Source organism: Phyllostomus discolor, chromosome 6 (genome assembly GCF_004126475.2).
Source record: "Phyllostomus discolor isolate MPI-MPIP mPhyDis1 chromosome 6, mPhyDis1.pri.v3, whole genome shotgun sequence".
In the NCBI taxonomy this organism is placed as follows: Eukaryota; Metazoa; Chordata; class Mammalia; order Chiroptera; family Phyllostomidae; genus Phyllostomus; species Phyllostomus discolor.
Window position 1 is genome coordinate 166,360,317 of NC_040908.2, and position 541,185 is coordinate 166,901,501.

General features: G+C 55.5%; 27 protein-coding genes, 2 long non-coding RNA genes, 2 other non-coding genes and 1 pseudogene across 60 annotated transcripts; 19 read left to right on the forward strand and 13 right to left on the reverse strand.

Moving 5' to 3' along the window:
• Positions 1 to 658: 658 nt before the first annotated feature.
• Positions 659 to 3,290, reverse strand: CD248 (CD248 molecule). Its single transcript, XM_028516221.2, has one exon. The coding sequence runs from the start codon at positions 3,273 to 3,275 to the stop codon at positions 936 to 938; it is 2,340 nt and encodes a 779-aa protein (XP_028372022.1). The 5' UTR covers positions 3,276 to 3,290; the 3' UTR covers positions 659 to 935.
• Positions 3,291 to 13,286: 9,996 nt separating this feature from the next.
• On the reverse strand, positions 13,287 to 19,545 carry RIN1 (Ras and Rab interactor 1). 2 transcript variants are annotated; one of them, XM_028516467.2, is made up of 10 exons: positions 19,267 to 19,545; positions 18,947 to 19,127; positions 18,750 to 18,864; positions 18,585 to 18,657; positions 18,385 to 18,476; positions 17,489 to 18,229; positions 16,926 to 17,231; positions 16,502 to 16,633; positions 16,205 to 16,356; positions 13,287 to 15,423 (listed from the first exon to the last, which is right to left on the reverse strand). In XM_028516467.2, the coding sequence occupies exons 1-10, from the start codon at positions 19,353 to 19,355 to the stop codon at positions 14,932 to 14,934; spliced, it is 2,373 nt and encodes a 790-aa protein (XP_028372268.1). In that variant the 5' UTR covers positions 19,356 to 19,545; the 3' UTR covers positions 13,287 to 14,931. The 2 variants fall into 2 exon arrangements, with proteins under 2 accessions (XP_028372268.1, XP_035885623.1); XM_036029730.1 differs by having other exon boundaries at positions 16,205 to 16,353; positions 16,499 to 16,633.
• Positions 19,546 to 20,360: 815 nt separating this feature from the next.
• Positions 20,361 to 27,511, reverse strand: BRMS1 (BRMS1 transcriptional repressor and anoikis regulator). 4 transcript variants are annotated; one of them, XM_028516400.2, is made up of 10 exons: positions 27,354 to 27,511; positions 24,576 to 24,721; positions 24,397 to 24,487; positions 24,091 to 24,218; positions 23,791 to 23,870; positions 23,609 to 23,705; positions 22,975 to 23,067; positions 21,746 to 21,810; positions 21,234 to 21,273; positions 20,361 to 20,855 (listed from the first exon to the last, which is right to left on the reverse strand). In XM_028516400.2, the coding sequence occupies exons 2-10, from the start codon at positions 24,712 to 24,714 to the stop codon at positions 20,848 to 20,850; spliced, it is 741 nt and encodes a 246-aa protein (XP_028372201.1). In that variant the 5' UTR covers positions 24,715 to 24,721; positions 27,354 to 27,511; the 3' UTR covers positions 20,361 to 20,847. The 4 variants fall into 4 exon arrangements, with proteins under 4 accessions (XP_028372201.1, XP_035885626.1, XP_035885624.1 ...); XM_036029733.1 differs by lacking the exon at positions 21,234 to 21,273 and adding an exon at positions 26,158 to 26,242 and having other exon boundaries at positions 27,354 to 27,510; XM_036029731.1 differs by lacking the exon at positions 21,234 to 21,273.
• A 267-nt stretch (positions 27,512 to 27,778) lies between these two features.
• Positions 27,779 to 30,064, reverse strand: B4GAT1 (beta-1,4-glucuronyltransferase 1). Its single transcript, XM_028516269.2, has 2 exons — positions 28,874 to 30,064; positions 27,779 to 28,626 (listed from the first exon to the last, which is right to left on the reverse strand). Exons 1-2 carry the CDS (start codon positions 29,927 to 29,929, stop codon positions 28,435 to 28,437), a joined length of 1,248 nt encoding a protein of 415 aa, XP_028372070.1. The 5' UTR covers positions 29,930 to 30,064; the 3' UTR covers positions 27,779 to 28,434.
• A 441-nt stretch (positions 30,065 to 30,505) lies between these two features.
• TRNAS-GCU lies at positions 30,506 to 30,587 on the forward strand. Its single transcript has one exon. It is a non-coding gene; the product is annotated as a tRNA-Ser (tRNA).
• A 2,805-nt stretch (positions 30,588 to 33,392) lies between these two features.
• Positions 33,393 to 41,709, reverse strand: SLC29A2 (solute carrier family 29 member 2). Its single transcript, XM_028516279.2, has 12 exons — positions 41,487 to 41,709; positions 41,155 to 41,236; positions 39,594 to 39,754; positions 39,230 to 39,369; positions 38,721 to 38,855; positions 38,025 to 38,122; positions 37,713 to 37,797; positions 37,022 to 37,182; positions 36,418 to 36,523; positions 36,239 to 36,324; positions 35,330 to 35,529; positions 33,393 to 34,722 (listed from the first exon to the last, which is right to left on the reverse strand). The coding sequence occupies exons 1-12, from the start codon at positions 41,513 to 41,515 to the stop codon at positions 34,611 to 34,613; spliced, it is 1,395 nt and encodes a 464-aa protein (XP_028372080.1). The 5' UTR covers positions 41,516 to 41,709; the 3' UTR covers positions 33,393 to 34,610.
• Positions 41,710 to 55,018: 13,309 nt separating this feature from the next.
• Positions 55,019 to 61,761, forward strand: LOC118501393. Its single transcript, XR_004904041.1, has 2 exons — positions 55,019 to 55,367; positions 55,768 to 61,761. It is a non-coding gene; the product is annotated as an uncharacterized LOC118501393 (long non-coding RNA).
• Positions 61,762 to 65,667: 3,906 nt separating this feature from the next.
• On the forward strand, positions 65,668 to 71,508 carry NPAS4 (neuronal PAS domain protein 4). The gene is made up of 8 exons (XM_028517295.2): positions 65,668 to 66,226; positions 66,911 to 67,062; positions 67,260 to 67,362; positions 67,481 to 67,742; positions 67,924 to 68,033; positions 68,379 to 68,514; positions 68,642 to 70,077; positions 70,756 to 71,508. Exons 1-8 carry the CDS (start codon positions 65,707 to 65,709, stop codon positions 70,782 to 70,784), a joined length of 2,748 nt encoding a protein of 915 aa, XP_028373096.2. The 5' UTR covers positions 65,668 to 65,706; the 3' UTR covers positions 70,785 to 71,508.
• A 4,817-nt stretch (positions 71,509 to 76,325) lies between these two features.
• On the reverse strand, positions 76,326 to 79,564 carry MRPL11 (mitochondrial ribosomal protein L11). Its single transcript, XM_028516137.2, has 5 exons — positions 79,203 to 79,564; positions 78,779 to 78,874; positions 78,249 to 78,342; positions 77,584 to 77,743; positions 76,326 to 76,586 (listed from the first exon to the last, which is right to left on the reverse strand). The coding sequence occupies exons 1-5, from the start codon at positions 79,323 to 79,325 to the stop codon at positions 76,481 to 76,483; spliced, it is 579 nt and encodes a 192-aa protein (XP_028371938.1). The 5' UTR covers positions 79,326 to 79,564; the 3' UTR covers positions 76,326 to 76,480.
• A 9,686-nt stretch (positions 79,565 to 89,250) lies between these two features.
• PELI3 (pellino E3 ubiquitin protein ligase family member 3) lies at positions 89,251 to 98,962 on the forward strand. Of its 4 annotated transcripts, none has more exons than XM_028516156.2 (8): positions 89,251 to 89,402; positions 90,563 to 90,715; positions 91,248 to 91,319; positions 93,599 to 93,728; positions 94,327 to 94,428; positions 95,231 to 95,425; positions 95,742 to 95,930; positions 97,282 to 98,962. In XM_028516156.2, the coding sequence occupies exons 2-8, from the start codon at positions 90,564 to 90,566 to the stop codon at positions 97,849 to 97,851; spliced, it is 1,410 nt and encodes a 469-aa protein (XP_028371957.1). In that variant the 5' UTR covers positions 89,251 to 89,402; position 90,563; the 3' UTR covers positions 97,852 to 98,962. The 4 variants fall into 4 exon arrangements, with proteins under 4 accessions (XP_028371957.1, XP_028371958.1, XP_035885629.1 ...); XM_036029735.1 differs by lacking the exon at positions 89,251 to 89,402 and adding an exon at positions 89,505 to 89,651; XM_028516157.2 differs by lacking the exon at positions 91,248 to 91,319.
• A 2,736-nt stretch (positions 98,963 to 101,698) lies between these two features.
• Positions 101,699 to 126,341, forward strand: DPP3 (dipeptidyl peptidase 3). Of its 4 annotated transcripts, none has more exons than XM_028516136.2 (18): positions 101,699 to 101,788; positions 102,972 to 103,249; positions 110,533 to 110,622; positions 111,192 to 111,329; positions 111,714 to 111,788; positions 112,351 to 112,444; positions 114,818 to 114,948; positions 115,068 to 115,198; positions 115,289 to 115,347; positions 117,208 to 117,402; positions 117,602 to 117,714; positions 118,074 to 118,166; positions 119,610 to 119,672; positions 119,777 to 119,901; positions 120,037 to 120,157; positions 121,246 to 121,425; positions 122,912 to 123,074; positions 125,793 to 126,341. In XM_028516136.2, the coding sequence occupies exons 2-18, from the start codon at positions 102,980 to 102,982 to the stop codon at positions 125,963 to 125,965; spliced, it is 2,214 nt and encodes a 737-aa protein (XP_028371937.1). In that variant the 5' UTR covers positions 101,699 to 101,788; positions 102,972 to 102,979; the 3' UTR covers positions 125,966 to 126,341. The 4 variants fall into 4 exon arrangements, with proteins under 4 accessions (XP_028371937.1, XP_028371936.1, XP_035885631.1 ...); XM_028516135.2 differs by having other exon boundaries at positions 101,714 to 101,788; positions 102,975 to 103,249; XM_036029738.1 differs by lacking the exon at positions 101,699 to 101,788 and adding an exon at positions 102,447 to 102,603.
• LOC114501182 lies at positions 108,686 to 108,801 on the forward strand. The gene has a single exon (XR_003684941.1). It is a non-coding gene; the product is annotated as a small nucleolar RNA SNORA61 (small nucleolar RNA).
• A 529-nt stretch (positions 126,342 to 126,870) lies between the features above and the next one.
• BBS1 (Bardet-Biedl syndrome 1) lies at positions 126,871 to 145,239 on the forward strand. Its single transcript, XM_028515580.2, has 17 exons — positions 126,871 to 127,079; positions 127,387 to 127,463; positions 127,606 to 127,640; positions 130,709 to 130,981; positions 131,091 to 131,137; positions 131,280 to 131,318; positions 131,426 to 131,498; positions 133,422 to 133,553; positions 134,510 to 134,616; positions 135,878 to 135,998; positions 136,170 to 136,328; positions 137,398 to 137,467; positions 137,924 to 138,082; positions 140,451 to 140,584; positions 141,478 to 141,612; positions 142,019 to 142,105; positions 142,343 to 145,239. Exons 1-17 carry the CDS (start codon positions 127,033 to 127,035, stop codon positions 142,427 to 142,429), a joined length of 1,782 nt encoding a protein of 593 aa, XP_028371381.1. The 5' UTR covers positions 126,871 to 127,032; the 3' UTR covers positions 142,430 to 145,239.
• Positions 145,240 to 147,124: 1,885 nt separating this feature from the next.
• ZDHHC24 (zinc finger DHHC-type containing 24) lies at positions 147,125 to 153,316 on the reverse strand. The gene is made up of 3 exons (XM_028515582.2): positions 152,963 to 153,316; positions 151,690 to 151,967; positions 147,125 to 148,327 (listed from the first exon to the last, which is right to left on the reverse strand). Exons 1-3 carry the CDS (start codon positions 153,241 to 153,243, stop codon positions 148,032 to 148,034), a joined length of 855 nt encoding a protein of 284 aa, XP_028371383.1. The 5' UTR covers positions 153,244 to 153,316; the 3' UTR covers positions 147,125 to 148,031.
• An 842-nt stretch (positions 153,317 to 154,158) lies between these two features.
• On the forward strand, positions 154,159 to 167,771 carry ACTN3 (actinin alpha 3). The gene is made up of 21 exons (XM_028516020.2): positions 154,159 to 154,299; positions 158,374 to 158,488; positions 158,664 to 158,783; positions 159,580 to 159,666; positions 159,752 to 159,839; positions 160,350 to 160,428; positions 160,513 to 160,594; positions 161,365 to 161,450; positions 161,747 to 161,839; positions 162,292 to 162,522; positions 162,651 to 162,798; positions 163,808 to 163,958; positions 164,514 to 164,622; positions 164,723 to 164,863; positions 165,130 to 165,312; positions 165,686 to 165,820; positions 165,905 to 166,084; positions 166,483 to 166,629; positions 166,718 to 166,783; positions 167,236 to 167,394; positions 167,475 to 167,771. Exons 1-21 carry the CDS (start codon positions 154,159 to 154,161, stop codon positions 167,631 to 167,633), a joined length of 2,700 nt encoding a protein of 899 aa, XP_028371821.1. The 3' UTR covers positions 167,634 to 167,771.
• A 126-nt stretch (positions 167,772 to 167,897) lies between these two features.
• Positions 167,898 to 172,901, reverse strand: CTSF (cathepsin F). Its single transcript, XM_028516252.2, has 14 exons — positions 172,615 to 172,901; positions 172,300 to 172,401; positions 171,938 to 172,022; positions 171,787 to 171,848; positions 171,585 to 171,660; positions 170,916 to 171,029; positions 170,650 to 170,795; positions 170,464 to 170,560; positions 170,294 to 170,374; positions 169,357 to 169,476; positions 169,211 to 169,275; positions 169,015 to 169,105; positions 168,540 to 168,598; positions 167,898 to 168,458 (listed from the first exon to the last, which is right to left on the reverse strand). The coding sequence occupies exons 1-14, from the start codon at positions 172,822 to 172,824 to the stop codon at positions 168,384 to 168,386; spliced, it is 1,383 nt and encodes a 460-aa protein (XP_028372053.1). The 5' UTR covers positions 172,825 to 172,901; the 3' UTR covers positions 167,898 to 168,383.
• Positions 172,902 to 181,579: 8,678 nt separating this feature from the next.
• On the reverse strand, positions 181,580 to 184,960 carry CCDC87 (coiled-coil domain containing 87). Its single transcript, XM_028514267.2, has one exon. It carries the CDS (start codon positions 184,763 to 184,765, stop codon positions 182,147 to 182,149), a length of 2,619 nt encoding a protein of 872 aa, XP_028370068.1. The 5' UTR covers positions 184,766 to 184,960; the 3' UTR covers positions 181,580 to 182,146.
• Positions 184,942 to 204,226, forward strand: CCS (copper chaperone for superoxide dismutase). 3 transcript variants are annotated; one of them, XR_004904042.1, is made up of 10 exons: positions 184,942 to 185,085; positions 185,414 to 185,486; positions 190,931 to 191,068; positions 191,285 to 191,462; positions 192,279 to 192,339; positions 195,861 to 195,938; positions 196,016 to 196,119; positions 196,222 to 196,450; positions 203,863 to 203,865; positions 204,214 to 204,226. XR_004904042.1 is itself a non-coding variant. In XM_028515871.2 (8 exons), the coding sequence occupies exons 1-8, from the start codon at positions 185,047 to 185,049 to the stop codon at positions 196,373 to 196,375; spliced, it is 825 nt and encodes a 274-aa protein (XP_028371672.1). In that variant the 5' UTR covers positions 184,942 to 185,046; the 3' UTR covers positions 196,376 to 196,866. The 3 variants fall into 3 exon arrangements, 2 of the variants coding, with proteins under 2 accessions (XP_028371672.1, XP_035885633.1); XM_028515871.2 differs by lacking the exons at positions 203,863 to 203,865; positions 204,214 to 204,226 and having other exon boundaries at positions 196,222 to 196,866; XM_036029740.1 differs by lacking the exons at positions 203,863 to 203,865; positions 204,214 to 204,226 and having other exon boundaries at positions 184,966 to 185,090; positions 196,222 to 196,866.
• LOC114501205 lies at positions 202,303 to 202,445 on the reverse strand (annotated as a pseudogene).
• Positions 204,227 to 205,948: 1,722 nt separating the features above from the next.
• On the forward strand, positions 205,949 to 221,931 carry LOC114498602 (RNA-binding protein 14). Of its 3 annotated transcripts, none has more exons than XM_028514607.2 (3): positions 205,956 to 206,410; positions 211,977 to 212,087; positions 214,205 to 214,372. In XM_028514607.2, the coding sequence occupies exons 1-3, from the start codon at positions 206,074 to 206,076 to the stop codon at positions 214,225 to 214,227; spliced, it is 471 nt and encodes a 156-aa protein (XP_028370408.1). In that variant the 5' UTR covers positions 205,956 to 206,073; the 3' UTR covers positions 214,228 to 214,372. The 3 variants fall into 3 exon arrangements, with proteins under 3 accessions (XP_035885636.1, XP_028370408.1, XP_028370406.1); XM_028514605.2 differs by having other exon boundaries at positions 205,957 to 206,410; positions 211,977 to 213,435; positions 214,205 to 215,937; XM_036029743.1 differs by lacking the exons at positions 211,977 to 212,087; positions 214,205 to 214,372 and adding an exon at positions 221,783 to 221,931 and having other exon boundaries at positions 205,949 to 206,410.
• LOC114498603 (RNA-binding protein 4) lies at positions 221,853 to 229,889 on the forward strand. 4 transcript variants are annotated; one of them, XM_036029744.1, is made up of 4 exons: positions 221,853 to 221,978; positions 222,898 to 223,315; positions 226,706 to 226,784; positions 229,453 to 229,889. In XM_036029744.1, the coding sequence occupies exons 2-4, from the start codon at positions 222,904 to 222,906 to the stop codon at positions 229,865 to 229,867; spliced, it is 906 nt and encodes a 301-aa protein (XP_035885637.1). In that variant the 5' UTR covers positions 221,853 to 221,978; positions 222,898 to 222,903; the 3' UTR covers positions 229,868 to 229,889. The 4 variants fall into 4 exon arrangements, with proteins under 4 accessions (XP_035885637.1, XP_028370410.1, XP_028370413.1 ...); XM_028514609.2 differs by having other exon boundaries at positions 226,706 to 227,396; positions 229,453 to 229,879; XM_028514612.2 differs by lacking the exon at positions 226,706 to 226,784 and having other exon boundaries at positions 229,453 to 229,879.
• A 755-nt stretch (positions 229,890 to 230,644) lies between these two features.
• Positions 230,645 to 233,372, forward strand: LOC118501394. Its single transcript, XR_004904043.1, has 2 exons — positions 230,645 to 232,776; positions 232,836 to 233,372. It is a non-coding gene; the product is annotated as an uncharacterized LOC118501394 (long non-coding RNA).
• Positions 233,373 to 244,473: 11,101 nt separating this feature from the next.
• Positions 244,474 to 254,526, reverse strand: LOC114498661 (RNA-binding protein 4B-like). Its single transcript, XM_028514746.2, is given in 5 exon segments — positions 244,474 to 245,064; positions 247,459 to 247,823; positions 247,825 to 248,111; positions 253,333 to 253,756; positions 254,419 to 254,526. Coding segments are annotated over 4 exon segments (1,068 nt in total). The 5' UTR covers positions 253,745 to 253,756; positions 254,419 to 254,526; the 3' UTR covers positions 244,474 to 245,060.
• Positions 254,527 to 259,972: 5,446 nt separating this feature from the next.
• Positions 259,973 to 296,136, reverse strand: SPTBN2 (spectrin beta, non-erythrocytic 2). Of its 6 annotated transcripts, none has more exons than XM_036029748.1 (36): positions 295,723 to 296,136; positions 289,148 to 289,326; positions 284,217 to 284,368; positions 283,602 to 283,775; positions 282,751 to 282,842; positions 282,514 to 282,594; positions 282,056 to 282,171; positions 280,237 to 280,349; positions 279,922 to 280,109; positions 278,623 to 278,740; positions 277,914 to 278,072; positions 277,311 to 277,613; positions 276,063 to 276,216; positions 274,955 to 275,825; positions 273,081 to 273,218; positions 272,095 to 272,851; positions 271,477 to 271,679; positions 270,748 to 270,838; positions 270,360 to 270,506; positions 268,856 to 269,119; positions 268,054 to 268,278; positions 267,667 to 267,756; positions 267,057 to 267,317; positions 266,848 to 266,978; positions 266,431 to 266,635; positions 265,542 to 265,916; positions 264,687 to 264,931; positions 264,435 to 264,573; positions 264,080 to 264,164; positions 263,441 to 263,637; positions 262,973 to 263,115; positions 262,806 to 262,881; positions 262,254 to 262,474; positions 261,764 to 261,937; positions 261,137 to 261,179; positions 259,973 to 260,849 (listed from the first exon to the last, which is right to left on the reverse strand). In XM_036029748.1, exons 2-36 carry the CDS (start codon positions 289,302 to 289,304, stop codon positions 260,616 to 260,618), a joined length of 7,122 nt encoding a protein of 2,373 aa, XP_035885641.1. In that variant the 5' UTR covers positions 289,305 to 289,326; positions 295,723 to 296,136; the 3' UTR covers positions 259,973 to 260,615. The 6 variants fall into 6 exon arrangements, with proteins under 6 accessions (XP_035885641.1, XP_035885645.1, XP_035885642.1 ...); XM_036029752.1 differs by lacking the exon at positions 295,723 to 296,136 and adding an exon at positions 295,617 to 295,678; XM_036029749.1 differs by lacking the exon at positions 295,723 to 296,136 and adding an exon at positions 295,023 to 295,155.
• Positions 296,137 to 307,774: 11,638 nt separating this feature from the next.
• On the forward strand, positions 307,775 to 357,278 carry C6H11orf80 (chromosome 6 C11orf80 homolog). Its single transcript, XM_028515094.2, has 15 exons — positions 307,775 to 307,877; positions 310,006 to 310,138; positions 315,202 to 315,255; positions 321,838 to 321,947; positions 328,191 to 328,274; positions 329,449 to 329,504; positions 331,448 to 331,640; positions 335,997 to 336,159; positions 337,961 to 338,107; positions 342,427 to 342,548; positions 343,575 to 343,685; positions 345,238 to 345,336; positions 355,570 to 355,648; positions 356,858 to 357,045; positions 357,132 to 357,278. Exons 1-15 carry the CDS (start codon positions 307,848 to 307,850, stop codon positions 357,189 to 357,191), a joined length of 1,629 nt encoding a protein of 542 aa, XP_028370895.1. The 5' UTR covers positions 307,775 to 307,847; the 3' UTR covers positions 357,192 to 357,278.
• An 81-nt stretch (positions 357,279 to 357,359) lies between these two features.
• RCE1 (Ras converting CAAX endopeptidase 1) lies at positions 357,360 to 360,405 on the forward strand. Of its 3 annotated transcripts, none has more exons than XM_028515773.2 (8): positions 357,369 to 357,605; positions 357,732 to 357,834; positions 357,928 to 358,011; positions 358,270 to 358,348; positions 358,813 to 358,980; positions 359,095 to 359,166; positions 359,432 to 359,494; positions 359,788 to 360,358. In XM_028515773.2, exons 1-8 carry the CDS (start codon positions 357,421 to 357,423, stop codon positions 360,021 to 360,023), a joined length of 990 nt encoding a protein of 329 aa, XP_028371574.1. In that variant the 5' UTR covers positions 357,369 to 357,420; the 3' UTR covers positions 360,024 to 360,358. The 3 variants fall into 3 exon arrangements, with proteins under 3 accessions (XP_035885646.1, XP_028371574.1, XP_028371575.1); XM_028515774.2 differs by having other exon boundaries at positions 357,386 to 357,605; positions 357,932 to 358,011; positions 359,788 to 360,405; XM_036029753.1 differs by lacking the exon at positions 359,432 to 359,494 and having other exon boundaries at positions 357,360 to 357,605.
• A 1,999-nt stretch (positions 360,406 to 362,404) lies between these two features.
• Positions 362,405 to 458,839, reverse strand: PC (pyruvate carboxylase). 3 transcript variants are annotated; one of them, XM_028515145.2, is made up of 21 exons: positions 458,710 to 458,839; positions 385,217 to 385,352; positions 384,887 to 385,071; positions 384,464 to 384,629; positions 384,191 to 384,336; positions 383,965 to 384,082; positions 383,617 to 383,768; positions 382,056 to 382,174; positions 377,691 to 377,853; positions 376,050 to 376,232; positions 367,027 to 367,171; positions 366,594 to 366,683; positions 366,287 to 366,508; positions 365,513 to 365,669; positions 364,700 to 364,940; positions 364,211 to 364,460; positions 363,766 to 364,010; positions 363,504 to 363,683; positions 363,175 to 363,423; positions 362,771 to 362,911; positions 362,405 to 362,692 (listed from the first exon to the last, which is right to left on the reverse strand). In XM_028515145.2, the coding sequence occupies exons 2-21, from the start codon at positions 385,350 to 385,352 to the stop codon at positions 362,444 to 362,446; spliced, it is 3,537 nt and encodes a 1,178-aa protein (XP_028370946.1). In that variant the 5' UTR covers positions 458,710 to 458,839; the 3' UTR covers positions 362,405 to 362,443. The 3 variants fall into 3 exon arrangements, with proteins under 3 accessions (XP_028370946.1, XP_035885649.1, XP_035885648.1); XM_036029756.1 differs by lacking the exon at positions 458,710 to 458,839 and adding an exon at positions 390,367 to 390,486; XM_036029755.1 differs by lacking the exon at positions 458,710 to 458,839 and adding an exon at positions 389,328 to 389,350.
• Positions 369,443 to 373,487, forward strand: LRFN4 (leucine rich repeat and fibronectin type III domain containing 4). Of its 2 annotated transcripts, XM_036029757.1 has the most exons (3): positions 369,443 to 370,305; positions 370,746 to 372,104; positions 372,653 to 373,487. In XM_036029757.1, exons 2-3 carry the CDS (start codon positions 370,756 to 370,758, stop codon positions 373,212 to 373,214), a joined length of 1,911 nt encoding a protein of 636 aa, XP_035885650.1. In that variant the 5' UTR covers positions 369,443 to 370,305; positions 370,746 to 370,755; the 3' UTR covers positions 373,215 to 373,487. The 2 variants fall into 2 exon arrangements, with proteins under 2 accessions (XP_035885650.1, XP_028370947.2); XM_028515146.2 differs by lacking the exon at positions 369,443 to 370,305 and having other exon boundaries at positions 370,418 to 372,104.
• LOC114499157 (peptidyl-prolyl cis-trans isomerase A-like) lies at positions 422,576 to 435,383 on the forward strand. Its single transcript, XM_036030025.1, has 2 exons — positions 422,576 to 422,615; positions 434,804 to 435,383. The coding sequence occupies exons 1-2, from the start codon at positions 422,576 to 422,578 to the stop codon at positions 435,310 to 435,312; spliced, it is 549 nt and encodes a 182-aa protein (XP_035885918.1). The 3' UTR covers positions 435,313 to 435,383.
• Positions 458,840 to 459,160: 321 nt separating the features above from the next.
• C6H11orf86 (chromosome 6 C11orf86 homolog) lies at positions 459,161 to 468,146 on the forward strand. Of its 3 annotated transcripts, none has more exons than XR_004904044.1 (2): positions 459,161 to 459,267; positions 467,572 to 467,681. XR_004904044.1 is itself a non-coding variant. In XM_028515095.2 (2 exons), exons 1-2 carry the CDS (start codon positions 466,688 to 466,690, stop codon positions 467,668 to 467,670), a joined length of 393 nt encoding a protein of 130 aa, XP_028370896.2. In that variant the 5' UTR covers positions 466,452 to 466,687; the 3' UTR covers positions 467,671 to 468,146. The 3 variants fall into 3 exon arrangements, 1 of the variants encoding a protein (XP_028370896.2); XR_004904045.1 differs by having other exon boundaries at positions 467,569 to 467,637; XM_028515095.2 differs by lacking the exon at positions 459,161 to 459,267 and adding an exon at positions 466,452 to 466,981 and having other exon boundaries at positions 467,572 to 468,146.
• Positions 468,147 to 486,006: 17,860 nt separating this feature from the next.
• Positions 486,007 to 506,975, forward strand: SYT12 (synaptotagmin 12). The gene is made up of 8 exons (XM_028516848.2): positions 486,007 to 486,588; positions 492,207 to 492,263; positions 496,457 to 496,650; positions 497,912 to 498,304; positions 501,239 to 501,454; positions 502,145 to 502,265; positions 503,216 to 503,349; positions 504,764 to 506,975. The coding sequence occupies exons 2-8, from the start codon at positions 492,230 to 492,232 to the stop codon at positions 504,935 to 504,937; spliced, it is 1,266 nt and encodes a 421-aa protein (XP_028372649.1). The 5' UTR covers positions 486,007 to 486,588; positions 492,207 to 492,229; the 3' UTR covers positions 504,938 to 506,975.
• A 5,196-nt stretch (positions 506,976 to 512,171) lies between these two features.
• RHOD (ras homolog family member D) lies at positions 512,172 to 520,853 on the forward strand. Its single transcript, XM_028516449.2, has 5 exons — positions 512,172 to 512,383; positions 516,604 to 516,691; positions 517,479 to 517,588; positions 519,548 to 519,682; positions 520,240 to 520,853. Exons 1-5 carry the CDS (start codon positions 512,252 to 512,254, stop codon positions 520,405 to 520,407), a joined length of 633 nt encoding a protein of 210 aa, XP_028372250.1. The 5' UTR covers positions 512,172 to 512,251; the 3' UTR covers positions 520,408 to 520,853.
• The last annotated feature ends 20,332 nt before the right edge of the window (positions 520,854 to 541,185 follow it).

The window sequence follows — 541,185 nt, forward strand, 5'->3', positions numbered from 1 at the left end:
AGTGTGGCCCCGTATGGGAAGGTGTTGCCTAGGGAGCTGGGTGTGGGTTCTCTTGGGTTGATTAGCGCTCTCCGCAGCCTAGCCCGCTGGGCTCTACCCGCCACCTCCTCCCTAGAACAGGGAGGGGACTGCCCCCAGAGTACTTCCAGAGGGGCGGCAGCACTCCTGAGTGACCGTGAGCCCCAGCCTGCAACTCTGGGCACCCTGAGGGGACCAGAAGGGGAAGTACCAGAAGAAGTTGGGAGAAGCTCACCCAAAAGACCCTCTTCACTCCCAGGATCATCAGGCCCAGGGCTTACCTTTGACCCCTAAACCCCAGTTTGGCTCAAGTTTAGCAGAAGCCCTCATTCTAGAGCCCTCCCCCAGATTCAGCACTACCTTCTTGGAGTTTTCATTTAAAGAAGAACAAATGTCAAATTCTCTCCATCCAAAACCTCCCACTCCTGGGCTTTCTGTGTAACCTCCGGCCAAGCCCTGCCCTCTCTGGGCCCCCGTTTCCCTGAGGGGAATAGGTGTGGTGAGGGGAAGCATACCTTCCTTTAAGGGGTCTTACCTTATTTCCTTGGGGGCTCAGACAAGCTGAAGAAAGTTCCCCTCCTTTTCTCGGAATCCTCCCAGACCCTCCCCTCAGGCCCCAATGGGGGTCAGAAGCCTTGGATGAAGTTGGTACTCCATTTATTGGAGGAGAGCCCAGCACCCACCCCCTCCGGTCCTGGGGGCCTCAGCATCCCCTCTGTCATAAGTGCCAGGCCCGGGAGCAGAGTCTCCGTGCGTCCCATCTGGTGGTTGACTGAGAGAGGAGCCCGGCTGGGCCTGAGGGGGCAGGAAGCCCTCTGTCCATCTGGGCAGGCTGCATGGGTCACTGGTGCAGCCCGGGCCGTGTGTCCAATGCCTGCCCCCTTCCCCTCGCGCATGGAGTGGCGTGCCGTGCCCCGTCACACGCTGGTTCTGCAGGTCTGCACCCCAGTGAGGCTGCCCCGGTGGGGCGTGGGTTCTGTCGGGCCCTTGTTCCCAGCATGGGTGACCCAGCGATAACAGTCTGTAATGCGCTTGTTGGGTGCGTGGGGGCCACAGCGGGTGCAGTACACAATTCCCAGCGCCAGCAGGACCACCAGGAAGACACATGTAGGCACTAGAAGTGCCACCAGCAGCCACCGGTCATCCCTCCGGCTTCGGCCCGCAGCACTGGCCTCCCCCAGGGCTGTGGGGGCTGCTGTGGGGGCTGCTGAGGGCAGCCACGGGGTCAGCTCGGAATCAGAGGCATCTTCTCTCGGGACCTCTGGGGCTTTAGAATGGGTGCGTGTAGGGCTGGTGGGAGTGGTCTGGTTAGTGGGGCTCTGAGGGGGCAGGGAAGTGTGGAGGACTGGGGGCTGGGTGGCAGCAGGCACAGGGACCCGATGGGCGATAGGCAGAGGGGCCCTGGATGCAGTTGTCAGAGACAGCGGGGCAGGTGAGCTTATGGGAAGGCGAGTGGCCTGGGGTTTGAGGACTGGGACACCTGGGGTCCCCGGGGGATGATGAGTCCTGGAGGTGGTGACCAGGAGGCCGTGGTTAGCTGGGATTTGGGGCACATGAGCAGTGTTCTGAGTATCAGCCACTTGGGTGTCTGGAAACAGGGGGGGCTGGTGGGCGGTGGACTGTTCAGGGTGCTTGGCTGAGATAACCGGGGGCGGGTGGCCAGGCGGCCGCGCTGGGTGCGTGGCAGAGATCACGGGAGGCTGGTGGGCAGAAGGCAGGTCTGGATAGCCGGCTGAGATCATGGGGAACTGGTGGACAGGGGGCAAAGGTGGGTACATGGCAGGGGTCCTGGTGGGCTGCGGGGCAGGGGCCAAGGGTGGGTGTACGGCAGAAATGATGGGGGGCTGGTGGGCAGAAGGCAGTGTGGGGCGTGTGGCGGAGACCACCACGGGCCGGGTGACAGAGAGTACTGAGGAGTGATAGGGGGCCCTGGGGGCACTGAGCGGGGGCGGCCAGGTAGGGTCCAGGTAGGGCATCTGTGGCTCTCCGTCTTCTGGGAAGCTAGGTCTATAAGCCAGGCCAAAGTCAGGTGGATACGTGGGCTCCATCCACGGGATCCCAGGTGGCTCCGTCCAGCCACCACCGAAGCGCTCCCAGGGCTCACCTTGGTCCGTCTCGTCCTGGCTGTCATCCAGCAGCTCGTCATCCAGCAGCTCGTCCTCCAGGCCGTGGGCAGCCCGAGCCCCGACGTCCCCCACGGGGCTGCAGCTGATGCCGTCGGCCTGCAGCTCGTGGCCCTCGCTGCAGTAGCACTCAAAACCGCCGACGTAGTTGACGCACATCTGCTGGCACACGGGGATGTCCTGGCACTCGTCCGTGTCCACGCAGCGGTGGGGCTCATCGTCGGCCGGCTGGAACCCCAGGTGACAGTGGCAGATATAGCCCTGTGGCCCGCCCGGCTCGCAGTGCTGCTCACACAGGGCGTGCGCACAGGGGTCTTCACAGCTGTGCCCGTCCGCTGCCAGCTGGAAGCCTTCAGTGCAACGGCAGGACACACGACCATCCACCTCCTGCACACACTCGTGTTCGCAGCCCCCGTTATCTGGGTCACAGCCGGTCCCGGCGGGGCACAAAGGCCCAGCCCTGGACCAGCGCACACCGCCCTGGGGCTGCTTCACACACAGCAGAGAGGCTTCTCCGCCGGCCCGGCACGGCACGGTGGCCATGGAGCCGAAGGGCAGCCACTCGAACTCCGTGGAGACCAGGTGGAAGGGCGTGGTGTAGACGGCGGGGCCCTCCTGGCCCGCCTCTTCTGGCAACGCTGGGCAAGAGCCCTCGAAGCCAAACTGACACAGGTAGCCATCGACAGCCAGCGTGCACGAACCCTCCAGCCAGCGATGCTCGCCGTTTGCCTTGAGGGCTGCACAGCGCTGGGCAGGGCAGGACCCGTTCGTGGGCGGGTTGGCCCAGTTGGTGAAGTCCGTGTCCTGGTCCCCGGTGATCCACGTGAAGCCGCGCAGCGGGCGCTGTGGCTGGCACTGCCGGGCCTGCCGCTGCAGCCCGATCCACAGCAGCTGGCCGGCCGGGCCGGCACCCACCAGGCTGTCCACGCGCTGGGCTTCCTCAGGGGTTCGAGGCGTGGCCAGGTCGCCCCCCAACTCTCGGCAGGCCCGCCAGGCCTCCAGGAAGGTGCAGCGCCGTGGGAAGAGCGCGTAGCAGCTGTCCTGGCCGCAGGCAGCGCGAGGCTCGGGGGCCCAGGGGGCCTGGCCCAGCGTGGGCACCGTGGCCGCCCAGGCCAGCAGCAGGCGCAGCAGCATTGTGACGCCCCCCGACTGGCCCGGGCTGGGTCTGCAGCCGCTCTTGACAGGGGGAGGGACTGCGGCCTCCGGTGGGCGGGCCGGGGGGCGGGCCCCGCCGGACTCGGGCCTTGTAAGGAGTGGGCTGGGGCTGCTGCCAGCTCCCGCTGCCGCTCCCCCGGGGCTGCCAGAGCAGGAAGCAGTTGGGCGGGCGGCAGGGGTAGGGGGTGGTGGGGGTGCGGCTAGAGGAGGGAGGAGGCGCACCAAGGGGCTGGGAGTCACTGGCAGGGGGACCTGCCTCCCAGAAGAGGCTGGATGACCCTCAGAGCACTCCAGTGCAGTCTCGGGCTCTTAGCAATGGGGTGAGGTCACCTCGCAGAGACTGACAGTGACCCTAATCTGGACACACCGATCTCATCACACCCGGGAACAGTCTCCCTGCCCAACAGCTTTCCATACATGTGGGAGCGTGCTCTGACTCATGCCCTTCATATCACACACGTGTGTACGGTCCTCTCCCCACACGAGAGCTCTCTCCGCCATCCTCTGGCCCGGATCTGCAGCGTTCTGGCGCGCTGCCCCCTAGGTGCGCAAGCCGAGTGGTGCGGTGCTCCACAGGCCCCGCCCAGGAGGCCCCGACACCCGTGTGCGGCCCGGAACGGAGCCACCAGGACCAAAGCAGGCGTGGGCGGCCTCACTTACACACTGCGCTCCCGCCTCAGCCTCCCCCGACTCCAAGCCTCCTGGCTCCAGCCCGGCTGGGGGTATGGGGAAGGAGGAGGGGCAGGGGGCTGCTCTCTCCTCACCTCTGCTCAGCCTGGGGCCCTGGGAACCGGGGCTTAGAGGGGGAGGAGGCGCCCCCAAACAGGAAATGCTTCCCGGGCTCCTGCGACAGGAGGGCAGAGTGCAGCGAGGCGGGGGCCGGGCAGGGGGTGGGCTGCGCTCAGGGTGTGCAGGGAGCTGGTGAGAGGCCATGTATGGGCATGGAGCACACAATGACACACGTGTGTGAGACACAGGCATCACGTGTGTGGAGCCCTCCCTGCCCTCAGGGCCTGCTGTGGCGGCCTGGCAGGGTCCTCTTCTTGTCCCGCTTGCAGGCCTCTGGGGGCGTGTGCACTGAGCCCACGGGCCAGTGCGGTCCCCCAGGGAGCTGGTTGCCAGATTAACCCGTGCCCACCCCCCACCGCACTCTTGGCAGAAGCCTGAGCTGGGAGTGGGGACGTGAAGGAGAGGTTCTGCCGTGGTCCAGCGTTCCGCTCTGCCACTGCTCTGGCCGTAGGGAAGTTGCTGGCCCGCTTCGGGTCTCCGTTTTTATCTACAAAATGGGGATAATGTGTCAGCGCCTTCCTGCTCAGCAGGGCCAGTGCATCACAGCCCTGGGTGTTTGCTAATGTGCTTTGTCAGCTGCAAAGCATGAGGCGAGTGCTCCTCAGCGTTCTGAGCAAATCTGGGTGGGGGCCGAGTCCAGGACCGCGGTGCGAACCACCTCACCGCGCCAGGGCTGGCCCCGCAGACCCAGCCAGGCCCCTGGACAACCAGCGCTTTCGCAGTGTTTGCGCCATGCCCGGAAGGTGGTCCTGTCAAGGTCTACAACCTCGAAGCACATAGAACATCTATCCCCCTTCCCGAGAGAAGAAAGCCAGGACGGGCAGGCCAGCCTCCCGCTGGCGCCGGCCCAGCGCCTTGAGATCATCCTTGACTCCTGTTTCTCTCACGCCCTTGTCCCATCTCAGCGGATCCTGTCTCTGCTTCACCTTCAAAACAAACCCAGGGTTGGACGGGTCTTCGCCGCCTGCTTTGCCACCCCCCCTCCGCCGGCCCCACCTCTGCCTTCTTTCTCATCCAGACTGTTGCAGCCACCTCTCCTCTGGTCTCTCTCTCGCCCCCTCCATCCCGTCGGAGGGGTCCTTGCGGAACCCGCGTGGGGCCCAGTCAGATCCAGCAACTCCTTCTCAGGGCCCTCGGGGTCCCCACCTCACCCGGAGGAAAGGCCAAAGTCCCCATCACATCCTCTGGGCCTAGGCGATCGGCCCCCCAATTTTTCCTCCCGATCCCCAACCCCCTCGGCGCCTCTCCTCCAGCTGCTCTGGCCTCCTTCCTGGCCGTCGCCGAAACTTGAAACTCGCCAGGTTCATTTCTACCTGAGCGCCTCTGCCTGGGTTGTTCCCGGCCTGGAACGCTACCCCTGCGGGATCTGGACGCTCTGCCCCTTCACTCCCTCGGGGCTCAGCTCCAGCAGCGAGCGGCGGAGTCCCTGACCACCCCGCCTCCCCTCCCCCAACGCTGGGGCCGGCCTGGTCTTTTTCCGTTCTTCTCCTCTGCATTTGCCACTATGTAAAGTGGTAAATATTTGTGTTGGCCTGTATCCCTCAGTAGCCAGGGCTTCTCGGCCTCGGCACCCTTGCTATGCAGGGCTGAGTAATTATTTCGTCCGTGTGCTTTCTAGGGTGTTCGCATCACCCCTGTCTTCTGCCTGGGTGCCGTGGCATCCCTCCAGGGGGACAACCAGAGATGTCTCCAGACATTGTCGACTGTCGTGTCTCCTGGGGGTGACGCTGCCCCCACAGAGAACTCCAGCTCTAGGCGCCTGAGCTCCCTGAGGGCAGGGTCGCTGTCTCGTCCCCTGCCACATCCTGGGAGCCTGCAAAACTCTTGGTGTGTAGATGCTGCTAAAAGGGGTTCCTCGAATGAATGAATGAGTGAATGAATGGAATTCAGCTAAGTGAGGAACCTGGCTCCGGGCCACACATGGGCAGAGCCGGGATTCTGCCTGGAGCCGAAGCCACTTGCTCCCCACCCTCGCCCAGCCTTCCCCAGAAGCCAGACCACCCTAGAACCGGAAGTCAGCAAGCCTTCTGCAGACGGGGAAACTGAGGCCCAGGGAATCTCAGAGTGAGTCGATGGTGGGGCTGGGGCGCAGGCCTCCTGACTCTTACTCTAGTTCTCTCGTTGCCGCAGGGCCCCCGAGGGGCCCTTTGAGCACGGTCCGCAGGTTGGGAGTGACGCCAGGGAATGGGGATGGGAGGAAGGTGTGACAGGAAGGAGGCGCAGGCTACACAAAGGGACTGGGGTGGAAGGGCTCAAGGTGTGTTTGGAGCACACTAGGTCTCCACGGGGCTGGAGTGAGGGACACCTAGAGGGCCAGCGAGGAGGGGTGAGAGGCGGCTAAAAGGCTGGCCTCTGCTGTGGGGGACAAGGGCAAGGGGAAGGGGGATCCCTGTGGCGGGTGCGGTGAGCGGAGAGGGGACCGGAGGCCAAGGACCAGCTAGAAGGTTGTTGCAATTGTCTGGGAGAAGGGAGGGAGCTGGCCGGAGAGCTGGGCAGCAGGGCGGGCCAGGCCGGGGGAGGCAGCCTCTGGAGGCTCCTTAGGGGCTGGCCAGGGCCCGGTCCAAGGGTGTGGCGGGCCCAGTCATGGTTCGGGCAGTGGCCAGAGCTGGGGCGTCTGAGGGGAGGCTGCACGCCGTCTGGCTAGTGGGTGGGTCAGCCCAGAGGTCAGGATTCCAGCCTCTGTTGGTCGGGTGAGGGGTTGGGGGGCAGGCAAGGGACGCAGGAGTAGGAGGGTCAAAGGCCAAACTCCAGATGGTCTGGCTGGGCCTGCTTGCCAGTGGAGGGAAGCGTGAGCCAAGAGGTGGGAGCAGGGGTGAGGAGGAGTGGGGTGCACCTAACTCCAACAGGACTAAGGGTTTGGGAGATGGAGAATGAGACTCGGACACCTGTCTGGGGGCCCAGTGTGGGCCGGCGCCTGGCACTCACCTGCCCCACCCAGGTGGGGGAGATGAGGCTGAGGCGGCCCAGGAACTTTTTGCCCTGGTCCGGATGGAGGGCGGGGTGCAGCGTCGGGGATCCGATGGGGATGGGGTAGACAGGGGCTGGCCGAGGTCTTGCTTGTCCTGTTGGCCCCGTTTAGCCTGGCTCATTTCAGTCCCCGCATTGCACAGGGAAGATGCCAATGGGTGCAATGAACGCTCAGAGGATGGGTCGGTGGACATATGGATGGATGGATGGATGCAAGGAGGTGTGGATGGATGGAAGGGGGGTTAAGTAAGTGAGCAATGGATGGATGGGTGGACGGATGGGTGGATGGATGGGTGCACAGATGGATGGACAGAAAGGCAGGTAGGCAAGAGTAGGGATGGGCAATGGATGAATGGGTGGTAGAGAGATGGACTGATGGATGGACGTAGGGATGAGTAGGTGGCCGGCGGACAGATGCAAGTGGACGGGTGAGTGGATGGAAGACGTTCAGACGCAGGGTTGGATGCAGGGGTTCGGGCAGAAGCGCTAATTTGTAACTGGCCACCCCTCTGTGGACCGCAGTCTCGGGAGGTAACTCCATGGACCTGGAGGTGTGAAGCCCAGGTGGGCGGGACAGCTCGGCCACCAGGGCAGGGGCCCTGTGTGATGCTTACCACACAGTCTGATTTCTCTGTTGGGTCCTGTGGTCAGTATGTCTCCCTGGCCAGGGTGGGGACAGCTCAGGGTTTAAGGCTTAGCTTTCACAGGGGTCCACAGGCTGGGGTTCCCCGCTCCGGTCTCAGCCCTTACAGGGGGAGCTCACCACAGGGGGGCGTGAACACGGAAGCCCCCTTCCCCAGAAGGAGCCTTGCCTTCCAGCCACTGGGACAAGCCAGACGATGGTTTCGGATGCAGTGGGTGGGCCCGTGGGGGCGGCGGTGCAGGCAGCCTGCAGAGGGGCCAGCCCGACGAGGGCCCAGTGGAACAACCAGGACGGGGGTGCCGAGTGTGATCAGGGGGCACCCCCCCCCCGGGCAGGCACCCTAGGGAGCTTTGGCACGCCCCACTGCTGAGCCAGCACATTGCTTTGTGCACAAGTCACCTCCTCTCCTCCTTTTTCTTGTATCCCCACCACCCCCCACCTCCGTCCATTTCTAAATTCTTCCCAAACCACCCCAGCCTGGGGCTGTCAGGAGGAAAGGCCTACCAGTTGGGGCGGGGGGTGGGGTGAGGCCCCCCTTGGATGGGAACAGCAGGAGAGGAGGTGGGTGCGGTCCCAGGGCAGGAGTGGGGAGGGATGGGAGTCTGGGAGGGGAGAAATTCTGGCCTCCTCCCCGTTCCCGCACGCTGGGGCCACACCCTGTGTGCTTCTGGAGGGGAGAGCCCCGTGGGAAGGTGGGGGTTCGAGGACTTGACAGGGTGGGAGAGACAGGCCCCGGGAGGGAGCCGCGTCCAGGCTTGGACACCCGGAGATAAGGGGTTCTGACAGCGGAGGGGGCTGGGGGTGTCTTTGCCACGGGCAGAGGCTGCGTGCGTGTGTTTGTGGGTGCACCCGGTGTTCACGCATGACCTTGTGCGTGCGTGTGTGCTCGCACAGGCCCAGCACGGCTGGGGTGTGCACAGCTGGGTGATGCGTGCGTGTCCCCACGGGCCCGCACCTGTGCCCGCAGCTGTGCGGGGAGACGCTCACGGCTGCTCCCAGAGAGCCCGGCCTGGGCCCAGCTGGGGCCCCGTCCCTCTGCTGGCAGACGCCTAGCTTGAACATCTGGCCACATCTGCCCACAAGGAAGGGAGTCCTGAAGTCCCCGGCAGAGCTAGAAGGGCCAGGCACCCCCACCCCCTTCGGCCCAGAGAGGGACTAGGCTTGCACCAGGTCACATGGCAGATGGGGGCAGAGCAGGGACCGTCCCTGAATCTGGGGACCCTAGGCCAGGACAGATGCTCTCCTGGTCCTCACCGCTGCTGTCCTCCCTCCGGTCCTTCGGCCATGAGGCTGGCCCTGACCTGGCCTTGCTGTGCGCTCCAGGGAAGACCCCGCTGGCCTCTCTCCGGCCACAGCATCCCCATCTGTGCGCGGGGTACCTGCGGGAGAGGACTCGGGCCCCTGCGGTGTCTGGCCGGGGCCTGTGACTTAGGGTGACCGACTCGTCCCAGTTTGCTGCGGACTCTCCTGCTCTCAGCCCTGAGGTCCCCTGCCCTGGGAAGCCTTCCGCCAAGGATGTTTCTCTTTCTTCCCCGTCCTTCCCACTGCTACCCGGGTCTCAGCCCGCACCTCTGCAACTTTCCCCTTCTCTTCCCAGCCAGCGCCCTCTTCTCCCTGCCCCCTCACTGTCCCCAGGGACTCCGGACGCAGAGCCTCTTCCTGTCCCCCTCCCTTCCCTTTCTGCTCGGGCGCCTCCGTCTCCCGGCTGTCTCCGGGTCTCTGTCCACTCCTCGCCCCAGAATTGCCACCTTGTGGGTCTCTGAAGTCCGTCTCTCCACTCCCTTCCCACTTCCGCGTCTCCCCCCTCCGTCTCTGGTGTCTTGCCCACTCTGTCTCCCCGGTCCCGGTCCCGGTCCCGTCCCAGGGTCTCTGCCTCACCACCTCCCCTGGGTGGTCCGGGCCCCCCTCCCCTCCCCCTGCATGCACCCCCGGGGCTGGCTGGGGTGGGAGCCAGGTCTGGGGGCTGTGACCGGCAGGGGAGAGAACCCAAGCAGACATGATATTTATGTTAGGACTTCAAAGTGGAGCAGCGCCTGAGGCAGGGCTGGTGGGGGCCGGCGGGGGTGGGAGGCCGTGGGAGGGTGGCGGGCAAAAGCCAGACTGAGGTCAGCTGTGGCCCCTCCCTGGGGAAGGTCTCCTTGGTGATACGTACCTCCCACGTGGGACACTGAAATTCAGAGTAGGGGCAGAACAGGCTATTTTGGTGCCGAGTTCCAAGAAAGGGACTTCCTGTGCTCTGGCTCGGCCCCCCTCCCCATCCTTTCTTCCTGTCCCCCTGGAGGAGCAGCTGGGTCCTCTGAGCCTCAGCTCGGCCTGGGAGGCAGGGGGCTCGGGGGCGGGGGTGCAGGATCAGAGGGCCCCGCCTCTACAGGGGAGCCCCCATGGTGTCCACGGCCTCGCCTGCTCAGCTCTCTGGCAGAAGCCTGTCCTGGCAGGGCAGCGAGGGGCTGTAACCCCGGCGGCTGACTGGGCCGGGCGGGTCCAGCCCCTCAGGGCCTCTGGGGTCCACTCAGACTGGGAGCCCGAGGGGCCGAGATGGCCGTGAAGGTCACCCCACCCTTGGCCTAACCCCTGCTAAAGACACCCAGCTGCTGGGGCTGGGGTCAGGGGCCTGCGCCTGGGCGGGAGGGGCCCATTGTCTCATCCCGGGCCTCCGCTGCTCGTGTGTCCCAGCCTCTCCCAGGAGTGAGGTCCAACAGACACCCCTTCGGGCTGGCCGTCCCCTCGGGAAGCCCCTCTCCTGAACTAGAGGCTCGCTCTGGACCCAGCCCTCTGGGTCTGAAGGCCACCTAGGCCCCCAAAGCCCCGGCCCCTGAGCCCGCCCCCCCGCCCCCCACTCCAGATCCTCCCAGGCACTTCCGCTGAACCGGTGAATCACCAGGGCTGGAATCCGATGAGCTCAGGCCTCCCCACCCAGTGCCGCGGGCTTCTGCCTGCAGCCTGGCCCGTGAGGTCGCCGCCCCCCACAGGGGTCTTTCCAGCAGCTCAGGGCCCTCACCAGTGCTCGCCATGGGGCAGGGTGCTGAGCGGGGCCAGGGACAGGCCGGGGCTGGGGGTGGGAAGGGCTTGGGTGTGTTCCGCATGATCAGAAGTATAAGGGGCACGTGTGCATGTCTGTGTGTGTGTGTCTCTGGGTCCGTGTCTGCGTGTGTCTCAGTGCCTGTGTGTGTCTGCACGTGCCTCAGAGTCTGAGTGTGTCTCAGAGTCTGTGTGTGTCTCTGGGTCTGTGTGTCTCTGGGTCCGTGTCTCTGAACGTGCCCTTGTGTCTGCCTTTCCGGTGCCTGCGTGCCGTGCCTGAGCCTCGGACTGGGCCGTGGCGGCAGCAGTCCTGTGTGGGCAGGAGGGTGCATGTCACGAGGCTCCTTTGCATCAGGTCACCGCATATCTCCGTGTCAGCCCGTCCCTGTGTGTGTCAGGGACTCACATTCTGAATGGCAGAGGGAGTGTCTGGGGGAGTGTCTCTGAGTTTGCCCGTCTAGAGATGTTTACGGATCAGGGGAGGCCGATGTGTGTCCCTGTGTCCCACCCCGCAGGGCACGAACGGTAGCAGTGCCAGGGTGTTCCTGTCCAGGTCGAGGGTGCCCAGGTGCCACCTACATGATTGTGGCAGGTGGGGTGTCACAGGCCCTGCAAAGGCGAGTCAAGGCGCTTGTGTGTGTTCGGTTGTGGGTGTGAACAGGGAGCACAGAGCCGCGGCCGGGTGTTCAGCGCTCTGCCGTGAAGGTGGGGGTCAGGGTGTGGCGTGGGTCTCGCGGCCTTCCTGCCCACCCCTCCCCAGTCCGCTGTCAGGCCCGCCCACTCGCCCGACTCCTGGGCCTGCCTGGCCGGGAAAGCCTGGGTGGGAGGTGGCCCTTTCCTCAGCCCTTTCCCGACCCCTGATCTCAGGGTCCTCGACTGCAGGGACGGTGCCCGGGCCCCCCTGCAGCAGGGCTGCTTCCTTCCTGGCGCGGGCTGGGTGTGCGTCCTCGGACTGCCCGGGTCACTGGCGGCCGCAGGTGAGAAGGGGGCCTGGTCTCCGACTGGGAACAGGGCGCGCTCGCGCCCCCTGGCGGTAGCTATGGAGAAGGCACAGCCCGGGCCCCGGGAACTGAGGACCCGTTTAGGCTGTCTTCCCGCATCAGCCACTGGGCATGTCCTTACGAAGTGCCAGGCATTGTTCTAGGCCGCCGACAGTCCGCGGGAACAGGGCCAGCCCGGCTCTGGCCTTCCCGTGGGGAAGACAGACAATAAACAGACTCACACGCGGAACTACGGTGACTCCAGAGGTGACAAGGGCAGCACCGCCAAGCGAGGAAATGACTCGGGCTCCTGGAGAGATCCCGAGGTCAAGGTCCCAGCGCGGTGCTGCGGCGGCGGGTGGTAGGCTTGGGGCGGGATGGGGGCGGGGGGCGGCGCACAGCACAAAGTCCGAGCGCAGTGGCCTCTCAGTTCCGGCCCCGACCACATCGGTGTCCCTCCGGCTGGGGCTGGGGGGCTCGGTGCTGGCCCCACACGGACGCGCCGCAGATTGCTCAGTGGATGAGTAAATAGCCCTTCTGTGTTGGAGGACTGCAGAGCCGGAGGCTCCACAGACCCTGGCGTCCGAACCGTGCAATAAGCCGCTTCCGCCCGGCAAGCTTTAGTTTCCTCCCCGGGAAAGTGGGGACAAGGAGACCAGTCTCAGACCAGTCTTTCACCGCCTCCCCTGCCCCTGCATCACGCAGGGCCCTTGGTCATGCTGGTTTGCCTGGCCTGGACCCCTGACCCATCAGAACCTCTTGAGAAGACTCAGGCAGGGCCTGAGCCAGTGCCGGATTCCCAGAGCCTGGAAACAGGGCTCAGCAGGGGGAGGCTTGCAAAGACCCCCGCAGCAGGGGCCCAGAAGCCTCGGCCATCCCTGGGCTTTGCCGAGCACCCCCTGCGACCATTCCAGGTCCTGCTTCTGGGATAGGATTTGACACTTGCTGTTTGGCTCCCAGACCCCAGCCCTCCCTTAATCTCCTAGCTTCCCACCGTGTTGTCCTTCACTCGTTTATTCTTTTAAATTTTGTTTATTTGTTTTTTAGAGAGAGGGGAAGGGAAGAAGAAAGAGGGACAGAAACATGAATGTGCGGTTGCCTCTCACGCGCCCCCTACTGGGGACCTGGCCTGCAACCCAGGCATGTGGCCTGACTGGGAATCGAACTGGCGACCCCTTGGTTCACAGGCCGGCACTCAATCCACTGAGCCACACCAGCTGGGACCCCTTCACTCTTTTTTTTTCCTGAACAGGTTTTATTACACAAGGAGATGGAGCTCCGTCCTGCTCGGCTGCTGCCTTTCTCACGGCTGCAAGGACACTGCTCAGCTCCTCCCTCCTCCCCTTGGCCCGGACGTGTGTCCCCACCCTTTTCTTGATCCACTCGAGGGCCCTCCTGTCCGTAGAGACCTTGAGCAGCTCCATGGCGTGACAGGGAAGAAAGCCACACCTCTCGGAGGACTGTGTCCCGCACAAACCCCGTGCGCTGGGTGAGGTGCTGTGCTGGTGGCTCACATGCTCAGTCACCTGGTGACCCTGGGCCATGGCTGCTGCCCTTCACTCTTTTTTTTTCTTTTTAAAGACTTTATTTTGAGAGAAATATCCATTGGTTTCCTCTCACATGCCCCTGACAGGGGATCCAGCCCGCAACACAGGCATGTGCCCTGACCAGGAATTGAACCCGTGACCTGTCACACCACTCAGGGCTGCCTCTCACTCCTTATCGAACTCCAATCAGCAGACAGCGTTTCCTGAGTGCCTGTGGAGTGCCCAGCGCTGGGCAAGGCACTAGGGGTGGGGGTGGGGGTGGGCGTGGGCCAGGGAGGAAGGGCACACAAACGCCCAACGGGGAAGCAGGGTTGTGTGAGCGCACAGGTAAGGGGGGAGGGGAGCGCTGCTGGTGGCCTGGTGAGATGTGGGAGCCCCGCACCCAGGCTGCCTCCGGTTGGTCTGAAATCCCAGCGCCCAGGATTTCCACTTTTCAGTAGAGCCGGACGCGGGGGCGGGCGTCCTCTGGCGCACAGCATCGGCAGGAACGCCTCGGCGACTCGCAGGGCACGGTTCCTTTCCCAGAGTGGCCCCGTGAGGCTGGCTTTGTGCCCCGCTGCCTGGTCGCTGGCTGCAAGAGTGCAGCCTGCGACCACCTTATGCTGCCGAGGTCCCGGAGCCACCGTTGCCCCTGGGTGTCACCCACTCCGCAGCTTCCCGGGCCACATACGCCCCCTGGTGGTCGCTGGCGGCATTTTGTCTGCTCACAGCTGCTGCTTGCTCTGCGGCGCTTTGAGGGCTCCCTTATTGGTGGCTTGGAACAGAGGGCGAGAGGGTGCAGTTGGAACCGGATGTCCTGGTTTGGGTAGGGAAACCCCTAATAGCCTACCATGTGACATCTTAGGAGTCGCTCTCCCGCGTGACCCCCTGTAAAGCCCTGGTGAGGTCCAAGCTCCCCCACCCCCTCCATTTGGGAAGCCTGCCTCCCCGTCCCATCCCCCTGGGATGCTGGAGGGCCTAGGAGGCCTTCCCGTCTTGGGGAAAGCCTGGAGCTTGGGTGCTCCTCCAGCTCCAGGGCGACTGGAGGACGCGCCCCCTTGGCAAGTGCAGACAGCAACCCTGGAGGGGCGGGGCAGGCGATGCCGGCATCTCAGGTCCTTCCTGCCCCTTTCCTGTAGGCTGAGGCCTGCTTTGCGGCAGAACCATCCATTTGGGCCCCTGGAAGTTTTCCGGGAGAAAACAGGATGGCAGTGCACGCCCACTTGACAGGTGAGCACACTGCGGCTGGAGGTGCTAGTTCTCGGGGGGGTCTGGAGCGGGGCTGGGGCCCCGAGCCCTCGCCGCCTCCTTGAGTCCTCCTGACGCCCTGGCACCCAGAAGTAGGTGCAGCCCCCCGCCCGGAGGAGCTGCCTGGGCAGCGGCCCCTCCCCAGCTGCTGGAGGTTGGGCACACTCACCACTGAGGGTTGGCCGGCCGGCTGGCCTCCAGCCGGGGTAGGAGGATAAGAGGCGAAGGACCTTGGCCCTTGGTCCAGGGTCCTCCACACCCTCCCAGCTTTACTCCAGTGCCCAGATGTGGCCAGTTCAGGCACTCCACCAGCACGTGGGGCCACAGAGATAAATAGCAGACAGAGCCGGTGGCAGACCCAAGAGCCACCCAGGGGAGAAGGCAAAGGGGGCTGACGGCTCAGGAAGGCCTTCCCAGTGGGCTCAGTGTTTTCTGCCCCAAATGACCATTCTGGCCACTCCCAGCTACTCCTCGGCTGCCCGGCCTCCTGCAGCCTCTGGCCCACCCGGCTGCGCAGGGCCCCCTCCCCCGGCCCGGCTCTCCTCCTGCTCGACGGCCGGCTCAGGCTCTCCCCTGCTGTCCCTGGTGCCGGCTTTGGCCTCGACCTCCCCACTTCCTCGGCCCCCTTGCTCCTCCTCCCTGCCCCCTGACTCTGGCTCCCCGCCACCCTCCTCGGTCGTCCCCTCCAGCGAGGCCCCCCGTGTCTCAGGCTGCTCTGCCCGGCGGCGGTAGACGAGATAGCCGGTGGCGGGAAGCCGGTGGGCCAGGGCTCCGGGGGACAGGCGGTGGTAGCCCTGCTCCTTGTACAGGAAGAGGCCGAAAGTGTCCGGCTGGGCCACTCGGAACTTGGTGGCACAGAGCTGGCTCAGGGCGGCTATGGAGGCCCCTGGGGGCACGGCCATGGTCTTGGAGGTGCAGCCGCTGCCGGGGTCCTGATAGGCTACTCGGAGGAGGTGCTGTGCAGGAGGAGAAGCGACAGTGAGAACTCAGCCCCGCCTGGTACGTATCTGGCTGCAAAGCCTGAGATCCCAGCGGAAGCTCCGCAGAGGCAGGCTGGGCGGCACAAATCCAGCGGTGGGACCAACTGGAAAAAGCTTTCTGGGCACGGTGAACCCCCAGGGGGCCCTGGGGAGGGGGGAGACGTGGTTGGTCAGTGGGCCACGCTGCAGGCTGAAAGGGCAGCCCCGGCAGGCCCCCCCAACCCAGCGTCCACGCTTAGACGGGACTAACTTGTGCCCAAGTGCTTGTGCGGCAGGGACTCATTTAATCTCCACACCAGTCCCAGGAGGCAGGTGCTGCTGTCCCATTTTATAGATGAGAACACTGAGGCACAAGTTAGGGACCTAACTAGCCCAAGCTCCCCAAACCAGAAAGTAGGAGAGCCAGGATGTGAGCCCAGGCCAGGAAGGGTGGGGAGGAGGGCGGAGGGGGTAGGGAGCCTGGGCTGAAGGCCTGAGTCCAGGGCAGGGCAGGGCAGGGCCCCAGGTCGGGGCTGGAAGCCAGGATTTGGGGCTTGAGCCTGCCACCTGTGTCCCTTTCCCTCCCCACGCCACGCCTCAGTCTCCTCATCTGTGAAACGGGGACAGGATGGCCCTGTTGCTGTGCTCCCTCCCTCTGGAGAGGCTGGCTTTGACGCCCGCTCTGCACGGCGCTGTTTCTGTGGCAGGGTGGCGGGTGACTTGGGGCCAGCCTGCGTGGGTCCCACAGTGCGGGGCGGATGGCGTGGAGCCCCATTACCTGGAAGCTGTGGGTGGCGGGCAGGCGGCGCTGCTCCCAGAGGCTGAGGGAGCGCTGCAGCTCCTGCGAGGGGCTCAGCGGGAGGGGGCGGGCCTGGCCCAGGCCGCTGAGCAGGGCCAGGCTGGCAGAGAGGCTGGTCAGGTAGTAGCTGCCTGGGACACGGGGGAACAAGACCCAGCTCAGCGCGGGACTGGGTGACGTGTTCCCCCTGCCCCTCCCTGCTCACGCGGGCCGCGCGGGTGTCAAGACGCTCCGACCCCACCCGGACGGGGGTGGTGAGGGTGAGGGGTCCCTCACCCTCTCCGGTGAGCAGGGTGGGCTCCAGCAGCTCCGACATGTACTCGGCCTCCAGCAGCAGCTCGGGAAGGTCGCAGTGGGCCAGGACCAGGCTCAGCAGTGGGAGGAATTCGTCGGCCCCCGCGCCCTCTCCTGTGGGTGGTGGAGAAGGAAGCTTCAGGCTCCTCTGGGGCCCCAGGGTCAGAGTTCACTCCTCGTCTTAGCCGGGGACTCTCCCCTCCACTTGCCGGGCCTTGGGCAATGTGGTCTCTATGGCAACCCCAAGCAGAGGCTGGGGAGAGGACCCATGGCAGTCTGGGCCTCAGTTAGACCATCTGTGAGATGGGAGGGTTGTGCCCATCTTTTCCGCTGTTGGGCCTGTCCTGGAGTCTGCCCGGGAGGCGCTCCCGAGGGAGCCAGGGGGCGGCGGCGGGAGGGGACGCACCCCAGTGGGTCCTCAGGGCTGTGTAGAGCAGCTTGCAGGCCTGCAGGAGCCTCTTGACCTGGGCGCTGGGTGAGTAGGCGCGAAGCAGCTGCAGCAGCTTCTGGCGCACCTGCTCCATCTCCACGGGGGAGGGCAGGCTCAGCTGGGACCCGAAGGCTCCGGGGCCCTGGGCCCGGGCTAGGCGGAGGCCTTCGGCCAGGCGGCCCAGGGAGCCGTCAGCAGACAGTCGGCGCTGCAGCCGGGCCACCAGGGTGGGCCGGAGAGGCTTGAGCACCGAGCGATGCAGTGACTTCTCCAGGACACGCTCTGCAGAGCAGAGGCGGACAGGGGTCAGGGGAACCAGGGTGGGATGGGGGCCGGGGTCCCAAGGGGAAGGGGCCTAGTCCAGGAGGGACGGGATGAGGAGGAGGAGGAATCTCGTGAGACGGGAGAGTCGGGGGAGAGAGGTGGGGAAGGGTGAGATTCCCTTGAAGGGCGGTGAGGGGAGCGGCAGGCAGGTCTGCGGAGAAGGCCAGGGTATGGGCAAGCATTGAGATGATGGAGAGCCGGGGCCGGAGTCTCACCCAGTCTGTTGGGCGGCAGCAGCTTCTCCGGGCCCAGCTCCGCACTCAGCATGGCCCGAGCCCTGCTCAGTGCCTCTCGGATGCCCTGCAGCTCCTGGGGCTCGGGGCCGGCCCGCACCTGGGTCAGCAGGTCCTGTACCAGCTGGCCCACAGCTGTGTGGCGGTCCTGCACCAACGCCGAGGCTGCCCGGCCCACCTGCCGCTCGGGCGCCAGCAGGGAGCAGAAGGCGGCGCTCATGGACCGGAGCAAAGGCCGCCTGCGGCTCAGGCGGGGCGAGGTTGCGGGGCTCCCTCGGGGTCCCTGCGTCCCCTCCTCCTCCTCGGAGCTGCTGGGGGAGCCACAGTCCACCTCCTGGAGGGAGGGCAGGGGAGGGAGGCTCGGGCCGGCGCCCCCCGGCACACGGTACCCCACTGAGCTCTCCCTCCGCAGCAGCTGGCGAGGGGGCAACCTTTCCGCCTGGTTGGGGGCCGGCCCCGGCGGCACCGGGACAGGGGGAGGCGGCACCGCGGGCGGAGACAGGGGGCTGGAGGCCTCTGTGGATACGCGTACTTTGAAACTCCTCTTGAATTTCTCCCGCTTGGTGGGCCCCAGGTCTCCTGGGAACAGGGGGTTGAAGAAGCACAGGGCGGCTCCGGTGCCCTGGTCCAGCTCTTGTGGGGACCGCGGCTTCAGCCGGGGCGGCAGCGGGCCTGCGGGCGGGCCTGGCCGTGCCCTGGCGTTGAGGGAGGAGCTCCAGAACTCTGGAGAAGAGAAAGCCGCTGGGGCCTCGGGAGGGCCGGGGAGTGTGCCCGCCGGAGGGCCGGGTGCAGACTCGGGTCCTGTGCCCGAGTGCCTTCCCTCTCCTCCCTGGCCTCGGTCTGCCCGTCCATGCAGCGGGCAGCAGGGGAGCCCCTACCGATGCCCAGATGGGAGATGGCTTCCAGCTCCTTGTGGGTGGCTGCCTGGCGGATGGCTCTGGGGAGCTGGAGCTGAAGGAGAAGGACGTCCCTGAGGCCAGAGGGGGGGGGGGCAGAAGGTCAGGGGCGCGGGAGGCTTGAGGCTGTGGGGGCGGGAGGGCAGGGTGGCCCGCGCACACTGGTCTCACACCGGGCTCACCGGGAGTGGCAGTAGGCACAGATGAGCTGGACCAGGTCCGGGAAGACGAGCTCGGATCCCTCCAGGGAGACGCCTGAGAGACGGGAAGTGAGGCTGTTCCCTTCGGGACGCCCCTGCGCCCAGCTCCTGCTTCCAGCCCCTGCCCTCCGGGCCAGCCCCTCTCACCCCCAGGGCCCTCCTGGATGTAGTGGCTGGACACGAAGGAAGGGCCGCTGGCCTCTGGCAGCCGCACGCACAGGGCTTGGCACTGGCGAGTGTTCGATTTCCGCACCAGGAACGTCTGGGAAGGGATGAGGCGGCTCCGGACCTCCGCGTCCGGCCCTCCTCCCTCCCACCCCCTGGAAGCAGGGGACGAGACTCACCCCCGGGGGCTCGGTCCTCAGCACGTGCAGCGCGGCCGCCGCGTTGGCCCGCAGCTGCAGCCACACCGGCCGCGTGAGCAGCAGGCGCTCCCGTAGGCTCACGGCGCGCCCGGGCCGCTGGGGCCCACCTGCCCGCCCTCCGCCGGCGTCGGGAACGTCGTACAGCGGGTCCTGGGCTGGCCTGGGGGCGGGCGCCAGACCTGAGCGGGGGGCCGCGGGCCGGCACCCGGCCCGACCCTTTCCCCTCGTCTGCCCCCTGGATAGACCCTGCCGCGCGGTCCCTCCCGGCCCCGCCGGGCTGCCCTTCCAACTTCACTAACTTTTCTCCCTCCGCGCACCCGGGCACGGAGGAGTCCGCGGGGCTGGGGGCTCCGGGAAGGCCTGCTCCGGGATCCCCGGTGCCGTCCATGGCGGGGCGCTCCTCCGGCTGGTTACTCCGGGGACTCGGAAGACGAGCCAGCCCCCAAGGCGAGCACACTCCCGGCGGTGAGTAACACTTCCTGAGGGCGGTGCGCCCTGTCACACCCCGCCAGTTAACTCCCGAGTGTCCACTCGGCCCGGGCAGTGCCCACCTCCTCTCTGGGCTGGGCCCGGCCTCGGGGGGCAGGACCCTCTCCCCGCAAGGGCCACTGTGAGACCTCAGCTGCGAGACCACCGGTGGCCTCCAGGGAGGGCTTCCCGCGGCAGCCGCCCCGAACCCCAGGAGGGAGGGAAGGGGTTAAGTCGCGCCCCTGTCTCCTCCCCAAAGGCCCAGGCCTTGCTTCTGGGGCACCTTTAAGTCTGCGGTGGGCTGCTGGTCTGTCCCGGCCTCGGGGTCAGCCTTGTGCCACAGTGCCCCCTACTGGCCACAGATGACTCATTCTTGAGCCTGATGGGTTTTGGGATTTCAGGTTGCCATGGAGAAAGGATGCCCTGTCTCCATGGAAACTAACCCCTTTGCTTAACTGAGGTTCTGGGGGTGGTTCTAACGCTCGGCACTAAACAGGGGGGAGTCTGGCTGTGGGGTGTCAGCACGTGGCACTGCCGCTGGCTGCCTCCCACGCACACGGGCCCTGCCAGCCGCCTCGCCACTCTGCCAGCAACAGGGCAGGTGCAGACGTGACCCAGTCTCCAGGCATGGGACACCCTGCCCCCCCGCCCAGTTGGAGTCCACGTGCTCTGCCGGTGCCACATGTTGCTTCAGGCTTGTCCCCAGCACCAGGCAGCCCAGGGCCCAGCCCCGCCTCTGGGTGGGCAGTGGGGGAGGGGCCACAGAGAGCCCCCTTCTCCCCAGTCTGTGCCTCCAGTCAGAATGGGTAGGCTCCTGCTGGCGAGAGACGCAGGGACCCAGCAGTGTCTGCCTGTCTTGGGCACTTGCCACGGGAGCCCTGCCTGCTTTGCAAGGTAAATCAGACACACAGGGGTCACGCCCGAGTCCCAGGAAATGTTTTAATTCCAGCCCCCGTGACCTGGGAGGCAGGCCCCAAGGACGGCAGGACCTTGGCAGGACCTGGGGAGCCTGCCCTCTGACCACGGCGAGAGCCAGGGCAGCCCCACACGTGCTCTCCGGCCCAGAGTGCCCGTGACCTGGGCCCAGCTCGCTGGCCCGGCACCTGGGAGCCAGGTCCACGGGCAGCAGAAGATGTGATCCGGCTGAAGATGAAACACGTCTTCTTTGTCAGGGAGGTGACCGACGGGGCTGACCGCCGGTGGGGGACGGCAGGGGCTGGCTGGGAACACAGGAGACAGTCCTGTCCTGGCTGGCAGGGCTCCGGGCCCGGCCGCACAAGCCCCGAGCAGGGCAGAGGAGGAGTCCAGACGGGAGGTGGCCGGAGGGGAGGCCCCGCAGCAGTGCAGGAGGGCCTTCCGCCACAGCAGCGCTACGCCAATCCTGGGTTTGGTGCCGGGGGTGCACGGCGGGGTCACGGTCCTGGGGGCGTGGGGGAAGGGGAAGTCACTGTGGTGAGAGGCAGCCCAAGCGAGGGGGTGGTCCCTTCACCTGGGAAATCCAGAGGCATGGCCTCAGCCTGGCCGGTCGGTGCCAGGCCCCTCCCCCTCATGGCGCCACAGGTGCCGGGGCTGGGTGTTCCAGCCCCTCCCGCCCCTGACCCATCCTGGAGGGGAACCCCGTCCCCGTCCCCTCACCCCTTCAGCTTGGAGCCTCCCCACCCCCACCCTGGCTCCTGCCCCCAGACTGCCCCAGGGCCCTCACACCCAGACTGTCTGAGGGCCTCAGGCCCCTCATCTGACAGGGCCGCTGCGACTCTCTGGGTTTCCTTTGGTGGGGGGGGGGCCCTGTGGTTCTTACCGTCTGATTTCCTCTTCTGGGGGGATACAGCTGCCCTAGCCTGGGTGGGAAAGAAGAAAAGACCCCCCATCAGGGAGGCCTTCCTCCTGCTTCCGGCCTGGCAAGCCCCCTCCACATCCGCCTCTACGGGGTGGGGGCTGCCGGGCCTGCGCGGCCCTGGGGTGAGGTGGGGTGGGGGAGAGCACAGGACCCTTTCTAGAGAAGGCTCTCCCGGGACCCCCTGCCAGAGGCCTGGCCAGCCCAGCGGCTTTCCCGCCTTCCCTCTCTGCTACCCCATCCGAACCTGCCCAGGAACAGGACAGGCCAGCACGGACTAGAAGCTCCCTGCTGTGGGGCGGCCTTGGACAGGAGGCGTGTGAGCGGGCGGCAGTGCCAGGGAACTCGTGGGCGGGGGGGGGGGCAGGCCCCCAGGAAGCCCTGGGGCAGAGACCAGAGCGGTGTCCAGGGCGGGGACCCGCACGCCAGTCGCTCTCCAGAGGCCCAGAGACAGGGTGCGAGCGGCACGGACCCACCTTTTTGATGGCCGTCCAGTCCTCCAGGATGTCGATCTCCTGCAGCATGTACACGATGTAAGGGCCTGCAGCGCGGGTCAAGGAAGCAGGAAGCCCAGGGGAGGGGAGCAGCAGGTGACCGCCCAGGCCGGGGGGGGAACGCTGACCCCCGGGAGAGGCAGTGCTGAGGGCAGGGGTTCGAGTCCGAGCCCCGCCTCCTGCCCCCAGGATCTCTTGTGGGGGGCGGTGTGGGCTGCAGACTCCCCAGACGGTGCGGTGGGCATCCAGCCTCACCCCAACCTTCCCCACCTTGGCTCCCGCTCACCCCCTCTCCAGCCTCAGGGTCAGAAGACCAAGGCGCATCCAACCCACTAGGGGGCGCTGCTTCTTCTATTCCTTGTCCCCCTAACTGTCCCCTCCTCCAGCCCCTTTCCCCACGGGCACACAGACCCCAGTGTCTTCCACTCCGAAAACCCTCCTTGGGTCCCACACGCCCCAGTGGGGACCACCCACTCTGCCCTCCTGTGCCCTGCACCTGAGGTCCCCACGCCCTCGCCTCCCATTCACTTCTCCCTCCCGGCACCTGAGTCCTGTCAGCAGGCGGCCAGTGCCCAGAGCCTGGCTACTGCGGACTAGTGCGGGGGAGGGGAGCGGGAGCGGGGATTCAGTGCTGCTCTGTGCGGGGCTGTGCCGGAGGGAAAAGGCACGGCAGGCCCCCGGACGGAAGGGCTCACGCCCACGTGGGGCAGAGGCAGCTGCTCCCCATATGGGATGCGGGCATCCACGTTTAGGCCCCAGGGGTGCAGGGGAGAGAGAAGCCGCAGCCGCGGAGGGGAGACCAGGAGAGTCTTCGCAGGGGGGAGGGCGTCTGGCTGAGCCCCGCGCAGACGCGGACAGAGGGCGGGCGGCACTCCTCGCAGACGGCGGAAGCGAGCAATGGGGGCAGGAAGGCCCGGCACGCGCCCCAGGCCCCAGTCGTTGGGGGGGAGCCAGGGGGCCTCGGAGGGGACCTCAGGAAATCACGGGGGTCACTGGGCAGACGCTTCCATCCTCCACAGTCCCGAGAGCCCAGGGGAGACGCACGACCCCGCACACAACTCCTGACCGCTGGGCTCGCCTGGACGCGGCCACACGAGGCCAGCCGACCACGAATGTGTCTCGTCTGACTCTCACTTCCTCGTCCCTCCCCCCTGCCCCCGAGTCCGGGGCCGCCACCCGGCCCGGCTCAGGCCCCGTCGGTGGAAGGATACCGGAAACGAGGGGTGCCTTCTTCCTCTTGCTGGGTGGCAGGGAGTCCCAGGTCTTCGAGCTGCCTCTGGCGTGCAGTTTGTCGTCCCACCACTCTGCGTCCCCAGACCCAGAGTCAGGATGGAGGCGCTAGCCCTCCCGGGACACCCCCACCCTTGTTGCCGGCCCTTCCCCATCAACCACCTCCCGGGACAGCAGCGGAGAGAACCCTGGGCTTGGGGGACAGCGGCTGAGTTCAGGTCCCAAGGGCTCAGATGGGCGACCTGGGAGAGAGGTCCCTGCACTGTGTGGGCCTCGGTTTCCTCATCTGCTTAGTGGACCGAGGGATGATGACAATTCCTGCCTCCCCAGAGCCCCACGTGGTTGGCAGGCACTAAGGACACAGAACAGACTGGGGCTACAGGATGTGTGGGAGTGGGAGGATGTCACCCTGCACCCTGGAAAGACAGCAGGGAGACCCACTCTTCTGGAACCGAACCCCTGCAGTGTGCCAGGCCCTTCCCCTGCCTGGCTTCATTCAGCTCCCACGGCCACGGTCCCACTACCCCGGGGGCAGGAGGGGACGCTAAGGTCCGGGCAGGGGTGGGCACCGGCCGTCAGGCCTGGGGAGGGTGCCCGGGGCCGCCGGAGCCTCACCTGAGCTGATGTCCAGGCTCTGGCGGTCCTCCTCCAGCCTCTGGATGCGTTCCTGCAGCTCGCCCTGCAGGGTGTCGTACAGCAGCAGCTTCTCGCTCTGCAAGAGGCAGGGGTCGCTCAGCCAGGAGGCACAGGTGGGCCACTCCGCTCCTCCCACCCCCACGCCGGCGTCCACCAGTCACCTCTAGGTGCTGCTTGGCTCCCTGCAGCTCACACTCGTACTTGTTCCTGATCACGTCCAGGCAGAAGCCCTTGTAGATGCCTGCGGGGGGGAGGGGGCGGGAGGGCAATGGGAGGGCCAGCTGGGCCAGGGACGCCAGTGCCGCCGCCCCCACCCCCCCCAGCAGGGCCAGGTGCATGGGCGGGGCAGGGCGGGGATGAGAGTGGAGGGGACCCTGGGTTGGTGGGGAGCAGGGAGAGGGACTGGCAGGCTCCTCCCCCCCCCCCCCCCCCCCGCCCAGTGCACGGAACAGCCCACAGACCTGCCACCTGAATGCGAATCTTGAGGCTCCGCTGCAGCCCCCCCAGGGGCTCTGTGTACTCTGGCGCTCTCTCGGCCCCCACTTCCTCCAGCCGCACCCGCAGCTGACTCAGCCGCTCCCTGAACAACCTGGGAAGTAAAACGTGCTCCTCCCTCAAACACACGTGGAGCGCCCGGTCCATGGCAGGCCCTGCGTTCCGCGCTCGCTCACTCCCTCGGCCTCAGCCACCTCTGCCCGGCCCCAGCCTCCTCCCCTGACCCCCCACCCCGGTGCCTGAAGCCCCAGCCCCAGGCACCCCAGGCTCACTTCTCCTTTAGCTCCGAGAACTGCTTCTCCAGGTCCAGCATCTCACTGACGCACTCGCTGCGGCGCCGCTCGTAGTCTTCGTCATCCATCTCTGGGGCGAGAGGCCGGTCAGGGCGGGCGAGGAGGGAGTGGGCACTCTCGTGTGTGTGTGTGTGTGTGTGTGTGTGTGTGTGTCTCACCTGAGCTCTCCTCTTCCGACTCGGTCTGGCTGCCGCTTCGCTCCTCCTCACTCTCTTCCTCCTCCCCGTTCATCTCGGTGGCCGAGTCGCCCTCTGCTTCCATCTCCTCCGGGTCTTTGCTTGGAGGCTGGACGGGCATCTGGGCTCTGGAAGAAGGCATGGAGCCATCGCTCGCCCCTGCCCACCGCTGCCAGTGGGCAAGTGGCCACGTGGGGCGTCCAGGGGAGCCTGACCGCAGCGGGGGCAGCGGGGGAGGTGACGGACTCGCCACACCCTGAGCACACGCTGGCCGGGGACCACTCACCCTGGCTGCACGTGGTCCTGTCTGCACAACTCCCAGAAGCCATGCCAGTGCCCACACCCTGGGATGTGGCTGGTGACCCCGAGCCGGGAATCCTGGCCAAGGTGATCACCCATAAAATGGGGAAGGCCCAGGGTGGGCTCCTCACTGCCTGTGGGACTGGGCCCAGCTCCTGACGGGGGCTTTCGAGGCCCTGCCCCGACTAGGCTGCCCGTGCAGCTCCTCTGCCCCACCATCTCATGGCCAATCAGCACCAGGCTCTTCCTTCCCCGCCCCCATTTTCCTTCTGCCTGTAACGCCCCCCCCCCCCCCCCCCCCCCCGCCGCCCTTGCTGAAAACAGTCTACAGCCTCCTGTCGTCTCACTGTGCTCCGGGTCCAGTCCCATCTCCTTCTGCTTCCTCTGGGACTCCACGTCAGCAGGGCCCCGCCCTCTTATGCATTTTCAATGCTCCCTCCTGACGGTTCCCCTCCACGGCGCTCCAGACACACTCAGGCCAGGTATTCCCCACCATTTAGGAAAAGCAGAAACACAAAACCTCGCCCCAGGCACTCAGCTGGTTCCTGTCCCCACCTCACGGCGGTGCTTTCAAGGCCCATGCACACCGGCCCCTCCTACTGCTTCGCCTCCCGGTCCTATGGCCGCTCTCAGCTGAACCCGATCCGGCAGCATTAGCTGACGGCCGCCTTGTGCCTGATGCCAGCATCCTTCTGTGCTTATCATGGTCGCCTTCTAGCAACACCGAACACTGCTAAGCATTCCTTCTTTCATTCACTCAGTATTTGTGGGAACTCTCATATAGGCTAGGTGCCATCAGACACCTCGGTAGGTGCTGGGCACAGCTGTGACGGGTAGACACAGGCTCTGACCTCAAGTTATTTACAAGTTCCTGGGAGCAATAGGCAAAGGGGCAGCCCGTCGGTGTGGTGGGAGAAGCGCTGAGAGTGGAGGCCTGAGGTGTCTGTCTAACTGGGTCCCTGCAGCACGAGGGCCAGACAGACGGGCAGAGCCAGTCCAGGAAGGGGGCATTCCAGGTAGAGTGGCGTGTGCAAAGACCCCGAAATGAGAGGAGGGCGGGGTTGGGGACACACAGGTCTAAGCCTCGGACGGAAATCCGGGCTGCAGAGATCTGGTCAATGGCAGACAGTGAGACTGATCAGGCAGCAGGAGAGGGTGCAACCAGCAAGGCCGAGGGTGCGGAGTGAGAAGCCGCCCGCAATGGAAATGTCAAGGTCATCAAAGGGCCAGAGGGTGAGGCCCCTGCAATGGAGAAGGAAATTACCAAGAGGCGGAGGAGGAAAACCTCAGTCATGGAGAGAACTGCAGAAGGAAGGAGCGGTGACAGGTCAAATGCTCCAAGAAGTCACCTAAGAGGAAGACGAAATAGTCCTCTCAACAGATAATCTCTCTGCCTGCTGAGGGTTCTATCTAGCTCACGGTGATGCCCCGCCAGCTTCTCTGGGCACTGTTCCGTAGTCCTTTAGATGGGAACAGACCCCACACCCCCTGCAGGAAGCTTTTAGATGGGAACAGACCCCGCCCCCTCCTGGAAGCCTTATTTGCCGACATTTCCTCTCTTCTTGCCCATCTCCTGTCTATCTCCCCAACCAGACACCGAGCTTCCCCAGGGCAGGGCTGCACATGCGCCTTATTCACCTAGCACGGCACCAACTCGATGACCGGAGGGTTCGCAAATACAAATTAAACAAAACGAACGTTTGCGAGACGGGGGTTGGCTTTTACTTCTTGGTGGCCCCAAGCCCCTGCAGTGGTAGCAAACCCGAAGTGTTCTGTTAACCTTCCTTGACAGCAATTCGAAGTGTTCGAAAATAACGGGTCTTGAGGAGAGTTTAGTCACGTTCCTCGACGATTTCACAAACAATCTGAACCTGACCCGAAACCTTCGGTTCTCCAAACCAGTCTCATCGTTCCCATTCTCAAGTCTCGGTTCCAACAGTTCCCAAGTTTTGCAATTCCTTTGCACTATTAGATATATTTACTTGGTAAGATGCAATGTAACCGGGACCAGAAAGGGCGAGGCCTCCTGTTCTACTGAATGAGCTCATTAAATGCCAACCTCCCCTCCTTACCCCGGGTGCAAAGAGAGAATAACCATTGCTCCCCTGAGGGTTGTAAGATTGCTGGAGCGAGGGAGGGAAAAGCGAATCGTAAGGCGCTGTGCAAAGGCAAGTTATCTTTTCAGAAAGTGAGCATCTCGAAGGCAGAACGCCATGGTCCCCACCCTCAGAGAGGACAACTCAGCCCTTCCGCGGCGCGCCCAGAGCCTCCCCGCCCCGCTCCATCCCCGTGGGCGCCGGCACGGGCAGGACAATCACTGGCTCTTCTGCGGCCAGCTTGGGGCCCGCGGCCACGCACGCGTCCGGCCGGTTAAGTCTCCGCTTTGCCCCTGGAGAGTGGGCGGGCTCCGACAGACTCGCTGGAGAGACCGAGCCGGGCCCCATGGGTGGAGTTACGCACCGCAGGGAGAGGAGCTTCTGGCCTCACGTCCGAGACTCCCTGACAGGTGGCTGCAGATGCGGGTGCTGGCCGCCGGCGCCCGGCTCCGGGAAGCGCAGGGTCCGTCCCTCTTTACCCTGAGGCTGGTGGGGGCGGGGGGGGGGGGTGCCGCCCGCGCTTCCGTATTCGTCATCAGAAGGCGCCCGGTGGGAAGCTCACAATTGGACAGCTGGGGCGAGGCATGCTGGGATACCGAGCGCTGGTTTCCATAGCAACCGACCGACATTCGCACTGGCCATCAGCCCGCGGAAAAACCTTTGTGGTTTCCTTTACAGTCGGCGCCCCTCCGTCCACAGCCACCTCCCCCCGACGCCCCAAGGCGTGAAATTGGGGAGAACCCGCGACCCCTCCGCCTGCCCGGTTCAGGAGAGTCACGGAGCCAGCTGTAGGTGTGAACACTCATTTATTTACACATTGCCGTCCGGAGACAGATTACCAGCCTAGCGTCTTCGAGGGTGCAGACCCTGCAGACCCTTCCCTTCTTCAGAGCTCGCGAGGCCTGGGAGAACCAGGGAGTTTAGGCTTTAGTCCGAAAGCTCAGCACTAAATTCAAAGCCTGTACCGGATTCCCTTCCCAAAGCCCGTTTTGTTAGGTACTCAGACTTCTCAGCTCTGCCCCATTCATACTCTTTGTTCTCCTACGGCTCACCCACCCAGGATTGTTAATAATAATAACAATAATAACAGCAGTAATACTGTAATAATATTAATAACACTTCACATTTGTACGAAGCTTACAGACTGTTTTCACACGTAGCATCTCATCTGAGCCTCCCAGCAGTTTTGTGAGGTAGGTAGTCTCACCTCCCTTTTTGCAGACAGGGTAACTGAGGCTCAGAGAGGGAACAGGATTTGCTCAAGGCCACACAGCTAGTTAGTGGTAAAGCTAGGACTTGATCCCAGCACCCCATATTCAAGTCCAGTGTTCCAACGCCGCAGCGACCACTGTAGAGTGGAGTGTCCTTTCTTACCCCTGTCGGGCCTGAGGGGCGGCCTAAGGAGAGAGGAGGCTGAGACTTCTCAGACTAGGGCAGGGAAGAACTCAGCAATGACGGGGGGAGTCGGGGTACTTGCTCTTCAACTCCTGTTTGAACTGGCGGTAAAGAATCTTATTGTGCTGATTTTCGGCCTCTTTTTGGGGATGAAACTTCAAGGCTTCTTTGAAGCCCTTATGAACCAGGAAACCTTCGTTCAGCACCTCGAAATCAAATCCTGCCACGTGCAGCTCACAGGCCTGCAGGGGGAGAGATAGGTCAGCAAAATTGGATGACAGCCCCAGGGCCAAGAGTGACATCCCTAGAGCCAATTCCAGCACCTCCACGCCTCTGGAGGCATCCTGGACCTTCCACGACACCCAGCCACTGCTGAGCGATGATCCCTCCTCCTGCCTCAGTGCCCCCCTTCCATCCAGGGCCCCTCATAGCTCCCTGACTCCGCCACCCTTCCGGCCCCATTTCCCCTGCCCTCTCCCTTATGGGCACCTGGCTGATGCGATTGAAGCCATACTGCCGAAAGCGTTCGTCGAAGGTGGGAACCTTGCCGCCAGCCACGTAGAACGGCTCCCAGGGGTCCTGCCACGGCACCACGTAGGCAGGCCTCAGCAAGGTCTCTTCAGGCAGATTGACCCAGCGGGAGTAGTTGGTGGGCGCCTGGCAGGGCGTGCACAGCCCGTAATAGAACGGCCGCACCTCGCCCACCTGGTAGAGCTGCAGCAGCTCATTCTTGTTTGTGGGCATGCGGCGGGCCCGGCGGATCTCAAAGGCGGGCACCACCAGCGCTGTCCCTGCCCACTGCTTGCTCTGATCCAGCATTTCCCGCAGGCCTCTCCACAGTCCCTCGCTGGGCACCATGTCCACATCGATCACCAGGGCATAGTTGGCCCCCTCACGAGCCAGATTCCTCAGCAGGTTATTGGGGTAGGAGACATTGGTGCCCAGAGCGTAATTGATCCCGGGCTGGGCCACCCTGGCTAACTTGTCAAAGACCTCCTGGCAGGACCGCAGCAGGGCGAACTCCCCGGGCTCCCGGGGGTCGGGCACAGCGGCCTCATAGCGCGAAGGGCACACGAGGTGCATGGCGACTCTGGCGCGCATATCGGGGCAGTGGCTGCTCAGCGCATAGGTCAGCACCGTGGCCAGCTGCGCCTCCTCCTTGGTGGCCGCGAACACCGACACAGATAGCGGGCCCTCCCAGCGCTCCAACAGGCCCGACAAATGCAGCAGGTTGTCCACGCTGGCGTGCGTGGCCAGGATCACATCATTAGGGTCCATGGTGGTCTTCAGTAGGCCCCTATAGACGCGATAGTCGCCGCTGGAGTCCAGGACGCCTCCGGAGGCCAGAGCGGCGCGGAGCTGCGCCTTGACCTGGTCCACGGACCGCGGGGACGGGGGAAAGAACTCAAAATACTGTTCTTGCTCCTCCTGTCCGTGCAGCCCGGACAGCAGCGACAAGTAGAGTAGCTGCAGCATCGCCACCAGCATTAGCGCGGCCAGCAGCAGCTGGTAGAAGGCGCACCGGATGGCGTAGGACATCTGCATGGCTCTCGGGTCTCGGGGCGCGCAGCAGGGACCACCAGACCACAGGCTCTGCCAGCCGCCGCAAGCCCGGATTTACCGCAGCCCGCCGAGAGCAGCCGAAGCGAGCCGAGGCGAGCCGAGCAGGGTGCACAGCCCCTCCCGCCCGCACTGGCCTCCGGGCGCGCCAGCTCGCCCTCTGCAGGAGTGGAGGAGCTACTGCACTCGCTGCCCGCGCGGCGCGCTTTGCAAACGCTGGATCTGCCTTGCGGCTGCACCGCCGGGTTCCCAGCGACATGGACCCCCTTCCCTCCCGGTCAGTGCGCGACTGCCCTGGACCAAGCGCGTCCTGAAATGTCGGCGCGCTCGCTCCCGACTCAGGGAGGGGAAACCGTAGCAGAGCTCTGCTGCAGCTTGGTGAAGGGTGGTGTGGATTCGGCGGTGGCGGGAGGAAAGGAACGCACACACACACCTTTCTTCCCATCGTCTCTCCTTCCTGTAGATCCTACAAGGGATGCGCTGAAAACTGGGTAGAAGGAACTCAAATGGTGTGGAGGAAATAAAAGATAAGGGAATTTGGAAATGGGGATTTCCACGTGGGACGAGGTGGCCGAGTGGTTAAGGCGATGGACTGCTAATCCATTGTGCTTTGCACGCGTGGGTTCGAATCCCATCCTCGTCGTTCGCGTTTTACACAGGAGGTGATTCTTCATTTTCTGCATCCCTGCATCCCGCCGGTCCGGAGCACCAGGCTGAGGACGATTTGGCTCAACCCAGGCTAGGCTCTCCCTGTTCACCACGCACCTCCTCTCTCTGCACGCTCTTCCCACTCCGTGGACGGGAACCTTCTGAGCGGCGGTTACAGATGTCCTTTTCTTTCTCCCCAGAGGGCCCCCAGGTCCGGTGGCACCTGGAAGACCAGAACTGGAATTCTGCCCAATGCCAGATTAGGGGCCAATGTATTAATTTGAGAAGCACTCCCCTCCCTGTCTAAAGGAGTGGAACTTGAGGGTGGTGGTGTTGGATCATTTAAATTCTTATTCTCTTCTGCCCCACGATTCTCCTCTCTCAGCGGGTCTCCCAGAGGGGGGAGACCTTGTATCCACACACCTCTCTCCCCAAGACACTCGCCACCCCCCCCCCCTTACATGAGCAGGTCTCGAATATTTTCACACCAGCCTTCTACACAAGGCGCTTAAAAGTGTTTGTGGAATAATTGATCCATGGATTGATTGATTATTTTTGTTTGTTTGTTTGTTTGTTTGCTTATTTATTTATTTATTATTTTTAGGAAACCATGGGTTCTTTAGAAGAGGAGATGCTTGGGGGACAGACGGGTACCTTGACTGCTAAATCAATGTGTAGTAACTTCTAGAGCGCTGTGAATCCTGGGAAGGGGAGGTGCTCCGGGACAGACGGGGTGGGCCTGGCGAGCCAGCGTGAGGCTGCTTCCCACACACCTTGCCCTTCCATCTGGCTGGTCCTGACTTTGAGCCTTTTGTGATAAAACTGTAATTCAGCAAGAGAACGTTTCTCTGAGTGCTGTGAGCTGCGTTAGTAAATTAAGTGAGCCCCGGGGCAGGGGAGGGGTGCTGGAATCTGACTTGTAGCCCTTGGTCGGTGGTTCAGGGTACCACCTGGGCTTGCCATTGGCAGGAAGAGGGGGGGCCGTCTCGTGGGGCTGCGTCCTTGTGGAATCAGGTGAGCTCTCTAGGGAGACAGAGTCGGGGTTGCGTTGAGTTGTGGGACACTCAGCTGGCGTCAGGGTACGGCCTGGTGTGGGGACTCATCGGAACCGGTGACGGCACCGCACCTGCGGAAACACGGCTGTACTCGGTGCGGATCTTGAATCCTGCGGCTTTGCCGCGTTCCTTTCTTAGTTCTGATAGTCGTGTGTGCGCGCGCATTCTTTAGGGTTTTCTGCGTACATTTACATTGTATCACCAGTGCATCTGGGCAGTTTTACTCCTTCCTTTCCAATCTGGATGCCACACATTTCTCCTTGCCACACTGCTCTGGCTGCAACTCCCAGCGCAAAGGTGAGTGGACGGCGTGGGGGGAGGGGCATCCTCTTTTGTTCCTGGTCTTGGGGCGGGGAGACTTTTAGCCTTTCGCCATTGAGACGACATTAGTTATAGGGTTTTCATAAATGCCCTCTGTCAGATTGAGGGAGTTCCCATCTATTCCTTGTCTGTTGGGTGTTTTTATCCAGAAAAAGAGTTGGGTTTTAGTTAGATGCTTTTTCTGCATCTACTGAGATCCCGTGGTTTCCCCCTAACGCGCGGCGTGGTGTATTACACGGGTGAATTTCTGTGCCCTGAAAGGGCCTGGCTCTGAATCCAGGACTCCGGGTCAGTGCGCATGCCCTTAACCGCTGAGGTCAATAAATGGCCACTGTAGAGACAGGCGGCCTCTCCCTCCTGTATCCCTCCACCTCTCTCCCATCCCATTTAGTGTTCGTCACGCAGGTTCTTTGTCTTCTGTCCAGAACCCACTGCTCCAGCCTCATCCTCTCCTTTCTCTCTCCCCTCACACTCTGAGGGCTTCCGTACCATACCCCCTGCCAGAAGGCCCCATGGCTCCCTGAACACGCCACATCCGTGCCTTCCACACTCTCTGGCACCTCTGCCTGGGACGCCCTCCCCCTAGTCCAGCCCGGAAAACTCCTATTCATCCCTCAAAGCCCAGCTGGGGGAACGCCTCCTCTGCGATGCCAGCCGTGAGCTCACAGGGGCATCCATGGCCCTCTTTGGGAACCTCGCATCCCCCGCCTGCTGCAGGGCCCTCACTGGTTCCATGCCACTTCCCGTTGCCTTGGGAGCAGGGACCACATCTCCTTTGCTCCAGGGTCATAAGGCCAGCCTGGGTCCAGCACAGTGAGTCGTGGTTGGAGGAATGAATCCTTGCCTGGGATCTTCCGTGTGGCCGCTTCATTTCAGCGACCAAAGTCATGCATTGCTTCCCTTTCCTCTGACAGCAAAACAGCCCCTGGCTTCTGGGCAGGGGGCCCTACCGGCTCAGCTCCTGGTGCATAACAGCTGCCAGGGACCGTTCACGGAGGCAGGACAGCAAGGAGGCAGCAAGGCCAGTGCCTGTCATGGCAAACAAACAGAAACCTTGCTTTTCCCTGGGCTGGGCTGGGCAGGGTGGTACAGGCGTGCGGTGAAGCAGGCCCCTCCTCCGTCCCTCCAGAGAACCGGCTGGCCGCCTCTGGAAAGCTCCGTTTCTGACAAGGGGGCGCCTGTGGAGGAGACCGGTGGAGGGGAAGGGCGATCATCGTCCACGCAGCCCGGTGCTCTGCCCAGGAGTACGGGGCTCCTTGAAGGTCAGTCAATACCCCTTGGCCATCGCAGGGATGCCTACACACCTCTGCCCTTCTTGGGGTCTCAGCCATCCCATCTGCCAAATGGGTCCAATCATCCCTACCCCACCCCACTCACCAAGGCCAAAAGAGCTGAAGGCACTTCGGAAAGAAAGACTCGGCGAATTCATTATACAAACGAAGAGGATTGTTATTAGACCCAGGGGAAGGGTCAGAGAGAAAAAACGGCAAAAAGGTGGAGTGAGCCCTTCACTGGGCATTGCCCCACAAAATGAAAAGTCGCCGGTTCAATTTCCGGTCAGTGTACATGCCTGCGACGGGGGGTTCAGTCCCCGAACATTGATCAGTTGCCTCTCGCACGCCCCTAACCAGGGACCTGGCCTGCAACCCAAGCATGTGCCCCGACGCAACCAAACTGGTGACCTTTCGCTCTGCGGACCATGCCCAACCCACTGAGCCACACCGATCAGGGCTCACCGTGCTGTTCTGATCCCTCCTTCTCCCTCCTGCCCCACTCTCTCAAAAAAAAAAAAAAAGGTGGAGTAAGTGCCTGGAGCTCTGCCTTGAGCCCCCTGAGGAAGAGAAGCAGGAAGGGGCGGGAAGAACAGCACCTTCGAGGAGGGAGGCGGGGGCTGGGGGCTGGGTCCCGGCTCTGCCACAGACCGGTCACTTTCCTCCGGGACTCAGTTTCCTCACCTGTACGAAGGCGGGGGGCGGGGTACAGTCCCTGCCTGGCTCCTTCTGAGGGCCTCAGCTCCACTTTGAGAGAAAGCGGGCGTGGGAGGGCTTTGCCAGCTGCGTGGCACAGCGCACGCAGGCAGGCAAAAATACTGTTTGAGGCCCAGAGGGTCCTTGGAGTGCCCTCAGCCCCCTGACGCCTTTTCCTTCTCCCTGCTCCCCTCAGCCTCCCTGGCATATCCTGTCCTGGGGTCCGAGGCTTGACCGCAAGGTTGCCGAGCTCCTGCCCTGGGCTGGCCCAGCAGCCACTCCCTCAGCCAGTGGCTGCCTGTGGCCTCTGGTGCCCCTCAATGAGCGGGTTTGTTTCTTGTGATGAACATGTACATGTGCTCCTGACGGCGAGCAAGGGCCACAGCCCCTGGCCCTCTTTTCCCCGACTGCCCTCCTTTCAAGGCGCTCTCGTGTGCGCCCAGGTAGTCTGTCTCTGGGTGTCGCCTCCGTCCTGGGCGAGGGCTGGAATGACCGGCGGTGAATTCTCCCTTGCAGTACCCCCGGGGGGCCGCCAGCAGCCTGGGGAGGAGACAGCACCCGCCTCGTCCCAGCACCCGCAGACCTGGAGCTCGGCTCGCCATCCCTCCGGGCTGGGGTCTCCGCGCCGGCCGGGCGGAGAGGAGAGAGCTGTTGGCGGAGCCCCGGCCGGGACCTTCAGAGCAGCGCCTTGAAGAGGAAGGAGAGGGAGGCTCCGCAGGACAGCCCCAGGGACAGGAAGAACGTCATGAGGGCACCGGCCACCTCCCTCTCGTGGGGCAGCACCTGCCTAGAATGCACAGGGGTAGCGGCTCTTAGAAACGCTGAGGCGGACCCAGACCCGGCCCCGGCCCCGGCCCCGGCGCCCCCGGCCCTCCTCACAAGACACACGAGTTCTCGTCTGGAGGGACCCGGTCTCCGGCTCCTGGTCACTGGGCCCTTCGCTCTGGACCTCGGCTTCCTGACCGGTGGTGACATGAGGCCTCTGGACAAGGACATCTCTGGGGCTGCCTTCCCTCTGGACACAATGTCCCCAAACTGCCCCCCCCCCCGTCACCTCTCTGGATTCTCAACTCCAGTGCCCCTTGAGAGCCCACGAACCCTGCTTTTGAGCAAAACTTCAGCTCCCCTTCGGCTGATGGTTTTGGTAGCAGCCGGGCCCTAGCAAACGACAGGCCGACCCACTTATTTCCCAGACCGGGGAGCTGAGGCCCAGAGAGGCGGCCCCCGAACCAAGTGCCTGGGTGGTTTCAGCAGACGGGCACCTCCCCAGCTCCTGGCCTGACCCCCAGGGTGGCCGGGAGACAGCTGGGGCCGGGCGGGCGGAGCAGCAAGAGCCCTGCCCTGCAGGCTGGGCCCCCCTCCCCACTCCCAGGCCCTCCCAGCCGGCCGCAGACCTGGGCGCCAGGCACATGGTGAGGGACACCAGGTAACCGTTGGAAACGGCGAAGAGCAGCATGAAGGTGATGAAGTAGGCGTCCTGCCAGAAGAGGACGGGCAGCCGGGACTTCTCGGGCACGTGGCACAGCATGAAGAGCGGGATGAACAGGACGCGCAGGCACACCAGCAGGGGCAGCAGCCTGCTGTCCTGGTCGGGCTGCGGCGGAAGCGGGGCTCAGGGTGGGCCCCGGGAGCAGGTCTCTGCCCCAGCGGTACCCAGGACAGACTCTCTCGTCCCTCACTTCCCCTGAGCTACCCTACGTGAGCCAGCGAGGACCCCCCTCCAGGGCGTCTGGGGAGCAAGGGACTGGGCCAGGGCCCCCCAGCCATCAAGAACTAGCTAGCCTGGGGCTAGCTTCCACGCTCCCGATCTCTGGCCGTGGTGTCTCCCAGGCAGAACTGGAAGAAGAGGCCCTAGACAGCGGCTTCGGTTTTCAAACGCAGTTCCTCCGACCACCCCCAGGGGTTCCGCAGACCTCTTTGGGGAGGCTGCGGCTGCTGACCAGGGTTGGCAGCTGGGGATCCGGGCCCCGTGCTGCTGGGATCAGAGCACCTCTGCTTCGATCTACTTTCTGGAGCCTTCTCGAAATATTTCATTTAGTGAAGGGGCATCTTGGCTCGAAGCAACCCGGACACTCGGGAGCCTGTCCCCCCTCTCACATGGTGCAGCCTCCATGTGACAGTCTCTGAACACCGAGGGCTGGGCCCCGGGCTGGACGCTGGGGACACAGGTCAACTGGACACCGCTTCTGGGGCCGGGGGCTCACTGCCACCCGCTGGGAAGTCACCTTTCTGTGCCCTTTCACACCCTCTGACCACCACCCGCTTCCCAAAGCTGCCAGATCACCTGGCCCAGGCGTGCTCACCCACAGGAAGTAGGAAGTCAGGCTCCGCCCCAGCCAGTCCATGATGTTGAAGAGAAGGAAGCAGCAGATGGGGTTGAAGAACTGACCTGGGAGAGAGACAGGGGGCTCCTTCTGGTCCTGCCTCCCCTCCACCCCCTCTCCCCTCACGCCCCTGCGCCTGGCCCCTTCCCGACACTCACTCCACTTCCCGGGACCGGCGGAGCTGGTCACCATGGCTGTGATGGCGGGGAAGACGGACAGGGTGACTGTGAAGACCAACACAAGGCACAGCGCCGTCAGCCAGACCTGGAGCCAGAGGCAGGGGTGTGAGCGGGCGGGGCGGACCTGGGGCCCCGCAATCAGCCCAGACCCTCCTGTGACAGCCCTGGCCTGGCCTGGCCGGTGTGGCTCAGCGGACTGAGCGCCGGCCTGCAAGCCAAAAGGACACCAGTTTGATTCCCAGTCAGGGCACGTGCCTGGGTTGCAGGCCAGGGCCCCATTTGGGGGCATGCGAGAGGCAACCGATCTATGTTTCTCTCCCTCTCTTTCTCCCTTCTTTCTCCTCGCTCTAAAAGTAAATAAATACAATTTTTGAAAAAAGAAAGAAAGTCCTGGCCCAGGAGCAGGACACCCGGGCCCTGGCTCAGCTGTGTCCCTGACCTACTGTGAATGACCCTGCCACCTCGGGGTGGACACGGTGACTCCTAAGGCCCCATTCCATTCCGAGTCTTTGGAGAGGGCTGGAGACAGCGGCCCTCTCTTCCCCGTGGGTTATGGCGGCCGTGGGTTCTGTTCAAGCCAAACCTTTCGGAGGACGATGAAAACCAAAGGTTTTCCTGGCTTCTGGGGCTCCTCCGGCTCCGGCTCCGGCTCCGGCTCCGGCTCCAGCTCCGGCTCCTTCTCGGGGTCCGGATCCAGAATCAGGGCTGCCTTCTGAGGGCTGTTGGGGATCCCGTTCTTCTCGTCTGGGGCAAGAGGGGAGGGCAGGGTCATGCCGGTGACCCTTGCCCGTTGCAGGGAGATTCCCAGCAATTAAAACAAGTGACTGTCCTTCAGCCCCGGAAGTATGCTCAGCTGCTGCTCATTAAGCACGTGCGCGTGTCAGGCAGATTAGGCACCTGAAGTGGATTATGTCACTGCCTGTTGCTCTACAAGAAAGAGACGGAGGCTCATGGGGGTTGAGTGACTTGCCTCAGGTCACACAGCTTGGGTGTCGTGAAGCCAGGGTTCAAACTCGGGTGCATGTGGATGCAAACCTTGCATACCTGAGGTTCTACCACCGCCCCGTTTTACGGCGGAGGGAGCTGAGGCCCAAAGAGCAATGGGGACGGTTTAATCCCCCTGCCTTCTGCTCGTGCTCTTCTTCCTGCCTCTGCTCACATGAGGCTGCTAGGGGGGAGGGCTCCAGTTGGGAGCAGAGAGGAAACGCTTCCCTATGGCAGTGGCTTGAGGCTCCGCTGGGTCTCCAGCTCCCCCAGCAGGGCCCGGGGCTCACCAGACGGGAGGAGCTCCGCTTTGGTCTCCAGCTCCCGACCTTGAGCCAGCGATGATTTCTTGGCCAGGTGGTAGCGGGCGAACTCCTGCAGGAGGAAAGCGTTGGCCCCGCCTGGCTTGGTGCGGGCGTCTGCATCCCTCCACGCCCTGTTGGCTGAGAGGCTGGGGTGCCCCCGTGGCTGACTCCTGTGGGGATCAGGACTGGGCCCAGGTCCCCTCCACCTCCCCTGGCCTCTCCTGGGGCCTCAGGCTCAGGTCTGGGCTGTGTCTGAGATGCTCTGAAGCGCAGCCCCGAGCCCAGGGCCAGGCTCACCAGGTGGGGCAGGCTCAGGTAACACGCGATGGATACGAGGACGCCCACACAGGGCGTGATGAAGTACCCCAGGGCGGAGGTCTGGGCATCCACACCACCTGTGCAGAAGCTGCAGCTGCAGGGGCGCGGCGGCTGGCCCCGCCGGCTCCCACAGGGCTGACGACCCTGGTCCCACTTCCCGTTATGACCTCCTCGGGCTCACCTCCGGCCCCTTCCACTCCCCTCGCTGACAAACCCGGGACTCTCTCACCCCCTCCCTCTGGGCCATTTTCTTGCGCACCCACTATGTGCTCGTTGTTATCGCTTGCTCCCTACACTCTGAGGATGGAGCTATAATAACCATCTCGGCGAGGAGGCGGGGAAACTGACACAGGTTAGGAGCCTCGCCCAGCGCCCCCCACTAGGGAGCCGAGGAAGTGGGGTTTGAACACAAGTCTATCTGGACCCCAAACCTGTCCCTCCTTCCCTCAGCCTCAACCTGCTGCTACTGCACACCAGTTGGCCTCAGCAACCCGCATCTGGACCCCCGTTCCCCCAATCGTCACCCGGTCGCTGTCTCACTGCAGAACCCGAGAGCCCTGCTCCCGACCCCAAACCCAGTCCCCAGCGCCCCGTCACCTCAGGCTCCACCCATAACTCCAGGCACCTCGCTCCTGGAGCTCTCCTGAGCCCCAGGGGCCACCCAAGTGTACTCACTGGCCATGGACATGACCATGGCAAGAGCAGCGAAGATCCCAGCCAGGCCCTGGCCGCTGAGGAAGACGGTGCTGTAGGTGGAAGGCATGGTGCCCAGCTGCCCGAAGAGGCTGCCTTGCAGGACGGCACAGAAAGCTATGGAGGGACAGGCTGCCACTCAACGAGGCAAGCCTGGGGCTCCCTGGAGGAGGTGTCAGCAGGAGGCACAGGGACTCTGGATGAGGCCAGCAGGCATAAGACTCCTGGCATTCTAGGGTAACAACCTGCCCTCCCAGGGCGCTCCTCTTCCGAGGTCTCAGGGCCAGGAGGCCAGCTCTCAGGCAGCTGTGGGCCTGGCACAAGGGACCTCGCCTTTCCCTCGGGGCCACAGTTTCTCATCAGGGACGTGGATGCCGCTGCTGCTGTTTTCCCCTTTCTAGATACATCGGTCCTTTTCAGTTACACAAGAGAGGCCGGGCCGAAGCCCTGGGTAGGCCGGGCGGGAGGTGGGCGGGAGCAGTGGCACTCACAGTTGATGAACCAGACGGAGGCCATGGTGATGGAGAAGAAGGGTCGGGGGCTCATGTCCACCTTGACCAACACCGCCGTCAGGGCAAAGAGCAGCAGGATGACCAGCAGGCTGCCCAGAATCCGCACCGACTCAGGGATGCTGCACACGGCGGGGGGGGGGGGGGGGGGGGCACGGTGAGCGTGGGCGGGGCCCAGCTGGGCAGAGGGAAGTGGGCAAGAGACTCAGCCAGGGCTGGACAGTGAGAGCGGGGAGATGCAGGGGGCGTGGAGGAAGGACGGGGGATCTTCCCTGGACCCAGATGGAGCTGTCTCCGCAGGGGTGGGGGTGGCCTGGGAGGGGGCCCGGGCGGGCGGGCCTCTCACCACTGGTACAGGAAGGAGTTGAGAAGCGTGAAGAGCAGCAGGGGCAGCTGGGACAGCAGCGTCACCCAGTTGTTGAAGTTGAAGGCGTCTGCAGGGCCGCTGTGGTTGGTCCCCAAGGTCCCGTTGGTGCTATTGGCCACCGCCAACCGCCCCTGGAAGTACTGCCAGGGTGCCAGGAGAGCGGGGACAGAGTCACCACACAACATGCCCTCAGGAACACCCCCAGCCTCCTCCTTGTGCAACCCCCCCACCCTGGGATGGCTCGGTTAATGTCTGCAGGGACTGTCTCTGTCCTTGCACTGTCCCCAGCACCTGGCACACAGTCGGAGCTCGGTGAACGTGCACTGAATTGAATGGCTGACGTCTGGGACACAGCCCAAGCCCTAAGGACCTGCAGCCTGGGCCTTGCTCCACCCCCCAGACCACCCTCCTCTTCTGTGTCCGGGCGCCAGCCCCCACCCCCACTCCGCAGCCGCTTCCGGATTCCTGAGTATTCACCCAGCGCCACAGCGAGCCAGGCTCCGGCTTAGTGCTGACCAACTGCATCCTCTCTGGAGCCCAGGCCGGCTCAGCCTCCCCGCACCCTGGCTCCCTATGGCCTGCAGGACAAAGCCTCTGAGTTTTGGAACAGCCTTGGGGGCCCTTTGGAACCAGACCTCCCTTTTGTGCCCCATCTCTAGCTTTGTCCCACTGAGCTCCAGGCACCCCTTTCTCCAAACAGGCTGGCACCCCCCCCCCCCAGTTCTGTGCCTTTGCCAGGCTGCCATCTCCGTCTGGCATGCTCTCCCCTCTTCTTGCCTCCCTCAACATGCTTTACTCCCCTTTCCCCACGTTACAAACCACCTCCTCTCCAGAGCAGAAGGGGTGTTCCCTCTCCCGGGGACGCACAGGACCCTGCTGCAAGCCTGGGATGCCCCAGGTCGGGGGACCTTATTCATTACTCTTTGGTACCTGCCTATCTTGCTGTCAAGACCAAGGGCAGATTCAGGTTTGCATCCTCCAGGGCCCGGCAGAGAGCCAGGCTCGGAAGAGCATCTGGTAAGCTGGAAAGCAGAATAACCCAGCTGCATAGGGAAGCACAGCCTCCGTTTCTGCCTTCTCCAGAGAGGACACGAGCTCGTGAGGACAGGGCCTTCCTGGTCTGTTTCCTCCCGCACTCCCGCGCAGCCCAGTGGGCGGGGCCTGGCCCACACACACAGTAGGTGCACATCAACGGTCTGTTGGATGGATGGGGGGTAATTTATACTATTTCAAAGAAAACCAAAGGCTCGGGTAGGCCAGTTTTGGAGTGACGAGCCCAAGAATAATGAATGATACACAGCTTCCTGAGCTGGTGGTCTTGCCCCTGTAGGACCCCCGCGTCCCTGAAAGCTCGCTTTTCCTAGACTCGAAAGGGGCACCTTCCCTCTCAGAGGTTTCATGCTTCGGCAGACGCCCGGGCACAGTGTGAAGGCAAAGGCCGCACGGTAGGGAAAGGCCTGGCGCGCCTAGGGTCCGAGGCGGCCGGAGGGACAGTCGGTGGTTGTGGCCGTGGGGCTGTCACTCCAGCCGCCAGTCTCACCGGGATGGCCGTGATGAAGAAGTTCCAGGGAAGGAGAGTGCCCAGCCCAAGGATAAAGAAGCTGATCCCAACCAGGTGGTACCTGTGGGGATCAGGCAGAAGGTCACCCCGAGGGCGCACGCAGCTCCTCGGCCGCCCCTCCCGTCCCCGTCCCCGCTGGGGAGCGGACTACAGCCCCCATCTCCCCGGCGAGGACAGCGCAGGCAGGCGGCTGATGGGAACTGTAGTTCCATCCGCTCTGCTTTGTGCCTCGGAACGCCTCGAGGAACCTGGTCTGCGCCGCCTACCGCCATCAGTATTTCCGCACTCAACCCTCTCGGCCCCCAACTCGCCTGTCCTGCGGAGTGTCTCCTCGCTCCATGGCATTCCAGCGGGATGAGCCTGGTGGGAGAGCGGGGCGGGGCACAGGGGGGCGGGCCGAGGGTGGGGGATCGGTCTCTCGGAAAGGGGAGGGAACAGGCGTGAGTGGAGGAGGGAGTCGCAGACCAATTTCCTGGGGTCTGGGTCTCGGTCTGCGCGGACCTCGGCTCCGCCCCCGAGGCGGGACCGAGAGAGACAGACGCACCGCCCCTCCCAGACTAGAGAGTCAGGGATTCCAGAAGCGGGCGCAGGACCGGGCTGCCGTGGCTTCACACATCGACCAGGGCCGGTGGGCTCGGCCCTGTGCGGGCGGGGTGAGGCAGCTAGCGCCCCCCAACGTGAGAGAACCACGGGCGATAGTGTCAGCCGAGCAGGGCACCGGAGAGATGGTCTGTCGCCAGCGGTCCTGCGCCAAGTTGGCTGCTTCGGGAGATGGAGGAGAGGGCCAGGTGCCTGGGCTGACGGTCTGGAAGATGGACAAACAGACGGACCCTGCTACGCTTCTCAATGCTACGCACAGCGCGCAGGCATGGGTCCCGGGGAGTCGTCTGAGCGGGCTTCTCGTGGGCGGCGAGGCTGAACTGTGTCCCTTGTCCTGTGCACAGAGAAGCCCCCTGACAAAGAAGTATGTCAGTAGCATCAAGGTTGAGAAAGCCTGGTAGAGGGTGTGCTGGTGGTGGCTCATATTTTAGTCTGTAAATTACAGATGTCAAGATGGAATTGGGACCGAACCAAAGGACGACGAACAACAGCCGGAAATGGGTGTGACGGCAAATGGAACAGAGTCATAATTCCCGTTGCAGCTGGGGGCGTGTGCTTTCAGGTTGGCACGTGGTAGAGCCACGCTCCGTTGCTGGGTGTGGTTGTTGATGTGTTGCTGGGGCGTCTGGGGACGAGAAGCGGACGCGTAAATGTGGGGTGACTGAGTGGGGGTGGCAGCCGTGGTGCGCTGGCTCTCCCCACACCTCACCCCACCCCTGGCTTTCATGCACTTCAGGGGCTGGAAAGAGAACTGCTCAGTTCTCTGGGCTCCTTTGTAGCTCGGCTTCTGAGTGACTTCGGTCCCACTGGCCACATGCGCCGTGTGAGGCCTGACCTCGGAGCTGGGTCATGGTCACGCGTGTGGGCAGCAGTCAAGAGGCTGCGTGCCAGGCACGGTGGTCTTTATGGCCAGCAGTTCTGGTGCCGACTTCCCGTCTGCAGTTGCCAGACAACGGTTCCCAGGACCCGCACGCCAACGGCAGCTTCCCAAGGCTCAGCCAAAGCGGTGTAACGCCAGAGAGCCAGCAGTTGGGATGGAGGGTCCTCCAACACGGGGGTGTTTCAAAGGTCGTTTCTGAAAGCCCAACTGAGAGCCCAAGTCTCCAGTCCTTCCAATTATTCTATACACAGAAAATCCCTACACGGAATCCCTCAAAGTTCGACGTGGCGAGAGTAGCTTCGCATTGGAACGCTGACTGATGAAACATAAATCGTATTTGCAATGTAGAAAGGGGATCTTTCCTACTTATCAATGAGGAAAATCAGAAACTGAGCCAAAGACACGAACAAGCAGTCTGGAAGGAAAAACACGAGTGGTCTGTATACATGGCAGGATGTTCGCCCTCGTGGGTATTCAGGGAGGCGGGCAGGGGGCCCCTAGGGCAGCTTGCATGCCCACCAGACTGACAGTCTGCAGGACACCAAGAACTGGTGGGGGTACAGGCCGCTGCCACACAGCCCTGGCAGTGACAGAGGGGCCACTGGGAGTTATCAATGAAGTAGGACTTTGACGCCCTGCCGTCCAAAGCCTCCCTCCTACGTAGCCCTGAAGCAGCATCTCCCAACTCTCCTTACACAATGGCAGACAGAAAAACCGCAAACGGTTAGCACACTGGGTAAAAAGGGGAAGTGGGGCCCTGGACACAGTGGGCCCCGCCCAGCCACCCCCAGGGCTGAAAAGAACCGTGCCCTTGTGCACCCGTGTGTACACCTGTCTGCACGCCCGTCGGTAACACTGTCTCGGAAACCTTTGCGCATGCGCGTTAGAAGACACAGACATGCATGTCCAGAGCGGCCAGGTTCACCACCGCAGAAAACGGGACACTGTCCAGGAGTCTAGCAACAGCAGGACAGATCAACAAAGTGTGGCGCATTCCTGTAATAAGAGGCCACATGGCAGACAGGAAGGAAGTGCCGTGGCGGGCAGCGTGCCAGCCAGCCCCGGGCCAGTCACTGGCAGGCTGCCTCTCAGCTCCCGTCTCTCCTGCGTCTGCCCTGCGTCGGGGTGAGGGGGCAGGACGCTGGGCACGTCTCCTTTTTGCCAGCAGGTACACAGGGCCTTATTGGCAGAGACCCTGGTTGGACCCTGCAGGGAGAAAAGGCTCGTGTTCCTGGTTCTGGTGCTTTTGTTCTTCCTTCTGCCACAATGCAACCAGCAGATATCCTCCCGGGGGTAGTGCCGGCACCCAGCAGCTGGTGCTCCGCTTCCTGGCCCGGCTGGTGGCACCTCCGTGAACTTCCCTGCCACTCAGCCGACCACACTGCCCCCCAGCCCCTGCCCCAGTGAGGTCAGGATGTCAGCCTTGGTTGCGGGGAGGGCTCCTCCCAGGTACTCCCTCCTTGTAGACTCTTCTCAGGCCCAGAGGTAGTAGTAGCTGCTGCATCCATCCATCCATCGGTCTCGCCTCTTTAAGTTCCCCACTAACCTCTTGGTAGTTAAGCCCTGTTCACTTGTGAGTAATGCTCTATATTCATTTTTTTAAGATTTTATTTATTTATTTATTTTTAGAGAGGGAAGGGGGGGAGAGAGAGAGAAACATCAATGTGCGGTTGCTGGGGGTCATGGCCTGCAACCCAGGCATGTACCCTGACTGGGAATTGAACCTGCGACACTTTGGTTCCCAACCCGTGCTCAATCCACTGAGCTACGCCAGCCAGGGCTATATTCTTCTTTTTTTTTTCTGTATAAATTACTGGTATGGCTTCTGTCTCCTGAATGATAAACCCCCTCAAATGTATTGAATAAAAAAGCAAGTTGTAGAAAAATACATACAGTATATTTGTAGTTATATAAAATTCAAAAGCAGGCAAAATTAAGAAATATATTGCTTAAGGGTCCACACACATATGATAAAGTTATAAAGAAAAGCAGGAGGGTGAATTAGAAAAACACAGCGCATTGGCTGTGAGTGGATTGGGAGGTGACGTGATCACGGAATTGTGGTATTTAACTTCTCAGATTGGGCTGTGAGTACAGGGATAAACAGGAATAAATGGGAATCCAGTTTATCACGATTCTTTAAATTGCTTGCATTGTTATACTTTTGTAACAAAAACTCTAAGGAGTAATAGAATTTCCAAGAGCGAGTTTATGCTGATAAATCAGAAAATTTACATTAAATGGACAAATTTATAAAACATATAATTTAGGAAACTGATTTCAAGAAGAAATAGAAAGTGTAGTCTTATAACCATTAAATTAATTGAATCAGTGAGTTGAAATATTTCCACAAAGAGCAGATTTAACCCAAATAAAACTGCAGAAGCAGATTATTCCAATCTTAAGCTCCTCTAAAGCACACAACATTAGAGATTGTTCTCCCACTCACTTCATAATTCTGGTATAACCTCAATACCAACGCACACCAAGAACAGCACAAGAAAGAAAGAAAAATTAGATGCCAACCTCACTTGTGAACACAAATGCACAATTTTAAAGCAAAATATTAATAAACTGGGATAGAGGCGTAGGTAAAAATATAAATGTGGATCAAGTTGAGCTCGTCCCCAGCATGCAAGGACGGTGTGAGGGGCTCCTCGACACTCCTGCCGTCCAGCAGTGAGGACGTGTGCGCCTTCTCTCTGAATCCGCGTGGGCTCTACCTGTTGGGAGCACCACGTAGATCATAAATGGCAGTGTGTCCGCTTCCTTTCCTTAAGCGGCTGTCCGCTTCCACGGCTTGTCTCTGGAGATGCCTGCTCTGAACATGGCCTGAGCTGCCGTGGTGAGAGGTCCAGCTCTCCCAGTGGAGAGTGCGCCCAGTGATTTCAGTCTCCCAACCGTGCCCGCTCATGGGCCAGGCCTGTGGGTGGAGCCATCGTGGACTCTCCAGGCCAGACCGCTCATTGGATGAGCGCCATCGCGTGACTGCCAAGTGACTGACACACGGAACAGAAGAAGCAGTCTCCTGAGTGGCCCCAAATTCCCAACCCACAAAATCAGGAGGTGTAAGTGTCACAGGTGTGCACAGGTAACCAGGTTCTTAGTGATCGAGGACAAAGAATTGAACTGAACACCCAGAGTTCATAGAAGAGAACATGGGAGCAGGCCAGCTCCAAGCAAAGATTGGCCTCAAGGGCTGGAGGGACTCTATTCTTATAGGGCGGACCCTTCCTGGCTAGTTGTGGTGGGCTTTTACTGCGCATGTACAAGTAGTTGCATTACTTTAAAGCTACTGCGCATGTGGTTTCCCATGATCCTCCCCGATTGGCCACCAGGGAAGAGAGTCCCAAAATGCTAGGGAATTAATCCCCGTTTCTCCTGGGGTCCCCCTGTACTGGGTTCACCTTTCCCTAAGCCAGAGATTTATAGCTCTCCATGCTAGAGATTGGTGAAAAAGAAAAGAGTTATTTATTCAAGTTATACAGACTAAAAGTAATGACTTAATGTCTTTGTCAAAATCCCAAAGTCCCTTGAAACACCCACAAACACACACAGTCCTTCCTCCCCCCCTTTGCCCAGTCTGGGGTACCGTATCTCAGGAATAGAAATAGAAGTCCGTGGCTTAGGCAGCTCTCAGTTTCTCCTAGTAATTTGTGCTCAGCTGGCAGGCCTTCCTTAGTTCCCAGGACCATTGGTTGTGTTGCCAGGATCTCCAACTAAAGCCTCGTGGTGATTCTTCTCATGGCTGCGGGCGGGGGGTGGGGGTGGGGGGGGAATCCCCCTTTCTGGGAGAGCGATGGCAGCAGCAGCAGCACCGAGAGGGCTAGCGCGGAGCTTATCGTGTCCTGGCCAGAGCAGGTGGCTGCAAGGTTGGCTGAGCCTGAGCGGTGAGAGCGTGGGCGCAGCGTGCGGAGGCCTGGTGGCCTGGTGCTCCCGAGTCACTTACTGGTGGCCCCTTCTCGCGGCCACGGCTGCAGAGCCGGCTGGGGCTTGGAGCCGGGTGGTAGAGGAGCCGCAGGTGGCTGCATCGCTGACGGCGTCTATGCGGCTGCGGGAGTCCCCACTCTGCTAAAGCTGCATGTTCTCTCCAATGGCTACCGCGCCTGAGTTTAAATCCCCGCGCCAATCTTCCTCTGCAGCCCCATTTCCGACTCCTCCCACACTCGGCCTCACAGGCCAGAACTCTCAAAGCCTTCCAGCTTTAGTGGACTGCCATTGAGGCTCTGGGCAGGTGCGGCCCCATGTCACGGAAGCAATCATCTCCAAGTTCTCACGCAGGTACAGGCATTGTAACCAGGGGAGTTGCCTCCCAGGCTCTGTAACTAGGGAAAGTTACTTCCACATCCCTGGCTCAGAGCATGGCCACAGCTATTTAACATATCTATGTAACCAGCCAAAGGCCATAGATATGTTAAAAGACCGCACCAGAGGTTAACTGCAAGGCTGTTGCTATGGGAAACAGCTCTCAATGGCCCTGCTCCATGTGTCCCTTCCCCTGGGGTGAGGACATTCTATATATTTTTCTAATATTTCCTGGACACCTTGAGTTCTGAACTTCACCACAAATCCCTCTTTTGGGGACCCCGTGGCTGCACCCTCCTACATAAGGAAATCATAATGGTTTTATGTTACGAGTTGTGGAGTCGCTTGTGGTGCTGCGGTAGACGACCAGGACAGGAGGTTTAAGAATAGACAGTTTCTAAAGGCGATTCACCGTATTCATGAATCGAAGGAGAAAATTCTCAAGATCATGTCAACAAATACAGAAAACGCACTTGATAAAATTCAACATCCACTTGTGATTTTCTTTAAAAGACTCTTAGCCAACTAGTGTTGAAGGCAAGCTTTCTTAATTTGGTTATCTACCGAAACTACAGCAAACTCAATTAATGGCAAAATGTTGCAAGTTCTCACCTTAAGTCAAGAACAAGAGCACGACTATCATTACTTCAGTTCAACACTACCCTGGGCGAGTGACGCCAGACAGGGAAAAGAGATAAAAGAGCCTGCAGCTGATAAGGGAAAAACAAAACCAAGGTTTATAGGTGCCGGAACTGCCCTACGTGGTTTCAGAAGCTGTAACGCCCCCATGGCTAAGGCTGAGTAAAAGGACCTTGGGACCATAAACCACTAAGGACACAAAGCTTATCTTCCCCCGCCTGGGGCGCCACCTCTGCCCCCTTTACTTCACCCTGCCTGGCCCCGGGCAGATGACTGGCTAGCCAATGACGGGTTAAGATTCCTCAAGGGAAAAAAAAAAAGATTCCTCAAGGGAGGGATGACCTAAGACAAGCCAGGCACAGTCACACGATGGGGCCATCAGGGAAGGACTTGGGGGGCTACAGAAAAAGGGGGTGATGGACCCTTGCCCCTTGGCTTTGCCATAGCCTGAGTCCTCATTCTGTCTGTGAGAAGTCTCCTCATCTCTTGGCTGCCTTCCTCCCCCCACCTGACTTAAGCCTGAAACAATGACAGGGGGCGGCACAGCCCTGGGCAGGAAAGGGCGGTTCCCCAGGGAGATCAGGCCTAGGAAAGAACGCATGAAATCCTGTAAAACCTGCTTTGCTAAGAATGCCCTCAATTGTCTGATAAGTGTCCGAGCATAAAATGAGCTTGTTTCCCAAGGTTTTATAGCCCTTTGGCTATCTGACCCTTATGAGAATAAGCCCTCATAGTCCTTTGAATGTAATTGTTTGATCCTTACCGCCTGACAATGACTGATGAGCTTTACCTGCATTCCTGTGCAAATTGAACCCAGTAAAAGCCCACTGAGGAACAGGCGCAAGGCCCTTCTCCTTTGAGAGATCAGCCACCTTTCCTCCCCAAGCAGATCCTGTCTTGGTAGACAGATTCTCATCCGTGACAGCCGGGGGCTCTGCGGGACAAAGCTCCCCCACATGCTTGTCTGCGTGGAAAATACGAGGTCTGTCCAGAAAAAGTCCAGCCAGTGTTAATATAATGAGAACTGTTTGCGTGACTTCGATGTAACCTGGCAGGCAAGGAGAGTGGCTGGGATGCACAGGCGTGAACAATGACGACTTCACTGTACTGGTCAGTGGGGGCGGGAGGCACCATTGAGTGAGCCCATGTACTGTGTGGCCATTGCATTCAAAATGACTGAGCGAGCAGAGCAACGAACCTGCACCAAATTTTGCATTAAGCTTGAACATTCCCCCACGGAAACTATTTGGGTGGTTCAGAAGGCCGCGGCTGTGGGCAGCTGGTGATTGGAAGCTTCACCCCACAACACGCCCACTCACACATCACGTCTGGTGCAGTTTTTTCGGCAAAACATCAAATCACCGGGTGGTGACTCAGCCCCCCTGCAGCCCAGATTTGGCGCCCTGTGACTTCTGACTCTTCCCAAAACTAAATTCACCTTTGAAAGGGAAAAGATTTCGGATCATTGATGAGACTCAGGGAAATACAACGGGGCAGCCGATGGCGACGGGGAGAACTGTGCGAGGTCCCAAGGTGTCTACTTTGAAGGGGACTGAGGTGTCATTGTCCTTTGTATAATGTTTCTTTTATCTTCTTCAATAAATGTCTCTATTTTATCATACTGTGGCTGGATACTTTCTGGACGGGCCTCGTACCCTTGCACATGCAGACAAATTATTACATTTGATGAGGCAGCTGCTCAAGGAGAGTGGCTACGGATCAATATATGATATCAACTGTATGTCCCTGCACTAGCTTTTAAAAAGTCAGAAAATGCAACTTTGAGAAGCTACTGTGTTAACAACAGGAGAGCCTCCCGCACCAGCAGTTTCATCCAGATGTGAAGGCGCTGACCTGTGAGGACACATTTTCGCCATCGGCATTAGGCACAGTCTAACAGCGCCATTTCATAAATGAATTGCACTTTTTTTTTTTAAATCATAGGGGTTTTTTTCAAGATTTTATTTATTTATTTATTTTTTTAGAGAGGGAAGGGAGGGAGAAAGAGAGAGAGAAACATCAATATGTGGTTGCTGGGGGTCATGGCCTGCAACCCAGGCATGTGCCCTGACTGGGAATCGAACCTGTGACACTTTGGTTCACAGCCCATGCTCAATCCACTGAGCTACGGCAGCCAGGGCCAAATTGCACTTTTTTTGCTTTCTTGCCAGACCCCTTTCTCCTGGCTTCTGAGCAGTGACCCCTCGACGCCTGGACTTGCCCAGCGCCCCTCACACCCCGCACCCACATCCCACTGAAGTCGGACCCGGCCCCTCTCCTGGCCCTATGGCCCTGCCCACCCACTCTGTCCTGCCGGGCCTCTGGGCTTCGTAGTTCAGCACCAGCACAACCTCCCAGACCCTCAGCCTCTTCTCTCAGGCTTCCCTTTCCTGCTCTCTTCAGCCCAAAATGGGACCTCTCTTGAGGTCACTGCCTTTCTGAAGCCTCAAAAGCTCTGGCTACTTTTTTCTCCCACTGCTCGTATACCAGGAAGGGGACTTGATGTTCTTCTCCACCCACAGCTTCCCTCCTCTTCCCTCGTGCCTCCCAGCTTTGAACTTCACGCCGTTGGGTTATATCCCCTAGGGTTCATCATTGCTGTTGACTCCCTCGACGCACTCGCCCCTCTCCCACTCCATCATGTACGGCCTTTGAGAACAGACAAATGAACAGCCCTGGCTGGTGTGACTCAATGGATTGAGCGCTGGCCTGTGAACCAAAGGGTCTCCAGTTCGATTCCCAGTCAGGGCACGTGCCTGGGTTGCGGGCCAGGTCCCTGGTGGGGGGCATGTGAGAGGCAACCACACACTGATGTTTCTCTCCCTCTCTTTCTCTGTCCTTTCCCCATCTCTAAAAATAAATAAAGAAAATCTTTTAGAAAAAGGAACAGCCCTGGCTGGCGTAGCTCAGTGGATTGAGCACGGGCTGCGAACCAAAGTGTCACAGGTTCGATTCCCAGTCAGGGTACATGCCTGGGTTGCAGTCCAGGTCCCCCAGCAACCGCACATTGATGTTTCTCTCTCTCTCTCTTTCTCCCTCCCTTCCCTCTCTAAAAATAAGGAAATAAAATAAGTATTAAAAAAAAGGAACAGAAGAAATCCTTTAAACAAATACACAAACAAACACTGCCCACCCACGGTGACCCCATAGAAATGGAGCTGGGAGGCTTAACTGCCTTGACTTCCTTCTCCTGCCTCCTGTTCTCTGAGGCCTGTTGGCCACGTCGCCTGGCAACAAAGAGGCTAAGCGGCCGGTTGACACCATTGCAGGGCTCACCTGCCTGGGCACGGGACAGAGCGAGTGGAGAAGGTGGAGAGTGGGCCGGGGGGTGCCAAGGAGAAATGCTCAGCACCGCAGATTAGTGGGGGAAGGCCCCTCTGTCTAAGAAAGAGATCCCCGGATGGGGAGACCTGCTGCCTCTTTCTCCCCTGGACACGTTGCTCCGTCTGGACACGGCGCTCGGGACCATTGAAGTCACCCCGGACCCCCTCAGAGGAGACTCTCACAGTGAGCCCCTGGGAACGGAGAGAGGGCATGACCCCACCTCCTTGGAGGTGTCCTCCAAACTCTGAGTCCACTGCCCTTCCTCTGGGTCTCCCTGTTTGTGAGATGTCGCGTGTAATTGTTTTTAAGCCACCCTGAGTTTGAGTTGGTTTTCTGTCACTTGCAGCTGAATGCACGATTCACGGATGAGGGTTAGCCGCCTGGAGAGACACTCTACCCACTAATCGATGAATTTCTAAGGATTCAAATTTATCTATTTACATGTGGTACCTGTGAAACTATATAATAACAAAAGGTTCCCTGTTAGAAATATACTGTTAAACATTCATGCTAAGAATGTGACGGGGAATGCTGATCCCGGTAGAGAGAGTGTTGGCGCACGCGCAGTTCGCCGCCACCATGATCGGCCGTCACAGGGCAGCTCCTGGGGCCTGTGGTGTGTTAACTGCTGCATTCAGGCCCAGTCGGGGCCCCTTGCACCCACTCCGTTTGCCCGTAGCTCCGCAGCCTCCTCCCGCTCCGGCTGTGAGCTGCACGCATAACTCGCTCGGCCAGACGGAAAGTGAAGAGAGTGATACAGTGTCCTCTTCCACGGTTTGGCCTCAGAAGGCTCTGCATGCTGCCTCTCCCCAGAGATCCTGCCACCTGTGTGCGCACGAGCCCAGGCCCGGCGGCTGGAGGGGGAGAGACCACGCAGAGGAGGGCTCAACGGCCCACCTGACACTGGGCTGGACCGGCCTGCAGCTGACCCCCAAACACAGGAGACCCCAGCCCAGACGAGCGGAGTCGCTGCCCAGCCCGCAGCTGACCACACAGCGTCGGCCGAACACTTCCCAAACCAGCTCTGCCCGGCTGCCCCACAGACTCTGCACAATAGAGGTGCACTTCCTTTTTCCTTTTTTAACTGTAGTTTTTCCATTACCCTGCAGTTCCCCCACACGCCCCACCCCCGCCCGCAAGGTCTCCAGCCGCCATGTTTGGGAGCTGTGCGTTGCAAAGCGATGGCTCGCCGACAGAACACCTGGAGCTCCGGCAAGTTGGAACCGGTACCGTGCGGCCAAGACTGGCCCCACCCACTCCGGGGACAACGTGGAAACGTCCGTCCTCGGTCAGCAGCCTGTGCACGCCACGTGGCGTGCGGTCGGCTTGTGGGAATTCACTAGACAGGGCTCCACCCAAAAATGCGCACGAGACGGCCCTTCGCCCCGCCCGGCTGGAACCTGAACCGAACGCCCCGGAAAACCGCAGCTCCGAGGCCGCGGCTCTGTGCCCATCCCGACCGCCACGCTGCTAAAACCTTGGGTGTGGAGCAGGGCCCTGGGAGCCGCTCCATCGGGGACAGATGTGGGAGGAGTGGGAGAGGACACACGGACCGTCGTAACCTAACGGGGGCACGGTGTGCAGACAGCAACCTGGGATCCCCGACTGCGGCACCGGGAGGGGGGGGGGGGGGGCTGGACCCCAGGACCCTCGTGTCAGGAGTCGGAGAGCGTCTACGCGGACGGCTGCAATCGCAACCCTTGTAAGAGAAGGGGGGCCACAGCTACAGGCGGCGGTGGGAAAGCGTTTAGGAGGAGCTGCCTGGGACACGTCTGGGGAAGTCTGGACACAGGTGGCTCTCGGCGGCTTCGTGCAGCCCTGTCCGGACAGCCACGGCGGCGGCAGACCCACTAATGGGCTCGTGGGGACACAGCAGAGCCGCCAGGGTGACGGAAACCTGTTAACCAGCTGGTGCCCCTCGAGTGGGACGAGATGGCCACTGACAGGCCTCGGAAGCCCAGGGTCCAGGAAGTGGAGCTACTGTCACCCGCCTGGGGATGACACGCCTCACCGCTGCTGGGTCACTGCAAAGTCCTGAAAAACCTAAATCACGCTGGCTGCAGCGCCCTCAACTGGGGCCTTGGAAAGCCTGGCCGCCAGCCCCTTGGGTTTCCTGCAATGGTTTGCATGCAAGTCCTTGGCATCCCCCGGCGAGGGGGCGAGGGGGGGGCGGTCAGCGGAGAGTAAGTAGGGGGGGGTGGCAGCGGAGACAGGGGTGGCAGCAGGGGGCACAGAGGTTTTAAATCTCCATAAATCTCCACTTGAAATCAGAGCAACTGGCTAGTAAAACTTATTACATGGTCAAAGTTTATAACATAACTAGATGACAAGGTTCACCCATTCACCCCGAAATACAAGCCAGTAAACACCAACCGCCAGCCGCTCCTGGACACCGGCCCGGAGTCTGCGTCTCTGCAAGGAAACGTGGCAGCGAGGGGCCTGGAGACGGTTATTCGCCCAAAACAGGGCGGCCCAGCCCGGGAACAGCGAGCTGCGCCCGGAAGGCGTTCTTCTCACCCCAGCGGCAGACGTGAGCAAGGGGCCGCACAAGCGGGCAGACAGTGTCAGAAAACACCGCCACCGCGTGGGGTGCACAGCGTGTATTTATGCCCACGTGTCCACGGAGAGGAATTGGTGCACGCGGCTGCTAGGGGCTCTGCAAGTCCGGGGAGCTGGGAGAGAGCCCCTGCCCTCCCCTGACCCTGGGCGGCTGCATTGACTCATGGGGGAGGGGCGAGCTCCTCAGCCCCTGTTACTAAGGAGCAAGGTCGCACAGGGGTGCGCTGGACTCCCCTTTACCCTGCCACCTCATCCTGACACATCCCTAGATCAGGAGCCCAGAGAACTGCACTCTGTCCATGGCTGCCGAAACTTCGGGCGAAACATTTAACATCTCTGAGTCTTCAAATGGGAATAGTTTTTGTAAAATGGGAATAGTTTGTTTAATCCTCACCCGAGGACGTTTTTTCTCTCGCTTTTAGAGGAAGGGAGAGAGGGAGAGCGAGAGAGAGAGAGACAGACAGACAGACAGACATCAGTTTGGCTGCGTCCTTGTATGCGCCCTGACCTGGGATCGAACCTGTAGCCTAGGTCTGTGCCCTGACTGAAACCAGCTGAGCCGCAGTGGCCGGGGTTGAGGACAGTTTTAATGAGCGCTGTCCTGCTGGTGTCAGGAGACTCTGAAGTGGGTCCAAGGAGACCAGGATTCGGAAGGGAGGGGCCAAGCGCTGTCCACGCGATCAGGAGTTCAGGTGGCGTTTCTGCCCCGTACAGCTGCGGGATCTTCGGCAAGCTGCGATTCTCTCAGCTTGTTTTTCTCGCCTGTAAAATGGCAGCAAAGTAGTCATCCTCAACATCATCCTCATCCTCATCCTCATCCTCATCCTCATCCTCATCCTCATCATCTCACCTGCACTGCAGGGTTGCTGTGAGAGTGAACTAAAGTGACACGAGAAAGCGCTTAGCGGTGTCCGACAGCTCGGGAGCGCTCACTGCACGGTAACTGCCGCTGTTACAATGATGCCTCTGTCAATTCGAGTCCTGAGGTCAAGCCTGCTGAGCTATGTTATGCTCTTCCCGCTCTCAAACACCAGAGGGCGACATAGACGGTGGAACCGCAGCCACCAGCACGCTTGACGCAGCGCCGTCACCGGCCACGCGGTGGCGCCTTAAGCATTGATGTCTGTTTTTCCGCAGAGTTTGGGGAGCAGAGAGAGGTAATGAAGTGAGAAGGGAGATGGGAACAAAGGGGGACCCTGGGGACTGAGGGGCCCTGAACCGACTAGCTCTTGGGTTCCCGGGACATAAAATGGTCTTGGAGTCTTTTTGAATATAAGGGCGCCCCCTTCCTCCTGGCGCTGGGTCTGCATCCCCTTCCCCAGGACAGCCTAGGTGCTGGGACGCCTGAGAGAGGGAGCGCGCATCTATGCGCGCTCCCTCGCTCCCTCGCTCTGGCTCATTCATCTGCGGCTGTGGTACGCCGTTGCCATGGAGACCTGATGCAGGCGGTGGGGAGGGAGGCCCCGGGTGACGTCTGCGATGCTCGCAGTTGGTCTCCCGTGGCCTCCCAGTTCTTGCCTATTTTGGAAGAGAGCCGCAGCCCTTCTGCTGATGCGCGCGCGCTGGCGCCTTTTAAAGGCAACTGGCGGAGTGGCGACTCCGCCAGAGCCCGGGAGCTGCCCCCGCCCCCAAGCCTCGACTCCGCCGCACGGCCTGGGCCCGGGAAGCCCCCTGTACCATAACCCCCACCCCAACCTTAGCACCCTCCACTCACTTTGGGGAAATTCAACCATGGAGACAGGAGGTCCTGCCCTTGCCCCTCACCCCACCCCACTCCCCAGCAGGGGAGACTCTGCTTCCATAGGAACCTTGGAAGAAAACAAGATGCCAGGCCTAGAGCACTGGGGGATCCTCTCTGGACAAGGCCGCAGGGCGAAAACACCAGGTGAGGACTCCATGGCTCGGGAGGCCACCCTGGGTCTCTGGAGACCCGCGTCCCCTCCAGCCTCCTGCTTCCGCCTTTTCTCCTTGGGCTCAGCCTGCGGTCACGTTAGGATCTCAGCTAGCAGGCCGCTTGGTAGTTTCCCCGACCCCTTCATTAACTTGAAAGGGAAACCGAGGCCTAGAGAAAAGTGGTGACTTGACCGGGGTCACAGGGCATGTTCCGGGAGAGCATGGGCCAGAGCCGGGGGTGCTGACTTCCCAGACAGAGGTGAGTCCCCCGTTCCTTGACGTCGGGAATAACTGGCACAGAACGTCCTCTCTGGCCCCTGCCCTGCGCCCAGTGGAGAGGCCGGAGGGCTCCCCTGCCGCTGTGGCACCAGCTGCTGTTGCTTCCCCAGCAGAGCCCAGACCTGGTGGGTTTTCCGGATCCTCCTCATTCTGGACCTGCTCCTGGATCGCCCTGGACTCTGTGACCAACCAGCCAGGTTGCTGCTTGTCAATGTCTGCTTCCATCGAAGGTGTCCTGCAGCCCAGCCACCGGCTCTCTGGAACCTTCCTGAGCCAAGCCTTCCCCAGACTGCTTACAAGGGCCTGCTGGCCTCTGGATGGAAGTGTGGCCTGCAGGCTCTGGCAGGACCCCCAGGGCCAGGTGGACCCAGCCCTCTGCACTTTCCTGCCCGACCCTAATAAGGCTGCACCCTTCCCGCCGCGCCCACGGGGGCATTGGACCCGGGCTGGCGGAAGACGGCTGTGAGGTGCTGGACCGTGTGCCCAAGGAGCTGTGTAGGTTCCCGACATCTCTGGGCCGCTCCTCTGGGCCAGGGCTGGGGACCCAGAGGTGGATCCGATCCAGCCCAGCTGCGGGGACCAAGTCTGGCAGAGGAGAGAGATTCACGCTCTGGAAGAGTTAGCCTTGAGCCTTGAGCGGCTTCTCCAAGGGACACCCACTGCCAGGCCCGAGCCTTCAGTGCACAGAAGGGAACCACGTGGATGTCTCTGAGGAGGGCTTGTTCTACACCCCGAGAAGACCCTCGGACCTCTCCAGTGGTGAGTCCCTGACGCGCTCGGCGTGGATGTGAGAGCAGCCCCTGATAGGCTGGCTTTGAAAAAGGAAAACCCAGGGTCAGCTCTAGTTCCTGTTGCCCCTCCCTCCTCGGTCCACACGGGCCAGGTCCCCAGGGCCCAGAGTGGCCCTGCTCATCCAGTGCGTGGTGCCCTGGGGCCCTCAGGCCCACTCGGCCCTAGCACTGAGCACACGGGCTCGTCCCCACATGAAACTTGGTCTCAGGGCAGCAGCATCCGGCTTCCGAAGCCTGGGAGGTGCCCACCAGGTGGGACCATGGCTCAGAGACGCTCGGAGTGCCAGGGACGAGAGGACCCTCCCAGGCCAAGTGGTCCAGCCCACTGCCCTTTTGCAAGTAGGGAAACTGAGGCTTAGAGAGGGGAAGGGACTTGCATAACACCCCAGGAGGCTGGTGGCAGAGCGAGGACCAGAACACGTGTCCCCTGACCCTCCTGCCCTATCTGGTTGCCCCCGCATCACACACAGTCTGGGGGCGCCTAGACCAAGGCTCCCTCCAGTCCTTCCCGGATCTGTAGGCCCCTGCAGGCCACGCCCTCTTTGTGCCCGGCCAATCGGGAGCCTTCCCTTCACCTGGATGGTCTTTTCTCCTCAAGCTTCCTGGTATCCCCTCCCCATCTGCACAGGGCTCCTCTTTTTCTGCTTCCAGAAGCCGCTCCATCAATGGCCATAGTTGCTGCTGCCCTCTTCTTGCCATGGTTCCACCCTCTCCCTGAGTTCTGGCAGTGCCATTGGTGGGGAGCCTCGTCCCCCTGCTCTTGGGGGGGGGGGGACGGTCTCTGGGTTGCTTCTAGGGCTTCCCTTCTGTCTCTGGCCCAGTCCCAGGCCAACTGCTTTCTCTTGATCACCTCAGCCTTTAATCCGTGCCGTTTCTCCTGGGAGCGGGTGGGCCACACTCCCTGTAGACCCCTCTCTGCTGGGCCCGGAGCCAGCAGGGATCACAATGGCCCATCAGCTGCCACAGGGCTGCCGTGAGGTGTGGATGAGTTAGTGCGCGAAGGGGGTGTGTGTGAGGTGCAGGTGAGTGCTGCACCTGTCAACTCTCCTGTTGCGAGGTGGATTCAGGTGGTCACAAGGAGACCCTTGACCCTGGAGCCTTTGGTGGCCTAGGCACCTGTGAGCGGAAGGGGACAAAAGGGCCGAGGGGACTGTTGGTTACAGGGAGCGCTGGAAGCTGGGACGATTTTAAGCTGGGGATGGATGTGACCAGGCTGGTTCCAGGGAAACGGCCAGGGGAGCTTGGCGGCTGCGCATGGGTGGGGTGTGGGGGCCCCCCATCCCTGGACTTGCTGAGCAGCACTCGGGCCAGGGATGCCCGAGGAGGGAGCCACCAGGGCGGCCTGGGCCGGAGCCCTCAGGGTGCCGTTGTGTGACTCCCCCGACCTCCCCGGGCCCCGGCTGTCACCTTTGTCCTTCTCTTGGGGACTGCCGTGGCCCCAGCCGGGCCCAGCCCATCTGGCGGTCTCAGACGAAGCCGGGTCAAGGCCTTGAAGAGCCGGTGGGTGTCCAGGCCCCCCGTTTCCACACGACAGTGGCAGGGCACGGGCTGCCTCTGAACCAGCCTCTGCCGTCTCGTCAGAACCTTGTTCGAAGTGATGTTTTTCATGAAGTTAAAGTCATGACTAACACTCAACATTTATTGTGCTGCTTTGCGAACCAGGCATTGTTCCAAGAGCTTTCATTTAATTTCTCATTAACCCTATGATACAGCCACTATTTTCTTCTCCCATCCCTTTTTTTAAAGTTGTTTTTTAAAGATTTATTTATTTGTTTTTAGAGAGGGAAGGGAGGGAGAAAGAGAGAGAGAGAGAAACATCAATGTGCGGTTGCTGGGGGCCATGGCCTGCAACCCAGGCATGTGTCCTGGCTGGGAATCGAACCTGCGATGCTTTGGTTCACAGCCCGCGCTCAATCCACCGAGCTATGCCAGCCAGGGCTTTCCCATCCCCCTTTAACAGATAAGTAAACTGAGGCACAAGAGATTAAGTGGCTTGCCCGGTGTGAAGGAGCCAGGACTCCGCGTGGGCCTCTCACCCTAGAGCCTCCCCGGACCACCCCACGCCCCGTCTCCCCAGCCTCAGACTCCCTCCCACCCTCCTGCCCGTCCACAGAGAACGCAGTCCTGTCCCCACAGGCCCTCTGCTCCAGACCGGGCCACTTGTCTCCGTCCTGCCGGTAGCACGGGCGCGAGCCTCCTGGTGGAGGTGGGGCTCAGCTGCCTTCAGCTGCACTGCCCGCCTCGGCCTTCGCTCCACACGTTGTTAGCAGCCTCGGGCTGCTGTGGCTCTGCGGTGGCTGCCCGTGCCTGTGTGGTCTCGTGCACAAGGCTGAGCCCCTCTGTCCGCCCCATCCACCCCGGTCAGCCAGCACAGCCTCCCGGCCTGCCGACCCCCGGACCCGCGGCTTCCCCGCCTCTCCGCCCCTCCTGGTTGTGCTGTCCCCAGACACCACGGCACCTCCCTCACAGCGGTTGTCCCGCTTACATGGCTCCACCCAGGTGCCACGTTCTCACCAGCCCGGATGCCCCCTGAGGTCCAGACAAGGCGTGTGTTTCAAACTATTGCGTTGCCAGGGCCTGGCACGGGGCCCGGCCCAGACTCCGCCCTCTCACGCGTGTGCGTGAGCAAGTGACGTGCTGACCCCTGCTCCGCGCTGAGCCCCGGCTGGACCCCGAGACTCGGGAGAGCAGCGTAGATGCCGGTGGGGGAGACGGACAGGCCAACAGCAGCGACGGTGCAGGCCCAGGAAGCACAGGGGTCTGTGAGAGGGACTGAAAAGGAATCCCGGACCCCGCCGGGGGGCCAGCAGGGCAAGGGGGGATTTGCCAGCCAGAGAGCAGCGGTGGGCAGGACTCTGGAACGGGGCCGAGGGCCGAACTGACGGTGAATGGTGGAGGGCCGGTCTCCTCCGCCCCCGGACGTCCAGCTCCCTGAGCGCAGGGCCCGTGTCCTGCACGCCTGTCCCCCGCTCGGGGCCTCGGAGGGTTGGGCCTCCGCTCTGCATTTGAGGAGTGTTTTCAGCTGATTGACTGCCCTTCCCCCCGGGGAACACCGGCCGGTTTGACTCACTCCTGTGCCCTCTTCCCTCGGCCCTGCCTTCAGGCCGGTGCCCAGAAAAGCTCCTTCTTTTCCCACCTGAGCTCCTCCCTCCCTCTCTTGCCCCCCCCTCGGCTCCACGTCCCCCACCTTCTCCGCTCGGCCCACTCATGCAGCTCTGACCGTCTCAACGCGTGGGCGCCCGCGTGTACCCTCTTCACATGAGATTTGTTGATTTCATAACCATAAATAGAAAAAACGCTCTGAATACTTCTCCGTGCAAGTGGCATTGGGGGAGCGGTAGGATAATGAAAGGGCCTTGGGAGAGAAAGCACCGCCTGCTGGGATGCAGATGAAGACAGGAGAGCACACACCAGCCTCCCACGCCACGCGGCTGCCGCGGCGGACGGCTGGGCCCTAGACCCCGGACGGGGACGGACTCGGGAACCCGTTAGGAAACCTTTGCATGGCTTCAAACCCATGAATTCAGAGGAACCGTCTTTCAAAACCAGAAAGAAGCAGACAGCAGAAAGCCTGGATTCTGATTCTGCATTCGTCTCACTCTAGCTGGGGGACCCTGAGCGAGCGACTACACCTCTCCGAGAAGGGGTGTGGGGCTCCTTCCCCCAGGTCGGACTGGAGGCTCCAGAGGCCTGGGACCCCACAGTGCTGTCATTTCCTCCCTCTAAGACATGGTCCCCTAATAATATCTTTACCTCTAACAATAGGACACCCCCCCCCTTCCCAAAAGGCAGCCCCGAGCCCGGGGTTGGGATGGCGGTGGAACGGAGCACCTGACTCTTCACTGCCAACTGCAACTCATGCCGCCACGGGAGCAGACGTGGAGCGTCGCTTGTGCGTGGGGCGGGGGGGCTGCAGCGGCACAGTTGCAAAGGGCTGGGGGCTAGTACGAGGCTGTCCCTCTCTCAACCCTCAGGGAGAGCAGGACGCCATGGCTCCGCGGCATTTGGGACAGGAAAGGGAGACGAAATGGCAGCCCCGTGTGCCCGGGGCCCAGAGAGCTCCTGGATGAGGAAAGTAGAGATGTGCAGAAATATTCCTAGTTTGAGCTCATCCTCGACTCTAAAAAAAAAAAACAATGGAATGGAAAACTCTTCCTGTAGAAAGTCTGTGAGTAAATAATTCAGGCTCTCTAGGCCATAGGGCGTCACCTGCTCGGCTCTGCCACTGGAGGTGAAAGCAGCCCTGGACAGTATGTACACAGTGGGATGTGTGCCAATAAAACTTTATTTACAAAAACACTCAGTGGCATGCAGGCCAGTGTTTGTTGACCGCTGCGGTACCCCGTAATGTCTGGGCTGGTGCGGCAGGCTGGGGGGCTGGCATAAGGCCCAGCATTGCCAGTGGCTTGCTGTGGTACGTTGAGTAAGGCATTACCTGTGTCTGAGCCACAGTGTCGTCATCTATCAAATGGGCATCAACTGTCAGTCGGATTTGTCACGAGACTAAGGTAACAGGTCAGAGCAGGGTCTTTTCACCCCTCTGTCCCATCGCTTCACGTTGAGCTAACCCCCCTCCCCAGGCCGTACCCTTGACTGCTGGTGGCGGCGGCAGCCCGCTAGCGGGTGGACGCGTTTCTCTCCAGAGTCAGACTCTTGGCCCGGCTTTCCAACCTGCAGCCCCGAGTGACCCCATTTCCGTAGCAAGCCAAGCGTAGGAGGAAACATGGGGTCTCTTCTTCCCCACCACCCCGTCATTTGGCGGAAGGCTACGGTTCACCTGAGAGAGTGATGTGGCTGCAGTGGTTGGGGGCCAGGCTTTATAAGAGGTCTCTGAGACTCAGGCAGGGACTAGAGTAAGGGAAGGTAAGCTTTGGTGCCCCCCCAGATTGGCCGCCTATGGCCCCAGCTCCCTGGGGTGCAAGTCCAGTGGCCACACCTGTGGCCTGGCAGTGACTGTAGCTCCACCACCTGCACTGAGGGGTCTTTTCGGAGCCATCTTGTCCACCTGCCTTGTCTGACCACCACGGACAGCGTGCATTCTTTGGTGTCTTGTCATGTGCTCTGCAGGTCCCATAAGTGACATCCGTGGGATATTCATTCTTTCTCTCTCTTTCATCCCCTTCCTCCCTCCTTCTCCTCCACATGGATACATTTGTCCAGGCCGAGATGGGATACACTGGACAGTGCTAGGTCCAGGCCTTTGCCTCAAGTCTCCAGAAAAGCAGCCCTAACCAGGAGTCTCCGTGTTGTTCTGAAGAAGCAGACTCCCTGCTCCCCCTCCAGCTCCCTCCCAGGGGGTCATCCTCCTCAAAACCTGTGGAGAAGGCACATCTCCTCTCCCCTGATAGATGCGAAAGGGTGATGCCCCTCCACATCCCCGAGAAACTATGGCAAGATAGGGGCAAGGGGGGGTCTCACGGCCTGTCCTTGCTAGAAAAGGCCCTTTTTCGGAAAAAAAATAATAAAGAAAGAAATCAGCCAATCTCTCCTCGATGCCATCACCTCTTCTTGGTGATTTTTCAGGGAAGGAGTGGGCGGGTTGCTATGGCAACAGATGCGAGCTCCTCTCGGTAAAGAAGGGACCTTGATATTTTTCTCTCATTCTCTCTCTCAGCTGTGTGTGTGTGTGTGTGTGTGTGTGTGTCGCGCATGCCTGTGCCCACACCAGGAATTTTTTTTAGAACTAAAGAAAGTCCTTCTCTCGGCTCCCCAAATATGGAGCGATGGAAAACCACTTACTCTTGCAGGCCAGGGAAGATTCAGGATGATTCAAGGGAAAAGGGAGAGGTCATGTGGGGTTCCTTCCCCCCATCCTTTTACTAGAGATGGGATGCAACAGAGGGAATTTCACGAACGGTTGGGGGCCAAGGGCTGGGAAGAGGGGAAGGTGCCTGGGTGGAGAGAGGTTAGTCAGGGAGAGACGACGCAAAAGCCCGAGAAGTGACATCCAGGGAGAGGGCAACCGCAGGTGCGTTGAGGCTGGGGGCGCACGCCAATCCGTGCACAGCATGGGACGCCCAGAGAGAAAGGCCCAGGGCGCACCCGGATGTGGACGCAAACACTCGCATGGGCGGGCAGGCATGCAGAAAACTCTAAACATATAAAAACATATGGGCACAAGCATAGAACCGCATATAACACAAGGAGCCACAGACACTTTTAAAAACACAGACCGGCATAGACATACCGGGACACGGACACGGGGGCTGCAGAGACACGTGTGCACAGATGCACAAAGACGTACAGACATGGGCATGGCCGAACGGACACAGGCCCAGGCCCGCCCTCGCAGCCTGGCTGCCCCCCTCCCAGGGCCCGAGCACCCCGAGCAACAGCGCAGAGCTGAGAATGCTGCAGGCTCCCTCGGTGGACCTGGCTGGGTGGCTCCTGCCCACCCCCTTTCTTCTGCACACTCGCCCCAAAGCCCCTCTCTCAATGCATCCCCTTGCCCACTTTCCTATAGTTTGTGGGCTCTGATACCTCCCCCCAGTCTCGGGCTCCAACTCTTAGCCCATTCTGCTGCTGCTGCCTCTGCTGCCTGCCGCTTGTGGGGGGCGGGGGAAGAGTGGGGTGACTCAGCCAGGCCAGGATGACTCACACTGCCAGTATTTTTAGCAGCGGCCAGGAGCTCTCTAGTGTGCCAGCCGCCCCCCTCCTCCTGCTTGCTATTTTGGAACCATCACTGGCGATATAAATAGCTCCTCTCCCACGGCCTGAAGCTGCTGCCAGGCTATTTTGGGTTCCGCACTGTTAAAAATAGCTCCGCGGAGGTGGGAGGCGAGGGGAGTGGGAGCCGGCCTAGGGAGAGGAGGCATGGGGGCACACGGAGCTCGTCGGCTTGAGTCGGAGTGGGCGAGCAAGGACGGGCTTTTTTCTACCTGCTCTTTGGTCCCTTTCTAGACCCTTCTCTCTTTCCAGAGTGCCTCCCTACCCCCTCACCCCCCCACAGCCTGTGCTCCTGGAAAAATCCGAGGGTTCCCCCCTCAAATCCAGCTCTCCCCCCATGCTGGCTTGGTACCTAGAGCTCAGAACTCTCGGCCCCAGAAGTCCCCTCCCCCATATTCGCCCTCAGAGGAGACACCCAGCCGGGGCCTGGCTCCGAGGCCTGGGTGGCTCTGCTTTGACGTCCCAGGCAGACCATGGCCCAGGCAGACTTCCCTGGTGATTTTTTTCAGGACCACGGACAGCGCCCAGCGCCTCGGTCTTCCCCTGTGGATGCGATCTGCTTGCTCCAGATCAGCTGGACCAGGGCAACAAACCATTGACCATGGACAGGGACGCCAAGCGTGTCTCCCAGACAGGACTAAAGCTTCGTCCGTGGGGGAGAGGAACAGGAACACTACCCAGGATTTTCCTACAAGAAGGGCGTCCAAAAATCAAGGGCTTGTCCCCATGGAAGCCCGAGGGAGGGGTGGGTGGGCACACGAGGGGTCGGATAGAGATGGAGCTGGAACTATCTCTCTGTCACCCAGACAAACAGGGCTGCAGACTGTGGCAGACACGCACGCCCCCTCCCTCCATCTCAGCGGTGACCCTGAACCCGAGATGGTTGGTGGGGGTGGCCCCACCATCTGTCAAAATGGCACAGGAGGTCAGGGTTAGCGCCCCCCTCCACACACACCCCCTTCTGGGCCGTCTCCCCCTCCCAGTCTGCCTTCCTGGCCTCCACCGTTTCCCACGAGGAGGGAGGATTTCCTTGACCCCAAATTTCATTTTTGGTGTCAAAGTTCATCTTCACGCTTCCCATGTGGCTTTCTACGACCAGGCCCAACCCCTCTCCCCCTTTTTCTAAGTGACCTCATTTCCAGCCCCTCGAGTGGCTTCACGCAGCCCCCCACCCCCAAATGAGATGTCGCATCTTAGATGCCCTAGCATCTAGCCCACTTCCTTGTCCTTTTACGGAGTCCTTGGGGGACAGAAAGGAGTCCCTGAGCCCCCGGAGAGAGACATCGTCTGTGCTGGAAGGAGAGAGGGGAGGGAGGCCGGGCAAAGGCGACAGAACTGGAAGGAGAGTCGAGCGCGCGGAGGGCCGTTTGGGGAGGGGGCGCAGAGGGCGCGCGAGGCTGGGACAGGCCGCCCAGCAGGCGGTGCAATGAACTAGTTTGGTCCAGGGGAGGGGAGGGGGAGGGGGGAGGCAGAGGGACTGAGAGACGAGCCCCGGCAGCGACCATGAGGAGGGTCCGGGTGGGGGTTGCAGACAGCCTGACGGGGGGGGGGGGGGGTCCTGGTAGGTGCGAGGACCTCGGACTGTCCGGCACGGCCCCCTCGCTTCTGCGCCGCTTCCCCATCCTCCCCGCCGCCGCCGCCCGAGGCGGGGGAGCCCTGCGGAGCGGTGCGGAGGCAGCCAGGCTCCGCCCGCCGCCGCGTCGCGGCAGGCGCCGGAGGATTCCTCTCCAAATAAGGAGCTGGGATTCCCCGGGCCCGCCCCCGCCCCCGCCCCCGGCCCGGGCGCCGGGAGACACCAGCTGGCACCCCGGCGGGGTGGGGGGGCGGGGGGAGCCGCTCTCTTTGGGGGCGGGGGCGGGGCAGGGACACCCTGGATGCAGACTCAGATCCTTGTCACGTCCCCACACCCTGCCTCAGTTTCCCCGGCCGGTGGATGGGGTTAATCAGTGGACAGGAAAAGCCAGAAATCGCCGCAGACTCCCGCGCTGGCATCGGTGGTGCTATTTGGGGCGGGGGGAACCGGGAACCACGGCCAGACCCGGCTGGTCCCTCTCCCTCAGCACCCCCTTTTCACCCCGGCCTCGGGCCTTGGACCCCCACCCCCTGCGACTCCCCTGCTGACCCGCCCGGGCCTGGGACAGGGGTGGGAGGAGGAGGCTCTTGCTGGAACGTGGCTAAGGGAGCCCCAGACTGGGGGATCCCCGGAGAGACGCCCGGGCCGTGACCTTTCCCACAGAGGCCGCACGAGGCCGAGCAAGGCCCTTCCCCCCCCCCCCCGCGAACGTGACCTTTGTCTGGCAAATAGGGAGGGGGGTTGTGGCCAGCGCTGCCCTTCCATGTCCTCCCTCCTTAGGAAAGTCTCGGTCGGAACCAGCCTCTCCCCGCCCTCTGCAGCCGGGAGAGGCCCCATCGCCCTGCCCCTTTGCTCCGCTGAGCGCCCGCGGACCATGCCTGGGCCCCTGCGCCCCCTTTCCAGGCCTCCCCGCCGCAGTGCCTGCCTCTCGGCTCGGCGGCCGCCAGCGCGCCCGGGCCCCCTCCGCAGCCTCCGTCTCCCCCTCCCTCTGGCCCCCTCCCGCTCCCCTTCTACGTCACGCGATGACGTCGGAGGCCGGGGAGGGAGGAGGGGTGCCCCCCCCCGCCAGCGGCTCCCGCTGCAGCTTGCTTAGCCCAGCCTCCCGCTTTCCCGCCCCCCCTTTCCCTGAAGCGAGCCCCCCCACGCGTGGCAGGAGCTATATAAGGCGGGAGGAGGCAGGCGAAGGGGGCAGCGCAGCCAAGCGGAGCCCGGGAGAGGAGAGCGGAGCAGAGAGAGAGCGCCCGAGCGAGCGAGAGAGAGCCTGGGAAGCGAGCGGGAGGAAGCCGCCGGCCGTCGGGACGGGACCGCAGGTGTTCGGAGCCGGAGCCGGAGCCGGAGCCGGAGCCCGAGCGCCTCAGCCGCCAGCCATGTACCGCTCCACCAAGGGCGCCTCCAAGGCGCGCCGCGACCAGATCAACGCCGAGATCCGGAACCTCAAGGAGCTGCTGCCGCTGGCCGAGGCGGACAAGGTCCGGCTGTCCTACCTGCACATTATGAGCCTTGCCTGCATCTACACCCGCAAGGGCGTCTTCTTCGCTGGAGGTGAGCGGACCGGGGCTGCCCGGGACCGGAGCTGCAGGACGCGGGGCCAGCGGGGGCGAGGGAGCCCGCGGGGATTGCCGCGCTCCGGGGAGAGAAGGGACTTGGGGGGACTGAGGACCTCCGACTCTTCCTCCTGAGCTCTGCCCAGACTCCACCGTGGTCTGGGGGGAGGAGAGAGAGCCCGGGCAGTGTCCCTAGAGCCAGACTTAGGAGAGGGTAGCCAGGGCAGGACGGCCCCGGCTCCCGCCAGCGCAGAGGCGCCCCGGGAGCCCGCGGAGGGAAGCCCGGGAAGTTGCAGAGACGGAGCCGCCAAAGCCTGGCGGGCAGCTCAGCCTCCGTTCGCGGAGCTGAAAGGAAGGGCTTCTGCCGCCTTCGAAGCGCTCTCCGCGGCGCGGACAGCACCGCCGCGTCCGCGAGGCGCTGCCCGCGGTGCTGAACGCCAGGGCGGCTTCGGAGCGCTGTCCGCGGTGCTGAAAGCCGGGGACGCGGAAGCCCCAGCCCCGACCTAGAGGTCCAGCAACAGGTTCCCCGGGCAAGAGACGCAGGCGGTGGGTCAACAGGTGTGTGCAGAGGCAGGTCCGTGAGGAATTCCTCTGGGTTTTCCGAGATTCACTCCACGCCTGCCTCACTTCCTCTTTGCATCCTGGCCGTACCCCTAACCTGCCATGCCCTCTCGCCCAGCAGGCACTCCCCTGACAGGCCCCACCGGGCTCCTCTCAGCCCAAGAGCTTGAAGACATCGTGGCGGCGCTCCCTGGGTTTCTGCTCGTGTTCACGGCCGAAGGGAAGCTGCTCTACCTGTCCGAGAGTGTGAGCGAACACCTGGGCCACAGCATGGTGAGTGCCCAGTGCCTGGGCTCTCTCAGCTTGGGCAGGGGCACAGAGGGGGTGCAGAGGGGGCACAATGAGCTTTCCATTTCTGAGAACCTGAGGATTGCTCAGGAGTGAGGGTGTACACCCTGCAAGATGCTAGGTGTCAAGGATCGGATCTCGATGCTTCCACTAATGGTCACCTCTTCCTCACCTGTCTCCAGGTGGACCTGGTTGCGCAGGGTGACAGCATCTACGACATCATCGACCCAGCTGACCACCTAACCGTGCGCCAGCAGCTGACCCTGCCCTCTGCCCTGGATGCCGGTGAGAACTCCTTCCTCCCTTCCTCAACCCAGTCTCCCTTCTGCTGCCCTGCTCCTCCCCGCCTCCCGTCTCTCTCAGCCACTCACCCTCTAATCAGTGTTCTTCTTCGCTCACCCAGATCGCCTCTTCCGCTGCCGCTTCAACACCTCCAAGTCTCTCAGGCGCCAGAGCGCAGGCAACAAACTGGTGCTTATCCGAGGCCGATTCCACGCTCACCCGCCTGGAGCCTACTGGGCAGGAAACCCAGTGTTCACAGCCTTCTGTGCCCCACTGGAGCCCAGACCCCGTCTCGGCCCTGGCCCTGGCCCTGCCGCACTCTTCTTGGCCATGTTCCAGAGCCGTCACGCTAAGGACCTGGCCTTGCTGGACATCTCCGAGAGGTGAGCCCAGAGTGTTGGGACCCCAAGAGGAAGGCAGACCGGAGATGAGGGGACCCTAGATTCTGGAGTCAGGGGCAAGAAGGACGGGACCTAAGGGGGCGTAGGACCTGGGAGGGGATGAGATGCCCGGGTCAAGCAGGGCAAACAGAAAGCTGACCTCCCCCCCTTTCCACTTTCCCAGTGTCCAAATCTACCTGGGCTTTGAGCGCAGCGAGCTGCTCTGTAAGTCATGGTACGGACTGCTGCACCCGGAGGACCTGGGCCACGCCTCCTCTCAACACTACCACCTGTGTGAGTGTCCAGAGAAGCCGGGGGCGAGGCAGGGAGCTGGGAAAGGACGTGCGAGGCCCAACAGAGAAGGGCTCCGGTCAAGACCGATGCCGGGGAGCTACGAGAGGCCAAGAGTTTTGGGTGCTATAGGGTGAACACTAGGGTGAGGAGTCGAGGCGAGAACAGCATCAGAACTGGGGGGACTCCAAGTGGTGAGGTCAAGGTGGGGAGCTGAGTGGTTCAGGTTAAGGCTGTCAGAAGAGGATGCCATGGATACCCCAGCCCAGTGGAGAGGTCAGTGGGGTGATAGTTTAGGTGGTGTTGCCTGGTGTGTGCCCTAACTCTCCATGCTTTCTTTCCCCTCAGTGGCTGAGAGTGGAGACACTCAGGCAGAGATGGTCGTGAGGCTGCAGGCCAAGCCTGGAGGCTGGGCATGGATTTATTGCCTGTTATACTCAGAAGGTCCCGAAGGCCCCATCACGGCCAACAACTACCCAATCAGGTGAGCCGCGTGGCAGGAGCAGCCTGGGGGTGCACGGGGGAGGTGGTCACGGAGGAGACACAAATTGGGGAACTGCCCCGGGAAGAGGCGACAAATCCTTACCGGCTGTGTCTTCTCTCCCTTCCAGTAACACGGAGGCCTGGAGTCTCCGCCAGCAGCTGAACTCGGAAGACACTCGGGCAGCCTACATGCTGGGTACCCCAGCCGTGCTGCCCTCATTCCCCGAGAACATCCTCTCCCGGGAGCCGTGCTCCAGCCCTAACCCCCTCTTCACCCCAGCCTTGGGGGCTCCCAGAAGCACCCATTTCCCCAGTGCCCCCGAGATGGGTGCTGTCTCGACATCGGAAGAGCTTCCCCGGCCTTCCAAAGAGCTGGGCTTCAGCTACCTGACATTCCCGCCCGGCCGGGAGCCTTCTCTCCAAGCCGGTCTGAGCAAGGATCTCGTGTGCACCCCGCCCTACACACCCCGCCAACCCGGAGGCTGCGCCTTCCTCTTCAGCCTCCACGAGCCCTTCCAGACCCACCTGCCCACTCCATCCAGCTCTCTCCAAGAACAGCTGACTCCGAGCACCGTGACCTTCTCTGACCAACTAACACCCAGCAGCGCGACCTTCCCAGATCCACTGACTAGTCCACTGCAAGGCCCGCTGACCGAAATCTCGGCCAGAAGCTACGAAGAGCAGTTGGCGCCCTGCACCTCCGGCTTCCCAGATCAGCTGCTCCCCAGCACCGCCACCTTCCCGGAGCCCCTGGGCAGCACTGCCCGTGAGCAGCTGACTCCTCCCAGCACCGCCTTCCAGGCACACCTGAGCAGCCCCAGCCAAACCTTCCCAGAGCAACCGAGCCCCAGTCCCACCAAGACTTACTTCGCCCAGGAGGGATGCAGTTTTCTCTATGAGAAGTTGCCTCCGAGTCCTAGCAGCCCTGGTAATGGGGACTGCACGCTCCTGGCCTTAGCCCAGCTCCGGGGCCCCCTGTCTGTGGACGTCCCCCTGGTGCCCGAAGGCCTGCTTACGCCCGAGGCTTCCCCAGTCAAGCAGAGCTTCTTCCACTACTCCGAGAAGGAGCAGCACGAGATTGACCGTCTCATCCAGCAGATCAGCCAGTTGGCTCAGGGCATGGACAGGCCCTTCTCGGCCGAGGCTTGCACGGGTGGGCTAGAGCCACTCGGGGGGCTGGAGCCCCTGGACTCCAACCTGTCCCTGTCGGGGGCTGGCCCTCCCGTGCTCAGTCTGGACCTGAAACCCTGGAAATGCCAGGAGCTGGACTTCCTGGTCGGCCCGGATGACATATTCCTGGAAGAGACGCCCGTGGAGGACATCTTCGTGGATCTCTCCACCCCAGACCCCAATGGGGAATGGAATTCAGAGGATCCCGAGACAGCGGCCCCCGGAGGGGCCTTGTCACCTTGCAACAACCTGTCCCCAGAAGACCACAGCTTCCTGGAGGACCTGGCCACATATGAAACCGCCTTTGAGACAGGTGTCTCAGCATTCCCCTACGATGGGTTTACCGATGAGTTGCATCAACTCCAGAGCCGAGTTCAAGACAGCTTCCATAAAGGTGAGTCCAGCCCCAGGCCCTGTCCTGCCAGGGACACGCTGGGTGGAGTTAGATGAGTAAATGCCCCGCTCCGTACCCCAACTTTATTCATGGAAAACATCACCCGCTGCCCAGGGTAGCAGCGAGGATAAGAGCTAGTGAAAAAATACACAAGTTCAGAAGAAGTAGCCCTGGGGGCCGGGGGTTAGGGGTGCGGGGTAAAACGCAAGGGAATCCTTGACCAGCGGTTTGTACTTCTTAACTCTGGGAAGAACCTAGAGACGCCATCGTCAGCCCATTTTACAGATGACAACAATCAGGTTCCCAGGGTTAGAGACACTTGCCCAGTCCCACACACAGATGGGTGGACGGGGCATTAGATTCCTGCCTCTCAGGAGTCTTACCTTCTAAAGGGGATACAGAGGAAGAGTTTGTGGGTGTTTGGAAAAGTCGAGAGAGTGAGACTCGTCCCCCGGCCCCACCAGAGGCTCGCTGCCATGGCGCCGTCCGTCCCAGAACTACAGCCACAGTGTCTGTCCATCCGCCCAAACTGCCCCCGTTCCTGACGAACCTCTGGTGGGCGCTCAGTCTTGGGGCCAACAAGTTTGAAGCCGGGACTATGTGCCACACCCTCAGCCTGTCTCTCCGAATAGGCCCACTGACTGTCCTCTCTCTCTCTCCCCCTCTCTCTCTCTGCAGATGGAAGTGGAGGGGAACCAACGTTTTGAATAAGTCTGTGACTTAACGTCGTCGAGTATGGCATATTGTCATCAAGACGTGGAGCTGCTCTCCACCCCCCCGGGACTGTTGGGGGGACCCTAGGGGCCAGAGGGGGATGTATCTGATTCCCTAGGCCCTGTGCAGGATTGGGTGAGGGGAGGAGGGAGGGCGAGGGAGGGGAGCTTCTTTTTAAAACTTAGAGACTTCCAGCGATCCCAGTTTCCATTTCAATCTGTATTCACTCGTAGTGAGTTTCCTTGAATGGGATTTCAAGCGGAGAACGGGGGAGTCTCACTTCCCCCCGCGCTGCCCCATGGGCCTGGGCCAGTTCTCCACTCCTGGGGGCCAAGCCGCCACACCCCCCGGGCCTTGGTGGGGGAAAGGCAGCGCCCATCGGGGCCGGCCTGTGCCCTGCGGGGCTCTCGACACCCACGTAGAATTCTCTACACACCAGTAACGGGATTTCAATTCCGATGGACTCTGCCGCCCTGGCGGCCCTTCTTGTGACTTTTGCGCCCCACGCCTGGGGTGGGGGGCGTGAAGAGACGCTACGTTCCTTTCCGGTGGAGGAAGGCAGACCTGCCGCTGTCACACATGTGCTTGCACGAGTGCGTGTACCTGGTGCGGGACTCACCCGGCTGCCAGACCACCTGGGCCTGCCCAGGAGGCCACCTCATGGTGCTGTGGTGACTTTGTAGCCAACTTTATAATAAAGTCCAGTTTGCCTTTTTGGTAGCCCTGGTGTCGTGCTGTGAGAAGGGAAGGGTGGGGACTGGAGAAGGCGGGGGAGGCCCAGATGGGAGTCTGGGGTCGGGAGGTGAAGCCTGGACCTGCCCACAGCCTGGCATTCCTTCGTTCTTGCGTCCCTTAGTCCGCACGGCGTCTGCGCACACAGTGTCTGCGCACATGGCGTCTGCGCACACAGCGCGCCGTCCGCCCTGTGCTGGCAGCTGGAGAGCTCGGAGCTGAGACAGACGCACGGCTCACTTTCAAGGTGCTTGGGCATGTCATTCCGGAGGGTGCTGGGGTCCCCTCCGTGTTCAGGTCTGAGGTGCAGACAGGGCAGGGAGGGGCAGAAGGACCCAGGGGTGGGGAGCGGATTCAGCGTGGCACTGTCCTGCTCGCAGGTCTGATATCTCAGGACACAAGTTTCTCTCTCCAGCCTGGTCCTGCAGGGGGGCCACTTCCCTCTGTGGCCAGCGCTTTGGAAACAGTGCCCACCTCACACGGGCCCTTCCGCTGACAAACACCTTTCCATCCTGAATTCATTGCAGTGAAGCCTCGGAACAGGTGTGTTAGCACCGTCTCACTAATGAGGACACTGAGGACCATGGGCGACAAGTGATCTCCCCCACGGCAGGCGAGAGGCATAAGTGGGCTCCAGACCCACGGCACCTGCGTCCGAGCCCTGCGCTGGCTCCTCTGCCCCCAAAGCCCGTGAACCACCGTCTCAAACCATCCCGCCCCCGGTACCCAAGAAGAGCAGGCTTGGGCTGGAGGAAAGGGGGGCCCTCTTCCCCTCCAGGCCTGCATGCTCCCGCAGACCCCAAACTTCTGAGCAGAAAATAACTTAGTGAAGTCAAGAGAAAACATTTCCAAAAATACTGTTTTCCTCCAGGCTTGAGGGCTCAGCAGCCACAGGGCATGGTGGGGGAGAAAAAAAATGAAAATTAGGAGACAAAAAGACCTGGATTCAAACCCACCAACTATTTGCAGAGTGGGACCTACCTGAGCCTCAGTTTCTTCTCAGGGAAATTGGGGCTGGAAAAAAAGTAGCACTTACCCCCCCACAGATGCTGCTCAACTGACGAGGCCTCTTTCTAAGATGAGGAGCACAAGACAGGCTTGAGTCATTACAGTGAATGAGAAGGCACCCTGGATGGTATGGCGCAGTTGGTTGGAGCGTCGTCTCATAAACCACTGAAGGGTGAGTGGTTCGATTCCCGGTCAGGGCACATGGTTGGGTTGTGGGTTCATTCGATGTCAATTGGGACGTGTGCAGTTGGGGCAGCCAACTGGTATTTCTCTCCCTCCCTGTCTCTCTTCCTTCCCTTCTCTCTAAAATCAGTAAGCGTGTCCTCAAGTGAGGGTAAGAAAATGAACTAGAAGGCAATGGTGACCACAAAGCTTTAGAGGAAGTTTCTTTCTCTTTTTTTTAAAAGATTTTATTTACTTATTTTTAGAGAAGGAAGGGAGGGAGAAAGAGAGAGAGAGAGAGAGAGAGACATCAATGTGCGGTTGCTGGGGGCCGTGGCCTGCAACCCAGGCATGTACCCTGACTGGGAATCAAACCTGCGATGCTTCGGTTCACAGCCCGAGCTCAATCCACTGAGCTACTCCAGCCAGGGCAGAAGTTTCTTTCTCAAGGAGAGGAAGGAAACTCCAGGCCCCAATCTTCCCAACCCCCCTCCCCCCTACCGCCTCCAGTGAAATACAGGTGCTGGAGTCCAAGGGCTGCAAGCACAACACGGAGAACTCCCCTGAGGTTTAAACCTCTCACTCCAAAGCCTCTGACTCTGGGGCTGTGCCCTTCGGAAGGTCCCATGGGGAGGTGGCATTCCAGGGACCCCTGAGCCCTTTTCCACCTGGAATGGGTCCTTGGGCGAGGTCGGAAGGTAAGGCTTGCCCCCTGCCTTCCTGTGCATCTGTCCTCCAACCTGGACGACAGAACCGGACTGTGAGGATGCTGCCTCGGTCCCCTGGCTGGCAGCCCGCGCACGGCTGGGCGCACAGCGGGCACATGAGAAATATCCCATCGAGAGGACCATTTCCGAAGGTCAGCCCAAGGATTTGAGTAGAAAGCCACCAAGTTCTACCACAACAATTGTTTTTAAATTTCCCAGAGGGCAATGGGCTGTAACTCTCAGCTTTGAACCTTAAATGACTATAAGCTCAGGACACGCACGGGAGCCCCATCTGAACCCTCCCTGACGGTGGTCACAGACAAGGGAGGTCTGAGAAGCTGTGACAGCCGAGAGGGACCCAAGGAAATAGAACAATGAAATAGGGTGTGCTCTTCTTGGGGGTGGGGACAGGACCGGAAAAATGCTATCAGGTAAAACTAAAGACATCTGAGTAAAGTATGGACTTCATGCAACAGTAATGTACCAGTATCAGCTCATTAATTGTGACAAATGTACTGTGTAAGAGTGAGATGTTACCAGGAGTAATAATAGGTATGGAGTACATGGGAACTCTGTACTATTATTTCTACAAATCTAAATCTACTCTGAAACTAAAAGTTTCTTTAAAGGGTAAAGCTAAATAAATGAAAGCAATAATAAATGGGAGAGAGAAGTACTTCACTGGTCATTGGTGGCGGCGGTGGGTGACGGGAGAGAGAATGCATCTTGTTTGGAAAACACCGTGGCCTCGGAAACAGATCCGAGTAGCCAAGCTCGTGGGAGAGAAAAATTAGAAGAGCCAATGGCTCCACCTGCTGGACAGAGAAGTATCTGCCTCCGTTCCCTCACCGGCCGGGTCCCGCGGCTCTGCACTTGACAGCTCCGACCAGATGGATGGATGGACTGAGGCAGCGGCGAAAGGACTTGCCCAGCGCACTTCTCAGAGTCGCTGCACAAGCCAGATGCGCCTCTCAGCTGGTTCTCTTCCTACGGATACCAGACTCTGCCCTGGGGGCAGGATGCAGGAAAAAGAGCTCAAGTTTTGGGGCCATAAAGATTGAGCTCAAATGCCACCTCTGCAGCCTTTTTTTTTTTTTTTTTTTTTTTTTTTTTACCAGAGAAATATTTACAATGGCTACATGCCCCCAGAACTGTTCTGGGTGCTGGGGACAGAGCAGCGAACAGGACAGAGGAGGTCCCCGGGCTCGCAGCACCTGCGTTCCAGCTGTGGGAGACAGAAAGAAGCGAATGGTCTGCTGAGGAGGGCGCGGTGTGCTGGTAGGAGGAAGAGCCGGCTCTCGGAAGGCGGAGCTGTGTCTGCCAGTTACCCGGTGTCCTCAGGAGTAGGATCCCTGAGTCCAGGGTCTGACACGTGAGCCGCTCAAAAACTGTTTTGCAAATCATGTTCGTCACAAGTGGTGTGTGTGAATATATATGTATATACACACGCACATATGTATTCATACATATATGTGTATATATTCATCTTATTTTTCCCCTCACATGAGGATATGGTCATTGATTTGAGAGAGAGGAAGGGAGAGACACCCACCAGTTGCCTCCTGTACGCACCGCAGCTGGGGACTGAACCCACAACCTTGGCATGTGCCCTGACCGGGAATTGAACCCACCACCCTTTGGTAAGGGTGTACAGGATGACGTTCCAATCACTGAGCCACACTGGCCAGGCCTGTGTGTGTGTGTGTGTGTATATAAAGACTTTATTTATTTATTTTAGAAAGGGGGGAAGAGAGGAAGAAAGAGAGGGAGAGAAAAACATTGATATGTGGTTGCCTCTTGTAGGCCCCCAAATGGGGACCAGGCCTGGAACCCAGGCATGTGCCCTGACTGGGAACTGAACCAGAGACCCTTTGGTCCACAGGCCGGCACTCAGTCCACTGAGCCACAGCAGCCAGGGCTGTGTATATATATTTTAATGCAAATAAAATACCTAACAGTTGAGGACTTGGTTGAACAAATTAAATCCCCATAAAACGGATTACTAAACAGTCACCAAAAATTGCTTAAGTAATTAATAATGAAAGATATTCTAAATAATTGTCAAGTTAAAGTAAAATACAATTATCTCGAGTGTAACACCAGTTTTTGTTTTTTTTAAATTGTATATAAATATACATACAAAGAAACGAACAGAAAAAATATACACCAAAACGTTGGCAGGAGTCTCATCTGGTGGTGGGATTCCCCAGACTTGAGTTATTTTTCCTGTTTTCCAAATTTCAGTGCAAAACTGAGTGCCGGCAGGAAACAGATGCCCTGTAAATGGGAACCCACTCCGCCCCGACCCCTGCTGTCTTCTGTGCAAGGACAAGAGTGCCCGACGTCCTGGACAACAGGAAGGGCAACGGCCGGGGGCTTCCTGAGGCCGCTCCCGCTGTGGGCAGGTCCCACCGAAGCGCTGCTCCTTCCCACAGGTCGGTAGCCACGAGCCCGACAGTGCACACCAGCGAACACCGACCCGGAGCCCGGGACAGCTTCGTCGAGGGGCCTGAAGTAGCCCTGGGACTGCGGCACCCCGTGCAGCACCACTGACGGGGCTGTGACCTCAAGTCCCCACGGGGGGTCTGTTTCCGTCGAACTGTCAGGTCCCCGGGAGAGGGGTGTTCCTGATGGAGGCCGAGCAGCATCTGCTGCCCTGTACACACTCACCCCACCCCCACCGGCCTGTGTGCTCCTCCCTGGGGAGGGGGCTCACCCGGGATTTTGAATCAGAAGGCCGGGCTTCTACTCCGACCTCTGCCACCGATTCACCCGGGACAAGGTGCTCTGCTTGGCTGAGCCTCGGGCCCCACCTCTGACGGGCAGCGCGAAGAGCCCCACTCCCCAGGGCAGCAAATGTCTGCCCGTGGTGGCTGCCGTCGGTACCGGCCCTTCCCCCTTGGGGTCCCAAGACAGAATCAAGAGTGGGTGACAAAAGATGTTTATTTAGGTTTGATCCTTCGATAACACCCATACATATAAAAATACATAATCTAAATCCATGGCAATAATAACCAGCCTTCCCAGTGGCCCGCTTCCCCGCTGCTCCCTTCAAAACCCCGGAGTGCGCGGGGCAGGGGTCACTTCTTGGCAGCTTCTGCCTGAGCCGCCAAATCTGCCTCTTTCTGAGCAGCCAAGAACGACGCCCGCTCCTTCTGGAAAGCTGCCAGCTCTTCTGAGCTGAGGCTGCAGGCACAGAAACACAGGTGATAAGTGAGCGGCCCACACTGCCGCCGCCGTCTCAGAACCCCTCTCCCTCCTGGACTCCCCACACCCTCGATCGTCTCTTTCCTCTGCTCTTCATTCCCTTCCTAAAACCCTCCTGGCCCTCTGAGGCCCCGGCTATGCCCCTGCCCAGACTAGCTGGCCCTCGCCTCTGAGCCCCACAACTATTTGTACAGTAAAGTCTCCGGGCATGTGGGTCTCCCCCAAACTCCCAGTATGGGTACAGACTGGCGAAGAGTGAAGCCCCTCCCCGTTCCAGGCGTAACCCCACTTCCCTGGGAAACCACCAGCGGCCTTGACATCAGCAGCGAGAGGCCAGCGACGGGCTGAGTGCCGCCCCTGCTGTTGCTGGGGCTAGACACCCTCGCCCCCAACATCTCACTTCGGAGAAACCACCCCTGACGTCACCCGAAGCCCCGGGTGGGCCTCCCCTCTCTCACACCACTTCCTGCTCCGCCTCTAGCCACGTTGTGTACCAGACTGCACTGAACTTCTTTGCTCCCGTCTTTGCACTTATCAGAACGCTTGCGCCCAGTCCTTGACTCCCTCTTCCAGGTCTCTGTCACCTCTCATACAAAGTCCTCGTGGACATACTAGGCAAAATCAGGGTTCTCCGCCTTGTTCTCAAGACACCTGTAGTTCCTGTTACCAACACTGGCCGTCTGGCAGTGTAACGCTCCATTTACAGATCCGCCTCCGTCTCTGGACTGTGAGCTCCTTGGGAACGGGGCCAAGCATGGTTAGCCAGTTCCTAGTTTCAGCCAGTGCCCAGCACAACAACTAACGCAGAGCGGATACCTAATATTCCAAGGGAATGAATGGGGCTCCCCACTCCCAAGAATCTAAGGTCCTTTGATGCAGAAACTGGCTCTCTCACTACTTGGCCCTTTGAGCTTTGCCTCAAAGTCAAGAACTGTCCAGGCCCTCCTGTCACATTGTGCCTCCCCAGGACACTCACTCCTTCACCACACGAATGCCCAGCGAACGGGCGGAGCCGATGATGGAGCGGACGACAGAGGACAGGGGCACGTCCTGCAGGGCAAAGGCTTCGTCCTGAGCTTTAACACGAGCAATCTCATACACATGCTTCAAGGTCACCAGGCCCGCCACCTCCTTTCCTGGAGGGAAGGAAGGAACGAGCAACCCTACGTCAAAACTATGAACAGGAAAATGTCAACAAACTCACAACTATCAGCAACTGCACCTAAAAAACAAAAACAAAGCAAACAACCAGAACAGGAACAGAATCACAGAAATGGAGATCACATGGAGGGTTATCAGTAGGGGCGGGGGGGGGGGAATGGGGGAAAAAGTACAGGGAATAAGAAGCATAATTGGCAGGTTCAAAATAGACAGGGGGAGGTCAAGAATAGTAGAAGAAATGGAGAAGCCAAAGAACTTATATGTACAATCCATGGACGTGAACTAAGGCGGGGGGAATGCTGGAGGGAGGGGAGGTACAGGGCAGAGGGAGTTAAAGGGAAGAAAAAAATGGGACAACTGTAACAGCATAATCGATAAAATAAGAAGAAGAAACAAGCAGCCCTTCTGGAAGGTGGCGCTGCTTCCTTCCAGAGCACCCCCCCCCCCCCCCAGATCCCAGGTGCCTACCCTGACCCTTACCTGTCTCCCGGGCCCCTTTCTCAATCCCAGCCGCTGCCTTCAGGAAGTAGGAAACAGTGGGTTGTCCGATCTTGATGTCAAATGTCCTGTCGGGCTTAATGGGAAAAAAGAAGTCATGAGAATATCTCTTTCTGCTTCTCCCAACCCGATGGCCCAACTTAGGGAACTGCGAACGTCCTGTCTCTCCTTCCCTTCAGTCACCTTCTGACGGTGTCCCTCCAAAAAACCACAAAACCACAGGAAAAGTAAATCTGCAGCCAACAGCCCTATCACCTCGATTCCAGGCCCAGCTCTACTCAGGAAGTCCCAGTGAGATGAAGGAGCAAAGGGAAGACCCGCACTACGGCGGCGGGGCGGGCTCAGAAAAGACCGTGCGGCCTCCACCGTGTGAAGGAGGAAAGTAGGGCCCGGCAACAGGAAGAGACTTGCCCCAAGTTAGGAACTGGGTAGAGACCCCAGGCAACCAGCTCCAGGACTGAGGGAGGACCGGAGGATGAAAAGCAACTGGGATCAGAGTCCCGACTCTGCACCTTCACAAAGATCTTGGTAGGCAAAGGGATGCCCTCTTTGATGTCCTTTGTCTTCTCGTTGAACTCCTTGCAGAACTGGTTGATGGAAACGCCTCGCTGTGACAGAGGCACAGGGGTTAGTTAGTATGGGGAGGAAGCAACAGCTTCCTACCACCCAGGAGGCTCCGTCCGTGCCCTTCTCTACGATCCCAATTTCTTTCCTCACCTAGATTCAACTACCACTTTCCGTGCCGTGTGATTTGTATTCGTCCTCCCTCTCTGTTCTCACACAGCCCCCTGGGCCTCCGAGAGGCTGTGTAACTAACAGAAAGACATTAGGCGCGTGGGGAGCTCCCCGGCTCCGGAGCCCGCACCCTCTATCCGAATACTAGCTTCCCACTCCCCGCACGACTCCTCCCACGCCGGGTTCCAGCGGCGGCTGCACCTGACCCAGGATGGGGCCTAGTGGGGGCCCGGGCATGGCCTGGCCCGCCCGCACGATGGCTCGGATCACGCCGCCGGGCTCGATCTTCTTGACTGCCCGAGTGGTCCGGCTTATCTTCGACATGATGCGTAGTTCACTGTCTTAGCTCACTTCAGGTCAACAGCAAGAGAGACGGCTCTAGGGGCTGCCATTTTGGGTTAGAGGTCAAGGGTCCTCTTCTTAGGTTAGTTTAGGTGAAACCAACGAAGATTTGTTTCGGTCCTTGCTCTCTCCAACTGGTAAGACAAGGAGGAGGGTGATATAAATAAAAAAAAAAAACAACTTTCACCTTGCCATCTGAAGACAGGGGGAGGGCCTGAATGGCTCGGATACACACATTCCTCCCGGGGCGTACACAGGCATTACTTCAGACAACTAAACTGGAGAAGGACCCTTGTGTCCGCATGGCATTGTGGGCATGGTAGTTTTGACCGCTCCTGAAAATCCCGCAGATGGCGATGCGCTGGGACGCTACCTGTTGGACGCGGCGATTATCCTTGGGTTTGAAATGAACCTAGAGTTCGTTTTTAGGTGTAGAAACAATCTCTTCACTCGCTGAGTCTGTTCTCTCGCCAGTTGTTGAAAGGCGGTATGGTTAAGAGTATGGACTCTGGAAGCAAACTGCCTGGTTGCTCCTCTTGCTGCCCGTGAAGTTGATCAAATTAATTTATCCTTAATTTCCTCCCCTGTACGATGGGGATTAAAATGTATAGCACCGGCCCCTAGGGATTGTTGTGTGGGGGTGAGTTAGCAAAGTGCTTCAGAACAATGCCTGGCATCTAGTCTGCTGTTCACTGTGGAACGAGGACAAACCCTCACAGAGCTGCTGTGAGGCTTAACAGGCTCAGAATGTGTTTGATACAGCATTTGTGGATTCACTATACTACCGCGTATCATTGAACTTTTTTTGAGTACTTGCTACAAGCCAGGCACTCTGCTGAGGGCATTATCTCATTTAATCCTCACAATGGCATGTTTTATTATACCCCTTTCACAAATAAGAGCGTTGAGGCACCAAAAAGGGGACCCAAACCACCTATCCTGTATGTGACAGGGCTGGGAAACAAATATTGGGATTACCTGAGTCTAGATCTTGTGACATGCCCGTGGCTGGTGTGGCTCAGTGGATTGAGAGCCGTGCTGGGAACCAAAGGGTCAGGGGTTTGAGTCCCAGTCAGGGCACATGCCTGGGTTGCAGGCCAGACCCCTCCCCCCAGTAGGGGGCGCAGGAGAGGCAACCACACATTGATGTTTCTCTTTATCCCTTCCTCTCTAAAGATAAATAAAATCTTTAAAAATAGAATTAGACCTTTGACATTTATGAGTCTATACTGCCTCATCTATTAAAAGGAGATAATCCACGTAAGACCACACTGTGAACTGTAAGAGTTTTAAAATTGTGAATTCTCATTAAACTCCCACTAATTAAATGTGATTGCTCCTGCCTCTGACAGCTAAGTTCTTTAGAACACTCAACCTATTAGCCTTGATCAAGACTGTGGAACCAAGCTGGCCCTTTGATTTACTAGCTGTAAAATGCTGGATAGATAATGAACTCTCCTGTGCTTTGCTTCCTCACTAGTAGCACTCGGCTAATAATCGTATCTGCCTCACAAGAAATTAGTTAATTTAGGTAAAGCGCTTAGAAGAGGGTCTGGCCCAGAACAAGCCAGGCTGGGTATGGTTTATCTCTGGGTCCTCCACACTGCCCACCCTTTATTCACAAATGAAGATAGAAATCCTTTGTGATCAAAGCCCTGGCTGGCGTAGCTCAGTGGACTGGGCGCGGGCTGCAAACCAAAGCATCGCAGGTTTGATTCCCAGTCAGGGTACATTCCTGGGTTGCAGGCCACGGCCCCCAGCAACCACACATTGATGTTTCTCTCTATCTCCCTCCCTTCTCTCTCTAAAAATAAATAAATAAAATCTTTTTTTTTTTTTAAAGAAAGAAATCCTTTGTGATCAAGGAAGTTGAAGGCATCAGGAAGTAGATGGGCATAGCAGGCGCTCAGGGAGCGGAGAACACAGCCTGGGACACACTGGGCTTGGTGAGTGCAGTTTCCTCCACTTCCTGTCAACGAAGGGACAGTTTTAATTATTCTGGCTCCGGTGATGAGGAAGCAGCTCCCTAGCCTATCTTTGGAAATGTGTGAGTTCAGAGTCTTTGGTGGTGACAAGGAGGCCAGACAGGTGAGCAGGCCCAGATCACCCAGGCCCTGTCAGCCCGGCTAAGGACTGTGTGCCCCTCTGTACCTGCTTCCACCGGCCCCGGGGGGAAGGCGGCCAGGCAGAGGCCTTCTCAGGGTGAAGGTGTAGTGAGGCCATCTCGACGGGACCCGCGTGAACAGACAGCCAGATACAGTCCGCTGGGGTAAGAGCCAGGGATTCCGAATTTCCACCAGTGAAAACTGAGAGGACGCTGAGGAGGAAGTTAGGCTGAGATGTGTACCTGTCACTGCTCAGCCTGGTGCCCCGACACCCCCAAGCAGCCGAGAAGCAGACAGAGAAGGAGGGAGGCAGAGAGGAGAAAGGGCTGGGCTCCCTTCAACCCCTGATTGAAGGCGTGGGGAGTCAGGGCCCTAGAACCGCCCACACTCAATTCACCCCTCTCCCTCAGCACCCCCATTCAGCCCACCCCCAAGTCCTGCCAACTTCTATCCCCACGGTTCCCTCCTGTCCTGCCATCCGCTCTGTGACTGCCCACAGGGGAGGGCTGACGGCCATTTTCTGCCTCTCCCAACACACTTCTCGCTCGCTGTGTGACTTGGGGCAAGTCCCTTCACCTCTCTGGGCCTCCATTTTCTCAACTGTGAAAAAAGAATAATAAACAAACCTACCACACAGAACTGTTGAGAGAATGTAATGAGAGCACCCAGGCAGGGTGCTTAGCTCAGGCCTGGCATGTGGCATATGGTTAAGTATTCTCTAAGGGTTAACTATTATCCTGGCTGATGTGGCTCAGTGGATTGAGCGCCAGCCTGTGAACCAAAAGGTCGCTGGTTCAAATCCCAGTTGTGGCACATGCCTGGGTTGTGGGTTAGGTCCCCAGTTGGGGACATGTGAGAGGCAACCAATCAATGTTTCTCTCACATATCAATGGTTCTCTCCCACTCTTTCTCCCTCCCTTCCCTTTTCTCTAAAAAATAAATAAAGTATTTTTTAAAGATTTTATTTACTTATTTTTAGAGAGGGAAGGGAGGGAGATAGAGAGAGAGAGAGAGAAACATCAATGTGTGGTTGCTGGGGGTCATGGCCTGCAACCCAGGCATGTACCCTGGCTGGGAATCGAACCTGGGACACTTTGGTTCCCAGCCCGTGCTCAATCCACTGAGCTACGCCAGCCAGGGTTAAATAAAGTATTTTTAAAAATAAGTGTTCACTATTATTATTGTCAGTTCAGACTTCATCTTTCCTTGGCTGGACACTCAGGCCAGCCCCTTTGTGGCCCCTCTGCCTCCATTCTTGTCCCACCAACCCAGCCTCTCCCACTCAGCCCACATCAGGCCCCTGCCCAAAACTTGTTAATGTCACCCACAGCTCCTTTTCCCAGAGCATGGGTCTCGGTTCATCTGAGACACTTGTTAAAATTTGGCTCTCCAGCCCTGGCTGGCGTAGCTCAGTGGATTGAGCACGGGCTGCAAACCAAAGTGTCGTAGGTTCGATTCCCAGTCAGGGCACATCCCTGGGTTGCAGGCCATGACCCCCCGCAACCACAGACTGATGTTTCTCTCTCTCTCTCTCTATCTCCCTCCCTTTCCTCTATAAAAATAAATAAATAAAATCTTTAAAAAAATTCGGCTCTCCAGCATCTTCTTCCAGTGCCCCAGGGGGTGCTGCCGAGACCCACTGCTCTACGAAATACAGTCTACATGTGTGGGCATGGGGTTCAAGGCCCTGGAGCCAGCCCCTGCCAGCTTCACCAGCCTGCTACCCCACACCCCACACCATACCCTCCAGCCACACCCGAGAGCACACAGTCCCCCGTGGCCCTGCGCTCTCCTGGGCCCCCGTGTCCGTGCACATGCAGACCTGCATGCGCGCTCTCACCTTTCCTTCCCAGCTCCCTCTGCCTCCGTGCTCCTCAGGAAGGTGCCTCTTCTGGGCTCGTTATCTTCCCCCAGAAGTAATACATTGAAGCCCTAACTTCAAGGACCTCCAAATATGACTGCATTTGGAGAGAAGGTCTTAAAAGAGGACAGATGATTAGTTAAAATGAGGTCATTAGGTTGGGCCCTCACCCAATCAGGCAGGTGTCCTCCTATGAGGAGATCAGGACACAGACACGCACTGAAGAAAGACCAGCAAGAAGATGGCCATCTGCAAGCCAAGGAGCGAGGCCTCGGGAGAAAACAGACCTGCCCACACCTTGAGCTTAGGGCTTTTCGCAAATTAGAATTGTGACCTATCCGTGGGTTATAATACTGATTTCATGAGTTCAAACAGCGTTTTCAATGAAATAGAATAGAAAATAGAGTGCATCACAAGGAGTAAAAAGAAGTGTGCTCACGAAACTTGTGTTTCCCTTGTGTGTCTGTGTGTGTGCATTGGACCACAAGAGAAATGTTTTTCTAACTAATGCTCATGGCCCAGCCTCCCCCCAGACAGGAAGCCACTGCAGTGTCCTGTGTGACCCTCAGACGTGATGTCACATCTTGCTCAGTCCTATCGATGAGGCAAGGCCTGACCTCGGACCCGGCATGCGGTAGGTCTTCGGGGAATATTTGTGGGACCAATGCCATGTATTGCAAGGCATTATTTCCTCTGCTTCTGCCATGGTAACCCTAGTCTCAGCACAAACACCTTTCACCTGAGTGACAACAGCATCCTAACAACATCCCACTCTGGCTCCTCTGCAGACCTCCCTCCAGCAGCCAAGAGGGATCTTTCTAAAGAAAGCGTAAGTCGTATTTTGTCACTTGCTAAGTGAGTGACCCCAATGTCTTCACGTCACTCACCTACTCTGAAGATGTTCCCCTGGAGCCCAAGTAAAGTCCGAATTCTTTACCCTGCACTATGAGGCCTGATGTGTTCTGGGCCCTCTGTACTCCTCTCTGACCACCTCTCCTTCTCTTCCCTCCCTCATCCCACACCAGCCACGCTGACATCCTTGGGCACTGTGGTACTGTGATTTGTAAAAAGAAATATATGTTTGGTCTTTGTCTCAGTTCCTAGCACAGAGCTCCTAAAAACTCTGGAATTCCCTAACTGATAAGATTCATAAAGGCGAAAGGAGAGTTTATTGTTATTCATAATAACCCATTTCTACCACTTTCTTGATTCTGCAACCCTGGGCAGGAAATGGCTGTCTCTGAATTTTCATTCCAAATTCCCAACAGATGCAGTGGGATGGGCCCAGCCTGGGCCAGGTTGTCACTCCCCTTCTTTCTGCTGTGATCAGGGGATGACATCACAGAGATAAACGTGATGGCTGGGGACACATCTCTGGGGCTAAGGACAAGCAGGCTCACCGGGATGTCCCTCAGTAGGTATTTATTTAGTAGCATCGTTGATGACTGCGTAGGTGAATAAACCCAAAGTCTATCCAGATTTGAAGCTCTAGGGACCCTTTCTAGCCCCTCCCGTGGTTTTTGCTTCTCTCTGCACACCTGCACTGCCACCCTATTTGTCCTCCCTGGCTTCCTCAGCTCCCTTTGGTTCTGACCCGCGTCACTTACTCAGGCTATGGCCGTCACAGCTTCACCAGCCCCCTCCACCGCCTGTCCTTTTCGCTGGAGCCAACCCCTGCTCATTCAAACTGCAGAGCATGAGAGCCTGATTGAACCAGCTCACTGTATGTTTAACACTCTTTTTATTATAAAATATTATAAACAAGCGGAAAGCTCATAAAACGTGAACGCACAGGGTAACACACTAGAACAAAACGGGCACCCAGGAGAGTTCCGCTTAGCCCTGAGGCTGGGCAGCACCCTGGACAGCGCCCGCCCGTCCTGCGTGCACTCCTTCCCAGCGATAACCACTGTCCGGATTTGTATGCTATTGACTTCTTTGCCTTTTTTATTTTCACCACCTAACTGTGCATCATGACCCAATATAGCTTAGTTTGGGCTATTTCTGAGCTTTCTATCGATGGACTCATACCGCACAATTCCACCATGTTTGGCTTTTGTTTTCTTTGCTCTTTGTTATGTTTATTTTAAAAGAGCTATATTGAAACATAATTCACATATCATGCACTTCACTCATTTAAAGTGCACAGCTTAGTGTTTTTAGTATATTCGCAGATATATATATCTATAGATATATATAGATATCCATAACCACAGTGAGTTTTGGGACGTTTTCATCACCTGAAAAAGGAACTTGTATCTTTTAGCGTTCACCCTCCGTTCTGCCACTCATCCCAGCCCTACTCTGTTTCCGCCTGTCTAGATTCTCCTGTTCTGACATCTCCTGTAAAGTGAATCACAGAATATGTGGTCTCTGTGGCTGACTTCTTCCACTGAGCTTAATGTTTTCAAGATTCATCCATAATGTGTTCGAGGTTGTGGCACGTATAGTAGTTTGTTTTTATGGCTAAATAATATTCCATCGTATAGACTGCATTTCGTTTACCCCTTCAACAATTAATGAACGTTTGGGCTGTTTCCACCTTTCAACTACTATGGGGAGTGCAGTCATAAATACTGTGGACAGGTGTTCGTGTGGCCATATGCTTTCGTTTCTCTGGGGATGCACCCAGGAGTGAAATTTCAGCGTCATGTAGTAACTTCACGTGTAACTGTCCGAGGCACCGCCGGACCGCTCCCCTAGGGGCCGCACGGTCTCACAATCCCACCAACAGTGCCTGTGGGTGGGTGCCGCTTTCCTCACCTTCTGACAACAGCTGCCTTCCTTTTCCCTGGTGTACAAGTCATCCTTCCCCAATTCCTTGCATGCCATAATTTTTTGTGGAAAACTGAAGATTTTAGATATTATACCATAGCAACTCAATACTGGTCTTCCCCCTCCAGGGTCTGTTATTGTTATTTGCTTGTTTAGGGGCTGGCTGAATTATTTTTTTCCTTTTTTAAAGATTGTATTTATTTACTTTTTGGAGAGAGAAGAAAGGAGAGAGAGAGGACAGAAACATCAATGTACGAGAGATACATTGGTTGCCTCTCGCATGCCCCTAACCACATGCCTCCAACAGGAGGCCAGGCCGAAACCCAGGTACGTGCCCTGACTGGGAATCAAACAGGTGGCCTTTTGGTTCGCAGGTCTGTGCTTGGCCCACTGAGCCACACCAGCCAGGGTGGCTGGATCCTTTCAGTGAAGTCCATCCCCCATTCTCTGTCCTTGGTCCTCAGGGAATGTCGCCTGGGGCACGCCCGCCGTCACCCTGGGATGACAGTGGTTAGGGCAAGGCTGTCCTCCACTGACCCTTTCCCTGACCACACCCACTGTTGAGGTCCACTCGTTGCCAGCTGAGTTCCTCACTGTTTTCAACAATGTCCCAGGACACGAATTGCTCCACAATGGACCCAATCAAATTCAGACTCTGGGGGAATGGGGTCTGGATGCCCAGATCTATCAGAGGGGTCTACCTTTCCCCAGCCCCACCCTCCCTCCTACAACAAGGCAGAGCCCAGTATCGTAACCCTTCCTTCTCTCCTCTCCGAATCTCCTAGCGCAAAAGAGTTTGCTGTTGTTGCTTTTTATTTGTTTTGTTTTTAAACATCCTTTCTCAAACAGATACTCAAATATTCTTCCAAACTTTATGCCAGCCCCTCATCTTTGGGCGCTTGAACCCAAGAATGAGAGAAATAAAGGTTGTATCTTGTTCATTTTTTGTCCCCTACTTGTTTTTTTTTTTTTGAAGCGACAGGGTCAAGACCTAGATTGGAGAGAAGGGAAGGGCCGAACAAAGGGATTTCAGAACCATACTACAACCCTTTAACCCACTACAGATAGATATTATTATTATTCCCATTTTATAAATAAGGAAACTGAGGCGAGAGAGATTTAGAAGCTCAAGTTCTTGGCAGAAAACATGGGACTTACAGCCAGAAACCAAGGCTGAAACTTGGGCATTTGGGGGTGTCCCCACTCTCCCTTCTTCTCCCCCGTCTGGACTGCTGGGATCAGGCCCGCCCCAGGCTCCCAGAGGCCCCGAAGGTCTGGCTGTGCTCCCTGTGCGGCTCTGGTCCCAGCCAATCCCAGCGCTCCCCCACGGGAGGAACCACTCTCAGCCTTTCCTTTCTGCAGTCCGGTGCCAGGTGGTGGCACCGGGGCTCTGGCCAAGCCTCCCATACATGCCTGACTGTGTGATCCAGGACAAGTGTCTCCTCACTGCCAAAAAAAAAGCCTCATTTTTCTCATCTGTAAACCGAGGTACCTAATACTAACTCAGCACACGCTCCCCGAGGGCCTGCTCTGGCAGGCAAAGTGCCAGAAGCTGGGGGTGCAGAGGGGAGTGACACTGTGCTCCTGCTGTGTCCTCACGTGGCCGGGTGTCCCTGGCGTGGAGAAGGCATACTGTCGGCGTTCGGGGCTGGAGCCTGTCTCGTGGTGCCGGCTGTGTATGACCTGCTGCTGGCAGCCCCGCAGTCCGGCCTGCTCAGCCGTGGCCTCTTAGGGAGTTTCTCTTTGATTAATGAGTGTCTTTGTCCCTAAAGGACTCACTGTCGGCAGCTTCTTTGTTTCATCTGACTGCTGGGGCCCCAGAACAGTGAGCAAAGCAGTTGGTATCCTAGACTATTTTTAGGTGGGGGAGTTAGTGGGGTGTGTGGATGTGGCGGGGCCCAGGGGGTCTCAGAGATTGCAAGCAACAAGTTGGGGGTGGAGGGAAGGATTCTCCTTCTCAGGGAGGGGTGGGCAAACTCACTTATCCTCCGTGATGGGGGCGCCAAAGGCCATTTCCTTTGTGCAACCTTCCTCGATTTCCTCAGTAGAATGTACACTCCCCCCAAAGATGCAGGTTAAGAGTCCATCCTCTGAGCTTCCCCCAGCTCTTGATTATGGCTCCAAACAGCCCACGAGATAATGACCTACAGGGACCACATCGGATGCATCTCCGGGTCCCTCCTGCTCTGCGCTTCTGAGCCCCATCCTGCCATTCCTAGTCACTACAAGGTACGGAAGTTAGGAGTCCAGACTTGGGAGGCACATAGCTGAGAGCCACTCTTGGCTCCTTTCTAGCAAAATAACCATGACCAAGTCAGGTTGTAAATCGGTTTTCTCATCTGTAAAATGGGCGATTATCGGGCCTGCCTCCCGGTGATTAGAAGGCTTATCTTCCTGAAAGCACAGTGGGTAGCACCTGGCACAGACTGATACATGAGCTATTTTGCAAGCCCAGGCCCAGAAGGGGTTGCGCGCCCTCAGAGGTTTCCATCCCCTTTGTGGCATCTCGTGTACTGTGTCCGTGCTGGCGGGCTGGAAGGAGGTGTTCCTGGGCCCCAGAGTCTCCAGAACTGGCCAGAGGTCACCCAGCGAGAAAGTGGTCCCGCTGCGCTGGAAGGTTGCGACTCCAGTCAAATGCAGCCGCTTTCCGCGGCTTCCCTGCTGACGCACACCCCCTCCTCCGCCTCCTCTAGTGTTTTCCTTCTCGCTCTCCTTCCCGCCCCCGCTTTCTCTTCTAATCCTGCGGGTTCCCCACGTGGAAGGCGGGGTCTCGGGAGGGAGGTGGAGAGTCCCTGGCCTAAGGTGGGGGAAAGGGGCCTCCTGCCCAGCATGAAGGCCCTAGACTGCGATGGAGGAGGGTGGGCCCCTGGGAGAACCCGGGATCCCCAGAAATGATAGCGGGATCTGTGGAGCCCGAACTGGGGTATCCAGGAGTCCCCGAATCCGCAACAGTAGTCGGCCGACTCCTGGAGACAGCGGTGGGTGGGGCTTCCAGTGCTGGGGGCGGGGTCGGCACAGGGGCGTGGTGTTACCAGAGGGGCGGGGCTCAGACAGTTAGGGTTAAGCCTCGCCGCAAGGGGGAGGAGTCTAAAGTGGGGCGGGGCTCTTCTGGAGGCGGGGCCATCGGGGCGGGGCAGCGGTACAGAGGGTGGAGCGTGGAGGTTAGCGCTTGTCCCCCTCCCTCAGCCCGGGGTGTCCCTGTGACGAGGCAGCGCGGAGCCGCCGCGGGCCGGGCCCATCCCGCCGCAGCGGCTCCGGGGCCGAGCAGGGGCGAGGCGCGGGGAGAGCGGCGCCGAACGGACCCAGGAGCGCGGCCAGGTGAGGCCGCCGGGGCGGAAGGGGCGGGGGCTGCGCCGGGCGGGCCCTGGCGGGCGCGGGGGGCGTGTTTGCGCGTCTGGGGGTGGCTGAGCGAGTGGGTTCGAGGGCGCGCGCCCGAAGCTGTTTGGGCGCTAACGGCTGCTATTGCGGGGCCAGGGTGGGCTTTCCACACGTCCTGGCACCGCTCGCGGGGCTGGGGCTGTGCGGGACTGTGCGTGCACGCGCGTGTTTGTGTCGAGGGGCCGCCGGGTGTGTATCTGCGTATGCGCTGGGCCGTCATTGTGCCTGCCCCGGGCCCGGGGCGCTGGCCTGCCCCGGCGCAGTCCCTCCTGCGCGGGGATGTTTTCCAAACAGGCTTCCTGCGGAGACGGGTTCTGCTGCAGCCGGAGCTGGAGGGGGGAGCGCCGCCCCCACAGGCCTCCGGAGACCCGGGCAGCCCGGGGACTGCAGACAGACACCTGAGGGAGAAAAGGGGCGCGCACCCGGGAGGGGCCCAGAGGCCTGCCCGCAGGGCGAGGCCAAGATGGGGAGACTGAGGCAGATGGATAGGAAGGTGGAGCTGGCCAGACAAGCGAAGATGGGGAAGAAGGTGGGAAGAGAGATGGGGAAGAGGACAGAGGTGGGAAGGGCGGAGAGTCATTGAGGAAAGAGACAGACAGACAGACAGACAGAGGCCAGACCTGCAAAGAGGCAGGAAGATTAAGAAGGGCAGACAGGTTCCAAGAACCTGACAGAAGGGTTACTTAGAGGTGCTGTGGCTGAGAGCGAAACCCAGGCACTGAGTCTGAGATAAGGAGCAAGGGCCCCCAACTCCTAGGGTGCCCCTCTTCCAAGAACATCCCAGACTGGGGTCATGGTCAAAAGGGAAGCCTCTGGCCACCCCAAGTTGTTTCGTTCCTCTGGCCCCACTACATTTTCTGACTCTTGTGTGGCTTTTCCCTCTTGGTTCCATCCCACCTATCAACTTCCTTCCCTGGTATCCCAGCAACCCAGGGCAGTTTAGGAGAGGCAGAGGTGAAGTGTTGCCATAGCAACAGAGGCGGTGAAAGGTCATCCTGGCTTTAGCCTAGGTGGCCCTGCAGAGCAGGCCAGATCTGGCCCTGAGGAGGGTTGGGGTGAGAGGCTGCAAAATTATTTTTCTCCTCTCCCATTTTGCCCAGGATGGTGCTGGAAGGAAATCCTGAAGTGGGGTCCCCCCGAACCTCAGACCTCCAGCGCCCTGGGAATCAGGGCTCTTGCGTCCTCTCTTCTCCTGGTGAAGACGCGCAGCCAGGCGAGGAACCCATCAAGTATGGTGAACTCATCGTCCTGGGGTGAGCGTCCCTGGTCCAGGTGGGGCGGGGCACCAGGCACCCCCCCGGGGCGATCAGACCGAGGGCCCCGGTTCTCTCCACCTTCTTCTGCTCTTTGTCCCTCCTTACCTTCCCAGCTGAGAGACAGGGTTGACCAAGCCCTCCTTAATTCATAGTCGTTATTGCATCTTCCCATTTTTCATAATTGACTGCGAGAGCTCTGAATCGCCCACCTCAGTTTCTAACCAGAAAGCACTAACACCGCTGCCTTTCGTAAAGTGTGTGTGTGTGTGTGTGTGTGTGGACTGACGTTAAGGATTCTGGTGCCTCGTCAAAACCGCGAGGTTCACATCCTGCCTTTGCCAGTTGTTTGGCTTCCCCGTGCCTTCGTCTCCCCCTTTTACAAACAGGGATGAGGACACCTCAGAGGGTTCATTAATGAGGTGATCTCTGTAAACACGTAGAACGGCGCCTGGCACGTACCGAGTGTCCTGGGAGGCAGGCCTGTGCCAAGCCCTGTCATGGACATTGTTTCATTTCAATCTTCACAAAGATGCTGTGAGGAAGGAGGTGAGGAAACCGAGGCTCAGAGAGGGGAAGTGGCTGGTCCAAGGGCACACAGCTGGTAAGTGGCAGGGCTGGGATTTGGACCCAGGCCTTTCTCACTCTCGGTCTAGTGGTCTCAGTGCGCTTGCACTGAGCCACCGCTGGTGCTCAGGCTACAGATGAGCAAACTGAGACCAGGGGAAAGGAGGCAATGTGAGTCCGAGGCTGGGTAGACCTCACTTCCTCCTGGTTTCTGCCTGACCAGGAACCCTGCAGCTCCCTCTTCACACTTCCCCCACACACAGGTCCCTCTCCCTCTCCCGTTCATCCTTCCTCTTGGCCTTCGTCTCTGCCATCTGCCCTGGAGCAAACACCTGATAGGCTGTGTTACCATTATGGTGATTTTGTAAAAATAATAGTGGCTACTTGCTTGTTGACATGTACACGCTGTGTACTTTCTTAAAAAAAAAAATAATAGCCCTGGCCAGCGTGGCACAGTGGGTTGGAGCTTCATCCTGTGGATAGGAAGGTCACGGGTTCCATTCCCAGTCAGGGCACATACCCAGGCTTCGGGTTCAATCCCTGGTCGAGGCGTGCACAAGAAGGCAACCAACGCCTCTCTCTCTGTTCCTCTCTCTCTTCCTTCCTCTTTCTCTAAAAGCATGGAAAAAATATCCTCAGGTGAGGATAAAAAGGTAATAATAATAATAGCTAACATTTATCAAGGATTTTCTGTATATAAGCCAAACTCTATGCCAAGCAATTTTAAATGCTTTATGTCATTTAGTTCTCACAATGAACCCACGAGGCAGGCCCTGATAAATTAGCCCCATTGTATGGAGGTGGTGTGGCAAATAGACAAGCTGTGGTTTCAGCCAGGCCCCGTCCTGAACTGCCCCACCCCCACCTGTGGAAGGAGCTTCCTAGAGGGAGAGTGATGTCTCTCTGAGGGTACTTGCATGGGAATAGCAGCTGCTCGGTGTCCCGGAGGCAGGGCTGGCTTTGCAGCTGAGGGTGGAACCACGGATGGGGGAGAGCGAAGCCCCGAGGGCCAGGCCCTCCGGACAGCTGGTGGTCCTCTGCATAGCAGTGAAGCCCACGCTGGCTGTACCTCAGAGCCCCCTTGGGAGCTCACTTGAAGGCACCCAGTGGCAGGGCCATCCCAAACCTGCAGAATCAGAATCTCCATGAGTGGGGCCAGGGAGTCTGTATTGTAACCAGCTCACCAGAAGAGTCTGATCCAAGGGGTCCTCGGCTGTATTGGGCAGCTCTTAATTCTGTCAGACCTTCCGTTGCTCCCCACTGCTCACAGAAGAAGTCCAGACTCCTCAGCCTGGTTTCCGGGGGCGTTCTCACCCCCTCTTTGCCTACTATTGCACTTCACCACCCGAGTCAGCCCTCCCTGTTCTCACCAGACTCTGCCGGCCTCAGGGCCTTTGCTCGGAGTGAGCCTTCCCTCCACAAGGGTTTCTGCAAGACAGGCTGGAGTTGGACAGACCCGAGTTCAAATCTGGACTTTTCAACTTACTAGCCTGGGACCTCAGGCAAGTCATTTTACCTCCCTGAGCCTCAACTTTCCTCATCCGGAAAATGGGAAGAAAGATTCTTGCCTGGCAGGACATTGCACAGATCCCATTAGGTAATTAGGAGCGTGGAGCACCGGGAACCACGGGAGGCCCCAGTACACGGCTGTGGGCAGGCTGTGACTCACCCCGTCCTTGGCTTCCGCATCGTTCCCCCGGATGAGAGCCGGGAAGGAGGGTAGAATTTCAATGTGAATGGAGGTTGTGGCTGTGTGCGTTGGTTTTCCTCTCTGTGTCGCTCTGGTTCCCAGTAGTACTTGTGATGCCATAAATAACAGTCTGCTACAGGTGACTCCTTCCCAGTTCCTCGAGGCCCAGCATAGGTGTTCCCGCTCTAGACACCTGATGTGGGGCCAGAATTCTCTTCTCCTGCCCCTGGGCCTGTGGAGCACTTGACTTGTGTCTGAGTCCTGGCACGTGGCGGCCGGTTTCCTTGGAACGCTGAGGACCTCCTTCCGCTACCGCTAGGGCACAGAGCCGACCTGTGGCGCGTCCCCTCTGCCACCCCAGCGCCCAGCACGTGGCTGGGTGCAGCCCAGGGGTTCAGCATACACTGGTTAATTGAACGAAAGTTCTTCTGAAGGTGTTCGGACCCCAGCCCACCTCCCAGAGGCACCGATTGGATGTATACAAGGGTCTTCCGGTTTGGGTGGATCTAGGGCATGTGTATCAAGGTAGGGGATGCCCAGAAGTTGGCGGTTCCTCCTAGTCTTTCAAGGGCTCGCTTGTTCTCTCTCTCCTTCAACCTTTTCTTCTTAACTCCCCATATCCACAGCTACAACGGGTGTCTGTCCAGTGGGGACAAGGGCCGCCGGCGAAGCCGCCTGGCACTGAGCCGCCGGCCACATGCCAACGGAGTGAAGCCAGACGTCATGCACCACATCTCCACGCCCCTCGTCTCCAAGGCAAGTGGCGCGTCCCAGCACACCAGGGCGCCGGCCCCTCCCTCCCTGCCCAAGCCCCACCAGAGCCGGGGAGCCCCCTGTACCTTTTCACGCTGCCTCTTGGGCTGCCAGGGAAATGGTGCTGATGGGAGAGCCTTTGCAGCCTGCGCTGTCCTTTACAGTTTGCAGTGCATTTCCTTGACCCCCAGGCCCCATCCCTTTGGATGGGAACGATCAGCATCATTCTAGAGGCAGCCGGGGCTCAGAGAGGGGATGTGACGGTCACAGTAATGACAAAGGAAAAGCCTCTGGGTTAGAATCGGGGCTCTGCTGTTTCCGGGTCTGCGACTCTCGGCCAGTGTCTTCTCCCCGAGCTGCACGCAGTGCTCTCGGCTGTACAGTGGGAATGACAATCGTGCCTCCTTGCTGGGGTGGCCAGAGGGAACAAGTAAAGGGCACCCTGTATAAAGGGCCAGCTGCACACTACGCCCTCCCCAGAGTGGGGAGCCACCCTTCCCCCGGAGTGGCCGCCGGCCTCGGGCTCCAGCTTCCAGCTCAAAGGCTCACACATCTCTCAGCCGTGCGTCCTGGGAAGTAACTTCCCCTTTCTCCCCTCCAGGCTCTGAGTAACCGGGGCCAGCACAGCATCTCGTACACACTGTCCCGGAGCCACTCGGTCATAGTTGAGTACACACACGACAGTGACACAGACATGTTCCAGGTATGCTCGGGCCCTTCCACGGGCCTCCTGGCCACCAGCCTGAAGTGCTTGGCGCTTCAGGCCTCCCAGGGTGAGGTCGGAGGACCCAAGGCCACGGGGAAGGTGCTGCGGGGCCCTTCGTGCAGCCGACCACCCTTCGGATGGGGAAGCAGGACATCGCAGCGAGGGCTGTTGACTTCCCAGAGCCGTGCAGGAAGGAGTAGCCATATCGAGATTCAGACCCCAGACAGGACTCCCCAGCTGTGGAAGGGCACATAGTTCAGGGGTTCAGAGTGCGGTGTGTGAGTCACGCCCCCTGGATTCAGACGCTAGCTCCGTTACTGCCTTTGGGCGACTTTGGGCAAGAGCCGCCTCACCTCTCCTGGCCTCGGTCATCTCATGGCTCGGAGGCCGAGGGGCCGGGCAGAGGAGTACCCACGCACAGAATGGTAGGGGGGATTAACTGAGACACTGCACAGAAAGCGTGTAGCACGGTGCCTGGCTGACAGTAAACACTCAGTAAAAATGCACTCTGTGCTGCTGATACGTGACACTCCCGGACCCTGGGCGTCACCCTTTCTCTGTTGAATCAGCAAATCTGTTAGTTTTTATTGAGTGCGGTGTTCCCCAGGCCTCTGGGGGGAAAGAAGGAGGAGTCCCAGGCCTTGCAAACCGGACTTGGAAGCCCCTGGGTGCTCGGGATGGTGCTGCCCCTCCTTGTGGTGACTCTGTGTGCGGAGCAGCTGCCGGGAGCCCTGGGGCGCAGGAACCTCAGGGTTGACCCGCAACACAGCACCCGTGCCTGCCCTCCCCCTCCTCACAGATCGGCCGCTCCACGGAGAACATGATTGACTTTGTGGTGACAGACACGTCCCCTGGCGGAGGGGCGGCGGAGGGCCCGTCTGCCCAGAGCACCATCTCCCGCTATGCCTGCCGCATCCTGTGCGACCGCCGGCCGCCCTACACTGCCCGCATCTATGCCGCTGGCTTCGATGCCTCCAGCAACATCTTCCTTGGAGTGAGTGAGCCCCCGGGCGGGGATCAGCGCTTCCTCTGGGAGCGAGCTGAGGGGTAGGCTGGGGAGGAGCAGCCTTCTGAGGTCCACGGGCCAGCCCACAGTAATCATAACTGTGACCGATGCAGGGATCCGCACCCCACTTCACAAATGAGCCAGGTGAGGTTCAGAGAGGTCAGATGACGCCTAAGGTCAGGTAGCACCAGTCTGAGTCCTCTCTGGGCCACCTCTGACCTGGAGGGTAGAGGGGCGGCACCCCTGGCTCAGGACCTGCTGGGGGCCCCTTGGTAACATGGTCCGATCCCACATGTGGTCCCAGGAGCGGGCAGCCAAATGGCGGACCCCCGACGGCCTGATGGACGGCTTAACCACCAACGGGGTCCTGGTGATGCACCCCGCGGGCGGCTTCTCAGAGGACTCGGCCCCCGGCGTCTGGCGGGAGATCTCGGTCTGCGGGAATGTCTACACGCTGAGGGACAGCCGCTCGGCACAGCAGCGGGGGAAGCTGGTAGGTGGTGCCCTCCTATCCCTGCTTCCCCACCACGCCCTTCCCAGGCCCCCCACGTCTGCCCATCCCCCCGCAGGAGCCAGGAGACATCTCCAGTCCTCCTGCGGCAGGGTGCCCCAGCAGGCTCCACCCTGGGGTGTGTGTCACTTGCTGCATGGAGGGAGCCAGGCTAGTGTCCCCCAGCGTCGCCCCTGTGGACGGCCACGGGGTGGTAGGAAGTGGAGCACCCACAGACACCCCATGCGGTTCCAAACGGCTTGGGGGATGCCGGCAGCTTAAAAAAAAAATCACACCCTCTGCTGAGGGTGACACTTGGCCCCTGTGTGAACAGTTTGTAGCCTGAAGTGTCGGCAGTTTGTAACGCGTCTGTCGCGTTCAGCCGGGTTGAGCTTCATTATCCTCTCCCAGTGGGAGAGCGTCCGCGGAGCAGCTCCGACGCAGGTGACGACGGGGAATGCTGCACGCACGCGGCACCACCCGAGCAGGGAACTAACGTTAGGAGCCTTGAGAGGGTCCTGGACAGAGGTCGGAGCTCGCTGAGGTCACGTGGCCACACGTCCGGCAAATGGGTGCACTGAGAGCCCTTCCTGGGTGTGAGCGCGTCAGGCAGGCAGAGGCGGAGCCCCAGGGAGAGCGCGGCTTGTCTTTCCAGCTGGTCCGTCCTACTGGGAGGTCCCGGGGAAATACTGTTTGCAAAGGCTAGGCGGGTGAATGTTTCACTAGTACACACTGAGTTCCAGCATGTTCCAAGTTTACACCGGTTGATCCCGAGAAGCACTTGGCCTGCAGGAACGTGGGACCCGTCTGCAGAGTAAGGGAATGAAGACGCCGAGAGGTGGAGTTGTTGAGCCAGGGACACGGAGTTAGGAAGCCGTGAGGCCAGAATTCACCAACCCCCAGGATGTCTGCTTCTAGACTTGGTGCTTCAGCCTCACCCCTGGGGACAGCTGCCTTGGCCTGTCCCCAGTGTTTTCCGAGAGAAGAGTGTCCTGCCCCTGCCATTAAGGGAAGAGCCTGGGAAAACATTTTAGAAAGAATCCGTTTAAGTCCAGCCCTCCCGGGTTGACAGATGAGGTGACCAAGGCCCACGCTCTGCTGAGCGTGCGGGACACCGTGTGCCTGGGAGTAGCCGCCTGCCCTCCCACCGGGCGTCCTGGCCCGCCCCCGTCCTCGACCCCGATCCCTCCCTTCTTCGTCCCAGTCCCCAGCCTGCCCTGGTGGTCCGGAGCTTCCTCTCCAGGGAGGTGCGGTGGAGTGGGCGGGTGGCTAGGCTGGGGAGATAGCTGCCCTACGGTGATGGTAGGGGCTCGGGGGCCCCTTGGGCAGTGAGCCCCTTCTGCTCCCCTGGCAGGTGGAGAGCGAGTCCAACGTGCTGCAGGACGGCTCCCTCATCGACCTGTGCGGGGCCACGCTGCTGTGGCGCACGCCGGCGGGGCTGCTGCGGGCACCCACGCTGAAGCAGCTGGAGGCCCAGCGGCAGGAGGCGAACGCCGCGCGGCCCCAGTGCCCCGTGGGCCTCAGCACGCTGGCCTTCCCCAGCCCGGCCCGTGGCCGCACGGCCCCCGACAAGCAGCAGCCCTGGGTCTACGTTCGCTGCGGCCACGTCCACGGCTACCACGGCTGGGGCTGTCGGCGAGAGCGGGGCCCCCAGGAGCGCGAGTGTCCTCTCTGCCGTCTTGTGGGGCCCTACGTGCCCCTGTGGCTGGGCCAGGAGGCCGGCCTCTGCCTGGACCCTGGGCCTCCCAGCCACGCCTTTGCACCCTGCGGCCACGTCTGCTCTGAGAAGACTGCCCGCTACTGGGCCCAGACGCCGCTGCCCCATGGCACCCACGCTTTCCACGCCGCCTGCCCCTTTTGTGGGGCCTGGCTCACGGGCGAGCACGGCTGCGTCCGCCTCATTTTCCAGGGGCCACTGGACTAGGCTCCCCAGGGCCCCCTGCTGCCGCGCCCGCCCGCCCGCCCGGGGCCTCCACCTCCTGCAGCCTACAGGGAGCTCTGCATGTGGGACTCCGCCCGCTGGCACGTGGCCGCACCAGATGGACGCGCTGGATGGGCTGAGCCCCTCCCCTTGTGACTCTGGCCCCCAAAGGTGTCCCTGAGACCTCCACCCCAGTCAGAACGATGGGGTCCTCAGCACCAGCTCTGCCCTGGCCTGACGGAGGGGAGCCCGCCCCCATGCTCTGGCCTCTCCTGGGGTGTCGCATCACGCCGCTGACACTGTGCCCCTGGGGGAGTGACGGAGCCCTGGGCCCCTGACCCTCAGTTCAGGCTGGCTGCGCCCTGAGCCTGCCCACCCTGTTTCAGATACTCGCCCTGCTGCCATCCCCGGGGTCCGCGATAAACCTTGCTGCTCCGCTGCCCTCACCAACCCGCGTCCCGCATGTGTGCCATGCCCCCGGCCCCTGAGTCAGTCACGGGTGGGCGGCAGGCTGGGACCGGCATCTGCGGACACCCACTGTGCGCTGGACTCCGTGCCCAGTGGGTTCTGGGGACACGGAGACAAACTGCCTGGAAGAGTTTGCAGTCTAGCAGACGACAGATCGAATTCCCAAATGACAGCGTGGCTTCCTGTGTGCCGGGATCGGGGGAACGGCCAGGGGCTGTGGTGCAGGTCTCGCTGGCGGGCGGGACAGTGAGGAAGGGTTCACGGGGGAGGCTCAGAGGAGCTCAGCTTCGGTGAAATCCCCCACGGGAAGGGGAGGGTGCTGGAGGCAGAAGGGACAGGCAGGGCACAGACTCGTGGTCAGTAAGCAGGGAACCGAGTGGGGTTCCGAGTGGCTGGAGCAGGGACCGCAGGAGGGTGGGAAGGAGGCTAGAGCAAGAGGCTGGGGCTGTGCTGGCAGAGAAGGTGCTGGATGGAGGATTCGGAGCCTCATTTGTGGACAGTCAGGAGCCCAGGGAAGAGAGAGGACTCGTAGTTCCGGATTGTTGGCTGTGATACAAGGGCTACCATTCCTGAGTGCCCACGTTGTGCCCCACACTGTGCTAATGATAATAATAACAATGTTCATTGAGCACCCACTGGAGACTGGGCTGTGCTTCTCGGAGGCTTGGTCATCTAATCCTCGTAGCGACCCAGGGAGGGAGGCGTTACCATTTCCTCTTATGGGGAGATTCGGGCACATGCCCCAGGTCCCACTGCTAGAAATTGGCCAAGGCAGATCTGCATCCAGGGCTGCCCGCTGGCCCTCGGAACCTGCCCTCTTCTGCACTGCACTGTCCTGCTTTCCTTAGAGTTGGCCTGGTGGGCTGTGGTTGCCGTGGAGCCAAGGCTGACCTGGCTCCCTGTTCATCTTGGCAAAGTGTCACCAGGCCCTGAGAGCCAAGGCAAGCTCTGGGGGCTGCACAGTCTGCCCCCAGGCCATTCCTAGGGGGAGTGAACTTGGAAGACAAGTTTGGGGAATAGGAAAATCGGAAGAAGAGCCTCTGAATACAAGCCTGACCTGGGCATCGTCCCCAGCGGAAGACGGCTGCCTTAGGGAGCACAGGTTCCTAGGGGAGGGGCGGGCTCCAGGACACACAGACCAGGCCTGGGGCTGCTGAGAGGACAGAGGCACCCCTGCGTGGTGAGGGGGTGTGGTCAGCCTTGATTCCAGAGCATCGCTTGCGCTGCCACTATGGGGGAGCTCAGCTGGGGATTCAGGGGTAGGTATGGGGCGTAGCAACTCCTACATACACAGAACTAGGAATCCAACTCTTCCCAGTGTTTTTGGTTTTTTTTTCTTCTTCTGACCTGGTTGGGAACCAAATGGAAAGAGTCTGGTCCCGTTTCTACGAGGCAACCTCGGACTCTGGAGGAGAGGTGAGCAAAGGGCACAGGCGCAACCCCAGGGAGAACTCAGAAGAGGTAGTGGAGGGGGTCAGCCTTGATCCTGGCCCAGCTCGGCCCCTTCCCAGCTCTTGGAGTCTCCGCTTCCTCAGCTGTTAAGTGGACTGAAAGTCCCGTCACCAGGTGGTTATGAATTATGGAGGGCACCTGTAACACAGTAGGTACTTAATAGTGCTTCCTCACCTATCCCCTCTTCATTCCCACAGGAGGGGGCAAGGCTGGGACAGTCGTGACTCCAGTGAGCAGATGGCTCCCTGTGTGTGTGTGTGTGTGTGTGTGTGTGTGCTGGGGCAGATGGAGAGAACTGTGGTGGGACATCTGGGGAAGGCTAAACTCCAGTTCGGGGACAGCCGAGGACATGCTTAGGTGGCCTTAGGAAAGTCGATGGACAAATTAGCCTCAGTTTCTCCATCTGTACAATGGGCAAAATGCTATCTCACAGGGTTTTTGCAAAAGTGAAATGAGGTCCTCCATGTCCAGCTGCCAATATAGGGACTCAGTAAGGCTCAGACTAGTTGGGAATGTGAGAGCGCAGCCTGGCCGGGGCTCCCAGGAGCACTGGGTCTCTCGCAGGCCTGAGCTGCTCGCCGGTGGCAGCGCACAGCACCACCTCCTCTACCCGTGCGCATTTCAGTTTCACCCAGGTCAGGGAAGACTTTGTAGTCAAAGAGACCAAAAATTGAGGTGTAAGAAAGAAGAGGGGTGATGTTCCTAAAGACATAGACCAATTTATTGAGCTCCTCCTATAATGACAGTTGTCAGAGCCGCCAGTACCATTGTTGTGGCAAGCAGAGCTTGGGCACCTTTGTAAATGGGCAGCTGGCGCTCACCGTGGCAGCTGCTACTCCGGGGCTAGGTACAGGTGCGGCAAAGCCTGGCGAGGAGGGGCTGTGGATTTCAGGCACCCCTCTCTGAACATTAGGGGGCGCCACTGCCCAGTCAACACTTCACTCAAACCAACACTTCACTCAAACTAACAACATCCCTCAGAGAGGAACTGAGGGTTTGGATTTTTTTTTTTTCTGAGAAAGCTCGTTTTTTTTTTTTTTTTTTCTTTCTTTTTCTGAGAAACCCATGACTCAGAGAGGTACAGTGACCCACCCAAGGGCAGCCTGTAGGCCGTGGAGGCCGGGTTTGGCTCCCCCTCTGACCTGGGACCCTCACAATTCTCCCCACTAGGTGCCCGTGGCCCCATCCTCCAGTGAGACCACCCAGATACGCAAGGGTGGGTCTCAGGCCAGTTCTGCCCTGGGGGCAGCCTTTCTAGGTTGCAGGTGCCTTTCATCCATCGGGCGTCCCGCAAGCACCAAGAAATTGCCAGGTCCCGCGCCCTTAGTGCTGAAAATTGAGGCTCGGAGACGTTTGGCGGCTGCCGCCGTCCACCCTCCCTGCCCACGGTGGGTCGGTGGCGGTGCCGGCACCTGTGGGACCATCTTAGGCTTCGCAGCCACCTGTTCATCTGTATCCTGGATTCCCTGCACGGAGGCCACCCAAAACCCTTCACCCACCGGCCTCGAATCCGGTGAAGAAGGGGAAGCCACTTTACCTCCCACTGTGCAGATTCCCACCTGCAAAACTGAGATCTGGGACTGGGAAAAACCCCGAAGGAGAGCCGCGGTCGGGGCTGTGGGGAGGCGAAGGGGGAAGGGAAATCTCTGGTGCTCCGACTGTGACACTCGCCGCCCCGCCCGGGAGTGTCCAGATTCCTAGGAGGAATCTTGTCAGCCGGGTCTGCCAGCACTAGGCCGCGGCCAGGCCTTCCACGGAGGTTCCGGCTCCGGCGCGAGCACTGCCTGCGGACAAAAGGCCAAGGCCGCAGGGGCCAACCCCCGAGCGACCCCGTAGCGCCGGGAGGCGGGGAGTGGGCGGGCCGGCGGAGTCCGCCTTGGCGCTCCTATTGGATTAGGTCGACGCCCATCTGGGCGCCGAGGCCCAGCAATTGGCCTATGGGGGCGGAGTTAGTGGAGCCCCAATGAATGGGGGGAGCCGGAAGCAGGAAGTGAGTTTGCGATCGAAGCAGCTGCTGCAGGTGAGGCTCCGCGCCCGCGTTTCGGGTCACAAAGTGTCATCCTCGGGGGAGAGGGAGAATCTGGACCGAGTGCAAGATCATTTCCTTTCTTCTCCCCATCCAGTATCCCTTCTAAAGTCATTGTGGTCCCAAGGTTGAGGAACGCTCCAGGCAGCAAAGAGTTAACATCCCTTTCAGAACCCGGTGGTTGTGTTTTGGGGGCGGGGCATCGGGAGTGGTGGGGGTGTGCTGGAAACCTGTTACTAGTGTGGGAGGACGGGGTGGAGAATGCCCTGAATTGGGAGATCGCCCTGGGTCCCCACGGGCTGTGAGACATTCGTAAATTGCTTGGTCTCGCTAAACCTCAGCCTCCCTCTCTGTACAGTGAGTTTTCTTCCAGCCCTGAACTTCTGTGGCTCTGCAGCTCCCCAGGCCGAGCACAGGGAGAGGGCAGGAGATGCGGGGCCGCTTGAGAGTAGGACAAATCCGGGCAGCAGTGAGAGAAGGAAAAAGCACGAGGAAAATCGTTTTTACTGCTATGAGTACATTACATCCGGGGTGACCTTACCTAGTTTGCACACCCACGTGGTGAGGCTGGGGTTGTTACCACCTCCCTTTTGCAGAGGCGGAAACCGAGACTTAACCAAGGCGTGACTTAACCAAGGCGTGACTTAACCAAGGCGTAGCGTAGTGAAACAGTTGACTTGATTTGAGGAGCCTGGGGCTGAGCCAGGGTTGCAATCGGAGCCACCCAGCTGGTGGCTGGGACTCTGTGGGGACACGGTGGTGAGCGGAACTGAAGAACCTGCTGAGATTTCTGAAGAGGAGGACAGGAGGTCAGGAGGGAAGGACTGGAGAGGGACCTGGGCTGGGAGTCTAGAGACGCGGGTCTCTGCTTCTGACACTTCCCTTGTTATTAGGCAAATCTCCTAGCCTCTGTGGGCCTCAGTTTCCCCGTCTGTAAGACTAGGTAGTTGGATCCAATCTTTACAGTTGAGGGGCCACAGGCCAACTTATGGCCGCCAATGTATTTTGTAATCTGTGGTGAGTCACCTAACCTTCTTTGGGTCTCGGGCGTATTTGGCGAATGGATACAATGGCGTTTCCTTCCTTATGGATATTTGGTAGGATTAAGTGAGATCACGAGAGTGCGGAGCCAGGTATGGGGTAAATGCAGGGCTGTGATGATGCTGATGGTTCTCAGCAGGGCCCATGGCGGACACCCAGTACATCCTGCCCAATGACATCGGCGTGTCTAGCCTGGACTGCCGCGAAGCCTTCCGCCTGCTGTCGCCCACAGAGCGCCTCTATGCCCATCACCTGTCACGCGCCTCCTGGTACGGAGGCCTGGCTGTGCTGCTGCAGACCTCCCCGGAGGCGCCCTACATCTATGCCCTGCTCAGCCGCCTCTTCCGTGCCCAGGATCCCGACCAGCTCCGCCAGCACGCCCTGGCCGAGGGTCTCACGGAGGAGGAGTATCAGGTCAGTTCTTTCAGGCCAACCTGGATTCCCTAAATGGTCTGTGGATGTGAGGGGCCAGGAGGCAGGGGTACAAAGGTGTCTCCTCTTTGGATCAGACCCAGAATTGGGAGTATTGAAACCTCCATTTCTGGAGCTTCGTTCTCCTCCTCTGCAAAATATGCATGAGTTGTGGTGACCCGCCTCCAAGATCAAGGGCGGCTGCTGTGATTATAATGACGAGGGCTGTGAGTAAAGGAAGTAGCTGGAGATTCCGGGATGGTAGAGGGGTGAGTGCAGGGTAGGGATCCGGAGGTCTCTGTCTGGACCCGGTCTTCCTTTACCATATTTTGTGTTCCTGGGCAGAACACTCTTCCCGTCCCCTGGTTTTTATTTGTTTGTGGGTCCGTTGGCCTAGTAATACAGGAATGCATTCGTCATGTATTGCAACAATGCAGAAAGACGTCACACAAAATGCAGGGGTCACTCATTTTCAGTGGCGGGGCGGACAGCCTTTTCAACCCTCTGTCTGTGTTACATACTCCCGCACGTACGTGTGTACGTGTATCTGTTCCTTATTTTCTCTTTACATGAGTGAGGTTATTTTCCCCATGTTCTTCTGAGACCTGCTTTTTTCACTGAGACCACATGGGCGTCGACGTAACCCCATGTCTTGGAAAACTTCCACGGGGCACATATAACTCCACCTTATTCCTTTTTGGTTGGTGGTGAAGCATTCCACAGCAGTGTGCACTGTAATCACTATAATCTTTTCTTTATGCTGGACATTTCGTCGTTCCCGGTTCTTACGAACAATAGTACCACAAGGAGCATGCTTGTGCGCATGCGAGAGTAGGATCTGTTTCTGAAAGTGCGGTTGCTGGCGAAAGGCTCTCTGCATTTACCATCGAGTGGTGCTGTTAAATCATCTTCTAAACAACTCGACCAAGAATGTACGAGACCGTGCCTGTTTTTCTACACGTGAAATAAAGGAATTGGAATGCCTCTCTCTGAGCAGAGGCCCAGGCTGGTTCTTCTATCTTTTTTGAATTTTGCATAATCACATTCCATCCCTAGGCCTTGATTTACTCGTTAAAAGAGCTAAAAGCTGGGGGAGTGCTTATAAAAGGAAAGGCGCTACCCAAGTATTGCTATTTTTGGTGGGATTCCTTTGTTTGTAAGTTGCAGAAACCCACCGCGCAAGTTGGCTTAAATGGGGAAGAAAATCATGACTTCTAGTTTCCGGCCTGGCACGTGAGGAGCTTAGGAGTCGCCAGCCTGCCCGAACCGCAAATCAAAAGCTGAACAAACTGAAAACTAACCGTTCTCCCTAGATCATTCAGACAAGTGAGGTCACGGGGCCAACTGTTGTCTTCCAAATTGGAGAGAGACAGGCAGGGACAGAGAATGACCACTTTCCAGGGCGGAAATTCATGAGCAGAAACCTCCCTCGGAACCAGTGTTGGGGTGGACAGACCTGGGCTGTAATTAATGACTCAGCTGCAGGCTCAGTGTAGAGGGCCCCAGAAGGATGCCCTCATGGCGGGGGGTGGGGGTGGGGGGGGCACACTTCTGAGGATTTTCCCTCCAGGAGCTTGACTTGGTTCTCCCAATGAATTTCAGAGATAAAGCCCTTTGTACTTCTGGCAAGGAGGGAAGGAACCATTTTTGAAATATGCTAGAACATTCTATTTCTAACATGGTCTTCCCTCAGGAGAAACTATTTAACCAGAGCCTTATGCTAGGGCTTTAGCAGAACAACAGTGACCTGGGGGAAGGGCAATACCTAACTGCAGCCTACTCTAGCCATCCTGTCCCACCCAACGGCAGGCGGCAGGGGGGGCGGGGACATGGGCCCGAGAGACACATGCGAAGTGCTCCGTCCACAGGCAGAGACTCACTGAAAGAGCGAGACCCGACTGTGGGACTGTAGAACTCACCCCCCGCCCACACACCTTCCCTCCACACTACTAAAGGCCTGCTTACAGCAGTGCCTCTTGGCCTGTACTTCATGTCTGCTTCAAGAAAAAAAAAATGCAAACTATACTAATGGTAAAAAGCATGGTTTGAAAAGACCTGAGCAGACATTGTAACCAGACTCAGATACGGCAGGAATGTTGGACTTACCAGACCAGGAATTAAAACGACTGTGATCAGTAGGTTCAGAGCTCTACTGTAAAGCAGATGGCGTGAGAGGGTAGACGGGCAAGGTGAGCAGGGATAGAAATTCGAAGAAAGAACCCAAAATGCTAGAGGTCAAAAACACGGTAGCAGAGATGAAGAATGCCTTCGAGGGGCTCTGCAGGAGACGGAACTCAGCTGAGGAAGGAATCCCTTACGTTTGAGGATATTTCAATAGAAACCTCTAGAAGTGAAGAGGAAAGAGAAAAAAGATGGGAACAAACAGAGCAGAGGACCCGAGAACAGTGGGACAATTATAAGACGTGTAACGTGTATATATCATGGAGACACTGGACGGAGAAGGGAGGAAGGAACAGAAAAAAAAATCTGGAACAACAACGACTTAGAAATGTGTTTCCGGCAGACCCGTCTTGCAGGAAACGTTAGAAGTTCTTTAGGGAGAAGGAAGTGCTGTAGGTCAGAGATTCGTGTCTGGGCTGGAGAGGCAGGGACAGCAGTGGAGAAGGAGTAAGTGAAGGTTAAATAAAAGCTTAGTTTTCTGTGATTCTTAATTGATCTGAGAGATAAGTTTGCTCCAAACAAGTAGCAATAACGTGTTTGATTATATATGTAAATAAATAAAACTTAGGTATGCTATGTATAAGTGAGATAAATGACAGTAGTGACATGGGGTGGGGGAAGGCAGGATTTAGGGACTTTTTTAGTACAAGGTCCTTCCACTATCCATGAAATAGTTATTTGAAAGTGGACTTGGGTTTGTTGTAAACATGTATTTCAAACTCTAGAGCCACCATTACAAAAGTAAAAAAGGAGCTACAGCTGGTATGCTAAGAAAGGAGACAAAATGGACTATGAAAGGCTCAGTGGAAAGCCACAAAAGGCAGAAGCAGAATGGAAGACAAAAACAGGAACGAGGAACAAGGACAACATACAGAAAACAGTAACAGACGTGGTAGGTGTTAGTCCAGCGGTACTAGTGATCGCTCTGCGTGTCAGTGCTTAAATGTACCAGTTAAAGACATTGTCTGAGTGGATCAGAGAAACAAGACCCAACTAACGCTGTGTCATCTACAGGAGGCCCACTTTAAACATGAAGACACATACAGATGAAAAGGGATGGAGAAATGGATCCCATACTAACACTAAGCAAAAGAAAGTGGGCAGCTCTATTAATTTTGGAAAGAGCAAACTTAAGAGCCTGGAAAGTTGTCAGGGATAAGGAGTGGCATCACAAAATGATAAAAGGGTCAGTGTTCCGAGAAGACGTAATGGTCTTCTATGTGTTGTGTGTGTCTGACAAGAGAGCATCAGAATATGGGAGACAAAACTACAAGGAGAAATAGACGAATCCATTGTTGTGGTTAGGGATATTAACACCCCCCTGTCTGAAACAGACAGACGCCGCAGGCAGGAAGTCAGTAAGGACGGGACTGAGCCCAACCACTCCACCAAACAACTGAACGTGAGAGACGTCCAAAGGCCGCTTCGCCCCACGTCAGAGCACACGTTCCTCCCAGGCTCACACGGGACGCCCACCGGGACAGCCCGCATTCTGGGCCGTAGAGTGAATTTCTTCTCTTACACCAGCAACGAACAGGCAGAATTTCAAATTAGAAACAATACCATTTACGGTGCAAAAGAGAAGAATACTTACTTATAAATTCAACAAAACATGTACAAGACCAATATGAAGAAAACCATAAAACCGATGAAACATATCAAAGAAGTAAATAAATGGAGAGACATTCCGTGTTCACGGGTAGGAAGGCTCAATATCGTTCAAGATGTCATTTCTTTCTTACTTGATTTATAGCAAGTCCAGTCAAAATCCCAGCAGGTCATTTGGTAGTATCAACAAACGGAAACTAAAGTTTATACGGAGAGGCAGGAGACCCCGAAGAGCCAACACAGTAGTGAAGGAGAAGAACAAAGTTGGAGGATTGGTGTCATTCGACTTCAAGACTCACTTTCTGCCTGCTGCTTCTGTCTATTTATTTTTCTTTTGTTTTGAAAGATTTTATTTATTTTCTTTTAGAGAGAGGGGAAGGGTGGGAGAAAGAGAGAGAAATATCAATGTGTGAGAGATTCAGTTGCCTCTGGCTCGAAACCCAGGCACGTGCCCTGACTGGGAATTGAACCACAGTCCTCTCAGTTCCCAGGCTGGCACTCAGTCCACCGAGCCACACCAGCCAGGGTATTCTATTTCTGATAGAGGGGTATTAATATCTCTAACTATAATAGTGGATTCATCTATGTCTCCTTGACATTTTTTCAGTTTTGCTGCACATATTTTGATGCTCTCTTGTCAGGCAAAAGAACAGCTAAATAGCTCAGTGGAATAGGATACAGAGCCCAGAAATAGACCCGCATAAGTATAGTCCATTGATCTTTGACAAAGGAGCAGATGCAATACAATGGAGAGAAAAATAGTCTTTTAGCCAGATGATGCTGGAACAACTAACTGAACGTCCACATGCAAAAAAATGAATCTAGACACAGATATTACATTGTTCACAAAAATTAAATTAAAATGGATCATAGACTTAAGTGGGAAACTGTAAAACTAAAAGATAACAGGAGAGAATTCTAGATGAACTTGGGTGTGTAGATGACTTTTTAGATACACCACAAAGTATATATGATGCATGAAAGAAATAATTGATAAGCTGGGCTTCACTAGAATTAAACATTGCTGCTCTGTGGAAGACACTGTCAAGAGAATGAGAAGACAAGCCACACAGACCGGGGAATATCGGGGGAGATGCCCCATCCAGCACCGCTCTCCTGGCCGCCGCGGATGAGAATAAATCATCCCGGACACAATCTGTTGCTCCGGCAGGAAGCGGGGAGGTGATTCCCTTTAGTGGGGAACGCCCCAGCCCCTCTCCCAAATGGCTTTTATTGGGAACGGTATGTGTAGGTCTACACAGCATACACCAATAGCTCATTGATGAATGTCAAAAGACTGTAGTCATACAAACACAGGCACTATCTGTAGATAACAATGGAAGGAGCATAGAGATCTGCCTCAGGATCTGTGTCCACTAGTCATGCTGACGCCAGCCTGTCTTTAAGACGTGTTTCATGAGATAAGGCATTCATTCCTTTATGCCTTGAACTTAAACACCAAAGTGATGAGATGATTGGCAGCTTTGTCACAACAATGCACCTGCTCACGCATCACGTCTCTTGTAGAGTTTTTTGGCAAAACATCAGATCACCCAGGTGACTCAGCCCCTCTGCAGCTCGGATTTGGTGCCCTGTGACTTCTGGCTTTTCCCCAAACTGAAATCACCTTTGAAAAAGAAGAGACTTCAGACCCTCCGGTTCCCTTTCCCGTCGGATCTGATCCAGTCTTGGTGGTCGTAAAAGGAGGGACAGTAACACTGAAACTGGCCTCAGCTCTGTAGCTTGTGGGCTGGTTTCAAACCAGGTGAAAAAAAAGAAAAAGAAGAGATTTCAGACTATCAGTGAGATTCAGGAAAATACGACGGGGCAGCTGATGGCAACTGGGAGAATTGTGAGGTCCCAAGGTGCCCACTCTGAAGGGGACTGAGGCATCACTGTCCTATGTACAATGTTTCTTACATCTTGTATCTTCGGTGAGTGTCTCTGTTTTTCATATTCCCTGGCTAGATGCCTTCTGGGAAGACCTCACGTAATCCAACCATCGTGCTCCTTGATATTTACCAAGGGGAAAATTTGAAAGGAGGTGAAAACTTACATCCACACAAAAACCTGCACACGGGTGTCTTAGCAGCTGCATTCATAATTGCCAAAGCATGGAAGCAGCCGGCATGTCCTTCATTAGCGGAACCTCTCAGCCGTGGTGCATCCAGACGATGGAATGTTACTCGGTGCTGCAAGGATACGGGCTATCAAGCCATGGAAAAACATGGGGCAAGCTAAATCCGTGTTACTAAGAGAAAGGAGCCAGTCTGAAAAGGCTGCGTACTGTCTGATTCCATGCATATGCTGTTCTGGAAAAGGCAACGCCACAGGGACAGTAAGACCAGTGGTTGCCAGGCACTGGGGGGCGGGAGGCTGGGGCACAGAGGAGTTTTAGGGCAGTGAGACACTGTGTATGATACAGAGTGATGTATCTGTCGTAGACAATGGCTATTTGCCATACATCTGCCCAAACCCACGGAAGGCACAGCATGGAGGGCGAACCCTGATGCAAATTGGGGCCTCTGGGTGAGAGTGATGTGCAGTGTGCACTCCTCATTGCAACGAATGTCCCGCTCTGGAGGGGACGTTGGTGATGGGGAAGACTGCGTGTTTTGGGGGGAAGGGGATACGAGGCCAGTCTCTGTGCTTGCTGTTTAATTTTTCTGTGGAACTAAAACTGCTCTTAAAAAATAAAGTTTATTTTAAAAAAGAGTTATTGGCTCGCATGATTGAAACGTGCAGAGCCAGGGGGGCTTCAGGCATGGCTGGATTCAGGGGCTCAGCCATAGCACTGCGATGCAGACTTCATCTCAGCGTTGCTTTCTCTCCTCACTCCAGCAGGGGGGCTCCAGGGACCCCACCGCACTTTATGCTCCCTGGTGTGAAACAGGGTCTTTGCACCTGGGAAACTCTCTTGCTTGGGGATGGGGGGGGGGGGCTCTTACTGGCCAGCTAGAGTGTATGCCCACCTCTGCAGTGGGGGAAGGGAGATCCTCCTCCTCCCCCCACCCCCACTGCCCAAAGGAAGACATGAGGCTTTGCTGTCAGAGGGAGAGAGACTAGATTCAGGGCCAGCAAAAGCCATAGAGTAGGTGACCGGTACCCCTGCAGCCCTAACATTTGATGCTTCCGGTGCCAGCTGCCAGCCAGGTTGGGGGCAGAAGGAATCGGGCCTCTGCACAAGGAGGCAGCGTTTGACTGGGCTGTGAAGGTCGGATCGGTGGCCACAGGTGGCCGAGAGGGTGGTGGGTGTAGTGGGCACAGAAGCAGGTGAGTGCCTGGAGGTGTTGGGATGCCGCTGAGACCAGTCTGGTGGGAGGGCGGGCGTGTGAAGGTATGTCGGGGCCAGGCTGGGGCCTCCCAGGAGCTGGGTCCTGCCCCCAGGTTTCCCAGCCTCACCCACGCCTGTTCCTCTGGGCGTAAACATCTCGGGAGGGCGCCTCCCTGGGGCGCGGAGGCTGTGCCTGCAGCTGTCTGATGCTCACCTCCCGCAGGCATTCCTGGTCTATGCCGCGGGGGTCTACTCCAACATGGGCAACTACAAGTCCTTCGGCGACACCAAGTTTGTGCCCAACCTGCCCAAGGTGAGCTGAGGGAGGGACAGGGAAGGTGCGGGTTTCAGGGCCGGTGGCGGGGGAGTAGGGCCCCGAGTGGAGCCTTGACCCTGTCCCTGCCACACTGTGACCTGGGTCAGCCAAACCAGCCTCGCTGGGTGCTGTGGCCCCCGGGTGACTGTGCTGACCCCAGGGGCGGGCGAGGGGAGGATGTGCGAGTGCTCGGGAGACGGCCAGGTGCCCACAGAAATGGAGCCTGTTGGGCATCAGTGGGGACAGTAGAGAAGTCCGGGCACGGGGAGCCCCTCCCTGGGGCTGGGGTCCTCGAGCCCACTGGGGGCCGAGGCAGCTGTTACCCCAGGGCTCCCAGCCCTCACCGTGCACACCGAGTGCCTGGCCATCTTGCGGGAATGCAGCTTCTGATCGAAAGGTCTGTGCTAGGGCCCGAAGTGCGACATATTTGAGGCAGTGCCAATGCTACTGGTCCATTGATTGCCGGGAAGTCTTAGATTGTGGGGTAAGAGTTTGGGGGGCAATGTGGGGGCTCCCAAGGCAGGTGTGGGCCATGTGGTCAGGCCAGTGGACCCCTTCCCCTGCAGGAGAAGCTGGAACGAGTGATCCTGGGGAGTAAGGCCGCCCAGCAGCACCCGGAGGAAGTCAGGGGCCTCTGGCAGACCTGCGGGGAGCTCATGTTCTCTCTGGAGCCCAGGCTGCGCCACCTGGGGCTGGGGAAGGAGGTAAGGCTCCCGGCCCCACGGGAGCAGGGGGGCTTCCTTCGAGGCCACCACCGGGTGTGGTGTGGAGAGAAGGGGCCCGATGGGGAGGCGGTGGGCTCTGCCTTACGCTCTGGAGGCAGAGTGTGGGGAGAGCGACGGGGCAAGCCTTTGGGTTGGGTCGGCCTGTGAGGCTGGAGTGGAGCTGCAGGAGGCTGCAGGTGGGCCCCTGTGTCCTGCTTGTTGTTTGCGTCACAACTCTGCCCCCTGGAAAGAGATGGGGGGGGGGCCTGAGGCAGGCTGCTGAGAGGAGGCGCAGGAGGCCTGGCACTGGAGGGGGAGTCGCCAGCTGCCCGGCAGCCCCACCCAGCCTCAGCGACTTCTTTCCACCTGCCCCCTTCCCCGCAGGGCATCACTACCTACTTTTCCGGGGACTGTACCATGGAAGACGCCAAAGTGGCCCAAGACTTTCTGGACTCACAGGTTCGGGCGACTTGGGGCAGTGTTTTGCTGGGGGCTCCCTCACCACTAGCACCTACGCGTGGGTTGCGGCTTGGGTCCTTGAGATGGAGACTTGGGGACCATTGTCTGAGAGTCAGCCTGTCCCCATGGAAGACGCCCCCACCCCACCCTGGGCCAAAGGGCCTCATGACAGCCTGGGGACAGGTCGCAGCAGGATGTCAGAGCCGCTGGGGGGTCATGTGTGGGGTTCACCCCCAGCTCAGCCGCTCAGTCACTCAGCTGCTGCATGCCCAGCTTCTTGTCTGTGAAGCACGCCTGCCTCGTGGAACCCGGGGTTTGCTGAGGTCGTGCGGCGCCGGCACAGTCGGGCCGGCAGCTAGTAAAAGGCGGTGCTCCACAGACTGAACAGAGCAGGGAGTCTGCCCTGGTGCAGACAGACCCTCACAGCCGTCTCGGGTGGGACCCCGTTGTGGCCCAGCTCTGGCTCTATCCTCTCTCCTTGGTGCAACCTGCTTTCCCTCCCCCTCCCCCACAGCCCTCTCTGGACTTACTGTCTCCCAAACCCCTGCCCTGTCTTTTCCAGAACCTCAGTGCCTATAACACACGGTTCTTCAAGGAGGTCGACCAGGACGGGAAGCCGCGCTATGAGGTGCGGCTGGCTTCCGTGCTTGGCACAGGTGAGTCCCTTTCTCTAGTCTCTGTGTGGGGATGATGAACATACTGACCTCTACTTCCTAAATAGTTCTCAAGGATCCTCAGAATCCACCTCTTAGGGCTTTGTAGCTCAGAACTCTTTGGTTACAAGTGAAGAAATCTATTTCAAGTTCTCTTAAAGCCAAAATGGACTTTACAGAGTTGGGTAAGTAAGAAGTGCAGAGTAGGAAGGCTTCAGGAACAGCTGGATCCAGCTGCTCAGACAGTAGTTTCAGAAAATTTCTCTCTCTACTCTTGTCTGGGCTCTCTTCGAATTCATCCACAGCAGGCTGCTCTCACTCAGGGCCTGATAGTCGCCAGTCTGACCATTGTAGCAGAAGGAGGGTCCTTTTCTCTCAGACGTTTCTTAGTAAAACCTGGGAGTGGCTTTATTTCCTCCATTTTGGGCCCCATATTTATCTGTGAACCAGTCTTTGTGGACAAGGGCCGGGTCTCTGATTGGTTGGATCTGGTCCTGAGCCTGCGTTGGAGCCAGGCAGTGAGGTCAGCTCCTCCCACCACCTGAACTGGAGGTGGTAGTGGATTGGTGGGGCTTCTCAGAGGAAAATCGGGGGTCTGTTTCCAGGTGAGGGGGAATGGATGTGATATGGACGCAGATGCCCAGACCCCTATGAGGACCTTTGCCATCTGGCCCTCCTGTCCCTACCCACCTACAACTTCCCGGCTCCCAGCCGCCCACTTAGACTCCGTGCCGCCAGCCACACTCAGCGGCTTCCAAGTCCCCAGACACCCTGTATTCTCGCATCTCTCTCTAGGCCCCTGTGTGGTCTGTCCCCCGTTCCTGCCCGGAAGGCCCTCCCTCCCCTGCACATGTTCGCCTGGTGACGTCTGCTCATCCTTTAGGCCGTGCATGGGCGTCAGCTTCGCCCTGTCTTCCCACAGCGCAGGCCGGCCCTTCTCCTTCCCCATCAACGCTCCCCGCAACGTCCCAGCTGTTCTCCTGTCTCCTCTGCTTGACTGCGGGCCCCTCGAGAGGAGGGGCTGGCTGTGCCTCATTCACCACCGTCTCCCTGGTGGCTAGGCCTCGGCAGATACTCACATACTCAGACACTCGGTGCATGAATGGATGAAGATGGGAAGGGAACCGCACTCCTGGTGGAGGGAACAGCATGAGCCCACGCAGAGTGGCGGGAACGTTCAGGAGTTAGTGAGTAGCTCGATTTGACTAGAGAAAAGGATAGTGGAGTCAGGGGTAGGAGTAGGTCCTACCAGAATATCAGCCGGGCCTGCGTTTGTAAGATGCAGCATGTAGGATGGTGGTTAAGAGTGTGGCTTTGGAGTCAGGCTGCCTGAGTGTATCAGTTGTCTATCGCTGTGTAACAAACACACACCAAACGTAGGGGTATACGTGACCTCTCCGTGCTGACGGACTCCGTGAGTGAGGAACATGGAAGGGGCATCGTGGAGCAGCTCGCCTCTGGTCGACAACGGCGGAGACCTGGGAAGACTTGAGGGCTGGGGGTGACCCGACAGCGAGGGGCTGGAATCGTCTGTAGGTTCCTTACTCACGCGTCCAGTGGTGAAGACTGGCCATCCCTCGGCCAGGATCCCGGCTGTGGCCGTCCATGAAGATGCCCTGCGTGTGGCTCCTTTGTATCGCTCACAGTGACTGGGTAGCTGTCTCCTTTTGTAGCCTAGACTCAGCAGTCAGAGGCGTCCCCACTTCAGGAGGGGAGATGTGTGTTCTAGAAGCATATTTTATTGATCAGAGAGGCAACAAGCAAAATGCAACAGTGTATGAGTTTCCCATGGCTTCTGTAACCAATCACCAGGAATTTAGTGGCATAAAACAACGTGAATTTGTTCTGTTCCAGTTCTGGAGGTCTGGAGTTTCCTTGCCTCTTTCGGCTTCTTGAGGCTTCTTGGCTCATGACCCTTCCTCAGCCTCTCCTCTTTCTTCCTTAACGCATGCACTTCCCATTCACCCTCTTGTCTCCCGTAAGGACCACCGGCATGCATGTAGGGCATGGCTGTATCGTTAAAATACTATCTGCCGCACAGGGTTCGAATCCTGCTCTGCCACCTGCTGCCTGTGTGACCTTAGAAAACTTGATTAACTTCTTGGTGCCTCAGTTTCCCCAACTGTAAGATGGAGACAGCCATGCCCCTCTTCCCCCAGAACTGCTCTCAGGCTTAAATGAGTTGCCACTTGTAAAGGGCTTAGGACATTTCGTGTTGCATAATGTGTCTTATTTTTGAAGGTGAGAGCTAACACTAATTTCTGTAGGCAACGGGCAGCCGCAGAAGAGCTCAGAGTACGAGTGCCTCGGTGAGAAGCCTGCCAGGTGTCTTACACTCCCTCGCCTCTTCCCTGAGCCATCCCCCTTTCCCCTCAGAGTCTGCGCCAGACTCCGAAATGACCTCCAGGCTGAAGAGCTACGAATTCCAGGGGAGCCACTTCCAGGTGACTCGGGGGGACTATGCGCCCATCCTCCAGAAGGTGGTGGAGCACCTGGAGAAAGCCAAGGTAGGACTGGCTGGGGGTCGGGGGGTGTGCGGGCCGTAGAGGCCCCTGGGCAGCAGGGGGCGGGGCGGGGATGGGGGCGGGGCCCGAGGCTGACCGAAGCGATGCCTGCTCCCCCACAGACGTACGCAGCCAACAGCCACCAGGAGCAGATGCTGGCCCAGTACATAGAGAGCTTCACGCAGGGCTCCATTGAAGCCCACAAGAGGGGCTCCCGCTTCTGGATCCAGGACAAGGGCCCCATCGTGGAGAGGTGAGGGGCCCAGCCTTCACCCGCCCCGCCCCCCCCCCCCCCCCGCCCTCCCGCCCACCCCTCTTCCATCGCTGCCCTTCTCTCCCCCAGTTACATCGGGTTCATCGAGAGCTACCGAGACCCCTTCGGTTCACGTGGAGAGTTCGAAGGTAACTTCTGGGAGGCGGGAGCTCAGGCGGAAAACCCTGTCCCTGTGTCCCCCGAGGGGTCTCCCTTTCCCCTTGGCAGCAGTAGTAACAATGACAGCTGCCAGCGTGGGTGACGCACCCTGTAGTGGGCCCTCCCCTACATAAGCTCACTTAGACACCGTCATCCGTGAGGGTTTGCAGCCGCACTTCACAGATGTGGGAACCGCGACACGGCAGGTGGGCAGCTGAACCCAGGTGCCCCGGCTCTGCGCCACCTGGTGCTGTCTCTGGTGTCTGGTCCACACACGGGCTCTGTCTGTTCCCCGCCTGGCTTTGCTCCTCGCCAGCTGCGTGTGACCTTGGGCCAGGAACGCCACTTCTGAGCACTAGTCACTCCCTTCTGGGTGGAGGTGGGGGTGAGGCGTTCTATGCCTACTGCCCGGCACAATGCCGGCACGTAAAAGGGCTGCGTGATTGGGAGCTCGGCTGTGAACTTGACTCGGCTGCCATCATCCCAGGGCGGGCGGCAGGCTGCCGCGGCCCCCATGCCCACACCCGCCGCAGGGCCCACCTGTGCAAGGCAGGGCATCTGGCCTGAAGATTTAGGCTTGTCTTTTCCAAGCTCCTGGGTGTAGAGCCTGGAGTGTCCCACCGCCAGGTGCCGGCGAGATTAGCCTGGGAGGAGAGAAGAAAACCCCAGCAGCCACGGTGGGAGGGGGGCTTGGGTCTGAGCCCATAGGGAACAGGGGGGCCAGTGGCCTGGGGGGACAGCTTTCCTGGCAGGGTTCCGATTCACCAGGGCTGCTCTGAGGGCTGAGACCCCAGCACCTCCTCAGCAGCCTTGAGCTCGGAGGCCACCCCCATTTTTTTTTAATCAATCAATTAATTAATTAATTTTTAGAGAGGGAAAGGAGGGAGGGAGAGGGAGAGAGGGAGAGAGGGAGAGGGAGAGAAACATCAATGTGTGGTTGCTGGGGGTTCTGGCCTGCAACCCAGGGATGTACCCTGGCTGGGAATTGAACCTGGGACACTTTGGTTCCCAGCCCTCGCTCAATCCACTGAGCTACGCCAGCCAGGGCTTCCACCCCCATTTTTGATATAACGCATTGTGGTTCTTAGAAAGATAGTCCCATGTTCACGGTTACAATGTTTAGAACAAACAGAAGAAAATCATCTGTGATTGCACCTGCCCCAAGGTTAGAATTTGGAATATACTTTTTGTCTTTTGTTTTTATGTAGAGCTATGCATGTTTAAAAACATACGTGTGTGTGTGACTTAAAAATCCACGTGTGTTGCAAGTGAGGGCAGCGGCAGAGCGGTCTGGAGGATGAAGCATGAACCCCCCCCCCACCCCTTTACCGCCTCCTCCTGCGCCGCTGGGCTCACGGCGCCGAGCGGGAGGGCCGGGGCTGCGCCTGTTAGGTTCAATGCGGCTGGGGTTCCGGGCTCAGAGCGGTGTCGCCAGCATGGCGCTCCCCAGGACACGCTTTCCATGAGGGCCACACGAGCAGGACGCTCTCTCCTGGCAGGACCCTCTCTCCTGGCAGGACCGCACACAGTTGCCCCCAAGAGAAGAGCGTCCTTCTTTGCCCCTGCAGCCCTTCCACTGAGATCAGTCTCTCTCCACCGCCCTCCACGTACTCCCCGCAACACTCCCTCAGACCCATCTGAGGTGTTACCCCATGAGGCCCTTCTCCCCCATTCCAGCCACCTGACCCACTGTGACCTCCAGGGAGGCGGGGCCAGCCCTGGGTCACCGCTTTCCACAGTGGCCAGCACAGGGTCGTGGTACGAGGCGGGCACCGCACTGCGTGCGTGAAGAAGGGGCGGGGCGGGGGTCGAACCCGGCCCACCCACAGGCCCCTCCCTCTCCTCTGCAGGCTTCGTGGCCATGGTGAACAAGGCCATGAGCGCCAAGTTTGAGCGGCTGGTGGCCAGCGCAGAGCAGCTGCTGAAGGAGCTGCCCTGGCCCCCCGCCTTCGAGAAGGACAAGTTCCTCACCCCGGACTTCACCTCCCTGGATGTTCTCACCTTCGCTGGCTCCGGCATTCCTGCCGGCATCAACATCCCCAACTGTGAGCCTCCTGGGACCCGGCCGCCCAGCCGTGACCGTGCCCCCGCGCCCCCGGGAACCTCTTTGAGTGTCGCCCCTCCCCCTCCACACACTCGCCTGGCCCGAAGTGCCCCGTCCAGTTCACCACCCCAGCCTGTTGCCCTCGTCTGGACTCCTTGTCTGTGACCTTGTTGACCTTTGCCCCTCCCTGCCCTCTCCAGATGACGACCTGAGGCAGACAGAAGGCTTTAAGAATGTGTCGCTGGGGAATGTGCTGGCCGTGGCCTACGCCACACAGCGGGAGAAGCTCACCTTCTTGGAGGAGGACGACAAGGTGGGCGCCAGCAGCTGGAGGAGGGACAGGGCGGGGCCTGGCCTGGCCTCTGCCAACCCAGCACAGCAGATGACCCAGTGCAGGGTCCGGGGGAGAGCACGGCTCCCGTCCCCGCTCTGCCGCTTCTCCGCCACGTGACCTGTGACTTCGGAGCCTGTTTCGTCACCCGTCAGAAAGGGGAGGCGGTCGCTTCTCTCCGGGTTGTTGCCGGGATGAGCTGGGCCATGCGGTCTGTGACCAGTGTGGAGCCTGGGTGTCGTGGGCCTTTACCGAACCTGTTTCGTGATGGGCCCTCGGCGGGGCAGGCTGTGTGGCCGTGGGGGGACGGCGGACCTGTGAGTCTCTGACTGTCCTGGCAGGACCTGTACATCCGCTGGAAGGGACCCTCCTTTGACGTGCAGGTGGGTCTGCACGAGCTGCTGGGCCACGGCAGCGGCAAGCTCTTCGTGCAGGTAAGGACGCGGCCGGGGCCCAGGCCTGCAGCTCCCCTCCCCTGGATTCGGCCTTTCCTGGGGGGTGGGAGGCAGCTGCTCCAGTCCTCGCCTTCAGGGGTCAGGTGGCAAATACGGCCCCTTAAGCAGTGAAGTCCCCTCCCCCAAGATGTCCCAGAAGTTCCGGTGATTGAATGGGACCTGCAGGACAGTCCAGCTGCGGCCCCCCCCCCCCCCCCCCGCCCCACACACAGAATCTGCCACTCAGGAGCAATTGCTTCCTCATGCCAAGGAAGTGGGCCCTGAGCGTGTGACTCAGGCAGCCCTGGGGACAACGAGGCTGGCAGGGGACAGTCTCTGGTACTCCCAGTCCCGAGGCTGCAGCACTTCCTGTGTCTGTAACACAGTTCCCGGGGCTTGCACCTTTTTGGGTGTTATAGGGAGCCGCTTCTCCCCAGAGCAGCCCCTATACACCCACTCGGGGAGCATGAAAAGGACAGATAGGCGTTCCGCAAGCTGAGGAGAGCCCATCGGGACGGCCAGCACAGAGCTGCAGAAGGGAGCCAGCTGTGGGTGGGGCGGCCCCACTGAGTGCGGAAGGGAGGGCTGGGGCTGGGTCTCGGGATCCGGGCCGGGACGGCAGGAGGATGCAGAGAGCAGCCGGTGAGGGGAGCAGCCTGGTGCCGGGCCTTGTCCGGGCTTCAAAGTAACAGGGAAACTGGGACAAATGTGGCCCCTCTGTGGCCTTGGATAAGTCAGTTCCCCTCACTGAGCCTCAGTTGACTTGTCTGTAAAATGGGGTTCCTGACCCCTGCTGTGTAGGCTATTACGAGCAGTCACAGCAAAGCCCTGGGCAGAGGAGGCCCTTAGCGAATGTGTGTTCTTGTTAAGGGGCAGTGTGCACAGGGGTTGTGCGCTCTGAGTGTCTGGGCCTCGGTTTCCTCCTCTGTGAGGTGGGGTAATAGCACAGCCTTCCTCAGAGGGTGGTTGTGAGGACTACATGGATGATGCGTGAAACATGCTTAGCACATGGACAGTGCGGTGAGGGCGATGCGTGCTCGAGGTGGACACGCACGCGCTGGGGCCTCTGCCGGCACCAGGAGCCAGGCCGGGGAGCCGCAGGGAGGAGCAGCCAGGCTCCCCAGCCCTCCCGTGGGACTCCTCTGGCTGGCATCTGAGGATACTGGGTCCGGGTTTTCCTGTGGTTTGGGGCAAGTCCCTCCCCTCTCTGTGCCGGGGGCAGTGCAGTGGCCCTGGCTCTTCTGCCTCCTGGGGGCTCTGAGAGGGCGGCCGGTGCCGCAGGACTCGGGGTTGGAGGCAGCAGTATGTCCATGGATGGACCCACTGTTCCTGCTGTCCACTCTCGGCTCCCTGGCCGCCCTTCTGAGCCCCTCCTGAAGGCCCGGACCTGGGCGCGGGCACCTCTTCCTCCCCCACCCCACGGCAGTGACCCTTCTCCTGCAGGACGAGAAAGGGGCATTCAACTTTGACCAGAAGACAGTGGTCAACCCAGAGACGGGGGAACAGGTGAGGGTGGCCTCAGTGGAGCCCCAGGGTGCTGGGAGGGTAGGCCCGGGGGGTGGGGGGGAGGCAGCCGCCCTTCAACCTGCTTCCTGGGCCTCCCCTCCCAGATTCAGAGCTGGTACCGCAGCGGGGAGACCTGGGACAGCAAGTTCAGCACCATCGCCTCCAGCTACGAAGAGTGCCGGGCTGAGAGCGTGGGCCTGTACCTCTGCCTCCACCCCCAAGTGCTAGAGTACGGAGCGGAGCGGCAGCTGCAGCTGCAGCAGGCGTGGGGGCGGGGCCTCTTCGGCCGCAGGAGGTGCCAGCAGGGAGGGCAGGGCCCAGGCAGCCCCAGAGCCCCCCTGCCACCTCCCTCTCCTTCCCCCAGGATCTTTGGCTTTGAGGGGGCTGACGCGGAAGACGTGATCTACGTGAACTGGCTCAACATGGTGCGGGCCGGGCTGCTGGCCCTGGAGTTCTACACCCCTGAGGCCTCCAACTGGAGACAGGTGGGGCCCCAGGGGGTTCCCCAGGAGTGGGGAGCCTGAAGTGGTGGGGGCCAGGATCAGGATTCTAGGTAGAGGGACGGTAGAGGGAGGCAGAGGCACACCATCTGGATGTCGTCTCGGACTTCACCGGGCGTGGGGACAAATCACGTCACTATTGTGAGCCTCAGTGTTCCTCGCTGTGAAATGGGAGCGTACCCTCCCTGCCCACCTCTGTGGGCAAATAAGGTGACATGATCTGACTGCGAGTCCTGACAGATGACTGGCACGGGGCTCCCTCTGTGCCAGGCCCGGTTCTGAGCACTTTGCACGAACTGACTCCTCGGTCCCCAGAATCAGCCCCAGGAGGCAGGTGCTATTATCACCCTCGTTTTAGAGAGGAGGGAACTGAGGCACAACGAGATTAACTAACTTGCCGGTGAGCCGCACAGCTAGGATTCAGACCCAAGCGGTGTGCCTCCAGAGCCTCAGGCTACACTGCCGGCTTACAAGATGTACCTTGGAAACAGGGTCAGCAACAGAAATGCTTTAAACAGTCATTCGTATGCCTTAAGGAGGGACTATTACGCCATCAAAAGAACACACATTTTAGAGTTTAGGAAACTTGGGTCTGAGTCCTTGCTGTCCCTTCGCAGCTGTGTGACCCTCGGCAAGTCACTCTGCGTCTCTGGGCCTCTGTTTTGTCACCTGTAAACTGGGATCACGATGCCCTCTCCGTCCCTCTGTTGAATGCAAACAAGAATGTGGAGGAGGAAGTGCTCGGGGTCCTCGTGGCGAGGCCACTCGGGGATAATGGCTGTCGTGAGGGCGGGGTTTGGGGCAGCAGAGGGCGTGTGGGTGGCGAGGGCTCCTGCCTGGAAATGGCCTCCCTGTCTCCCCGGGCAGCCTGTCTTCCCTTGTGAGCAGAGGAAGGAGGGGGCATTTGAGGGAGGAGGAGTCGGCAGAGAAGGAGAGGATAGAACAGGAAGAGTAACTGACAGTGAATGAGCATGTCCCGTAGATCAGGGCTCCGGTGCCTGCCTCGGCCGCACGGATGCCATACATCGGGCCTCGGACTGAGCGTGTGCTCCCTTTCCCCCCGGCCCCTGTAGGCCCACATGCAGGCCCGGTTTGTGATCCTGAGGGTCTTGCTGGAGGCCGGCGAGGGGCTCGTTACCGTCACTCCCACCACGGGATCTGATGGACGCCCGGATGCCCGGGTCCGCCTCGACCGCAGCAAGATCCGGTCAGTGGGCAAGCCCGCCCTGGAGCGGTTCCTACGGAGACTCCAGGTGAGCAGAGGCCTGTTGCCTTAGGGCTCCCTCTGACCTTACCCTATCTCCCCACCTTCTACCGCTGCCTCGTAGTCCCTCATTCACTCATTCATCCTGTGAGTCTGCCTACTGAGTGTCATTGACCGTGTGCCAGGCACCAGAATGAGCTGTGAGCAGTTTCTTACACGGTGGAGAGGGCAGGCAGACAACAGATGTGTTAACAGAACATGAACCAGATCATTGCAGATCAGGACAAGGGCTGTGAGGCAACCAAGCTGGGTGATGGGAGACTGGAGAGCAAACTGAGGTGGCAGAGATGTAACAGCTGGCGAGATTGCCGAGCCTCCTTAGCCTCGGTGATCATGGAAGGCTTCTTGGAGGAGGCGGTACTCGAGTTGGCATTTGAGTGCCAAGGAGCTCGGAGAAGCACAAAGTCTTGGTCTGGGGACTAGAATGAGCTTGTTGGGTGGAGGGAAAGAGCGGGTCCTAGAGCCTGGTGAGTGCCGGAGGAAGGGACGGCCGTCAACACAGCCCTGCCTTCTGCTCAGGTAGGGGTGCTCGGGGTTGACATGCCTTTTGGGGTTCTGGTGCCAGTGCTCACCAGCCCTGTAACTGGGGCAACGTCCTTCTCCTCTGTGGCCCCGCTTGTCTCATCTGTCCAATGGGCTACACCCCCTGCCTCACTCGGCAGGAATCCAATGACACAACACGCCCACGGAACTGATGGGATAGAATGTCACGTGTTCCACGCCAGTGTGACATGAGGTGTGGCCCGTGGACCAGCAGCATCGGTGTCACCCAGGAGCTGGCTGGAAGTGCAGATCCTTGCAGATCCTGCAGATTCTTGGGTCCCACCCCAGACCCCCTGATTCTGAAGTTCTTAGAGCAGGGTCCGGGGCTCTGCGTGTTTACTAGTCTGCCAGGTGATTCTGACACTCAACAAAGTTTGAGAATCACTGATGAGCCATTCTTTTTCTTTTCTTTTTTTTTTTAAGATTTATTTATTTATTTTTAGAGAGGGAAGGGAGGGAGGGGGGGGGAGAGAGAGAGGGAAAGAGAGAAACATCAATGTGCAGTTGCTGGGGGCCGTGGCCTGCAACCCAGGCATGTGCCCTGGCTGGGAATTGAACCTGTGACACTTTGATTCCCAGCCCACGCTCAATCCACTGAGCTACACCAGTCAGGGCTTCTTTTTCTTTTTTTAAAAAAGATTTTAAAATTTATTTTATTTCTAGACAGTAGGGAAGAGAGGGAGGAAACGAGGGAGAGAAACATCAATGTGTGTGTGGCTGGGTATCTTATTCTTCATAACATATATACTCTATATTTTAATGGGCACCTACTATGTGCTAAGCACTTGATCTGCATTCCTGTCTTACTCAGCACAGCCACACTAAGGGCAGATGCGGTCCAGGGCTGGGCGCCCTCGGCCGGAGCCCCAGTAGAGCCCTGTGGGCGCAGGGTGGGCACCCATCTAGGCACTGATGCCTTCTGCTTCCCACAGGTGCTGAAGTCCACGGGCGACGTGGCCGGAGGCCGGGCCCTGTATGAGGGGTATGCGGCTGTCACTGACGCGCCCCCTGAGTGCTTCCTCACCCTCAGGGACACGGTGCTGCTCCGCAAGGAATCTCGGAAGCTCATCGTTCAGCCCAACACTCGCCTCGAAGGTAATGGACTTCCGAGTCCCCTTCAGTGCGGGCCGTGCAGCCGTAGGGGAGCACAGAGGTGGCCCCGGACAGCCCAGGGGCCCAGGGAAGGCTGCCCGTGGTGACTCCTGCCTCTCCTCCTGCTGCGGCCGTTCTCCTCACGCCAAACCTCGGGCGGAAACCTGGGCGTCTACCACCGCCGTACACACAGCCGAGCTGGCTGTAAGATGCTTAACGAGGTCTGAGAAAGGCCAGCAGAGCAGGGGCTCGTGGAACAGACGGGCCCCAGAGGGCCAGACCTGGTACCAGAGAGTCAGACCTTGCCCTGGAGTGTGGGGAAAGGTCAGGTCAGGTCAGGCAGTGAGTTGGGACCCAGCTGGCCACGTAGAAGCCTGGAGACAATGTGATTGGGCCGAGCCAGGACAGATATCAGTAGCCCCGTGGTCCCTCTCCCTTCTCAAGCGACGCTTCCATCCCCAGAAGCCCTGACCCTGGCTGCTTGCGCGGGGATCTTTCATATTAAAAGTCCTCGGGGTCCCAGCACCTTGCAGCAATCGCTTTCCCTCACCCCTTGACTCGGGTCTCCTGCATCTGGCCTGTGAGGCACCGGAGGAGAGGCGGGGCCAGTCGGTGGGTGGAGCCTGGGCTTCAGAACTGCTTGGAGACCGTGTCCTAGCAACCTGACTGCTCTGGACTTGGGTGTGTTCATTCATAAAGCCAGCATCGATGTGTGCCCACCCGGCAGGGAGCCTGAATTACTGTATTTTGCTGTGTATGATGCACGGCTATGTTTTTTGCATCGTACGCAGGATTAATTATTATACCTATTATTATACCCATGTATAATGTGCATCCTTTTTTTTCCCTCAAAAATTTGAGCAAAAAACTGTGCATTGCACCAGGCCAAATGTGGTAAGTACTTCCTTCAATTCTAAGTGCTTTCCATGGATTGATTAACCCTTTAAATCCTCACAATAATTCAGTGAGTTGGGTATATTTTTTTTGTCCCCATTTTACAGATAAGGCAGTTGAGGCACAGAAAGTAAATTGCCCAGGGCTTATAGCTTTATACTGGAGCCAGGGGTCAAATTTAAGGTGTTTCCTCCTCACTGCAATGGTCCTGGGCAGTGGTAAGGATTAAATTCAGTAATTACCTCCTCCTGGTGAGGAAAAAGCACTTAAGAGGCTTATCTGAAACTCCTTTCTCTGAGCTCCAAAGGCTCATTGGCCCCAGCCCCTCCCTGGCCTCCGCAACCCTCTTCCCTGGCTCACTGCCCCCCAGGCACTCGGGCCTTCCCATTTCCCTGACCCCATGCTTGCTCCACTCTTGTGGCCCATGTACTTGCCGTTCCCTCCGCTTGGAGTGGTCCTCCCCCAGATCTTTGTCTGGCTCGCTCTTCTGATCATTCAGGTCTCTGTTAAATGGCATCCCCTGGGAGAGGCTGTCCCTGACCCCTCAGTCTGTAGTAATCCCTTCGGTCCCTGTATGCTATCGCTCAGCCTCATTTTCTTCACGCACCCGTCACTCTGCCATTTTCCCGCCTGCCTCGTCTCCATGACAGCAGGAGCGGCACACGCCCTGCAGCTGGCGCCCAGGAGCCGCTCCGTGCCTGTCAAACGAGTGAATGAATGAATCACGCTGGGCACATAGTAAGTGCTCGTTACATGGACAATATTGTCAGCACATCGATTGTCCAGCCCTGTAGGGCCTTTGGGCATCAAGAGGGGAATTGGACCCAGACCCTCGCCTCAGGTACTTCACAGCCCATTAGGAAGGCCTTAACGAGCGCCCAGGAGACACAAACGGTGGTTTGAGCAGGTGGAGGAGAGGTCACACCCACCTTCAAGGGAGTCAGGGAAGGTTCTGGGGAGGAAGTGTGATTAAACAAGCCCCGAAGGACAGGTTGGATTTCCAAAGGTGATGTTGGTGGTGATGTTGGCTAACTTCTGAGGACTTTCACCTGCCAGGTGCTGGGTAAAAACTTTCCATGGGCTCACTCCCATCAACCCAATGAAGACATGATTATCCCCATTTTTTAGCTGGAAACTAAGACACGGGGACTCTGTATTTGCCCGAGGTCACATAACTAGTGGGTGGCAGAACTGGAATTTGAACTTGGGTCATCTGAACCCAAAGCTTGTGCTCTTAGCTCTGTACAGCCCACAAGGCCAGAGAGCGCAGCAGGTGCTTTGGGTGGGTAGAGCGGTGGAAGTGTGTCAGAGAAAAATGCTCCCCGGGAGTGTTCGCAGGACTCTCGGAACAGAGCACTTGCTCAGTGCATTATTGTATCAATCACTATAGCTTCCTGAGAGAAGAGGTACTGTGCTTGCCCCCACTTTACAGATGAGGAAACTGAGGCTTAGAGGTTGAGAACGTGCCCAAGTTCCCACAGTGGACAGAGATGAAGCAATTGCTGGACTGTAGGCTCCTGGAGGCCAAGGACTGTGTCTGTTTCACCTAACATGGCACCTGGTGTCAATCTGTTATTAAGTGAATGAATGAATGAATGAATGAAACCACTCATTAAATATTCCCCCTCTGATCTTTCCTTCTTCATAGGGTTATTGTAAGAATGAAATTAGATGATAAACATAAGACACTGGGCACAATTTTTGGCACATAGTAAGAGTTCAGGAAGAACAAGCTGCTCTAATGATGATGATGTTGATGATGGTGGTGATGATGCTTCTTTATTAAGACCTTTCCCTGCTGCTGTTTTCTCTCCATGTCTCCCCCAGGCTCAGAAGTGCAGCTTCTTGAGTACGAGGCCTCGGCTGCTGGCCTCATCCGATCCTTCTCCGAGCGCTTCGCAGAGGATGGGCCCGAGTTGGAGGAGATCCTCACCCAGCTGGCCACAGCCGATGCCCGGTTCTGGAGGGACACCAGGGAGGCCCCGTCTGGCCAGACTTGAAGCAGATTTGTACAGCCCCTCCCCCGACTCCATCCAACCAAGGCTGCAAATGGCCCCATTTCTGTGTGTGCATTAGGGGCTGGGCGAGGGGCAGGAGCTCGGGCCTTGGTGCTACCTCAGCTGCAGGTGGTGACACTAACCCCTTCCATTTGTTAGCACTTTCCACTTTTCCAAGTGCTTCTGCGTGTTATCTCATGTGATCTGTGCTGCGCTCTGTGGAGCGGGCAAGGCACAGTGCCTTACCCTGCGCCGCAGAAGAGCAAATGGAAGTTCTGAGAAGTGACCTGACAAGGGCCTGCAGGACTCAACATCTCTCCCTGTGCTCTTCATGTATTACTTTTATAGCCAGAAAAATAAATATTAGAAACCACCACCATCTTTGCCTTTTGATCAGTTTCTCCTTGTCTTTTGCTCCTGGCAGAGCAGTGGGATCAAGGCCTGGGGAGGGAGCAGGAGGGTCGCTTTCAGGCTTCCATTCACAACAGGATGTTGACGTCACCTCTAAGGATACACACACAGTTACAAACATTAACAAAACACAATTTTTTGGAGTCCTCTTTTCTGCCACTTCTTGTATTTTGAAAAATTCCAGGAGCCTAAAAACTGGAATCCCTCAACTTCAGTCAGAATACTAGGATTTAATCTCTAGCGCCTTGGGTTTTGTTTTTCTGAGCCTGGACCTTGGAGTCCGGGCAAGAAGAAAGGGCGTGGCCCCTTTTCAACCTGAAGAGGGGATGAGTTAGTTACTTTTGCTGCTCCTGAACACTGGAAGGGCCCCTCTCCAGACGTGAAGCCAAATGGCCCCGCCGCTGACCCAGAGATTACGGGGCCCAGATGCTGCGACAGGGTAGGAGTAAAGATAAATCATATAAACTGGGATAAGGGATGGCGCTTCCGCCGGCATAATCCCAGCAAAGAAGCCAGCACATCCTACAAGGAGGCTTCTCAGGCCCTGGCGGGAAAGCTGCGTGCCCGGAACCTTTGTACGCTGGCTTTCCCCAACCCGGAGCTCTTGGGTGTTGCACGGCGGCGGGCCGGAGCCGGTTGCCAAGGCGACGCCTGGGAAGATGGCTGCGGCGCCTTCGTCGGATACCGATAGCGGCCGAGCTGAAAGGTGAAGGCCAGGATCCTCGAGGTCCCCTTGCCTACAAATGTGAAGAAGGTGCCCTGGTCCCCGTGATCTGGGCTCCTGCGGTTCTTGAAAAGCGTTGGCTTTTTGTTAGAGATCAAATGGGGAAACTGAGGCCCGGGCATTGGGGGGGATGGGTGTCGAGGTCATTGCGCCAGTGGTGGAACCTGAACTTGTACCCAGACGTTCTATACAGAGCTCCACACACGCCTCGCGCTCAGAGACCAGCTTCCTGCAAGTGTTCTTCCCCTTCCTCGGTACTCACTCCTCCACTCTTTCCCTCCTCTCCCAGCAAGGAGGCCAGTTCGAAATGGCTGGATGCGCACTACGACCCCCTGGCCAACATCCACACCTTTTCCTCCTGCCTGGGTGAGTCCCTGAGACCTGGAATCTGGTGAGATGGGGGAGTCAGGACCGGGGTCCGGGGAGACGGGGGAGTCAGATACGGTTCTGTAGTGAAAAGCCTCTGGGATTCGGAGACCCTGGCTCACGGCCCTTTCGTGTTTTCCAGCGCTGGCGGACTTGCACGGGGACGGGGAGTACAAGGTAAGCGGCTCGCCCTGGCAGAAAGAGAAAGGGGGCAGAAATACCAGAATTGAGATGTCCCGATGGCTGCAGAGCAGCTCAGCATAAATCTGGAATTCACCTGTACTCTAAAAAAGCACAGCCAATGTTAAATTTATCTTTATGTGGAAGGTGAGGAGAAGCATAGATTTCATAATGCAGACTGCAGAAAGTAAAGCCGAACAATTAGTTGTTGCTGGGGATTTTGCTAAGACAAAACCTCTTAATTTTGTTAACTTGACGTCATTCTTTGCTGGCAGGGCAGGTGCACCTTTGGGTTGGGTGCCAGGTGTGAGAGTCTGTAGCGGAAGTAGTAGGAGAGACTTGAAGTGACTCTTGTGTTTATCAAGAGGGCACAGATTTTAAGATTAGCGCCCAGCAGATAATTGTTGATGCTGGATGATGGGTATTTGGGGGTTTATCATAGAAATCTCTCTGTGTTTGTATATGACTGAAAAATTTCCATAATAAAAATGATGAAATTTAAATACAAAGAGAAATAAAATGTAAATAAAGAAATAAAAGTTTTAAAGGCACAGTGTTTTTAAAAAGGTTGAGAAAATATATTGGGCTTAAGAAAGGAAGCTACCGTATATTGAGTGTCCGTTTCTGGACGACACCCTCTTTGAGGCCTTTTCACATCCACGGATACTGTTGATCCCCACTTTGTTCTTGGGAAAATGGAGTCAGGTAGGCTAAGTGTACGGAGTTTGTAAGAAGTGGCAGGCCTGGATCTGACGGCTTCCAAGTTACGTGTTTGTTCCGCTATAGCTCAACCTTCGCCACGGGCAGTAAACCCACTAGGGGCGTATTGGGTGGGCAGCTAAAAGATAACGCAGGGATCATACCCTACATGGAGATTACAGTAGGATCTGGTGCCTTTTGCCCCCAAATTCCTATCTGTGAAGCATTCAGTGGTTCAGCAAGCCTATAGTGAACCCCTACTGTGTGTCAGGCATCGTGCAGACACTAACTCAGAAATGAACCAGTGGGAAGGAGATACAGACACTCTCCTTAATTCATCCATGATAGCAACTGAACACCTAGTGTGTGCTTGGTGATGGGTTTACAGCAGTGAAGGGCAGAGAAATCAGACCTACTCATTAGTGTGAAATGTTAAACGCTTTGATGTGATAACTTTTTTAAGGGCTAGATTGTTTACTGTTGATTCCCAGCACATAGTCCAGTGCCTGGCACAGATTAGGTACTTGATAAAAATGTGTGGGGTAGCCCTGGCTTGCATAGCTCAGTGGATTGAGCGGGGGCTGTAAACCAAAGTGTCGCAGGTTCAATTCCCAGTCAGGGTACATGCCTGGGTTGCAGGCCATAACCCCCAGCAACTGCATATTGATGTTTCTCTCTCTCTCTCTCTTTCTCTCCCTTCCCTCTCTAAAAATAAATAAATAAAATCTTAAAAAAAAAAGAAATAATCTTACCTTAAAAAAAATGTGTGGGGTAAAGGAATGGGCGCTAACATAGAATATATGGAGAGCATCGTGGGAGCAGCGGTAGGAGAATCATGAGGTCTGTCTGGGGAGGCCGTAACACGTGAAGCGGGTGTTGAAGGGTGAATGAAGTTACCAAGAAAGCAACAAAGAAAAGTGGTGAAAGGCAGTGAAACATGACGAGCAGAGGCACAGAGGCTTGGAAGTTCATAGCACATTTGGAAAGAATAAAATCGGAATTAGAAAGTTGAGGCCAGTGTAAAATAATAGTTAATGCCCTGGCTGGGGCGGCTCGTGGGTTGAGCGCCAGTCTGGGAACCAGAGGTTCCCCGGTTTGATTCCTGATTAGGGCACATGCCTGAGTTGTGGGCCAGCTCCCCAGTAGGGGGCCTGGTGAGAAGCAACCACACGTTGATATTTCTCCTTTCTCTCTCCTTTCCCTCTTTCTAAAACTAAATACAATTTTTAAAAAGATTTTATTTATTTATTTATTTTTAGAGAGGGAAGGGAGGGAGAAAGAGAGAGAGAAACATCAATGTGCAGTTGCTGGGGGTCGTGGCCTGCAACCCAGGCATGTGCCCTGACTGGGAATCGAACCTGCGATGCTTTGGTTCGCAGCCCGCGCTCAATCCACTGAGCTACTCCAGCCAGGCTGTAAATAAATTTTTAAAAAATTAAAAAAAAATAGTTAAGACCACTGGCTTTGGAGTTAGACCTAAATTCCAGTCCCAGCTCTGCCACTTACTAGCTGTGTGACTTTTACTCACATCGCTAAGCCACAGCTTCCTTGTTTGTGAAATAGGGACTAATAATAGTACCTGCCTCAGAGGCCATTGAGGGGATTAAACGGAGTTCCTGGTGTGGCTCCCAGTACACTGTGCATGCTCAGAAGCCACACGTTCTGAGGCAGCCTCTGCTCTGCCTAGAGCACGGTGTGGGTGGGAAGGTGATGGAAAACAGGCTGGGAACCAGATTGGGGGCCTTGGAGGCCTCGGTCAGGAGAGTGGGCTTGCGCAGCAGCAGCAGCCGCCGTGGCCTGGAGGACGGCTTGGAGGCTGAAAGGTGGAGACTGTGGGGCTCGATTCTGGCCCCTGCGTCCCCAGAGCGCATTCTGCCCCGCGGGCTGGCCTCTGCTCCCTTAGCCCTGCTCCCATTTGGAAGCCAGGCCTCGGAAGCCCGGATGTGGATTTCAGTGCCCCACTGGCCTCGGCCACTGTTCCAGCATCTAGAATAGTGCCGGGCATGGGGCAAGCCCTGGAGAAGTGTTGACTGAACGAACGGTGACAACACCAGCTGCCACCTGCTCCGCACTAGCACTCACCAGCCTCTGTAATTCGCTAGTCATTTGATGTTCACTGTAAGTGTCAAGAAGTAGATGTTCCCATTCGTCTGGTGGGGAAAATGAGGCTCAGGAAGTTTGCTCGACTTTCCTGAGGTCACAGAGCTCGCAAGCCTCACTGCAGGGCGTTTGTGGTCACCCTCCTCTCCCCACGGACACTGGAGTGGGAGGAGGTGAACGTACGTCAGCAGAAAGACTTGGCCCAAGAAGGTCGGGGGCAAAGTCTTCAGACCCTGAACCTGGAGTAAGCCAGCCTCTCTCTGCAGCTGGTGGTGGGGGACCTTGGCCCCAGTGGGCAGCAGTCCCGCCTGAAGGTGCTCCAGGGACCCAAGGTGCTGACCGAAAGCCCCCTACCTGCACTGCCGGCCGCTGCTGCCACCTTCCTCATGGATCAGCACGAGCCCCGGACTCCAGCTCTGGCACTGGCCTCGGGCCCTTGTGTGTATGTGTATAAGAACCTCAGGCCCTACTTCAAGTTCAGCCTGCCCCACTTGCCTTTAAACCCCCTGGAGCAAGATCTTTGGAACCAGGCCAAGGAGGTAGGTGACATGGGGGACAAGAAGGCAAGGATGGCGGCCACTGGCTCATCCTCATTCTTTGCCTGGCTCTGGAGCTCACAGGTATTACCTTCTTCCCCTGCCTTCGCAGGACCGGATTGACCCCTTGACCCTGAAGGAGATGCTGGAGGGCATCCGGTGAGAGCCCACCTCCCCCTTCAGATGCCTCCACCCCTCCCTCCACCTGCCCACTCTTTCACCCCAGACCCCAGAGCTGCTGCTCTGACCCCGGGGCCCAGCTCCTCAGCTAAACCCGCCACGACCGCCCCTCTCCTTGCAGGGAGAAGGCAGAGGTGCCCTTGTCCGTGCAGTCGCTCAGGTAAGGGCCCCTGGAGAGCCGGGGCCCCGGAAGCTCCGGGGGGTGGGGAGTGGCCCGCAGAGGGCAGCCGGCCCGGGTGTGCAGATGCTGGCTCTCTCTCTGGCCAGGTTTCTGCAGCTGGAGCTGAGTGAGATGGAGGCGTTCGTGAACCAGCACAAGGCCAAGACCCTCAAACGTCAGGTAGTGCCCCGTCTCGTTTTACCTCCCTGTGAAAAAGATGGATAATTTTCTATAACCATGTAACATTGGTGGTAAATTCTACAACCAAACCCAACTAGTTTCACTTTGCAGCGTCCTTTCCAGCCCATGCCACGTGGGTGTGGTGGCAAAGCAGCACCAGGGCCCCCTGCACCTCGGTCAACAGTGACCGCTTTGAGCGGACCTGTAGTTGCAGGACTATAGAACTTCCACTGTCGGGGGCAAAGGTGATGTGTTCTCACTAGAGAAAATTCGGAAAATAAGAGAAGTATAAATGACTGCAGTCTCACTACCCACAGGTGCTCGATCTTACCGTTTTGACGTATTTCCTTCATAAATATGCTTTTATAATATATCCTGCTTCCCCTGAGTACATAACATTAAATAGTGAGCATTCAAGGGTCTTAAAGAACTCCACTTTTAGGGGTGGGTGGGGCCGGGGAAAGTCATGGGGGGAAAATGGAGACAACTGTACTTGAACAACAATTTTAAAAATCCACCAAAAAATGCAAAGAGCTCCACTTTTAGTGGCCTCTTGATTATTTCATTGATTATTCATTATTTCATTCAGGGTTTATGTAACTACTCACATGCAGTCGTTGGACCAGGAATGTGTCCATTTTATTCACCTCATATTTTTTCTTGTTACAATTTTAATGGCTTTATTGTGGAAGCTATTGACGGATGGACTCTAGCGGTCCCTGACCTAAGGGCTGACCCTTAGTCCAGGACCGACTCCCCGAGCGGTTCTCCGAGGATTAGAAAGCCTCACGGGAGCCGTCCGCGTCTGTGGAGGCCACATGAGCCACCACGTTGCCTAACGCCATCCTCAGCCTCTGGCTGGTCTCAGACCAGTTCTGTGAGAAACCCTGTTCTCTCCTGCTGACCGGCAGCCCGGGTCCACCGCTGTCGCTTCTGAAATCGGGAAGCGAGGTGACTGTGGCTCAGCAGGTGCGGTTGAGGGACGGGGGGCGGGGGAATCTTCCCACGGGCGTGTCGTGCCTACCAGATTGGGAATCACTAAGTCCCACATGTCTGCGGCCTTCCTCCTTACACTTGGCTTTGAGAATGATTCCCTCTTGTTCATCTCAAAGATGATCACTCAATGATCAGCTTTATCCAAAGAAGCATTTCAGTCCTGCTAAATTATTCCTTAGGAGAAATTCCTAAAAGGGGGATCCTCCCCTCCTCTTGTTTTCTCTCTGATCGCAATTACAAAGGGACAAGCACCTGCTGTGGAAACCGCAGGAGAGCACGACAAAGAAGTTACAAATCTCCTGTGATCTCACTGTCCAGAGAGAACCCAAGTTTGTATTTAAGGGTTTAGCCTTTCAGCATGGTTTTCTGTTTACATATTTTTAAAGCCTTTTTTTAAAGATTTTATTTATTTATTTTTAGAGAGGGAAGGGAGGGAGGGAGAGAGAGAGAGAGAAACATCAATGTGCGGTTGCTGGGGGTTATGACCTGCAACCCTGGAATGTACCCTGGCTGGGAATCGAACCTGGGATACTTTGGTTCCCAGCCCGCGTTCAATCTACTGAGCTACGCCAGCCAGGGTGTTTACGTATTTTTTAAACTGGGATCATACTGATGTAACTTTTTTTTTTCTCTTAAGGCATGAGAAGTATTCTCCCCATCATTGAATCTTCTTTTAAGATGTGATTTTTTTTTTAAATGACCGCATGGTTTAGGATCACGTGGGTAGTTCATAATTGACTTAGGTCATCCTATTTTTCTGGAAAGTTAGGTTTGTTGCAATAGGCACCTTTGCACATAAATATCCTTTTGCAGCTCTGATACTCTTCCTCTGGTTTTACCCTCTTCCTTCCCACGGTGTCCTGGGGCGTCTGGGGGGAGTGGAGTGCGGGCGGGGACCCGCAGGTGACGCCCAGAGTCCCTCTGCAGACAGTCATCACCACCATGACCACCTTGAAGAAGAACCTGGCCGACGAGGACGCTGTGTCCTGCCTGGTGCTGGGCACCGAGAATAAGGAGCTCCTAGTGCTGGACCCGGAGGCCTTCACCGTCTTGGCCAAGGTCAGTGTGGGGCCTGGCACTGGGCACCCCCGAGGCCCTGGCCGCACCCCGCCCTCTGTCCTCCCACATCTCCTGTGCCCAGTTCTTGGGACAGCATATTCACTGTAGAAGAATCATAAAACACAGATAAGCATAAAGAAAAAAAATACATCCAGCCCTGGTTGTGTGGCTCAGTGGATTGAGTGCCGGCCTGTGAACCAAAAGGTTGCCAGTTCGACTCCCGATCAGGGCATGTGCCTGGGTTGTGGGCCATGCCCCTGGTTGAGGGTTTGTGAGAGGCAACCAGTCATATTTCTTGCACATTGATGTTTCTCTCCCTCTCTTTCTCTCCCTTCTCCTCTCTCTAAAGATAAATAAAACCTTAAAAAGAAAAAAAATATATATCCAGAAATCCCACCACCCACAGATATCTTCTATTAAAGTGTCATCATGTGTCTTTTCTGACATTTTTCATGTTTAGACACACATAACTTTTTTTTTTTTTTTTTTAACAAAAACAGCCTTATGGCACAGGACCGTGTAACCTGCTCTGTTCACATAGCAGTAGCTCCTCTGTGTCTCCCATAGCCACCTTTCCAGCGGCCGCACAGTGTCTGTGGCACACGTGTGCCGTCATTCACTTACTCTGTCACCTCTGGTATCTTTACGTTGTTTTCAGTGTCCACTGTTACCAGCACCACCGCGATGGGCGTCCTTGCCCAAACATCTCTGCGTGCTTATCTGAGTGTTTCCGTAGGGTGCGTTCCTTGGAAGTGCCGTAGTCTAGTCGGAGGTGTTTGCCGCGTGTTGCCAAGCCTCCCTCTGGAAAACCTGTACTAGTTTAAACTGACCAGCGGGGTGTACGTGGGGAGGCTGGGACTTCAGACAAGGAACCAGCGTGAAGGAGTGGGTCCCTGCAAGGCGGGGAAGGAGTGGGGCTCCGGAGAAACCGGGGTGTTGGCGCCTCTTCCTTGCAGATGAGCCTGCCCAGCGTCCCCGTCTTCCTGGAGGTCTCCGGCCAGTTCGATGTCGAGTTCCGGCTTGCCGCTGCCTGCCGCAACGGGAACATCTGCATCCTGAGAAGGTAGCCACGCGTGGTCTCCGGGCCAGAAGGGGTACCTCAAGATGGGGAGGGGCTTGGGGGCTGGAATTTGGGAAAGGAAAGGGTGGAGAAGGTCACGCAGGCAGAACCAGGAGCACGGGAGGTATCTGGAGGCCTGCAGACGGGGCTGGCAGAGTGCGAGACTGGGCTGTGACATCTCTCGTACTCGTTACATTGCTTTATGGGTATGTGACACCTCCCAGCTCAGTAGTTTCACATTCCTTACAACATTCATTTTTAATTCAGGAATAATTTTGAGCACCTAGTTAAGCGTTGAATAAGGTACTGAGGAAGAAAATAAACATAGCTCCTGCCCTCATGGGAAGACAGATACTGAAGTCAGCAAACCCAGATAATACTGCACATTGGACGTGCACGGTGGAGGAAAAATACAGGCTCGGTGGGAAAAGTAATGGGGTCAGGGTGACCGTGCCGATGACTCGAAGGCGAAGAAGGAGCCAGTCGTTCAGAAAGTGCAGAAAGAGTGTTGTAGGCAGAGAGGCCTTCTGCAGAGTCAAGGCGGGAGGCGCTGGCATGTGCCCGGAGGAGGGTGGACAGAGGCGACGCAGAGACCGGCTTAAGCTCGTGCGGGACCGGTTAGGACGGGGTGGGTGTTTTGCGTTCTACCTGAAGTGCAGCAGAAACTGCTGTGGAATCTCAAGAGGAAGAGTGACATGATCCATTCACATCTGTAAGAGATGCTCTGCTGGGTGGAGTGTGGGTTGGACGGAGGCCCAGACACCAGTGGGAGACTCCCGGGTGACTCAGGAGCTGCGCTGTGACGTCAGCCTAGGCTCGGTGGGGAAGAACAGCGGGCCATAGCCTGTGATTGGCAGGCACGCGCTCCGCTCACTTTCCGGGTGAGGGAAACTAGGTGTCAGAGGCCAGGAAACGGAGACGGTGCATTTACACAGAGCAGTGTCTCGTGCTTTTCTGATAAATTGCTCAGCTGCCTGAGTCCACTAGCGCTTGTTCTGGCCGCACTCGCTGTAAACCGTTACCTGCCAGGTGACCATACAGACCACTGCACCGAAGGCGGGAGGGACACCGGGACGGAGAACGCACTTCATGTTACTCGAGGTCAGGGAGCAAGCAGGTGGTGCAGGTGGAAATAGTGCCGTGGTCATCTGCTTTGGGGCCAAGCCTCCTTCCAGGAGAGTCTGTGGGGCTCAGGAAGAGGAGGGTCAGCCAGGGGAGGAGAGAGGGTTGCCCCAGGCTGGGAGAGTCTGTCTTTACTCCACAGGGACTCCAAGGGCCCCAAGTACTGCATCGAGCTGAGCGCCCAGCCTGTGGGGCTCGTCCGGGTCCACAAGGTCCTGGTGGTGGGCAGCACCCAAGACAGCCTGCATGGCTTCACCCACAAGGTGTGGCCTTCGGACAAGATCCCCCCCTCCCGCCCCCACCTATGACTCCCAGGTCCCCCTAGCAGGCGAGACCTTCTGGTGTCCCCTCCCCAGCAGTTCCCGCCACCCCTCTTTCTATTCTGACCCCTGAGGCCCCTGCAGAAACTCAGCTGTCCCCTCCCCCCGCCCCAGGGTAAGAAGCTGTGGACAGTGCAGATGCCCGCGGCCATCCTGACCATGAACCTCATGGAGCAGCGCGCTCGGGGCCTGCAGGCCGTCATGGCTGGGCTGGCCAACGGAGAGGTCCGCATTTACCGCGACAAGACCCTGCTGGACGTCATCCGCACCCCGGTGAGCTGCTGGCCCGTGTCCCTCCCCCGCCTCTAGGGCCGCTTAGCTGCCTCCCGATTCCACTCCGTCTGCCGCCCTTGACTTCGTGTACTTCCAAACCAAATGCGTTGTTGCCATTTGTTCAGAAACATGTGTTGAGCACCTCCCGCGCACAGCTCACTGTGTTGGGCTGGGCTAGAATCCATGCCTGCCGGGAGCTCACTGCCCAAGGTGACAGCCCGCCAGAGACACAGCTGATTCAGATGCAAGGCAGCCAGAAGCAAAGTGCTGAGAGCGCACAGGGCAGGCTGAGTAACGGGAGGGTGGAGGGTGGAAGTGAATGGGGGTGGAACTCACAGGTCACTTCATAGGGCGAGAGGCAGTTCAGCTGGCTAGATGGAGGAGCGGCATTCCGGACAGGGAACAGCATGAAAGAAGGCTGAGAGGCGTGAGGGCTCTTGCCTAAGGAATCCGGATAGTTTGATGGGCTTGGGCCAGAGTTTTTCAAACACTGAGTTGTGAGGCATTAAATCAGTTTAACGGGTCACAACCAGCACGTGTGGAACTTTTACATGTATGTACGTACATACGTACAAAGGGTCCCACGGCATAATGGAAGGTTTGGAAGAGGCTGCTGAGAAGGCGGGTGTTGTGTGGGCTGGGAGGAGGTCAAGGGTGGAGAACTGACAGGAAAGGCAGGTTAGAGTCAGGTGTGGGAGGGGGCAGGCAGGACAGAAGCCACTCACTGGAGGTTTTCTAGAAGAGAACCGACCCTTGCACGTCCGTGCTTTGGAAAGGCGGCAAAGGCAGCCGTGTGAAGGACAGGCGGGGTGGGGAAGGGCTGGGCTGGGAAGCCTGTTAGGAAGCCGGGCCCAAACGCCCAATGATGTTTAGTCTGGAACTGGCCGTGGTGGTGACGCTGGAGGGAGGTTAGAGGTCGAGGGGGGTGTCGGAGGCAGCGTTGCCTGGTCCTCACCTCGCATCTCACCCATTATGTCATTTCTGGGGTCCCCAGGCTGTCCCTCCACCCCCAGTCTTGCGGTGTCTTCCAAAACATTTTCCCAAATAAACTCGAGCGTCTCCACCGTAGGATGCAGTGACCAGCCTTTGCTTTGGCCGCTACGGGCGGGAAGATAACACCCTCATCGCGACTACTCGAGGTGCGGGGGTCAGACTGGTGAGGGTTTTCCGGGGGGAGTGAAGGGGACAGGCCATATCCGGGGGCAGAGAGGAGGCGGGTGTGAGGCACAGGGGGCCCTGGGTGTGGAGAGCAGGGCTGGCAGACACCGGGGACAGCTCATCAGCAGTTGGACGTCGTGACCTGGGGGCCAGGCGCCTAGGGCACAGCCCAGTTGTGTCTCCAGTTCGCCCAGCAGCCGCAGTGCCTGCCACAGCGCCAGGAGCATCACAGTGCTCAGCAGGGAACTGTGAGCAGAATGAACCAATGGTAGGAGATGATTTAGACGAACTTAACTCCTGCCAGAATCTCAGAGTCTCGGCTGCAGGACAGACACGTACAGAAACGGGTCTGTGTGAGGCCGACTGGGGAAGAAGGATCAGAATGTGGGGGTGTCGCCGGGGGGGACCCATCTGTTCCTGTCTGTCCACTTCCCCAGGCGGTGGACTGATGATCAAGATCCTGAAGCGTACGGCCGTGTTTGCGGACGGGGGAGGGGAGGTGGGCCCCCCACCAGCCCAGGCCACGAAACTCAACGTGCCCCGGAAGACCCGGCTCTATGTGGATCAGACACTGCGAGAGCGCGAGGCCGGCATCGGTGAGGCTCAGGCCGGGTTCCCGCTTCTCCTCCCCGGCCCAGACGCAGCGAGGGCAGGGTGGATGCTGCTGGGGGCCCTGGGCAGTGGGACGAGGCCTGGGTAAACTGGGCGGGCTTGGTGCCTCTGGTTGTCCAGGGACAGCCCTGAAGGTGCACACTGCCGACAAACACCTGCACCTCAGGTGGGAGGCGCCATGCCTGTGGGCAGGAGCCCTTGGAATTCGGAGGAGAAGTGGCTAGATCAGGAATTCTTGTGAAAGAAGTCTAGTTAGACCAAGGTCCTTCCTTTTCCTATGCAGTTTTCAGCTCATTTATTCGTTCCATACCTGTGATTGTCAGGCCTGTGCCAGGTGCCTGCCTGAGGATCTCAGTCCACCATGGTAATTCCGGGTTGCCTGACGGCTGCAGAAAGGGTCTCTGCAAAGGGCCGCCGAGGCACAGAGGAGCAGCGTGCCTGGGAGACTGGGAGAAGCCTCAGAGAGGGTGACGTCGGACTTCACCCTGAAAGGCGATGACAAGTCCGAGAGCCAGAGGGATGGGGAAGGGCGATTTAGGCAGAGGCTGGGTCAGGGTGCAGGGCCCTGCCTGGGTGCGAGCAGCACTGGCCGTGCAGCTGTGGGTGCGGTGCAGCAAGGCCGAGGGGCCAGAGGGAGGCCGCAAGGGCAGGCCAGGGCCAGCTTCGAAAGGGCCTGGAATGCAAACCCAAGGTGTTTTCGTTTAATTTGGGTAGTGGGAGCTGGGAAAGACGTGAAGCGGAAAAATGCAGTAACTCAAGCTCTGCCTTAAAAAGGGGTCTTGCTTGCAGGGTAACGGTAAATGAGAGGATACAGAAAGTAACAGGCTGGTGCCGCCTAGACAGTCTGAGGAAAGCAGTTGATAGATTAGAGAAATAATTAGGTCATTCTCTAAGGTTTCCAAATGTAAAATATGCAAAAATCAATAGTTCTTGTGTATATGAATAGTTACCAGTTAAAAAATACAATGGAAAGTCTCTGCTCACAATACCAAGGAAATCTCTATAAATAAACTTAACAAGAAAGACACATAAAGTCTAATAAAGGAAATTATCAACTCCTCTGAAGAACATAAAAGGCCACCAGAGATGATGAGATTGTTCAGGTCTCGGGGCAGCAAGGCCCAGTGCAATGCTGTAGAGTAATTAACAGCCTCTAAAATCAATCCAGAAACAGAGCAAAGGGGACAGTTCAGTCCCGCTGGGATTTATTCTGAGGATTTGACCAATTGAGCCCAACGGTAAATCTCAGGAACCCGAGGGAGATCAGAGTGTGGGGGCTTAGCCGGCCGCTGGAATGGGCTGTGAAGTGTGGGAATTTGCGGCTGTGACGTCGATACGGGGATTGGTACAGGTCAGCGGCACATTTAGGAAGTCCAGAAACAGCCCCTTGTGTACCTGGAAACCAGGTGAGTTCAGGGTGTTTCAGATTAGCGGGGAAGAAGGGACTGTCCACAAAACGTCATTAGGATACCTTGCTTCCAGAAAAAAAAAAAATCCAGAACTCTACCTCACACCAAACACAAAAATTAATTCTGGATAAATTAAAAATAAACTGTGAAAGTACTAGAGTTAAAAGGGAAAGTTAACAGCTGGGATAACATAAAAATATAAAACTTTCGGATGGCAAAAAGCACCTTACACATAAAGGCAAGGACAGACCGGCAGGCCCAGGTGCTAAATCTGGAAAGGAGTGGCCACAGGGGCGGGGGGCTCTGCAGAGGGCTTTGAGGACGAGAATCCTCTGACCCTGACAAATCACTGGCTGGAAGGGGTGAAGCTGGGGACCAGAAAGGTGGGATGCCTGCCGGACGTAGGGCGGTGAGCTCGATCTCCGTGGTATGGAATCTGAGGTGGCGGGGCATCCAGGTGCAGGTGACCATGGGCGGTCCGAAGCAGGAGGCTATCCCAGGGGCTGAGCTGCTGGCCATGCCCGATCCAGGGTGGAGGCGGGCACTGAGGACCCAGCAGTCATGAGTCCCTGTGGTCAGAAGCTCACGTTGTTTCTCTTTGGGGTGGTCGTAGTGGGGGAGGAAGACAGAAGGGAGAAGAGGACCTAGGATAAAACTTAAGGGAACCCCAGTCCTCATGTTGGAGTGGCAGGAGCCAGCAAAGGACACCGAGGTGGTGCGGGCAGCAGGGTGGCAGGGGAACCAGGAGGAGGAAGCATGGGGTAAGCCAGCATCCGGGGGTCATCGGGACGCTGGGCTGTCGGACCTCTGCCCCCCTTTCCCCACACGCCCAGCCTCCACAGATCCTGCCCAGTGCACCCTCCTCTTGCACTCTCCCTGCCTCCTGCTCCCCACCCCCACCTTGCCTTCCCACCTCCAGCGTGAGCCCTTTGTGCCTCCTCAGCCATGCACCAGACCTTCCAAACTGACCTCTACCTGCTGCGCCTCCGGGCCGCCCGTGCCTACGTGCAGGCCCTCGAGTCCAGCCTGAGCCCCGTGTCTGCCACAGCCCGGGAGCCGCTCAAGCTGCACGCTGTGGTGAGCACCCAGGGGTGGGGCAGCGGGGGCAGCAGTCTCAGGGCTGGAGGGGCAGAGGTCAGGGGCCGGTGGGAACCCTTCAGCCCCAGGGTCAGTTCCAAGCCAGCTAGGTCCTGGGCCCCCTTCTCACCTTCCCACGGGCCCAGGCAGGAGTCTCACGTCCTCCTGACTGTGAGCGCGCCCACCTTCGCTCTCCTGTGCTGCCCCCCCCCCGCGGCTGGCCACAGAGGGGCCTGAGCTCAGCCCCTCGTTCCATCTGAGCCTCAGACCAGCCCCCGGCGTGGGGCAGGGCGCACAAGTAGTCTCCTTGGGGTGCTTCTTCCCAGGAGCCCAGAGGGACTCTCCCCCTGTGGCGCAGGGTAGAAAGCCGTCCATTTCAGTAACCATGGGCAGCCCAGGGTGTGAGGGCCACCGGGTACAGGAGGGGACATCCTGAGGCTCGCACAGGCACGTGGTGAGGGGGTCATCAGGGCTCCAAGCACTTCTGAAAGGGGTGCCATCTGCCCCAGCCGGGTTTCTGATTGCTCTTTCCCGAAAGAGAGTGGGCGGGCACAGAGAGGGAGAAGCTGCAGAGCAACTGAGGGTAGAGGGCGGCCCCTGCAGGAGGAGCGGGGAGGTGAGCCGGGCCCTGGGGAGTTGGGGCCTGTGTCCTGAGGCCAGTTCTGCCTCTGACCAGCTCACTGAGTGGCCTCTGACAAGCCCCTCCCCCTCCCTGGACCTTTGTGATCCCTGTACCCACTGGAGCCAACCTTCTGGGCGTCTCTGGCTTCTGGGGGGCAGAGGGACAGTGTGTTGGAGCAGCTGGAGGAGGGCAACTCGAGGAGGAAGCGGGTAGGCAGGGCCGGGGCACCGGGTCCCAAGGGCTTTCCCCACCCACTGCGCCCTGTCCACAGGTCCAGGGCCTGGGCCCCACCTTCAAGCTCACACTGCACCTGCAGAACACCTCGACAGCCCGCCCCATCCTGGGGCTGCTGGTCTGCTTCCTGTACGAGGAGGCACTCTACGCCCTGCCCCGGGCCTTCTTCAAGGTACTTGGCCCACCTCCCGGAGACACAAAGCAGGGTGGGGCCTGATTAAATGCTCACAAAGCCACCTCCAGGTCGGAGGTGAGGGCTGGCAGGTGGCTGCAGCCCCAGGTCAGGCTGGGACATGGCAGGGGCCTCTGGGAGAGCACCCAGCACCTGCCTCGGCTGCCCCCCTCCCAGCCACACAGCAAGTGCTGGGACAAGAGCCATGCCAGGGTCCCTTCCGTGCCTCTCCCGGAAGCCTGCTGGTGCTGGGGGTCCCAGAGCCACCCTGCTTCACAGCCACTCCTGCAGCATCTTGGGGGGAGGGGGCTGTCTCCACCTCAAGGAGAATCTCCTACAGCGTGAAGGGCCTGGTTTTCCCGTGGCATGAGGGCTGACTTCTGAACCTCTTTGTCCCTGAAATTAGGTCCCCTTGTTGGTGCCTGGGCTCAGCTACCCCCTGGAGACCTTTGTGGAGAGTCTCAGTGACAAGGGCATCTCGGACGTTATCAAGGTGGGCCACTGTGGGTGCTGCTTGGGGAGGACAGTGGGCGTGAGTGTGGACAAGGCACCAGGGGGCTCCTGGGTGGGTCAGGGTGGGTGTCTGCGTGGCAGAGGCCTCCCCGCCCCGTTTGACTGAGCCCAGGTGGCCTGTGCTTAGGGCCAGTGAAGACCGGGCCGGGCATGGCCTTTGCAGGGGGCAGGGGCTCCTGGGCGCATAGCCCTGCTGCCATGGGCACCTCCCCCACAGGTGCTGGTGCTCCGAGAAGGCCAGAGCGCACCCCTGCTGAGCGCGCACATCAACATGCCTGTGAGCGAGGGGCTGGCCGCTGCCTGACCCCGGACTGGCGTTAAAGCCCCTTGGGAACCAGGACCTGGAAGATGCAGCCCCGTCCACCGAGCTGGGCAGAATCAGCGGCCCGGGCCCACTCCCTGCACCGCAGGGTGCGGGGCAGCAGCTTCCCTCTGCTCCCCCAAGCTGCCCTCTCTCACCATCTCGACTGTGGGGCGACTCACAGCAGCAGGTCAGTGAGAACCCCCGAGGCTCAGCTCCTTTCCTCTCGGGAAGATGCAGGCGTCGGCTTGCTGGGTTGCTGCCGCTCCTCTGTGCTCCTCAGTTTCCTCCAGAAACCACACCCAGGCCCAGGGGAGGAGCCCCAAAACGGTCCAGGGGAGACGGGTAGAGGGGGCAGAGGCCCGGCTCTCCCACCGCTTGTTGCTGCTGCTGGCTTGGGCCAGAATTGGCCGGGGCCCGGCCTGGGGCAGTCAGAGGCTTTTCCTGGGTGAGACCGAGCCCCATGCAGCTCCTCAGGGTTCCGGAGGCTTGGCCGCTGCCCGTGCAGCTTGCAGGCAAAGCACATGCTCCGATCTCCCCTCATGAGCTGAGCACGGGGCTCTTTCTGTTCAGGGTGCCCAGGGTATGGCTGCCTCCTGCACAGGGCTTTTCTGAGATACTGGGCTCAAAGCCTCAGGCCTGCGATGCCCCACGCAGAGCCCACAGATTGTGTGTGCAGGGAGCTGGAGGCCCCGCCCCTGCCCGGCTCCTGAAGCCCACACAGCCGCTGATCCCGCGTGGGTCCAGAGTGGGCACCCGGGAGAGGCAGACTCCGCTGGACCGAGAGGGTGCTGTCGGGGCAGCGGGAGCGTTTCCGGAGCCCTGGGGAGCTGGCTGGGGGGGCGGGAGCCCAGAGCTGCCGATCGAGACGCGCTTGTACACCCTGGAGCCCAGAGCAGTCGTGTGGGTGAGAAGTCCTCCTGGCCGTGGCTCCAGTGTGAGGGAATTAGCTGGAGCAGTTTGGACCAGAGGCCTGAGTGAGGCAGGAGACCAAACAAAGGCCCGTGTTTAGACCACAAGGGCCAGAGACCCGCAGTCCCGGCCAGTTTGCCTGGCCCGCCTTGCAGCACCTGGTGGGCCACCCGTGAGCTGGCAGCCCTGCTCCCGGAGGACCTGTAGCTCCCCCGCTGACCAGGGGCAACCTAGCGTGTGGCCACAGCTCAGGCTTGTGGGCAGTAACCACGTCCCCGGGGGCTTCAGCCTGCCCCTGTGTAAAGTGAGGCAGTGAGACTGGGTTCAGCTCTGGCATCCTGTGGGCGTGGCGGCCCCTCTAGGGGGGTGAGGAGCTGTCTCCAGCAAGGGGGACGCAGGGGTAACCGCAGAGCTGTCGCCCAGGAGGCCGAGGGCCCAAGCTGGTTGCTGCCACCTGACGACAGCCTCCGTGCCCCAGACACAGTGAGGACCTAGTGCAACAGCCCACAGCCACCCCTGACCCCTGAGGGATGCATTCTGGGCCAGGTTAAGAAAAGCAAGGCGTCTAGACCAGAAAAGAGCCCACCCCCCTCCTCTGTACCGTCTGCTGCTGGCAGACACACACCCGTGCGGGGAGGCACGGCTGCAGCAAGCTGGAGGTTTGACCCGGAAATGGAAGGGCGGGTAGAGGGCGTGCCTGTCACAGAGGCTTGGATTAACCTGAAGAGCTTTCTGAGAGCTTCCCAGAGCCAGAAGGGCCTGCCCTGCACAGTGTGGCCTCCTGTCGCTGGAGTTGTGTCACCAGGGCTGGGCTCTCACTGCACAGAGTTCTTAAGTTGAGCCACTCGACCTCATGGTCCCTTTCACCCGTTACGTGATGGACGGTGCAAACTCGGAACCAGAAAGCTGCCTCTGGGTCCTCTGCACGGCTGTCCATGATGACAAGCATGGAGAAACCGCTCTTGTGCCTGGCACCTACCGTGAATTTGTACGATGGAACGATGGAACGCCACGTGCTGTTACCGACAATACAGAAACTGGTGTGGTGTACCATGTACAGAAAGCAAATAGGACGCCAGGAGCAGTGTACGAACCCAGAGGCCTCGCTAGGCAGGGCTCCAGGCAGCAGTGGGCATTAAGGACGAGGAGAGTTGGTGTCCTTTTAAAAAAGTATCTGAATCCATGCACCTACCTAGTACTGTGGAATGAGGCGGTTTAGAAGAAGGAAAGACCCCTCCCTGCCCCCCAGCACCGTGCCCTGCTCTCGGCTGTTACCTTGGCTGCCATGCACTTAGACCGGCCCTGCTTGCTTCCTCGGTCTCAGAGCTCCCTGTTGGCTCTTTAGCTCTCCTGTGACCGCACCCTGTCCCTCCCTCGTGTCGCCGGTGTTTAGGTGAATCAACATTCACTGTTTGCATTACAACTTATGTTACTGCGTGAAAGTTCATCACTGCACGCCAAGAATTGGGCTATAATTAGATTACTTCGAGGGTACTTTTTTATTTTTCTTGAAATTAATAATGACCCTGTTTTTTCTATTTGCTTAGTTTTCTGTGTACACCAGTTGCTATTCTTCCCCCACCCGGTCTGACAGTTCCTCTTTTTCTGGACACTTGCCCTCACCCCTGCTGCTGCAGGAAGATGGGCCCGGCACTGCGGCAGGGCCCTCTCCCGGGACTCCCTGCGCGTCCCTGTGTGGCTTGGGCTAGGTCCTGGTTCCTGGTGCCATGCCTTCCGCTCCGTGGTTCTGTCACCAGCGCACCTGGCCGGGCCTCTCCACGGGGACCTCCTTTAGAAAGCGCTCGAGCTGCCATTTAAGGCACTGTGTGTCTGACATTTTCTTTACCCAGTTCATACATGTTTATGATACTTTGGGTCATAAAGTTTGACATTGAAAGTCATTTTCGTGCAAGAAAATAATTTTTAAGCACTGCTCCTTCTGGCTTTATTTCTGGTAAATGCTGTTGAGAAGCTTTATGTGAGTTTTGTGCCTGATCTCCACTTTCTCTGAGGTTCCGAGATGTCAGGACGTGCCTTAACTGTGTGTCATTATGTCGTGCTGTGGCTGGAGGTGCCTGTCCTTCACTTCTGGATAGTTCCCTCCCATTCTGGCTGGAATTCTGATCAAGCCCAGCATCTGATAAATCCAGAGCGAACAGGACCCATCCTTTGAGTTTCTTCTCTCTTCCCTCAAATTTTTTGTTCTTTTTTTTTTTTTTAGATTTTTATCTTTCAGCTCTTCTCTGAAATTGTCTTTAATATGCTGGGGTTTTTTAAATTTTTTTTATAACTTTAAAGATTTTATTTATTTTTAGAGAGGGAAGGGAGGGAGAAAGAGAGAGAGAAACATGAATGTGCGGTTGCTGGGGGCTGTGGCCTGCAACCCAGGCATGTGCCCTGACTGGGAATCGAACCTGCGACACTGCTGTTTTAATTCTCAACTCTTTTTGCTCTCTGTTCAGTCTTTAATTATGGTGCCTTTTTAAGGACACAGTTGAGCCAGCACCGTTGGCCGACTGGGTATCTCGTCCGTAGTCGACTTCAGCAACAGCACAGTGCGCCCGACTCTGGCGCCCACATGGAACCTGTGCCAAGAGAGACCCCATTCTGAGCCATAGAATACCCCTTACCAAGTTTAATAGAATAGAAGCCACGTGATGTTTGCTGTCAGACCCAGATGGAATTAACTGGAAAATTCAATTTCATGTACAGGCCGCTTTCCCAGAATGACCTACAGGCCTGGTGGGCTCCAGTCACGGTCTCAAAGGGGCTCTTACCGGCGACACTTGACACGCTGATTCCAAAACATGTGCGGAAGTGCAAGGCCCAGGACTAGGTCTTAGGGGACTGCCCACAGGGGCAGATACAGTGACCGGTGGGACACAAGGGGAAACAGGTCGCGGCGCAGTCGGAGGGCACTCGCACACGGCGGCGAGGATGCTCTCCGGCTGCGCGCCTTCGTGTGGACAAACCTAAGAAACATGCTGTGGAGCGAAGAGGCAGGTCACAGGGTAAACACGCTGTGGTTCCATTTATATCAGGTGCAAAACCGTGCAAAACCATCACAAACAGAGTGAAATTACAAAGCAAAGCCAGGGAATGACGAAGACAGCAGCGTGTCCCCTGCCCGGGAGGGCACAGCAGGGACGTCCAGGAAATGGGGCCCGTTTCTTCGGTGGGGGTGGGAAGCTGTGTTTCTCTTTATTTTGTAAATACTGTCTTGCATGTCCAAGACATTGGGGGCGGGGGGCAGACTAGGTGAAGCAAAGGAGGGAAGAGTCGGTCTCCCAGTGCTTGCGCACAGCAGCTAAAACCTTGGTGGGCCTGGGCAGGGCCTGCCGGAAGGGTGGGCTTCCCTGAGCGTCCTTGGCCGGCAGGTCTGCCGTGTCACGGGGAAACCCCCACCCATGCAGCATCTGTAGCTGAACCCCACTTTTGGTCGAGCCTCTCATCCCTTCTCTCCCCAGCACCCCTGGGATAATAGCTTCTTCAGATAGAAGATAATTTTACCCCAGAGGGGTAGCTGCCTGGCTGTAAGGGGGGAGGTGGGTGCCGGGGGGAGGGCACCCTAGCTGCCTCCCACATAGACTTTGGGTCAGTCCCTATGGTGTCAGCCCCAACCCTTGCCCTCCATGGTGCTGGTGGGATTCCTGAGCCTCTCGGGGTTCCGGGGGCAATTTGGCTGCCTGTTGGCCCCTCCCTCTGAGAACGCAACTTCAACAACTCCTTCTCTGCTGAGACAGTACACGGGCCAGGCTGTTCGGTTTACCGCTGTCTCCTCTTTTCTTGTAAACTTGGATCTTTCTCATCTTTCCACTAGCATTTTAGATTTTAAGAGGAAACAGACAAACACATGTATTCAAATCTGCCACATTCAACTCGAGTTACTACATTTAAATAAAAATGTTTAACAAGTAGTTCCCAAGCAGCTGCTCAATACCCCAGCTAGTTTCTCTGCCTTAACTGTCCCAGTCTCCTCCCTCAGCTGTGCAGAGGTGAAGGAGAAAAAGCACAAAGACCTGGGTTCAAACCCTGACTCCTCCACTTACTACCCCGTGACCTTACCACAGCAACTCTCAGAGCTTTCAGGCTTTTTACCTGTGTCAGAGCTGCCCAGTGACCCGGGTGAGTCGGGTTCACTGAAACTCGGGTGGGGTGGGAATGCTTCTAACTGGAAAGCACTGAACCTGGGAAAGAATTTTACATTCTCATGCTCTGGAGCGCTACCTGCTGCCTTGGCCTGTGGGCACCGCCATGCCCACCCCACCAAGGCCACAGGAGGCAGAGCCCTGGCCCCTCACGGGCTCAGGCATTCTGTGGTTCCCGGGCATGATGGTCAGAGCAGCCAGGCAACAGTGAGGGACCAGAAACCCACAAAGATGGAGGGAGTCGAAGGACCAAGTGGGCGCTTTATTAACCTGGCAAAGGGGTAGCGGGCTGGCAAAGCCGCCCTTTGCCAGACCCTCCCCTGCATTCGGTGGCCACTGGTAGAGGCAGAATTGTAGGACCCAAGCCCTGGCTACTAGGAGCCCAAGCTGGGCAGGGGCAAGGCCAAGGATGGGGCTGCAGTGGCCAAAAGCCGGCGTCAAGTACCAACCCGCCTCTCCACCCGAGGCTGGGGCTGGGCCCGAAATGAATCATGAGCCCCGCTCTCACTGCTCCCCGCTCCGTTCAGCTTCGGCTCTTCCCGGAGTCAGGAAGCCACGGGTCCCGCGTCAGCTGTGGTCTGGAAGGTGATCCCGTCCCCAGGCAATGGGGAGGCCAAGAAGGGCCAAAGCCAGACCAGAATCCAGCGGGGCCCCAGGGCCGCCTGCAGGTTGCGGCAGGGCCCCAGGTCATAGGCGTGCTGGCCGCGAGCCCACTCCCAGGTGGTCTGGCCCCGGAGCAGCAGCATCCCGTGGAAGAGCAGCCCGGCCGCGCACAGCAGCGCACCTGCCACACACGTGTCCGTCACGAAGGCCAGGGCGAACTGCGCCAGGGACACGCGGCCTGCGAGGAGAGAGCGGAGAGCGTCGGGGCAGCAGTGGGCCCAGTCCCCCAAAGCCCAGCTCCTGCCCTCCTTCTACCCCAACCCCCTACCAGAAACAGGGCTCATGCCTCCCCTGCAAACACTGGATCCCTGCTCCCGGGCAGGCCCCTGCTGGGCAATGGGAACACCGGTGACTTGGGCGGACACAGCCCCCTGCCTTACGTACAACTGTCACTCACGCATCACAAACGTGCGAGTAGCGCCCGTGTGCTGGACACGGTGCCAGGCACTACGAATATCAGAACGCGCGGCGGACGGCCTCTCTGACCTCGGGGAGCTTGCAGACCTTCAGGAGACCCCTGCTCAGTTACCTACAGCTGTGCTGCGCGTTACCCTGGAAACGCAGGGGCTTACACCTTCCTGGCCCACAGAAGGCAACACGTTATCTGCTGAACTCAGAACTACAAGATGCCGGGAAACATCATGCTCAGTGGAAGAAGCCAGACACAAAAGGTCACACATCGTGTGATGCCGTTGATATGAAACAGCCCAAAGAGGCAAATCCACGGGGTGGCTCAGGGATGGCAGGGGCTGAGGGGATCTGGGAGGAACGGGGAACAGCTGCTTAATGGGCATCCATGGGCTGCTTCCCAGGGTGATGAAAATGCCCCGGAGCTGGCGGCGATGGCTGTGCAACACTGTAGATAGGAAATGCCCCTGACGTGTGTGTTTGACAACAGTTAAAAGGATGAATTTCATGTTACGTGGATTTTCAACAAACAGCCTGTGACGGGAAATGCCACGCAGACCCATGAAGAGGCTAATGGAAGTGGACTTCATCTGTTGTCATAAAGGAATCATTTGGGTGGTGCCTGGAGGTCAGGAGGTATGTGTTAAGTGAAAAAGGGAGAAAACATTGTCAGTCCCAAGGCAGAACAGAGAGGTGCCTGCAAGATAAGTGAGTGGATGGTTCTGGAAGCTCGGGAGAGAAGCCCAGGCTGCACGGTTCCGTGGGGAGTTGGTACACGGGCAGTTTGGAGACTGCCCCCGAAGAGCGTGGAGAGAGAGAGAGAAGAACAGTGCCTCGACCTCAGCCCCAGGAAAGCGGATCCTTAGGACCAGATAAAAAGAGAAAGGGAGCCCTGGCTGGCGTAGCTCAGTGGATTGAGCGCGGGCTGCGAACCAAAGTGTCCCAGGTTCGATTCCCAGCCAGGGCACATGCCTGGGTTGCAGGCCATGGCCCCCAGCAACCGCACATTGATGTTTCTCTCTCTTTCTCCCTCCCTTCCCTCTCTAAAAATAAATCTTTTAAAAAGAGAGAGAAAGGAAAACTGGGAAGGAAGGAGGAAACCCCAAGTACACGCTGTCTGTGACACCAAGGGTAGACAGCCCTTCGAGGAGGTCAGAGGTCAGCAGTTTTATGAGGCTGGAAGATCTCGTGAAGCAAGAAAACTCAAAGGGGCCTCTGGGTTTTGTGGAGACAGAGGCCTGGGACCGGGGCCGGCTCGGAGGAGCGGCGGGGGCAGAAGCCAGTTTGGAGCAGGGGGAGGAATGCGGGGGCGAGGGCAAGGAAAAGCAGCACGAGCCCAGGCAAGTCCTTGGAGAAGCTTGGCTACCGAGAGAACCAGAGGCGAGAGCAAGAGGAGGATGTGGGGGGAAGAAAGGGTTCATGGATGGGGAAGGGGTAGGGGGATGGGGCCTGCGGGGACAGGAGGAAAGGCCAGCCCACAGTGTGAGGCCTCCTCCGAGGAGAAGCTGGTGGCAGTGGGCCTGGCTTGGAGCTCTGTGGACGGAACGATGCCAGAGGTACCACCTGATGCCTCGCCTTCTCTGTGACAGATTCTCAGGAGGTGGGGTCTTACAGGACAGGGGATTCGGAAGGGTTGGGCTGTAGCCATCAAGGGGAGCAAGGCTTATGAGAGGCTAGGACAGCCAGGCACAGTGGACGGCTCGTTGGGGTCAGTGTCCTGTACCAACCTGCCACAAAACACCACGCATCTGTGGCAGCTCTCAGCGGCCAGCGGCTGACACAGAGAAGCCAGGAAGGCTCGGTGAGGGGAAGGCAGGGCAACTGGTTTGAGATGCTGGCAGGAGAATGGTGGGAACGAGGGCTCCAAACCGGACACGGGGCAGCGAAGGTGGGAAGGTACTAATGCGAGGAAAGGCGAGGGCCAGGGGCTAGCAGGGTGGGTGTGGTGGACTGAGAGAGTGAGAGACAGAGAAACAAAGAGGCGGAGGGAGCAGGGAGAGCTGATGGAGACTCGGGAGGTGACTCATTTTGAATCGTGACAAGCTCTGAGGTGCGGACATGGGAGCAGGGGAAGGAAGGGACCAGGGGGATGTGAAGAAGCTGAGTGAATGAGAAAGCACTGAATAGGTCGTTCACCCAGACCTTCAGGCACCCGTGATTTTGACAGGGCCCGGGGCTCAGAGGGAGACTGGGCGCTGGAGCCCGAGTCTTCAGTGGGCTGCAGGGAGGTGCGGCTGGGGGGCTTGAGGCTCCCTGGAAGCAGGGGATCATCAAGGGGGGCCGCTCAGGCAGCCAGTGTGGGCGAAGGAAGACACTGACCACCCCACCGGGCCTCCTGAGGCCTCCCCTGGGGCTGCAGGGAGGGGGCCCTTGGGACAGAGCAGGACTTGGGTATGATGAGGAGACACAGCAACTTCTCAGAATGCTCAGGGAGTTTAGTCAGTGCAGGACACGGTGACACAGGGGACTGTGGGTGGAGCCGCCAGGAGGAGGGAGTCAGGGAAAAGAAAGCCCCGAGCATTTTGAGGGGGACAAAGCAGAGGGTATAAAACACCAGTGGGGCTTTTCCTTTGGGTGGTGGCAGAGGAAACAGGAGTAAATGTGGCATCCAGAGCCTGGCCTCTCAATAAGCCTTCCGAGTCTTCCCCACCCGGCTTCCCAAGGCTGGCCCTTCCCCCTTCCCTTGCCTGCAACTTCCACCGGCTCCCCACTGTCCAGCTGGGTGACGGCCATCCCCTCACATCAGCACCCAGTCCTAAACCTGCGGTCCTAGCCTCAACTCTCACAATTCCCATCAAGTTACCTTTGCCGCTCCCTGCCCCACATCCAGCCCTCACGTAGAATGGCCCCTGGTAAAATACCCTGTCCCCCGGAACTCGCACTCGTCTTCCCTCCTCCACCAGCACCTCCTGAAGCGCTTCCCTAACTCTGCCAGGCAGGTCTCTGTACCTGCGTTCCGGCGCTGTATTTTACCACACAGCATACCCAACTGAATGCCTCACCCCCCATACATGACTCGGGGACTGGGTCCCCAGGGCATGGCCAGGAGAACCAGCCGGAAGTCCCATCTCCCACCAGAACGGCCCACTGTTAGGGCCCCTGCCTCTCTGCGGAGGCGTCCCAGGCTCCCACCTGTGAGCAGCATGAGCCAGGGCAGCAGGAGGAGGGCGGCGGTGTGGAGGGGTGCATGGGCTCGCAGCAGGGCCGCTAGGGCGGGGCCCAGCAGCACGGAGACGTGCAGCAGGACACCGGCGGCGTGAAGCAGCAGGCACAGGAAGGGCCGGTAGTTGCGAAAACCCACGCAGCGCCCCAGCAGGCGACAGTGGTGGTCCCGACGCAGGATGCAGATGCGGCAGGCGGAGCAATGCCCGCTGCGCGGCGGCACCTGGCTCTGGCACTGGTAGCAGTAACTGCGAGGAAGGAACCACAGGGTCAGTTCCCCCAGCAGCTCCGAGAGCCCCATCTGATGCCTGCGAGCCCATCCTGGGGAAGCAGAGGCTGGCCTCACGAAGCCTCAGGTTCTTCGTAAGTAAGTGCAGGCTGAACACCACTTCCCAGGCCCTTCCGGTTCTGGCACTGCAGGTCTGAGGTCACTTCCAGCTCTGACACCCCTAGTCCTAAGGCCTTTCTCTGGCCTCTAACATCCAGGAGCAAGCTTCTCACCCCAGCAACTGGACTGACCCTAAAAATCGAAGTCACATCTGTCTTCAGCTCAAACCCTCCAATGGCTCTCCATCTCACTTCTAGTAAAAAGCAAAGCCTTCAATGTCCCACTAGGTCTTTACATGTCTAACCTCCCTCCTCCCTGTCTCTCGCTCCACGCTAGCCACGCTGGCATTCCTGCTGCTCCCAGAACATGCTAAGCACACAACTGCCTCAGAGCTTTTATGTTGTCTGTTCCCTATGCCTGGAACACTCTCCCCCAGATTCCCACATGGCTAACTAACTTCCCACCTTCAAGTCTTTATTAAATGCTGCCTTCACCATGAAGCTTAGCTTGATCACACTCTTGAAAACTGCACCTTGCACCCTTTCTACCCTGTCCCAATTTTTGTTTCCATACCACCACCATCTTCTAATATACTATAAACTTGCTTATTTATTTTGCCTCTAGTTTATTATCTGCCCCCTTTCTCCACTGAAATAAGCTCCAGAAGGTCAGGAACCTGTTTTATTGTACCTATTGTGCCTGGAAGAGTACTTTGCACATAGTAGGTGCGCAGTAAACATGTGTTAGTGAATGAATGATACTCCTTCTGGCTCTCCCATCCCAGGATCTAAAGGAATTCTCTCTGGCTCTAACAAGCAGATCCTATAGGAAGCTGGTTCTAACATCTTCATGTCCTAGAGCCCCTCCCCCTGTCCAGGGTTCCCGCTTCCCCGCCGGATCCCGCGCCCCACTCACGCCCAGCCCTGGCCCAGACCGCGGCCGGCCAGCATCACGCCCCGTATGCTGGGATCTGAGCGCAGGAAGAGCCCCACGTTGCCCAGCAGATTAAGCAGCTGGAACGCGGCCAGCGCCAGCTGTAAGGCCCGGGCCAGGGGTCCCAGCGGGGGCGGCCCGGGACCCAGCACCAGCACATAGGCCAGCTCCAGACCCACCGCCGCGGCCCACAACGCGGTGAGCACGAGGGGCAGCCGCCCGGGCGCCCCCTCCGTGCGCCCCACCGCCCAGGGCTGCCCCATGGCCTGGACCCACCCGCTGTCGGATCCCGAGTACCCCGCCGCTTCCGTATTAGGGCGGGGATAGTGTCAGACGGATGTCTACCACGACCAATGGAAGCTCTGAGACGGGGTGCTGTGAGAGCTTAGAGTCACGTGGACCAGACTGCAGATGAGGGGCTGTGATTGGACGGCCGAAAGAACCTAGGAGATGCTAGGAATCCTGTTGGCTATGGAGGCAGTAGCAGCGCCGTTATAACCCCGCCCGCTCACGGAGGCCCCGCCCCTCCCGCAGCAGCCCAGCGGGCACGTCTGGCTCTCCTGTGTGCCCACAGGATTGAGTTGCACCCTCGGTGGCGTCGGGGTTTTCCGGCTCAGCACATTCTCTCTCGCCCCCAGCCGCCCCGATATTAATAGCCTTCCATCGGCCTATCCAGCTGGCCTGGAGTCCCTCCCCCTGCTCCAGTGTCTCCCTTTATCACCCCAGAAAACATTAAAAACATCTCTGCGCCTTGGTGTTCCTGACTGTGAAATGGGGATAGGGCTCCTTGTTTCCCACCAGAGCTGCGCAGGAAGAAGGTCAGAAGGGGGCCCAAAGGGCACCTCTTAGAGCAGTCTGCAGCCACTGTTGTCGTCTCCATTGTACACATGAGGAAACAGACTCAGAGAGGGCCTGTGGCTTCCCCAAGGTCACACAGCGCCCACGCCAACCCCGGATCTCCATCACGGGATCCACGCCAGCGCCCCCAGATCCTGCAGTCCCCTGGCCCCAGGACCACCTCTGCCGGGTCCCGACCCGAGCGCCCTGGCCCCCATCATGCCCCTCCCACCTCCCCCATATTTAGAGCGAATCCGATCCGGGGCCGGCCCGGCGCTACTTAATGCGGCCCCTGAGTCCCGGAGAGCGCCGAGCAGAGCGAAGCCAGGAACGCCAGCGAGATGATGATGGTTATGAAGCCCGAGGGCCTGGGGGCCGGGGTGGGGCCTTTCGCGGCCGGCAGCGGCGAGTACATGGAGCAGGAGGAGGACTGGGACCGCGACCTGCTGCTGGACCCGGCCTGGGAGAAGCAGCAGCGGAAAGTGAGTACTAGCCCATTTCTTGATGGCAAAACTGAGGCCCGAGAAGCCGATGGGTTCGTGGTTGTCATCCCAGCAAGACCGGGGCAGAGCCTGCAGAGTGCCACTCCTTAGCCCAGGCTCTGCCCATCAGTCCTCTGCGGCCCCCCAGGGCTGTAAGAGAGGACTGGGAGCCCTCATGAGGGCTTTAGGATGACAAGGAGAGTTTCTGGGTTGCCCCCCAGGACTCACTCCCTTGGGTCCACTTCCCCTGGTGAAAACAGGTTGAGCTTAGCCCAGGAATTCCCAGTTTGGGGCCTTCCGGAAGAATAATCTGTTTCTTGCCACACCCCACCTTCACCTCTCTGGTTAAGTATTCCCAGGCCCCACCCTGAGGACTTGCAGCCAGACAACTAGCAAAGAGACTTTGAAATGCCGGGGAGGGGACACCCATCCCAAACCCCTTCCACCCTCTCCTCTGTATTCTCCCCAGAATGGCATCCACAGTCGCTCTATCCCAATTGTCAAACGAGGAACTGAAGCTGAGGAAGGGCAGAAATAGTACCCAGATCATATACTGTCGGAAAACAGGATCCCCCCCAACCTGAGGGTCTTTGCCCCTTGCTTCCCCATCCCTACTCTTTCCCAAGATACCCCCTCCCTGGCCCAGCAACTCTAAGTCTGCTGAAAAGGCCACAGGGTTGGAGAGGAGGGAGCCCTGTGTCCCCTTACATAGTAACCTGACTCTCCGGCCAGATGGACACTTTTTGCTGAGGCAGCGGCTTGGGGGAGCTAGAGAGGGGCACATGGGCAGCTGCTGCCCGGGCCCAGCCTTGTAGGGTACGCAGGCCCCCTCTTGCTGAGCTATTTTCACTCCCAGACTTCCCCAAGTGGAGGGGGCAGGACACCTGGGTTCCCAGAAGAGAAGTGATCCTGGCTGGAGTGAGGAAACTCTGGGGAGCGGCAGGCCGGGAGTAGGGAGGACACCGTGAGGGCACCGGACCCTGCTCAGCGTTTGCCGACAGTGTATGACTCCAGGACTGGGCAGGGCATACGGGTGTCCAGTGGGATTTGCAGGGTCCGAGAATCCCAGGGTTTAGAATCAGAGCACTTCTGCTGGGTTAGGTGACAGGCGATGACCCCAGGGCCCAGGAGGCTCAGCTGACTCGGCTGGGGTACCCCAGGTGACAGGCCTCCCCTAGGCCCATCTTGCACCTGTCTCCAAGCAGGGCTGTGGTCCTCTGGTCTGGCAATCTCCCGGTGATGTCATCCCTTCCCCTGACTCCAGCTGCCATCTGCTTTGCAACTGTTGTCCTCACCCCCACCCGCCCAGGCCTCTCCGGGATCCAGGTTCACGTGCCCCTCTTACGACACGTGCCTGTCTGTGACTGCCTTGGTCACTTAACAGAATGTCAGAAATACCCTTTCAGCCCAACTTACAGCCACCCACCTCATCGATTCATTCAGTGGCTGAGGAGCATAGATGTTCTGTAAATTGATCAGCATCTCGGGGGCGCTGGACATTCTGGTCCGTCCTTTCTCATCCAACATTGTTTATTACAATGTAGTGAAGTCTCTGTGCTCAGCTTCAGTCCCGCCCCCTCCCTGCTACCCCTCTGCATCTTGGAACACCTCTTCCCACCTGATTCAACTGCGTTCAAAAATATCCATTCAGCATTTCTTAATGAGGTCCTACTATGTGCCAGGCTCTGTTTCAGGTGCCAGGAATTAACAGAGGACACGCTCAGGAAGCTAATATGCCAGCAAGAACAGATATTTCTATCACATTCACCTCATCCCAGCCCATTCCCCTCACTGAGTCTGTCTCACCCTGGTGCCAGCCGCCTCCTCCTCGCTTCTCCCTCCTGCTTTGCCAAGGCTTCTGTCTCTACTCTGCAACCAGAATGGGCTGTTTAAAACAGGTCTGCCCGCCTCCCTCCTCTGCCTGGAAGCTTCCCTGACTCCCTGTTGCTCTCAGGATCAAGTTCAAACTCCCTGGCTTAGCACCCAAGATCGTGCATGACCTGGCTCCCGCTGCCCCTCCGGCCTGCCTCTAACCACTTGTACCCCAGCACCCCCAGCTCCATTCCAGCAGTGCCGGAGAGCTGCAGCCCCGCACACTTAGTGGCTGTTTCTCACTGCCAAGCAATCGCCCGCGTGGCTGCCCCTGCCTGGAGTGCCCTTGACTGCCCTTCCCTGCCTGAAAAACTCAGGCTCTTCCCTCCCAGCTCTGAGCAAACATTAGCCTCTCTGCACCCCCCATTGGGAGAACCCCTCCCCCAGAATCCCTGACATCAGTCCCTCCCAGCTCTTCTCAGACCAACACGACTCTTTGATGGCCTGTCAGTCCCTTCAGTGCAGGGACCACATCTCATGAAGAACCGTGTTTGTCTCCCTGGCTGGCATAGCTCAGTGGATTGAGCTCAGGCTGTGAACCAAAGCATCGCAGGTTCAATTCCCATTCAGGGCACATGCCTGGGTTGTAGGCCATGGCCCCCAGCAACTGCACATTGATGTTTCTCTCTCTCTCTTTCTCCCTCCCTTCCCTCTCTAAAAATAAATAAATAAAATCTTTTAAAAAGTAAAAAAAAAAAAAAAGAACCGTATTTGTCAAATGAAAAACAAAATGCCCTTCAGCCCTGGCCCTGGCCAATGTGGCCCAGTTGGTTGGAGCATCGTCCCATGAACTGAAAGGTCCTGGGTCAGGGAACGTACCTAGGTTTCAGGTTTGATCCCTGCTTGGGGCGTGTATAGGAGGCAACCAGTCAATGTTATCTCTCCCACTTCTCTCTCCCTCTCTCTCCCTCCCCTCCTCCCCTATTTCTCTCTTTCTAAAAGCAATGAAAAAAAATGTCATTGGCTGAGGATTAAAAAAAAATCCCTTCCTTTGGCATGGAAGTGCCACCCAGCCCCGCCTTTCCCCCAGCCCCGACCGGGACCCCAGGGCATCCCCGACTCTGGGACTGGAAGGAACTACCGGGAATCAGTGCCCTCCCTGTGCTCGGGGCCCCATCGGGTAGTGCTGAGCACTCACTCACACAGGAAACCCACCCCTTTCCCTTAGCAGTGACAGCACCTCGAGAACTTAAAGCATCATCTTCCACGTCCAGCTTTCCAGCTCTGAAAAGCTGGTCTGGGAAGGGAAATTGGCTGGGGGAAAACATTTCAAGTGACTTCTAGGGCCACCTTTCAGGAGGATCTGCTTTGTGGGGGGGGGGGGGGGGATGCTCTGAATTCTAGAATCCTGCCAGGCTGGGGGAGAGGGACCTGCGACATTGTGGAGTTGGACCCCTTAGTTGGGCAAATGGGAAGACTGAGCCTAAGGGAAGGCAAAATGGATTTGACCCAGGACCCCATAGCTGATGGACCCAGGAGAATCCAGGGCCTGAAGGCTTGGTAGTTTGGTGGAAATTTGTGGGTGAAGCTCCAGGTCACCCCACCCCTGGTAGACAGACACACAGCCAGGCTCCGGCCTCGCGTCCCAGATGGAGACTGAGGCTGAGGCTAACTCTGGGGAGCAGGGGAGGGCAGTCACCTCCAGACACGAGGTGAGGCTGGGCGCGAGTGGCCTGCTGGTGGTCCATGGCCTGCAAAGCTCTTGCATGCTCATCGCCTACCTGGAGGCCAGCTCACGGCAGCCCTGAGAGGTCGGTGGGGCTGATGCGAAAGTACACAGGGGCACAGTCCCGCGGGCAAAACCCTCAGAGCCAGACATGCTTCGACCCAGAACTTTTCAGATTTCAGACAGGCAGTATCACCCTGCAGTGGCCCTTACACCTCAGAGGGCCCCACACTTTGGAGTGTCTGCTTTATGATTTTCTAAATCCCCCTCCAGTACTTGAGACTGGTCACAGCTGGAGAGCTGCTGGCGAGGTACCCCCAAGTCCAAACCGAGACCTGCATGAGACCTGGACCCCATTTTCTCCTCTCATCAGAGAACCGAAGCTCAGAGAGGGAAAGCGGCTGGCCCAGACACACAGCAAGTCAGTGGCTGAGCCTAGACTTGAATCCAGGGCCTGGGGCTCAGGGACCTACCCTGACTGAGGGCCTGAGCGCTGTCCTCAGCTGTAGGGTCTGAGCGCCGTTCTCTGCCCCCAGACCTTCACTGCCTGGTGCAACTCACACCTGCGCAAGGCCGGCACCCAGATCGAGAACATCGAGGAGGATTTCCGCAATGGCCTCAAGCTCATGTTGCTCCTGGAGGTCATCTCAGGTGAGGGGTGCAAATCTGTGTGCAGGGACCCCAGGACTTTGGGGAATCCAGAGAGTTGGGGGAATGCGGCAGCAGAGGCTGGGCGGGGACTTCGTGGTGGAGGGGGAAGTCTGAGGACAGTGTCTCCGTCTTCCTCTCGTGACTTTCAACCCTCAACCTCTCCTTTCATACCCAGGAGAGAGGCTGCCCAGGCCAGACAAAGGCAAGATGCGCTTCCACAAAATCGCCAATGTCAACAAGGCTCTGGACTTCATTGCCAGCAAGGGGGTTAAGCTGGTGTCCATCGGGGCTGAAGGTGAGGAGGTGGCAGCAGGGGGCCTAGGCTGGGGCTGGCCGGTGTTCCTGACAGCAAGCAGTACCTCCACGAGCTTCAGCTTCCTGTCTCAACAGTGGGGGTAACCATCCGTGCCTCACGAGAGGGCCTGTAAGGAACAAATGTAACCAAAATGCCCGCACAGGATCTGGCACCTAGTCAGTGTCAGAACCACTTGTAAGTAGCCCTGAGCGGTGTGGCTCAGTTAGCTGGGCATCATCCTGCAAAGTGAAAGGCTGCCAGTTCGATTCCCGGCCAGGACACATGCGGGCGTCGCAAGTTCCGTCCCTGGTCGGGGCATGTACAAGAGGCAACCGATCAATGTTTCTCTCTCTCATCGATGCTTCTCCCCCTCTGTTTCTCCGTCCCTTCCCCACTCTCTAAAAATAAATCAATAAAATATTTTAAAAATCACTTTTAAGCCCTGGCTGGCGTAGCTCAGTGGATTGAGCGCGGGCTGCGAACTGAAGTGTCGCAGGTTCGATTCCCAGCCAGGGTACATTCCTGGGTTGCAGGCCATAACCCCCAGCAACCAACCACACATTGATGTTTCTCTCTCTCTCTCTCTCTCTATCTATCTCCCTCCCTTCTCTCTCTAAAAATAAATAATAAATAAAATCTTTAAAAAATCCCTTTTAAATAAAACAGCTGAGTACCTATTATGTGCCAGCCCTGCGATGAGGCACCAGGGCCTGAGGGCAGAACAGGCAGAGGCAGCTGAGGCTGGTGGCTCAGGCCTTAAATGCCAGGTGGGGTCTTTCCCGCCCCCGCCCTGTAGAGATCGTGGATGGGAACCTGAAGATGACCCTGGGCATGATCTGGACCATCATCCTGCGCTTCGCCATTCAGGACATCTCTGTGGAGGGTGAGCAGGGGAAGGGGGGAAGCCAGGAAGGCGAGAGGACCGTCCCGGCCCCGGCCCCGGCCAACACGCCCCCGTCCTCACCCAGAAACCTCGGCCAAGGAAGGCCTGCTCCTGTGGTGCCAGCGGAAGACGGCACCGTACCGCAACGTCAACGTGCAAAACTTCCACACCAGGTGTGTCAGCCAGCCGGTCAGCACGAGCGCCTGGGCCTCTGCCAGGCCCTGGGGCACAGAGCTGGCCCCTGGCACAAGCCACAGGGGAGGAAAGGTCACAGCCAAGTTCCTGGAACAGTGTCTGAATATAGGAGGACTCGGTCAAGGCAGAATTGGCTCCAGGAGGGTGAGGGGGACTTCCTGGAGGAGTGGGCGTTGGCGACATCCCTGGGGCGGTGGGGGTGGGGGGGGCGGGGGGCATTCCAGCCAGAGGGAACGCAGGCGCAAAGACCTGGAGGCCAAAAACACCTAGAAATCGGTGGGGCCCAGGCCTGGCACATGCGAAGGAGTCCTGATGAACTTGGAGGAGATAGTGTGAGTCTGTAATAAAGGGCCTCCAGTACCAAGCTGAGGAATTTGGACTTGATTCCATTTTACAGATGAGGCCGCCCTGATGGGGTGTTCTGGGGCGAGCCTAGGGCAGGGCCTCCGCTTGAACCTGGGCCTGACCTGCCCCTTCTTTCTGTCCAGCTGGAAGGATGGCCTGGCCCTCTGTGCTCTCATCCACCGGCACCGCCCCGACCTCATCGACTACGCCAAGCTGCGCAAGGTGGGCCTCTGACACCCCAGCCCCACGCCCCCAAACCTCTGCCCTCAGCGGACCTTTCACCTCTGCCCGCTCGTGCCCACCTAGGACGACCCCATCGGCAACCTGAACACCGCCTTTGAGGTGGCGGAGAAGCACCTGGACATCCCTAAGATGTTGGATGCAGAAGGTGAGAGGAGGCCTAGCCCGGGGGAGGACTCGGCCGTCTCACGGTCTGACCGCCACACCTTTGCCTCTGCTGTTCTCTCCTCCAAGAGGGCCCTGCCCTTTCCCTGGCCCCTTGTCAGAGCCCTTTGGGCCACTGGCTGCCTGCTCCAGGAGCCCCCTAGCCCGTCTCTGTGCCGCTCTCCGTCTAGCGGGACCAGTCTCCCCTGCCACTCCCTCTAAGTACCGGCTCCACCCTCTGCCTCGTGTCCCAGTTACCTGGTCACTTGGGAGCGTGTCAGTCCGTCAGGACTGGGAGCTGCTCCGGGGAGGCCCTGCCGCTGGTCCCTGTGCCTGAGCCAGACTCTAGGCAACTGAAACAGCAAACACTTTCTGAGCACATGCATGCCTGCTACCCTGGACGTGTGGGCATTGATGGATGAGAATGTAGAGGAAAGACGGACAGACAGACAGATGGACAGACAGACAGAAGGGGCCGAGGGATGGTTAGAGATACCAGGCAGCGTGGACTGGTGCCTCGTGAGGGCCGCAGTGTCTGCACACCCACCCATTCCCTCACGGTTTCCTCACTCTGCAGAGGGGGAGGCTGCTGCTGGACCTGGGGTGATCAGAGAGGGCTTCAGGGAGGAGGAAGATGGTTGGGGTAGCTGGCAGTTGGCGGCCGTGACCAGATATTGTTGGCCCCTCCCATTCCAAGAGAGGTCTCTAGTGGGACTATGAGCCCATTTCCCGCCCCTGGCTTTGGCCAGTAAACACCTCCCGGCCCTCCCCCAGACATCGTGAACACCCCAAAGCCCGACGAGAAGGCCATCATGACCTACGTGTCCTGCTTCTACCATGCCTTCGCCGGCGCTGAGCAGGTGAGGGGTGTGGGCCCGGGGCCCAGCCTTGGAAGCATCCCGACCTGCAGAGGTGCCAGGCCCGTGGGTGGGCGCGCCACCATTCCAGTACACACGTGGGTCTTGGGGAGCTCAGGAGCAGAGGCCTCTGGCCTGTGAGCACCCTCCCCACCCTGAAAGATGTGCTCCCCTCATCCTTTTTCCGGTTCGCTGGGGTCTAGGGTGCAGGGTTCATCAGCTTTACAGAGGGAGGCTGGGTCGGCGGTGGCGTGTGGCAGCTTGTTCTACGGCAGCCACTCTGCCCCCACCCCCAACAGGCAGAAACCGCCGCCAACAGGATCTGCAAGGTGCTGGCCGTGAACCAGGAGAACGAGAAGCTGATGGAGGAGTATGAGAAGCTGGCCAGTGAGGTGAGCCCGAGAGGGCCTGCCCTCCCCCGCCTGCGCTCTCCCAGCCCAGCCAGCCCGGGTCTGTGCCTGCAGAGTCTCCCTTTCCCCAGAGCAGCCTTGGCCTCCCCCAGCCTCCTCACAGCATCTTCACCCGTCTTCTGCCCCTCTGTGCCTGTCCAAGCTCCTGGTCATTCACCCATCTTTCATTCATTTCCTCATTCATTCATCCGTTCACTCATATTTACTCAGTCTCATGGTCTTTGCTCTGTGCCAACCTGTACCGGTCCATGCACTCAGAAATGAACCGTCCTACTCCTTCCCTGACTAGTGGGGACTCCCCATTCTGCCCTTCAGATCCCCCCCCTCTGCTCGAGTCTGGGCCTTCTGGCCATAGCCTGGGGGTTGGGGTAGAGGAGCGGGTGAACTGAGCACGCTCAGCGCTCTCTGCTCTGCCCCGGCCTGGCACCCCGCAGCTGCTGGAATGGATCCGCCGCACTGTCCCGTGGCTGGAGAACCGTGCGAGCGAGCACAGCATGAGCGCCATGCAGCGCAAGCTGGAGGACTTTCGGGACTACCGGCGCCTGCACAAGCCGCCCCGCGTGCAGGAGAAATGCCAGCTGGAGATCAACTTCAACACGCTGCAGACCAAGCTGCGGCTGAGCCACCGTCCCGCCTTCATGCCCTCCGAGGGCAAGCTGGTCTCGGTGAGCCAGGCCAGGGGTGGGGTGACGACCCCAGCTCTGCCTGCATCCTCTGGGGGACTGTGGGCTCCGTGCCCCCTTCTGCACAACGGGTGAGCAGTGACGGCGGGCACCTCTGCCTGCCCCCACAGGACATCGCCAACGCGTGGCGGGGGCTGGAGCAAGCGGAGAAGGGCTATGAGGATTGGCTGCTCTCGGAGATCCGGCGCCTGCAGCGGCTCCAGCACCTGGCGGACAAGTTCCAGCAGAAGGCCTCCCTGCACGAAGCCTGGACCCGGGGTAGGCACACCTCACGGGGGGTGCACCTCCTGGGCTTGGTTCTGTTCTGGGGTGGAGACTGGTAGAGAACGGGACTCCTGGCAAAACGTGCAGGTCAGAGGTGGGTGTTCCGCCAGGAAGTTGGAGACCTGTTTCCTGTTGCCCACCCTAGCTTGGCTGTGCGACAAGTCACCCCCCCCCCCACTTTGGCTGCTCACCCCCTTCTGGCTCTGGCCTTCTGTGGGTCTGCTCTGATGTGTTTGTCATTTAGCATTTTATTGATGTATGTAACAGGTGTCCAAAGGAGCGTCCCCGACCCAAACCTCACTCACTTATTATACCCGAAGTATATCGATGCCTCAGTACTTCATGAGTCCAATGTATGACTCTGTGTGAACACACTCATTCTGTATTCCGTCAGGGATTTTAGTCCTACAAGGGAAGGACTCCTGCCTAAAACTGGTGAACAAACACTAACAATGGATTATGGCCGTCATAAATAATGATGATTTGCTATAATAAGACTTCCTTAAATATAAGTCCACTTAGGTGACCCAGAGATCTCCAAACCTCTAAGCCTCAGTTACCTTTCCTGCAAAATGCAGGGGCACTCGATAAATGGTTGCTACTGCAGTTACATGGGGTTTTATTTGCATAACTATGGTAATTGTCGTTCTCAAAGCACTTTTAGGTTCATTACTCATTCTACCAAGTGCCAGGCACCTTGCCAGGTGCTGGGGAACCTGGGGAGCAGAGGGAGCTGCGCGAGGGGCTCCTTGGGCTCAGAATCGTGGGGAGGTGGTTCTGGATCAAATAATACCAAGGGCCACTCTGCACGGAGCTGAGTAAGTGAACACAGACGACATTTATGGTCCATGTCCCGGAACAAGAGTTTCATTTAACTTTATTAGGCCAGCCCCTCAAAGCAAACCGCTAGCGTAGGTGGGCTAAGCAGGTGTGACCTGCATTTCACAGATGAAGGATCTCCAAGGTCACAAGCCCTACTCGAGTCCCCTCCTTCTCCGAGCAGGGAAGGAGGAGATGCTGAACCAGCGCGACTATGAGTCGGCGTCGCTGCAGGAGTTGCGGGCGTTATTGCGGCGCCACGAGGCCTTTGAGAGCGACTTGGCGGCACACCAGGACCGTGTGGAGCACATCGCCGCGCTGGCCCAGGAGCTCAAGTAGGTGTGGCCCGAGGCCAGGCCCGCCCCCTGGGACAACGCCCCCTGCCTGACCACACCCCTCGGCTCTGAGCCCCGCCCTCACCCTCATTGCTTTCAAGGCATTTGACAACCCAGTCTTGGTAACCTCTTGCTCCGCCTCTCCCCCCATTATCCCGGCCCCATCTCCGGACCCTGCTCAGCTGCCCACACTCCTGCCCACTGGGGCAGTTGCTGGTCCCACCCCCATGGCCTGCCCACTCCCTTCAGCTCCCGGGCCTGGTCTGCTACTGCCTCGCCCCCTCCTGCAGTAAACCCCTTCCCGTATAACCCTGCCCTGAAACTCCAGGCTACGCCCCTCCACGCAAGCTCCATCTTGAGTGATTTCATCTGAGACCAGTGGGCACCCTTATTCCCCCAGGACCATGCCGGGAACTCCCCCTTTAGGCAGGAAAGTCCGGCTCGACCCTCACCTGCCGTGGCTGCCTTACACCTTCACCACCTCTGGGGGTGTGGGTGCAGAGCGAATGTGGGCTGTGGCCTGGCCCCACCGTCACCCCCTCTTCTCACCCTCAGTGAGCTGGACTACCATGAGGCCTCCTCAGTGAACAGCCGCTGCCAGGCCATCTGTGACCAGTGGGACAACCTGGGCACCCTGACCCAGAAGAGGCGGGATGCCCTTGAGGTGAGGGCGGGGCCAGGGAGCAGGGCCCTGGCCACTGGAGACAGGCGAGGGGGCCTGTTGGGCAGACTGCTGACCCGCCTGCCATCCCCGCGGCCCTCAGAGGATGGAGAAGCTCCTGGAGACCATCGACCAGCTGCAGCTGGAGTTTGCTCGGCGGGCAGCACCCTTCAACAACTGGCTGGACGGTGCCGTGGAGGACCTGCAGGACGTGTGGCTGGTGCACTCGATGGAGGAGACCCAGGTGGGTGCGGGCGTTCTGGGGGTCTGCGGCTGCGTGAGATGACGGGAAATGGGCCTGAGATCCTGCTGGCCACTGCTTTAGGCCCTTGGGGAACGGGGACAGAAGGAAACCCCAGTTCCCTGGCGCTGGGCTGACAGACAGGAGGCCTGGACTCCTGAGCCAGCCCTGCCCTGGACCCGCTGGATGGCCTGGGGGGCACGTTGCTGCAGGAAGTGTGTGTGGGGGGGGTGGGGTGCTGGCTGATCCTTCCCGCCTGCCGCCCGCAGAGTCTGCTGACAGCACACGAGCAGTTCAAGGCAACGCTGCCGGAGGCTGACCGAGAGCGCGGCGCCATCCTGGGCATCCAGGGTGAGATCCAGAAGATCTGCCAAACGTATGGGCTGCGGCCCAGCTCCGCCAACCCCTACATCACCCTCAGCACGCAGGACATCAACGCCAAGTGGGACACGGTCAGTGCTGCCCGTGGCCACTCCCTGCCTCCCGTCCACTCCTGAGCACTCCAACCACCCTGAAACCTCAGGTGCCTCCAGATAAGCATCTGGGGGCTGTCACAGACTCCTTGTGGCGCTGGCCAAGTCACCTCGCCTGCCAGCCTCATCGGTGAAGGGGCCGCAACAGCAGCATCTTCCCGTCAGGCCTGCTGTGAAGCACAGTGGAACCTGGCGTGTGGGCAATCCTTCACAAAACCACCCGTTAGTTACGAATGAAGTTGTCGAGGGATTTGCCCAAGAACCCGCCCACAGGGCCCTGACACCTTAGCTCAGAGCAGCAGGGTCTGTTCCAGGGACTGGGTTCCCCTGCCGCAACCACCGCCCTTCCCAGGTCCGAAAGCTGGTGCCCAGCCGTGACCAGATGCTGCAGGAGGAGCTGGCACGGCAGCAGGTGAACGAGAGGCTCCGGCGACAGTTCGCAGCCCAGGCCAACGCCATCGGGCCCTGGATTCAGGGGAAGATGGAGGTGAGGCTTGGGTGGTGGGGCAGGGCGGGGCTGGGCCACCAGGAGCTGGGAGTCCTGGGTCATCCCACCCAGGTCTCCCTGTAGGAGGTGGGGCGCCTGGCAGCCGGGATGGCGGGCTCCCTGGAGGAGCAGATGGCTGGACTGCGGCAGCAGGAGCAGAACATCATCAACTACAAGAATAACGTCGACCGGCTGGAGGGGGACCACCAGCTGCTGCAGGAGAGCCTCGTGTTTGACAACAAGCACACCGTCTACAGCATGGAGGTGGGCCCAGACCCGCTGAGAAGGGGGCAGGCGGCTCGGGCTGGGGGGCCTGGGGCAGCCATAGCTGGACATACCACATCAGCTTGGCCACGCCCCTCCATACACCCCTGGGGGTACTGAAACCCGGTGAGTGAGAACTGACCTGTCTGGAGTTACACAGCAGTCTAAAGCCAGACCAGGTTGGCGTGGCTGGTTGATCGGTACTTGATACACAATAAATCATCCAACTTTAAAGCAGGAAGGGCCACTGGAGGTGACCCCGTGGAACCTCCACCTGGGTGCGGAGGCCCGGAGAGGAGAGGGCTTGCCCAGTGTCTCACAGCGGACTGGGGGCGGAGCTAGAGCTCACGCCAGGCACGGACCGCCCACTGACCTGGCCCGTCTCCCTGTTCTCCCAGCACATCCGTGTGGGCTGGGAGCAGCTGCTCACCTCCATTGCCCGCACCATCAATGAGGTGGAGAACCAGGTACTGACCCGAGATGCCAAGGGCCTGAGCCAGGAGCAGCTCAACGAGTTCCGGGCGTCCTTCAACCACTTTGACCGGGTCAGCAGCGGCCGGGCCTTGCGGGGTGGTACATTTGGGGGCCCGTGGGGTTGCAGGACCAAACCTGACCCCTGCTCCCCCACTGCAGAAGCGGAACGGGATGATGGAGCCCGATGACTTCCGGGCTTGCCTCATCTCCATGGGCTACGACCTGGTGAGTGCCCCCCACCTCTGTCCCAGAGGTCCCCTCAGCGCCCTGTCCTACATGTGGACACTCACATAGGTCCTCCTGTGTGTTCCCACCTTAACATTCCATGATCTCCTCACCACACCCCCTGGGGCTGGGCAGAATTATGCCATTTCAAACAGAGGCTCCTGAAGGCTCAGAGAGGGAGAGTAACTTAGTCAAAGACACACAGCTGGAAATTGGGACCTAGTTCTGCGTGACTCCGAAGCCCCGGCTTGTAACATTTTTACTCAGAGAAACGGCACTACAGAGAGCCCCGGAAGAAAGAGCAGGACCAGCGGCAACAAGGGGCATTGCCACAGGCTGCAGTCTGTGGAGAAACGGAGCATCCTGTCACTGGGGTGGTCAGGCCAGGGCTGGACAGTCCCCAGGAGGCTCCGGCACCCACGGGCGTGATGCCTGGCGTCTAACCCCTGCAGGGGGAAGTGGAGTTTGCTCGCATCATGACCATGGTGGACCCCAACGCAGCCGGGGTCGTGACCTTCCAGGCCTTCATTGACTTCATGACCCGGGAGACCGCTGAGACTGACACGGCTGAGCAAGTTGTGGCCTCCTTCAAAATCCTGGCGGGAGACAAGGTGAGTCCCTGGCATGGCGGGGGCCGGCGGGCGGGGCCGGGAGTGGGACCTGCGGGCCCTCAACACCTCCTCTCCCCCAGAAATACATCACCCCCGAGGAGCTGCGGCGCGAACTCCCGGCCGAGCAGGCTGAGTACTGCATCCGCCGAATGACGCCCTACAAGGGGTCTGGGGCTCCCGCTGGAGCCCTGGACTACGTGGCCTTCTCCAGTGCCCTCTATGGGGAGAGCGACCTCTGACCTCCAGCTGTGAGGTTCTCCATGCAAGTCAGACAGAGGGCGCCCCCTCTGATCCTGTCCATCCCTCAGAGCACAGACCCCCGATCACAACCAGCCAACTGTTTCTGAATAAAGATCCACTGTGGGTCTTCCTCCATCTCCTTTGGGTTGCTGAAACAGAGACTGGGCCCTCAGGTTCTTGGGCGGGACCAGCTTCCTGAACTTAACCTTCAGAAGTTCCCACCACCCCTACTCGCCCTCAGGGACTGGGCATGCACACCACACTGGAGCGAAAGACACCTCTTTATTGCTGTTAGAAGAGGGTGCTTACAACAGTTTGTCTAGACACGAAAGGGAGCACTGTCCCCAAGTCCAGGGGGTCCGGGATTTACAGCATCGCACAGGGGAAGCCCAGGCGGGGAGCCAGAGCCCGCTGAGGGCAAGCTGGATTTAGGACCAGAGTATCGGCTTCCCACCTGTTCCTTCCCCGATCCCAGGGTTCCGGCCTCGGCTTTAACCACCAAAACATCATCCTTCACCCCGACACTCTCCTAGCTACCACCACTCAACAAAGGTGCAGCTGGGGAACCCCAGAGTGGGAGTGGGGGGGTAGGGGCTGTACCCCTAGCCCAGTGCCCTTTGCCCACCCTGAGGTACCTGGCCCAGGCCCATCCCTCAGCCAGCTGTGTCTCCTAGACAGGGGCCTGGACATGCAGGCCAGGCTGGGGGAGGGGCTGCCCCGGTCAGCACCAGGTCCTGAGCTGGTGCTCCTTAGTCGACCACCGCCGAGCTGGCCATGACGTTCACACCACAGGCCCTGGACCCACGATGCAGGTAGTAGTAGCCCTGGGAGAGAGGGGCGGGGGTTGGGCGGGCACCGGTGCAGGGCAGGGGGTTGGAGGGCAGGGGCCGACCCGCAAGACTCACCTCCTCACCCCAGTCAGTGCCCCAGCTGTTCTTGATGGCCCAGAAGGGCACGTCGGAGCCTGGAAGGCAGAGGGGAGTGCAGGGAGTCAGGGCCGCGAGCACTCCGCACTCTTTCAAATATCTGCTGTGGGCCTACTGTGCGACAGGTACCAGGAAGAGCACAGAAGAAAGGACAGGCCCACCTACCACCCTTTTCACCTGGGGGGGGGCACGCTGGGGTTTGGGAAGGGCAGCTACCCACACCCCTCTAGTGGGTTAGCCATCCCTACGGCTCGGCCTCCCCCCGCGTCAGCTTTCCCATCCACTGAGAGGATGGGCGATCCCACCTGGCCCAGAACGGGCGCCGGGGTTGAGGACCGGGTTCCCGGGCTTTCCCCAGATCCCCGCCCCCCCCCCAGAGGTCCTGGGATGCCCTGGTTCGGCCTCTGCCTGTGACCTGGGGTGGACGGGCACAGAGGGGGTCAGCCAGACTCACGGTTGCCGTAGCCCACGAGCAGCACGGCATGGTCAATGAACCAGGGGCTGCAGAGGAGCCTGAGTGGGCGGGAGATGCCCCTGCGGTAGAACTGGGGAGGGAGAACAAGCAGTCAGGGGCCCACTCCGAGGAGTGAGGAGCGGTGGGGCTAGAGTCAGCAAGAAACGGAGCAGGGACAGCGGGGCGGGGGCCTTACCTGCATGCCGAAGGCGTTGATGGCGATGGAGATGGGGCCCTTCTTGGCCAGCCAGGCGGCCAGCTCTGAGACAGGGGAGGGGCGGCGTCAGGGGCGCCCAGGCCCCGGTCCCGCACGGCCTGTCCTCACCCCCAGCCCTCACTCACTTTGCTCATCCTTGCTTAGCTCCACTGAGTCGTTGATGTAGACCTTGACCTTGTCCGCAGTGAAGCTGCAGGTCTGCAAGTGGCCACGGTAGCTGTAATCATCCTCTGTCTCCAGCCCTCCTGGGGAACGGCGGGGGGCGGTTGGGGGAGCAGCGAAAAGGTGGGCCCTGTCTACCATGCACTCGGCCTCTCCCAGCCAGAGGCCGTGCTGAGCCCGTTATCCAGGAGGCTTCACGTTCCTCATCCGCCCCAGGCCACAGCCTTCCCCCGTGAGGAAGGGGCTCATCCTAGAGATGACACGAGGCTCGAGGGAGTCACCAGAGAGAAATGTGGCAGAGACGGAACTCAGCCCCTAACTTCTCACTCCTCACCTGCCGCTGCTGTCCTAGGACTCTTGACCTTGGCTTGCCTGTCCTGCTCTGACAGGACCCAGCCCCGACTCTGCCCAGGCGTGCGTGGCTCCCAGTCTGGCCCGACCCCGCCGAGCTCCCAGACCTGTCTCCATACAGCCACGTCTGTCCCGCACCCCTTCATCCTTCTACCACTGCAGCCCACTGCTCCACTGACCTGCCCATTTAAGTCCACACCTCCCCTCAAGGGTGGGGTGTGTTGCTCCCTGGTTTACAAAGCACCTAGAAATACAGAACTGCAAGGAGCAAGAATACCAAGACCCTGTCCTGTGCCAGGAAGTTGACCCATTTCCTGGCTTGATGCTCAAGGCAATCCTACCACGTGGGCGTGAGTCTCATGTCACAGATGTGGCAACGGGGCCTCTGAACGAGCCGACCTGCCCAAGGGCTTCCACCGGAAAGGCCAGTGCGAAGACCTAAGCCCAGTTCATGCAGCTCCTACGCTCGGGCCTCTCCGCCTCCCAAAGTGACTTCCTGTGGAGGAAGAAGTGGCTCCTACTGTCCCCACTGCCTCCTTGAATGCATACCCAGAGTCTTTATGGCTGAATAGGCGTTGGAGGGCAAGCCGCCCATGCAGGCTTTGTCCAGCGTGTCACAGTCCACGAGCTCTAGGAGACAGAAGGCCGGTTCTAAGGAGCCCACGGGGGGCAGGGGGAGGCACTGGGCTGGAGACAGGGGGATGGAGCGGGACGCTCACCCTGCTCAGAGAGGGACAGCAGGTCCCCCTGCCTCAGGAACCACTGGCCCTCCACATTGCCTGTGACTGAGAAGGCCCAGCAGGAGCCGCACATGCCCTGTAAGAGACAGGCAGAGTCAGGACCGGGCCGGTGCCCAACCCCGGGGCAATCCCCGCATCCCACCCTCCCTTTTGAGGGGGTCCAACCTGGTTCTTGACGTTGGTGACAGCCCCCTTCTTCCTCCAGTCCCACTCGGGCGGGGCTGGGTCATCCACAGGCTTGGCTGGGCGCATCGTCTGGCCAAGCCCCTCCTTCAAGAGGGGGTTCAGGTAGAGAGTGCGGAACTCCTCCTCTGTGGGCAGAGGATAAGTCGTTGGGGGGGGGGGGGCGTTCTAAGCCAGCCCTCATTAGGGCCTTGGGAGCAGGCCCCATCTCTCCCAGGCTCCATGAGAGCTCTGGCCACCACCCCTACCTGTGAGGTCACTGAACTTGGTGACTCCGTACTGAGCTGTGCCACGGTCCAGGGCCTGGATCTCCTGAGCTCGTACCATGTTATTCATAAAGATGGACATGCGCCGCTGGGCTTCTGCAGACCAAGGAGCAGTAGAGGACGGGCTGAGGCCCCAGGCAGATTGCAGAAGGAAGGGTGCTCGGGGCTAATGGGCAGAGGTTTCCCTGGAGGAGCAGGGTAAACTCAAGAAGGTGAGCGGGTAAGGATGGGGAGGCCAGACCAAGAAGAAGGTGTGATGAACTTTTGGGGTCAAACTGGGCTGACGATTTCCCAGGTGTGAAGGAAAAACCTGAATGAATGGACGCCAAAGAGCACCCCCAGCTGGGCAGTCATGGGAGGAGGCCACCGTGCCGGGGGGCCTCCGACAGACAAAACCTGGCCTTTGCCCCATGCCACTCTGCCCAGAATGACAGAGAGCCGTGGCTTCTGACCAGGAAAATCAGATGGGAGAAGGCGCCGGATCCTTACGGTGGCTGCCCGGTCCTGGGAGGCTGAGCAAGAGCTTGGGGACTGAGGGGTCCTTGAAAGGGTGCACTACCTCTTCTGTCCTTCCCCTCCCAACACCGAGGTGCCAAGCTGGGGGAAGGCCTGATCTGGTTGGGACAGCTACAGCCCAGGCTGGGCCCTCACCCTCCTCTGTCTCATACGTCCGGTTATAGGTGGCGATAAAGTGCTTGAAGAGCGAAACCATTTCCGTAGAAAAGTTCTGGAAAGACAAAGGGGTCTTTACAAGGAGTCCTTCTCGGACTGACCCGGGAGCCCCAGGCCAGGGTGAGGGGAAAAGAAGGGCAATAAGGCAGCAGCCAGCTCTCCAGAGTGAGGAGCACCTCACCTGGGGCAGGGGGTCCTTGTTCAGCAGTGGAAAGAATGAACTGAAAGTCTCGTTTCTGTCATCTGGATAGGGTTGGAACAAAGAAGTCAAGGCTGCACTCTAAATGAAATCTGAGCCGGGCTACCCCAGCATCCTTGGGCTACCCCAGCACCTGCAACCTTGGCATCCTCAGGGCCACAGTCCCCCCTCAGCAGCGTGTGCTCTCCCAGCTCATCCAGGACTTCAAAGGTGCAGAGCTGGAAGGACAGGAGCAAGCCAGTCTGGGGCCCTTGGCTACATAGCGCTGGAGGCTCCTCGGATGAGGATCACCCCCAAGGCAATCACCCCACCTTGGAGAGGCACCGCCAGCACCTGGATAACCTTTTTTAGAGCATGGTCTCTGGCCCTCACGGACAGGGAAGTGACCCGGGTAGCTGTTGCCTCTGACCCCTTCCCTTTAGCTCTACTCAACTTTCCCAGCTGCCACCAGACTCAGCCCGGGGGGTAGGGAATTGAGGAAGCCCCATCTCTCACCAGGGTTTTCTTAGACACAGGGAGCTGGCACGTCATGGGATCGCTGCAGGGCGGCTCCTCCTCCAGCGTCGCCTTCAGGGAGTACAGCGATCCCCGGCCCGCCTGGTTGGAGGGGCGGGTAGGGCCGTGAGGCAGGGCATAGCTACTCCCTCCTCAGCCCTTCTTCATTGGTCCCACAGCCCCACCGGCGCGCCCCGTCCCCCTTCCCAATCACCAGGGGTGTCCCAGCCATCCAGTGCCCCCACCCTAAGTCTAGGCCAAAGTTCCAATCCCTCGGATTAGGGCCCCGAGCCCACGCCCCCGCTGTGCCCTCACTCGACGGACACGACCGCTGACGGCCCCCAGCACTGCCCGCGCCCCGGCAGCCCGGCCGCGGTTGTATGTCTCCAGGGCGAAGCGAGCGGGCCGCAGCAGCTCGGGGGTTACGGGCTCCCAGGCCTGAGCGTCGGCAGCTCGGCGGGGCGGTGCGGAGACAGCGCCCCGGAGCAGTCCGAGCAAGGACAGCAGGGGCAGCCATGGAGCCATGGCGAGGGTGAAGCCGGCGGCGGCCTGAACGCACGGACAGCTCGGACAAGCCAATGGGGCGGAGTAACTCGTGGCGGGCGGGGGGGGGGGGGGGGGGGGCTGGGTCCCTCCCCGGCTGCTGCGGCGGCGCCCGCCAATGGGCTTCCGCCGGGGGCGCCTGCGCGCTCTCCTGTTTACGCGGGGCACGTGGGGTGCGCTCGCTGCGCGGGAGGGTGAGTGGGTTCCATCCTGGTTGCGATCAGCTTGTCTTGCCCAAACAGCGTCTGCGAGCATCCGACTCGAATCCCAGCTCGGGAATAATTCTGTTAGGTGTTTGGAGCTGGCCTGAGAATGAAAGTAATAACTAACATGTAATGCGTGCTCATTATATGTTAACATACAATCGTCGTAGCGGTCTTGTGAAGTCTCTGTGATCCCAATTTAATAATTAAGGAAATAGAGGCTTAGAGAGGTAAGTGGTTTGCTAAATATTGGATAAGTGATGGAGCTGGGCTTGAACCCTGGAAGTTGGCCTTAGAGCCTGGCTTCACAGCGTGATTCTTCCTTGAGGCCCCTCTTCTCATCAGCAAAATCGCAGGTAATATTCCTCAGACTGGCAGTTCCTCAGGCTGTTGTGAGGGTCAAACGCAACCACTCGGCTCTCAGGGCCTAGCGGGAGGAGGTGTTGGATAGGACAAGGGTCGTTCTTACTAAATGCCATTCTTGCTAAATATTGAAATGCAGCACAGTAATTTGCAGAGCAGCTATAAACAGGATGAGCTTGACAGGAACCTAGTCCGATAAGTGTAGCCAGCTGAAGTCAACCAGTCATTGACCAAATAGCTAAGCCCCTCTTCCTGGCAGACAGAGCTTTGGGTATGACTCCTGTGTTCTTTACTTGCCCCAAGTAGGTAAAACTGCGTGAGACAACCACAGCTCCTTGAATAGAGCATCCCAAGCACGAACCCTTTGAATTGGGTAACAGAGGCATAAAAAATTATATTAGGCTGCCTACTTGAGTTCACAGTCTAGGGGAGAAATATATGAAAACAAAGGATTTTTCTGCATGATGTTTCAAACTGAGGGAAAGGAAGCAGGGAAGAGAGACTTTTAGGGAGTTGGGGAAAGCGGAGAGGGCTAGCTTGAGCTTGGCGAGTGGGGGAAAACTGATATTAAAATCATCCAGTCCAAACCTGACTTTTCACAGCAGCAGGGATCTAGAGAGCCGGGCTGACTTTCCAGCTACTCGGAAAAGGGTGCTGGAGCCAGACCAGAGCCCGCTCTGAGCTCCCAGCTGAGGTCTGAGCGAAGAGGGCCAGAGGAGTCCCAGCAGATGCTGGTCTCTTCCTGCCAGCGCCCTCTGGGATTTAAGGTCTTTGAGGCCCCTCTTGTCTCTCTGACAGGACACGGCCAGATAGAGCCTCTGGATTGGTCGAAGGTGGGGATCCTCTAGATGACCAGTGGTTTGGATATTAGCTGCCAGGTGGTCTGGATACTGAATGTTCTTTCTTTAGTTCTTCAGGGAGTAATCAGAGGGTTATCCAGAGGTTTGATGTATGTACATCCAGGGATTGACGAGGACTGGAGCATGCTCAAGTTCAGGTTCTCGGCTTAGTTAAAGCAAGAACAGGATCGTTTCCTCTTACCTCAACCTACTTGATTTTAGTAAGTGAGCAATTTGATTATAGTAACTCCATTTTATTTCTTGAGTGCACTGTATTCCTCACCTCGTCATCTTTTTCTTTTTAAAAAAATATTTATTTATTTTTAGACAGCAGGGAAAGGAGGGAGAAAGAAAGGGAGAGAAATATCAATGTGTGGTTACTTTTCACATGCCCCCTACCAGGGACCTGGCCCACACAACCCAGGCCTGTGCCTTGACTGGGAATCGAACTGGTGACTCTTTGAATCATAGGCCAGTGTTCAGTCCACTGAGCCCCATGAACCAGGGCAGTTATCTTTTTCTTTTGAAGTTTCTCTTCTCCCTCCCACCTCTAAGTTGTCCACAATCCTCAGTAATTTATTTAGTTGGACAGAGCCAGTGGTGGGGCTGGATTCTGAGGGCAGGGTTTGTGATCTGACCCCTCTTCCCACCACCACGTGGCAAACTGGAGTCTGGCGTCCGCTGCCGTGTTGACTTCTTGCCGTCACTGGGTGGCGCTGTTGAAGTGTAGTCCTCCTGCACTTCCGAGTGTCTGAGCCCCCGAAAGAAGTTGGGGCCTCTCTCCGTGCTCTCTTATCCCGCAGGGAGCACAGCCACTGGGTCAGGAAGGTAGAGATGGAGAAGAGTACAGCAACACTGAACAAAACCCACCCCTAGCCTACATACGTGCCTTACATACAGCTAAAAATTAAAAAGAGGAGAGAGTCCTGGCCTCTGAGCTTCACACCACCTACCTGACATCAACTCTTCGGTCTCAAGCTTCAGCCCAACTGCATGTTTTTTCACCCCCAGCACCCCTCAGGACCCTCCCCCACCTCAGCATAGGGCATCACTGTTCCCCCGGACACCTGAAATGTCCTTGATGCTTCTCTTTCCTCCTATCCCGCATCGAATCCATCTCCGAGTGCTCTGGATTCTGCCTCCTGCTGTCTCCCAGATTCGTCCTTTCCTCTCCATTCCCACGGCCGCTGCTCAGGGCCAGCCCACCGCCCTGCTTGCCTGACTAGATCCACGCTCGCCTCCAACTATCTATTCTCCGTGCAGCAGCTACAGGGAACTCATTGAGTATGAGGGGGCACCCCCCAAAGTGGAATTTATTCATTAAAAATGGTGCATCTATTTTGACATGTTTAAACTTCAGTCACCTTCAAAGTACTCTCCATTTGATGCAATACTCTTTTTTTAAAAGATTTTATTTATTTATTTTTAGAGAGGGAGATAGAAACATCAATGTGCAGTTGCCGGGGGCCGTGGCCTGCAACCCAGGCATGTGCCCTGACTGGGAATCGAACATGTGACACTTTGGTTCGCAGCCCACGCTCAATCCACTGAGCTACGCCAGCCAGGGCTGCAATACCCTTATTGAGATGTTTTTTTCCTTGCTCAAAACAGTTTCTGAACTCATCAATTTTGACACCTTTTAGAGCTTCTGCCATTTTTGGGGTCACCTCTTTCACATCGGCAAAACATTTCCCTTTGAAGACATTTTTCATCCAGGGAAACAAAAAAAAGTCACTTGGGGAGAGATCAGGTAAATAGGGAGGGTGGGGCATGGAAGTCATGCCGTTTTGGGTCAGAAACTGCTCAACATTTAGCACAGTGTGGGCAGGTGTGCTCGTATATCACCCATCATGAAATGGACAAATGCTTTGAAAGAGTCCTCAAAAAATTCACTGAAGCTGAATGCAGCCTCTCACAACAGCGCCAGCTGACACACTGATCCAGATGGGCTCCTAGAACACTCAGCTAGTGGAGGAAGCCTGTCCTACAAGAGGCCCACCCTCCGGAAGATAATTCTAGGTTTTATGGGTCCCCCCTTGTATAAACTGAACCCAGGTGGGCTGTGATACACAGACTAGATCCCCCTTCGAGAATGGACTTGGTATCCAGCTACTGTGAGTGCTGCCCTTGGCTCTCAGCCCCTCAGGGGTTGACCCAGAGTCATGCTCTTTTTCCTAGATGCACGGAGTGACACATCTGAAGGGTCATCCCAGCTTCAGAATTTCCTGCTGGGTCAGGGGAGTCATCCACAGAGAGACTACGGGGCAGCTCAAGGCCTCCTCTGCCTAGTCTTGCTCCCCTCTTTGCCTCGAGGGCTGGCCCTGAGAGCCCTCCCACCTGGCTGCCTGGCTGCCAATCTTGATTTCAGTCCATAGCAATGCCTACCTCAGTGGCATTAGGCAAACTTTGCATTTATTGATTGATAGGTTTTTTAAAATACCAGTAAGTGTAGATTTGGTAAAATTTTAAACAAATCATCCCTATACACGTTTTAGGCCATGGACTGATATGTTCCAGCTAAAAATAGCCTAGAAAATTACAGGTTTGTGGCATCGGAGCAGCTACACAAGACATGTATGAATAGGTGTGCTGTTCAAAGAGAACTCCTATCTTTAGCAGAATTTCTTTGGAGTCTAACAAACAAAAACTTGCATCTGGGTGGATCCCCACTTGGATGCCCTGAGACACTTCAAACTTGACCTTTTCAGGGCTGAATTCACCATCTTTCCCACCCCCATCACCCCCATTCCCACCAGGCCCTCCACCCTTCCATTTTATGAGGAGTTCCCTCAGAGCCCAAGCCAGACACCCAGGAGGCATCCCCGACTCTCTGCCCTCGTTCCCCACATCCAGTCACCACCGAATGTTGCCAAATGTGCCGCCTAAGCACTCCACCCACGCTCGCACCCTGGCAGCCTCTGCCGGCTCCGCCTATCCCCAGCCTGGCAGCCTCCTGACGGTCACCCACGGTGCAGCCAAATGTCACCTCTCTGACTAAATACAGCCTGTTAAAACCCTATTCTTTCTCCGACCTCATTCCCAAGCAATCTCCGCGTGGTTTGCTCCTCTCCAGCCACACTGGTCTCCTGGGACCCCTCGGCCCTTTGTCCATAGCAGGGCTTTCGCACTTACGTGAACTCCAGCCGAAAGGGTTCTTGCCCCCCCCCCCCGCCCCCCGCCGTATCCCACAGCCCTTCCCACTCATTCTGGTGTTTTTTCAAATACTCCTGCCCCAATGTCCATTTGAAATGGCCACTCTCTGAACTGTCTCTTGCCCTTGGTGCTCCCCCGCCACCGCCCGGTACCGTGTATCACTCACATACCACTTGTTTTACCTGTAGGGCTGTTGGGTCTCCCCCACTGGAGCATCAGGGGTCTTTTAGGGGCTGGGGCTCTGCCCCCACCTGGGCAGCAGCAGGGCTGCAGCCAATCACCCCAGCGCAGATTTAAAATGTTGTCTGAGGCCTCTGGGTCTACGGCAGGCACAACACTAAAACTCAGCAACTCAGAATCAATTAATTTTTTAAGATTTTATTCATTCACTTTTATTCATTTACTTTTATTCTCTCACTCAGGGAGTGAGAGAGGAAGAACAACATCAATGTGCAAGAGATACATGGATTATTTGCCTCTCGCTTGCCTCCAACTGGGGACCTGGCCTGCAACCCAGGCATGTGCCCTGACTGGGAATCCAACCAGTGACCCTTCAGTTCGCAGGCCAGCACTCAGTCCACTGAGCCACACCGGCCAGGGCAAGAATAAATTTTCATTCAATTGTCCTAGGGTCCCATTTCTCCAATGGGAGGTAACAACGGCTTCACTTTCTTTTTTTTTTTAATTTTTTTTTAATTTCAATCATTGTTCAAGTACAGTTTTCTCCCCCCTACTCCCGTTCCAGCCCCTCCACCCAACCCTCCCCCCTTCCCCCCGTTACCCCCCACCCTTAGGCTTCACTTTCTTTGCAAGATTGTCGTGAGGAGTAAATGAAATGATATCCTTAGAGCACCTGAATGTGACACTTGGCAAACAGTGAGTTCTCAACACAACTGAGTTGGCCGGGCTGGGCCCGGGGCGTCTGGCTGCACGGGGACTTGGCACAGAGCAGGGCCCTCACCACGGTCAGCACCCGGGGCAAAGGAGTTGAAGTCCCCAGACCTGGGTTTGAGTCTTGACTCCACCACGTCAGAGGTCAGTTACGTTCCACTAATTCTTAGCTGAATGAACGCAAAAAGCACCTTGTAATCGGCAAAGCACAGATGAACGGTAGTTATCAGTGTTATTACATTCACCAGCCCCATAAGGAGGATCAGCAGGAGGGACTGCACAGCCATCCACGGGTTCAGGTGTGGGAGGCCCTGGAATTCGCTTACTACACAACACGCTGCACCCAACTTCCTGTCTTACTCCTCCTGAATGTTTGCCTTCTAAAGGGGCCCACGCTGTTGCACTTTGGTTAGCAACTACAACCCGAGGGCCAGATCTAGCCAGCTGCCTGTTGCGGAAATCAAGTTTTATTGGAACACAGCTCTGTCCATTTACTTAGGTATTATCTGCAATAGCTTTCACGCAACAAAAGCAAAGACGAGCCTTGTGACAGACACTGTGTTGCTCACAAAGCCCCCAATATTTTACTGTCTGATCCTCCTTCTCCACAGGAGAAGTATGCCAGCCTCCGCTGTAGCGCTCCTCACCCGGGTTATGTGTAATTCTGGAGAATGCAGCAGTATGCCAATATCAATGCTAAGTATAGTGTATCTGCCCAAGGGGCAGTTTAATTCAAAGTAATTTCAAGCATCACAAAACAAATATATTAAAACAAATGTGCACATAGTATGGTATCGAATGCAAGTTTTGCATACATTTCAAAACTAAAAGACTTTAGCCCTGGCTGGTGTGGCTCTGTGGACTGAGTGTCGGCCCGTGAACCAAAGGGTCGCTGGTTCAATTCCCAGTCTAGGGCACATGCCTGGGTTGTGGGCCAGGTCCCTGATAGGGGGAGCACAAGAGGCAACCACACACTGATGTTTCTCTCCCTCTCTTTATATCTCCCTTCCCCTCTCTCTAAAAATAAATAAATATATTTATATAATAAATATATATATTTAAACAAACAAATAAATATAAAATCTTAGAAATTTTTTAAGACTTTAAAGAGATTTTTATCATGCTTTCAGGCCAGCACTGCTCGCCCCCACTCCCTCTGCCCTCTGAGCCCTCACGCCTGAGCAAGATGCCTGTTTGTGTTCCTCCATTCAAAGGGGAACTTGGGTGGAAAAGTTTGAAAACTGCTCTTTAATTGAAAAAATAAAACAAAGTGGGAGTTTACGTGCGAAGCAAATGGTGAGTGGAGGAGAGCTGAGGGTTTCACACTCCCTGTGCCGGCAGGGAGGGCAGGCCATGCCTGAGAGCTCTCACCACCCTGGCTCTCAGATTCAGGGCATATGTAGGCTTCTGGGTCGGACAGACTGGGGCTCCGGTCCTGGTTCTCCAATTCACTACCTTTATGACCCCGGGTAAGTTACTTTGCCTACCTGAGCCTTCATTTCCCCAGGTGTAAAATGGTGATTAAAATATATACTACTTGAGCCCCGGCTGGTGTAGCTCAGTGGATTGAGTGCCAGCCTGCAAACCACAGGGTCACCAGTTCGATTCCCAGGCGGGGAACATGTCTGGGTTGTGGGCCAGGTCCCCAGTGGGGGGTGAACGAGAGGCAACCACACATTGATGTTTCTCTCCCTCTCTTTCTCTCTCCTCTACTCTCTGCCTAAAAATAAATAAATATTTTTTAAAAATTAAATATGTACTACTTTACAGGGGATTATGAGGAGTCTGAGAAATCATGCAAGGAAAGTGTTCTGCACAAGGTAACTGCTAACATGTTGGCTAAATTTCTTGCATATACAAAGAGTGTTGAAAAATCAATTGAAAAGTGGGCAGAAGCCATAGGCATTTTATAGACAAGGAAATAAAAATAGCTTGTAAATATATGAAAGATGCAACTCCGCTCATAAAAGAAACGAGAACACAACTCAAATAAAATACTATTTTTCACCTACTAGATGGTAAAGATGAAAAATTTTGATAACGCTGTATTGTGAGAGTGGGGAAAGAAGTATACTCATACGATGTTGATGATAATGCAAAGTGTGGGGAGTAGTCAGCAAGTTCTATCAAAATTACAAATGCTTATGCTTAAACATAATTCTACTTCCAGGAATTTAAATCATAGAAATGGTTACAATCCTAAAGAGAGGAACAAGGATGTTTGTAGGGCTTTGTTTTTTTTTTATTTTTAAAGGCCCCATAATAAAGGGCTAGTTTAATAAAATAAAAATACACTCAGTGGAATACTATATAGCTATCAAAAAGAATAAGGCAGCTCTATGCGTATTGATATGGAATGCACTCAAGGCACGTTACGTGAGAAAAGAAAGAAACAAAATGGGTACCGCATGCTACCGTTGCTGTGGTTATAAACATACGCCTAGGCAATACATACACACGTGCTTTATGTCTGTAGGCTATCTCTGAACTAGACCACGGGCTGACCTATGAGGCCTCACATAATTTAACTTGCCTTTTGGTACCTCTGACTCCTCTTTCCCCCAGCTCTGCTCCACTGGTGACACTGGCCACCTTGCTTCTCTGAGACACCCCAGGCGTCCACTTGCCTTAGGGTTTTGCAGTGGCTGTCAGTTACATTTTTGTCCCAGATGTCTGTGGGGTTCATTTCTTCCCTTCCTTCAACCCTTTGCTCACATCTTACCTTCTCACTGAGGCGTATACTGACTGCCCTCATTAAAGCCACACCCTCATCCTTTATTTCCTCGTACCCTACACTTTTTCTTTTTTCCACAGTACTCATCACCTGCTAATATTTTATCACTCAGTGCACTTAGGGGCTGTGTTTATGCTTTATTGTCTGTTTCCCTCTAGTAGAATGTAAACTCTACAAAGGGTAAGAATTTTTGTCTTGCCCTGGCTGGCGTAGCTCAGTGGATTGAGCGCAGGCTGTGAACCAAAGCATCGCAGGTTCGATTCCCAGCCAGGGCACATGCCTGGGTTGCAGGCCACAGCTGCCAGCAACCGCACATTAATGTTCTCTCTCTGTCTCCCTCTTTCCCTCCCTTCCCTCTCTAAAAATAAATAAATAAAATCTTTAAAAAAAGAATTTTTGTCTTGTTCAGTGATATAAACCAAGCATAAAATAACTAGCAGATACTCAACAATGATTCACTGACTAAGGGAATGGAGAGATACACAGGAACCTGGTAACAGCTGTTCCCCGCAGGCAGGGGAGCTGAGGTTCTAGAGCTAAGGACGGAAAGGAGACTGACTTTTCAGGACAAACCATTGTGTGCTTTGTACCATGTGCTTTGTATCATGTGCTTGCATTAACTGGTAAGAAAAAATCAATCACATTTTTATGCTAGAACTAGAAGAAGTGACAACCTAGACTCGACCCCTCACCTGACATATGATGGTCCAGGTGCAGAGAGGGTGAGTAATGTGGCCAAGGTTACACAGCCGGGGTTTGAACTCAGATTTACTCACTCCAGAGCCCCAGCCCCTAACCATCACGTCACAGAGCCGTTTGATTTGGATCTCCATCAGCCGGTTTAATGCAGTGTGAGAGACATGCCGAGGCTTTCCAAAGGTGGCAGTTTGGCTCTGTCTGATATTTCTCCTTACAATGAACTCCAAGCAATGGTCTCGGTTCTTTTGAAACATGCGATTTTGGGTGCATTGTGCTCAGTTTGACATAAATGGGCACACTGGTCTTGGGGACTCTGATGAGAACGGCACGGTCAAAATAAAGTGTTAGTCTCAGTCCCTCGGTAGCGGGAAGCGCAGTGTTCCTGAAGCCTGCGCTCCCAGATATTTCTTCTTGCAAAGCCGTCAAGAGGTCTGGGTGGAGCCTCGGGGTGTTGGGGGGCGAGGGAGGGATTTGAAGGCACTTGGCCTGGGACTATTCCCAGGGGCTATTAACGGTGGGCTGCCGCGCCTCCTCATCCTGGCTGACTGGTGGGAGGCCTTCCACGCCCGGACCAGGTGGTGCACCCGCCGCCGCTGCTGCAGCCAGTAGAGCATCTCCACTTTGTCACGCTTCATCTTGTCCAGGTAAGGCCTGCCCTTGAAGGTCACTGGCTCACCAAAGATTAATTCGACCTCCTTCAGGAGCGAAACCAAAGGGGCCTCCATTAGATTGAGCTTCCTGTGTAGATGGTCGCGGATGTGATTTTCCTCCAGGAAGCGACTCAGTTCCGAGTCAGTCTTTTGGAAGAAACGGTTGGGGTCGGAAGCCTGCCGCTCAAACCACTCCAGTTTCCCCAGCCACATCTCCCGCCGCTGAATGGGCTGCAGGGTCTGCTCCCAGGCGCTCACCAATGAAGGCAGCTGCCTCAGACGGGCATTGGAGCTGTACTTGATGGCCATGTCCAACCGGTCCTTGCTGGGAACCTCGAGCATGGACCACAACCGCTCCAGACGCTTCTGCAGGCTGAGGATTTTGACGGGTTCTCCCGGGAGGTTGGGCCTCTTAGTTTCTAGGCTGTGCCCCAGCACTGTGTTCCAATCCCACTCTCCTGGCATGAAGTCTGGCTCTTCATCTTTTTGCAGCGGAGGTGGGGGCTGAATCTTCAGGGACTCTCTGGCAGGGGCTACGATCTCCACGGGAGTCTCCTCTTCATACATCTGGAAGATGACATGGAGGAAGTCTGTCTCCTGGTTGGTGAGGTACTTGAAATAGTCATCCGCAGACAGGGTGGCCTTCCACCAGTTCACCGCTGTGGTCTTGTTTGATGGCACCTCCCAGCCTTTGCCTGCTTGGAGTGATGGCAGGGAGGACGTCCTCTCGGGGTTGGACTGTAAAGTGTTTGGTCTGTGGGAGAAAAGACCAGCCAGCTTGGGGTTGATGAGGTGATACTGCCGTTCTTGACGCAGAAAGGCTGAGACCAGGAACATGGACCAGTCTTTACTGGCTGCAGGCTCAATCAGGGGTCCCCGGTCAAAAGACAAGTGGTCAGTAGAGACACTGCTCATCAACTCCTTGTAGACCTCCTTAATGCTATTACCAAAAAAGCGATCGACATCCATTTTCTCGATCAGATGGGGGTCCAGTTCACCAGCCAGGTGGTTGTATAGGGCTCCGGCCTCCTCAACGTGGAAGGAATCCAAAAACTTTCTCTCCGAGACTTGTACACCAGCTGCCTGGACCACCACCTGATTTCTTAGCTTCAGAGTAACAGTCACTGGCTGTGGATGGAGTGGAGGGGATTTGGAGGACTGGGGACCCCACTGCCCAGAGGTTTCTCCTTCCTCATTCAACATTCTCTGGAGCTCTTCCATGGGATGTGTTGCAGCCGAGTGGTGGGTCTGGGCCCCCAGGAGTGGGGGCATGCCTGACTCTACTGGTGAGTAGGGAGTCCACTCCAATGTCATGTTCTTCATCATCTGCTTCAGGTCCTCGGCCACCATGTCCCCCACCAGCTCTGGTTTGCTCTCTGCAAACAGGACCAACGGGGTTACGGGACGAGGGGAGATGGAAGAAAGACCCAATTCATCTGCTAGCGTCCAGCCCTCACGCAGAGAGGGCGTGGACTGGCTCTTCTGGAGCTGGGAGTAGAGAAGCAAATGGGAGGTGAGGGGAGACCCACTGGTGAGAGCTACGGGGCCCCCAGGCTGCGACTCGGTCTGTGAGGAAGTGAAGCTGGCTTTCTTCTTTTGCATGGCGTACAGCCAGGGGAGAGCCTTTCTCCTCTTCAGCTGGGGGATGGACTTCAGTTCCTTCACTGGGTCGGGTTCAGGTTCTCCGAGAAACTCTTGCGAGCGACTGAGCTGGATGAGATAGTTCAGGTTGAGGTGGCAGCATGGCATTTGGGGCAAGCGGGCGCTGTGAGGAGGTGGTTTGACAGCCCCAGGGGAGCTGAAGGAGCGCAGTTTTAATATGCCGCCCTGGGCCTCCTCTACTTTCAGCAGGGCACGGAAATCAGCGAGCAGGCCACGGTAGACCTCGGGACTGGTGAGGAACACCGTGCAGTCCCTGGCGAGGCTGGCGGCCAGCCGGGTGAGCGTGGCTGATTCAGTGTAGACATAAGTGGAGGTCGACCTGGTCTTCAGCAGGTGCAGGTAACATAAGAAGAGCCGCTCGCAGCTGAGCAGCACGTAAACCAGGAGCCGCTTCCGCAGCCTCTGGTTGTTCAGGTGGCTCAGACTAGGCTCAGCGGGAGGCTCCCGCCAGCTGCACTTCAGCTCGTCCAAAATGACCTCTGTGAAACGCTGTCGGCCCTCAGGAGGCATCTGCTCCTCCAGCCCACAGCTGGCCAGCCGCTTGGCCACCTGGCGGCACAGCGACGCCACCGTCAGCCGCGAGACGGGCAGGGACGGTAGCATCGGGACCTCCTGCAGGAGGCGCTTCTGAGACTGTGAGCCTGTCGTTCTGCTGGGGAAGAGCGACAGCGGACGCAGCAACCGGTGGTAACACTGCTGGAGCTCGGGTTCTGGTTTAAAAGGCTCCATTTTAGCGCTGGCGGAGCCCGTTGTAAGACCCGAGGCGGCCGAGCGGTTACTAAGGGAACCAAGGACCAAATGGCCAGAGTGCGCCTGCGCTGCCAGGGCACGCCAAACGCAGACCTTTGTTGACGCGGGCGGGGCGAAGGAGGGCAAGGCCTTGCGTGCGCGCGCACCAGGGGGCGGGGCAAAGCCTGGCTAACGAGGCTCCGCCTCCTAGCGACTGTGCACTGGGTTTACGCTACAGGAATCCGTCTGTTCGCGTCCTCTGGCCAGTGACTGCATTCAAGATGGCATCGGACTCGGGGGACCGTGGAACCGCTTGCACGGTGAGGTTCGAAGCCTCTTGTGGGAGCCTAGCGGGGCAGTTCGCCTCGACCCCTAGGGGTGATCGTTAACACGAGAAGAGGGGAAGAAGCGGGCACCAGGGGCGGGGCCCGAGGCCCCAGCATGAAAAGAGTGCGAGAGTAGCAGGGTTTTTGGCGTTAATGTTGGAAAGTGTTGGTCCTGAAATGAGTGATAATGAAGAAGGCGCTTCAGGAGGAGTCACGTGGGACGTTCCCCAGGCCTTTGGGGTAGTCGTAGGGGAAGTAGTGAAACAGGGTCATGCGAGAGGGGTACCCATCTCTCATCGGTCGGTACCTGCCGCCCTTGCAGCTGGAGTTCGCGGTGCAGATGACCTGTCAGAGCTGTGTGGACGCGGTGCGCAAGTCCCTGCAAGGAGTGGCAGGTAGGAGCCAAATAGATTTTCTGTGGACCGTCCAGAGGCCTCTGGGATAGGTAGACAAATCTCTTAGGCCGACCATACTCCCATTTTACAGATGTAGAAATTGAGACCCAGAGAGAGGAGATTGTTCTCAGCGTCACACAAGAGCCCCAGAGGCAGAGCCTGGACTACAGGTCTCAAGCCTGCCCTGCCAGCAACCGCCTGTCCTTCTGGTGTCTTAAGCCTCACATGCCTGGAGAGTAAGGGCTGGACCGAATATAGCCTTGCCTACAGAAGGAGTTCCCTGAAAAACGAGCACTTTTTGCTTGTGAAACAGCATAATCTTGATAAAGCAAACAGCAGCCCTGGCCATGTCTCACCCTAGGCAGCTCCTGATTCTTAAAAGTCAGCTAGCTAGCTGGCCTGGAGGTGACCTGGCACATCCGGAAAGATCTGAGAAGGCAGAGCCACCAGCATGGCACCGGGAACCACCTTCCTTTGCTTCTGTTAAATGTTCGTCAAGTCATTCAGGAGCTATAGACCAGGCACTGGGGGCTTTTTAGGGGGAAGGGTTCACACGTGTTTCAGGCACATTCCTGCCTTAGGTAAAGATGAGCGCACAAGCATTACTCCTGGAAGGGCAGGTCTGGGGAGGCGTGAGGTTAGGTGGGTTCTAAAGCTGGGACAGTGGTGGCACTCAGCTCTGTGTAGGGCAGAGTGTGTCATAGCTGTTAGGGGTATGTGCTCTAGAGTTAGACTGTTTGGATTCAGATTCCCTTTTTGTGGCACTGGAACTTTAGGTATGCAAGTTTTTCTTCTTCCCTCCCTTCCTTACTTTTGATTTTATACCTAGAGGAAGGGAAGGAGAAAGAGAGGGAGAGAAACATCAGTTGTGTGGTTGCCTCTCGAGTGCCCCACACTGGGGACCTGGCCTGCAACCCAGGCATGTGCCCTGACTGGGAATCGAACTGGCGACCCTTTGGTTCACAGGCCTGCGCTCAGTCCACTGAGCCACACCAGCCAGGGCTGTGACTCTGTTTCTTTAGTGTTTCATTGGGCATGATAATGGAAGCTACTCTGGAGGATTGTCCTGAAGAGTAAATTAGTTACAATTAGCACTTTAGAAAAGTGTTTGGCATGGGGTGAGAACACAGTGAACCTTGGGAATTGTAAGAGGAAGGGCTTACAGGTGGTGATCCGATTAGGTGGAGGAAGGAAAGCACAGTCTTGAAGTTGGATTTGCTGTGTGTTTGGGGATGATGGGTGAGTGTCTCAGAAGACTGAGCCATCCCACCTCGGGTGCGGTGCTCTGATCAAAGGTTTCTGAGAATGTTGGGCTCCCCACTTCCTGTAAACCATTCTTGCTGGGAGAGCAAACAGCTCGACTTCTTGTTGGACACAGCAGTTTTTCGCCCTCAGCAGATTTCTTAGGCATAGCAAAACACTTCTGGTGGCTACATTTTCTGTTCTGGGTAACTGGAACCAGCCTGGCTTTTTCATGGGCTGAGAGGGGTGAGGAATTTGCCCTTTTCGGTGGCCTGGGGCTTTGGAGAATCGAGCTCTGTTCCCCTTCTGGGTGTAAGTGGGAGGAACTCCCAGCCCAAGGCCCACTTTTTTGAACCCTTATCACACACCCTGGAGTTCACTGTGGGCTTATCTTTTCTCTCTCACTGGGTTCTGAGCTGAACCAGGGCTGGCTCGGCCACACTCTGGGCTTCGCCAGCCAAGCCGAACTGCTGCATAGCTGGAGGGCCAGCTTCTTGGTTCCCACTCAGGTCGGAGGCTCAGGAGGTGCACAGTCACACAGAGCCTCCCACCTGGAGCCCTCCCACTACGGGAGCAGAGAGTCGGCTCTTCTTAAGAGACCCCAGATCAGGGACCCACCTGCCCCGAAGCTCATCTGTCGTCAAGTTTTGTCTGCTGTGTGTGTCTGACACATACTCAGAATCCAGCCTCTCTTTTTCCGTACTTTGGCCTTCACACCAGTCCAAGCCACCCCACCTCTCCCAGGCGAAGAGCTTCATCTTTGGGTGCCCTGTCACCTCTGTTGCCCACTCTGATCACTTTTGCATACAGAAGCCAGAAGGAGCCCCAGCCATATGGCTCAGTTGGTTGGAGCATCAAAGCCGAAAGGTTGCAGGTTCTATTCCCCGGTCCGGGCACATATGATCCCGGGTCTGGGCGTGTGCGGTCCCTGGTGGTGACATGTAGCCTGGGCACATGGGGCAGGCAGCTGATCGATGCTTCTCTCTCATTGACGCTTCTCTCTCTCCCTTTCTCTCTCTCTAAAAGCAATGAAAAAAAAATGTCCTCAAGTGAGAATACTTAAAAAAAAAGAAAAGCAAGAGTGATTTTGAAATCACACATTAGGTAACGTGGCTGCCCTGTGTAGAATCTTCTAGAAGTAATAATGTTTGAGAGCTTCCCATGGGCTGGGCACAGTGTTAAGTGCTATATATGAATAACTCATTTATGCCTTCAGTAACCCCCGGAAGTAGATAGTATTACTGTCTCCATTTGCGTGTGAAGAACCTGAATAGAAAGTTCAACAGAAATGTTGAGTAACTTGTCCAGGGCCACACAGCTAGTATGTAGCAAACTAAGGATTTCAACTCCAGAGCCCACACTCCCCACCACTGTCCACTATGGCCTCTCCCAGTGGCTTCCCATGGCATTAAAATTAAAGTCTAGGTTCAAGTCCGTCGATACTGTTGTGAAGGTAAAGTTTTCCTTTTTATGGCCGAGTAGAATTCCATTGTGTAAATGCCCGACGGTCGGTGTCTCCCCTCGTCTGCTGAGGGACAGCCGGGCTGCTCCCGTGTCTGGGCGATTGTAAATAACGCCACAACTGTAGTGAGCACAGGGTGCTTATGTTCTTCCGATTAGTGTTTGGGGTTCCTTCGGATATATTCCCAGAGGCCTTCCAAGCTTTGCGACCTCCAGCTAGTTGTGTGAGCTTCTAGCCTCGTTTGCTCACCTGCCACGTGAGGACGGTGTCACTGTCCTGATGGGTGTAAAGCAGAGCGCACAGCTCTCGCCACACGCTGCAGGCTCAGGCCACAAGAGTTCCCCGCCATCCGTCCTCCCGGCAGCCCCTTTGCATCAAGAGGCACCTCTCCGTGGACCCGGAGCTCCAAGGCCTCGCAGGCTGCTGGGTGGCCCAGGATGAGACGTTGTGTGAAGGGAGGCACAGTTTGGTTATTGGGAGGGTTTCCTTCTCACAGGGTTGCCTCGTTCCTTTTTTTTTTTTTTTTAGAGAATTTTAATGAGTTTGAGTCAAACCGATGACACCATGTGGCGGGAAGCAAGATCTCACATGCTCCCAGGGTTGCCTTGTTCCTGCAGGGGAGGCGACGGGCCTGCCCGCCTGATCTCGCACGCATTCTGCCCGCTCCCAGCAGGCTCAGGGGCGCTGCGGGGGGTCTGAAGGAGCAAGCCAATGAGACCTGTGTAGCCACAGCCAGAGGTTCCTGTCTCTCAGGCGCTGCCCCCTCCCAGGAGCACTTCCCAGTTTTGCCTCCTTTAAGCAGGGAGGAATCTGAACAGCCGAGGCACCTGGTCTGTACCTTGGGAATGGTTATTCTCTTCTCTGCCTGATGGTTCACCTAGGCGTAGTCTGAGTTCTCCCACAGCCTGTGAGCGCCCTGAGGACTAGGACCAGCGCTTTCCCCGACCCTGGCCTCCTCCGCGCCAAGTACACATTGGTTGAAAGAATACGGAGCCGGGAACCCAAGGTTGAAGGGAAGGCCAACAGTCAGTGTAGCGCCGAGTTCACAGAGCACTAGCTGAACACCACATTTAACCCTTGTCTCCTGGGCTGCCCACGGCTCCCCCGGGCTTTACTCCCCAGCGCAGCAAACACACTGAGATCAACCCAGAATGATTATTAGCCCTCCAGGTAAGAGCACCATCTAGAGTTTCTAGCCCATCCCCTCTGAACTGGCTGAGGATTCAAGAGTCCTCTTAAAAGGCTCGGGAGCCCCAAATACCCGAAGGAAAGAAGCCCCTCTCATCCTTCTTTGAGTTGGCTCGATGTTCGTCAAAGCTGAGCATGCGTCAGAATTGTCCCACTGGCTGTGCACACACAGGGGTGACTTCGGGATTTGGGGGCCAATTGAGACACGCTGACACTTGACCCTGACCCTTGTGGAACACACAGAGCTTGCGCCCGCACAGAGGGCGGGGATCAGTGCAGTGTGAATTACGCAGGCAAGTGGCAGCCCGAGGGCAGAGGAAGGGGTCCCAGCCTGCCCAGAGGCTGGGGGCTGCTTCCCAGGTGAGCAGCGTCCAGGGGAAGCACCTGGGCTCCGGAGCTGGGGTGCCTGGGAGGAACCCTAGCAGATCCCACAATTTACTATAGTGTGACTTTGAGCAAATTTCTTAGTTTCGCCCTGGCTGGTGTAGCTCAGTGGATTGAGCATGGGCTGAGAACCAAAGTGTCACAGGTTCGATTCCCAGCCAGGGCACATGCCTGGGTTGCAGGCCACAGCCCCCAGCAACCGCACATTGATGTTTCTCTCTCTCTCTGTCTTTCTCCCTCCCTTCCCTCTCTAAAATAAATTAATAAATAAATAAAATCTTTTAAAAAAATGTCTTAGTTTCTCTGTCCCCAACCCATGGGATTGCTTGGGCATGGAAGGAGTTACTTCAGATAAAGTATGAAAAAGCCCGCAGTACACACTCAGAAAATGTCATTTCTCAGGATGATGGTGATAGGAGCTTTATTGATGGATAACTCACATATCACAAAATTTACCCCTTTAAAACATACAGTTCAGTGGCTTTTAGTATATTCACAGAGTTGTACAATCGTCACCACTATCGATTTTATATTTCACCAGCTCATGAAGAAATTGAACGCTTTAGCTGCCTCCCTCCTATTCCCCTACCCCCAGCCTACTTTCCGTCTTTATAGATTTGCCTATTCTGGACATTTCTCCCCGAATGGCATCATCTCATATGTGGCCGTCTGTGACTGGCTCTCCCACAACAGTGTTTTCAAGGTTCGTCCGTGTCGTAGCACCCAGCAGTGCCTTGTCCCTTTTTCTGGCTGAACAGTGCTTCGTTGTACTGAAATAATGCGTGTCGTGTATCCATTCCTCAGTGGATGGGCATTTGGGTTGTTTTCACCTTTGGCTATTATGAACAATGTGGGTCTGATAGCCTGCTTTTCTAAAGACATTTTTTAAAAGAATTATCTATGTTTCCAAAGTTATAAACAATGCCTGGCATGCGCTAAGGACTCATAACAATCCTGGGAGTGAGGTGACACTATCCCCACTTTATTTGCAAAGAAGCAGCCTCAGAGAGATCAAGGGCCTTACGGAAGGCAGCTTCCGAGCCTGCCTCCAGCCATGGGAGGTTGGTGTAGATGGGGACAGGGGTCACCCACTCTGTCTCTCTCCTGCCTGTCCCCAGCGCAGGGTTGGCAGCCCCCCTTCTGCCCTCTGCCCTCTCTCTCCTCCCAGGTGTCCAGAGTGTAGAGGTGCAGTTGGAGAACCAGACGGTCCTGGTGCAGACCACCCTGCCCAGCCAGGAGGTGCAAGCCCTCTTAGAAGGGACAGGGCGGCAGGCGGTACTCAAGGGCATGGGCAGTGGCCTTTTGCGTGAGTAACCACTGTGGCCTTGGCTTTGCCTTTCTGGGAGGGAGGCGGCCAGGGGCTGGTTTAAACCTAACCATAGGATTTTGTGGCTTTGGGTTGGAGAGGCTTTGGAGAAGTTGTGAAAGTTACCGTGGGGCTCTCTCCTTGCCCTTCCCCAGCTGATGGAAGGGTGGGGCTGGGTGAGGTGGCACACCAGCCCAGGTGCCCCCTATCTTGCAGAGAATCTGGGGGCAGCAGTGGCCATTGTAGGAGGACCTGGCCCTGTGCAGGGCGTGGTGCGCTTCCTGCAGCTCAGCCCTGAGCAGTGCATCATCGAGGGAAGCATTGATGGCCTGGAGCCTGGGCCACACGGACTCCATGTCCATCAGTTCGGGGACCTCACAAGGGACTGCAACAGGTAAGCCATCCATAACCTCCCTTGCAGCATCCTCATCACCCCAGTTGTGTCCCCACTATGTGTAAGAGGCTGTATTCAGCCCTTGGGCACCCTTTCACGCTGTATAGTCCTCATAAGTACTCTGTGCGGCATGTACATACAGGCCCAGTCTACAGATGGGGGAACTGAGGGTCAAAGAGGTTAAATGACTTGTCAGAAGCCTCAGAGCACTTAAAAAGTAGATTTGACCCAAAATCTGACCTTGATGTTCCTGCTCATAGCCACCTTACTGCCTCCGAGATGGAGGGTGACTCTTGGATGTGGGGAAGGCAGGTCCCTGTGTCGTGGTGTTTGTCATGCTATAACACTGCTGGTTGATGACTCATTTCTGTCTCCCCTAGAAGCTGAGGGCAGGACCCATGTTTGATTCTTCTTAAAAAAAAAAGATTTTATTTCTTTATTTTTAGAGGGGAAGAGGGGCAAAAGGAGAGGGAGAGAAACATCTGTGTGCAAGAGATACATTGATTGGTTGCCTCTCGCGTGTCCCCAACCAGGGACCTGGCCCACAACCCAGGCTGCACCCTGGCTAGGAATCGAACCGGTGACATTTTGGTTTGTAGGACGGTGCTCAGTCCACTGAGCCACACCAGCCAGGGCTCGATTCTTCTTAGTGCCCTCAGCTCAAAGCCTGGCACAGAATGCTTGTTGAATGAATGAATGGATGGGTGGATGGGTGGACGGATGGATGGATGAAACAAATGTAATTAAAGTGAGAGGATGGATCACCTGCCCTGTGGGCTTCTGTTTCACTGCCTACCTGCTACTTTTTATTCTTAGCTGCGGGGACCACTTTAACCCTGATGGAATGTCTCATGGGGGCCCCCAGGACGCTGACCGGGTAAGTGTCCAACTGTGTGAGGCTTGGGCTGAGGCAGAGCCCCGAGGTCTCAGAGGCAGGGCAGGCATCTCTCGGAACCTTTGAGTGAGATTCCTTTTTGGTCCCCACTGTATTTTGTTCCAGTTACAAGCATTGACTGACACTCTCTACAGCCAGGGGCTGCCCCCAGGAGCTCACAGCTGGGCGGGGGAGACCACCCAGCACTCTGGCTGCAGCACAGCGAGAGGACCCTGGCTGGGGGCCCTGGGGGCCCAGAGCCCCAGCCCCTGACACAGCCTGAGGGGCACAGGCAGTGGGAAAGCTCCCTAGAGAAGTGACAGCGTAGAAATGGAAGGTTTTCCCTGCACTCCACAGGCCACTCTTCCGGTGCTCCGCCTCCTCCTGGTCCTGGAATTTCGTTTTCACTGGAGAAGTGTTTTCCCCATGGGCAGGTCACATGCTGCCCTAATGACTTTTGCCTTATCCGAGTACTGCTTGTTCTGTCAGTTACTCAATGCTTTGATTTAAATGGACTCACTTTTTTTCCTTAGGTGAATTACAGTTATTTTTAGTGCCTCCATCTATGACAGAAAGTTTCAGACATTCCAGAGGAGAGAAACTACCATCCCGAACCCCCAGGTCCCTGTTACCCAGCTTCAGGGGCCACCGCCCGTGGCCAGTCCCGTTGCACCGACACCACGGGGCCTCCTTTCATTATTATTTTGGAGCAAAACAAGACAACATTTTATGTAATGGAGGTAGATTGGGTTTTTTTAACGAGAAACTTGATATTCACAGAGAATGGAAAACCAGTACTTCTAGCTTTAATCGGAGGATCATTGTAGAAATAAATCAGTGAGGGCTTAAAACGTGTTCTGAGCCCTGCTAGGGACGGAGCAGGTCCCCTTGATCTTTGTTAAAGTGATAGCGAGAGGTGTCGGAGACCTGTTAACACCAAATTGTCACTTTGTCAGACCGGAGGGTGGCATCTGCTCCCTGTGATTCGATGTGTCCTCACACACCTAACACCTCCACTTCTCCCGTGGCGTGTTTTTCCCCTTTGCCGGATTCAGTGCCAGGCCGGCCCTGGGTCCTGGTCCCGAGAGCAGGTGGCTCCACTCCACACCCTCCAGGACTCACTGGCTTCCTTGGTTTCTATTTTCTATCTGGATGAACGCTTGCGTTCTTCCACCACAAGACAAATGAAAACATGGCATGTGTTTGTTCTAACTCGTTGTAACAGGTTGTTTGGACTTTTGACCGTTCCGTCACATTTCTCATGGTCAGAAGCTGTTACTCCTCCTCCCCCAAGCCCAAAGTGGGAGGAAAGCCGTGCTTGTGTTCAAGTGTGTCTGTTGCCATGAAGCAAATGACTCCAAACCGAGGGGTTTAAAACAACAAGCATTTAGCATCGCACCGTGTTGCTGCCCCCCCCCCCCCCGCCCCCGGGCTGCAGCCACGTCCAGGCCCGAGGTGGGGAGGATCTGCTCCCACCCTCCCTCGTGTTGCTGTTGGCAGGCTCGGGGCCTCCCCGGCTGTTGGCCAGACCTCCGTCCTTTGCCACCTGGGCCTCTCCCTGGGGCAGCTCACAACACAGCAGCCGGCTTCCCCCGGAGCTAGGAAGTGAGAGACGGCATGCAAGATGAAAGCCACACTTTTCCTGTAACCTAATCTTGGAAACGACACCGGGTTCAGCCCACACTCGGAGCAGGGAGCAGACGAGGCTGTGAACATGGGGGAGGTGCACCTTGGAGGCTGTCTGCCTCACTGATGCTTGAAAGGGGCAGAGCAAGAATTAGGCAGGTGAGGTACACCGCAGGCAGAGCCCTGGAGGCACGAGCCAGCGAGGAGCACCTGGGAGCTGGCAGCCCGTGTCTCTTGTGGAGGCTTTTGAAGGGCAAGAGACCACCTTACAACCCATGCCCTGCCCCAGGCCCCTCTCAGGGCCGGGAAGCAGAAGGAGGTGGAGCCAGCTGCCCCATTGTGCCCAAGCCCTGGATATAGACAGAGGAGGACCTGAGCAGGAGCTGCGTGGCCAAGGCCGCCGTGACGACCGACAGGTTCCTTGTGGATTTCAGCATCTGGTTTGGGCCCCATGGGAATGTGCTCAGTGTGGGAATTTACGTCCAAGCCTGGTTGTCCTGTTGCATGCCCCCTACATGCTCTCAGCTTCCTTCCCTTCTCTCCTTGTCCTCCTCCGGTCCTTTCTTTTCATACACCATACTGAAGGGATTGCTCCAAAGCATGGGGTCACCATGTCGTGCCTGTGCCTGAACCCCTTCTTGGCTCTCCAGTGCCTGGTGGTATGGGCCCCGCCAGGCTGCTTGGTGCGGCACTCAAGGCCACTGGCCCGGCTCCGCCCACCCTCATGTACGGGAGGGACTGGAAAGGCTGCCTCTCCTGACCCTCTGCTGCTGAGTCATGCACGTCTCTGAGCCGCTCTGCCCGCTGCCGCTCCCTCAGCCAAGCCCTGAGAACTCTCAAGGCTCTGTGTCATTGCCTCCCCTTCCTTGTCTTTCTACGGTGAAAGCCCCAACACAGGGCCTAGCAGAAGCACCAGGTGTAGGCAGCAGGCATCTCTCCGGGAAGCAGGATAACGCAGAAGTGGCTCTTCTGGCTGCTCGTCCAGGCCATCGTGCGCACAGTGACGTGCTTTGTGACCATGCTGTGCAGCGAGGTCTTGTGTGCCAGCCCACACAGGCACAGGACAGGCACTTGCTGCTGCCCGAAGTGGCAGGTTGGGGACGATTTATTTGCACAGATGTGAGCCTGTGACCCACCAGCAAGGTCTTGTCACCAGAATACACACTCACTGTTGTCCCAACCCCATGTGTCGTCATCACTCATCTGTTCTGCATCTGTCTCCCTCCGAGCTGCGAACCCCTGGAGGGTGGTGACTGCGTGTGCACCCCCATGCCCGGCAGAGGGGGTCTGATTTAGGGGGTGCTCAGTAGATGTGTTGCAGCATTTTTATTGCCTTCCAGGGAGAAGGCGTACAGAGCCAGCTTCTGGGGGGGCAGGGGGCAGGGGAGGACAGGCAGGACTGGCCCCTTGTCCCTTGTTTCTTCTCTGTTCCTGGAAGCAGGACGTCAGAGAAGGGATGCTGGCTGCCTCTGGTGGCAAGCAGCCAGGCACGGCCAGCCGAAGCCCAGGGGAACTGCGGACTGCCAAGGGCTCACAGAGTCATCAGGGGGCTGGTGAACCCGGCTTGGAAAGAAGCAGGGACGGGGCTAGCTTCCGAGGCCAGGGTGCCAGGCCGGGCAGTGACCTCTCGGGAGAAACAGCCTGGTCCAGGGGGCATGGCTTCCTAGATGCGGGTCAGGGCTCTTTCCAGGGTGCTGTCATTCCACCCGGGATTTCAGCTCCAGGGAGGGAGCTTCCAGTTGGCATCTTTGTGTCCTGGGCGTCCCTTCCTTTTACCTGACTGCACCCACAGGAGGACGCTGGTACTTTTGGGGAGTGGAATCAGATACTGGGGAGCCATCACCTAGCAGCTGTGCCCCATGTGCTTTCCCCTCCCCCCGCCCCGGGTCTTATTGCAGCACCGGGGAGACCTAGGAAATGTCCACGCGGATGCCGACGGCCGAGCCACCTTCAGGATAGAGGACGAGCAGCTGAAGGTAAGGGGGGAAAGGAAATGAGGGTCTTTCCTCCCAGATGGGTCTGCTGTCTGAGGCCGCTCCGTCTCCCCTCAAAGGTGTGGGATGTGATCGGACGAAGCCTGGTCATCGATGAGGGAGAAGACGACCTGGGCCGAGGAGGCCATCCCTTATCCAAGATCACGGGGAACTCAGGGAAGAGGTGGGTGACGCCGCCCCCTGCAGGAAGCCGTGCTTTGCCAGCCAGACCCGCGAGGGGCCCGGACAAGTGCCTGCCTGCTCTTGACCACGTGTTCGTCTGCAGGTTGGCCTGTGGCATCATCGCACGCTCCGCTGGCCTTTTCCAGAACCCCAAGCAGATCTGCTCCTGCGACGGCCTCACCATCTGGGAAGAGCGAGGCCGGCCCATCGCTGGCGAGGGGCGCAAGGGGCCGGCCCAGCCTCCTGCACACCTCTGAGCAGGGCCTCAGCCTCAGGCCCCGGTACTCTCCTCCTGGCTGGATGCCATCCTCTTCCAGGCGGAGGAGGGCAGGGATACGGGTGTGCGGGGGAATGCTGTGAGGCTCCCTTGGGCAAATGAAAGCTTTATTTTCATATCGAACTGTTTTTCCACGGGCTTGGTGAACACAGTCCCTGCTGCCTGGGACTTCAAAGGCCAGCTCTTGGCTTTTGGAGCCAAAACAAACAAACAAAAAACAAATAAACTGGATTTAAACCTACACACCTCCTGCCCTGACTGGTGTAGCTCAGCGGGTTGGGCGTGGTCCGATGAACTGAAAGGTCGCCGGTGCCATTCCCAGTCAAGGCACATGCCTGGGTTGTGGCTAGGACCCCGGTGGGGGGCGTGCGAGAGTCAACTGATTGCTGCTTCTCTCCCACATCGATGTTTCACTCCCTCTCTTTCTCCTTCCCTTCCTCTCTCTCTAAAAACATAAATAAAATCTTTAAACACACACATACCCCCCCTAAGGGCAAATGCAAGGGGAGAACCCAGGGATTGCCAGACAATGGCAGATGCTTCCGAGTCCCCACTGGGCCTTGCCTGAGGCCAGCTAACTCCTGACCTGCGGGTCAGGAGCTACTCCTGTCTCTTCCCAATGCACCCTTTAAAAATTAAGCTTCCTTGAGTTGATTTCTTCACTCACAAGTGAAAGACTCTTAATTAATCTAACAAGTGGAGTGCTTGGCACACGGTAAGTTCAAGGAGCAGTGGCTGTGACTCTGAGGCCCAACGGGGCCCTGGAGGCAGCCCCAGCCAAGCTGCCCACTCACGGAGCAGGCCAGTGACCAGGGGTTCTGGCCTCCCCACTCGTCCGTTTGCCCCCACCCCCGCCCCCACTGGGCTGCGTCGGGCTGCTCGCCGGGGACATGGTGGTGGGCTGTCAGGGTACAGACCGTGCCCTTTGCGCTGGCTGCACGGAGCGGGTGGGTGGGTAGCTCTACAGCGCGCTGGCCTTGGCTGAGGTGCTCCTGGCGCTGCTCCCACTCCCCGGGCGGGCCCTGCCTGGCTCTCCTGAGGGCTGCAGCCGCCTGTGCCTCTGGCCCCAGCCCTCCGGCCCTGCTCTTTCTGCCCAGCCTGTGCTGGGTGCTTTCCAGCTTCTCTTGTTTCCTGGGGAACCAAATCCTTTTCAATGCTGGGGCCCAGGTTTTCTACCCCCCTCGGCCTCACTGCCGGAACTGCTCTCGGACTCTGCCCGCAGCCAACCCCTGACCTCCTCTGGCCTTCCTGCTGGAGGCCTAGCTGGGTTTAACCCTTTCGTGGCTCGACTGCTCCCCGCCCTCTGCCGCTCTGCTTTGATCTCTAAGGAATCAACGTCCTACTAGCTTTTCTTTCTTCTGAACTCTTAGCTGTGTGCTTTTTTGCAAACTTTGTTTTTCATCAAGAAATACTGTCCAAACATCTCGAAGCCCCATCCGTAAAGCAGAAGTGGACGGGTCCTGGGCTGCAGGGGGCACGGCTTGGAAATCTTTGCCAAATTCAGACATTTTTGTGTTGCCTCTCGACTTGTGCCCTGTCGGCGAACCATCTGTACCTATCACTCACCCGTTACTTGTCTTTAGATTGATTATCTTTTAAACTTACTTAAAAAGGAAATTGTAAGCACATTAGCTAATACTGTACCTAGATAGTGATTGTTAAGTGCCAGGCTCTGTTCTAAGCGCTTTACATGCAGTAATCCATTTAATCCTCTGGACAATCTTGCACGGAAGGTAGGGTCTATTATTATCCCATGTTACAGATAAGGAAACGGAAGCCCAGAGTGGTTATGTAACTTGCCCTAGGTCACGCAGTAACATGGCCCAGGTGGTCTGGCTCCAACTCTGCTTTTTTTTTTTAAAAAAGATTTTATTCATCTATTTTTAGGGAAGGAAGGGAAGGAGAAAGAGAGAGAAACATCAATGTGCAGTTGCTGGGGGGTCACGGCCTGCAACCCAGGCATGTGCCCGACTGGGAATCGAACCTGCAACACTTTGGTTTTCAGCCTGCGCTCAACCCACTGAGCTATGCCAGCCAGGGCTCCAAGTCTGCTCTAAACCACTCTATTGGTTCTCACTGTAAAGTATGGAAAGCATCTGACAAATGACAGATTCATTTGTCAGAAACAGAAGTTTGCTAGGAAAAGAATATACATAGCTATTACAATAAAAATGGTTCAGCCTGGCTGGTGTGGCTCAGTGGATTGAATGCCATCCTGTGAACCAAAGGGTCACGAGTTCAATCCCCAATCAGGGCACAGGCCTGGGTTGCAGGGCAGGTCCCCAGTAGGGGGTGAGACAACAACACACTGATGTTTCCCTCCCTCCCTTCCCTTCTCTAAAAATAAATAAATAAAATCTTAAAAAATAAATACATGTATGTCATCTACTTAAGGTCTCTTAGCCAGAGAGACAGAGATTATACCTCAAACCCTAGAGGAGGGAAGCACCGTAACAGGGCCCATAGCAGGGAGCTCAGCTTTCAGGCAAGGAGGAGAATGCTTTGGGTTCCCAGGGTCTTACTGTCTGTTAATACTGCCATCAACGTCAGCAGGAAAGAATCCTGCCCCTGTGTTTATGATGTACGTCAGTGGTATCCGTCCACTGAAAAGACTTCCTGATTGCTTTTTAATTTTTATTTTGATGACTATGATAGGTTGATCCCCAAAGTTATCAGGTCCTAATCCCTGGAAGCTGTCAGTGTTACCTTATTTGGAAAAAGTAGCTGCATAGGATGGTCTGAAATGAAAACTAAGGGCAAGTCATGGCTTGCAGACACAGTCATGCCCTGGGCCTGCATCTCCTTGACAAAGGTCAGCCTTTGCCCTAACGGAGCCTGCCTTACTGTCTTTTTGCATCTATGATAACACACCTTTGGGAAGTCAGAGTCATTTCCTTTTTCCAGACCCCCAGGGCACAACCTCCCACCCCAGCAGGAGAACCCAGAGCCCCTCATTGTTATGGTTATTATGGTAACTAACTGTTAATGATCCTACTCCACCTCTGTAGAAGTATGTGTCTGTTCCTTCCTCTTACTTTTTATCCCATTTCGGAGGGGCTTTTTTGCTGCCCCCCCCCCCCCCCCCCGCCCCCAGTCTATCACCAGTGAATTTCACGTAGCCCTTTAGGCCTCCTCCTCCGATTGTAATGTAGAAAATACGGTGTTAAACTGCCCTTCTCCAGAACATTTCTCGATCCATTGAGATTTTGCTTCCCTGTAATTGTCGTCAGTTTGGCCCAATCAAACTCACAAAAACTCTCATGGGTTTGGACATTTCTCATGTTGACACCAAAGTTAAGTTTACTAAGTTTACAAAATTTGGTTTAGGTCATTGGTTCTCCGTGGGGGTGCTACTACCTCTCAGGGGACTTATGGGGGTTTGTGAGGGAGTTTTTTTGGTTGTGACAGTGCTGAGTGGGGGTGGGGGGTGCTCCTGGCGTGCGTGGGGGAAAGGCTGGGGGGCCTTGCCGACCTGCCAGGTGCAAGATAGTCTGTCATAATGAAGAACTGTCCCATTTTCTGCACAACTTTCCAATGTTGCACTAGATATACTTGAATGTGAAAAACACTTACAATTGGAACTTAGTTTATTTATTACTTATTTTATTTGTAAGTAACAAAGCATTTCTGGTACCGTTTTAATGGACCATGAATTTTTCTGTTCTTGGTTGGGTTTGGACCGTTACTGAGAGTTGCTCACCATTTTGGAGAATGATGTTGCCCGTGGCAATAGCAGGAGTCCTATTTGAGCTGCCAGTGCGAGATCTCTGTATCAGTCTGCATTCGTAGCTGACCGGAAGACACAGTTCATTATAGATATTTCATGTGATAGATATTATTTTATTAGAAATGTCTTTCCATTTGGCACCGCCACGATAGGCTAAGTTATGTCTCTGGGCTACCATATGAGGGAAGATAAAGCCTCCTGAAGCCCTCCCTGGCTGGCGTAGCTCAGTGGATTGAGCATGGGCTGCGAACCAAAGGGTTGCCAAATTCCCAGTCAGGGCACGTGCCTGGGTTGCAGGCCAGGTTCTCAGTGGGGGCCATGTGAGAGGCAACCACACACTGATATTTCTCTCCCTCTCTTTCTTCCTCCCTTCTCCTCTCTAAAAATAAAAACAAATAAAATCTTTTTTTTAAAAAAGGCAAAGCCTCCTGGAAAGTATCATTACCAGAGAAATAGATCCACTGTGGGTATGAGGTATGGTAAAAATCAAGAGAGGCGATTGTTATTTTTTCTTTAAACACATACACAACGTTATGGTTCTAACTGAATGTTGTTTCAGAAACTAGAAGGCCTAGCAGATAGTAGGTGGTTAATAAAATTCTGGTTGGGATACTATGGGTTCTTTGACTGGGAATCAAACTGGCCACCCTTTGGTTTGCAGGCCTGCGCTCAATCCACTGAGCTACACCAGTCAGGGCTGTGTGTATATATATATTTATCCCAATAAAGAAATCTTCTAAGAAGGTCAGTAATTTTTATAGGTGAAGGAGGTGATATCCACAGCTGTGAAGACTTGAGCTCACATTCACACAGCTGGCAAATCACGCTGTAGCCCCTTCCCCGGGGGTAATGGTCAGAGCACCGACGTAGCCCCCTTTCTACGGCCGGCTCGGTGACCGGCAACTCCTTCCCCTTCTCCACTTCCGAATGCATCTCATCTGTATAGCCACTGGGCTAGCCTGGCCTGGCCCGGCTCAACTTATCTTTTTTTTCTTTAAATTAACTTACTTATTTTTATCCTCACCTGAAGACGTGCTTGTTGATTGTAGAGAGATGGGGAGGGAGATGTGAGAGAGAAACATTGATTGGTTGCCTCTTGGATATGCCCTGAATGGCACTGAACCTGCAGCCTAGGTAGGCATATACCCTGACTGGAAATGGAGCCCTTGGTCTTGGGGTTGACGGGATGACCTCCAGCCAGCTGAGCTACACTGGCCAGGTTGGCTTATCTTGAAGAATCCTTTGCAGCTTGGACACTATTTGCTGGTGAATATTCCTGAATGTGATCTTGCCTACCCTCATTCCCCACACTTGGTTCTAAATGACATGGCGTTCTTTTAAGAAATCAGACGTATCACCAACATTGAAGTTCTGTTTTCCCAAAGGATGTCTCTTCAAGACCTGAAGGCCATTTCAAGAGGAAGGTTAAACCTACACTAGCCAGCATGGCAGCTATTGGTCACGTGTGGCTACGGAACAGCTGAAATGTGGCTCGACCAAACTGAGATGTGCTGTAACACATACACAAAGAATTTCAAGGACTTACAACAAGAATATAATATATTAATAATTTTTATATTGATTACATGATGAACTGATAGTTCTTAAACATACATTAGGTTAAATAAAATATATCACTATAATTACATTTTTTAATTATTAATTATTTTTTAAAGTGCACACAGGGGTTCACAGCATATTTCTGTTGCGCACTGTTCTGACCCCGACCCTGACCCCTACCAGCACGCTGGAACCCACATGGAACTGCCCCCATGACACCTTTCAAATGGTTTTGCTTATGGAGTGGTTAAGGGCCCACTGATGCTCAGTCTGGGAACGCTGTCAGCAGTTCGGACTTGCGAAGATATCAAAGTGGTATCGGAGCAACGCCCCTCTTTTCTTCCTTAAAATATACTTTATTTTTTCATTATAAAAGAATTAGATGCTCATTGTTGAAAGTCTAATGACATGGAAATGAGTAAGAAAATGAACTCCCCACCTCATCACCTTGAGTAGTTAGTGCTTTTCTCTATGCCGAAAAAACAGGCACATCTCTGAGGGGCTTTTCCCCTTTGACATAGAAGGACATAACATTATACAATTACATTGTGTGTGTCTTTTTCCCTCTCACGTTACAGTTATCATTCCATATCAATAAACATTGAACTGGGTTTTTTTTTCAGTGTGCCCCAGGCATGAGACAGCTCTGGCCACCAACGCAAGCATCAAGCTGGGATGAAGGAAGGACTGTGGGTCTCCTTTGCCCCTGGCTATTATAGGGCAACACCCCCAATCAGTGTCTCCTTGCCCATTGTCAGGGGTTTTGAACTACTGTTAATAGCAATAAAATGTTCTCTCATAAGGTGATACCTAATTCCCTTAATGGACATTCAGATTGCTTTTACTACTTGCTACTACAAACAGTGCTAGAATCAGTTAATTTATACCAGTATCTTTATTGATGAGTTCTCTGTAGGCTACATTTCCAGTAGGATTACTATGTTAAAGACTCACCACATTTAAAGGTTCAATATTGCCAGAATACTTCCCAAGAAGGATGCAGAATTCACACTATCATCAGCAATGTGTGAATCTATTTTCTCACACCCTTACCAGCAATAGATATAAATCTTCTAATATTTTTGCAAATCTGAGGGGTGAAAAATGTTCTCATTTTCTCAGGAAATTGCATTCCCCTGACTACCAATGGAGTTTCTTGTTTATCGGGCATTTGTGCTCCCTTTTTAAAAATTAAATTAAATTTGCCCTGCCTGGTTTGGCTCAGTGGATCGGGTGCCAGCCTGTGAACTGAAGCGTTGCTGGTTCAATTCCAAGTCCGGGCACATGCCTGGGTTGTGGGCTGGGTCCCCAGTCGGGGCCGTGTGAAAGGCAACCGACTGATGTCTCTCTCCCTTTCCCTCTGTCTAAAAGTAAATCAATAAAGTCTTTGAAAAAAATGTAAATGTATTGGGGTGACACTGGTTAATGAAATTATATAGGTCTGAAATGTACAATTCTACGCTATGTCATCGGTACATTGCATTATGGGCCTCGTTTGTACTTCTTTTCCTGTAGAATTGCCAGTTCATAACCTTGGCTCCTTTATCTCATCTTTCTTCCCCATATCGACTTGTAAGAGTTCTTTGTACAATATAGATATTAGCTCTTTATACTCACAACTTTAGATCCGCAGCTCAGAGTTTGCCCTGAACTGCAGATACACATCTAATTGTCATTGGTATCTGCGCTTGGATGGCTTAGACGCATTATCAAACCCATCAGGCCCCAAACCGAATTTCTAGTCTTCTGCAGAAAATCTCTCCTGCAATAGTCCGAATCTCAATGAATGCTTCCAGCTGCTCTGCGTCATCTTGGATCCCTCTTTCACGACTGACAGCCAATCGCAACTCTACTGTCACATCTGACCACTTCCCCTGGATTCTATTGGCATGCCCCATTCGTGTCACCGTCATCTCTCTCCTGTATGTTTTCAGTAATGGTAATTTTTCAGAGCAAACAACTGTTTTCGCTCTTTTTTTTCCTCATTTCTTTTCTTGGGGGGGGTTAGGGAGTAATTTTTAATTTTTTAAAAGATTTTATTTATTTATTTTTAGAGTGGGAAGGGAGGGAGATAGAGAGAGAGAGAGAGAAACATCAATATGCGGTTGCTGGGGGTCATGGCCTGCAACCCAGGCATGTGCCCCGACTGGGAATCGAACCTGCGACACTTTGGTTCACAGCCCGTGCTCAATCCACTGAGCTACGCCAGCCAGGGCTAATTTTTAATTTTTTTGTTGTTGTTGTCTTACAAATACACCAGACAACCATGCAGTGCTGCCAGCACTGGATGCCGTCCTGGGCCACAAACCTACACACTCCTTTGCAACTGCTCCTGGGATGGCGGAGCTTTCGTTTCGCTTTACCGTTCGCTAGGACCCCCACATTACCTTCAAAGTTAAGAAACATACCATCTTTCCTCCGGCATGACTTTCGTTGTTGAATTACTACAGCTGGGCGAACCTTCTTTCCGAGCTCTGGTTTGCCTTTTTCGACTGTGCCCATCACCACGTCACCCGCACCCGCGGCGGGAGGCCTGTTCAGTCGTCCCTTGATCCCCTTCACAGGGATGATACACAGATTTCTGGCTCCTGTGTTGTGGTCAGCACAGTTGATGAGGGCTTCTAATGGGAGGCTGGAAGACCAAGGGCAATCCGGGATTTCACACTGGAAGACACAGCACATCCTCTTCAACATCTTGAAGGCAGAAAGGCATAGACAACATTGTTTTTCCCATTTCAATAGCAGCCATAAGGATACTTAAGGAAACAATGAAGGAAAAGTCCTATCAGACCTCCAGCCTCACCAAGAGTGAAGGCCAAAGTCATTCTACAAGGTCTCACCCCCCCAATCCCCACCCCCATCCTGATGCTCTATGATTCACTTGGTTTCCCACCTCCAGCCTCACTGCTCCGTGCAGTTCCTCGAGCAAGCGTTTCCCCAAAACTTTTTGACTTGTGTTGTACTTTCTGACTGAATAATTCTTCCGGAGGATAACTTGCTTGCTCCTTTGGTTACTTTGAGTCTTTAGCACTAACCAACAGGCTATATGTTTTACTTGTTCATCTGTCTCCTCACCATAATATAAACTCCACGAAGGGGGGGAATTTTGTCACTTTTTGTTCACTGCTGTATTCTTGGTGCTGCCCACATGGTAGGTCCTCAATAAAATTTGTAGAGTAAGCTTGTAGGCAAATATTTTCCTAAGTTTGTCTCATGTATTTGTTTTTGACGTCTTCCCTCAGCAAGATCTTTATTTGCATACATCTGTCGGTTTTGAAATTTTTCCTCTCATTTTTTTTTAAAGACTAAACTTTCACCCTGGCCTAGCTCAGTGGGTTGACTGCGAGTCTGTGAATCAGAGGGTCGCTGGTTCGACTTCCAGTCTAGGGCACATACCTAGGTTGCAGGCCAGGTTCCCCAATTGGGGGGGGGGGCACGTGAGAAGCAACCACACATTGATGTTTCTATTCCTCTCTTCCTCCTTTGCTTCTCCTCTCTCTAAACATAAATAAAATCTTAAAAAGAAGAAACCCTCAACTTTTGCCCCCTGAAGGACCGTTCTCTCGACCTTATCTTTTATTTTATTAAACTTCTTAATGTGCAATATTTCAAGAGCCACATCTTACTAATCCTCGTTTGTAAATTCCATAAAGGCAGAGGCGTGCTCGTATTTTTCATGTCTCCAGCGTCTGCCAGGACCTCAGCAACCTCAGAGAACGTGTTCCCAGAGAAGAAACTAATGGCACGAGGCTTTCTCCCTAGGCAGACGCCTCTCAGATCCCCTCAGACAGCTCTGCACAGTCCCGGAGGCGGGAGTCCCAGGAGCCTTTTGCTGAGTGAAGGCGTTTTTTCTGTTTTTTTTTTTCCTGCCAGGCCCGGCCTTCCCTTGGACATTATTGCTGCCACCTGAAGACTCATGTTTGGCCTAAGCTGCCAGAATGGGAGAAGCCCTGCCTTCCAAGTGAACCAAGTTTTTCCTTGGGGCCCACCGATTACCGCCTCACTCGAGCCAGAGGCTGCCTCTCGGACTAGGCCGCTAACTACAGACGTTCCCAAAGCACCTCCCCACCTCCCCACCCCTCCTTCTGCCTCCCCACCCCGCTCCGGCAGTGGCGGTTGGTGGCGCGCCGTCTTCTCTCTCCCACCCCACTGCTAACGAGCGGGCGCAAGGCCTTCTGGGATTGGCTGCGACAGCATGCATCTTCTCTCAGGCTCTCTGATTGGCTGCAGGGCGCGCGGGATGTGAGCCCTGATTGGCTAGGTTAGAGCGCCTGCGCGGCGGGGTTCTCCGTCGCCAGCCATTCCTGGGGAGGACTGCCGGCTGGCCGGACGTCTCGCCTGCTTCTTCAGGAGAGGTCCCGGCCCTCCGGGAAGGCGGTTGCGGCGGTAAAATGAAGATATTCGTGGGAAACGTCGATGGAGCGGATACAACGCCGGAGGAGCTGGCAGCCCTCTTCGCGCCCTACGGCACAGTCATGAGCTGCGCCGTCATGAAACAGTTCGCCTTCGTGCACATGCGCGAGAACGCGGGCGCGGTGCGCGCCATCGAGGCCCTGCACGGCCACGAGCTGCGGCCTGGGCGCGCGCTCGTGGTGGAGATGTCGCGCCCACGGCCTCTTAACACTTGGAAGATTTTCGTGGGCAATGTGTCGGCTGCTTGCACGAGCCAGGAGTTGCGCAGCCTCTTCGAGCGCCGCGGACGCGTCATCGAGTGTGACGTGGTGAAAGGTAACGCGAAGGCGCGCGCACGGGGGCACTCTGCTTGTTAGCCACTCCCCTTTCCCGGGGGTCGGTGAATGCGCGGTTGGGGGCGGGGGTGGCGAGAAGTCCGCGGGAGCGTGGTCCGAGTTGTTGGGGGCGCGATGGATAGAGCCACCCTCCTCCCCTGCGGTCCAGGCACCATTCACAAGTGGGAGGAAGCGGCTCTGGGTGGGTGCGGCGGCCACTGCTGGCCGAACTACGGGGCCGGGGACGCGCCTGAGAGACTCGCGAGTGTACCGGGGGCGCGCCTTCCACTGTTCTCCTGGGCCTGGCACCGAGCGGAAATTGGGAAGTGACGGGCACGAGCCGGATCATGGAGCGGGGAAGATCTCTACACTTCCCCAGACGTCGGTCAGAGCGAGGGACGAGGGAAAAGGTGGGGGCTGACGCCCCAAGACCACCCTCGTGTTCCCTCCCGGTGAATGCTCCCGAGCGGAAGGTAACGGGGCCCTTGGACGTTTCTTGGGCTGGGGTTTTTTTTACTATTCCGTGGCGTGGGTGTAGTCATGGGTATAGTTACTCGTGGGTACAGGAGGGGGCCCTTCTGAACCACTATGGCCTTTTAATATTGTTAGGTGGTTTAGGCGTGGCAAATCTGCGCTTTCCAGATCCTTCAAATTTGGGTTTATTTTCTTTGGGCTCTATTTTGCATCTGTGAACTTGGAAATCCCGACCTCTCGAGCGTGGAAGGAGGCTTACTTTATGAAGGCTCCTTCTCCGTAGACTTTACTTACCAAACCTGTGCCCCAGGGCATTGCCATTCTTTTGAAGCTTGGTGATTTTGCAAGGGGGCATACTGTGTGGCTGAGGGGGAATATGGGAAGGGGTCTGTGAGGGGTTTTCTTTAATTCCTTAGACGTTCATTAAACACTTATTAGTTGTTTTTGCTTGATGAGCCTGATCTTCAGGGCAGATCCCTAGTTTGCCTTTTAAATGTATCACCATAATTTAGGCCTGACCTCTTTTTTGGAACCTAGTTGATTTTTTTCATAGTATGGGTTCCTATTCCCTAAGCTGTTATTTTATATCGCCAGGGTTTGGTGGGACAGCCTTTGTGTATGTGGCTAGTCTCTGTATCTCTTGGGATCAGAATTAACTTTGCCCTGACATCTTGGAGGATGCAGCCTGGGAGTGTCTGATGCCCGACTCCTGGTACTACTGGATACATACATGGTCACTATCCTGTGTGAGGTTTTGAGGCCAGGAAATAAATGGGAGCGCAGGTGCTTATTTATTTCCACCAAGATAACTTCATTTGCTGTCCCGGAGGGGCACATCTTTTGGGCCACCTTGTCCTTTCCATAACTGGGAGAAGTGTAAAGGGGTGTGCAGTGTCCACTCCTGGATGAATTCCTTGTTGTGCATTAACACTGCATTCTGTTTTCCTCAGCTCAGGTTGTGCAAGCCCACGACTGTCCGGAATCGGGTCCCTGCTGGGTGCTCTGAGGCAGGCTGTATGGTGCATGGATTTTTGCTTTTGTTCAGAGTTAAGGAATGAGAAAGGCCTCAGATTGGGCACCTGGCCAGGAAATGGATGGGGGTGTAATGGCTCATTATGAGAGTTCTGTGTTTAATTGAGCTATGTATCTTTCGTGGTTCTTAGGCAGGGTGGCTACTAGATTGGAGTCTAGAAACTAGCATCTTCAGAGGCAGTCTCTATGGAACTTCCTAGTCAGGTAGCTTGCTTTTAGGTGGTAGGAAAAGCAGAAAATGCCTGAATTTGCTTGGGACAGACACTAAGTGGTAGTGGGAGGCAGGGTGAAATGTACAACTGTATGGGGTTTTTAGAACTGTTGGCTGACTCCTTGTGATAGAGCAAAAGTTTTGTGCCTCCGTAAATGTTTGATGAGTAGAAATGCCTTGACTTCTCAGGAAGTGGTGGTCAGCCGTTTGTAGCTTGCTGATTTGTAATTTCTGATATACTTTGATGTAAGGAATTGGGAAAGATCTCAGCATCATATCCTTCACTGGTACCTTTCTGTGTCTTTGGGGTGAAGGAAAGTGAGGCTTTTAAGTTGGAAATATAGTAGAAGAAACTAGCTCTGGCTCTGTAAGTAGCTTATTTCTTGGGATGGGAATGGGCATTTTACTGAGTCTTATGTTGGCTGTCAGGCCTTGGAAAAGAACAGAAACTTGGCATGGCACAGGACAACTGGTTCTGTTTTATTTCACGGGAGAAAAACATAGTTGCTTGGTTACCCCAGGACCTTAGATACGATTTGATTTGTAGAGTAAAAATCTCCATAGCAACAGCACATTATAACCACTTTCCACAGCTACATTCTATTGGGTGTTCAGAGATGAAGTAGGAGAGTCCCTTACAGCTAGGAACCGTTTGGACTTCAGGGAAGGTCTGAAAGTCAGAAGAGGAAACCTTTTCCTCCCCTTTTTGGGGGCGGCCATTCTTTTCTCCTGTATACAACGCAACTCTAGTTTCGAGTTAGTTTTTTACTCTTTTCAGGATAGGAAAACTCATTATTCTGGATTCTCTTAGCTTGGTGCTGGAGGAATTACAATGCCACCAGATCATTAGGTGATCTCTGTAAAACATTGCTTGCTAGTCCCATTAAATGCAGTGGATTTTTTTTTTTTTTAGAGGTCACACTGCTCCTTATACTACCTCTCCAGATTAGAGGGGTCCCTGGAGTTCTCTAGGTTTCTGTTTATTGTCTTCACTGCCCTAGGAGTAGTTGGTTTCTGGGAATCTTTGATAGGGTTAGGTCTGTGTTTGGCTGTTCACTGATAGGATTGGTTAGCCTGTTTGGATTGAGTCTGAATAGCCTATTCCCTCCAATATTAGGCTTAGGAAATTTCTTATTTTAAACTGGTTAAAATTGTAGCTGGTGGCTTAAAAAAATCAGGCATATAGTTCAGGTGGGCGGTCAACTGCGTTGTACACTCGAAATCTCAATTCTCAAACTTCTTTCTCAACTTGGTCTCTTAATAAAACTCAACTGAGTAGGGAGTAGACAGTGGGATGTCCTGTTGCTTTTGTAAACCCGTTAAAATATTTTTTGTTGGGCTTTTTTTTCTCTCTAGGTCATTCTAGTTTCAGGTGTGCTGGGAATATAGAATACTTTTCTATTCTCTCAATTGCCTGGAGGTTTTTTCCATTCCCCTTAATCTGCCTACAAGCTCCTGCTTTCTGATTGCCATTGCATTCTGGTGGCTTTGCCATTTTTCTGAGGGTCAGCTCAGCCTCTTCTTTTAAAGAGATCTCCCACCACCAGCATCTATTTTTAGCTCACTCTATCAAAAGTGGAGGTGAGAGATGAGAGGACAGCTCTAGTGCTCTGTATCCAGGCCAAAAGGAATCCTTTTTCGTTTCACACTTGGTAGATAAGGAATCAGGTTCTGGCCGTGAGGATGTGAGGACTGAGAGTTCTGGTAGTTCATTTTGTCCTTTTATTGTCTCTGGCTGGTTCCAGGTTTGCACATACAGATGGCATTGTGTATCTTTAAAAAAAATTTTTTTTATTCGTTGATTTTAGAGATAGAGAAGGAAGGAGGGAGGGGGAGAGAAAGAGAAAAACATTGGTTTGTTGTTCACCTATTTGTTGATCTTTGTATGTTTCCTGACCAGGGATCTAACTTAAACGGATTGGGGATAATGCTCTAACCAACTGAGCTACCTGGCTAGGGCTGTGGCATTGTATCTGTGGTGTTTGATTAGAGATGACAGATAATATTCTGTAGGGTAATAAGCCTATAGTTATTCCTAGGCTTGAATAATAATAATTCTTTATCATTATATAATTACTTTTACTTTGCCAGGCACTTTTATCTTCTTATTTGAATCTCCTAACTCTGAGGTGGGTAGGACAAATTTGTCAGAGGGAGAAATAAATTTTAAGTTCCTCCAGAGCTTACAGCAAGTCAGTGATAATCTGGATCTGTAACTGAAGTCTTTTAAGCTTTAGCCAAAGATTCCTTGTTCGGTACCATACTTCTGACTTAAACCTGTTGGTTAAATTTTTATTTTCTCATGGGAGTTGGTTGGTGGCATTGCCTTAGATCCAGGAGAATGACTTGCTCTATAGGACCAGCAAGAGAGGGCATCCCAGTATGAAAGTTTCTAGAAATTAGGATACTTATTAGAGCCCATTTAAAAGGAATTGTTATCTTTGGGAATGGACCTTAGTAAGTTCATCCAGTTCGTTCATTTCCTGAACTGATGTGAGAGAGATGGGGTCCTGGTCCTTTGGACTGTATCTTAAGGTGGCCACAGGTCTAGATGAGGTGAAGTGCATGGCCTTGTTTCCCATGAGGATGATCTTATTATCACTTGTCTTCATATCCTCCTTGTACCATTGTGGTTTGTAAGTTTGTATGAGAACAAGAATTTCTTCCCATTCCTCCCCGTCCTAAAGTTTTCTTTCTATGTGGTAGATGCATAGGTCTTTGAGATCCACATCCTGTCTTAGAGCCTGTCCTCCCACTATAGCTCGTTCAGATCCTGAATGAGGACCTCAGGGGTAACCTGTTTAGCAGAGCCTGCTTGCTGCAGTAATTGCAGCTTCTCACCTTGAAGCTGAGAAAACAATCTTTCCTATAAATAGTTTGCTCTGTGAACAGGAGCCCAAGGGGTAAGGTATATCTTTGCCCCTTAAAGAGGAACTGGTAGAGGATGTAATGTAGCCTGTGGGAGGAGACTTGGGCTTGAACTCAGCCAGGAGGCTTAGTTCGCATTCCAACACCCGGTTGGTTTACATGGGGTCCACCTTCTCCCTTTTCTAGTCATATTACATAGTCCTGCTTTACACATTGACTTCTTGGGGGTAGACTTGGTATAGTGAAGGGCATGGAGAGCTGGGATTTCTGTTAATGGCTCTAGCACCTTTTGATTTGGGGCAAGCCGTATAAATTCTGAGCATGTTTGCCCACCTTTAAAATGAGAGAAGGATCCTTTGCTCTGCCTCCTTCACAGGGTTGTTGTGGAGTCCAGTGAGGTCCTGTGCATGAAAGTGCTTTGGACACTGGGAAGTACTGTGGGAAAAGGGGAGGAATTTCATGCACTGCACATGCAGTCTAGCGCTCTTGCCTTAATTGGACCCTTGGCTGAGACATGGGTTATGCCAAGATGTAAGTGGTCGTTTCCAGGGTTTGAGAATTAAGCCTCAAAGGTGAGCAGTAGTCTTTGGTGACGTTAGATTAGAGAATACTGAATAATTAAGTGATCCAGGCACTCTTTCTGCGTTTTTTTCTGCTGGTTTATACTTACAGGAGCTGTGAAGATTTTTATCCTGTGTTGCAGTTCATCTTTGCTCTTTCTTCTCTCACCAGGAAGTTGGGTGAGGTGGCAGGGGGAAAGGGGAGAATGGGGAGAAGGCCACAGGCAAAGGTGGCTTCTTGGGACAGCCAGAAACTTTGTTATATGGAAGCCACATTTTATGACATACTCCTGAAGAGAAGGGTTTGGAGGCCTGGAGGTAGTTGGCAACAGCTGGGTGCTGTTGGTGTATCCAATTTGGGACCCGTTGGGTAGCATGCCCTGCCCCCCTAATTGCTAACCCTCTGTCTGCTGCTTTATCAGACTACGCGTTTGTTCACATGGAGAAGGAAGCAGATGCCAAAGCCGCCATCGCGCAGCTCAACGGCAAAGAAGTGAAGGGCAAGCGCATCAACGTGGAACTCTCAACCAAGGGTCAGAAGAAGGGGCCTGGCCTGGCTATCCAGTCTGGGGACAAGACCAAGAAACCAGGGGCTGGGGATACAGCATTCCCTGGAGCTGGTGGCTTCTCTGCCACTTTCGACTACCAGCAGGCTTTTGGCAACAGCACTGGTGGCTTTGATGGGCAAGCCCGTCAGCCCACACCACCTTTCTTTGGTCGCGACCGCAGCCCCCTGCGCCGTTCCCCTCCTAGAGCCTCTTATGTGGCTCCTCTGACGGCCCAGCCAGCCACCTACAGGGCCCAGCCCTCAGTGTCGCTGGGAGCTGCCTATAGGGCCCAGCCTTCTGCCTCTTTGGGTGTTGGCTATCGGACTCAGCCCATGGCAGCCCAGGCAGCCTCTTATCGCGCTCAGCCCTCTGTCTCCCTCGGGGCTCCGTACAGGGGCCAGTTGGCCAGCCCTAGCTCCCAGTCTGCCGCAGCTTCCTCGCTTGGGCCATATGGTGGAGCCCAGCCCTCAGCCTCGGCCCTTTCCTCCTATGGGGGTCAGCCAGGTGCGGCTTCCTCGCTCAACTCCTATGGGGCTCAGGGCTCCTCCCTGGCCTCCTATGGTAACCAACCATCCTCTTACGGTGCGCAGGCTGCTTCGTCCTATGGGGTTCGTGCAGCTGCTTCCTACAACGCCCAGGGAGCAGCTTCCTCCTTAGGTTCCTATGGGGCCCAGGCAGCCTCCTATGGGGCCCAAGGAGCAGCCTCCTCACTGGCTTATGGGGCCCAGGCAGCTTCTTACAATGCCCAGCCCTCAGCCTCTTATAATGCCCAGTCTGCCCCATATGCTGCACAACAGGCTGCTTCCTACTCTTCCCAGCCTGCTGCCTATGTGGCACAGCCGGCTGCAGCTGCTGCCTATGCCGGCCAGCCAGCTGCCTACGCTGCACAAGCCACTACTCCAATGGCTGGGTCCTATGGCGCCCAGCCGGTTGTTCAGACCCAGCTGAATAATTATGGGGCTCAAGCATCGATGGGCCTGTCAGGCTCCTATGGGGCTCAGTCAGCCGCTGCGGCCACTGGCTCTTATGGCGCTGCAGCTGCCTACGGCGCCCAGCCTTCTGCCACCCTGGCAGCTCCTTACCGCACTCAGTCAGCTTCATTGGCTGCTTCTTATGCTGCGCAGCAGCATCCCCAGGCTGCTGCCTCCTACCGTGGCCAGCCGGGCAATGCCTACGATGGGGCAGGTCAGCCGTCTGCAGCCTACCTGTCCATGTCCCAGGGGGCCGTTGCCAACGCCAACAGCACCCCGCCGCCCTATGAGCGTACCCGCCTCTCCCCACCCCGGGCCAGCTACGACGATCCCTACAAAAAGGCTGTCGCCATGTCAAAAAGGTACTGTATGCCCCCCCGCCTCTGCCCCAAGCTGGGGCTTAGGGCAAGGGGCTGAGGTTGGCATGGGAGGGAAACTGGAGCCATTGGCCCCTCCCTTGGTCTTCTCTACTCCCGTGGGATGTCCAAAGGCTGAGGGGGATGATGTGTGTGAACTTCCCTGGTCACCAGGGTTCAGGTGGAGCATAGTGCTCAGACTGGGATGGTACCAGCTAGTCAGGCTGGGAAAAGCGTGACCCGTTTGGGCGAGCCCAACTGCTATTGGAGCTACCGCCTGCAAGATCGTGGCCCATAGCTTTTCCCACCGTCTGTAGGAATCTTAAGCCTGTTATGTGGTTGTCCTGGCTTTGGTGGGGGTAGGTGTGAGAGAGCAGTCCCTTTGGCACTCATTGGCTGAAGGCAACGTACGCGAGGTGCGTCCACTTTGGGAAGTTGGGGACCTTGCTTTTGTCCGCCGTTCTGTTGATAAACAACCACGGTCTTTCTGTGCAGGGCCCAGGGGAGGGAATAGTTTGTGGTTTGGGAATGCAGACTAAAATCCACTTTGACCAGTTCAGAAAGGAGGGCTTCAGTAACGGGCTTGGTTTCCCACTGAGATGAACCAGGCCTGATTTCTTGCCCTGGATAGGGTGATGAGCCTTCTGACAAAATCTCGTGTGTTGGAGACCAGTCTGATCACACCCTCCCTATCCCCATTGGCATCTCCCCCATGCCCACCTGGAGCCCTCTCCTCAATTGTCTCATTCACCAACTGTCTTCTTCTCTCGACTAGGTATGGTTCCGACCGGCGTTTAGCCGAGCTCTCTGATTACCGCCGTTTATCAGAGTCGCAGCTTTCGTTCCGCCGCTCGCCGACAAAGTCCTCGCTGGATTACCGTCGCCTGCCCGATGCCCATTCCGATTACGCACGCTATTCGGGCTCCTATAATGATTACCTGCGGGCAGCTCAGATGCACTCTGGCTACCAGCGTCGCATGTAGGGGCAACCTGGGATTGGGCACCACAGGGAGGGGAGGAGACAAGTGGGTTGGGTGCAGACCCGGGTTATAACCACTGGCCCATACCTCTCCTGTGTGTGGTTTTTTCATCCCTTCTACCATGTGGGCCTTCCCCGGGAGACGATCCATTTGAGTGTTCGGCAGTAACCTACTTTGTTCCTTCGCCTCAGCAGCAAATCTTGCTACTGGCTCTAGATCTGCGGTTTCCCCTCTCCCCTGCCTCCCGTCTCCCCAGGATGGGAATTTCTTTTACGTTTTTATTTTTCCCTGGCTCCCTTTTATTTTTGTGCGCGATATTTAAGGTCGTCTGGATGGGGAAGCAACCTGCAGCTGAGGTCGCCGGCGCCTTTTTCTTTTTAGATGTGAGGGAGGCCAGGAAAGGGTTAGCTTAACCATTTCCTATGCGCCAAGCTGTGCCAGCAGTCCAGGGCTCTGACTGCCCCTCTAGACTGTGTTGAGACTGAATTCCTGTTGGGACAGTCAGTTGGTATGTGTTCAAATTCCTACCGACTCCTGATGTTCTAGCTGATGCTGAGTGGCACAGTCCCACTTCCCTATCTCCCCAAGTAGGTGGTGTTAGAAAACCTTAATTTTTTTCCCTTTTGTATGGACTACAAATAAAACTTGGGGCAATTTGCAGTTTGGAAACCTGGTTGTCATTGTCTTGATTGCACTCAGTTTCAGAGGAGCCAGTTTGACATCCAGGAAGACGTGACAGCCCAATGGAAGGCAACCAGAGAACCCATGGCAGATGAGGAAAGGGGATTGAACGTGGAAATTAGAATGCTTGCCGTGCTGCCCAGGAGGATGTAGCTCATCATCGGCCTGCTAGTCTGCCATCTTGAGGAATGGAGAGTCCAGATCAAGTTGCTTGGGCTTCTTCAGCCCTCGACTTGAGTTAATCACACCCCAATACAGTAAATTTGTTGCCCATTATCCTGTGCCTGTGCTTGACTGGTTTTCTTGACTTGTTTCCAGTTGAGAAACAACCTGTGCTCCAGCAGCTTGGTTCTGGGGTTTGGCTTCTCAAGTGAGAAGTGGGGAATGGGCTTGCTTTGGTGCTTACGAGGCTAGTGGATCCTTCAGGCCATGGGCTCGAGTGAGTGCTGGGGCTGGGACCTGGAGAGGAACCAGTGGTGGGATGGGGGGCGATGTTGGTGTCTGATTCCGCCCTGTGGTTGGAGCAAGGAGGGGCGGGGACGGTTGGAAGACGGTATGGGAGAGCCTGGTCACAGAACCGATATTTCGCCTGTTGAACATCGCCATGGAGCGTCCTTCCTGCGTCCTGCCCATCTGCTACCATCATGGCCACCTGAGACTCACTTTCCCTATTCCATTTGTTAGAGTTCCCAGATATTTTCTTGCTGGGTTAATATTTGAAGCTGTTACGATCGACTGGGAATGGGCTGAGGTGCAAGTATAACCAAGGAGGGGTGCTGGGATAGGGTGAGGAATTGAAGACCCTGTCTACTTTTATTCAGGGGCTGGAGGTTGAGAGGACCTGGGTGAACAAGAGTTCCAGCTGGGGACAACATGGGAGGCTTGGGTGTAATGCTGGGTGGATGGAAGAAGACTGGTTGGGTAGGGTGATAACAGAACGACCACCTACTGATGTTCCTTTGGGTAAGGCGATTTTCGGGACGCGCGTGTGTCAAATGGAATTCAGGTGGGTTGTCTTCTGCCTCCTTTACTGGCTTGTGAATCTGCCTGTGACAGAGTAGTTTGTCCCAGGTGTTCCCTCTGCGCAGTGGGGAAAAGCATATGGATGGTCTTATAACCATACACTCTCATGGATGCTTATTGGGGTGGTCTCCGGGCACTGGGACCATAGCTTTTTTTCTTTCTGCTCACTGCTTTGCCTTCAGGTGCTTCGCTGCTCCTTTTCATTTCTTCGCAGGACTGGGAGGGGAAGTTCGAAAGGTTTCTTGGCCCTTTTCAGGAGTGAGGGCGGGTGATCTGAGGGCCAACCTGACAGGTTAGCTCTCTTTACTACCTGGGAGAATGCAGTGTTGGTTGATTGCAGGCCTGTGTATTTGTAGTGTTTGTCAGTGTGGCTTTCTGTCTTCTTCCTTTCTCTCCAGCGAGGGTTCCTGTGAAAAACAGCCTAATGTGCTCTTGGGGTCAGTGCTGATGTTCCGCATTGTAACCCGAGTTCTTCAGTGTGACCTGGCCTAGATGATCACTCTGCATGTCGCCTTTAGGTGCTGATGCCCTTGCTGCCTCAGCCCCCGGCTTCTCATCGTTCAAGCCAGAAGGAGCTACAAAGCTAAATCATTGGTCACTTTCTTCTTTCTTGCAGATTGTTTTACAATTCCCTCTACTCTTAAATTATGCCACCTGTGTTAATCCTGTATCCCACTCATGCTTCGCTTTTTGTGGATTTCTGATTTTCAGGGTCCTATAACTTGGAGGTGGTTGGGTTGAGTGAATGGGAGAACATACATTGGTTTTGGGAAAGCGCGCGGGAAACGTGGGCTCCCAGTATCCTTTAGATTCTTGCACTTTTGCATATATTACCTCTACAACTTGGGCTTCATTCCTTGCAGAAGTTGTGGATGATTTATTCCTGGAACAAGACCACGTAGAGGCTTCCAGCCTCTGCCTGCTTGAGGTTTGGACCTTACTTCAAATTTTGCCTGGGGTAGGCCTGGGTCCCCATTCCTTCCTTTTACTGGAGGTAATGGGACTGTGACTGGTCAACCTGTAGGGCAGGTGACCTTTGTACTTCTGACTGTCAGTTAAACTATGCGGAAGTCCATGCACATGACACTTCGTTCTTCCGTCATTTGTTCTGTCAAGCCAAGTTAGCTGACTACAACGTGGGTTGGCTGAGGTTATATTGAAAATTTACTAGATTTATGGACTAATGTGCTATGTAGCATGTGTAATAAAGAAGATGGATGGCAGGCGGAAAGGTTATATTCATCTAAATTCTATAGGTACCTTTAAAAAGGTTGTAAAGGGGGGAACCCGGAGTTTTCCGGAAAAGTTCTTCAATGAGTTCTTCACTTCTAGCTCTAAATCATTTGAAGCACTGTGTCCATAGTGCTGGAAATAACAGTGTTTAGGTAACTGAACCCCTGGGCTGATCTCAAGGAATTGATAGCCTGGGGAGGAAGGACCTACATTAATGAACTAGTTACAGTAACGAGCAATGTTAGGGAAGTGATAGGTAGGAAAGGAGAAGACACCATAGTCCAGGTAATTAGAGAAAACTTTCTGGAGTTAGGATTAGATTTGAAAACTAGGTACAGAGAGACTGACTGAGGGGTGCTGGCTCTAAAATGAGGTTTCCTGAGTTTGAATCCTGGTTCTACTTCAGTTTTCCATCTATTAAATAGGGATAATGGCTAACATTTATTGAACGTGTTAAGCATTGTTAAAAGTGCTTTTCATATATTAATCTTCATTGTAACCCAAATGTTTTAGGTATTCCTAAACTTTTTTTATAAATGGGTAGCCTGTAGGCTAGTAGCTTTTCTTGAGGTTGCATGGCTAGAAAGGAGTGAATCAAGGAATTGAACCAGCCATTTTGAACCATCAGGACTTGTAATCATTATGATAATACTACTGTTGGAAGGATCAAGCGAGAACATGAACATGTGACAAGCATAGGGACACACACACACACACACACACACACACACACACAATGTGTATACACAGTCACTGATCATTACATGCTAGCCATCTCGTAGAAATGAGAACACTCCAGGGAGATTGGGGTGGCCTGCTAGAGCACACAGCTGGGCATAGGACTTTGGTATATAGGAGTAACTGAAGGCAGGGGATTTTGTAATGCATGGTACCAGTTTCAGCCACCTCCAGTCTCAGACAACACTCACTGTTCAGTGTCTTGGGATCATACTCTCCTGGATATGGGAAAGAAAGATATTGAGTCTGCAAAGACAGTAAGGGGAAGTTAAGAGCATGTAGCTGGGAATGGGATTGGAGGCACAAGAAGCTTGCTTAACTGACCTAGTGGCTCCTTCTGAACCTCCTTAGAGAATACTGGTTTTTAATTTAAGGCTTTATAAGACTAGTAATTCATTTCTGGGCCAGGAACCAGAGTTAGTTATTAGGTGTATAAACTATTCACCCTGAAGGGTATGAAATTTACACAGATTGCTTATTCATATTTGAGTGTCTTTCACTGACACCAGTGTTTTCCTTCCTAAATTTAGATTTGTCCCTCATTCTCCTAAGTCCGGGGTCCAGGCTCTTTCATCTCTGAAAGAGCTGCAGCCAGAATATATATATTTATGCTTGACTCTTGACAGAAATCAGCTTTCTAGATGACTTTGGACAAATAACTACCTTTTAGGACTTGGTAACTTGGTAATCAAATTAAGAATCAGCAAAAAGGCATCTACAAGTGTTCCAGACAAGGTGCTTTGAAATCATCCCATTCAATCCTATTTTCTATAGTTGGCATTGTAAGGTAGCAGATCTGGAGTAGGTGTCTTTAAATAAAGGAAAAACCTTTCATGGAAAATAAACTTTTTGTTAAAAAATTCTTAAAGAGATTTTATTTATTTTTAGAGGGGAAGTGAGGGAGGAAGAGAGGGAGAGAAACATCAACATGTGGTTGCCTCTTATGTGTCCCCAAGTGGGGACCTGGCCTGCAACCCAGGCATGTGCCCTGACTGGGAGTCAACCAGCGACCCTTTGGTTTGCAGGCCAGCACTCAGTTCAGAGCCACACCAGCCAGGGTGAAGTATTGGTTTTTAAGGGACAAACATTAAGCTCCTTTAATATGGTATTTTTAATCAGTAAAATATGTTAGATGAACATTGGTATGGAGACACTCAAGCTATAAATCTTCATACTTAAAGGTTGATTTTACAGCATTTGTCAAGCTGGTAATCCTGGTGGTGAAAAGCTGTAGCACAGGTTACCTCCTGGCTTTTGGGTACCTACTTTTTTTTCTAGTGAGGGAGTTTGGAAAGTGTACTTAGCTGATAAGAGTAAAGGTGCTTGTTTTTAGTAGTAGGTATCAAGAGGTTAACAAATGCATTCATTTATCCATTTGTTCACTTAGTCAACAGATAAATTTAAGTGCCTACCATGTGCCAGGTGCAGTTCTAACACTGAGGACAAAGGGAATAAGAAAAGGTCCTTGTCTTTGTAGAACAAGTATTTGTGTGGTACAGTGGGTGGGAGGAAGGCAGAATATGAACAAGTTGGACTTCAAGTTGTAAATATTTTGAAAAACAACATGGAGTCATGAGATAGAGTTCGAAGGTAGGGTTGGAGTAGGGGGGTGTTTTTAGATGGGCGGACTTCAAGGGCACTGGAGAAAGAACAGTCTAATCTGAGCTGGGGACAAAAAGGCCAGTGTGCTGGAGCACAGTTAAGGGTGGGAATCAAGAGCTGGGGAGGGGGGTAAAGGAGGTTGGGAGGCTCTGGCAAGAACCAGATTGGTAGGGTGGGTTTGAAAGTTTAACAATTGTAATGGGTTGTAAAAAAGCATGGGGATGACTTAATGTGGTTTATGCACTCAGTTGGATGAACTTGTAAAATGAAACAAATATGACGATCTAGAGGACTTCCAGGAGGTAAATCGAGTAATTAGGTTGGGAGATGGGAGTGGGCAGTGGTCTGCAAACTGGTTTCAATTGTGACCCTGAGAAGACTGGTAATCCCAGGCTCCTGTAGACTTGGAGAGATTCCTATTTTCATGGAGGGAGTTGATCTCTTATGTTTTGGTATTTTGGAAGTTTATCTCCAGGGCTGTTGGGACACAGAATATTTTGGAAGATCAAACTCAAAAGGTGCTGAAAGGATTTTTTCTTTTTTTAAACCAGACGTATTTCCTTGTGTAGATAAGTTGTGATCGCCTCCTGATGCCGGTCCCCTCCGAAGCCGTGGGTACATGGAGTTGTTTTTCTTCATCACTGATCATATGGCCTTCACTCAGTCGCAGTATCAGCATCAGAATCCAGTGGTCCAGTGAAAATGGACCAAGATTAGTGACCACTATGTGTTGATGTTACAATTTGGGGTTTGGTTTTTAGGCCCTTAACCTTTTCCCACTGTAGAGTAAGTTCTTGACTTCTTTTCCAACATTTGATTTTAGTTATGTCAGGTTTTTTTTTTCTTCATTTTATTTTTAGAGAGAAGGGAGGTAGAAAGAGGGGGAGAAACATTAATGTAAGAAACATTTATCGGGGTTGTCTCTCCCCCCCCAACTGGGGACCTGACTCAGGCGTATTTCTTGACTGGGAACCAGCGACCTTTCCCTCCGCGGGTCAACGCCCAGCTCACTGAGCCACACTGGTCAGGGCACGTGTCAAGTTTTTAAACCAACTTCCATAACCTTGCTTCACCTCTCTCTGACCCCACCCCTTTTTGCGGGGGTGGGTAGTACGTACTACTTAACGTCATTTCCACTCCCTTTCTTCAAAAACAATTTACTGATTTACCATGTTTTTAAGTTAGTGTTTTAAGCTTTTCAACCCAGTATTTGTCCGTCCCCTGTTTAACTCCTTTAAAAGCTTCCTTGTAAAGGGGTCCACTCCTTGCTCAGTGAATACGGGGTTGTGTAGGGAACGGGACCCTCTGGAGAATGGTGCTTCGGTTGTGTTTTGTATACAGCTGGTTGTGATTAGGCTTTTCCCTCTGAAGTCCGTTCTAGGAGTTTAAACCTACAGCTCTGGCAGATGGCGCCCAATAAAATAAAATAAAAAACTTATGTGCTCCAGTTTTTTCTCAGGGCAGGGTGGGGGTGTTTTCTCTATTTCCATGGCCACCGACACAGAAGCCGCTTCAGCTTGGACTCCAGGAAGCTGGTTGGGGGGCGGAGGGTGCAGGGCGCTTACCTTCTCGGGACCTCCTAAATGACTTCAGGGCTGTTACTCCCCCCATCTGAAGCTACGTTCATTAACTTTTTAGAGAGTCCCTTTAATCACCGCCTATGAAAATATTTGGGGGAGCTCCTGGGACTCTCAGGGTGACAGTATGGATTCTTATAGTTGACTTCTTAAGGCGAGACGCTCCCCTATTTTTCTTACTGGATTTTGGGTCTGCCTAAAGCTATCGTCTGCAGCCTCAGAGGGTGTGTTCGGGGGGATTAGGAGAAATTTGGGGTAGAAGGCGAAATAGCGCAGAATACAGCGGTGAGGGGAAGCTTAACAAAGTTGGCGCCTTGAAGCTAAAGACGGCCACACCTGGCTCTAACTTGCTCCGCCTAATGGCGGGTAGAACACTGCCGGCGGAGCCCACGTTTGTAGTTCCTCCCACACGCAACCTCTTACCCAATCAGTGACTTCGGCTTTGCGAAATTGGTGCTCATTGGCTTTCGCGTAAAAGCTCGGCGTTACTGACGTTCCCACCTCTTCCCGGCCTCTCAGGTAATTGGCGTTCCTGGCAGCCAATCAGGAAGAGGGTCTGGGCGAACGCCGGCCTTTTATTTTACTGAGGGACCAATCCAGTGGTAGGCTCTCCTCCCCCTCTCTACCCAGAGTTACTGCTGCGGCCGCCGCCATTTTAGCGTTTTGTCAGAAGCATCCGCGCCGCGAGGAAGCGTTCTTGCTGATTTCCGTGCGGGTGAGAGACTTTGACCCTCTCCACAGTCTTTTTTTTCACTCTGCTAAATATTATTTCACTCCTTTGGGCCTCAGGGGTATCTTAGCGGGGTCGCGGCCTCCGCACCGGTAGTACTTTATTTCGGTGTTCGGCATTTCGCGGTTAGCCTGAAGCGTCCCTTCCCCCACGACCTCCTCTGGGAATATCTTGCTTTCTGCCACCCTAGTGTCTCACCCGACTCGTCTCGGCTTCTTACCTCGAGGGTCCCACCGAGATTACTGCTCTTTCCTTAGACTTAGAAATTACAACCCCGTTTCGAGAATTTCTCAGGCCTTTAGTTCCTGGTGTCTTGGCTCGTGAGTCTGAAACCCCCGTCTCTGGCCACGCATTTCTCCATTATGCAGGAGCTCCGAGGGAGGCGTTCCCCGTTCCGGCGCTTCCTGTAGTCTCACCCCTCGCTATCCGGCCCTAGTCTCCGGTTTACTGCTTCCAAAGGAAATGCTAAATTTTAGAGTCTAAAACGTGGCTATTATAAGGCCCACTTTTCCGGAAATGGTAGATACTCGGTTATGAAAGGAAGAGCCGATCCGTAATTTAAGGCAGTCAGTCCAGCAAGCCAGTAGTTAGACCTTCGTTTTCTATCATAATGGATAGAAAAGCCCAGTTCCCTCAGCGCTGCGTTTATGCCCGCCCTTTCATTTCAATTCCCGTTTGAATCTATTATCCGCTTCTTACCAGACCTTTTGTGTACTAAGCACTATCTCTGTTACACACCTCTCATTAATTGGTCTGTAGCCACTACTGTAGGGGGGCTCCTTATTCCCACTTCCTTTGTTACTGTTCAGGGGTGGGTAAGACGGAAAAGCTGTTTGGAAATATGTGTTGTTTTTTTTTTAATTGATGTGGGCCTAAGGTCTTGTTAAAATTGTTTGTCATCCAGGCAGAGATGGTGAAGCTGTTCATAGGAAACCTGCCGCGCGAGGCCACAGAGCAGGAGATCCGAACACTCTTCGAGCAGTATGGCAAGGTGCTGGAATGTGACATCATCAAGAACTACGGCTTTGTGCACATAGAGGACAAGACGGCGGCAGAGGATGCCATTCGTAACCTGCACCACTACAAGCTGCACGGGGTGAACATCAACGTGGAAGCCAGCAAGAATAAGAGCAAAACCTCCACAAAGTTGCATGTGGGCAATATCAGTCCCACCTGTACCAACAAAGAGCTTCGAGCCAAGTTTGAGGAGTATGGTCCGGTCATTGAATGCGACATCGTGAAAGATTACGCCTTCGTACACATGGAGCGGGCAGAGGATGCCGTGGAGGCCATCAGAGGCCTCGACAACACCGAGTTTCAAGGTGACCCACCACCCTCTTTGGGAAGAGGGCTGAATACAAGGCTATGTGCAGAAAATAGGTTGGATAAGATAAGTAAAAGGGAGGGGTTTGGGGTAGAGGTTCAGCTGGTGGCTGGCTGATGTTAAAGAATTAAGTGTGGGTAATGGACCTAAAATAGAGAATGTTCAGGATTTAGAGGCTTTGTCTTAGGTGAATCAAGACTCCGCTTTAGTTTGGAGCCCCTGAGGCTTTTATGCCTGTTAGTGCAGAAATTCTTTTCTCTGAAGATTTGCCCAGTTACATTGTCTTTGCAGGGGAGGGGGTAGTGGGTAGTGGAGCACATCGCAGTTTTTCATTCTGAATGTATTGCCTCAGCACAGGACAGGCATACCTCAGGTGCACTGTAGGTTCAGTCCCAGGCCGCTGCAGTTAAAGTGAGTATTGCCATAAAGGGAGTCGGAGTCAGAGCAGGTTTGGTGGTGGAGGGTCTTACCTAAAATTTGAGGGGGAAGAAAAGCAACATCTGGGAAGCATAATAAAGCAAGGTAGCCTGTATCAGCATTATTCTTTATTTTATATATAAAGAACCCGGAAAAGCTGTTTGACACATTTTGAGAGTAGAAACCCTGTTCAGCTCCTGCACCTGACCCCAACTCAGTTTCCCAGTAAAAATAACTAGTGATCAGATAAACAGGTGCCTTTAAAGGGCTACAGCTCTTGTTGCCTGTACCAAGAGGTTCTATTTTGAGGGTGAGGCTAATTTCAGGAGTTTCTGAGGAGGAGGTATTGAGATATTGTGGGGGAGGACAGTAATGGCAATGCCTTTACACTGGGTTGGGGTTGGGGTGTGGACTTGAACATCCTTTGTGAATAGAGCACTTAGATGGGTGTTAACCTTGCAGTCTTGACTAGGTGGATCACTTTAGTGTGCCTGGAGGGCAGCTGGAGTTAGACTTTGGGAGGTCTTTTCTTGGTTTAAGGTCTAAGCTTCTGTGGCAAGAGTGGCAATCATGAGGGGGCTGGTAACCATGGTGGTTAACTTCTTTCACACACACCCCCTTTGAGTCCCCAGTATCAATAAAAGAGCCATTTCCCTTTGATTGTCACTACTTCCAAGTTATTGGGTATTTCCACAACTCCTTGTTCTTTTTTTAATCTGTATTCCAACCTTTTTTAGCCCAAACCGAGGTAGTGGCTGCTGTTTTTGCTCAGCACTCCTGTTATGAGTAATTGCTGCTATGTTTGCTGTTTATTCCCTCAAATTGGACCTTTCTTAGAACTGGAAGTCTGATCATCATTCTCCCAAGTAACGGGTGCTCTGTGTCATGGGTATTGCTGTGCCTTATTATAAAGTGTCATAGGTCTCTTGGGTCTAGTTTGTTTTCCTTTTTTAATTGGTAAGTTGAGAATTATTTTGTGTCAACAACTTAATTGGGAGCAAAGGCTGCTCTTGTGGAGGGTTTGTGGTCTGATACCTAATTTTTGGACAAGGAGAGGAGGTGGTGTCTGCTTGTAGTTGCATGTGTAAGGGAGAAACTGTGTGGATTGATGCAGGACAAACCCTGTAGCATTTGAACTCCGGGCTCTCTCTTTGCCCTGTTTTTATTATTAGTCATTCTCCTTAATACTACTTAGTAGAGTTCTAAGTGTATGCCAGGTAGCAGTATTTATTAGTGGTCTTTTTCTTTTTCAGTTTCTCAGTATTAGGTATACAGCCTGGCCCTCTGCATAAGGGAACTTCCATCCTCAGACTGAAAAATACAGTTGACCCTTGGACAACACAGGTTTGAATTTCAAAGGCATGAAAGGGCCCGTGTAGTTCAAACCCATGTTTAAGGGTAAACTATTTTTATTGTTTGCCCACTAAAAAATTATATTTTGGATTTTTTAGAAACAATTTTTTTTCCTAGATTGTATTAGGGCATTTATTAAGGATTTTTTAATGTTTTGAATATGCTTGGTTGGTTCCTTGGTTACACTTATTTTCTCTGAATTTGTTAGGTGCCAAAGTGGCCCTTTGGGCAAATGCCTGAAGGACACAGGTTAGTACTTCAAAGCATTCAAACATTTAATTGCATATATTAACACTTAACCTGCAGCTTTCACTTACCAGGTGTAATGTTTAAAACAGGACTTTTTTTTTTTTTTTTTTTGGTGTTTTGGTCCTTCCACCGCTTTTCCCTTTTGTAGCTTCCCAGAACCTAACTTTAATTTTGTAGGTGAATTGTGTATTTACTATTTTCTGTAATGTTAGACGAATAGATGACCTGTTGACTCTCCCCTAGTTCTAATCATTCATTTCTGTGACATCTGCCATGTTTGGTTGCATCACAGCCAGTTGCATTCGGAAGTTTTTTTGAATTTTGCTCACCATGAAATTGGTAGATTATGTTAGGTAAAAACACTTATGTGAAAAGGTTTAAAACTTAAACTTTTCCAGAAAAATTTTTTTTGTTAGGTTTTCAAAAGTGATATTTTGTGTTTGCAGAGTACAAATTTGTAGTTCTCAGCAAAAATAGTAATAAGTGCATATTCTTAGAATCTCAGATCCCTAGTTTAAGGTTTTTGAAAAAGTACTTTATTCTTTCTAAAATGAACAGTTTGATCCACTGCCTGATATTACTGGTCATTCTCCACTTTTCTATTCCCCCCTTTTTCTTCCACCGTTTTCATAGTCTTAAAAAATTCAGGCGCCTTGTGAACTCCCTGTCCTGTTTCCTTTGATTCTACTACAGGTCATCACAGTTAGTTGTCAGGTTGTAAAGTGTCCTTGTTAGGATCAGTAACAGAACCAGCAATTTAAAGAACCCAGTTAAAGGGTGGGCAGTCCTTCAATGTGCAATTTATTCCTCCTCCCCTAGTACCTGAGTGTTTTTTCCAAGAGTCGAAAATTGCTTATCACACTAAGCCACGGATCAAGTCTGTATCACTCTCTGTCAGTGGTAACTTCTTGTTCTATTCTCTTTGATTTTGGAGTGGGTTGAGAGTCTGGGGGACTGCTCTTTGCATTCTCCTGCCTAATGAAATCAGAATCTTGATAGTGAGGATTGGAGGTTCCAGAATCTTGTCTGAGCACTCTTGTGGTTTCTTTTGACATTGGGCCACTGTTCAGAGTAGTTTTTGTCCACAGGTACTTGACAAAGATGTAGATGATTGTTTTTGAGTGAAAGTAGTTTCTTAAGAATTAAACTAGTGTTAGGTGTTAGAGCGAAAACATTTTTTCATCTAATCTTTGTCTGAAATCAGGTCATTATACTAAATTTATGTATTGGATTTAAAAAAAATCTTTGTGGCACTGAGTCCTACGTTAGTGTTGTCTGGGTAAAGCCATTGCTATGACCAGTATCTGGGGTAGGGGCTGGGGCTATGATTAAGAGTGATAGCAACCCTTCTTGCGTCTGTTTCTTCAAGGCAAACGAATGCACGTGCAGTTGTCCACCAGCCGGCTTAGGACTGCGCCCGGGATGGGAGACCAGAGCGGCTGCTATCGGTGCGGGAAAGAGGGGCACTGGTCCAAAGAGTGTCCGATAGATCGTTCGGGCCGAGTGGCAGACTTTACCGAGCAATATAATGAGCAATATGGAGCAGTGCGTACACCTTACACCATGAGCTATGGGGATTCGTTGTATTACAACAACGCGTACGGAGCGCTCGATGCCTACTACAAGCGCTGCCGTGCTGCCCGGTCCTATGAGGCAGTGGCGGCTGCAGCTGCTTCCGCGTATAATTACGCAGAGCAGACCCTGTCCCATCTGCCACAAGTCCAGAATACAGCCATGGCCAGTCACCTCACCTCCACCTCTCTCGATCCCTACGATAGACACCTGTTGCCGACCTCAGGAGCTGCTGCTACAGCTGCTGCTGCTGCAGCAGCCGCTGCTGCTGTTACTGCAGCTTCCTCTTCATATTACGGGCGGGATCGGAGCCCCCTGCGTCGCGCTACAGGCCCAGTCCCCACTGTTGGAGAGGGCTACGGTTACGGGCATGACAGTGAGTTGTCCCAAGCTTCGGCAGCCGCGCGGAATTCCCTGTACAACATGGCCCGGTATGAACGGGAGCAGTATGCGGATCGGGCGCGGTATTCAGCCTTTTAAAGCTTGAGGTGAGAGCGGTGGGGTGTCTCTGGTTTTGCCGTCCCTTCTGCAGCCTGAAGGCTCCAGTTAGGCTGCCCTGCTTGCTTGCTTTTGCAGGGTTATGGTAAGATTACTAGCATGGTTTAGAGGCTAGGAAAAAGTCCTAACTAGTTAACTTTTTGAAATACATAAATATACTTAGCCCTCATGGCTATATTTCCAGGGCTCCTGGTAGTGGGAATCAATCTGATTCTATTTATGCCTGGAAAACAAAGAATGGTGTGATGAATCTTAAGTCACACCTGTGCTCCATAATTGAACTCAACCTGAGACCCAGACATTCAGATTCAAGTGTGCGGTTTTTCAGAGCCTTTGTTGAAATTCCTAGGTATGTGACATTACTAAGGTCTACAAGTTTCCTGTCTGCTCTGTGCTGTGTGAAAGGTCTGATATGACCTGTAATGATAAAAATCAATAAGTGTATAGTCACCTGGTCATTACTGCTCAGGTCCCAGTTAGCATGAAGACTACCCAAATGGCGGCATCTTAATCTTGAAGCAGCGTATTTCTGGCATTCCTGAACAGTTCACCCACTAATGAGCTTTATAGGAAAAACTCACTTGATGTTGGGGCAGAGAAGAATAGAAAAATTACCTCCTTTTGATTTTATAAAATTGAGTCCAACAAAGAATCTGGGGCATAGACTCAAATCCAGCTTCTCCACGCAGCTCAAGATTCATTCCCTGAATAGAGTGCCCACTCCATTGCTTTATCTTTCAATCTGTCCTGTAATAGCCTGTTTACTTTGTTCTAAACTGTCCCCGCAGTGTTAGATGTGACATTCTCTCCACTTCTTCAAGATAGATGATAACAGAGTATGCATATGCACACTTGTTAATTTTACTCTTTTTGATAATGTTGAAGTGTTGAGAGCTCTGCCTTAAGCCAGTGATTTTCAAGCAGTTGTGCCACAAGAATTTAGGGGCTTTTTCCTGTCAAATAAAAAAATGACAACATCCAACACAACAGCTGTCTGGTGTGAATGAATCAAAATTACACCTTGTTTTTATCAGATCAGCAAAAAATAGTTTTTGGTGTGCCACACAATTTCATTAATTCATTTATGTGTACCACAAGATGAAAAAGGTTGAAAATCACTGTTTTAAACAGATCACTGCCTTCATCTTCCTGCTAGTTATGGGCATTTAATCCTCTTGAACAGCCACTCTGCCTTGAGTCCTCTGGCTTTTTCCTCTGCTGCGCACTTTGAATCTCATGATTCATTTGGCTCTACTTGAGTATATTGTCTTTTGATGCTTGCCAGCTTTGGACTCTAGGTGTTTGAGATTGCTGTTGTATTAAAGGGTGATTCTCAGTGCCCTTTGAGTATCCTGTAGTGTGTCCTAGGTATTGATCCAAAATTCTGCAGTAACAGGGTGGGTGACACTCTGTCATCTTTTCCATTAGGGCAGAAGGTATGTAACTTGCCCAGGGTTATTGAGTAGGAAATCACTCAGAGGGCTGGAAAAGAAATTTGGTGTTTAGCTTACACTTGCCCTCCAGTACTTCTTTTAGGTTCTTCCCTAGGGAGTATTAGATGCCCTCAGGTCTTTCAGCTTGTTCAGTTGATGCTACATTTGCCTAGACTTTAAATGATTTTTAACTTGGACCTTGGTAGTAACTCCCAGATTCAAACATACTTTTGACGTTTTACCCCAAAGAGCTAATTGGAACCTTGCTCTTTTTCCTGCCTTCCAATGACAGTTTGTGATGTGGAATTACCTTCTCTGAGGAATGCTAATGTTAACATCAAGGGAAATGCAATGTCTGCCTACGCTCAGAAAAAAATTTGCAATTTAATTTAAGGAAAGGCCCCAGTCTGGGATTGCCTGACCTTCCCAGTTACTCTCTGGCCTTCAGGCTCTTTTCACCTTTAGAGATTACTGTGATAATGTACATGGGTACAAGTAAGTAAACTTAACTGAAGTCAAGTTAGCAGACCTTGTAGAGATGTTCTTTGAAGTTTTACGTGGGAAAGCCCTTTTGAGCTTTGCTGTAAAGCCCCTGTATTGTGCTCTCTTTCAGGTGGGATGTGTGTGGGCTGAAATTCCAAGCTGCAGTTGTGCATGAGAATACACCCTTCATGGTACCCCGTCTCCGGGACGTTCTCGGCTCTGTGCGTTCAGTCCCTCAGGAACTGTGGACCTTAATTTACCTTGCTAAGTTCAGACCACCTCTTCCTTTCCTCTCTCCTGCCCATTCTCCTGTTCTTCCTGTCCTCCAGTATTTCTGTAGCTTCCCGTTCATGTTCTGTTCTCCTAGCAGGCCTCGTTGTGTGCAGAAACTCGGGTGGGGCCTGTGCCACCTCCCCACCTCCTGCCTCTGGTGGGTGTTGGATTTGGGAATGACCCTGGTGAGAGTGTCACTGCTTCTGAGTCTTTGGCCCAAAGGCTTGTGGCAGGTGGACACACAGTTGGATCACTTTTTTTCTTTCCAGTGAAATAAATGGTTTTTCAACTTAGGATATGTGTGCTTTGAGAGCGTTCTTGCTTGGGCTTGTGTCTGGATTATTTATTTGTCCCTGAAAGAGAGGGGGAGGATGTAAAGTTTGACATTCAGCTCTGAGTGGACATCACTGTTTCCTTCTTGTAGGTAGACTTAATGGATGCCCAAGGAAAAAGGGGGTTATACAGAAGAGCCCAGGCAGGCAGCCTTATTGCAGTGAAGAAAGAGGTCCTTCCTGCAGTGGACCTCCCACTGGTCCACCTTTCATTTAAAACCATTACTTACTGAGTTTGGAGGTACAGGTTTTTTCCTGCTTGAGAAGTAGTCGTCACCCATCCATTACTACTTCCATTCCAGCTTCATAATCAATACATCTAGCTGGGCTAACTTCTAAGGAAGAGGTCTAAGAAAAGAAAGGATTTGAGGGAACACTCACTTTTTATGTCATGTGGAAAAATAACAGTTTTTAATGCCTTTTGCCATCTATTTGTGTGGATCTGACAAAATCCAAAGAATCCCACTAGTACCTCATTACTTGCACTTAAAGCCATTAGAATATCCTAGCATTGAGTTTTACATTACTTAACAATGAGGATGGGTTGGTGAGTGCAGAGGAGCCACTACTTAGCTCTGTTTATGCAAACAGACTGCCTTCCAGATTTTTTGTTTATACTTTCTTGCTCCAGTTTTAACACATGTATAGTAGATATGAATATCTAATTAGGGTGTTTCCCAGAATCATTCAACAAATACTGAGTACCTACTGTATCTAATTAGATGTGAATATCTAATTAGGGTGTTTCCCAGAATCATTCAACAAATAGTACCTACTGTATACCAGGCATTGTCCTTTTAAGAACAGTGGATTGTGGTGATGGGAGGTAAGAAAAAGGAGCTGGTCTTCAGTTGGGTGGTTTCTCAGTTATTTTTTTAGTGCTTCTACCTGATTCATATATGGCCTGGATGGGTATAACTTTGCTACTGATACAACTTGTAATTTATTGAATGTTCTGTGTGAAACCCCTTTATAGGTGTTTCATTGTTCTTTAATGCAGTGATTGTTCTGTTAATTGCAATCTTATTCTACCATCAAGACAAATAATTGCTGAGCCATGGAAGCTGTTTTTGGTGACAGGTTAAATGATAAAGACAAGGGTTGGAAATAGTTTTTTCCTCCGGGTAAGAAGTGGTCAATAACAAAGATGATGACCAACATCTAGGCTACAGTTGGGTTGGTTTCCCACCACTTGGAGGTTGTGTCTATTTTGGTCCCTTTTTCTTACAAGAACCATCACAAATCTAATCTTGTATTGATATAGCCCTTTGGTCTGATGGGTGGGACGAGCAGGTTTTAAAAGATGGAGCCTATAATTTCATCGATTCAACAAGTATTTTGAGTGCTACTCTGCAAGCTGTTTTAGGTACTGGGGATATCTACAGTCTTGAAGCTTATATTCTAATGGGGGAGACAAAAGGTAAAAAGTAGAGAATATTTTTTAGGTGGGGAAGTCAGTGAAACCTTCGTGAGGTGGCGGTGGGGGACTAAATAAGGGAGTAATATATAATTGTGTTACGGAACATTCTGTCTGGTTGAAACTTCAAGGGAGTCATTCTTGCTTTCTGCTTTGAGAGCATGGTCTCACTGTAACAGACAGCGTAGGCAGTTTTTCATGACTGCCAGAATCTGGGCTGGTTTAATGCTATATTTCTACTATAGCTTAAAAAAACTTGTTAAGGGGAAAAACCCTATTAAGAACAGTGAGGAAATAATTCTAAAACTGGATTTGAAATGATTGAATTTAACTTGCTGATATTTCAACATTGTTTTTGAAATTATTTTTGTTTAAGCTTCCAATCAAATATATCTTGATGAGTTCAGGCCATGTGGTCTGCTCTTTGTAACTGACAAAGTGTTATTGTCTCCTGGCATCATTTAGCTCAGGAGCAACACAGTTTTTCAGAGCATTGCTTTGTTTTAATACACTGATTTTCCCATAGCCTTGCATCATTCATTTTCTTGAATTAAATGTGATTCACATTCACCTTAGAGCTAGCTTTGCACTTAACGAAGCACTCACTAAGCTGCCTACCATGTGGAGAGTGCAGAGATGAACACGGCGTGGTGCCTGTCCTTGCCTTGCCTCCACAGCAACTTCCTGTTTAGGCCTTGGGTAGTCAGATGGGTGTATCACCGGAATTCAGATGGGAGTGGGAATCATCACACTCCTGTAGTGATGGCCTCCAGCCCAGCCTGATTCTGGATGGGTAAAAGGTCTTAGGAGGGCAGTTTTCAGGATGATTTGGGGGTTTGGGCTTGCTGTTAGACCTCTTAATGTTGACTTAATCGTCTAGGCATCCTCAAAATTGAGTTGACTTGGGTGAAGGCTAAGTTAAACCAGGCTTCTTAACCTCTGGTTTAATGCATCAGAATTAAACTCGACTCTAGGGGGATAGAGTAGTGAGGTAGACTGCCTTCATTGTGGTATTAAGTGCTGTTGCAAACTCCTGGAGGAAAGTTTGCTAGGTACTAGAGTTCTCTGCGTGGTCTCATGCTGCAGAAAATGGAATTCCCAGAATGATGGCAATGGGAATTCCTTTGCCAGAACTCCTTTTCTGCTGAGGGCTTGGAGAACATTAGTGGAAGCAGGAGACAGTAGAGTTTCAAAAGGGGAAGTCTCCAAGACAGAATTAAGAAATCCCTGTATGTGAAGACTTTGAGGAAATTTTGGTTCATTAGAAATGATGTGTTATTTTCTATGATAAGTACATAGAAAATAAATGAAAATGGGTAAAAACTCAGGAGTAAACAAAAACAGTTGTGGGGTTCAATTTTGTCATAATCATGGCCACAGTGTAATATAATAGTCATTTAACTACATTTGGAGAGTGGGGAAGTGCAGATGGGTGAGTAATGAGGTGTGTTTAGGAATAAAACTCCATATAGAGGTCATTCCATAATAGAGGTCAGTAGAGAATTTTAAAAGGTGCTAAATGAGAATTATGAGCATCTTAGACACAGGTAAAGAACAGCTGAAACGCTAAAAACCATTGCTTCTGGGGAGGATGGGGCAAGAGATTTGAAAGCTTTGTATTGTTTGCATGAATTATTTTGATAAAAATAAAAAGTTGTCATGCTAACAGTTCTTTTTTCCTGTTTTAAGCCTTACCTGGTGGCTTAACACTTTCCAACATCTCACCAAAATGTGAATCTTCTACCAAGAGTAGGGACTTTTGTATTATTTTATTGGCAGGTAAATAGCACCCCTGAGATGACAAAAGGCAAAGAGATGATAAAACTAAAGGAGGAGGAAGTGCTTAGCTAATGATACCTAAACCTAAAATGCCGAATTTTTTTTATGACCGCTCTTGATTTGCCGCACTTGTCCAGGCCAACAGGGAAACTGCTCTTTGTCCCGTGGGACTAGCTCTTGAAGGGCTGGGTCTGGTGGTTACCTTAATATCTACATCAAACATGCTGTTTGCAACAAGATGCTACCTCTGTCAATTTCACTGTGTAAGGAGTATCAAAACCAGGTTTGAGAGTTCGGTGCTTGCTTAGTATAGAACCTCCAACCCTGGCTGGTGTGGCTCAATTGAGTGCCAGCCTGTGACCCAAAGAGTTGCTGGTTCAATTTTCAGGGCACGTGCCTGGGTTGCTGGCCAGGTTCCCAGTAGGGGGTGCACAAGAGACAACTACACACTGATATTTTTCTCTATTCCTCTCTCCCCCTCTCTGAAAACAAAATCTTAAAAAATAATAATAAAAACTTCCAGGCTATTGCAAGGGGAGCAAAGATACTTTTAACCTACTGGCTTGAGCTGGAGTAGGATACTGTGATTTATTTGTACACTCAAAATGGTTTGAAGAGCAGACTTTAGTATTGAACAATTAAAATTTTTCTTGGAAAGTCAGGGAAGCATCCTGGCAGCTAGGATGCCCCCCAAAAGTTTCTTGTAGAATTTTAGTATGGCACATCTATCAAACACAGAAGGTCCAGCAAGGTAAGGAATCAGATTTTGAATATTCGCCTCAAGAGAAGAATTATGGGATGAAATTGATTATGTAATCCTTATATTTTGCCCCCTTTTTTAATTTTGTCCTCACCCAAGAACATGTTTATTTTAGGGGGAGGGAGGGGGAATTATCAGCTGCCTTTTGCATGCACCCTGACCAGGGACCAATCCCGCAGCTTAGGCATGTGCCCTGACTAGGATTTGAACCCGTAACCTTGTGGTTTACGGGACAACACTTGAACCAACTGAGTCACACTGACCCAGGACTGCCCACGTTTTTTAATATCTCAGAAATTTAAGTGTATTGCTATCTATAGTTTAATCGGCAGTGTTTTGGTTTTAGTGGTACATGAATTAATGATGTATATTAAAATCAATGATATACCTTAAAGTTAACGGCCTTTTGGATTAGATGAAATATGGTTACTTTGCAGGAGTGTAAGTATACTGTGTAAATGGTAGTTGTAGAGACGGAATGGCATTTTACATTTTGCTACATGTCAAATTGTCCTCAAAAATCATTTGACTTTATTTTTCCACCAGCAAGGTATGAAAGTGTTTCCCTAACCCATCATCATCACATCTGTTGAGCTTTTCCAGCCTGATAGGTTAAAATGGTATCTTATAGTTAAGCTTATCATCTATTTTTGTGAGTGAGGTGGATCATTTTTTAAAAAAACTTAATGTTGGCACTATTACAGATATCCTTTTTTCCATTGGAGGTCATCTTTATATGGTAAAGAGCCATTTGTATTTTTCTGTCTTTTGATATCCTAGTCCTTAGCTTTTTTCTTAAAAAATTTTTTTTAAAGATTTTATTTTCAGAGAGAGGGGAAAGGAGGGAGAAAGAGAGGGAGAGAAACACCAGTCAGTTGCCGTTCCCATGCCCCCAGCCGAGCACCTGGCCCACAACCGTGCCTTGACAAGGCATCGAACGGGCAACCTTTTGGTTCACAGACCAGTGATCAATCCACTGAGCCACACCAGCCAGGGCAGTCGTTACCTTTTAAAAAAATTCAGTGTTTTATTAATTTGTGGAAGCAGTGTATAGATTTTAAAAACTAGCTCTTTGTGATATGTTGGTGGGTTTTTTTTTTCCCAGTTTGTCATTTTTATTTCTTGATGCTTTTGCTATGCAGGAAAATGAAATATGTGGTAATTGAATTTCTAGTCTTTTTAAGGACTTAAGGATTTTGCATTATACTTGAGATTTCTGCACTTAAAGAACATAAGGAAATTCTTTTTTTCTGGTACTTCTTTGGTTTTATTTTTAGAGAAGGGGGAAGGGAAGGAGAAAGAGAGGGAGAGAGGCATTAATATGTGGCTGCCTCTTGTGTGCCCCCACACAGGGGACCTGGCCTGCAACCCAGGCATGTGCCCTGGCTGGGAATTGAACTGGGGACTCTCTGCTTTGTAGGCCTGCGCTCAATCCACTGATGTACACCAGCCAGGGGTATGGTTTTATTTTTTAAGTTTAAAACTAATGTATTTGAAAATAAATATAAAGTGTGAGTGAGGTAGATACCTAGCTTTGTGTTTCAGATGGTCACTCAGTTGGGGATCAAAATCAAACAAATTGCTGTGAGTAAAGGGATGGAGATACTGTTAATAGAACATACCTCCTTTTCTGATGGTAAGAAATTTTAGTGTTCTCTTGATGAAAGACTGGAATCAGCAGGACATAGATAGCTTCTACCTACTCTAAGAAACTTTCCAGGTGGGACCACTGCCTTAGACCAATTAAATCAGTCTCTAGAGGGTTGGCCTGGGGGCATCAGAATCAACCCTGGTTGTGAATGTGTGCCTCCAGTGGTGTAAATAAGGCACTTAAGCTTTATGGAGTGGGTTAATCAGATTGTTGTGATTTGGCATGCCTGTCCTGCAGGGATTCAATCTGTAAGATTCAACATGCAGAATCTGCTGAAGAAACCCATCAATATAGTTGTGACAATGCCCAGGGCTACAGGGACCCCACCTCTGTCTCTGTTAGGATGGATGAGAATGATATTTCTCTCTTCACTTATTCCTTGTGTGTCTGGTAACACTATTTTCATCTCTGGTGGACAGCATACAGACCAATTTGGGGGTAGATAACAAGTTTTTTTTTTTTAAGATTTTATTTTTAGAGAGGGAAGGGAGGGAGGGGGGGAGAGAGAGAGAGAGGGAGAGAGAGAGAGAGGGTGGGGGGGACATCAATGTGTGGTTGCTGGGGGTTATGGCCTGCAACCCAGGAATGTACCCTGGCTGGGAATCGAACCTGGGACACTTTGGTTCCCAGCCCGCGTTCAATCCACTGAGCTACGCCAGCCAGGGCAGATAACATAAGTTTTAACTCCTAACTTTAAAAAAAAATTTTTTTTTGTTAAATTACCCTCATTGACCATCTTAAGACAAAGCTTATACACGATTTTGAGGGTCTTGTACTTGGTGGAAGAGCTCATACCTGATTGGCAGTAGTCCTGCTCCAGTTCCACCTGCGTGCGCTGCCATGTTGGCCCGTTCTTACGCTTGTTCTGTCAGGAGGCCCACGGCCTTCCCTCAGGTCCCATGGCCTTTTTCTTGAAATAAGCTTCAAGACCATTGGTAGCCTCTTATAAAATGTAAGTTGTCTTGTTGCAGGCTATTACTTTAGACTTAGACCAAGTTATGGGGCCATTATGTTGGCCTAAGTGGATATATTGTCCCCCAGGTTCCCTGGTGGGTGGAAGACTTGCTGAACCTTTCTCCAGCTGGCTTTCTGTAATGCTTGTAAGTCAAAGGACAGGCTATATATTAGCGGGTATCTTAATTTCTTGGTGTCCAAAGTCATGTTTTTTCTACCCCTTCTTGGCATCCAATCCTGGTACATTCTGCTGCTGCAAGCAAAAACAGCCCCTGCCCCCCACCGCCCCAATTTTTGGCTTGTATATAGACCAACATTCCCATTGGTCAGTCCAGTTGGTCATCAGAGACTAATTTCTTACATAGTTCATACAACTCTGGGTTTAAGAAAAGTCATTAGGAACTTGCTGATTTTGCTTTACCAAAATCAGTAATGAAATATAAACAGTACCTGAGAATCATCAAAAATCAAGTTGGTCATAAAATAATTTCTTCCAATAAACTTCCTTTAGGTTTTAGTGTTGGATCTCTGTTAAGATGGCAGAAGGGTAAGCAATCTGGCTGGTAGTAGTTCCCCCTTCACCGAGGGGGAATGGGTAAGTCACAGCAGTGGTGTGCCGTGCTTAAACACCAGTTGATATGGAAGGGTATTTTGTTTTGGGGACAGTACTTGCTCTTAATGTTTTTTTAAGGTTTTATTTATTTGTCTTTAGAGAGGGAAGGGAGGGAGAAAGAGAGAGAGAAACATCAATGTGCGGTCGCTGGGGGTCATGGCCCGCAACCCAGGTATGTACCTTGACTGGGAATCGAACCTGCGACACTTTGGTTCGCAGCCCGTGCTCAATCCACTGAGCTACACCAGCCAGGGCCTGCTCTTAATTTCTTGACATTTATTTCTGGTCCTTACCTCAGCCATTTCTGTCTTTCCAGATCCAGATTTCTTTCTTTACTATTCCAACCCTTTTGTTCTCACTGGAACATGCATTCCATTGATCCAAATTTTGGTTATTTACCTTCTTAATATTATCACTTCCTTACCCAATTTGAAATCCATAGCCAATAACTCTCATTCTTTTGCCTTGCAAACCCTGAGGCTGCCCAGTCCCCCAGCTTTAATCATGCTTGCATGGTGAAGCCACAACCCAGATTAAATCCAATTTTTCTGTTCATCCACCTGCAGGGTGAGGCTGAAGGTGACTGGAGAAAAGCAATCTCAGTGATTAGTCTTACTTTAAATAAATGATCACACACTGTGTAGACCCGTAATTCTGCCAAGCAGCCAGAACAGATCCCTGGTCCATTCCTCTTCCCTCGTGTTTACTCAGCTAATGACCTGCTTCATACTTCCCTGACAAAATTAGCAATCAGAAGAGAAATTAAGCATTCTCATCACTCACCTTTCAGCGTCTGCACCCAGATCACGTTCTGTCTCGGTAACTGTGTTTACGTGAGGCCATTTGCTCTACGTACACATTAGGGCCCGTCCTCGTCCCTGCAGTTCTTCCCCTCACGTCATCCATTTTTCCTCTCTACTGGATCGGTGTTAGCATTGCAAACATTCTGTTCTTTCCATTAAAAGTTCTTGGCTCTATTTCCCCTGCCAGTTACGACCACTTCTTTATTCCTTTTTGTAGCAAAACTCAAATTTATCTGTGGCTTGTGTCTCCAGTTACCACCTACCATTTTCTAGCCAACCCACCCTCTTTAGTCAGGCTTTCCCCACAGGAACGTTGCTGGTGATTTCATGTTGCGAAATAATACACCCTTTATATTGTGGTGGTTTCTCCTGTGTGTTATCCTTGTGATCCAAACTGATGGAAGTGCCACCATCTAGAATTCACATTCCAGCCCAAGACAGGCTAGGACATGGTAAATAAGTAAACTGTATGTTAGGAGATAAGAACTTTGTATTAAAGATACAGTTGAGTACGGATTGGGAGAGCTAGAACAATGTATATGTGTGCAGTTTACTGTAATAACTAGGGTGGCCGAGCCTCATTGCGAAATTGACGTTTGAGCAGACTTGAATGAGATGAAAGTTAGCCAAATAGACTATTTTTTCTTAATTTTATTTTTGATTTTAGAGAGAGGGGAAGGGAGGGAGAAGGGAGAGAAATGTTGATGTGTGTAAGAAACATTGATTGGCTTCCTTCTGTATGTGCCCTGACTGGGAATTGAACCAGTGACCTTTCAGTGTGTGGGACAACACCCAGCCAAATGAGCTGCTCCAGCAAGGGCCCTAAGGTTCCAGATTGTAGCTGACCTGTTCTAATATCAAGGAGGCCAAGGACAAGAGTGGAATGACAGGGAGAGGATAGTTCAGTGGTCATCAAGGGCCTGACTGAGTGAAATAGTCTTGCATCGTTTTTAATCAGATGAGTATTATGTGATGCACTGTTTCCAACAGTGTCTTGATTGGGGGATTTTTTTCATACAGTAAATCACACCATTTTTAAGAGTACAACCACAATCAAAATAGAGAACATTTTTGTCACCCCGATAAGCCTTTGTGCTGCTTTGCAGTTAATCCCCTCAGTCCCTGGTCAATTCTTAGTTTTCATCTACCTATTCATATCTTACTAGTATTTTGACATTGTTGATCACACTGTCCTTAACACTTAACTCATTTGACTTCTAGGACAGAACACTGTTGGTTTTCTTACTTTCTCAATTTCCTCTGCTGTTTCCTTTTTCTGACCTTTTGATTTTGGAGGCTCTGGGGTTCAGATCTTGGTCTTTAGTGATTCTGTGAATTCAAATGCCATTCTATATACAAAAATTCCCAATTTATGTCTCCAGGTCTTTCTCCCAAACTCCAGATTCATATCCTACTACCATTTGACATTTGACAGTATTGCCTGGGTGTCTGATATTTCAAACACAACTTGTACAAAACAACTTCTGGTGCCACCAGCCCCACCTTCAGTTACTCTGGCCAAAAACCTGAGGGGCGTACATACCCACATTCAGTCTGTTAGGAAGTCTTACAGTCTCCGTGACCGGCAGCACCCTAGTCAGCGCCACCATCATCTCTCACCTGGATTTCCTAAGTTCTTTCCTAACTGATCTCCCTGTTCCTACAGCCTCCCATTTATTCACAATATAGAAGCCAGAGTGATACTTGCTCATTTTTCTTTTCTAGTCCTCACGTGACAATTTTCAATACCTTTTTTTTTAGGAGTTTATTTACTTATTTTTAGAGGGGAAGGGAGGGAGAAAGAGAGGGAGGGAAACATCAATGTGTGGTTGCCTCTTGTGCGCCCCCAACTGGGGTCCTGGCCTGCAACCCAGGCATGTGCCCCGCTTGGGAATTGAACTGGTGACCCTTTGGTTCACAGTCCAGCACTCAATCCACTGAGCTACACCAGACAGGGCCTCGTTGCTTTTACTTAGTTTTTAAAAAGATTTTATTTTTCTAGAGGGGAAAGGAAGGAAGGAGGAGAGAAACAGATTGGTTGCCTCTTGCACACTCCCAGCTGGGGACCTGGCCCACAATCTGGGCACATGCCCTGACTGGGAATTGAACCAGTGAAATTTTCAGTCCTCAGGCTGGTGCTCAATCACTGAGCCACACTAGCCAGGGTTTTTCGTTGCTTTTAGAAAGAGAGGAAGAGGGAAGAAAAACATCCATGTGACAGAGAAACATTGCTTGGTTGCTTCTCATAAGCTCCCCTACTGGAGATTGAACCTGCAACCTAAGTGTGTGCTCTGATCAGGGATCAAACCTATATTTTTTGGTGTACAGGACAGTGCTCCAACCAACTGGGCCATGCTGGCAGATAGTGTCACAGCTACCCCTCACCCCCAGGCATTTCATTCAGAACTGGGCCACCCTTTGGTTTGCAGGCTGGCACTCAATCCACTGAGCCATACCAGCCAGACCATCATTCAGAATAAAATCATGGTCCCCAGACAAGCCTATAAAGCCCTTTGTTGTCTGCCCCCTCCTCCTCTTAGGTCACTGACTTTATCCTACATTCCTGTGCTCACCCAGCTTCAGCTACACTACACTGGATGGACTTTTTGTAGATCTATTGAATACACGTCAGGCCCTTTCTCCCTCAGCATTTGTACCAGCTATTCCTCTAGGTAGTTCAGCAGCAGATTTGGGGTTTCAAGGTAAAAAAGAAGTTGACAAGTTTTCAGAGCAATAAAAATGAGACTATGTCTCTCTCTTCTCCATGCTTCTCTGTTAGGTGGCATCACCAACTCCCCTGGCTTTACCTACTGTCTAGATTATGGAGATTTCCAACTGTGTGTCTCTAGCTCCAAGTTTTCTCCTCTATGCTTCAAGAAGCTGTGTCTGGCCAAGAGGCCATGAAAACCTGATACTTAAATCTGCAGCCGTGGTTCCTTCTAATTTGGAGAACACCCAATCTCTCCAAACAGATGTGTAGAATTTGTCTGCGGGCAGTGGTCATCAGTAAATGCTACTAGCTGTCAAGAGGAAGGGGTCAGAAGAGGAGAGAAAAACCCGACTACATAAGCAGTGACAATAGGGGAAGGCGTCTTGATGTTGCTGTTGCAGACACTGGTTGGGATTTTTCATGTGCTAGAAACTGGACCTCTGAAGTTTTCACATGAAATTACCCCACCCCTTCATTTCCCTAGGACCTATAATTCCTAGGTCAGTGGTGCTGCTGAACTTCCCACAGGATGAATGCTCCCTGCCCCCACAAAGAATTACCCATTCCCAAATATCAGTAGTGCCAAAGTTGGAACCCTATTTTAGGTGGTTTCATCGATGGCCATTGGCTGGCCATCATAGTGCCAACCAATATGATGGCCATAGCCACATACAGTGCTGTGAGTATAAAATATCCACTGGATTTCAAAAACGTATGAAAAAGAATGTTGACCACTCATTTTTAAATGATTGTTATATATTAAATGATGTTTTGGGTATAATGAATAAAATACACTATTAAAAATGATAGTTAATTTCATGTTTTTTACTTTGACATTAAACAAAGGTTTTTACAGCATTCTCTTCGATGTTACACAAAATGACGTTGATTGAGGACCTGCTGTACTTGTGAGCTTTCTTTGACTTAATACATCAAACCTGATAGGTCTGAGGTAGAAATCCCAAGTCTCCCTACTCCAAAATCATTTCTCCTCCAATTGTCTCCATTTGTTTAAATGCTATTACCATCTATGTAGCTGCTCCAGCAAGATTCCTGGTAATCATCCTTGATTCTTCTGTTTCTCATTCTCCCTCATCCTTAGCATGTATTATATCAAATGTGGCCACCCCTGTTCACGTCTTTGTCACATAGTCAAGACCATACAATCATTCCCCAGGACTACTATAGTAGCTGCCGCCTCCTGGCATCTTATTTACTTCCTTTTTCCCTTCTCTTCCTTCAGTTTACTCTCCAGTCAGTAGCTGGGATATTATTGATAACTATAAATCATATCACTTGTCAATTTAGCAACATCCTGTTGTAACGGGATTTTATTTAAAATAAAAAGCCACCCTGGCTAGTGTGGCTCAGTGGATTGAGCACTGGCTTGCAAACCAAAAGGTTACTGGTTGGATTCCTAGTTAAGACACATGCCTGGATTATGGGCCGGGTCTCCAGTTGGGGGCATGAGAGAGGCAACCAATCAATGTATCCCCATGCACATTGATATTTCTCCCCCCCCCCCCCCCCCCCCCCCCAAAAAAAAAAGTGAGTAAAGTCTTTAAAATGAAAAGCCGCCCTGGCAGGTGTGGCTTAGTGGATTGAGTACTGGACTGCTAATCAAGTTTGCTGGTTCAATTCCCAGTCAGGGCACATGCCTGGGTTGTGGGCCAGGGCTCCAGTAGGAGGTGCTTGAGAGGCAACCACATTGATGTTTCTCTCCCTCTCTCCCAAAAATAAAATCTTTAAAAAAAAAAAAAAAAAAAAGGGGCAGAGACGGTGGAACTGTTTGATAACCTAGGAGGATCCTTTTGAGACTTGGTGATCTTAAAATGCAGAGCCTGAGTGGGTTTGTCTCTGGGTCCCACAGTCAGGGAAGAAACGGGAGTGGGAGGCTGGGATCTTTGAAGGACTGAAGAGGGAATGACAACTCTCTTCCTTCTGCCTTTCTGCAGATGGTCACTATTTTCACAGTACCCTGTACGTGTTCCTCCACAGCAGTTTTCACAGATGTAATTAAGGTTTGCTTCTCTACTGGGAAACTCCTGTCTCAGTTCATCACCAAATCCTGGCTCACAGTAGAAATTCAGATGAACTCAGGAACTTTTAGTATGAGGCCTCAATGGACTGAAACGGTCTATAACGAGAAATTTGGCCTTTGCAAAATAGAGATTTTTATACCCACAACATGCAATTTTTCACGTAAGAACTGAGGTTTAGAAATACAACTTCTGTTCCTATTCAGCAGTCTTCTTACATTGGATGAAAACCACCTTTCCTAGTGTTATCTACTGGGGGGAATGAACAGATTAAAAAAAAGATTTTAGTTTTAGAGACAGGAAGGGGGGGACCGAGGGAGGGAAACATCAATGTGAGAAATACTGATCAGCTGCCTCCCACCTGCACCCTGATGGGGCACTGAACCTGCAACCTAGGCATGTGCCCCGCCTGGGAATTAAACCGGCAGCCTTTCACTTTGCAGGATGATGCCCAAATGAGCTGCACTGGTCAGGGCAGAAAAGATTTTCTAAGGGAAAAATATTTGATGATTCTGCAAGGCTTTTCCCCCTCATGAGAGAAACTTTACCACACAAACTGTGCTGTCCAATACAGTAGCCAGCAGCCAGTCACATGTGGCTAATTATAAGGTAAATTCAGTGTTTTAGCTTCACCAGCCACATTTTAAATACTTAGCAGCTACAAATGGGACAGCAGAGATACAGAACACTGCCAACATTACCCAGTTTTACTGGACTGCGCTGATGCAGAGCTGTTGTGCAGAATCCAACTTTTCCCCTTGCTTACCCTGACAGAAATCAAGATATGCTAGACTGTTGTGTTAGCACAGGGGACAACCGGAGATTTAGGTGAGGCCAAGGGAAACCTGTATATATTGATTTCCTTGCTCTACCTGATATTTTGTAGATCAGCCATGAGGAAATCCCAGTATCTTTTGTGTTACCCGCCCTTTTTGTAAAACAGGGACAGTCCTTTGCCTCCTTGGGGAATAGTGAACCTGAAAGGGCTCTGTACTTCACCACCAGTTGGGGTGTACGTACTGACAGGTTAACCTCTCTAGATTGTTATATCCTATCCCTCTGAAAAGCAGGGAAATATTTTGCTTCACCTGTCAGGATTATTTTAAGTATAAAATATGCGGGGAAAATGCTACATAATTATATTCATAGGTAGTCAGAATTTACATGCCAACGTTTTCATATAGGATACAATATAAGGCTTAAGTAGGGCTGAGTCCACCATTAAACTTGTTTATGGGGATATAAGTAATGGTAATAAAGTGATAATGGTAGAAATGGACATTTCTAGAAATCTAAGGAATTCTACAGGATACATTTCATTGCAGAATGTTGTCACTACCAGTCATTAATACCCTTCTTGCTTTTCTGCTCAAAATATTAATGTCGTAACTATCATAATGTCACTTGATTTGTCATAACTATCTTTTTATTTTAGCCAAAGTCTAATCCTAGCAGGATATTAACACCATAGGAAGAGAAGTCTTAAACGTACTATGAAGTTGAATGGAGTCAACCCGATACGTCGTCGGTGATGCTCTGCTCTGGCTCGTCCTTTTCCTAATGCAAGGTTCTCTGTGGGGCTTGCTTCCATCACTGGAAGGCGCAGCTCTGGTTACTTAGAAAGAAGGAGCACAGTTACCAGTCTGCCTCAAGATGCTAGCTAACGTCACGCAACTCTGCTGAGGCCATGTCACGTACCGCACTAAATCCTTCCTTCCACATCTAAATTTCAGACATCAATTAATTTGAATTTTGTAGTTTGAGCACAACTAAGAACCAGAAGATACTGGTTGTAAGTCAGTCACACAAACACAAAGACATACTTGTTAGAAACGTTTATTTGTCAAAATATTTTTTTAAAAAAAGTGGGAGCGGAGTAAAACAAGACTAAATTTCAGCTAACGCTGTACCACGATCACAGGTCAGATGAAAAAACAAAACAAATAAAACACCCTGCCCCCCACCCCAGTGGTCCTAGCAATTTCACAGGATTAGCTTCAGTGTTAGAGTCCAGAGCTAACAGAGAAGAGTAAAAGGTTGCTTGCCACTACATGGTCATTTTAAAGGGTAAGGAGATGTTGCAGGTAGGGAGAAGGGTTCAACTCCTAAGGAAAGCAAGATAAGAGGGGGGTTCCACTGTACAGGAAAAAGGGGATGCCAGCATAATCCTTACCTAGGGCTGCTCAGAGGCTGAGAATATAAGGAAGAGAGTGAAAGGCTACAGAGATTCGTATCAGGAGGAAAGAAAAGTCAACTTAGAGGCATTAAATTAAGAAAGAAAACATAGTTGGTCACAAACTCCTTTGTTTACTGAAACATGAAGCAATGGAAACATCCCGGCAAAGGGAACCGCGCGGAGTAAGTTCTCATATATGACCGCAGCCTGAGGGTTCAGTCCACAATTATCCTACCTGAAAGAGAGCACAACACAAGAGGCTTACACAGTGCCTGGAGAGCAGCTCGGCTCCGAGTGCAAGGGCCCTGGTCCTGTCCTGTATTCCAGAGGGAAAAGAAAGAACAAAACAAAGCCATGTCAGACTGGATGGAACATACCCCATGTAGCATTACCCAGGAGTCTATCGTGACTGTCCACTTGTAGGGCTCTAGCTAGTAGCTATAGTAGAACAAGAAGCAATCTATGTGGAAGACTGCTGTGTTGGTGATAATACACATTCCTTCCTTATTTCTTATCCATCTTTTAAGCAAGACAACCTCTGTGATACAAGGCTACTGTCACTATACCAAAGGGCATACAGATATTGTCAAGAACCATAATTTAACTTCTGGGGCCAGAAAGAGCAGAAGATTCCAAGATCTCAAATATGGCAACTACACTATGTATTCTAAATTTGTTTTATTTTAATCTTTCATAGTAAACAAGTTTTCAAAAATAATCATACGGGGTATCAAGGAATGTTCATTTACTCTCCAATATACCTACATGTTAGAGTCAGATTTGGAGCCATAATTCTAGTAGTCCCCTAGCTGACCACATCTCCCTTACCAAATCAAGAGGAGAAATCCTAAAATTCTCTAGTTCTTCCACTGATGATGCAAGCTCCAGACACCAATGGCTGGGGGGGGGAGTTAACTCACACCAAGCTCCTCTACTTATTACAGACAAAGGGCCAAATCTTGGTCTTGATCTGTGCCAATCGACTTCAAAAGCTGTGATGTTCTTGAATCAGTTCTGCTAGGGTGAGACCCGAATTTGGATTCCCCAACAGTTCTGGAGTATTTCATCCTGGCAGCCTCATTAACATCAGGCTCCTGGGACTGCAACCAACTCAGGGTTATTCAGTCCGTTTGAGGTTCACACCTGGAAGGTAAGTTTCTTTAAAAGTCATCACTAAAAAGAAGTTAGTTGAACAACCACTGCTTGCAGTAAAAAGTCACTTTAAAATACCTATGCAATACCCTTTAAAGATGACATATATTAATTTAATATTTAACTGTGAAACATACTTAAGAGAAACAAGTTATCTGATGGATGATCCCACCTTATTTTAGAGGTATATCCCACTTCACGGCAGATTCAGCTACTTTAAAAGTAAAAATCAGTGGCAATCTGCACAAGCAGTAAGGTTGTCCATTCATGCACATGGACACGTGCTGCTACACAACGGTCTCAGGAAACCCCTGTCTCCTGGCCATACAGGATATCGCCTGCTACAAGTCCATGCCATATTTGCTTCTATGAAATGGGCAAATTGCTATTGCTTTGTTTTCTTCTAAACATATACCAAAGGAACCCTGGAAACTCAGTGGTAACTTAACCTTGCTACCAGGCCTCCCATTAAAGTAATTCTCAATTTCAAGGTACAAGGAAAACCATGAGAATAGAAAGCTGTCATGATACCATGTCCAGTTGGATGAAGAAATTTGTCAATCTCTAGATATTCTGTTATTCTTGCCATTCTAACATCTTTGGTACACATTTTCTGATGTAGGAAAAATTAAATTTCCAGGGTCACCATTAGTGGGATTTTATACACATCAAAAAATTACCTGGTTTATCTAGTTCTTTTCAAACAAAACACAAAGACTGCTGGAAAAAATGGGAAGCATCAGGCTCTACACGACAGCGTCATTGGCTAGACATGGCTTAAGTGCCCATGTAGAACAGGATGCTCCGGATTACTGATTACGAAAGGACTTCACGGGGCAGTGGCAGCAAAACATTGTTTTCAAGCATCTTATAAAGTAGTTTTATTAGCCAATTAGAAGTCTGAAGTTATAGTTAAAATCTCACCCTGATGTTCATTAACTCCTGAACCTGTACTCTTCATCTTAAAGTTCCACAGTGACTTCAGTGGAAAGAGAATGGGTTTAGGAGTCAGCCAGACCTGACTTTGAATTCTGACTCGATTTCTCAATTACCAGATGACTTCAGGCAGAGCGCTTAACCTATGAGGTTTAGTTCCCTTCTCTGTAAAAAGAACGTATCTTAAAGGCTTATTGTGTAGATTAAATAATATGCACAGAGGGCACTCAACAAACGTTAGTTCTCTTCACTATGTTTCTATAACCCAGATCTGCTTACACTGGATTAAAGAACAGTAATCTCACTAACAAAAGGAGTTTGTTCTCTCAGAAGGAAAAGGATGGAGCCATACACTAAAACCTCAACAGGCCAAAAGAACCTGACTTAACGTAGAGAAATATTTAAGACTAACATGTAATTTTTATCTCTTGCCTACTACTGTCCTGACAGCAAACAGGTGGCCTTAGCTTCCCCTATGCAGCACGGGTCTCTCTTAAGAAAACTAAATGGAGTCTCTTAACTGCACCCACCCCACTCTCACCTCCAGTTTTTAAAAGGCTGAGTACCGCGCTCGGTCCACGTACTGCTCCCGCTCATACCGGGCCATGTCATACAGAGAATTTCGTGCAGCTGCTGAAGCCTGAGAGAGCTCACTCTCTGGCCCATAACCGTAGCCCTCTCCAACTGTGGGGAGCACAGGTGCACCACGTCGAAGGGGGCTCCTGTCCCTTCCATAATAGGAGGAAGTGGTGGCAGCAGCCATAGGACCTGAGTTCGGCAACAGGTGTCTGTCGTAGGGATCAACAGAGGTGGAGTTGAGGTGACTGTTAACAGCTGTATTCTGGACTTGAGGCAGATGGGACATGTTCTGCTCTGCGTAGTTGTATGCAGAAGCTGCTGCTGCTGCCGCCACTGCCTCATAGGAGCGAACCCGGTAACGCTTGTAGTAGTCCAGCGCTCCATATGCATCGTTGTAATACACGGATTCCCCGTAGCCCACGGTGTAAGGCGTGCGCACTGCTCCGTACTGTTCATTATACTGCTCGGTAAAGTCTGCCACGCGACCCGTACGATCTACTGGGCACTCTTTGGACCAGTGCCCCTCTTTCCCGCACCGATAGCAGCCGCTCTGGTCTCCCATCCCAGGGGCAGTCCGAAGGCGGCTGGTGGACAATTGCACGTGCATTCGTTTGCCTTGAGGAAATAGATACAAGATTTATTATAACTCACTGCCATTCTTTATCCTGCCCCAAATAAAAATAAACTAGTTGGCATAAGACACACACACATACACACACTCCTGGGACCCTAATTCAGCAATCCTCTCTAAAAGTTTTAATACAGATAAGAGCTAGGAAGTTTGACTCTTCATAGACCAGTAATACTTTCTCCTTACACCAGGTAGGATGGATTCCCTCCTACTTCTGTCTCCACAACTCCCCCATGTCAACACAGAAATTGAAAGTTTCCAAGTGTCACTGCTAAGACTGTGAGATTTTGGGGGGAGGGGGGTTGGTTTATGAGACTGTAAGATTTTAACAGTTCAAAACCTGCCAACTCTTCCAAATCAAATATCCAACAAAAAACTTCAGTTACATTACATTTGGAAAGTATCTTACCAACGTTTCCCTGATTTTCTCAGGGCCACATTAGGCCTGAGCATTTACCGCAGCTTAAAAACCACAGCAAACTTCTGTCCATCTTGTTCCCTCCAGCCGCTATTGCAGGTGTCACAGAAGGGTATGTTGGGTACACAAATCAAACCAGGCTCATCATATGCTTTATCTTCAGAAGTTATAAAGCCCTCCAGATTTCAACCTCATCCCCAATTTTCCAGCAAGGGTGACTCTGTGCCTACTATGGAAAAGAAAACTACCTGATCAAGGTCTCTCAAGCAAGCATTAGATCTTGAAATAATACTGGTTTCTTAGGGACAGTATTCCCATGTAATGGAATGATTAGCATTTCATCTTGCCATCTAGTTTACAATTCTTTATATGGGATTATCTACTTGTTAGAAAAATACAGCATTTGTCCGAAGCCCTCTGGGCACCCATACAAACAAGACACATCCAGGGAATGACCAGCACTGCGACACCTAAGAGAAGAAACGACGTCTGCCCTGGGTCTGTGTACCACCAAGCCCAGGGAACCCTTACTGATGCAAGCATCCAAGGTCTTCAAAAGCAGTTTGAGAAAAGGAGTATTTTTGGCAGTATTTAGTCCCAAACTGCGTAAGACCTTGGAGATCAAGTCAGTGCTTTTCAAATTGTAGCCAAAACACAGCCAGTACAGACAAGGGAACAGGGGTTTGCACCACTCTTAAGGGCTACTCAGAACAGATCCCCCCTCCGCAAGTTGCTCTCTGACAGACCTTGTTCTGGATGCAGTTATGCGATAGGAGGCCTCGTGCTCCATCCACCATCCTGTTGGAAACAGCCCGACTCAGGACGGCAGCCAGAACAGCGCCATGCACTGACCCTGAGAGGGGAGCGGGTTAGTGCAGTAATACCACTTCAGTCAAACTCATTTCTGCCCAATGTCTAAGATTCCTACCACCCCAGTTTCCGGTAGTTACTGCCTCTAACTTAAAGCCCTTTCTTTAGTCCTTGCTGGCATGTGGCTCAGGCGGTTGGAGTGTCAACCCATAAACCGAAAGGTCACAGGTTTGATTCTGGTCAGGGCACATGCCTGGGTTGTGGGTTCTGTCCCCTGCTGGGGCACATGCAAGAGGCGCCTGATCAATGTTTCTCTCCCCCTCTCCCTCCCTTCCCCTCTGTAAAATCAATAAGCATGTTTTCAATGAGGATTAAAAAAACCCCAAAACCTCTTCTTTAGCAGAAACAAAGGAGCTCAGGTTTTTACTTCCAGCTGCTAGCAAGGAGGCGGCACCCACCTCACCACTGACTGACACAGTCAATAGGTACCAAATGGCATTAATTCTCTGAAAGCAGCATTTAGCCATCCCACTGTTTGCAGAGATTTAAAAACTCTCATTCTAATTCTTAGAGTTAAGGGCCACATGCTACTATGCATAGAACAGAAACACAGATTTTTGCCCGAAGTTATCTCACAAATGTGGAGTTCACCATAATTTAGACTGTAGGGTTACAAATCACTTGTTTTTCAACCATGAATGTTGACATTAACCTGTGTGACAAACTGCTGCAACTCTGAAGTCAGAGTAACCATGCCAATCTAAAAAGCAGCCAATCCAGAGGCATCTTTAAGGAAAAAGCTTCGGTTTAACTTGCTCTTTAATTTTATGGATTCTGGGTGCATTTTTTAAAAAAGAAACAAAACCCAGTGATTTTTCCCCTTGATGTTTCTGTTACTACGTCCAATCTTTATCCCAGCTTTATTCAAAGAGTAGACCTTCTAGGTTTGTAAATATCTGTGGCAAAATCTACCTCTCATTAGTAACTATCAAAAACACTTATGTAAAATTCTTTTTACCTAGAACTAAAAGATCTGTAACACAAATGAGAAGTTTTTTTTCCCCCCCAGTCTTCCCAAAGATTGCAACTATGCTTTTCATTTAAATTCCCTGAAGTTCTTATAATTGAAACGTGCTTCTCTGTTAACTTAAGGAACCAGGGTAAAGAAAACAGAAAATTAAACTCTAAGACTCTCCTACACTTGGAGAGGACAAAACTTAAAAGATTTCCTGAGATCTTCAAAAGTTACTGAAATCCACTGCTGACATTTACAATAAGACTAGCCCAGTGCAAGTGTTTTCTTCTGAAATCTGGAACAGAAGAGAGTATTAAAATGTTGAGGTGGGCAACGTGAGGTCCTAATTGCTGAACTCCTATCACATGCCAGGATCCAGAGGGCTAGGGACGCAGCTGACACACAACAGTACTTGAATTTAATGCTTATTTACACACTGGGGGAGAAAACAGGAGACACCTGAACTCCTACAGAGCGTTCCCACTTCAGCTGCCTGAATTGTTACTTGGAAGGCTTAAGGATTTCCAAAGTAAACTGTCTGCTAACTCAATAAAGGTGCAGTTCCCTGCTGCTTGTGGAGAGAAAGCAGACCCTAAAAGACCGAGGTCCTTTCAGAAGTCATACAACGGCGGCAGAAGGCAGAGGCCTAAATGCCAGCCGTTAACATATAAAGGTTCGAGAGATGCCAAAGAGGCATTCTTAAGAGGCCACCTTCATTAGACAGCTGAAGAGGCCTTATTAAAAAATGAGATGAATTGGTATCTAGATTGTATTTTCTGTAAAACTCTGACTTACTATCTAATGTTAAACTTTCTCCTGTCCTCTGGAGAAAAAAGAGCTGGTTATAAAAATGGCCATGTGCACAACTCAGAGCGCAGTGCTTTCTCCAGAGGGGTCAGGCTAAGAACAGGAAAACCAAATAAAGGATTTTTCTTTTCCAATGATGACATTTTTAAAAATCTTATGGGTCATGTGTTACTCAGGCATCCACTTTCTCAAGTAATTAAACCTGCTTTATTAACACATACATTCCTCCAAAACCAACTTCCCCCAATTAACTGACTACCATATACTATTGGACCCTAAGCCTTCATTCAAGTGTGTATTAAAAAGGCTAAGGACACGCATAAGGACACTACTAGAGTAGCTCTGCGGTTTGTACCTGACTTCCACTGCATTCTTTTCACACTTTGCTTACTGCCTGTCAAGCAAGAATCACCATTTCTCTCTGCCACTGCCCATTCAGATTTCCTCCCCTATCAAATGAAAATGATTAAGAATATTTTTAAAGTTGTATGAAATGTAACAGGTTTACAAGTTAATAAAAATAAACATAAATAAGAATACCGCAGGGATCACCAACTCTATTTTATAAGTGGGAAAGATAAGCACAGAGAGATTAAAATACTTGTCCAAAGTTATATGACTAGTTAGCGGTAGCAAGTATCTACGACTTTTGCCCCAAAGATTACAAAGCAGCTAAAGGCCAGGGCCCCACTGGCTGTGAACACGGACATCTGGTGCACTCTCTGCAATCTCCACTATTTGCAAACTTTCTTACCCTTTTGTAATCAACTTTTCCTCCTCTTCCATTTCTTTCCTCCCTGGTTTTCCAGGCTTAGCAGAGGACCTTAAGTACTTCTTAACAACCCTTTTACTAGCACTCAGACAGAAGTGGTGTTGATTTATGACCCTGAGGAGTGGCTGTAAATGTGTGGTCCAAGATTATATTGTCAACAAAAGCCTTGTAGAACAGCGCTGTCCAAAGGAACTTTCTACAACATTGGAAATGCTCCGTATCTGCACTAATACAGTAGCCATTCACCTCACGCCTTCTGAGTGTTTGCAATGTGCGCAGCACAATTAAGATGAATTTTAACTCTTATTTAAAATTTCAATTAAACAGGTACATGTGGCTAGAGGCTATCATATTAGCACATTCCTAGAGTCACTGGACAACCTCCTGTGGTATTAATGACAACGTATGTACCTTTATTATTGGTATAAATAACACATTATTTGCTAAAATATCTTACTGGAGTCTCTTCAGGAGCAGGACCATCATTCCCACTCAACCTAATTATTTTAGGATTTCTTTTCCCCGTAGGGTTGAATAACAGGTGGAGCAGAATCCAACCAGGCAGTCCCTGACTGACGATAGTTTGATTTTATGATGATGTGAAAACAGTATGCATTCGGGAGAAACCATGCTTCGAATGTTGATCTTTTCCTAGGTCAGCAGTATGTGTACGATACTCTCACGATGCTGGGCAGTGGCACCTGGGCCACAGCTCCCAGTCAGCCACATGAGCACTAGGCAAACAAACGATACCCTACAGTGAGGCAGCGAATGCATTTTAGTATTGACTTACGATATTTTCAACTTCCAATGGACCTATCGTAAGTCGAGGAACACCTAGTCCACGGCATGGATTTTGGCTCTGCTTGAGCTGAACAAATTTGACCATTCAAAAGATACTCCCCCAAATCCAGATTCACCACCCAGATTTGTAACACAGCGATTCCTCCAGGTGTCTTGGTTCCTCTCTCCCACCACAACCCATGCTGGTCAAGAGTATAAATCCTACACACATTAACTCTCAAACATAAGGCTTCTTGGTCACAATCAGAGCATCAGGTAAGCCACCACCTCTGTCCTCCCTTCTCCCATGAGGTACTCATTTGCCCACCCACCTTACACTTCCAACAGCACTGAAATGAGTGAAGCCTGAAGGATAAACTCACAGTTTGTCATTCTGTGCAGCTGCTGACAACCTAAAAAGGACCTGGCAAAGCTGGAAAGGGAGTAATTGTGCTTATGAGTGGTAAACACACAATGTATTATTTCCAGCTAAAACAGACTGGAAGCTACGACCCAACCAGCCTCACGGTGCTGTGTGCTTGCCTATGTCTTGAGCTAGACCTCACTCGGTTCTGACACCCAGGCCCCAGAGCAGTTCACCTTGAAACTCGGTGTTGTCGAGGCCTCTGATGGCCTCCACGGCATCCTCTGCCCGCTCCATGTGTACGAAGGCGTAATCTTTCACGATGTCACATTCGATGACCGGACCGTACTCCTCAAACTTGGCTCGAAGCTCTTGGTTGGTACAGGTGGGACTGATGTTGCCCACGTGCAACTTGGTTGAAGCTTTGCTCTTGTTCTTGCTGGCTTCCACGTTGATGTTCACCCCGTGCAGCTTGTAGTGGTGCAGGTTGCGAATGGCATCCTCTGCCGCCGTCTTGTCCTCTATGTGCACAAAGCCGTAGTTCTTGATGATGTCACATTCCAGCACCTTGCCATACTGCTCGAAGAGTGAGCGTATCTCCTGCTCTGTGGCCTCGCGCGGCAGGTTTCCGATGAACAGCTTCACCATCCTGACAAGAGCCTGGGAGAGAAGGAAAAAAAAGGTTTCCAAAAGTTAGGGGTGGAGCAGGCAATCTCAGGACACTGCCTTTGGTTTACTCTTCCACAGGAGTGCCTGGCACCTTCGCGGCCGTCATGCAGGCGTCCATTATTTTTTCCTCAATAAGAGGGGGACAGGTTTGTTCTTAAAGACCAGTGTGACGTGAAAACGGGGTCGGGGGTCCGCACGTACTGCATTCTCTACCATCTCCATGAAATGAGGCGCCTTTAAGTAACACGCCGAGCTGTTTCACATCTTAAAACACTCGCTGTGGGGCAGGAAAGAAAAGAGCCCAAGCCAGGGCCCAGAGACGTCTACCTGAGGGTCCCCGGCCACAGGTTTTGGAGGGAAATCTGTGTACCTGTCCTACGTAAGGGTTCACCTTTCAAAATACTCTAAGAATAAAAAGGGTCCCTTGGCCCCAATCCCACGACCCCCCACACCCACCCCAGAAACACAACCCCCAGCTTCTCCGCCCCAACAAAGACTCGACCCGACCCAGCCCCGCCTCCTGCCGTTGTCTTCCCCGGACCTCCCCCAGAGAAGAAACCCAAACCCAGGGACACTTCCGTGCTCTGAGACTCGGCCTGGCCCACTTCATCTCGCCCTCGGGCTCCCCACACACCCACAAGACCCGCTCCTACCTCCGGGCGGCGGCGGCGGTGGCGGCGGCTCCCGCGTCAGAGAGAACGCTACAAAATGGCGAAGGCCGCTGGAGCCTCGGCGCGACCCGGCCCTTTCTCGCGCGCCAACTCACGCACGCGCGAGTGCGCGCTACCTCTCCCCTCCCCTTGCGGGCCGGACGACCAATCCCACGGCTGCATGTAAATGACTGCCCTAAGGTTTGGCTCCCAATCGTCCGGACTCGGGGGCGTGGCTAGCTGGTGACGCCACCGCTGAGCGGAGGTCAGCCCGCCCCCAGCCCTGAGTAGCCAATCAACACCCTGGAAGGGGGGGGCCGTCGTTTACACGTCACAACGGCTCCGGACGCAACCATTGCGTCCAGAAAAAATCAGAAGGCCAGGGTGTCACTAGCCATCACAATGGATGGTGCTATAAGGGCCTGCAGAAGCGGGGGTGGGGGCCTGCAGCTGATGACAAAGGGTTATCTCACTGGGTTCTCTAAAAAGGGGCTTTCTTAGCGTGCTGGCCAACCTCTAGCACAGCTTGAGACCTTTTAGAAATACAGACGCGCCACATTCTAAGCAAATTAGCCTTTTTTGGGGGGGGGGTGGTGGTAGAGTTTTAAACATAATTTAAGAATTACTTTTCATTACAAACGTGTTGTTCGTTAGTGATGAAACAGAACGAAAGACGGCAGAGCTGGGATGGCTCTAGGAAGCATTCTATGCAAGCTACCCTTAGTCATGTTCTGTTCGTTCATGTATGTACGTGGGCTGGTTTTCTCTCTGTAGCAACTGTGTGTCCTTCACAGTTCCTGGCCTGTGGTGAGCACACCAAGGAATACTTGGTGCAAAGGCCCAGAGAGTTTCCTTGATTTGGGTGTGGGACAAGATCTGCGCGTCCACACCAAGCTGCCGGACCAGGCATCAGTGAGTCCCGGGGCACTTTCTAGCGTTCAAAATTTAGCTGTGGTCCAAGGGCACCTCCTGGTGGCAAAAGGGAGATTATTTGGTGGTTTACTCACTGTCACCCGTGAACAAAGAATAGACATTTATGAAGACTGATGGACCGAGTTTATCTCGGAGTACAGCATGCCTCGGTGATTGTCAATCTCCATTTCTCTCGTGTGGTGGCTCCGTAGAATCTCTTCTGATACCATCAAGCACAAATTCCTGAGGCTGCCCTTTTCCTCCCCAGCTACTTGGATATGTTTCTTTCACCGAGTTCTTTCCGAAGAGGCACCATCCTTGCAATGTTAACATTCAGGCTTGTTTCCCACATGATTCTATCCACCTCTTTCCTTCCCTTCTCCTCTCGGTCATTTCCAGTTTCACTCTACAGTCAGACTTCTAAAACGTGTAGGGACCTCCTCACCCATTTCTGAAATAGCTTTCAATCATCTTCACCATTCTGACTTCTCAAACGGAGGGTCTGAACCTACCGTCATCCACCTTCATACACTGTTTTGGGTTCTGTTCTCCTTTCCAGTTCCCAGAATTTCCCGAGGTCACCAAAACTAATGTCCTTTGGACAGTTTTCACCATCTTAAAAGTTTCATCCCATTCACCAACCTTTAGCCTTCTGTCTTTATACTTTCTTCCCACAGCTCTGACTGCACCGTTCTATTTCCTCCCTGCATCTATTTCCCTACTCTTACTTATTCCCTTTTATCTCCTCCCACCTTCCCCCGCAGGCAACCATTCTAATGAGTTCGATGGGTATTATTTTGTTTGCATTCTTGCAAGGCATGTCTTTTTAGTACATTCACTTTTTCTTTTCTTTTTTTTTTAAAGATTTTATTTACTTTATTTTTAGAGTTGGAAGAGGGAGACAGAGAGAGACATCAATGCGTGGTTGCTGGGGGCCATGGCCTGCAACCCAGGCATGTGCCCTGACTGGGAATTGAACCCGCGATGACTGGTTCGCAGCCCGCGCTCAATCCACTGAGCTACGCCAGCCAGGGCTCTTTTCTTTTTTTTAAACACAGTTTATTTTTTTAAGATTTTATTTATTTATTTTCGGAGAGGGAAGGGAGAGAGAAAGAGAGAGAGAGAGAAACATCAATGTGCAGTTGCTGGGGGCCATGGCCTGCAACCCAGGCATGTGCCCTGACTGGGAATTGAACATTTGACACTTTGGTTCGTAGTCTGCGCTCAATCCACTGAGCTATGCCAGCCAGGATACATTCACTTTTTCCATTTAAAAACTGTTTTATGTGAAAATTTTCAAAAAGGCGCAGAGAATATTATGATGAACTCCTATGGACCTTTTACCCAAATTGACAATTATCAACATTTTGCCCATACTTGATCTATCCCCTCTACTTTTTTGGAGAGGACGGGCTGGAGTTTTTAAAAGCAAACCACAGACATAATGTCATTTCTCTTATTAGGACTTCAGGATCTGCCTCTAATGAGAACATCCAGTGTTATGTTTTTTTATTATAAAAATATTTTATTACTTCTACTATTAGTAGTATGTATGTACATGATGCTCAAACACCATTTCCATGATTGGTGTTTAATAATTTATTACTAATATGATGAATAATATTCTTTGTTAATATTAATATTTATTTCAAATTTCCCCCAGACTGTTGCACATGTCTTTATACAATTGGTTTCTTCTAATATAGATCTAAACAAGGCCCACTGATTGTGCATTTAGATAAATTATGGTAATGTATGTAAATATTTATGTAAATCGTGTTGTAGTACTCAACGCAATTTTTTTTCACTGTTTCCTTTTTCACTAAGTGCTCTGTCGCTGTGTCATATCTCACCACTGAGTAAATCATCTGCAGTGTGCCATCCCTGTATCTTACCTGTCCGTCTCTGGGTGCGGGATATCAGGTTGCCTCCAACCCCCTGCCATTCCCAACAAGGCTGGAGTTAACATCCTTATGTTAATTATGAATGCCTTCATGGACCCATGCCAGAATTTGGGGGACAGCGAACCCATGGTGAAACTGCTAGGTTTTTGTCCGAAGAAACTGTACAGTCTGCCCTCCCACCTATAGCGCACGAGGGGTCCTGTGTCACCACGTCTGCGCTGTTTGACATTGCCTGGTTTCCTAGTTTCTGCCTGTCTGATAATAAAGCCACACATACACGGTTGCTGTAATTAGCATTTCTGATTACTTGGTAAGCTTTTTTTTGCGTTTGCTTTTCTGTGAATTTCCTATTCATATCTTTTGCCCCTTTTCTTGTCAACTTGCAGGATTTTCTCACATATTCTACATATTAGTATCTTATAGGTTTTGAGTATATTCTTTCATTCCACCAAATTGTTACCTTGGTATCCTTCATTGACCAGAAGTCCTCAATTTTTTATGTAATCAAATTAACCAATTTTTAAAGTTTATGCTTCCGAAGTTTTGTGTAAGTTTTTCTTTCCTACCCCCTGAGTCACATATATATTCTCTTACATTTTCTTTTTTTGACATTAATGTTTTTACCTTTCACATTTAGGTCTGTAGTCCATTTTTACCAGAGCTGTTCCAAGTAGAAATATGTGAGCCACAGATGTAATTTAAAATTTCCTAGTAAACACGTTTAAATAGTATGAACTTTCATACTTTTGAAACCTAGTATAGCTAAAAGATCATTTCACCATATAATCAATATAAAAATTCTCAATGAAATATCTTAAATTCTGTTTTTCCTCTTTGGTCTTTGAAATCCCGGGAGCAATGCTGCACTCACGGCACGTCTCAGGCCAGACCCGCCGCATTTCTGGAGCTCAGCTGCCACACGTGGCCCGAGGCCACTGTATCGGACAGCGCAAACCCAGCCTTCACCCTTGGAGGTGGTGTTAAGAATGCAGACATATTTTTCTCTAAAGAATGGATACATCTGTCCACATGTCCCCATTGATATGTGGTGCCTGCATTATTGTGGCTCTAACCTGCCTCATGTCCCTCACTGCTCCCTACCATTCTGTCATCTTCCTTGGAACTTTTGTTCCACTTGTGTGTGAGGGCGTCTCCCCAGACGTTCTTCCTGACCTTGTGCTCATCATCCTCGGTGCCCTGTCCTTAAGGCGCATGCCCTGTGGGAGCTTCAGCCGCCATGTGTAAGCATGTGATGCTCAAACACCATTTCCATTCCTTCTCTCAGTGACTGGCTGCCTTCCGCAGGACCTTCACCTGGCTGTCCTAGTTTACACGTTAAAGTGATCATTTCTCCATTCATGTCTCGCCCCCGTGTACATTTCCGCCTAAAATTTCCAATTATTCTGTCCCCCGACCCCCGTGCCTGCCATCCTGGAGTGCAAATACCCCGATTCCCTGAACACTCTGCAGTGTATGACTTTTCCTTCAAATAGTGAACATTTTATATTTGTACCTGAAGAGAGGTTGTGGTGTCAATGGATTCTTCCATTCATTCCCATGACAGATCATTCTAGCTACATTTATCTACATGTTTCTTGTGGACATATCCCTGTTTTTCTTAAGAGAAAGGGATAATTGCTCTGTGGGCTATCTGGTCTACCAGATCTCGCGGTTGGAGACCATGCCAGGGATGTGTTGTGTGAGTCCTGGGCCTGCACACGCCTGACCCCGCCATCGTCATGGCTGATAATGGTCAGGCTCAGCCAAGGCCCTTCCTTGGCCAGTAACACTAAAGATGGGACTGCTTTCCTGGAAAGATCATCTCTGAGCCCCGAAAAGAAACAGTTGTTTGTGTGAGAATGGGAAACAATGAAAGAGCGAAGTTTTTCCTGTAGAAGACCACCAAGGCCACCATTGTCCTCAAACCTCTAATTGCCAAGCCAGGGACAAGGGAGATTCCTTTTTTATACTTCGTTAGATCTAGCACATTCTCCTGTGTGTATCTGTGTGTTTACACACTTGCGCTGTACCTCGTGGCTTCCCAGGGTCATCATTCTATTGGTCAGTGGACTTGGAACCTGCCGCCTATCTGGTCCCGGGGTGAACGCCCTTGACCCTCTCCACTGGGGAGCGCACCTCGTGCGTGCTCTGCTCTCCGCTGTCGGGCCGAGCAGTGGCCGAGCCTAGGTGGTGGCCATGCTCCTCAGTCTTTCCTTTTTTTCTTTGTCTTTAGTTTTTGAAAACAGTTGAGAGACTCGTGAGCAAAGAAAGTTGTGCACCAGGGAAGTAGCTGTTCACTGCTTTTTAACGTTAATCTGTTCGTTAACATCATCCTGACCCACAGTGAACTCTGGTCAAAAAAGGGGCTTGCTGGCTGGCATAGCTCAGCGGATTGAGCACGGGCTGTGAACCAAAGTGTCGCAGGTTCAATTCCCAGTCAGGGTACATGCCTGGGTTGCAGGCCATGACTACCAGCAACCGCACATTGATGTTTCTCTCTCTTTCTCCCTCCCTTCCATCTCTAAAAATAAATAAATAAAATCTTTAAAAAAAAAAAGGGGGGCTTGACATTGGTCAACCCAGCAAACCAGAGGCCATTATCAAAATAATGTGGTTCCCCAAGGGCTTGGAGACTGGGGACAGAGCGGAAACCTGACCCCACCGGAGACCAGAGCCAAAGGGGAGAACGTGGGCACAACAGAGAGGCCTGTGGTCAGGGAAGCAAAGACACCCAGAGGCGGTAAGAGAAGCCGAGCTGTTTAATCACCTCCTTGGCCAGACTCAATCAAGGCTGTGGTTGCCCCTGAACAACTCACACCTGGAAGCCATTGAGAGTCGCCGGAGATGGAGCGGCCGCTCGAGTCAGAGGCTGAGGAAGGAGGGGCGGGGGGGAGCTTCGGTGTCTCTGACTCCATCGTCCGGCCCTCTTGCCCCCGGGTCCTGCTTCAGCTCATAGAGGTTCCTGGCTGGTCCCCAGGGGCAAGGCACCAGACGGCGTGCCCTAGCTGTGGTGGGAGAACGACCCTGAGGTGGGGGGGGGGGGGGCGGCCATTCCCCGTGTGGCCTATACTGAGGATGCAGCGCCGTCCGCACTGTGGTGGGGAGAGAGGCAGGAGGCTGGGGAAGGAGGGCAACGGGGGACGAGGGGAGTTGGGGGTTGCCTGGGTCCCACCACCAGTCTGGAATTAAATAGCAGAAGAGAAGGGCTGCCCTCGGGAACACTGGCTTGTCCCCAGAGACAGACAGTCCCCGGTGGTGGGCTGACCTCAGCAACAGACCCTAGCAGCAGGCAGTTGTCCTGACAAGAGGGTGGTCCCTGTTGACAGTCCCTGGCAGTTTCCTGAACAGAGGGAGGGAGCTGGCCTAGGAGTCTTGCCCCCCCAGCTACTTATTCTTCTTGAAGAAGCTGAAGCGTTTTTCTCGCTCTCGTTCTCTGCCATCCTTGCCGCGAAGTACCACGGGCCCCTCGGCCCCGACTGGCGATACTGGGGGCATGGTCATGGCCCGCGTCATGCCCCGGGTGGCACTGGGCACTGCTGGCTCTTCGGGTTCTCCGGAGGCGGAGGACGCAGCGGCGATGGCTGCATTCACCACCCGCAGCCACGAGCTCATCTCTGCCTGCAGGGGGCGTGGGAAGACAAGCGGTCAGCAGCCGGCCTGGGGACTGTGGGGAGGCGTAAGAGTAGGAGGCAGAAAAATTATCGGACTATTTCATCTCATTGGAGAAAAAGACCCCATAAGATAGGAACGTGTTTCGGTGTGGCCTTCACAAACATCCGGTTGGCAGGGTGGGGGGCTGTCTGATTTTAAAGAATGGGACACTTAAGGAAAAAGAGGAACAAGAGGAGGGTACTAAGAATGGCAATGGAGCCAAAGGGGTGTGGGAGGAGAGAGGGACAGCTCACCTCATCCTTGGCTTGGAATAAATATTCTTTTCCATCCTGTAAGCTGTTGGGAGAGAGACAGAAACCTCAGGGCAGAGCTGAGAATTTGGACTGGCCGGGTCGGACAGAGCTGGGGAGGGCTCGGCTGCCACCCTGGGGCCAGGCTGGAGGCCACGCCGGCTGGGCCTTCAGAGCCAGATCAGAGACTTCCTCCTGCACATTCTTCAGGTTCCCCGAACGGCGAAGGCAGACCCTTCCTGATTGGCTACCAAGGACCAGGGCGGGCGCACTGCCATCCCAGGGTGCACTGCCATCCCAGGGCGTGCCTCCAGCTCTGGCTGCTTGCTGGCCGGCAGGGGCAGGCTCCTGGAGTCCCCAGAGGCAGGGAAAGTCAGCACCCTGCCCTCAGATACCCTATCCAGGATAATTTTCCAGCTTGACACCATCAGCCATCAGGCCTGAGTCTCCGGTACCCCTCAGTGTGGAATACAACTGGATCTGTGTCCCCCATATCTGTGTCCCCAGATGTCCCTGGCTCTGTAACTATTTCTTCTGGCCCCAGCCCATGGCAACCCTTCACCCTGTACTGCTCTGACACCCCCCGCCCCCTCACCCCCTGCATTCCTGAGGGCACAGCTCTGTCCCTACCCCAGCTTGAAGACGTGTTTGCGCTTCCGATAATCAAAGGCGACACTGCCCTGGGCCCTGGCCAGGCTGACAGGCACTTCCCCGTGGTACGGCACTCCCGCGCTGGCTGCCTTCGCATCCTTGTAAAAGCCAAGGCTCCCGCGCCGCAGGACACAGTACACGTTCTGCCAGGACCTGGGAGGGACGTGGCGCAGGTGAGGAGGGACCAGGCAGGCCAGCTGACCAGGTTTTGTGGGGCTGGCCACCCTGGGAAGAGCGTGCGTGTGCTAGGACTTCCAGTGCCTCTGCCGTCCTCGGGCCCGTCGTGTCTACACCCCCCTGGCCTTCCCCTGAGGCCCCGCTCTGCTCCTGGGCCCTACCCCGCTACCCCTTCCTAGAGGACACTCCTCCTGCGGTCCCCCTGCCCCTCCCCCTAAGAAGAGGCTCCAGGCCAGCTTTTTCAAAAGCCAGTGACTGGAGAGGGTGGGCGCTGAGTGGCCAGCCCCGGTACCTGTTGGCTGCCTTCTTGCCAACGGCCTCCATCTCCTGCTTCCGGCACAGCATCCCCTCCATCTGTTCCTGGGCGGAGAGCTCCGGGCCTCGAGGGGGCAGGGTGGCCACCCGGGCTGACTCGGACGACCTGCTCTGGGACATGACGGGAGGGGCGGAGCCCTGTGTCCGGGTCTGCCTGTCTTCCTGCGGCCCGTTGGCCTCGTCCCCTGTGCCGGACCCCTGTGGGGAAAATGGTGTGTGTCCGAGGGTGAGGGGGCGGACACCTAGCTCGGATGCCGTGCAGCCTGAGGTCCAGGAGCCGGGTCTCCCACCCCCAAGTTTCCTCTGGGCCTCTGCCCTCTCCTGTCCCCAGTGTCCCCATCACCCGGCTCACACCCCTCTCTGTCCTGCAGGTATCAACACCCACACCTCCGGGAGGAACCCACAGGCCCTTCTGGGAAGCTGTGGCCCCAAGTCTCGGCTGTTCCAATAGGGGCCACAAGAACAAGAGCTATAAGATGACGTGCGGGGGCTGCGATCCTGGCGGGGCACACGGGGCGGCGGGGCTCACCAGTGGGGACTCTCCGTCCGTGCAGACTCCGTTAATGCTGGCCGGCTGTGTGGATGCTGGTGGCTGGGGGTGGGTTCTGGGATGGCAGAAGGTGACGCAGAACGATGTAAGCCCTTGGGTTGCTGAGGTTCGGCCTCACCCACCTCCCCAAGCGTCCCAGCAGTCACCTGTCCCGAGAGGCGTCGGGGCCTGTCCGGCCGTCCAGCAGGGCCTCTTCGGGCAGCCTGGCTGCGGGCTCTGGAGCGGGGGGCTGTCTCCTCCGTTCCTCCTCCTCCCTCTTTCTTTTCCGCTCCTTCTCCTGCTCCTCCAGCTGCCAAAAAAGTCTGAGGTCAGGGCAGGGAAGGTCTCATTTAAGAGGACCTGGAGTCTCAGCTCTGGTTTGATGACACACTGGGAAATATTTCAAAAGAAGGCAGACATTAGAAGCAACTGGGGAGGTGGTCTCGCTTAGCGTCGCCCAGGGGGGGACTGACGACTCCCAGAGCCGAGGTGACCGCCTGGCACTCTCGGCTCACCTCTGGGAGAGGCTGGTGCAGCGGGGAGAGAGGACCTGTCGTCTGCCAGCGGGAGAGAGTACGGGCGGGCGTGGGGCAGCGGGACGGGGGCGGGGGCATGGGGGGGGGCGTGGCCCTCACCGCGGTGAGCTTCTCCAGCGCGCTGAAACGCTCCTCCCAGGCCACTGCTGACTTCTGGAAGGCCTCGTGCCGCTTGATGAGGCTCTCGACTTCGTCCACCGTGCAGCCCAGCTCGGCGCTTCGCACCAGCGGCTCCTGGCTGCACAGCCAGGCCTCGGCCATACCCGCGTCTCTCCCAAACACGAGCACCTCCAAGACTGCAGGGGCGGGGGGACCGGGGGAAGATGGCGGGTCAGAGCGGGCACAGGAGGAGCGCTGTAGCCACAGCACTTCAAGAACACGGACACAAGCCCTGGCTGGCGTAGCTCAGTGGACTGAGCGCAGGCTGCGAACCAAAGTGTCGTAGGTTCGATTCCCAGTCAGGGCACATGCCTGGGTTGCAGCCCATGGCCCCCAGCAGCTGCACATTGATGTTTCTCTCTCTCTCTTTCTCCCTCCCTCCCCTCTCTAAAAATAAATAAATAAAATCTTAAAAAAAAAACAACTCAAACACAGAGAAAGCTACCGCCCCGAGGCAGACGCGGAGGGCAGAGCCGGGCAGTGCCAAGGGTGGGCGCCCTGAATCCCATGCCTGGGTCTCACTCTAGAAACCACGGGGGACGAGACGCCCAGCCCCTCCTGGTCCCCAGAGTGGCTCACCGAGCTGGAGCCAGTCCATCTTCTCCTGCCACTTGTCCGCTGTCTCCTGGCGCCGTGCCTGCAGCTGAGACAGCTTCTCCGAGATCTGGGGGGCAGAGACGCGAGTTAGCACCCAGCGGGGCTCCTCCAGGTCCCGGGAGGACTCACACAGGGGAGCCAGTGGTTTCTGATCTCGAGAGGCAGACAGTCCTGGGGGGGAGACGGGGTGGGGAGTCCCTGAACAGCACTGGGGGGGGGGGGGGGAGAGCGGAAGGTTTCTATAAGGAAAGCACGAGAGGAACCAGGAAGCCTCGGGAGAAGACTCAGCAGCGCTCAGGCCGCCGGGACGGCCCAGCCGTGCGCAGGCCACGCCCACCTCCTCCGCTGCGTAGTGGTTCCGGGCGAGCAGCCCCTGCCCCATGTCGATGCAGGAGGAGAAGCGGTCAGCCCTGGCCTCTATCTCCGCTTTGATGCCCTGGTGGTTCTTGATGACCAGGTCCGCGGAGGACACGTCCCTGGGGACACAGAGGCCACATCACACGCTGCTGCCACAGCCCCGTCCCCGCTACCCGCTCACCCCCCCCCCGCCCCCCCCCCCCCCGGAGGCCGCGGGCGCTGCGGGCCTCACCGGGGCCGCTCCTGGGCGTCCATCTGCAGGTTCACCCCGTCCATCCACAGCATCAGCTCCCGGACGGCCACGAAGAAGCGGAACTTGTCCGTGGTGTCCAGCAGCAGCTGGCGGCGGGCGGCAGAGCTCCCCTGCAGCTGGGACCAGGCCTCAGCCACGGCCTGCATGTGGCGGCCGATCTCCTCGGCCTTGTCCCCAGCGTAGGCCTTCTGGAGCCGGAGGCCATCGTCCTGGACCTGCTGGACCTGCGGGGCCCCGGGTCAGAGTCAGGCGGAGCTGGAGACTCCGAGGACCCTCAGTCTCCCCCTCACCCCTGTCCCGGGCTCTGCCCTCCCGTTTCACCAGCCACACGAGCAGAGGAGGAGCAGAGGGCGAGGACTGGGAAAGGCGACAGGGTTAGCCTTGTCGCACTCTGCCCTGTTGGGTCCTATCTGGGGGCAGCCCTTTAAAAGGGCTGCCAGCCAGTTGGGCTTTTAGAAGCCTGTCTGGGATGTGAGGGACCTCGGATATCGCGAGAATGAGATTTGCAGCCTGAAAAAGGGGCTTGGGTGGGGTCTGCCGGAGTTTAAATGGTTGCTGGAAGGATCTAGGCTTGACCTGGGCGGGACTGCTTTTAGTAACGACATGAAAAATGCTCTTGCCCTTGCAAGGACCAGGTGACAATGCCACAGGCCCTCGAGGAGGCTGGTCACAAAGGTGTGGATACGGTGGCGAGAGGTCCCCGGCCAGAGATGTTTGTCTGGAGCAATCCTACCTCATGCCTAAGTGGCCTTCCAGAGGATGCCCACCCCCCCGCCCATGTCCCACGAAGCCCCTCCCAAGCCAGCCCCGGCCTCGCGTGCGCTCGAGTCAGACCTGGGTGTTCAGGGCCTGGATGTCGTGCTCGAAGGCGCAGTGCCGGCGCTGCAGGGCCTCGGCTGAGTTGAGGTCCCGGCCGGTCCCATCCGGGAGCTGCTGCTGCTTCTGCTGCACCCGCGCCAGCGCCTGGCGGGCCCCGTGCAGGAAGCGCTGCAGCTCGTGTGCAGCGGCCAGCACCTGGCCCCGGGTGTCCAGCAGCTCGAGCAGGTCAGCCCAGGCCTCGTTGAGGCTGTCCTTCCACTCAGCCACGGTGGCCCGGGCGGCATGGCCCCCAGCGATGAGCCCGTTGGCCAGCGCGTTGGCGCTGTCCACGCGCTCCTGGCCGATGGTGCTCGTGTCCCGGGAGAACTCTCGGAACTTGTCCCGGAGCATCTGGCGGAGGGGGAAACAGGCGCACAGACCACTCCGACAGGGTCCCTGCCGATCCATCGGGGTGGGGGGAGTCCTCTGGCCCCAAACTGAGAACCTACTTCTCTCCCTGGGCCACTGGGGCCAAAATAGGTTTCTCCAGCTGGGCTGAGGTCATGACCAGATGCAACCAGTTCCCCACGACCGTGGATTCGACAAACACCCCAGTCCCCAGCTGAGGAAGCAGGGGCACGTGGAACCCTTAGCCTACAAACTGGGGTACCCTGTGCTGCCCAGTTCTGTTGGAAAACTGTGACTGGTCATTTCCTTTTTGCCTGAGTCTACACACAGTGCCGTGTACAGTCCTCCTTTCTGCACAATTCTTCCACTTAAGTGGGAGAGCTGGGAGGACGGCGCCAACTCAGCCTGGTCTACACCCAGCCCCTGGGTGCTCTGTGCGGGACAAGGCCACAGTCTCCCAGCGGGTGCTCTCCTCTCCCAGGGGCTGACCTGCGGCCGGTGTCCTCCCCACACTCACCGTCACGTGCTCGTAGTCCTGGCCCAGCTCGTGGGAGGCCGCCACCACCTCGCGCTCCTGGATCCACTGCTCCAGGTCGTCCAGCTCCCGGCGCAGCTGGCACAGCCTCAGGTGCTCCTGCAGGCGCTCCCGCCGCTCCCCGGCCAGCTCCTTCAGGCTGGCGTACAGCTTGTCCACCTGGGCTTGGCGGATGGATATCCGCGTGCTGTGGGCGGAGGGCAGCAGCGCAGCGGGGGACTCAGGATACACAGCTCTGATGCCCGGCCTGTCCCCTAGAGTCCTGTCGCTCTGAGCCACCTAACTGCTTGCCGAGTCCCTGCTTTCCCACCTTGCTGGGTGGTTCTGTGCACGCGTCGTGCGAAGGCTCCACGAGCCCCTCCCCAAGGGGCAGGGCCCCCTCGCCGCCACTGTGCTCACCTCTCCGGGTGGTCGTGGTCAATCATGTCTTGGCTGCTGGCTGCCAGCTGGTGGATGGTCTGGGCGTAGTCGGCCAGGGCTTGCTCCAACACCTGATGCTTCTTCACCTCGGCCTGGGCGCTCAGCTCATCCTGGTGGATGGGACGGTGGGCATCAGGGGCTGGGGGTCACAGGGAGGAAAGAAGCAGGTACGCAGCCTGGGCTCTCACCTTGGCTTTCTCCTGGCCCATCATGTGCAACTCCTGCTCGCCCATCCAGGCCTCCGCCTCGGCGGCGTCGCGGTAGAACTGCTGGGCCCGCAGGGTCTCCTCCAGCCTCTGCCCTCGAAGCTCCAGCTCATGGCCCAGGCGTTTCCACATCTCCTGTAGCTCAGCCAGCTCGGGGCCTGCCGCGGCCGCACCCAGGGCACGCTGCCGCTCCTTCAGGTCCGCGATCCGTGGCTCGTGGCCCTGTATCTCCTTCTGTAGGGTCTGTCCCCAGCGGCAGAAGTGGAGACGCTGAGAGCCTTGCTCAGGGTCCCCCTTACACCTACTCAACATCAAGCCCCTTCCCGCCCTTGCTTCTCTTCCTTCCCGAATCCTCGCGCTTCCCCTCCCTTCCGGCCAAGGATGTGATGGTCAAGTTCCTTCAATCCCCATGATATTCTACCGGGGGGACCCGCCCTCCTGTGTGAGGAGAGGCCCCACTGAGGGCTGGGGTTGTACACGCAGCCCCGAGCGGGGCTGGGGGGGAAGGGGAAGAAACCCCAGGTCTTCAGGAAAAACGAACTTCCACGTCTGAGCAGGCCCTTGGGGCCTTTGCCTTTGGCCTCTGTCTCACCTGGTTTTTCTTCATGAGGAGCTGGACGCTGGGCAGGTCCTTGCCGTGTTCCCTGGAGCTTGCCATGGGCAGGCGCTCTGTCACCCACAACTGAACGAGAGGGGCGGAGGGTGAGGGGAGGTGCAGAGGACACAGTGACAGCTGGGGGCTGGAGAGTGGGCAGCGCTGCGGGGAGGGGTGCCAGGGCTCCCCGTGTGTGTGCGGGGCAGGGTCGCCTCTGCGTCCAGGGTAAAGGGACCTAGAGGGCATCTGCCCAGAGTGTCCCCGGAGGGTTGACTTTCAGTGTCAAGGGGAAGTGAGCACGCTGCTGGCATCTCCCCAGCACGAGGCAGGGAGCAGGTTGCCACGGGGATGGCCCTGCCACCCCACCCCGACCCCGTGGCTCACGATCTCGTCCTCCACGTCCCGGTGGAACTGGTGCTGCTCGCGGGAGGCCTGCAGGCGCCGGCAGCGCTCCCTCATGGGCTGGTACAGGGCCCTGAACTTCTCCTCCACGGCCCTGGAGGTCCGCTCCACCTCCCCCGCGCCCTGGTCCTCCTGGGCCAGGGCTTGCGCCTGGGCCTGGATCGCCTCCACCTCCTTCTCCCGCACGGCCATCTCCCGCTCCAGCATCTGCCAGCCGGGAGGAGGGGGGAGGTGTCAGTACCCACACAGGCTCGGAGGGGACCCTCGTCGACACGGAGCCAGTCTCGACTTCTCACTGGGGCTCACCCCGGGAGAGTGTCTCCTCATGGTCTGCTCAGTGGCTCTCAAACTTTAGTCTACATGCGAGTCCGGGGAAGGGGGCACGGGTAACTGTGCCAGTTAGCAGTTTACTGCCTCTCAGTCCCAAACCCACCTCAGTTGCAAACCCCTCTTTCCCTGTTCTGAGACGTCAGAACTGGCATCAGAGCCGGAGGCCCTCCACAATTCTGTTGTGCCAGGTGGTGCATGCTAGGCCTTGTCAGTAGAGGGCAATGGAGGGACAGCACAAGAGAGGAAAGGGCTTCTGCTAAAGGTTCCAGGGTGATTTTCCTCTTGCTCCTATAGCAAAACTGCCCATGACCGCCAGGAGACCCAGTGGCTCTCCAACCAGGCCTGAAATCCAGCTGTGGGGTGGTCTGAGAGTGACCTCCCCAACTCTCGAGACCTACAGGCTCCTTCCTCCTGTCTCCTGTTCCCCACTCGCCGCACCGGAGGCCCCGCGCACCTGCTGCTTCTTGAGCAGAATGTTGACGCTGGTGAGGTCCTTGCCGTAGTCGTCGGAGTGCAGCTGGGCCTGCAGGCTCACCAGCCAGCTCTCCAGGGCGGAGCAGCTCTGGGCAAACAGCTCGGCCCGGTTGGCATCGAAGAGGCTGCGGGCCTTGGCCTGGGTGGTGGTCTCCAGCTCGTCCCAGCGCCCGTGCAGGTCCCGTAGCTTCTCCGACACCAGGGCTTTCAGCTCCGGCTTCGCCAGGCTCAGCTCCCGCCCTTCCTGGGGGGTGGGACGAAGAGACATGTCAGGATTAGACGCCACTGACCTCTGCAGTTGGGGGGGCCTAGAGGGCGCGAGAGGCCCGAGTGTGGGCAGTCATTCCAAGGTCTGGTGTGTTGTTCTTCGCACGCTGTCCTCCGAGGTCTCAACCCCCTCGGCACTTCCCTGCCTTGGTGCTGCTCAAACCCCGATGATCCCCCTTCGAGGGGCAGCTCGGAATTCCCTTTACCCACGAAGCCCCTGCGACCTTCTCTATTTTGAGTTCCCTAGTGCTTGTGGTTTCTGGTGTGGTGTCGCACGTGGTCTAGTATTATTTGCCATCATTTCTTGTTTCTCGGCTCCTCCCCACAACCCCCATCTACGGCAAGTGAGTCTCTCCTGCCTCCTTGCTCCCAGCCTTTCCGCTGAAGAACTGTTGTTTCTGGGGCAGTGCGGGGAGCACAGTCCCTTGGCCTGCATGCAAGGCAGGCTGGGAGTGCCAGAATTACTGCCCCCAGAGCCGGTGACGGACCAGACGGGGAGCTGGTGGACGAACAGCATTTTTGTGCTTCGGTGTGATGGCTCGGGCGCACGCTTGTCTCCCAGGGTGCCCCACCGGGACGGAGCTCCAGTTGTCCACTGGGGCACCCGGGAGGGCCGTGGGCCCTCTACTGACTACCTTCCCTGCGCCGTCTCGGCTCCCCCCTGCCCTACCGCTGTTTCCCGGGGTCACCTCCCGTTGGAGTGGCCTGTTTCAGGGGCTGCTTCTAAGGACACACAAACCAAGACACACCGTGGAGGAGCCATGTCCCAGCTGAAGACGGTCCGTGGTCTGCATCTAGCACGGCTCGGGCAGCTTCACAAGCCTGCAGCATGACCCACGCATTTGAGCACAGCCGTCATGTGGTGACCAGGGCTTTCCGAGGCCCGGCCTGGCTTTCCCACCTTCGTGCAGCCCTGGGAGAGGGCCGTCCTGCTCTGGACCCAGGAACAGCTCTTGTGTCGACCCAAAGCCGTAGTCCGGCTCCTGACTAATTCCTATTTTCTTACACTTCTGCAGTCACTGTCCCGCAGACCTAGAACATTTGCTCCTCAGGCCACAATCCTCCACCTTGGAGGTTTGGCACGGGAGGTCCTATGACCTCCGACCCTGGAGGAGCCATGTCCCGGGGCTTGGGCCCTCCCCTGCACTGCAGCTGGGACCCGGCCCAGAGGGGGCCCCGCGGGTTCCCTCCTTGCGGCTCCTGTCACCTCCACGTACCTTGTCCACCTTGTCCAGCCAGTCCTTGTTGGCGGCCAGCTCGGCCATGAACGCCTGGTGCTTCTGCCACTTGGTGTGCAGGTTGCGAGCCTCGTCATAGGACACGTCCTGGGCCGTTAGCATCTTCTCATCGATCCAGAGTTTCAGCTGGACCGAGTGGAGAGCGGGGATGGGGAAAGGTCAAGTGCATTGCCGACGGAGGCAAGAGGGAGGCATCAAGGGGGGGCAGGTGGGCTGGGAGCAGTGGGGGGTGTGGGAAGAGGCCGTGAAGGGGTCGTGTGCGCGGGGGACACTGTGGCGGACTCATCCTAGGCTCCGAGGGCCAGGGCGCTGTGGGAAAGGGATGGCAAGGGGCTGTCGGAGGGCGAGAGGGGGGACCGCGCCTCACCTCATGACAATCCTGTAGGAAATGCTGCTGCTCCCGGTTCTCCCGGAGACGGCCCAGGAGCTGCTGCACTGCTTCCTGGTTCTTCCTGTGTCTGTAACAACAGCCCCGTGTGAAACCCTTGAACTTGCCGTAACAGGGCTGCGTCCCTCTAACTGACCTGGACGCCTCCAGTCCTCTGATGGGGACAGTGCCTTTTAGGTGCTCGACACAACCACCCAGGGATCCTAGGTTGAGCGTGGAGCCTCCCTGGTGGACCTCCCCTGGACCCCGTGTGAGGGAGCAGAACTCCCCCGCCCACGGCTGAGGCCCTCCCTGGTCCCTGGGCTCTTCCTCCTCTGCCTTTTTTTTAATGTCTTTTAGTTCCCTTTTACTGCTTTTTTTTCTGTTTTATACTTTTTTAAAAGATTTTATTTATTTATTTTTAGAGAGGGAAAGGAGAAAGAGCGAGAGCGAGAGAGAGAGAGAGAGACAGAGAGAAATATCAATGTGCGGTTGCTGGGGGCCGTGGCCTGCAACCCAGGCATGTGCCCTGACTGGGAATCGAACCTGCGATGCCTGGTTCGCAACCTGCACTCAATCCACTGAGCTATGCCAGCCAGGGCTCTTCCTCCTCTGCTTGGGCCAGCCCCCGGCCCACCGGCCAGCCTGACCGCCGAGTTCCCCCCCTTTGAGGCCACCCCACTGTCGCTTCCTCTCGGGCCCATCCCTGGCCCGCCGCCCTCATCGTACCTCCTTTCAATGGAGTCTGCCTTCTCACGGATCTTCTCGGCGTGGACATTGCCTTTGGACACCAGCTGGCGCCCGGCCTCCAGGAGCCCGCGGATCCGCTCCCCGTTGGCGTCCATGGTGCTCATGAAGTCCTCCAGTTTCTTGATGGTGGCATCGGCAGCCTGGAGCGTCCCCGGCATCTCCGTGTGAGACAAAACGTATTCCTGTGGGGGAGGGGAGGTAGCGAGCTCACTCTTCAAAACAGAACTCAGCTCCTGGACCGTGGAGGCCGACCAGGGAGGGGCGGGGTGGACCGTCCAGCCCTGGAGATGGTGGAGATAGCCCGAGTGTGCCGAGTCTCAGAAAGTTACCAAGGAGCCCGGCTGGAGACCCGTGGACAGTCCGAACCCCATTCTGTCGTATTCCTACCTATCGATTCAGTTTCTTTAGGAATTACGTGACAAGCCAGTTTATGTCGGTTTTAGTAAGTCACATTCACATCTTTTTCTTTCTCCCATTTTTTTTTCTCCCACAGATTCTTCTCGTTCATCCTGCTTACCCCACCCATGGCCATTTCCGTCCCACCCACCACTCTCCGGCACATCCCCCCTCTCCCCCACCCCCACCCCGTGCTCTCACCTGGCTGCTGAGCACGCCCTCAGCCTGGCGAGCGTCCCGCAGGAACCCCTGGAAGCCGTGGGCCTGGGCCAGGCGGCCCTGCCGGCTCTCCCACATGCGGCCCAGCTCCTCCCAGCCGGTTCCCAGGGCTTCGAGGCGCTGCCTGAGGAAGAGGCACTGGGGATCGGCCTGGTCCCGGGTCACCTCCTCACCCAGGGTCCGCAGCCGGCCGTACTCGCTCTGGGCCCGCTCCACCTCTCCCCGCAGGGCGGCGTGCTGGGCCAGGAGGGCCTCTGCCTCGGGCAGGGTGGCCGGCCCTTCTTCAGAGGCCACAGCGGTCTGCGTGCGACCCAGCCACGCCTGGAAGTCGTCCAAGCTGCGCAGGAAGTCCTGCAGCCGCCGCGCCTCACCCAGCGACTCCTCTCGGCGCCGCATGGTGGCCCTGAGGTCCTCCCAGCCAGCCTGCACCTCTCCAAGCCGGGCGTTGATGGCAGGGGCTTGGGCGGGGTGGCCAGCGGCCAGGGCATTGGCCTCTTGAGTCAGTTCACCCACCCGGGCGGCGATGGCCTCCAGGTCCCGCTCGGTGCCGGCCAGCTTGCGCTGCAGCGCCAGCACCCCAGCCAGGTCATTGCCCAGGCCCTGGGTGGACTCGATGACCTTGGTCTTCTCCCTCATCCAGGCCTGGGTCTCCGTGCACTCCAGGTGGTAGTTCTGGATGCTCAGGGCTGACGTCAGGGCTGCCTTCTTGCCGTCCGCCAGGGACCGGAACTGCTGCCACCTGGAGGCAGAGGGCGGGTCTGAGGTCTGCAGTGGCTCAGCAACCCCGCCCGGTCCAGTTACCTCTGGAAGCTCCTGCCCTGCCTCTCCCCCGCTTGGTGTACTCTGCCACCTGCTCCATCCTCTTGTCTCCCTGTCCAGGCCCCGGCCTCTTCACATGACCTTGACCCCCAGCATCTTCCAGACCACCTCCCCGCCTCATACTCCCACCTCCAGCCCTCCCCAGTCACCTGTGGTTGAGCTGCTTCTGGGTGCTGACGATGCTGTCCTTGCCCGGGGGGTTGGCCTTCAGCAGCTGCTCCGCAATGTCATTCACGGCAGTAATTCGTGCTGCGAGGGCATTCATTTCGGGCTCCAGGGTCTCGAACCTGAGGGGGCAGCAGAGCTGGGTGTGACCGGTGGGAGGTGGTGATGCACCGGCCGACCTTCCTGGGTGCTCCTGACACCTCCTCTCCATCAACGTGAAGCTGATCTATAGCAGCCTCTGCGCCTCTTACCGACAAGGCTCATAGTACCCGTGGGTCAAGGGGAAGCCCCTAACTCACTCCAAACAAGCAGAAATACTATCCTCTCTAGAGCTGCTCCAAAAGACGTGAAAGTTAAAGGTCAGCAACAGCTGCAAAGTGAACTAGTCCTGGCGCAGCACCCCACCCTTTATCAGAACCTCCCTTATTCCTCCGGGCCTCACCCCTTGGCTGCCTACCTACTAATACGTGTTAAAAGTGAACTGATAACCAAAAATATTTAAGTGATAAAGATGGGAAGCATGACTTCTCCCAGGGCTATTTTACATTCTCGCAGACCAGAGCCTGCAAACGTTTTCTGCAAAGGGCCGCATAGTGAGTATTTCGGGCTCCGTGGGCCACAGCGTCTTTGTCACAAGTGTTCGGCTCTGCTATCTCGGTGCACAAGCAGCCACGGGGCGATACTAGGTGAACGAGTGTGGCTCTGTTCCAATAAAGTTTTATTGACAAAAATCAGCCTGCAGGCTGGCTTGGCCAAGGGTTGGAGGTTGCCGACCCCTGTCATAGGATATATTGAAAACTAAAAAAAAAAAAAGTCTTTTTTGCTATTTTTAAAACTACCAGGAAATCTGACTACAGACTGTGCAGCAGGAGACAGACAGCAGTTGCTAATTTTGCTCGATGCAATAATGGGATTGTGGTTCTATAAGAAACATGTCCTTTCTGGGTGATGTTTAAGGTTATTCTGTAAATAAAGCTACTCTGTGAGGGGTCAATCGCTGTCTCTGTCTAAAGGTTTACAATGTGACAGCCTGAGCTATTTCAAGTCCACATGCACAATTAAAAAATAATTTACTATATTTAAGCCCTGGCTGGCGTAGCTCAGTGGATTGAGCGCGGGCTGGGAACCAAAGTGTCCCAGGTTCGATTCCCAGCCAGGGTACATTCCTGGGTTGCAGGCCATAACCTCCAGCAAGCGCACATTGATGTTTCTCTCCCCCCCCCCCCTCTCTCTCTCTCTCTCTCTCTCTCTCCCTCCCTTCCCTCTCTAAAAATAAATAAATAAAATCTTAAAAAAATAATTTACTATATTTAAGAATACGTCCTCATAGTTGTTAAAGGACAGCATCTGGAGAATATAGAGATGAAATGATAATATTGGAGATTTGCTTTAAAAAAAAAATCAATCACCTGGCTGGTGTAGCTCAGTGGATTGAGAGCGGGCTGCAAACCAAAGTGTCGCAGGTTCGATTCCCAGTCAGGGGACATGCCTGGGCTGCAGGCCATGACCCCCAGCAACCACACATTGAGAGAGAGTTTCTCTCTCTCTCTCTCTCTATCTCCCTCCCTTCCCTCTCTGAAAATAAATAAATAAAATCTTTAAAAAAATCAATCAAATAGGGCAAGAAGACACTGACAATTACTGAACCGAGATGGCCGGTATGTAGGAGCCTGCTGCATAACATTTTTTACTTTGGAGTATGTTTAGCATTTTTCATTAAAATAGAAAAAAAAAAGACTCAGGGATTTAGCAACAGCAGGCACTCACCTCAAGACCTGCCACCCCTCATCCCTCCCGCCAGCCGCCCCCAACTCCACGAGGCCATCCCAGAGGGCACTGCGGGGTGGGCGGGGCCTACCTCTGCTGCACCACCTCCAGGTCCTCCAGGCGCTCCGGCAGGGCGAGCCCGTTGAGCCACTGTTCCTTCTCCTCCACCCACAGCCCGCAGGCCCCGGCCTCGCTGAGCATGGTGTAGCGCGCCAGGGCGGCCTCCAGGGCCCGCGCACGCTCGCCCGCCCGGGCCCGCAGCTCCTCGTATTGCCGCTCCAGGGTGGGCACCCGGCCCTGCACCGCCGGCGTGCGGCTCAGCGCCATAGGCAGGGCTGCAGCCTGTTCCCGCAGGGCATCCAGGGTTGGCCGGTGGCCGCGGATCTCCTCCTCCAGGGCCCGGTGCTGTCGGGCCAGGGCCTGCGTGGAGAACTCATCGTGCCCCAGCTCGGGGCTGGACACCAGGCGCAGCGCGTCCACCAGCCAGGCCTCCATGTCGTTTGCGTCGGCCTGGAACTGGTAGAGGCTGGCGGCCTGGGCGAGCTTCTGGGCGCGCTCCTCCGCCAGAGCCTCCAGCCGCTCCCACTGCGCCTGGAGCTCGGCTGCCCGGGCGGTCGCCTGGCCTGCCCCAGGGTGGCCCTCGGCCACTAACTGCTGGCCTTGCTCCAGCGTGAGCTTCAGGGGCCCTAGCCGGCCGCTCATCTCGTCTCGCAGGGCCGTGTGCTTGTTGAGCAGGCGGAGGACGCCGGTCAGGTCCCGGCCCGTTTCTGCGGAGGCCAGCAAGTGCTGCTGCTCCCGCACCCAGGCCTCCAGCTCGCCCACTTCCCAGAGGAAACGCCAGAGGCGCCGGGACTCCTCCAACCGAGCGCGCCTGGCTGCTGCCAACTCGCACAGCGCCTCGTAGCTCTGCTCCAGGGTGGCCACCCGCTCGGATACCAGCTGTGGGTCGCATGGTTTGTATTCTGAAAAAGTCAGGGTGCAGGGTCCAGAGCTGTGCCTCAGCCCTCCTGCCGCTCCCACATTCCTCCCGGGCACCGATCCCGCCCCCTACACTCTTAGGGCTCCCTCCCTAGTCCTTCACCCACCACCCTCCCATCACCCTTCCCGTCCCTGGGCTTTCCCAGTCTTGCTCTTAACGTTCCAGCTCTTCACGTTCTCCTTCCCAGCCCCTCCCTTTTCCAGTTCCTTCCCGCTCTCACCTTTCCCTGGGTCACAGAAGCGCAGGGCAGAGGCACTGACGGCCCGCACCCTCTCAGCCTGCACGGCGATGTCGGCTTCCACCAGCTCGTGCAGCTGCAGCAGGTCCTCCACTCCAGCCAGGTGCTTGCCCAGGTCCTGGGACTGCAGCCGGCCCTGCCAGGCACATGCACACGCTGCTGCCGGTCCGAGGGCCTCCGGCTCCTCCTGCCCCTCCTGCCAGGCCTCTTTCAGCCCTGCCGCCCACCTGTGTGTGTCCTGTGCCCTCTCCTTCTCCTGGGCCAACCACACCTCCCGACCTCTCTGGGCAGCTCCAGGTGTCACACCCAGGTGAGCACACCTGCTCCTGCCTGTCCGTCCTCCCTCACACACACAGCGACACCCCAGTTCTGTCCGGCACCCTGGCTTCTTTGTACTCAACTCCCCTCCTGTGAAATGACCGTCTCGCTAAATCCTGCTCCCGGAATCTCCACTCTGACTTCTTGTCTCGGCCCCAGAATCATCGCCTCCTACTGTCACAGCTCAGCCCCGGCACCCCAGCGACCTTCGGTGCCTCTCTAGACCCATCTTTATCCCCGTCCGTCACCTCTGTCACCACAACGGCCTCTGCCCAGTCTCTGAGCTCCCGCTCTGGCTGCCCACAGCCCGTCTTCACATAGCAGTCAAAGCGCCTGTCCCCTTTTCAAAACTTCTGATCGTTTTTGAGACTCCGTGTTACTCTGAATAAAACCCACACTTTGACCAGGCCTGCAGGGCCCTAAATGAGCTGTCCGCTGCCTCCCTCGTCTCGCTGCCCTGCCCCCACCCTGTCCTTGTGGTCCCACTGGTCCTGCTCGTGCTGATATGCACGCTGCTCAGGCCTGAGGCCTTTGCACAGCGGTGCCTTCTGCCTGCAGTGCCCTCTCCCCGGCTCTCCCGGGGCCGGCTCTTCGAGTGACTCTGTGCTCAGCTTTAACAGCACTTCCTCAGCGAGGCCGTGCAGACCCCTCCAGGACACAGCCCCGCTCCGGTGCCCTCACAGGTTCACATCCACCTGCTGTTCTGTCTGTGGGAGTGTCCTCGTTTTTCTCGTCAGTCACCTCCCACGGGAGCGTGAACCCAGGAGGAGGACTGGGGCCGGTTCGCTTTGCTCATCTGAGCCAGAGACAGGGCCCTGCTCCAAAGACCCGCCGAGTGTGCAATGACTGCGCCCCAGTCGTGCCCCCACAGTCCCAGACCCCCAAACCCCACCACACGCCTCCCGCTGGTACCTTCATCTCCTCCATCCAGTCCATGAGGTAGAGCAGGTCCTGGAACACCTTCTGCAGCTCCAGGTTGACGAGCAGCCGCTCCCGCCGCGCAGCCACCATCTGCCGCAGGAAGTCCCAGAGCCGCGCCACGTTGTGCTGCCGTGCCGCGATGCGCTTGATGTCGTGGTAGCGCTCGGCGGCCAGCTCGGCGGCCACCGCGTCCACGGCCTGCACCCGGCCGCTGTAGGCCACGATGTCCGTCTCAATGGCTTCGTGCTTCCGCACCGCTGCCTCCACCGCCGCCAGCTCCAGCCCGAAGTTGTCCTGGGAAAAAGGGGGCGGGGCGGGGAGGGGAAGCTGGGAGCTCAGGAGCGCCCCCTAGGCTCGCCACGCTGCCCCCCCAGAGTACTTTTGCTGCAAGACGCCAACCCTGCGCTTTCCGTTTCCTCTCTAGCCTGTCCCGTCTCACCAACCCTTTCTGCTATTCAGGCCCCTGGTTCCTGGGGTTCGTGATCTTTTTAGCGGTGTGACGGATTTCTCATTTCATCAGCCCCCCACATCGCAGTGGGGTGGATTCGTACCCACCACTCTCCACCGGCCCGGACAGGCCGAGAGCCTACCTACCTGGGACACGAGGCGCTGGTTCTCGCTCAGCCAGGTCTCCCGCATGGCGGCCTTGCGGTCGAAGCGGGCGGCCAGCTGCTCCAGCTTCTCCTGGCGGATCAGCTCCGTGCGCAGGGCCAGCTCCCGTTCGTGCTCGGCTTTCTCCAGCCGCTCCCAGGCCTGTGGGGCGGGGGCGGGGACAGGATCGGGGCTAAAGGGCCAGGGCTCAGGAAGCACGGGTGGGGAGGGGTCACGGGGGCGGGAGCACATGGGGCGTCCCAGGGAAGCGTGGTCGGTCGAGTGGGTCTGTGGAATGCGCTCAGCTAGGCACGGCAGGATGAGTGAGGAACAGGGCGGGGGTGTGTGTGTGGGGGGGGCATGTGAGCCCTGTGGAGCCAGGGGAAAACCACACTTGCCCATGGACAAGCAGAACAGGAAACAGTGGAAACCACTGGATTTGGGTGTGGAGGGGGGACTGCGGGTGAACCCTATTCCTTTTATTAACCGTCAGGCTGAACGAGACAAGGGGTTGGGGTGTGATTTTAGTACGTGAATCCCCTGAAGAGACAGGGAGGAGGAGGGGGGGTGCAGGACGCAGGAGAAAAGCTGTGAGTCACGCCTGCACCGGGGAAGGGGGGGTGCGGACACCTGAGCACAGAGTTCACACTGGGGCAGTGGGGGCTGGGCCGAGGGTGGGACCCCCGAGAGACATGGAGGGGAGGCCACGGACCTTGTTGATGTCGGAGATGAGCCGGCCCTCGCGGGGCGTGTAGACCTTCTGGTTGTTGGCCCGCAGCTTGCTCTGGATGGTGAAGAGCAGCACCTCCAAGTTGCCTTTCTCCGTGAACCTGGGGCAGGAGGCCAGGTCAGGGTCAGAGTCAGAGGCCACCGGGGGCACAGGGACTCTGCGTTTCAACATGAACCGTCCTGTGTGGCTTCCTTCTCATAGAAGCAACACACGAACGCCGGAAAATACCAGCAAACGAAGAGAACACGGTTTAAAAACCAGTGAAAACCACACAGAAATGGCCCTTGTGACCCTCTGGTGTGCACGCGCTTCATTTTTGTTTGACACAGACGGGCTCAGGTCATGGCCATGGCTGACGCGGGTCCAGGACCCTCTCGCCGAGGGCCAGGCCGTGTTCTCAGGACTTTTTAACTTCCTCAGTTCTCACTGCTCGCTGCGTCCTCCTGTCATCCCCTTTTTCCAGATGAGAAAACTGAGGTGCAGAGAGGAAAACAACTCACAATGGCCGCGTGGAAGAGCCCGGACTTGAACTCAGGCACCGGGAGCCCCAACACTCAACCCTTTGCTCTCCGCGGTCCCTAAACAACCGCTTTACAGACGGCTCCCTCACTTATGTGCCACGAATGTCTTTTCGTGTCAGTAAACACACTTGTTCTACGTTACTGCCGACGGCTGGCCCGAGACTTGTGTCGTGTGCACGAACGCCACCCTGGTGAGCGTCCTTGCAGCAACCTCTCTGTTCAATGCCCAGGAGAGGACTTTCTGGGCCAAGTTACTCCCTGCAATGGGTAGAAATGGATGTTTTCTGGATTGATATTGGTTTTGGAGCGGAAACATACTAACTCCAAAAGAGCTCAATAACAGAAAAACAGACGTTGTAGCATATATTGCACAGAATTGCTGAACAGCGATTCTACACTTGAAAACAGCTAATCGCCAAAGCACGGGAACGGTGAGAACCTCTGCAACGTGTGGGTGACCAGCCACACCTCCTGCGCTGCCTGTCGGGCCTGGCCTCCCTGTATAGCCCGGAAGCCGGGACCCTGACCAGTGTCTGAGTGGGCTGCATGACTACACACCGTAGCAACCATTTCCATGGTGTGATTTTTTTTCTAAATGGATAGTCATTCTGAGAAGTTATTTGGGAACTGCTCCTGGTGCTCTGAGCCAGGGAAACGAGCCTCCGTCACATTGCACACTGCCAGCTCTCCCTCCTGAGAGGCCGCCCGGGTTTGGGCTTCCTCTCGGGGGAGCACAGCTCCAGAGGCCCGGGGCACCTACTTGGGCGGCTTCTCCACGGTGCGGTAGGAATTGAAGGACTGCAGCTGGTTCTGGACCCCACTCAGGGAGTTGGCCAGCTGCCGGTCATTCAGGGTCACGATCGTCTGCTCGATCCACTGCAGCAGCTCCGAGGCCAGGGACTCATACTTCTCCACCAGGCGCTCGGCCTCCATGGCGTGGTCCAGCACCTGCAGGACAGCGGCGTGGGGTGCTGCCCGTGGGCTCCCTGGCCCAGGCCGGCAGCTCCACCCTGCGCCCGCTTGAGGGAAGTCAGACCCTGAGGCCAGGCCTCCTCTGCCCAGGGGCGGACCATACCTTGCCAATCCTTTTGCCTTCCACGGCCAGGGCCTTCATCTTGGAGAAATAGTGATAGTACGTAGCCACATAGGTAATGATTGATTTCTCATCTGGTTGGTCCACATTCACATCTGAGAAGGAAGCGCACGGGGGTCAGGCAGGGGTTAGAAACCCGCCTCCCAGAAGCACAGCTGCGCCCTGAGTCTCTCACCCAACCCCGCACCCCTCCATCTTCCAGGTGGACGTCTTTCCAGCTCCCTTCAAAGCAAAATGACAGATAAACCAGATGGAGTAGAAGGGCATGAAAAGCTAACTCCGTCCCCCTCGCAGGAACAAACACAGCTCCCAATCCAGAAGCCCAGACAGGCTTGTATCCGTCTTCCCAAATCTAGCTGTTTGGAGCAAGCAGGACAGGGAGGGACGCGGCATCCATCTGCGGTGGGTCGTGCACTCAGGCCGGAAAGCTGCGTAAGAGGTCAGGAGGTTCAGGGGCGGGAAGACAGAAGGTGGGAACAAAGCCCCTTGGAGTGGAGTGCTCAGGGGAAAGGCCCACTGAGCCCGGCAGCAGGGTCAGAGGCCAGTTCTCATGGCCACCTTGCGGCACGGTCCAGGATATTTCTGACCTCGACCCCCAAGTTCAGCTGTGGGCCCCCGGAGGTGCATGTCCTTCTGGCTGAATCGGCTCCCTCCACAAGGACCGAGGCTGACTACGACTTGAAATCCCTGGGTTCTCTTAGTCAGGCCACGTCGTATCCTTCCAAAAGGGGGGACTACGGGGCTGGAAGCCCTTCTGAAGCCACCTGTGAAATCCACGGGCGGGCAGGGGCCACTGCGGCCAACTCAGGAAGCTGCAGGATGCTCAGCTTGACCTACCTGTGCTTTATGCCAGCTGCGCTTCTCAAATGCCCTAGGAGGAACCTTGTACCTGGCCCACTCCATCACTAGTTAGCTGACATTCGTCATTCTGGACTGAGAGGGCACAGGACACGGGGCTATGAGGCCAGGTGGAAAACAGGCAGAAAATCGCCAAGATCCAAATCAGCCCGGGGACCTTTAGCAGGAGTGACCGGCAGGGGCGCCACGGAGCCCGGCCCTCCTTCCCATCCCCAGCTGCACCCAGACTGCCCTCTCCCCTCCAGGCAGGTGGCTGAGCAGACAGGGTCTGGAGCCCCACGGCCTGAATTTGGGTCTTAGCTCCGCCAGCAAAGTCTGATCTTGGGGAAGTCATTTAACCTTCACAGGCCCCCAGCTTCTCCTCCATTACCTGAGGATAACAATGATTCTGACTTCAAAGGGCGTGTTGTGAGGATTAAATTAATTAAAGCATGCCAAGTGCAGGGCCAGGTACGGAGTAAGTTACCAGTTCATCAGCGTTAAGATCAGAACCACGGGGGCCCATAGGCAGGGTCGGCCGATCATAAGCCCAGTGCCTGGTGAGCCCTCCAGGCCAGGTAGCTTAACTCGGGAGTAGGAAGGAGACCAATGGAAACCATGGAGACCACTCTTCTCATTCTGAAGATGAGGAGCCTGAGCCACACAGAGGCCAGGGGGCCGGCTCTGAGTCACAGAACTGCCCCCAGCGGTGGGGCTGGGGCAGAACCTCCTCCCGGGGCTTTCTGCCACGGGGCTGCCCTTCTTCCTATAGCTTTTGATGTTTTAAAATCAAGATAAAATTTTTACACCCAAAAATCCATCCTTTTAGAGCATACTCTTCAGTGGTGGCCCTTACTCTACTCACTCGGAGCGCAGCCGTCACCGCTATCTAGTTCTAGAACATTTTTAGCGCTCCCCAAAGGACCCCCCTGGGTCTCCGCCCCCTGGCCTCGGCCCCGCCCACCTTCAGGATCCAGCAGCTTCGTCAGGCCCAGCTCCTTCTCGGCCAGATTGAAAGCGTTCTGTAGATTGTAGTGCGCGTTACACTTCCTCAGGGACTCGAAATCCAGCAGGTCTGGCCTGGGGCGGGGGAAGAGAGGGGTATCAAAACCACCTGAGACCCCAACGGGAAAAGCAAAGCCAGTCCTTTCTTTATCCTAGGTCACCAAGCCCAGTGGGCGCAGAACCACGCACCCCAGACCCACCCTCACTGCTCCCTCGCCTCTCACTGCTCCTCACAAGCCCTCGTTCCAACACCATGCCCGCAGCCTGGCTCTTCTCCCCGCGCCCACTGCTCAGACCCGCTGGGGGGCTTGTCTCCTGGCTCTGTCTACGTGCGCGCATGCGCGCCAGGGTCGTCACCAGCCCCCCCCCCCCCCCATCCCCTCTCCAGCAGCTCCGACGCCCGCTTCCGCTTCTCACCGGTGTTTGTGCACGATGGCGTTGAAGGCCAGCCCATCTCGCCAGCTGGTGGTGAAGTTGTGCACGTTGACGTTGGGATACCTACAAACAGCGACCGGGAGAAACTATGAGTCGGTCCAAGCCCCGGTCCGCGACTTGGGACGGACCCCCAGCTTGCTGTTTCTGGAGCCCGCCCTCCTTTACTGCCCCGCCTCGGGGCGTGCACCCCTCTGCGGCCCCCGGCCCCGGCAGCCTCACCCAGCGGTCTTCATCTGGCACCACAGCAGCAGCGCGTCCTTGGCTGACTTCTTCTCCTTGTTGTCTTCCGTTTCCACACTGATGTCCTGGATCTGAGGGGGAAGGAAGGGAGGGAGGCCTTGACTCTCCTGGCAGGGGCTGCTGGAGGCATCGGAGATGCCCGGAGACACTTGGCAGGAAGCTGCTCTTTAGACTCCCGTGAGAAGGGGGCAGGGGCAGAGCCTGGGGACCCTTCCTCCTGGGCTGGTGACCACAAAACATGAGGTCAAAGGCCGCTGAGGCAGGGGAGAGGGGGAGCAGTGAGGACAGTGGAAGTCCCACGAAGTGAAAGAGGCTGTCCCCCCAGGTGGGGAACTCCGGGAGGACGAGCTAACGGCTTCTGAGAGCTGGGCGTCAAAGGTGAAGTGGGCGGAGCTCCGCTTGGGGCTGGAAGGGGCAGAGGGGTGTGTGTCCGGGGAGATCGGGAGCCTTGTGGTGGCGTTAGGACACTGGACTGGCCGCACTCAGAGCAGGAGTGGGGTAACTGCTCTTTGGGGGGAGGCAAAGGGAGTGTGAAGCAGAAGAAGGAGCCAGTGACCAGACCCCAAATGTAGTTATAAAACCTTCAGCGGTGAAGAACCATTTTTCGAAACTTCCCGCCCCTTGTGGCCCAACACATGGCCCTACCGCACCTGACCAGGACATGGGCCAGGACACAGGGAACTTGTCACACTGGTCCTTCCCTGTTGAGTGGGGAGAGTCCCCCGACGGCCACACTAAGTTGTGCATGGCTCGCACCACGGACAGGCAGTGATGGCTCCCGGTGCAGCGCCGGGGAGCGGGGCACAGCCGGGGGACGCTGTGCGGGGTACCTGGAATCGAAGGATGATGGTCCAGACCAGCCCGAGGGTCAGACGGTGGTTTCCGTCCACAATGTCATGGGAGCCCATGTTCTCCAGGTGCACTTTCTGCTCCTTCAGGAACTGCAACGCCTTGTCCACATTCTCCAGGCAGTGGATCCGCATGCGGCCCTTGGTGGGCTTTGGCTGTGGAGGGTCAGGAGGCACAAAGGCAGGGGACCGTGGGCCTCCAGCTCCTCCCCGCCCACCTTCCCGGGGCCCTGCTTCACACCCCTTCCCCATAATCTCCCTCGGGAACACGGGGCCTGCCCCAGGGCTGGGCCCAAGCTCCTGGAGCCAAAGCCGAGGTCGCCAACGAGGCTTGGGCCAGATTAAGATTCCCCAGGGAATTAACTGCACCCCGAGTGGGTGGGAAAAGGAAGGTTTTCAATGGGGCCACTGTTCCTGTCTCCATGTAGCAATGCTTGTCTAATCCACGCAGTAAAGCCTCTCAGAGTGAGGCCATCCCCCGAGCGGGACGCGGCCACCGCCTTCGGCGCGAGGTGTCACTCTCTGGTGACGCTCCCGAGGCTTGTCCCCTCCACCACCGTTTCTCAGGCTCCCTCCCACCCGGTGCCCACGGCTCACCAGTGTCTCTCCCGAGAGCACCTCGAGGAGCCTCAGGAGGTTCCGTCCGTCCCGGAGGTCGCTGTACAGGTCTCCCACCCGGCACGTCACCCGGGCCAGGTGCGAGTTCACCCACTTGGTGAAGGTTTTCTTCTGCACGGCTTCCCGCTCATCTGTGGTGGCGACACGGGGTCATTTCTGTCCTTCAAGTGCAGCTGCCTCGAATCACCCATTGGTGGGGCTGTGGGGTGTGTGTGGGGGGTGGGGAGGGGTGCCTGAGAGTCCAGAAGTGAATTCTGACGACAGGGAGGGGGGAGAAAGATGGCTGGGAGGAAACAACTTGAAAAGCAGGGACATAACGAGACTGGAATGAGCTCACAAGTCGAGTGCAACAAGGAGAGTGAAAACTGGGCTGCGAGAGGGAGGGATGAGAGAAACTCGAAGCAGTGGGACCTGGGGGGAGGGGCTGGAACCTGGGATCGGGGCGCTGCTTCGAGACAGCAAGGAGACTGTTACTCCATCCCCCAGAGCCTCGCGGTCCTCATCTGTAAAACGGGCACAATACTTTCTGCCTCAACAGCCCGCTCTGCGGTGACTAAACGGCACAGGCGTGCGAGGCGCCTGGCATGCAGTGGCAACTGCGATGAGTTTCTGTCCTACAGGTGCGACCTGACCCCGGGAAAAGCTCCGGCTCAGCTGTCGGTGTGGCTGTGCTCTTTGGGCGGTGAACGAATGGGAGGAGGGTGTGGACTGAAATGACAGTAGCGGCTCTTGGAAGCGGCCATGGGAAGGATGTGACACTACAGAGTCTGCCAGGCTGCCCGAGCCAGCTTGCTCTCCTGGGATAGGTTAGAGGAGAGGCGGGCTTTTCCGGGGCTGGTTCATTCAGTGAATTGCTCGGGACGCGGTCCTAGGGCACCGACACCGGAAGCTGGTGAGAGCAAGAAGGTCTCGAAGTTGGGAGCGGGGAAGAGAGTGAGCCCCAGACATGGGAGGTGTCGGGAGAGGGCGGGGTGGGAAGCCAGGCACAGTCAGGTGCCAATCATCTCAAAAAACATGAGGAAATGCCCTGTTGCCTGGTTCCCAGGGCAGGCCACTGCTGCGGGGATGCTCTCAGGTGGCACAGAAAAAGAAAAATTAAAAATGTCCCCAATGACAAATTGGGGGAAGAGGCCCAGGCCCCTGGATGCTGCTTGGGCCACTAAGATTCCTGCCAGCTCTTCCCTGGCAGGGAGCCCAGTGCAAGGACCCAATTCAAGTGGCCAGGACCTGAAGAGTCACTTTGGTTTCCCTCTCAGCCCAGCATCTCAGAAACCAAAAGGACTCATCCCCTAATCTCACATTCCTACGCACCTCACCCATAAAGCACAGCGACACACCCATGTCTCGTCCTGCCTTCCTTACCTCCAACCCCCGTGCTCAGGCCAACCTCGGGGTCCTGACAGCTGCCTGGCGCAGCCCAGTGCGCTATGGCATCTGCGGAGCCGAGGGCGCCTTTGGGCCTCCTGTCAGGGACTGCAGACCGGGCCAGGGATTTCCTGGACCAGCCGCCATTTCTGGGTCCACGGGGACTGTCCCGGTGTCAGGCCCACCGGGGCGAGGCCGTGCAGGCAGACAGGTAGAATAAAAGGGGGAGACGTGGACACAGCGGCAGCTGGGAGGAAAGTGTGCAAAGCCAAGCACCAGAGATGAGGGGTGCCGTCCTAAGGGGCCCACGATGCCCACAGACAACCCCCACCACGCAACAGCGGCCTGCAGCAGCGCGCCCAAGTGTCGGCGCCAGATGAACACACGCCTGCTCAGGCTCATGCTGGGCCTGTCTGCGCGGAGCCCCTTTGACACACTCCGGGGTTCCCACGCGCGCTGCCTCCTTGCGCACAACGAGACACCCACTCAGAGGTCTTGGCCCCCGGGCTCACCCCCCTCGCTCCTTCCACAAGTAGCCAGCCCAGCAGGCCTTCCTCTTCGAGCCCGCTGAGAGTGGATGTTTGGGGGAGACGGGGCTGAGGGCCCCCCTGTTGGCCGGCACAGACACCGCCTTTCTCAGCCTTGCCTCGGCCTCCACTGCCCGTGGCATTCACACAGGCCGTGCCACACCCAGCGGGCCTGGCGGTCACACCCACTCGCGCTCTCGCAGTCCCTTCCAGTGCGTGGGTCCCAGCCTGCGCCCGTGCTGTCAGCATCCATGTATTTTCTGGCCACTTGTAATTATCCCCCTGGCACGGTGTCTCCCAACAACACACATGCCTGAGTCACAGCCAACGTTCCATCCCGAGCTCTTTGCTCCGGCTCCTCTCCCACGCCCGGGTCCCCTCTCTCCGCTCCCCTCCGTCCCAGCAGCTCACCTTGAAGCTGTTTGAAGCGTCCTTCCAGCACACTGGCGTACTGAGCGGGGTTGATGAAGGCAGCTGGTGAGAGCAGGAGCCCCCCAGGGTTCTGAGACCCTTCCACAGCCTCGTAGTAAAACTCATCAGCCCCGTTCAGGCCGGGCCCCTGCCCCCTGCCCACTCCGTTCCCATTCATGGTGCCTGCTGCCTCCTACGCGGCCTGGGGCCCAGAGTCCATGCCCTGTCTGCAAGGGGCACGGTCGCAGGTTCTGCCTCCCCTGGAGCCTGCGATCCCGAGAGGCTGGCGTCCTGGGTGGTGGCAGGTGGTGGTTCGAAGGTGGTGGAAGTTCAAGAAGTTGGAAAAAGAAGTTACAGGAGGTCTGAGCTGCTGAACTTCCAGACGAGTGGCAGGGCACACCTTGCTGCGGTGAGACGAGACAGGGGCAGCTCCAGACAAACAGGTTGGACAGTGCCGGGGGAGGGGTGGGGGCGGAGCTCGCCGGCGGGGGCGGGGCCAGGCCCAGCGCGGGCGGGGAAGGGAGGCGGGAGCCTCCTAGAGACCTGCCCGTCAGGCTCCGGGAGTTGCCTAAGCGTAGAGCAAAACCAGGAGAGGGTTCCCCCAGAGTCCTGCTTCTGGAAGGTTTTCAGGTGTGCCAAGGATGGCCCCTCTCTGCGTGACCCTGGGAGGTCCCCCGTCAGGACATGGGCTTTGATCCCCAGCTCAGAGAGCAGAGAAATTGCTTATGTCCCCTATCTGTGAAATCAGCGCTGGCATCCCTCCCACTGGTTTGTCAGCGTCACCTTCAGCTCCGCCCCTCCCCACGCACCGGGCCCACCAGGCCCCCGGTAAACCCACGGCTGGGCGACCTGCCAGGTTCCCTTCCTGCCCCTCCCTGGGCTTCCGCTCCGGTCCCTTACAGCCTACCCTTGCCTCTCTCCCACCTTCATTCATTTCATTCATTCAGCAGCCATCGGGCACCTGCTAGTGTGAGGTGCAGTGCGAGGCAAAGCCCACACGGGGGGGGGGGGGCCTCCTCAGAGAGCCCAGCTCAGCGGTGGGGACAAAACCCGCCGACAGCGGAGGGGAGGGGGGTGGCACACAGACGTCACAGCAGCCCTGCCTGGGGGTCACCTGTTGTGACAGTTCTGGAGGCTACATGCATCCAAAGTCAGGGCACCAGGGAAACTTCCCCCCAGAGAGGTGACATTCTCTGTAACCCATGTCTCTGTCTGCTCTCATCTGTAAAAATGCTGCCAGGATCATTGCACAAGCTAGCCTGGAGACCCAGCCAGAAGGACAGAGATGCCCAGGAGAAAGGGATAAGAGGGCCCTGGACACGGGGGGGGGGGGGGGGGGGGGGGACTGCTGCTGGACCAGCTGAAAAGGGTTCCCTGGAAAGCTTAAAAACCTTGATTTCGCCCTGGCTGGCATAGCTCAGTGGATTGAGCTCAGGCTGCGAACCAAAGCATCGCAGGTTCGATTCCCAGTCAGGGCACACGCTTGGGTTGCAGGCCATGACCCCCAGCAACCACACATTGATGTTTCTCTCTCTCTCTCTTTCTCCCTCCCTTCCCTCTCTAAAAATAAATAAATAAATCTTAAAAAAAAACCAACAACCCTGATTTCTGGACCACATGTCTGAAGATTCTAATCTGAGCGTCTGGGAAGGGGCTCGGGAGCCTGTCCTTACATAATGGGTCCTGCGTGATTCTGTGAAAAGTGTCGCCAGGTTTGGGAACCACCCCTGCAGTGTCTCCCTTCTGGCAGGAGGCCACCCCACCCCCGCAGGCAGCACAGCCTCTCAGGAGGGAGCAGACGGGACCCTTCCGCTGCACGGCGCTGGGAGGCTGGTGGGCCGGTGGGGAAGACAAGGGTGGGATGGGGTAGGGCAGTCCGATGGGGTGGGTGGCCTTGGGGTGTGTGGGTGACTCAGCCCCACGCGGGCCAGACCAGCCACTGGTGGTGTCAGGTGGCAGCTGCACTCTTGTTGCCATGACAACTCCACCCGGGAAACCGGGAACGCAGGGAGGCCCGTCCGACGGGTTTGTTTGTGCTTGGAGGAGCTGAAGGGGAGAGCCCAGGCCCAGGCCGCAGGGGAGGGCAGGGGCCGGGGCGGAAAGCAAACCCGGGAAGCCAGGGGAGGGCGGAAGGCACCTGCTTCAGGGAACAGGTAGGTAAAATAATGGGAGGAACAGGCGGCAGGTGGAAGGACAGGTGGGGCGGGAGAGGAGGGGAGAATGGACTGAGAGGCAGAACAGGTGTGAGAGATGACAGTGGACCTCAATGAGACACAAGGGGATGAAAGGTGGAGGAGAGGTGGGCGGAACTGAACAGCAAGACAAAGTACAAAAGAACTAAGGACACGCCTCGGGGTCAGAGGCCAGGAAGTCAGCTGAGTGCAGGGGGGAACGCAGTCGGAGCGACTTCCCTATGCCAGGGGGAAGGGAGCTGGGGGACACTGGGCTGCAGGGAGTTTGTTCCTGAGGCTGAAGCTGGGGACCAGGGGCTTGAGGGGGTGACCTGGTGCTTAGAAAGAAAGACGGTCTTCCCATTGACAAGCGTCTCATGACACGCTTCTGTCCCCAGCGTCCTCAGCATCTCGCGGGGCCCTCCCCCGATCTCACCTGCCAGGGCCTTAATGCGGGACCTCTCAAAGAGGCGGGCTGAGCTGCTGTCATTGTCCCAGTCCGAGTCAGGCAGATCCCAGCGGTTGTTGATGTCGCTGTACTGGCCCTGGATCTCCAAACTGTCGAAGTCTGTGGGCGACAGGGTGCTGCTCATGGTGGTGGGTGGCCTCCTGCTCCTGCAAGGGGGGAACGTGGCTGGTGAGGGGCATCTGGGCGCCACTGAGCCCACCACTCACCATGTCCTTCTCCCCTCCCGCCCTAGATCTGCTTGCTCTCCCGACGGCCACGTGCTTGGCTTTCTGTCCATGGAAATCGGCTCCCAGTAGGAGAGGGGGCTCCGTCATGGGGGAGCAGAGGGACAGGCTGCGCCCCGAGGGAGGCAGGAGGGCGGCAGTGTCTCAGAGCGAAGCAGCGGGAAGGACCCCAGAGCCACAGGCCAGAGAGGGACAGTGGGCGGAGCCGGGGCTGAAAGTGGCAATGGCTTTCAGTGAGGTTCCAGACGGCCGAACAGGGGTGACGGGAAGCAGGCGGCAGCAGGGCGCGGGGCGGGCCGGGGGTGGGGGGCCTTCAGCAGCGATGAGTATAAACCAGAGTTCCTTTAGTCCCAGGTCCCACAGACTCTTCCCAGCCCCTCCTCCGTACCCTGCAGGCAATCGGAAATGAAAGGGCGGAGGTCCTGCTCTCGATCGCGACGCACCTACGATACACCTGAAAGACAGAGGTGCTGCTAGGTTAGTGAGGACCTGGTCCCCAGGAGTCCAAAGGACACAGTGCGGTTCTCTCCTCTTTGCTTCCTTTCGTGTGTGTGTGTGTGTGTGTGTGTGTGTGTGTGAGACAGAGACATGGAATGCTGCACAGGTGCTTGATAAACGATACAAGCATCGCCGTATCACCCCGACTTCATAGGTGGGCGAGCTGCACGGTGAACGTTAAGTCATGGTTCAGGGTCACACAGCTGGGTTTTGCACTTCCTTCCTGACTTTGGGCGACAAGCTCTTAATCACAACATTTACATGTTCCTCCAACTTCCTGGAGCCCTTCCAAGCGCCCCCTGGGGAGAGAGAGCAGCCCCTAGTGCTCCCTCCTAGGGCTCGGGTTGGAGAAATGAGGACCACGCATGCTCGCCGCCGGCACTACTTATGACTGTTACACAAACACACTCTGTCCTTCTCACAACTAACACGTGAGCTTCTGATTAGCTGCTGGGGGTTTAAAAAACAAAACACAAAACAAACCTCTACTGTCCAAAGTTCCCGTGTAATTCAGCAGCCGTCCAAGGGAATGGAGGGGCTGGCTCTGTAACTTTATTCAAACCCCAAATTCCTGGAGCCCTCTGCATTTCTCATTTTCCTAGGACCTCCCAAATACAAAGATACATTTTAATCCTTAGGCCCCCTTCCTAGGGGCTATGATCTTAGCAGCTCCTGGTTCTGGAGCTCTGGAGAGGAGGTACAGAGGACCTCTGGTGCGGTTTCGGGAAGGGAGTAGGGGTGGGTGGTACGTTGGGTGCAGAGGGAGGTGTGCTCCCATGGGTGCCCGAGGGCAGAACTCGGCTTCCGTCATTCACTGTCATCCACGAAGCTGGGCCTGACCCACCCACGTGAAGGCCTGGACTGCCTGCCCCTCCTCCGCTTTCTCCCAAAGAGAAAGCTCGCACGGGGGTGTCCCTGGGAGGATGCACCGGTGAGGCGGGGAGGGGCGAGGGGCGAAGGATCCTGGATTTGGACTTTCAGCCCTGTAACAGGAAAGAGAGCTTCATCTCCGCCAGGCCTCCTTTCCCGTTTAAAATCCATCATTTCCCCCAACAGATTCGCTGGGTTTGCTCTGTAAATATTTATCTTACAGACATAAACTCTCGGTCAGAGTTGAGTCACCCCGAGCAAAGAGTGTTGTGGGCAAGGTGTGACCTGAGCTGGAGTCATCTACTCCTGTCGGCCGCGGACGGGGTGGCAGCCCCACCCCCAGGGCCACTGCAGGGCCCTTCTCCCTGCCCTTCCCCAGCAGCCGCGCTCAGGCTCACGCTCACGCTCAGCTCTGGGATGTACATTTCCAGTGCTCGCTCTGTCCCCACAGAAACTCCCACACAGGCGCCCTGACCTTCGGTCTCCATGACCCCTTTTCCTTTTTTTAAAAAATTATGTTATTGTTGTTCAATTACAGTTGTCTTCATCCCCCCCCCCACCACTCCCCTTCTCCTTTTTATTGGGAACACGACCTGTTAAAGCCAGCCCCCGAGAGAGTGGCCGATAAACTGTTTAAAAAGAACTGAGCTTGGATTCCTCAGGTGGGCCTGCCCCTTCCGTCTCTCTGTAGGTCCCGCCCACCATTCCCTTCTGTCCCCTTCCCAGCCACACCACATATTTTTATTACCTGCCCGGCCCCTGGAAGGCCCATGAGGTTTCCAAACGCCACTTTACATCTTTGTACTCACTCCACAAAGAGCAGAAACTTAAAGAAGTGGACGGTCCGACCCAGTCTCCAAACTCCTGTGCGTCCCTGGGTCCCTGGGTCCCTGGGCAGCTGACAAAACCTAGGCATGGACTGCTGTGGCTTCCCTCTGGAGATCCCACTGTGTCCTCCCTCGGGGTCCTGCCGGGGCCCGGCCCTCGCCCCGACCTCCCGGTGAGGTCCAGCTCTTGGAGCCTCTGTGTGGGAGCCGACCACGTGAGGGAGAAAGGTATGGAGTTGGAACCTGCCCTTTTCCCAAATGAAAATGCAGCCACTTAAATGCTCCTTTGGCCAGACTGAATCTTGACATGCGTGCTTTGTGTCCTGAGTTTCCGGAGATGCTGCTACCTAGAGAAGAGACCGAGACGCCACTGGTGTCCGGAGATCGCAGCTCCCCATCAGGTCACCACGCTGGGACTCCAGGGAGCCGAGTCCCACAGGCTTGCACGGAACGGCGCTCTCTGGCGGTCTGAGGCTCTCCCTCTCCGTTTCTGAGCTCTGGTTTGCAAGCATTTGGGCTCTGCAGCCCCCAGGCCTTCTGGAGAACGTGCTGTGTTCTCTGCGTTCCCTGCTGCCATCTCGGGATCCCTCCGGTATCCCACGGAGTGTCTCCTGCGTAGATCCTGCTCTGGTTTCTTTCCGCTGAGTGTATCGTGCCTCATCTATGACCCGGTCTCCGTGCTCACACGACCTTAGTCTGCCTTCCCCTCAGCCCACGACCCCCCATCTCTCTCTGCACTGGAGAATCGTCCGTGGATGCTTCTCCTCTGTGGATTCCTGAATTCTGGAGAGAGAGTGGTACGGCAGCTAATCCAGATTACAGTTCACCGGCACTTTATTCTTAGCTCCTGACCTGGAGGCCAGACCCAAGGAGCTTACATTGTTCATGTCAGAATAAAGTCAACTTCCACCAGCTGCAAGCCAGGGGTCCTGCTTGATCCCAAACACTTCCAGATGCAGACTGCTCAGCTGGTGCCGGTGCCGGTGCCCGTGTCCCTGGAACCTCAAAAGCAGCTGCCCTGCTTCCCTTTCCCCCAGTTTAGCTGGCATTCAGAGCTAGAAATCCTACCCAGGGGGCCAGAGCCTGTCTAGCTCCCTATTTCCTCCTCTCACCACATCCTCCTCCTGATTAATTCTTTACCTCCCTCGGAGAGCGCTGCGGATCACTCCCTGCTCTGTGTTCCCGCAGCCCTCCAGCAGGCTGCTATTATTGCACTTATCACATTGTATTACAGTTAGTTGTTTATGTGTCTTTCCGGCGCTCTGCTTTGAACGCATTGAGGACGAGGGCTGTGTTTTCCCCAGCCCAGTACAATAGGGAGTCAATAAAGAGATACTGAATGAATAGGCCATATTTCTTTCTTTCTTCTTTTTTTTTTTTTTGCCACTGAATTGTGTCTTTCTCAGAGCTAGAGAAAAGCTCAAGGAGCGGAAGCCTCTCTCTCCTCAGAGTGGGGTTATCGGGGGTGGAGCTCCACAGTTCAGGACCGGGGTGGGGGGTCGGGGAGGTCTCAGAGCTGCAGGAATCACAGCTACCTGGGAGGTGGGGTATGAAAACAGATCACTGGGCCTGCCCTCAGTTTCTGATTCCGTAGGGCCGGCGGGGGGGGCCTGGCAATCGGCATTTCTAACCTGTTCCCAGTTGTCACTAAAGCAACTGGCCTGGGGACCACACATTGAGGGTCTAGTTGTCCAAAGGTAAGGAGCATTTGGAACGGTTTAGAGGAGCCGGAAGGTCTGAGAAGACACAAAGTTTCAGGGATAAGTGGGACCTGAGGTTAGCTTCCCACGCTTCACCTAAATATAACTTCCCCTCAGAAACCCCCAAGCCCCACAAAGAGCCAGAAGCCTTGGGGGACGAGAGGAAAGGGAGGCGGGTTGGGCTCTGGCTCTGAGGAGACAGATCGAGCTGGCACACAGGCGAATCGCGAATGTGCAGGAGGAGAACGACGCACGGCTCCAGAGACGCCAGAGGGAGGCAGAGCTGAACACGTGACCGCGGGCTGAATAATAGACTAGAAGAAATGGGGACTTCGGGAAAGTAAAAATCTTATTCGACTCGAAGGTTAAGTTGGACCAGCACTGAGAGAAAAGGAAAACGACATCACGAATAAACAATCCCAACCACTTTCTGTCCAGGCTGTTGCACCCGAAGAGGTGAGCACAGGACGCGTCCCCAAGGAACCAAGGAACCGGGCGGAAGACAGGGCTGCATGGTGGTTTGCTCCCCTTCAGAATCCCCTACTCAGGGCGGAGTTATTCACTGCCTTGCTGCCCCCTTCCCCAGGCCTGTGACCCATGGGTTATACATCAGTTCCTCTAAGGGACAGACCTGAGGTCCACGTTAGCTTTTTCCTCCCCCATCCCTTGCCGTCCTGAATATGTCGAGAGGGTGCCCAGGACTTCAAGCTAAGACACATATTTGGAATTCAGCTCTGCCTGCTTCATCCTCAGGGAAAACTGGTTTGTGGGTACCCTGTCTGTGCCTGAACCAGCCGGGCTTCCCAGCGCTGGAATTGTGGCTGCTTGCAGGGGGGGGAGGGCAGCTGAAAAACAACTTACAGAGACAACATGCAGCAGGTTAGGACAGGGGCGAGCTTGCAGCTCAGACAGGCGTGCAGTGCCACGGGGTTAAGGGGGGAAAGGCGATCGCAGCCAGAGTGGGTGGTTAAGGCCGACTGTGGTGCTGGAGGCGGAACAACCTAGCCAGGAGGCCTTGCCCGGTAGTTCTGTGCGGGGCGGCGGACCCCAAGCCCTCCGGATGTCTCGCCCGCAAAGACATCCTCCCCCAGTCCTCCACCCAGCCTCCCCATCACCCAAAGGGGCTTCATTCTCTCTCCGCCAGTGTTCTAGTCACTACAGCCGACTGTGTCCCCCTTTCACACACACTGTGAGGGTGCATAAAGGAGAGCAAGGAGCAAGCTACCGAAGAGGTGAGAAGCTCACCGGATTCAGTGGGAGCCCCCAGCAAGCCCCGGAGAGAAGCCGGCGCTCGCAGACGGACGCCCGGCAGAGACGGCTCAACGTGTCCGCAGCACCTGGACCGAAGCCGGCCGGTCCGCCCGGGAGCCTCAGCAACGCGAACGGCCGGCGCTGTCAGACACGCTCCGAGCCCAGCCGACCCGGTCCCCCAACGCGTTTGTCAGGCTCCCACTCTTCCAGACTCTTCTCTCGGCTCCGGAAAGGCCAGCGTCCCCCAAGCCTTCACCCCCACCTCCCGCACACCGGTATCTGGGTAGCTGGCACATGACTCTCCATCCTGTCCCCGTGACCGGACGGGAGCGAGAGACAGGAGCCGCATCCTCTCTCCCCGGCTCTCCAGGTCCGCCCGGACCCCGACCCAGACCCCGCGGTCCGCACGCGGCTGCACAATGCGCGCCGCCCCGGCGGCCCGGACAAAGCGGGCCGGGGCGCCGGCACCTACCTCTGAGCGGAGCGCCGGCCCCGCAGGCGGAAGAAGGGCGGGCGGGGGCGCACCGGTAGTCGCCGCGCCCGCAGCCGGGCCACGAGGGGCGGTTGCGGGCGGCAGCGGGTGGCCGGTGGGCGGCGGGACGCACGGCGGGCGGTGGGCGGGCGCTGTCACGGGGTGCTGGGGGCGCGCGGGGCCGGTGGCGGCAGGGCGCGTGGCGGCGCGCGGGCGCGAGCGGGGGGGACTGCGGCGCCGCGGAAAGAGGACAATAGCCTCCCCCTGCCGCAGGCCGCCGGCTCCCGCGGGAGGCCCGGGACCATCTGGAGCGGGCAGCCCCGCGGGGCTCCGGGCGGGGGCCCGAATCACCCCCTCCCCGCCCGGCGCCATGGCAACCGCGGCCCCTCTCGGTTCTCCGCGAAGCTTCCTCGCCCGGGGTCGCTGACCTTCCCCGGGGCAAACGCGGCGGCGGCGGCTCGGAGACCACCTTCTAACCCCCTTCCCACCCTCCCTGTGTGTGGCCCCCATAACCCCGCCTTTCGGTTTTCGCCGGCCCTGGTCACCTCCAGGCGGGCTGCCACCCTCACCCCACCCCCCACCCCCGCCGCTTACCGGGCTGGGTCTCCGCAGTTTGCACACCCCACCTGGGTCCCTACTTGGATTTTCGTCCAAAATCTGTAGCCCCTGGACACGCAATCCTTCCTTTCACGGCACTCACCGCCCAGAAGGCTTCCCAATCTTCAGCCTGCTTCCCTTTTCAAATGTTCCTCTTCGGGCACCTCCGGTTCATCTCCCTTTCAACATTCCTTTCACCCATCCATCCCCTCTGTCTCCCGTCCTCCTTCGGGCAGGTAGGCCGGCTCTCTCCCCCAAAGCATCTCCATGGTACAAGTGGCGGAGACCCGCCTTCTCGCGATCAGATTCCCAGAACAGTCATCACTGCAGCTCCTCGCCGCTGCTTCTCAGCGCCCCTCATTTATCACCAGAATCCCGGCCTACTCACTGCCTTAAGAGGCAGTGGGGGGTGGGGGACGCACGTTGCTAGGCCTGGCACTGCCGGCTCCCCCGGTTCGCGGCGTCTGAGTGGTCTAAGGTCCAAGGTCATTAGCTAAGTCTGAGGTGAGCTGCTGTCTGCTTAGGAGAGAGAAGAGAATTGCGCCCAAGCAATAGCACAGTTAGCAAGTGCCCTGTTCGTGCTCAACGTACATCTGATCTCCCGTGACTCCCACCCCCACCTGCGCGCCAGCTCCCAGAAATAGGTTCTGTTCTTCCAGCCTGGGAAACTAAGCTCAGAGATGAACTAGGAATAATAATAGGCTGGGCTTGGTACAGGGGGGTCTGAACTTAACCGTTAGGTCATACTGCCCATGAAGATGTGGACCTGTTTCTACCAGGGAAATGCCTGAAATGGCCCAGGTAAGGTCAAGGTGAAGAATGGGCTTTGCCTGAATTATTGGGTTAAGGCTTTACTTATTTATGAGTAATGGAATTGTGGGATTTTGCATCTTTCTGAAAAGGTATGCATACTGAATCAAATGTATAAGTAATTATACAGTTTCCAGACATGATTTTGGCAAGCAGAAACCATTTGTGTTAAACCCACTGAAAAACATTTCCAAGGTTCCAAAAAGTCCTTTTACTAACTCTAGCTACTTGTGTTATCTCAACTACCCAGCCTTGGTGTTCCGAGTCTATAAAATGGGTCAGGGAGTTGCACTAAAAGATGTCCTTGAAGTTCTCTTCTAGCTTTAGCAGTCTGATTCTAAGCTGCAACAGTGATTCTACCACCAAATTGGAACTCGGTCCTTTGGGGTGCACCTATCAGCTGTAATCTGTCTATTTTTTACCTTTTTAAAAAAGATTTTTTTAATTTATTTTTAGAGAGAGGGGAAGGGAGGGAGAGAGAGGGAAAGAAACATCAATGTGTGGTTGCCTCTGGTGCACGCCCCACTGGGGACCTGGCCTGCAACCCAGACATGTGCCCTGACTGGGAATAGAACCAGTGACCCTTTGGCTCATAGGCCGGCGCTCAATCCATTGAGCCACACCGGCCAGGACTTTACCTAGTTTTTTAAACAGTCACTCCCTCAGGCAACAGAATCCAAGACGGGATAGCATAAGCTGTAACTGCTCTCAGAGGCAGGAGCGAGTGTGTTCTGGGGCGAGGCGGGGACTGAGGTGTGCTTTCAGTCATCGGAGATCCTCCATCAGGGATGGTAAAGCTGGCGCACTGGTTTGCGGGAGGAGCCAGAACCCCCAGCCTCTGCTGCAACGCTGGTTTTGGAAACCGAGGGTCTCAACGACAGCCTGTTAGCCTGCGACCCAATTAGAAGACGAGAATATTAGGCTTTCTCATTAGCATCATAATGTCTTCTGTAGAGTGAGCCCCCATTTTCAGCATTTCGTAATCCTTTAAAAAGCCTCCTAAGGTAACCATCATTGTCATTTTATTGACGAGCAAACTGGTGTCCAGACAGCTAAGCGGATGCCCAGGTTTACGGAGGCAGCCCATGGTAGAGACACCAAGTCTTCTGATTCCTCACATGCTCTTCCCCCCCTCTGCTGCAGAAGGGGTTTAGCAGTGTGGCGAAAAGCATCCATTTTGGAGTCAGACTGCCTGGGTGGGTGTAAAACCTAGTCTCACCACTAGCTGTGGACCTTGGGCAAGTTCCTGAGTCTTCCTGGAATTCTGTGTCCTCACCTGTACAATGGTATCATCACGTGGGGATGTAATGAGTTATGGCAGGCGAGGCACTGGGACAGGGCCCGGTGCACGGTGAGCACTCGACCATTGATCAGTATCAGGGATCATTGCTTTACCACGTGATCACTTTACCACACTCCCTCCCGATGTGGGGAGGAAGCGATCTCCATAAACAGAACACTGAGCTCACTTAGCTCCGTTCCCGAGTTGCTCTGGAAACTTGCTATTTTGCTCTGTAGTGCGTCAGTACAGGCAAGGATGAAGAAAACGCTTGCTTCCTTTTTACATAAGTTGCAGCCGTAAAAGAGATGATGGCCACTGGTTATGCTGAACTTAAGAGAATCCAGATTTTCTGCTTATGCTGCCAAGACGCGTGCAAAGGTCTTGGTAGGATTTCCTGCCACCGGACCTACGGACGGAACTACATTCTCAGCTCTTGCTCCTGTACCGTGAAGAAGAGTCCCTCCTTGTGTCTGAGGCCGATTCTTCTGGCTCCTTCCCTGTGTCTCACCCCCTCCCACAACCTCGCAGCTCATTCCTTCTGGTGAGCGCCCTCTTTTCTTGGCTTCTTCCCATCAGCATTTAAATATGCTCCAGTACCTGCCAGCTTAGAAAATAAGTGAGAAACCTGGATCCTCCTCCACATTGCCCTCGCTCTTTATGATCATAATCTTCGTGAGTCATTCAAACTCATTGGCTCCACTTCCTTGCCTCTCGTTTAATCAAATGTTTATTCAAAAACTATCTGGCTTATGTGTCAGGCACTGTGCTGGGATCTGGGGAACTCATGATGAGTAAAACGGACAGTGCCTTTGTCCTCTTGGAGTATACAGGCCGGTGGGGTTGACAGACATGAATAAAATATTAATCTCAAAGTATATACAACATCTGTCCAGAAGGTATCCTGCCTCGTAATATGGAAAACAGAGACATTTATTGAAGAAGATACAATAAACATGATACATAGGACAATGATGCCTCAGTCCCCTTCAGAGTAGGTACCTTGGGACCTCACACAGTTCTCCCAGTCACCATCAGCTGCCCTGTTATATTTCCCTGAATCTCATCGATGGTCTGAAATCTCTTCCCTTTCAAAGGTGATTTCAGTTTTGGGAAAAGCCAGAAGTCACAGGGCACCAAATCTGAGCTGTAGGTGGCTGAGTCACCTGGGTGATTTGATGTTTCACCAAAAAACTCTGCACGAGACATGATGCATGAGCAGGTGCCTTGTCGGGATGAAGCTGCCAATCACCAGTTGCCCATAGCTGCAGCCTTCTGAATCATCCAAATTGTTTCTGAGGAGGAATGCTCAAGCTTAATGCAAAATCTGATGCAGATTCATTGCTCTATTCACTCAGTCATTTTGAATGTGATGGCCACACAGTACACATGCTCACTCAATGGCGTCTACTGTCCCCCGCTGACCAGTACCGCGAAGTCGTCATTGTTCATGCTTGTGCATTCCAGTCCACTGTCCTTGGCAGCCAGGTTACACTGATGTCATGCAAACTATTCTTGTTATATCAGCAATGGTTGGACGTTTTCCGGACAGACCTCATATACTCAGACTTATTATAATCATAAAGTATAATGAGTGTTATGAGTGAAAAGTTCAGGATGCTATGTGAGAACGTAACAGTGACTCACAACCTGGTGTGAGAGAGGTCAGATCATCGGAGTTAGATCTGAAACAGGAGGGCATTACCCAGGCAAAGAACGAAGAATAATAATAGCCATTACATTGCCTTTCTAGCACTTTACGCGTACAGTTTCATCTCATTCTCGTCACCACTCTGAGAGGTGAGAACTGACCCCATTTCACAGAAGAGGAAATGGAGTCGTTGAGAGATGAAGTGCCCTGCCTGGCATCACTGGGCCAGGCGAGGGGAGAGCTGGGAACTTCATCAACTCAGACAGGCAGACAGACATTGTGCTCCCGTGCACAGGGACAGAGTGCGCGGACACCGGGCCTGACGCCGCAGGATGCCCGGGGCGTGCGAGAAACAGGAGGAAGGGCAGTGGGAAGGGAAAGCAGAGGGCAAGGGAGGACGCGCGGTGAATTCCAGCAGGGAAGAAAGGCATTTTTAAATTTTTCTGCAGATGCTTCCCTTTAAATATCAAAAGATAGAACCCGATACACTGAAGGCTCAGAATTTATGCCGCCAACTGTTGATTTGGAAGGAACATGTACCACGAGTTTCCCCTCCGCACAGAAAATAGAATCCTTCCTGAGCTCGCAGTAGAGCTGAAAGGGATTGAGAAAGGAGAGCGAGAGAGCACAGATGCAGCTGCGGGGCTTAGTTTGCTGTCTCCGCCGTCACACCACAGTGCGCGGGAGGGGCTTATGCCCTGTCATTCCTGGAGCTCCGAGGAGGCACGGCCTTTCCAAGTGCCCTGTGCCAGCAGAGGCAACCATCGCTGAGTGCACATGGCCTTGCCATGCGTGTGGGCACAGTGGACCTGAGGCGAATTCCTTCTCCTCACCACCTCTGGCCTTCTCACCCCCTAAGCCTGGTTCTCCTCGGCTCCTTGGCATTGGAGGAAATCTGAAAGTCCCTCAGTGCCCTGCCTGGGAGGAGTGTGAGGATGGCCGGGAATGGAAAGTCTGCAGTGGGGGTGGGGGGAGAGAGGGGTACCTGGCCGAGTGACCGGACAGACAGAGGTTCGGCAGTCCCGGGAACCGCTGAGGTGGGAGCCACCAAGCTCCCTATGAAGCAGTCACCATGCTTTGTCTACACCGAGACCCCAGGTTCCACCTGCCAGGGACCTTGGCCACAGATGCAGCGGCCATAGTGGCCAAGGCCAAGTGAAGGAAGCTGCTCTTCATCAGTTAGGTGTGAGAGACAGAAGATGGCACTTGACCTTGATGCCCACCCCTGATGGCAGAATGAAACACAAACCCCAAACTAGGGCACCACAAAGGGAGGGGGCAGGGAGGAGAACCCTAAGAGACTGCATGCACCACTTGAAATGATGGAGTTGTCTTGAGTTGGCACTTTTCAGGTTTACCACTTTTCTGCCATTAGTAGTAGAAATGGGGGCCGAAGGGCTAGGCTGAGAAATAAAGACCATGATGTATTTCCTTACCCGAGTCTATGGTTGAGGTGTAAATAAGCCCGTGGAACAAGCGAAGCTCAGAAAGGCCGGCCGACACGGGGAGCACCTGTCCCCGCAAGGACAGACCTGACGTCCTGCGGCCTTGGGGGACCAGCAGGCCAGTGTGACGCCAGCTCCGGACACGATTTGCAAAGAACCATCATGTGCCTGACAGTGAAAGTCTGAGATGAGCCGAGGTGGAGTCTTAAGCCAAATGCTGTGTTCTGATGGCAGGGCGCGGGGGGTGGGCCCCGCTGAGAGCCCCCTCACACGGTGTGGGCAGCCTGGGGTTCTGGAGCGCTGAGGCCAGGGTCCTGAGCTGAGCGGTGTCGTGGGCGAACCCTGCTGTTGGCTACACTGGAGGAAATGGGACTGCTTTGAGGACACCGAAGTATTACATCCATTTATCTTTGTCCAGCTCGGATTCAAAACGGCACTTATTTATGGACTGGCCCTCCAAAACTATTTTTAAGTTCCAACCTAAACGCCATTAAAATCGGGGCCTAAAAACCCATTTGAATGGTTCCAGCCCATCTGGGAGCAGGCTGGGATCAACCATGATTCTCAGTATGTTCAATTGTAACCTGTCCATAACGAACCACTCCTTTCTTCTAGGAAGCTTATGCCACAAACCCCTGGTAGTACACAGACCCCTTGAAAAAATGGCTGATCACAGTCATATACCCAAAATAAATTTGGGCATCGTCTGCTTAGTACTAATAGCCGAAGGGAAGTCTTTGGGCTTCCTCGATCAAACTGCACTGGAAAATGTGAATTGTCTGGAAACCCACAGGGCTAGAACCCAGTGTAGGTTCAGTGTATGTCTTTGAAGCTATAGAAATTTTAGGTCAGTTTTCTGTATTGTATTTACTTGCGCTGTGGTGCTGTTATTGTTCGACTGGCATTGGCATCCGAAACTTCCTGGTGGTCAGGAGCAAGCCTCTGGAGTCTTATGGCCTTGTTGACGTTCTGGACCATTACGTTCTAATCGTGTGACCTTGAACAAGTTACTTAATTTCTCTGAGCCTCAGTATTCTCATCTGTAAATACGGGATGATTTCATTAAAAAATTTTTTTAGATTTTATTTTATTTTTAGAGAGAGGGGAAGGGAGGGAGAAAGAGAAGGAGAGAAACATCAGTGTGTGGTTGCCTCTCACATGGCCCCCACTGGGGACCTGGCCCACAACCCATGCCTGTGCCCTGACTGGGAATCGAACCAGTGACCCTTTGGTTCGCAGGTCAGTGCTCCATCCACTGAGCCACACCAGCCAGGGCAATAGTGAATAATTTTAAATGAGTGAGTTGTGGTGAGAAATTGAGAAATTAAATAATGCACGTCAGGTGCATGACACCAGGTGCCAAACAAATGTTAGCTGTTGCTATTATCATTATTGTACTTGTTTTGTATGTAGGCAAATCTTGCCTTAAGTAAAACATGCAGGCACACCCTGGAGATACCGCAGGTTTGGTTCCAGTCCAATGCAACCAAGAAAATATCGCAATATAGTGAGTGAGTCATAATCTTTTTTGCTGGTGGAGGGTCTTGCCTTCAATTTGTAAAAAATCCAACATCCCTGAAGGGCTATAGAGGGAAGCACACCAAAGTGAGGTGTGCCTGTCATGATGTATGAAAATCTAGATTTGCATAAAAGGTTGCTGGGAGAGGTTATTCGTATTACAGGTTTCCTTTTAAACAGCCGTCTCCCCAGTGTGTCTAAAATGATTTGATTCACACAAAGCTGGGGTTATACAATGTTTTGAAAATGCAGCTATTGCATGAAATAGGGAGGTGAATTAGAACGGCGTTTCTCAACCTTAAATACACTGTGCAAACTAGAACATTCTGTGCAACTAGATCCCTTCTCTGCCTCGGATACCAGGAAGACACGAGGAAGGAGGTGGAGGGAGGCTATTCAGGGGTGGGGGGGGGGAAAGGAAATGAATTGGAAAAAAAAATATTGTTCCTCTGGCTGGGAAATACTAGATTAAAGGACTTCTAAGATTTCTTCTCATTTGAAGATTCTAACACTCCCCCATTGTTTCACAGATGTTATTTTAACCATATTCCTGGGGGAATTTTCCTATTTTAGTGGTGGAAAACTAGAACGTCGCACCTGCAGTGAGTGGTGCAACGGGGAAAGAATGCAGACGCCCTGACCCTTTTACACTTGAGATCCCACAGCCTGTTTTCACCGGGCGACAATGAAAGTTGGAGGGACACCCCTGGCCAGGTGGCTCTGTCGGTTGGAAAGCTGTCCCGTACATCAAAAGGCTGTGGGTTCGATCCCCAGTCAGGGCACATACCTAGGTTGCAGGTTTGATCCCCCTTCGGGGCTCGCGTGTTTCTCTCTCTCTCTTACTTCCTCTTTCTCTCTCTTAAAAAACCCCTCAAGTGAGAATTTTAAAAAAATTGGGGAAAACAGAAGATAAAAATGGTCCAAAAGCTAGGACAGATGAAAAGCAAGTCCACTTCAGAGATCAGTAAGGAATCAGCTCCCTTGAGGTTCCACATGGCCAGCTTTAAAGACTCAGTCCACCAGCGGCACCCCTGGGGAGGGACCTCAGAGCACTGTGAGCCTGCGGAGAGCGAACCAGGACGGGACGCGTGCAGCCAGCGTCTTCTCAGTGGGGCCCCGAGAAGACAGATCTTCACCCCCTCAGCCTATTTGTTTTTCAAAGAAGGCGATCATCTGGCCTTTGGATCAGTGGGTCTCCTTGGTCCCATGTGACCAGACTACACTGCTGTTTCCACTCCCAGCTCTTCTCTGCCACGAAGAGTACTCCCCTTCCCGTGGCCTTGAGCCGGCAGGGTAAGCGCACCTGTCTAGAAGGGAGGTGAAAAGCCAGTCACAGAAGGCAGAACCACCTTGTGATATGGATTTTGTTGGTTATCTGGGAAGAGGAGAAGTTGGACACTGACGGGAAAGGAGGGAAATCTCTCGGGCTGGCCCCAGAACCTGCCGCTGGCGCAGAAACCAGAGACCCTGTGCAGGGGGCGGCTGTCAGCCGGGGAAAGCAGGGAGCGGCCCAGAATCCCCCTCAGTCACCTTAAGAAGGAGGAAGGAAACAGGGAATGGGGCTGAAGAAGAAAGCACCCAAGTCATGCAGACATTGGAAGTGTCCAGAGGGGACCTTTATTTTGCCCACGAACCTGAGAATGAAGAAGAACGAGCGCCGTGGTTGAAGAAATGGCACAACAAAAGTCGGCACCGCCGTGGCCTCCAGGGCCCCTAACCTGACATTCCTCTGCCCTGAGCAGCCCGTTTGACCCCTGGCAGGAAAGTAGAGAGAGGTGAGTAGCGCAGCTGCCCCAGATTCTGTGCTCCGGGTGGAGAAGGCCTCGAGAAGGTGACGGGATGAGCTAATCTGAGCTTCGTGGCCCCATTTCCACGGCTGTGATTAGTGGAGAGGCACGCGGGACCTGCTCCATTTCAGGAAACCCGGTTATGGGAAGTGGTGGGGGGCAGGCTTTGCTGGGGACCTGAGAGAGGCGGTTAACCCTTTCCTACTGTCTGCGTGGGAAACAGCCTCTTTGAACCTAACGGTCTCCCGGGGGGGGGGGGGGAAGACACTCCTCAGATGGACTTCGTTTTGCTGCAACTTCATAAGGGGGGCCCCAGGGATATGTTTCTCCTGACTTCCTGGGGCCAGCGTCTTCAGGGCCTTTGAACGCTCCAGGGCAGCCTGAGATCAAGACAGGGCCAAAGAAGCGTCTAGGAACGGCGTGCAGGGAAGGGCGCATTCAGAAGGGAAAGTCAGCTCACCGGTTCCTAAAACGTCACTGTTGACCTGAGAGCACTCCCCAGGACGTTCCGGTTCCGCTCAAACCCTGGGGTTCGGGGCGGAGTCAGTCTGGGGCTCTACCGGGGAGGGGGGTGCGTCTCTGCTGGCCAGATGGGGGATTTCTTCTCAAAATGAACAGGTTGTCCAAAGTGGACATGAAACACTCATCCCAGTCCCAAGCTGGGTGAAGGAATGCAAGCAGAATCAGCACGCCGCTAAGTCAAAGGACTGGGGCGAGCTGGCCGCACGAAGGCACTGCCAAAACCCTGAGCGCCAGGGCTGGACATGTCCAGAGAAGCATCCCAAAGGCTCCTTGGTTGACCTGGTTGACTAAGGTGACCTTAACCTCGGGCAGATCATTCAACTTCTTTGGGCTTCTGACTTCTTCATCTATTGAAGACAACTGATAACCTCTACAGTTCCTTCCGGCTCTAACACCCCATTGCTCTGAAGATGAGGTCTGAGTAGTAAGAGTTTGAACAATGTGGAGTCCGTCCGATAGTGTGTCAGATGCTAGTCCTCAAATGGGCGGGGGGCAGACACTGCTGGGTGAGGGAAGGGCTCCTTCAAGTTTCAGTTGGTGGGAGAGGAGGGCATCTGAGTTCATTGGCTCCTTAACTTTTGCTCGGGGCTGGGGCTGCTTCTCCTAGTAGTATTCCTGTTCCCAGACTACAGCCGTTCAAGACAAGCCGTTAGGCAGCTCACATCCGGGTGGGAGCTGCCCTGGGTAGCTGTGGGGGAGCCCGGAGAGGGGTTAAGAGATTTCTGTTTCAGGTTTTGGCTTTGCCGTTTACAAACTCAGCGTGATACAACCTCTTCCTGGAACCTCATCTTCATCACGTATAAAATGGCAACAACACCTCCCGTACAAGGTTGGGAAGGTTACTTAAGATAAATAAGAAGAAGTGAAGGCCAGTTAGCACGGAGTAGATGCCTACGAAATGCCCAGCCTGCACCGAACCTTGCCTGACCACGGGGGGTTGTGCTGTGGACAGCCCCCTGATGGCAGGCCCTCGAATCAGAGGCTCCCTGCCTCCATTCTGGCTGCATCTGGGAGGGCGGGGTGGGGAGCTGCGTCCCTGGCTGCCTCTGTTAGCTTCCCTGCCTTTAGGGTGGTGTTGTGTGCTCCACTCACTGCACATTCACCGCCAGGCCCGCACTCCAAGGCTCGCTCCAAGGACAGGGGCTGGAAGCCAGGATGACCAAATTCCCTGAAGTACTCCTACGCTGGCAGCTGTTCTCCACCCTCTGTTCCCGGTGCCTTTCTCAAGGCGGGGCATTTTCTGCTGAGCCATGGGAACTATTTTAAAGAGTCATCCTCATCACCTTGGTTTCTCACCCATCCATCAGTGCTGATAAGTTATCTCTCATGAGATACTGTGAGAGTTAAAAAAATTTTTTAAACAGATTTATTTAGTTTTAGAGAGAGGGGAAGGGAGGGAGAAAGAGAGAGAGAGAAACATCAATGTGTGGTTGCCTCTCAGGCGTCCCCCACTGGGGACCCGGCCTGCAACCCAGGCATGTGCCCTGACTGGGAATCCAACCAGCGACCCTTTGGTTCTCAGGCCGGCGCTCAGTCCACTGAGCCACACCAGCCAGGGAGAGTTAAAAATTTATATAAAGAGCCAGTGCTGACAACAGGAAGTCTTTCTTTTTTTTTTTTTTTTTTTTTTTTTTATTTCAATCATTGTTCAAGTACAGTTTTCTGCCCCCTACTCCCGTTTCAGCCCCTCCACCCAACCCTCCTCCCTTCCCCCCATTACCCCCCACCCTTAGTTTTTGTCCATGTGTCCTCCAAATTTGTTCCTGTAATCCCTACCCATTCCCCCCTGAAAAGAAGTCTTTCAATAAATGTCAGCTCCCTTCCCTTTGGCAACTGCCCTTCCTAAAGGGGACACCTGAGAAAGAAGGGAGTGGAAGGGAGAGAAAGGCTCCAATGATTCCCCAAATGCCAGCTCATCAAAGCTGAGATGGTATTATGATGAATTTTCCAGAAATAAAAGCCACCTTTCTCCAACAGGTTTACCTGTGAGCAACTGAGCTGGGGGGCGTGGTCAACAGGGCTGAGCTCAGACTCCAACAAGCTATGATGCGGGTCTCAGCAGACTTGTTCTTTGGAGTAGCACCAAGGTTGTGCGCCGGACAGGCACTCTGCCAGCTCCCCTGCCTGTTCTGTCCAACCCTGGCTGCTTGGAGCTGCGGTGAAAGAATTCTCCCTGAAGGAAAGCAGCCAACACCCCGTCCCACCCTTCTCCTTGGGCAACTCTCTGCCAGGCAGGAATCTCTCGCCAGTTTTCTCCTGGCTACCTGATCATCCATTTAAACGGGCTCACCGATGTCCTCCCCGACCCGCCCCTGGCCACGCCCCTCCCTGAACTTGCAAGGAACCCTGCAGCTGGAGGAACCCTGTACCTTCCTTTCAGCTGGGAACACACTCTGGGCAAACCCCAGCGCTTCTGCCAGCGGAGCCCAGGAAAGCCAGTTCCTGCCCTTGGTGTATTTAGCGGAGTCGAACGTGGGGAGGGGCCTATTCCCTAGGGGGGAGGGTCCCCGTTCCAGGTCCTGCCTGGGCACCTTGGAATTAGGCATGGGGACATGCTTGGGATAGATTGTCAGTGAAAATACAGGACGTCCAGTTTTGAATGTCAAATGAACAAGTAACTTTTTAAATGTAAGTTTGTCCCAAATATTGCACGGGATATACATATGCTTAAGATTTTCTTTTTTGCTTTTAAAATTTTAATTCGAATTCATCGGTCTGTTCTGCGTTTTTATGTGCTAAATCTGGGACCCAGAGGTAGATCTGGGGCACTCGGAGCAGTCCCTGCAGGAACTGAGCCGCTTGGGGGGCCAAGAACCAGCTCCGGGTCCCGCACCAGCCGCTTCTCCGGGGCTGAGGGCTGCACCTCGGCGGGACCGTGGGAAAGTCTCTTTCGAGAGGAAGGAGGAGTCGTGGCCTGGCCTCATTCCTGCTCGCCTCCAGCCTCGCTCGCCGCCCGCGGGCTTTCCCTAGCCGGGCGGCTCGCCTACCGGCCCGCCCACCCGCCGCGGCTGCTCGGTGTGGTTGTCCCTGGCACTGGCAGGACGCGGCGGCTCGCGGCCTGGGCGGGGGCGGGGCGGGGCAGGGCGGCGCCGGTGCGCAGGCGCGGTGGGCCGGTGGGCGGGGCCGCACGTGGTGCAGCCTCGCGTGGTCGCGGCCGGAGTTCGAAGCCCGGGCTGGCACCCGGAGGCCGGGCGTCGGTGCTGCTCCTCGTGCAGGATGGAGGGGTCGGCCGCGGCCGTGTGTGAGGTGATGCCCGAAGGGAGAGAAAGAGGAGGACGGAGTCTGAGGAGACGGGCTCCGTGAGGAGACCACCGCGAAGTTCGGGCCGAGGGCGCAGGCGCTGCCTGAGGTGGCCCGGGGAGGTGCAGGGATGACCCGGTTCGGGGCCAGCGGGCCGGCCGCCCCCGGCGGTGTGAGGAGCGGGCGAGTCCCCGCGCGTGGGAGCGCTTGGGCCGCAAAGCTGGGCCACGTGGAGGGATGCCCACTCGGCCGAGGTCACGGGCAGAGGGCGCCGGCCGCGGGGGCGGGGGGGGGGGAGCTAGCGCCGCCCCCGCTGCTCTGCCGGGGACCCCCAGGGCCCGGAAGTGGCGCTGTCCGCGCGGCAGTAGCGCGCCCCCGGGTCGGAGCAGGAATGCCGGGCTCGGGACCCCCTCCCACGCCGGGAGGGCAGCGATCAAAAGGGATGGGTAGCCCCGGCGTGGGGGGCATCCGGACTGTTCCGTGCGCAACGTGAGGGCGGGAAAGTGGCCGTGGGCGCTCGCGCCCAGCAGGCGGTGGGGCTGCCCCCTGGGTCCCCGCCGGCCGCACCGCGGGCCGGGGATCCGTGCGTGCTCCGGGCGGCGAGACTGAGCACCGGCCACCACCAGGCCGCCACATCTGTTCCTGCCCTACAGCACGTTCACGGCCGGTGCCCGGTTGACTCAGCTCCCGGCAGGGGCTGCCGAGACAGATCCAACGGACCCGCGGGCCACGCGGGGTGGATCTGGACGCGCTGAGAGTTCTTCCACGCTTCCCGCTGCCGCAGTTCCTATCCTCCGAGAAAGTTGGAGGGTTGGAGTTCACAGAACCCAGGGCGGAGGGTTGGAGTTCACAGAACCCAGGGCGGAGCCCAGCGCTCCTGACTCGCAGGCCCGTGTTCCTGTCCCAGCTGCCCTCATCATGGACGGGGAGACTGCCCGGGAGTCTTAGCAGAGGGAGGTCAGAGGACGCGGGGAGGGAAGCGTTAGACGGCAGGCCTGCCTGGAAACGGTCTTTACCAACCCCGGTGCAAATTAGGGCCTGAGTTCTGAAGTTCTCTTACTGAGATCTTCCTGCCTTTAAAAAAAAGGGGGGTGGGGTGGGTGATCATTCTCTCCATTGTACCTTAGTGTCGATGTGAGAGTCTACTTTCATAAATAATCATGAAATTAAATACAATATATTTTATTTCTAATCTGTATCATCAAGATTGGATGTTTTAACCAGACATCTTGGAGGCCTGTTGGGCTTAAAATACTGTGTTCAATCTTGACTGCAGATGACCTTATTAGGAATACTAGGTAACATTTATTAAGCGTGTACTGTATGCCAGGCACTGGATTAAGCATTGTGCACGATCAGCAGCAGCCGTATATGGTAGATTTGTTCTCATTTTTTAAAGATTTTATTTATCTTTAGAGAGGGAAGGGAAGGAGAAAGAGAGATAGAGAGAGAGAGAGAAAGAAAGAGAGAGAAACATCAATCTGCGGTTGCTGGGGGCCATGGCCTACAACCCAGGAATGTACCCTGACTGGGAATCGATCCTGCGAAGCTTTGGTTCACAGCCCACGCTCAATCCACTGAGCTCCGCCAGCCAGGGTCTTGTTCTCATTTTTATGAATGAGGAAGCTGAGGTTCAGACAAGTAACTTGCCCAAGGTCACCTGCTAGAAGGAGGGGCATCAGGATTCAAAAACAGGCATCTGACTCCAGAGCCAGTGCTCTGAACTGGCATTCTGACGCCCAGAAATGTCGATTCGGTGAGAGTTAACGATGATTCATAACTCAGTGTTGGCTTTTATATGGGAAGAGAAAAGAAACAGGAAAAACAAACTCCCACTTAATTTTTTCAAAATTATTATTTCCAGATGAACTTATCCTTTCAATAAAGCAGTTCAGTGTCCCCATTTCCTGTCTTGTTGGGCATGGTGTTGAATTTCGCTGTCTCCTCTCTTATGTCGCCTCCTGAAACGATTTCTTCTATTTGGACACAGTGCTTTGTTTTGTACAAATGTACATCTGACATTTTGTAAGCAAGGATATTATTTTTTAAAATCAGAATTATTAACTATCATACACATTTACTACCAAGATTTCTAAAGATTCTCTCTTTTTTTTTTGAATTGTGCCCTTTTCAGATTTTGAAATACTTGATAATTCACTGGAAGTGTGAAACAGCCAAAGGAGCGTTGCTTGAAGGACAGCTAGTGATTACCATGGAAGCATTCAATTCTGAGCGCCAGGCAAACACTCTTCATTGTGTAATAACCAGTAAGTGGAGGAAGAAGAAGATGTTGGTTTTCTATCTTTGTCATCATTTATGTTACAGTTTATTTTAAAAAATCAATTAGTCATAATCTTTTGTCATGTTATCACTTCAGGGTTGTCCCATAGTTAAAAAACTTAAATGATTATGTAATAAGGATCTGATGATAGATTTACAAACGTGCCATTCAGGAAAGGCAAGTAGACTGACTCTTATCACATGATTATTTATTGTACTGACTCAAGGTAAAATTACTCAGAAACAATCTCACTCTTGCTTTTGCTTTTTTTAAATCTTTTTTAAAGATTTTATTTTATTTATTTTTTAGAGAGGGAGAAAGAGAGAGAAAGAGAGAGAGAGAGAAACATCAATGTGCAGTTGCTGGAGGCCGTGGCCTGCAACCCAGGCTTGTGCCCTGACTGGGAATCGAACCTGTGATGCTTTGGTTCGCAGCCTGAGCTCAATCCACTGAGCTATGCCAGCCAGGGGTTGCTTTTGGTTTTAACCTCTTCTTTTACAGCAAAATTACATGACATTGAATTTTATCTCCTTTTTCTTTCATGTCTACCCTTTGGTACTTGGAAAAGAGCCAAAAAATAAAGGAAAAAGAAAAGACAAAATGAGTAGTGCATACTTGAATAGTCACATCTTGCAGTTAGGTTGAGAATACACATCTCCTCCACTTGGCACTTATTCTTTTGTCATTTTTGCCTGAATGTTTGAGAGAAGCTGATGCATTGAGTGGCACTGACATGAATTGTCTTGGACTTATGAAGTGATAACTGTTTTATTTGTCTGGGTATGTGGGTGTGTGGATTTCTGGAAGGGTCCTCTGGAGTGAAATTGTCCCACCGGTCTTAGAGGAGTCACCCTGGGTCCCAGTCAAGACTGAGTGGTACTTTAGGCTCCACAAGACATTCTCTCACCTGAACTGCAGTGACCCGTCTTCTCTCTGTGTGCCTAGCAGTGAACACCCCCAAAAGAGGAACAAGCAGGTTGGTTTGCTTCTGTTCTACATGCACTCCACTCCAGCTGGACAGAGAGAGGTCTGACGGCTCATGAGAGAGCTGGCTAGCTGTGTGGCTAGGGCATGCTGGTCCGTAGACGGTTGTATTAGATCGTGTATCGATTCTAATCCATAAAATGTTGCCAAGGTAGCAAAGTTGATTTCATTCAAAGCAAAGGACTTGAGCCACAATAGCTTTCGGCAAGAAACCCAATTCCAAAGGTATGTTGGGCCTAATGGATTTCTTCAGCTCATCTAGTACAGGGCACATTTCTCCTCTCTTGACTGTCTCTGATATTTCTGTAATTACTTTCATATTTTTTTTGGTAGGAGGGAAGGTGATACATGCTTCTCAGAAAGCATTGCAACATTACAAAAATATGTATTATGGAAAGGGAGACTTTCCAGTAATCTCACCCCTTGTGATAATTATTAGATAACATTAAAAATATATATATTCTACATATATATATTCTCTCTCTCTCTATATATATATACTATAAATATATATATAGATTTTAAAAAATTCATAGAGTCATTGTCTCACCAGCTGGATAGAAAGCCGGATTGCCAGCATTCTGGGGTTCAGGGGTTCAGGGGTGTTGGGTATCCCAGCATTCCGTGTTTGCATTCTCTCAGCCCATTTGCCTTTAGTGCAGCTCTGGTTCTCATCTCGGTCCGGAGACCCACATTCTACCTGTTTAAGGAATGACCTCTCCCTCACCCCATGCCCGCCAAGGTTAGGGAGGGCCAGTCCCCGGAATCCTTAATGGGGGAGGGGGTCTACAGTAAAATGAATTTATTTCCTAAATTAATTTTTTTATTTGACTCTTCTTATTTTAGTTCCTACCCCACACCTACTTCCAGAAGTTCCTCGTACTGCCGTTCCTGAGTCTTTGGGGAGTTGCTGTATACTTGGAGTTGTTTTTTGGCCTTCTAACTTTCTGGCTTATAATCCAGCATGTCAGTTCTCCTCAATCCTTTCCCACTAGTTCTGCTTTTCAGTTTCTAGAACTTTATTATAATTGTCTTTGTGTCTTATTCTCTATCCTTGTAGTTTATTCCCTTAAAAAAATCCCATTTCTATTGTTTCATTCAGGTTTCAGGAGGGATTAAAAGAGACATGTATGTTCAATCTGCCATCTTTACTTGCAAGTGTGATATGGCGCCTGTGGTCTGTCACAAAGGACCACCAACTGAGTGTCTTGAAACAAAATAAACTTATTTTCTCACAGTTATGGAGGCTAGAAGTCCACAATTAAGGTATCAGTAGATTTGCTTCCTTCGGGGGCCCTGAGGGAGAAATCTATTTCATGACTCTCTCTTGACCTCTGGCAGGCCCTTGGTGTTTCTTGGCTTGTAGACGTAGCACTCTAGTCTCTGCCGCTGTCTTCGTGTGATCTTCTCCCTTGTCCTAATCTGTGTCTGTGTCTCCACGTGGCCTTCTTATAAAGGACACCACTGGGATTTCGGGTCACCCTAATCCGGTCCAACCTCCTCTTAACTTGATGGCATCATGAAGACCCTGTTTCCAAATAAGGTCACGTTTGTAAGTACTGGGGCTTAGCTCTTCAAAGTCTCTTTTGGAGGCACGACATTCAACTCCCGACAAACCAGCACATTTTATTACTGGAATGATTCATCCCGAGAAGCCGAGAGAAGACTATGTGGTTTCTTTCCGTCAATAATCGTTGACGGCTTTAACAAGTACTGCTCGTTGCGGTGTTTCTCACAACGTGCACTCTGGGATGTTTTTATGAGTTACGAGAAAGGAGTTATATAATCTACATTTGGAGAACGCTGGTTAAAATCAAAGAGTTTCCTATTTTATTATTTTTTCTATTACAGTTTACATTCAGCATTGTCTTGTGTTAGTTTCAGGTGTACAGCATAGGGGCTAAACAATCATGGACTTGACAAAGTGGAATCTAAAGTTTCATGGCTTCGGCTCTTCTCCCAACCTGTACTGTGCCAGCGTGGACTGTGCATCGTTCAAAATGGGCTACATGTAACATTTCCCGCACACATTTGACCACATAGCTCTTTAAAAAAAATGTTTTTTTAAAGATCATCTTCTGTTCCATAGCGGAAATTTTGGGGAATGCTTCTGCTTTAAGAACGTGTTCTACAAACTGGTCTCTGCTGCCATCTTTGCATTTGAAGGGCAGCTCTGCAGATCTGAACGCTGGGGTTCTGATGGGGTGTAGAATGATTGCTTTCTTTGAGCACGTGCACCGAAAGTGACTCGTTCCCAACAACTGTTGACATGACACTTGTTAAAACTAAGAAGAGGTGTTAGAAGGAACAGTGTGACATGCAACTGAGAAATATTACGGACCACTGCAAGACACAAGGGTTTTGTTCTTTTTCTTGTTCATGTTCTGGCTCCTGGCTGATCACTAGGATAGGCCTGCTGCTGCCTGCCATCCCTTTCCCAATGATCCACTCTCCTTTGAGTTCAGACCAGGGTGTCCCTGTGAGGAGCACTAAGAAGATGATTGTCTTGCCCTGGCTGGTGTGGCTCGGTGGACTGAGTGCTCGCCTGAAAACACAAGGGTGGCCGGTTCGATTCCCGGTCAGGACACGCGGGTTGTGGGCCAGGTCCCTAGCAGGGGGTGGGATGTATCTCTCACACAGTGTTTCTCTCTCTCTTTCTCCTTCTCCTTCTCTTCCCCTCTTTCTAAAAATAAATAAATAAAATGTTTTTCTAAAAAGATGATTGTCTTTTATTAAATGTTCTATGCTACTTGAATTCATGCCTTTTGAAGCATGTACCGTTTGTCTAGATCATTCAGAATCTAGAGATCCAAGGCATTGCTTATCCAATAGAACTTTCTGTGATGATGGAAATGTCTTACCTCTGTGCTATTCAGTGCAGAAGCCGTTAGCCTCACTCGGCTACCGGGCACTTGAAATGCGGCCAGCTAGTGTGACTGCGGTACTGACGTTTTCATTTAATTTAGCTAAATTCAAAGAGCCACACGTAGTAAGCGGCTACTTTATTGGGCAGCGCACCTTTACAGTATGCTGTTGCCTCTCACTCTAGTTCAGTGGTTCTCGACCTTTTCCCTGCTTGGAGAGCACACATAGCTTGAGGGATAGACATATTTTTATTGGTTCCCGTGTCAGGGATTCTTAGATTCTCAACCATCAAGTCACATTCCTCATCAGGAAGGATATTCAATTTGGAAAAAAGCCTCCATGTGGTTCTCATCGTTTTTCCTTCTTAGGTGCCTACTTCGTCCCTCACCCTATTTCTCTGAAGAATTACTGCTCCAATTGTTCACATTTAGAACTCTAGGTACAGAGAATTCTTAACTGATATTTTCTACTAAAGAGTAAATTGGTTAAAAGAGGGGCCAAAAATTTTAACTGGAATCTTATACTGGAATATGGGTTATTGGCATGATATTCTTTGGTTACTAGCTACAGTTTTCCTGTAGTTCTTCTGTACTAGGGATGGTAATATTCAAAGAGGCAGCCCTGATATTGAATATAGCTGAAAAGGCTTGCTGTTTAGTCCCATCCCCAAGAAGTTATTCTACCCCCAAACAGTTATGGTAGCTTCATAATTTTTCTTTGGTGCCTCCATTTTTTACTGAACTTCATTAGTAGTGGTCATCTTTTTTTTTAAAGATTTTATTTGGCCCTGACTGATGTGGCTCAGTGGATTGAGTGCCAGCCTGCAAACCAAAGGGTCTCCGGATCGATTCCCAGTCATGTCACATGCCTGGGTTGCAAGCCAGGTCCCCAGTAGGGGATGCAGAACAGGCAACCACCTGTCTGATAGAGAAACATTGATCAGTTGCCTCTCGTACAACTCCAGCCATGGACCTGGCCTGCAACCCAGGCCTGTGTCCTGACCGGAGTTGAACTGGTGACCTTCCAGTTTGGGGAACAACACCCAACCCACTGGACCACACCATTTAGGGCTGTCATGGTCACCTTTTTTGTGTCGTGTCTATAAGCAGGGTTTTCAGGCTCCCTTTTGATTCTTTAAATAAAATCAGTTTAATTGTTTTACTTGTGATATTTTATTTATTTACTTATTTATTTTTACAGTTACTTCTGCAGGAAGCATTTGTGGTGGTTTGGTCTGCAAGACATTTCTAAAAGGTAAAGAATTACCCAATTTCTATGAGACTAAATCTCTTCCTGGCAATGAACTTGGTATTTTCTGAAACAGATTTAATGCTGAAAGCTAGGGGTGCCAGATTTAACAAATAAAAATACAGAATGCTCACTTCAATTTGAACTTCAGATACATAATGAATAATTGTTTTAGTACGTTCCATTCAGTATTTGATCTGGTAATCCTACTGAAAGGTGATCTATAAAATGGTACAGATTCAGGCATGGAAAAGACCTAGGTCACTGTAACTTCTCTTACTACTCTTTATGCAACTTCAGGAAAAATTTACCCGGATGCCAAATAATTTTTTTAGTGAAGTATTTGTTCCCATGTACCTCAAAGAAATAATGCATGGAAAATGCTTCTACCACAAATGATTGGGCTACTATAAATACTGTTTTCACCATGCCAAAGTTGGTATGATTTAGGGGCTCTCGGTGAGCTTGGTTTTAGAAGTTCTTCCCTTTGACTTAGGAATGATCAAGCTAAAGGACGTACATTTATTTTAAGGAGACTGATATAATCTGAGAACTGTTGTGCTTTCATTTTTATCTTCTATGGTTGTATGGTTTATAAATATTACCCAACAAGCCTGGTGTTCCCTGATGAATGGTTTATTTACAGATTTTACAAAATTATTTTTAAAAGAAAATTTCCCCAACTAAATCTGGAACATAAGTAGATTGTGGTGGTTTCTTTTTAAATTTATGCTTTTCATTCCTTTTTTTTTTAATTACAGTTTCATATGGGCCATCTTTTTTTTTAAGATTTTATTTATTTTTAGAGAGGGAAGGGAGGGAGATAGAGAGAAACATCAATGTGTGGTTGCTGGGGGTTATGGCCTGCAACCCAGGCATGTACCCTGGCTGGGAATTGAACCTGCGACACTTTGGTTCGCAGCCCACACTCAATCCACTGAGCTACGCCAGCCAGGGCTACGTTTTTCATTGCTTTAAGAAAATATGCTATATATTGAATATGGAAACAACCAAAAAGCTACATTAAAAATGTACACTTTTTTTAAATTAAAAAAAATTTTTTTTTAGAAAGAGGGGAAGAGAAGGAGAAACAGAGGAAGAGAAACATCATGTGTGGCTGCCTCTCACATGGCCCCCACTAGGGACCTGGCCTGCAACCCAGGCATGTGCCCTGACTGGGAATTGAACCGGCGACCCTTTGGTTCCCAGCCTGCACTCAATCCACTGAGCCACACCAGCCAGGGCAGAAATGTATAATGTTATAAAATAGATGTTATAACATATACTACCATTGGATTGTTTCAAAACAGTAATTGTGGAGGAAAAGTAATAAAACAAAAAATACAGATTTTTGTTCTTAGCTGAAATCAGATATTCTGTGGGAGCTTGGGAAAAATGTTCCCCCCGTAAAAATTATCACAGTGATTTACTGAGCATTTACTATGCACTGAACCTTGCACTCGACATGGAGGGGTTACAGTGGTCAACGAGATCTGTTTGGTTTCTTCCCTTATGCCTATACGTAGAATATCTTAGTCACTTAATTCTATTGCCTCTCAAAGCTTATGCCTGGGAGAATGATTGTCCTGGAGAGTTTGCTCTGGTTGTAAGACTTCTGGGAAATCTAAATCCGACTTTAAGAATCATGAGTTGACTGCCTCAAAATCATTGAGTACGTGTACCAATACTTAGTTCTCTTCTTTTTTGGATTATGCCCTTCAGAGGATGCAAAGGATGGAAAGATCATTCCGAATGCCCCTGCTCCGATGAATATGTGTGAAGGGGCTTTGAAAGAAAGAGAGTATATTATTAGCTCTAGGGAGGGGGACAGGAGTAGCTTCTGCAGCGTAAACCTATACTTAACATGCCTGTACAGTCAGTGGTCCAACCATACATAAGGCTGCTTTGGTTAATGTTTGTGAAAGTGCTTTCAAAAAGTGAAAAGCCGTATCAGTACAAGGGAATGTTTTTTTTTTATCACTGTTAATACTAGAGAGAAGATAGTGAGTTGAGTATAGCTTATGGAATGACCACCTGTTTATTATGCTAATACAAACGTCAGACCGTTTCATGGTGACTTTAATTGTTATTTAAAAGCTCAAAGTAATTGTATGCATATTTATTTAATCTATCTTTATACTCTCGTAATAAAGTGGAGGTGGCTTTGTGCAAAGAGGAAGTACTGCACATCAAGTACACAATAAAAATCCGTTTAATCACATTTGGTAGCCGCCTTTACCCGGTCTTCTCTTTGGATGTTAGGCCTCTTAATACCACTAATCTGCACTCAGTAATGCTATTTATTTTTACTAATTAGCAGCAGAAATGACTCACTGAAACTCAAAGGAGATTGTCCAAAATCAAAATTTGAATCCTTTAGCTTTCTGGCGTATGCATCATTCATCATGCTTTTATTTCTGTTGTTGTTTATTTAGCATTCCTGTAACGTGATCAGCAGCTGCTGCAGATGGGCCCATTCACAAATCTTTGCATTCTTTAATTAGCTCTGGGGGCTGGTCCATTAACCGTCAGATTTCTAGATGTAAAGAATTACATACCGATACAGTCAGTAGTATGCCTCTGATTTCAGTTTGTTAACTACTACGTCGTTTGCTTCATTGTCCACTTGATCTCTCTCCACCTAAAGTAAGGTGCGATGTCTCTTCAGGGGAACCATGTGTTGTAGGGCCATCCGAGAGCAGTTTTCTTTCCTCTTCCATCTATTCTGTCAGGGTTGTATGCAGGTGATTTTTCTCCAGATCTGGAATACTTCAGATCAATTGCTATACAAACGGGCTCATATTTCTGGGTGTTTTATTTATGCTGGATTAATAAACAATAGCCAAAAAGCTCTTCTTATTTTCCTACCTCTCTAATGGTCTGTGTTCTTTTTTGTTTGTTTGTTTGTTTTCTTTCTGCTCTGGTCCTTAACTATTCATACTTTTATACAGTAAATCTTTATTGAACATCTACTTTGTCACAAGGAAGTCATAGGGAGAGGTAGCTCTGAAAATACAGTGCAATAGGAACTATAATGGAGGTGTGAATGTTCAAGGTGCTTATTCGGTAACTTAGAAGATACTTTCTGAAGTTCAGTCACCAATATGTCTGTCTTTCTTCCCTTCATTCTTCTGCGTTATTATGCTACATTTACTTCACATAGCTTTTCTGCTTTTGAAGCTTTAACTATCATTTCTATGCTGATGAAACTTATTTTTTTTTATATTATTGACATGTTTGGCTTTGGTTGCCAACTAGACTATTATTCCCTTTGAGGGCTCCTCTGAAAAATCATGTGCCACATGTCTAAACAGGGGTTTATTTTCTAGAAAACTAACTTGCTGTGTAATACCTCTGTTCTCATACTTTTCCAGGCTTAAAACTTTTGGCCTTTTTTGGGGCTTCTCCATTTTCATTTCTTCATTATCTAATGTAATTAAAATTTTTATTAATTCTGCTTTTTACACTATAGGATATTATATATTAAATTACATATTAATTTAAACATAGTTTTATGTTCATACTGATTGATTATTAGACTAAAATATCTCAGGCCAGATTTGAGGTCCTCTGTCAATTAGAATAATCTTCTATACTTTGAAAGATGATGCCCATCAAGATAGATACATTGTTGTGTTTAAAAGTTTTCATTACTTTTTATTAATATATGCTATTCTGCATCATATACTTGTATAGTTATGTAGAAATATATTTCTATATTAATGTATTTATCCATTTATGTAGAACCACTTCCATCATAAATATTTATTTGGTGAAACATGGTAGTCCTAGTCTGGCCTTCTTGCCCAGGTCTAGGGGCTAGAAGTGGAAGGGACGAGGAGACGGGGGAATGCACAAAGAGCCATGTTTGTAGGTCTCTGTTTACCTTGCTGTTTCTTTCTTGCCTCCTCTACTCATTTGATTTATTTTTTAATATTTTAAAATATCTTTTCATTCCCATGTTTGTTGATATCTTTTTTAAAAAATGCAAAACACTAGATAAGGATACCAGGCTGGTGTGGCTCAGCGGATTGAGTGCCAGCCTTCGAACCGAAGAGTCGCTGGTTCAGTGCACACACCTGGGTTGGGGGCCAGGTCCCCAGTTAGGGGTGTGCGAGAAGCAAACACACACTGATGTGTCTCTCCCTCTCTTTCTCCCTCCCTTCCCCTCTGTCTAAAAATAAATAAATAAAATCTTTTTTCTTTTTAATTTTTTTTCTTATTTATTTATTTTTAGAGAGGGAAAAGGAGGGAGAAAGAGAGAGAGAGAAACATCAATGTGTGGTTGCCTCTCACATGGCCCCCACTGGGGACCTAGCCTGCAACCCAGGCGTGTGTCCTGGCTGGGAATTGAACCAGCAACCCTTTGGCTTGAAGTCTGCACTCAATCCACTGAGTTATACCAGCCAGGCCTAAATAAATAAAATCTTTTTAAAAATTAAAGAATACCAGCCCTTGAAAGTAGGGGAGATAGCTTTACTGTTGATATGGTTATGACAGTTCAGTTTTTGCTTTTTTCCTGTACTTCACCCTTTTGGCATCACGGAGACTAGTTAGTTTTGTTTTGTCATCTTTGTTAATTTGTTGGGAAAGGAAATGAGGAGTTGTGCTTTTCATATGTTAGAGAGATTGACGGGTCCAGGCTTGCTCAGCATTGAGTGAGAAACTCACAATGGTAAGCTCCTGGATGTCTGACTTCTTTTTAAATTTTTGAATCTGAGGTTTTCGTATTCAAAGACTAAAGATCAACTATAACCTTATATCTCACAAGATCAACAGCTCTAAGGCTCTGTACGTGTCTGCATAACTTCTCTCAGGAGCTCCTTTTGCAGACACAATCCCGTTCATTCTTGAGAGGTAGGGCAGACTTCAGCGTCACCATCACTCCTGTTTCAGAGATGAGGAAACCGAGGGTTGCCTCAGCCTCGTACATTAGGTTTGGAAGTAAGGAAGAGTTTGTGGACTCTCCTAGGTCATGGGTTACCCTGTGAATCTACACTTACTCTATTTGCACAATACCTGTCAAGATTTTATAAAGAGAAGATTCACTGAAGATTCAAAAGAAGTTAAAATAAATGAATTTGTCTTCTTTTGCTTCCTCAATATTTCTTTATCCTTTTCCCTGTTAAGGTTATCTAATTGTACTTCACTATTGAAAATACATTCAAGGTTTGATGTTTGATACCTGGTCAGGACGCATATAGAAGGCTATTGATCAGTTTCTCCTTCCCTCTCTCTCTCCTCCTCCTTTCTCTCTTCCTTCCTCTCTCTCTAAAATCAATAAACATATCTGGGTGAGGACTAAAAAAATACAAACACACGCCCAAGCTAGTGGCTCAGTTGGTTGTAATGTTGTCCCCATATACCACAAAAGGTTGCAGGTTCGATCCCCAGTCAGGGCACATACCTAGGTTGTGGGTTTGATCCTGGGTTGAGGTGTGTATGGAAGGCAATCGATCAATGTTTCTTTCTCACATCAGTGTTTCTCTGTGGCTCTCTCTCCCCCTTGTCAGAAGACTGACGCAAGGCATTCTAGTTCAGTGCCAAGTTCATTAAACTTCAGTGTTGCATAACCTTGCTGCCGTGTTATCCTGGGCTTTACGACTGAATTATATTAAAAAACAAACTAATGGCAAGAAAAATATTCATTAAGATTGATAGTTAGAACTTGATCTTGGTAATGTCCATACTTTTCCAGATGGTTAAAGCTTTATTAAGTATGTAGTATGAATGCTTTAGGAGAAAGTTGTGCTATTATTTTGGGATATAGCTTGTTATTACATATTTAAAGTTGGGTCCTTGTATAATATTAATGTTGTCAGCCTCATTTACAAGGTAGAACTTGTGGAGACTGAGACATCTATTTTTATTCATATTTAGTTCTCCTTTATAATACTGTAGAGAGGAGATAAGGGATGGCTTTTTATAAAATGGGAAGTTTGTTTTTTCCATTTGTAATATGAGTGGCAGGGTACAGAGAGGGAGAGGGTGGTACACACCGTGAGGGCTCTCTGATGATGACCCAGGGCTTGCTGACACCTGGTGGGAAGGTAGTTGAGGCACACGTGTGAGCACACCTACTGGTTAATGCATGAATTAAAGTAGCGAGGCGTGCTTTTCTTCGTTAAAGATTACCTTAATAAACCACATACCATATTGGGTAAATGCCAGAGAGGGTCATTCTCGAATTTTTCTGCTTTTGGTTCTAAATAAGCTCACTTACTGGGTTTATGTTTATTAAATAATAAATTTATTTATTACAAATACAAGAATATCAGATGGAGCTATCCGCTCTGAAGGTTTCTGGCATTGGATATGACCTTGTGGAAATTAACTGAAAGCACAAATGATTTAACAAACGAGAAAAATGGAAAACTTGAGATTAAATGTCTTAACTCTATAATGTCATTCTAAATGTTCAAACAATTTGCTGATGCATAGCTATTCCCAGTCATAGTTTAAATTTTGCAGATAATCTCTTCATCAGGGAAAAGCCTTCTTGGCTCTTAAGTTCAGTAAACAATTCCAGAAATTCTGGTGGTTATCCAAACTGCTCGTTCTGTTCTGTTGCCGTTTCTCCTCACACAGAAATGCAGTCTGTTCTGCCCGGATTCTCTGCCACGCTGGACTGGACTTCGGAGGGAGCCAGCTGTTCTCAGGACGTGTCCAGGGTCACACCTTTCCAGATGACTTTTGAGGCAGGTTTTGTTGTGGGTCTATAAATCACTGATGTTTTGATTCTTATTTTTGTATAAATCACCCAGGAAAAAAAAGCCTAGGTGAATCACAGTTCCGAGTTAAATGCAATAAAGCATTGACTCCCAAACTTTCCTGCACAGATTTTAAATCACCTGGGAGCTTCCAAAACAGTAATGTCTGTGTCCCACTCCAAAAGGTTCTGATTTAATTGGTCTAGGATGTGGGATTAGCCTGCATGAGCTGCCATAAAAAATACCACAGGTTGGGTGGCTTAGACTAGACAACAGTAATTTATTTTCTTATGCTTCTGGCAACTAGAAGTCCAAGATCAAAGTGCCTTGTCACTGTTTCTTCTCACGGTCTTTCCTCTGTGCACATCTGGAGAGAGCTGTCTGTTGTCTCTTCCTCTCCTTGTGAGTGAGGATGCCGGCTCTAGCCAGTTCGGGCCCCACCCTCATGACCTCATTTACGCTTCATTACAGCCTTAAGGCCCCACCTCCAAATACAGTCACAGGGCGGGCGAGGCTTCGACATGTGACTTTTGAGGGATACATTTCAGTCCGTAACAGATGTCACCTGGGCTTTGTAATATTTAAAAAATCTCAATGATTCCTAATTTGCAGACCCACTGAAACATGCCATTATTTAAATTTGGATCTCGTGAAAAAGAAAAGAAAAATGGATTCCCAGTGCAGATCCTATCTGGGTACATTTTTTTATGTTGGTTTACAGGTTTTTATTGATTTATTTGTAGCCCCGATTTATGAATGACAGCTGAATTCTACATTTCCTTTAACCACTATCCAACCCTCTGTCTTTCCTTCCTTTGAGTTGGTAGAGACATAAAGAATTAGAGTACCTTAAACATTCTCCCAAGAAACCCTTGGGAGGCCTTCTCCATGTTTGAACAATTCTAGGCTCCTTCCGAGAGGAATGAGGACAACAGATATCCCCTGGCTGTGCCTTATCTCGTTTAGGGCAACCGAAGGGTAAACAACCTGGAGCAATCAGTGGTCAGTCAGCTCTGAAACTATTAGTGTGAAACAGCAATAAAGAAGCTGATGCCAGTGAACCAAGGAAGGCAGCCCTAGCAAAGGAGAGCACGTGCTTCAGCCAGTCCGAACAAACAATAGTTCTTATACCCAACATTTATATATTATTTATATTATTATAAGCATCCTAGAAGCTCTATGGAGTGGATAGGTCAAGGATTATCACCCTATTTTACGTTAGGAGAAGTGAGATTCAGAATTTGAATGACTTTCTGAAGGTCCTACAAGAAGTTAAGTGACAGAATTTGAGCCAGCCTTCCTTGGTAATCAATGAGCAATGAATGGATGCTGCCGTGTCAGTAGCCATTCATTCCGAAATTTGTTTTTGTTCAAGTTGGCCTCACTAGATTAGAAGGTACAGAGTTCCGAAACATGTTACTTGATCCCAAGGAACTTGACATCTAAAGGAAAAGGTAGACAAACAAATAATTGACCACAGTGTCGTATGTGTCATGAGAAAGGTAAGCACGGAACGCTGTGATATGGAAGAAAGGTACCTAACCCAGTGAGAAGGGGTCAAGATCTAGAGGTCTTTTTTAACTTTTTTTAAGAGAATAAAGTTTTTATTCACTCTCCAAAAAAGGAGAGGGGCATGGTGTGGAAAGGTACACCAGCCTCAAGGCCTTGATGAAGCTGAAAAACAGTTTTCCTGGGCATAAGGGGTTCAGAAACTCGAAAGAATAGGAGGTTGTCATCAGAGTGATCGTTTCTCTTTTTCCCCCTCCATTAAAGCAGTGTTTCAGGAGAATCAAAAGGAGCATTCAGAACACAGATCATTTTAGTTAGTCAAGGCAGCCACTGTTAATGTGTTGGTATATAGCTTTTCACGTAAGAGCGGGACCCTTCAGTGTAAGGTTTCCAGATCTGCGCAGTTCCAAGCTGTGGCCCTGGAACTGGGTGGACGGAACTGAGCGGAAGTCACGATGTCTGGAGCTGCAGAGGCCAGGGGATTGTGAGACTAAGTTGTTGCTTAGACTGGTCAACTGCTCGGACGTGGAAGTCAGTCAAGGCGATGGCAGGGCTTGCAGTGAGGAGGAGGGCTCAGGAGCCAGGAGTCAGCTGGCGACGGGTAAAGAATGATTGTAAAAGATTAGTGTGACCTCGGAGGAACAAGGATTTCTTGGAAGCGTTTGTTCCATCATGTCTCATTGTCTCTGTAGTGGGCAGCTATTTAAAAGGTATTTGAATGAAGAGAGTGAGAGGAGAAAGAGGAGATTGTGAGAGATTTCACTGCATACACCTCAGCTGGGGAGAAGGCTGCAGCAGCAAGACCCAGAGCAGATGTGCGGGAAAAGCTGGAAGGATCCTGGCCAGGCGGCTGAGTTGGAGCCATCGTCCCGATGGGCCCAGGCTGCGGATTCTCTCCCTGCTCAGGGCACGCACGAGAATCAACCAATGAATGCATAAAGAAGTGGAACAACAAATCGATCTCTCTTTCCCTCCCTCCCTGCCCCCTTTTCCTCTCTCTCTCTCAAATCATTTTTTAAAAAAGATTTTACTTATTTATTTTTAGAGAGAAGGGTAGGGACGGAAAGAGAGGGAGAGAAACATCAATGTGTGGTTGCCTCTCGTGTGCCCCCCACTGGGGACCCAGCCCACAACCCAGGCATGTGCCCTGACTGGGAATCGAACCACGACCCTTTGGTTTGCAGGCCCGTGCTCAATCCACTCAGACACGCCAGCCAGGGCTAAAATCGATTTTTTAAAAAAACTACAATAAATGACCCACTGCTTTGGGCATGTGAGGAGGGCTAATCTCAGGGAAGACTGAGAAAGCTTCATTCAGGAGAGAAGCAAGGAGATTTGGTTATTCCAAGTCGGTCCTGCATCCTTGGGGCCCATTAGGCTGGGTAACATGTCCCTCCAAAAACAGTTTGATTTTATAAGATCTTCTTGGCATCTTGATCCATTTTTTAAAGATTTTATTTATTTATTTTTAGAGAGGGAAGGGAGGGAGAAAGAGAGAGAGAAACATCGATGTGTGGTTGCTAGGGGTCATGGCCTGCAACCCAGGCATGTACCCTGACTGGGAATCAAACCTGCGACACTTTGGTTCGCAGCCCGCGCTCAATCCACTGAGCTACACCAGCCAGGGTATCTTGATCCATTTTTACATCTATTTTTGCCATAGTACTAAATGATAAAATGGGTAGAGATATACATATATGCATACAAACATACCTTTGAATTTACACCTATTGATCTCTGTATTTATCTATTATCTGTCTATTTAAAGAGACAGACACACTGATTGACTTTCTCCTAGAAAATCATGTAGGGCCCATGACTGCATAAGTTGTTTTTCAAAATATAAAACAGCCCCCATATTCTATTGTATAATAAGGCTTGTTTCTAAAGGCGAAGGCTGAAACATATACTTCAACAGTGGTTTCTGCTGCCCGGGGCTGGCAGCGTCTGTTTTTCCCTAACAACACTTACGTAAATCCACTGCTTCCGTAGGTGTGGCGGGCTGGGGGACCGGGTTTGTAACGCCCGACTATGAAAGGCTGTAAGAGACACTGCAGTCCGTCAGAGTGTGCCTGTCTGTCTGTCTGTCGGTCTCAATGGTTTATGAATAGATCTTAAAAGAAGCTATGTGCTTTGTGTTATCTACCCTCTGCTGACCTGACATTACGTCTCTTACCTTCTCAGTCTGGGCTAGGGTCCAGTCCTCGTATTTTGTAGCATCTTTTACATGTCTAAATCATGATACGCTTTACATTATTACCAAAGTGATTTGTTTGTATTTCTCTTATACTTAACTGTGCACTCTTCAGATTGAGGTTGTTTGATTTATCTCTGTAGGCCCAGGTACATAATAAGCCCCATTAAGTGTTACATGTGTGAATAAATACACATATTCAGTAGCTATACCTAAGCGTTGTCTGTCGGGATCCGTGCGAGGTAGTGACAGGTTATGTAATATCTGATTCAGATAGCTACGTGCATAGAACATGAACTTTCTTTGGAGAGGCAGCATGCACAGCGCAATTTGGGGTTTGGAGTTGGTCAGACCTGGGTTTGAATCCCAGTCCTGCCACTTAACTAGCTGTGTGGGGCCTTAGGCAAATGAATTAGCTTATTCAGTCACCTTATCCTCATCAATAAAATGGGGGCATTTCCTGCTTGCATATAAACTGCTTGTCACGTAGCAGGTGTTCAATAAAAGGTCGCTGTCATCACTTTTAATTGTAGCCCCGCTCTGGTAGCTACTCAAGGAACTTTCACTTATTTAGTTGTCTCGCTGCTAGATATAATTAGCCCTTTCTGTGATACACCCTGCAATCACCAAGGTTACAGAAGTTTGAAACTGTTCCAAGAAGTTGTTTTGGAAGTGTTAAGTACAGAAAATGCTTTTAAGAGACCATTGCTTTTCTGTGTGAACATTTATAATAAAAATTTTTATACGAAGGATATGACTATAATGTGTGCTGCAGTTACCACTTAATTACCACTGTTTATGTGTGTGAATAATCCTGGATTTCTTTCCGGAATTTTCTAATAATTCTCATTCATTTTTCTAATAATTTTGTTTCTTTCTCATTATCTCCACCCATCACACAGTTCTTGATCGCTTTTCAGTGTATTTATAAAAAGTATTAAAGTTAATTCTTTATTAGATATTTACATGTTTCTCTTTATTGTATTGAGACCTTGAGGTTGGACCATTTCCCCCTCCAGTGTGTACCCAGTACGTGGCTCTGCACTCTCCGAGCCATCAGTAAGATCTTACTGAGTTTTCCGACTATTTCTCTTTCTCATTCTCTTGGACTTCTCCCTTTTCTAGGGCACTTTTTCCGACTTTGGTTTTAGGGTCACTCTAGTAAATATAGGGAACTGTTTACTACTAGTGCTTTGGAAGCAAATTAGGTATCCTTGGGAAAGTGTTTAACCTCCTTGGGACCCACTTTTTTCATCCAGAAAATGTGCGTTACAGGTACCCAACAGGGTCTGAGTGAGGGGTGATGAGGTAATGTACGTGAGGCAGTTCAGCCCCATCCCTGGGACAGAGGAAGCCCGTGCCGGATGGTACGTCGTGATCCATTTGTAGGGCGGTGTCAGGGTGTATTGGAAAGAGCAAGGGCCGTTAGTTTTACGTAGACTTAGGGCCGCATTCTGGCTCTGTCACTGAACAGCTTAGTGACCTTAGGCGAGTTGCCTAACCTCTCTGAGCCTCGGTTTGTTCTTGTTTTCAGCCCACCAAGAAGGGAGAGTATATGCCTGTCTCCAGGATCGTTGTGAGACAATGTGCGCATAGCGCCCGCGCGGTGCCTGCCCTACAGCGGGCTTCAACCAGTGGCATGTTACTGTTTGCATGTGTGCAACATACACCTTTAGATGAACTGTTTGATCTTTAAAATAGTCCTAGGAGGTAAAAAGGTTTTGCTGATTGGGAAATAAGGTCCAGAACAGTTACGTGATTTTTTTAAATCACAGATACTTCAGTAATATTTACAGAGATAATGCTAGAACACGGGTCTTCTGGCCTTTGAGCTTTTTGCTTCACAACTTTTCAATAAAAATAAATGTTTGGAAGAATCAATTTACATTAAAAAATAGGTTTCTTTCAGTGTTTGCTCATTTGACTTCATTCATATTTTTTTGAAAATATTTTATTTCTTTTTAGAGAGGGGGAAGGGGTGGACAAAGAGAGGGAGAGAAACATCAATGTGGGAGAGATACGTCAAGATTGCCTCTCACGTGCTCCTAGCCGGGGACCTGGCCCACAGCCCAGGCATGTGCCCTGACCTGCGACCTCCTTGGTTTGCAGGCCAGCGCTCAGTCGCTCAATCCACTGAGCCACACCGGCCAGGGCCACACATATTCTTAATACAGGTTGACCCACACTAGGATGGTCGAGTTAAGATAGAGTTACTCTGCTCAGCTCCAGTCTGAATTACTTTTAAATTACTTTTAAGTTTGTACCAAAAGGTGGTTTTGAGATTGTAGGTTTTACTTTGATCATTGTTCATGTGTCTCCCGAAGCTCTGTGAAATAAGTATTTTAACCAAAGAAATGATGGCTCTTAGATTCCTTCTTTTGTCCAATTCTTAGACCCAAAGATGTTTCCCTTCAATGTCTGCAAAGCTTTTTGGGGTGTTCCTTTTATAGGAAGAAATACCGGAATTCGATCCGTTTGTACTTTTGGGTTTGTACATGTGTGGTGGGTGGTGTGTTGTGTTGTTACAGGTTGATGAGAAGCCCAGAACTTTGGTGACAGATAGTCTGGTTATAAAGAATTTTTTACGCAAGATTGTCATGGTGCACCCTAAGGTAAGCTGTTCTTTTACACAATAAAGACTCTCTTATTTAAGTCATATTTTCAAGAGACCTCTACTCTGTAAAATATGGAATTATCTGGTTAGTTTTCTTTTAATGACCTGATTACAACTTTTAATATTGAGTTGATTTGGTTTCCATGTCCCTAAGGCAGTCTCGATATTAGTCACATGACATAGTTGGGAGCCCTTGGGTGTAGACAGAGCTCTCTTTTGGGTTCTTATTTTCACTTCTTTACTGTTTTGTTGTGTCACTTTGGGTACCTCTTTTTCCTCCGCTGCGTTTCATTTTCTGTTAAACCTGGATGATGAAGCTTGTTGATTATCTTCTTTTCTAAAGTGACAATAAGAGCAAATAAGGAAATTTTGATAAAGCACTTTGAACTTTTGAGAGCAAAATTTTTATTATCATCTGTAGTTAGATATGTTTATAAAGACGCACACACAGCTAAGTGTGCTAATAGCTTTCCCCTTCCTTCTCTCGTCGCCTTCCTACTTCTTTGGTTGTCAGCAGGGCTCAGGGCTTATTTTTTTGTCAGTCACTGTTCTAAGTGTTCTCCGTGCACTCACTCGTTCAGCCGTCACGGTGCCCCTCGTGAAGCGGGCCTTGCCGCCATGCCCATTCCACGGCTGAGGCTGAGGAACTGGGGTGCGTGGGTTAAATAACCTGCAGAGGCGGGATCTGAGCACAGACAGTCTGGCTCCGGAGTCCCCTATAGCCCTCTGTGTTACATAGAAAGAAAAATGTAGGTTGAAGGTAGGAACTGGTGAAGTAAATTGGAGGGAAGACAAAAACGTCAGATGGGACAGGGAAGAAAAAGCAAAGAAAAAAGCATGGAATGTTCCTTGTATGATAAACAATGGAAAGAAGAGGGAGACAAATGGATAGTTCCTTTAAGAAGGGGAAGATGTACATTGGGAGAACACCAAAGGACAAAAGGACAGGATTTCTTGATAACTTTTGACTACTTGGAATTTGAGTGTTGGATGCTGTATGTTTAAGGTGCAGCATTTGAACGCAGAGCAGTGTGCATGATATTTAGGGTGAGTGCAAGGGAAAGAAGGCTGATGATAGAAAGAACGCCTCCTCTCGGAGCTGAGTGTGGAAGTTTTTAACCTCCACCCTGGCGCGTGCTAATCGCATCGCACACCACTCATGTTGGTTGCAGGTCAGATTTAACCTCAGTGTGCAGATGAATGGCGTCCTCTCTACAGAAGCCTTCGGGTAAGTCCTCACAGCCGTGGCTCTGCTGCTCTTCTCAGTCGTCATTGCCCTGTTTCCGGTGGCTCAAAGGTGCATTTCCTGAGCCAGCGTCACTGTGAAGCCGGTATTCTGAGACCCCTGCACTTGTTCTCTATGAGTTTTCAATGAGCAAATAGATTCATTTAGACCTTTTACATCTTTCCCTTTCACTTGAGTGGGTCAACTTAAAAGTTGTCATTCAGCCTTGGTTAATTGGTTGCTGAATTCCAGTAATCTCTGGGGGTGGTAATAGTCATATATCAACATTTGTATCAGGCAGAAAATGGAATTAGAATCTTTTAGATGTGGCTTAGTTTTTCTTTGCTTTGCAGGTCAGAGAACGAGCCAACTTTGAACCTGTCGAACGGAGTTGCTCTTGTCGTGAACTGTCGGCACTACCTGAGGTGAGGGGCGGAGCGGCGCTGCCCCCGCCACGCCTTCCTCCCCCACTCTGAGTGCGGGTGTGGCGGAGAGGGAGAGTGGCCTCACCTGTCGTTCCTGTCAGGTGTCAGCTGCTCCGTCACAAAAGTGAAAGGAAAACTTTTAAGCCATTTGTATTGAAAACTATTACTATTCATGGCTCCTTGAATATATTCCAATGGGCCTGAGGATATGTTCTCTCTCTTCTTTATGCCTTGTTTTCTTCTGTAAATGAAACAAAACACACCTTGCTAATTCCAATCCCATTTAGATATGAAAAGAGAGAACTGAATTTTTAAAAGGTTACTTGAATTGTTGGATAGAGAGATACTATGAATGCAGAGGGATTCTTTGTGTATTATTGTTTGTGCACCAGCATTTTGCATGGGTTTGGAAGCCATCTCTCTCCTGACCTCCCCCTTCTTCAGACTGCAAAAAAAAACAAAAAACAAACCCCCCCATGGAGGAGGTGGTATACAGTATGGAAGAGACAGAACCCTTTGCTTTGTGGTCTGTGCTACCCAACTACCGCATTATAATGAACATGAACAACTACCCCAAAATGAACATGAATGATAGCGAGAAAAAAACTTACTTCTGTTTAAGTCCAACTGATTTATTTGTATCTAGTAGTTTCTGCCTTCATGTACATCCTCTGAACAGCACTGGGGTCATAGGCTCTTAAGACTTGGAGAGACTGCTCACATTTTTAAGTCTGTTTTCTTATGCGTGTCCAAAATTATGCCTCAGGTCAGAATGTTGTTTATTCTTTAATGTGTGCAGGAAACCGAACCACCACTGGACATATTTATTTGGTAATCTTCTAGTACCCTATGGTCCGTATAGGTAGACGTCTTGTTACAGTAGCCTGTGGACACAGTTCCCTGGGTGACATTAATTTAGAGAGAGAGAGGTAAAGGTCCATTAATATTTATTTTGTGTTTAGAAAAGAGTGTTGGAGAGTAAGCAAGTATTAAAGTTCGCTGGATTCTTTCTAGGACAGAAAGGGGTCCTCGTGTTTTCTCATTACTCCTATCAAATGGTAACTCATCCTCTTTCAGGGAAAGGTAGGTGTGTGTGTGTGTGTGTGTGTGTGTGTGTAGTCTTCTGATATCACTCGGCCAGTTTTAGGATATTTGTGATTAAGAACCCCCCTCACTCCCACTTCTGCCGTGCTGATCTTTGAATGATCTTGGAATCTTGGAATCTTCTGCTCAGAACCATTGAGTAATTTCAGTGGGTGAAATACATTTCTGAGGATACAAAACTGCCACTTTTGGCAGTAAAAACAGGAGCCATGATGCCATTCCTGAAATGCCAGTTTGTCTCCTCTGCCTATTTCTTGCAGTTCCCTGAGTGGGAATCACAAACTCCAGCAAAACTGATATGGCGGGTTATATGGTCATGCACATGCTAGAGACCATAAAAGGAATCTTGAATGCCTTTTTCAAGAATTTCTGAAGAGGGAAAAAGCTAAATGTGTCTTACCTGTTTTCTGACAGTAGACCAACATCTGGTTCAACTCAGTTCCTCTGCAGCAGAATCCACCCCGTTCTCGGACGTCCGGTAATGCTCCGCGTCCCCAGTGACGTGGCCGACACGGGCTTGTCGGGGGAGCTGATGCTGACTCCGGCTGCCGCCGTGTGCCCCTGCCCGAGGATCTCTTCCAACCAGCCGAATAGGATTTCTTCGGTCTCCATATCCTTTCCGTGATGGGATCCATATAATCGTCTTTGAAAATGAATGGCCATGCCCCACTTAGAAAAGCCTTAGGCGTATAACTCTGTGTCCAGAAGCCAGTAGCGTTTGTGTACAAACAGAAATCAGCGTGAGAGCCAAGCTTGAGAACTTTTCCAAGAGACCCAGAACTGTAGGGTGTGCCTCGTGTGCCACACTCGTCTCATGTTATGGTGCCGGGGGGGGGGGGGGGTGGCGGGGGGGGGGGGAGGCTGGAAGAGCTGTTTGGCGTTGAACGTGGTGGGCCTTGAGCGCAGCACCAAGGGGTGTGAACTTTACCTCTGTGTAGTGGGAAACCACGGCATGGTTTGGGAGTTTCCAGCAGCATTGTGCAGGGTGGATGGGGGAAGGAAGTCAGCAATCACTAAGTATGCGAGTGAGTGAACTGGGCGAGAGGTATTGAGTGCCGGAGCTGAAAGTGTAACGGTTACGGAAAGGGGAGACTGAGAGGAGTCGGCACGGTGAGGCGATCAATTTGCTGTTGGAGTAGGGAGAGATTAGGGGCAGGGAATGACTAAAGTTGATATCAAGATTTGTATATCCAGAATTAGCATATCTATAGAGCCAGAATTTTTTAAGAAGTGAAATGGCTTATTCTAGGCCTAGAGTAGAAATGTACTAGATGAATTTGGTATCTTGTTGGGCCAAAAGCAAGGAAGCTATCAAACGCCCATGAGAGTATGTCAGAAGGACTTAGAAACTTCCGTTTCAAGCTGTGATAGAATAGCAGGAACTGGATTTAACTCCCCACTTTGAACAACTGAAAGATGGACAAATTATATTAAATGATAGTTTTCATTTATTACACAATGGGTAGTGAGTTGCAATGTGTTACACAACAGGTAGTGCGGGACCTTGGGTCTGGAAAGAGGCTACACAAAACAGTGACTCTGTGATTGCCGCCCGTACTTGCTAGAGAGAATTTCCAGGCTACAACATGGGGGGGGGGGAAGACATCTGCTGAATCTCTCCTGAGTTGAGGAGGCAGAGTGTCCAGGTCAGGGAGTCCAGACGGGCAGGCTTCATAGAAATGAGTGCTTGCGAGGAGAGAAGTGCGTGGACACAGAGAGAGCTTCAGAGGAGAACCCTGGGGTGTGCACAGAGCTGGAAACAGTTTATGTTCCTGTTAGGTGGGGAGGAAAGAAAACCTTGTGTTTCACAAGGCATCAAGGGTTTGCCGGAGTACTAGGGAAAAGTTAGCTTTGTCCTACAGGCTTCTGTGATCCCACCTCACGGAGCTTAAAAGACCCATAATGCTCAGACTGTTTTCAACCAACCCCATAGTGTCCCAGAAGAAAGTTCAAGGATATTTACAGGATACAAAATATTCCACGCCCAATAAGGTAAACTTCACAATGCTGGGCATTCAATAAAAAACTAAGTGGCGTGCAAAACAATCAGGAAACTAGGAGCCAAAAGGAAGGGGGAAAACTTCAATTGATGGAAACCTACCTAGAAATGAAACAGATGATAGAATCAGTAAACAAGGACATTAAACCAGGTTGAACTGTATTCCTTATGTCCAAGAGAGGAAGATTGGCCCTATTAGGTAAAAGACCCAAATTTAACTTCTAGAGATAAAAATTACTACAATTTTAGGTCAGTAATACACAGTATAAGATTAATTATAGATTTGTGCATTGCAAAAGGAGAGATAAGTGAACATGAAGGCATAGCTTTAGAAACTACCTAAAATGAGACAGAAAAAGGACTTTAAGAAAGTGAACAGAATGTCCGTGAACTGTGGGATAACTTCAAGGGGCCTACCTAGGTCAGGGGTGTGTAACTGGAGCCCTGAAGGGAGAGAGGGCAGGTAAAGCATCTGGGGGGTAGTGTCCCCAAATTTTCCCAGTTTGATGAAAACTATAAATCAGCAGATCCAAGAAGAGCAATGAACCCTAAGCATGAGAAATAAGATGAAAATTAGGCCCTGGCTGGTGTAGCTCAGTGGATTGAGTGCTGGCTGCGAGCCAAAGGGTCACCAGCTGGATTCCCAGTCAGGGCACATGCCTGGGTTGCCAGCCAGGTGCCCAGTATGGGGGCGCACAAGAGGCAACCACACACTGATATTTCTCTTCCTCTCTTCCCCTCTCTCTAAAAATGAAAAAAAGAAATAAGATGAAAATTATATGAAGAGATGCCATAATCAAATTGCTCAAAGCCAGTAGCAAATAAAATAACAGCATCTGGAAATAAAAAAAGATTCATTTATACATAGAGGAACAAAGATAAGAATTACAGCAGATTTCTCACTGGAAACAGTGTAAGCTGGAAGAAAGTGGAGCCACATCTTTAAAGTAATGAAAGAAAAAAAAGAAAACTGTTAATCTGGAATTCTATACCCAGAGAAAATATTTTTTAAAAATGAAGGCAAAATAAAGAGTTTGTTTTATATACAAAAGACAAAAGACTTCATTACCTGCCTGTAGTATAAGAAATGTTAGAGGAAATCCTTCAGGCAGAAGGAAAACAATAGCAGGTGGATTCTGGACCCACTCAGTGAAGAGGAGCACTCGAAATAGTAACCATCTGGGCATATATGGAAGCTTTTTGCCCAGTTCTTAAAATCTTCTTAAAAGATAATTGTTTAAAGCAAAAATTACAACAGCATAGAAGGCCTGTAACATACATGGAAGTAAAATGCGTGACGGTTGTCTGAAGGTGAGGGGGGCGGCAGGGGGGGAAGTACATTGCTGAAAGATTCTCACACCATTTGCGTATTAGCTATTACGACATCACGAAGGTAGACTGTGATGTTAGAGGTGTAGATTAGAAAGCCTAAAATAATCCCTAAATGAATACAACAAGTAGTTCTAACAAATAAGTGAAAAAGGAGGATACATGGAATTATAAAATATAGACAATCAAAACAGAATCTGAAGACTAGAAAAGAGAAAAAGGAAAGCAGAATCCTGGGAACAAGTAGAAAACGGAGAACAAGATCGTATATTTAAACCCAGCCACAGCAGTATTCTCACGAAATGGAAATGGCTAATCCAGTGTGAAGACAATCACGTGCTTTGACACTTTGGATACCCCACTCTTATTTCAAGCTCGAGCGCCTCGAAGCTCTGCCGGCTCTACACAGAGAACGTGTTGGCCTTAGCGCACGTTGTCGGGCCTGTGCTGGACACTTCTTCATGGGCACCGCCGGCCTTGCTCTGTCATGACTTTCCCTGACACCCCGGTGCCTCCTGGGTGAGAATTGTAATCTTCACAGTCCATGCTTTGTGTTTATCACATTAAAAAAAATGAAAACAAAGAAAAATAAAGAAAAAAACATGGCCTCTTTGTTTCAAGGACAAAAATGTTAGGCAGTGGTTCATAGCTGGGTAATTTTGCCTTCAGAGGACATCTGGCTATGCCTGGAGACGTTCTGATTGTCATGAGTGGAGGGAGGGGTGGAGGCCGGGGACGCTGCTGAACACCCTGCAAGGCACGGGACAGCCTCCCCTCCAAACACAACAAAGAATGGTTTGGCTGCAAGTGTCAGCAGTGCTGAGGCTGATGAACCTCGGGTCAGAGGGAGAATGAGGGTGGAAATGGGAAGTCAAGAGCCAGGAAACCTCGAGGGCTGAGAACCGAAGTGTAGCAGGTTCGATTCCCAGTCAGGGTACATGCCTGGGTTGCAGGCCACGGCCCTCAGCAACTACACATTGATTTTTTTTTCTCTCTCTCTCTCCCCTCCCTTCCCTCTCTAAAAATAAATAAATTATTTTTTTTAAAAAAGAGCCAGGAAACCATTTCTGGGGCCTGTCTGTCCTTCTTTGTCATGGTTATAGAGTTAGAGAAGGTGAGAATGAGTTTCCTCTTCAATCAGAATATACTCAAATACTTATTGGAGAATACTCCTCTGTGTGTGTGTGTGTGTGTGTGTGTGTACACACACACGTAGCACATTGTGTTACAGTTTACTGTTTTTTACACGTGCCTCCCATACTATATATGTGACAACTTAAAGGTGAGCATTAAATCTAGATATTCATCTTTGTGTCCCCAGAACTCAGTGCAGTGTTGAATCGGGGGTGCCACTCACATCTAGGATTGAAGGAGTAGGATGAATAGTAACTAACTGTCCTAACACTGTGCCTGTGGCTCACACGCGTTAAAGCCAGAATAAATTTCTGTGGATTCTCGTGGGTCTGTCTTTGGTACCTGACACCTGTCTTCGGTGTGTAAAAGGGTTAACACATAAGTGCCTAGCACACTAATGTATTTCTGGGAGTGTGAAACAGATTGATGTTCTGTTTGTTTTATGCCAATGAATATGCATTCATAAAAAAGCTAAAATGTTGACGTTTTCTTTAGCACCTCTACGTATTTCTATATGGACCTTCAGGTCTGCCTCTGATATTGCCAAGCCAGGAGCAGTCAGTGACTATGTCTTGGGCTGATGTCTTCAAAGATCTCTCTTACTTCATTGACTGGAAGAAATACCGCTTGTGTGTGGTGCCCAATTCGGATCTCGATTTGGATAGAGGTATATCTCCCCCTCTTTGCACAGGAACAAAGGAAACGGGAGACCATCAGGAAAATGCAAGGACATACAAACAGCAGGTGTGAGTTTGGGAGGCCACTTGCAGTGAGGCCAGTGGCGTCCAGAAGCGATGCCCCGTCAGATCCTGGCTGTTTTCCCGTTACACGCTGATGCTGGGTCTCCTCTTCCCTCCTCTTTTGCCTCTTCTGTCTCTGGTCCTCTCGAAGTAGCCAGTGGCTTTCATCTTGCAGGGGCTTGTTCAGAGTGTTTCTGTTGTACCCTAATCTGGCAGCTCTGGGGTTTTAGAAAGGTTGGTGAGGGAGCAATTACACTTTTGAACTATTGTGGAAGAGAAACGTTTCCTAATGAGATGAGAAAATCCACATAAACTTAACTTACAAAATATTAAAATTGAAACACCCCATAAATATAAGGCAGGAGCATAAACCTTAGTGACAGACCTAGGGACCTGGCTGTCATGTTCGTGGAGAGCCCAGTCAATATCAGTTTTGGGTGAATCGTGCTGAAAGACGGATGCTTAAAAACTGGACTGACAGGTGATACTATGAAACAGGTATCTGCGGCCACGCGCTTCTGTTTAGGAGGTTGACAGCCTTGAACTTGACTGTTGTGAGTGGGAGCCCTTTGGAATCCGGAAGGCAGTCTGGTCCGTTGGTCCCAGAGGAGGGCGACCGTCAGGGGAGAGGTGCCGTAGAGCTGCCATGGCTGTGAGAGGGCCGAAGCCTGCTGAGGTGGGGTGGGCAGGGCCTCAGGGGTGTGCTGGAGTCTCTGTCCGGGAAGGGAGCCTTGGAGTGAGGCTCTCTTGTCTTAAGCAGGTAGTTATTCCAGAGGGTGGCGTGAGAGGGGCTGTCCTTGGACGGGGCCTCTGGAGGTAAGCGGTTTTGTGAGGGAAGAGTGTTTGGTCTTCATGGGATGTCATGGCGTCGGGATTTTTAGATCCCTAGGGCTCTCCACATCTTCTCACTTTCACTTTTATCTGCGTGCTTTGTTGGCGTCCTTTATTTTCAACTCGTGATGCCTGACCTTCCTCAGTTACCTTTGGGAATGAATACTGTAGAGGACGTCCCCTTATCTCACTCCTTACTCTGAAGGACAGACCAGGAACCCAAGGGACTTCTCCACATGGATCTGGGTGGAAGTTAGGACTATGCCCATTATATTGCAAAGGATCGAGGTGGTAGGAAGTGACCACAGGGCATCAGATTGCTTGGAAACACAAATATCGTTTAATGTGATTCAAAGCACAGATTTTGGGAGTCAGTCTAAAACCATTTCACCACTTACTCTCTCATGCTGGGCAGTGTATTCAACCTGTCTGTGCCTCTCGTCTGTGAAAGGGCTGAAGAATAGGTTCTAGGCCATGGTGTTGTGGAGTTTAAATGCAAAGAAGTTAACGTTACGTGGCAGGTAGTCAGCACTCCACACAAGCTAGCTGTTACCATTGCTCAGCTTTGACGCTGACCTCTGCCTCCGACTCACAGCACTTACCTGAGGGAGTTGTATACGGAGTGCATGAATTTATTGTATAGTGCTTCCCAGTAAATGCTAAGGAGTGCCCTTAGCACTTGTATTTCGAACACCTGGCTGTTATTTTGATGTTCTTCCTGTGAATCACTATTATTTTGCTTCCCTGCCGTGGATAAGCCGATTCAGGAGGAGAAGGGAGTGCTCACATTTAGATCGATCTCAGATCCTTCTTTGTTAGAGGTGTGTAGGTTCTCGACTCAGGTAACTGCGTTTCGAGGGCTCTCCTTATCTCAGTATGCAATATCCTCTCCCCTAGACACGGTGCTTCCAGACGTGAGTTTTCAGGTGGAGTCCAGTGAGGGGCATCAGCCTCAACGTGTGGACCCTCGGGGACACGCTCTGCTGCTCATTCTCTTTGTGGACCCCCACGGCGGGTCCCCAGCCCAGCAAGTGCAGCTCTGGGGTAAGTGTGAGAAATTGCGGCTGCGGCCCGAGTGCCCTTAAGTGTTGAGAGAATAAAGAAAAGGAGACTTTATGTGATGCACATACCTGAGTTAGATATATTTCTGCGGAATAATGAAATTCCATTTAGAAGAGGCTTGCTTCAGTGAAGTTACATTATGTGCGCTGTGGAACAGATCTGTATCTGGAAGCATCGCTGAAATGATGACGTTTCCAGGTCTGGTTGACCAGAAGTCCGCAGACACTTATGTCGCCGTTAACTGCATAGTATATTACCTTGGGAGCTTTTTTTTTTAAAAGATTTTATTTATTTATTTTTAGAGAGAGGGGAAGGGAGGGAGAAAGAGAGGGAGAGAAACACTGATGTGTGGTTGCCTCTCATGCTCCTCCTACTCAGGACCTGGCTGGCAACCCAGGCATGTGCCCTGACTGGGAATCGAACCAGCCACCCTTTGGTTTGCAGACCAGCGCTCAATCCACTGAGCCACACCAGCCAGGGCGGGAGCTTCTAAAAAATGCCCAAACCTCACCCTTGGAGATTTCCTTGGACTGAGGTGGGGCTCAGGTACCAGAATGTTTTTGAAGCTTTTCAGGCTTGAGAACTGTTCGCTTCCCTACTGCTTTTCCAGGGGGAATGCGGAAACGTCACTGGTTTTGCTTGGCCTCACTGCAGCTTCCCAGACACGGTGTGAGCAGTTGTGTGAGTGTGCTGGTGTGAGCGGCTCTACCAGACACGGTGTGAGCAGCTGTGTGAGTGTGCTGGTGTGAGCGGCTCTCTGTGGCTGCCGCACGGACCCCTGAGAAGGGAGAATGTGCCCCTTAGCATACAAGGGGGAGCCTGGGGCACTTATCTAACAGATGGGCAATAACCTGTTATCAGAAAGGTTCTCTCTGTTAGAGGGAAAGCAGTGATTTCACTGCCTTGTGGTCCGTGAAACACATGCATCGGAGTCACCTGGGATATTTGAAAATGTGCAGCTTCCTGGGCCAAAGAGTAACTCATTATTATTTCGCTATAATGTAAATATCTGGTATGGCTCAAGTATTTTGCATTTTTTAACAGGATTATCAGATGATCCTGAAATATAGTAAAGTTCGAAAACCACTGAGTATAAGTGGGAGTTGGCTTACACATTTTAACCCAGTAAATCTTGGACATAAGTTTAAGTGTTTCCCAACGCCCTTCTAAACTTTGAAGGAAGTAGCAAGAAGTAGAGCTTATTAACTTCTGGGAAAAGGCTCATAACCTTTCCTCTGGTGTTGCCGGTGAGTTTCTGTGTTCTTTCTCCCGGGGCTGATGCTTTTGCTCGGGACTCGGCTCTCCGAGCGCTCGGTGCTGCTCCACGTGCCAACCGCCCCCCCCATAGGAGGGGTGGGGCAGCCTACCACCCTGGCTCGGACTGGCGCACAGTGACCGGTGCCAACTGTTTGTTGACCACGCCTGGTCGGCGGTGGGCTTCCTCCTGCTGCCTGCCGCCCTGCCCCTCCTGTCTGTCCCCGGCATGCGTCTGTCCTTTAGGGGAGAAGCACTGTTTTCCTGGGCTCTGGCTAGCAACTCTTTACTCGAGGAACTGGTGTTCTTGGTGTCCCACTGTCCCGTTCGTTAAGGCCCTGGGGACAGGGACACAGAGGGGACTGGACGACAGAGGCTTCCAGCAAGGGAGTCAAAGGTGAAGATGCCTGGGGTGGTCACCCGGCCTGTGCGCCCCTGGGAGGGGCTGGTAAGAGAGGCAGTTTGGTGCTGCGGAAAGCATGCAGGGTGGGATCAAGAGACCTGAGTTTGGTTTTAGTTCTGCAACCGAATTCTTCAGTGAGTTTTGGAACTAAGTCACATAAGTCACCCGATCCTCTCTTTCATACAGAGGGTGGGGCAAAAGCAGATTTTAGTTGTGAGTATGCGAAGTATGGTTTATTCTTGTATTATTACTTATTAATGTACTATTTTCCATATGAACAACTGTAAACCTACTTTTTAAAAAAGATTTTATTTATTTATTTTTAGAGAGGGAAGGGAGGGAGAAAGAGAGAGAGAGAGAAACATCAATGTGCGGTTGCTGGGGGTCATGGCCTGCAACCCAGGCATGTCCCCTGGCTGGGAATTGAACCTACGATGCTTTGGTTTGCAGCCCGCACTCAATCCACTGAGCTACGTCAGCCAGGGCTGTAAACCTACTTTTGCCCCACCCTGTGTTTAACATAAGATTGTCAGACTGGGTGATATCAAAGGTGCTTCCAAGTCTAAAAACTCTCTTAAGACTTAAAATCTATGATCTTCGGGCTCTTGTTGGTTGAGGTCCGCTGACGGGAGCGTCGTATTCAGTCTCAGGATGGCGTAAAGCCTGAGACCACGTTCTGACCCCTACTGGACGTCCCGTACGAACTCAGCTCCGTCGGAAACCAGCGCTGCCTGTCATTCCTGTCCTGCTGTGATGGTCTAAACACCGCTGTCCGGCTTGACTCTAAAGGCCCGCAGCACCTCCAGCAGCATTCGGTGTGGGATTAAGCAGAAATACATTACTGCATGAATCAAGAAATAGCATCCTTTGCTCTGGCCAGTGTGGCTCAGGTGGTTGGGGCATTGTCCCGTGACCGAAAGGCTGTGGATTTGATTCCCAGTCAGGGCGCACACCCAGGTTTACGTGTCTGACCTCTGGCTCCAGAACATTCCGTCCCTGGTCCGGGCCCATGCAGGAGGCAACCAGCTGATGCTTCTCTTTCACATCAGTGTTTCTCTCTTTCCCTCCCTCTTCCTCTAAAAGCCCTCCTCTCTTTCCCTTCCTCTTCCTCATGAAAAAATGTCCTCGGGGGAGGACAAAAAAATTTTTTTAATAGTATCTTTTAAAATTTCCTTACACACCTGGTAGTTTAGGACTAAGCTTTGAAGATGCGCTCTGCGGGCAGGTAGATGTAGGTAGGCACGTGGATGTCGATCCAGTGATTTTAGCTTCTGCCCCGCCCCCCCCTTTCTCGTATCCTTGAAAGCTGCCTCGGGAGCTCCTTTCAGGAGACAGCTTGTGCAGAGCCGCGGTCTGCTCCCATGCGTCTTAAAATCCGCTCAGCTGGCCTCCCGCCCACCTTGTCATGGTAACTTTGCTATGATTAACTCATTATTTTGCCACAGCATTAAAGGCATCTGGTGGTATCTGCAGTTTTAGGAATGAACTTGGAGCTTTTTCATTAAATGCCTGCTTTTAACGTGGTTCTAACTGATTTCTTGAGGCTATTCTTAGACCCGGAGCTGCAGAAAATAGTAATCCAGATGATGCCCTCATAGCAGTCGCAGCATCTTCCCCTGAGTGCTGCAGTGTACGTTTCAGAACAGTTCATGTATGTCACCCCAGCGTATCTGTACAAACACCCACAAGAGCAGGTGATATAAAGCCGGTTTTTGTACCGAAGCGAGAAAAGCCAAGTGCCTCTGTCCCCACGGGTTGGTGGTAGGACCGACCCTGGAACCCATGTGCTCCTGACCGCAGCCCAGACCCCCCCCCTGAGCGGACTGCGCGTCACCGTTCCTTCCCGCAGAGCCCCCCGGCGCCGCCCGGCGGGAAGCGCGCCATGCCGCCTTGCATCGGATGCCACCCCGAGAAAAGCCGGCCAGCCGTCGGCTGCTCCGCCGTTGTACCTTTGCACAGACCGCCCAGGGGAGGGTAGAAAGCCCCTGAAAAAAGAAAGGTTAACCTAGAAGCATTTTCTCCGCATGCCCTGTGGGTGATTTGGCGTGCTGGGCTGCATCGGGACCATCCCCGCTGGCTATTGTGGATGACAAGTTTCGCCCATCGCTCGCCCACGTTAGCTTTTCCGGATGACGCCGAGTAGCGGCCCCTTTGGTTGCTTTATCAGAGATAGTCTCCCATTTAAAAACAGCTTAAAATAGCAGTCTCCAGAGTCACGTGTGCGGGTTTCGCCTTTGCGGGTGCCACAGCACGTGTGGGGGGGTGGACGCGCCGTCAGCAGCAGTGGCGGCCGCCGCAGGGCTCCTGGCTGGGAGTGCAGCGGGGCGGACACGCCGCAGGGGGGCGCCCTCTCCCCTTCGGGGGTCGCCAGTGCCCTTCGCCATGGTGTGCGGTGCATATATTCATATTTTTTTCGAATCAAACAGGATCCCGCATTTGTTTCTTCAAAATTAATGTTGTCTTCACCTTAGTTCTTTCTTTCATTCGTAAGTAGGAATGGGGTGAGTTTGTAAGGTGCTGGAGTTTTTTTCTCTCTTTGTCTTAAAAAAGCAACCCGTGGGTAGGCAGCAGTACGCCAGCACACGGACAGTGGCGGCGAAGCGGCCGTGCTCACCGGGGCTGCCGGCGCTCCCTCTCCCTGCAGGAGCCCACGCGCTGCTCGCCGCTCGGCTCGGCGCCGTCCTCAGGGAGAACCGCAGCGCGGTGCGCCAGTCCCTCCAGCTGGCCGTGGACCGCGCCCTGGAGCTGCATCACCGGGCTGCCAAGGTAACAAGGAATTCACCGTTGTACTTCTCCGCTGTCTGCACGGAGGGGGTAGCCAGAGTACGTGGCAGACAGGGCCCAAGACCCTGTCCTTCCTCATGCCCCTTCCTTTTCTCTCTGCTCCCCTGAACTGGTCTTGTACACTGCAGCTGGCCCGGGGACTCACGGGTTACCTTAGGTGGGTCGCTGTAACCAGCTGGCTCCGCTCCGCCTCCCAGTCGGGGAGTTTGATTACATAGGAATAAAATAGTAGAGGAAAATGACTCATGATGCACCTCTTCCTACCTAGACACCCCCCTTCCCACACAAACTTCTGGGGCTACCGCTCCGCTGACTCTGTCATCCCCTGCATGTCGTACCCTCATAGCACCTTTCTCTTCTCACCTGCCTTTCTGACTTCCCTCGTCCTGTGTACTTTTGGTAGCACATTTCTCACTTCACATGGTCGCTGTTTCAGGAAAAAACCCACAATAAGAGACAAAGCTTAAAGTTTTTTTTAAAAAAATTTTCTATGTTAAAGCTGTCTTTTCTTTTCTTTTTTTTTTTTTAAGATTTTATTTCTTTATTTTTAGAGAGGGAAGGAGGGGAGAGAGAGAGAGAAACATCAATGTGCGGTTGCTGGGGGCCATGGCCTGCAACCCAGGCATGTACCCTGACTGGGAATCGAACCTGCGACACTTTGGTTCGCAACCCGTGCTCAATCCACTGAGCTACGCCAGCCAGGGCCAAGCTTAAAGCTTTTTAAAGTTGTAAGCGAATCTGTTTTATAGTCCAGGGTCTTGTTGATCGTCTCTTCTGAATGTGTCTGTCAGTGAGTTGCCCCGTGAACGGAGAAAACGCGTTTTCACTCGTTTCAATCCTGCCGCGCCTTTGCATGCCGTGGTCTCGTGACTGCTGCGGGCGGAGGGGAGCATTGAGGAGAGGAGAGCCGGCTCCCACTGCAATCCGTGGTCCCTCCGGGACTGTCTGGGCCAGTGGCTCGGGGTTACTGCAAACCGCGCTCTCTCCCATACCTGCACCGTTGCCCAGGCTCATCAGAGACGGCGGGCCTCACTGGCGGTGGCCGTGGACTCCATCATGAGTGTCGTGACCGGCAGCACCAGCCGCAGCTTCCGGAACTCCTGCCTTCAGGCCCTGCAGGTCAGTGAACGCCTGGCGTCCGCGGTTTCGGGGACCTTCCGCCTCTCCGAGTGAGGGTGCGTGCGGTGCTTCCGGGGACGCGGCTGAAGGAGACCTTACTGTGATCCCACACATGCCAGGCCTGTCGAGTTTTAAGAAATATTTGGCGACTAGATGGTGTGTATACGATTTTATTAATGAGAAAACAAGTTATTTAAAATGTTTACTTCCCTTGGGTCACATGGCTAGGCATGAGCAGAACTGGGAGTAGGTCAGTGACCCCACTTCCCCGTTGAAGAGTGTTCTCTTGCCTACTGGCGGCAGAAGTAACTGGGCAGCCATCAGCCAGGAGGAGTGATACGTAAGGAGTTTGGGAGCCAGAGGTCCAAGTTCAAATCTTGGCTTATCTACTTACTAGCTGTGTGGGTTTGGGCCTGCACTTTCCTTCCTGAGCCTCCTCTACGCGTTGGAAAACACCGTAGAGCCTCAGAGAGTGGCTGTGAGGGTGAGGGCTAGACGGGCCAGTGCCTGGCACACGGTGGGTCCCGTGAATGTTCGTTTATCCCTTCCTGTTGGGGGTGGGCACTGACCATTCGGTGTCAGCGGTGGGCTGGCACAGTAATCCCACAGCTATGGCTTCCGTTTGTAAACTTTTTTTCTAGACAAGATAGTGTACACATAACATTTTAAATAATGTATAAACTTTATTGCTCTAATTTCAAATTCCCAAGCTTAACTTTTTTTTTAATAGTGTCTTATTGCTTGTAACTTCAGATGTCTCGCTTCTTTTGAGTTATTTCCTCAAATAAATTTCTGTAAGTGGAGCTGCTGGGTCAAAGAATGTAACACCGTGATAATCGAGTGCGTTTTATCACCAATTCAGCTCTCTGGGCCACGCGGCCAGTGCAGGGCACCGGGGGAACGGCATAGTGGTGGTCTGTGGGCGCCCTGGAGGACTCACCAGCTGTGAGATCTTGGGTTGCCCACTTCTTCTGGGTTTCTGTCTTCCCACCCGTAAAACCAGTATGCTGCATTAGGTGATGATTCCGGCCCCCTTTAGCTCTGGCATCCTGCAATTTTACACTAAGAAGCAGAGGCTCACCACCCATTCCCCAGGGTGCAGACTGTGTCATTTTGCTCCTCTCCTCCCTAAAAGACTTCACCGGGGAGAAGTTCTGGGACCAGCCCTCACCGTGCAGCAGGACGCCTGCTCTCCGGGAGCCTGTTCAGGGGAGGGCAGGTTGCAGGGCCCCTCATAGGCAGACGGGCCTCCGGGCCGTTTGTCTGCTACAGCGAGGGGAACACAGGCCTCGTGTGGTGGATCTTGCTTTGGTGACAGGAGTTGGAGGAGATGTAGGAGCCACTACTGCCAGGTCTCTCAGGCCTCCTTTCCACTCCTCCTCCTCCTGCTGCGCCCACAGGAACGGGCAGATACCCCTGACGGGCCCTGAGTGGCGTCAGTGGTTTGCCCTCGCGTGTGTTGCGTCCCCCTTCGCTGTACCACCCCCTGCGGGCCCGTCTCCTCTGGCTGCCGGCGCCGGCACTCCGCACCCTCTCTCTCCGCCCGTTTTAGGTGGCTGACACACGGGAGCTCGGGACCGAGCTGCACAGAGCCTTCCACGCGATCACTCAGCACCGAGTTCCTCGCCACGGCTCCTGTGAGGTGAAGCAGGTAACTGTAAAGTAAAACATTTTGTAAAGTAAATTGTAAAAGCACTCGGCGGAGATGCTTCATGCTGACGTACGGGAGCCCTGAAGACTGGGTGGGGAGGTGCCGGTGCTGTGGGCCGCGCCGTCTCCGGTCAGCGCCTCGGCGGGGAAGCCCGTGGCTCAGAGAAACTTTACGGCACGTGGTGTTACACAGAGACGGGACCGCTGTTGGACGTTGCTTGGTTTCCATTGCTGCTGCTAACCAGCTGCGTGGTGTTGCTACGGAAGCTAGTTAACCTCCCTTAGCCCCAGTTTGTCTGTCAGTGTTCTGAGACATACCTAAACTGATTGTGTGTATGCAGACTGCTAAGCACACAGCTGTTCTTCTAATGGTGATGATGTGATAGAATTCTCATGTTCAGTTTTGCCTCATCAGACCCATACTTCTATCTATTCGCCTTTTTGGGTGCTGGAGACAGAGTCGCATTGGGGTCTCCACCCTCAAGAAGGTCAAGTAGCTTCACCTGGCTTCGTGACAGGCCCCTCTAACAGTGGAGAGACGTTGTGGCTGGGAAAGCCTGTATCTCGGCTCCGGGTGTAGCTGGTAGCGGTGTTCCCGCTCAGGCCCATTTTTCTGACTCTCTTGGCCCTGATCAGTAGGATCGAATTTTCCGGAACTAAAGTATAAGATGAGTAAATAAAAAAGATTAAGGGTGAAATTATTATACGGCGGTTTCTGGCCATAATGGAGTAACAGGGGCCGAATTTACCTTCCCGCCTGAACAAACTCTGGACACAGCTGGAACCATGGTGCTCGGGGTCCTGGGTGTCAAACGGTGAGTGGGCTCGTCATTCCTGAGCAATGGGAGACAGGTGCAGCGATCCCTAGGCGTGCCCTAGCACACTGCCTGGACGAGGGACGTGGCCATGGGACGGGGGCGGGGTCCAGGGGGCGTCCAGCGGGCTCCCTGAGTTGAGAGGACAGAGCTGGGGGTGCAAGGAGCCAGAGCAGCGGTGTTCTCAGGGCGGAGGCCACAGAACGGAGAGAATTCCAGAGACCTGCAGAGGCCCCCTCCTCTGGCGTTAGGTTGAGTACTGATCAGCTCATTCATGTGAAGAAACTCTCTGGGTAACGAACTGTCCAGAAGGATTAGAGGGGAAGATATGAAGAGCTCACACAGAGAGGAAAGGCAGGACTATGCAGACACAGAAAGGTCAGTGGTTGCCAGGGGTGGGAGGGGCGGGAGGAATGAGTACGTGGAGCACAGAGGGCCTCTCGGGCATCGAAGGTGTTCTGTGCGATACTGTGGCGGTGCACGTGTGCCCTCACACGTCTGTCCAGACTCACGGAGGGTGGACACCGAGGCTGAGCCCTGAGGTCAGCTGTGGACTTTGGTGATGAGGTGTCAGTGCAGGGTCATCACCTGGAACAGAGGCGCCGCTCTGGTGGGGGCGATGATCACGGGAAAGGGCGGGTGTGTGTCCGGGGAGCAGGCACATGGGGAATCTCTGTACCTTCTGCTCGGTTTGCTATGAACTTAAAACCGCTCTAAAATACTGTCTTTTTTAAAAAAGATTTTATTTATTTATTTTTAGAGAGGGAAGGGAGGGAGAAAGAGAGAGAGAGAGAAACATCAATGTGCGGTTGCTGGGGGCCATGGCCTGCAACCCAGGCGTGTACCCTGACTGGGAGTCGAACCTGAGACACTTTGGTTCACAGCCCGCGCTCAATCCACTGAGCTACGCCAGCCAGGACTAAAATATTGTTTTTTAAAAAATAGAATAAGGGAACTTCCAGCCAAGATGGAGGCATAGGTAGACACACTGTGCCTCCTCAAACAACCAAAAGAAGGACAGCAAAAATTTTGAAAACAAAAAACAACCAGAACTGACAGAATATTGAACTGTATGGAAGTCCGACAACCAAGGAGTTAAAGAAGAAACACCCAGACTGGTAGGTGGGGCGGAGATGGCAGCCAGGCAGAGAGGACTTGTGGCAAGGCATCAGCCGGAGGACCTGGTGAAGTGGCAGATTGTGGACTGGGCGGCCCCACATTTGTGTATGGATAAACTGAGAGGAACAACTGGGGAGCGAGACACCATACAACCCAGGGCTCCAGTGCAGCAAAATAAAGCCTCAATCCTCTGACTGAAAACACCTGTGGGGGTTGCAGCAGCAGCGGGAGAAACTCCCTCAGCCTCACAGGAGAGTGCGCTGGAGAGACCCACAGGGCCCCAGGACGTGCACAAACCACACACCTGGGAATCAGCCCCAGAAGGGCCCAATTTGCTTGTGAGTAGTGGGGGGAGTGACTGAAAACCAGCAGAGAGTGGAGCAAGTTACACTACTCCCTCTAGACCCCTCCCCCACATGCAGCATTTCAACACAGTGACATGGGTTGCCCCGCCCTGGTGACCACCAAGGCTCTGCCCCCTACTACATAACGGGTACACCGAGACAAAAACAATGGCCCAAATGAAATAACAGATCAAACTTCCAGAAAAAATACAGCTAAGCGACAAAGAGATAGCCAACTGATCAGATGCATAGTTCAAAACACGGGTAATCAGGACGCTCACAGAACTGGTTGAATATGGTCACAAATTGGATGAAAAAGTGAAGGCTATGCTAAGTGAAATAAAGGACAATGTACACAGAACCAACAGTGATGGGAAGGAAACTGGGACTCAAATCAACAGTGTGGACCAGAAGGAAGAAAGAAACATTCAACCAGAACAGAATGAAGAAACAAGAATTCAGAAAAATGAGGAGAGGCTTAGGAACCTCCAGGACATCTTTAAACGTTCCAACATCCGAATTATAGGGGTGCCAGAAGGGAAGAGGAAGAGCAAGAAATTGAAAACTTATTTGAACAAATAATGAGGGAGAACTTCCCCAGTCTGGCAAAGGAAATAGACTTCCAGGAAGTCTAGGAAGCTCAGAGAGTCCCAAAGAAGTTGGACCCAAGGAGGAATACACCAAGGCACATCATAATTACATTACCCAAGATTAAAGATAAGGAGAGAATCTTAGAAGCAACAAGAGAAAAGGAGACAGTTACCTACAAAAGAGTTCCCATGAGACTGTCAGCTGATTTCTCAGAAGAAAGCTTGCAGCAAGAAGGGGCTGGAAAGGAGTATTCCAAGTCATGAAAGGCAAGGACCTGCATCCAAGATGACTCTATCCAGCAAAGCTATTATTTAGATGCATTTATCTGGGAGGGCAGATAAAGTGCTTCCCAGATAAGGTCAAGTTAAAGGAGTTCATCATCACCAAGCCTTTATTATATGAAATGTTAAAGGAACTTACCTAAGAAAAAGAAGATAAAAAATATGAACAGTAAAATGACAACAAACTCACAGTTACTAACAACCACACCTAAAACAAAAACAAATTAAGCAAACAACTAGAACAGGAACAGAACCACAGGAAAGGAGATCACATGGAGGGTTATCAGCAGGGGAGTTGGTGGAGAGAGGGGGGAAAGGGTACAGAGAATAAGTAGCATAGGTGGTCGGTAGAAAATAGACAGGGGGAGGGTAAGAATAGTATGGGAAGTGTAGAAGCCAAAGAGCTTATATGTATGACACACAGACATGAACTAAAGTGGGGGAATGTGGGTGGGAGGGGGTGTGCAGGGTGGAGGGGAGTGAAGGGGGGAAAATGGGACAACTGTAATAGCATAATCAATAAAATATATATTTTAAAAGTTATTTTGTTTTATTGACTTTTAGACAGAGAGAGGAAGGGAGAGAGAGGGAAGCATGGATCTGTTGTTCTGCTTCTTCATGTACTCATTGGTTGATTCCTGTATGTTTCCTGATGAGGGATTGACCCACAACCTTGGCGTATCGGGACAACGCTCTAACCTGTGGAGCTACCCGGCCAGGGCAGGCAGCTCAATAAAATATATTCTAAAAATAATAAAAGAATAAGACAGAAAAAAGATGAAAAAAGGGAACAAAGAACAAATTAGACATAAAAAACAATGAGCAAGATGATATATTTAAATCCAGCCATATCAATTATCATATTAAATGTAAATGGTCTAAACCCAATTAAAGGCAGAAATCATCAGGTTGAATAAAGAAGCAAGAGCTAACTCTGTGCTGCCTACTAGCATCCCACTTTAAGTATAAAGACAGAAAGAGATTAAAAGTAAAAGGCTGGGAAAGGGCATTCCGTGCTTACACTGAAGAGATGAAGAGAAGGAGCCTTGGAGAGGCTGGAGTAACGCCGGGCAAAGGGGCTTCCAGAGCCGAGAATGTTTGCAGGGGTACGAGGGTCGTTCTGTGACGATGAGCGCACATGCAATGGGTAAATACAGTGAGGGCAGTAGTCCTGCACGTCCGTGAAACTTTTTAGAGAGCGTTCAGATACATGAAGCAAAACTGATAGAACTGTAAGGAGAAACAGATAAATCCACAATTGTGTTTGGAGATTTCAACATATCCCTCTTGACAGAACAAGTAGACAGAAAGTTAGTACATCTATAGTTTTTAATTAACATTATGAATTAACTTGACCTGCTATTTATAAAGCATTCTGCCCAGCCACAGCAGAGTATACATCTGTTTTTTAAGTGCACAAGGGACCCTTAGCAAAGCAGACCATACTCTGATCCGGTAAATCTATCTCACTAATTTTTTAAGAATCCAAGTCATAAAATATCTTTTGAACACAATAGAATTGAAATCAGTAGCAAAAAGACACCTAGAAAATTCCAAATATTTCGAAGCTAAATGATACACTTATCCATGGGTCCAACATAAAATCAAAAAGGAAAGTAGAACATACTTGAGTTTCATTAAAATAAAAATGCAAATTAAAGTGTGCGAGATGGAGCTAATGCAGCACTCAGAGTGGAAAATGTCTTTGTCAGAAAAGAAAAATCTCAAATCGATGACCTCAGCATCCAACTCAAACGAGAACGAGAAGAGCAAATTGAACACAAGGTGAAAGAAATGAAATAAAGATCTGAGTGGAAGTCAGTAAAAATAGAAAACGGAGAAATGATAGAGAAAAATCAATAAAACTTAGAAGCTGTTCATTGAGAAGATTGATAAACCCCGAGCCAGACCAGTCAGGATAAGAAGAGGGAAGGCACCAGTTGTCGCCACCGGAACTTAGGGAAGTGGCATGAGAGGTTCAAAGTATTCTCAGGGGCGTCACGAACAGCGTTACTGATGTAAATCTGATACCTTAGATGAAATGGACAAATTCCTTGAAAGACAACTGATCCAAGTTCACTCAGGGAGGAATAGCTGGGCATACCTGGCAGCACTGTGTCTATTAAAGAAATTACTGCATGTAAATATTCAAAATATTTACAAATTCTAAAATCTCAGTAAGAAAACAATCCCGATTTTAAATGGGCAAAAGATTTGAACACATTTCACAAAAGAAGAAACAAAGACAGCAAATGCACATATAAGAAAGATGCTCAGCATCATTAGCCATTAAGGAAAATGCAAAGCAAAGCCACAAGAAGCTACCACTGTACACCTGCTTGGAGTGAGCACGCAGACCGCACCCGGCGCTGGCGAGGACGTGGAGGAGCTGGGCCGCGTGCGCCTTCTCTGTGGGCGGGGACACGGCGCAGCCCCCCTGGAGAGCTGTTGGGCAGTTTCTTAAAAAGTTCAGTGGACACTCATCATACAACCCAACCATTCATTCTCCTAGGTATTTGCCCAAGAGAAATGAAAGCATATGTCCACACAAAACTTTTACACTAATGTTCACGGCATCGCCGCCAGTATTTGTAACAGCCCAAACCTGGAAGCACGCCCGAGTCAGCAGGCAAACGAGCAGACAGGTGTGGCATAGCCATTCAGGGGCCTGCTGCTCAGCAGCGAGGGCGTGGGCCCTTGGAACACAAACTAGCTGGATCGGTCTCTACGCAGCCACACTGCGTTTTCTAAACACCCGGAAATGCAAGAGTACACACTATGATGGCATTCACATAAAATTGTATAAAATGCCAACTAAGCAACAGTTACAGGACAGGGGTTGCTGGAAGGTGTGGGGGGGCATGGGTGCCCCTTTTAAGGGCAGAGGAAACTTCTGAGGGAGATGGGCATGTTCGCCAGCTTGATTGTGGTGGAGGTTTCACAAGTATGTACATTTGTCAAAACACCAAACTATACATCTTGTATACGTATGGTTTATTGTTTATGTGCAAGTTACATCTCACACTTGTTATGAAAACGACAGGCACTGTTTCGAAGAGAACAGCAGGACCGTTAGCACCTCTGTCCTCTCCCTCTCCCACTTCTGCTTGCCCTCTCGGAAGGGCAGGCGGAAGTGCCCCGGCTCACCAGGGTGGCAGCATCTCGTCCACTTCCCGCCTGCTGCTCCGCCGCTCCGCCACTCCGTAGCTGGGGAGGCAGGAGACAGCAGGGGAGGCCCTGCAGATGCTCCCTTGCTGCACCTTCTGCCAGGGCTGTGTGAGCGCTCCTGCTGGTTCCTGCCCGCCTCAGGAAGCCGCTGCCCACAACTTGAGCAGATAACAACAAATGCCCATTGTGTCCGTGTCCCATGGATGCTGGAACAAAGTGCCATCAACTCGGTGGCTTAAAAACAACAGAAATTTATTGTCTCAGTCCCGGAGTCCAGGGGTCTGAAATCAGGGTGTGAGCGGGGCCGTGCTCCCTACCAAGGCTCTGGGGGAGGAGAACGCCTCTTGACTCCGTCTCGCTTCTGTGGGCTCCGGCTGCTCCAGTTCTCGGCCCCCGTCTTCACATGCCCTGCTCCCTCTGTCTCTCAAATTCACCTCCGCTGTTCTCTGCAGCAACGCCACCTGTTGTAGGACTCAGGGCCCACTCTGACCTCAAGATGGTCTTATCTTGAGGTTCTTAATTACATCTGCAAAGACCTCCTCTCTAAACAAGGTCATGCCCACAGGCTCTGGGAGTTGACTTGGAGATATTTCTTGGTGAGTCACTGTTCAATTCACCATAGCCATCCACGTCTTCACATTTCTAGGGATAGGTTCCCATGTGTGTGCCGTTCCCATAGGACCTGGGGCCTGTGGGCAGGATCTAGAAGTGTTTCAGGCTGTGATGCCCTTTTGCTTGGGCCTCTCCGCCCGCCATCCTAGTGAGATCTCAAAAGGAAAGGATCTGACCGATGTTGCCCCGTTCTGTTGCTATAGTGATGACGCAGCCTCAGGGCTGTTCATAGCCCAGGTTACTTGGCAGTGGGCTGGTAAACCCAAGGTTCACTAATTGTGCCAAGACTTCCACTTCAATCTCCACAAAGATGCTGTGAGGTATGCTGTAGTTTTTCAGTTCTGTGGATGAAGAAACTGGATAGAGAACTTCTCTGGTTTGCCCAGAATCGCAGCCAATAAGTGGCAAGGCTAGGATTTGTGCTGAGTCTCCTGGCTCTGAAGCCCGGAGACAGTTACCGCGGAGGATGGGTCACAAGCCCAGGGAAGGGGAGTCATCAGAGGCGTGGAGCAGAACCCATGCTTCTCCACTCGAGATCACGACCCGTTTCCCTCTGACAATGGCCGTTAGTGGTAACTTGTTAGTGGCACAAGGGTGACACCCAGTGGCTTCAGCTGGAAGTTACAAGATCAGGGATGACTTTGTTAAATTCTTTTACCTCTGGACCAACCCGTCCCTCGGTTGCCATCTCTAAACCGGTGAAATGGAACAGCTGACCTCGGGAGTGACATGGAATAGCACCACCTGTGGCTGCTAATAGCTTATGGAGAACGGAAGAAATGAGAGAACTGTTTTAGAGCTTTACAGAATACATGCAGGGAAAGGTTGCGGCTGGGCGCTGGGACGGTGGACCGTGGGCCGTGAAGCAGCAGACGAGATAGTACTGCAGGCTTTCTTGTCGCCGGTGTACGTACGGACTGGAAACCTAAACCCAGCAGAAGCAGGAGCAATAACAGAAAGCAGGGGGGCAGCTTTCTAAGGAAAAACATGGTTATTCCCGGGGTGGCCGTGGAGGGGAGACCAGAACTGAATGTCTTATGGAGCGTGACATCCAAGGAGGGGCACCCTCAGGGTACGTGGTCTGTCCCCCTCGGGGGCCTGGCGGTGAGGGGTGCGCCGGGCTCCCTGGGGCGCGGAGCTCCCTCTCTGAGTGTGGGTGTTTCCTCCTGAGCCCAATATCAAGATGGGGGGTGTCTGTTACGTGGGATTTTCCAGGCTGGAGTAAAGTAAAAGGACAAGCTTCCTCTCAAAGAAGAAAAAAAAGGCGTTTGGAAATTTTTTCTTTTTTCACTCCTTTAGGGCTGTCTTTCTACCCCTTCAATGTTCCTTGGGATGTAATTACTTAGAAACTGTAACTTACTTCAGTAAACAATATATGGTAGAACATTTGCTGTTATTCAGTTATGGCATGCACCACAGAATTTACCATTTTAAGTTGTGCAATTCAGTGGTTTTAAAGTACATTTACTCTAAATTCAAGAACATCTCCGCCGTGGCAAAAAGAACCCCCGTGCCTAATTTGCAGTCAGTCCCCACTCTGCCTCCCACTCCCCGCAACCACGAGTCTGCCTTCCATGCCTCCGGACTCGCCAGGCTGGGCGTTTTATGTGTGTGGAACCACACAGTGGGTGGCCTTTGTGTCTGGCCTCTTTCACTTAGCGTAGTGTTCTTAAGGCTCATCCATAACAGGTAACAGCACTTCGTTTCTCGTCATGGCTGGCTAATACCTCACTATATGCCGTATACACAGTAGGCGGCCCCTATCCACAGGGGAAATATTCCAGAACCCCCAGTGGGTGCCTGAAACCAGGACTAGCACCAAACCCTATACATATTTGTCCCCGAGCTTGCATACCTTTCCGCTTAAATGAATTAGCCTGTTAGGTAAAATAAGGGTTACTGGAACACAAGCGCTGTGGTACGGTGACAGTGAACCCGATAACCTAGGCCGCTGCTGAGTGACTGAGCAGCTGGTCACGTACACAGTATGGAGGTGCCGGGCAAAGGGGGGTCCATGTCCCGAGTGGGACGGAGTGGGACGGCGTGAGACGTAATCACGCCACTCGGAATGGTGCGCAATTTCAAACTTGTGAATTGCTTACTTCTGGAATTTTCCATGCACATTTTCGGACTGTGGGGAGCTGAAACCACACAGAGGGAACCAGGGACAAGTACCGCCACATTCGCTTTCTCCATCCATCAGTCGGTGGGCGTGTGTGGTGGTTGCACTTTTTGACCATTACGAATAATGCCGCTGTGAACTTTTTGTGGGGGCAGGTCTGTAATTCTCTCGGGTATGTATCTAGGGGTAGAATTGCTGGGTTGGTCACATGGTAGGTAACTCGGCATTTAACTTGTTGAGGAACTTCCAAACTGTTTGCACCATTTTACTTTCCAATACTCTGCAAATGTTCGTTTCCCCGTGCCCTCACTGACACTCATTTTTGTCTACGATTGTTGCCGTCACAGCGGGTGGTAAGTTTCTCTAATAATGTTGGTCATCTGTCATGTGCATGTCAGGCATTTGTATCTTTGGAGAAATGTCTATTCAACCCCAATTTGTCAACCCAGTTTTAACTAGATTATTTGTTATTTTATGGTTGAGTTATAAGAGTTCTTTATTCTGGATACAAGTCCCTTATCACATATGATGTGCAAGTACTTTTTTCTGTTGTGTTGACTTTGCACTTTTTTTATAGTGTCCTTTGAAGCACAAAAGTCTTTAACATTGATGAAGAGGATATGTATTTTCATACGCCTGTATTCTTGAACACAAGGAGCTGGGAGGATGGGGTTCTGGTCTTAGTACCTTTGTTTCTCTGTCCAAGTGGAACCGAGTGTGGCAGGACCTTGAAAGGCTAGTGAGGACCACAGAACGGGCCCTGTGGTCAGTTGTTTGCTGAACATTCACCCCACGGGAGGAACTCGCTAGATGTAAAGAGATACAGGCACGATGAACCCTCCCTTCCAAGGACTCTATGACAAGAACAAAACGGACGTCCACAGGGGCGTGCAGTGCGCGTGCCCAGAGCCTGAGGGGTGGGGCGGACAGCAGGTGAGTGAGCAGGGCTCAGAGAAGGAAGGCCATGCTGGAGTGAGCCGCAGGCTCTAGCAGAAGCCAGCCTGGAAGGCAGGCAGCTGTGCAGAATGATTCAAAAGAGCCGGGAAGAAGGGGGTGGGGGGCGGCGGTGCGGGTGGACAGCCCCGCGAGGTGAGCCGAACCGCCAGGCACATCCATCTCCCTGGGATTCATTCCTGCTCCTGCAGAACTAACTTAGGACTAACTAACATCTCATTTTTTAAGCAACTGCTCCCAGAGAAAAATGACAGAGAGGACAGAACAGAGGATGCGCGTGAAGACAGCAGCCTGGAGCTCCTCGTAGGTAAGGTTTCAGCTCTTCAGGTGAGCTCTGGGTCGAAGCTGGGAAGTAAAAAACAAACAAACAAACAAACAAACAAACATGACGTCAAGGCTTTCCAACTGCAACAGGGTCCTTCTGGAATGTAGTTGGCTCTCCCTGCCCCTGTGGGTGTTCTGGGGCAGCAGGAGGTACCCCTCTCCCCCCCCAAAAAATGCTGGTGTGATAGGACTAGAAAAATCTAGGCTGTGCAGTTATGGGTAGATGTGCATGCCGGGAATGGGACCCTGAATCCAATTTGTTCCTTCCTGTCTTTTCTTGTTAGTGTTGACACCACAGGTCTCCCTAGTTCTGGTGGCTAATCTGGGGCTCTGGAGGCTGCTTCTGGAGGTTGTTCCGGGGTGCGGACGCCACCTCGACCTTGATGTGTTATGAGGAGGTGTCAGCGTGTGTCGTGTGCTGGCGATTATACTTAAGTCTTTCCTCGCCCCACCCCCAATCCGGGCCAGCAGTGGCAAGGCAGTCTAGTGTGTATGGCTGGAAATAACCACAGGCACTGGTGCCTGAAGCTGCGTGGTACAGGTGCCAGGCACTATTCTGAACTTTAAAAAATGTATTAATGCTCTTAATTCTGAAAATAACAGTATGAGGTATAGGTAGTGTTTTCTCATTTTACAGACAAGGAAACTGAGGCCCACAGATGTCAAACTTACTGGAGGTCACACAGCTAGTAAACGGCAGAGCCAGAACCCACACCCAGGCAGCCTGGCTCTAGACTGTCTCTAAACGGCCAGACTAGCGGGGGTGCACTGTGGACAAAACAGAGCTTTAGATTCGAGAGTCAGTTAATAGGAAGGCACGCGTAGGCACTGCCCCATGCGGCGTGAGCAGCAATGGGAGAGAGGCGAAGCCGCTTTCGGGCGGGGGATCCGAGCTTGGCCGGGAGGGACGAACCGGCACCGAGTGGGTGCGCGCCCCAAGTGAGGGCTTGGTACGATCCCGGTTGCCCCTTCCCGGGTTTAGGTGGGATGGAGAGACCCTGATGCCACTCTGCGGCCCCGGCCTGAACCTGCAGCCCAGAGCCGTCGGCCTTTGATCTGGACGAGACCTAATGAGGGTTCTGCGGTGGGAGAGCCGACAGAGCCGGGCCCCAGCTCCTGCCTTTCTCCCGTGTCTCCCCCAGGGTCTTTTCTAGCCCCGGGCCGCGGGACGAGTACGCTTGTTTTCTCCTAGGGGCCAGCGGACAAGCAGAAAGCAAGAGGCTCAAGAAGGGCAGCCACCGCCAGGTCGTGGAGGGAACGCGGGCTTTCCACTCTGCCAGGGGCCCGAGCCCGTCGGAGGCTGCCCTGCGCAGCGCAGAGGCCCCCGCGGCCTCCCTGACTCCCGGAGGAAGCAGGGCGGGCCCCGGGGGCGGCCCGGAGGTGACCAGGCGAGGGCTGCGCAGGGGAGGGCAGGGACCCGGCCGTCGCCGAGGCGTCCTCACGTCGGGCCCCCTTTCCTCTCGCAGGACGCGCTGTGGCTGCAGGAGGTCTCCAACCTTTCGGAGTGGCTGAGTCCCGGCACCTGAGCCGAGCCCGCTCCCCAGGCGTCCACACCAGCCGGGCGGAGGCCGAAGCCACGTGTAGTCTGTTGTTCAATAAACTAGCTCCATTCGCGCAGGGTCTATTTCAGTGTGGTGGGCAGCGCCGGCCCCTCCCCGGCGGCGCCGAAACATGACGTCACCAGAGCGCCCCCGCGGGCGAGGGCAAAGAGGCGGCAGGATTGCGTCACTGGTGCGCGCCGCGGGTCCGGGCGCGATGGCGGCGCTGGGCGGGGACGGGTTGCGTCTGCTGTCGGTGTCGCGACCGGAGCGGCAACCCGAGACGGCGGCTCTGGGAGGTCCGGGCCCCGGGCTGTGCTGCTGGGTGTCGGTGTTCTCCTGTCTCAGCCTCGCCTGCTCCTACGTGGGCAGCCTCTATGTCTGGAAGAGCGAGCTGCCCAGGTGCGGGGGCTGCGCGCGCGGCCGGAACCTGCGCCTCCGGGAGGCGGGGCTGCGGGCGAGCCGAGGGCGGGGCCGAGCTGTCAGGAGGGGACCGTGGACCCCCTGAACTTAATACCCCCTCCCTAGGGACCACCCTGCCGTCATCAAGCGGCGCTTCACCAGTGTCCTGGTGGTGTCCAGTCTGTCGCCCCTCTGCGTGCTACTCTGGAGAGAACTCACAGGCATCCAGGTGCGAAGGAGGCGGGGCAGAGGGCGACAGGGGAGAGATCTCAGGGGTCTTTGCGGAGGGAACAAGACTGATGCCCCCTTTTCTGTGGCTCAGCCAGGCACATCCCTGCTCACCCTGATGGGCTTCAGGCTGGAGGGCTTTTTCCCAGCAGCACTGCTGCCCCTGCTGCTGACCATGGTGAGTCCTCCTTTACCTTCCCCCTCTGTGCTTTGTGCCTGGCACGGCACTCCTTGCTGTGACCTTTTTTTTCCCTTATCCTGGTTGAGTCCAGTTTGTGCCTGATGAGAGACAGGAACTGAGAGGTGGCTCAAGCCCTCGGGTATGCAGGGCGGGAAATCCTGGCTGACAGTGGGAAGCTCGAGGCTTTGTCTGCGCAAAGGCTGTGGATTCTAGTTTAAGCCTTTCATTTGATTGTTCCGGTTTCTGTGTCTCCAGATCCTTTTTTTGGGCCCGTTGATGCAGCTGTCAATGGACTGCCCCTGTGACCTGGCAGATGGGTTGAAGGTTGTCTTGGGTGAGTCCTCAGGGTTGAGGGGGAAAAGCGGGCAGACAGTCTAGGACAGGGAGTCAGGATGGGACTGGGCCATGCGGGGTTTTGTGTTTCATTCGTCGGTAAGATGGGAACGGATAGCGGGTGTCCTCTCAGAGTCGGCTCCTGCTGTCTGAGGGCCCCCCAGGGCCCCCAGGCGTGTTGTGGACTAGAGAGCATTTGCCCTGCTTCCCCGAACCCTTGGCCTCTCCAGGCCGGAGCTGGTCTTGGGCAGATTTGATGTTTCCACGTATCCTGCCTCAACTACTCACGCCTTCCCATTCAGTTCCCTTGAGGCATTATCTTATGCCGATGAACAAAGCTGGACCCTTGCGTGCTCTGAGCATGAAAACCTGAGTTTGGGCAGGAAAGGGTGGTGGGAGGGGCCCCGCCCGGGGCCTCTGTTCAATAGCTAGCCGCTTACTGCCTGTCTGGAACCCCCTCCCTAGCCCCTCGCTCCTGGGCCCGCTGCCTCACGGACATGCGCTGGCTTCGGAACCAAGTGATCGCGCCCCTGACAGAGGAGCTGGTGTTCCGGGCCTGCATGCTGCCCATGTTGGCGCCGTGTACGGGCCTGGGCCCTGCCGTGTTCACCTGCCCGCTCTTCTTCGGAGTTGGTGAGTCTGTCCAGCTTGGGCCTGCTGAGGTGTTCCTAGCCCGAGGGCCGAGCACGGGGCTCGGGGTGAGAGTGGGCTGGGAGCCATGCAGCCTGCCTTTCACTCTCTCCTCAGCCCATTTTCACCACATTTTTGAGCAGCTTCGCTTCCGCCAGAGCAGTGTGGGGAGCATCTTCTTGTCTGCAGGTGAGTCCGAGCGCGCGCCGGGGGCAGTCTGGGCCGGGGTGCGTGAGGGCGTCTCTGATAGCCAGTCCGGAGGGAGAGCTGGGAAGGGGGCTGTGGCTCCGAAGGGGCCGCTGACCACGGGGAGCGGGGCGTAGAGGACAGCCACAGGTGCTGGGGGAGGCCGCCACTGCCCCCAGAGGGAAGGGGGTGCCTCTGCTGACGAGTGTCTAGCGCTGGGACAGGAAGGGCATGCAGGTGTGGTCACTCGTGGCCTCCCCGTCTCCAGCGTTCCAGTTCTCCTACACAGCTGTCTTCGGTGCCTACACTGCTTTCCTCTTCATCCGCACAGGTTGGTTCTCCTTCTCTCACGGGTGCCCTGAGGGCTCAGGGGCCCACAGGAGTGGGTGGGAGAATGGGAGAACTGTTCGTTCCAGGAGCAATGAAAATGTTCGCCGCGGTCCTAGACAGGCTGAGCCGGGCCCTCGGCCTGGTGAGGTCTGAGCGGCAGAAGGAAGCAGAGGCCGTGGCGTGTGGGCAGGTGGGGTGTCGATCTCCTGTTCCGGGGATGAGGGTCGCTAGCCCCAGCTGGGCCGGAGGAAGTGGTGGGGCTGCCCCCCGAGCTACTCTGTCTCCCCTCCCCAGGACACCTGATCGGGCCGGTTCTCTGCCACTCCTTCTGCAACTACATGGGCTTTCCTGCCGTCTGCGCAGCCCTGGAGCACCCACAGAGGCGGCCTCTGCTGGCAGGCTACGCCCTAGGCGTGGGACTCTTCCTGCTGCTGCTCCAGCCCCTCACGGACCCCAAGCTCTACGGCAGCCTTCCCCTGTGCGTGCTTCTGGAGCGGGCAGGGGACTCAGAGGCTCCGCTGTGCTCCTGACCCGTGCTCTTGCGCGCACTCCCATGGACTCGCACGGGCTCCTCAGCCCCTCCCCGTCAGGGGGTCCTGCCGGGGGGGAGCTGGCTGGGGCCCCGAGATCTCAGGAATTTTTGTAGGGGATTGAAGCCAGAGCTAGTTGAATCCCAGGGACCAAGAGAAAGGAGCAGAAAGGTGCGGCCCCTCGAACGAGGGGCGAGGAGCAGGCCCCAGGAGCCGCACACTCCCTTCCTCACTGTGGACTGCTGCTGCTCTGAGCTCCTCGGCCCCGGAAAAGCTGCTGGGGGTAGAATTTACAGGTCCCTCCCCCCAACTTCCCAGGGTTTTCTCACTGTCTTTTTGCATCAGGACTTTGTATTGGGATATTAAAGAGATTTAACTTGGGTAACCTGGCCTTGGACCTTTGGGAGTTAGACTGTTTGTGGTCTTGGCAGTGGGCCCGGTAGGACAGTGCCCTGACCGGGAGGGTCAGCATGGGGGTCTTTGGCTGCCCTGGGTCTCGTAGCTCCCTTCTTCCTGAGCCAGGCTCACGTCCTAGCCCAGGTGGACCTAGGGCTGCAGGTGCCAGGTGTGGGCCCAACTCTACTAGCGTCTGCGGCCACCTGCCAGGGTCAGGAAGTGGAGCCCAGGAGTCTGACCCCTGTGACGGAGCCTCCCACCTGTGTCCCCTGAGGGGGCAGGGCTCACTGTGGGGCCTCCACCGGGGTCTCCCAGTGCCCAGTGGTCTCACAGTCCACAGGAGGGAGTAGACCCATGGTGTCAGGAGGACTAGTTCCGAGCCCCCAGGGGTAGAGGCTTCTCTGGCTTGCTCCACCTCGGACCCGTGCCGGCGTGCTGCTCGTCTGGTCCCCGGAGACCCAGCACAGGGCTGTGGCCCCGGGAGCAGCACTGGACCTCTGGGTTCTTTCTCAGAACCCGCTGGTGGTCTCGGCTCTTCTCTTGTTTACAAGGGTTTTCAGCCCCCATTCCGGATCGCGGTGGGTGTTCCGCGTCCCCCTGCCTGAGGACTTGGAACGGAGACGGGTGTGCCGTCACTCCCCGTGGTGCCCCAGGTGGCGGTGACTAAACCGCGTTCATCTGGATCTGAAAGGGCAGTGCGTGACAGCCACACACCTACCTTGCCAGAAAGTTCTGTGCAGCAGCTGCTGGGGAGGCAGAGAGGGTGGGCATGGGCCTGTTCGGAGGGTCTTTGGAATCTTGGAGTCCTTCCCGGGGGAGGGTCTTTGGCGGCGGCCCAGGCCCAGGCCAAAGGCTGACTTGCGGTACCCTGAGTGCATGGGCCGGCGGGGCGCTGGGCTGGCCCCCGGGGGTCCTGGTGTCTAGGCTGTGCCACACGTCTGTGCTCAGGGGCCGCCACCCCCTCGCTCGCTCGCTCGCCTCCCCGCCCCGCGCAGTGATGCAGGCAGGGTGGCCGTCTCGTCCCGTGGGGGCGGGCACGGGCTCAGGATGGGGTTCTCCTTGGAGCAGGTTGTGAGGGATGGGCAGGGTACACCCTAGGACTCTCCATCCAGTGCTGACCTCCCACTGAAGCCCCCCCTCCCGGAGGTTCCTGAGGGTCTCGCCTGCCTCCCGGAGCTGGTGCCTGCTTGCATCCAGTCCTGAAAGAATGGGCGGGGGGTTGGCCCCAGGTTTAGAAAGAAAAGCAGTGCGGTGGGGAAGCAAATCCACTGGCCACCTAGGTTTGGACCCTTCCTGCCTCTTACTCCCTGCGGGGTCCTGGGCAAGGTATTTGACCTTCCTGTGGCTCCATCTGTGTCCCTAAAATGGGTGAAGGTCGGTTACCTGCGTTAACAGGCGTTAAGTGCTTAGCACAGCCCTCCTTACCCCACCCACCATGCCTCCCAGCTCTCAGTAATGACTAGCTAGCTAATCCCATTTGGGGTGTGTATACAGTAGGTACTCCTAGTGGCTTAAATCAAGGTCACTACTGTTCTCCTCGCCCCTCCGAGGAGGAAGACCCAGCTGGCCTGAGGAGGCAGAGGGGCCGCTGTGCCCCTCGGAGGGGCACGGGGGTGGGTTGCAGAGGATCCTCTGTGAAGTGCAGGAGTCAGTTTTATTGAACAAAAGGTCTCAGGACCTGGGGCTTAGGTTTACTGTCCCACCCCCCACCCCCAGAGGTAGGACCCCCCCAAACCTGCTCTGGATCCGAGGCCCGCCTGTGCCACCCCCTGTAGTTCCCAGCAACGACAGGACCCTCATTTGGCAAGAGACGAAGATGCGAGCTCCTGTCCACCAGCAGGGGAAGGACAGACGGCTGGCGAGGGGCGCGGCCATTGCAAGCACTCTGTGCCGTGAGCAGCCGGGGCAGGGGCTCCGGGGCCGGGCCCTGCTGCCCTCGGGGCACTGGCTGGCCGGGCCGGCCCTGGCAGCACAGCGCCGGAGAGGGCCGGGGGTGGGGACGGCCGGGCTGCGAGCCAGGCGCGTCACTCAATCTCCAGGATGAGGTCGTCACCCTCCAGGGTCATGTCTCTGGTCACGTGGACCTTTCGGACAGTGCCCTTCATGGGCGAGGTCACCACAGTCTCCATCTTCATGGCGCTGAGCACACACAGGGGCTGGCCTTTGGCCACCTCGTCCCCTGCGGCCACCTTGATGTCTATCACCTTCCCGGGCATGGGTGCCCCGATCTGGCCCTTCACGTCCTTCAGGGCCTTGGGGTGGAAGTGCATCTCCTGCGGACGGCAGAGGGGGCGGGCGTGAGACACCGGGCCCCGCCTGTCCCCACCCCCCAGCTGGGGCGGGGGCTGTACCTTCATGGCCTGAGTGTCCTTGACCAGGATGGACCGCAGCTGCCCGTTGAGCTCGAAGAAGACCTGCCTCTGGCCGGCCCAGTTCAGGTCGCTCACAGCCAGGGCTTTGATGTGCAGCGTCTTGCCCCGCTCCAGCTCCACCTGCAGGAGGACGCGGGCGCTCGGAGCGGAAGGGGCACGTGCGGGGCAGCAGCCGCCTTACGCGGTCCCAGGCCAGTCCCCCCGCCGGGCCTCGGCTCCTTCCTAACCAAGGCCCAGACTCCTGGCCTCCCAAGGGCACTCTGCGCACCCATGGCTCTGGAGGCCAGGTGACAGCCAGGCCTGGCACTCGGGAGTGCTGGGGTCCTCGGGGGCGGGGGCGGGTTCCCTGGCGGGGAGTGTACACAGGGGCCGGAGCCACTGACCTCGAACTCGTCTGCGATTTTGGGCCCCTGCAGGAAGAGGCGGGTATTGAGGCTCTCCACGGGGCCGAAGGTGGCGGTGAAGTCCTTGAAGTTCGCGAAGACTTCAGGGTACATGGCCGCCGAGAGCACGTCCTCCGGGGTCATGTCCTCCCCGTGCCGCTCCGTCAGCTCCTTCTCCAGCGCTTGCAGGTCCAGGGCGGGGAGGGAGGCCCCGGGCCGCCCCTCTATCCTTGGCAGGTCCTTCAGCACCTGGGGAGCACGGCACGGCAGAGGGTCGGGCCCAACTCTCGCCCCCGGGCCCACCTCGCACCGGGCTGGGCCTCCCTTACCTTGGAGCGCAGGGGCTCGGGGAACCCCCCGTGGGGGACGCCGATGTAGCCCTGCAGGAACTCCACCACAGAGCGGGGGAAGGACAGCTCTTCCGCCCGGGCCTCGGCCTCCGCCCGGCTCAGCCTGTTCTGCACCATGAACTGGGCCAGGTCCCCCACGATCTTGGAGGAGGGTGTCACCTGTGGAGGTGGGCCTCTGGGTTAGGGTGTCGGGCACCTTACGGAGGCCCAGAAGCATGGGTGAGGACAAGGTTTGGCTCACCTTGATGAGGTCGCCTAGCATCTGATTGGCCTCCACGTAGGCCTTCTTGACTTCCTTGAACTTGGAGCCCAGCCCCATGCTGTGTGCCTGGAAGTGCAGGTTGGTGTACTGGCCCCCTGGGATCTCGTTCTCATACACGTCCGAGTTGCCAGACTTCATGGTGGCCGTGCAGTCAAAGGCTGCGTACAGCCCCCGGGCCCCCTCCCAGTACTCACTGTAGTCAAACACGCGCTCCAGGGGCACCCCTGCGGGGAGGCCAGAGGCAGGGGAGAGGCGGGAAAGTGCTGAGCTCCCGGCTGCTCCTCCAGGGACCCCAGGGCCAGCTCAGCTCCCGCCTTGGACCGGGGTGGCGGAGGGCAAGGCCGGGCAGGGGCATTTGGGGTCCAGCCCTGGTGGGGGCTGTGGCTTCGAGAGGGGAAGGGCCCCGGGCCGCCGCTGCCCCTACCTGTGTCCATGGGAGTCCCTCGGGTACAGGCCACCAGGGCCCCCATGCTGGGCTGCGAAGTCATCCCGGACATGGAGTCGGATGCCACGTCCACCACGTCGGCCCCCGCCTGAGCACAAGCCAGCATGGCGGCCACGCCGGCCCCCGACGTGTCGTGGGTGTGGATGTGCAGCGGGAGGTCGGGGAAGCGGTCCCGGAGGGAGCTGACCAGCAGGGTGCAGGCCGCTGGCTTCAGCAGCCCCGCCATGTCCTGGGGGAGGGGGAAAGATGGTGAGGAGGGGGCGCGTTTGTGCGTGGTGGGGGAGGCGGGGGGAACCGAGGGAGGTGAGGGAGGTGGGGGAGGCGGGGGGAACTGAGGGAGGCAGGGGAGGTGGGGGAGGCGGGGGGAACCGAGGGAGGCAGGGGAGGTGGGGGAGGCGGGGGGAACCGAGGGAGGCAGGGGAGGTGGGAGTGTGGGGGGACTGCTGGAGCGGGGCTGGGCCCAGGCACCTTGATACACAGGATGTGGGTGCCAGCTCGCACCAGCTCTTCGGCCAAGTCCATGTAGTACTGCAGCGAGTACTTGGTGCGCGTGGGGTCGGCCACGTCCCCCGTGTACGAGATGGCGGCCTCCACCACCCCGCCGGCACTGCCCACGGCCTCCATGCCCAGCAGCAAATTGGGCAGGTAGTTGAGGGAGTCAAAGACCCGGAAGACGTCCATGCCATTCTCCTTGGCCACCTCACAGAACCTGTGTGGGGAGGAGAGCCCGGGGGTCAGCCGCATCCCACTCACTCTGCACATCCTTCTCTGGCCCCTGGCCCTCCTGCGGCCCCTGAGGGATGTGTCTGAGGGTCGGGCCTGGCTGGGGCCGAGGTACCCACAGAACAGGGGTGGGTACCACAGTGTGGCAAGGCCTCTTCCTCCGGGCAGCTTGGGCTGTACAGGGCTGCCCCTGAGGCAGCTGGCACAGAGCCGAGCTGCCCACACCGGTTGTGCCCAGGGCAGCAGGAGCAGCCGGGGATTCTCCGCTCCGCAAAGGAACATCAGGCAGAGGGGGGGAGCCCGGAGCAGGGAGTCCTGAGGCTAGGCCCCAGCCCCAGCTGTACACCACGTGGCCCGGGGCCAGTTACCCGCTTCTTAGGACCTCCACTGTCCCATGACTGATCCTGTGTTTCATGGCATTCCCGCACAGCAGCCCCTGTGGGCACAGCTGCCGGCAGGCGTGGTGTGGAGCCCCCTGGGGAGCAGAGGCCGCTGCAGGGCAGCCCGGCACCTGTGGGGCTGTGCCAGCGCCGTCCCGCCCGCCTGCCCCCGGCTCACTTGAAGACCACGTTGTCGGGGTAGTTGGTGTAGCCCACGGCGTTCGCCCCCCGCAGCAGCATCTGGAACGGGATGTTGGGGATGAGCTCCCGGAGCTCCTGCAGGCGGCGCCACGGGCACTCGTACAGGAAGCGCATGGCGACGTCAAACGTGGCTCCTGCACAGGGACCAAGGGGCCAGGTCAGCCCCGCGTGTCCCGGGGACCCCGCCACGCACTGCAGGGCCCCTCAGGTTCCCACACGAAACCTCACAGGCTTTTCTGCTCTGTGACCTCGGGGCAGGCAGTGCAGGCTCACTGTGTGCTGTCTGTGACCTCGGGGCAGGCAGTGCAGGCTCACTGTGTGCTGTCTGTGACCTCGGGGCAGTCAGTGCAGGCTCACTGTGTGCTGTCTGTGACCTCAGGGCAGTCAGTGCAGGCTCACTGTGTGCTGTCTGTGACCTCGGGGCAGTCAGTGCAGGCTCACTGTGTGCTGTCTGTGACCTCGGGGCAGTCAGTGCAGGCTCACTGTGTGCTTCCTTTGATCGCCCCCGCCCGGTTCTCAGTGCCGGAACTAAGGTCGGCCCTCTGGGTGCCCTGAGCGGCCTGGGTCTGGGCTTGGACCTCGTGCCGGGCAGCAGGCCTGGCCAGAGTGGGCACCGGTTACCGTGTGCCGAACACACACACGCTACGCCTCACTCAGTTCCCAGCAGCGCCCTCCGTGTTCACGCCTGCAGCTGCCCCGGCCACACCAGGGTGCCCGGTTCCTGCCAGCCCCTGCCCCCGCCCCAGCCTACCTCCCCAGTTCTCTATGCTGAAGAGCTTGCTGAAGTTGTGGGCAACGTAGGGGGAGATCTTTTTGAGGTCGTGGGTCCGGACGCGAGTGGCCAGCAGCGACTGGTGGGCATCGCGGAAGGTCGTGTCCATCAGCAGCAGCCCCTGGTGGCTCCGCACGGCCCGCGCGAAGCCCTCGGGCCCCTCCCGCAGCAGGGTGTCTCTGAGCCCGGGCGGGGGCGGGCCTGCGGCAGACCAGGCGTCAGCGCCCGCCACAGGCGGGCGCCCCTCGGTCTCCCCGGGAGCTGGCTCCCCGTGGGTCTCACCTACCTATGGGCACCACAGGGACGATGGGGTCCGAGGGGCTGGGGTCGGCCTTGACGGGGATCGGCGTGGTCGGGCCGTTCACCATGACGTGTCCTGCAGGGAGAGGGCAGTGGGTCAGGGCAGCCTGGGCGGCGTCTGAGCTGGGGGCAGGAGTGTGCGTAGGTGGGGTTGGGGGTGGGGGGATTCCTCCAGGATCCCCGGGGCTCCAGCTGGCCCCCGTCCTCTCCAAAGCCAGGCCCTCCTGGGTCCAGGCAGTGGGGACCTATTGAGGCCGCGTGGATAAAAAAGGGGGGTCTCTTAAGATCAGGGGCAAGGAGGGTGGGCAGGCGAAGTGAAGGGGAGGACCAGATTGAGGGCAGGGGGCTAGGAAGCTCTCCGGGCAGGGGCCGGGGCAGGGGGAGAGGAGGGCGGGGCCGGGGTCGGGGTCGGGCCGGACCAAGGTAGTGCAGCAGCTTCTGGGCCCGGTTCTGCGCGGGCCGCAGCTGGAACAGCTCCGGGTTCTCGTCAATGAACTGGGTGTCCACGGTGCCCGACAGGAACTGCTGGTTGTTGAGCACGTTCTGCAGGAAGGGGATGTTGGTCTACAGGACAGAGATGGGGGGGAAGGGGTCACCACTTGGCACGGACGGACAGAAGAGGCTGAGGGCGCTACCCGCGCCGGCACGGCTCCCCACGTCCCCCAGGACACCGAGCTCCCCTGGAGTGGCATTTCCCTGTCTCCCCACCACGGGCGCCTTCTGCAGAGCCCCCTACGCTGTCAAGGGGCCGAGCCCACTTCCTCCCTCCTCGGATCTGAAAACAAGCCCCCACACCCGCCACAGCGCTGCGGCATGGAGCGGCCACCCTCCTGCCCGCCCAGCCAGGCGTCTTGAAGGAGGCCCCTCCCCTCAATAGACCCCCCCCCCCAAACACACACACATCATCAGCCCAGAACCAGCTTTCCCGGCCCCGCCCTCCTCCGCCCGCTGGCGGGTGCCCGTGCACCCAGCGACCAAACCTACGCCCGCCCCCCTCACCACGCCCTCCTCCCGTGTCACTGGCGAAGCCAGGCAGTTCTAGCACGGCCGTGTCTGGCCATGCCACCTCCCCTTGGTCTGTCACACTTTTGCACCTGCCTGGTGACTTCTTCCTAGAAGTTTGAGGTCAAGGCCTTCTTTGTCCCCCTCTCCCTCCCTCCCCTGTCTAGTGGGCCTCAGGCCTCCAAGGGACCAGCTGTCAGAAGCTCCGCCCTTGGCCTCAGCCTCTTTGCCCGGCTGCGTCTGTCCCAGGCCTGGGAGCCCTGGGAGGGCCGGGTGCTGTCCGAGGTGCCTGCGTCCTGGTGTGCTGTGCACACGGGCCCTCGGCTCTGCTCATTCAACAGGCGGGCAGTGGTGCGACGCTGGAACAGGGCTGGGACAGGGCGAGTCCCACCCAGAAGCCGCGCGGGGGCCTGCGAGCCGGCACCGTGTGCAACGCCCTGCGACCGTGAGGCTGTGTGGCTGGGAGTCCGGCGTGTGCGCCTGTGAGCACGTGGCTGCAGCCCCGGCTGTCACTTCAGAGGGGGCATCCCCGGGGGCTGCCCATTCATGGTCTCTGCCGGCACCTTCAGTAAAGGCTCCGGCTCCGGCGAGGGTGCCGGACCGCTGCTGCTCCGAGGGACTCCCCCTGCGCGCCTAGGTCTCCTGTCACCCGGGGGCACCGGCATCCCACAGGCGGCCGGTGCGCACGAGGGCCCAGCCGACACTGCCTCGCGCCTGTACGACGAGTTGGCCCGTCAGCCCCCGAGACTGGCCCCTGCCCCTCCTAGAGAGGTGGGGACGTTTCACCTGGCCGAGGCGTGGCATTTGAGTAGACGCACCCCAGTTAAGGCACCCACAGAACCTGCAACTGCAGAGAGGCGAGGAGCAGCCTCAGAGGCGCCCCTGTCGGACCCTCGTTGCTCTCTTGTAGACCCTGCCCCCCACTGTGCTGCACGCTCCATGTGGGCAGGGGCCAGGCTCATCTGGTTCCTGGCGTACCCCAACGCCCAGCCCGGGGCAGCACGTGACGGGTGCCGGCACACATGTTCAGAGTGAGCGGAAACGTCTCTGACGGGGAGACGAACAAAGAGCCAGTTGCTGCCACCGAGCCGCAGAGCTGCCCCTGGGCTGGAATCCAGGGCCTTCCTCTTCCAGACTCAGCAGCCGGGGCCGGGCAGCGGCAACAGGGAGGGAGCCTCCCGCCGCAGGGGCTAGCCCGGCAGGCAGGCGGCACCACGTCCTCCCCTCTCACCCCCGTGGTGCCGGGTGTGCCTGCATTACCCACCCCCCCGCCCGCCGTGCCCCAGACGACGAACTTGTTTAGTGGTTAAACGACTTGCCCAAGGCCCCTGCTGCACCAGGCAGGGTTCGAAATCCACCTCTTTCCAAGTTCCCACCCACCGGGCCCCTTGGATTCAGGTCTGGAGGGAAGGGAAGGACGCAGGGGGGATCCAAGGGGCCTGAGGACTAGGGGGTACCAGGGGGTGGGGTGACTTCCCTGTCTCCTCACTCGGGGACCACTCCCAAGGACCACCGTGCACGACCTGGCCCCGAGCCCTCCTGTGCTCCCACCCAAGGCCGGCTGTCAGAGGCAAGAAGCCAGGACCCGCCTCCCCCTCCGCCCACGACCCCCAGGAGCCCTTTCTCTGCTGAGCCAAGCGGGTCCAGACCACTCTCCTAGGGAAAGGGCCCGGCGGGGCCAAAAGGGGAGGGACCACTGACGCACGGCTTCAAACAGCGTGCCTCCCCAGCCTGCTGGGAAACCGAACGAGCCGGGCAGACCAATCGGACTGGAGGCGGAGACCGGTTGGCTCCCAAGCTCGCTGGGCGGGCGGGGAGCCTGGGAAGGGGGAGGGAAGGGCGAGCAGCGGGTGCGGCGGCGCCAGCGGGGAGACCAAGCCCTCTCGGCCCCACCCCGCAGCGGCCCTGACGGGGGCGTCTCCCCAGCCCCCCTCCAGGGCCCCGTGCGTTTTGGGGACTCTCCACGTGACTTGGTGATGCAGAACGGTTATGACCTTCAGCGTGTCTGTGAACGCGAGGGTCCCAGCAACAGTGCGGGTTTGCGCCCGGCCCTACTTGTGGGTGCGGGGACGTGGGTGTGTGGGCTCGTGTGGGTGTGTTGGGGAGGGCGCCCAGCGACATGTGACAAAGACTCCCGTCTCTGCGAGATGGTGAAGGGGCCCGCGAGCTGGCGCTTTGTCTGGCTGTCTGCAGAGTGACGGTTCGCGCAGTGGCGGCGGGCGCCCTCGCGGCGCGGGATGCCGGGGCGCCCGGGTGTCCGGGGGCGCGCGCCTGTGCCGGTGTGAGTGCGCTGCGGCAGGGCCCGGGGGCTGCGTGCTGGGTCCCAGCCGGCCTGGGCCTCGGGCGTGACCTGGAGCCACCCGTGAAAGCTGCAGTGGCCGCGTGTCCCCGTGACCTCGGGAGCCGGCCCGGGTGGGTCTCCGCTTGCTCCTTCCTGCCTGCCCTCCACGTGCGTGTCCGCGGCGGCGCGCGTGCCCGCGGGCGCGCACCCGCCTGCCTGTCGCCACCGCCGTGAGCCGCGCCGGGAAAAGGTGCCGGGACCGATTGAGCCTGGGCCGGGCCATGGGCCGGAGGGCGAGCGGTGGGCTGCCGGTCAGCCCCGGGCCTCACCCCCGCGGGAGAGCTGCCTGGATTCGGTGGGGGCTGGCCGGGCCCGCAGGGAGGCCGGCCTGTGCCCCCTGAACTACGGATACCAGGTGAGCACCCCCTCCCTTCGTGGGCACGCCGTGGGGGCCGGCTGGGGAGGAAACGAGCACCAGGGAGGGGTTAGGGGGCGGCCTACCTGGTGGGGGAGGGGGCGGCGCGGAGGTGGGGTGAGGGGGGCGCTGGCGATTCCAGGGACGCCAGGGAAAGGAAGTTCCGGGACCCTCCCTGCTCTCATGTCCACCTCTGCTTCCTGCCTGCGGCCTCCCCTCGTCCCCAGAGCCTGGGGGCCCCCTAACTGCTTGGGAGATGTGACCTCTACTCCAGGGTGCTGGCCCTGCAGGCCACAGCCTTCCCTCCTCCCTGAGGGGTCCCTTGGGCCTCGGACCCCCACTCTCCGCTCAGGCCATGCTCGGGGAGCTGGCGCCTGGGGCTGGGCCCTGGGCACCTGCACCAGCCCCACCTGTGCCCGGGCTCCGGCCCCTCCCCACAGGGCGCTCACCATGGCCCCGCCGCTCCTGCTGCTGCTGCTGGCCAGTGGAGCGGCCGCCTGCCCGCTGCCCTGCGTCTGCCAGAACCTGTCCGAGTCGCTCAGCACCCTCTGTGCCCACCGAGGCCTGCTGTTCGTGCCGCCCAATGTGGACCGGCGCACAGTGGAGCTGCGGCTGGCGGACAACTTCATCCAGGCCCTGGGGCCCCCAGACTTCCGCAACATGACGGGGCTGGTGGACCTGACGCTGTCCCGCAACGCCATCACCCGCATCGGCGCCCGCTCCTTCGGGGACCTGGAGAGCCTGCGCTCGCTGCACCTGGACGGCAACAGGCTGGCCGAGCTGGGCACCGGCAGCCTGCGGGGCCCCATCAACCTGCAGCACCTCATCCTGAGCGGCAACCAGCTGGGCCGCATCGCGCCGGGGGCCTTCGACGACTTCCTGGACAGCCTGGAGGACCTGGACCTGTCCTACAACAACCTGCGGCAGGTGCCCTGGGCCGGCATCGGTGCCATGCCCGCCCTGCACACCCTCAACCTGGACCACAACCTCATCGACACGCTGCCTCCGGGCGCCTTCGCCCAGCTCGGCCAGCTCTCCCGCCTCGACCTCACCTCCAACCGCCTGAGCACACTGGCGCCCGACCCGCTCTTCTCCCGGGGGCGCGACGCCCAGGCCTCGCCCGCCCCCCTGGTGCTGAGCTTCAGCGGGAACCCCCTGCACTGCAACTGTGAGCTGCTGTGGCTGCGGCGGCTGGCCCGGCCCGACGACCTGGAGACCTGCGCCTCCCCGCCGGGCCTGGCCGGCCGCTACTTCTGGGCGGTGCCCGAGGGCGAGTTCTCCTGCGAGCCGCCCCTCATTGCCCGCCACACGCAGCGCCTCTGGGTGCTGGAGGGCCAGCGGGCCACGCTGCGGTGCCGGGCCCTCGGGGACCCCGCGCCCACCATGCACTGGGTCGGCCCCGACGACCGGCTGGTCGGCAACTCCTCCCGAGCCCGGGCCTTCCCCAACGGGACCCTGGAGATTGGGGTGACGGGCTCCGGGGACGCGGGGGACTACACCTGCATCGCCACCAACCCCGCTGGCGAGGCCACGGCCCACGTGGAGCTGCGGGTGCTGGCCCTGCCCCACGGCGGGAACGGCAGCGCCGAGGGGGGCCGCCCCGGGCCCTCGGACATTGCCGCCTCGGCCCGCACTGCTGCCGAGGGCGAGGGGACACTAGAGTCGGAGCCAGCCGTGCAGGTGACAGAGGTGACTGCCACCTCGGGGTTGGTGAGCTGGGGGCCGGGGCGGCCCGCAGACCCTGTGTGGATGTTCCAAATCCAGTACAACAGCAGCGAGGACGAGACCCTCATCTACCGGTGAGGACGCACTTTGCAGCCCCTCCGCCCCACCCCTCCAGGGCTGGGCCGCCCTTCCGGCCCTTCTCTGTCCTTGCGGCTTCCACACCCCTCACCTCGGCTTCTGAGCGGCCTGGGGGCAGTGGGCTCCGGGCGAGGGGCGGGTCAGGCACCGGGAAGAGGAGGTGGGTGGTGCACCCCAGGTCTCCCCCATGGGGCTGAGCCACTGGAAGCTGCCCCCCGCCCCACCACCACTGCGTGGTTACGCACGTGGCCGACTGCACGCACGCACATGCTGCTGACCTCTGGTGATGGGAGCCCCCCCCCTCGCCTGCCCCGGGCTGTGTGCCAGGGCACACTCCTGCCTGCCCCCTGCACTGTCCCCAGTGCCACACGCGCATGCCTGTCCTGGTTTCTCTGCCTTCCTGCGTGAACACACACGGTCCCCGCGGTCCCGGGGAAAGAGGGTGTTCAGAGCTGGGACCTGGGAGCACAGGTGAGGGAGGCAGGGGTGGGGCCAGGGCCTGGACCCCGAGACCTGGGCTCTGACCCTCGGCCCTTGCCTGCAGGATTGTCCCGGCCTCCAGCCACCACTTCCTGCTGAAGCACCTGGTCCCTGGTGCCGACTATGACCTCTGCCTGCTGGCCCTGTCACCCGCCGCCGGGCCCTCCGACCTCACGGCCACCAAGCTGCTGGGCTGTGCCCACTTCTCCACGCTGCCGGCCATGCCCCTGTGCCATGCCCCGCAGGCCCACATGCTGGGGGGGACTCTGACCGTGGCCGTGGGCGGGGTGCTGGTGGCCGCCTTACTGGTCTTCACCGTGGCCTTGCTGGTTCGGGGCCGGGGGGCCGGGAATGGCCGCCTGCCCCTCAAGCTCAGTCACGTCCAGTCGCAGACCAACGGAGGCCCCAGCCCCACACCCAAGACCCACCCGCCGCGGAGCCCCCCGCCGCGCCCGCAGCGCAGCTGCTCCCTGGACCTGGGAGACACCGGCGGGTGCTACGGCTACGCCAGGCGCCTCGGAGGGGCCTGGGCCCGACGGAGCCACTCTGTGCATGGGGGTCTGCTCGGGGCGGGGTGCCAGGGGGCGGGGGGCAGCGCAGAGCGGCTGGCAGAGAGCGTGGTGTGATGGGCAGGGGGACGGCCCCAGGGCAAGGGCGCGGGGCGGGTGGCCACCTCGCCTGGGTGGGCCGGCACTGCCTGGGAGTCCCTCCCACTGCCACCCTCGGTACCTCAGGCCCCTGTGCTCGGCGGAACAGAGGGCCGCCCCCCGGCTCTGGCCCCCAGACGGGCCTGAGGGGCCAGGTCCCTCCGACAGGTGCTCACAGCCGCCAAGGCAGCGCTGCAGCCACTAAGTGGGAGTCTTGTTTTTCTTTATAATAAAATTGTTGGGGACACCTCAGTGCTAGTCTCTGGTGTCACCGCGCTAGAGGGAGGGGAGGCAATGAGTGGGCCGGCGGAGGCGCACAGACAGGACAGGTCAGGGCTGAGACTGCCGGCCCCGCGGAAGCGGCCCAAGCAGATCTGGGTGCCCTCGGCCGCCTCATCCGCCTGACGGCCGAGTGCGCTGGCCTGGTGGCTTCTGACCCGGGTGAGCCGGGGCCCGGCCCCCGGCCCGGACACCTGACCCTCTGCCGTGCCTGCACAGGTAAGAGCAGACAGCACCCCTCCCGGCAGCTGCGGACAGGGTGTAGTGACCTCAGTGGACGTTACAGTGTGCAGACGGCCACGGGAGCTGGTGGGAGTGGCCGAGCCCTTCGGGGCAGAGGGCCCTGGTGGGGCGACACCCTACCACGGCTCAGGAGTCCCCGCAGCCTCGTGTGTGCCGACCTCGCTCACCGCCTCCCGGGGCTCCTCCTGGGTCTGTGAAGTGTCCTCCCAAAGGGACTGGGACCGGCTTGGACGCTCACCGCCCAGGCCCCCGGGCTTTGCTCGGGCTCGTCTGCAAAGACGGAGTCTGACCCCCCTCACTGGACTCGGGAGGGCACACGGCAGAGGGACCCCCAAGCCCGCCAGGCCGCTCTGCTTAGCCTCCCCAGCCCGGGAGCCACCTCGTCCTGCCTCCGCCAGCCCTGCTGGCCCGGAACCATAACCATCGCTGCTCCCGGGCCCCGGCTGGGAGGGAGAGTGCTCCGGACCCCACACCCGCAGGCACGGGGGCTGCTCCACCCCGCGCCAGGTGCAGCCAGGTGCAGCAGGTGCTTCAAAACCTCGCAGGGGCCCGGGCTCCACCGTGAAGGGCGGCCGTGGCGGCCTGGCATCTGTGCGGGGGGGGCTGGGTGTCCATTTCCGTGCGGGCCTGTGTGGTTCGGACAAGCAGCACAGTGAGACCTGGCCCAGTAGGGTGTGTGCACGCACATGTGCAGGCCAAGCTCACACACTTGTGGGTGTGCACAGTGACGGCACGTGTGCCCGCCCGCCCAGCCCCAAACACATACCTGGGTGCAGCCCAAGAGGGACCCTGGTTTAAGTAAACAAAACAAGGTTCTCAGCGGAGAGGAGCAGGGGAGCGAGAGCCCCACGAGGGCCTGGACGGAGGGCAGGGGCCACAGGGCTACGGGAGGGGAGGGAAGGGAGGGTGGGGGAGGCGGGGGCCAGGAGCTGCAGGGCGGCACATGCAGGCCTGGCCGGGGCTCCGGGTGCGGCAGCGGCCAACGGCCCAGCCCGGCTGCACATCTGAAGAGGCCCTGGCCTTCCCCCGCTGGCCGCTGGCCCCCGGCCCCGGTCTTCCCGCTCGGCCTCCAGGGCTCGTGAGCCCTCCAGGCCTTCGGACAGGTGGTCTCATGGCCCAGGGGCAAGACCACAGGGCCAGCCAGGGTCACCACCAAGCAGGACACAGCAATAGCTGGGGGCAGGGGAGTGGTGGGGTAGCTGCGTCCCCCACTGGGGTCACGGTGTGCACTGATCCCCAGCCCCAGGACACCCTGCGGGGAACACCCGGCCGCCTCAGCAAGAAAGCGGGTTGAGCGCACGTCACCATGAACTGGCCCCTGACCAGGAGCCCCGGGGATCCTCACGGGACAGCAGAGGGCCGAGCCCCGCCCCCAGCACCCCAGGGACCTCTGTTCCCGGAGAGCTGGGCTGACAGCCTGAGGGGACATGGCGTGGGCACAGACTCACGCCCCCCTCCCCTCCCACGTGCTTTCTCCCAAAGGCTCCCACACCCACTGGGGCACCTGCAGGGTGCACCCCAGACCCCGTCGACAGGAGAGGAGTCACCACCCACCCCGAGCGCACCAGCTGGGTCTGGACCACCGGCCGGGCAGGAAGCAGCTGAGAGGGGGCGGCGGAGCGCAGGGGCCCCAGCCAGCCGCCCTGCACACCTCACGCACCACGCGCCGCGGGCCGGCAGGGCACCCTCTGCTACGGGCGACTGTCCTTCGGGAAGGCCCGGAAGAGGGTGACGAGGGGCGGCCTGGCAGCGTCTGCCGGGGAGGCCCAGGGTGTGCGGGCAGCACTGACCTCAAGGCCACGACAGCGTGTGGCTGTGCTTTCATCTCTAGCTACAGACTCGGGTCACGGAGCCCGACCAGGAGACCGAGGGGCGTGTTGGGTCCTCGCCTGGCCCCTGGGCTGCCAGCCCTCTGGGGGTGGGCCCCTGGCCGCCGCCTGCCCTGTGCTCAGGACTCCGGCTGCAGCCTCGCTCCCTGGCTGGCCCTGCAGCACCGAACACGGCTCGAAGCACAGGCTCCGCGGCCCCCACCCGACCCCGTGGGACCGGAGGCTCCAGAGGGAGGCCTGGTAACGTGTGGATTAACACGCTCTCGGGGCACTCTCACCTGGGAGGGGCGTGAGAAGTGTGGGACCCACAGAGCACAGCCCGACTCGGCTGAGGGACCCGGGGACGCCAGGGCTGGGCAGCAGCAGGGACCTCGCGCAGCCAGGGAGTCCGCGTGCAGCGAGGGGCAGGGCGGAGGCAGGGATGTGGACGGCCCGGGGGCAGGCAGGGCCCGCGGCCTCTCACCTTCACGCCTCGCACCCGGAACTCGGCCAGGGCTCTGCTCATCTTGGTGGCAGCCGTGGGGTGGTCTTTGCCGTGTGCGATGACTTTGACCAGCAGGGAGTCGTAGTGGGGGGAGATGACAGCCCCCTGGAAGGCGGAAGCATTGTCCAGGCGGATGCCCATGCCCTCTCCGCTCCGGAACACCTGCGGGGAGAGGCGGGCGGGCGGGCTCAGGGGCCGGCTGGGGAGCCGAGGTGGAGAGGCAGCCCCCAGCCCGGGCCGGACAGGGTGCAGGAGGGCGGCCGCAGGTGAACTCTGGCTCTGGCGCGTGACGTTCCGTTTAATTTCCGCCAGCGCCCAGAGGGCAGCAGGAGAGAGAATGGTGGGTCAGAGAGGTGGGCCTGGGGGGCAGACAGGGGCTCCCGACACACAATCCATGGGGAGGGGCCGGGGCGGGGGACAGGGGTTCGGGGTGTCGGGGGGGGGGGACTGGGACACACACGAGGCGGGGAGGGGCAACCCCCGAGGAGCGCAGCCGTGAGGACAGCACCGAGCGGGAGGGAGGGACCCCCGCTGCACTGCGCTGCCGCCTCTCGGGGGCCGAGGCCTGTGCTCGACACCAAGGAACTTAATAAAATATTTAAGGGTGAACACTCAGCTGTGAGCAGAACCTGCCGGCTAAAAATATTCTGTGGTAAACCAGGCTTGGAGGAGCCGCCCGGGCCGGGGAGACGGGGAAGGTGGCGTCCAGGGCGGGGCTGCCTCTCCAGGTTGAGGACAGAGGAGACCGGACAGCGCTGGGGCCGGGCTGGCCCCCCCCCAGAGATGGGACTGCTGTGGGGCCGGAGCCTGCTGCGCCAGGCTCTGCCTTGGGCCCACCAGCTCCCTGCACTGAGCACTGTGGGAACCCAGACAGCCCCTCCCTGCCCCTGCCGCTGGTTTTTCAGAGGCCCAGTGTCTGTCTCCAGCTCCACCTCCCCTCCTCCGTGGCCCAGAGCAGAACTGAGCTCCTGTCCTGCATCCTGGGAGGTGCGGGCCAGATGGGGCGCCGGTAAAGCAGCAGAGCTGATGACAGCGCCACTGCCACCAGGACCCAGAGGTATGAGACGGGGCGGCGAACAGGCCCCGAGCAGGCCCGAGGGCTCCTGCTCGCAGCAGCTCGCAGCACGCAGCACGGGGGGAGGGGAGGAGGGCGAGGAGGGGGAGGAGGGCGAGGAGGGACAACTCCCTGTGTGAGAGAGAGAGGAGCACGCGCAGGCCCAGGTGCACAGGGAGCCCACCCAGGCCCACCTCAGCCTCCCAGCTTCTTCCCGCCCTGCCCCCCCACCCGACTCCCACCACTATCCTTGCGCCGCGTGGCTCCTCTGCTGGGGCATCAGGGCCCTGGTGCTTGGCTGCAGTGCCAGGTGCTGCCTTGCCGGCCGCCCCCCTTCAGGCTGAATGAAGGCAGGGCCGAGGCCAGCAGCACCGTTCTGTCTCTGGGCTCTTGTGGGACCAGAGTGCAGGGCCTGGGCCTTGTTTCTGGGGACCCCCCCACCCCCCCAGCCCCCACTTATGAGCCTGTACATACGGCAGCCTGTCCCCAGGGTGCTCCTCCCTTCCTCTAGGGCAGGGCCTGGCCCCCGCCCACTGGAAGCCAGCTTCAGACCAGCCGGGCCCTACCTCGATGCGGCCCGTGTCCGGCTGGAAGCTGCGAGCGGGGTCCTCGGTGGTGACCCGGCACTGGATGGCGCAGCCGTTGATGCGGATGCTCTCCTGCCGCAGGCCCAGGTCGGGCAGGCTGCGGCCCTCGGCCACGTGGATCTGGGCGTGCACCAGGTCCACACTGCGGGGGGGCGGGGGGTGGTGGGGGACATGGGACGGAGGAGGAGCGTGAGGCGGGGGGCAGGTGGACAAGGCAGCAGTCCACACGCAGACTTGGCTTGGCCCCGCCCACTCTTTACCAGCCGGGGCAGCCAGCTCAGCTCTCCCGGCCCCTGAGTGGCCCCCGCCTGGCCTGACCCCCGGAACGCCGCACAGTCTGAATAAGGAGAACAAGGCGGCCGGAGGGGCAGCCGCACTCTTTGCATCTACCCATTCTTACACCCCTCCCAAACCACCCCTTCCTGTGCGTGCCCTCCTCCCCCCTGGGGTCTCCTGGCCCTCCGGCTGCCCCAAACCCTCCCTCTGTGGAGCCTAGGTCTGCAGCCTTGGATACCCTGTCCGTAGAGTCGTTTGTGCTGCTCTGTGTGTGTTGGTGTGGGGAGGGGGGGCGGTGTGGTGAGAGAATGGGGGTGTGAAGGCCGGGCTCCTGGCAGTGGGGGCCACAGCTGTGGGTGGGCCCACACAGGTGAGCGCTGAGGTCAGGACGCCGTCCGCCAGGCCCTTGTTGCAGCTGGGCTTGGGCCCAAGGTCCCCTGTTCCCCCCAAGAAGGTCTGAGAGCAGGGAGCTCTCTAGGCCGGCAGTTTGAAAGCCCGGCCTCGCTGGCCACCGCGCTGCTACGTCCACGTGGGACAGCTGTTGGAAAACCCGGGGCATGGGACTCCCGGTCAGGAAGGAGGCATAGGCAGACACGATCTGCCTCCTCGCACAGCCACAGAAAACATCACGACTAGACCTCAAAACAAACACCACCCAGCACTGTCAAAAAACCGAGCTGTGTGGAAGTCTGACAGCCAAGAATTTAAAGAAGCCACAGTCATCCAGGCGGGCAGGACGGGCGAAGAGGAGCAGAGACTCCGCGGCAGAACAGGGGGCCCCACATTCGCGTGCGGGGGACAGAAATCAGGAGGGATACCCGGGGAGCCCCAGGGCAGACCACACAGCCCGGGGCCGCAGCCATGAAGACGAATCCCTGTAACTTCTGGCTGTAAAAGCCAGTGGGGCTGAGGCAGCAGAACGAACCGCCGGGTTTTCAAGAGACCCCACTGAAAGGGCCTGCAGGGACTGAGCATGCACGCAGACCCGCCCTCTGCGGGACTCAGCACCAGGGCAGCAGCCGGGCAAACCTCTAGAAGCCGGGCAGCGGCGCAGGCCCCTCTCCTAGCCCTGCCCCCAGAAAGAGCTATGAAGTGCTGAGGCAGGTTGCCCCACCCCGGTGATAACTTAAGGCTCTGCCCCACATGGTTTACAGGTGCCTTTTGTACCACAGGCCACGCTACTAAGACAGGAAGTCAAAGCGGCTCTACCTAACACACAAACACACACAGGGAGGCTGCCAAATTGAGGAGACAAAGAAATGTAGAACAGAACCACACGCCAGAAAAAGAGCTACCTGAAACGGAGACGAGCAACCTATCAGACGCAGAGCTCAAAACGCTGCTGATCAGGATGCTCAGAGAAGTCCCTGAGCACAGCAGCAACAAGATAAAAAAGGCCCCGGAAGAAATGAAGGTCACATTAAGGAAAATAAAGAAAAATTTTCAGGGAAGCAACAGTGGAGGGGATGAAGCCAGGATTCAAATCAACAGTTTGGAACATAAGGAAGAAATAAGCACTCAACCAGAATAGCAAGAAGAAAAAAAGAATTAAAACAAACAAAAACAAAAACAAGGATAATGTAAGGTGCCTCTGGGATCTCTCCCAATGTACCAACACCTGAATCGTAGGGAGGCCAGCAGAATAGGAAGAGCAAGAAATTGAAAACTTACTTGAAAAAATAGAGGAAGAAAACCTCCCTAATTTGGTGAAGGAAATAGACATACAAGTCCAGGAAGCACAGAGAGTCCCAAACAAGTTGGACCCAAAGAGGAGCACACCAAGACACATCATAGTTAAAATGCCAAAGGTTAAAGATAAAGAGAGAATCTTTAAAGCAACAAAAGAAAAGCAGACAGTTCCCTACAAAGGAGTGCCCATAAGATTGTCAGTGACTTCTCAAAAGAAACTTTGCAGGCTAGAAGGGACTGGCAAGAAGTATTCAGAGTCATGAAAAGCAAGGACCTACAGCCAAGATTTCTCTGGTCCAGCAAAGCGATCATTTAGAATGGAAGGGCAGATAAAGTGCTTCCCAGACAAAGTAAAGCTAAAGGAGTTCATCATCACCAAGCCATTATTATAAGAAACATTAAAGGGACTTATTTAAAGAAGAAGATAAAAATATGAACATTAAAATGGTAATAAATTCACAACTATCAACTTTTGAATCTAAAAAACAAACAAAGAAACAAACTAAGCAAACAACGGGAACAGGAACAGAATCATGGGTACAGAGATCTCGGGCGAGTTCTCAGCGAGGAGGAGGGGTAGAAGGGGGGGAGGAAAGGCGCAGGGGTTAAGAGGCCTAAGTGGTGGGTACAAAGTAGACAGGGAGGTCAAGAAGAGCGCAGGGAGTGGAGAAGCCAAAGAACTTACATGCACGACCCATGGACAGGAACTAAGTGTAGGGCGGTCTGCTGGAGGGAAGGGGTGTACCAGGGGAGGGGGCAAAGGGGACAGAAACTGGGACAACCGTAATAGCATAATCAATAAAATATATTTAAATAAAGAAAAACCAGGCGCAGTGCTTTAAATCTGTCACTGAGGCTTGTGGTATGGACGGCGCGGGGGCCACCTGGCAGGCTGCACCACGCCTTGTGTGTTTCCTGCTGCATCCACTCGGGAGCAGCGCGAGGGCCGCCCTGCGTCACCACGTCTGCACGCTGCGCCCTGTGGCTGTCGCCAGCTTTCGCTCCACAAGGGCGCCCCGAGAGTCACTGCCGCCCTTACCAGAGGGCAGCCCGAGGGCCAGACAGACGGCAGCTCACCCAGGCTCCCAGCGGCCGGGCCGGCGGGGACACCGCGCTCCAGCCGGCGCCTGTCCGACCCCCACCCCGCCCTGCGCGGACCAAGACCTCCCCCCTCCGCGCAGGAGGCTGGCGGCAGGCTCAGGCGGGGGGTTTTACAGCAGCACAGCGGGGAGCCGTGTGGGGCCAGAGTCGGAGGCCGGGGCGACCCTCTCCGTTTGGCCATTGTCTGGAGAGCAGGGAGTCTGGGGGCCTCTGCGCACCTGCGGGGCGTCCTCAGTCTCAGGGGTCAGGGGTCAGGGGCGGGGAAGGAACGGCCAGGAAAGTTCCACGGTCAGACGGCCTGGCTCCAAGTCAGGGCTTAACACTCAACACAGACATGGCTCAAAATACGTGTCTCGACACAATGAAAGACCACCTAATTGTTCATAAAATGGGCAGGTCTTTAAAGATGTCGGCACTCGATCCTTGCGGGAACACCAACGGGACAAGCAGTTGGGAGCGCTAACCAGGTGAGGGGTTGCCTGCCCTGCAGCAGCAGCCCCGAGCCGGCGGGCGTGCGTCCGTCCGTCTATCAATCTGTCCTCAGAGCCCTCGAGGGGCGGGGCCGGCAGACACTGAGCGGCGGAGGCGCTAACTGGCGCACCCACTGTGACCACAGCAACGGGAACCGCCTCATCGCCCACTACCAGCGGGCAACGCCCATAACTCCCGACTCGCCCGGACGACGGAAGGGCAGGGAAGGGCGGGGAAGGGCGGGCGGCCCTGGCGAGTGTTGGGGAAAGTCCGGCGGCCTGGGGGTGCCTTCAACAAGCGCTGAACTTAGAAAGCAGGTGGGGATCCTACACAGAACAACACAATCGTGTCCAACTATTCACATAACAAAGTAAATAGAGACGGAAGGTGCCAAAGCTTCAGAGCAGACGTAGACCCCGTGTTCTAGTCCTGCTGCATGACCCTGGGCGACTCTCTCGACCTCTCCGAGCCTCGGCTTCCTCATCTAAAACATGGGGGTGAGCTGCTCCCTCCCTACACCCCCCACGGCTGTGTCCGGAAGCACGCCGGGCGGCTGGGAGCCTCCTCGGCACCGAATTCCGAGTGTGCGGCTCTAAATCCTTTTCACTGGCTGCTCTGTGCTAACACGTAGCCGTGTCATGTTTTTATAATAATTTCTGCAAAAAGCAACTAGATCCTTCACTGCTCGCTCCCCCAAGGAGAGTGAGCTGAGCTCCCGGCTGCCCCCGCTCCCCACGAGCCACCTGGGTGGATTTTGCAGAAGGTCAAGGCCAGCCCGCCCCCGCCCCGCCCGCCGCCCGCGCTCACTCGGTGACCTCCTCCGTGACCGTGTGCTCCACCTGCAGGCGGGAGTTGACCTCGATGAAGTAGTGCTTGCCGTGCTTGTCCACCAGGAACTCCACGGTGCCCGCGTTCTCGTAGCCCACCTGTGGGGCGGCCCGTGCGTGAGCAGGCGCGGCGATGGGGCCCGGCGGACACAGCCTCACCCGCCAGTTGGTTCCGTAAAAACAGACTGCAGCGCACCCCACCCTGTCCCACGCCAGGCAGCCCACCAGCCCCGCCCCTGGGAGGGAAGCACCCAGACCCCACGGCTGGGCCCCTGCCCAGATGTTCCCCCAGAATGCCACGAGCAGCCTCAGATGGCTGCACCCAGCTCGTCTGGGCAAGACAGCAGCGGCAGTTCCTGCTGCCCCGGACCCCGTGCCCTTCCCCCTGCAGCCTCCTTGGTTTGCTGGCACTAGGACCTCCCTGCCCCCGCCCCTGCACACCCCGGCCTCTCCCGGACCCTTCCGTTCTTAGAGATCCTCAGAGAGTCCCCCTGTACGCTGCCCGGTCATCACCTCAGACCACTGCCGACACAGGGGCCATTTCAGAGAAACCGACCGGTGAGGATTCTAACTCAAAACGCAGCCCTGCCCAGTTTCACGGTGGTCTCCCCAAACCACAAACTACACTCAAACAGCTCCTGCAACTCTGCTCAGGGATGAGACAATAAATAACGATGATAATAATAATAATAATAAGCCAATAAACAAGGCCAAAATCAAGGTAGAAACACTCCTTATAAGAAAAAACAAAATCTCAACTCTCAAAGCAACGCCTCACGTTAACCGCGGCAGAAGCCTCCTGCAGGGTGCCAACCCCGGCTTCCAGCTTGGGGACGGCGACAGAACCCCTGCCGTCCTCTCTCTGGGCTGCCCGGGTCCGGAGAGGGCAGGTCTGAAGAGGCGCTGTCGCTGGGGCTCTGGGAAGGGGAGCAGGCGTTGGGGCGGGACGCCTGGGCTCGGAGGGGGTGGGGTCAGCAGGGCCCAGAAGGACAGAGGGCAGGCCGCGGCTGGGACACCCCCGCCTGTCTCCACGCCCCAGCAGAGCAAAGACCGGCTGAAGGCAGGTCTCAGGGGCACAGCGTGGCAACAGAGGCGATGCGGGAGCCCGTGAAGAATGAATGAGGAAGAAATGCCCCATGCTGTTTCTCAGTCCCGATAGGGCCCACCCAACCCCACCGCTTTCGCCCCAGGGCTCAGCAGGTGCCTCGCGGCTGGGCCTGCGCACAGGGTGCTGAGGGCATGGCTGGTGGCCTCGCCCCTCCCTCTTCTTAGCCTTTCTGGACCCCAGGCTTGGCCCCTGGGCCTGCGCCTCTGCTGTCCCAGGGTCTCCTCATCGGCCCTCTGCCCTCCAACGCAGTCCCTCCTCTGGGTCTGCGCCAGTCGCTCTGGGCCTCCCTGTTCCCCAGCGGACGGCCCACACCTGACTCCTGGTGGCCGCCGGCCGGGAGGCCCACGCCAGCGGGAGCTCGGAGCGAGCCTGCACGAACGGGCTCCTCGTCTCCAGGGGGGAGATCCTGTCCCCAGGGGCCCCTGCCTTTCACCTGCTTAGCGAGCTTGACAGAGTCGCTGGTGAGCTGGGCACGGAGCTGAGGGTCCAGGTGGGCAGCAGGCGCGATCTCGACCACCTTCTGGTGCCGCCGCTGGATGGAGCAGTCCCGCTCGTACAGGTGCAGGATGTTCCCGTACTGGTCCCCTGCGGAGGGGGCGGGGCGGGCCGGGCTCAGCTTCCCCTGGGCCCGAACACCCTCTACAGGCCCAGCCGCCCCCGGCATCCGCCATGGCCACCACAGCCTGCTCCCAGCAGCGGGGGCAGCCAGGAGGGAGAGCTCCTGGGGTCCCAAAGGCCAGCGCAGCGAGGAAGGGAGCCGGCGGGGAACAGCCCCACTCACCGAGGATCTGCACCTCGATGTGGCGCGGCCTCTCGATGAACTTCTCCACGAACAGCGCCCCGTTCCCGAAGGCGGCCAGGGCCTCCGAGTAGGCCCGCGTGTAGTTTTCCTCTAGCTCCTGGGGGCGGGCGGAGGCTGAGCGGACATTGGGCCCCTCCGCACCGCCCCAGCCCACTCCCAGGCCCGCTGTGGCTCTGCAGGGGCCCCCGGCCCCCGACCCGCTCACCTCGTAGCTGTGCACGACCCTCATGCCGCGGCCCCCGCCCCCATAGGCAGCCTTGAAGATGATGGGGAAGCCGTAGGTGTTGGAGAACTCGTGGGCCTCGTGCAGGGACGTGATGGGGGCATCCGTGCCGGGGACCACGGGGACGCCTGTTGAGAGACAGGCATGTGGGGCCTCTGGCACAGGCAGGAGCCCCTGCCCAAACCCGCCAGCCCCGCCCCGGAGAGCCCCCCCTTGGGGAGCTGCACGGTCCCCACAACTTGCTGCCGTAGTCACCTGCGGCGATGGCGATGGCCCGGGCCTCCACCTTATCTCCCATCTTTCGAACCACCTCTGGGCTCGGTCCAATGAACCGGACCCCGGCATCCCGGCAGGCCTGGGCGAAGTCCGCACGCTCCGACAGAAACCCGTAGCCAGGGTGCACGGCGTCCACGTTGTTCTCCTGGGGGCAGGGTGGCGGGAGAGTGGGCGCCCCTCCGAGTCCTTCACGCCGGCCACACCAGACCCTGTGGCTCTGCTGCCTCGCCCACCTCGCTCGCCCCCTCCGTCCACCCCTCCGTCCACCCACCCACACTTCCTGCCGGCTGGCGTGGGCTTGGGCACAGCATGGGGATGGCCCAGGACCCGGCCCAGGACCCAGCCCAGGACCCGGCCCCGGCCCTGGCCCTCAGGAGGCAGCCCCAGCCTGGCCCGGCTCACCTTGGCCACCTTGATGATGTCGGGGATGTGCAGGTAGGCCTGCACGGGGGCGAGCCCGCGGCCGATGAGGTAGGCCTCGTCCGCTTTCTGCCGGTGCATCTGGCCCGTGTCCTGCTCCGAGTACACGGCCACGGTGCGGATGCCCAGCTCCGTGCAGGCGCGGAACACGCGGATGGCGATCTCACCTGGGGGGCGGGGGCAGCGCCGTGAGAGTTAGACTCCTGGGTGCCGAGCAAAGCCGATATTGTGGCGGGGAGCTGGGGGAGGAGGAGGGGGGGAGCCAAGGCTGGGGCTGGCCCACGGCCCCTGCCCCGGCCCCGGGGCACTCACCCCTGTTGGCCACCATGACCTTCTTGATGGGCTTGTACTCCAGGCGCCGGACATTGGGGGAGGCGAAGGGGACGGTGGAGGTTCGGCGGACACCCTGGAGCCTCAGGCCCCTCCAGACGGCTCGGAACTTCAGCATCTGGGGAGGGGAGTCGCAGTTGGGCTAGAGCAGCCTCAGCGGGGATGGTCCCCGGGAAGAGCGGGGGTCCCACCCCAGCCCCCCGGCAGCCTTAGGTGGAGGCCAGCCCCGGCGCCCCCCTCCTCCCCTGGGGGGCGGGCTGCCTGGCCGCAGGACAGGTTGCTAATCAAACCCAAGGGAGCCCAAGCTTTCCCTGACTCCCTAAAACCCACTGCAGTGTTTGCAGCAGTGCACAGTCCTAAAGCAAGGTCAAGGCCAGACAGAGGCACAGCGGGACGGAGGCCTGCGTGCCCTGCCCCGATGCTCCCTGCCGGCCGGCCGCAGCAGCCCCGACTGAGAGCCGCCCCCGACCACGGTGGCGCACGTGAGGGCGTGGGTGCCACCCTTAGGGTCCCGTCTGGCTGGACGGCGGACGAGGGGAGCCCTGGCCCGGAGAACCCACGTCGCTGTGGCTGCTCAGGAGGCAGCGCCTCTGCTCGGTCATGACGCGGCTACTTTAAACGGCCACAGAAACCCTCCTGCCCGCCGCCGGCTTCGGAACACACGGTCACGCAGATCGGCGGAGGGAGGGCGGGCGAGGCGGGCTGGGACGGACAGACAGACACCGCACGGGTCGGTGCACGTGAGGTCCCCGGAGGCCGACCCGTTCACGGGGACGGCGGGAGGGCCGGCGACGGGCAGGCGAGGGGCCGGGCTCTCACGGGCACAGAGTGGAGCTGGGGGCGGCGACGCTCTGGAGACAGACGTGGTGACGGCCGCACGGCGTGAACGCACTTCCTGCCGCCGAACTGCGCCCTTACCAGTGGCCGAGATGGCAAATTCCGTCAGGTGTATTTTGCCACAGTAAAAAGGATTTTTGAAAAGCCAACAGAGGGCAACTTACAGCCCAGAACGTAGAACATCTCCAGAGGTGAGTCAGCCCCTGGTTTTACCGATGGAGAAAAGCAAGGCCCAGGTGGGTTGAAGAAGATGCATTCGAAGTCACGCAGCCGTCCGCCCAGCCCGGCACCCGGTCCTTCCCCTCCCCTACCGCCCTCGTCCGGCTAACCACGTGGTTCGCTCTTTAGCAAAGTCCAAGGCGCCCGACTCACCGTTTGCTCCGCACGGGGCACATAAACACAGCCAGGAAATACAACAGACACTACAAAACCTTCGTGTCCTGTTACGGCCAACGAGATGGAGGAGGGGAAGTAAGTGCCAAGCAGGAAGAAAAGAGAAGAAAAGAAACGAGGGCATAAACAGGAGAAAGAGAAGAGGGAAGCCGTGGGCCAAAGGAGCGAGGGCAGGCCCCGGGCTCACGGCGGCCCCGCGCCCGCGCAGCCCTGAGCAGGGCGGCTGCAAAGCGAAGGCCGTGCTCCCCCCAGTGGGCACGCCGGAGACAGGAGCAGAGGACAGGAAAAAGGTGACAGAAATGAGGTCCTTTCAGGTCGTGACTAGTGCCTCAAAGGGAAGAAACCAGGTTCAGTTTTGTGAAGTACCTGGTGGGGGTTGGGGGTGGGGGGAGCCCTCTGGGCCTGGACGTGAAAGTGGGTGTCTCTGAGGGGGGCGGCAGGGGCGCCCACACAGGAAGGCCGAGCAGGAGGGTCTGGGGAGAGCGCCAGGCGGGAGGAACGGTGGTGGCTTGGCCCTCGGGGGAACGAGCTGGACGCGCTCAGGAGCCAGGGCCAAGGGCAGGGCGGCAGGGATGCCTAGGGGTGCAGTGAGGCTGGCGGTGCAGACAGGGCCTCGGCTCTGGGTCCCCCAGCCTCTGCCCAGCCTCTTCATTCCCCTCCAAGCGCCAGGGGGTGGCAGCGGGGTGGGGGGTGGTGACCTGATGCACTCGGGGAAGCTCTCTGGATCGGCACCCAGCGAGGGCTGCATGTTTGTTCGGGGCTGCACGGAGGCCGAGATAAGACACACAGAGCCCCTGACCAGGGAGGGAGCAATGGGGAATGCACACGACTGGGGAGATGCCCTGGCTGGTGTGGCTCAGTGGATTGAGCGCCGGCCTGTGAACCTGAAGGTCGCCAGTTCGATTCCCAGTCAGGGCGCATGCCTGGGTTGCAGGCCAGGTCCCCAGTGGGGGGTGTGTGAGAGGCAACTGACTGATGTTTCTCTCATACATCCATGTTTCTCTCCCTCTCTTTCTTCCCCTCCTGCCCCCTCTCTAAAAATAAATAAAATCTTAAAAAAAAATTTCATGTTACATTTTTTGAAAACTGGGGAGAGAGTGGGGGGTTCAATAGGCCAGATTCACGGAAAGACCCATGGTGGGGGACGAGGGGGAGACAGCAGGCTCCAGGGCGGGCTCCAGGGCGGGCGGACGGGCAGGAATGACCTTCTCTGCAGCAGGAGCGACTGGAGAGGAGCCGCCCCACTGGCAGTGGGGTGGGGCCCCCAGAAGAGACCGGAGCAGGCAGCGACCCTGGATGCGGCCAGCGAAGGAACGAAGGAACGGTGTTCGAGCCCACGGGCCTGGGGGAGATCGGCCGGGAGAGGACAGACCAGAGGGGTAGGCCGGCACCTTTCCGCCACTGACGTGGAGCCTTGGGTGGGGAGGACCAGCCAATGAAGGAGACCGAGGGGCCGCCCCAGAGAGGGGAGGAAAGCCAGGAGGCACCACGTCCATGAGGGGGAGCATGCGATCCGGGGAGCCGTTGGCCACGGGAGGCAGCGAGGTGAGGACTGTGCGGGCCACCGCTCAAGACCAGCCGAGCCCTGGGCGGGAGGCTGCGCCTGGGTCCAACCCAGCTGCATGGGCATGACGTCAGTCTGGCTGGGCTCTGGTTCAGCTTCTAAAGCGGGGGATGTCCCCCCTTATTCACTGCAAAGTGGACAGACCTGGCAGACACCACGGGAACTGGGCGATCGGGGTTAACATCGCTGGCATGTGGTGGCCGTCACGTGCCTCCTGAGGGGGGTGGGCAAGGAACACCTGAAGGGTGCCTCTGCCGGGCCACAGCCTGGATCTAATGAGGGGACAACGTGAGGCAGACCCAAACTAAGGGACATTCCACAAAACAACTGGCCTGTACTCTCTCTCTTTTCTTTTCTTTAGATTTTATTTTACATTTAGAGCAAGGGGGAGGGAGGGAGAGCGGGAGAGAAACATCAGTGTACGAGAGATAACAGATCTGTTGCCCCTCACACGCCCCCCACTGGGGACCTGGCCCGCAACCCAGGTATGTGCCCTGACTGAGAATCGAACTGGCGACCTTTTGGTTCACAGGTCGGCACTCCATCCACTGAGCCTCGCCAGCCAGGGCCGGCCTGTACTCTTTAAACATGTCAAAGTTCACAAGAGACAAACACTGGAGAGCTAGGTTCAAAGAGAACATGGAAATGCAGGTGTGATCCTGCCCTGGGCCTTGGACTTCTGTTCAACAAAGGCCATTAGGGAGACGCCCGGCACATTTTAAGCAGCTCTGTGTCCACGTTGAGTTCCTGTACGCTGTGCTGTGGTTATCTTGGAGAATTTCCTCATTCTTAGAACAAAGCACGTTGTGTTTAGAGGGTTGGGGGCATCATGCCCGCAATTCACAGGTGGGTCAGGGAGAAATAGACAATGAAACGGACGAGGTAGATGTCAGCATTGGGGGTTTGGGTAAGGGGTGTAAGAGAACTTTTTGTACTGCTTTTGCAAGTTCTCTGTAAGTCTGAAATTATTTCAAAATAAGGGTCGAAAAAGGCCACGCTCCTAGCAGACGCTGGTGGCGGAGGCAGCCCTGGGGGGCAGCCCTCGCTCACCGTGGGTGCCAGAGTGTCTGCTCAGAGCTCGAGGCTGGGCACACGGGCCTTCACCCCTTACCTACTGCCCAGTGAACGGCAGGTGTCACCCTGTTAGCCCCCTTGCATCTCGGCCAGCAGCTGGCCCAAGCCTCTGAGCCCTGCTGTGGGCAACCCGCCCACCGGGAGGCAAAGCCGTCCCAGGCCGAGCGGCCGGGAGCAGGCAGGCCCTGGCAGACGCTGGCACCCACACCGAAGAGCAAATGTCACCCTCATCCCGGCTCCCAAACGCCTGCTCTGCTGGGGGCCGCAGGCGGGACCTGTGAGGACAGGGCAGAGGACAGAGACCCCGACTACTCCATCGGGCGAAGACAAGAACAGGCAAGGGGGTCCCTCAGGACAACACGGCAACAGAACCAACCGTACACACGAGAGGCTAGTACGCCGTGAACAGGTCCGCGTCACCAGAAGGCATCACAGTGGGAAGAGAACAGCGAGGCGCCCTTTCCGCCCTTAAATCGGCAGGAGCGCTGCAAACGGTCGAGTTCCGAGCGGGAGAGCCCGGCCAGAGACAGGCCCAGACCCAGACGGTGCTGTCTGCGTGTCGGCTCCCCGGAGAGCCTTTGCAAAACCCAGCAAGGGCCTGTAAGGTATTTCTACCCCTGGGACGGGTCACCAACATTCTGGAAATCCAGCCCAAGGAAATATGCTGAAGTGGGACCTCATGTACCCGCTGAGGGAAGAGCGCCGGCCTGGACTTGGACCTGAGCAATTGGGGCCCTGGAGAGCAGCCTGAGAGGAGGGGAAAGGTCAGGGCCCTTGGGCCGAGGTCAGGCAGCGGGAAAGTGGGGCCAAGGGCAGTCGGGCCTGAGGTTAGAGCCGGCAGGCCTGGGGCTGCCCCCAGCTCTGCCTGCCCCCCCGCTCCGTGAGATCTGGGTGTCTGAGACCTCAGCTCCTTGGTAAAATCGGGGGCCGCCACCCCAACCTCAGCAGGGCGTCCGGGGATCACTGAGCCGTAAGCCCCGAGCTGCTCTCTCTCTCCTCCCACCAGCCTTTCCTCCCAGGTGACCGCAGGGGCGAGGGGGAACCCCTGCCCCCCACACCCCCACACGCAGACTCACGGCCACAGCACTGACTGCTCTTACCCCCCACCCACCCCAGAGCAGGGGACTGGGCGGGCCCCCTGGGACCGGGGGCCAGCACACAAGGAGGCTCCTGTGCAGGCCGACGGCAGACCGCACCCACCGCAGACCCACACCCGACTCGGGCACCGGCGGGCGCGGGGCCGTGCCTTCCCCAGATCACTCACCCCTCACCGGCCAGGAGCCCAGAACTGCTTCCGCCAAGGGAGGCCGCAGGCAGCCGGCCGCCCCGCCTGCCGTCACTGGCCCCGGAATACAAAGTTCTCGGGCACCAGGTCGCTGGAGGCGAGGGCAGCGGCCAAGGCCGAAACCAGGGGAAGGAAGGGGACAGTAGACTTCACGCTGCCCCCGAGGTTAAAGGTGCAGACACACCAGCCAGCAGGCAGAGTGGGGTCTGAAGAGGCTGGCCCCGAGGTGCCCTTGTGGGTGACAGTGGGCGTGAGTCACACCACCCCTCAGAGCCTGGGCAGCCCTGCGACTCAGTACACAGCTTAGTCACACGTGACAACCGTCCGCCACACCCCCATGGCCGGCTTGGGACCCGAGGACACACAGAAACACGGCCGGGTTCCAGAGCACCTCCTCCCGTCTCTGGCCTCTGGGGACAGGCCTGGGGACACCACGGTGCCGTGCTCAGAGCTGGTGAGGACCACGAGCAGAAGTCCCCAGCTCTGGCCTCAGAGACGGGGAAACGGTGACTCGGAGGGAAGCGACCAGCATCCCCCAGAGACTCTTGCCCGGCGCCCCCGCTGTCCGGGAGCTGGCGGCCCCAGAGAGGCCGCCTGGCTGTTTTCTGCAAATGCCGGCGGCCAGCCAGACCCGCTCGCTTGCTCAGCCTCAGGCTGTGCACGAGGGTCAGGGAGCGCTGCAGCAGGACTCCCTGGGGCCTGCCCGTGACACCCGGCTGGCGGGCAAAGCCACCAGGGAGTGGGACACCTGTTCTGCCCTCTCAGCGTGACCCCACAGACACTGCAGACTCGTCTCCAAGCTTCGCTTTTCTCCCTCAGCACAGAGTCAAAGCCCGGTGGCCTCCCCCTCCAAGAGGGAGTGGTACCAGCCCGCCGTGGAAGGGCCTGCACCGCTCAGCGGGGCCAGGCAGGGCAAAGGGCTGGACGCTGTCTGCCTGCGCCTGGCGACCTGCCTGTGTCACTTCTACGTCCAGCACTCCCCCAGCCCCGCCCACGTGGCCAGCCAGCACCTGCAGGTGCCACGCTTCCCCGGGCGCTGGGCTCCAGGCGGATGTGCCTCGAGCACCAGCTCGGGAGCCCTCAGACCCCCATAGCTCCCTGGTGCAGACGGTGGGCCAGCGTGGTGGGGTTACGTAGCACCCACATTTGCCCAGCAGGGCCAGAGTGTGGAGCCCAGCGCCTGTCTCCAGAGTGGGAGCCCTGCCCGGCACGACTCAGGGGGTCACCGCCTGACTAGAGGGCAACGTGGCGGCTTTCCTCAGCAGCACAGTGTGACAGGCGCTCGGAAACCAGACTCCGCTGCTGATAAAACTACACCACGGACCAGGACTCCAGCAGAGCCACTGCCGCCCTCCACCCGTCCCCACGGAGAGGCGGCTGACGGGGCCGGCGGTCGTGCGGCCCTGACGCGCAGTGTCTGTCTGTCTGTCCAACAAGTCATCCAGATGGCACTGGAAATCCCGCCACTTCAGGCCTGAACTGCCTCCCGGGCGGCCTCTGGTAGCCGCTGTTGGGCCACCTCCGTCTAGGTCTGGGTGCAGACGGCTGGGCACCGTGTTCAGGGTGGACACGCCCTCGGCCGGGGCAGCCCCACGGGATCAGAGGCGGTCCTGTGAGGGTTTGCAGCGCTTCTCCCCTGAACGTCCCTGATCTTCCCACAGCATCTCCACCGGCCACAGGAGGCAGCTGCGGACAGGGGCACAGAGGAGGGAAAAGCGGGGCTCAGCCTCGGGGGAGGCCGGCCTGCGGGTTGGTCCTGGAGCCTGCAGCCTAGACAGAGGCCCCGGGCACACACAGCTCAGAGGCCTGCTGGGGAGTGGCCGGAGCGGCCGAGAAGGGGGAGCGGGTCGGAAACGGGCCTGGGAATCTCCGGATTGACCGACAGGCTCCCCTGTGCCTGCTGCCTACCACCCCCAGCAGCACCCGCACCCCGGCAGGCTCTGTCCCGGCCTCCGCCGGCCGCAGCAGCAGCAGCCAGCAAAAGCAGGTCAGAACCGGGAAGAAAGACTCCCCGGCAGAGACCTCACGCTGGGGCAGGAGTGAGCCTCTGACAGATGGACGGGCCGCTTTCTCCACCCCCCAGGGCAGCCAGTGCAACGGATGGAAGGAGACCGGCTGACCGTCGGGCTGTACCTGTAGGTGCCAGAGTACCCAGAGGGGGCAGACCAAGGCTGAGACTTCTGGGTGGGGGGCCTGACGGGACAGGGCGAGGGCGGGGGTGGGGGGGCACAGAGACAGTTAGGGTGGCGGATGAAGAAGAGAGAACGAGAATGCCAAAGACGGGGATGGTGCGGAGTGGGACGGCACGCGGCCTGGCGCAGCACGGCCCAGCGGCTCGGCCCTGAGAGGACAGCGTGGCTCCACATCACCCCGGCAACCCTGGGTTTAAGGCGGCGGCGGGAGAGGAGAGGGTGGAACGAGGACAACGGGGACAATTAGCACTGTGTGGGCCCTGGGGACTTGTGGACTGGGGGGCAGGAGGCCGTGAGAGAGGCGGCGAGTTAGGGGCATCAGAGCCTTCGGGGGAATGACAGGGAAGTACAGGGACAAGCAGGGGGTTGGCTGGCAGGTCAGTGGCTGCCGGGTCCCAGCCTCCTTGGAGGGCAGGAAGACTCAGGGCAAACACTGCCCCCTGGTGCAAAAGGAGCGCTACTGCCGACCCGCACACACCTGCCCCGGTGCCTGACCCACAGCGGGAAGGCCTCGAGCCCTCGCTTCTCCACGTCCTTCCACGGTTGCTGGGGAGGCCTTCCCGGACAGCCCCGCTGCCTCGGATGTTCCCCCTGGGGCAGCCCCTCCACTTCTGTCATTCTTCTTGCCCCGCCTGTGCCCTCCTGTTTAGGGGGGGCTTTCCTAGAGGTCGTGTCTGTGTCCTCAGGAACGAACACTTGCTGTTAAATCACCTGTCGCAACAGGACACTGGGAGGACTTGGGGACAGGACCCTCCGTCTATTCTGTCCCCTCGTGCCTCCCTAGCTCTCTGCGCAGTGCCTGACACTGCATTAAATGTCTGGGGAAAGAGTGAATACACAAGTGAGCAGATGGACGGAGGACTGGCTGGCAGGATGGACAGACAGACGGATTTCCCAGGTCACACCGTGAGTTTGCAGAGTAGCATGAGCCCAGAAGCATGGCAGAGCTCTCAGACAACAATCAGTAAGGCGTGGCCCCTGCTAGGGACAGCACGCACGGGCGAGCAGGACACACCAGGGCCCCTCACACACAGATCGGAGCCCGAAGTGCTGGCACCGGAAGGCAGAAGGGCGAGATCCGCAGAAGGGGCCGCGAAGAGACTGGGTCTGGGGGCCAGGAAGCCCTGCCAGGGCTGAGCGACAGGCACCGGGGCCTCCCCTTCAGCCTCAGCCAGACAACACTGTGCAGGGAGCCGGACACCAGTGCAGGTGGCCCGGAAAGCCCCCTGGCCCCTTCACGGTCCACAACCCCCGCTGGAGGGTCGCGTAGGACCCCCGCTCGCTTATTCAGCTCGCCACTGTTCCAAGGGGGCAGGAGAGTGGGTGCCAGTGTATGGCCAGACTTGTGTTCCTCAAGGAGACATGTGGGGGTCCCACCCCCAGACCCCCAGACGGTGACCTCAGCTGGAAATAGGGTCTTCCTACAGGCAGTCAGAGAAAGTGAGGTCACTGGGTTGGGCCCTCATCCGGTGTGCTCGGTGTCCCCAGAAGCGAGGGCCCACAGGCAGACACACGCGGAGGGGAGGCCACGTGACGACAAGGGAGAGGCGGCCCCGTGCCGGGGAGACGCACCTACAAGCCCAGGAATGCCCAGGGTGGCTGGAAAGCACCGGAACGAGGAGAGAGAGAGAGAGAGAGAGAAGGGTCCTCGCCTAGAGCGGTCAGAAGGCTCACGGCCCTGCCAGCACCTTGACTGTGGACTTGTGGCCTTCGGACTGTGAGACAATAAATCTCTGTGCCGTCAGCCACCGGGTTCTGGTGCTTTGCTCTGGCAGCCTCAGGAAACGAGCAGACTTCCCCACCAGCACTCACAGAGTCCCTAAAACCAGGCGCCGGGGAGCACAGGCCTGAAAACGCCCCCTTCTCTCGTCTGCTCATCCTCACGCAGGGCCCAGCAGGGAACTCCAGAGCAGGGCGGAGCTATGCAGGGTGGTGACCAGCGCCCCCTCCAGGCTAGGAAAGGCTGGGTGGGTGGCCGCAAACTGGAGCAGGGGCCAGCGCCAGCCGGTGGGTGCACGGGGAGCTCAGCAGGAAGACCTCGCAGAGACAGGCCGGGCGGTGGGGAGGCAGCTCTGACTCGGTGACAAAGCCACAGGCAGCCTGGGGAAGTCCACTGAGGCCAGAGGCCAGGGCAGACACCTGGCCCTCAGGTGGGAGCCTGCGTGCACGACAAGGGGCACGGACGGCACCTGAAGTGTCAGGGGACGGACGGGACAGAGAAACGGGGCAGGAGAAGGGATCTGCGGTCCAGAGCAGCCGCTCCGGCCATGCCGAGGAAGCTGGCTCTGAGGAGGAAAGACCAGAGATGGGGGCACACAGGAAGCGTGTTCTACTGTAAGCGTGTTCTACTGTAAGCGTGTTCTACTGTAACCGAGTGGGGAAACGCGCCAGAGGCAGCATGCCAGCGCCTGCCAGGTGACGGGTGAGGAGGCCACAGGTGGGGTGCCTCTGGGCCCGAGTTTTAAGGGAAGGGGTGAACGCCAAGTTACAGAACACAGAGGTGGGTGCAGACCAGCGAGACCAGCGAGCTCAGCTGTGACCCTGACGAGCTCCAGTTAACTTCAGGCTGTCCCCCGGGGCAGGGCGGCAGGCAGCGGGCAGCGGGAGTGTGGGTCTGATGTGGAGGGAGAGCTCGGGGCGGGGCAGGGAGACTGGGGAGCTGCCTGCAGCCTGCTCGGGAGGGAAGGGGAGGGCAGGAGGGGCGGACGGAACAGCGAAAAACACGCACCAACCTGGGTGAGCAGGGGGACACCCAGGGACCCGCGGGGGCAGTGGGAGTGCCGCCGTCAGGGCCGAGGGTCCTGGGCAACGGCCAGTGTCTGCGGCAGCAGAGCCCCGGTGGGGAGGGGAACAGCGGCCACCGAGTCACGGCAGCGGGCTCCTGGGCGCCTCAGCGGGGCTCCCGGGGGGCAGAAATGAGCCCTGAGGACCGGGGTGCGAGGCGAGGGGGTGTCTGCTGCAAACTCCCCCAAGTCTGGACCAGGACTCGCAGATATTCAGGTAAGAGGAGAAGGGCAGATGAGCTAGAGGATCCTGGGGTCAAGGGGCATTTGTTTATTTATTTATTTAATTAAACGGCTAAAAAATACAGACAGTGCATCTGGCAATATAAGACCCAGAACCCGGAATAAGCTGATGTCACTCCAGTTAAGTTGATACATTTGCTTCACATTTCACGGTAAGAACTAGATCTGGTGAAATGCAGTGGACCACACGCAGGGTTCATTCCTATCCCTCCCCCGACCCCCGCAATCCCTCTAAAACGTCAGTAAGAGGACCTTTCTTCAAAGAAGAGCACAAACCCAGGCACCCAGCTAGCTCAGTCGGGAGCGCACAAGACTCAGAGCACAAGCCCCCATGGACAACGAATGGGAAAGCCGCGGCGGCGGACGAGAGGCCAATAAATCGGACGGCGGCCAGTGGGTGGACCATGTCAGCCACGAGGGATGAGAACAGGCAGGTGAATTCCAGCTACAGGCTGCCGGGAAGTACGGAACCTGGCGGGCCGGGTGCCTCAGAAGGCGGGGCTGCAAACAAAAAGGCTGATCACAGTCTGAGGGGTGTCCCAGGCCCATCCCCCCACCACAGGCGGCCAGGGAACCCCTGCCCCCAGCAGAACAAGAACAGCCAACACCCACGGCCCCTGCACACTCCTCCGTAGTCGCCCGCAGGGCCCTCCCGACAACCCCTGAACGAGTGCGCCTGCACCCCCAGGCCCAAGCCTGTGCAGACTGAGACCCCAGCAGGACGGAAGTGGTCGTGTGCCCCAGGGCACGCTGCTAGGGGGTGTCAGAGCCAGTGCCCAGGCACTGGCACCTCACAGAAGAGGCAGAGCCCCCAGAGAGGCCGCACCCGGCCAAGTGGCCCAGGCCGGCAGAGGCACGGACAGAACACAGGGAGCCGTGGAAGGTCTACACACGGACGGACGGCGAGGCCGCAGACCCCAGCTTCCATAGGGTGGCCCCCAGGCGGAGCCCCAGGCAGCACACTGAGGGCTCATCGGTCAGAAGCACCGGCCCGAGACTGAACTCCTGTGGCCCCTGACACTCAGAGGGCGCCGGGAGACCGGGGCGGCCTGCAGTCGCCTCTCCCACGGCGGGTGAAGACGCCGTGCACAGACACCCCCACTGGCTCGGGTGCCAGTCTCCCTGGTGAACAGATGGCCCCAGTCACCAGCCATTCGAGGAAATCACCAAAACATTCACCGAAACAGAGTAGGAACTGGAACAAGGGAACCCTGAGGAGGAAAGTAGTATACAGAGCAGATACTTAGAAAAAGCTGGAATTAATCTCCCCAGAGAAGAGAAACTATTGCATTGAGAGGCGGCAGCTATTTTAAAAAGGCAACAAGAGAGAGCTCTAGGAAATTAAAAATAGAGTTGACGACGCTTTAAAACATAATAAATAGGAGAATCAGAAGACAGCAGGGGCGTCACGCAGAAAGCACAGCGGAGAGACGGACGCAGGGCAAGCGGGAGAAGAGGCCCAGAAACACGAGACTGAGTGCAGGGCACCCAGCGCCCCGCCGCCGCCAGGAGCCCCCCCCCACCCAGGGGCGCAGGGAGAATGATCCAGAACGTTTCCTGAGGCTGAAGGGCACACCCTTCAGGTTGAGCGAGCTCTCTGAGGTTCCCGTGATGCCCCAGGTCCCCCCTGAAAATGGGACCCGGGGAGCCCACGGGCTCCCGTAAGGAAGCGCCACAGACTTGGGGGAAGTTAAAATGACAGAAACGCGCCCTGTTTTAGTGTGGGAGGGAGGGGGGTTCAGCGTGCTGCACGGGCTAAAATTGGGGTGCTGGCGGGGCCCTGCTCCCTCCAGAGGCTCCAGGGGAGTGAGTGTCCCTCCTCACCCCCTCCAGCTCCTGGTGGCTGCATCGCTCCAGGCCGTGCTCGCACGGCCTTCCCTGCAGCGTGTGTCGGATCTGCTGCCTCCCCCCCGGAGGACACGGTGAAGGCACCCTGAGCTCCCGGATAGTCCGGGGACATCTCCCCGTGTCGAGGTTCTCACCTTCTCACATCGGCAAAGGCTCGATCTCCCCTCATCAGGTGACATCCACAGGCCCCAAGGACGAGGACTGAGTATCTCTGGGGCCACCCCTCGGGCTGCTACACTTGCAAACAGAACAAGGACTGGGCGGTCACATCCCGGTCTTCATTCAGCAGCGACCTGGGCCAGGAGCGCCTTCCAAGGGAAAACGCTCTCCTCCAGCCTGGGGCCCCCACCCGGTCAGACTGTGGATCGAGTGCAGGGGCAAGATAAAGATGTTTCGGATGTGCCCGGCCCACATGCCCGTTGGCCCGGGGGTGGCCGGGGGGTCTCCCGGGGGACGGACACTGACACACAAGGGAATAAATGAACCAAGACCGAGGAAGCCTCGGGGTGCAGGGACCGGGGAGGGGGGCCGGCACAGAGGGAGGCAAGGGGAAGGGTCCACAGTGCGGTGGTGAAGGAGGCCCTGAGCTCGGCCTGCCCAGCGGCCTGGAGGACCACGGCACAACGGCGGAGGCCAGAAAGCTCCCAGGGGTGGGGGCTTCCCCAGGGGGAGATGGGGAGGCTTAAACAAGGACCACTCGGAGCCTCTGAAACAACAGAGAGGCCGCGGCAGTTACAGTTGACAAAGTGCCTGGCGATAAAGGGAGGAGGCAAATGGTAACTCCCAGAAACTGAGAAGTTTTACTGGAAAATGTTACCATGTACACACTCGGTATTCCCAAGTGTGAACATTGATTTGATTTCAATAATGTAAAAACCAAAAATGTGCTTCCACGCAAATGGTTACCTAGCCACGCCGAGGGGACCAGGGGCTGCAGGTACACCCCTAGGGGCTGGCGGGGGAGCAGGTAAAAGGCAGCTGCACCTCCCGTGGGGGCAGGTCCATAACAAACCCAGACGCTGTCTGGACGCAGGCGGGGAAGCAGCTGGGAGTCAAGGGGCTGTCTCACCGGAGGCGGCCAGGGAGGCTGCGCTGGACCGGGGCAGGGAGGTTCCCGTGGCACTGAGTGACTTCCCCAAGTGCCCGCACGGACTGCTCTGGTAAAAGTAGTCTAAAGTGAGTAGTAGGACTACTCACAGTTAAAGTAAACAAGAGGAAACACAGGCCCCACAGACAGCTGCGTTCCCACGCTCCCCTAGCGCCCAGGGGCTGCAGACCCCAGGGCCGCGGGGTGCGGCTCCCCTGTCGACTTCACACCGGTCGGACATACGGGCCCCCAGAACACCCTGCTCATGCTTTAAGTTTCCCATAGATAATTTACCGTCATTTTTAACTTGCTTTTTTCACCCAATATGATATGTGGAATCTGTTCCCACTGATGCAGGTAGGCCCAGCTCGTTGGCGCTCATGGCTGGGTAACAGTATAAAGCGCACAGTCTCTCCGTGCCCAAAGGAGGGACCCACCGGCCGCTTCTCGGCTCTAACCCGTGAGAACTATGATGTACGGACGGGCAAACGGTCACTGCTGGAGCTGGGCGACAGGTACTGTCACTGTCCTACCCGCTCCATTCTTACGTATGTTTGAAAGCAGTCATGCTAAAAAGTTAATTAAGATGCTGAAGATGAATAACCTTGGTCCCACGCACAACACACGCAGGGCCCCTCTAAGGTCGATGCCGAGAACAGGACTGGCTACACCGGGCGGCGGGCACGCTCCGGGCGTTAACGCTGCCGTGCGGCCCCCGAGGCCGAGTCACTTCTGCAGCCCCTCGGCAGGATGACTGATTTGCCATTTCCCCACGTCTCTGCTGGCTCCTCCGCCGTCAGGCTGTGATTGCTGCCAATCTCACGGGCGTACAACAGTATCTTGTTTTAATTTTCATTTCCCTGCCTAGCAGTAAAATCGGATATTTTCGCATGATTGTGGAGATAATGTTAGGTTTTCTCTTTGATGAACTGCCTGTTCACATGATTTGCTCCTTTTTCTGCTGGGCTGGTTGTCATTTTCTTCCTGAGTTATCTAAGTTTTTTTTTTATCCTCACCCAATGACATGCTTATTGCATTTAGAGAGAGGGGAGGAGAGGGGAGGAGAGGGAGAGCAAGAGGGAGAGAAACATCGATGTGAGAGAAATGTCAGTCAGTTGCCTCTCGTACATGCCCCAATCGAACCCACAACCTAGGCACGTGCCCTGACCAGGAATTGAACCCCCGACCTTTTAGTTTACAGGAACGATGCTCCAACCAACGGCGCCACACCGGGCAGGGCCGTCCTAAGTCTTTATGCATTGTAAACACGACTCTATTCGTCACTGTGCAGGCGGCAGACGTGAGACAACGTCTAACGAGTCGGAAGCAGAGGACCGGGGAAGAGGAGAGCTGCAGAAACAGAGGTGGGAGCGCGAGTAGACCCTGGAGCACGCTGGGGAGGCGGGCTCTGGGGCTCGGGGCAGACACTGGCCTTGAATGGGACGGAGCGCCATTGCCCCCTGAGACCAAAGCATCTCCGTGTTCCGGAACAGCCCCAATGTGCAAAAACCCAGCATCTGGCCACAGGCAGCTACAGGGATGTAGCTGCTTAGGTGCCACCCAACAAGGTGTCACCCAATGCACAGACTCGGTCAAGGTCTGAAAGGACCAATGCAAAACGGCTTTTGCACTGTGGCTCTCCAGGCTGAGAAACCCAGGCGGCACGTCCCGGGAGGCACAGCTGGAGAAGCGGCCGGCCAAGGAGACAGATGTGCGGATGGCAGGGCTTCCTGCTCACGCACGAGCTCCTCGCCAGCCACCGCTGCTCCACGCGCCGGGAGTGACGAGTTCACGCTGCACCAGAGGCGGCTGCGGTTCAGCCTGAAGAGAAACGTCTGGCCAGTCAGCTCGGCACAAGACACCGATCAGAAAAAGCAGTGGCATTTCCCTCTGCGGGTGTTTTAAAAGAGTTTGGCTTTCTGAATAAGTTAGTTTAAGTCAAGACATTCTTCCGGAAAAGCAAAATGTGAAACTGACTGTATAAGATTTCTTAAGTTTCTGTTGTGATGGTCTATCCTTTGAGAAGGAGAAGCAAAGCAGTTTCCGACCTGTTCCTACAGAACGCTGTTTTAATATTCCGTCTTTACAGAAAAACGCAAGTTAGACATGCTTGGAGCTTAGACATTAGGTATGTTTTACTTTAAAATGTACCATGGGTCCTGGCTGGGGAGCTCAGTGGGTTAGAGTGCTTTCCCGCTACGCCAGGGTTACAGGTTTGATCCTCGGTCAGGGCACCTAAAAGAACCGACCACTGAATGCATAAACAGGTGCAAGAACAAAGTGATGTCTGTCTGTCTGTCTGTCTCTCATAAATAGATCAAATAAAATGTACCATGGGTCAGAGTTTTGGAGCCCTCAGTGCAACCTGGCAGGAAAATGTGAGCAGCAAAACCAATAACTTCAGTCTCCTCCCAAACTGCTGACTGTGTCAGCCAAGATAATGCCACGGAGCTGAGGGCTACACGTTCTAGTGAATCAAAGTGCAAACCGTTCAGTTAAATTCTGAATTTCAGGTAAGCAGCATTTTATAAATATTTAAGACGATCCCATGCAATATTGGGGGCATACTGATACTCTAAAATTATTTGTTGTTTATCTAAAATTAAAATTGAACTAGGCATGCTGCATTTCATCTGGCAACCTCAGTGAGCCAGCCGTGCCGACGCTCCGACTGGGTCTCAGGGGAAAGGAAACACCTGAAGAGAATTCCCAATTGCTGACATAATACGGCTGGGGCTGACCCAGAGACACTGGGGGCCCACTTGTGTGGGCTTGGACCAGGGCTCCGGCAAGCCCCCCCCTCCCCCGCCCAGCTCCGGGCAAGTCACTTAACTTCTGGGCCTCGATTCTCCACCTGCCACTCAGGGATGTTAGCAGCAACTGCGCACAGAGTTGTCACAAAGATCAAGTGAGTTAACGCATGGGCAGTGCCCGGAACAGCACCTGCCGCATGATTGGCCTTTATTCTAAATGTTAGTTTGGGGTCAGCACTGGGAGGCTGAACAGCGGGGACTGGACCTGCTTCCTATGGGCAGGGGCTGGGGCCGTGAGCGGAGGACCCCAGGGCAGCCGAGGCCCAAGCAGGGCCCTGTTCTGGAGCACAGCACGACCTGGGTAGCCTACCTGATCAGAACAGACAACCTAAGAAGTGGGTCCCCAGCCCAGCGGTGCCAAGTCAGCAAAGACCCCCTTCCCCACCTCGGGGAGCCACGCACACCGCATACAGGGCGCAGCTCACCCGCCCTGGCTCGCTAGGTTCTGCCTCACTCTGACCCCCCCACCCCCGAGAGACACCCCGTTGGCAGCCTGCAGCCGGCCACCCTGGGTGAAAGTGCAGCGCAGAAACTGGCTCTTCCCTCACCTCCCTGAGGGCCACTCTGAAAAACCACCCAGACAGACGAACACGCCACCTTGACCCAGAGACCGGCAGTAAGGGGGGCTGCGTGAGCAGCGTCCTTCTCCAGTTCCCCTTCTGGCTTAGGAAACCCAAATAAAGAGGCCTCTGTTTCTTTTGTAAAGGCCCGGAGCGCAGAGTGCCTAATTCAGTCGGAACAGGAGGGAGAGCCACGAAGAAAGGCACGAGGCCCTCTCTCCACGTCCCGGGGTGGTTCAGAAGCCTTTCTGCTACACGAATGAGCCTGTGAGAATATCAAAATGAAAAATTTTTAACAGTCTCCACGACATGAAAACTATTCGTTTTTAAGGCGCTGATTTATATTGTGTCTTCTCTTAACGCCTTTTCTCTTCCTCCCTCTTTTCTTTCTTTCGGAATTTTTAACTTTTTTTTTTCAATTACGTTTGACATTCGACTAGAAGGAAACTTCCGCCTTCTGTCCACTCATGCCCAGGCGCCTTCTAGTCACTTAATTCGCGCCACGGTCGCATGGGGATCGACCTTCCTTTTACTGACGGGAAAAATAAGGCTCCCAGGACCTCCAGGGAGCAGCCCACCCAGCAGTCAGCAAGCCTGGCCAACTCCAGAGCCCGTTTTCTCACGCGCGTACCCGGTGTGGTACCTGGTTCCCAGTACAGTCCCAAAAATGCTCGCTGAACTGAATACGGCTGAGCTGGAGTGAAGATCTTCTGCCTGAGCTGGGGTCTCCCCACACCCCAAGACCCAGAGAAGAGGCCAAGGGTGCACCTGTGCCTAGCTAGGGCGCCAGGGCCGGCAGTTACAAAACACTAAGTAAGTTGCCTCACCAAGTCGGTCTTTTAGCTTACTGAATTACTCCCGGGGCCAGGAGAGAGAGAGAGAGAGAGAGAGAGAGAGAGAGAGAGAGAGAGAAGGCGGCGGGGGGGTGGGGGGGGGGGGAGTGTGTGTGTCTTACTGGCTTAACTGAGCTATAATCCATACTCCACACAGTAGTACAGTCATGTCCCCTCCTTAATCTCAAATGCACAAAAGAGCCTGCAAACTGTTACTCTCGGGAGCATTGCAGATCCGCCTCCCCGGCACATGTCATCAGTTTGGCTCAAACACATAAACATTCTCTACAGGTCTGGACACCTCTTGCACCGGCACTCCTTTGTGGCCACTGCGAACAATGCTGCCATGAGCCTTTGTGTAGGAGCCTGAGGGTGGCCGTGTGTGTTCGTTTCTCGTGCGTGTTCATTTAGGAGTGACACGGCTGGGTCACCCAGTCACCCCGTGTCTAACTGCGCGAGGAACTGGCGGACTGCTCTGTGCAGCGGCTGCTCACCTGCACGTCCCCCCGGCCCTCGTGCCTCTCGGATTGGCCAGCCCCGCGGCTAGCAGGTGGCATCTCAGTGTAGTTTTGATTGACATTCCCCTGATGGCTAATGGCACTGAGCGTATTTCCATGTGCTTACTAACCATTTGTTTATCGTCTTTGGAGAAATATCTATTTAGATCTTTTACCCAGTTTTAAATTGGATTATTATGATTATTTTTTTTAATCCTCACCCGAGGATGTGTTTATTGATTTTAGAGAAGAAGGTGGGAGGAGTGGGGCGGGGAGAGAGACGGAGAAACATAGACCAGCTGCCTCCCACATGACACCCACGGAGCTGGCCCACAACCCAGGCATTGTGCCCTGACTGGGAATCAAACCAGCGACCTTTCTCTCTGCTGGACATCTCCCTGACTGAGCCGCGCTAGTCAGGGCCTATTATGTAACCGTCTTGATTGCTGTGGCTTTGGAGTAAGTTTTGAAATCGGGAAGTGTGACTTCTCCGTGTTCTTTTTCAATATTCTTTTGGCTCCCTTGCATTTATTTCCATATAAATTTTAGAAACATCTTGTCAATTTCTGGAAATAAATGCAACTGGGATTGCGACAGGGATTGCACTGAATCTGTAGACCAAATTGGGGAGCGCTGCCATTTAACCGTGTTAAGTGTTCTCCCCCTGACCGGTGCGGCTCAGTGGGTTGGGTGCTGTCACACCAACCAGAGTCACCGGTTTGCTTCCCAGCCGGGGCACGTGCCTGGGCTGCGGGCCAGCTCCCGGGCTGGGGGCGTGCGAGAGGAAACCAATCGATGTTTCTCGTGCACATCCATGTTTCTCTTCCTCGCTTCCCCTCTCTCTAAAAATAAATAAATGAGATCTTGTAAAGAATATATTAAGCCTTCTGACCCACAAACGTGGGGATTCCATTTGTTTAGGACTAATTTTTTTTTTCAGCAGTTTTATAGTTTTCAGGGTGTAAGTTTTACACTTCCTTTGTTAAATTTATTTCTAAGTATTTTATTCTTCTTGATGCTGTTGTAAATATAATCGTTTTCCTTTTCAGTTTGTTCACTGCTACTATATAGGAGTACAACTGATTTCTGGAAATTGATCTTTGTCCTGCAACCTTGCTGAACTCCCTTGTTAGCTCTGATAGATTTTTAGTGAATTCCTCAGCTTTTCCTCTGCAAGATCAGGTCTGCTGTGAATAAACTTACCTCTTGCTTTCCAATCTGTATTCCTCTCACTTCCTTATCTCCCTTAACTGGCCCAGATCAGCAAATGTGAAGCGCGTGACTGATTTTGACTGGGAGGTAAAGGTCCCCCACGCCCCACTGCGAAGCGGCAGCGACTCTGACCCTCAACGGGCCACAGCCGTCCCTCTCCCGGTTCTCCTAGCTACTCTCCGCTCACCCCCCAAGCCCCCCATCTCTGCCCTGCTCCGTGTCCGGGGGAACCTGTCCCTGCGGACAGAGGCACCTACGCCCTTTGCTGGCCGGATGCCCACAGGTTTAGCCGATGGCAGGCATGAACCAGAGAGAGGAGGGTGGGAGGAGAAGGCATGGGGCGTGTCTTCCTCGCTCTCTCTTGGCCTCGGTGCTGCCGTTCTGCCCAGGGCTGTGTCCTGCTGCTATGACAATGACAATTCTGGTGGGCGTTCCAGCCTCCACATTGCCAACCCTCTCTGGAGTCTGGAGAAAACGTTATTTCTCCTCTTGACCCCTTCAGGCCTAGCACTGCTGCTCCCCCCGGGTGCCTTAACTTCCCTCGGGCGCCTGACTGACACCGGCAGATCCAGTTATTCAGAACTGACGTGTGACGTCAGCACTCCTGGCCGGACTTGACTGCCGTTCTGCGAGACACCCACAGCCCAGACGTCCCCCAGGGGCAGGCACTGCGGGACCTCGCTCGGTGTGAAAACTTGGTTCTCTGGATAAACCGGTCACCAAAGTGCCGAGTCCAAGAGCCAGAGAAATCGCAAGGGCATTCGGTGGCAAGGAGCCTCAGCTCCCGGAGGGAAGAAAGTAAACAGCAACCCCGATAGGACGTGACCTTGACCGTGGCTGCTGCTGCTTTCTCTCCCTATTCTTGACCCCCTGGAAAATGTAGCTTTGTATCCCCCTGATTTGACCTTTCACTCTCTGCTTTGCAATTCAAGCACGAAAAGTGGGCCAGAGGATTCCCAGACATGAGCCCTAGGCCCCCACCGTTGCTGGTTTTTATCCTGACGACCACGGCCACAAGGCAGCGCCAAACCACCAATACCGTCTGCGCTGGCGCGGGCTTGCTGCTGAGTGCCAGGGCCTGCTTTAAACCACGCTATCTCCTTTAACTATTGGAAACTTTGTAAGGCAGGTTTCATGGGCACAACTTTGTAAGTGTGGAAACAAACCTAGGATGAACACCTGAGTGGCCACAGTCTCAGAGCCGAAGGCACGCACACTCTGGTTGGCTCACGGTTCCGAACCGGGCCTTAGACCCTGTCCTACTTCCCACGAACTGCCTGTGGGTAGACTGGAGATCTGCGAGCCAGCACCAGCTTACACCCTCTCTTGCCTGCCCACCGGTCTCCATCTGCTCCCGCTCAACCCTCCCGCTTGCCCCTGGCCAATCCCAGGCCTCTGACCACCATGTGAAGGGCCTCCTGCCCCTCCAGCTGGATCAGGTCACAGCCATACCTCGTCCCCCCCCCCTATCAGAGCGCTTCCTCATCACGGTCACGCTGCCCATCCGTGGAGGGAGGCCAACTGGGCACCCAGTGGCTTGGAGCAAGAACTTCCCCTGGGGTGTTCCGGGACTCTGCAGAAATGGCCAGGGGCTCACAGACGCACACTGGCCTGTGCCCTGAAGTACGTACGGGGGGAGGGGGGAGCGGGGCGTCCCGCTGGGAGCTCTGGCAACAGCCCTGAGCGGGCTGACCAGCCGGCCAAGTCTCACTTGTGTGCTCACCAGCAGCAGGGGGGTGTTCATTTGAATAGAACAGTTTCTCCCCAGCTGGGAGGAGTCAGATCGCTGCAAATTCCCTGGGGAGGGGCAACCACCCCAGCCGAGAACTGCAGACCTCACTGGGAAACCGGGCGTGGACCGAGACGGTAAGTGCATTACAAACACCCCAGGTGACAAGCCGCCTTTCCCATCTCCGCGGTCCCAACCCCAAGGGCACGTACGCGAGGATGCCTGCCCAGTGCCACCTGCTCCTGTCTGGAGGAAGAGGTGGCGTCTCACAACAATGGCGAAAACAGTCATTAATGACAGCTACACGTGTCTGCTAAGGCCAGCCCTGGACAAGGCACCACCCAGGTCACCTTCCCAGCACTCGTAATGTGGGTATTACACCATATGACAGCTCTATACCATCACTTGCGTAGTATAATTATATTTAACAGTATTGTTATGGCTCTCCACAGTTTACAAGGCGCTTTAATAGACGCTCTCATATGCTGCTGACAGCGACCAAGACAGGTAGGAAGGGCAGGGTTAGCTTCATTTTACAGGTGAGGAAAACGGGGCCTTCCGGCAGCATCTGCTTGCCTCCCGCCACGCAGCCCGGCGCCACGTACAAAACCCCCCGCCCTCCCGCAGGATAAAGAGAAGGATGAAGGGAACGGCGGCCAGCATCCTGGGGGCAGGGCATGAGGGACCGCCACAGAGGACGACGGCCTCGGAGAAGAGAGGGGGGGCCCGTGTGCCCCCACCCGCTGCCGCGGCCCCTGCACTGCTGCGCCTGCATGGAGAGGGCAAGGCCTTCGAGTTGGGGTTCAAATGCCGCCGCTGCCACCCTCTGGCCGCATGACCTTGGGGGTCACCCTGCCTCTCTGCATGTCCGTGATGCCGTGGTCTTTACGGAATATGGGGTCTGTCCCGGAAGTATCCCACCATGTGCTATGAAAAACAGGCATTTACTGAAGAAGATACAAGAAACACTGTACACAGGACAATGCGCCTCAGTCCCCTTCCACCTAGGCGCCTTGGCACCTCACACGGTTGTCCCGGCGTGGTGACCTCCTTGAGGAACTCTGGTTCATCGGCAGCGGCTTGAAACCAAGTCAACGGCAGCGCGACGTTCCTTCTGCTCTAGTAGAAGCCACGGAACGGCTTTTGCCACAACACGCTTCGTGCCAAGATCCTGTGTCAACCTCCCGGACACACTGGTTTTGGGAATCCCCAGATCAGCTTCTGGTTCTCTGTCAGTCGCCGGCCTTTGCTGATTACAGCCCGCGCACGCTCGCGTTCTCAGGGGCTCTGCTCGCGGCAGGCCTTCCAGAGCGTGGATCGCTTCCAGCAGGTTCTCGGCCCTCTCCGAAGCGTTCATGCCTCGCTTTCATGTGCACTTCGCTCACTGCATCGTCCCCGAAAGCCTTCGGAATCATCCAAACGGTTTAAGCTTAACGCAAAATCTGTTGCAGGTTCGTTGCTCTACTGGCTCAGTCATTTTGAATGGGACGGCCCTGTGCTCACGTAACAGCACCTGCCGCCCCCACTGACTGACCAGCAGGGTTGTCACTGCTCCCGCACGTGCGTCCCAGTCCACTCCCATACATACATATACATTTGGGTTTTGTTCCTGGCACAGAGCTCCTAAAACCCTCGTAATGTCCTGAGAGTAGGGGAGACGGGGGCATCTTTTGTTGTTCATAATAAGCCCCTTTCAAACACACCCGAGTCTGTGCTAGAGTGATGACTCCTGCTGGGTCTCTACACAGCTTCAGGATGGGGCGGGGGGGGGGGGGGGTTGGTTGGGCGAGAAACCAACCTTGAGATTAGAGGGTTGGGCAGGGCAGGGCTGGAGACTGAGTTAATCACCAGTGGCCGACGTTTTCATCAATCTTGCCTACGTAGCGGAGCCTCCATTAGAACGCTAAACAACAGGGTTCAGACAGCTTCCAGGTAGGTAAATGCATCCATGTGCTGGGAGGGTGGTGCACCCCAACTCCCCAGGACAGAAGCTCCTGCACGGGGGCCCCCCCACACCTCGCCCTATGCACCTCTTCCTCTGGCTGTTCACCTGTATCCCCCACAATAAACTGCGATAATAAGTAACACATTTTGAGTTCTGTGAGCTGTTTCAGCAAATCAACAAAACTGAGGGAGGGATCACGGAGTCTCCGGTCTAGAGGCGACTGGCCAGGAGCTCAGGAGGGAGGCTGGCCTTGCCATTGGCATCTGGAGCGGGGCCACCTGCGGGGCTGGGCCTTCCCCCGTGGGGTCTGCGCTAACACTGGGTAGTTGGTGTCGGAACTGATTGAACTGCAGGACGCCCTGCTGGTGTCCGCGGAGAGTACAAGAATTGGTTGGTGTGAGGAAAAAACCCACGTATTTGATGTCAGAAGTGTTATTACAAAGGTTAAAAACTTGTTAGCTCAGCTATGAAACATCTTCATCCTCCAGCACAGAAGGCTGACAATGAAGCAACCTGTCGTGTGGGAAAATTCAGGCTGTCCCTTCCGTTTCGTAAGCTGTCGGCCACAGCGCACAGGCGAAGGGCTGGGCCCGATTTCACACCAGAGCTGAAAGCGTTTATGGAGCCCCTAAGGCCCACAACATACAGAGGGACAGAGGGACAGAGGGACAGAGGGACAGAGGGAAGTATATAAAACATGGCCTCTGCCTTCAAGAAACTACCTGGTGAGGAGACAAGACCAGCGCACCCCAAACGTAAGGGGTGCTGAGTACCTGCTACACGCAGAGAAGCTGCTGGGAGAGAAAAGGGCCCGGGGCAGGGCGAGCCATCGGGGAGAGGGCAGTGGAGTGTTGTGGGGGAGGGGACTTGGCCTGGGCTCAGAGGAACAGTCCCGGCGCCCAGGGTGTCGGGCCCCCCGCCCCACGGTGAGTGGGCAGGCAGTGAGAGGGGACAGCTGGGGTCAGCGGTCTTCTCCCTGCAAACACGGTCTGGCTGGCTGGTCCAGGGTCAGGGTCAGGGTCAGGCGGCACAAAGTAGATGCCGATCAGACAGGAAGTCTGGTGTGGAACTGGTGGCAGGTGAAGTTGGGAAGGTGTGGTGAAACGCTAAACAGAGAAAAAGCCTTCACTCATCCCCGCATTCATTTGCTCTTTCACTCGATGTTCACCGAGCCCGCGCACGTGCCAGCTGCTGCGGACACAGCTGAACGGGAGACAGGAGGTCTGTCCTCACGGACTGACATTTCACTCCAGTCAGAGGGAGACCGAGTGCACACGCAAGGTTATTCCAGATCCTCCCAGACTGGTAAGTGCTGACTGTCTCTGTGCCCCAGGCGCCCTCCTGATGACAACTGTCACTTAGAGACATGACAGCGAACAGAGCCACGGGAGCCGAGTCCCTCCATCCCTGGTCCGGAGCACCGGGGAGAAGAGGCGCCTTCCTTCCTGACCCTGGGGACGGGTCAGAGGGAAACCCCTGCCCCTTCCTCTCACCTGTCCCCGGGACCCCTCAGGTACACAGCCCGTTTCTTCCTTCTCAAATCCCTGTCCCAGGGACAGGAATGCGAGCCCAGCTGGGAGGGGAGTCTGGCTTGTTTGCACTTGAAGATAAGAACCAGAGCCACCGGGGCCCTAATCAGTTTCTCCTCCCCCTGAACTGAGTGAAAGGTTTTCTTCTGAGCCAAGGGGAGAGGTTCTCACCTTTCGGGTCTAAGCGGCGAGCCCTGCGCAAGTGGCGGGAACCGGGTTTCCCACGGGGCGAGCAGCTACACGCTTTCCCTTCTCCACTGTCCAGGCTCCAGTCACAGACTCACACCTCGGGGGGAGCCGATCCCAGCCCTTCAATTCCCCAGGCTCCTTGCAAGGGCACATGTTACGTACTGGTTCTCACGAGCCAGTGGCCTGGCACGGCTGTTAGCAAGGTTTTCACATGCTTGCCCAACCACCCCCCAGACGAATTCATTTGACGGGGGTCACCCCAGCCGCCACGCCAATCGAGAACAGGCCTCTCCCGCGGGAAAGACGGGCCCTGCGGCTCCGCAGCTCCAGAGCGCTCCGTCAAGGCCCAGGATGGCCAAGTCTCTGAAGCACAGCGCGTGGGGACCCCTGGGCCCCTGACCTGGGGCTAGACTCAGAGCAGACCCTTCTCTGACCCCTGGCAGCGCCACCATTTCCATAGGAGACCCCAGTCTAGGGAATCACGTGACCTTCCCCCCAACTGTCACCACCACACCAAGGCATTCTGGGCCCGAGCTCTGGGACCCCGCCGCCGATGTCTCAGGCAGAACCCATATTCATGGTCAGCTAGGGTTTGCTACCTTGGGCTCCTCTGCCTTGCCCATCCCTGACCAGAACCTTCCCCACAGGCCTGTGAGCCCCATCCCCTCCCCTGGGTTCCTGTCTCTAAGGACCTTCCCAGAATCCCTCGGCCCTCTCCTTTCTAAAATGCTAGGAGGCTGCCGGGTTCCAGAGGGAAAAGAAGCAATGGCCACAGCGCGGCACACCCGCCAGGACCGTGAGCTTCAAGGGGCCTCTGAACGGCAGCCCCCTTACCGTGGCAGCGGGGCAGCGGGGCTCCGGGGAGGCTGCGCTGCTCCGGGTGCCGGGACGCCCGAGCTGGGGCCTCCGCGCGCCGCCTGTTCAGGACCGGAGTTTAGCCCAGGCCTCTGTCAATGCCTTCCCAGAGCTGCCCTCTCCCCTAGTCAGCTCAGGGCACAGGCGGGCTGTTTGTGAGCCAGTCTCTTGCTCAGGGGCAGACCTTGGACAGGCCGTTTGAGGGAAGAACACAAAACAAAACCAGGTCAAGGGTGAGCCGGGAGGGGGCGGTCAAAGTCACTGCCCGTGGACTCTGGTGGAACGGTGAAAGGGCAGCGGGTCTGGGTTTTACAACGGAAGGGGGGCCGGGCCCAGGGAAGGAGAGCCGGCCAGGAGAGAGCTTCTGGCCTCAGAAAAGGGGCAGAGCACCCACTGGGAGGAGAAACAATGAGGAGTCCAAGGTCCTCCTCCTCCTGCCAAGCCCCTGCTGTGCCTGGAAATGTCCCGGGGACCTGGGGACGCCGTGGCGCTTTCTCTCCACGGGGCCAGGAGTCCGGATTCCTCGTGAGGGGACATGCTACCTCGTGGCTCTTGTGAGCCGCCGGCCTGGTGTGACTTCACTAGCAAGGCTTTTAAATGCTTGAAGGAACTATTAACCCCACTCAGATCAATTCACGTAATGCAGTGTTATACCAACCGCCACGCCACTGGAGAACAGAACGGAGTTCCCACCCACTGGGCACCACCCCACTATCGCCGAAACGAGCAGCACACCAGGCTGCGCCCTGGCGGGAGTCCTTGGAGAAAGCCCCGCCAGTAACTCGCTGTTGCATCTTTGCTCGGCTTCCAGAGCCCACGGTTAATCAGTCAGAGAGGGCTCCCTGGTTCACAAGCTCACCGCCCACCCGACAGGGCAGGTGGGAGCAGGGAAGTGGTGGGCGTGGGCTGAGCCGGCCAATGACATGCGGGCCCCTGACGGGGCAGAGGGCCTGGGGGGGAGGGGGGGAGGTTGGTTGGAGTGCCCGGTGCCTCCAGGAGACCCACGAGTTAAATGAAAACTCGGTGCGGGAGGGAACTTGCTCACTCCTCCCGGGTCCAGGATGCTGACCTGCACACGTACTTCTGATTCCACCTTTTCTCCGTCTTTCTCCAGAGCTTCCTGCTTCCTCTCCAGCCCACCAAGGCAGGGTGCTAATCACGAATAAGCCCTGACAAAGGCAGACAGGGGAAAACCCAGAGAGCAAGGACAGAGTGACACCCACTGGGGGCACTGCCCAGGACTAGTGAGGGAGCGGGCTGGCGGGGACACCGCGGTGCACGAAGGACGGGCGGAGGCTCCCTGTGCAGAGGCTCCCTGTGCGTGGCGCTCTGCCTGCTGAGCCGGGCTAGCCCTGTCCTCCTCCCGCATCCATGCGGTCACCCGGAGCCTTTTCCCTACCGGAGGCAGAGAGGTGCCACTGACTCCCACGTCCGCTTTGAGACCGGCCGTCTGGCGGGCGACCTGCTGGGTGGGTGCGCGGGAGGGCGCGGTCCGAGTAGGGCCACAGCAGGCCTCAGCCTCATCCAGGAGGGCGGGCAGGGGCACGGAAGGTCTGAGGGGCGTTTCTACAGCACAGATTTCAGTCCGTTTTCTCAGGCATTTTCCATACCTTACCTCACTCTCCCCGCGCCACTGGGAGGAAGCCAGGAGAGGGACATTTGTCCCCACTGCTGGAAGGGAGGTGAAACCCTCAGGACCCTGGTGCAGAAAACAGATGGCCCCAGTCCCGATCCAAGAAGGAAAGTCCTAGTGTACTCAGGAAAAGGTACGCGCTCTGGGTGAATAGCCCTGGGCAGGAATTTGTTGAAATCAGGAAGGACTGGGACACTTCACTAGATGCTCTGGATATGCCAGTGACGGATGGTTTGAGGGCAGGGTGGGGGGTGGGGGGGTAGAAAGACACACCAGATTCTCATGGAGGATAAGCCAGGCGTGAGGGAAGAACAGGATTCTGGAGTGAGACAGACCTGGGTTTTACCTTGGATCTGCTCTGTGTGACCTTGGGCGAGTCAATTTACCTCCAAGTCCCAATTCTGTCATTTGTAAACTGGGGATTGACCACACGTGCCTTGCAGGCTTGTTCGTGAGAGCTCAGTGGGTCTGATTATTACGGATAACCAGTGTCTATTCCCAAATATTCCCAGTTTTCCTCGTAAAAGTAGAACATTCCTCGTGAGAGGGGCAGGCAGACTGGAAGGAGAAATACATCCTAACATTCCACTATTTCTCCAGCGCCCTTTAAACTCGCAACCCCGAAGAGCTGGACAAAAGGAGGACAAGGGTGGGGGAGCCTGGCGGTCAGACGGGCTCAGGTGGTTGGGCACACACACTCCTTTCCCGGGAGCTTCTCCGGGACGCTTTCCGGCAGCCCAGAGGCGCTGTGAAACCGGGCACCTTTCTCCTCACGGTACTCGGCACCTGGGACGAGACGGAGGAAGCCAGCCACCTAGCTTTGAGCCAGATTAGCCCCGGGAAGTACGGAGCCCTGTGTTCTGAGAGAAGAGCGGACTTGAGGGGACACAGGCCTTTGCATGGATACCCCCAGGGCCAGAGAGGACCGGCAACAACCTTCAGAGGCACCGGTGTCCATCCTCACGGACCTGCCTCATGGGCCCAGCCACCTCTGGTCACGGGTCCTTTCGTGGAGATCCGGGAGATCAGTCACCTTCGGAACAGGCGCCTTTACTCCTCCTCCAGATTACACGCTGCGTGAGAGCTGGCCCACGTCTCGCTCAGCTCTGCCTGTAGTGGGCTTTTCACAGATGGCTGCAGGACTAGACCAAAAATACCATCGGCGGCGGCAGCAGCAGCAGCAGCAGCCGTGCCATATGTCCTGCTCCGCCCGGTGCAGCTGCCTAGGGCTCCTCCTAGGGCTCCTCCTAGGGCTCCTCCTAGGGCTCCTCCTAGGGCTCCTCAGCGGCGGGAGGAAGCGACTGAGGCTTGGTCCTGCCCTCGAGGCCCCCAGGGTCAGGGAGGTCATGAGACGTGCAAACAAAGAAGTTACCCTGGCTGGTGTGGCTCAGTGAATTGATGACCAGCCTGTGAACCTGAGGGTCGCAGGTTCGATTCCCAGTCAGGGCACATGCTTGGGTTTCGGGCCAGGTCCTCAGTGGGCTGTACATGAGAGGCAACCACACACTGATGTTTCTCTCCCTCTCTTTCTCCCTCCCTTCCCTTCTGTCTAAAAATAAATAAAATCTAAAGAAAAAAAACGAAAGAAGTGAAATGAATTGTACAGTACAGCATGGTGAGTCTAGTTAACAATACTGTATTTTATATTTGCAATTTGCTGCGAGTAGATCTTAAAAGTTCTGATCACAAGAAGACAAAGAAACTATGTGAGGTGATGGGCGTTATCTAGACTTATTAGGGTGATCATTTACCAATACATACAAATATCAAATCATTACGTTATACATCTGAAACTAACATAAAGTTATATGTCAACTATTTCTCAATTTAAAAAAATAAAAATAAAAAAGAAGTGAAATGAAGAGTGGTGGGGACTACCATAAGGAACAAGCAGGTAGGGCGAGGGGCCTGAGACGCAGTTGCGGGCTCTAAGCCAGGGGTGGGAGCAGGGGAGCTGGGTGCCCCGAAAAGCATCATCGCAGTGCTGTGGCTGGCGGAGGAGGGGGCGCTGGCGGGCGGGCTGGCGGGGAAGGCAGAAGGGGAGGCGCACGGGGGAGACGGCGCGGGGGGATGGGGACACCAGCAGGCTGTGTGTTTGCAGTCGTGTGTAGCCCGGTGTGCCTGAGGCAGCAGCTGCTAGAACAAGGGTGGGGGGAAAGGCAACCCCCCCCCCACACACACACACACGTCATAGAGAATGTCGTCAGCTGTGTCACTGCTTTCAACGTAAGCGGAACGTCCAGCACCACCTACTGAGCAACGACCTTTGTGCGCAGTCCCGAAACACTGCCCAGGCCACCGATTACTACTGCTGTACAGGTGTTTCCTTAGGAGGCTAGAAAGGAGGGAGGGAGGGAGGGTCTGGCCCAGGTGAGCTGAAGGCGAAGTCATTCCCTGCTGTTCCGGTGCACGTGCTGCCTGGATGTGGCAGCGGCATCCTTGACTCCGGGGACGGCAGATGATAGACCGGACCTGCCGGCAGCGACCCCGAGCAGTGGGTGCATCGGGGTGCACTCAGCTCCAAGCCAGGGACACGGCCGACAAGAGGCAGGTCTTGCGTCTGTCCCTGCCTCTCATCTCACACCGTCAGGGCAGCGGGATCCCTCAGATGAATGGCCTTGGTACCCTATTCTTCTCAATCACCCCAAACCCAGCCACAGAGGCCTTGAGGGTCTGTGACCTCTACGGGGTACGGCAGGCAAGTAGAATGTCCTTCATCTCCTCAAAAAGCTCACAGAGAACATCCACTGGATAACAGGAGAGATGCTAAGTGCTACAGAAAAACAGAGAGAGCGTGACAGTCCCTACATTTAAACAATTCACCGTGTGGATGGTGTGAGCAAGACCAACGTGTGGCAAAATAACCGCCGCCATCAGCCAACCCCCACAGGACAATGACGCAGGTATGGGAACACGTGGGCTGTCTCCAGGCCTCTACTGTCTCTTCATCACCCCCAGACAGATGCGACAAGCCCCCCGCTCCAAGACACCGGCTCCAGGCCAATGAGCAAATGCCTCTGGATTGACCCCACCCGACCCCAGTGTCCACGAGCCTCACAGTTTCCCAGAACGGCCCCACTCCCTTCCCCCTCCCTGCAGCGCCCCGCTCCCAGCGCGAGAGCTTCTGCTCTGCGAACTGCGTCGAATTGCAGCTCCCACACGTAGTTCACACTTTGACTTGGGAGTTCACCCGACCCTGTGCACACTAGCTTCCTGATCAATAAAATGCAGGACTTAAGCCATCTTGTGGACTTGTTCTGAGAACTCGATGAGGTCATGACTTCCTGAAACACCTAGGAGTCTGGCACATTACAGGTGCCCAGAAAAGGACCCCAGTGGTCAGCCCTTGTGGTATCAGCCTTAATCCTTCTCTCTTTCCATTGTGCCCTCAATATAACAATATAAGACAGGGGCTCCATATAAGACAGGGAGGGACGCAGACGCGCTGGGGGAGGGCTACAAAAACAGAGTCAGTCCCATGCAGGATGATGACCGGGAGGAGCAGCGGGCTGGGAATCAGAAAAATCCTGGTCCTACTCTGTTACCATTGAGAATGCATTCTGGGCTTTGGTTGCTTCAACCGCTATGCCAAGGATAATAATCACTGGGCATTCTTCACAAGAGCAGTGTGGACAGAAAATAAACCACAAAATCTTTACTGCAGTGCACAGTGCTACTCAAGTGCCAGGCCCTGATAAGGCAGTCCAGACGAGAAGGAAAGAGGCCCTGGCCAGCTAGCTCAGTTGGGTAGAGTGTAGTCCCGATACACGAAGGTGGCAGGTTTGATCCCCAGTCAGAGCACATGCAAGAAACAAGCAATAAATGCATAAATAAGTGAAATGACAAAGTGATGTTTCTCTCTCTCTCTCTCTCTTCTCCCACTCCCTCTCTAAAATCAATTTTAAAAAAAAGGAGAGAATAAAGAACAGGGGTTAGACACAAAGTCAAATCGATATATATAGTAAGACACACATCAAAATAATTAAACACTACTTCCGGCCAAGATGGAGGCATAAGTACACACACTGTGCCTCCTCACACAACCGAGATAGGGACAACAACAATTTAGAAACAGAATTAACAACCAGAACTGACAGAAAATGGAACTGTACAGATTTCAACAACCAAGGAGTTAAAATAGACACATTCATCCAGACCGGCAGGAGGGGTGGAGACGGGCAGCTGGGCAGAGAAGACTCACTGCAAGGCTGCAGCTGGCGGACCCAGCAAGGCAGTGGACTGCAGACTGGGCAGTCCCACTTTCGAGCACAGATAAACTGGGAGGAACAACTGGGGAGCGAGACAGACCACGCAACCCAGGGTCCCAGTGCAGGGAAATAAAGCTTCAAACCTCTGATTGAAAATACCTGTGGGGGTTGAGGCAGCAGGAGAAACTCCCAGCCTCACAGGAGAGTTCATTGGAGTTGGAGAGACCCACAGGGTCCTAGAACGCACACAAACCCACCCACGTGGGAATCAGCACCAAAAGGACCCAATTTGCTTGTGGGCAGTGGGGGAAGTGACTGCAATCAGGCAGGGAGTGGAGCAAGCACCATTGTTCCCCCTCAGACCCCTTCCCTACATACAGCGTCACAACACAGCCACGTGGGTTGCCCCACCTGGGTGAACACCTAAGACTCCACCCCTCACTATGTAACAGGCATGTCAGGACAAAAAAAAAAAAATGGCCTAAACAAAAGAACAGATCAAAGCTCCAGAAAAAATACAACTAAGCAATGAGGAGATAGCCAACCTATCAGATGCACAGTTCAAAACACTGGTAATCAGGATGCTCAAAGAATTGGTTGAATTTGGATGCAAATTAGATAAAAAAATGAAGGCTATGCTAAGTGAAATAAAGGACAATGTACAGAGAACCAATAGTGATGGGAAGGAAACTGGGACTCAAATCAACACTGTGGACCAGAAGGAAGAAATAGTCAACCAGAACAGAAGGAAGAAACAAGAATTCAAAAAAATAAGGAGAGGCTTAGGAACCTCCAGGACATCTTTAAATGTTCCAACATCCGAATTATAGGGGTACCAGAAGGGAAGAGGAAGAGCAAGAAATTGAAAACTTATTTGAACAAATACTGAGGGAGAACTTCCCCAGTCTGGCAAAGGAAACAGACTTCCAGGAAGTCCAGGAAGCTCAGAGAGTCCCAAAGAAGTTGGACCCGAGGAGGAACACACCAAGGCACATCATAATTACATTAGCCAAGATTAAAATTAAGGAGAGAATCCTAGAAGCAGCAAGAGAAAAGGAGACAGTTATCTACAAAGGAGTTCCCATTAGACTGTCAGCTGATTTCTCAAAAGAGACCTTGCAGGCAAGAAGAGGCTGGAAAGAAGTACTCCAAGTCATGAAAGGCAAGGACCTACATCCAAGATGACTCTATCCAGCAAAGCTTTCATTTAGAATGGAAGGGCAGACAAAGTGCTTCCCAGATAAGGTCAAGTTAAAGGAATTCATCATTATGAAGCCCTTATTATATGAAATGTTAAAGGGATTTATCTAAGAGAAAGAGGATAAAAAATATGAACAGTAAAATGACAGCAAACTCATAGTTATTAACAACCACACCTAAAACAAAAACAAAAGCAAACTAAGCAAACAACTAGAATAGGGACAGAAACACAGAAATGGAGATCACATGGAGGGTTATCAGCAGGGGGGTAGGAAGGGGAGGGGGGAAGGTACAGAGAATAAGTAGCATAGATGTTAGGTAGAAAATAGACAGGGGTTACAATAGCCAATTGTTGGAAGCAACCTAGATGCCCATCAGTAAACGAATGGATCAAAAAACTGTGGTACATTTACACAATGGAATTCTATGCAGCAGAAAGAAAGAAGGAGCTCCTACCCTTTGCAACAGCACGGATGCAACTGGAAAGCATTATGCTAAGTGAAATAAGAAAGGTAGTGAAAGACAAGTACCATATGGCCTCACCTTTAACAGGAACCTAAACAATAAAACAAAGAAACAAGCAAAATATAACCAAAGACACTGAAATAAAGAACAGATGGCCCTGGCTGGCATAGCTCAGTGGATTGAGCGTGGGCTGGGAGCCAAAGTGTCCCAGGTTCGATTCCCAGCCAGGGTACATTCCTGGGTTGCAGGCCATAACCCCTAGCAACCGCAAATTGATGTTTCTCCCTCTCTCTCTCTCCCTCTCCCTCTCTAAAACAAGTAAATAAATAAAATCTTAAAAAAAAAAGAGCTTATCGAAAGATGTAAATTTAGGGAAAATGCAAATAAACTGGAGAAAGCTTTAAAAAAAAAGAACAGATGGAGAGAGTTCAGAGAGGAGAGGAGAGGGAATTTCAGGGGAATTCAGGGGAAAAGGGGAAGGGTTTACAGGAACAAGTATAAAGGACACGGGGATAAAAACTAGGGGTGGGTGGAAATGGGAAGGAGGAGGGGAGGGCTGGGTGGGTGGGTTGGGATGGGAGTAAAAGATAGAAAATTGTACTGTAACAACAATTAAAATAAAATTTTAAAAAAATAGACAGGGGGAGGTTAAGAACAGTATAGGAAATGCAGAAGCCAAAGAACTTATATGTACGACCCATGGACATGAACTAAAGAGGGGGAATGTGGGTGGGAGGGAGCATGCAGGGCAGAGGGGAGTGATGGGGGGCGGAAATGGGACAACTCTAATAGTATAATCAATAAAATATATTTTCAAAATATATTGTGGCATTGGATTAGGCAATGCTTTCTTAGCTGTGAAAACAAAAGAACATACAACCAAAGAAAACATAAACTGGCTTCGTCAAAATAAACACTTTTGTGCTTCCAAGGACATCAGCAAAAATGTGAAAAGACAGTGCACCAGGATGGGAGAAAAGTTTTGCAAATCATATAATCTGATAAGGAACTAATATCCAGAATATATAAAAAACTCTTACAACTTAACTACAAAAAAACACACAAACAACCCAGTTAAAAATAGGCAAAAGATTTAAATGGACATTTCTCCAAAGAAGACACACAAATAAGTGGCCAATGAGCACATGAAAAGATGCTCAGCATCATTAGTCACTAGGGAAATGCAAAGCAAAACCACAACGAGAGAGCGCTTTACACCCGCCGGGGCAGCTAAAACCCAAAAGACAGACATTAGCGAGTATTGGTGAGGATGTGGAGAAACCGGACTCCTCCCACACTGCTGGTGGGAAATTAAAATGGTGCAGTCTCTTTGGGAAAGTATTTTATTTAGAATTCCTCAGAGGACTAAATACAGAGTTACCGTATGATCCAGGTCCTAGGTGCACACACACGAGAAATGCAAACATATCCCCACACATAAGCGTTTATATAAATGATCAGAGCAACACTGTTCACAACAACCAAAAAGTGGAAACAGCTCGAATGTGCAACTGATAGACAAGCCAAATGTGGTCTACCGTACAGGGGAATATTACTTAGCCATGAAAAATGAAGTACTGTTACTTTATACAGTGTGGATGAATCTTGACCGTATCCTAATTTTTTAAATCTGCACACAAAAGGCCACATATGGCATGATCTCATTTACATGGAATGTCTCGACGAGGCAAACCCATAAAGACCAGAGTAGATTAGTCACGGACGGGGCTGGGGTGGAAGGAGAGTAAACAGTGCCTGCTCATGGGCGCAGGATTTCATTCTGGGATGATGAGAATGTTCTGGAATTATACTGGTGATGGTTGTACAACAGTGTGAATAGTGCATGAATTATATTTCGATAAAGCTGTCATAAAAATACATTTTAAAAGTAATGTGGATTACTTTGTGGAAAAGTTGCAATCCTTGGACGAATCAAAGTTTGTTGTGTTTGCTTGTTAACCATCAATGAACAGTCTTACATGCTTCTTGACCTAGATGCTTATGAGAAGAGCATCTGCTAGCAAGGGAGGGAGTGCTTTCCGTAGGCAGAGCAAATTCAGTGCTGGGTTATTCCTGGATGCGGTACCCTCATTTATTTTTAAGTACATTTTATCGATTATGCTATTACAATTGTTCCATGTTTTTCTCCTTTATACCCCTCTGCCCTGTAACTCGCTTTGCTCCAGCACTTCCCACACCCCACTCCCCTAGTTCACGTCCATGAGTCGGACATACAAGTTCTTTGGCTTCTCCATTTCCTATACTATTCTTAACCCCCCCTGTCTATTTTGAACCTACCAATTATGTTTCTTATTCCCTGTACCTTTTCCCTCATTCTCCCCCCTTCCCCTCCCTGCTGATAACCCTCCATGTGTCTCCATTTCTGTGATTGTTTCTGCTCTAGTTGTTTGCTTAGTTTTTATTTTTAATGTTCAGTTGTTGATAGTTGTGAATTTGTTGTCATTTTCCTGTTCATAGTTTTGATCTTGTTTTTCTCAGATAAATCCCTTTAACATTTCATATACTAAGGGCTTGGTGATGATCAATTCCTTTAACGTTACCTTGTCTGCGAAGCACTTTATCTGCCTTCCATTCTAAATATAGCTTTGCTGGACAGAGTCATCTTGGATGCAGGTCCTTGCTTTTCATGACTTTGAATACTTCTTTCCAGCCCCTTCTTGCCTGTAAGATTTCTTTTGATGGTACCCTCATTTTTATCTATTGTTTCAAAATAAAAATAAATCTATGGCAGGCTAACATAAATATGCTTAATAAAACATAACTATACTTTTAAAAACTTAGTGAGAAGCGGTATTGTTTTCCATTTTTGCAAATCTCTTTAAGGTCCAGTTTAAGACACTGGATTCTTACATCTGCATTTCTGAGTTCAATCTGTTGTGGTAAGTTATGTTTGTGAGACAGTCTGGCCTCCCTCACACCGTTATAAAAGTGAGGAATATTTTTAATAGGCTTTTCAGACAATTGTGGACACTCCTGTTTGATTCTACGCAACAACTTGACAATAGCAGTTAACTATAATGTGGAATATAAAACCCTATGAACTTCCAACGTATGCTGTTAGATTCTACGCAACAACTTGACAATAGCAGTTAACTATAATGTGGAATATAAAACCCTATGAACTTCCAACGTATGCTGTTACGTTAAAATCTATTGGCCTTTCTTGAACTGTAAAAGGGCCTTTTACCCAACGTGGTTCTGTAACCCATGTACTGATCATTTGGAAAATATCGGCTCACTGAGTTACGCAGGTCTTCAAGATGTTTCCACACCGCTTCGTAAAACACCAAGACAGCGCACGTGTTATTTCACAGCCAGCCTCATCAGAAAGGTGTTGACAGGCTGTCCAGCTCACAACAAGGGATACGGGCTTGCCAAAATTCTAATTTTTGCTGGAGAGCTCCAATCTCATCATCGGCGACAAATACTATTAGCAGTTTTCTTTGAAGCGGCCGGTTCAGCTACATTCACTTTAGGGGGAATACCCCTTGGATACCTGTCTGAGTCACCACAGCTGCCTGTCAGTTGTCCTTTCCAGCAAAAACAAGCGTCCCCTGAACAGGCGGCTGGTTCGGTTTGCAACTCCAAAAGCCCAGAGGCGCTTTGCTCCAGCCGACCGCTGCTGCGGGCCTGGGCACGGGTAGCTTCCCCTCCCATGGCTCAGATCCCTGATGACAACAGTTAACAACAGGATTCACTGTCACTGCTGCGAGACCAGTCTGACGGAAGCTGGCTGCTCTGACTGCAAGTGCGTGGAGGTGGGGGGCTGGCTCAGCGAGCGGCACGCAGGCCGGCGCCTGGTTCCTGTGGGGGCGCCAGCAGTTGCGCCCCATCGGGCTTCTTCGCCCCATCCGTGCAAGTGTCAATGACAGAGGGAAAGGCGACCAGCTTCTCAGTATGTGAGAATCTCTCTGACTCTGGGGACCTCCTTGAAATGGTCTTGAGAGGCTGCAAGGGCCTGCGGACCCCACTTGAAGGGCCACTACTGGTCTAAGAAGGCCGCCCCTGCAGACTGAGAGAGGGGAAACCTGCGTGAAGATAAAACCCACAGCCGTCTTCACTCGGTGGCAGGAGCAGAGGTACGGAGGCGAGCAGAGCATGGGTGCGACTCCTGTGGCGTCCGGGTGGGGGGGCTGACCTCAGCGCCCCGTAACCGACAGCCCCAAAGGGCCTGGAGCTTCAGCTGACAGACTGCGTGCTGCGGTTTCACACGGGACAGGCCCTCTGCCTGTCTTCTCTCTGAGCCCGCACCACCTTCCCCTTCTTTGACCTCAACACAAGAGAGGCACCTTCAACTCTTGGGGCTGTTTTCTCGCCTCCACACTGGACAGGGGGAAGTGGCGAGCATGGCTGGGGATGGAGAGCAAGAAGGCTTAAAGGAAGGAGGTAGCAAATACCATCATCTTGCCTTTGCCCAGTCGCCCCCAGCCTCAGTTCACCCAGGGGCCGGGGGCTGGTGGGGAGGGACAGCGGGGGGCGGGGGCCTTGCCCACCAATTCTCTATGTTCCCGCCCTGTTCCCTTCCTGCCCATTCAGAGCAGGCCCAGGTTCCTGCCAACTGGCTTCCCGGTTCAGTGTTAACAAGGGGGCTTGTCCCTCTTCTCCTCTCCTGCAGCTGAGGTCTGTCCACAGGGAAGGCCCCTTCTCTCAGCCCCTCGGTTCTGACCCCCGACCAGCAGCAACCAACGCAAGACCCCATCAGCACAAGGCCCTGTCCTCCCAGGATTCTCAGAAAGACAATGCAAAGCCAGGGTGGGAGTCTCATCAGACGCTAGGCGGTTACAGCTGCGGCAGCAGGAAAGCCTGGGCCTGGGCAGCCAAATGCAGAAAACAAAGTGCCATTCAGGTCCCAGGGACAAACAATAGGCCCTTATCCCCCGCTCTCTGGCCCAGGCCAAGTGCTGCCAAGCAGAGCTGGAGGGCCCGATGGGTATAGCCCCTGGGCGGGGCTGCCCCTAGGACGTGTGATGTCCCAGAAAAGTACTTCGGAGCGATCCCCTCGTCTGTATGAAAAACTCGAGTCACTCAAAACTAGTGTGTCAGCATCGTTTCGGCAGCTCAGTCACGTGATCCTTCAAAAGAAAACACTGAGACCACCAGGAGGAGCTTTTCTCAGGGAACTGGGCCCAGACCTGGGGCCCTGGGACAACCCTGTCGGACCTCTGGCGGGCTCTGCAGAGAGAAGCAGCGTGCTGAGAGCACCCCAGGGGGCTGATGTGACCCCAGTCAGGGTTTGGGAGGCCCAGCCAGAAGGGCACTGCAGCTGGGCTTGGAGATTTTAGAGGGAGACACTCCAAAGTACTCCTCCCCCGAGCTGCAGAATCCTGGGCTGGGGCCGCCCGAGCCGGGGCCTTGGTGGGGAGGGGCCTGGCCCAGCTGACACAGCCACGGCGGTGGGCTTGAGAGGTTAAGAAGGCTGCCTTTGACAAAGAAATCTAGGGACACACAGCCCAGGTAATCCTCGGTTCCCGGTCACCTAGGCAACGCCAGGGCTCGGCGCCTCCACCTGCCTCCTACAGGGTGCTGAGGCAGTTTGTTTGCAATTTCACACCCTGTCCCTGCCCGGCCTCTCCCAGCAGGTTCAACAGGTGAGAGGCCAGGAAGCAAGGCACCAAGAAGACTTTGCAGGGACTTCTGAGGGGAGGACCGAGCCTGCCTGTAAGTACGTGTTCCACAGACGCAAGGAAAGAACAAGCCCCGGTAACCCACAAACCGATGACCCACGGCCAGCCAAGAAAGCATTGAATTCGACTCAAAACAGGTCCTGTCCCCTTGAGGCCTTTCTACCATCACCTGGGTGACACCCCGGGGGCGGGGTAAGAGCAGTGACACCTAGGATCCTAGGGTGTGCCCGCAGGAAGTGGCTCGCCAGGTGGACAGACAGCTCAGGACCCCGACGCCAGCCGGGGACCGGCAGCTCCGCCAACCCTCTGAGGCAGGATGGTGAGAAGCTAGGGAAACACCCTGGCAGGTGGGACGGAGAAACGAAGTCACAGAGCTGACTCAAACTGGCCCCACCCAGCACCCTGACTCACCTGCCTCCTCCTCCCTCGCACGACCCCCCAGGACAACGAGGTTCTGATCAGCATCGAATAATTTTAGGAGCAATCACCAAAGCCTCGGGTCTGTGGACCACAGAGACGGAGTTTCGGGCAAACTGGAGATGGCACCTCGGCCTCAGCTGTGTTCCAGCTCCAGGCCCAGAAAAGCAGCAAAACCAGACAAAGCGCCGCCACGACTGACATCAGGTCCAGGTGCAGTGACCAATGACCGCCCCCACCCTAGCGCCATCCAGTCAGTAGAGACCAGGACCCTAAAGGGACACACACGGACGGCTGATGAATACTCTGTGGAGAGCCTCCCCTGAGAACGCCCCTAAAATTCCGACCTTTCGGAAGCAGATGAAAACCCTTAAGACCAAGGACCCAGCGCACACGCTGCGCTGTCTTGACGCGAGGGCTCTTCTTTTGCCTCGGTAACTTGTGTCCTGGGTCCACGCAGCCCCGCTGGCTCACTTCCTCTGTCTCGGTGACTTTCTTTTAAAGGGCCAGGCAGCTTCACCTAGGCTCACTCCTGTTGCTATGCTCTTGCCTCTTCTATCTTCCCCTTCGTTTGTTTCACCGCCCCCAGCTTTAATAAGTGTGTTCTCAAAATCACCCGCACTTGGGCTGTGACATCTCCCCTGCACGAAGACGAGGCCTGAGAGTCCACACCTCCGGTAACATGTCCACGCCAGGTCGCAGGGAGCTTGAGCTGCTGAAACTTGCCTGTGTTCTGCCAAGATCCACGCCCAGACACTGTCTGCTGGGGAGGCAGATAAATGCCTGGGGCCCGCTTCCTCGGCCTGCCCACCGGGCGAAGGGTGAGGCACGCTCCTCACCCTCCAGCGCCCTCCTGCGCCGCACTTATCGCCGCTGTAATTAAACAGCAGCTGGCCTCGGGCCAGGCTGCCCCGGGGGTTCCCTGCTGTGTCTCCAGCACTTACAACACAGCGGACACTCAGACAATGGTGGAGCAAATGCAAGTCTTTCTCACGTCTGCTGGCCACAGAGACAGAGTGGACCCTGAAGCTGAAGGCCATCTGCAGACCACTCCTCGCCTGGCGACCACGCAGAAACCGAGGGCTCTGGCGGTGATCCAGCCCTGTGCTTGGGAGGAGGTGCTGGGACAGGGGCAACGGGCCTCCTCAGGCCTCGCTCACAGGAAGCGATTCCTTGGGAAGCAGCGCACCAAGTTCCGAGACAAATATCCTGAAGTGTCCTGCTAAAGGACACAGGGTGCGATGTTGTCATTTGTAAGAAATATACATCTGGTCATTCAGATGACCCAGAGGCACTTCCCATATATACGGTTCTGGCTGGAAACCCTCAAAATTTCCCAAGTGTTTAGAGTGTCTTCTGTTGTGTTAAGAAGGTGACCTTTGGAAAGCACCTAAGGATGGAGGCTGGTTGCCAGTGGAACCAACCATGAGATTACTACTGGGGTTAGAACTTTCAGTTCCTGCCTCACTCTCCACCTCTACCCACCCCCACCACCAACCTCTCCAGGGAGGGGAGAGGGGCTGGAGGCTGAATCGATGGCCAGTGATTTAATGCCTATGCAAAGAAGTCTCCATAAAAACCGAGAGGACGGGTTCGGAGAGCTCCGCAGTGAGCCTGAGGAGATTCCGGGAGAGCCGTGTGCCTGGAGAGGGCCTGGGAGCTCCGTGCTCGGGCCCATACGCCTGGCCCAACCTAGAGCAGGTCGGCCAGAGCACAGGTAAGAGCCTCGGCTCTGCTTGGCTTCTGAAGTGTGGGTGGGATGGGGTGGGGAGGGGTGGGGTGGGGAAGGGCGTCTCACAGGACTGAGCCCTTAACCCGTGGACTCCGGTGCTATCTCTGGGTAGACAGGGTCAGCGTTGAGTTTGCTGGTTCAGGGGCTTCCCCTGCCCCACTTCGGAGCTGGGTCTGGGAACCCCAGTGAGGATCAGTTCGGGGGCCTGGCCCGGGAGCGAGCATAGGGGAGGGAAGGCTGGCTCCACGCCTCTGAGGCCCCAGAGTTGGTTCGGTCCCCCACTTCTTTTGGGGGCCTTGCCTAAGCTATTATTGCTCGAGACTTTTAGCATCTCGCACTCCATGCTGATGACCTTCCTCCCCACACTAGCTCAGCCCGTCCCTCGGTGTTCTTCATACCAGTGCCCCTGCCCCCACCACCCCTCCTCCTCCTCAGCCCCTGAAACAAACCACCAGCCCGCACTTCTTTTGGCCGCCCACAGACCCTCCTGCTGCTGGTGGGAATGGGACTGGCGAGAACCACCGACCTTGGCGCCAGGGCCCAGACCCCCCACCCTTCTCCGTCTCCAGGCTTCCCGGGGCAGGCCCATGGCTCCCACTCACCTCAGTGGGACGGTCCTCGCTGAGGGGCCCCACCGGCTGGCCCAGCATGGGCAGGCCAGGCTCCTGGCTGTGGACAGAATGCCTGTTCTGCCTGTTGCCCAGCAGTTTTACACATGTGGTCTGTGCTCCTGATGAATGTAAGGGCCTTCCCTCCCGAGTGACACTGGTGGCTAGAGGCGGAGAAGTAGCTCGCCCCGTTGCCAGGCCTGAGACCACGGCCCATTCTTCCTGGTATCCCAAATCTGTCACAGCTAGGGTCCGAAGAGGCACTGAGTCAGTGTTCAAGGAATTACTAGATGTTGGAGGGAGAGGCACGGGGCACCAGAGAATGCACAGGAGATCTGGTGGCAGAACACCTGGATCTCGGGGGGGGGGGGGGGGGGTGCGCCGTGACCTCAGCCCAATCATCTGCAGGACGACGCCCCTCTAACCCCCAGGAATGTATGTGAAAGCACTGTGCCTAGCTTACTGCAGAGGCCTGGCACACACGGGTTTCCCGAGATGGCCCCCGCCTCTCCCTACCTGGGAGAGAGAGCTCAAGGGCACGGAGCACTGATAAGCCACGGAAAGAGGTCACGTCTGGAATTCCAGAACTAGGCTCCCAGGAGGACCGGCGCCGGGCCCGGAGGACCGAGCGTACTTTATGGTGGTGGCGTGTTTGCCCCCTTGCCCGCCGTTCTCAGGCCTTGTCGGGCGTGTGCGCGTGCGGCCTTGGCCAGACCTGAGCTTCAGGGCACTCTGCCACTCGACCTGTCCACTGCTCTGGTGGGTGGAAGGAAGTCACCGACGGGGGGGAAAGTGTCTGGAAAAGTGCCGGCGCTCCGTACACTGAAGGCAACCGACGCTTCGCCACCCCGAAGCTTCCTTTTTGGTATATTGACTCGATGCTGTCTATCAAGAAACAAAACTCAAAGAAAGACCATCTTGGACCCTCCCCTCTCGTGGCTCTGCCCAAGAGGTCTCGAGAGGAAAACCTGCTGGGGAAGGAGACCTCCGGATGCTCACCTTGGCCGAGCTGGAGCTAATCTAAGTGCAGCAACGCAAGCGAGCGTCAGGCAGGGGCCTGTCAGCCGGATGCCGCCTGCGCCCCATTGTCCCCGACCTGTCCCCAACCTGCCCGGCAAGGACTCTCCTGCCATGTGTGGTCCAAGGCCCGCGCTTCAACTACCTGTGAATGCTGGCTCTCGCTTCCGAAATCTGATACCCCCCTCCTCATCAGCCCCCTTTCCTCCTTCACCCAAAATGTCTCATATGCTCAATGTGGCCTCACTGTCTTTGGAATATTCACACCTCTGTGCACTCCCCATGCACGTTGTTAACAGGGGATTTCTCCTGTTAATCTGTCGCCGTGAACTTGATTCTTACCACAGCTAGAACTTAGAAGGTGGTAGGAAAACTATTGATTTTTTTTTTTTAGCCCTCACAAGAAGGGACTGAACTTGGGTGACCTGGGGCAAGTAAGGCCCCAGCACTGGGCCTCCGCCTTCTGGGGCAGCAGCACTCACAGCCAAGGGCGGGCTTGTGGCACAGGGTCTTGAAAGGACTGCTGAAGCCTGGGTGGTCCAGGAGGGCGTCCTGCTGCAGCCGGGGAGGGGTGGGGGGCGGACCGGAAGCCTGGCAGCTCTTCCCTAAGTCAGCACGTGTTCTCATCCCTCAGGGGACAGCCGCCTCCGATGCAAAATCTGACAAAAGGCCCGCTCCCGCCCCTCGCTGCAGCCTTTGAGCTCTCCTGGCGGTAAGGCAAACAGCAAGTGAAATCTTTCCTCCTCCCAAAGAATTGCGCATCAAAGAAAAGTTCACGGGGAAGACAATTAGCATTCTTGCTTCCACCCGCAGCTCCTGTCAAAGGGAGATAAACTACCAGGTCTCAAAGTCTACAGAGTCTACGCTGCTGTTAACATTTCCACTTCTACCGTTCTCTTCCTTGGATGTGGGTGGGGAGGTGAGATGGGTGGGAGGATGACAGACAAAGGCAGAAATACACAAAGAATGAACTGAAAGGCTCCCCCACAGGATGAGCCACACGTGCGTGACCTCCGTGTACTCGGCGCACCTGGCCTCAAAGTGGAGCCCCACCAGGTGGCGAGGGCCCAGGAGGAGCAATGGCGAGACTCGGGTTTTCTCCCTGAAGACCCCTTCTAACCAGAAGTCGTCCTATCTACTCTGCAGCCCGGAGAGGAGCCAGGCCAAGCTCACCAGCCCCAGGATCCGTACAAATTGGAGGGGTTCATGAGAGTCCCTGGAAAAGTCTTGGACAGTCCTGGCACCATGGGTCCAAATGGACTGTCTCAAGCCATTGAGTTAGTCTGAAAGGGTAAAGCAAATGTTTCTATTTGCAAAGTCCCCCTTCAATTGCACCCTTAAGGAGCATCTTTGCAGAACCCTGGGTGTGGCTTCCTGTGGCTGATGATAAAGACTGTCCCGAGAGCTCGGGGAGCTGGCGCTGGGAAGGAACGAGAAGCCCTGCAGAGGCCCAGGGGGAGAGCGTCCTGACAGCAGGGGAATGCGCTCCAGGCCAGAGGGAGGGAGCGAGCCAGTCCCGAGGCTCTGGGCTGGGAAGAGCCAGCAGATAGCAAAGGGGGTGAGGAGGGGGCAGATCAGCCTTCATCGGTGGAAAAGAATGGGGCCTGGCAGTGAGGGGCCGGCTCCAGGCTCGCCCTCTGAGAGAGGTCAGAGGCACATCAGAAGCTGATGAAAATCTCAGCCTCAACTCTTTGGAGATAAGATACTGTATTACCCAAGAAGACGATGTGAGGAATAGTTGAGTTTATAAAACGGGTATGAGGTCAAAGGCACATCAGTGACCTAAACTTCTGCCAGTGACACTAGCCAGATACTGTCAGATGATGACTGGGAGCATGCAGGTTAGCGCGGCACCTGCACAGAACCCTCGCTGGATGAATGCATGGATACACGGGTTCAGAGTGAGGCTGGCTGGATCCGGAGTAAGCAGATTACTGGGAACAGAGAGAAGGTATGCGTAAGTAATGAGGGACAAGTTCACCTTCCCAGGTGCCCACAAAATGCTGGGGCACAGAGGGAAGGGAGGGAAGGGGAGGGAAAAGCAAGGCACACGGGTGTTCTCAGACTCCACGTGCCGGTAAGATGAAACCCTGCAGAGCGCTGCTGGGCCATTCCTCTGCAAGGCCATCAGCCCCAGATCTCAGTTTACAGGGCTGGGACAGCGTTGCAGGGGGGCCAGGAGAAATGGCACGGACCTGAACCCAGGTCTCTAATGCGGCACTCCCCGGAAGGCCTGTCTCCTGGGATCCTGTTTGCAGTTTCAGAAAGAACAAAGGACCAACTCTGAACAATGGTTTCCTGTCTACCCCAAGACTCTCAGAGCCACTCCTCTGTCCTCACAGCACCCCCCTCCAAGCAGCCTCACTCCTTGGGCTTTCTTCCTCCCATGGGGGATCAGGACTCCAGCCTCCTCAGGGAGCAGCGCTGGGCGGGGACTCACACTTCATCTGCTCGATGCAGAGAAACACATGCCCGGGACAGGGGAGCTGCGGCCAGCGGCCAAGGACAGTGCGCCTTCCTGGGTCCACGGCTCAACTGCCCCCCAACTGCATCGGTTTATACACTTGTCTCCTCTGTGCCCTGAGGAACGCAGCCCGCCTTCACCACGGCAACAAGGAGAGTGGCAACGACCTTGCTGACTTCCCCGCGTTTCTTCAAACCCTCAGGCAGGATTGCCTCTCTTCACTGCAGCCTCGGAGCAGCAGCGTTCCGGGGAGGACACACGAGCAAGGAGAGAACGGGCCAAGGACAATTTTCTGAAACCAATGGGAAACAAGACGCTCTGAACCAAGAGCCAGCTCCCAGGCAGGCCCCAGGCAGCGTGTCCGAGGCTACTGGGGAAGGAGCGCAAAGGTGCTAAGGACGCAGCACAGGGAAGACAACGGAAAACCTGGGGCAGCTCAGAGTCCGATGTGATGTGAGTGAGCTTTCAGTTAGCTGCTGAGATTTTTTTTTTAGTGTTTTTTTTTTTTCCCTGCCATTTTACCCAGAGTGCACAATTCAGTGGGGTTTTTTTTTTAGTACATCCAAAATGTTGTGCAAATACCACAACTCCAAGACATTATCGAATACCAACCCCCCACCTAAAAAAAACCTCAGTACCATTAATAGTCACTCTCCATTTCTCCCTCCCCTCAGCCCCTGGCAACCACCAATGTACTTTCTGTCTCTAGGAATTTACCTGTTCTGGACACTTCCTACATACAAAGGTTATATAAAAATATACAATACAATAAACAAAGTCTTTGTACGGCTTTCTTTCACTTAGCATGTTTTCAAGGTGCACATTATAGCGTGTACCAGTACTGTATTCCTTCTTATGGCTGAGTAACACTGTATTATGTAAATATACCACGTTTTGCTTCCCCAGCCATGGGTTGATAAATATTGGGGTTGTTTCTATTTTTTGACTATTGTCAGTGACGCTGCTATAACCATTTGCACACATGTGATGTTTTAAATACAGGACTTTTAACCATGCAGGCTGGCCTCCCGAGTTATGCTTTCATTAGCCAAGGACTCGAAGCCGACGGCCAGACTCCCAGTCACAGCGAGGCACTCCTCATTTTCACTCTCTGACGCGGACGGCGCACAGGTCCCCGAAATGTGCTAGACGGCAGGTGGAAGCAGAGGAAATTTAGGTCATCGTTAACGATCTGTACACAGGAAGCACGAGCTGCGTGAACAGAAAACCGCCCGGTTGCACCCCGCCCTGTCCCCAGGCCCTGGGGCAAGACTAGAATCAGTGGGGACCTCTGCAGGCTGACCCCCGGGTCTTCAGGGAACGAGGCTGCTGCTGAGAGCATCCACGCTGCAGGGAGGCTGCATGAGACGAGGGGGGTCACGGGTGGGCCAGCACTCAGCCCCCAGCACACAACGGGCTCTCAGTAAAGGTTCGTTTTTCCATGCAGTAAAGAGAGGACACGCACAAAAGGAAAGGAGAAAGGAATTTAAACATTCCATTACAAAAAATCAATTAAGCATAAAAAACGGTAATGTAGGAAATGAGGGACACAAAACTATAAGGCGTATAGAAAACAAAAGGAGTAAGTTCCTCCTTATCCATAATCACTTTAAATACAGTAGAAGTGAATTAAACTCTCCAGTCAGAAGACAGATGCTGGGGACCGCCCTGCCTGGTATCAGAAGCTGTAACCCCCACCAAGGCTAAGGCTCAGGGAGTGGCCTTGGACTGTAAGCCAGCAAGGAGACAAAAGCTTATCTCCCTGGCAGGAGTGCTGCTTCTGCTGATTCATTCATAACTGAGCCCCAATGCTTGGTCAGTTAGCCAATGACGGGTAAGATTCCCCAAGGGGGGAATGACCTAAGACAGGCATGATCACATGGGAGGCCCCCAAGAAAGGACTTTGGGGGCTACAGCAAAAGGGGGTGATGGGCCCTCGCTCCTTGGCTTTGACGTGGCCTGAGTCCTCAACGTCTGGGAGAAAATCTCCTTATCTCTTGGTTGCCTTAGTTCCCCTGCTCCACCTAAGCCTGAAACAATGACAGGGTGGTGCAGCCCTGTGCTGGAAAGGGTGGGTTCCCCAGGTGATCAGGCCTAAGGAAGAATACGTAAAATCCTGTGAAACCTGCTTTGTTTAGAATGCTCTCAGTTGAATGATGAGGGTCCAAGGAAGAAGTAAATTTGTTCCTTAAATTTTTTTACAGCTCTTTGACACTGACTCAAAATAGGCCCTCAGACTTCCTTGTTATCTATTGTCTGATCCTTACTTCCTAGCAAGGAGTAATGAGCTTTACCTGAATTCTCATGCAAACGAAACCAATAGAAAGCCTCTTTGGTGGGGGAATGGGGCGCTCTTTTCCACCAGCGAGAGTGGCCATTTCGGTCCTACTTCCCCACAGAAACTGCTTGTCTCTGTGTATGTCTTTCTTGCATTTCGACGAGCCATCTGCAGCGTTCCGCGGTCACTGCCGGCCGGTGAGCACGCGACAGACAGAGTGGCAAAACGCATAAAAACACGTGATGCAAGTCCATGCTCTCCCCCAGACACTCGCTGGAGATCTAAAGAGACTCAGGTTGGCAGTGACAGGACGGAAAGACATCCCATGCGCACGGAATCCGAACGAGTGCAGGAGTGGCTATAGAAATATCAGACAAAATGGACTTCACATCCAAAACGTTTGTAAGAGACAAAGAAGCACATTCTAGATTAATAAAGGGTTCAATGCAACAAGAAAATACAGCAGTTATAAACATGTACACACCTAATGACAGACCACAAAAATACATGAAACAGAAACTAACAAAATTTAAGGGAGAAACAGATTCATTCTACAATAATAGTTGGGGGACTTCAGTACCCCACTCACAATGCTGGACAGAACAGAGAGAAGGTCGCTAGGAAAACAGAGGACAAACACCAAACGACGACGGGCTGTGTCCGACAGCCGTGTGGAGGATGCCCTCTCCCACAACAGAATGCACACTACTTCCAAGGGGACGTGGGTGTTGTTCAGGACAGACCACACGTCAGGCCACAGACTAAGTCCCAACAGATTTTAAAAGACAGATACAAACTATCTTCTTTGACAACAACATGGTAAAGTCAGAAATTAGTAACAAAAGGAAAACTGGAAAATTCCAAAATTTGTGGAAATTAAATAACACATTTTTGAATCCTTGCCTGAGGATTCCTTTATTGATGTGAGAGAGAGAGAGGGGAACATCCATCGGTTGCCTTGCAGATGCCCCTGGACCAGGGGCAGAACCCGCCATCCGGGTCTGTGCCCTGACCGGGAATGGGACACCCTGATCTTCCGGTGCAGGGGCTGACGCTCCAACCAACCAAACCACACCAGGCATTTGTAAACAACCCATGGATCAAAGAAGAAATCAAGAGGGAAATAAGAAAATACTTAGAGACAAATGAAAATGAAAACACAAAATTCAAAAACTTATAGAATACAGTATAAAAGCGGTACTAAGGGAAAATTTATAGCTAAATACATGAAAAAACAAGAAAGAACTCAATCAATAACCTAACATTACAATTAAGGAACTAGAAAAAGTAGAACAGACTAAACCTAAAGCCAACAACAGAAAACATGAAATAATGAAGATTAACAGTAAAGATGGATGAACTAGAGAACAGAGAAAACAAAAGGGCTCACCCTCCCTCTCAGGAGGAGAGCCTGCGGGGGCCTTTCCCTGCCTCTGGGGAGGGAGCCCACCTACCTCCACACTTCCACTGCAGTGTCGGTGGTCTCATTCTCAAGTGCAAGAGCCGAAGGCCTGTGGGAATGAAAGCCCCATTCCTAGGGCTGCAAGGACCCTGAACACAAAGCACTACTTTAAACAAGAGATTTTCCAGCTGGGCTAGATAACCACCCATCCCTTCTCTTGAAAACAACTAAAAGTACTGAATGAAATACAGGTGCGTATGTGTGCGAGCGAGCACACACGCAAATGTTCCTCAGAGCATAGGCAAGTTAGCAAGAAAATGAGAAACACTGGGGCTGAAATCTAAACCAAGAGACAAGTAAACACAGAGGCATTTGTCTCGAGGGCATTTGCAGAATGCGGCAAAGATCTCAAAGGACACAGGGGCACAGGGGCACAGGCGAGAAGTCTGAGTCCCCCCAGGTGGAGTTGGGACTTCCAAAGGCACACCTTGGAGATATTGTGGGTTCGGTTCCAGACCACAGCAATAAAGTAAATATCACAATAAAGCAAGTCATGTGAGATTGTTTATTTCCCAGTGGATATAAAAGTTACACTCACACTATGTTGTAGTCTATTCAATGTGCAATAGCATTATCTCTAAAAGAAAACAATGCACATGTTTTACAATTTTATTTATTTTCAGACACAAGGGAAGGGAGGGAGAGAGGGAAACATCAATGTGTGGTTGCCTCTCTTGCGCCCCCTACTGGGAACCTGGCCTGCAACCCTGGCCTGTGCCCTGACCTGGAATTGAAGGGGCACCCACCCTTGTTCTCAAGCCATCGCTCAGTCCACTGAGCCACACCAGCCAGGGCACAATGTACACGTTTTATCTGTAAAACACTTTATTGCTGACCATCATCTGAGCCCCCAGTGAGTGGTAACCTTTTTGCTAGTAGAGGTCTTGCCTCAGTGGCTGCTGGCTGATCAGGGTTGCTGGGTTGGCTGTGGCAGTTTCTTAAAACAAGACAATGGCCCGCCTTGCAGATGAGGACGCCGTCTCGGACCTTCCCGCTCCCAGCCACGGTCAACCCCACGGTGCTCTCTGACACCTGCCAACGGCGAGCCCTTGGGCCGTGTCTCCTTGGAGCTGTTTGCAGACAAAGTCCCAAAGACAGCAAGAAACTTGTGTGCTCTGAGCACTGGGGAGGAAGCTTTGGGTTATGTAGCTTCCTGCTTTCAGAGAGTTATTCCGGGATTCACGTGCCAGAGTGGTGACTTCACACGCCACAACGGCACAGGCGGCAAGTCCGTCTACGGGGAGAAATTTGATGATGAGAAGTTTGTCCTGAAGCACACAGGTCCCGGCGTCTTGTCCATGGCAGGTGCTGGACCCCGGTGTTTCAGCTGCACTGCTGAGACCAAGTGGCTGGACGGCAAGCATGTGGTCTTCGACCAGGTGAAAGACGGCACGGACATTGTGACAGCCACGCAGCGCTGCGGGTCCCGGAATGGCAAGGCCAGCCGGAAGATCACCATTACTGGCTGTGGCCAACTCTAACAAACCTGACTTGTGTTTTATCTTAACCAGCAGGCCATTCCTTCTGTAGCTCAGGAGGGCACCCCTTCACCCGCTTCTGCTTCGAATGTTCTATAATCTCCATGCTCTCACTGCAGTTCATTGGGTTCCAGTTTTCCTTACCCTTCCAAGGCCAGCTGGATTGCAGAGTTAAGTTTATGGTTACTTAATAAAAACTAAGCAAACAAAAAAATAAGACAACAATAAAGCTTGCTGCATTGACTGACTCTTCCTTTCACAAACGATTTCTCTGCGGCATGCAATGCTGTTTGATAGCATTTTACCCACAAGCGAACTTCTTTCCAAACTGGAGTCAGTCCTCGCAAACCCTGCCATGGCTCTATCAGCTGAGTTTCCGTTATATTCTAGGTACTTCGTTGTCATTCCAGCAGTCGTCACGGCGTCTTCACCAAGAGTCTATTCCATCTCAAGAAACCCCTTTCTTTGCTCATTCACAAGAAATGACTCATTTTATCACAAGATTTCAGCAACTCGGTTTTACCTGCAGGCTCCCCTCCTATTCTAGTTCGCTCGCCACTCCACCACACCTGCAGTTCTTCCTCCACTAAAGTCCTGAGCCCCTCAGCCATGAGGGCTGGCACCGACCTCCTCCAGACTTCTGTTAATGGTGGTATTTTGGCCTCTTCCATGAATCGCACATTTTCTTAGTGGCCTCTAGAATGGCGAGTCACTTCCAGAAGTGTTCCATTTACTTTGCCCAGATCTGTCAGAGGAATCATAATCTATGGCAGGTGTAGCCTCACAAAATGTATTTTAAATAATAAGACTTGAGAGTCAAAATGCCCCCTTGATCCACGGGCTGCAGAACGGATGCTGGGTTAGCAGGCATGACAACAGCATGAAACTCACTGTACATCCCCCCCAGGGCTCCTGAGTGACCAGGTGCATGGTCAGTGAACAGTAACATTTTGAAAACAATCTTTTTCTCTGAGTGGTAGGTCTCAATGGTGGGCTTGAAATATTCAGTCAATTGTGCTATAAGCAGATGTGCTGGTACCCGGGCCATGTTGTTCCACTCACAGAGCACAGGCAGAGTAGCCCTCGCGTGGTGCGTAGGGCCCTAGGAGTTTGGGAGCGGTAACTGAACACTGGCTTCAACTTAAAGTCACAGCTGCATCAGCCCCTAACAGGAGAGCCAGCCTGTCCTTTGAAGCTTTGGAGCCAGGCACTGAGGGTAGAACTACCCTCTCTAGCTATGGGAGTCCTAGATGGCATCTCCTTCCAATGTAAGGCTTTTTATTTCATTGAAAACCCGTTCAGCGCAGCCGCCGTCATTAATTATCTCAGCCCACCCCCTGAAAGCTCGTGGCAGCGCCTCCAGAAGGCTTCTCTCCTTGAGCGGCGTGGACCCGCCTCTGCCAGCTCCAGACTTTTCCTCTGCAGCTTCTCGGCCTCTCTCAGCCTTCCAGAATCAAAAGCAGTTAGGGCTTTGCTCTGGATTAGACTGTGGCCCAAGGAAATGCTGTGGTTGGGTTAATTTTTTTCTATCCAGACCATGAAAACATTCTCCCTGTCAGCAGGAAGGCTGTTTGGCTTTCTTATCATTCGTGTGTTCACTGGAGTAACACTTTTAACTTCCTTCCAAGAACTTTCCCTCTGTCTTCGCAACTTGGTTAACTGTTTGGCATAAGAGGCCCAGCTTTCAGCTTATCTTGGTTTTTGATTTACCTTCCTCGGTCAGCTTAATCATTTCTGGCTTTTCACTTAAAGTGGGAGATGGGTTCATCTTCCTTTCACTGAACACTTAGAGGCCAGTGCAGGTTACTAATTGACCTAATTGCAACATAGAGTCGAGTCTTGCAGAACAGAGAGGCCTGAGGCGAGGGAGAGAGGTGGGGGGACGGCTGGCAGGTGGAGCAGTCAGAACACACGCGGTATCGACTAAGTTCACCACCGTGTATGCGTGTGGCTCACGGCACCCCAAACAATTACCACAGTAGTTTCAAAAAACCACTGATCACAGATCACCCTAACAAATGTAATAGTAATGAAAAAGTTTGAAATACAGCGAGAATTAGCAAAATGTGACTCGGAGACGCCAAAGGAGCAAACGCTGCTGAAAAACGGAGCTGATAAATTTGCTCAACGCAGAGCTGCCACAACCCTTCGATCTGCAAACAAGGCAATGGCTGCGAAGTGCAAAAAAAGTGAAACACAGTAAAACAAGGTGCGCCCGCACTCAGCGTGAAACAGAAACGAACCCCGCCTACCTCTCCGCACCCCTGAGAGCTACCTGCAAGAAAAATCAAATGTCTCAGCCCCTGCCACTGAGCAGCTAGCGACACAAAAAGAACTCGCCCCGAGAGGCTGTGATCACAAGACAGCCCTCACACGTTTGCAGTCCGAACACCTGGTGTGTGGGTGATCAGAAAATACTCCATGTTCCGCATTGCTGCTGGGAAGAGTCTCATATTACCTACGAGAACTGGACGTGCCAGCAGTCCCACTCCTAGTTCACACCTGGGGAACTGCTGCTCACGTACAGCATGTACAGGAATGTTTGTGTTACAGGGTACAACCAAGAGGGGGGCCCCCAAATAGGCATTTGAAATGGGGTCCAGAACTTAAGGTGTCCAGATTTTGGGATGTCTCCATCCCCCCCACCCAGGGTGTGGGTTGGGGGAAGGGACAAATGAAGCAGGGCCATTGAGAGCTGTTTAGCATAGCAACAGCCTTGCAGCTAAGCTCTGGCGTGGTCGTTTGGCATATCTATAACCTTTGACTGGTTGCATGGATATGTTAAGTAGCTGTGATCAGCTCTAAGCCAGGGGAATGGAAGTAACTTCCCCACCCAGATGTAACTGGGGGGGGCGGGTCCCCTGAATTACAGCGCCTGCGTGGGAGCTCAGAGAGGATTGGCTCCAGGACATGGGGCCACACCTGCCCAGACTCATGATGGCAGCCCAGTAAAGCTGGAAGGATACGAGTTCCGGCATGTGAAGCCGTGTGGGAGGAGTCGGAAATGGGGCTGCAGAGGAAGATTGGCCGCGGGGATTTAAAACCCAGATTTGGCGGCCATTGAGAGGAGAAGCACGTGGACTTGACAGAGTGTAGACTCCTGCAGCCCTGAGAGAGGGAGAACTACGCATCTTTAGCAGTGTGGAGACTCCTGCACCCCAAAGAGAAGAGAATCACGCGGCCTGGCAGAGTGGGGACCCCCACAGCTTTAGAAGGGGAACCACCACCTGGTTTTAGCAGAGATCCCGGCGACTCAGCCAAGGGTGCCGGGAATCCAGGGAGGTCTCCCAGTTGAAATGGAGTACTAACTGGGAATAACCAGAGGACTGCCTGAGCCATGGACTTCTATTTCCTTTCCTGAGATACGGTACTCTGGACTGGGCAAAGGGGGAAGGAAGGACTGTGTCTGTGTGTGGGTGTTTTTAGGGACTTTAGGATTTTTTGATAGACATTAGGTCACTACTTGAAGTTAGTATAGCATTAAATAAACATTTCCTTTCCTTTTCACGAATCTCTGGCATTAAGAGACATTCTTTCCTAGGGCAGCGGACATAACGGACCCAGGGCCTTCTTTCAATAATAGTATATTGTCCCAGGCCCCCCCTTGTTGTGTTCTGTAACATTTGCAGCAGTCTGGCCCCTAAGAACAAAAACACGGGAGCAGCCCAAAGGCCTCTTGGCATAGGAAGGGTGGGCCCTGAAGCGCATTCACGCAGCGGACAGCTGCGTGGTGGCGAGAATGAATGGGGCTAATGCATCACAGGGACCGATCCCAAGGTGATGCTGAAGTCTACAGCACTGACTCCACGTCCACGATGGTCAAAAGCAGGCAAAACTGAACAACAGGCTAGTTAGAGGTTGTGCACAGGTGGTAGAACTACCGAGAAAACCAAGAGAGTGATTATCACAAAAGTCAGAACAGCTGTGGGGTTGAGGGGCCTCAACCAGGGAGGGCACGTGGGGCTTCCAAGGTCCCAATCTTTTATTCCTTAACCTGGGGGGTGGGCACGCAGATGTTCGCTTTATTATTTTGGTTTAATATGTGTGTGTTTTAAATATGTCTTCTGTAAGTGTGATGTATTTTGCAGTAAACACGTGGAGAAAGAAAAAATAAGCTGTGCGGTAGTATATACCTAATAGAGGGAGCCAGGCATTGTGTGGACATGGGACTTGTCTCCACTACACTGACAAGGGAAAAGGGCCTGGGCAGAGGGCGTAGGAGGAAAAAAGAATAGAAATACACTTATATTTTAAATGGACGCATCTCCTCTAAAGGGACAGACAAGATAGTTTAACCACAGGTGGCCTCTGGAGAGCGGAAATCGGTTACAACGAGGAAGAGGAGGAGACGTTTGTACATTTTAATGTTTGTAGCAGACACGAGTTATGAATTTAGCTAAGATGCAGAACTTTTCTTTTTGTTAAGCCCTAACCCTTTGGGTTACCACTTGGGAACCTGTTATACGACTACTGGGTTTAAGCGTGGTGCCCCTAAGCGAGCTACTCGGGTTACACAGGGACTTCCTTTGCCTTGTCACCACCTGTCCCACCGGGGTTTTCAGGGTAGAAGGCACCCCGTCCTCTCAGATGACTTCATGGCAAGGGGAGAACTCAGCCCACCCGAGCCCAGAATCCCACGGGGACCTGGGGTACTGTGATACAATGAGAAATACATATCTGGTTTTTGTCCCAGCTTCCTGGCACGAGTTCTTCTAAAACTATTAAAACCCTCGGAATTTCCTGAGAAACAGGGGAAAGAGGAACACCTTTTTAATAAAATTCATAATAAGCCCCATTCAACCATCAAGTTTATGGTAACGAGATACCTCCAGGTGGATGCCCAGGTGGCCCCAGGACGGGGGCTGGAGGCCAGAGGAAACAACCATGTGACCAGAGGGCTGGGACTTCCTGCCCCACCTCTGGACTCCCAGGGAGGGGAGAAGGCCAGCCACGCCTATGTGATGGAACCTCCAAAAATGCCCTAAATGTCAGGGTTCAGAGCACTTCTGGGTTGGGGAACACAGCCAGGTACCAGGAGAGTGACATGTCTCAATTCCATGGGGACAGAAGACCCTCTGTTTGGGATCCTTCTGGGTCTCACCCCAAGTACCTGTCCATCTGGCTGTCATTTGTAAAGTGTTTCTCTGAGTTCTATGAACCATTACAGCAGATGGCCAGACCTAAGGAGGGCACTGTGGGCATCCCCTATCCATAGCTGTTAGGTCAGAAGTGCAGGCGCAGGCAACCTGGGGCTGTGACCGGCAACGGAAGTGGGGGCAGTCCTGTGGGGCTGGGCCCTTAACTCTGAGCTCTGCGCTAACCCCGGGGGGTCAGTGTCAGGGGTGAATGAAATGGTAGGACCCTCAGCTGGCGTCAGAGAGTTGGAGAATTTGTTGGTGTTGGGAACACACACACAGTTAGTGCCAAAACTGTTGTAGATTTAAAAAACGCCATCAGAGATCCCCGGCTGGGACCCCAAGGATGACTGAACCCGTGGGCTCACTCTGTTAGGCTGGCTGATCTGGGAACAAAAACCTCCAAGAGGCAGTGGCTGAAATGTCCTTCTGGGCCCATAAATCTGCTGCGAATGGCTGTATTTGCCCTCTGCCCAAGAAACACCCTCCTTTAGCCCCCTGGGGGAAAGGCCTCTTTGAGCTGCGTGTTCTCTCCAGCTGGAGAAGCCAGCCAGGAGGGGAAAGGGAACGGACTTGGAGTTCTAAAAACAGACAGAGGGGCCAGCCTCGGGCCTAGACTCCGACCTTCCCCTAGAAGGGAGCGCACGGTGGCCCCCAACTTGACTTCCGTCTCACGTCCTTCTCCTCTTCAGGGGGTGCCCCTCCCGTCCGCTCTGACCAGACGCCATTCCCAAGTCCCGACACATGAACCATGAACACCAAGTCTCTGGGAGGAAAGCAGAAACCAGTTATGAATTCACACTCCGAGTACGCTAGAACCCCTCCCTCCAAAATGCCTCCCTCGTCATGCACCAAAGACAAGACCTCTCACATCTATTAAATTACATTGGAAACCCAGGTGCTTTCATACATTATGTTTGGGGGAAGAAAGAGGTAAGTTGTTCTGAAAGAACGTACACTGGCTACAGATAAGGGGGCGGGCGAAGGTGAGGCGGGGGCAGCCCTACGGTGGGCGCACCGTCCGTAGGGAAAACACATTTACTGCTTTTGACCGCTTGTGGGCACCACTCCTGGAAGTTCGCGCACGAGGCTGCTGGTGGGCAGCTGCTGCTCTTCAGGCAGCGGCCGGAGGGGGATGCCAAGCCACAGCACACAGGTGAGCACTGCTGTCAGGTGGCCCGCTGCTACTGACTGGTTAATTGTTGCCCTTTTCTCTTTCCCTCGCTCTCCCGCCAGCTGTCATTTAACTTAGGACACCTCAGCATTTTTCTCCTGGCATCGCAGGAAACACCCACGCTGGCTTCAGGGTCAAGGGAAAGCGCCGCCAGGAAGCCGAAGGCGCTTCTCTCGGGGTCAGTCCTCCCAGCCCGACGGCCCGAGCAGCAGAGGCTCCGGCGGGCTCGCTGCTCAGACACGTGCCACCGCGTCCCTCAGAAACTGTCACTGGTGCGGGCACCCAAGATCGGGAGAAAGGGAAGGCAGGCCCTGAGCCGCAAGAGCTGGGGAAAATCGGCTCGGTCTCTGCTGGACCTCCCCCAGCTCCAGATGCAGGCTCCAGGTGAGCTCCAGGACTAATTACTCTGGATCCCAGCAAACTCGGTCTTCTCTGGAAGTTTTGAATCGGCCCTACTAGCTCTTCTCTAATAGCCCAGCCCCATTCCCTCTCTCTCTCTCTGCCTCACCCCTTCCCCCCAGGCCTCAGTTCGGGTCAGCTCCCTTCAGCTATAAGAACAGGCTGCTTGCCCGGCTCTGCACTGCAGGATGGAGGCGGAGCTGCTGATCAGAGGTGTCCGAGTCCTCCAGTCTCCACTTCACCCTGGGACCACTTTCCTTCGTTGTTTGCTTCTTCCTCCCACCGCCACTCCTTCCCTAGTCCATGCACGTGCCAGCCGCTGTCTGAACTGTGACAACTGCCTCTCGGACCTAGTCCCGGCTCTGACCTCCTCCCTCCCCATCCCAGGTCAGCTGACCCGCTACATCCAGAAGTTTCTCCAAAGCCCACGCAGCTGTGGGTGGTCAGAGGCTCCAGCCTTTCGGAGACTTCTCGTGGTCTCAGCTGGACCTCTGCAGAACGCATCTCCCCGGCCCTCACACTCACTGCTCCCCAAAGACATCCATTCTTCCAGGGGGGCTTCCTGAGCGCCGGGGTCCTGCGGGTTGGGTAGTGGACACCGCAGACGCAAACCCCCGCTCTCCTGGAGCTTCCCTGCCTTCCTCCCGCCAGTGAGGCTGAGGCACCTCCCTGTCTGGCTTCTCTGGTCGCTAGGATCTTCTCCCTGTGCCACTGGCCTGCGTGCCATCCCCTCCTCTCCACCAATCCAAATGCGACACCTCCTTCAAGGGCCGGCTCTCCGAGAAGTCCTTCCTGAGCAGCCACCCACCCGACACAATCCCCTCAGCTTGTAGGCCCGGGACGCAGAGCTTCTCCTCTCCACCTAGTTCCCTTGTAATTCCCCAGCCCGCCCCCGCCCCCGCCCCCGCCCCCGCCCCCGCCCCGCCCCGCCCCGCACCTGCCCCGCACCTTTAACACAGCCAGTTATCACGTGCCTCCTGGGTGCCTCAGTACACATCATTTCACTTAATCCCCACCAGCCCCGTGAGGGAGGCCACGTGGCCCTGTTTTGCAGATGAGAAAAATCAAGGCTCAAGGAGGCTAAGGAACTTGCCAGAAGTGACAGGGCTGGTGAGGGACAAAGCCTGGACTCCACTCCTGAGCCTCGACTCCAGAGCCCCGCTCTCAACCGCTGCCCCGGTGACCCTCTGCACTCATTGTCCAGGTCGGCCTTTTCCTGTCCTGGAAACCGCACGCAGCAGACACACGGCAGCCAGGGGGCTCTCCCTTATTAACTAGTCACGTGCACAGAAGGGGCCACATATTAAGGCTGATGAGCTCAGGGAGGCCTGCGTGCCAGCCTTACAAACTCAGAGACCCGAGTAACCGCACAGAATGGTCTGAAATTCAAACTAACTAAACGCAAGTCCCGGCAGGTGGTCTTGTCCTCGACCCAGACGGCCCCTGACAAAGGTCAGGCTGCACCTAGACTGAGCCCGCCTAGTGTTCCTTTGCATCTAAAACAGCACATCTTTGGAGTGCCAAGGCAATTTCCCTTCTCCCACCTCCCCAGTCTATCATGTAACCCCTGTGCGTCTTCCCCCTTGGGTCCAGTGTATAAAATAAGTGGTAAACTGCCATTCCCCAGAGCATTTTCTCAATCCAGTGAGATTTAGCTTCCCAGCAATTGTCGTCAACTTGACTCAGATAAACTCATAAAAATTCTTACAGGTTTGGACACTTCTTACACCATCAGCCACCACTTGAGCACGTGTGTTGCCCCAGCAATCACCACAGGGGAAGTGACCCAGGGGAAGTGACCCAGGGCAAAGAGTCCTGCAGCGTCCAGGAAAGACGCACGGTAATGCTCGAGAAAAGAACAGTCTCTCAGAATACGTCACAGTCATAACTTTCGCCCTCCTTAACCCATTCTGTGAGGTGAGAAAATTCAGGGTGAGACCATGGGGAATTTATTCTGCCGAACATTGAAACTGCCCCTCACAACTATCAGAAGTGAAAAAGGATGGAAAGGCGGCCCGAGTCGGCAAAAACACAACGGGCTGTTTTGCAGCCAGCTGGAATGGGTTAGTGAGGGTCCAGAAAGGCCGGGGAAGACCTTCAGGGCTCGCTGACATGGCCTCGGGCAACACGGCGAAGGGGGAGGCGCAGGTGCGGGTGACGCCGCCGCCTCTGGTTATAGAAGCCGCCAACCCCCATCAAGAGATGACCTTAAGTAGGAAAGACAGAACCACACGCTGCTCTTTTCAGCCCCGTGCACAGGGACACTGGGACATCACACTGACATCCTGTGGGACAGCAGGAAGGACCTGCGGTCAGGAATTGCTGTTTTCGAAGCTGGGCTCTGCCTCTTACTGGTGGAGCTGGGTGAGTCATGGGGCCCATTGAAACCTCTGGCTCCTCACCCACAAACACCAAAACCATGCCCTTACCCAGGGCCAGTAAGAACGGTCAGAGGAAATTGCAGGCGAAAAAGGGACCACGCACTAAACCTGGCGACCTCGGGGGAGGCCTGCGTGGCGGCCTTACAAACTCAGAGACCCAAGTAACCACGTAGGATGGCCTGAAATTAAAACTTTAACTAAACGCAGGTCAGGGCAGGTAGTGACGTCCGGGCCGTGTCCTCCCTGACAAAGGTCAGTCTTTACGGTAACTGAACCTATCGTCTTTTTGCATCTGGGATGACACAGCTTTGGGAGGTCAGGAATTTCCTCCCCACCCTCAGGGCACAACCATCCCGAGGAAGCAGAGATTACAAATCCCCTCGCTGTTATTGTTACCGTGTTAACTATTAACTGTTAACTATCCAGTGCCCACAAATGCAAAAGAAGTGTGTCTATTCCTCGTACTTTTTATCTGGTCCCAGGGAGTTCCCTGCTTTGCTCTCTCCCGTGCCCCCCTAACCCATCACCAGTGGATCTCCTGTAACCACCTGACGTCTTCGCCTTTGACTTTGATGTATAAAACATGTGGTAAAACGGCCATTTTTCAGAGCGTTTTCTCAATCCGTTGAGATTTTGCTTCCCGGCAAGTTTTGTCAGTTTGGCTCAGATAAACTCAGAAAAATTCTCTACAGGTTTGAACGTTTCTCATGTTGACAAAATGACAAAACCATCAAGTGCTGTACACACGTGGGAGGAAAGGGGTTCTGTAGTGAAAGTGCGGAGACCAGCGGAAGCAACCCCGCAGGCTGATCTGACCAGAAGCCCCCAACTGGCCAGGGTGCGGTGGGCGGTCACGCCCCAGGCCTGTAACTTCAGCGAAAGGTTGATCTTGGCCTTTAGCCGGCCGTGCCCATTGTGCTTGTGTGTCCAGGTGAGCACACCTCTGAAACGCTGGGGTGATGCCTCCTCAGCCCCCTGGGAGGCATACCCACCCCCAAGGGAGCACAGGGTCTCCTTGGCCACCCTGCACTCCAGGTCTGCGCCTTGCCTCCTCCCGCCTCAGCCCCTTCCTTAGTCTCTGGTGCATAAAAGAAGCTGCAAAACTGTCATCTGAGATCTTACTCCCTGGCGTGTGTCATCAGATTGGCTCAGATAAACTCTTAATAAAATTCTCTATGGGTTTGTATGTTTCTTATATCAACGTGGTGAAGGTTGAATTCACATGTGGGGGCCAAGCTTTTTTTTGTATTGTAATTCCATTCTGCTATCCCCAGGAATTAAGTAAAATTTTTTGTGAAATATTTGGTAATATTTTTAAAAGCCGGGTTTTGAGAAGTTATGAGACAGGTCTGTTTGCATGTTTAAGGCAAAATGGTGTGAGGAGAGAGGCGACAGCCCTGAGCCAGGGAGAAGTGGCGTGAAGAAAGGAGTGGACAGACAGCTGGCCATGGAAACAAGAAACCCAGGTAGATTTCATTCAGCCAACCAAAAAGTTTTTGAGCCCATACTATGTATGGTCCAGGCTTGGTAGAACATATAATAAGCAATCCTTAGGTATTTCTAGAAATACTTGAGGAGAGGAACTTGGTAAAAAACAGACTTCTTGCAGGTCAAATGTAAAAGAAGCTTGAGCAATTATTTTTTAGGGACTAAATTGGCATGTTATCCCTGAAGATATAAGAGATCAGAGCCATCTAAGACTCAAAGATCAAATGTAGTTGAAGGTATCCCATGGCTTCCGGTCTCATCCCACTGCCTCCTGGGCACCCGTGGTCCCCAAGGACAAATGAGCTCTTAATCTTATCGAAGATCCCTTGTATGTAATGAGTGGCTCGTCTCTTGTCGATTTCAAGATTCTTTATTTGATGATGATAGGGCTAGAGGTAGATCTCTTTGAGTTTATCCTACTTGGAATTCGCCAAGCTTCTTGGGTTATAAGTGATTATTTTTCATCAAATTTGGGGTTTGGGGGGGCATTATTTCTTCAAATAATTGTTCTGCTCCTTTCTCTCCATCCTCTCCTTCTACGACTCCCATTACGTGAGTGTTGCGAGGCTTGGTGGTGCTCTACAGGGTCTGAGGTTCTGCTCGCTTGCCTTCATGCTTTTCTTTCCATTCCGCGGACTGGAGCACCTCCGTCGCCCCATCAGCAGCTTCGCTGATTCTCCCCTCTGCCAGTTCAACCCTGACACCGAGCCCCTCCCGTGACGTTTTCATTGCAGTTAGTGTACTTTTCAGTTCCAGAGTTTCCTAATCCTTTTTTGTGTGTGTAATTTCTATCACTTATTAATCATCTCTAGGTGATAAGGTAACTTTCCTTTAGTTCTTCAGACATACTATAAAATAGCTGATTTAAAGTTTTGACGGCCCTGACTAATGTGGCTCAGTGGGTTGGGTGTCATCCCACAAATCAAAAGGCCGCCGGTTCAATTCCTGGTCAGGGCACAGGCCCGGAATGCAGGTTCAGAATCCCCAGTCGGGGCACGTACGAGAGGCAACCAAATGGTATTTCTCTCTCTCACGTCAATGTTCCTCTCCCTCCCTCCCCCTCTCTCTAAAAATAGATAAATATTTTAAAAGTAAAATAATAAAGTTTTGTCTATAAAATACAATGTCTGGGCTTCCTCAGGGGCGGTTTTTACTGACTGCTTCTTTTCCTATGCATGTGCCGTTTTTCTCGTTTCTTTGTATGCCCCATGATTTTTTGTTGTTCTTGAAAACAAGATTCAGCCATTTTTCTTAAATGCATGTCCCTTGGTAAGATTACTGTAAGCCTTTACCAGAATTCTAAACAAGTTGATTTTTGACGAGTTTTGCCATTTTTCTCATTTCCTTTATGGAGGAGCATCTTTTAACAAGCCCACCATCCCTCAGGAATCTATACTTCATATGGAATTTAGAAAGAGGTTTTTCTTTCCCAGAATAATTTTTCAGAGAAGAGGGGTAAAAGAGAAAAGCTATGTTAAATATCCTGCACCTGATCTTAAGCCCCAGGTAGTGTTATAAATTGCATCCATCCCTTCTTTTTAAAAAATATTTTATATATTTACTTTTAGAGAAAGGGGAAGGGAGAAAGAAAGAGGGAGAGAAACATTGATGCGGGAGGGATATATCGATCAGTTGCCTCTCACACACTCCCAACTGGGGACCTGGCCTGCAACTCACCCGTGCGCCCGGATTGAGAACTAAACCAGCACCGAAAGGGCGCCAACAGGGTGGCGCCAACGGGGTGGCGCCCTTTCGGTTAGCACGCCAGCACTCAGTCCACTGCGCCACACCAGCCAGGGCTGCACCCTTCCACAGTTTTTAAAAGTTTGATTCTTTAAAATTAAAAGACATGGGAAAAATGTTTTAAACACATAACTTTCATTTCAGCATCCAGCAAAAAAATGTTTGTATAGCATTCCAAAGTAACCTAAATGAAATATTTATATATTCTTTTAGTGTACCTTTCTCATGTAAAAGCATCATGGCTCGTGTTCCGTGGTAGTAAATTTAAAGTGACAGTCTGATTAGGTATATGGGCTATTTCTAAAACTGAATAGAATGACACCGAACAGACTGCATCCGTAGCGATCTTTTCTGGTATGGGTTTTTTTTTTTGTATTTTCCTATTTATAGTATAAAAATGCTGACCTGAAAGACCTAGCACATTTGTATGCTTGTCTCGTACTTTAGGTTACATTTCTAGAATTGCAACTACCTGTGTCAAATGCTTTTCTGTTAAGGTTTAGGTTAATCTTCTCTGTATTCCCTCCCTTCCATGTAATGCCTTGCCCTGTGGTGGAGCACATTTTCCTCTCTTTGGACACAGATTCTGTCCCTCACTGACGTCACTGCCATCATTTAATGTGCCATCATCCACCGTTTGATAGACGGTGCTCCTTCGCCACCCTGAAGGGGCCACTCAGAGCCAAAGGTGGGGAGAGACTGCATTTAAAACTCCCACAGACGCCTCAGTCAGTGGACTGAGTGCCCGCTGGTGAACCGAAGGGTCACTGGTTCAGTTCCCTGCTGGGTCACATGCTGGGGTTGTGGGCAGGCCGCCGGTTAGAGGTGTGCGAGAGGCAAGTGGTTGACGTTTCTCTCCCACATCAATGTTTCTCTCCCTTGCTTCCCCTCCCTCTGAAAATGAGTAAGATCTCTCCCCCCCCCTCACACACACACACACACACACACACACACACACTCCTGCAGAGTAGGAATCTAAAACAGTCCTCCACTCAAAGTATCCTTTTCTTGGAGCTCTACAGACCTTCCCTCTTTACCCACGTGGGGCCACGTCAACACCCGACGTCAGGGAAGAGCTCAGACTGCGTTAATAATTTCCAACAAGGTCCCACTCACCACCCACAAGCTGCCTTAGGCCACACACAGTGGTGACCAGGACAGTAATGCAAGTCCAGATCTGTTTATCGTTTGGGATCCAAATCTCTGTCAAGAATTTAATAGCAATGGTCCCTCCGAAGAGACTGGTAGCTCTCCACGGGGAGGTCGGGGAGAAGCCAGGGTTCTCACCATCTGGGGGGAGGGGTGCGTAAACTAATGAGCAAGAAAAGGCAGGCGTGGGTTTCAGGTGCCGGCACGTCCTGGTAACCCAGCCTGACCAGGAACCAACAACTCTTAAGTACTACACTCCCTTCCTCGTGAAAAGATGTGAGACATGGGGCGGAAATGCCGGGTCCGGACTCAGAAGACTGACCTCAGATTCCGGCCCCGCTCTGGCACTAGCCCCTGGTCAGACAAAGCCCTGGGAGACACACGGAATCTCCAGTCCACCGAGTCTCGTGGCCGTGGTGCGTGACAAAGGAAGCCTTAAACAGATGAATGCATCCAGTCACCTGGTGCAGCAACCTGGACAGAGAGGTGCGGGGTTCCATGAGGAAAGTATTACACCATGTGATACCTCCATCTAAGGCCACATAGGGGGTGCAACTGTGCCCATTTGGGGGCAAAATGGCAATGAATCAGCGCTCTGCCTAGCAGCTGGAGTCAAAGGTCAAGACCTAGTTTCACCCTAGCCATGCACCTTTTAAACTATAAAGAAATGTCATTCAATTGAGAAAGAGACTCCAAAGTTGCATAGAAAATTAATTCACTTAAGTTTGAGAGCCTGTCATTATTTCCTTGTTAGGTAAGTTTCTTTAATCCCAGGAAGATATAACTAAGTACCCTGCCTTGACCGGTGTGGCCCAGTTGGTTGAGTGTCGTCCAAAGCGGAAGGTCACCGGCACGGTCATGCCTGGGCTGCAGGTGCAGTTCCAGGCTGGGCTCATAGAAGAGGCAACCCGCCGATGTCTCTCTCCTTCTCTTTGTCCCTCCTGTCCCCTCTCTCAAATAAATAATAAATATTTTTAAGAATAAACATTCTAAGAAAATAAAAAAAAATAGTATTTGTAATTTTGTGTTAAGAAATCTGTGTGTATTTATTACTTTGTGTACATTAATGTTCAAGGAAATTTGGTCTGTTCAGAGTAACAAGTCAGCCTCAAGATGCCAATTAAAATATGTAACGAACTTGGTTTAAACTTGTGATTTTAAGTAGGAATTTTACTAAGTTTAAAATCAGTATTAGCAGATGACAAATAAGCACAGGAAAAGATGCTCAGTATCATTCCTCCCCAGGGAAATTCACATTGAAACCATGAGACACCACTATGCGCCTTTTAGTTTGGCTAAAATTAAAAAGACTGACCACACCCAGTGTTGGTGAGGACGTGGAGGGACTGGGATTCCCGTCCGCTGTTGTGGGAGCGCAAAATGGTCCGGCCACTCTGGGAGACGGCTGGGCAGTCTAAGTCAGACCTACCGACACCTACCACACGACCCAGCCGCTCCACTCCCACGCGTTTGCCCGGGACAAAAGGAAATATACGTCCAGAAAAAGACTTGCACACACACATTCACGGCAGCTTTATTTATAATCACTACAAACTGGAAACAACTGAGATACCAACAACAGGTGAATGAACAGATAAACAAATTGTGGGAGGGCCACAGGATGAGATACTGCGCAGCAATGAAAAGGAAAGAACTATTGACGAATGTGGCAAATCTCGAAATAACGACGCTGAATGCAAGGAGCCAGGGAGAAAGGCCTGCTTACTATACGGCTCCACACGTGAAATTCCAGAAAAGGCACACTAACCTGTGGTAGCGTGCCTTTCACGCTCAGTTCAGTGGTTACCTGGGAATGGGGGAGGGGCAGGGCGGGGCAGGAGGACCCCTGACGGTGAAGGATGTGGTCTGTCTTAATTGAGGTTATTGAGGTCAAGGTTTCACAAGTGTATGCATGTCAGAACTTACACTTGTACACTTTAAGTATGTGCACTTTATTACAGCGAAAATACGTCAATAGGGATTAGGAAAAAAATAATAATAACCTCATAGACACAGACAACAGTGTGGTGATTATCAGACAGAAGGGGGTGGGGAGGTAGGAAGGGTCAAGCGGGGATAAGTGGTGACCGAAGAGGACTTGACTTTGGCTGGTGCACACACAACACGACCTACAGATGAAGTGCTGGGTTGGCCAAAAAGTCCTTTCGGTTTGTTTCTGTAAAATGAAAGGCACATTTCATTTTCACCAATAACTTTATTGATTTGGATATTTCGAGTATGTTGGCTCTCTCCCACTATTGGCTGCTAGTAGGTAGAGGCCAGGGGTGCTGCTAAACGTCTTCCAATGCATGAGACAGCCCCACAGCAAAGAGTTATTTGGCCAAAATGTCAACAGTATCAAGAAACTTTGCAAACCACTTTTGACACGTTCAATCAGTCACAGCACCTTCCCCATATGACACACAAATCTTTGTGTTTCAGTTACGTTTTTACCTTTCTTGAAATAATAAAGCATAGTATGCCAAAAATGTTGCGTTTTTTCTTCCATCTTCAGTACTAAAGTAGCTGCACAAAAATTCACCAATTTTGATAAGTTTTTGTTAAATGCACGCCGATATGGCAGATGCCACAATACAATCTAACAGAATTGTTCTCAATGAAGTTAAAGACAACTAAGCACTACAAGAGCCATCATATGGAAAAAGTGTAATGGACTTTTTGGCCAACCCAATATTATAGAATTGTACACTTGAAAACCTAAAACCTAAAATTTTGTTAACTAATGTCACCCCAATAAATTCAATTACAAATACTTTTAAAAATAATTCAATAAAGCTGTTCTAAAACAGGAATATAGGAATGTTTAAGAAAATTTAAGAGTCAGCTTAATTTATTAGATTTGCAGGAATTATTTAAGTATTAGGAATGTCTAATATTTCCAATTGTCTGATTAATAAAGGAAGTTCAATGTAATTTATAAATTTAATTTAATCTTTCAAATGAGTTAAGTTTGCAAATGACATCAAGTATGAATTGAAGTCCCCTTCAAAGTGATTATTAAAATTTTCTAGAATCATAAGTAGAACAGAAAGATGATAGGCTACACTTAAAAGCTAAACTTGGAAGACTAGCCCTTAAAGGAAAAACTAGATTTCTGAATTTGTAACTTTAACAAATTGAAAACCAGTTTATTCCTGGCTGGCATAGCTCAGTGGATTGAGCTCAGGCTGTGAACCAAAGTGTCGCAGGTTTGATTCCCAGTCAGGGCACATGCCTGGGTTGCAGGCCATGACCCCAGCAACCTCACATTGATGTTTCTCTCTCTCTCTTTCTCCCTCCCTTCCCTCTCTAAAAAAAATAAAATCTTTTTTAAAAATTATTTTTTCAGCCAAAGTAACTTCTGAATAATCTTTGCATTGCACAAAAACCACAGGTAAGGACGGGGCATGGCGCTGGGAAACCTCACTGGACGTGCCACTCAGCGGACACTCCTCAAGTCCGGCTCTCGGAAAGTCGGTTTCCTCGTCGTAAGAGAGGACTGTTTCTCAGAATAAGTAATACATTTATTGTTGATGACTTAGCAACATTAATAAATTTCTTATCGATAAAGAGCACATTAGTAAAAGCATCTGGACACGCATCGGGTGGTTGTCCAGCTGCTAAGACATTAGCAGCATGAGGTCACTCTGGAGTCACTGCAGCCTTTGCCAGACCCCGGGCTGGCCAGTGACAGACGAAAGATGCCAGAAAGTATCTTCAGAGACTGAGCATGACTCAGCATAGCCGGGTCACGGAGCTTTCCCAGAAGCCTCAGCCAGGGATGGATGTCATCAGAAGGGAGCTGCCACACGTGGAGCTTGGCCCCGTTCCACGCACAGCTGGTGGAAATGTCCTTAGAGCAGCTTTGGATGACCCAGCAGCCCCTGCCCCCTTCTCTGGCCTGCTGGAGCCAAGGATAAGGAGGTAGGGACAGCAGCAATGAGAGCGTGCTGGGGCTATGCCTTCTGGCATCGTACTTTAAAAAAATACACAAATAAATAAATGAAAGCGAGCCCACACCCACCTCCCTCCAGAATCACCAAGGAGATAGTAGCAGAAGAGGAGGGGACTCGGCCATGGTAACGAGCAAAGCTCCAGGATGCAGCAGGGACTAGGGACTGAAGACCAAACAAGCTTTGACAAATGAAATGTCCTGGGGGGAGGCAGCCCTTTCCTGCTGCTGGACTTGGGGGACGACAGGCAAGGGGCCGGGGTGAGGTGGGGATCAGAGTACTGACTTCTGCTCGTCAGCCTTCTCTGGGCCCCGGTTTCTCAGCTCCCTAAGACAGGTCCCTAGGGCCTTCGCCCAGCTCCCCACCTCTCCTTGCAGGGACGCAAGGCAGAGCAGTAACATTCAACTCTACCAACAGGACGAGGAGAGTGAGCAGAGAGACAGGGCAGTGGCCACTTCTCCTCCGCAGCTCAGCTAAGAAAACGCAGGCGAGGCTGCTGCTGGCCCAAGACCTAGGACGAGAGGGGACCGTGGGAAAATCTCGGGAAGGAGAACAACTCCTGTGGGTCACGAAGGGTCTCCTGAGGACAATCCCTGCACGACGGGTGGAAACCCAAGAAAAACGCCCGTGCAAAGGCATCTAGCCTGAGCACTGAACTCGAGCTCTGGGGAAAGCAACAAAGTCCCCAGGGCAGCGGGCTGGGCTGTGAAGTGGGGATAGCAGCTGGCTGGCGCACCTGTGGGTGAGGGAAGAGTGTTCGCACGTCTGAAATGCAGGGGCCGGGGGCGGGGCACGCTAGACAGACCTCGAGGATCACGCCTGGCCAGGGAGTTCCCCGGAACCAGCAGCGGGACTGGGCCCCGGCCCCAGGGCCTTGGCACATGGGCTGAGGAGATGCACCCAGCCTGGTGCCGTTGGCGGGGGAGTGAAGGGGGGGGTCTTTCCGAGGGAAACCTGAAAAGCAGGCGGTCATACGGGAGGGCAGCGCTGCCTGAGCACTCTGAGAGAGGAATTCCACCTTTACCCCTTTGTCACTGTGACGCCCAAAGATGGAACACCGCTGTGACAGCACGGCAGGTGTCTGACGGGCAGCTGACAGTCACAGCCCCAGGACTCCCCAGTCACTCACCGGCCGGCACCTGCTCCGAGGCTGCCCAGCCCTAGAGATGCTCTCTCTGGTCTTGAGGAGCCTTGCCACCCTCCCCATGACCAGCGTCCCAAGCCACACCCTTCCAGAAGTAGGGCTTCCTGTGCAGGCTGACCAGTTGCCAACTGGAGCCAGCAGGAAGCTAGATGTCACTTTCCAGTGAAAACCCAAAAGGACCGGGAACAGACAAGGACTGCTTATATTTTCCAAAAACCAGAGCTTGGCTTTTTTGACTTAGTGAGCTGCAGAGCTGACAGGCCAGGCCTGCTGAAATCGACAGCTGCTGCTGGAGACACGATCCGCACCCACACCCACCGCACGGCCTGGTCTCAGGCACAGGCCTTACCCTCGGGTTTCGTCAGCTCTCAGGGGCAGGCGCTATCTGAAGTAAAGGGGAAAGAAGCATTGCCCCCATTTCCCCGGGCGCTCCCCTGAGAACCTAGGCGTGGCAAAGACACAGATTCGGAACCGGGAAGGACTGTCCCTTTGCTTCCACAGTGGTGGCGGCGGGGGAGGGTGCCGGGAGAGCGCAGGGCTGCGAGCACCCCAGGTCTGTTGTCCGACGGCCTGGGCTCCACCCCTGCTGCTCTGCCACCGGCTCCCGTACCCACTCAGAGCCCGCTTTCTCATCTGTGAAATGGGAATGATAACAACACCCATCCTGTAAGATCCCGATGAGCCAACACACGCAGTGCTGGCACCACGCCCGGCCACAGGACACAGATGTTAGCCAACAAGCCTAGTGAGAAAGAAGCGTTGAAGTAAAACCCTTTTCTGGCACCCGCTACACAAGAACAAGAAGTTCTAGAAACTTCTATGGTTTCAGCTGAAGTGCTTTCTCCTCCTGCCCATTTGCACCCAGCCCCAGGCCTCCTTTCTGGGCAGAGCTGTCGCTGGGCCTTCGGGAGCTCCGTCTCCTCCGGATGAGACTCCCCGAGCCTGGGCCCCGTCTCACTGTGCACCTGACGCTCATTTTTGTCCTACGCGGTCCGGGAGCTGCCGTGCCTCCTATTTCCCCGACTGTGCCCTCAGCTCCTTTCCTGCCGAGACGCCTCACGGAACAGTGCACCCGTGATTAGACCCCTGGGAGCCCACAGTTGGTGGTACGTGACCACTTTAGGGAATTTACAGACTGCTTTCTTTTGAAAAGGCCACACCTGTCACTCAGCTCTGGCCCCTGGTAAATAAAGAACAGAATGGAGACGCAGGCGAGACAGCCATCAAAGGAACTGAATCCATGCTCCGAGAAAACCAGATGCCTTGGCCGATTATGTCAAGGTTGAGAATGATTTATTGGGCATATACCTTCCACAGGCACCACTCCCGAAGGCACAGGCTCTGCTCCCAAAATGCCAAAAAGCAAGTTGCTGGGGGCCCATAAATAGATGGTGAGAACAGGATAATACACAAGAGGGACCCCTGCAAGGACCCAGCCTGACAGCCTGAGACGGACCCCAGCCACAGTTTCCTAGCTGTGGGACTGACTCTGGGGGGTTTAGTTCACCCGCAGTTCCTCGCCGATAAGTAAGCAGCTAACAGTACCTTTGTCTCAGGGTTGTTGTGACGATTAAATAACACATGAGCCCGGGCTGGTGTGGCTCAGTGGGTTCAGTGCCAGCCTGAGAACCAAAGGGTGGCTGGTTCGATTCCCAGCCAGGGCACATGCCCAGGCTGCAGGCCAGGTCCCCAGTGCGGGGTGTGCAAGAGGTGGCCACACACTGATGTTTCGCTCCCTCTCTTTTTCTCTCCCTTCCCCTCTGTCTAAAAATAAATAAATAAAATCTTTTAAAAAGATAATACATGAAAGGGGGTTTAGCAAGGTCCCTGCCACCGCATAATAAAAGGCTGGCTTTTATTATTAATAATAAATCATTACTTATCATTATTATTGAAAGAGAGAAGCCCTGTCCAACTGAGCAAACGTGGCAAGTCCTGATGCAGGGAAGCCTGACAAGCAATTCTGACAGGACAAGAGGAGAGGACAAGTCCCGCAGAGGACAAGGACGCCAGGGACAGGGACAGTGGGGAAGCAGGCACCAGAAGCAAGTCTGGGGGCAACACCGATAGTCTCATGAGGACTGAGGCAGACGGAACAGGGTGCCTGTTGGGTCAAACGGAAGAAAAAGCCCAGTAGGTGGGATCACATATTTTCATTCAACAGGTAAAAAGAAAAGGGCTTATCCTTTGCGGCATTTCCCATCTCCCCACATCGGGCCCTGCCCCTCTGGCAGTCTGGCGAAGAAGTCCACAGCTGAGACTAGAGGCGGCTGAGACAAACAGGTGAAGGAAGGGGTGGTCCCTCGGGCCCAGGCGAGGCTCCAGAGCAAGCAGGCAAAATGTCCCACTCCTGAAAGGACGTCTCCGGATGGCACACGGCACACTTTCGGGGTACAGGGCGCAGGGCCCGTTCAGAAAAGGGTAAGATGCCACTGGGAGGCAGCCAAAGGGAAGGCTCACGCTAATCCTCCAGGGGAATGTTTACCTGGTGGCGGCACCTGGCTCATGCTGCCGAGTGCTAGAGAGACCTGGACAGTCTGGGCCCACCTACCCAGCACCCAGGACCCAGGACCAGGGCACGGGAAGCGAGACAAGGAGCAAGTGAGGAGGAGGAGGACAAAAGGGCAAGCGGCCTGTGCAGGCACAAGGGGATCCACAGAGGCCGCCACCACCAGGACCAACCTGCCTGGGCCGTGGGTGGTCCTGGAGGTGAGAACTGGCACAGACAGGGCCACCAAAACTGAAGCAGGCTTCAGGAGAGAGAAATAAGGCACAGAGGGGGCTAGGAGGTAAACTGTGGGAACTTTGGATGACGGCCTAATTCAATTCAACAAATCAATATCGAACTACAGTGAACGAAGCTCCTTCCTGCAGGGCAGGGCAGCCGCCAAGTAACACGGGATGCCTGCTCACCAGCGGCTTTCTAGAACACGGACAGACACAACCTGTAGCTCAGGCCTCCTGCTGGGCCCTCAAGAGCCCCACCCAGGGCCCCGGCGCCTTCGGACCCAGTTCCATTTCTGCCTCACCAGCACCTCACCTTGTGCCCTCACCTGTCACGTCTGTAGAGACCTCTTCACAGCGACCGAGAACACTGCTCACCCCCACTGGGAAGTGCTGTTTCTCCCCCACGCCCCTCCCACCTTCCTCAGCCTACCTCTGGCAGGTTCTAGTCACTGAAAACTTACCCCTCCTCCAAAATAAAACCTCGGCCCCTCAAATCCAATCACTGCTTCCTCAGTGCCAGCTGCAGGGGAATCAAGAGAGACTCACTGACTCACCCCATCCACAGAGCTTTCCCCAATCCAATCCCACCCAGCCCTCAACCAGTCCATCTCTCCTCTCCCTGGCCTCCGTATGTGGCTTGGCCTGATTTGTGGGTCTCAACTTCCTCTTCCACACCCTCAGAGAGGCCAGCCCTCACCAGCACGGGCTCTCTGCAAACATCTGTGGCATGCTGACTTGCAGCCCGAGTTCTGTTTCTTTGTCTCCCCCCCCCCCCCCCCCAGTCAGTTTGTCAGCAGTTCTAGGACACGGTTAATCTCATCTCCCAAGTCTTGTCTCCACACTCGGTCTAGAGGTCTGAACGTGGCAAGTGTGCAAAAGAAAGCGATTACGAGTCCAGAGTGAAGATGGAGAGCGGGCAGACAGCAAAGCTGGAGCTCTGAGTTAATAGAAATGCTGGGCACATGCACTCCCAGCATGAGTATTTGCGTCACAGGCAGGGGAAGGAGGACAGGGGAAGCCAGGGCTGTTGGTAGCAGTGGGTAAGGGAGCAATGGAGAAGACAAAGACTTCTGGGTACACTCGGGAGGCTCTAGTTGTGGTCTGGCGAATATGATGGGCACCTCTTTAAGCCTCAGCTTTCTCAGCTGCAGAATGGGGATAATGAGCCCTGGCATACTTTCTCACCAAATGGAAAATCAGGGTTTTAAGAAATTCAACACGGCCTGAGGCCAGGACCTGGCCTCAGCCCAGCATTTGAGAGATAAGAGAAACGCTCCCCAGAGGTGAAAACTCAAAGTACACAAAGCAAGTCACGCTGGTAGCAACCTGCGTGCACGTCCTGAAAGCCGAGGCTGCCCATTCCCCTGCCCAGGAGGGCGCTTCCCAGACGGACGGCCGCTGCTCCTCACCGCCCCCAGCCGAGTGCACTTTGTAAACTGCTCAACGCGGTGTAAGTAACGGGCTGAGCCCAGCCCCACCTCTTAACTGAGCAGCCTTGGGCGAATCACTGCTTCTGGGCGCCTCAAGCTTCTACACTTGAAACTAAATGGAGCCGAGCCTACTCCACAGGCTCACTGGGAGAATCCTACAGGAGACACGTGGAACACAGAAAACCCTGGCCCTCCACTCCGCGACTTTCCTCAGAACTGAGCAACTTCCAGTGTGATGGGGAAAACTTGGGCTCCCGATCCTGACAGACTCGGGTTCAAACCCTCCCTCAGGGACCTAGCGCAAGGCATTTTTCGGGCTCCGTGCGACAGTTTCTCCATCTGCAAAATGGGCCCAAAAGCATGAATAAGGCCGCTGGCGGCTGCCACGGGCGCGGGGCGGAAAAGGCCCGGCTGCGCCCGCACGGGAGGGATGCTCGCGGAGTGGCGGGGCGACTGGCCCGCGCCGACGGTCTCCCGCTAGAGGGGGAGGGGAGGGGCGGCGCAACTTGCGTGGCGCACCGCCCGCTGCTGTCTCCTCTAGCCGTCACTCGTGAAGCCCGCGCTGCCTTGGCACGCACGACCATTATATAAGCGTCCCCCGAGGCGGCGCCGGCGCACGCCCACCCGCTCCGGGCTGCCGCGGGAAGAAGAAGGTGCGCAGCGCCGCGGCCACTTACCTTCTGGCCACCGCCGCAAGTCGTCGCCACCGCCTCTACCGACGCTACCTCCACTGACAGGGAACAGCTGCGGTCTCCGCGCAACTAAACTTGCTGCAGTCCCGGCCCCGCCTTAGGACTTTCTATTGGCTCAAGCAGCCCAACCCCTCCTGTTATTGGACAGTGGGCTCCGTCACTCACCACTCCCCCGCTCAGAACTCCTCCCTACGTCCGTCTGCCCGTCACGTTTAAGTCTTGGCGCCCCACGTCAGCCCCGCCCCTCGCGTCCCCGGCGGGCTCTTGGATTGGTGACGAGGCTGAAAGAGCCCGCCCCTGGCGCACCACCGCCTACTCCCTTGTCTACAGAGTCCCACGTGGGCTGTCCGGCTCAGGCAGCAGTCCGCAATAGGCGGAAGTGGCCCGGCTCCGAAGCCCTGTGATTGGTTGTCGGCGGGGGTGGGGATGTGCGATTCATTCACCCGAGTAGCACGTGTCTCCCAAAGCTGCAAGCAAAACAGACCGTTCGGGAGCTCTGGGATTCGGGCTAGACGCAAATACATGCAAGCTGATGGAGAAAAGGTCGGAAGAAAGGGTTTGCGAAAGGGTTTGGGAAGGGGATGGTTCACGGGTTTACAGGAGTGTGTCCTTTAGCAGCTGTGGGACGGGTTGTGATAGGCAGGAGTCCGTGTTCGTGTGACCTTGGACAAGCAATCTCACCTCTCTGAGCCTCAGTCTCCTACTCTTCAAGTTGAGGCCACTTAGGACCTAGAGGGTTTAGAAGGCTTGGTTGAACGGAAAGCTTCATAAGTCATAAGCTGGGCTCCATGCCAACCGGGGGATAGGGGAGTCTCCAACACAAACTCAAATCTCTGCCTTCCAGTGAGAGAACACAGACGATAAACAAATAAAATACATGGTACATCAGATGATAATCAAGGCGTGGAGAAAAAATGACCTGCTTCCAGACAGTTGGGAGGATCAAGGGCTATGAGAACGTCCTGTTAACTAAAAATTGCTAATTGAGCATGGAGAGATAATGCAACTCTTTGACTGTGTTGTGTTTGTCTCTCCAACTTCCTAGTCCCTCCTTCCACCTAGCTGGCTGAACTCCGCCCTGGGACAATCCGACATAGCCATTTTAGTAGCAGGAAATGGATTAAAATCCCACTTCTCCCAATTCATATATTCATTTGATTAACAAACACCTGAGCACCTATGATGGGCCCGGTGCTATGCCTGGTGCTATGGGACACCGTGGTGGAAAAGACACAGCTCCTACCATCATGCCATAGAGCTGACATTCTATTAGATGTCCAAGTCCAAGGACGTTCTCCCTCACAACTCTCTTCATGCTGGAAAGAGTTGAAGCTGTATGACCTTGGGCAGGCTCCTACTCTCTCTGGGCTGAATTTCCTCATAAGGGTTTGGGTTTGCTGGACATTAACTCTCATTTACTTGTCTCTATTAGTCTTCTAGTGTGTAACTGCTTTGTAACCTCAACTCCTCCTGCTTGTATTTTCTCTCCTCTGCTGTGTATGTGTATGACGTGCCCCCCCCCCCACCGTCCCTCAGGAAAGGCAAGGCCCTGCTCTAGAGCTGGCCATGCCACAGAGGCTGTGAGCCATTGGCTGAGTCCTGGCTGGTCCCTGTGAACTCCTGGGTCTGGAGCAGAGGGCAGGTGACTCCACCCAGGTTCAGGTGGCTTCCTGGTCAACACCACCAGGTGGAGGTCTGAACAAAGAAACTGAATGAGAACTAGAAAACGGGCCGCTGTGAACAAAGGAAGTGGATTTTGAACAGTTAGCTCAAGCACATAAATGACCTAGTTCACATTTAATTAGGAAACAAAACACCTCTCCATCTGGGCTCTCCTACCTCCAGGTTGAGATCCCCCGGAGGATAAAGTTGGGAGGGGTATTTCATCGCAGACAGAAAACTTCCCCGGCAAAAGCCTGGGTGGGGAGTTTCATGGGGCTAGAAAAAAGCATTTCTCAGAGTGGGCTTCTGTACTACCAGGGACAGAATCTCCTTGGGCCAGGGTGCCAGTGGGAAGCACAGCTTCCTGAGCCCCAGTCCATGGTTCTTATACAGATTAACTGCCAACTCAGAGATCTTAAAATCACCAGCAGAATATCGCTCAGGTCCATTTCTGAGGAATGGGATCCCCTGTATTGCGTTGCTTGTTTTAGAAGCTCCTCAAATAGTTCTAATGTGGATCAGTGTTTCGAGGCCTAGAGAAAGTATTACCCAGTCTTCCCTGATGATAAAAACCCTCTGGGCTCTTTAAAAACAAAACAGATTCCTGGACTCCCAACCCCTATGGATTCTGATTTGGTAAATCTGGAGTGGAGCCCAGGAATCTTTATGTATTATTTTTAACAAGCCCCAACTGATTTTTGAAATCTGGGAAGCTTGAGAAACTTGGCTGAGTTCCTAGGAGGATGTAGGGGAAGGTGAGGCGGGGCAGGTAGGCTGCGAGCAGCCTGGAGAGGCCTGGCCAGGAGTCTAGCCCCGAACTGGTTCTCTTACTGTATTATAAGAGCTGCTCGGGCAAAGAAACCATTATCCGTTGAAATATAGACAATTTTAAGTTACCTGTGCCTATCTGAATAACCCCTGTCCTCATTTGATGGGCATAATATCTTCAAGGAAAATTCTAGTGACCTTAACCATTAGGCTTATAGTTCTGTCTGATCATCCTGTGGGGTGGGTGAAGACCCAGGTCTGATCCACGCTGGGTGGAACACATGTATGAGGACTTTTTGCTGGCCCGGCTCTGTGGGGCTGGAGTCAAGGCGCACTACGGACTGTGTGTCCTTGGGCAAGTTGCTTCACCTCTCTGAGTTTCAGTTATTTCATCTGAAAAATAGGGCCAGGCTCCAGAGTGGTGTGAATGTGAAATGCAGTGTTTTCCTGAAAAAGAGGGTACACTCCTTCGCAGTGTGTACCAAGGTCAATCAGATTCTTCTTCTTGGATCTGAAACCCATGGAGAGTGGGCTTCAGTTTGTCCTGTATGTTCCCAGTCTCTAGTCACCTGCAAGATACTACCCCCATCTCTACTGCCCCAGTCCTTCCTACCTTTAAGGCTGAGGCCTAACACCACCTCCTCCAGGAAGCCCGCCCAGATTCTTCCTACCCCCAAGCCAGATATGGTCTCCCATTCTTTTCTGTGCATCCTTAGCACTTCAGGGTGCCTCCCTTCATGTGCATCAGAATTCCTCCTTTGCCAGGGGTAGAGATTCTACTGTCCTCCCCTTGGCCTCCTTCCGAGGCATCATCAAAACAAGATCTTGCCCGCGGTGTGTAGATGTGGATTAATTTCAATGGCTCACTAATAAGAAAGAACATCCGGGCGGCCTGGCCCAGTTTGCTGCCTTCCGTATATCTAAGCCTCACCACGACCTTAAATGGCACCCGCCACGTAAGTCTGAGAACCACCTGAGGGAATAGGCACTGTGCGTTCCACTAATTTCAAGGCACACTTTTTTTTGTTTGGTTGGTTTTCTGCATTTTAACCCCTGAAATGGTTCTACAGCTTCCAGGTTGTTTTTTTTTTTTAAGATTTTATTTATTTATTTATTTATTTATTTTTTGAGAGAGGGAAGGGAGGAGGGGGAGGAGAGAGAGAGAGAGAGAAACATCAATGTGCGGTTGCTGGGGGTTCTGGCCTGCAACCCAGGAATGTACCCTGGCTGGGAATCGAACCTGGGACACTTTAGTTTCCAGTTTTTAAGGATGTATAAAACAATGCTCCCCTTCCACTGAGGCCATTTTAGATTTGAGGACATCAAGTATCGTCCCCATTTTGTAGCTGAGACACTGTAGGCACGAGGTTAAGCCACTCCCTCGCGGCTCAGAGCCACCTGGTGAAATGCTTTTGCCTCGGGCAGCACGATGGGCAGGTGAGCAGCCTCCGTGATCATCCGCAACAGTCTTGCCTCCTGGTGTTCACGCTCTCGTGCATCCCCTCCCTCGAGTACTGGCTGGACCTGGGAACTCGCCTCCAAGGAACGGGTCGGGGCACATGTGATGGGAGGTCACTTCTGAGATTAAGTTTCCAAAAGACTGGCTTCTGCCTGCCTGGTATACCCGCCCTCTCGTTCGCTGGCTCTGCTTGAAGCTGCCGCATGGGAAGCTGCTCTGGGGAGACGCTCACATGGCAACCGTGAACAACTCACAAGAAGCGGAGTCCCTCAGTGCAACTGCTTGCAGGAAACCAAGTTCTGCCAACAACTGTTCGAGTGACCTTGGAGGCAACCCCCCCCCCCCCACCACTGAACCTTGAGATGACTGCAGTCCCCTGAATGGAGCCTGCAAAGGGCCCTGAGCCAGAGGCCCAGTGGAGCCATGCCTGGACCCACAGAAACTGAGCTCATACAGGAGTGTTGCTTTAAGCCCCTACATTGTGGGGGAATTTGTTATGTAGCAATAGATGATTATTAGTCTCCAGTATGTAAGGCTAAGTACTCTTGTGTCCTGAGGACAGAGAGATGAAAAAGATGATGTCCTGGCCTACGAGGGACACCCAGCTGCTACTGTGTGTATTTCGTTGCTGTTGGGCTGGCTTCCTGGAGGAGGCATCGCGCCGCAGGGTTTAGAAAGGGGAGTAAGAGCTCGCCAGTTGAGAAAGGCTGGGAGGCAGTGGGAAGGAAGAGAACATAGGTTTCTCCTTGTCCTCTAGGGATTTGAGAAGTTGTTGTAGAATTACACATTTGGCAATGAAACAGGCCAGTAAGCCAGGACGAGCAGAAAAGAGAAACGGAGATGGAAAGCTGAACGAAATGGCCGAGCAACTTACAGCCCAATACAGCAGGTCACCTCCCTGGAGATGACATCTAGGCCTCAGTTGTATTTCAGCTCCAGGCCCAGAAAAGCAGCAAAACCAGGTGGGCGGTGCCAGAACCAGATGCAATGACTAGCCACCCCCTGCTCTGGCGCTGACCAATCAGGGGAGACCAGGACCCTGAAAGGGCGCACCTGCAGTGCTGAGGAATGTTATACTGAGACCCTCCCCTGAGATTCCCGCCTATAAGAGAGAGAGAAACTCAAGACAAAGTATCCAGTGTTTGCCCTTCCTTAGAGAAGCAGCCCACACCATTCCTTTCCCCTTCTCCTTCCCCACCCAGGGGAGCAGTGGGCTGTGGCTGCTCGTCCCGGGCCGGCCCCCTTTCCTCTGGTGTCCCCGTGGGCTCAGATGGTCCAGCATTGTTGCTGCTTCTGTGCTGAGCCCTTCCTTGTTTTACCATCCCCAGCTTTTTTTTTAACCCTCACGAAGACATGTTTCCATTGGTTTTGAGAGAGAGAGAGAGAGAGAGAGAGTCATCAATCAGCTGTCCCCCATACGTGCCCCAACCAGGGATGGAACCCACAAACTTTCGATGCGCACAGAAAAACCCTCCAACCAACTGAGCCACGCGGCCAGTGCTGTCCCCAGCTTTAATAAATACTCTCATAGTCACCTGCACTTGCACTGTGAAATCTCTCCTACACAAAGTCAAGAACTCGCACGCTCCTGGCTGGCCCTAGGCAGCCGGCTCAGGCCCAGGCCCCCGCCTGTTAACAGCAAGAGGGTGTTCAGCCGCTGTGCGCTCAACAGCAGGAGCCAGTGATTTACACCCCAGGCATCTCAGGAGTGGGTGAGCCAACAAGCTCCTCCCAATCCTGGCTGTGGTGGGAGGGGATTTGAGTTGGCTGCGCCAGGGTAAGGGTGTTGAAGATTGTGAAATGGCTTTGCTGCTCTAACCAGGGTCAGGTGTGGCTTGTGGGCTATCCTTTAGGGGTGTGGTCAGGATTGGCGTGAAGAGGACTGGGTGTGGCTCTCGGTCCACCTTTGAGGTGAGCTGGGACGGAAAGCCGAGGCCCCTTTTCTCCATTCTCCTCTTCACCCTGGCCCTGTCTGAGCCCGGTGGATGTTACGAGCCCCTTCGCCCAGGAAGGCCTCGAAACTGAAAGGGAAAACAGCAAGGCCAGGCCGGGGGAGGAGTCTGGAATGAGCCAAGAGTTGCAGCCAGCTCTTCTCTGACCCCAGATGGGGGCGCCCTGTGCAGCAGCCCACGCACAGAGGAGGTAGGACCCCTGGCATCAAGTCCTGCCCTTGCCACCAACACGGGCAGCAGAGTGGAGTGCTTGACGCGTGGGCCCGAGGCCAGGCGGACCCAGGCAGGGCCCCCGGCTCTGCCGCCGACTGGGCGTGCTCCCTGGCCAGGTGCTTCGTTTCTCTGAGCCTCGGGTTCCTGACCTGGAAAAGAGGGGTAACGATGCCCACCTCATCTGACTACCGTGATATTTAGAGAGAATACATGGAGGAACGAAGAAAAATGCTGGGACAGTAGCAATTAAAACAAAAAGAACCAGATGCATGAGGTCCCTTCCAGCCCTCAAATTCTATGATTCTGAGGACCTGCTGGACAGCCCGAGTACTTTTCTCTCACCCCGATCTTGGGAGAAAAAGAGGCGGCTGGTAGTCTCGCTTTTACAGGCATCACATTCACGATTCCACTTGATTTTCACAACGAACGGATTCACTGACAAGGCTGAGAGGGGAAGGGGTAACACCTGGGGCAATGGATCATCGCCGACTCACTTTCACGGAGCCCCCGCCAAGCACCCCGTGTGAGCCCAGTGCTGCCATATTCAGTCCTCTGTGCAGTGGCGGGGCGAAGGTGAATGTCCACTGTAAGGAGAAAGTATCTTCAGAGCGGAAGACAAAGCCATAGAATGTAACAGATTTTTTTATAGGGTTATTTACTCTCGGGATGATGGGGCGGAGCAGAAAGAAGGCCCCGCAGTTTTGAGCAAATTATTCTCTGCTAAGGACTCCTGCGGCTGTACAGTTCTTAGGAATATGACTCAGGCACTCTTGATTGACAAGACAAAGCGACGAAGCATGCTGTAGTCCCAGTGGAACTGTCACCAGTTCAGTATTCGTCCCAGCCTTCACTAGCAAAAAAATTCCTGGTATGTTGCTTTAAAGGGGCACAGCTCGCCCTGCACTAGAAGGCTCTGATATGCTTCCTGAGGACAATGGTTGGTCAAAGGTCATGGCACCAAAGGACACAAAGACCGAGGTGGTTTTTGTTCTCCAAGTTATTTGTTCCTGTTACAGACGAGGAAATTGGACGCAGGGGCCGAGGTCACCCACCTGCGGGAATGAAGCCACTGTTTCCCCAGAGACGGCTGGTCCTCAGGGTCTGAGCTCCTGACCCTGTTCTCTGCTGGGAAAGTAGGAGAGGAGCGAGGCTTGGAGAAAATCCAGCCTCCTGACTCCCGGCCTGCAGCTGTCCGTTCGTTTTCTTTTCTTTTCTTTTCTTTCTCTCTTTCTCTCTCTCTTTCTCTCTCTTTCTCTCTTTCTCTCTCTCTTTTTCTCTTTCTCTCTCTTTTTCTCTCTCTCTTTTTCTCTTTCTCTCTCTCTTTCTCTCTCTCTCTTCCTTCTTCCTTCCTTCCTTCCGTAGCAAAACGCACGAAAACATTTTACCATCTCGGCCATTTTTTATGCCGAGCGTTGCATGTAGGGTTGCGTTCACATGGTCACGCAACCCATCCCCAGAACTTTTTCATCCTGCAAACCGGGGCTCTACAGCCATAAAGGAACTTACCACTCCCTACAGCCCCGGCGGGCACCGGGCCCCTTTCTGCCCCCGTGTTCTGACTCTTCTAGGTTGGAGCTGTCCTGCCTCTTACAGTTCATCTCTGTGTTGCCGTTGAGTGTGTTCTCAGTGTCAGCAGAACAAGTGTGGACGGGCAGGGCTGCAGGGGTCTAGGGGACGGTATGGCCAGGGGAGGCTGCCTTGAGGCAGGAGTTGGGGGCAGGGGGGAGGCCTGCACCCTTTGCCCCAGACGGTGACTCAGCGATGCTTTGGCCCCTGTGGCCTGCCCTTTGGTTTATGATGGCCACCTCAGCAGCATCAACCTTTGCCCCCGAGTGAGCTCCCGTCAGATCAGTGGAGGGACCCGGCCACCGCAGAGGCCAGTGACTCGCCAAGGGCCTGGAGCAGTCCTATGCCTGTAGCCTCTGGAACCATGGGGACGGGGCAGCGCAGCCAGTCCTTGCGGCGACCACGGAGCTCCTATGGCAAGCTCCAGGAGCCCTGGGGGAAGCCTGTGGAGGGCCAGCTGCGCCGGGCGCTGAGCCTCAGACAGGATCGTGGGAAGCCCAGATCCTCAGAGGGAGGCCCAGAGAGGCTGGACTCCCCTGATCAGGAGCGGCAGCCTGGAGGCCTGGGGGACACGGAGCAGCTGATCCAGGCTCAGCAAGGAGGCAGCCCCCGGCGGTGGCTGAGGCAATATCAGCAGGTCTGACTGGTGGATGGACGGAGGAATGAGTGCTGCAGGGAGAGGGCGGGACTCCCGGGAGCCCTCGGGACTCCCGGGAGAGGGACCCCGGGCAGCAAGGGCTCAGAGGCAGAATCTATGGGCCTAGGGCCAGGAAGGCAACCAAGCTTTTTTCGTTGTTTGTTTGGAGGTGAGGCTGGAGAGAGAGGGATTCAGGAGCCATGTATCTCAGGGGGCCCTGACAGTCCTGGAAGGTTTTAGAGCAGGCCCGTGATATAGTCAGAGCTGTTTTAAGATGATGAATCTGGCAGTGCATTGGATGGGGGGGGGGGGGGGGGCGGAGGGGAGTGTTTGCTGGAGGCAAGGAGGTCAGCCAGTACAACTTCCCAGGGTTATATCTTGTGTTCCCCTTTCCCAGGTAAGGGAGGGCCCAGCCCCACTTGGTGGGAGCTGCCCTCCAGGCCTCGCCTCCTCCTGGAGAATAAAGGGTCCCCAGTGCCTCTGTCTCTGGGGTCTACCACCACCTCGTGGCTGTAGGTGGAACAACACCCGAAGCCCACCACCTGCCGATGCACCTGTGCCCTGATCTCCCCACTCCTGTCTCCCAGCAGGTGAAAAGAAGGTGGGAGAGCTTCGTCGCCAGCTTCCCCAGTGTGACCCTGAACCGGCCGACCTCCCCCCCGGAGCCCCCTCCGGGCACCGCCCGCTAAGGCCGCCAGAAGCCATGGTGGCCCCGGCTGTGCCCAGATGCGACGGCTGTGTCTGCTGAGCTACCTCTTCGCTGCCTGGCCTTACCTGGCCCCGAGACCTCTGCCACTACCTCGCCTGAGGGCCGTGTATTGCCCCTCCGCTCAGGCCTTCCTCTCCAAGGCTGTCTCACAGCTAAGACCCCAACATGGCTGAGGAGAAGGGGGCGCAGCTCTGCCTCCTGGTAGATTCTGCCCTCTGGAAAATGCCATGGGAGTCCCTCTGGACAATGACGTGCATGAGGGTCTTAGAAGCCTGCCCAGCAGCGCAGGTGTGGACGCTGCTGGTTCCGACACGAGACTGGTCGTAAACTTCCAGGGCAGAGCTCAGTGAAGCCAGAAACTGTGGCTGAGAAGCTCTCCGACCTGCCTTGTCCCTCTTGCCCTTCCTCCCTGCCAGCTGATGCTGGGGGGGCGGTGGCGCATGGGCCTCCCACGGAGCCCTCCCGCAGGCTCTCAGCCCGAGAGCCCCCTGAGGGCAAGCAGTGAATCTGGGTGGTCCTCAGTGCAGCACTCTGGGGGCTGAGAGGCTCAGGCCCGGATATTGTCACTGTGACCCTTACAGTGTCCCGATGAAGAAAACGGGGAAGCCTTCCCTCCCCGTGCAACAGAGGGGGAAACTGAGGGCCAGAAGGGGGGTGATTGTCCTTGGCCTCGCTGGCCCCACGCCACCCAGTTCCCAACACTGGGATGGAAGGCAGAAATAAAGATTGCTGAAATGAAGTAGATTATTTGCCTAGTGACTAATCCGCCCCTAAGCCTTTCCAGACTCCTGTGGAGACAGGCCCCGCCAGGAGCTTCCCAGAATGGCAGGGCAGGGGGACCAGGGGCGGGTCTGCCTGCCCCAGCCTAGCTCCCTACGGGGCTGCATCTTTCCTGCTGCTTCTCCTGACCTCAGAGCAACTGCCGCCTCGCCCTGTGCAGACTCCAGCCAGCCTCAGAGGACCTGGCTGTCACCGGGGTCTTGCTTTTGTGGTCTGCCCTGTAGGGCAGGGCTTACTCTGAGGCCCAGGGAGGGTAGGGGGCCCACCCAGGGCTGCAGAGAGGGGAGTGGCTAAGCCCGAAGAGCCCCAGCTCTTTGAGACACACTGGCACTTCGTGGGTGGTCCCTGGGGTTCTTTTGGTTCAAGCAAACCCAAGTTCAAAGTGGAGGGAGCGGCTGCAAGCATCCTGGCACGGGTCTGTTCTGTGATGGTGGGCAGACCTGAGGGTCCAACAGGCAGAAGGGAGGCTCCCTGTTTCCCCAGGACCCAAGACACTGGCAGGACCAGTGAGGAACAAGAAGGGTCCTGGGAAAACTTTGTCCCAGACAGCCACTAGGATTGGAGACCGGGACGCCGGCTCGGAACCTAGACTGTGGGAGCTGACCAGAAGCTTCAAGCCCAGTTAGTCACACACTTTAGATGTCCCCTGCCCAGACCCCTCCTGCAGGAGCCCCTGGGGTGCCTCCAAGGAACCCTAGGACGCCAGGCAAGATCGTGCAAGTCCACGGCGTGCCCAGAGGAGGAGACTGAGGCCCGGAGTAGGCAGGAATCCTCGCCTCGCTCCAGCTCTCTGTCCTGCTGGCTCATCCTGGGTATTGTGTCCAGGGATTCCTCCACCCAGCACGCTGCCATTTTCCTTCCACGTGTCACTCTCTGTGATCAGTTTGTCCAGCTATGAGTTTTTTGTCATCCGCAAGACAGTTGACCCTGTGCAACCCTGGGCAGGCCCCTATTCTGAGCCTCCCCCGCCTCCTCTGGGAAATGCGGGTGTAATAATAGCAGCTGGCCGGAGGCGTGTTGGAGATTCGATAAGCCAAGACACACAGGTGCTGAGCCCAGGGCCAGCCCACGGTAGCGCCACTCAATGAGAGCCGCCTCGGGCAGCCTGACACGGGGCCCGGCGTGTCCTCGGCTTACCCGGGCCTCGGCAGGGTTGTGGGCACCAGGCTCCGGGACAGCGGGCCGAGCCGCGGACCAGGCGGCCTCCCTGGGGCCTCCCAGGAGATGGTCTGTCCTTCAGTGCCACTGCAGCAATGCGCGTGGGAGGAAGACGCCCCTCTCCTCACCCCACCCACTGTGGCGGCCTCCACACCCTCCCTGCCCCCAACCCCTGCTGGGCCATGGGGCCAGGAGTCCCTTCTCCAAGATCCAGGCACAAGCAGTCAATTCAACCAACACTTAGACAGGCTCTCAGAGCCCCACTCGGCGAGGACTTGAGAGTGGGTGACAGGTACGGCCCCTCCAAAGTCATAGCAGTGACCACCACATGAATGCAGCAGCTCTCCCGAGCTGGCTCAGGGAGCGGAGGTGCCCAGAGACGGGTGAGGCTGGCTCCTGCAGCGTGGGCATCAGGGACGGCGTCCCGAGGAGTGGGGAGCGGGGCCCAGTGTGGTCCATCCTGACAGGAACATCGGGGAGGGCGTGCCCGGCGGAGCGAACAGCACGTCCTGCATGGCACAGAGACGAGGAGCAGCTGGAATGTTCGGAGACCCAGGCACAGCCCGGTTTTCCTGGGGAATAAGAAGGACCCGGGGAAGTGAGGACAGACAGGTGGACAAGGACCACAGACGGCACCTCACCCGGGGGGCCCCTGAGGCACTCTTCGCCCGCTGCGTCTCTTCCATTTGGCTGTTCATCTCTATCCTTCCTTACAGCCTTTAGAATAACCCAGTAAACACGAGTGTTTCCCTGCATTCTGCCAGCCTTTCTAGTGAATGACAGAACTCGAGGAGGGGGTCTGGGAGCCCGCATTGACAGCTGGTCAGGCAGAAGCATTTGCAATCGGTCTTTGAACTGGGGGCTGCCTGTGGCACTGGGCCCTGCGCCTGAGGGGTCTGCGCCCGCTCTGGGTGGTTAGTGCCCGAACCGGACCGCGGGACACCCAGCCGGCGGCTGGAGAGTCGGGGAACTGTTTGATACCGGGGGAAAACCCACTCGACTGTTATCAGAGCGTCGTGAAAATAGAAATTGTTTTCCTTTTAGACGGTTATGGGAGAGAGTGCTTAGGAGACTCATGCTGAAATATTTCAGGTAAGGGGCTCAGTGCTTGCGACCTCTTCCCAAATGATTAAAATACACATGTTATATTACATACCAGAGTGTGAATGACAAAGCAAATGTGGCAAAAATTGGTAAATCAAGGTGAAAGGCATAAGGCAGTTCCTTGCAAGTTTCCATAGGCTTGAAGTTTTATCAAAATAAGATTTTTTTAAAAGATTTTATTTATTTTTAGAGAGGGAAGGGAGGGAGAAAGAGAGAGAGAGAGAGAAACATCAATGTGAGGTTGCTGGGGTCATGGCCTGCAACCCAGGCATGTGCCCTGACTGGGAATTGGACCTGCGATGCTTTGGTTCGCAAGCCCGCACTCAATCCACTGAGCTATGCCAGCCAGGGCAAAATAAGATTTTTTTAAGAAAAAAAAAAAAGTAATACGATAACATCACAAAGGGAGAGGCAATCAGACAGTCGTGCCTCCTGATGGGAGAAACGGTATCACCTGTAAAATATTCTTGCCAGAAAAAGGCCAAGCCTGCATCTAATCAAACTCCTAGATCATCCAATTTACAAGGACCCTGGGGACAGAGACACCTGTGAAACCACACCGGGGGGCTGCAGTCAGCACACCGGACGTGGTGATTCCCGCAGGACAACGGGCCAGGCCTTTTGTTAATAAATAAATTCATTGCAAAGAAGAAAAGAGAGGGAGGGGAAACTCCAGGGCAAATGAAACCCGATAAGTCAACCACCTGCAGCACATTAATCTTGTCTGGATACTGATTCAAACTGTAAAATAAGAAAATAGTTATGAGATCTCTGGAACGTTGACCAAATATGTGATTATATGATAGAACAATTCCTTTTTAGGCGGGAAATGATCTTATATTAATAAAAGACTCCTCACCTTTTAGATTATTCGTACCTTTTTTGGACGAAATAATACACTATCTAGGACTTGTTTTGAAAGTGAGGGAACATGGATGGAGCAAGATCGGTTCTGAGCTGATAACTGCTGAGGCTGGGGGAGGGAGGCTGGGGGAGGGAGGCCGGGGGAGGGAGACTGGGTGGTGGAGGCTGGGGGAAGGGGTGCTCTGCCTAACTTTACTTATGTTCAAAATTCTCCGTAATCAAGAGTTTTTGAAACTCGGCCCTCTGGGTCGGCGGTAACTGTGTGACAATGGTGAGCACCGGCACAGCGCTCAGTCCCCGGATGTGAATCGGGGGGTGCAGGGCGCTGGACACAGCCCCGTCACACGACTCACAGGGGCGCTCTGTCCATGGCGAGGACGCTGCTGCCCAAGTTGTTTGTTGACATTTGCTTCATAAAATGTGAAGAGTGGAAAATGTATCCCAAACAGGATGTGGCTGCTGGCTACCCCTGCTGTTTCCACTGTTGGTGATGGCGGGAGCCGCACAGGGCAGGCCCCCCACGCAGCGAAGGGCACCGGCTGTTCCAGCGAGGACTTCAGACCCAAACTGGACACCGGGGGGAGCCGAAGCCAGGCGGGTGTTTGGACTCGCAGCCAGCCCGGCTGCGGCCGGAGGGGGCACTTATCTCTGTATATTTGGACATCTGTGGGCGTATTTATTTGCTGGGAAGTCTGGGTCCCTTCCCCCTCGACCCCTAGGTGGGTGCTAGAAGCCAGGGGGGCCAAAGGACAGAAACCTGAGAAGGGTCAGGAGCCGGCAGATTGCGGGGGAGGCTGAGGCCAGGGCAGGGCGCGGAAAGTGACAAACAGCAGCAGACTTGCCGGGTCAGAGGTGGCCTGGCTGTGGGAGGGCCTGGGCAGAGCCACCAACCTGCTGGGTGGACCAGGACACACGTCTCCTCTCTGAACTTTGGTTTCTACGTCTAAGCAGTTGCATCCCCATTGGACAGACCGGGGGTGGACAAACCGGGGTTGGAGCCCTGACTCTGCCACTCGCTGGCTCCGGTGTGGTGAATCACGGGAAGACTCCACTTTCTTAGTTACGGAGTGGAGTCAGGAAGGGGCCAGTGTTACGGGTTGTCCTGAGGAGGAGTCGCTGAGGCAAGTGTGGAAGCTGTCAGCACGGGGCTGGGTGCCGGGGAGCCCTTGCTGCTGTGAATGAAATAAACTTGACAGGTTGGGGGTGGGGGTGCTGACAAGCTCAGTGACGGAGAGTCACACGCAGGAGGGTCCAATCACAGATTCCTAACTGCTCGGGCCACAGGGGGAGTCGCGTCCAGGCCTGTAGCTTCCTTAGTAAAAAGGTTCGTCTTCACCCTAAGTGAGCTCTGTCCATTGTCCTCACACATCCAGGGCAACGCACCTTTGAAATGTCCGAGTCATTTTCCTTCCCAGACCCTCAGGGCGCAGCCGCCTGCCCCAGAGCACGGACCACGGAGCTCCTCGGGGTGGCCTTGGTGCCCACACACTGTCCCCACGTGCTGCGGACGTCAACCATCTCGTACCCGCCAGGGGGACAGGGGGTGGGTCTCTCCCTTTTACCTTTTACCCAGTTCTAGAGATTTCTCCACTTTGCTTTCCCCGGCTCCCTCAGTCTGCCACCCGTGGATTTCTTTCTCTTTTTTTTTCCTTTTTATTTTTGTTAAGTATTTCTTTTGTTTCTTTAATTTTTTTATTTTATTGTTATTCAAGTACAGTTGTCTGGCTTTCCCCTTCACCTTTCCCCCCCCACCCCAGCCATCCCCCCTCCCTCCCCTGATTCCACTCCCCTCGGTTTTGTCCACGTGTCCTTTATAGTCGTCCCACCCGTGGATTTCACGTGACCCTCCTCACGTTCTCCCCTTTGAGTCTGATGTGTAAAGTGAGCTGTAAAACTTCCATCGTCTGGAGCATTTTGTCAGTCTGTTGAGACCTTGCTTAGGGTGTGTCCTCAAAAACTTTGGCTCACATCCTCATGTAGGTTTTCTATGGGTTCGGGTGTTCTTTGGTCGACACTACATGACCGCGGGCACCGTGAGCACGGGTAGCAGCCGGTGATGGGGGACGGAGGAGCGGCTGCCCCGTCGGATGGCTGCAGCCACGCCAACCGTGACGAGTGACCTGACAGAAATGGCACTTCATCTCTGTAGTCTTCCCCCCCAAACTCATAACTCCTGTCTAATCATGAGGAAAGCAGACAAGATTCAACTGAGGGACATGCTACAAAACAGCTGACCAGTTCCCCTCAACACCGCCGAGGTCATACAAAATAAGAAGTCTAAGAAACCGCGCAGCCAGAGGACCCACAGCAGACGCGGGGACTGAATGTGGCGTGCATCCTGGGACAGAAGAAGGGCGTTAGGTAAAAACTAAGGAAATCCGAATGAAGTTTGGACTTTAATTAACAGTAATGTATCCTTTGGGGTAATCAGTTGTGACAATCGTACTGTGTTCATGTAAATTAATATGATTAATAGAGGAAATCGGGAAGACTCTCTGTGCTACCTTCACAGTTTTTCTAAAATCTAAAACTGTTCTATATTCAGGAGGGTATTTAAAAAGAAGCAAGACAAGAGATAGCCTCGGAGAAAGTATTTGCAGCATGTAATGCAAGGAGAACGTCAGCACCCCTGGCAATGAGCAAAGGAAGGAAATGGGCGAATTCACGGAAGAGGAGACAAACCGGTCAGTGCTCCCACGAGGAGACACCCCACCGCCCTGTAATCAGGGCGAGGCAAATTAAAGCAACAAGGAGGCACCATTTCTCGTCGTCAGGTGCTGCTGCCCAGCACTGGAGAGGGCAGAGGGGAAGACGCAGTGTCGGCAGAAATGTAACGTGGTCCAGCCCTTGGAGGAGGCAACTTGGCGATAACTTTTAAAATAAAAATGCACGTGGCTAGTGCATTTGTTGCAGCGTTATTGATAATAACAGGAAAGAGAAACGACCCCGGCCCATCAATAGGAGATCTCGAGGCACCCAGACAATGGGGTACAGGTGGCCTCCAGATCCACAAGCTCCGTATCCTCGCAGTCAACCAAGCTGGGATGGAAATACTTGGGGTGGGGGGAGTGGCGTCATTGCTGACATGCACTGTGCAGTGAGGCCGATGGTGGCTGCGTCTGTACTGAACACACGCAGACTTTTTTCCTTTGTCATTATTCCCTACATGATAGAGTACAACACCTAATACAACGCACATTGTATTAGGAGATGCTTTAAAGCATAGAGAAGGACATGCATAGGTTATATGCAAATATCGTACACAATTTTATATAAGGGACTTGAGCATCCTTGGATTTTAGTATCCCTGGGGGCCCAGAACCGATCTCCCCATGGAACCCGAGGGACCACCGTACACTGTAATAAAGAAAACATGTGAAATAGACCCCTGGCACAAATAGTTGCAATAATCACAGTTCACACTGCATAGCATTCCCATGTACGAGCCTCTCCCTAAATGCAATTTTCACAATTCTGTGAGTTCATTACTACTGTTACGCCCATTTTACAGGCAGGTTAAGTACTTTTCCTGAGGTTGCACACTTAGGAAGTGGCAGAGTGGGAGTTTAAACCCAGGCAAGCTGGCTCTAAGTGGCAAAACTAACAGCGAAATACGTATGTACACACACGAATCTGTATGTATACGCAAGTGCATAAACCAACACAGATAAATGTGCTCACTGTCAGGGGGCGGAGTGGGGAGACAGGCTGGGGCACCCACTGGATCTCTGCGGAAGAGTAGTGTTTTGGTTCTGCGGTTGTTTGTTTTCTTCCTTCCTTTCAGCCCGCCCCCACTCCCACCCCCACCCCGACCACACACTCTCTGACCCGGGTCTGGCTTAGCTTCCCCAGAACTGGCCCCTGGAGGGTGGATACAGGGGAACAAAAAAGTCATTGCTCAGCTTTGGGTCTCATACAAGACTGTGAAACCCACCACGGAAACAACGGCTTTGAGAACAGCTTCGTCCGGTAGGAGCTCTCTATCATGGCGCTTTCTGCGGGAGAAGAGGTTCGCTGAGATCGCTGAGAAACGAAGAGCTGTGGGCTTGGAAGGCTGCTAGCAGGGCTGTTTCCAGCAACTACCCCTGTAGCCCCCCCAAGTGGAAGGATGGTGGGGGTCGGGAGGGGGCACCTTTCTCTACGTCCAGCAGGTGGGCAGAGCAACTGTAGGGGTCCCAGACGTGCCCCAATCCCACATCCACTCCCTCTGGCCCCTCCCCAGGCCCTGGCCTCCCAGCAGAGCCGAGAGCCTGCAAGCGCCCGGAAGAGGAGCCTCCTAGCCAGGCCTGAGGGAAAACCAGACAGGTAGGAGGGCCCTGCCACCACTTCTGCAACCTGTGTTGGTGGAAGAGCCTCCAAACGCTTCCTGAACTCCCTAGGGTCACTGGCGCAGGCCCAGAGGGCCTGAGTCCAGGAAGGGCCTCCTGTGGCCTGTGGATCTGCCTGCAAAGGCCCGGTCGGACCTGGTCAGCAACGGCCCACAGGTGCCCCTTTCCTGGTGCTGGAACCTAAGCCCTCGGAGCTTCGATCTGCCCTGGGAGGAGAGGGGAAGGGGCAGAGGGGGACGTGCTCCGGGGCCACGAGTGGCTGGTGAAATTTAGCGGGTCCATGCAACAGAATAGAATCAAATAAAACAGCACGGAATAGGAGAGCAAACAGGAAAATATCAGCATGTACTGCAGCAAGTATTGTTTTATGAAACTCTGGCTACGTGATTGTTGGCTACAGGTCACGCTGGGTTTCCAAGTGCAGTGAATTTTCCACTGTTGGCCTAAGTCAAAAATATGAGAAAAGCATTCTCAATGGCGGTGAAGTCCAGGTGCTGGGGCTCAGTTAGCGGTGTTGGGGACTATACTGCCATTGAGCGGAACCGCGGGGCCGGGAAGCTGAGTTCGGGTATTACAGAGTTAGAAAAAGTCAGTTTTCATACTAATTTTTGTGCTTCAAATCTTAAACTACAGCCATTTGCTGGATTTTTGGTACAGTGAGGATATATATAACTGTATAGCTTCTGTCGTTTTTTAAAAAAATTAGTGAATGTATTTCTCTTTTTTAAACATTTTATTTATTTATTTTTAGAGAGGGAAGGGAGGGAGAAAGAGAGAGAGAGAGAGAGAGAGACATCAATGTGCGGTTGCTGGGGGCCGTGGCCTGCAACCCAGGCATGTGCCCTGACTGGGAATTGAACCTGCGATGCCTTGATTCGCAGCCTGCGCTCAATCCACTGAGCTACGTCAGCCAGGACGTGAATGTATTTCTTAAAAACGATAATGACTGGAAATACACAGCAAAAAAGGACCGAAGGCTGAGGTCAGCGGAGGCCTTTGGTGGCCCTCGCTTTTAGGAGCTATACGAGTAAGAACCCAGAAGATTGTTTTCTTACTGGGCCTAGACACGGCAACTCCCTCCGTCCCTGCGGCTCCTCATGGCACAGGTTTCAGGTACAATCAGAAAGGGACCAGGGAGAAGGGACCCACCAGTGGCAGGCCTAAGCCCTGGCTTCAAAGACCGCATTTTCATGTATTGTGCCTGTTCTGTACTGACCCCAAGAGAAACACCAGGGTGAAGATGGTGACAGGAGTCCTTGTCACTATAAAGGCACCAGTGGGCCAGACAGGCGTGAAATTTGCCATTGTGATGCGGGGTGGTGGGAGCCCTGCTGGGTGAGAGAAGACTCAGGGGAGGGAAGTCTGCCCCAGCTCCAGCCTCCAGCCACCGGGGAGCGGGGGAGCTGGGGAGCTGCTGGGGGAGTCGGGCAGAAACAGATGCAGGTCAAGCAGGGTCTCGGCCAGTCCCGAAGGGCGAATAGGAGGCAGGCTGGGAAAACACCGGGCAGATGACAAGAGCCTCTGAAGGGTCCGTGTGCCCCCTGCCCAGCACAGGAAACCAGCCAGCCCACCCTCCCCAGGTCTGAGAGTGGGTGTGTAAACGAGGGTGAGGGTAAACTGGGTTGAGCGGATCCGGGGAGCTGGCACGACGCAGTGCGTGGGGTGCCAGGGAGGAGGCCAGGAACTGAAAGTCCACTGTCATTGACTGGATCGTGCCCCCCAAATCCATCCGTTGAAGCCCTGACCCCCAATGCGACTGTATTTGGAGAGGGGAGGTCTTTGGGAGGCAATTCGGGTTAAACGAGCTCCTAAGGGTGGGACCCTAATCGCATAGGACTGGTGGGCCTTCTAAAACAGGGGAAACACCAAAGAGCGCAGAAAGGAGACAGGCTGTGGGAGGACACAGTGCGAAGTCCGCCACCTACAGGCCAGGAGGACCATCACCCTCCAGGGTCTGGGCGGCCCTGTTTGAACCACATGACTGCACTCCTGGCCTCGGGATTGGAGCAGGGCTGATCAGCTGACCCACAGCAGCCAATCAGAACTCTCTGGCACAGGTTGGACTTGTGAGAGACGAGATCATCTGGGGAAATGTGGGTGGCCGTTCTGCCCCAAGAGGGGCTGCAAAGAGCGGAGGGGGAAGCCGAGTCTGTTGGCCTCTGGACTGTCTGTCCATCCGTGATCCTTGTCCCTTGTGGACATCTGGCAGCATTGCTGCCCTGGGTGCTTTGAAATGCTGGATCTTTTTGATAAATCCTCCCCTTTTGTTTCATCTTCAGTGGGTTTCTGTTACTTGCTGGGGGTTGGAAAAGGCTTCACCGGGGAAGGGAGAAATGAGCTGGGCCTGAAGGATGAAGAAGAAACGGGGAAGTGTCGCAGGTTCGATTCCCAGTCAGGGTACATCCCTGGGTTGCAGGCCATGACCCCCAGCAACCACACATTGATGTTTCTCTCCTTCTCTCTCTCCCCCCCCCATCCCTCTCTGAAAATAAATAAATAAAATTCTTAAAGAAAAGAAACGGGAGGGTCATGGTGGGAGAGTGGCGTTCCTGGTGGGGTAGGAGGAGGCCGGGTGGGGCCCGGATTGGGTGCTGGAGAGACTGGGTACGTGGAGTAGGAGACAGAAGGGACCACGGCAGGCCAGCGGCTGTCGGTGGGGACGGCGTGGCCCAGAGGGGCTGGGACAGGAGGCCAGGGAGACCGAGGAAATCCTTTGCCCTGGGGGAAAGGGCTCTCCCAGGGACAACTCCCCGTCCTCGGGCTCTGCAGGGCCCCAGCGGCCACCCCTGCCAGGGCCACAGGCGTGCGGGGCGCTCTGTCCACCACTTCTGTCACACTCCTTCAGGCTTGTTAGTTTTTACACGGAGAGTTCTCAGTTCCTGAGTGGGAGGCAGTTATAAGAGGGAGTAGGAGAAGGAAGAAAATATCTCTTTATTGAGAGAGTGGACTTGGATCAAAAGGGTTCTTTTTATTTATGAGGAGCACTTCCTCCCCAATCCTGAGCAAGTTCCTCCCTTGATTTTTCTCTCTGTGCAGTCCTTTTACTCATCTGTTCATTGATCAGCTCATTACTTATTATTACATGGGGTTTTTTTTAAAGATTTTATTTATTTTTAGAGAGAGGGGAAGGGAGGGAGAAAGAGCAGGAGAGAACTATCAATATGTGGCTGCCTCTCGAGCTCCCCCTACTGGGGACCTGGCCTACAATCCAGGCATGTGCCCTGACTGGGAATCGAACCAGTGACTCTTTGGTTCACAGTCCGGTGCTCAATCCACTGGGCCACACCAGCCAGGGCTACTTATTAGTACTTGTTACTCATGTGTTTGAATTTCACCGCTGCCACTGCTAGTGTTTGTTCTTGGCCATCTTTCTTTCTCTCTCTCTTTTTAGTGGAAAATCATTTGATTTATTCTACCACTAGATAAAAATAGAAAGGTATGTGATACAAACTCATTAGCTACAGCCACCACGCTGTGCCTTAGATTCCCAGAATGCGTTCGTTTGTAACAGGAAGTTGGACCCTTTGGCCAACACGGCCCCACCCCTAGCAGACACACCCTTCCCTCTGTTCCTCTGAGTTCAGCTATTTCAATCTGCCCATAATTGAGGTCATACAATATTTGTCTTCCTCTTTGTGATTTATTCCACTTGGTGTAATTTCCTCAAGGTTTGTCTATGCTGTCACGAGTGGCAGGCTTTCCTGCTTTCTCGTGGCTGACCAATATTCCACAGTATATACATGGGTGGGCAAAAGTAGGTTAACAATAATAAATACTACAATAATTAACACATAAACAACAATTCAATGGAAAACTGTTCCGTGTACTCACAGCTGTAGTCCTACTTTTGCCTGCCTCCGTCCACACCACACCTTTATCCATTCGCCTGTGGACAGATACTTAGGGTGCACCCGTACCTGGCTGGCCGCATTCCTTAACCTCAGCTGCTGAATGTGTGAAGTGGGGGGTGACGAAAGAAACGTGGAAATGGGGGTGTTGGAAGGATTAACTGGGTCAATACTCATGCATGCAATGCACTGAGAACCGTGCCTGGCACTGAAGGCCTTCATAAGTCTCAGCTTTTGGTTTTTACATAGTGACAAAGCACCCGCTGTCTGCTAGGCCCAGAGGATCAAGGGGGACAAGACATGTCGCCTGCTCCTCAGCTGGCCAGCATCCAGTAGGGACAGGCACAGAAGCAAATGATTCCAGGACAGACACTGTATGCGGTGTACTGCAGAGGGGGCCCGGGCACTGTGGGAGAGGGGAGTGACTGACTTGCTGGAGCAGTTATGGAAGGCTTCCCAGGAGAGGGTTTTGAAGGGTGAAGAGGAGTTTGCCTGCGGAGAAGCAGGTAGAGGGCATTCCAAGCAAAAGGAATTGCACTGAGCAAACACTTGGAGGCAAGAAAGGGCTTGGTGTGTTGGGAAACAGCAGGGCATTGCGGGTGGAGCTTAGAGTGTATGGCCCAAGGGCGGGTGAAGGGCGGACAAGGGGTTGAGTGACAGGTGAGAAAATACAATGAAAATATCTGACCTGTGATTTCTGGCTTACTGAGACACTGAGAGAAAACACTTCACCACCTCCCCGGCTAGGGAAAGAGAGAACGGAGTCCTAAGAATTACCCTGGAGAAGAATCCTCTCATTCATGCCTCCCCCGTGGATGCAGCCGTGCCAGCTCTATCCTGGGCTCCCGTGAGGGGGAGGCCGAGGCATGCTTTCTGGAGCTAGCAACCTTGCCCGAACCCGGGCTCCAGCTCTGACTCGTGGGCCCTGAGGGGTGGGCAGGACAGATTAGAGCCAAGAGGGGGACGAGTGTCCAGACAGTCAGCACAGCGATTTAGCAGTTCCCGCCAGTCCCCTGGCCCCTGCCTGGGCTGCATACCCAGCCCTGAGCTCATACCCTTTTATCTTGCCATGACTGTTCTGGCTCTGTGTCAGCTGACTGCCCAGCGCCCTGCTGGTGACACCTGCCACCGCCTCCAAATGCTTTCTGTGGCTGCCACGCATCCTGCTCGTGTCATGAGGCCCTGACACCTCTCCCTGTGTGACCTGAGGGAAAGCCGCCTCGGCTGTGGCCCTGGATCCAGGAAAAGGTCGGAGGTGCTTGCCTGTGGCTCTTCTGCCCTGTTTAACTGGGGCCTGTCAGCAACGGAGCCCACACTTTTTTGGTCTCACTGCCTGGGGCAGACTAAGGCAAGGGAATTCCAGGCCTGGGGAAGAAGGGAAAGAATTTGAGGGCCAGGGACATTTAAGACTTTCCTAGGCCCTGGGTCCTTCCTCCCCCTGGAACCCATGGGCGCGATCCAGGTCAGAGAGTAAAGGGTGAAGGACGACAGCAGGGGTAGGTGGGGGATGGCGCCACAGCTGTTTTGCCTCAAATAGAAGCAGCAATAAGGCCTTGGCATGGGGGTCTGAGGTCACACATGGGCCTAGGTGTCCTGTCCTGCCCTCCACAGGCCGGTGGGACCCTCGTGGCCTCACATCCCCAATATCTACGTTCCCTGGAGGCTGGGTCTGCAAGAGACAGTGGAGGGGGTAGGGCATGGAAGGACAATCAGCCAGTGAGCACAGGCCCAGAGAGCTAGGTGGGGCTAGGGGTGGGGTGGGGAGTGTCACTCCAACCCTGGGCCCCTGAGCCATACAGGCAGACAGATTGACACCCAGCAGGAGGGAAGACCACCCTGGGCACACACTGGGTGGTGGGAACGTGGCGCCTCTGGCTGAAATCCAGAGCTGCAGTATCCCCTTGAACTTCCTCAGCCCCAAGGCTGGTGGCAGCTTCCCCTGACCGAGGGGCTCTTAGTTGCAGGTGTAGGAGGCAGCCCAGGTGTCTCGTGGGTGCAGCGATCCATCGTCCCTGGGGGTGGGTGTTTGCACCCAGGGGGCAGGCAGGCTGAGGCCGGGGCTGGGGGAAGGAACTCCTCAGCTGCCCCCATCAACACACCCCCATCCTGGGTCCCAGGCCCACAGTTCCACTCTCTCCGCATTCCAGGGGGCTAGCCTCCAAGGTGCTGTGCCAAGGACAGCTCCTGGCGGGGCCCCCTCCTTGCTGTCCATCCTGCAGAGAGCACGCCCATCCTGCCCCAGTGTGGATGCGGGGGGCAAGGTGGGTGCCCTCGGGTCATGGGCACCTCGATTAAGAGCAGAGGGAGGTTTAGGGGCTCCTTAGAGGGAGAGGGCACAGGATTTGGGGCCCCACGTGGCCACTGATGTCAGCCGTCCTGGACTTTTGTTAGTAACGGCATCAGCCTGGCGGGATCAAAGGAGACAAAGAAAATAGAGTGTTTGAAACATGCCTGACAGATCCCAGCTGCCGTGGCTTTTATTACTTTGTGTGTCTGGTGTTTTGAACTTTATAAAGCTTCTCCCTGTATGTGACCAGAGAACTGGTGAACACAGGAGTGTCTGGTCACTCCTTCCTCCCCTGCTGGCAAGGAGGGCTGGAGCCCTCGGGCGGCTGGGAATGGGAGGAAGGGGGCCGGAGAGGCCAGAGTCTTGTGGCTTAAGAAAAAAGTCATATACACAAGGAGGCAGGGTTAGGTACGGGGGTGGGGGCCAGCAAGGCCTGATCAGAGAGCTCAGGAAGGAGTGTGGAACCAGGTAGAGAGGAATTTGGGGAGCAGCAGACATGGGGAAGGGAAGACAGGAAGACAGGGTTTTTTGCTATGCATTATGAATGCCCTTCTTTGGCATTTTCTAGAAAGGTCTCTGGAAAGATGTAAATAACTTCCCAGCCATTTCAGATGCTAGACTAATGTTTTTTAAATGTGTCAAGACAGAGTCTCCACATGGTGCCAATTCTCCCCAAAAGAGCGCCACAGAAGTTCCCCATGGCGGGCCTGCGCGGGAGCCACCCGCTGTTTTAGGAGCCCTGCGGAGGGGGTGGTGGGGGCAATAGGGTGTTCTCTTCCGAACCGTCATGCCCCCGAAACAAGTCCTAACGTGCCCACTCCTCTTCCTGATGAGACTCTGCTCCAAGCCCCCGTCTCCTCGGCTGGGATCCCACAACGGCTTCCGACTTCTCGGTCCTCCTACCCGGTTCCTCGGAGCAGCCGGGGAGAGTCACGAGAGATGACGTCAGTCATGTTGGTTCCTGCTCCCATTACGCCCACGTCTGCCACTGTCCACCTTGGTGACTCATCTGTCTTCACTGTCCCCTGATGCTGTGTGTCCCCCCCCCCACCCCAAGGTCTCTGCCTGCTTATGCAACACCCAGCCTCTCTCTGCGGCCCCAGGGCCCAGGACTTGCTGTGTCCTCGGCCTGCAATGCCCCAAGGAAGCCTGTCATTTTGGGTCTAGCTCAAGAGTCACCTCCTCCAAGCTTCCCTTGGCCACCTAGTCACTCTCTGTCACGTCACCCTGCTTTGTTTTCTTCACGACACGTCCCATGATCTGGCCCAAAGGATCTCGCGTCCAGGCCTCAGGACTGCGCCGCACCTGCGGTGCCCTGGCTGCAGCTGCCGTCCCGGAGGCTGAGGAAGAACGAGGAGGGCCCCTGCTGGGAGGCGGTGCCAGTGGGCCCGCAGCCATGCAGCGGGTGGCGGGCCCAAGGGAGTGGCTCCAGCTACTGGAGCTCGGGGACTTCACGGCAGGCTCCAGGGAGACGAAGACACACAGGCTGTGGCCTTCGCCGACCAGCCACGGGGCAGCCACAGCCTAGACTCCCGGTCACGTGGGCCCTTCCTATCTCTGAGGATCTTCACGGTCCAGAGAGCCTCAGGCCATGGCCAGATGGCTCATGTGAGTCATGTCACTCTCCCCAGGGCCACCACAGCCGGGGCACCTGACGGGCGGCATCACCTACTGGGGGCGCTTACATCCTGCTAGGGATCCCAGATAGGGTGTGGACCCCCCAAGGCAGATCCCCCTCCCCCCTGGAAATGGCTTCTGTGTCTTGTAGGGTCTGTATCAGAGGCTGAAGGTGGGCTCAACGTGGGCAGGAGAGGCACCCAGGCCCAGGCTCGGGCAAAGCCTTGGCCCCGACCACAGCTGCAGCTAATTCCAGCTGTCTGGGGCCCTCCACCCGCTACCGCTCCCCTGGTGACCTTGAGATTGGGACCCCAGATACCGTTGCCCACCGCCTTCCTCAACACCCACTCGGGGATCCAAGCTTCCCCCCTCCCGCCTCCTCCCACTAGCATTTAATTCACCCATTCATTCATTTACTCACACAACAAACACGTATTGAGTGCCTACTGCATGCCAGGCACCGTTCCAGATAGACTACAGGGAAGAACTAGTCAAGACCAAGTGCAGAATTAAAAGAAGGGATTCCGAGGCCAGGCTGCCTGGCTGCCGGGATTCACATGCTGGCGCTGCTACTCCCCAGCTGTGCCAACGTGAGCAGGTCGCACAGCCTCTCTGGGGCCCAGCTGCCCTCACTCTAACACGGGGCTGAGAGTATGTCTCCCCACGGGGCCGGGTGAGGACCCAATGCCTCGACACCCGTTGGGAGAGCACTTGGCACACAGCAAACGTGCCGCGGGTTGGTGATAATTAGTCTGGCGCTCACCGCAGAAAATGAGCTGTGAACACATGAGTAAAATGCCCGCAGATCGTGGTCGGCGCTTTGAAACAAATGAGCAGCTTGCCGCGGACGGGGCTCCACGGGGGGAGTCAAGAGGGTCTCTGGGAAGAGGCGGCTTCTTTCGGGTCATGCACAGAGGATGCTTTCCAGGCAAATGGACCAGCAACTGAGAGTCCCTGAGGCGGAACATGGCTTGGCGGGTGCCAGGAGCAGCAGAAGGCGCGAGGCGGGGGGAAGGGTGGGTGAGGAGGGGGACCGCATGACAGGTTGGACAGGCCAGCGGGGCCGGGGAGCCCCAGAGAGGGGTCTGGCTTCTGTTCTGCTGCAGTGGGCAGCCGCACGGGGGGTTTTGTTCTGTTCTGTTTTTGTAAGTTCTATTGCAGTGTATCTCACACCCACAGCAAAGTGTACACATCGTAAGCGTGCGAGATCACACGTTTTCACAAGGCGAACACACCTGGGGGGCCAGCACTGAGGCCAGAGCCAGAGCGTGAGCAGCACCCAGAATTCCCCGCAGGCCCCTTCCAGCCGCTGCCCCATGGTGACCGCCAGCCTGACTGGTGGATGGTAGAGAGTAGTTGGGCCTGGGTTTCGAACTTCTGATAAATGGAATCATACAATGTGTGTTTCTGTGTCTGGCTTCTTTCACTCACTCAACACCACAAGCGAAATTCATCTACCTTGTCGCAAACGGGGGGTCGTTTGGTGCCCCCTCCTCGCCGAGTGGTACGCCGCCGTAACCAGCGAGGCAGTGACTGACACCCGACTGCTGCCGGCACACGCAGTCCCTGTCTTTGGTGCAGGTGGGCACCCTTTTCCGCTCCTTAAAGCGTTTCGAACCTGAATTTGACAAGATCTCCCTGCACGCTCACGCCAGTTCCTGCATCGGCCCGGCGGGTAGATGGCGCAGGACCACGGCTGCCTCTGCACATGCGCCCCCCACCGGAGACCCTCATCCCTCCTCCCCACCCCGGATCCTCCAAGGGGCCTCCTCAAGTGCCCACCGAGCCTGCTCTCTGGTTACCGTGCCCACCGCAGGTGGCACCGTCCCCCGCACGGCCAAGCCCCTCCTAATGCGAGCCTGCCTCCCGCCAGACTGCACCGGCAGGGTGGGACCTGTCACCTGTTCCCAGAAGATGGAAGATCGCCCACACCTGGCACTGTGCCTCGCGTCCCGTGGGGGCGTCATAAACATCTCCTGAATGATTCATTCAGGCTTCGGGAGAGAAGGCACGACCCCCCGGAGATTCGGAGTATGAGCTTTGAGGTCACACAGATCGGGGTTCAAGTCTTGGTTCTGACCTTTGGCTCTGTGACCTTGGGAAGGTCATTTCACCTCTGAGCCTGTTTCCTCGTGTAAAAAGTGGAGTGGCCACGACCCCACTAGGTCGTTGGGCAGATGAAGTGAGACAACGCTGGCCCACAGTAACAGCCTAATCACGGGGGAAGAGGGTGATTAGTGATCCATTCAGGGAGGGGGACACCTCCCGCTGCTCCGCCCGCTTTCTCAGCGGTTCCTGGGAGGTGCGCAGTATCGGGCTGTTTTACAGAAAAAGAAACCGAGGCCCAAAAAGGGACCAGGACCACCGGGGTGCGGCAGGCTGTGGCCAGACCCCGGGCCTGCCCTCAGCCCAGTGCTCAGGCTACCTCTCGGAGCCGCTGGTGAGCACATCCGCACCCTCGTCCCCCGACCTGGGATCGAGGGGCTGGCTGGGCTCGGGGAGACCCCCGGGCCTCCGAAGCGCGCTTGGAGATCTTCGGCTCAGACCCCAGAAGCGCAGCGCAGCTCCCGGGAGCAGGGAGAGCGCTCGGGGTTGTCACTTTAAATTAAAGAGGGAGCGGGCGGGCGGGCGGGCGAGCGAGCGCAGGGGAGCGCGCGGCGGGCTCCTGGGAGCGTGCCCGGACTGCGGCGCAGCTCCGGTACGCCACTCCAGCCCGGCCGAGCCCCCGGCCCGCGTCCCGCTCCCGCGCCGGGCGACACTGCAGGGGTGGCGTTGCGGGCGACCGCCGGTCCTGGTGCTGGTGCGTGCGCGCTGCTGGAGGCCAGCCGGGAACCCGTAGCCGGGAGCCAGCGTCCACGCCGGAGCAGGAGCCAGAGCGGGAGCCAGAGCGGCGGCTCCTCGGTGGAGCCGGGGTGAGTACGCACCAGGCCGCCCGCCGCGCACGGAGCGCGAACGCACGCAGGGCCCCCTCCCCGCGCCACGGACCCCTGGGCTCAGCGTACTCCACGCGTCTGCACACCCGCGCTGTGTTTGCACACGCAAGCCCCGCACAGCGCACGCCGGGCGCCCTTCCCGGGTCCGGCCACTCCGCGCACTGCGCATCGCATCGCGTCCCGCACGCCCGCCCGCCCCGCGTGTGCACACGCACGGCTCCCCTGTCCATTTACACGCCTCCCTGGCGCCCGCGATGCACGCACGCCCCTCACATTCATAGCACTCTGACCGCCCCCCCACCATCCCTGCCCCACTTCACACAGCTCTTCAGCCAGCTTCCCACACTCCTCTCCCCCTGCACCCTAGGGGTCCCCGCGGCACGGGCGCGGGTCTTCGGGAAATGCCCCAGTCCTGAGAGGCACGTCGCATCCTCGCCAGGAGGCCGGGGAGCCCGGGAAAGGATCCTCAGCCGCCGAATGTCACCGGCCTGGGCGGGGGGGGGGGGGGGGGGGGGGGGGGGGGGCCTTCCAGGTGCCCCTCGGAACCTTCGACGCCGCTGCTCTTCGGGAGAGGGAACTTGCGCGTCTCAGAGCCTCCCTGGGGCTGAACACTTGGGCTCAACATGGGGTGGGAGTGGGGCAGAACGTGACAGCCTGAAGCCGGTCCTGTGGGGGGAGGAGCCCCGGGCCAGCGAACCCCAGTGACCCCCTTGCCAGGGGCTGCAGAGGAGCTGAAGAGGGACCCTCTTCCTTCCGGAGACCACCCCCTCCCCAAAGTGCCTGGGAAACCTGCACCCTGGAATGTCAATCCCTTCCCCCAGCCAGGGCACGACAGGTTGGGAAAGAGAGCCGCTGTTGTGCTGCCTATTAGACATGGGGAAACTGAGGCCCAGGCCAGGCTGCGAACCACCTCACGCAACTCAGCCAGTCTGGAGAAGGGTCTGGAGGCAAGGACCCAACCCCCCACCTGCCCCAAGCAGCTGGGGAGAGTGGGCCTCCCAGTCCGCGGGCTTCAGGCTCGGACTCTGCCTCTTGTCAGCTCCGCTGGCTGTGGGCAGGTCATTCCCCACCCCCCAGCTTTCCTACCCACGCGACGGGCAGAGCAGCAGCCCCCGCAGAGGGCGGCGGGGAGGATTTGCTGAAATAACACTTGGCAAGTCCTAGCGGTGCCCGGTAAATGCCAGCCAGCCTGTGCTGCGGTCTCCGTGGGCTTTGCCAGGATGGGGAGCAGGGTGCAGGTACCTTGGGAAGCGGGAGCACCTGAAAAGCATTCCACACCTCAGGATCCTAAAGAGGTTTTGCAGCCCCGGAGGTCGAGGGCTGCCCTGTCCCCACCCCAGTCTTTCCCGTCACCTGCTAGCTTCAGGGCGAGGGCAGGGGGAGCAAACACCTGGCCCTGGCCGGCCAGAGATGCGATGGGAGACCTGAGGAGAGAGCGAGGCAGCGGGGTGGGAGGAGCAGAGACGTGGGGCCCCGAGGCCCCTGCAGAGGCACAAAATCCCTGGAAAGCCGTTTCTCCGACCAGCCCAGGAAGGGGCCTTCACTGTGGTCGGACTCTGCAAGGCCAGTGGGTGTGCTTCCCAGCCGTGTCCAGCCCTGGAACACCTCCTGGGGAGGTGGCGTGGTGGCGGAGCACCCAGGCTCAGACCCGTCGCACCCTGACGCCACCCCCAGTGCTGTGCTGCTCAGCGTGTGAGTAGCGTCACTGGGACCCCGGGATCCCCTTTCACATGGGGACCCGTTTCTCTGTCCGATCGCCAGGTTACATTGTGGGCCTACTGTGGGCCAGGCATGGCGCTCAGCATTTAGTGTCTACCGTGCCTAATTCCCATAGCATTAGGGAGGCGTTGCCAGCGAGGTATGATTACACCTGGATTTGAAACTGGTGCCGTTTTGTTTTTAGTGAGCATGTTCCATGCAGGCGAGGGTTTGGCGCTTTGGGGCCACACGGAATAGATTGGGGGGGGAGGGGGCCAGGAAGGAGAGAGACATGGGTCTGAGGACCTCAGATGCAGGTTTGGGTCGGCTCTGGCTCTCCCCTCACCCCTGCTGAGCCCCATCCCCTGTGTGTCAGAAGCTGTGGGGGGAAGCTCTGGCCACAAGCCGCCCTGGCCTCGGAGGTGCCTTGTCAGCATCCTGCTCTGAGCCAAAGCCGCAGCCCCTCTGCCTGGCAGGTCTCCAGGCCGCCTACGGGAGCCTGCTGGGGTTGTCCCATTCGGTGAACCGGAGTCTGGGGGTCTCGGGCACAGGGAGTAGCACCTTAAGAAGGGCGCTCCAGACAGAGCCGGATCTGGCTGGCTCTGACTCTGCTCGCTGCTTACTGGCCGCGTGACCGTGGGCTAGCAAATTAACTGCCCTTCTGAGCCTCACTTCCCTCCTCTGTGGAGTGGGGACAATAACAGGTTGTGCCCCATAGGGGTCTTGGGGAATCTCAAGTCCTTGGCCCAGGGCTGTGGCTACCAACAGAAGAAGCACTCACTGCTCCATCGCTGTTGACCGTGTGTGGCTTTGGGCCCCTCACTCGTCCTTTCTGAGCCTCCTCCAGCTCCTCTGAAGGCCCGCCTACCCGGCTCCTGAACGGAGAGGCTTCCGGGGCCGTCAGGTTCCAGCAGTGAACACGGAGGGGCGTGACCTGCAGGCCCCGGAGCGGGTGCCCCCTCTGCAGGGGCAGAGCCCACTCAGCTCCAGCTCGGGCTATTTTGGGGGGCCAGGGGAGATACAGGGCCGCTCTCCACACATCTTCTCACTTTTAAAGGGAAGCTGGAAATTCATCCTTTTTTTTTTTTAAATCCATTTCAATGGGAAATTTTCCAGTTTTTAAATGTTGGCAACTCACTTTAATTTGAGACAAATAATACAGATCCTCAGACCAGCCGTGCCGCCCACGCGATTCTGCAGCTCCAGTGAGGGGCACGGGGGCCTTTCGGACAGATTGCCAGGGCAAGACCACCGCAGCTCGGGTCCACCAAGCCCCACCGCGTTTACTTCCCGTCCCGCCCTCCTGGCACCCTGATAGGGCGGTCAGGAGCCCCCTTTTACGGAGGGACGACCGAGGCTCAGAGCTAGTGAGGGGCAGATCTCTCCCCCCTCCCTCGCAGGCAGAGGTGCACTGCTGTGGAAACTTCTGGCCCGGGTGTGCCGCAGCCACTCACACCTTCCCGGAAGTCCCAGCTCCCGGGCAGAGGGGGGAGGGGTGGTCAAGGGAGGGAGGAGAATGGTGGGCAATGTGGGAGTCTGGGGTCTGAGCTGGATCAGCTTTGGAGGGGTGGGGGCCTCCAGGCAGCCAGAGGTCCCATCAGCAGGTCCTGTCCCTGGGCACGTGTACATGCCACAGGAGCACCCCCAGCCCACGCTGCTGGCATTGGCCGCGCCAGTGCGGCCCCGCTCACAAAGTCGGCTTGTGCCAGGTGAGCAGGAAAGAGAGCCGCTGGCGTGATCGGGTTCCCAGCAGGGCAGAGGCAAGCTGGGACCCGAGTGCTCACTGTAACACGTGTGTTTCGGTATGTCCAAACTCCTTCCAGGAACTCAGGCCACCTGGCACACAGAGCTTTATTTGTCCTGCGAGTTCTCGGGAAACTTTAGAAATCACGTGCTCGCCTACAAGTCGAGCACGGGGCAGGAGCGTGGAGCCAGACGGCCTGTGTTGAACTTAGCCGTGTGGCCTGGGGAGGATGACCTTACCTTCATGCCTCAGGACTCCCCTCTGCAAACCAGAGACAATGATAGTACCTACCTGTGGGCTTGCTAGAGGATTCAAGGAGGAAATACACACGCCCAGGGCTTAGGGCTGCTCTTGGGTGGGTAAGGAGTGCCTGGCAGGGTTAGCCCTCATCATCACGACCTCCAGCCCAGGTCCCAGGAATGAGCTTCCACTTTGAGAGCGCACTGCCCTCCCATCACCATGACAACCAGCACCTCAGGGGGTGGGGGCATCAGCAGGGGGGCCGGGGGCAAGGAGCCGGCTATGTACCTGGCTGGGCTTCTCCCGGGGCCCTGCTCTGCCCTGCCTCCCGAGGGCTCCTGCCGGGGCGCTCAAGGGGCTCCGCGTGTCCTGGGCAGCCCTGTCTGGAGCAAGCCACCTCACAGCTTGGCTCCGAAGCCACAGACTGCGGACAACCCCAGGACCCTGGAAGTTGCCCAGGAAAGTGTTCCCCCTCTGATTGGACCCCAGTCCCAAAGGGAGCCCACAGAATGTTTTAAAGAGTTGCAAACAGGCCAGGCATGGTCAAGCAGTTTTGGGTTTTTTTGCACGGTGCCTAAGTAGTGTCTCCATTTTTTGGTGAATTGGTGCAACATTTAAAAATCCAGCAACTGCACATAAACTATCCAGGCTTTTCTTTAAAGAGCCAGAAGGTCCGGCAATGCCAGGTCGGCATTCTCGGGAACAGAAAAGCGCTGCCCTTGAGCTGGCGGGCCCCTGCTGTTCTCGCCGCACCCACTCCTTACCCCCACCCCACCCCCCCGCCACCCCACGCCCCTGCACCTTCATCCCTCCTCGCCTGTCTCTGACTACCTCTCTGAGCTATGCAGGAACACAGAGTTTAGGGTGGGGGTACCCTGTCCTTCCGTGTCCCTTGGACTGAGACCCATCCAGCTCATCCCCGCCCGCCCCCCCCTTCTCACACCCGCCCCCGTTTAGAACATGTCTGTCAGCCAAGTTCACTTCTTAGCAACAACGATAATAAAACTTCGAGCAGCCCCAGGGTTCGGGTAATGGCTTGTCTGAGCTTCCAGGCTTTGGAGGGTGGAGCGTGGGGTGCAGAGTGAAAGGGAGAGAATAGAATATTGCAGAAATGCAGCCTTTGCTGTTCACATGTAAACAAAAGCTTTTGAAGGGCAGTCATGCGTCACTTAACGATGGGAAGTTCATCGCTAGGCAATTTCCTCCTCGTTGTCTGAACAGGACAAACCTTGATTGTTTAGCCCACTGCACACCTAGGCTGGGTGGTCCGGCCTATTGCTGCTCCTTGACCATGAACCTGTACTGCATGACCCTGGGTTGAACACTGGAGCCAATTATAATGCGTTGTGCTATGATGTCACAACGGCTAAGGAGCCACTAGGTGATGGGAACTTTCAGCTCCATTATAAACTTTTGGGACCACCGTCGTACACACGGCCCGTGGCCCTGCCTAGTGAGCCCTCCAGGGGGCCTGCACTGACCAGTACCCAGAAGTCAGTGCTGGTCAGCCCGGCGTTGGTGGGACCAGAGCGAGGGCGGGGTGCCCGTTGGCACACATACAAACACAGGGTAGCCGGCAACTTTCACATTTCAGATAAGCAACAAATACATTTTTAGTGTACATATACTCCAACATTTGGACATATTTATACTAAAAGCAAGTCCGAAATTCAGATGTCACTGGGCGTCCTGGGCGTTTGTTATCTGGTGACCTGGAGGTGATGTCTTTGAGGGCATAAAGAAAGCTTTAGACACCAGTCTCTAAAAACGCTACTTCGAAGACCACGCACTTTGGCCCAGGCCCCATGCACAGCTGGCCGTGAGCTCTGGATGGCAGGCACCCGGGCACGGAGGGCCGGGGCTGGGGGCCCTCTGAAGCCCTCCCCTCCAACTCGCTCTCCCCTTCTGGTTGCAGCAGCCGCCGCCGCAGCGGGCACCATGGCCGTGGACGTGGCAGAGCGCCGCCTGAGCGGTGAGTCTGAGCAGCAAGCGTGCAGCGCACAGGGCCCGCCCAGCAGGCCTGGGGGGCGGGGATCAGTGGGACACCAGTCACGGTTCTGCTGTGCTGGCAAGGACTGTCAGTGACTTGCCCAAGGTCACGTAGCCTTGGGGACACAGGGCTGGGATCAGTTCGCAATCTCCTCATCTCTCTGCCTCCGTGGCTGCTTCTGTGGGAGTGACTCCCTCCATGTGACTTGAGGGGGTCCCTCAGGAGGCCCGTGTCCCACTGCTCCCTAAGGATGAGCCTGTGACATGGAATCCAATCACCGGGGCCGTTTCTGGAGCCCCTCAAGCAGCCAAGTGAGAGGGAGCCCCAGAAGGTTGATACTGGGTCCACAGGGCATGAAAGTCAGAGGGAGCCCAGACCAGGGACTGCCAATACCTGGGACGCAGCTCCCGCCCACCCTGTGTGCCCCGGCCGGCGCCGAGCTGGGGGGTGGCGTCACGTGACATCAGACACACACCTCACAATCTTTTCTCCTTCTGTCTCTGTCCCCATTTACAGATAGAAAAAGGGAGGCTCAGGGGAGGAAAGGGACAGTGTGTGCAGGGTCAGGACGTGAACCCAGGTCTCCGGGCTGTCGGTCTGGCTCGAGTCCTAGCACAACCCCCACCCAGCCCACAGCTGAGCGGAGGGGTGCCCCAGGGACCACCCTTCCCAACCCCCAGCCAGGGATGCTCACCTGCAGCCTCCCAAGTCTAGGCCCAAGCCCTGGCATGCTCATGAGCAAGCGATGAAACCTTTCTGAGCCTCCATGTACCTACCTGTAGAACGGGGCAGCGGGGCTGCCTCGGGGACTGCCGGGAAGATGCAGTGAGCTAGCCTACTCGAAGCACCCCACACAGCAGAAGCACGGCCCCCCCCAACTCCCGGCCCCTGCGCCCGCTGTCCCCTTTGCCGGAGCGGGTCCCCGCCTCTGCCTGGCTGCGTCCTCAGCCCTGCTGTGGGGGTTACGCGCACAGACCTGGAGCAGGGTCGGCAGCGAATATCTGCTTCGTCCCTCAGCTTCCTCATCTGTAGAAGAGGGATAATAATAGAACCTTCCTCCCCCGGTTGTTCTGAGGACTCAGGGGGCTTATACACGTCAAGTGCTTGGAACAGAACCTGGCAAATAGTAAAGAGAAGGAGCCTGTTCTGACGCCAGCTCCTCCGCCTCCCCCTCGTCTCTGGCCTCAGCCTAGACCTCACTTCCCGGGAGAGCTCTGCCCGAGCTGTCCTAAGGCTGGTCCGTCTAGACATGAATACGTGAAGGAGTATCCATCGTTGGCATTTCCTGCCACCTTCCTGAGGCTTTTCCTTTCTTGCCCTCGGCCCTACACCCCTTTTTTTTGTCCACCGGGGCTCTGGCGCGAGACCCTCACTTCCCCGGGACCCTCACTCTCAAAGGAGTCTAGTTCTGCTTTGCCACCTTGCTGTGCACGCCCCCTGCAACACCCAGGCCCCGCTGTGCGGGTCTCAGCAAGAGCCCCCCACTCACGCCCCTCACTCTCCAGGGAGGCAGGTGCGTTCCTGTCCCACCCCCCCAGTCCCCAGACTCCTGAGACTTTGCCAGCCAGCCGGCCTCATCAGGGCTGGCCCCGGGGCCCTCGGGAGATCTTCGCTGTGGTTTTATTTAGACCACAAATTGCATTCCAGCAACCCAAGTCAGCAGTAAACAGCGCTGCGCCCGGTCCCCGCATCCTAATCTCTTGCTCTTCTCCATCCTCCCTGGCCCTCCCGGGCCGTGTCCATTGGCCGTGTGATTTTCACATCAAATCGCGTGGTTGTAGCATGTCGGGAATTGATTTTTTTTTCTTTAAACATTACCCGAAATGTTTCTCTGCACTGCCACGGTGACATCCTAATAATAACCTCGACAGCCATTCTCAAAGGCCAGTGACATTCCGTCCTCTGGCAGCACCAGGGCCCCCGGGGTCAGACCTCCAGGCTGTGTCCGGATTTCTGTCGTCACAGGAGCCCAGCCTCGAGGACCCGGAGCAGACAGAAAACTCGCTGGGATTTTTTCCCCCAGAGTAACTCCGCCGGGTGGAGCTGCGGGGTGGGGAGGTCTCGCGGTCATCTCCTTTTCCGGATGAGGAGGCTGGGCCCAGGGGGGCTCGCTCGGTGGGCTGAACTCTTCACCCCTGTGGCCTTGCACCCATAGGTAGACGCGTTCTTCCCCTCTCCCAGCCTCAGCGTCCCCTGGAAAGTGGAGAGAGGGACCTCACGGGGTTCAGGCGGCTGGGCAAGCGCCGGGAACGCGTTAGTATCCATCCGGCTGAAGCTGGCCGGGCCCAGGACAGCCAGAGCAGAGCTGGGCTCGGGGTGGGCTGAGGCCTCCCGCCGCCAGAGGGCCCACGGCTGCTGCTCGGTTCCTCCTGACGTGGGGGCTCCGGGGAGCAGAGGCAAGGCGCCCTCCGGCCCCAGTGCCCCACTCCCATTCTCTCGCTAGGCACTCTGAGTGCTATAGGCTTTGTACACCCCCTCTCCTTCCGGCCCTACACCCCCGGTCCCTGGTGCCTTGGCCGGGCACGCTTCTTGTGCCCCCTCCACATCTCAGCTTACGTGTCCCTCTCAGAAGGGACATCCTCCTCCAGCTCCAGGAAGCCCTCCTGGGCTCTTCCCATCGCTCTGTGTTGTCTCTTTGCCCACCCCGCCCCCTCGACTGCATGCTGGGCCTGGGGCCGACTCCCTCCACGAGGTGCTCACACACAGTAGGTGCTCACACACAGTAGGTGCTCAGTGGAGGTGCCGTGATAAAATCCACCCCCAAAACGCCCTCTCCACCTGTCTTTGCTCTGCCGCCAGGGAACTGCGCTGGGTAGAGACCCGGTGGGGCAGTGGTTAGCGCTGCTTGCTCTGGAGTCCGGCTGTCGGGGTTGGGATCCCAGTCCCACCCCTTCCTGGGGCCATGACCTTGGGCAAGTTCTTGGTGAGCCTCAGTTTCCCCATTGGAACTGAGCACAGAGGCAACACTAAGTTGGTTAAGAGAACTGTATTTGCTAGCAACGTGACCTTCTGCAAAATGAATCCCACGACCTCACTGGATGCTTACAGGGACCAAAAAGCCAGGCTTCCTTTGAACTTGTGTGGTGACACTTGGCCGTGGGCTGGGCGAGGACTCCCCCAACAGGGCTAAGGAAGCAGTCAAGGGCTGTGTTCAGGGTCAGTCAGGCTCAGGTAAGGAAAGGATTTACTTATGAGTGGGTGAACAGCATCTGAGCATCTGGATTTTTTCCCCAAGCCCTACACAGCCCGCAGCCGTCTCTCACTGCTGGCTGAGATGTTTTTTTGGGGGGTGGGAGGTGGTAACACCTTGATTGAGATAAAATTCACATACCGTGAATTTATTCACTTAAAGTGTGTAATTCACTGGGCGTTAGTGTATTGTACAGCCATCAGCACAGTCAATTTTTGGAGTACATTCATCATCCCCAAAATAAACCCCATATCCCACATCTCTCCCCCCTCCCCCCTCCCCAGCCACAGTCAGTCACTAATCTACTTTGTGTCTGCATAGATTTGCCTCTTTTGGACATATAAATAGAATCCTACGACATGTGTGTCCGGCTTCTTTCACTTAGCAAGATGTTTTCAAGGCTCATCCATGTTGTAATATGTACCAGTACATCATTCTTTTTTATTGCTGAATAATATTCCATTATGTGGATATGCTACATTTTATTTGTCCATTCAGCAATCGATGGACACTGGGTTGTTCTAGATGAGGTTTGAGGGGAAAATGGGATCCTTTTTTGTCCCCCGAGTCCCCTCCCCTGTCCCCAGACCCCAGAAGGCTGCTTTGATTATCTGGCAGTGAAAGGTCCCCCAAAGGGTGAGGTCCAAGACCTCGAAGAGGCAAGAACAACCCTATTTGTTTAAAGCCTAATGAATATTTAACCACCGTTCACAGCTCTTCATCTGTTCTTGTCAAGTGCCAATCATGGGAGAGCCGTCTGCTTCTGTGGGGAAGAAAACAAAGCAGAAATCACAGGGAGTGTTTTCTTGTGCAGCCCCGGCCCCCAGTGCCTAGCACCCAGCCTACCGCATGCAGGGCACTCGGGAGACATTCATTCAATGAATAAGCCAGGCAGTGCCAAGCCACCTGCTCCGTCGGGGGTGGGGGGTCTGCACCCACTGAGGGGCCCGGGGCCCTCTAATGAGAGGCTGCTTTTGCCTTGTAGTCATCAAGAGCCCCCCTGACTGGGAGGTGGGTGTCTACGCTGCGGGGGCCCTGGCACTGCTGGGAATTGCGGCTGTGAGCCTGTGGAAGCTCTGGACCTCGGGGAGCTTCCCCAGCCCCTCCCCCTTCCCCAACTACGACTACAGGTACCTGCAGCAGAAATACGGCGAGAGCTACTCGGAGGCCAAGCAGAAGGTGAGGCTCCCGTGCTCGTGGGTGCACACGGAGGTGGGGGGCCCTGTGCCCCTGCCGTCCACTCGCAGGATGAACCTCTGTTCCCTTCCCACCCCGCTCCCTCCCGGTTGGTGTCCGCCGGTGACCAGGGGCCCTGGTCCTCCTTCCTGCCCCCAACCCAGCCCAGTGCGCGCTTGTCTCATGAGTCTGTGAGCCCTTGAGTGAACGAATGAATGAATGGTTTCCGTGTTAAACACCGTCCTGTAAAAAATATGGGAAAATGTAAATAAGAAGAAAAGCTTCTCTAAAAATTCCCCCACCCTAAGGCAAGCCACAGCTAGCCGTTTTTTATCTACTAACGTTTTGATTTATTGCTTTCCACTATTTTTTAAGACTTTATTTATTTATTTTTAGAGAGGGAAGGGAGGGAGGGAGAGAGAGAGACATCAATGTGTGGTTGCTGGGGGTCATGGCCTGCAACCCAGGCATGTGCCCTGACTGGAAATCGAACCCGCGACACTTTGGTGTGCAGCCCGTGCTCAATCCACTGAGCTACTCCAGCCAGGGCCCTAAGTCAGGATTTTAAGAAAGCTACTCAGTGTGCATTATTTCAATTTGTGTGGGGAGAAAAAGAAGCAACATAAATGTTCAATAGTCGGGGAATTATCAACTAAATGATGGTTATCCACTCAATGGGAAATTGGGGAGGCGATGAAAAAACGACAGGAATGAAGACTGTGCGGCAACGCAGGAGATGAGGGAGGGGCAGAGGCTTCCGTTTGCTCAGATCTTAAGGTCGGCTTAGACAAAAGAAACATCGACTAGGAGGGGGGGTGCTGCCCAACGTGCAAGAGTCCCCGTGTCGCAGGCATTTTGGGGAACCTCCCTTGAGGCTGCTCGACCATCTGTGGGGTAGCTCTGCTCTGGTGTTCTCACGCATTCCCCTTCTGCCGGACACCTGCACTGCTGACTGCCTTCCCTCTTCACAAACATCACTGCCGCGAACACCTCTGGGGCGGGGGGGGGGGGGGGGGGGGGGGGGGGGGGGACGGACTCAGTCCGCGTAAATAACCATTGAGAGAAAATGCCCTCTCACGTCCCGGTGAGAGAGGGAAAACTGAGTGACGTGCAATAACCTTGAACAAGGACGTTCTGACTTAGGCCCCACTTTTGCAAAAGGGGGACTTGGAGGTGCCCTGAGTGAGCAGGGATTCCCGCGCCTCTTTGCCATCTCCACACGGCCGCCCTCGCGATGCTCCCGCGTCCCCTTTTCTTACCCCAGAGGGCGCCCGCCTGGAATGCCCAGCGGGCCAGCGCTCGGGGACCGCCCAGTCGCAAGGGCAGCCTCAGCATGGAGGACACCTTTGAGAGCATCAGCGAGCTGGGGCCCCTGGAGCTGATGGGCCGCGAGCTGGACCTGGCGCCCTACGGGACCCTCCGGAAGTCCCAGTCGGCCGACTCCCTCAACTCCATCTCCTCCGTGAGCAACACCTTCGGGCAGGACTTCACGATGGGCCAGGTGGAGGTGAGCATGGACTACAATGCGGCCTCCCACACCCTCCACGTGGCCGTGCTGCAAGGCAAGGACCTGCTGGAGCGGGAGGAAGCCAGCTTCGAGTCCTGCTTCATGCGCGTCAGCCTGCTGCCGGACGAGCAGATCGTGGGCATCTCCCGGGTGAGTGGGGGTTGCAGGGCGGGGCACAGAGGTGTGTTCCGGCTCTCGGGGTCTCCCCCGGCTGGGAAGGTCAGCAGCGCCGGGAAGGGCCTGAGGGGGGCGCCGGGGAGCGGGTCTGCATGCCGGCTGCAGAGCCCGAGGTGCTGACTGGACCGGGCACAGAACGGGAGTGCGGGGCCTCCACCTGCGGGCGTCCACTCTGCAGGACTCTTAGCACTCCTGCCACACGCATCCGGTGTGTGGTGCCTGTCCGTTTCCACGCCTGTCCCCTGGGTCAACCTGGGGCCTTGGCAGGGAAGGGATGACCCATTCAAATCGGCTAACTTGGGGACAGCTTAATAACAGGACTGATAACTACGACGTGAGCAGCGTGTGGGGCACCACAAGGAGGGCGTAGCGCCCTGGTCGGAAAGGATGGGGGCGGGGGAGGACGCCAGACCCGAGGATGGGGGGGTGTGTGGAGACGGCCACCTTGATAGGCACTGTGCCCTTTGGACAAGGGATGCAGCCAGCCCACAGCAGTACCGCAGAGCATCTGGGGGGAATAAGCGCCCCGGCCTCCCTCCGACTTCTGGTGTCCCTCCAGTGACCCTCGCTGGCTGACCCTCCCGGAAGCCAGAGGCCAAGGGAGCCTGCTGATGTAGCCCACGGAGGTCGGCTCCTGGGGTGGAAAGCAGGATGGGGGTAAACCAGGAGGGGCAAGGAGGAGGGCCCAGCATCTCCCGCCCCCAGCCAGGGTCCCTCCACCTTTGCCAGAGGGAGCAGAGTCTACATGAGATGCATCCCCCTGCCCAGCTCTGGCAGCTGGCAGCTCCGGGCTGGATGGAGGGGTCCGGATGCCGTGGCCAGGCATCCTCTGAGGTGGTTGTGGCCAACACATCGTGGCTTCTGACCAGAGCAGGAGGAGCCCGAGGACCTGCAGGACCAAGTGCCGTCTGACTCCTCGGAGACCCACCTGTGTCTGGCCCCCTTTCCCATGCTGAAAACCGGCTGCCCCCCAGTGGTGGAGACTGTCAGCCCTCCCCTGCCCCACCCTGCCCCCCTCATTCTAGAAGGGTCTAGAACTGACCGCCAGCCATGTGCATGTGGGGCCCAAGATGGGGCAGCCAGCTTCTGAGAGGCAGTTCAATGAGGGGTTAGTAGGAGCAGGACCCCGGAGACTGACCACCAGGTTCAAATCCCAGTTCCCTATTCCCTAGCAGCGTGACCTTGGATATGTCACTTATGTTCTCTGTCATTCAATGTCGCAACTGTTAACTGGGCATCATAATTATTTTTTTTTAAGATTTTATTTATTTATTTTTAGAGAGGGAAGGGAGGGAGATAGAGAGAGAGAGAGAGAAACACCAATGTGCAGTTGCTGGGGGACCTGGCCTGCAACCCAGGTATATACCTTGAGTGGGAATCAAACCTGTGACACTTTGGCTTACAGCCCGAGCTCAATCCACTGAGCTACGCCAGCCAGGGCTGGGCATCGTCATTCTTGAAGAGGGGATGTGTTCATGAGGGCAAATGCCTTAGCCCAGTCCTTGGGAAGCACTCAGTGGATCACCTGCCGGGACCACGAAGTGTTCCCGTTGAGCCCGATCCGTGCTGCCTGTGGCCAGGGCTGCCTGGAGGACCCTGAGCGCTTCTGCCACACATCCCTCGAAGGGGGACAGGGCAGACAGCAGCCACCACAGCCTGCCTGTGCTGAGAACCCGGTTCTCGGGGCCCAGCACACCCACGATTCTCTCACTGCCCTAATGAGGTGGACCGAGAGCACCTTACAGATGAGGAAACTGAGGCTCAGAGAAGCGCGTTGCCCAAGACAACCCCAGCGAGTGAGCAGTAGACCTGGGACTTGGTCCCGGGATGCCCACCCCCCCACCCACGTGCTCATAAAGCACAACGCACAGAGGATGGGTGGTCGGGGAGCCTGGGCCCCTGTGGGCAGGGGACAGCCAAGAGGCTAGCTTGGTGGAAGGGAGGAGAGGGGGAACCGAAGATCATGAAGAGCCTGAATGCCAAGGTCAGGACGGAGAGGTGGGCTTTCTCCCGTGGCGGGAGGAGCCCCCGGTTCTCCAGGCAGGCGATGGGGCGGGGGACGGAGCTCCCAGGGAGCAGTGCAAGAGGACCCCGCCCAGAGCCCAGGCGGTCAGCGTGTGGCTCGGGGAACCTGGAGGTGCTGGTGCACTTCTCCACAAGAAGGCAGGCTTCTTACACTACAGCCCAGCCGATTCCAGCGAGTGGGTAGCTGCCCCCAGGCTGGGCAGCACCCCCAGCTTCAGGCGAGGTGCCAGGAACGAGAGCTCCTCTCTTTAAATGTCGCCAGGCAGTGACTAAGGCAGCCCCCCCCGCCCCCCCCCCCCGGAAGGGGAGCCGTGCCCGCAAGTGCACCTTCCCCGGGGCCCGCCCACGGCTCCCTGGGAGGAGGCCAGAGGCACCCACCAGGCAGGACTGGGCTTGGAAACGGAGTCTGCGCAGCCTTGCCTAGTCATCCCATCCGTCTGTCCATCCCACAGTGTTCAGACAGTCCTGGGCCGGGCTCTGTGGGGGCTGGGACATCAGTGACTCTCGGCCTCACAGACAATTATCCATACCCACTGCACGCCTGGCCCGGGCCTGGACTTGAACATGGAAAGACGGAGACCAGCTCAGCTGGTGCATCGTGAGGGTTCTGTGGAGCTGGGGCCACTGAGGACGGGACCTCGTGGGGGTCACATGATGGAAGCTTCGAATGCCAGGCCACTGGATTGGCCGTTAGTGAGGGGAGAGCAGAGGGGCTTTTCAATAATCAGGGCCGAGCCACCAAAAGAAGGGTTGGCATTGGGTCGTGGAGACAGCAACCAGGACTCTGGTCCAAATCCCAGACTCTCCATCCAGGGCTCTCCCTGCCACTCCCCACCCCCCGACCCCAGCTTTGAAGCGCCCCCGGGCCCGTTCTCCCTGCAGATCCAGAGGAACGCCTACTCTATCTTCTTCGATGAGAAGTTCTCCATCCCCCTGGACCCCGCGGCCCTGGAGGAGAAGAGCCTGCGGTTTTCTGTTTTCGGCATCGATGAGGACGAGCGGAACGTCAGCACCGGGGTGGTAGAGCTGAAGCTCTCTGTGCTGGACCTTCCGCTGCAGCCCTTCAGTGGCTGGCTGTACCTGCAGGACCAGAACAAGGTAAGCCTGCCCACCCGTGCACCCATGCAGAGAGCATCACACGCACGCACACACACACGTCAGAGGAGGGGCTCCACTGTCCCCCGCAGCACCCTGAGCACCGACACCCTTGGGAGGTTAGAGAAAGAGACCAGAGCCGCACGCAGGGAGACTCAGTTTTCTGTGTGCGGGTGAGAGACGCTGCAACCACTGTCCACGGCTCTCCTGCTGCTCATGCCTCCAAGCTCCGCGAGAGCTTCTGTTAGGGGAGCTTCTGGCCCCTAAGAGAGTTGTTGCAGACACGGGCCCGGCTGAAGTTTACCTCTATATGTGTGAGCGTGCTTGGGGAGCCTTACTGCCATTTAAGCACGTGGCCTACTAACCCCAGGCCACTTGGACCTCCATGTCCTGCTCCCCAGAGTGCTTTCCTCGGCTTAGGACGAGGCGGTGTAACTACGCTTGGATGCTGCGTCTGACAGGCAGCCTCTGGCCCTCCCTTCCAGGCGGGACCCACCCTGGGGGAGGACGGGCTGGTGCATGCTTCATGGAGTGGGGATGGGGGCCCCTTTCTCGATCCCCCCAGCCTGGAGCCCTGGTGTGCGGGGCCTCAAGAACGGCAGCAACTTCTCAGGGGAGAGGGCAGCCCCTGCCTTTGCCCGGACCCGTGAGGGGATAGAAGCCCTCTGAGCCACCCGCCCGCCTGCCCCCCAGGCCGCCGACGCTGTGGGGGAGATCCTGCTGTCTCTCAGCTACCTCCCCACGGCCGAGCGCCTCACCGTGGTCGTGGTGAAGGCCAAGAATCTGATCTGGACCAACGACAAGAGCACGGCGGGTAAGGCCCGGCTGGCTGGCTGCCTGGCTCCTCCACAGGGCTGGCGGGGGCTGTGGCCCAAGTGCTAAGCCCCAGGCACCTGGACACATCAGTAGGGATGGGGCTCCCCACCCCCAGCTCTGGCTGAGCTCAGGAGCCGTGCACCGTGGGAAGATCCATCTAGCTGGAGAACGTGGGAACCGGAGAGGGAGACAGGGAGCCCCTGCAGGGGGAGGGGTGGGACTCTGAGACTGGAAGGCCTGGGGCTCTGGGAAGGCCCCAAAGTGGGCACCCACTGGCCAGAACTGGGATTTGTGGTGGAGGCTCCGTTCCCAGAGACTGGACTGCGTTCCAGATCCCAAACGGGGGCAAGGGCCGCCGGGACGGTGTGGGCACCAAGCAGGGCCCGATGCCCCGGGTCAGCAGGGGCCCCCAGCCCCCAGTGACGGGAGACAGAGGACACGGGGTAGGGGCAGAGCCCAACGCCCTGGAACCTGGGGGGACCTGGGGGAACCTGGGGTCCAGGCAGGCGCAGCAAGGACGCCCAGTGGGCGGTAGGTGAGGAGCAGACAGAGACGTGCTATTTCGGAGCCGCACCCCATCGAGTCAAACCCTGCCGAGTGGGTGCGGCTGACTCAGAGCTGACGTCTGCGTGCGGGCCATTTATAGAATGGAAAGTGGTGGGTCCCCCACCTTCCCCGAGTGTCGTGTGAGGGGAGCGCACACCCGGGCTGGGAGGGTGCGCTGCTGGCGCCCAAGGCCCAGCTGTCTCCTGACTGGCGTGTGAGCCTCGGTTTTCTCACCCACCAGACAGGAGAGAAATCAAGGACCCGTGGCGCGACTGCGGGAGGTCAAGGCAGTAGGGAAGGTTTGGGGGGAGGGGGTAGAGCCAGCCAGCTCGCCCCCGGGGCGGGCAGGCTGTGCCAAGTGAGTGTGGCAGCGGCCCTCACCTCCACCCCCCACCCACCCAGACCCCTACGTCAAGGTGTACCTGCTGCAGGATGGGAGGAAGATGAGCAAAAAGAAGACAGCCGTGAAGAGGGACGACCCCAACCCAGTGTTCAACGAAGCCATGATCTTCTCGGTGCCGGCCATCGTGCTCCAGGTGAGGCGGACACGGCGCAGGGGCGGGGCCAGGCCAGGTCAGCCCCGGGCTGCGGGGCCGCCTCGTTCGTCCCCTGCAGCCTCGCTTCTCGGCGAGGGCTCCTGCAGGTGCTGAATGTTTGCCTCAAGCCCTATAGTCAAGAAGCATTTATTAAGCACCCACTAGGTACCAGCCCCATGGAGGGTGCTGGGGACACGGGCACTGCTTCCTCGGTGCTTGCAAGGGACAGGCAGGGAGGTCCCCTGTCCCCGGCAATCCTGATCCACAGAGAGCACGCCAGACCTGGGCGGCCAGGGCGGCTTCCGCAGGAGGGCTTAGCTAGGCTGAGCTCTGGGGGAGGCCAGTCCCAGGGGAGGGAACGGCAGAGATCTGGAGAGGAGCCAGGGCACCGAGATCCACCCTAAATCTCCCGAGGTTCTACCTGCAGAGGCCCCTGCTGAGCTCCCCTCCCCCCCGTGGCCTTCAGGAGGCGGCCCCCTCCCAGCACAGCTATCACGGACCGAGGACGAGGGGACTGCTGAGGATAGGGCCTGGGCCCCACCAGTGGCCCTTCTTGCATGCCTCAGAGGATGGGGAACTCACCACCTCCCCTCACTACCACCCTCCATGCTGGGGCATTCCTGACAATGAGAAAGTCCTTCATGGGCTTTGGGCCAAAGGCTGCCTCTTAGTCCTGCGGCTGCGCAGAAGCCTACTTAATCTCCCCCGCAGGACACCCTGTCTCAGCCTCAGAGCCCGGAGTCCCGCCTCTGTCTGGATATGCTCCTAATCCAGGCCAACGTCCCAGCACCTCTGGTTGGTTCTGGGCAGCGCTCACGCCTTGCCCCGCCGCCCTCCTGGGACAGGCTGCCCATCTGTCCCCTGCTGCCCCCTGGGGTAATCACAGGGCCACTACGCCACAGCTTCCGAGAGCCAGACACTCACTCCTTGGGACCGGGGGAAGGAGGGGGCGAGGGGAGGAGAGAGGTCAGGCCGGGCTCCGGTTTCAGCTTCACTACTTGGATCTCAGGCAAGTCCTTTCCCTTCCTCAGCTGCATCCAACCTGCATTTTACTGGGAGGAACAGCAGGCGTTGTAACGCTCTGTGTACGTGTTGTTCCCCGAACAGGCAGGAATCGCTAGTATCACCATTTTACAGATGGGGAGCCTGAGGTAGGAAGAGCCCAAGTCACTGTCCAAGGTCACGCAGCAAGGAAGTGGTGAGGCTGCCACTTGAACCTGGGTCCCCTGGTGCTGCCTGTGTGTAGGGCGGCAGCAAACAGGGGCCCACGGGGTTAGGCCGATCAGAGGTGAGGGCTGGGGGAGCCGTACCTGGCATCCCTCTGGGGCCTGGCCTTTGTGGACCGGGCCCCAGAAGCCATGAGGACCCCTGGCACTGCCCCTGGTCCCCAGCACCCCTATCACTTCTTCCCTAGGACCTGTCTCTCCGTGTGACGGTGGCTGAGAGCAGCAGCGATGGCCGTGGGGACAACGTGGGCCACGTCATCATCGGGCCGTCCGCTAGTGGCATGGGCACCACACACTGGAACCAGATGTTGGCCACACTGCGCAGGCCTGTGTCCATGTGGCACCCTGTCCGACGAAACTAGCAGCCAGGACAAGGCCAGGGCGGGCGCTGGAGCTGCCTGGAGCCTGGCTCAAGCTCAGGTGTGACGCCCTTCTCCATCGTCCAGCGGAAGCCATGAATGCTGGGGCCCCCGATGGACTCCCCAGGAGCCTTCTCGGTCCCGTTACCCAGACTGCAGAGCAGGAGTGGGCCTGGCTGGCTGTCTAGGGACCCAGGGCTCCCCCCACTAAGGACCGGCTGTGGCTGGGCACTGGCTCATTGTTCTCCCATTCTGAGATCCCCAGTGGGTCTGCCCTCAGCCTGGGGGGCCTCGGCCTCTCAGAGCTCCCCATACCCAACCCCGGCTGGGAGGCCAACGCCGAGCTGGGCCACACGCCGGAACAGAGCAAGTCTTGGGAGCCGGGCGCTGTGCTAGGCACCCGCAGGCGTGACATGAGCAAGACACAGACCCACAGGACGCCGGGAAGGCAAGATCCCCTGTCCTGGGGATCTACTCGGTGCTGGACGGTGGCCCCGCCAGGCAGACTCGGGGAGGGCCCTGGGGGCTGGAGGGCGGGACGGGAGCTGTGGTTGGAGGGGCAGGGGTGCACTGAGAGCATTCGGAGCGGGCAGTCCCCCCTGAGGGTGTCCTCAGCCCGCTGTGGTGGGCCCGCGGGCCTCTCTCTGGGCTGAGGAAGAGACCCGGAGACGGAGCGAGCAGAGGCCTGCAGGCCCCACTGGACGCTGGCTCTGGAGTCACTCTCTGAAATCCACCCGCTGGAACCATCGCCCTTGCCCAGGCCCAGCGGTCAGCAGGCCCAGCCCCAGGCCCTCGTGTCCGGTCCCACACGCCTGGGCGCTGGCTCCACGGCGGCTTCTCGGGGGTCCGTCCAGGCCAGGCCAGGCCCTGTCGGGAAGAGAGGAGAGCTGCCTTAGCCTGTGGGGGGCTGTGGGTGGTGGGGCCGCCAGGACACAGACTGTGGGGGGAGGGGTCTGTGGGAATGGCCCTGCGGGCTGCAGGACCCTAAGAGGGTGCAACAGAGCTGGAGACCCCTGGGCTGGTCTTTGGAGAGAGGGGCAGCCTGCATGGTGGCCGGGAGGGACCGTCAAGGGGGTCAGAACGGAACATGAGTCTGGGAAGGAGGTGGCTCTAGAACACCGAGTGTCCTCGGGCAGGTTCCCAAAGCAGACCCTGAGCTGAGGCATCAAGGGGTCGTCGGGCAGGGCAGAGCCCCCAGGGGACCCCGGTAAGGGCAAGAGGGGAGCCGCGTGCAGAAAGCAAGTTGTGGCTTCGAGAGAGCCCGTCATTGGCCTGGGGGCTTGGGGGAGCTCCGAGTGTGAACTGCTCCCGGGGAGGGTCCTGCCCAGAAGCAAAGGGGCTCGGCTGTTACCCCGACATGACATGCATCATCTTTGGCTGCTGTCCCGCCCTCAGCTGGAGGAAGGGTCCCTCGCTGAGGCAGTTCCCATTCACCAAGAGCAGCACCCCCCAAAGGCAGGCAGCTGTGCACCCCGCATGGCTGGGGGGTGGGTGTCCATGCTGGTTCAAAGGGATCGGGGGGCACTATCTACCCTGTTGGCCGCCCACAGGTGAGCACATGGGTGGGATCCCGGGCTGGCTGCCTCTGGCCCTGGTGAGCCGTGGGGACCCAGGCCCACCCGTTATCCCCAGCGATGTGGCGGGAGGGGGCGGCTGGAACAGGGTGGGAGGCCTGGGTAGCACTGGAACTAGGGGCAGGACCCTGGCTCTCCCCGCCCGACACAGCCATGGCCCGGCCCTGCGGCCAGGCTCGCTATGCTGTAGCCAGCACCAGGAGGTCTGCAGGGCCCGGGGACACACAGCTGGGGCAGCTGTGCAGCCTCAGAGACCCCGGACGCCTCGTACCCCAGGGGCTCTGCGGTGCCGGCCCTGACCCCCACCTCTTCCTCCTCGCCCCTCCCCTCTAACTGCATGAAATGTGGACTGCGCCGCGCTGGGATGGGAGTGGTGGGGACTGGATATGCTGAGTGGAATGATTCTAGAGCCAAAATAAAACCGGGGCAGGAAGGACGGGGCTTCCGCAAGCCCTGCTCAGCCTGAATCGCCTTCGGCTCTTCTTCAGGGACCAGGGGTCCAGGTCACTGTGAGCCCCACTCCCCGGCTGCTGCATGCCCAGGGGCGGGGAGGCCCCAGTCTGCTCCGGGAGACCCGGACCAGGACCAACGGCATCAGGCTGCTTGCGAAACTCGAGAAGGGGCCCTGAGCCGGGCCAGCGGGCAAGGCGGCAGAGGGAGGTGTTAGGAAGGCCTCCAGGTGGTGCTGCTGGCCCGAGTCTTCAGGACAAGAAGAGGCATGAGGCCGAAAAGGGTGGGCAAGGCCCAGAAAGCACTCCCGGCAGAGGGGACAGCCTGTGGAAAACGGCAGGAGCAGGCAAAACAAAGCCCAATTTATCGCCCTGTGAGAGCAAAGTTGGGGGTGGGGGGGACAAGAGCCAGAGGACAGACCTGGCAGGGGAAAGGGTGGGTCCGTGGGTGCTGGTGCCCCACCTGCAACTCTGCAGCACTGTGCCGCCTCCTTCTGGCAGCGAATGGAAACGGAAGCTCAGAGAGGTTAGGTAACTAGCCCATGATCACACAGCCTAAATGCCTTCGAGCTGGGATTCGGGCTCAGGCCGTCTCAGCCGCGAGGCAACGCTGCCCCTCCTCCAGCTCCTCAAGGGTGGGGCTGAGGGGCAGCAGAAAAGCCCCCCTCCATCCCCGCCTGCTCGGGTTTGGCCCCGCCTCCCTTCCCCTGACCGCCCCGAGAGATCACGGCCAGCAAGGCAGGAGGCCGATCTGGGTGCGCGTTCCCAACATCCCCCAGAAGGCCCGCCCACCTCCAGGCCCGACTGTAATGAGCTTCTGTGGAACCCGCCCCCAACACCGGGGAGACGGAGGTGACCAATGGGGCGGGCCGGCGGAGGCTGGAGCCCGTGAAGGCTGACACGGGGCAAGCTTCCCAGAGGAGAGGGAAACTTGAGCCTGGCTCGGCGGGGCGGCAGGCTGAACCCGCGGAGGGGGGAGGGGCCTCCGGGCCGGGGAACTGCTCGGGCGCACGCGTGTTGCGTGTGCCTGGGAGCACGTGTGTTGCGTGTGTCTGGGAGCAGAGACTGGGTGTGTCTGGACTGAGTCCGAAGGTCCTTGTCCTGCGGGCAGCGGGGAGCCACAGAGGAGTCCAGGGCAGGAGCGAGTCAGGAGGAGGGAGGCAGGGAGGGGCAGTCCTGCCCCTTTTAGGTTTTCGGTTCATTCAACAGGGCCCAAACCCAGCTGCTCCCACCTCTTCCTGCCCCTTCCTGCCCTCCCCCGCAGGTCCCCTCCTACACCCCCAGGGAGCCTCAGGGGTAGGCTGAGCCCCACCCGAGAGGCCGGGTGTGGAGGCTGCTGGCTTGCCCAGCAGTGGTGGCCACTTCAGGCCCGCACGTGGGAGGGGCGGGACCCGTCCGTCTGTCGCCGCAGCGGTCAGCAGCTCCGAACCTCCCTTCCTCTGTTCCTGCCTGCGGTTGTCTGCGGCTGCAAACACCGGAAGGGTCAGCCCAAAAGGCTAAATAAATGCTAGGACTGGACCACAGGGCTCCCTCGCTCTCCACTCACTCCCAGCCCCCCACCCCCGCCCCCGCAATCAGCCTCCTCACCCGCCCACCCAGAAGGATCAATGCGCAGGCAGAGGGGCCGTGTCCCCAGTCAGATGGCCGCCGGGGTCCACTTGGGCTCGGGGAGCCCGGCAGAAGAAAACTGGAGAGGAGAGGCCCCCTGGGTCCTGCCCGCCCTATGACGGGAGGGTCTGCTGCCCACCTGCTGTGCGACAAGTCCCTTCCCTGAGAGCCTCGGTTGCCCCATCTGACTTTGGGGGACTCTGTGTGTAGAGGCTCTAGCGCCCCCTTGCCTGGGTTAGAACCCCAGCTCCTCCACTTATCAGCTGCAGGACCTTTGGGCCTCAGGTTCCTCGATTGCCACAGAGTATAAGAATTATACACACTTCACAGGATGGAATGCTATGACAGGTGTCCGGCCCGCAGTAGGCGCTCACTAAATGTGAGGTCAAGGCTTTGGGTGGCGTTCCAGCCCTTGGGATTTGGTGTCTGGGATGAGAGGAGGAGAGAGTACATAGGGAGACGTCCCCAGCCAAGGTATTCCAAGGGCAGGGCTGGACTCTGACGTTCCACACCCCTGGCACCCGCTTTCCCTCCCCTTGAGCCATTCACGAACACCCCGCGTCCCAGTCCAGGAACCCCAAGCAGAGCAGGCCCTGCTGGCTGCGGATGGTGCAGGGAGAACAGCCACCACACGGGGGCAGCAGAGACTCTGCTGGAACAGCAGCGGCCACCGAGCCTCTGGAAGGGCATGGTTGGGGTGTCAGGAAATGGGGCAGAGGGACCTCGGCGCAGATGGAAGCTGGAGGGTGGTCACCTGTCTGCTGACCCAGGACTCAGGTCATGTGCAGAATGCACTCATCCATGCAACCACCTGTCCCTTTATTCATGTCTTTACTCTGCTTATGGAGTCAGCCCTCCTTCCTCCCTTCATGCCTCCCCTCCTTCCTCCCTCCCCTGCTCCCTCGTGTTCCTTCCCTTCCCATTTGTCCCGCCAGGCAGGCAGGCAGGCAGGCAGGCAGGCAGGCAGCCATAACATCCTGAGCCGCAGGAGGGCCAGCCTGGCCACCTCTGCCGTTCCAGGGGCTTTTGGGGCCGTGACCCGCTCTGCGGGGTTTCCAAAGGACTCTGGGTTTGGGACCAGTGGCGCCTCAAGGGGCTGAGTCACCCACGGGCTGGCAGTAAACCACAGACGCAGAAAACAGTGTAACAGTAAACAGTCCCCTGGCCGGACAGACTGACCTGGGGCGCCTCCCCACTCCCAGATAAACTCCAGGAAAACGGTGCTGTCCGGGGCCCAGCAGTTCCCGAGATGCGGGGAAGTTCCTTGCCAACCAGGGCAGATTTCCCGGAGCCCTGACCTCCCTCGGGCAGCAGCTTGAGTGCTGAGTGGGGGCGGGGCAGGGGGGTTAACGTCAGTAGGTCCGAGCGCTGAAGGAGCTCAGGCATGGGCGCCATGGTGTCGGGAGAGAGCCCGGCTTTTGTGGCTAGACCCTCATTCAAATTAGGGTTCTGCCTCTTAGTAGCTGCGGATCTTAGACAAGAACTTGACCTCTCTGGGCCTCAAGGCTTCTCATCTGTGAAATGGGGCTAGCAGTCCCCACCTGCCTGGGGCGGCACCTGCTCAGGGTTAGCGATACATTAATGGGCACCGTGATGATGAGGAAAGGTTCCGTGAAACTGTCAAGCGTGTGGCCCGTCGAAGATGTCATTAAAGCGATTATCCCTATAGCAACGGACGGCCAAATTCCTCTGCCTGACTCTCGACTCCCTCCGCCCGCAGTCCCGCCCCACCTGCCTCCCAGCCTTGCCACCCGAAGCCTGGTGACAGCAGCAGTGGGTGGGACAGGGGATGACGAGGCTGACAGCTGATCGCTGGGGATGGGCCCCTCCCCACCACTCCTTAGAGCAGGGCGGAGAGCCCTGCTCAGTGGCTACACACCCAACCCAGTGCCGGGTCACTGCCCAGCCCTGTGGCAGTTTCAGGGAGGAAAGAAAGTCTGAAGGGTGGGGAGATCCTGGGCCGTTCCCCGCATCCAGGTGAGGCCCCAGTCGGCCTGCAGACCAGGGCCCGGGGTGAGTGTGGAGGATGAGTCAGGGGTCTGGGCTCCGCCTCCGTGCGGCGGGTGGGGGGGGGGGGCAGGGACGCCTGCCCTGGCTGCCTCTTCGGGCCACAGGGAGCTTCCAAGGGGGATGAGGGGGCTTTTTCACGTGCAGGGCTTTGAACTTCAGGCAGATGACACCATGGCCTGAGAGGGGGAGGGCAAAGACTCCTTCCCCCTCTTTCCTTAAGCGTCAGTGAAAACACTCATTGCACGGCCTGGGGAGGCCCTTGTGCCCATTTCTGAAGGGTTTGAACTCTGGTTATGAACAGGGGTGGGAGGTCGGGTGACAGCAAGTTTCCACCTCAATTCTGCATTCCTTCCCTGCACCCGAGGGGCTCCGCTCCCCAGGCTGGCTCACCGTCAGCCTCACGCTGGCACCAGCTCCCCAGCGCACCCCCCCTCCATCACAAGGGGGTACTGTGACCCCCAGAGGACCCCCTCTCTCGTCTCCATTCCCTGCATGTGCTGCTCCGTCCATGTGGGAAACTTCCCCCTGCCCCACCTGACTGTGCATCTCACTTTGTCTTCAAGACTCTGGTCCCTCTCATCGGAAGGGCTTCCTGACCGCCCCCCTCCACCCAGGGGAGGGGCTCCTCTTCCCTCCAATCATGCCCCTGCCGGTCCCCACCTCTGTTGTAGCTCTCACTACTCTGATGCCCTGCCTGTCTCCCATTCCAGGCATGGGCTTCTCGGGGTAGGGGGCTTCGTCTGAAACGGTGCAGTGCCCCCAGGCCCTGGGCACACAGGGACCGTCGGCGCTGGTTAAATAAGAAGAATCACTCATATATGGCACCACCCATGCGCCGGACCTCCATCTAAACTCTGTGTAAACGGAAGAGTCCATGGCTTTCCCCAGACCGTGCCGCAGCCAGAAGTGAGACAGGTGGTCACCCACCTGCAGTGAAACTTCCTGGAGCTGGCTGCGGAGGGCAGACAGGGCTTGGCAGTGCCCGGGGACCGACCCACCTCACCCCATTCCTCCCGGGCCTGAAACGCCCGGCGGGAAGACTGGGATGGACGATGTCTTCAGAGCCCTTGGAGAAACGCACATTCATTCATTCATTCATTCATTGCCCCCCTCCCCCCATCAAAAGTCGCTGGCTTCTGCTCCGTGCCCAACCTGTACTGGGCACCTGGAACCCAGTTCCCGCCCCCACCAAGCTGGTAGGCCAACATGGCCGACCCTTTCCCTGGGAAGGTGGGCCAGGTGCCTCCTCCTGCCCTGTTCACACCTTACACGCTACACGCACCGTCCCTGTCCGGCTGTCTCCCGGTCCTGCCCCGCCCCCAGACCAGAATTCCCTCCCGAGGATAGAGACTGGAGTCTGGATCCACCCCTGCTGTGGTCTTAGCGCCGGCACACAATAGCTGCTTAAGAAATCCCTCTTTAGTGGCTGAATGGGATGGGAGGGGAAGGGCCGGCGGCCAGTCGCCACGCCTCGTCGCCCCGCGCGCCCCGATCGCGGCCGGCCGGGGCCTCTCACCTGGACGCCCCAGCCGCCCGCCCGCCCCCTGCCCGGCTCGCACTTCCTCCCGCCGCCCCGCCCCTTCCACATTCCTGCCCCGCCGGGCCTTCCCCGCGCCGGCCTTCGCCGCAACCCGGCCGGACGCCGCTCCGCGCCCGGCCCCTCGGCCGGCCCCGCGATGAAGGCGTCCCAGGCCGCGAACGAGGAGGCGCCCCTCGGCGCGCGGTCCGTCAAGGTGGTCCTGGTGGGCGATGGCGGCTGCGGGAAGACGTCGCTGCTGATGGTCTTCGCCGAAGGGGCCTTCCCAGAGGTGAGTGCCAGAGCCCCCCCCCCCCCGCCCCGGCACGGCGCCCACGGCTGTGCGCGCATCCCCGCCGGGCCACGGACACGCACGGGCTCTCGGTGTGCCCCGTCTGCGCTGGAGCTGTCGGCGCCCACGGCTGTGTGCGCACCCCTGCCTGGCCGCGGTCCTGCAGGGGCTCCTGCTGTGCCCCGTTGTCGGGGCGGGGGCTGCCCGGGAGGTGTGCCCCTGCTAGCCTCCAGAGGGGTGCCCCCGCAGAGTGTGCCGGGGATCGAAGGCAGTTCTCACCTCGCCATCGGGAGTGAGGGCCTCCGTGATGTCGTCTGGGACGATGGCAGCCAGCTGGGAGGGGTGTCACAAGGCAGCCTGGCTCGGAGCAGGTCCCAAGGGAGCACTTGGTGGCACTGCCTGGCTGAGGGAAACCGACCTCTAGAGCCAGACCTCCTGGGTTCGAATCACGCCCTTGCCGTTTACAGCTGTGTGCCCTTGGGCAGGCGCCTTACCCTCTCTGTGCCTGTGCCCACCACCCCAGGGTTCGCTGCCAAGAATGAGCTCGTACAGGTCAGGCGTTCGGCTCAGGACCTGCAACAGGAAAGTGCTTCCTAAAGATAGCAAATGTCCTTCTTGGGAAAATCGTCTTTTCTTCCCCTGCGTTGCTCCTACCATGGACATCCCCTGGGCTCTGCCCTGGAGGATAAAAGCTCACCAGACTCGGGTCAGACAGCTGGTTGGCACCTTGGCACCCCTCTCGAGCTGTGTGGCCCTCAGTAACTTGCTTAGCCTCTCTAAGCCTCCGATTCCTCACACAGCCTCATGGGGAGGAGGGAACCAGGGCGGTGGAAGGTAGAATTCCAGTAAGGCTGAGGGATGACCCTGCGTGGTGCCTGGCATATCCCGGGCGCTTGGCCATGCTGACCGTCGGTCCTTCACCAGCACGCTCACTGACTGGGCAGACTTGCCAGGCCCCAGGACAGGAGCTGGACCCAGCCACCGGCCACCTCTCAGCCCAGCTCTCCTGGGAGCCGAGGGTTTGCTCTCGGCGTCTCTTCTCCCTGCTGCCTCTCCCGGCTCCCTGACCCTGGGGCTGGGTAGGCGCTGGGGAGGTGGATGGGGGAGGCAGGGGAGGCCGAGCCTGCCAACAGCCCGGACCTTTCTTTCCACTGTGGCGGCATCCAGCAGACTCTTGTGGTTGACGGAGCTGACGTCACCTCCTTTGGCCACGTTTTTTTTCAAGTCACATTTTTTTGTTAAGTTGTGGGAACTGTGTTTCCGGGCCCCCAGATGCTGCCCACGGGAACCCAGCAATTGTGGCTTAGGGGGGAGAGCGCCACAGAGAGGCCAGGCCGGCGGGCCCCAAGAGAGGGGCCGGGAGGGGCCATGCCTCACCACCAGCGTCCTGGGCTCTGGGCCCAGCGTCCCTGAAGCCGAGACCCATCCCGGTGTCGAAAGTGACAGTGTGGACGTGGGCACCTCACGGCCGATGAGATGTGCGCTGAAGGACACACTGGAGCTGGCCAAGGGCACGTTTGTCAACTGAGGGGTGGACCCGGCCTTGTCCGGGCTCCTCCCTGTTTGGGGACCCTGGTTCCCAGGAATCCCTCTGCCTCCGGGCACAGGAGAGTCGCCATCATTTAAAAGGAACAAGAGGTCCAAGAGTTGGGAAGTCTGAGGCCAGCCAGCCGGAGTCTGCCCTTAAGCGGCCGTGCTGGTTTAGAACCCAGGTCTCCCTGCTCTCCGCAGCTCCCAGTGCCCTGCCTGCTGCACCCAGCCTTCTCCTGCCTCCGGACGCCTCCTCCTGGCAGCCCTCCCAGCCCAGAGAGCCAGGAGCTAGGAGACTGGGGGCCCCATCTCCCAGGCATCCTGTCTGTAGCAAAGAGCAGAAAGCAGGCTGGGATTTGGAGGGCCCTCAGCGACTTTTGTCTGGTTGTGCCCCGACCTTGGGTTCAGGGCAGGGGCAGTTAGAGGAAAAGAACTCCTGCAGCAGGGGGGACTCCTGGGTGACATCTGAGACAGCAACCATCCCCACAGGGCCAAAGCCCAGGGACCCCACGGCAGCATGGCAGGGGACAGGGCAGGGACCAGCTGAGTCTTCCTGGTCCACAAAGGGACTGCCGTGGGCGTGCTGCTCAGGGAAGCCCCTGGCTCCCCTCTTGGGGGGCTACAGCCCCTGACCCTTCATGACCCCAGTGCCTGGCTGTACGCCCCCTGAGGGCAGACCCAAGCCTGAGTCACCTCTGCCCTGGTCTAGCCTGGCCCAGCCCTGCCTCTCTGGCTGAGGACAGCTCAGCAGACAAAGATTAGGCGCTTCTGGTCCTGTGGGCAGAGAGTGACCCTGCCTGGTGGTTCAAAGACCACGACGGAGGATGTAGACGGAGGCTCCAGGAAGACATTCCAGAGCAGGGGCAAGGGTCGCGACAATGACGAACCAGAGGAGCAACCCGGCCCCACAACGTGGAGTGGGGCTTTCCGGCTCAGTCCCGGCACAAGGGGCTGGAGTCGGTGCCCCCCGGTAAGGCAGGTGAAGCGCTGGGTGGCACGCTGCCCCTCCGGTCAGGAGGGCCCTGCGCGGGGCCTCTCTGCCATGAGTGACTGGCCGAGCGGGGAGCCGGGCAGGCGTCGGTGCCCTCCCGCTACAGGCTGGGGGGGGGGGAGGGGCACGCACCGGACGGATGGACAGTGGCTGGCGTGGACACTGTGCCTGGCAGCCAGCTGTCAAAGTGGCCGGTGCTGATGCTGGACCTCACCTGCCGGCCGGCCTTTCCCCATCACACTGTGAGGTGATGTGCTTCTCCTTGAACCAATGAGGAGACTGGCCGAAGGTCACGCAGCCGGTGGGTGCCGGAGCCAGTCCTAAGCTAGGCATACTGATTCCAAGGCACCATGTCACCCTGTCCCCCACCAGGCAGAGGGCCGTGGGCAGGCAAAGGGGGATGGGGAGGCAGGCGGAGGAGTTAGGAGACCGGGTGAGAGGCGATGAGAGTCCAGGGCGGGCTGAACCCCTGCCCCAGCGCCATCCGCATGTCTCCCTCTGCCCCAGCCTCCCGCTCTGGGGCTTGCCTTTCCCTTCACCTTCGCCTGACAGCTTCCCCAGCGCCCTGGGGGACAGCACCTCCCCAGCGCCCTGGGGGACGGCACCTCCCCAGACCTACCAGTAGGCGCCTGCCCTTCCCAGAGGCCAGGGCCTGACTCTCTGAGGCCCGGCCACAGGCAGGCCCCACACAGCACGGGCAGCACAGCAAGGACAGCCCCACTGACCACCCCTGAGCAAGTGAGTGAGGCCTGGGGAGCCAGCTGTCGCGGTCCCGTGTGCCCCTCTGGGCAGCGGGCTTGTGTGACAGAGTTTTGAAAACCTCCTCACCTGTCACTCAAACCTCATCTGTAAAAGCCCCGCGCCCTTGATTCCTGCGTACAAAACTCGTCCTCTTTCCACTCACCCACCCCCCTTTACGGAGAGGGAGCGAGCTCCAGGCTGGGACAGGGCACTGTGTCCCCGGGTGATCTCCCTTGGAGCCCGGACAGGGCAAGCGAGGGGCGGACGTCATCAGAGGTCGTGGGAGGGGGTCCCGGAGGAGGCGGCATTGGCAGGGGGCCTCGTGGGACTGGGAGGGGATGAGAGACCCAGAAGGGACCCACACAACGACACGCTCCCGGGCCGGCGCTGAGCCTGGTTTACGTCGGGCGCTGGGGCTTGTTCGTTTCCTGCGCCCACGGTCCAGACCTGGATCGGGGAAGGGTGTATGACCGAATACATGAATGAATGAATGAGCGAACAAACAACAGCAGGTTAACGCCGTTCCAGGAGGAGGGGACAGCGTGAGGGAAGGCTCAGAAATGGGACAGCCCACACGCCCCCCCCCTCCGAAGGGGACAAAGATAAAAATAACGGTGGCCGGCACGGGTGGAATGTTTATTTTGTGCCGGGCCCTGTGCTAGAGGCTCTGCATGGAGCACCTCGCGGAAGCCTTGCAGCAGCGCGCTGTGGCCGGCGCTTCTAATACCCCGCTTTGCGTCCGCGGGGGGGAGGGGGAGGCCGCCGCCCTGCCGGCACACAGCTAGCAAGTGGCGGCTCCGGGCCTCGGCCCCACCAGACCACTTCCAGAAACTACCACGTGCGGCCGACTCCCAGTGAGGGCGGTGCCACGGGCCTCCCTGGGCTCCGGCCTGCGCGCGGGGCCTACCCCCCTTCCGAAGTTGTCCTCACCGCCTCTCCTCGCCCCCTTCTTCCTCAGAGCTACGCCCCCACGGTGTTTGAGCGGCTCACCGTTAATCTGCAAATGAAGGGCAAACCTGTGCACCTGCAAATCTGGGACACGGCAGGTGGGTGTGCGAGGCTGGGGGAGGTACAGGGTGGGAAGAGGGGCCCCGGAGGGTGGGAACCAAGCCCCACCCCCTTCCTTCTGAACGGGGAGGCCGACCAATCTCTAGAAGACAGGTGTGGGCGGGGACTAGGACCCCCAGGAACTGAACCCTCCTTGCTTCTGAGCCTGGGTCCACGGCCTCCCCGACCCCAGGACGGCCCGACGTGTTCTGGAGACGTGGGGGAGGCCAGAGCTCTTGGCTCTCAAGGGGTGGACTGTTCCTAGACTCAGCGTTCCACCCTGGCTGCGGCTTCTGTAAGATCTGCCTGACCTTGACCTCTTCCCTCTAGCCTGCTGACCTTGCCCTCACGACAGTTCAGAGTCAGATTCACACCAGAGCTCAAAGCTAACCGCAGAGGGTCCCAGCAGCCTCCTCACCGTGCATGGGCAAAGATGTCTTTGCCGGAGTCCCGCCCGCCTCTCTCTCCTCACCCCTCCAAGCCCAGGGCAAAGCAGGCTTCTAAGTGATAGCCTCGGCCCCTCCAGGCTGGGCCTGCGCCTTGCCCCAACCTTCCAGAACAGGGATATCCCAGCAAGGGGCCTCACACAGGCCGGGGCTGGCATGTCCTGCAGGGGACACTGCCCCAAGGGGGACATTCATGCAGAATGGCAGTCTAAGGCCCTAATCCAGACACACACACACACACACACACACACTCAGTCTGGTGGTGTCCCCGGCGTGGTGCTGGGGAGGTGCGGACAGTGGGCAGGGGATCTGGAGAGAGTGACCTCACCCGTTCTACCAGGACAAGTGGACTATGACCGCCTGCGGCCCCTCTTCTACCCTGACGCCAGCGTCCTGCTCCTCTGCTTCGACGTCACCAGCCCACACAGCTTTGACAACGTCTTTAACCGGGTAGGCACTTGCGGGGGACGGGGAGGCACGGCCCCCACTCTCGGCCCAGCACACCGTCCGCGCTCAGCAGGCCCGGACGACATCCTCGCCGGTGCCCTCGGCAGCAACTTGCTGGAGGTGCCACCGGGATTCGGTGGGTGGGAGGGTCTGCCCTCTGGCTCCTGGTCCCGTGCCCCTTGCCGGCTTGCTGCTGCAGACTCAGAACACGGTGGTTCTCTGACCGTGCCCCTGCCAGAGGATGCTGGGTGACCCAGAGGCCCCGGGATCTCCCCGGCCTGGGCCTGGCCAAGGCCGCATCAGCTCTCGGCTCCCAGCAGCTCGCAGCCCCATCTGAGCGCTCGCCTCACAGCGGGCCTACGGGATGCCCCCAGTTATGTCAGGGGTCCAGGAGCTACACACAGGGGTCAGGGCCTCTGTGCACGGGGCTCCGGGACTCCTTGGGGCATCAACAATAACCACACACCGATGGGGGCGGCATTAGAACTCACCTCGTGCCGGGCCCTGTTCCGGGCACGCATATGTTTCCTTATCTAACCCCCTTCAACCTCAGGGGGCAGAGACTATTACTGCTCCCAGACTGGATCACTTTCTCCAAGAAGCACATCTCTGGAAGTGGTAACACGGGGATTTGAACCCAAGCATCCTGCTCCACGCAGTCATTCAGAAGTATTGACCGAGTGCATCTATGTGCTGGGCGCTATTCTAGGCACTGGGGACCAGGCTCAGTGGTGGTGGCTGGGACCGGGGTGCTAGGAGAGGGGGATGGTGAGCAGTGGGGGGATATTGAATCTGTTTGAGAGGTGAAGCCGTCAGCATTTGCAGGTGGTTTGGACGTGGGTGGGAAAGAGACACTTTGGCCAGAGTAGCTGGAAGGCGGGCTTGCCGTTTCTCAAGATGAGAAGGCGCAAGCTAGCAGTAGGGAGGTGGGAGGCGGGAGCCCGCTGGGCATTCCCGGGCAGGTGGCAGGTAGGCAGGTGGAAGTCTAAGCCTGCTGTTCCCGGGAGGGGGCTGGCCCTGGCTGGGCCTGGCCCATCCATTCAGGAGCTGCTAGTGTGGAAGAGCCATGGACTTGGGGCAGTCACCTGGAGGCCACCTGAAGGGCAAGAGCAGCTAGAGGAGAGGCAAGCCCACAGCTTGGGGGTAGGGTTGCTGGTAAGACCCAAGAAGAACCAGGAGAGTGGGGTCCTGGGGCGAAGTGCAGACCGGGTCTCGGAGGAGGGCACGATGGCCCTGGTGTCAGGGCTCAGGCAGGATGAGGGCCGAGGACTCCATTTGGGCTTAGCAAGGCGGAGACCCTTTGGGAGGGCAGTGTGGCAGAGGGCTAGGGTGTGGGGAATCTGCACAGGACGCCACACGGGCCTCACGTGGCTCCAGGAGCTAGCTGGGCCGGTGCCGAGTTTTCCTGAAGGGACACACAGGGCAGGCACGCAGTCCGGGACAAACAGAGCCTTGCCTCCAGACTCCCGGCTCCCGGTTCGTCATCCAGGCTGAAATAACCTGGAGCCTCACATTCCAAAGAGCAGCTGACTCAGGATGAGAGCGCTCCCTCCCACGGGCGAGCAGCTGCTGTAAGCACGTAAGCTGCTTTGTCTTTACAGGATCGCTCCCTGGCTTACACGTTCCACCCGGCCGGGGAGGCGGGGTCCCGGACACCGACCTCCAATCCTGCCAACTTCCCGTCGTGGCACCACGCCCAGTCAAGTCACATAGCCTCTCTGGGCCTCACTCGCCACACGTGTGCCATGGGATTCACTGGAAGTTGCTCCATAGGGGCGTGGGGGTTAAAGCGTTCGCAGGTGTGACATCTCGGAGCTGGCACAGAGCGGGGCTCCCCGGACGCTGGCTGTGCGGCTGCTCCAGCTGCCTGGGGAGCAGGAGGAAGGCCCGTTCTCCCCTCCGCGGAGAGGGCAGCTTCCCGGGCGCTGACACCCACCCCCTCCCCCGCCCCCTCCCCCGCAGTGGTACCCAGAGGTGAACCACTTCTGCAAGGAGGTACCCATCATCGTGGTGGGCTGCAAGACCGACCTGCGCAAGGACAGGTCCCTGGTGAAGAAGCTGCGGAAAAATAGGTTGGAGCCCGTGACCTACCACAGGGTAGGAAACCTGGCCCAGGGGCAGGGGTGCTGGGAGAGGGGACCACCGGGACACATGCACCATACGGGGTGCCGGGTGTCCGGCACACGCAGGGTGTGAGGGGCAGGGTAGGGGTCGCCTTGCGGGCAGCCCTGGGTCAGAGGCAGCTGGTGCTTGGACGTGGTCCCTAGAATACTCGGGAAGGTTCTGCCTGTGGAAGGGAGACCCAGTGATGGCCACCTCGGACAGTCCTACCCACCCGCATCACGGGGGGGGGGGGGGGGGGGGGACCTGCAGCCCACAGAAGACCCCCAGCTCCTCAGGCTGCAAGTCCCTCCCTGCGGCACCCCTGGGAAGTTAGTAGTACCTTGAGAGGCAGAGACCCAGCCCAGAACCGAGGCAGGAAACCCAGTGCAGCCCGTGCGGGCGCTTGGTCAAGCCAGGGGCACCCTAGAAAACCTCACCTGCTTTCGCGCTGGAGACTCCCGAGGATGGTGGCCGAGAGGGCCGCGGGGAGGCTGGGCGCGAGGTGCCCTGGCAGCCCCCACTCACGGCTGCCGGTCCGCTCTCCCTGCCAGGGCCAGGAGATGGCCAGGTCCGTGGGCGCGGTGGCGTACCTCGAGTGCTCCGCGCGGCTCCAGGAAAACGTCCATGCAGTCTTCCAGGAGGCGGCCGAGGTGGCCCTCAGCAGCCGCAGTCGCAACTTCTGGCGGCGGATCACCCGGAGCTTCTGCGTAGTGACCTGAGGGCACGCGGGGTCCCCCAGCCCAGATGGCCCCGGCAGCTCAGGACGGAGCTGGGCCGTGACCTATTGCCCCCTTGGTTAGACTGCGCCCTGTTCCCAGACTGTGACCGAACTGCCCCTCAGACAGATGGTCACCACAGAGGCTGCGCCCTGGACCCTGGGGCTGAGGTCCCCGGGCTGAAGCAAAACCCCTCTGTGGCCTGAGAAAGGGACTTCCCGGGTTCACCAGCCCTGCGGAGGTCTAGTCCCGGAGTCTCCTGGAATCCAGGCACCCCAAACTCGCAGCCTTGCAGCCTGGCGCCACCTCGCGGCTGTTCTCGGGCCTGCAGCTGGAGGTCCTAGGGCCACCACCTCCCCCACTGTGATCACAACTCACACCTGGCCCCTTCTCCCTTCACCCGCCCTTACAAGTGTTAACCGTAATGACTAAAATGACATCACCTTTCAGCTGTGGCATGTCTCTTTTTAAAAAAAAAATTATTTCTTGATTTGAGAGAGACACATCCATTTGTTGTTCCACTTATTTATGCATTCGTTGTTTGATTCTTGTATGTGCCCTGACTCGGAACCGAACCCTCAACCTTAGCCATCTGGACGATGCTCTAACCAACTAAGCTACCCTGTGAGGGCCACCACGCCTCTTGTTTCGAAATGCCTGTACACACGTGTTCCAGGTTGGACATGTCCCATGTAGGTCCCGGAGCCAGGCTGCCTGGCTCCAAGCCCTGCCCTCGGCCCCGCCCTTGGCTTCTCCCCTTCACTTTCTTTCTTCATTTTTTTTTTAAGATTTTATTTATTTATTTTTAGAGAGGGAAGGGAGGGAGGGAGAGAGGGAAACATCAATGTGCGGTTGCTGGGGGCCATGGCCTGCAACCCAGGTATGTGGCCTGACTGGGAATCGAACCTGCGACACTTTGGTTCAAAGCCTGAGCTCAATCACTGAGCTATGCCAGCCAGGGCTTCCCCTTCACTTTCTCTGAGAAGTGGAGGGGACCACTTGGCGCCACTTGGCATTGTCCTGTCTGTGTCCCCACGGGAGGGCCAGCTTCCCTAGAGCACAGACTGGGTTCGTTGGAATCCCTGTGCCTCGAACAGTACCTAGTATACAGGAAGTGCAGTCTCGGCCCCTGTGCCCCGAGAAGGAAGTCCAACTTCCACAGCCAGGGACTTGGGCTCTCCTGTATCTGCCCTCCGCCCACCTTCCCCTTCCCCGCTGGATGCCCTGACACCTAACCCCCCAGCCACACCCGGGGAGCACTAGCACCCACAGCAGCCTCCGTGCCTCTGCTCAGTCTGTTCCTCCACCTCAGCACACCCTTCCCCTCAGGGACTGTGCACCCACAGGCCCTTCTCCAGCAAGCCCTTGCATCTGCTGGCTTCCCTGCTCCCACCTCACTGCATCCACACCCCGAAGCATCCACTGTCCTGGTCAGGGCCCCTTGGCTGAGAAACTGGGTTTTTCTTCCTGAGCCATGGGAGAGGCCAGCTCGGACTCCTGAAGATGACAGGTCTGGTGGTGGGACCGGGTGTCTGGGAGGGTGGGAGGGGGGACCCGTTGGGCAGCTACAGACGTCCAGAAACCAGGAGCAAGCCACCACACGTCAAGGCCAGGTGACTTCTCTCGGCAAGGATGGACTGTAGGAAGGGCGGGGACGCTGAGAGCGAGAGAAGAATGCTGGCCTCTCCCCTACACGAGACACTCGGAGAAGGAGAGCCCCCTCCAGGCGCCGGGACTGGGAGAGGTGGGAGTGTCAGATGACCGGTTTGCAGCTTCAGGCCCGATCCTGCCCGTGCGCCCCACGCAGCCCCGTCCCGGGTGTCACAGGCAGGCACAGCGAGTGGCAGCACTGGGAGACACCCGCCCACCAAGCAGCCAGGGTGGTTATTACCCGTGGTTGTTCCCCTCCTCCTCGCCAGCCAGACCGTGCAGCTCCTTGCAGCCCGGCCTGGTGGGCAGCTCCTTGCAGCCCGGCCTGGTGGGACGGGCGCAGCCAGACAGGTGGGAGCGGGGGAAGGTGAATCCCAGCAGCCAGTGGGGCTAAGAGCCACAAACCACAGTGCCTTCGTCTCTCCACGCCACCTCCGCCTGGCCTTGGGCTGCCTGCCAGGAAGGCGAGGGGTGGAGGTGGGGACCCCAAGTCATCTCCAGGACAGGCCGCTCCCTGGCATCGTCGGGTGGCCAGGGCGGGGCGCACTCTGTCTGTGAGTCACGAAGCTTCCCTCTTTCCCTCTGCCTGGACAGCATCCTGGGCCTCACACGTGGGTGTGGGGAAGGGGTGGCGGCTGGCAGATCACCCCACTTCAGGTCACCTTCTTTGCCCCCAGGAAGTCATCCCAAAGCCACAGTGGGGCAGGGGGCAGGAACCAGCAAAGCCTGTGGCCCAGCCGAGGTGCAGAGAGGTCCAGAACTGAGTCACTGACACCCACCCTACATGCCAGAGCTTGACCTCCAAGTTCAATGCTTCTGATTAAGGATTATGGAAAGTATGGCAATTTCCTGGGTTCAAATCCCGGTTCTGCCATTGACCAGCTCTGTGACTCTGGAGGAGTCACTAGGGCTCTCTCTCTGTCAGTTGCCTTACATGGAAAAGGAGGCGAAGGGTAGCACCGACCTCCTGGCAGTCGCATGAGCTCATGCCACTGGTGCTTATTCACTCAGTGTCAGCTACGAACTGCAGTTACTAACTGGGAAACGAGGGCCATTATTCACGCCGCAAGGTTGTTGCAGGATCTGCGGAGCAGGAGCAAGCATGGACGTGTTGGATGGATGCTGGTCTCCTTTTCCCAATCTGGGTCACCACACCCTGGGAGGAGGAGGAGGGAGGGAGCCCAGACCCTCCTGGTAACAAGGATGGGAAAGCCTCAGAGGGCCGTGGTCAGGGAGTAGGAGGCTCTTTGTGGGGCCAGCAGGACCCTGGGCGTGGAGCCAGGAGGATGGACGGGAATCCCTCCAGGGTTTGTGTTTGCAGAGGAGACACCAAGCCTGGTCCCGTGTTGATCAGAGGAGGGGGGAGGGGGAAGGTGACAAGGATGTGGTTTTTGCTTTCCAAGCCTCCATCCCCCGTGCTCCATGGGAGTTCTGATGGGGACACAAGCAGCCGGGGAGGCGAGCGTCCAGTATTCGCTCCGCAGCCTGCTCCTGCCACTGAGAGAAACAGGGGGGCCAGGCAGGTGCTTCCCACTGAATGAAAGACACAGCCAACCCAGGGCTCCCCACCGCACCCATGCCCCTGCAACCCGGTTGTTCTAGGACCCTCGCTCCTTTCTGGCCGGGCCCTGTAGGTGACAGTCTGCACATCCTGCCTCATTCTGTCCTTACGACCCCTTACTTGACAGACGAGAAAACACGTTCAGAAAGCTAACGAGCAGGACAAAAGGCAGCGAGTGGCAGAGCTGGGCACCCGGACACAGCATGAGATGGGACTCCCAACTCCTGACCTCCCCTGGGCACTGGCCGACATCTGGGCCTCCACCAGCAGAGGGCAGCAGGGCCCAGGAAGAGGAGCCTTCCCCCAGCCAGGGGAGGCCAGCCTCCAGACCGGCCAGGAGATCAGATCTGCCCCAGCTCACCTTAGTGTCCTGGGGCACTTCCGGGGACACATCACTCCCACCGGCTGCTACCCACTGAGTGACACCCACCCCACGGTTGTGCTGCAGAAAAAACCAGCCTCGGAGTGGCCACGGGATTTGGTCATTCTGGCCAGTCTGGGTGCGCTGTCCTGTTTGTTCTGGCTCTAGGTCAGAATCTAAGGTCCAGATCCTGGCCCTACAATGCCCACCTTGCAGGGTTATGGTCAAGTTTGTGGGCTGGAGTGAGATCGAAGGAAACAGCCAAGCCCCTCCGAGGGGGCCGCATAACCCAGGCTCACTTTTTACTTTATGCTACACCTGGGGCGGCAGGTGGGGACTGAGGGCTCTCGGGCCCTGCTCTTCTCCCCTGAAATTTCTACGCCGCAATTTGTGACCTAGTTCAGAGAAATGATCGAAACTCTCCAAGAATGTCAAGGAACCCCAGGGTGTGCTCCCCGAATGTAAAGTGCTGCGAGCCGGCACCTGGGGCCAGAATTATTGCAGGGTGGGGGGTGGGGGGCCGATGCGAGCAGCAGGAGGAGAAGGGAAGAGGAGGACCTGGAGGACCCCTGGACCCCGGGACCTTCCTGCTGGAGAACTAGCCCGCATGGAGACCCACAGGAAGCAGCCGGGAAAGTTTCAAAATTTTCTTCTCCGTGTACTCCCGACAGCTGAAGGAGCTGAGTCATGTGACAAAGCATAGTCACGTGACCCAGAGGTGACACACACACACACACCCCTTCAGGGCTTCCCTCTGGCCCAACAACGCCACTTTAGACACCCGAGCCCTCCTTTCAGTTTCCCCGCTCCAACTCCACCCCCCTCACAGAGAGATGTTGCCAGATAAGGAGTACTTGACAATTGTCACGTACCCTAGGTTCCTCTGGGCCACTCCACTCACCTCTGCCCCACCCCCGGGCCGACACCACCTGACCACAGGGTGTTGGGAATGCCCCTGTCAACCGGAGATTCCTCTTCCTGGAGTCGCTGGCCCAACTCCCTCCTCCCGCTTGCTGGACTCTCTTCCCGAGGGACTCGGCCGGCCGTCTGTCGTCTGTCGTGTTTGCCACATTCGTTGTGGTCGCTTCGGTTCAGCCACAACTCTTTGTTGAGCACTCACTACAAAACCTGCCCCTGGACCCTCCCCATCTCTCCGTCCTCCGCGCAGCCTTGCTGGGAGGCTGCGTCCTTCCCTTTGGGAAGCTGGGCCGCCCAAGCGACCCTCACTGTCCCCGGACCCTGGCAGCCAGGACTTCAGCAACAACCGTTGCTCCTGCTCTCTCCCAACCCCTCCTCGGGACTTTGAATCTGAGTCAAGAGACGAAGAAGGGATGTTTAAACTCATTTTGGTGACACTGGCAGTATTTTTTTTTCTTTAACAAGTACCAGACGGTTCTAATATTAACTCATCCAACCCTCATAACCACGCTACTAGGTAGGTACAGTTATCAGCAGCCCTATTTTACAGATGAGGAAAGTGAGGGGCAGAGAGGCTAAGAAACTTGTCCAATGTCACAAGCCAGCAAGAGATGGGTCTAGGATTCGAGCCTGGGCCCAGTGCATGCGACACCCAGGCCGTGGGTGGGGGTGGCACGCCAGTAGGCAGTGTCCAGCAGGGGAAACCTGGGCTGTGACAGACTGTCTGCTCCCCAGCTCTGAGTGGCCCGGAAGCCTTCCCATCAGACCCTTTCCCACCGGAAAACCGGCCCCTTCTGATGTTCACACGCTCTGAAGAGGTCAGAGTAGTTGAGATCCCGCACAAAGGAAAAACTGGAAAACAGAAAACAGGATTTAAGCCCTGGCTGGTGCGGCTCAGTGGACTGACTACCGGCCTGGTCTGGGAACCGAAAGTCGCCAGTTTGATTCCCAGTCAGGGCACCTGCCTGGCTTTTGAGCCAGATCCCCAGCTGGGGGCGAGTGAGAGGGAACCAGTCGATGTATCTCTCCCACATCATGGTTTCTCTCTCTTCCTCCCTCCCTTCCCCTCTCTCTACAAATAAATAAGCTCTTTTAAAAACTAGGATTTAAAATACTCTGTTTCATGGTCAACCCAAATAAATGACTTGATATTTTCTTTTCTTTTTTCTAGGAAAAACTTTTGGGCAGTTGTAATTGCACTGTCATCACAGTTTTGAATTCGGCTCTTCACTTAACATTTTAGCCTAAACATCCCTATATCCCAAACAACCTGTGACTATTGTTTTTTTATTTTAGAATAATTTTAGATTTAAACAAGAATCACAAAGCCCTGACTGGCATAGCTCAGTGGATTGAGCGCGGGCTGCAAACCAAAGCATCACAGGTTCGATTCCCAGTCAGGGCACATGCCTGGGTTGCAGGCCACGGCCCCCAGCAACCACACATTCATGTTTCTCTCTCTCTCTCTTTCTCCCTCCCTTCCCTCTCTAAAAATAAATAAATAAAATCTTTAAAAAAAAAGAATCACAAAAATATAGTCCCCAGAAACCTTTCACTTAGCTTCCTCTGTTAACATTCATTTACCAAAACTAAGAAATTAACATTAATACCTGGCTGGTGTAGCTCAGTGGATTGAGTGCGGGCTGGGAACCAAAGTGTCCCAGGTTCAATTTCCAGCCAGGGTACATGCCTGGGTTGCAGGCCAGAATCCCCAGCAACCGCACATTGAATCAATCTCTCTCTCTCTCTCTCTCTCTCTCCCCCTTCCTCCCTTCCCTCTCTAAAAAAAAAAAATAATAAATAAATAAAATATTTAAAAAAGGATTAAAAAACATTTATTAAAAAAAAAGAAATTAACATTAATAGCATTAATTGAATTCCAGACTTGTTTTCCCCAAGTTTTTCACTAATTTTGTTGTTGTTGTTGTTGTTGTTGTTGTTACACAATCCAACCCCAGGATACCATGGTGCATTTAGGTGAATATCATTTTATGTGGCTGCATATTATTTCATCTAGTGAATAACTAGAAATTTTTAAAAGATTTTATTTATTTATTTTTAGAGAGGGACGGGAGGGAGAAAGAGAGAGAGAGAAACATCAATGTGCGGTTGCTGGGGGCCGTGGCCTGCAACCCAGGCATGTGCCCTGACTGGGAATCGAACCTGTGACGCTTTGGTTCGCAGCTCGCGCTCAATCCACTGAGCTACGCCAGCCAGGGCGAATAACTAGAAAGTTTAAAACCCGTTGGCTGTTGTACATTTATTTACATTGTTTCTAGTTTTTCTGCTAGCAAGCTTATTTGAAAACATCAAATGCTATTTAAACAGGAGCCCTGCTGAGTGAGCAGCAGAGCTTCTCACTGCTCCACTGCCCTGCATCGCCCCACCCCCACCCACCCCCGTGAGCACGCACGCACGCACGCACACAAACACACCCGCGGGCAGAAAAGGAAACCTAGGTTAGCAAACTCCCCCGAGGTGACACCGTGCTGGAGGATGCAGGCTCAGGCCTGCCTGCTTCTGCATCCTGTCTGGAGTGACCGACCGACTGTCCCCTACCTGAAATTCTGTCCCATCCAAGTGCTACTGAGGCTTTTATTCTTCATTGTTTGAGGGAGCCTAGGAATCGGTAAACCAGAGAAGAAAGGTTTTAAAGAAGAGAAAATTCTTCCTGGCTTTTTCCATGACACTCGTGGTAGCGGATACATTGACTTACTGTCAGTCAACGCGGCCAACCCAGTGGGCGGGGCCTCGGCTTCCTCTTGGGGAAAGTGGCGGCGATGACCCATCCTCCCAACAGGCCCGCTTGCAGGGCCCTGGCCCGCGGAGTGCCAGCAGGTGGGAGGCTAGCGGCGCGCCACGGGGGCCGCTCTGTCATTAGAGGTGTCCCTGCAGACTGAGAGCCAACCCAAAGGGCAGCTCTGCAGTAGAACCTTTTGGGGGAGGGGGTGTTGCCTTCCTCTCCCACCACTCCGGTCTTGTGCTACTGTTTAGGGCTCGTCTCAAGGGTCGCCTGGGGTGGGCGATTATCTACCAGCTCACTCAGTGTTCCCAACAACCCTAACTAGGTGGGTGTTCTTAACACAGATGGGGACCGTGCAAGACTTCCCAGGATCTGAACCCAGGAACTTCACGATCTTCACCGTTACACTGCACTGGACCCCCCCTTACCCTGCGGCCGCAGCCTTCCCGGTCCTCCCGCCCCGCTGCCCCTCAGGCCTTCGCTCCAGCGGCCGGCCCCAGCGCTCCCCTACCCAACAGGGAGACCGAGACGTGGCTGGAGCCGGCAGAGCAAGTGCTCCGGCGAAGAAGAGGGAAGGCAGGAAAGAAGGAAGGAAGGAAGAGATGGGAGAGAAAATGAACAATTTTAGAAATAATTGTATTTTATATGAAAAGTTCATCAAAGCCCCAAATCTGTAATTCCTAGCTAATCATGAGAAACACCAACCGCCCACCGAGGGTCACTCCACGAACTACCTGACAGGTCCCCGTCAAAACTGTCAAACTCAGGCCCTGGCTGGAGTAGCTCAGTGGATTGAGCGCGGGCTGCGAACCAAAGTGTCTCAGGTTCGATTCCCAGTCAGGGCACATGCCTGGGTTGCAGGCCATGACCCCCAGCAACCGTACATTGATGTTTCTGTCTCTCTCTTTCTCCCTCCCTTCCCTCTCTAAAAATAAATAAATAAAATCTTAAAAAAAAAAAAAAAAACTGTCAAGCTCCTCAAAAATAAGGCAAGTCTGGGAAACGGTGACAGCCCAGAGGAGCCTGGGGCTAGTGTGACACCCAAAGGTCCCGTGGAGGCCTGGATGGGACCCTGGGACAGGAGAAGACTTGAGTTACAAACTAAGGACATCTGCATCTGCGTGAGGCATGGGCTCCGACTAAACGGGTCAGCTCTCACCCATCCCTTTAACAACAATGGAGCCGGGCTGGGACACTACTCACAGGGAACACTGAGTGCAAGGGGGGAGCGAAACTCTGTTCTGTCTTCACATTTTTCCGTAAGTCTGAAAGCTCTAAAATACAACGGTTATTTAAAAATGAACCCAGCAGGCCCTGGCCAGGTGGCTCAGTGAGGGCGCGCACCGTCCGGATGAGCCAAGGTTGAGGGCGCGATCCCTGGTCCCGGCACAGACAAGAACCAGCCGGTGAGAGTGTACACTGAACAACGAAGTGACGTTTCTTTCTCCTTCTCTCTCCCTTCCTCTCTCTCTCAAAAATCAGTCAATACAAACTATCTTAAACTTTTAATGAAAGTAGCCCTATCAGGAGCACTCTCCGGAGGCCGTTGGACGTCCTAGGATCTACGCTAGGGTAGGGCCCGTCATCTCAGCTGGGAGCCTCGAAACACCCTCGTCCTCGGGGCCTGAGCCCCCTGCGCCGCAAGGGCTTCCCGAAAGCTGCCGAGAAGGCAAGCCTGCTGAGGGCAGGTGCGAGAGGCCTTGCGACAGCTCTTCGGGGGGGGCCCCCCCACAGTGCAGGGAATGTTCATTGAATGCGTGTGGGCTGTGTACGGCCTGGACTGCCCCGCCTCCAGGCGAGACAGATAAGACGGATACGGTTCACACCTACGTGCGAAATTCAAGTTCGGGACTGGAACACAGACCCAAAGGAAAGTGGGGGGGGGGACCTCCTGAGGTTTAAACAAATAGAATCCGGTAGCTGACAATAGAAATGTTAACAGCCTGTGATGGGTTTGTTCACACATTTTTACTCTCCGGTGCGGTGTATCTCCCAAGCCCAAGTGCCCTTAGCCCAGGAATTGGAGAAGCCGGTTAAATCAGTAAATTATCCAAACTCGCTTTCAGATCAGATCTAAAAGCACTTAGGCGCAATGAGCTCATTTGCGAGCCCCAGGGCCTGGCCCTGCCCCTGAGCTGGCAGCCTGAGTGACCCTGGTTTCGAGGGCCCGGGACACCAGTCCCCGACTCTGGCCCCAAGGTCTCTGGGTGGCAGGCACAGCAGCTCCCAGGGCCTCCCCAAACTCGCTGGCCCCTCCTCCCCCACTTCCCCGCCCACCCCACCCTGCCAGCCTCCGCGGCAGAAAGGATTACGACAGGTATTAAAAAGGCTTTGGAGCTGGGCGGAGATCCCAGGTCACCCCCTCATTGGGGAGGCAGGTCGTTTGATGGGGCACAGCTGTCCTCTCGCCAGAAGGAGCCCTGATGCCCCCACTCACCTAGCCAGAGCCTCCCTGTGCCTCTGAAGTTCTGTTCAGTTCGGCCTCACAGGGCAGTGGTCTGTGGTCACCTGTGCCCGGGGTGGGGCCCCGGAATGGGGGGTCATGGTGGACCTGAGGGAAGAGTTTTGGGCTCTGCCGGGTGGGAGGGCCTTGGAGAATTTCTGCAGCCCGGCCGAGGGTGGGGCAGAGCAGGGCGGGAGCCACACGCAGGACGGCCGGGCGGCACTGCAGACGCGCCTGCACGGAGGATGCTGAGGCACACGCCCAGGCCGAAAACAAGTCGGGGGCAGCACCGAGACCCTTCACCTCAGGAGCCAAGGCCCAGTTTGTCCCCAGCCCCAGCCCCCTTCCCCCAGAGCTGCTCTGTCGGCTCCCACCAAGTACACACCTGACATCGTGGCCACTGAGAGCTGCGGGCAAGACTCGGACCAGATCTCCCTTCAGGAGGGGACCCTGCCCCCACAGCCATGTACACGTTTTAGAAGAGTCTTTCGCACCAGCCACACAAGCTGCCCTGAGCCCTTCTGAAAAGCCCACCTTACCTGCCCCAGCTCCCTCCTCCCCTCCCTGAAGAGGGCAGCTGCCCCCAGCCCCCCACCACCTCCTCCAAACTGCAGGGGGAGGCTACCGGGATCCCAGGGAGACAGGGTCAGTGTGTCCGTGGGCACAGAGCAGACTTCGCGCTCGGGGCCGCCTGCACCCTGGCTGCAGCCCTTGCAAACCCTCCCACCCCTGGCCCTGTCTGGCACCGGAGGCGGTTGAAGAGAAGGCACTTTAACTCCCAGCCCGGGCTTTCTCTCGGAAGCCAGCAGAGCTTCAATTTAACAAACTTGCCTCCCGCCCGCCCGGGAGTATCTCAGGACAAAATGGAACAGAGCTTGAGTGGTACAGTCCAAAGTATCTCCAGCCCTGACCAAGGGGCTCAGTTCTTTGGGCAGTGCCACCCTGCAAAGGAAAACATGGCCGGTTCGATGCCTGGCCAGGGCACATGCCTGGGTTGCACTTCGGTCCCCCGTTGGGGGGTGAATGTGAGAGGCAACCAGTGGATGCTTCTCATGGATGTTTCTCTCCCTCCACTTCCCCTCTTTATAAAATTCATCACCTCAGTCCCCAAGGAGCCCAGCGTCGCCACAGGCACAGCTGAGCTATGAAGGCTCAGGGTCACTCCGCTCAGATCTGTCACAAGGCTGTGAGCGCCCAGGACCCAGCTGGTCCTGAGAGCACATCGATGCCAGGCGAGGCCAGAAACGGTTCACAGAAGGATCCTGACCACGTTGCCCTCCCCACTGCCCAGGTCCTCCTCCTGAGCGGCTGTCACCCCATCGTGGCCGCTGTCACTTCCCCCCACTGGACTGTGGTTCCATTTAAGAGAAAAGGCAGTGTCTTCTTCACCCCTTGCAAACAAACCTCATGCTCACTGGTGCCTGACAGGGCAACCCCCACATCGGGCTCCTCAACATTTCCCGTGGACACATCTCATCCCACGCCCCACAGCCGTGCCCGTCCCCGGCCCACGTTGCCAGACCCTAGCCTGGCACCCAGGGAAGCTCCTTCCTCACCACGTCCCTGCCCCCCACTCATGGCCACCACCTTCCTGTTCGCCTTCCTGGGGGAGGCCCTCTGGGAAGCCAGCAGTCCTCCCCGAGTTTCTTTATGTGTCACTTATCATTTCACACACACGCGTGCGCACACACACGGCCTTTTATATGTCAACAGTGCAGGAACATAACCTCCCTGTGTTTTTATTTTTCTAACCCTCACCCCGGGACGTGTTTACTGATTTTAGAGAGAAAGAGAGAGAGAGAAGCCACCTCCAGAGAGAGACATAGACGGGTGGCCGCCCCCACACACCCCAACCACCGGGGAGCAAACCAGAACCTAGGTACGTGCCCTGACTGGGGACATGGCCAAAGCCCTTTGGTGCACAATGTTCCAACCAGCTGAGCCACCCGACCAGGATTTCCCTGTTTTTTGGTTTGTTTGTTTGTTTCAAGATTTTATTTATATATTCCTAGAGAGGGGGGAGGGAGGGAGAAAGAGAGGAAGAGAAATGTGGGCACACGAGAAACATCGATCCCTTGCCTCTACGTGTGCCCCAACTAAGGACCAGGTGGAAACCCAGGCACGTGCCCTTGAAAGTCCCCTTGAAAGGGGACTTCAAATTTGGAATATTTTAGTTTAAGTAATAGCAAATAAGCTTATCAATCGATGCCTGTAAACGCTTTAGTTTCAGGAACTGAAAGTATGACCCACCCTGACTCCAGGGGACCATAAGCAGTTCCACCTTTGTTCCTCAGAAGGACTGCAAGCAACTCAAGGTGACATCTGAGCCATTGCACTCCAGGGTGAGGTGGTCACCGCCCAGGACACAGGTAAAGACCACCGCCTGGGGCACAGCTAAAGACCACTGCCTGGGGCACAGCTAAAGACCACCACCCAGGACAAGAATGCTGAAGTTGGGTTTTTTAATCCAGTTATCATTTCCCTGAATTCCAAACCCCCTCACCACACCTTGTCTACTCCCTGCTGTAAAAACCTTGGCCTGGAAAGAAGAAAGATGGTCTGTTAAGGGTATGAACCCACCATCTTCTCAGATCGCCGGCCATCTGAGTAAAGTGCCCCCATAAAGATTCAATTTCTGTCTCTGCTTATTGGGTTTGGTGGTGACAGGCAGTCCAAACTCCGGTGTCTTTTCCAGTTTCATATTTTGGCAACTCGGGTGGGGTAGACTTTGGGACTCTCTGATAAGTGGGTATTAGGAGGGGAGTCCCATTGGCTGCCTGGGCTGAGAGGCCCTGGGGGTTTGGACTCAGAGAATCCCAAGCAGCTGCCAAGTGATCTCACTCGGGGCTTCTTCCCCTTTGCTCCGGGCACTTCTCCTTGTTTATCACGTCTGATTAAATCATTGTGCTTTCTGGTTCGGGTTGAAACCCCAGGTCATGACTTAGATCGTCTGGCAAAGTCACCTTTCTGGGTTACAGAGCTCTGTCTGTAAAAGGACATTCGCTCTGGTTTGGGTACCTCTGTGCGGAGCTCTGTCCGGTAGAATCAGGGGGAAATCCTCCACTCCGGGAAGTGGCTCTTTGGGGCCAGTTCTGGCTAATACAATAGGTCAACTTATAAGCGTATACCTAGTGTGTGTGTGGTTTTATTGCATTACTGTTTGGCTTATGTATTGTATAATTTAGACTCAGGAGAGCCCTGGTCACTGAATGGGTCTTTAAATTACTATATTATGCCCTGGCTGGCGTAGCTCAGTGGATTGAGCACGGGCTGCGAACCAGGCATTGCAGGTTCGATTTCCAGTCAGGGCACATGCCTAGGTTGCAGGCCATGACCCCCAGCAACCGCACATTGATGTCTCTCTCTCTCTCTCTCTCTCTCCTTCCCTTCCCTCTCTAAAAATAAATAAATAAAAATCTTTAAAAAATTACTGTATTATACTGTAACTAGAGTTGTTTTGTCAAAAATCAGGGAAATGGGACAAAATGCCTTACCTAGAAGTTTGTGGGTTTTTTTAATTTACACGATAAAGAGGCAAAACTAAAAGGAAATAAGTTAATGGTTCAAAGAAAAGGGAATTTTCATGTGAAAAATAGAAGCTCAGATCTGGGAGAGGGACAGGATAGACCTAAATATGATGACCATGATGACCGCTGTATGCTGGTCAGAGTTCCCGCAGCCCCAGCAGATCTGCTCAGATGAGGGAAATGGGGAAAGTGTTCCTGAACTGGCGCCGTGCTCTCAGATTGGTCAAGGAACCAAATTTGGTGGAGGAAAGGCCCCTACTGGGGCAGGGCAATATCCTTTCCGGAGACTTCCAGTAGGAGCAGGGCCAGAGGGCCAGCCTGCTGGATACTATTGGGCACATACTCTGTTTTCTACATCAGACCTGTTAACCTGGGAAAGCTCAAACCCTTCTTGTAGAGATGGTCCTGCTAACATGACTGATGCGGTGTGTCAGTGTCTGCCACTCATCATCCCAGCTGGGCAGACAGGAGCCTTACTGAATTGTTTGCTCACGGGGGATGAGCGGAGGCTAGTGGATAAGGCAAATGAAGAGGCTCAGAGGTTGCACCAAGAAGATCCAGATGGGGCTCTGGGCCCTCCCAGGGCAATACCCCTGATCAAGCCCAATCAGGACCCTAACGGGGATGGCCTTCCTCTCTTAGAGCATTGTAAGAGATGCCTCCTTGAGGGAATGGGGAAAGGCATCCCTGAGCAGAAAAGTCTAAGTGTGGTGCAGGCCGTGCAACAAAAGTCCACAGAGGACCCCTCCCAACACCAGGGACCAGTGAAGGAGGCACTGGGGATGGCAAGGGACTGCTGCAATTGAGTTCCAAACTCTGGGCTCACTGCTAATGCACTGTGTGAGGCTCTGCAGGGACCGGAGTATAGCCCTTTAGAGTGAACAAAGGAGAACACTCAGGCTTTTGAGTCCCTGAAAGTGCACCTGGCTTCAGCACCAGCCTTGGGGCTTCCAAACCTACTGAGGCCCTTTCAATGCTATGTGCGTGAGAGACAGGGCATCGCCCTAGGATTCCTCACCCAGACTCTTAGTGACATTGGCAGCCCATCGCATCATCGTCAAGGAAATTAGATCACACTGTCCAGCGTGGCCAGCCTGCTTGAGAGTGGCAGCCACCTGCGAGCTCCTGCAGGAAGCTGAAAACATTTTCCTTGGGGCAGCCTATGCCAGTCAAGTGCCCCAGCAAGTGCTGAGCCTGCTGGAGCAAAAGGGAACTGTGTGGCTCGCTGCTGGAAGAAGGGGCAGGTACCAAGACGTTCTACTTGACAATCCCAATGTCTCCCTCAAGACTGTAAGTAAGTGAAATCCTGCCTCTCTTCTCTGGAGCCTGACTTGGCCGCGCTCATACCTGACTGTGCTGTGCTGAAGTGTGTTCTAGCAGAACTGATGTACAGGACCGTTCTCTAGAAGAGGCAGACTGGACTCTCTATGCAGATGGAAGCAGTTATACAGACACAGGCAGCAGAAAGGCTGGGTATGCAGGTGTGACTCTTGAAGGAGCAGCGGAGGCCAAGGCCTTGCCGAACTGATTGCACTGACGAGGGTGCTGGAATTGTCACATGGAAAGAGGGTGAATGTGTGTGTTGACCTGAGGTAAGCTTTCCTGCTTTTGCACGCACATGGTTTCACCTGGGAAGAAAAAGTACTGTTAACCCCCAAATAAAAAAGAGACTAAGCATGCAGCAGAAATTTTTAAATTATTAGAGGCTGTTCAGATACCTTTACAGGCGGCAGTCATGCACTGCCCAGGGCATCAGAAAGAGGACACTGACGTGGCTAGAGGAAGCAATCTGGCTGCACGGGCAGCAAAAGAGGCTGCTAACGGAATGTTTAGAATGCCTTTGGTACCTGTTTTGGACTTGTCAAAATTTGACCCTGAATTTTCAACTGCAGACATAGAGAAAGCTAAAGGTTGGGGGTTTGATGAAGAAGGTCCTGATAGCAAATAGAAAAAGAATAAGAATGGAGCTGTACTCTTTTCCTGAACATTTAGTAGAGCCAGTCATGAAGCATTTGCACGAGGCCACACACTGTGGAAGAGACTCATTAACCACCTGTGTCAAACTGTGGCCCACAGGTCCTGGAATTTCTAGAGCCGCAAGAAAAGAAATTGCTAGATGTGTTGTGTGCCAGAAGAACAACCCCAAGACAGACCCCCATCAAAGGAAAAAGAAAGCAATACCAAGGACAGTGTCCCCTTGAGGACTGGCCAAGAGACTTGACTCAGATGCCAAGGGTCTGAGCGTGGAAATATTTGTTAATCTTTGTTGACGCCTTTTTCGGGATGGATAGAAGCTTATCTTACTATGATGGAGAAAGTCTTGGAGGCAGTGAAAGCTATACTGAAGGAAATAACCCCTCACTTTGGCCTCCCTGGCAGCATCCAGAGCGATAACGGACCTGTTTTTGTTTCAGAGATAACACAGGAGGTTAGTACATTTCAGGAACCAAGTGGAGACTCCACATGGCAGGGAGACCTCAGGCTTCTGGGGAGGTAGAGAAGATGAATCGCACCTTGAAGAAAAAAACATGGCCAAGCTGTGTCAAGAAACTCATCTCCATTGGAATCAAGCTTTGCCTATTGCCCTGCTCAGGATAAGAGCGGCAAATAGAAAGAAGCAGAAATCAGTTGAGTCCCTATAAAATTGTGTACAAGTGGCTACTTCAGGTCTAAATTGGGGTGGGAGATATGTATATAGCTAAAAAACTGAAGGTAAAGAAAATGTACACCCTGGCTGGCATAGCTCAGTGGATTGAGCTCGGGCTGCAAACCAAAGTGTCACAGGTTCGATTCCCAGTCAGGGTACATGCCTGGGTTGCAGGCCATGACCCCTAGCAACCGCACATTGATGTTTCTCTCTCTCTCTCTTTCTCTATCCCTTCCCTCTCTAAAAATAAATAAATAAAATATTTTTTTTAAAAGTTAAAAAAAAAAGAAAATGTAAAACATTTAAGTCAGACCTTAGCTGTAGCTGATGACCTTGCCCGTGTTAGAGACTTCTGCCCCATTGGTTTGCTGCATTCCTTTGAGCCTGCGGACAAGGTGCTACTCAGGACTTGAATGCCAGCACCTCCGGAGAGCCGACTAGGAAAAAAGTGGACTGGACTTGGAGACGCGCTCCTCACCACCCCCACCACGCTGAAGTTGGCAGAAATGAAACCTCGGACTCACCACACCAGAATAAAGCAAGCTCTGGAGGGAGACCTGGAAGTCATCTTTCAGAAACCATGACTTAGGTTCTTTTCTTTACCTCTTGGTTAACCCCTTATTGTGGACAAATTATTCCCTTCAAACGGGATACAAATATTTGGGTATATTCAGCAAAAAAATGTTCTGAATATTTCTGACCTTTGCTTTGCAGGAGGAACTTATGTTGAACAAACTTTCACTTCATGTCTTACAGGTGTCTGTACTCCCTTGGAGAGCCTTAGAAATTAGACTGTGTTTGAGCATATCGAAAAGAAAATGACTTACTCTGATATTTATAACTGGGGACCAGCGGTAACTATAAAGGACATGGAAATGTTTCCTTTGAAAGTCACTAACGTAGCCCCAGCTAGAGAGTGTGCAACTTGTGTCAACTGTACTAAAACTGTCTTGTGCTCTCAGCAGGTGTGAAAATGAATTGCACCACCGCCACCACTGATGTGTCTTATGCTCACACTCATGTTAAACTGCCCACAGGATGGCTTCTGGTATGTGGGATCACTGCCTGTTCCTACATTCCAGCGAACAGCTCTGGGGGACCATGCTCCCTGGGAGGACTGGCGGTGTTTATGCCTCAGAAGCCCCACCTGACCCGGGTTCGACGGGACCTCTCCCTTACACCCGATTGTAACAGTGAGCTACACCTTTTTAGCCCTAGAGAATCTAAAGGATCCTGCTGTTTAACCTAACTGATAGTTTACAGCTCATAGAACATAAGTAAAGCAGGTAATTGATGTGGTGTCCAATATAAAACAGAGAGAGGGATTCTTTGGTATTGACTTGTCTAAACTAACCTCCTGGCTGCCTAGTATCACTGGTCTCCGAGAGGCATTTATGGCTTTAATCCTTGTCCTTTTCTTCGGTATCGTAGCTTGTTGTTGCATGCAATGTGCCCCCTTCTGTGGGTCTGCAGTGAGGTGTGTCCCTACCCCCAGCCCCGGGACAGCCCAATGCCAAGTTACATGCCCAACGACACAATGAAGACTTCCATATGAAACTGATCACATAGAATTGAGATAGTTTAATACTAACGGTGGGGAATGATAGGGGACTTCAGAGTTGGAAAATTTTAGTTTAAGTAATAGCTAATAAGCTTAGCAATCAATGCCTGTAAAAGCTTTAGTTGCAGGAACTGAAGGTGTGACCCACCCTGACTCAAGGGGACCATAAGCAGTTCTACCTTTGTTCCTCAGGACTGCAAGCAGCAACTCAAGGTGACATCTGAGCCATTGCACTCCAGGGTGAGGTGACCACCGCCCAGGACACAGCCAAAGACCACCGCCTGGGGCACAGCTAAAGACCACTGCCTGGGGCACAGCTTCAGATCACCACCCAGGACAAGAATGCTGAAGTTGGTTTTTTTTTAAATCCAGTTATCATTTCCCTGAATTCCAAACTCCCTCACCACACCTTGTCTATTCCCTGCGGTGAAAACCTTGGTCTGCAAAGAAAAGAGAAGATGGTCTGTTAAGGGTATGAACCCGCCATCTTCTCAGATTGCCGGCCATCTGAGTAAAGTGCCCCCATAAAGATTCAATCTCTGTCTCTGCTTATTGCATTTGGTGGTGACAGGCAGCCCGAACTCTGGTGTCTTTTCCGGTTTCACCCTGACCAATGATCGACCCGGCGACCTTTAACTTTGTGGGCTGACACCCAACCCATGGACCACACTAGTCAGGGCTCCTCTGTATTTTTAAATAATCCTTCTGGGGGCCTGGGAACACAGACCTGGGAACTATGCCACCTGGGTTCACCCCTATGCCTGCATTGCTCAAGCCACACGTCCCTGAACTGGGTCATCATGGCGCCTCCCCACAGGCGGTCAAGGGTCAGTGTGAAGGGCAGGAACAGGCTTGGGCCCTCAATACAAGTGAGTCATTAAGAGGGCATCTCTGCGGCCCTGGGAGCAGAAAGGCCAGTGAGATGCTGCTGCCCTGGGGCCTCCGCTCACCCACTTCCTTGGCTCTTGCCTCTACCTTAGAGCTGGGCAGGCTGCTTCCAGTTGGGCTGGCTGCTCCTGGGGTGGGACCCTGGGCCCTCCTGGGGTGAGACCCTGGCTCCTTCTGGGGTGGAACTCTGGCACAGCAGGTCTTCCTAGCTGGCTTTTCTTGACCACATGTGCAAGTTCACACTCAAAGCCCACCATGCCTAGAAAGCCTCAGTGGAGGACATGGCTCAAGTCTGAGACATTTCTTCTCTGGAACTGACTGCTGTCTCCTGGCGCTCTGTCCTAGTTCTCCTAGAGAACCCATAGGACTTTCTTTCCATTGCACTCCTCAACCCTGCACGTGGTGGCCCGCCCATGGCCCCTCAGCAGTTCCCACTCCGTATCTGTGCCCGCGGGCTGCTCGGGCTGCTCACTGTGCACGTGCCAGGCAGTGAAACAGCCCTGGGAGTCACCCTCAGCCCATGACAGATGGCAGCTGTTGGAGAAATCAAACACTGAGGCCTGTTCTGCACTGGCCCCCAGAGCCCCAGGAAGGCCGAGCTCCAGTGTCACTGCGGTAGACGGTTCGACAATGGACGTTCTGCTGGCCTTGTTTCTGTCCCCATTTCCCGACTCCACCACTGGTGCTTCTGAGGACCACTTTCCAGATAAACTCTTTGCACTCGAATCCTGGCGTCAGGGTTTGCTTCTGGGTGAACTTGAACTGAGACACAGTCACTCGCTCACGTGAAGACCAGGGCCTGCTGAGTCCCTCTCTATCCCCAGTACCCGGCACACGGCTTCCGGCACGAAGGAGACTAAAGACACGAATGAACTTGAGGTTCTTCTGAATTCTCCCGTCAACTCCGCATCAGCAGAGGAAGCTGACAGCATTCTCCATCTTTGATTAGCAGGATTGAAACCTCGGGCTTAGAGCTTCTGGTTGCAAGGAACAGAAACGAACCCCAGCTAACCAAAGCAGAGGAATTCAATGGAAGCATGACTGCGTGCATGCGTACATGTGTGTGTGGCGGTGGGGGTGCCTCCCAGAACTCACTGGGGGCTGGAGGACCGGGTTTGGGTTGATGGGAAGTCAGGCAGTTCTGGCAAGTAGCCTAGTAGTGTAGCAGGAACAGGCTGACTGTCCCCTAGGAATGATCTCCATTTTCCCCTGGGTCCTAAGGTCACTTTCTCAGGAATCAAGACCCTGAAAGAGAGGGTCTGCTGAGTGAAACTTAAGTCCCAAGCCACCCTGGACCGTACCAGGGGAGAAGAGGAGGAGCTCGCCCTTCAGCTTCCGCAGAGGGGAGATGCCACTGCACTCCCTCAGGGCCGCCCCGAGTGGGGCCTCTCGGAGAGACACTGGGGCGCCTGTAGGAACCGCCCCTGGGTGGGCTGGATGAGGGCCGCCAAGAAATACAAGGTCCGTCGGCCTGTCTTTATTCCTTCTTCCCACTCGCAGGGCAAAGCTTAGTCACACCATGCCTCTACCAACTACCGGTCTTTCTCTGCCCCATCCCAGCCCTCAGCTCCTGTCTCAGTCCGGTCTCTGTCGCCCTGCCCATGACCCCCACCTCCCCCAGGCACCCAGCCTCCAGCTTCCAGCCACTGCCGCCCAGGTACTCCTGCTGGTGCCAAGGCTGCTTTTCCCATCTCCTGCCTGGAGCAGCGTGACACTGCCCTTTCTACAGCCTCTCACAGCTGCCAGTGACCCACTGACTCCCATCCTGGCTAACCTTGCCCCGGTGGCGTCCCCCCAGGCCCTTTCCCTTGTCCAGCTGGCTCCTCCTCGCTCACTGGCTGGGCCTCCCCAGCAAACTGACATGATGTCTTTTGCCATCATTTCATCCCGTTTGAGTCTTCGCTGAGATGCAAATACTTCGTGTGGCCGCAGTGTCCTCCTGCGACAGCTACACTACTTTACAAGTCCCACCTCTTCCCGGGCAAGCCCCCTAGTCTCCCAGTGCCCTCGGCCGCCACCGCTACACTACATGAGGCGGCCTGCTCTCCTGTCCCCTTCACGAGCCTTCGAGCCTTCGGCGAGGGAGGGGATGGCTGTTTTCCAGGCCTGGTTCCAGGCGCCGTGGAGGAAACAAGCCCCCAGTCTTCAGGGGGCTCCCGCCACTGGAGGCAGAACAAGCCTTGAAACACAAGGGTTCATGCAGGAAAGGTCCACAGCTGGTGGCGGCTCACAGCGCTGAGAACCCCAGGGGCAGCAGGCAGGCCTGGCGCACGCGTGTCTGTGGGCAGAGTGGGTAACGGGGGAGGGAGCAGAACCTGAGCCCGTTTGGAGGGGAGGATCCCGTGGGAAACCTGCTTCCTCACGGGAGAGTTCAGGGGGAAATCTGATGGCGACATTGCTGGCCAGGTGGTTCGGGGAGGTCAGGGCTGAAGCAGAGTGGGAGTCACCCCACACCCCCACCCCAGATGCGGTATCTGGAGTT

Excerpts from the sequence above, each read along its gene's own strand:
- CD248 (XM_028516221.2), bottom strand. The coding sequence starts at position 3,275 with ATGCTGCTGCGCCTGCTGCTGGCCTGGGCGGCCACGGTGCCCACGCTG.
- RIN1 (XM_028516467.2), bottom strand. The coding sequence starts at position 19,355 with ATGGACGGCACCGGGGATCCCGGAGCAGGCCTTCCCGGAGCCCCCAGC. Across the intron at positions 18,658-18,749 it reads CATCCAGGAGGGCCCTGGGG|GCGTCTCCCTGGAGGGATCC; the intron begins GTGAGAGGGGCT and ends CCCGTCTCTCAG. Across the intron at positions 17,232-17,488 it reads GCTGCCGCCCAACAGACTGG|AGCGTGTCCTGGAGAAGTCA; the intron begins GTGAGACTCCGG and ends TCTGCTCTGCAG.
- BRMS1 (XM_036029731.1), bottom strand. The coding sequence starts at position 24,714 with ATGCCCGTCCAGCCTCCAAGCAAAGACCCGGAGGAGATGGAAGCAGAG. Across the intron at positions 24,219-24,396 it reads TTCTCGGAGCTAAAGGAGAA|GTTGTTCAGGGAGCGGCTGA; the intron begins GTGAGCCTGGGG and ends TTTACTTCCCAG. Across the intron at positions 21,811-22,974 it reads GAAGGCACCCCTCGTTTCCG|GCCCTTACATCGTGTACATG; the intron begins GTATCCTTCCAC and ends CCCGCGCTGCAG.
- B4GAT1 (XM_028516269.2), bottom strand. The coding sequence starts at position 29,929 with ATGCAGATGTCCTACGCCATCCGGTGCGCCTTCTACCAGCTGCTGCTG. Across the intron at positions 28,627-28,873 it reads GCTTCAATCGCATCAGCCAG|GCCTGTGAGCTGCACGTGGC; the intron begins GTGCCCATAAGG and ends CTCCCCCTGCAG.
- SLC29A2 (XM_028516279.2), bottom strand. The coding sequence starts at position 41,515 with ATGGAGCGAGGAGACACTCCGCAGGACAG. Across the intron at positions 41,237-41,486 it reads GGAGACACTCCGCAGGACAG|GTACCACCTGGTTGGGATCA; the intron begins GCGAGTTGGGGG and ends TGATCCCCACAG. Across the intron at positions 36,524-37,021 it reads TTTTCATCGTCCTCCGAAAG|GTCTGGCTGACGGCGCTGTG; the intron begins GTTTGGCTTGAA and ends CTCTGGCTCCAG.
- NPAS4 (XM_028517295.2), top strand. The coding sequence starts at position 65,707 with ATGACGTCGGAGGCCGGGGAGGGAGGAGGGGTGCCCCCCCCCGCCAGC. Across the intron at positions 67,743-67,923 it reads TTGCTGGACATCTCCGAGAG|TGTCCAAATCTACCTGGGCT; the intron begins GTGAGCCCAGAG and ends CCACTTTCCCAG. Across the intron at positions 68,034-68,378 it reads CTCTCAACACTACCACCTGT|TGGCTGAGAGTGGAGACACT; the intron begins GTGAGTGTCCAG and ends CTTTCCCCTCAG.
- MRPL11 (XM_028516137.2), bottom strand. The coding sequence starts at position 79,325 with ATGTCGAAGATAAGCCGGACCACTCGGGCAGTCAAGAAGATCGAGCCC. Across the intron at positions 78,343-78,778 it reads CTACCAAGATCTTTGTGAAG|CCCGACAGGACATTTGACAT; the intron begins GTGCAGAGTCGG and ends TTTCCCATTAAG. Across the intron at positions 76,587-77,583 it reads GGCATTCGTGTGGTGAAGGA|CCTCAGCTCAGAAGAGCTGG; the intron begins GTGAGTGTCCTG and ends CTGTGCCTGCAG.
- PELI3 (XM_028516156.2), top strand. The coding sequence starts at position 90,564 with ATGGTGCTGGAAGGAAATCCTGAAGTGGGGTCCCCCCGAACCTCAGAC. Across the intron at positions 90,716-91,247 it reads GGTGAACTCATCGTCCTGGG|ATGCTGTGAGGAAGGAGGTG; the intron begins GTGAGCGTCCCT and ends ATCTTCACAAAG. Across the intron at positions 94,429-95,230 it reads GTGACACAGACATGTTCCAG|ATCGGCCGCTCCACGGAGAA; the intron begins GTATGCTCGGGC and ends CCCTCCTCACAG.
- DPP3 (XM_028516136.2), top strand. The coding sequence starts at position 102,980 with ATGGCGGACACCCAGTACATCCTGCCCAATGACATCGGCGTGTCTAGC. Across the intron at positions 110,623-111,191 it reads TTGTGCCCAACCTGCCCAAG|GAGAAGCTGGAACGAGTGAT; the intron begins GTGAGCTGAGGG and ends CTTCCCCTGCAG. Across the intron at positions 114,949-115,067 it reads AGCACCTGGAGAAAGCCAAG|ACGTACGCAGCCAACAGCCA; the intron begins GTAGGACTGGCT and ends GCTCCCCCACAG.
- BBS1 (XM_028515580.2), top strand. The coding sequence starts at position 127,033 with ATGGCTGCGGCGCCTTCGTCGGATACCGATAGCGGCCGAGCTGAAAG. Across the intron at positions 131,499-133,421 it reads CCAAGACCCTCAAACGTCAG|ACAGTCATCACCACCATGAC; the intron begins GTAGTGCCCCGT and ends GTCCCTCTGCAG. Across the intron at positions 137,468-137,923 it reads CCTCATCGCGACTACTCGAG|GCGGTGGACTGATGATCAAG; the intron begins GTGCGGGGGTCA and ends CCACTTCCCCAG.
- ZDHHC24 (XM_028515582.2), bottom strand. The coding sequence starts at position 153,243 with ATGGGGCAGCCCTGGGCGGTGGGGCGCACGGAGGGGGCGCCCGGGCGG. Across the intron at positions 151,968-152,962 it reads GGTCTGGGCCAGGGCTGGGC|TTACTGCTACCAGTGCCAGA; the intron begins GTGAGTGGGGCG and ends CCTTCCTCGCAG. Across the intron at positions 148,328-151,689 it reads CTGGCTCATGCTGCTCACAG|GCCGCGTGTCCCTGGCGCAG; the intron begins GTGGGAGCCTGG and ends CTCTCCTCGCAG.
- ACTN3 (XM_028516020.2), top strand. The coding sequence starts at position 154,159 with ATGATGATGGTTATGAAGCCCGAGGGCCTGGGGGCCGGGGTGGGGCCT. Across the intron at positions 160,595-161,364 it reads TAAGATGTTGGATGCAGAAG|ACATCGTGAACACCCCAAAG; the intron begins GTGAGAGGAGGC and ends GCCCTCCCCCAG. Across the intron at positions 161,840-162,291 it reads ATGAGAAGCTGGCCAGTGAG|CTGCTGGAATGGATCCGCCG; the intron begins GTGAGCCCGAGA and ends GGCACCCCGCAG.
- CTSF (XM_028516252.2), bottom strand. The coding sequence starts at position 172,824 with ATGGCTCCATGGCTGCCCCTGCTGTCCTTGCTCGGACTGCTCCGGGGC. Across the intron at positions 170,561-170,649 it reads TCACCAACGTCAAGAACCAG|GGCATGTGCGGCTCCTGCTG; the intron begins GTTGGACCCCCT and ends TGTCTCTTACAG. Across the intron at positions 169,276-169,356 it reads GCTAAGCAAGGATGAGCAAA|AGCTGGCCGCCTGGCTGGCC; the intron begins GTGAGTGAGGGC and ends CCCCTGTCTCAG.
- CCDC87 (XM_028514267.2), bottom strand. The coding sequence starts at position 184,765 with ATGGAGCCTTTTAAACCAGAACCCGAGCTCCAGCAGTGTTACCACCGG.
- CCS (XM_028515871.2), top strand. The coding sequence starts at position 185,047 with ATGGCATCGGACTCGGGGGACCGTGGAACCGCTTGCACG. Across the intron at positions 185,487-190,930 it reads GTCCCTGCAAGGAGTGGCAG|GTGTCCAGAGTGTAGAGGTG; the intron begins GTAGGAGCCAAA and ends CTCTCCTCCCAG. Across the intron at positions 191,069-191,284 it reads CATGGGCAGTGGCCTTTTGC|AGAATCTGGGGGCAGCAGTG; the intron begins GTGAGTAACCAC and ends CCTATCTTGCAG.
- LOC114498602 (XM_028514605.2), top strand. The coding sequence starts at position 206,074 with ATGAAGATATTCGTGGGAAACGTCGATGGAGCGGATACAACGCCGGAG. Across the intron at positions 206,411-211,976 it reads CGAGTGTGACGTGGTGAAAG|ACTACGCGTTTGTTCACATG; the intron begins GTAACGCGAAGG and ends CTGCTTTATCAG. Across the intron at positions 213,436-214,204 it reads GCTGTCGCCATGTCAAAAAG|GTATGGTTCCGACCGGCGTT; the intron begins GTACTGTATGCC and ends TCTCTCGACTAG.
- LOC114498603 (XM_028514609.2), top strand. The coding sequence starts at position 222,904 with ATGGTGAAGCTGTTCATAGGAAACCTGCCGCGCGAGGCCACAGAGCAG. Across the intron at positions 223,316-226,705 it reads CGACAACACCGAGTTTCAAG|GCAAACGAATGCACGTGCAG; the intron begins GTGACCCACCAC and ends TGTTTCTTCAAG.
- SPTBN2 (XM_036029747.1), bottom strand. The coding sequence starts at position 286,718 with ATGAATGGGAACGGAGTGGGCAGGGGGCAGGGGCCCGGCCTGAACGGG. Across the intron at positions 283,776-284,216 it reads TGCTCTCGGGAGAGACACTG|CCAAAGCCCACCAAGGGCCG; the intron begins GTGAGCCGTGGG and ends GACCCTCCACAG. Across the intron at positions 261,938-262,253 it reads GGCAAGAAGGCAGCCAACAG|GTCCTGGCAGAACGTGTACT; the intron begins GTACCGGGGCTG and ends CGTCCCTCCCAG.
- C6H11orf80 (XM_028515094.2), top strand. The coding sequence starts at position 307,848 with ATGGAGGGGTCGGCCGCGGCCGTGTGTGAG. Across the intron at positions 307,878-310,005 it reads CGGCCGCGGCCGTGTGTGAG|ATTTTGAAATACTTGATAAT; the intron begins GTGATGCCCGAA and ends TGCCCTTTTCAG. Across the intron at positions 328,275-329,448 it reads TTGTCATGGTGCACCCTAAG|GTCAGATTTAACCTCAGTGT; the intron begins GTAAGCTGTTCT and ends TGTTGGTTGCAG.
- RCE1 (XM_028515773.2), top strand. The coding sequence starts at position 357,421 with ATGGCGGCGCTGGGCGGGGACGGGTTGCGTCTGCTGTCGGTGTCGCGA. Across the intron at positions 357,835-357,927 it reads GAGAACTCACAGGCATCCAG|CCAGGCACATCCCTGCTCAC; the intron begins GTGCGAAGGAGG and ends TCTGTGGCTCAG. Across the intron at positions 358,349-358,812 it reads TGGGTTGAAGGTTGTCTTGG|CCCCTCGCTCCTGGGCCCGC; the intron begins GTGAGTCCTCAG and ends CCCCCTCCCTAG.
- LRFN4 (XM_028515146.2), top strand. The coding sequence starts at position 370,489 with ATGTCCACCTCTGCTTCCTGCCTGCGGCCTCCCCTCGTCCCCAGAGCC. Across the intron at positions 372,105-372,652 it reads GACGAGACCCTCATCTACCG|GATTGTCCCGGCCTCCAGCC; the intron begins GTGAGGACGCAC and ends CCTTGCCTGCAG.
- PC (XM_036029755.1), bottom strand. Across the intron at positions 382,175-383,616 it reads CTGTCAAGCTCGCTAAGCAG|GTGGGCTACGAGAACGCGGG; the intron begins GTGAAAGGCAGG and ends GCCGCCCCACAG. Across the intron at positions 363,684-363,765 it reads TGCTAGGCGACCTCATCAAG|GTGACACCCTCCTCCAAGAT; the intron begins GTGAGCCAAACC and ends CCACCTCCACAG.
- LOC114499157 (XM_036030025.1), top strand. The coding sequence starts at position 422,576 with ATGGCTGGGGATGGAGAGCAAGAAGGCTTAAAGGAAGGAG. Across the intron at positions 422,616-434,803 it reads AGAAGGCTTAAAGGAAGGAG|GACGCCGTCTCGGACCTTCC; the intron begins GTAGCAAATACC and ends CTTGCAGATGAG.
- C6H11orf86 (XM_028515095.2), top strand. The coding sequence starts at position 466,688 with ATGCCTGTAGCCTCTGGAACCATGGGGACGGGGCAGCGCAGCCAGTCC. Across the intron at positions 466,982-467,571 it reads GGCTGAGGCAATATCAGCAG|GTGAAAAGAAGGTGGGAGAG; the intron begins GTCTGACTGGTG and ends GTCTCCCAGCAG.
- SYT12 (XM_028516848.2), top strand. The coding sequence starts at position 492,230 with ATGGCCGTGGACGTGGCAGAGCGCCGCCTGAGCG. Across the intron at positions 498,305-501,238 it reads AGATCGTGGGCATCTCCCGG|ATCCAGAGGAACGCCTACTC; the intron begins GTGAGTGGGGGT and ends TTCTCCCTGCAG. Across the intron at positions 502,266-503,215 it reads CAACGACAAGAGCACGGCGG|ACCCCTACGTCAAGGTGTAC; the intron begins GTAAGGCCCGGC and ends CCACCCACCCAG.
- RHOD (XM_028516449.2), top strand. The coding sequence starts at position 512,252 with ATGAAGGCGTCCCAGGCCGCGAACGAGGAGGCGCCCCTCGGCGCGCGG. Across the intron at positions 512,384-516,603 it reads CCGAAGGGGCCTTCCCAGAG|AGCTACGCCCCCACGGTGTT; the intron begins GTGAGTGCCAGA and ends CTTCTTCCTCAG. Across the intron at positions 519,683-520,239 it reads AGCCCGTGACCTACCACAGG|GGCCAGGAGATGGCCAGGTC; the intron begins GTAGGAAACCTG and ends TCTCCCTGCCAG.